This window comes from Micromys minutus, assembly GCF_963924665.1.
Source record: "Micromys minutus genome assembly, chromosome: 1".
Taxonomy (NCBI): Eukaryota; Metazoa; Chordata; class Mammalia; order Rodentia; family Muridae; genus Micromys; species Micromys minutus.
The window spans coordinates 71,064,821-71,564,794 of NC_137969.1; the positions used below are offsets into that span (position 1 = coordinate 71,064,821).

Genomic DNA, 499,974 nt, shown 5'->3' on the forward strand with positions numbered 1-499,974 from the left:
AAAGGAAGCTTGAAAGATAAATGTCAGCAGCACAAAGCTGGCCCCCCTTTGTATACTCTGGGCTGGTGAGATGGCTCAGCTCTTGAGAGCTCTTGCTACATTTCCAGAGGACCCAAGTTCTATTCCCACCCAAAGCACACCTCACAACCAACCGCTAACTCCTGTTACAGGCGATCCCTTGGCATCTGTACACACATGGCATTCACTAACACAGACACACATGAACAATAATAATAATATAAATAATGAAGCAGGCAGGTGGTACTCCAAGTTGCATTATGTGCGTCATTCCTAAATTTTCCCAATAACTGTTTCTTAAAAACAGAGGGAACTGACTTTTCTCTCACATGTTTAAGAGACTATCGTGGTCCAATCATGTTTCTCTGACTCTCCATCCTGGGCAAATATTCCCCAGTAGTAACAGCTGGCCCGTGCTGTTAGTCATGGCTGCTGTGACTAGAACCTCTGACCCAGGAAAACGCTCACAGTTCCACAACTGTAAGACAGTATTTCAGTCTTGCTGTTTTACTATGAAACATGACAGAAATGTACCACAGTAATAAAACTAGAAATCGTGTTTGACTTCTCACATCAAAAGCTTCCAGGAGAGCTGCTTTTATATCATATTAGAAGCAGCTCTTGCACTTGTTTAGTGTTCCTATCCAATGGCTCCCCATCCTGAACTCATGGAAGTTCCCTCACTGCACCCTGGGGATAGCTTGCTTTCCACCTCAGCTCAGGGGTACTTACCGCATCCTTCAGCAGATACATCAACCTGAAATTCCACGTGAGACCTGTGGCTCCACCCTAAGAATCATCCTCCCAAGCGCTCCACATATTCCCAGACTTGAGAGTCGCTTATTGCTACTACAAACCCATATTTCTTACCCACCAGTCCTTTTATCAGTTGTAGGCTATTTAAATCTACATAAGTAATGATTTTTGATGCTAATATGAACACCAGTCATATTTTCAACCAAAAGAAAAAAAGTAAGGCCTAGAAGGAAGGTACTGGATTGAAGACATTGTCATTCCCACCCTGATAACACTTGGAAGGAGACATTTCCTCCCCAGTCCCCACTACAGGAATTGTGAGTGATTTTTAAGTAACTACTGGACTGCCTAGGAAGATATTTCCAGAGTCCAAAAGGAACTATGCACATAGAGAAAATACAGTTTTCTCCTGCCTACGGAAACTATTAGTATTCTATTAGCTTATATTTTTAATAACTAGGCTTAAAAAATAGTCTATTTTGGATATTACTAGAACTTTCAGCAATTCTAATATCTGTCAGGTACTCATAGAATCTATGAAAAAAAGATAAGACTGATTAGGAAACCTACTGAGTCATGGCATGGCCTGTGTTTGGATAGCTTTTGCATTACAGATTTAGTGCATGAAAAGACTTAATTATATTGGGTTCAAGAATTAAGGAGTCAATATGTCATCTGTGAAGGTCAACACATACCACACTGGTGTGCATTTTGTCCTCAGTTAAGGTGGTGGCTATAGTTAATTGAAGCAGGAACTGTGGCATGTTCCTCAGGATGCTAATCCCAGACTGACTCAGCAGATTGAATTCACAGCATGTGTGTGTGTCAGTTGAACTACCCTAGTTTATTATCACCTCTACTTTCTGGGCAGTTGCCAGGATGCAGGAGATGATAATAGCTACAAAGCACTGCTAGTCTTTCAGATTCTACAGGTTTTCTCCTCATCATGGTAATAAGGTTTAGCAAAGCCAGTGGCTTAAATGAGCATAAAGCTCATATGGAAGAATGCTTGCTCAGAATGCCTGAAGGAAGCCATGGCTTCCTTCACCACACAAACCAGGATGGTGGAGTGTGCTTAGAATCTTAGCATTTGGGAGGTGGAGGTGGGAAGATCAGGAGTTTGGGGTAAACCTGGGCTACATGGGACCCTGTATTACCATGTGTGGAAGAAATGCAGGAAAATGTATTGTTCTCTCCCTAAATAATTATGTCTGTTTACTATAAATAATGGCAACAGACTATTTCATATTTTCAAACAAGTCTTTATAATGCAATACCTGTTGTTTCTCTGAAATACAAATAAAGAGTTTTAAAACTTTGTTGTCTGTCTGTACAAAGACAAAGACAAATGACTCTTCAACATTAAGTGATTAGTAATGAGAACAAAGGCCTAAAGAGGTGCGTAGCTGTTGGATCTGTGGTAGAAACCCATGACAGAAGAAGCTGCTTATCAGACACTCTTGGCCCACGAGGGGCTGCCAGGGCTCCTCTTGACTCCCAACAACATGGCATCAATAAATATTGCTTTCTCTTTAAAGAAGAAGAAGGAGGAGGAGGAGGAGGAGGAGAAGAAGAAGAAGAAGAAAAGAAGAAAAGAAGAAAAAGAAGAAAGAAGCTGCTTATCTCATGGCAACCAGGAAGCCATGAGAAACTGAGCAAGGGACTGGGATGCAATAAACCCCCTCAAGGGCATGTGCCCAGTGACCTAACTTCCTCCCACTAAGATCCACTTCCTAAGGAGTCTATCAGCTCCCAAGTACACCACAGGCTCGTGACTACACTTTCAACACATGGCCTATGAAGGACGGCCAAGATTCAAACTATATTAGCAAAAACAAAGTAGCATCCAGTTCAAAATATACTTTAGTAGACTTTAGAAAGGTACACCTCATCCAGAATGACATCCCAGATCCCTTCAGAGAAGTTCAACAAAGAGGAAAGAAGTGAACAGCAGAAAAGAATCAAGACCAGGCAACATGGTCTTCCCCCAGGACCCAGGAAGGAGCTCTGGTGACAGAGTCATGGGACTTTTGATAAGCTGTGATGATGAAACCCGCTCCTTTGCCAAACCCTTCGATCAAAGCAGGTGTGCGGTGTTCTACCACTGTTGTTCGGGAGGGAGGGTGGGTGGCTTCAGTGTGGTACAACTAACAAGAAAGCATGCCAACAGCTCAAGAAGACAAAGCCATATGGGGAAGAGTCAGCAGCCACTCAACAATTCTCTCCACTCAACCCCACTATCACCATCAAATTCATACAGGATTGACCCCTGAGGCGCTATGTAGACATAGGTCAAGCCAGTTTTTTAGTCTCAAAGGACAACCACAAATGACACTTGGTTGTGTAATACATGATGTCTTAAGTAGAATCCTCTTCTGGTACAACCCAGCAATTTCCCCAACTGCTGATTCAGATCCCAGGAAATCTACAGCATATTCCTGTGTGTCACACTCAAGAGCTATGCAAGCTCTGGGGAAGAACCCTTCCTTAGTTCCGTTCATGGTAACAGCTGATGCTTATCGAAGGTGTGACTTTCTGCCAGACATTGTTCTATGGCTTCACAAGCATTAGCCATTTAAGCTTCAAAGCTTAGAAAGGCTGGAGAGAGAGCTCAGTGGTTAAGAACGCTTCCTCTTCTTCCAGAAAACATGGTTCTATTCCCAGCATCCACATGGAGAGTCACAACTGTCTCTAATTCCAATACCAGGGGATCTGAGACACACACATATGCACGCATACATGCAGGCAAAACATAAATACTATAAAGTTTTTTTTAAAAGATATCAGCCTAATCATAGATACCATTACCCTCACACATCACAGGTGAGGAAACAGAAGGGATTAATGTATCCAGTATCTCATGACTAGTACACAGTAATGCCTGTAGTTGACATTAAGTCTGATGATTAGAAAGCCACAGCCTTCTTTCTACATTGGCATTCACCCTTTGAGGCCATCCATAAAGGATGACAACAGGTGACAAAGCAGAGAGAAAGAAACCAATCCACACAACATGTGCAGCCGGGGTGTTCGGGAAAGGGGAACGTCACCAAAAGGCAAGTGCTGAGGAGGCTGCTGTAGTCACTCACCCGCAGAAACCCCTCAGACTGCACCGAAAACAGCTGTTGTACCGTCTCCCCTGGATGGCAGCCTTTGTGGTCTCCATCTGTCTGAGTTGCACAGTGGGACATAATGTGCAACACTAATCCCAGGACACGTCTACTGCCTGCTCTTCCGTGTGTGCATAGCTTTCCCCCGACTCAGAGTTTCCCTCACAGAATGAAGTCCTAGTGACAGCGGTGGACTATGAGATGGTAAGAGATTACTAACCAGGCAATACATTGGTCCAGCAGTGAAGAATGTATTTTATAATAAATGCAACACAGTACATTAATAAATGGATCACTTTATGACATGAGGTGCTTTGCAAGACTTCCTGAATCAGATTCCCAGGAAGAACTCAGAGCCTTGGGAGAATTCTCTGACTTTCATTTTCTAGGTGTCCTGCCTGACTTCTCAAGTCTCTGGGGGTCGTCACCATTGTCTGAGCACCAGTGGGATTCCTGGGCTGTTCCCTCATGGACAGTGGACTAGAAGATCCGGCCGTGGAATGTGAACTCTTAACCACAGTCTAAGTGAGGCACCAGGCCCAAGCATCTAGTGGTAGGTCGTGAGAAACTGCACAGGGGCTTTGTCTTTTGGCGATGGTTGGATAGTGCCTGCTCCTGGTTCCATGTGGTCACCCTCTGTCCCCACTGAAGAACCTCTAGAGGTTGGTGGTCAGTCTAAAAGAATAAAGTTAAGACACAAGTTGGTCCCAGGAGGGAGGTGGGGGTGGAAGGCTCACTGGCCAGGGTCTTACCATAACCACAGAGTTTACCTCCCATTTGACTCCTGGTCCCAGGATATAAATGGTGTGTCTACCACATTGCCTCTGGTTTCAAATTGCTGGAATTCCCCACGACTAAGCAACATTTTTCACATCAGACCAGCACATTGCCCCTTTTGAGTCTGGCAGTCTCTTAGAAGACAAAATCCAACAGCCCTCATACAACCAGCCAGGCCCTTTCCACCAAACCACCAGCTGGGAGGAACTGGAAATCCATCTTACTTTAAACAGCCTAGGCAGGAAGGAGGCTGAGGCACTGGGGCCTTTGTTGTAAATGGCTCTGTGGGTGAGCACCTCTCACCCACACTGCACACTGCAACCGGCAGGCTAATCCCTCTCCCAGGAATTATAATCTGTTCAGGTCAGCAGGACAGAAGCCACCCAGAAAGAGGCTTGAACTCACAGAAATTGGATATTTTTCACTTCTCACCATCTCTGAAGTAGATGTTTGTTAAATATTTGCCATTCCTGAGAGTCAGTGATGTTCAGACAGGCAGGAACCCTCTCAGAGTCTCAGCCATTGTGTTAGGCCCAGAAATGCTATGGGCAATGTGCTCTGGATATATGGTTTGGGGCATATTAAACTAGAACAGTATCTTGAGTTGCTTTGTTGAATCTTTACAAAGCCAGATGTATAGATTGTCTTTCCAGAAGAACAGGCAATAAACTGGCATCCATCACATGTGTTTTACATGTCACCACATGCTAATAATCACATAGCACTAACAGTGCAGAATGCATGTCCAGCCACCACCACCACCCCCACCCCTGGCACAGATGTATGTGTGCCAGAGAAAGAGCCCAGCCTTCCCTCAATAGGTGGGCAGATTCCTGGGCCTAGCTTCTCCTCCTCCTCTCAATTCTTCCTACTGCCTTTTCCCTCTGCTTTCAGTCTGGCTAGTTAGGTCTCCAACTATAGCCTGAGATTGCTGCAGCTCCTGAGAACTTACCAGAAACGCAACTTCCATGATTCCCAAACCAAAGCTACCGAGTCAGACCCTGGGTAGTTTGAATGAAAACGGCCTCCATAAGCCCATGTATTTGAATACTTAGTTCAGGGTTGGCGGAACTATTTGGGAAGGATTATGAGGTGCGGCCTTGGCAAAGGAGGTGTATCAGTGGGGGTGGGCTTTTAGGTTTCAAAAGCCAATGCCATTCCCAGTTATTTCTCTCTGCCTCGTGGTAGTGTCTCACGATGTGGTCTCTTGGCTACGCTCCAGCACAATGCCTGTCTGCCTGCTGTCACACTCCCCTCCATGATGGCCCTTTGAAACTGTAAGCCCCACATTAAACACTACTTTTGCCTTTGTCATAGTATCTTACCAAATTAACAGAAAAGTAACTAAAACAGACCCTGAGGCTGGCTCGGCCCAGTAATCTGTTTAAACACGCATAGAGGGATCCACACAGGTGTCTGAGAGCCCTGTTTGAAGATGCCTGCCCAAGCGGCTGCAGCTAAGGACAATGAGACTCTGCCACAGGTAAATTTTCTGCAGCTTCACTATTTTTTTATTTTTTGTGACTGCCATTTTGAAAGTCCAGAGGGGCCATCATGAGCATTCATAGTCTCCCATCCTTGTTTGGATCACGTGGCATCCTGCTGTTCTAGGTGGCTGCATCCTCAGCCAAAGACACAGGAGTCAGGACTTGGTCCTTTACCAGACACACATGCTCAGCCAAGTCAGCAAGCATCTGGGGATTGGGGATCTGACTCGAGGAAGGAGTCACACTGACTCCTTCAGATCCATGGCTTTTGGATGTTAGGCTTCTGAGATGTCCTATTTGAAATTGTACCCTCTGCTGATGAAGCAGGAAGTCTCCTGGGCTGGTCATCAGCCCTCCCTAAGATACAGGTTGGGAGAGCGCAGGAAGTGATTTTTGGACCCTCCTCTCTATCCTCACAGTTCTCCAAGCTCTGTGGAGTATGTCCACTGGACTATGAACTCTCACTTCCTTCAACACAACTCTCTTCATATTGGTGGCTCCCAATCTTTGAGATCTATTGAAATCATTGGGAGTCATTAAAACCTACTGATTCCCACCCTGAGACATTCTGACTTAATTGCCATAGGGGGTGTTACATTTCCCAAGATGATTCTAATGTGTAGACGAGTTCGGGACCAATAAGTTAGGTCTTTTTGAGACCTATATCTAATGTTTATGAGGCAACACAATTCAAGACACTCAGGGTAGAGCAGGGTTCCAGTGACACACAGAGAAAGTTGTGTTTAAATACTCAGAGTCAAGACCGAGCAAACATCTAGCAAAGAGAAGAAAGGCGAGAGTATCTGGGGCGCGTGGCTATTGGATTCTCTTGTGGAGATGACGTCAGACATTCCTCTGCAATGTTAGAACGGGAAACACATGAAAATAACCATGACTGCAAATGGAACTTTCTGGGAAATGGCATGTTCTTGGAAGGAGAACATGAAAAGAGGGAGGAGAAGGAGAAAAGGGGGGGGGAGCAGGGAGGCCCGGGAGAGAGAGACAGAGGGAAGGTGAGATTTGGCGCTCAGGCCTCTGACCTCAGTGGAGCTGATTAGAAGTGATATAAATGGAGGGGAAGAGAGAAGACTTGGGTCGGTGTGAGGAACTGGTGAAAAACGACAGCGACTGACCCAGAAGAAGCAACACAAAGACGTGAGAAGATGGAAGAATTCAAGCACGGTCAGTGGCCGATCCCTCCAGCCTTAGGCTCCTGGAGTTGGAGGGTTTCCGGGGAAGAGACTTAGCACACAGCTTCAGGTCACATAGGTACTCAAGAGAAAGAAGTGAGACCCCACAGCCTTCAGTTCCTTCCCTCCTCCTCAGGCCCCTTGAGAGAAGACTCCATGCCTGGTGGTGGGAGGCCAAACCCTCCCTCTTGGAAATCTGGGGAGAGAGGGCCTGTGTTGCAAGAGTAGCCTAGGAATGGTGCCCGAGGGGCAGACAGGCCAGCTTCAGTCTCAGCTACCATGTTTGTTTATCGGGGTGCAGGAGAAAGCAGCTCAACCCCAAGCCCCTCCAGAATGGAAATGTCAACCATGTCACATGGAAGAAGGCTCTAACTTCCAGCATGCCTTGGCACAGACAGGGAGGTCTCAATTTCACCAGTGAAACTATCCAGGGAGACGCTGGTATATGACATGAACACACTCCATCCCATTCTGCTCCCTATCATTTGGAGATGCTCTCGGGAGGTCCAGGATTGATGCTCAGGGAAGCACATGGCCTTGTGGGGAGCCCATCATCAAATGTGTCAAGATACTGAAAGTATCTACTAGGCAGCATCACTCCTCTTGGGCACGGTAGACCTTCCGCATTATTACTCAGGCCACACCCTCCCCCTGGCCTGGCCTGAAAGCTATGCTTGAATGCTCTGAGGATTCATTCTATAATTCTTTGAGCCTTGTAGCCAGGAGTTGCCTTGGTGGCCCCAATATTTCTAGTCAGCAGTTTCCTGTGAGAGAGAGGTCCAGTTCCTGCCAGACCTCCCAACTTTCTGTGCACCTCCAATTTATCATTAACACTGGCCTGGGTGTCACGGAGAAACAAAAGGTAGACTGGTTTCCTCAGAGTTCAAAAGGAAGAAAGGCCTGGGGGCCATAAATAGTCACTTGCTCTGAGATTTTAAGAGACAGGAGAGAAACAAAGACCCTGGCCCCTTGGAGTCAAGAGCCACAGAGAGCAGGATGCTTTGTCCTGTAAGAATGCCATAACCAAAAAGGGCATCCCTGTGAAGGCCCTTTCTGTTCTGCAAGTGCATCATGGAAGAAAGCTGACCCTCCATCACAGAAGCAACCATTGTGAGGTGGAGGAGTCAGCATGGCTCTCTGGAGGCAGAAGGGCAGGAAGGGCAGAGTAACCCAGAGGCCATTGGAGTCTGGTGGGTACCAGGGCCATTAAGAGGGTGAGATCACCAGCCTGAAGATCTGGAATCAGTCCCTGGGATCCTTATGGTGGGAGGAGAGAAACAACTCCCACAGAGCTGTCCTCTGAACCTCCATGCCTGTGCATTATAGCACATGTGCCCACAAATAAATGAATAAGTCTATTTTTTTTTTTTTTTTTTTTTACAATGTATAGGTCCTATTGACCTCTGGCAGAACCAGAGCCAGAACATCAGCTCACTACTGCCTTTGCTGAGTTCTGGCAGGAACAAGAAATGTTCTCCAGAGACCACCAAGCCAAGGAGGAAAGCATGCAAGAACAGGAGGTCCTGACGTGGCCTGAGAGAGCATATACTAAGACACACGTGAACAGAATTGGGGGTCTCAGGGGACAATGAGGGTCTTGTGGGAGGGAGGTTTGAATAAAGCCTTGTGGAAAGGGGGGGAATTCAGCCCACAATTCCTAGGAAGGACAGTTGAGCAAAAGCAAATAAGCTCCCACAGGGGCCAGGGCAGCCTCATGGTCACAGGTCTGTCGTGCTCAAAGAAGAGTCAAACTGGCTAATAGGTACTCTTACACCAATGGTGTCATCTCAGCACTAAAACTGATCTTGAGCAATCATGAAGGGTTGAGGTGGCTCCTTGCACTTAGCCTTGTTTCAAGATCATGGTCAGGGGCCCCAGGATGGAGTACCCAGGAGTCAGCTGGCAAAAAAAAAAAAAAAAAAAAAAAAAAAAGAAAAGAGTTCTTTGAAGGGCTCAGGGTGCTGTTGTGATGGCTGTTCTTGGTTGTCTACTTGTCTACATCTGAAATTAGTTGACACCCAAATGGCTGAGCACATCGGTAAGGGATTTTTTTTTTAATTAATTAAATCATTTGAAGAGGAAAGACCCACTTCTAAGATAGATCTCTGAGGTGGCAAGATACATCTTTAATCCGGGTCTTCTGAGGAGGGAAGATCCACCATTGATCTGGGCCATGCCTTCTGCTGGCATCCTCTATAAAGGATGTGGAGGAAGGAAGTTGTCTCTCTTCTGCCAGCTTGCTCTCATTCTGAACAAGAACCTGTTCCCTCGCTGGCATCAGGATTCTGGTGTATACTGAAGACCAGCTGAGACATACCAGCCTCATAGACTGAACCTTCTGTTGATTAACAGCCATGTTGGACTAGCTGGGCTACAGCCTGTAAGCTATTCTAATAAATCCCCATTCTGTAAGTTATGTTTCTCTGGGGAACCCTGACTAATATAACTGCTTTCCACCAATGGTCCAAACACACCTCTTTTTCTCAGAATACTGAGCCTATGGCCCTGGGTTACAGGAATCCCTTCCCATTTGGATCCAAGAAAGCTTTGAGGGCTCTTTCAGTGACCTTTCAACTAAAGGAAAAGGCCAGTGCTGACACCCCAATTGAATGAATATTTATTGAGTCCCTCTATGATCCTAGATGAATACCCAAAGGCTTTCTCCTAGCCATGGCTAATGAGAAGAGGGGTGGGCGTGGTCAGTCCATGTGCTCAGCATGAACAAGAGGCATTTGGCCAATCATGTAGTTTGAGCTAGAGAGGCCGAACTGTGGACACTCAAACTTAGAGAGCTGGAAAAGGTTCCTTGTTCAGCCATGTGGGACCTCATGCAAGAGGAGTGAGCAGAGAGAAGGGGAACCTCTGGGGGACACTATGAGGTGCAGAAGGTCAATACAGATCTCCCATCTCCTGCCCTGGTAACTAAGAACATAGCCACTCCTCCCTGGAAACTGGTTGATCGCCTGTTATATCCTAGCTGCTGCCCTCTGTTTGAGCCAGGCAGAGTGGGTGGGGGGCTGACCCCTGCAACCAGCACCAATGTGAGAAGCGCACCACTCCCAGGTCTCTCCCAACCACAGCATGCAGGCGAAATGCCAGTTTATCAGAGATCAGAGGGTGGAACTGGGGTTCTTTAGAGAGCAGCAGGCACACCTCACATCTTTCTCTTCCAACCTCAGCCTTGCTTCTCCAGTCAAGAGCTGGTTGCTATGGGACTCTGGGAAGTTCACCAGAGTTCTCTGGCCCATTCTTGGCTCTCTGGGCAGTTGGCTGTGTTTTCACTCTCCCAGGCACTGCCAGATTTCCCTTGGTGCTTCCAGGCCAGGCCATCTTCTCCAGAAAGAGAGCTCAGCTGAGGTCACTTGGAAAGTAACCCGGACTGGGGCCCTGCTCCACATTGTCTTTGTCCCTGTGCTCTGTCCCTGCTCACTCTCTCCTTACTCTGGTCTGGCCTGTTACCATAGCGTCATGCTGTGGTCCCCAAACATAGGAGTACTATGCAGCAAACGTTTGATACAACTTGTTTGCATCTAGTGACTGTAGGAAAGCACTAAAAATGGACCACCCCTGGGACTCTGGGCCATGACATCTTCCTGACCATTGGACTTCCAACAGACTTCCAACTGGAAAACCCTCAGTATAGGTGAGCTGATCCTATAACATCACACATTATACACACACACACATACACACACGCACACACACACACACACACACACATACACACATGCACACATACATATGCACACACACACACACACACACACACACACACACACACACACACACACATGCTGCTGCCATGAAAATCCCACACGTTTCCGAAGACCCTTAAGCTTTCCCACAGCTAATGTGAAAAGCAAACTTTGTATGAAATAAACTTTGAAAACTGCTGCTGATTCTGAATGTATTAATGAAGGTTGTTATAAAATGTTTATCGTGGACATCTGGTTTTGTCTTACTTTATTTTGTTTGTTTGTCTTTCTGCTCTGCAGTGCTTTCTAAACCACCCACCCCTTCCTACCTTGGTATGATGAAGGTGGGCTGTCGGTCAAACTCGACCCTGGGTATGAAGTACTGACACCCAAACTCATAGTCAGACACTCTCAGGGAAATCTGAATCTTGGGTAGAGGCATGGGAGCTGTAGGTGTCTAAATCGGAGGCTCCTGTGGAAGCCCCATCTTCAGGGGACAAGTCACAGAGTTCTGCTGTCCAGAGCTGGCCCGCTCTGTCCTTACATGCTCTGACTTTCCACATTTGCCTTGGAGACTGTGAACTGCTCAGCATCTTTCCAATAAATTCCTTTTGGCTTAAGGATAGCACAAACTATTTTCGTGGCTTACAACCAAGGACTTCTAAAAGATATGAGGCTAATAAAACTTTGTGCAGAATATGAGAATGCCCTCAGAAAGCAAACGATTCATTCTGTGTTGGTGTCTTAGACAGTCACAATCCCAGAGTTTTTATTCATGTCCGTTTGTGACTTCACAGGAGTTGGGGGCGGGGCAGTCAGTGAAGCACGTGGACAAGAGGATTTGGGTGTTGGGTTGCTCAGGGGAAGCCAAAGAGAACTCTGTGGTCAGGAGAGCTAAGTTCGTCTTCGAGTAACCAAGGCAGAAGCTTCAGAAGATAATACTGACACTGCTTTCCTGTGCTCAGTGAAAACCCCAAGTGAGCCCATTTCCTGTACGTTATTTCACTAGCTGAACTAAGTAGATTATGCTGTTTCCCTGGATTTCCGGAAGAGGCCACTGGTTCCCCTCACCCAGGGCTTGACAATGTAGGATGAACGTTATTATAGGTCATCTGGAAGCCTTCTCTCAGCATGTCCAGAGCCTGTCCTCCTTGAGCCTCAATTTCCCCAAGTCTTATCATGACCACATTCTACCCTGCCTGGTCTGAGGAACATTTATGAAAGGCCTGTGGGCAGGAAGGCCAAGGGGAGAACAGCGTTAGAGCACTCGCCGCAGGAAGCCTGGTGACTTTAGTCAGGGTGCACTTCGTGAAGTCCCTTATTTGACTTGGCTTATTGTGTGGTCAAGTCAACTTCATATTCATGGAACAGATCCCTAATGCATTAAAAGTTAGACTCAGTGCTGAGAGGAGTCCCAGATGAAATGGGCCTCTTCTCTGTCTAGGGGAGAGAACCCTCCCTGCAGAGACCACCTGTTCACAAACAAGATGGAATGCAAGCTCAGGCATCGCTGGGCTCTACCTTTGCTGTATCAGAAGGGGGGAAATGGGGATGGATAAGGCTTACATCAATTTAACACACAAACCAGAGGTATCTATCTGAAAGGAAGGAACCTCAATTGAGAAAATAACTCCATAAGATTTGACCATAAAGCATTTTTATATTAATTATTCATGGAGGAGGGCCTAGCCCATTGCACGAGTTTCCAACCCTGGGCTGGTGGTTCTGGGTTCTCAATGAAAGCAGCCATGGGAAGCAAGCCAATAAGCAGCATCCTCCATGGCCTCAGCATCAGCTTCAGCCTCCAGGATCCTGATCTGCTTGACTTCCTGTCCTGACTTCCTTTGGTGATAAACAGCAGTGTGGAAATGTACGCTGAATAAACCCTTTTGTCCCAACTTGCTTCTTGATCATGGTATTTCATTGCAGCAATAGAAACCCTAACAAAGGCAGAGGGCATGACATCACTTGGACAAGACCTTGAAGGCAGCCCAAGTGTCAAGGAAAACAGGACACAAGGTCAGGGAAAGTGTCCTGTCTGCAGGGAACTGGGGAAGTATCATAGGATGTGAAGGTAGGAGTTTCAACCAAGCTGTCTCGAATTCCAGGGAATGGATCTCCAAGCTTGAGCAGCTCCACAGCCAGAACTCAGCAGGGAGGGGTCCGGAAACTTTTAAACTCAATGCTAATGTGAAGATTATAAAAGTATTCAGAGTTGGGGAGGAGTTTTTAAGAGGATGTTTGAAGGATTCCTTTGGGAACATTTCTGCTGGGTCCTGCTGTCTCTCTGGGTGGGGTATGCTTCCTCTTCATGCAAGGCTGTGGGAGGATGATTTTAAATACACATCTGGGGATACTTAACCCATGTTCTTGTTGTCTGGGTCTACAGTGGACTGGAGATTGACACCCATTTGGGTAACCCTAGATGGGAAGATGGGCTGACAGACTATGTCTCAGTACATATACATGCATTCATGTACATACCACATATACATCAGATACATATACATATATGTATACATATACATATACAATTATTTAACTGGGATGAGCCTGCACTCACAGACTTTGTCAACATAAATACTATGTGAGAGTTTTCTGTGGGCTGGATGTGACCAAATATGACATCATCATGGGTCCTGCCCAAGTGGACCATCAGAGGGGCAGAGGAAACAGCACTAAAATTTTCCGGGTTCAGGAAAGGAACATGGCCAGCTGGGCTAGAGATTAGTCACATGAAGACAACATGGAAGAAACCACTGGAATGCTCAGGAAAGTTTCTGAACCACCTCAGAGACCTGGACCTCTGGGACCTAAAGGACAGACCATGCTTTCCCACGCTTGCACGTGACCTCCCCGCCTCTCCCTCCTTCCCTTCCTTTTTCTTCCTCATCTCCCCCACCTCCCTTTCTCCATTCTCTCCTGTAACAGTGACCTCCTTAAGATTCCAGCACTGCTGCCTACAGCAGGCCCAAGTAGCTGGGACAGCAAACTGAATTTAAATTCAGTGTTTTGATTTTGTCTTAGTCATTGTCTCTATTCCTGCACAAAACATCATGACCAAGAAGCAAGTTGGGGAGAAAAGGGTTTATTCAGCTTTCACTTCCATATCGATGTTCATCACCAAAGGAAGTCAGGACTGGAACCCAAGTAGGTCAGGAAGCAGGAGCTGATGCAGAGGCCATGGAGGGATGTTACTGGCTTGCTTCCCCTGGCTTGCTCAGCTTGCTTTCTTATAGAACCCAGGTCTACCAGCCCAGGGATGGCACCACCCACAATGGGCTGGGCCCTTCCTCCTTGATCAGTAGTTGAGAAAATGCCTTACAGCTGGATCTCATGGAGGCATTTCCCCAAGGGAGGCTCCTTTCTCTGTGATAACTCCAGCTTGTGTCAAGTTGACACAAAACCAGCCAGTACAGATTTCCAATTCTTTTTCTTTTTAAACACTTTTTCAAATTTTTTTTTTTATTTTACCTTATGTGTATGGGTGCTTTGCTGACATGCACCTCTGTGTAGCCCGAGCATGCCTGTTGCCTGCAGAGTCCAGAAGAGGACAGCAGAGCCTCTGGAACTGGAGTTTCAGATATGGTAAGCCACCACGTGGGAGCTAAGAATTGAACCTGGGTCTAGGAATCACAGTTGCATTTTGGGGAGTGCTGAGCCATCTCTCCAGACATTTGGTGTTTTGATTACAAAGACTGATTGACCAGTCAGGCATGGTGGCGTATATCAAGTAATTCCAGCACTTGGGAGGCTGAGGTAGGAAGGTTGAAAGTTCTAGGCTAGCCTGAACTACACAGTGAGACTGTGTGTGTGTGTGTGTGTGTGTGTGTGTGTACATATATACATATATAGTGTGTATATGTATATACACACACACACACACACACACACACACATACATATATAGTATGTGTGTCCCAAATTAATCACTCAAGTGAATCTGTGTTGTTGCTGCTGTTTTCTGAGTGGCCTTAGGACTTGTTACAATCTAAGAGTTTTCAAAGAGGTCTCTGGGCTCGTCTAAGCTCTCCTACAGGAGAAACAAAAACAAAAAGTGAAGCCACCAAATAAACTGTGGGATATTGCAAGGAAAAATAGAATTGCCTGGTGACCATCCACACACTCAAAGCCAGGTCTATCTCTCAGCAGCAGGTCAGGGAAGGTCCACAGGAGGGTGTGTCTGCATACACCATCCCAGCATGGCAGGGTGACCAAGGGGGCTGGGAATCAATGGCTGAACACAGAGTTTATAGTATCACTGTGAAGTGTTCTTCCCAAAGCAGCTAGCTGGATCTTTAGAGCTTATTTCATCTTTAAAGGGAAGGTAGGGCTGAGAGAACCATTACATGGAGGGAGGGAGGGAGGGAGGGAGGGAGGGAGGGAGGGAGGGAAAGAGGGAGGGAGGGAGGGAAAGGGGCTTTTCCACAGGAAACAGAAGTCTTTTCAGCAAGACCATGGCGTGACAGAAGGTGGGCTGGAGCTGTTCATGTGAAAGAGACTTGATCAAGATGAACCCAAGGGGCTTGCAGTCTGGGGATCCTGTAAGGTGTTAATGTTGTGGAAAATCGGGTAAACAGTGTGCAGGAAATCTCTACTGCTTGTGCAACTTTTCTGGGAATCTAAAATTAGCCCCAAATTTAAAAAATTGCAAGAGAGGAAAGGCTTAAGCTATGAAACCCTAAGTTCAATATGTGGACACAGATTGTCCACACCTCCCAACTGTACAAGATGTCTCAGACCACTGGGAAATTAAATGTGGGTCAGTGGTAATGATCTCTAAATATTGCCTTAAACGTATTAAGTGGAAGTCATGTAAAAAATACCCATCTGGTCAGGGAGGCTTACAGAATGCTGGTATAGAATGTCAAGCTGACTTAGTTCAGAATATACCTTCAGAAAAAGAAAGTCAAGGCAAATAGAACAAAATACTCATGACTGTGTCATATGAATATGGAAATTCTTATACTTTCTACCTTGAGGCAGTTGATGTGTGTGTGGAGGGGTGTGTACATGTGCCTCTGTGTGTGGGTATGTATGTACATGTGCCTGTGTGTGTGTGTGTGTGTGTGTGTGTGTGTGTGTGCGTCTGTCTGTCTACATGTGTGGAGGCCAGAGATTGGGATCAGGTGTCCCCTTCAGTCAGGCTCTCCCTTACTTTCCGAGTCAGGGTCTCTCACTGAGCCTGGAGACAGCCACTTCAGCTAGATCGTCCAGTCATCAGGTCCCTAGGATACCTGGCTCCTCTCCCTACAGGCATGTGCACTGTGTTCCATTTTTTTATTTCAATTTATTAGATTCAGGGAGCCCAAATTCAGGCCCTCTTGCTTGTACAAGTACTTTACCCACCAAGGCATCACAGCGCCCTGGTTAGTGCTTTCTGGTATTATTTTTTTCATAATAAAAATCCAAACTAGTAAATGCTTGCTTTTTCTTATGCCTTAACTGCTTTATCGTGTCTCCAAACAACACTCTAAAACAGATCATTACTGACATTTTGAAAAGGAGAAAAGTAAGGCTTATAGAATCCCAATGACTTGTTTAAGAGCACAGGGCCAGCTCACAGTGGAGCTGGGAGTTGTCTGGGAGCCTACTGTCTTCCAGAGTGCTGTTGTGGAAACTCAAGGAGATAGGAGGAGAAAGGGCCTTTGGCTTGTATCCCAGGGGACCAGGAGACTATCAAGGAAATTCAAAGGAGAAGCTGGCTTGGGAAATCAAGGTAAGGAATGTATCTTTAGACGACAGTGATGGCTAATATTGCAGCTGCTTTTAAGACAGGGTCTCATATCCCAAACAGGCTTTGAACTAGTTTTGGAGTTGAGGACAGATGGCTGACCCTGATCCTTCTGCCTTCCTCTTCCTTAGGCTGGGATTACAAGTGTGCACTGCCTTGTGTAGCTCTCTTTTATGTTATGCTGGGAATGAAACCGAGGACATCATAGCTGCTGGGCAAGTCGCTCCCCACTGAGCCCCACCCTAACGGCTAATGTCCCTCACATACTTGCTTTACCTTCCTTGAACATTTCACAGTCTGCCCTCCTCACAGACAAAGGTAGGTCCATGTTTCAGAGACAACTTGACTCAGAGTAGTTGGGAGACTTACCCAAGATAGCACAAGTGCTAAGCAGGGAGCCAGGACTCAGACCCAGACCAGAAGAAAGTTTCCTGCACCCAACATCCCTCCCTGCAAGTTGGAAGCAGATGGGAAGGAAGCATATGCAGTCACCTGATGATGTTCCCAGTGCACTGGCAGCAGAATGCCACCAGCCTCACCAAGTGACTTCTGTCATCTCTGTGGTCTGGGATGACACGGGCCTCAGGTGGTCTGTGCTTCTGCTCCTTGACGCTCTGCCTGCTTCTGCATCTGCGTGTTCAGACCCTCATTCTTATCCTCTGCTCTTTCCCCAGTGCCTGAATGCAGACTGGCACTGGACTGTGCCAGCAGCCCCTCCCTTCCCTCATATCTATCTCTTCTCTGCTTTACTCTTTTGCCCTTATCTCAGAACATTCCATGAACTGTTCTCTGTTCCCTAAAGAACGGCTTCTTACACTTTCTGTTCAAAACACCTCTCCATCTGAGAAACTTGAATACATCCCTGGGTACATGGGTACATACTATAAGAATACAAATGAGAAAGTATTGATAGTAAGTCATAAGTTTGTCTTAAAATCTTTACAGAACATATAATTTACCATTTGAGATGGTTAGTGTTGATTCTCCACTTGACAAGACCTAAAATCATCTGAGAAGTAGAACTTTAGGCCCAGCAGGGATAATGTGAAAGGATGAGAAGACTTGTCCATTGTGGGCGGCACCATTCCTCATGAAGAGGATCCTGTACTGTTTCAGAGTGAAGGAACTTGACTGAGCATTAGCCTGTGCCCATTGATTCTGTCTCTGCTCCTTGACTAGGGATGCAATGTGACCAGCTGTCTTGGACGCTTCTGCTATGGCTTCCCTGAAATGACGACTGGAACTGGAATTATGAGCTAAACTAAACCCTTCCTCCCCTAAGTTGCTTTTTCCAGGACATTTTATCACAGCAACAGGGAATGAAACATTTATTAAAGATGAAAGCAACTTTCAAACTAATGAGATGGATTGCTAGTTTATTTACATCTTGCCTGAATATTGGATACTCCAGAATGTAGAGCATCTTCAGTGTGGTGGTTTGGCCCATAAAGAGTGGCACTAACAGGAGGTATGGTCTTGTTAAAGTGGGAGTGGCCTTGTTGGAGGGGGTGTGTCACTGTGGGGGTGGGCTTTGAGTTCTCATATACATATGCTCAAGTCTAGCCAGAGTGAGTTTCTTCTGGTCGCCTTTGGATCAGGATGCAGAACTCTCAGCTCCTTCTCTAGCACCATGTCTGTACACTGCCATGCTTCCTGCCAATGAGGACAGTGGACTAAACCTTCGAACCTGTAGGCCAGCCCCAGTGAAATGCTCACCTTTATAAGAGGAGCCTTGGTCATGGTGTCTCTTGACGGCAATGGAAACCCTAACTAAGACATTCAGTGTTTTCAAAGTTGATTCACATTTTAATATTATAGTCATTGATGCTGAGAACACTGCTTAGCAGAAATACATAGTCCGAAATGGCAGAAGAATATTTAGGGCAATTTTAGAAATAGTTGGAAATTCTAACCTCATCTCAAGTCAAAATTCATTTGTTGATTACCAAATTCAAGTCAGTAACTCAAAACTGCAATTTGTGAACTCAAACATTCTAATACAATCTAATCCAAAACTATACTAATTTGACACTTACATACTGGGGAATAGTGGTAGGAAAATAGCAAAAGGTTTTATTATCTATAAATGACCACATTTCTTTCTTTTAATTGGTTATTTTATTTATTTACATTTCAAATGTTATCCCCCTTCCTGGGTTTCCTTCCGAAAACCCCTATCCCCTCTCCCCTCCCCACCATGACCATATTTCAATGAGAGCAGAAAGCTTTATATATGTGAAAGGAATGCGGCCTATAACACACGGGTCTCAAATCTGAGCTGCAGTGCTCACAGTACACAACTATTGTGTGCAAGCTGCTCTCGCCCCACCCCCACCCCACAGTGCTTACTAGATGAATGTGCAAGTGCAGGGAAGACTGGGAGGGGGAGTCGCTAGTTTCCTCTGCTTTTGAAATGATACTGTTAGGAATATTTTAGTAGGGAAACAACAAGCATAGATCTCTCATCAGTTCAGATGCCCTAGGTTTTGTACAGGGTGACAAAGTGAATCAATATTCAGGCAGTAAGTATGGGAAGCTGAAAGTACCCCTTCATCTGACAGGAGCGGTCAGGGAGAACCGGGGAGGCCCAGGAAGAAGGGATGTACCTTATGCCTAGGGCTAGCAGCAACAAGGGAAGGCACTTCTGGTTTTTGAGACACTCAGTCTCTCGGTCTTGATGTTTCCAAAGTTTTATCCCAGCTGAATATAGTCAAGGAGGGCATTTCCCACCGTCCAACCTCAGACTGCTGTTGTTCCCTCTGAGGTCGTCAGCTCCTTCCTCTGCTTCTTTTTCCAGCAGGTGGAAGGCACTAGACCCATGAATAGTCCTTTTGGGAGTAAGGCAATTAGTTCACCCAGATGCAGGGCTGGGTTCCCTAGAGGGCTGTTCCTTGAGGCCTTCCCCTGGTCTGCAAGGAGTGGGAACACCCTGACAAGTTACCAGTCAAGAGGGGGCGGGGAGAGCCCTCTCTCAAGCTCCTCTGCTGCTACCAAGCCAAACAGTTCTTGCATCTGCTGTGAAAGACTTGACTACCTGTTAACTGAAAAGGTGTTGAGTGCAGGAAGCTAGCAGGTCTAGGAGTGGAGGTGTGGGCTAGGGAGCCACACAGGACGCACACACTGAGCAGCCATGGCAGGTGGGCATGGGTAGGAGGCTGAGGCCCACAAGGACATATGAGCTCCAAAGAGAATGGGATGGATATGACGTCATCATCACCCCACCTCATAACCACATTCTGCCTCCTCCCACACCATCGCCCATGTTTCTCTGGGTGTTCTGGCTTCTGCCTGTGCACTGGGCAGAGAACTACACTGTGCACTGCAGGGACCACAGAGGGCTCAGTCTGAACTAGGAGAGGATGGAAGTCTTCTCCACTCCCTACTAGGGAACCTTGTGCATGGTGGCTTGTGCTTGGAGCTCAGAGGATGAGACAAGAGGCTTGTGAGTATAGGGGAAGGAAAAGGAGAGGGCAGGGGAGAAGAGAGGGAAGAGAACACACTATCACTGTCACCCCAAGGAGGAGAAAGGGGATATCTTGTACCTCAGCTTGGATATAGGCAGTTTGGCAACATAATATTCTCCTCTTCTTCCTCCCCCTCCCCCTGTCCCTTCCCCTCCTCCTGTCCCTCCCCCTCCTCACCCTTCTCCTCCTTCAGATAGAGCCTTGCTAAATTGTCTGGGCCAGTCTGGAATCCACACTGTTGTTGGCCTTGAACTTCCAATGTTTCTAAGATCTCAGGTGCACACCACCTCTGAAAGAAAGCTTCTGAAAAACACCCAGTGTCCTTCAGGAGCAGAAAGCTAACACCTAGGTAAATGCGTCCCCAAGAAAACAAAAATAACCCAAGAAAGGATTTTAAAATATCTCCTTTATTTATAAAAAGTTTTTTTTTTTTGAGTTTTAAGAACTTCTCTGATACATAAAAACTTTGCCGCCACTTAGCTCTTCTCTCCTGAGCCCCACACTCTGCTCCTGGCTGCAAGACCTGGGGGAAGCCCTCTGACCCTTGAGCTCAGGAGCTAGAGGTTCAGAGCATGAAAGAAGGTAGTTACTGGTCAGAAAGAGAAGTTCATTTGCACAAAAATATAAATTGTGAAGGATGAGACCAGCACATACACGTATGGATTGATCTACAATCCATATTAAAAAATATAGACCCAAACTGTCACTTTACATTTGTAATATTATACAAAATAATATATTTTAAAACGACACATACCCACCTGCACAATCTCACACACAGACATGCACACAGACACACACAAGGTGCTAGCGGCCCCTCTGCGCTTCTTTTTGCAGGGTCAAGTGTGTCAGTAGGCAAAGATGACATGGTAGGTGACCTGGTGGCCATTGTCCCAGGCATAGAGGAGGCGGTCCTTGGGGTTGTAGTCTATCTGGGTGGTGTAGGAATACTCATTCTCAAACAGCAGCCTAGGGACAATCTGTGTGTTGGTGTGCGTGTCAAAGGCATAGGAGATGTTGGCGTTCCTCTGGTTATAGCTGTCCACAGCATAAAGTACCCCGCAGATGACAAAGCAGTTGCCATAGAGATTCCTCCGGAGCCCAGTGCGCCACGTGGTCTCCTTCTGTGTGCTCAGGTCCACGGCATTGAGCTTGCTCAGGACAATGACCTCCTGGCTGAAGCCTTCATCATCCAGAGCTGGGTAGATAAGCCACAGGCCGTTCTCATCCACAGCAAAGTCCACATCTGAGTGGCCCTGCCACCGCCAGGGTGTGGTCTCCTCATAGGCCACATCGTGGAGCATGGCCCAGGCAGCCACAAAGCGCTGCTTCAGGTCATACTTGATGATGTTTCGGGTGAAGGCCCGGTTATAGTAGAAGGCACCATTGTATACCACGTGACCCGTGCCGATCCAACTGTATGGGAGCTTGTAGGAATTGCTCCAGCGACCTGTGGCGGCAAAAAAAGTGGAAAGCTTCAGGGCAGCGCAGCCTGTGATGGAACCAGCTATTGACTAGGGTCTGCACAACTGGGATTAGTACCTTGGCTCTACCACTTTTTAGTGTCCTACAGCCTGTTTCTTACAGTTCTCACCAAGCGTCCTCGGCTGGTGAAACAGCAAGAGCAATCTCGCTCGCTTCACTTGGGACTTGAGCGCTCCAAGGGCCCCACACTCATCTCTCTGACTGTGATTTGTAAACTGCTGGGGGCCATGGGGAAAAAGGATGCTTAGCTGTCTATCTGGATTGGTTCAAGGTCATCTCATCTATATCATATCCCAGGAGCTGGGACAGAGTCAAGAGAGCACAGTGTGGAGGAGCAAATGGTAGAGGTGACCACCCTTCCGGGAAATGCCCTTCTGCAATCCATGGGGGATGACCTGCTTCTCGCGTAGCACCCCTGTGCCATAGTCGGCAGAGGGCAATGAGCCTGGGAAGGCCCTGCCACATCAGAGCTGACTTACAAACCTTGTTTGAAGTTCTCCAGATTTCGGAACTCTACCAGCGTGTTGCCGTAGTAATAGTTGGTTACGTAAATCCGGTCATCCTTGGCTAAGGGGTCCTTCATCCAGGCCCCTTCATTCCGTCCGTATGTGTTCTGGGTGGTTGGTCCCGTGATTGTAGAGAGGGTGTCCTTGCACCTTCCTAATGGAGAAGAAGCATTGAAGGGTTGGAGTGATCTAATGGTGCCCTCTTTACTCCTTAAGATTCTCCTGGCCCCTCCAGTTGAAGTCTTGGCAGGGTTGAGCAGCCCTGTGTAATCTGACCTCTAGCATCCCAGCACCATCCAATGCTAGGCCCATTGTGTAGTCTGCATTCTACTCCCACAAAACTGCCAGCGTCAACATGGTGGGCCACTGTGATGCCACCCTACCTCCATCTCTTTGATCCTACCCTTTAATAGGCAAAGATCCAAAGTCATTTTTGGGTACCATACCATCTCCATGAATGTCATTCTGTCCTGTTCTGTCTGTTGAGCTCTGCTACCACAGTACCATGAACATACCTCTATTATAGAACATGCTTCCCCCCCCCCCATGTGCATGTGTGCGTCTGTATTAGTTACTAGGAACTGAACTCAAGGCTTCATGCACAATAGGCACACACTCACTGCTAGTCACCAGGCCAGTATGTACCTCTGTCTGTCTGTCTGTCTGTCTGTCTCTCTACTCTGCCTCTGCCTCTCCCTGTTTCTATCTGTCTGTCTGTCTGTCTGTCTGTCTCTCTCTCTCTCTCTCTCTCTCTCTCCTCTCTGTCTCGCTCTGTCTCTGCCTCTCTCCTTCCTACATCTATCCTAATAAGAGCATAAGAACCAAGGAAGCAAGGGCTCTTTGCTGTTCCATAGGGACGTGAATGCCTGCCGTCCAGTCAGAGCTGCCCCAGGCTGCTGGGGTACAACTGTGTTTCTGGCTGTCCCTGTCAGAGTTCTAGCTGCACACACTTCTCTCTGTTCCCGATCCCCACGCCCAAGTATTAGGCCATCTGCTGGTGCCTGAGGTGTGCCAGATACTTTGTGTCCTGTGTTCCCAGAACACAGGAAAAAAAAACTACAGCAAAGAGCTGTATTTAGGAGTATAATCTAGACTAAATTGAAAACACGAACGAAATGCTTGGTATGGGGTATGACTGAACACGGGCTTGAATGACACTGAAGTCACATGAAAGTGCTCAAACACACACTTCTATGCCTGGATTAGCAGGCCCTGGTCAAAGAGAACAACAGGAGAACCAGATGTCCCTTGTCTTCAGAGATTTCTCAGGGCCTTTTGACCACAGGCATGAGCAAATACTGTCCCCCATGCCCAATCCCGCCACCAAGACCTGTGGGTCCTGGAAACAATGGTGTTGAGATGAATTAGTTCTCGACACTCGGGGGAAAAATCACATAGCTCTATAACCCGGAATCAGGGTTTTCTAAACTCCAGGTGACCTCATGTCCAACGGCTTGAAATCCATGTTCCAGCGATCTAAGGCAGGAGGGACCCAAGATCTAGGGCTGGCAGTGTGGGAAAGGGCACTTGTGCCTTGACCCTGGCTCTGGGGTAGACGTGGGGTAGAACTGGGCTGAGCAGTTTTCCAGGCAGGCTTCACTTCAGGTGCAGATGGCTGGCTTTAAGCAGCGCTGTGTGGGGTTGATAGGGTTCTATTCTGACAGAGTGGGGAGAGACTCTGTCTCCATTTGACAAACAACAGAAACTACCCACCAGTGCCTCATTCCCTCATGTCTGAGCTCATTTGTTCGAGACAATAAAACAGAAGTCCCCAGCCGAGCCTGGCAGCGGTGAGACGGAAAATAATCTCATTTCCTGGCGCTCAGCAGGACCTTGACTGCCAGTGGAGAAGCCACACTCCCCCGCACGCTGAGGTGAGCCTTCTCGTGCCATCCTTAGGCAGCCTTCTCTTATGAACTTCTTTCCTTGGCAAAGTCCTACAAGGACACTACCTCTCTACCATCCATGCCTTGAAGCCCAGTTGCTGTAGCCACGCCCATCTCTCACTACACAGTAGGGTCCAATCTCAGCCCTGAGGTACTCAGAGGCAGGACCTTGGTGTAGGACTATCAGTGCACATGGGCTTGGAGCCAATGGCCTGCCTCCATTTTGGTCCTACCATTAACTCCAGTTTGGCCTGTTGTCTCCATAATGGCACTGAGCCACAGTTCTTCACAATGTACCTGGAGAATTCACCTTGACGACTGAGGGTGACTTAAGTGGCTGCTCTGTGATCAACAGTGTTAACTGTCAACTCGGCAGCGAATGGAATTGTATGGGAGAGGGACCTCTGGGCGTTCCTATGGGGGATTATCATGGTTGTTGAAGTGAGATGGCCTGCACACAGTTGGCCATTACCCAAGCTTTCTGATTGTGGATGTGTTATGGTCAGCTGCGCTGAGCTCTTGCTGCCTTGATTTCCCCTCCATAAAAGGTACCTTGCATCATATGCTGAAATAAATCCTCTTTCCATTGAGTTGTTTTTGTTAGAGTAGTTTGTCATAGGGACAGGAAAAATATGCTAACTAAGACAGGCCCGCAGAGATATCCAGGACTCAACCCTCTGGACTCATGAAAGTGACCTTCTATGGCCAAAAGGATGTTGTGTGACAGAGTCAGTAATCTTGAGACTAGCCTGGATTATCTAAGTTCCAAATGCCATCCACATACCAGAGAGGACGGGAAATAGCCTACAAAAAGGAGGAGGCGTTGTAATGATGGAAGCCAAGACTGGCCTGATATGGCCACCAGCCATGGAATGCCAGTGGTGAGTGCACTCTGGAAAAACAAGGCATGGGTTCTCCTCCCCTGGAGCCTCTGGAAGGAACTAGACTTCTGACACCAAAGACTTAGCCCTATAAAACTAGTTTGAGACTTCTGGCCTATAGGAGTGCTAGAGAGTAAGTGTCCACTGTTTTTAGCCAGGAGGCCTATGGCAGCTTGTCCGAGTGGGGGTGAGTATGGATGAGGTCAGTTTCTGCAGCAAGGGGAGGTGTTGCTGCTTCTGCAGCGAGAGGAGAGTGCCAGCTTACAGCTGTGCAGTGCAGACGCCTGAATCCTCGGGACAATTTCCACATGCCACCGAGGTACTGAACAGCTTACAGAATGGACAAGTCCATGCAGGAGGGCAGGACTGATGTGTGTGCCTTCACTACATTTGAAGACATCAGGAAAGTTAGCAGCCTGTGGGACCCCAATGCATCCTCATGCTCAGATGAACCTAGGATGGGTCTCGTAATGGTTAAAATGGTCAATTTGAGGGGATCTAGAATCATGAAGGAGACAAGCTTTAGGTAAGTCTGTGAGGGATTATGGGAAGGGTACCTTAGTTGTAGGCAGCATTATCCCATGGGCGAGAATCCTGGGCCAAATGAAAAGGAGAAGTTAAACATCAGAGTGCCTCACCCTCTGCTTTCTGACTGCAGATCCTGCCATCAGTGCTCCCTGACACCCCATGATAGATTGCACCCTCAAATGTGAGCCAGAATAAACCCTTCTTTCCTCAAGTTTGCTTCTGGTCAGGTATTTTGTAACACAAATGAAGCAACTGATGTAGTTTCAAAGCTGCAGCCCGTGAGCACAGAGCAGCCTTAGAAAGAAGGCAAGAGATAGTGGGAGGGCCACAGAACCCTGGGGAAGAGAGCTCTGTCTGTGAGCCTCTTGTTCTCTGCAGACGAAGCACGGCTACCATAGACGATGCTGACAGACACTAGCATCCACTGAGGACTTTCTGTTCTAAACTTGCTCCTCAACAGTCCTTCAAGGCAGAGAGCCCTTGCTATAAAGGTTACCAAGACCTGCAGAAAAGGATCCTTCCCATCAGTATATACACCTGCATGCATGTCATGTCTTAGACAAACATAGCAGCAAATGCCCCCTGACCCACTGTCAGCTTGCCAACAGGTCCCTGTGTGAGGTACTCCTTCATCCCATGGGGTGTTCCCTTCACTGTGCCTACATGTTCTTAGCCTCTCGCTACCAGCTGCTTTGCATGTTTGCCACTTCCTGTCAGGGACATTGGCATCCTCCTCCTGTTCTATCCAAGCCTCCGTTCAGGTCAGCCACTAAGGACCATCTCGGGAGGTGGACCCCCCTCCCTGGCTTCCACTGGCCGAGTCTCAGAGTTCCCACCCCACTCCCATGTGCACCTTCTTAGTGCTCATTCCCCTCCCACTTGCTTCCTCTGCTCTCAGCTCTTACAAAAGAGTCACTGCCCAGTCTGGTGCATCCAGTGGCCTACTTAACATCTGTCCCTGCGTGTCCTTCTGCTTCCTCAAACCTGGTTACTAACAACCATATTCACTTGTTTCCATTCATGTCCAACTGCATCTCTGTCTCCTGACATAGCAGGAAATCCACTAACCAAGCCAGAGGCTCAGGTTATCCTGAGATCTTCTCCTCCCATCTTTTTCAAGTGGTCTTTGAGTGAGTCCATCCATTCTCCATCCTTCTCACCCCTCAACCCTTCCCCTCCACAGACTTAGTTCAGATCTCGCTGCTGGTCTGGCTCAGGCCAGTGACACTAGCTCTTGTCTTGTGGATTCACCTCTGCCTCCTTCTGGCCTGACTACCAAGGACGGCAAGAGCTGCCTTCCCACAACATACATCTGCTGAAGCTCTTAGGAACGTGTCGTCTCTAAGTACCGCGTGAAGCCCCAAGTCCCCATAATAGCATCTCAGCCCTTCCAGCATTCAGAAGTCTTCACCCAACTGCTCCTGAGAGGTAAGCAGACACTAAAATGAGCCATTGGGCTGAGAATGTGACAACGGGCTGCCACAGAGATGGGGGCACTGAAGAGCAACTGACCCAAAGGCACTCAAATGTAAGAGCACACACACACAACACACCACATAGTGACCTCAGCCCTAAGATTGCCAACTGGAGGCCTCTCACCCATTTCTAGCCACCTGTGCCAAATAGCCTCATGCTCAGGGATGGCTTGATGATCTGTGTAATAATATAAGTTCCTTATTCTATTCAGAGTCTGCTCCACGTTAATGTTCTGAAGCTGCCATTCTGAAATTTTTAAGGTATGGTGGTTTGAGCAGAAAAACCACGTTCTCCTCTGCCACCATGGGCACATGTATCATTTGCAAAGGTTATGGAACCTTTAAGAGGTTCACACTTGCTGGAAGAAGTATGTCACTGGCAGCAGGCTTTGAGAATCCCCCTGCTTCCTGTTAAGTCTCTCTCCTTCCTGTGTATGGAGAGAAAATGGGACCAACCAGCTCCCTGCTCCTGCTGCCTGCTGCTGTGTCTTCCGAGCCATTATGGACTCTAGCCCTCTGGAACTGTGAGCCAAAATAAACTCGTTCTTAAGTGGCTTTTGGCTGTGGTGTCTTATCACAGCAACAGAAAGATAACTAACACGGATGTGCGACAATTTTTCCTGTGCCAGTCTGTGTCAGAACATCCAGGCTGTTTTCCCTCCTCTGCCAAGCCTGGCTCTTACTGGTACTTCTGTGGTGGGTGGGGCCCCTCTCTGTTCTGTGAACCTACAATCCATGGCTGCCTTTGGATACAGAGAGCCCCACAGCAGAAATGGGCACATGCATCTGATGCTTGCTCTAGACAAGTTTGCCACCCCTCCTATGGTCAGCCCCATTTCCGGAATGATCATGCCTTGCTCAGTCTGGAACTTCATGGCCTGGCACCAAGGGGTGTAGCTTCATGAACAAAAGGATCTATCTTCCTTGAGGGCCTCAGAATTTGCTCTGTATACATCTAAGGGAGCAACTCCACTTTATAGACTCATTTCTGGGGCCCACTTCAGGAGATGGCCAGATTCCCTGTGAGCTGAAGGCTGGGTTACAGTAGTTATTAAACTTTGTAGCTGGTGGCAGGGAACTGTCTGTCTTGTAGGGAGAGTCTTAGAGCCACAGAGGCTCTGGAAATCACAGCCCCAGCCCACGTCAGCATCTTTCTCCCTGGGTGTCCCTGGAGCAGCCTCCCTGACCCAAGGCAGGCAGGCCTGGCCCTCACACCACTGCCAGAGTAGTTGGCCAAGCCCTGGGTTTTCTCAGGCTCTGTGCTCTGTGGGGGAGACATTCTTTACAGATCATGATAGATTTGAATTCAGACAAACGCTTGCTGCTACTGCTGTAAGCTGACTGTCCTCTTTGTCCTTCCTCCCCCGACACTGCCCCTAACTGGCCCCTTCTAAAAATCACATTAGGACTTGGCATTGATAAAGTCTAGGAATCTGTCGAGCTGTGGCCACTTAGCACAAGCATCCTAGCTCTCCATAGCAGCTGGCGTGGCTGAGCACTGGGCTCTTGGGTCCTCAGTCTCTTTGGAGCCCAGGGTGCCCTTGACACTGCCCAGATCTCCCCTCTCCCTCTCTTTCAGCTATACTTCAGTGTCCAATAAAAACCAATCCCTGTTTACTTGTGTTAGAAATTTTCTGGAGGATAGTTCTGGGTACGTTAGGCCATTACAAAATCAGGTCTAAAAACCTTCGGTAAGATATTCCTTTTGGAGACTATGGAATGTTGCTCATTATGTGTGAGACCCTGTGTTTATCCTGAGCACTACATAAACCCCAAGTTTATTCACTCCTATAATTCCAAAACTCAAGAGTCAGGAGGACCGGAAGATGAAGGTCGAGGCCAACACTGCCTTTAAAACTACATGGTTCAGTTAGGCATGGTGGTGCATGCCTTTATTCCCAGCCCTTGGGAGGCTGACAGGGGAAGATCTGCATAGAGCAGATTGGGGTACACAGTGAGCTTAAGGATAGCCTGGGCTATGTAGAGAGACCCTGTCTCATAGAGCAGACTGGGGTACACAGTGAGCTTAAGGATAGCCTGGGCTATGTAGAGAGACCCTGTCTCATAGAGCAGACTGCGCTACACAGTAAGCTTAAGGATAGCCTGGGCTATGTAGAGAGACCCTGTCTCAAAAAAAAATAAATCAAAGCAAACCAAAATAGAAAGCATATGGTAGTTAGTTCATCCATGCCTATAAATCTAGCATTCAGGAAACTAAGTTAGAGGGATTGTGAATTGTAGGCCCAACTGATTTTTGTTTTGTATTTTTAGAAAAAGAGAAAAAAATACATCTTAAACTGCACAAAAAACAAAACAAAACAAATAAACAAACAAAAAAAAACCTGCCAACCCTCCTCCTCAAACCCAAACAAACAAAACCAACAAAACAAAACAAAAAGCGAGCAAACTACCTTGGCCAGCTGCAACTCGGTGGCCTGTATCTGCTTCAGCCAAATGACTTACTTAGTTAATGACCTGGAGGTATCAGCACATAACTCTTGCCTAGCCAGGCACAGAAAAGTCACAAGTTTGCAGAGAAGGTTCTAGCAACAAGACCTTATCCATACTAACAGCAATAGTGAGAGGCATTTGATGACAAGAGACAAGTAGAAGTAATTTGCCAAAGAGCTGAAAGAATTTAAGAACCAAGAAGCTAGGAAGGACTGTCACAAAATGCCGCCATCCAAATGTGACTCGACCCCGGGGAGCCATGAGCACACAACTGCTGTTAGCCCTTCGCCATTTCATCATGGATAGAGGAGGCGCCCATGGGACTCTACCTCTCCCGGAAGAGCTTTTGGGGGAGGGGACTAGTCAGGAAGAAGGGTTGAGAGGGGAAGAGGAATTAGGGAAGGTGGTGAATATAACCACAATACATTGTATATATGTGTGAAAATTTTTCCCTAGGTTACAGTCCTGTCCTGTTCTTGGCACATCTATGTCACTGTCTATGTTTTTAATCTGAGTAGATAGAAGAGGCAGGAACCCTCTGCCAGGAGTTATAAGACTCAGTCCAGTCAAACAGAATACTGAGCAACAGGAGAACATGTATCCCCAGTCTCCATCTTCTGTCACCAGGCACACGGTTGTCAGGATACAGGGGTTCTCCACATGCATGGAGCAGCTGAGCTACTGAGAGGGCCAAGACCTGAGAACCCCAGAAAGGTACCTATTGTCAGTTACAGTGGTTTAAAAGTCTACAGGAGACAAAACCTGGGAAGGCAGGTAGGAGAGGCTGGTGTAGGAGTCAGCATAGAGACTGTGGGGAGGGGGCTCCCTTTTTGCTCCTTAGTCTATGGGAGAAGAGGCTCCCAGCCTCAAACCCAATGGCCTTATGACCAAAAGTATATGGACCTCATCTGCAGAGTGTCTTCACTGTGGATTTTCCAGGTACCTGCACAGGGCAGTGGCGACAGACAGTGGAATAGCTAAAGGAATTCCCCTCCTACCCAAGGGTTCCAGGAAGCTGAAGGGTGGAATATAGACCAATGAAGCTGGGCCTGGTGCTGTAGGTTCAGGTCAGCCCTCAGCTAGGGAAAAGAGAGCTCTCTACTTAGAGTCTAGCACATTCTGCAAACATGAAGGAGGACCCAGGTTTTTGAAAAGGTAGTTATCCATGCAGTGAGGAACTGGCTATTGGCTTTTTCACTCCATGGAAGGAAAAAAATAGAGTGGAAAGGCAGCATGGGAGAGAGGAGAGGAAAGAAGGGAAGGCAGGGTGGGGAAAGAAGAAGTAAGGAGGGTAAGAAGGAGGGGACAGGGAAGAAAAGACTAGAGAGATGATGGGGAGGTAAAACACAAGTGAGAGGATTGGGGTTCAGGTCCCCTGAATCTACTTAAAAGTCAGAGTGGCACTAGTAGTCCCAGCATTCAGGAGGCAGAGAAGGGGATTCCAAGAGCAAGCTGCCTAGCTAGACTAGATAGATGTCACAAGCTCCAGGTTCAGGGAGAGACCCTGCCTCAACAAATAAAGTGGAGTGATATCAAGGAAGATTTATTGTGTCAACTTTGAACTCACACACACACACACACACACACACACACACACACACACACACCAGAGATGGAGGAGGCAGACAGACAGAAAGCAAAACAAAACACTTTCTCCTTCTCCAGCCCAGCCTCTGCCATCCAAGAGCTGCCTTCTTGCTGGTTTTCCTGAGAGCAAACCTTGGGAGTCTTACTACCTGTGGTTGTTTGAATGATAATGCCCTCTGTAGGCTTAAATATTTGAATACTTGGTCCCCAGTTGGTGGAACTGCTTGGGAAGAACTAGGAAGTATGGCCTTGTTGGAGGAGGTGTGTCATTGGGGAAGACTTTGAGATTTCAAAAAATGTATGCCATTTCCCATGTTCTTTTTCTCTCTCTGCCTCCTGTTTAAAGAACAGGCTGTGAGTTCTCAACTGTTCCTGCTACCATGCCTTTGCGCCACCATTATGGACTCAAACCCTCTGAAACCACAAGCTCAGTTAAATGCTTGCTCTTATACACTGCCTTGGTCGAAGTGTTTTGTCACAGCAACAGGAAAGTAACAAAACACTACCCGTCTCCTACCTCCACTCTGGCATTGTTCCAAGATTTTCCTCCCGGATTAGCACCCCCTACTTATTGCACATCCTTGCTAATGTCCCCCAGAAAACCACAGAACACAATGGAAGAAAAGATACTTGGCAAATTGCTAACTTCATTGAAGACTCAGAGAAAGGTGGGGCTTTGACAGGAGAGACGGTACAGAGGCCAGATGTGTGGCCTTCAGCAGGTGCTCCCTGTACCGCCTTGCTCCTGGAGCCAGCAAGACATGCTGTAGAGGGCCTGGGAATAAGGTTATCAAAGGGATGGGAGCTGGGAAGAAGAGAGTGATGTTGAAAAGACAGACCTTGCTCTCTGCCAAAGCTGTCGCTTTCCCAGATATTTGACAGAGCTGCCACTCAACAGCACGCTATTGCAGTTACTCTTAATGCATGGCGACCTAAGGAGCAGTTTTCTTAAATTTAAATTCCCTTTAACTCTTCACACAGAGCCTTGCTCTACAGTCCAGCTAGATTCAAACTTGAGCTCCGCATGCCTTGGCCTGGCAAATCCTGGGATTTCAAATTTATACCAGCACACCCGGGTAGTCAGCTGTTTCCTATAACTTATTTCTATTTTCTGTGCCAGTACCACACTCTCCTGTCTCCTTCTCAGACACACCCAGAGGCCATGCAGTTCTCTGGAACAGAAGGCCTGTCTTCTCCATGCTTCTAGAATGTGCCTTGTACCACCGGATCTGTCCGTCAGAAGGTGACTCTTTTTCTGTATAGAACATTCTTATTCTTCCTTTGAAACCAACTCACATGACAACCCCTTTTACCAACACCTGCCATGTTTACAGCAGCTGCTTCTGCTTTCAGCTCTGGTTCCCACCTCTCTGTCAGAGCATTGCTCAGTGATTCCCTAGCAACCCTGTGCTTCCCAGTTCTGGGTTCATTCAATTCTACACAATGGCCTATGCTACTACCCAGTCCCTGATTTCTTAGTTAAGGTTTCTATTGTTGTAATAAAACAGCATGACCAAAAGCAACCCAAGGAGAAAGGGCTCATCTGGTTCCTCATTATGAAAGCCAAGGCAGAAACCTGGAGGCAGAAACTGAAGCAATGGCTATGGATGGGTGCTGCTTACTGACTTGCTCAGCCTGCTGTCTTATACAACCCAGGGCCCTCTGCCCATGGATGGCACCACCCACAGTGAGCTGGACCTTCCTATATCAATCGTGAATCGAGAAAATGCCTGGAAGATGTGGATGTGCCTATAGGTAAATATTGTGGAGACATTGTTCTCAATTGAGAGTCCTTCTTCCCAATGACTCTCGCTTATGCCAAGTTGATGTAAACTAATAAACATACCCGGCCCTACTTTGCTTTGACTCTGGGGCCACCCGTATAAGAATCCTCTGCTGGCTTGTGGCCTGGTAATCGTACTGTGGTAAACTATTCAGTTGCTGATGGGTCCACTATAAACTCACTGGATAAACTCCTACTTGGAAAAGTCACCCATGCCGATACAGTGTTCGTCTTATCCATTCATATGTATGTCAGGAAAGAGACTGATGCTCTCATCACTGACACATTTACATAGGAAGTACTTCAGAAATGTTCAAACAACACCCTATAGATAAATGTGGTTATAACCGCAATCCAATACAAAACTATAAAATCAATTAAAATATAAGATATTTTTAAAAATAGGTTTTTCTTTTCTAACTCTATGGCATAATTCTTCAATATAAACTCTGTAGCAAAAATGTCATGTTACAGCTTCAAAATGGTGGTCATGCTGCTAAATGTGAAAACTAACTTTTGGCCAGAGACAAGCCTCCACTGCCCTTTCCTGTGCTGTGTTGCTTTGGAGGAGCGATGGGTGAGAGTCAGTCTTCCTCAAGCTGGTGCTCTAGCCCAGCTAGAAGCCTGGCTTCCTAGTTCCTGTCCTTTACAAAGCCCTCTACCTTTTACCAAAATGACCAGAAGAGCACCAGTCCAGGAAAGAAGGACTTACCTATGACATTCCGAATGTCATCTTCTTCTTCTGGGCTCAGAATGGGACCAGCAGAGGTGGCTTCCTGCCATGCAGTCCCCTCTTCCTCTGGCATGTCTGTCTCCACTGTGTCAGGTGACCCAGGGACCAAGTGTAGAGCTTCCACATATATGTCCCCAGGAATCATTGCTGGAGGTGGCTGGATGGTTGTGTGGGCCACGGTGGTGGGTGGGACTTGAGTAGGAGGCATCACCCCTGGGGGCTCTGAAAACACTGTGGTAGTCTCCGGGGTTGCCAAGAGCTGTCTATCTGAGGCCTGTGCAGACTCTGAGGACAAGGCTGTGGCCTGAACGCTTGCGTCCGTTGTCACAGCAGCAGCATGACGAGTGGTTGCTGGCCTCCGGGTGGCACTTGACAGTAGATCTTCCTGCCTTAGAAGCTGATCTTCAATCAGCAAGTCCATGCTGCTGTCGCCACTGAATAGCTCATCATCTGTGGAACAAACACAAGGTTCGTTCATGGCACAGTACAAGGAACACTCTGGCCAAGGATGGGTAGCAACTTGCAGGCTCCTTGTTCCAACACGGCAGTGCGTTTGGAGATTGAGTACAGCTGGGATTTTACTTGCTCACTTTTATTTTCTCTTTAGAGGTGTAATCCAGAGCTTTGAGCATTTTATACAAGCCCTTTAGATGAGGTCCATCCCAAACCCTTCTGGCTGGGGACTTAAGACATTGGCCAGGAGCATGGGGCAAACAGTGTCTTCCCCTGAGAGTCTCTGAAGAACTTGCTACTATCCTTGTTGGCACTAGGATGGCTCCTACCCCTAGTGATGGTGCCACCCACAAGTGACAGGGACCTGGTGCATCCATTCCCATGGAAACAGCCAAGCATTCCTGGGATACACCGGTTCAGATGCCCACCCACACCTGGGAGCAAGTGATGTCACTACCCCCATAAAAGACCAGATCCCCTCCCTCCACTTCTCTCTCTTCTTCTCTTTCGACCCCAACCCCTGTCTCTATTAAACCTCTCCACATGTTGGTTTGGTGTGGTTTGTCCACACATGAGCCAAGAAATCTATCCCAACAATCCTTACCCCAGCCTCATGGGGTCCTGAGTAGGAGAAATCATGGGCTATGAACCTGGGCAGCTCACACCCACAGTGTTAGCACTTGGGAAAGTAAGACAGGAGGATTGTGAGTTCAAGGATAGACTGGAAAACAATAGTTAAGAAACATTTAAATGAAAAACAATAAAACCCCTCAGGAATGAATAGAACGGTCAGTCAGATGAGACCCACCGAGCTGGGTGGGCAGAGGAACCTGAGAAGTTAACAGTAGACCAAGCAACATGGAGGTGGGCGATGGGACGATGGTGGTGGGTAACCATAGTGTGAACCCTGGGGACCAAGCCTGTGCGGAGGCCAGTGTGGACACATGGGAGGCCACAGGGCGAGAGTGGGAGGTAAGGTCAGAGAAAGCCAGCAGAGCTTAGATCATGAGCAGCTCGGGGGTCTCTCTGCTCAGAGTTCGGTTTTAATTCTGAGTAAAATGGATAAGGCTGAAGGCTTCTGAGCAGACAAAACGTGAAAGACAAAGATGTATTCAAGGGGTCACTGAATCCTAAGTGCAAAGGAAAGAGCTAGAAAGCTAGTATTCAGAGTTTGCCTAGAACACCAAGAGGGAGGTGAGGCTGCAAGCAGTGGGCAGAAAGAAAACACCCTAAGGGCTGGACTGGACGCGGGACAGAGAGAGCTTCCGTAGTCAGAAACGTAGAACACAGTTAATGTGGGTGCAATGATTCTGCAGCTGCAGGTTGAGCATGAAGCATCCTATCAAAGAACGCGGTGAGGCAGGGAGGCAACTTGGAAGGCTGCTTCCTGAGACCAAAGGGAAGGAAAGGACTAGCGTGGGGAGGGATGGGTAAGGGGTGATCGGGAAACAGTGGCTTCCAGAAACTTTGGGCAAGGAAAATAAAGATGACAGGAGACAGACAAATACACAAGTAAGCTTGTCTACTCTTTGTGGAAAGGCAGGAAAGGCGAAGGCTGGGGAGAGAAGGTGTTGGAAAGTCAGCAAACTTGAGGACCTTAGAGAGAAGCAGATGGCACACACTACCCAGTATCTCCAAGAAAGCCTTGGTTTCCCTATCTGTAAAGCAGGGGGGCGAAACAAAAGGATGCAGATGTCCCCCCAGCTCATCCATCCTTTGCCACAGTGTCTTCGAAACCCAGAGAGGTTAAGTTCCATGACCAAGGCATCTCAGCAAACATTGGAACCCAATGTCTGTAAGATCCAGATGGCCGTTTCCTCCCTGCCCTGCCTCTGGGGCTGTCCCTCTGACCCAGACTCACGCTGCTCTTCTATGTCATTTTCCTCCTCAGAGACCTTGGCCTTATAGTATGTGATTCCCCGGATGACGGTGGGCTTGGAGGCCAGCCGACCTCGCAGGTGCACCTGCCTCTGCAGGGGCTGCGGCTGCATCACTGCCGGCGGGACCTGTGGCTGCGTCCGCAGGAGTTCGATGGAGTTGATCTGCTGTGACACAGTTTCCTCCTGCAGAAACCGCTCTTCGTACTGTTCCTCAGAGGGGACAAAATAGGAGGTCAAGTCACTCCCTGATCAAAGAGATGGGACAGGATGAGCAGTGAGGGAGTAGAGATCACAGCCAGTTCCGAAACACTCCCCAAGAGGGCCACAGCCTTAGCAACACAGGCTGTAGAGATCCAGTCCAGTCATCGTGGTCAAACTGCCTCATACCACGTCGGTGTGCACAGAGCAGGGAAAACAAGGCTTTCCTTCTGACCTGTAGGATCCAGCCTGGAGAAAACCTGGCCTGCTCACTTCCAGTGAAATCTTAGGTGGTCTAGGCTTGTTTTCCCGTGAAGAGAGTTCGACCAGACAGTGCAACAGATAAGGCCATCCTGGAAAATGGCTGTCTCTTTGGCATGAGGTAGTGATGGGCAGCTGGTAACGTGTGTACACATCTTTGCCAGTCTCCCTTCACTGGGGTAAAAGAACTGCCTAGGAGAACACAAAGCATCCTAGTATACCAGCTGTGCCCTCGGTGGTGCCCAGCCTCCATGCCATCCCCGTGCCTCCCTCAAGCCTCTTCTGAGGCCTCTACCAGAAGTATGGGGATGCCTGCTTGTTGGTGCCATTTTAGTGAGCACCTATTATGTCCAGCCCACCATATATTATTTCTAACAATCCCCATAACAATGGAGCAAGGTAATGCTACCAGCATTTCATGGATAAGGAAATAGCCCTTTAGTAACTTAGCTGAAATACTACCCAGTGAACTAGCTGAGAAGGATACAAATACAGTCACTCAATCATCAAGTAGGCCCCACTGTTACTTCCTCAGCCTGTGTTCCTCCTTACACTAAGCCATGTTGGTTGTGACCTGAGGTCTATTTATTTGCCTTCCAAAAAGTGGTCAACATCTCCATGTCCTCGGGGCCGTGGTCTGGCAACTGCCCAGCGGGTGGACGTGGAAGATGTTTCGTTTCCCAGTGGAAAGAGCTGCCTGGGAGGCTGACAATAGGCTCCTGCCGCAGCCCCTGCCTCACATGCCCAGGGGCATCCGATTGCTGGCTCTGTTTTCTCTCTGTGTCAGAGAAGCCAGCTGTCATTTCTTTGTGGCAAACCCCAGGAACCGACTTTTAGTTCCAGGCTCCCCGGACAGGGCAGGGACTGCAGTTCTTTGTCCCGGCCAAGGATATGGAGCAAGAGCAAGACGAGGACAGCCTTTGCCAGACAACATATAATTTCCTTGGATTCGCTGGCGACAAGTTGAACCGGGTGGCAGCTACCCCTACCGCGCTTTGATTGCTTCTCTGTTCTTCCAAGAGTCTGCCAAATGATTTCATCTCCTGGCATCCAGTGTTCCCACACCCACTCTGCCTTTTCCACTACCAACCTAGTCTCTGGGCCTCCCTGCCAACCTTCTAGACAAGGACCTTGTTGGAAGACCACCTTACAAATAATCACTTGCCATTCCAAGAATTGTCTGACATCATCTTCGAGAACCAAAAACAACCAGCTAAAACTGTTTCCCCCTGTTGCAGTGTGGTGCTCACCAAAGACACGGGGGCTGCTGCAGACACACAGAGAGAATGAGCCTGCCTTCGGGCTTCCTGCACCTCCCTCTGCACCTCTAGCCTGGAGGGGTAGATTGTGTTAACTTCAGCACTGCGTGCTGTGGGGACTCAGGGAAACACCAGGAAGGACTTTGCTGAGCAAGGAAAAAAAAAAAGAGTTTGATGTGTCTGATTTGGTTTGCAGTTTGCCCTCGGGAAATCTGAGCTGGGTTCCTGAACATACCACAGAATGTGTCATCTAGACAACAGACCACATTCTCCAGCTTAGCTGGCTGACTGGGAAGCTGGAAGCAGGAGGCAAGGAATTCTGGCTGCACTGGGAAGTGGAGGCTGAAATAAGAGGCATGGGACCCAAGCGTGGGGCAAGTACCTTTAAGTCCCTTTCTGGTTCCCAGGTTTTCTGTCTTTGGGGTGATGATTTCAGGTTCCCTCAGGGGTGACCTACCACACAGGCTAAACACTTTTTAGCCTGTTTTAAGGGCCAACATATAAGGGACACTCAAAAATGAGAGAAATTATTTATGAGGGAATATAATGTTTTAAAAACATCAAAAGCCAGGTAAATACTACTTACTGTTTTTTACTTTATAGAATGGAATTGCTTTTGACTTCTTGGGGACGTCCACACACCATACTTTTCCAGTGTTTGTCTCAGAATCCCCACCTTGCCTTCAGAACACATGTACCCAAATGTTCCCAAGCCCACCAGGTATACCTCCTTGGCCCCACTACAGTAAGTTTCTTTACCCAAGAGTTCTCAGCCTGTAAGCAGGGAATGTAATTCGGTTTGTAGAGTGCTTATCTTGCCTGAAGCCCTGGGCTGAGTCCCTAGCAGCGCATAGACCAGGCATGGTAGTTACACTTGTAATCCCAGCATCTGGGAGTTGGAGGCAGGAGAATCAGGAGTTCAAGGCCATCTTTGGCTACATAACAAGTTCAAAGCTAGTGTAGGAGAGATGACGCCCATCAACCAACCAAACTAAAAGAGTTCTGAGCCTACATACAAAGCCTTTTGTCTTCTCTCCAAATTCACGATGACCCAGGCAACAGAGTCCCACAAAGCAATGCCACCTGCTATAACTGGAGTCGTTAAGTTCTCTAACGGTCTATTTATTGGAGGCTTGGTGTCTAGCTCATGGTGCTATGAGGTGGTGCAGGCTTTAAGACATGGGGCTTAGTGGAAGAAGTTAGGTCACAGGGCCCTAGCCCCTTCTTCTCCTTTGCTTCGCCATGCCCTGGGGTGACTGGCAGAGCTCTACCACGCACTCCCCACCCAAAGCAATGACAATGAGCTGAAACTTCTGAAATCAAGTCTTTTGACCATTCCTCTTTTTCAGTTGACTATCTCAGGTGATTGGTTACAGTAACAGAAAGCCGAGCAACACTTCCCAACCTGTTACATATCACAGCACACAGAAGAACCAGCTCAATATCTAACTAACTTAGGCTCTGCCCAATACATACCCAGAACAATTACCCAAGATACCAGTGTGTCTCATCCCTTCCATCCGCCACAGACCCAGAGAGGCCAGTTAAAGTGAGCCTGATCTCAGACATGTTGCTGTATTGCTATAAACACTATATTGCTGTAAACATATTTAATCACATAGAGTTTTTAGCACCATCTTCACCATCATCATCATCATCACCACATAGCCCTGTCTGTCCTGGAACTATGTAAATCACACTGGCCTCAAACTCACAGATCTAATTGCCTCTGCCTCCCACGTGCCAGGATTAAAGATGTGTACCGCCAAGCCCAGCTGGTAAGTTTTAGGAGGAAGTCACCAAATGAAGAGAAAGTTTAATGTAATCAGGTCTTATGGCATCACCCAAAACTGTATTAGCCATCTTATACAGGGCTAGCTTTGTGGTAGGGACACAAGTGGCTGGAAGGTTGAAATGCCCTGCTGTTACTCTCCAGCAGATGCCGGATCAACATCCATCTATCTGTAAGATGGGGATACTGACCTATATCTGGTCTGCTCTCCAGAACTGCAGTGATAACCAGACAGTGATGAACATGTCTAAACAAGTCCCTTACAAACAGGGGGGTCACATCGCCTATTGTCTGCAAGCTGAGGCACTTCTGGGAGAGAAAAACATGTGGTGTTAATAACGATGCTAGGAGAGATGCAAACATAGATGGTCCCAGGTAGGAGCATGTATATCCTGTAAGGGATGCTCAAGAGAGCTCCATGGGCTGTCATAAAAACAATACCAAGGCTCAGAAGACCCAGGTTTGAGTACCAACTTCTACCCTTACTCACTGAATTTCCCTGGCTGTCCATGTTGAGTGAAGCTAGGCCAAATCCTACCCATCACACCTTGGGGCTGTTACACAGAAGTGAGACCCTGGCTGTGGGAGGTTTCAGCCCTGGAGAACCCTTCCTCGAGTTGATCTACCTCTTCCAGGCCAAGGAGAAGTCATGGGGCGATGTGGCCATACCTCGGGGTGGGCATAGGCTGCGGCTGCATCCCTCTGCAGGGCTGAGCGGATGTCTGGCATATTCTCTAGGATGCTGTCAGAGCAGTTCTCTTTGCCCCGCTTATTCAGCTCCGTCCGGATTTCTTCCACGTCTTCTTTGATTTGCTCGTTCTCCTTGGTGAGGTTTTTAGAAACTTCCTGAGAAGAGAGGTTTTGAAAAGGGGTTACAGTAAAAGGTTTTGAAGACAGACAATAGGTAACTGGCAACCTTGAGATGTTCAGAGGCGGGATGGCTTGGAGTGTGGAGATTCACAGCTATGGAAATAAGACATTCGGATGAGCTCAGAGTGGGTGACACATAGATGTGGGGATGTCTGAGAGGATGGAGCCAATGACAAGATTGGGGACCATACATGTGTCTAGCTAGTTCTGTTCTGGGAACCAGTGATAGGCACCCAGGAGACGTTTCCAGATACCCAAGAGCTAGAAATACCCAGACTACCATAGCTTCCCTCCTAATACCACTGCCAGGGTTGTTTGTATATGGTGTTCTTCCCAAGCAATGAAGAACAACGCCAGCGATTCCATTCACTTGCACAAGTGAGTCAGTCATTCAGTGTATGAAAGAAGGGTATTGGGGTGATTTTAAAGACGTGAGTTTACTTTGCTTTTCTATGGGCCCCAGCCACTCATCCCTGCCCCTTTGGATCACTCACATAGAAAATGGGTAGGCCGACCTCAAACATTCCTCTCTGTGCATGAGGTCAGCTGCCTGAAATCACCCCATATTGGCAACTGCCAGGTACTACCCCTGGTTCACACCTAGAAGAGGCAAAGCCACATGGCACAGAGGGGGACAGGAAAGGCTCCAAATGCCCCCAGAGCCCTCATCTCAGGAGGTGTCTGTTGTCACTGAGGAGAGTCACTGGTGCAGAATCTCCACATGTCTGACATGACAGTCAGGACATCCAAGCAAGGGGAATGCGACAGGCAGGGGTGGGGGAGAGGGGGCAAACCTGCTGAAGGTAGCCATAGGTGGGATCTGAGTCACAGAGAGTCCCTCTGTCCTATAGTTAATTTTGGAGAAAGTGACTTTGTAGAGCCCTGACATTATTTGACTGTGGTCCTACACTAAGAGTTTCACGAGTATCTAAAGTTTTCTACCAGGGCTTTTACAGAGAACTCGAGTTCAATTCCTAGCACCCACGTTGGGCTACTCTGTGTTCTGTATGATTCTGAAGCTCACGACCCCCTGTAACTACAACTCCATGGGGATCTGCTGCCTCCACTTTGGATTCCTGCATTCACACACCCACACACAGACACACTGGCATACACATAATTACGAATAACAGAAGTAAAATCCTTTAAAATGTCATACTGTGGAGCTAACAACATAACTCCAGAAGAAAAGTAGCTTGTTGATGACCTGGGTTCAATTCCTGGGCACTGTGGAGGAAGAAAACCAACCACTCTAAGTGTGTCCTCTGACCTCCGCTTGCATGCTGAGACACGTGCACATGCGTGGGAATGCGTGGGTACCTATGTATGTCCCATAAACAAACACACTAAATAAATGGCTTTTAAAAGTCAATGTTTGAGGACATAGCTCAGTGGTAGCAGAAGCTTTTTCTTTCATAAAGCCCTGGGTTCCATCCTCAGCTCTTTTTGTGTCTTTTATTTTGACAGTAAGTTGCCAATGCTGGCCTTTAGCTTGCTCTGTATCCTAGGCTAGCCTTGAACCTGTTCAGTATCCCAGGCTGGCCTCGAGCCTGTAGTCTTTTTGTTATAGCCTTGTTGTTGTTGTTAAATGTATTTATTTATAACCCAATATTAGCCCTTCCTCTCCACCCGGCACCCCCTCATGCAAGTTCCCCCCTCCATCCTCCCTTCCCTTTCTCTTTTGAGAAGGGAAAGTCCCTCTCTAGGTGTTAAACACCCCCCTCCACTGGCACATCAAGGGACTAGGCACATCCTCTCCCACTGAGGCCCAGACAAGACTGTGTCCATTTAGGGGTACAGGATCAACAGGCAGACAGGCAGGCGACAGACTTAGGGACAACCCCTACTCCAGTTGTTTGGGGGATCCACAAGAAGACCAAGTTACTCAACTGCTACATATGTGCAGAGGAACTAGGTCCAGCCTGTGTTCACTCTTTGGTTGGAGGTTCAGTCTCTGCGAGCCTGTAGTAGAACACTTGCCTAGCATGTGTGAGGTCCTTGGTTCAATACCCAGTACCACAACCACAGGCATGCAAGATCAATGAAAATTAGATGCTGGATGTGTTTACCTTTGGGCCCTGTGTTTGAAGTTGGTAAGGTTAGTAGAGAAAGATGCCAAGTAAAAGAGAAGATGGATTTGCTCTCCACCTTGTACCAGAAATGGGAAATGCAAAAGCTCAGATATTTCCAGGCACAGCCCTGAAGTCTGGTGATGGTGCTACTAATGTCCTAGAAGGAAGCCTGGGTGGCTCAGAGCCAAGGTGATGTTCATATATCCAAGAAGATGGTGACACCCAGACACTGTGGCTCCAGGCTCCTATGAGGGATGCCCAGGAGAGCCCAGTTAAATTTTCCAGACTCCAGAATGGTCAGCACAGCACGCTCGGGCCATTCCATCTTGAGCCCTCAAATGGCTTCACCGTGTTTTCTAGATCTCAGCCCAAGCCAGACTTTAAATTGCACAGAATCCGCTGAGGAAGCTACAGTCTGCGAGAAAGGGTCTTGTTTGGAGAACTCACTCTGAGAGAGTGTGTGTGGTCTTTCCTGACAAGCTTTCAGAGGTGCAATGGTTAAAACCATAGGTTAAGGAGGAGGGTGTCCGGCTCTGGCCCCACTGTTGCTGCTCCCAGCTCTGTGATCTTAGCAAATCATCTAAACTCCCTCCATGGCCAACTCCCATTAATTAAAAGTTGACAGTACTGGCACATTCCCTGTGCATGATTATGAGGGTTGAATACATCTGAACACATCAGGGAAATACTTGGTTGATACTGTTCATGGCATCATCGTTGGAACGGATGCCAGCATTCAGGCCTAACCTTTCATATTACGGAGAGGCTGCTGAGGCTGACAGTAATGGTGAGATTTGGTAACTGTCATTTTAGAAACAACTGGCAGAGAGCTGGTAAGATGGCGTGAGGGTGGATGTTTCAAAAGTAACATAAGTTCAATTCTCGGAACCCACAGAAAGTCAGAAGTAGAGAACCAACACCACACAATTGTCTTCTACATGTGTGCTGTGGTGTGCAGACACTTATGACACTCACAATAATAATAAATAAAACGTGACGGAGCTGACTCATCACCAGCCTGCTGGACTTTGCTCCTGAAGTTCACTTACTGGACCACTACAGGTAACCAGCCAGTCCAGCCAGCCCTCAGCAGTACCAAGCACCTAAGATGCCAGAGCACCCTTACAGTTAGCTTTCAGATGCACAAAACTTCTTACATTCCTGCATCAGCTGAGCAACCCAGTATGCTGGATTCCCACAGATCCTTCCTACTCAAAGTACGGACAAGAGGCCAGCACCATCAGCACCACGAAGGAACTTGTCAAAAATGCAAACCCCAAGGCCTTTCCCGGACCTGCACAACAAGAACCTGTATTCTCCCAAAATCTCTAGGTGTGCTGGGTCTACCTCGGAGTTTGAGGAATGCTGCCCTAAAAAGAGGCTCAAGGTAGCTCTAGAATGAGTGAACGGAAGTGGGAACGAAGCTGTTTGTGTCGGCCAAGGTCATCCTGGGTGAGAGTGGAAAGGTTCCTGGTCGCTGGGACCCATATGAACCAGCAGAGAACAGCTGTCCCTTAGGATAAGAAGCTATGGAAGGGACAGGAGTGCAATTTCTTTGTTGGTGCATGGATGCTGAGGGCCTTGAAGGGGCTTAGTGAGCAAGACCAGTGAGGAACCACCCTGGGAAAGATCACCTTCAGTGAGGGGAAAGTAAACAACAGACCAAACAACGAGGAACCAACACCAAGGAAAAGAATTGGGCAGACCCAATGTAACATAACAGAAGGCCAGGACTGACCCTCACCGAGGGCAGGGACAGCACTCCCATGATGCTGAGCTGTGTTCTCAGCCCCAGAACTCCACCCAAAGTGCTAATATCTTGGAGTACTCAGGATGGTGTGCCATGTGGACCTGAGTGTCTATTATGTGAAAGGCAGCCCCTCTGATTTCTGAACACCCCTAAGCAAGGGCAAGTACTGTGTGGGCGGTCACAGCAGCCCACAGGTGCAACTCCTCCCTTCTGCCTACTGGGGTCCCAGGGCTTTGCTGCCCATTGATTTATAGTCTCCAATCCCCTTTCTGAATTCAGCAAGGCCATTATTTGAGATTTCCACAGAGGAGGGTTTGAGGTAGGCCAGCTCTGAAAACCCAGAGGAGCTGTAGAGTTAATTTCCCTCGTGGGGACAGCAAAGCCTGCTGGCCGCCTGAATAAACATTAGGCTGGAGGTGGCATCACCCTCCATCAGCCCCATTGGGCTGAGCCAGCTGATGTCCTCAGGGCCAGAGCAGCAGCTGCTGGCTACCTCCACTCAGCCACCTCCCAAGCATGGCTGCTGGTCCTTCCTAAGGCTCTGCTTTCCTCACACCAAGGGCCTTTGTGGGGGTACTTCTTGGAGGTGTGGGGCATAGCATTTACCCACTCAGAGTGCTTAGGATCCTACCCAGGCAAATAAGTGAACTGCATGATCTCATGCCTTGAGCTCTTTCCCTCTGGGACAGCTACGACCATGACATTTACGATGTATACAACTCGCCTCATAGAGAGTGCACTGAAGACAGCAAGAAGGGTATCCGTCTGGTCTAAGCCAGCATACTCCATGGTCCCTGCCAAGGATCCTGGCACCGTACAGTGGAGGGTGGGGAGGGAACTGAAAGAGCAGGCATACTAGAGGGCTGGAACAGAAGGCTGATCACAATTAAAGATCTGGATGCTTGACTATGAGTCCCTAGACTAGGCAGAGCTAGGGGACTGAAGACGTGCCACATGCTAGAGAGACATGCAGTTAGTCATGGCAGACTATCAGCTAACAGCAAGCCCATGTGATCGAATGGGTGAAGGTACCAGGGCTAGCTGTGGCTAGAGGTACAAGCAGCAGAGGGAGGGAGCGCGTGAGTTGGGCAGAGTCCCTGGGCAATGCAGGGAAACAATGCATAGGTGGAATTAGGCTCAGCATGGGTGTTCATGGGCACACAGCTCAACAACTGGTCAGCACACTGGCGGGGCATGGGGAAAGAGTGTTCTCAGGTGCAAATTCTCCTCTGAACTTTCATAGTTATTGGTGGGTATGGTGGGTAGAGACAGAAGGTACCATCGAGGCCTTGTTTACGACGTAAGAGTTAGGCGAGAAAGATGGCAGAGCTCTGGCAGCTCTCTATGGTCTCCCTTTTCTAACCAGAACCAAGAAGAGGGTGCATGAGGAAAGGCACAATGAAAGCCGCCAGTGAAACCTCTCCAGGCCATTTGGAGAAGGAATGAAGGCATCCACTGCACCCAAGCTTGTTACAGAGACTAGACAAAGAATCGTGTGTGGCCTAGTGCTTAGGGTGAATCTGGCCTGGAGATGTATAGAGGATGCTGAATGGCCCTTACAGTCAGATGCAGATGTGAAGGAGAGAAGAGCTATGGTTGCTATGGCCCAGGCAGGGACGAAAGAAAGAACCCGGGATACATAAGATGCTTGTAGGAGGCAGCTGGGCCAGACTGCATGGAGCCAAACTCTGCTCCCAAGTCATGCAGCAACTACCTGAAAGATATGGATAGGTGCACTCCAGGCCTAGGTACTGGTGATAGCTAGCTTGACGTGGTCTTGCAGCAGTATCGAACACATGTGCTGGGGTGAAGGGGTCTAATTTCTTCTCCCTCTCTAAGCTTTCCGAGATACAACTTAGAGCAGATGGCCAGGAACAGCCACCCCAGCTGACAGCTGTCTCCCAGCTCTTAGTGAGAGAGTTGGGGCAAGTGGGAAGAGCAGCTGGGAGCAGCTGATGCTCCTGATGGCAGGACCAAGAGGCTATGGCCCAATCCCTCTGACCACAGCTGGTGGAGCAGCAGACGTGGGGTAAGGGAGCCACCGGCTGCTGCTCTAAATCCTTCCCCAACTAAACAGCTGCTGAGCATCTTGTGTGTATCAGGTGCTGCTGAGCCAGGACTGGGAAACAAAGAACATGATTACCTAGCTGCCCTCGGGAGATCCCAAACTTGGAAAGGGAATCAGACCAGATAAGTCCCAGATCCTGGGGTGAGTTTCTATGTTATTCGGAAAACTTAGACACCCCCCAAAACAAACCATATCCTCCCTGATATCCTGGCAAGTATGTCCTCTTCCTAAGTCAACATATGGAAGGCTGACTCCTAAACCTTTAGCCAAGAAGTAAGGCTTGCATTCCACAGTAGCAAATTAGATTTGAAGCATATCTAACCCCAGGAGAGGCGGTACGTTGCCTTGAACTCATATTAAGATGTAAATTGAACTAAGGAAAGCTGAAATGTATATTGGAAACATCACTGACCCTCTCTCTGCCTTTTTAGAGTGTATTCTGCTGGAGATAGAATGGACCTTTCTCTCCAAAGCCACACTTAAGGAAGCCACAAGGGGGAAAGGACTACAGAGAGCCCTTTGAAGAGGCAGTTTTGAGCAGGAGAGTGAGCACTTGGGATGTTTTGGTGGGTGGGAGGCAGGATGAGAGGGTCACTTGGAAAGCACGTTCCCTACTTCACTGCCAGCCTTGCACAGGTGAAAATTACATTTTCCTATTAGTTAGTGTAAATATATATCCCCCGAGTAAGAAACACTCCTCTGATGTTGCCTTCTGAGCCAGAAACACAGAAGCCAATAGATCTTCAGATTTCAGGGAGAACCTCATCAATGTCTGAGCCAGGGTATCCTAGGGAAAGGACTAATTCTGAGCCTGGAAAACCCATCAGAGACTTTACTCTTCCTCACAGGCAATAGTATCTGGAGAAAATGCCCCAGCTGACATACAGTGCCCCCCCCCCATGCTTATCTGTGCACAGGGTCAAAGGAAAAGCCACACACTCAGCCACAAAAATTGTGCTCCTAAAACATGTAGGCATGCATGTATTTGGTTTTGTTTCTTTGCTGTTGTTTGAGATGGCATCTTAGTTCAACTAGGCTGGCCTTGAGCTCCCTATAGCAGGGAATTACACCGAATTCTTGATCCTCCTGCCACCAGCTAGAGGCTGGGATTACAAGTGAATAGGAAAGGTCTTTGGGGCTCAGATGGTTTCACTACAATATATTCCTATTCCCCAAATTAGAAAGCCTGATATTCTCAAGTGCTGGTGAAGGTTCATATCTGTTTGAGGCAGTATAAACATGTAGTCACTTGGGGGGACAGTTTGACAATACTCCCTTAATGTCTGAGACAGCCATATCTGTTTGAGGCAGTATAAACATGTAGTCACTTGGGGGGACAGTTTGACAATACTCCCTTAAAATCTGAGATAGCAAGTGGGCCACAACCCCTGGGGTTGCGTATCAGATATCCTGAATCTCAAATACTTACATTATGATTTATAACAGTAGAAAAATTACAGTTATAAAGTAGCAATGATATATTTTATGGTTGGCAGTCACCACGACGTGAGGAACTGTATTAAAGGGTGGCAGCATTAGGAAGGTTGTGAATTGCTGGTCTAAGATAACTAAGGAGCCATTCACTCCATCACTTGTCCAAAAAACTGCAAGCAAGCATGTGCCAGGTTACATGTGCAAGGCTATTCATACACAGTGGTGTTCCTGGCCTGTTATGAATATGAATCCGGAAATAAGTCACGTTTATCATTCCCAAATGAATAGAAAAATCGCATTATATCCATATAGTAAAACAGGACACGGGGATTAAAATGAGTGAATCATAAGACACAAAACAATAGTTAAATATTAAAAATGAGAAGCTGAGTGACAGCTGGTCAGCATACACACATTCGTGAAGACACACACGTTCTGTAGGATTCTATATCATCAAAGTTCAAACATAGATGAAACACTCATATGTAAGGACTCAACCTTAGAGAATAAACCTATACAGAAAAACAAGGAGGGGGCTGGAGAGATGGATCCGCGGCTAAGAGCCCTGACTATTCTTGCAAGAGGACAGGATTTCAGGTCCCAGCACCCAAACTGTGGCTCACAACCTATATAAATTCATGCAGGCAAACACTCAAACATGTAAAATGGAATAAATACATCTTTAAAAAATATTTTTAGAGGAGAAAGAAAACAAGGAAGATGATCAAGCCTCCCTGGGTGAGCCTGGGAGGGCGAGGGGCAGGGGCAGGTTGTAGGTGTGTGCTGACATCAATGTGTCTTCAGCTGGATGGCGTTTCCTCAGTTCTCATTGTAGTGAGGTGTCAAGCTGGATGTTCACCATGCATTTTCCTAACCGTGTCTCTTTTCCATCACTTAAAATAAAATGTTAAACTCCGCCCTCAGGCAGAGCCGCCAGGAGGGATTTATTGAGAGTGGAGAGGCTCTGAACCAGGGTCCAAGTCTCTCTTCTTCCTTCCTCTTTCATCTGCAAATGAGGTTCCCATGCCTACATTCTCCTCTATGCCCGAGACAGAAGTGCACACAGGTGCCACACCTTACCCTTAGAGGACGGCCCCTCCAAGCTGACCTCCTTTAGTCTCATCTGACCTCCAGAGAGACCCCTTTGGGACTCAAGAATCTGCAAGGAGTGGGATCAGAATTTTACTTCCATTCCTCCCACAGAGCTGGAGAGGGAGTTTGTGTGTGTGTGTGTGTTTTTTCCATTTCCCAACATTCTGCCTTTTCAATTACCACACGGCCCAGACAGATAGCCTGCACAAGCCTGATTCCACTGCAGTCTAAGACACAGTGCTTCACTTCATGGGTCAAAAGACTCCTGTCAGCACAGTGACCTGTCGCCTGAGATTGTCTGGGTTGGGGAAAGCTCCATGGGGTGGGGCCTCCATGCACATAAGATACAGCCACAGTTCTGCCTAGAAACTCCCTTGGAAGAGCTATTGTTTTTAAACTCTGGTTAGGAAAAACTGATGCCTTACAGGGCAGACAACAAGGATTCGAAGCAACTTCTGAGACTGATTAGAAAGAGCCCTGGACCAGAACCACAAGGGCCTGAACCAGAACCCAGCCCTGGGCTTCTTTTTTTTTTTTTTTTTTTTTTTTTGATTTCAGGCAAGCCTTGGAATTTCCTGAGGTCTCACATCCTGCCCAGCTCACAGAAACAAATCACTAAATGTATATGGAATGTTAAAAAAAAAACTGTAAAGTGCTGTGTAAATACAAGGATTATTATTATAAAAGTCCAACGCTGGCTACTGAGCATGCCAGTTTTAAAAAGAGATACTCTTGTCACTATGACAATTGAGACAAAACCCCAGTGTGACTCAGTGCCACCCTGCTGAGGTACTGTACTGCCCCCCAGACTCCTCCCACTTCTAACCTTGGCCAAGGAGGGTCTGAGGCAGGGGGAGTGGGGGAGGGGGGGAATGGGCTTGGCCATTTTTCAGAGTCCATTCCACTGGCCTTCCCTGAGGCTGGGTATCTGACCTTGGCCTCTAGTATCCTCACACAAAGCTATCTTTCCCAGGCTGTGTGTGCCAGAAGGAATGGAAACTATGTGGCTGTCAAGGTCAAATAAAAGTAGAAGAGGTGGCTGTCAATCGTTTCCTTAAAGGGATATTTCACATTTGGGCAGTTCCAGGGGACTCTGGCAACAGGGTGCTTCCAAGTTCTGGACCCTGGTTGGATCTCTTCAGAACCAACCCATCCAAAAGAATAAGGAAGCAGTCATAACAGGGAGGGTGCTGGTCCAGCATGAATTCTATTTGGAACGAGGTGGTAATGAGCACTGTCCCCTCACGCTAGCCCTTCACAAGCCTCCCCAGGCAGTCCCTCTGGTGGGAGAGGGCAGGGGGATGATGTAGTGCCTGTGGCTGCCTCACCCTGTCTGCAGACCCTGGGCCCTTCGTAGCACTCTTGGCATGAGAGAGTCTAAACCTACAGGTGGTGGGAGGAGAACCGGGGTTAACTTTTCGGGAAAGTGATTTGAGACAAGTCTTGCTATGACAAGTCTTGCGATGCAGTTCAAACCGGCTTTGAATGATCCTCCTGTCTCTGCTTCCCAAGTGATAGGATTAGAAGCATGGACTACCTTGACTAGCTTTGGGGGAATTAAAAATATCCCCCACCCCCATGTGTGTGCCCCAGTGTGGAGATCAGAGGCCCCCTTGAGAAAGTCTGTTTCACTGTGTGGGTCCCAGGGATTAAACTCAGATAAAGAGGCAGGCATCAAGCACCTTTACCAATTAAACTATCTCACAGTCTCACAGGTCCCTCTGGGAATATTTTTTCAGAGTGAAGGGAATGTGAGCTAGCTAATCATGAATGCTGCGGTTCATCTTCTCTGGCCCAGCATTCCCAGCAGTGCATTGTGGGAATGTTTATCTTCATCTCTCTTTGGTCATGATCCAGATGCTGCATTTAATTTAATGAGTTTTGAAGTCATTCCACCATGGCCAGTGTGCCTTTTGTCCGCTGGACAATCATACAAAGTGGGCAGGATATCATGAACGGGGTGGGGTATAGCTACTTGGTAGTGGCACGGACCAACTCACTCTGCTAACCCTGAGTCTGCTGTTCTTTCCGCATAAATGAAAGAACCTTCCTTTCCCACATTCTGTCAGTCATTTGCCAGAGAACCTCAGATTCACCATGTTAGAGCCCTCAAAACCTATGTATTCCATGAGGAATGTTGAGATGCTCATGGTCACTGCATTAAATCCATCGCTTAAAGCAGTGGTTCTCAACCTGTGGTCTCAACCCCACTGGGGGTGAGTGACAAACAACCCTTTCATGGGGGTCACATATCAGATACCCTAGATATCAGGCATTTATATTATGATCCATAAAAGTAGTGAAATTACAGTTATGGAGTAACAACAAAAATAATTTTGTGATTGGGAGTCACCACAACTTGAGGAACAGTGTTAAAGTGTCACAGCGTTAGCAAGGTTGAAAGCCACTGACTTAGAGTAACACTCCAAAACTGATGTTATAGGTTTGCGATTGAAGGAGCAACTGTTTGGGCATAAGAGCTAGATGCCAGTCAATAGCACTGCTCCACGGACTTCTTAACAGTAAAGAAGTGTATCCTTTGGGGGCTCGATTGCAAAAATGACAGCAAGACTGGGATCTTCCTTACCTCCTCTAGTTTATCCACGCGACCCACGAGTTTAGTGGTAACTGAGTGCAGCTTTAGGAGATCCAGGCCGTAGAAAGCCCCTTCCAGCATGTCTATAATTGTAGAAAGCTAAGAAGCAAGAACAGAGGGTTAGTTAGTTCAGGGCTGGCCTGACAGAGCCCCGGGGAGGGCTTTTAGATGTCCATGTCAGAGGCTCTACTGGGAATCCACTAGGCAGGAATTGAACGGTGCCCTCAGAAGCACATCTGTGAAGGGAAGAACTTGGACCGGTCCCAGTGGTGACATTCTGCCTTCAAAATGAGACAAATTAGATGACCTTCCATGAACAAGTGAACCTGAGGTCTAGCTACTTTTGTGGGCTATTTGTGTCAGTTACAAAACAGGTCAGCCTTTCTTACTAGACTCTGAGGTCCTCTGGGGCCTTTCCACCTCTGTTCTCTCAAGATCTGTATCAGACATTTTGCTAACAGACCCATAATACTCAGCATAATGGCTACAACTGTTCTAGGGTGTGCTTCTGAAACCCTTAACTTTACCCTGGACTAAGGGCCCTGAACGGCTCCCAGTCTTCTCAATACAAAAAACAAGCAAGCAAACAAACAAATAAAACACCCCCCAAAAGACAAACAAAAAACCCTAAGCTTATCCTGGAATATAACCAGCCCAGTGGCCCATGTTTGAGGTGGTAACCTGCCCTAGGGCATGCAGCCTTCTTGTCTCTTCCAAATTACCACCTTCCCCTGATGATCTAGGTTCTGGCAGCATCCAGGATCGGCAGAGCTCAGACTGAAGTACAGGCGAGACATAAAGAGAGCCTTCCTACCAAAAAACTGTGCCTGGGAGATGCTGGTCCATGCCCCTGTCATTGCTACTTCCCATTCCCATGAAGAACTCCATACTGAAACACTCAACGTTTAGGTCTCCTTTCAACCCAGGGATTCCACAGCTGGCTAATATGGACTACCATGATTTTTTCTGACTCCTAAATCGAAATTTTGCCTGCTGTGGTCCTAAGAATCTCCCAGATTCCAACCCTAGAACTGAATGACTGTGCTTCTGGGTACCACTTTGAGTGACATGGCCAGAAAGCAGTCAGTGGCTGCCAATGTGGATGCCAGCAGAAGCCATATCTATCTCCCCTGATCTACTTAGTAGGCACCACCCACCAGTGTTCTCTGACCCTCCAGGGCTCTTCACATTGTAGTCAAAGAGGCTGAGCTCAGAGACGCGAAGGTGGATCGTGAAGCTGTGACTGGAATACAAGTCAGTCTGTACACACAAGTGAAAGAGGAAGGACAGGAGCAACCGGAGCCCTTTCCTGACCATGGGGCTGCCCACATAGGCCTACATTTCCCTACTCTACAGAATGCAAGCCCAGAAGCAGTGTAGAGACCTGACCAGAGCAGGTCATTCCGGTGATGTATCAGGACCAAAGGGTCCCCTGCTCTTTGCCTCTTACAGCTTCTATGTACACAGTAGAATGACAGTAATTTTCCTGGAGAACACTGAGTTCTTTTAGCCAGATGGTCCTGGCAGCTCCTCCTAGGCCTGGCCTCTCTGGTTCCACTGGCATAGGGCATCACTTGCTTCCCCTCCCCCACCCCCAACACGTTTCCCACTGACTTCAGAGCTTAGATCTACACAAAAGACTCCAGGGGCCAGGCCTGGCCCTCTTCGAAGCCTTTCCATGCCCGTCTATATGGGTCTGTAGTTTCCTAAGGCCCAGAAGTACCCTCTCACCCCATGAACCTCTTCCTACCTTCAAATCCCGGCTGTCAGCCTCCCGAAGCTTCTGGAGCCTGAAGTCTCCCTCACAGGGATTGACAGCAGAGGGAGGAGCAACACAGGCACATTTACAGGACGAGCCCGAGGTGATGGTTTCCACGGTGTAGAAGTCTTCCTTCCTGGAAGCCCCCTCGTTGATCCTCTGGCAGGCATCACGGCCCAGGGGTCTCACCACACACTTGCACTGACAGTCAGAGCCCTCAGACACAGCCTTGACCTTGTCATAGTCTCCCAGCAGCTGGACACACAGAGAGAGACTGAGCTGGAGGTACGCAAACACACGCTCCTCAAAGAAGGGCTTGTTGTTTTTGTCATATGTGCTGCCCTAGTCAGAGACCTGAGCCCTGAGATGTGGAGCGAACAAGTCATAGCTCGTAAGTCGCTGACGCAGACATTTCCTCCAGTGTGCTAGCATGAAAGCCTTTTACAGCAGGGCCTTAACCTTTTAGATTAAAAAGGAGAAAAAGAAAAACAAAACAAACTGACAACAAAAACCCTCAGCTCCAATCCAGGGTTAGATTAGAAACAGATTCATTCATTCATTCATTCATTCATTCATTCATTCAGCACTTACAGAGTACCTCCTCACATCAGTGCAAAGTACACTGAGTGGTAGTGATGGCCAGGCAGAGAGACTGTTCCTAAGGAGACCACTGTAAATAAACCACACAGACTAGACAATGCTACATGAAGAGCTGGGAGCTGAGGCTCTACCTGGGATCTAGGGAAGACTTCTTGGAGGAAGTGTATTTGATGTAAACCTTCAAGGATGGCTTAGATTGACAGAGAGGTGGTAGAGACAGAAAGAAAACAGGTCCAGGAGTCTGTAACGTTTACGTAGTCCAAGAGTTCCTTTGGCTCCTGAACCAAAACCCCAGGCCAAAACCAGGACAAAACTAGCTGTGCTTGCCTGCTTCTACAATGTTAAACATTTCCTTCTGGGTACATGCTCCTCCCAGGCTCCTCATTCGGGCTTTCTGTTGCTCCTACCCCTGGAGGAAAGTCCCCAACCCCTGCCGCCCCGGCCCCTAAGCCCCATCAACGTAGGTCCCCAAAGCCAAGGTTCCTATCCTAACCAGGCAGAGGGGTTCCTTCATTTGACTAATGATGGATGTGGGTGGGTAGGTTTGGAGCCTGCAAATTTTCCTTGGGATGCTGTCTGCAGGAAGAAGGCATGTAATGTTTTCCTCGAAACGGTTGGGTTTCTTCTAAGCTAATGTTTGCTTTAGGATTGTTGTGAAATATAGCCGCTGCCAGTGGAAGCAGGAGGTATAGATGGTTCAGGGTGATGTAAGCAGCCAGTCTCCCCACGCTGATAGTAAGTCGTTCCTATCTCCTTTCTGAAACTGCCTGATTCCCATGCAACCCTTCTCAGAGAACCCCGGATGGGTGTCTTTCCTTCAGGGGGCTCCGGTTTCAGGCTTGCTTTTGTTTACGGCTTTCCAGAGTCCCAGTGGGAGGGATTTTAAGTCTTTTTCAATTTAAGGGTCAGTGTGAGGCTATGAGTGGGCACAGGACGTATGTTAGCATAATTATTAAAAGAAGAAACAAGCGTTTGATCAACCCCAAAGTAGGGCTGACAGCAGCTCTCTCTACGGAGAGAAAAGACCCAGACTGAGGGCCTAGAGGAGGTCCAGGCAATGAGCTCAGCATCCTTTCTCTGACATTACTCGCCCTGAGGACCAAGGAGACGCCCACTGTACATCAACACGCCAGCTTTGGAGAGCAGGAATACCACAGAAGTGTGAGAAAGCATCCCTTACAGTCCTGAGAAGCAGGCTGGAGTGTGAGGGAAGCCAGGCTCTCCCTCTTTCACTTTTAGCTTCCGCTCCTCGTTTCTGAGAGGGCTATCAGGGTGTTCTAAGGAGTGAGTTCATAAATGGACATGCTACAGCATTCATCACTGTCCTGGGTCACTTGGCCCCCACTGAGAATCAGCCACAACTGTGTGGATCTATACTAATACTCTTATTTCTGGTGCACCAGCTCTTAACACAAATGCCTCTGTTCTAGGGTCCCCCTCCTATGTATGCATCACACATGTAGCCCATCACACACTCTGTCTCCACCCCGTGCTTGTGTCCGAGTGTTTCATCCGAGGCCATAAAACATCTCCCATGGCTTTTGCCATCTGCCTCCTGTCCAACGTGCTTACCTGTTTACATAGCCCAATTCTGACAGGCAGTCTCAGAGGCAAGAGGGACTTTTCACAACTGTTACATCAACACACACACACACACACACACACACACACACACACACACACACACCATTCTTCTCAATGAGTGTATGAAGTCTTCCTTTCCTTTCCTTTCTCCTGACTTAGTAAGCCTGAAAAACCCCACAGTTATGGGAGCAGGACCCATGCCCTTACTTTTAACATAATACTGTAACACAACAAAACTAAAGTCAGTGCAGTAGAATTTCCATACTTGAGAAGTGGAGTTAAGAGGGACCAGAAGTCCAAGGCTAGCCTCAGCTACACAGTGACCTTGGAAGACAACCTGGTCTACAAGAAAACCTGCCCAACACCAAATAAGCAATATAGTGTGATAAACTAAAAGCAAACATCCTTTTCACTAAAAATACAGAAAAAAACAGCTGTTCATAAACACTCATCTAGGGCCAGCTTCAAGTCCCTGCCGTCCCCAAAGGCAAAAGGGGTGGGTATGAGATTCCTCATCCTACCTGAGATAAAACGTTCTCCTGGTTGTCCGCCTCGTTTTGCAGAAAATCATCATCCGTGGGCGCCACTGTTTGCACATCAGGGGGCTCGCTTGTCCCCGTGGGAGGTGTACCGGACCCTGAGACCCATGACACTACCAGACCAAAGCAGAGAACCAATGGTAGAGTATAAGCCATTAGAGATGCGACAATAGAGACCTTAGTCTCTACAGAGACCACCTTGGGTCTAGGGTCTCAGCAAAGACAGGCTGGAAAGCGTCTTCGCTGGAGTCCGGAAGAGTAGCTGCTCGGAGAACCGTCTAAAGCTGGGTGTGGCTGAGTGGAGCAGGGCTGTTCTCCCCAGAGACCCTGAACATCCCCTCCCAGACCCCAGCAGCCTAGACTGTGCAGAGAGGTCACAAGAAAGAGGTGACTGAGGGAGCGGAGGAGGGCTCCGGCTTGCTGAAGGCGAGCCGCTGGGTGAGTTCAGGTGGAAGCCCGGGACACACGGGGACTGGGCGCAAGACGGACAGTGGCCACAGTGCAGGAGGCGAGGGAGGGCTGCTGGCCCTGGACGCCGCGGGGCTGGCGCGGAGGGAGGGCGGAGCCTCTATTGTGCCGGGGCAGAAAGATGCAGCCAGTGACGGCGCGGAGGAGGAGGACCGGGAAGCGCACAGACCGGGGCTCTGCGCCCGGGGACCCCGCCTCCTCCCAGCTTCGGCCTCTGCGCTAAGCAGGCGCTGGCCGGCGTGGTAAGGGCTCTGCTAGCCTTGCATCTGACTGTAGATGCTGACCTGAGAGGAACTTCGTGTGCCTTTTCTCGAGTTTTCTTCGCGCCCGAGTCCCGGCAGAGCCCTAACTTGCCACTGAACTGCAACCAGGACAGCGGAGAAATGTGATCTCTCCCCTTGAAGTGTTGTTTGTTTGTTTGTTTGTTGTTTTCCCGGACTTGACTCCATCCGGAGTGAGGGAAGCTTTAAACTTGAACTTGTAGTGCTTATGTCTGCCACAGCCTTAGAACCTGATGATACCTCCACCCAGAGGATGCATCTTGAATCTCTGACAGAATGTGGCAGAGTTGGATACATTTTTAAAATAATGAGACTGACTACAGGTCTCTGCCGCTCTGCTCGTCCTGGTGACTTCCCGGAACTAAACGCCTGCCACAGGGAACACCTCTTACAATCTCTGCAGTTTGGGACAGACTGGACAGGCCTCTACCTGGCCAGGTAATCTCTATAGGGTATATACTTGCAACAGCGTGATCATTACGTGCTCTTTAATTAGTGTCCTTGAATGTGCCTAGGCTTGCCCTTCTCCTAGACCATCTTCCTTGCTAAAAACCGTTAGATTACATTCCTAAAGCTAGCTACCAAGATCTAACCACTTCCTCTCCCTGGGGCTAACTACAAACACACAATTAAAAGCCTCTTCCTTGGCTGCCCTAATTAATCCGTTCAATCAAAATTAAACCCCCCATCCTAACACGGGCTCCTCCTCCTTTACCTTTCTAAACTACCATTTACCTATGCGCCACATCTGTCTCCTCTCTATCCAGAGGTCCTGTGTCCCTCCAGGACAGAGATCTCTTCTGCATCTCCCTTGTTCCTTTTCCCCTTCTCCCTCATCCTCTATCTCCTGTCTTTGACTCTTATTCCCTGTCATTTGTTCCTCTGGGTGGAGAACTGGGTCTTGGAATGTCTTGTTCTATCAGTCCCTTCAAAATCAAAGACCTAAGGGTATCTACCTCCTTGAGATATCCGAATACTTTGTTCCTAACGCTAAGCAAAGAGGTTGGAATAATTCAACAAATAAACCAAGCAGAAGCAGACTCCAGCTTAGATATAACAGTTGACGGAAGTACAGTGTTACCATTTATTATTATTATTATTATTATTATTATTATTATTATTATTATTATTATTATTATTTCAGTGATAGGGCTACAACTCAGAGTCTCCAGGATCACACCATTGACACTGATAATAACAAGTATTACTATCTTCTTAAAACGAAAAAAAATTTGTGGAGAGAAATCCAAGTCTCTCGGTGCCTACTTTTGCAGGAATGTCATGCACATACCTTTCTGCGAACATGATCAAAGCTTCTACAGAACTAGATGGGGTTGGGGTGGTTCACACTATAAATGCAGTTTTCAAGTCCAGTTTAAAAAAACTGTTGAGGGCCGTCTAAGGCCAAAGAGATGGTCAGGAAGCCAGGTGTTTCCGGGGGAAGATAGGAAGGCCTTGCAATGGAAGAACATGAACAGGGGAGCGCTACAAAGAAGCAGGGGAACCCTAGGCAGCAGAGGACCAAATCCTGCATAGCTTAAAGAAGCAAGTCATGGGGCTGGAGAGATGGCTTGGTGGTGAAGAGCACTGGGTGTTCTTCCACAGGTCCTGAGTTCAATTCCCAGCAACCACATGGTGCCTCACAACCATCTGTAATGGGATTCAGTGCCCTCTTCTGGTGTGTCTGAGGACAGCGACAGTGTACAGTGCACACACATACATAAATTAATTAATTTAAAAAAGAGAAGCAAGTCATGTCTAGCAGAAAGCCAGTGAGGGTTTCACGGAGAGAGTAAGACTGAAGATGACCACCACCAGTGAGAAAGCTTTGTCTATGGAGCAAGATGCAGGGAAGAGCTGGATGCATGTCTGGGCAGACAGCAGCCTTAATCTTCACAGTCCCATTTCAGACTGTAGTCGCCTGTCAGGAAAGCCTTCTCTGACTGCAGCTCTCAAATGGTTCCTCTGTGGTGTGCTCCAACAGGGCTGGCTGTTGGGAATTTGTATCTGTCATAACTGCCCTACTGCGGTCACATGGGGTTTGTATCTGTCATAACTGCCCTACTGCGGTCACATGGCAGGGGCTGTGGCTGGCTTTGCCCACTGCCACATCTTCAGAGTTCCATTAGTGCCTAGTGTGCCGCTTTAGTTACTTTTCTATTGCCATGACAAAACTCCACAATCAAGGCAACTTATAAAAGAAAGCCTTTAAGTAGGACTCAAAGTTCCAGGGGGTGGGAGAGTCCATAGACATATGATGTCACAGAGGAGATCATAGCAAGCCTGGTGCTGCAGCAGCAGCTAAAGGCTTGCATCCTGGTTTGCAGGCAGCTGGCAGAGAGAGGAGCTGGACCTGGCATAGGCTTTTGAAACCTCCAAACCCACTCCTAATGATATGCCACCGTCTCCAATAAGGCCACACCTTCTAATTCTTCCCAAACAGTTCCACCAGCTTTGAAGCAAACATTCAAATACTTGAGCTCCTGGGGTGGGAGGAGCATCCTCATTCAAACCACCACAAGCACAGCAGCCCCTCAGTGAATATTGTTTCATTGAATGGGAGCTACAAGCAGCCTAACTGGATGTAGTCCCCATTACCTTCATCAACAGAATCTTTGTATCCACTAGGGTGCATTTGACTGGAGTGCCAGAGGCTCCTACTAGCAACAACCTAATCAAATCTACGTTACAACAATAGAAGTCAGCTTCTGAGCTGCTCAGTCTGTAATGGAGGAGCCAAACTCTTCTCATTATCTACTCTATTATTGCTAAGATTGGCATGCTGGCCTAATCATAATTGATTTAAGTTTGATTTGGCTACTCATAGCCAGATACTCAATTTTCTTGTTTCCTCTTCAGCTACAGGTAGCCAATAGAAAAACAAATCTGCAGTGAGTTTCTGAAAGAGGTATTGGATGCCTAATGAGAGGCCACTGGGGAAGTGAAGCTTTCTGATGTCACCTCTCCCTCTTCTTTTTGAATATGGTCATGGCCCTTGGAGCTGTCCTTGAGACCAGGACTCTTCTGTTTCTCATCTGGAGAGCTCTTTTAAAGCATTCTTTAAATGTTCAGCCCTATGGCCCTAGATAGAATATGGCTGAGAGGGTTCCCACCAGAGGGGAAACCCATTTTTTTCCCTGTAATGATACAAAGTAACATTTTCTAAAGCACCTCATTATCTGACTAGGTACACTGTTCTACTTTCCTCAGACCATGTGGTTTTCCAGATGCTCCATTACTCTGGCTTTTTATTTGTCTGTTTTTTTTTTTGGTTTTGATTTATTTTATTTTTTCTCCCTAGAAAGACCCCAGTATGAAGATGGGTAGAACACAGAGAATCCAGTGGTTTTTTTTTTTCTTTCTAAACTCAGTTCTTTTTAAATGGTTTGATTTTGTTTCATTTTGGTTTCTATTTTGAAACTCTGTAGCCCAGAACCATTCTGACCTGGAACCCATGGCAGTCTCTGCATGCAAGGATTACGGGTGTGGGTCACCACGCATGCTCTCTGGTCCTGCTTTTTCCTTCATGCAGCATGCAGCCACCTCAGCAATTCTGGAAAGCACACTTCACATTGATTTATGTTTAATGTACTTTTATTTTTCATATGTGAGTATTGAGTGGGTTTCCTCTGTTCTCTGAACTTCTTCTTCTTCTTCTTCTTCTTCTTCTTCTTCTTCTTCTTCTTCTTCTCCTCCTCCTCCTCCTCCTCCTCCTCCTCCTCCTCCTCCTCCTCCTCCTCCTCCTTCTTTTTTTGCCCAAGTATGAGCTTTTATATTCTTAACCACTGAAAAATATGATGGGTTCAGTCCATTTTTTATTCTGTTTTTTGTTTGTCTGTTTTGTTTTTTAACCTTTGTTCTAACTTTGAGTAAGTTCCAAATTCAACAAGCACAATATCTGTCTTTATTCAAAACATTTAAAAAAATGTTCATTTAATGGGGGTAATTTTAGAGGCCTACACCCACAGTAAGAAAAAATCCCTCCTCAACTTTTCTTCCCTCCCTTCCTTCCTTTCTCCCTTCCTCCCCATTCTCCCCTTCCTGTCTTTTTCTCTTGTTGGATGCTGGGCCACCCTCTGGCTAGGCTTGTGCTCTCCCACTAAGCTACTTTTACTATACCCTTTACTTACTGGCACTGGATCCAGCAGCCAGAGATGCTGATACCACCTGTTTTTAGTGCATCTACAGGCATTTCCTAGAAATGCTTTGGGATGCATCTTTCAGAAATCTATGTCCCAAGGCATCCTTCTATATGCTAATCTGGCACCCTGACCTGAAGATACTAGGCTAGGTTTCACTGGGCTTTCAAACAGCAGAGTTACTTACTGTAGACGCCCCAAATGCCTTACCAAGAGCCTGTTGTCCCCTACTTTCAGCATGTTAGTGTAAAGTAAATACCCCCCCACACACACCGTGCCTAACCAATGAAGTCACCAAGAGTCCGCATGATGGCAGCTCCGCAAGAGTGCTAAGCTTACGCTAGGTATCGAGTGATGTTCAGTCTCAGAATTGGTGACATCATTTCCTCTTACAAATGCGGAAATGGATTTAGAGTGGGGCACACTGTGAAAATGTTCAACAGGGTCTCTGAAGCCCTGAGTGTGCCACTTGGGCTCCCAGAGACCTGGGACCTTTCCAAGTTTTGCCTGCTAGCATATTGCTAGATGCTGGGGATTACCTAGCTACCTCAACCATCACCCCCTCCTCAGCCAAGTTTGCTTCTGGCAGGAGCATCTGTTTTCCAGTTTACCCAGAAGTCCCCTGGCTTTCCTCTCAAATGTCTGTCTGTTGCCAACCAAGGCTTCATTTGCCAGGTGGGGCTGGTGGCTAGAAGTGACCTACCACCTCTGTGTGTAACTTAGAAAAAACCACCTGTCCCACAGCAGCAGAATCAAAGAGTGGAGCAAAGTTCCATGAGCAACATCATTCTTTCTTCTCCCTTCGCTGGCTAAGAGTGGGAGCCAGGCCAGCAAACTCCAATAAATGCTGGGGAGGCTAGGAGGAACGCTCAGCTGAAGGCGAAGTCTTCCTTCCCTGTTCGATGTGCTTCTGTCTTTGTCCTGCCCTTGATCTTCCATATTCTCTCCCCTTCTAGATGCCTGAACATATATATATATGATGGGCAAGGTGCTCTGACTCACTGAGCATAGCACACAGCAATGGGTATGGCCTCAGACTTCAGGGTTAGGAACATAGAGGCCGGGAAAGTGGATTGGAAGATAAGTACTTCCTGCACGAGCAAGAGGACCGGAGTTTAGATCCTCTCACTCACACAAAAAGCTGGCACAGAGGTGTGTGCCTAAAACCCCATCGCTGGGTGGTAGAAACAAGAGGATCCTGAGGGTTTGCTGGTTAGCCAGGCTAGCCAATGAGTGAGTTCCAGGTCCAGAGAAGGACCCTGACTCAAAGCATGAAGCGGAGACCAAGTGGATAATGGAGGAAGATGCTCAGTGTCGATGCCTGGAATCGAAATATGCATTCATGGGTGCACGCACACAAATTATACATGTCGGGTCCTAGGAACAGGCTCAAAAGAGAATGTTTTCACCAGCATTTTTGGGGTTGTTTTTTGTTTTGTTTTGTTTTTTTAAAGTCAAGTAGAAGTATGTGTTTCTTCTCTGGATTTCCCCGGTTTTAAAAGGACAATTTATATTTCTTTACTATACTAACCCTGGGGATTTCTCTTTTTATTAAACCAAGTTTTATATAGCAAATGTAGATTTTAAGCCAATCAAAGTAAAATCACCATGTGCCTATCAAAGTACGAATTATGTTTTCAATAAAGACTTGCTGTTTAGGTTCTAGATTCTGAGCCAAAATATGTTGCTGGGATTTCTATTTTCTCACATTTTCTATGTATTCCACAAAAGAACATTATCCCTCCCTACCCCATGAGACTTGGTCAACACGTCCAGATGTATATTATCTTTGACAGCCTCGCCCTCCCACCTTGGTGAATCTGTTCCCTGCTCGGTGTCTCTCTGCCATTCTGGGCAGCTCTGATTTCATGGAGACTCTAGAGCCAGCTTCTGCTCCGTTGGTGATCTTGGGGGCACTTAGCTCAGAGATGCAACTCAAATACCTGCCCAGTGAGGTCCGAGGCAAAGCTGTGACAGCAAGTGTGCTGGTCAGGTTGCTCCACAGCCCGGCAGCCTGGGCTGAATAAAAAGGTGAAGTGGAGCTGAGCATTCATTTATCAGTCCCGGGTTCCTGGCGGTGGGTGCCTGGTGACCAGCTGCCTCTAGCTGCTAAGACTTTCCCCCTATAATAGACTATAACCTTCAACTATGAACCAAAGTAAGACTGCTCTCATTAAGTTGCTTTATTGGGCAGTTTTTCAAAGTACAATTAATACACACTCCAAGGCATGTGAGGTAAAGGCTTGGTCCCAGCCTGTGGCTCTATTGGGAATCAGTACAACCTTTAAGAGTCGGACCTCGTGAGAGGTCTTCAGGTCAGTAGAGGAGAGGGGAATCCTTCAGACCCTCTTGCTTTGATCAGCTACATCTCTTGCTAAACTCAGCTGCGGCCCTCAAGTGCATTTCTACCTACTACCCACCAGGTAGCACACGGTGCTTGAATACTGACTTGGCTCCTTGCTGGGCTGCAGAACAAGGAAAGCTCTGGATGGAGGAACCTGCCTCTGTCTGGCATTCCCTCTGGAGAACTGTACTAGAGCAGAGATTCGCCAAAATTTATGAGTTATGAATGGGCTGGGTGTTGCGCGATCACACTTTATCTTACAAGGAGACCATTTTTGTGCCAACAGGACGGACGGAGGCTGGGGTGGGGTGGGGCGGTGAGAGGCAGCAGTCACATGACTGATCCCGGGAACCTGGACTCCAGAGACCAGTATCAGGGTGCAGACTGAGTTTATTACCCAGCAAATCAGCTTAGATGCATGTGTGAGCCAATCCTTGCCCAATTGTATCTAGTCACACGGTCACTGTGCTCCAATGAAAGCCCTGCCTGATGAGGTAACTCAGGAGTGGGTGAGTGTCATCACCTGTGAGGACCTCTGTGAAGACCCGGGAAGTGGAGCCATCTTAGATCTATGTCCTGTAAGGCAGGTTGGAGGAGTCGCAGGAGCCTGTGGAACCTTGCCCTCCATCCCACCTTTTCAACAAGGTTGACCATCACCCCCTCTGCCCCCATTTTCACTATTGAAAGAAGCTGTTGCTACTACTTTCATTATTGAGCGTTTGTCCACTGGAGTATTTTTGTTTGTTTGTTTGTTTGCTCATTTTATCATCCCTAGGTGGTTTTTTTTGTTTGTTTGTTTGTTCATTTTTTTAAAGCAGCTTCGAGCAAGGGATGAATTTCTCCTGCAGTAAGAAGAGCCATTTTACAACCTTCTTTTGTCTAGCTTCGCTACTTTCCCCCCCCTGTTCTTCATCTTCCTTTGTGGTTAAGTGATTTGTTCTAATGGTACATTTTGATTCCTTGCCGATTCATTTTGGTGTACTATTGCACATTTCTGTTCATAGATGTCTGAGGCTTACAGAAAATGCCTTTTGATTCTAACAAGCTCTCAAAAGGAGACATAATATGATATGATCTTAAAGAAAAACAAGAGAGGAAAGAGAGATGAAATACACTAATAAAACACCACACTTGCTTTCCACTCCGCCCCTCCTTTTGACATCCCATTTTACAGCTTTCTGTGTGGCCCATGTCTAAGGCTAACTTTGGCTCCCATACGGCCATATCCTGAATGCTTGGTTGGCTTTTAAAAGCACCTTGCCCACCTGCCGTCTCTCTTTCTACAGTTCCACACTGAAAGGCATTCTAACCACTACATGCAAAATGTACATAAGAACTAAGCAGCATAGCTGACTCTAGTCTGTGGTAATAAGATAGCAGAGCCCCGGACACTTGGCATCTGGTCTCAGCATTGCTACTTCAGTTGTGTGGACCTGGGAAGGCACTGGCATCTCTGGAAAGCCCTGACTTTGGTTTTGTATACTTGCCATGAAATTGGTTTGACCAGATGATTTCCAAGTGGTTCATTTTAAACCTATGATTTCTTCTCTCTCTCTCTCTCTCTCTCTCTCTCTCTCTCTCTCTCTCTCTCTCTCTCTCTCTCTCTCTCTCTTTTGGACAAGATATCTCTGTGTGACCTGGCTGTCCTACAAACTTGCTCTGTAGACCAGACTGTTCTTGAACTCACAGAGATTCTTTCTGTGTGCTGGAACTTAACACATGCATAAACTTGAGCAAAGCCAAGGAGCTGGATCTGTGAAAAGAATGGATATTGTGTATTTTCATGGTATGAGTCTCAACAACTCTGCATCCTGTTTCCTTAAATTCTAGTTTAATGAGTATTCATCAGTTAATAATCCTTAAATTCTAAGTGGATAGCTACTGTATGCCAGGCACATGTGACAGGGCACAGGGTAGCCTGGTTAACCCAAGGCTGGCTGCAATGAGTGAATTTGCTGGTCACTCTTGGTGGCATCTCCTGGTCTCAGTTGAGCCTGGTGGTTGAACTGTAGCCAGCTGTAGGATGAGGACAAACTAAGCAGGGACAGTGCCATGCCTGACTATTTCACTTCTTAGATGTTTTACAACCTCTCCCCATTTCTCTAAGCCATGCTGGGAAACAGACATCTTTTCTGTCACAGGAGAGAAAAACTCACGAGTGTGAGTCATCAGAGCATAGTTTTTAGTTCATCCTAGGTTCACGAATCACCCTTCACATGTTCACACCTGTGAAGTGAGGCCCCTCGGCTCCCCAGCATGTGACATCCATTCTTCCCAGGAGCACTTGATCATATTTTAGATGCTAGATGCTCACTTTTAATTTTAATCGCTCTTGGTCTTGTTTTGTTTTTCATTTTGAAGTGTGTTAGAAAAACAACACATGGGGATGGGGAGGTGGAGAGATGACTCTGTGGTTATGAGTACTGCTCTCGGAGAGTCTGGGTCCCAGTACCCACGTCAGGCATTTGCAACTTTCTGTAACTTCAGATCCAGGCTCTACACTCACATGACCAAATACACACACACACACACACACACACACACACACACACACACACACACACACAAATCCACACAAATGCACAGTTTAAAACAAGCAAACAAAAACGCCCCCCCTGTAATTAAATTAAATTTTAAAAATGTAAAACTCATAACTCCATGGTTATTGTTCAAGTCTAAAAAAAATTTCAAAGAAAACTACTTTAAGATTTAATTAAAGAAAACCCAGTTTAGATGGTATGGGAAAAATGATATAAGCATTTGACAAACCTTATCAAACCCCAACCCCCTGAAGTTTTGGGACAGCTGAACTCAGGTCACATGCTCCAGTGTCTGCTGGCTTCATGAAGACAAAGCTGGATTATGGTCTCCCTAAGCCTCCTGCACTGTGTTCTACCGCTTGGGCAATTGGTACCCTTTGGATGGGGAAGAAGTGAACGATGTCAATAGAAGATGCTGCTTCCAGCATCTCTAGCTCTCTCCATGTTCTGGGCACGCAAGGCTTGCTGTCGGGTATTTGCCTACCCTTTTCCTGAACGAATGGCTCACCGTAGGCTGCAAAGTAATTGCTTGCAGATGTGTTAATTAGGCCAGTACTATAATTTTTTTTTTGGTTTGTTTTAGTTTCTGAGAATGTCTTTAGGTAGGGTATGCCTTAGTTACTGTTCTGTTGCTGTGGAGAGACACCATGGCCAAGGCACTTTATAAAAGAAGAGTTTAACTGGAGGCTTGCTTACAGTTTTGTGTGCTAATCCATGCCCATCATGGTGGTGGTCATGGCAGCAGGCAAGCATGGCACTTCTGCAGTAGCTATGAGCTTATTTCCTGATCTGAAGACAACAGGCTGAGAGAGAAGCTGGGCCTGGCATAGACTACTATTGAAACCTCGAAGCCCACATCTTTCCCAAGAAGGCCACATCTCTTCCAGCAGGGCCACACCCATTAATCCTTCCTAAACCAACCACTGACTGGGAAATAAACATTTAAATATTTGAGCTTATTGAGTGGGCTATTCTCACTCAACCACCACAGGGTGTATACTCTAGTTTGTCTAACCTTTTTCTTTCCTTATAAGATCAAATTTGGTAATTTTCTTAGAGCACGTTTGCAAACCCTGGCTTAAAGGGGTTAGCTTCCCCGGTGGCTCAGAGGGCTGACTTTTCCATCATAGAATTTGATGGCATACAGCGTGGATTCCTAGGGTACCATCCACAAGTGTCCAGCATGCTGTTAAATCTCTAGCGTAGGTAGAATTTCTGTGACAGCCCTGCAGGAGAGAGCATGGCAGGATGGAGCCCAGCCAGCAGATGGCACTCACACAACTTTGGAAGATTCAGTTTTTCAGACTTGGGGTATAGTGACACCTGGTGTCTGGTGTCATTTTCCAAAAGTCAGCAAATTACTATCTGAGTTCATTTTCTCCAACTCCAACCAGATTCCCCTCCTTCCCTCTCCTTCATCTGAGTAAAGTCTGCTACAAGGCAGGAATCCTCCCAGGTATCAGGAAAATTCCAGGTCTACCAGTGTGATTGTGCTATTTAATCAACGTGCCACTTCCTACCACTGCCTTTCAAGGGTTTAGAAACTTATCTCTCATTGTATAATCTTCTGAAGAATGTCCTGCCATTTAAATGTCTCCCCCAAACTCTGGCTGAAATTGAACCCCCATTGTGAGATCTTAAGAGGCAGGGCCTCCTCCTAAAGGTTCCACCGTCTTCCAAAACAGAGCCACTGTCTGGGAAACAAATGTTCAAAGATGTGAGTATGTGAGGAGCCATCTCCCATCTAAACCATAACACTTCCACTGTACCTTTCAAGACGTGAAGGTTGCATGTGGCAGTCTTTCTCTACAGTTACACATGTTCTACAATCACTTTCAGAATGTAGCATTGCTTTTGGATCACCATTTTCCTAGACAGACACATCTCTAATGGAGAACCAATGTGTGGATTCTGTCAGAGTCTAGGTATGTCTCGTCTAACCAAGTACTAACACCCAGAGAAACCACCACAGGAGTCTCAGGATTCACCAGAGCAACTGTGAGTCAGTCCTAAGGTAAAAACTCCCTTGGTCACATGACCTCCAGAAACCTTTTGAAACTGACTAGAAGGCTACAGCAACATTTTGGGTTTTCTAAAATCAATGCCCCTTAAGAGGCAGAGGCCAGGCTTATTTGGGTCCCTTTCTCCAGGGTGCAGTCACCTTTGTAAAAAGGCCCTGTGGGGAGAGGTAGGGAAGAGGGGATCAGACAATCTTGGGGAGTATACAGGATGTCTTCCTCACAGGGGCACTGTAGGCTTAGATTTAAAAATAAACCTACTTTTAATAAGTGTTCTCAAATTCTTTGAACCCTCTTCTCGCTCACCACCCAAAGGTAGGGGAGAAAAGATGGTAAATAGGACAAGGGATGTGCACCTGTTTAGAAGTAGTTCCTTTGATTCGATCTCTGTCAGGGTCTGAGCAGTTCAATTCAGTAGTGTCAGGATAGCAAGCAGGAATCAGTAGTGGTGGTACAATCCAGTAGAAACCACAAGGCCTTCACCACAAGCTAGTGGGTGTAACCAGGTCCAGCCTGGACATCAGGAGAAGTTCTTTACTGTGTCTCTCTCAACAAAGTGAAGATGAAGATGAGAGCTCAACAAGGTGTTGCCAATCTAGCTATGCAAACCCTCCTTCGCTGCCCATTGGATCCTACTTAGACTCTCCAAACATCATACGTCCTCCAACAGGTCTTGCCTCAGCAAAACGCCGTGAAAGTCTGCATCACACGACATATCCAGAAACATCCCCCTCATCCAAAGTACTCTGGAACTGTACACCGAACCAAGTCTGAGAGTTCATTCAACATCTGTGACTTTACTTTTGTGATGAGTTAAACTTTTGGTTTGTTAACCCAAAGATTTCTTCTTATATAAGTCAACTAAAAATGTAATAGACTTTCTATGTCTTTCACTTCTAGAAACTCCTTGATTACCAAGCATAAGTCAGGTCTGTGGCTATTGCTTAGTCTCTGCTGTGTATTATGGTAGCAATGCCTACCTTGTCTCTGGTGGGTTCAGCGCTGACACTGGGGTCCTCTCTGTTGCATTAATTAATAAAAAGAGCACCAACTCTCCCCATCTCCATTATCGTAGAGCCGTAAGGCATCTGCAGGGTATTTCCATCTAGCAGTGGACACCCTCCTTCGACTCTGCCAAGAACTCCGCTCACATCCCCAGCAACTGCCCTCTGTGGTTATTGTCACAATTCCCACTAAGCTGACAAAATCAAAACCCTAAAAACCTATAATTTATCAATCACATTTATATCAATAAGCTCTCACCCCACAGACTTATATGATATTCATAGCTACCTGTGGCCAGTTAAAGCCACATGAAGATTGATACTCCTCATCTCCCTCCATCTTGGCTTCCCCCTCTGGTGGTGTCCTTATCCATTTTAAAGTCTAGTAAGATTAGAAAATAAATTCTAGGAACTACTAAACCAACTCAGGAAACTTATCTGAACAATTGTAGTCTCCAGAACTCTCCTGGTACCAAATCTGAACTAGTTGGGATTCTCCTGAGAAGCAGAGTCGGTAGGCTAGATGGGTGCGAGAGGGTTATTGGGGGAATAAACCCCTGTTATGGAGGCTGGGCTGTCCCATGCTAAGCCACCTGCAATTCGGCTCAGTCTAAATCCAACGTCTTGGGAACCATTGGAGCCAACAATGACTTTCAGTCTGAAGTCAAAGGTCTGAAAGCCTGGGGTTCTGGTGTGCAGAGGTCAGAGAATATGGAGTCCCAGCTCTAGAAGAGATGAGGCTTTTTTCTTTTCTCTGTTTACTCTAGGCTGAGGGGAGATCTTGCTTCCTCTGATTGTTGTTCCAAATGCCAGTGTCTTCCAGAAACATTATCACAAATAACCAAAAATAATGCTTTATGCTCTCTGTATAGCCATGAGTGTGATTCCCCTGACAATCAAAATAAAAAAGAAATTTCAGACAGCTGTTCAGGGTGTAAGAAAGACACCGACAGGCTCCTGACTCCAAGCCTAGCAACCTGAGTGGTCAGGAACCCATGCAGTAAAATGAGAGAACCGGCTTCTTCAAGTTGTCTCCTGACCTCCACATGTGCACACACAGAGGTTCTTATACAGACCTGACTCCATCTTACAAGGGCCTGAGGATCAAGAACAGTACGAGCTATTGAGAAGAACATCAGCTAAGCCAGGTCACTGAGAATGGGGAATCCTCACTGTGTTAGAACAGACATCAGCTCTCAGGAGCGCTCAGCCGGGAAGGTCGCTCAGTAATAGAGTGTTTGCTTGGGATATGCCAGGCCCTGAGAGCGAACCCCAGCACTAAAAATAAATACAAAAATCTAATGTTACGTTTGTTATTTTTTGTGTAAAATATATAACATATAAAATAATAAATCACTTATTTTCATATGTTGGGATTAGTTGATACTTTCATTTAATCCTTACAACTCTGATGCAGTCTTTTCAGATGTTATAAATAATTCTAGGTCCAGTGGATCCCATCTAAACCTATCAGCCAAGGCTGTTTTTGGAGAGGGTAAGCCAGGAATAAAGTGTCTCTTGGACTTGAGTTTTGTGAAGGGTGATAAGTATGCTTCTGTTTTTATTCTCTTTCATGTAGCCATCCAGTTCACTCAGCACCATTTGTTGAATTTTTTTTTTTTTTCTTTTTCTCAACATGTGCTTTTGGCTTCTTTGTCAAAGGTCAGATGTGCATAGATGCGTGGATTTATGCCCGAGTCTTCAGAATTGATTCCATTGAATAACATTGATTCCTGGTCTGTTTTTATGTCAATACTATGATGTTTCCATTACAGTATCTTTATAATATAACTTGAAATCTGGATGGTATTTCCTCCGATAGTCCTTTGATTACTTGAGATTGTCTTAGCTATTCTGGTGTGTGTGTGTGTGTGTGTGTGTGTGTGTGTGTGTGTGTGTTTGTTTGTGTGTTTCCTATGAAGTTGAAATTTTTATGAAGAATTGTGTTTGCATTTCGATGGGGACCACATTGAATCATGATATTGCTTTTGGTAAGAGGATCGTGATTCATGAGCACGGGTGATCGTTCCCTCTCCTGGTGTCTTCTTTAATTTCTTCGGTGTCTTAAACTTTGTGTCTTTAAGTTTGTATTATACATGCAAATCTTTCACTTGCTTGGTTAGAGATATCCCAAGACTTTTGTTTTGTTTTGTTTTGTTATTGAGGCTATTATGAAAGGTTCTTTCCTGATTGTGTTTGGTAATGTGTACATAGGAAGGCTCCTGGGTTTTGTGTGTTAATTTTGAGGTGGTTAATGTTGTCTACATGTAGACAGGAGTAAAATCTAAAGATTCAGATAAGAAGGGAACAGACACAACATGAAGACGGAGACACCAAACTTTTCATCACACTTGGGTGACTAAGCAGATCTCTCAGCTAAAGACTTAATTAATGCATCCGAGTGCGGTCTGCATGTACACCTGCACGCCAGGAGAGGGCACCAGATCCCACTACAGATGGTTGTGAGCCACCACTTGGTTGTTGGGAATTGAACTCAGGACTTCCAGAAGAGCAGCCAGTGCTCTTAATCTCTGAGCCATCTCTCCAGCCCCTCACCTTATCTTTACTGCTGAAGTGAAGAACCGGTTGTTTTAGCCAAAGCGGCCTTTACATTTTCGTCAGAAATGGAGGCAGTTGTTATAAGCCACACAGCCATGGTATAAACACTAGCAAACTGGTGGGAAGTTGATAATGGATTGTTCGGCTCTGCAACCTCCAATATCAAGGATTTGTAAGTAAACTAAGAGCAGATCTTGCTGATCATGGTGGTTCACACCTGTGATTCCCAACACTCTGGGGGCAGAGGCAGAAGGATGGACATGAGTTCTGGGTCAGCTAGGGCTACACAATGAGCCCTTGTCTCAAAAACCAGAACAAAACTTGAGTGAGTGCTGCGATCTTGTTCTGACAGATCATCTGTCATCTGAGATGAGTGTGGCCCTTGCCAAGGACATTTTATGGGATTCAGTTTCTCCTCAGTAATGAGTTGTCTGCTTGTCACTGTGCAGTCATGTTGTCTGCGTGGTGCAATGCAGCATGCCTGACCTGTAAATATTCTGGATTTGTGACCTGTCTTGTGTTTTAAGACGATGCTCACTAAAGGATGCTTTTAATGAGTCAAGGGTCAAGGATTCAGAATTGTTTTGCATTTTTCCCTTTCTGGTGGTTCCTAACCATCTTACTTCCAGGTTGCAGAACGTATTGATAGGCTGAGGAGCACACAGGTGGAGAGGGTATGGAAGCATGGCCCCCCACGTGACTTCCCATAAGGTCTTCCTTTACTCCTGACGTCAGCAAAGCACTTTCTCAGGTCACACTAGCAATCATAAGCAGAAATAGGGTGGCTGGGGATCCCTTACTCTGGTACTTAAGTTGGATGAACCATGACTACCTAGGGACCTGGTGATAAAGACAGGCACAGAAAGTGAGTCCAAGATTGTGGGACTAAAGGCCTGGAATTAGAGTTGGGACACTGGTTGATGTCAGAATTGGCTGGTGGAGAGAGTTTCAGGACAGTGAGGGCTACAAAGTAAGGCCCTGTCATGAAAACAAACCAAAGTTTAGACCATCGCTAAAGGAAGCTATTGATATACCTTCACAGTGTAGTACTCTGAATGTTCAGCATCTAACAGAAATATTACTAAGCGCATGTGTGTGTGCCTGCATGCGCACAAGCACACACACACACACACACACACACACACACACACACACACGGAAAAGGTGGTTTATTATCAAAAAAAGCATCAGTCTGAGATGTAGTAGCCAAAGCTCTAATCCCAGCACTTGGGAGTTTGAAGCCATCCTGAGGTACAGAATGAGACATTGTCTCAAAAGTAAAAAACAAACAAAGAGCAAAACCAGTCAACAGAGATGGACCCAGGTAATTGAAAAAGAAGTAGATAGTATAACGTTCAACAGTAAAGGAAACCTTAAGAATTTGAATGCAGGGGCTGTGATGCGGCTGAATTGGCAGCGCTTGTTATGTGTAAGGCTCTAGGTTCACTGCCCCAGTACTGGGGTGGGGAGTGAGAGGGGCTGGTGCATCAGGAAGGTCATTGCTTCTTCGTGGGGCTCCAAAGACCAGGCTAAAGTGAACAGGCAACAGCTCATGTCCCACTAAGCTGTATATCTGACCAGCACAAGAAGTCAAGGGTAGAGAGATAACAGCTCCATTTCCCAAACAGGGCAGTTGCTGTTGGCATGATAAGAGAGTGTTTCTGACGCAATCCATCCTAACCTGGCCATTTGGTTATTTTTAAATTCTCCTTCTCTTACCCCAGTGTGTGTGTGTGTGTGTGTGTGTGTGTGTGTGTGTGTGTGTGTCTTCCCCTTCCTCTCTGTCCCTGTTAAAAATACTGTTTTATGCTGTTTTAAGAATACTGTTTTATGCTGTTTTAAGAAATGAAAGTTACCTGACTCCAGGGGGGGGAAATAAATGCTTTAAATGCATGTAATTTTGTTCTTTGACAAATAAAAAACATGAATATGAGAAAAAGAAAAAAGCAGAATCACTAGAGCTTAAAGAACAACATTTAAAAATGAAAAAAAAAAAAAAAGACCTACTAAGCAGCATGCTAGGTATGATAGACAAATGATGAATTGAAAATGCAGCAATGAAGACTGTCTTAAGAGCCTGTCAGAGGAAGAAGAACTTGGGGTGCAGGGAGGGTAACAGAGTAACCAGTGGCTTTTCCCAAACACTGGGAGCTGCAGGACAATAGCGAGTGGAGCATGCCCAGAGCTGGAGCCATGTGCTGCGGAAGAACAACATCTCAAACTGCAATGACTAAAAATTCTCCATGTGGATCAAAACCATAAAACCAATGATCTGAGGTGCTAAATGAACTCCCAGTAGCACATACATATGCATACCAAACAAAAGAACGTGATAATTACATCAACGAATAGTAAAGAGAAAATCCTGTAAGCAACAACCAGAAAAGAAGATACTGCAGTGATACAAAGATTTTTTTTTTTTTTTTTTTTTTTTTGGTGATATATTGTCTTCTGTGTCCCAGGCTGGCCTTGAGTTCTCTTTGTAGCTGAAGGTGATCCTGAACTTCTGATCCACTTCCCAACCCCGAAGATTACAGGCATGAAAGCATTCCTGGTTTAAGGTAGTGCTGGGAATCAAACCCAGGTCTTTGTGCATGTTAGACAAGCACTACTCACTGAGCTAGGTAGAGAAATTTTAATCCCCCAATTTGGATCCTCCAGCAGGAATCACGTCCAAAGACCTTCTAGGACTGTATGATCCAGCTGAGGTACAGACACACCTCTTACCTTTAACTCTTCTGGCTGGAATACATTAATATGCACCTTTAATCCTAAACAGTATAGGCAAGGTTAGTTTGTAGAAGGAAGCAGCCATGTTTGAAAGGAACATTTAATTGAGGAGCAAACAAAGTGATGAATCAGAGAAAGATTTGACAGAATGAGTCAGAGATAGGATTCTCCCAACTCTTCTGAGGACAGGAAAGAGAGGCTACTTACAGGCAGCATAGAGTTGGTGAGGGATTGAGTTCAGTTAAGTTCAGTACAGTTTGGTACACTTTGACTGAATGCAGCTGAGTCTGTGCAGATGATGTTCAACAGCAGATGTTCTGTTCAATTCCTGCTGTTGGTGCAGATAAAGCAGTCCAGTTTGTGGAATTCAGAGGCAGTTTTTCCAAGCAGAACAATTCAGAGAAAAGCTGAGAAAAGCCTAGTTTGAGTCAGTCAGCTTGGAGAGAGGAGTTTTGAGCTGGAACAGCTGAATTGAACCAGCCAGCCAGAGTTCAAAAAGAGCTAAAAAGGATGAGTTTATTCAGCACTAAGCCTTCCAGATGACAATAACATCTGGCCAATAAAAATAACTTTTACAGAGCTACATCCCCATCCCCTAAACAAGTTGACTCTAACTTCTGATAATAAACAATACGAGCCAGGAAATGATATAATACATGGCTTAAAGTACAAAAAGCTGTATCCCAATCTAAAATTCTGTATTAGCATGAACAAGAGTGAGAAAGATAGGGTGACACACACACACACACACACACATACACATGGGAGTTGGGAGTGGGAGATGGAGAGCAATGACTAACATGCTTGAGGGTTGTTGTAACAAGCTACCACAGGGTCCTGCCTTACCTCTCTGTCTGACTTGCAAAGGAGGCCAGCAATCTGATATGCCTTGGATTGCATGACTGGTAACTGTGTCACATCAGCCTCTTTATCCATTGCCTGGTATTCTCCTCTTGTCTTCTCTCACAGGAGGGGTTCTTAGTAACATCATTTTAACTATATTGACAATGACTGTATTTCTAAGTAAGTTTACATTCTGAGTTCCTCCTGTTTAACATTGACTTGGAAGTATGGAGAACACCAGCCTCCTATATCTAAGAGAAGAAAAATGGAAATAATGGTGAATTATAAAAATAAAGAACTATAATGGAGTTGCCAATTATTAGGATTCAGACCATCTCATTGGGTGTTAGAGTGGATCTGGCTGGGGTTAGGCATTTTCCAAAGAAGATAACAGTTTGGTTACTGATGCATACCTAATACTCATTTTTCATTTCTTATCCAAGTGGCTTGTCTCATGATAACCCCGTCTGCTGCTCAGAGTTGTTTTGATGGTCTTCAGCCACTGTGGATGGTTCCTTTTCCTTGCCAGTCAGTTATATGAGCAGGTAGTGCACATGTGGCCAATGAAGCATAGGGGAAGAGACCAGGAGCAATAACATACACACTTAAAAAAAAACAGCAACCCCCCAAAGAAAATCATTATGGTTATGTGTGTGTGGTGTGGGTGTTTGAGCAAACCAATGCACATTCACAAATGCCATGGCCTGACGGTGGAGATCAGAAGTCAGCTCATGGAAGCTGTTTCTCTCCTTCCATCACGTGGGTTCAAGAGACTGAACTCAGGTTCTCTGGCTTGCCAGCAAGTACCTTTGTGCACTGAAATATCTTGCCCCCAGATAGCAATAACTGTCTACGTTAACTGTCTCTTGGCCACAAGGTTAGCCTATTCCTTATCTATACTTGTGACTTTATCAGTTACACAGCTATTAATAAATAAATGTCTTACCAAAACATCTTGCCAATGGGTGATCATGTGACCTATGACACATGTATCTACGGAAAGTAAGATGTGTATAAGACTTGTATTATGATAGTACTAATGTCATCTTCGTGAAAGATCCAAACTGCTGCTTATGGTGTCTCACACTTGTAATCCCAGCATTTGGGAAGCCGAGGCAGCAGGATTGGTGTGAGCTTGAGGCTAGCCTGAGCTACATAAGTGAAACCTGCCTCCTACAAAAATAAAATCGCAGGAACCAAAAGAAAAAAATTTGCTGGCATTTGAATCTCATCAGAATTATTTAACCTTAGTATTTTTGTTCTGAAGATATTCCAAAGGTCATGTGTAAGGCACTCTGAAGTATGTAAGGCTTCTGTGATTTTAGGGTTCTCACTCACACTTACGGTTGTGAGGGTCCTAATGATAAGCTAATTGACATTGTTTGACTCTCTGTTGTCTTTTATTTATTTGTACTTTATCTGCTTATTGTTTTATTTATTTGAAACAAAGTCTTGCTACATAGCCCAGGCTTGCCTCAGCTTTACAGCAGCAATCCACCTGCCTCATCCTGGCCCCTGAGATTACAGGTGCTCATTACCATACCTGGTATAGTACTTGATTCTTACTGTGTTGGTGAACAAGTCAGACAATGTCCTAACATCAAAAAGACAATGACCCACAGCTGTGGAGTTCAGACTACATCCTTTGAACAGTTCAAGGTTTCCTTCTGCAACAGTAACAGGCTGTGACCCACTTGTGTTTTCTTTAGCACAACACCTTGTTCATGTGTTTAAAAGAACCTTTTGAAAACAGTATTGCTGCCAAGATGCAGATCATTACACATTCAGTTCACCTGGGGATAACTCAGTTCTCCCCCACTTCCCTCTGTTTGAACTACCAGGGTCCTCTCCTGCATACATTGTTGGATTATGCCTGTGGACAGTATCAAGCACAGGCCAAAGTCCTGAAATCTATGGCAGTGTAGTTTGTTCTTTGTATTAGATATTATTTGGTTATATTATTGATCATATGTTGGTGTCCTGGATTAAGCCAAATATGCTTTTCTCTGTGTGCTTTGTCTTTAAACCTGAGATGGAAGCTTGGGAAGTTCGATACCGACTGGCTAAACTGTGACCAGAAGGGACGCATTTGAGCTCATGACATGCTGACGCTCCAGTGTGGCATCATACCAGCTCCATATCTGCTCGCCTTCCATGACTATCGCGAAGAGATTTACAGTCTATCAGCAGCGGTTGGCCAGTTAACTTGCATCAGAACATACAGCTTTAGAGAGATGGAGCCGCAGCTAAGAGCACAGACTGCTCTTTCAGAACCAGCACTGTAGCTCAGAACTTTGTTAACCCCAGTTCAAGGTGGTCCAATGCCCTCTCTGGCCTCCATGGGTACTACATGCAGGTGGCTCAGACATATGTGAGGCAAAGCACTCATAGATACTAAAAAAGTAAAAAAAAATTAATGAAAATATAAGTTGAGTTTGTTTTTTTATAAAGATGTGTTTATTATATATAAGTACACTGTAGCTGTCTTCAGACACACCAGAAGAGGGCATCAGATCTCATTACAGATGGTTGTGAGCCACCATGTGGTTGCTGGGATTTGAACTCAGGACCTCTGGAAGAGCAGTCAGTGCTCTTATCCACTGAGCCATCTCTCTAACTCTGTTTTTCTTTTTTGTTTTTGTTTTTCAGGACAGGGTTTCTCTATGTCTTTATTTGTTTTAACTTGTTACTGATTATTTGTGAATGTACCCTGACCCCACCCATCTACCCTTCCCTTCGTATCCACCCTTTGCCCTTGCAACACACCCCCAAAGAAAATAAAAAACAAAAACAAACAAAATAAAACATGCAGAACAAAAGTCTCACCATGGGAGCTGTAGTGTGTCACGTGTGGCACACAGGGCACCCTGTCATCCACACGTCTTGACCTGCAAATGTTCATTGCAGTGAGACACCGGTCTGCTTCAAGGCCTCTGGCTTCTGCCACACTATCAATACTGGATCCTCATGGAGATTCCTCTAGGATGTCCTGTCGTTGCTGTCATGGAGATTCCGCAGATTTGGATCTGCAGGACTGGCCCCTTTACATACTCCAGCAGTTCATAGATGGGGGTCAATGTTGGGGTGGGTCCACCCAAAGCCCTGGATCTGGGGTGGTAGCTGAGTTGGTCATCTGCCTTTCTCATGTGCCCACCCCACCAGGGCTCACCACTGCCCCAGCTCCCTCACCCAGTGCCAAAGCTGCAGGGGGCAGGGCCAGTTCTCTGACTCTCATGTCTCTGGGGCCAGCTCACCAGTGCCAGCTCCACTGTGCTGTCCAGATGGGTACAGGGCTCTCCTGAGTGCTGCAGCGGTGAGGGGCAGGGCCAGCTCTGCACAGCTCATGGACATCCGCACGGTCCCGGGCAGCTGACCGTACCAGGGCCATCTGCATGCCCTTTAGTGGTAGTTTGAGCCACAGACATGGACACAGAACCGTGCTTCTGCATGCGTGCCCACGGGTCCACACATAGCCCTCGGTGGCAGCCTGGGCTGGGACTTCGCCATGGCCTCAGGTGGCAGGCAGACACACACACCAGGCTGTTCTCTCCGCCCTCACGCCTCCAGTTCCGCTCACGAAGCTCTGCTTCTCTCTCTCTTCCATCTCCCCACCACATACCTGCACACCGCTGTGCCTCCCACCGTGGTGGGCCTCAGGGAGTTTTCTTTCTTTCTTTTTTTAATTTTCCCATTTTCATATGTGTGTGTGAGGTATGAAAGTGTATGTTTATATGTGTGTGTATGTGTGTATGTGTAAGCACATGTGCATGGGGTGTACATGTAGGACGTTCATGCATGTGGAGACTCCAGGCTGAGGCAAAGTCTCAGTCAAACCAGAGCTCACCTGCTTTCCTGTTCTCCCTAGCCAGCTTGCTCTGAGGATCGATATTTTGCTTTCTGGGGCTAGAATTACAGGCAAGCCACAATGCTTGCCTGGCATTTATGGGCCCTAGGGATCCAGACTGACAGCCTTTATATTTGCTTTATACTTTATACTTGTTATAGTTGCTTTCATTACTTATCCATCTCCTTAGATCCCCTTTCTATTTTTACACACATATCTCGAGTCCATATATGAGAAAAAAATACAAGGCAGAAAATCTAATTAATTATATATTCAAACTTTGGTTTCTCAGATCTTGCACGTCAGGATAAAAGTAGATAGCGCCATAAAAATCCACCCTAGGACACATAAACCAGGATGTGTTCAAGCAAATACATCAGTGCTTCCAATTTTGATCACGGAGCCTTCCGATGTATAAAATCATTGGTGTTAGAAAATGGCACAGAGCAGTTATATGGCTTCTCATGAGCGCATGTGTCCTTTTCAGTAACGCATTGAAGCATTTCTTCTGGAAGTGCTGTGCTGTTTGCAAGGGGAGTGAGAAGACGCATTTCTCATCTAGACTTTACTGCAGTGGTAAGGAAAATTTACTCCCTAATATAAACACAGGAAAATCTTTTCTACTAGAGATCTCTAGCTATTCACCAGATTTGTTTAAATTGTCAACCCTGTTAAAAAGAGGCCAGTAAATTCTTGAGTTTTTTTTTTTTTATTTCTTCCCGATAGTAACCAAAACTCCAAATTTTTCTTTTTTCTATTGAATGGTGATAGAAATCATTTTTATTTTCGGTAAGTCCAACAGACTGGCACTGGGGACATAGCCCAGTAGGTAGAGCACTTGCTTATAATGGATTGAAGCTGTAAATTTCATCACTAGCATCATAAATCCAGGCATGGGGCGTTGTCTGCCATACCAGCACTCGGGGTGCATAAGCAGGAGCATCAGAAGTTCAAAGTCATCCTCTGATGACAGAGTGAGTTGGAGGCCAGACAGGCAATACTCAACTATAAATAAATAAGTAAATAAACAAAACCAAAAGACGTCATTTGAAAACTATCACCTCTAGAGATAGGCAAACTATATCTCACACTAGAAAAGTTTTCAAACTGCCTGTTAGGCTTCATATTTTAGGGACGAGATAGACACCAGAGGCCTCAAATTCAGTTCTTTGGGGCTAGTGAAGGCATCAGAGTGGGTAAGGATTTACTTCCCCCTCCCCCAAGGTGATTCCTCACACGGCACATTCCTTTAGTATCCGAGGTTCGTCCAGTTATCTGTCCTCAGCTCAGAATTCCAGCCTGGGGAGGTGGCCAATTGTGATATGCCACTGTCCTTTGCTGTGTAAATCTATAAAGTAACAGAACTGTCACCAGGAAAATATCAATTTGCTTTCCAGATTGCCACAGAAGTTTTCTCTGTCCCCCCTCTCCATCTTTTCAGTAAGCCTGGAAAGGGAGTTTGGTCTATCTCTTGTCCCAATATTTGTAATTTCAGTGCCTGCTCTATCTTGCCTAGTCCTGGACTGTCTTCTGTGTTGTCTGTCTGTCTGTCTGCTTACCTGCCTACATACCTTCATACTTATCTATCTACATTCAGACAGGATCTTATATATACTAGGCTGGAACCTTGAAGTCATTACTAGCCAAGTATGATGTTCATTTCTGAACCTTCTGCCTCTATTTCCCTAGTGTGGGGATTAACAGGTCAGAGCCACCACACCCCGTTTATACGATGCCGGCAATAGAACCCGGGCCTCCTTATCCAGACCTTCAACTGAACCATACCCCAGACCCAAACTATAGTATATGTATGTCTGTAAAATGGTGTTCTGCCTTAGGCAGTTATAGCAAACATCTACAATCCTTCCAAATATGAAGAGTCCCTGGACAAACAGCCATCCATCCAGAGAGTCCAGCTTCAGTGGCCGGGGCACATAAGAGGGATTGGGAGACTGATCCGCACACAAAACCTCTGCACAAAGGTGAAGTGTGTTGCTGACCTGAGGGGACTAAGTTCTCTCCTCCCTGAAAAACAGTCCCCTGAGAGGATCCAGAGAGTCCTGTGGAGATGATATATAGTAGGAGCAGCTTCCTGAGTCATCATTTATTTCTTTAAAAATGAAACAAACCTTATTATATTAAAAAACTTTCAAATAAAAAGCTATCACACATTGATAATTATTAGCACACCCAAAGCTTGTACATCTCAGTGAACTTCTAAACCAGTGGTTCTCAACCTGTGGGTTGTGACCCTTTGGGGAAGTCAAACCATCCTTTCACCTAAGAACACCGGAAAACACAAATATCTACGTTACGGTTCCTAACAGTAGTAAAATTCCAGTTATGAAGTAGCAATGAAAATAGTTTTATGGTTGGAGGTCACCACAGCTTGAGGAAGTGCTAAAGGGTATTAGGAAGGTTGACAACCATTGTTCACTTCTCAGTTCTGCCCCTTGAGGGCACCAGAGACTGCCCTGCTTTACAGAGCACTTGAAGACCAGCTAACAGTCAATTGTGCATCTTCAAGGAGGTCAGTGTGAGCGCCCAGAGCTAGGCAGAGCAATCCTCACTGCCAGCCATCACCTCAAGGGACAGGGACAGAACCCAAGAAGCAAGAGTTCTAACTTTCTTTTGCTATGGCTTAGCTGTGTGGCTTTGAGTCCTACACCTGGAGCTCTGGGCTTAAGCCCATGTAAGATAGTGCTAAGAATACTCTCCGATGCAATGCTTCAAATTCTCGAACTAATAAGGAAAGCCAATCTGGGTGGCACAGGACTAGATTTCTAGATACTCAATAAGGAAGCTTAAAGCTTGGAAGGCAACTTGGTAAGACCTGAACTCAAAACAAAAAGTACTAAAGGAGTCTAGAGACACAACTCAGCAGTTCGATGATTACTTACTGAAAACAAGGTCTTGGACTCAAGCCCCCAGCGCCAATATAGTTTTAAAGATAATAACAGTTAAGAATAGCTGCAAATGATTACAACACCAGCATAGTCTGATTTCTTGAAGCCTTTGAAAGTGTACTTGTCCTGGGCACAATCTCGATGTCACTAAAAATCAGATATGGCCTGGGCGGCTGGGCTGGAAACAACGAAGAGGGGAGATGAGAGATGAGACTCAGGAGGTAGATTAAGGGGAAAGCTTGGAAGATCTTAACAAAACAAACAGAGCCTAAGCAGACCTTTTGGCCTCATCTCCATCTCATGCTCCCTTGAAACCCGGACATTTGTCTCACATGAGCTTTTGCTTCACACCGGAGTTCCACACAAGGCTCTGCCTCACAGTGACTCACTGGTGTGAGAAGAGAAAACACATGTATGCAGTAGCTCCTGAGCACGTCAACCAAGAGAAAGCAAACTCGGAAGCACGCACTGGAGGACTGGCCTGGGCTGAGGCTGGAAAAGGAACACGCAGGCACAGGCTCAGGCTCAGGAGGGAACTCTTTGGTGCAAAGAGAATGTACCCGCTTGCAGGGGACCTCGGTCACCGTCCCGGAGTGAGCTCGTGCACAACTTGGACTCAGAATCCAAGTCACTGCAAAGGACTCAAGACAGCAAGTGAAGAGTGGGAGAGGGAGTGGCCTTCCGTGCTGTGATCACCACACACCAGATAGGGAGAGGAGGTGTAAAATTCTGAATTTTGTTGTCATTGTGCTGGGGACAACATGAGCATTGGGTTTCTTGTCAGGTGACGCATGGACCAGTGAAGCAAGAACGATGTTAAGAGATGAAAATTGCTCAGAGACCTCAGAGTCAATGGGGCCTCTGGAAGCCTTTCTAGAAGGTTCTACCATCCTAGCTTAGCCAGTACCATTCCACCAGGGGAGCCGCATGGAGGCAACTTATGTTTCCTATGGTCTTGGTTTTATTTCTCCTTCCAGAGAGCTCTTTCCACAAAGGGAAGGGCAGAGTGGTTTACAGAGCAGGTGATGGAACTGGAAGATTAAAGAAGAGGAAGCCCTGGAAAGGCTCCTGTGGCCATGTATGGCTCACCTCCAACCTTGACCTGTTATTAAATCTACCTACCTGCAGAACTGGCCTCCAACCTTGAGCCCACCGTTACATCTACCTGATCTTGGAAAATCGTGTAACCCATCTGAGTCTCAGTTTCATTGTCTACAGGGATGGGGGAGGGGGTGCCACGATCTCCTCTCCTTCAGAAGGTTCTCAGGAGGATCAGCCAAGGTAATAGATTACAAAGGACTTTGTAAGCGGTAAGGAGTGGTTGAACACAAGGCTCTCTAAATGACAAACAGAAGCAGGGGGTATGGATCAGAGAAGCAGAATGATTACTCCTCCCACTCTATGTTTTGGAGATCCCTGAGGTCTTGCCAGAACTATTTCTAATGGGTGACTGCAGGTGCTGACAAACTGGGTTTGTAAGAGGCTCAAGAGTACTTTGTGTGTGGTCTAAACCCTTGGGCTTGTCTTCTGCAGTCTGGATGGTTGGCAGAGATGACTTTGTCATAGGCTCTAGGGAGAGGGAGTGCTGAAGGAAATCTACACATGTTGTGTGTAGTTCTATACTTTGTATAGGAGAACTCCTTCTACTTGGTTTGGTTCCCTACAACTTATGACAGCCAACAGTAGTGACTAGGAAACCAGTGGGCCATAAATATCTCCCTAGAATACCAGGCAATCCCACCTACATATTGTAGTTAAAGAGTCAGGTAAAACAGACAGTCACGGGCAAGTCTAGTCATGGGGCCTAGGAAGATATATCATTGGGGCTATATTACCAAATTGCTACATCTGGATTTTGTTTGTTTGATTGGTTTTGGGGTGTGTGTGTGTGTGTGTGTGTGTGTGTGTGTGTGTGTGCATGTGCATGCATGTGCATGCAATCTGAAAAAAGATTTTGTGGTCAAGTGGTCTTGGACTTATTATGTAGCTGAAGATAACTTTACTTAGGATTATCTGTTTCTACCTCCCAAGACTAGGTCACAGTATTATGTACTTTGTCAGGTTTTAGATTGGATTGGAACCCAGGAACATGCTTGGTAAGCACTCTGACAACTGAGCCACATCCAAAGCCCTAAAATACATCTCTGAAAGATGGGGTGATCCTTGTATGCATGAGGTTAACACTGTGCCACTAGGCTCCGCCTCCAGGCCCTCAGTGGGTCCTCTTATGTAAGTGCACCACTAAAGGCATCATGATGTACCTTTGACACCAAGTATCTGTTAGGAACCCAGAACACGATAGAACGTGTGCTACATACTTACAAGTAAGGCATGATGTCGTTCTAAAACATTCATTTTGGTAAAATTTATTTAGCAAAATTTGTTTTAACCTTTTCCTTTTTTTGGAAGATCAGATTTATGTTTATCAAGAGGAAAAAAGGGGGAAAGAAAATCCAGTTTTCTAGATTGCCCCAGCATAGCACAAAACTCCCAAGTATCTGGCCTTCAGTTGTGTGTTGGGGGCAGGGGCGGTGAATGGAAGGCTTTGGTTCCAATGTTTGGAGAAAGAGGCAGAAGACATAGTCCTCCCCATCACAGGCCCCAGACTCAGCCCACTCTCCAGCCCAGTGTGCTTCCGGCCCAGGTTCCGCCTCTTCACCACAAACACCCTCTGTCCTGACAGGGTTAGCAGAAACATGTGTTCTCCACAGACCACAGACAGGCACTTGAAGCGGTGCTTGTGTTATGCTGAGATGCAGCCAGAAGCCACAGACTAACCAGCTCCAAAATTGTGCTGCCTGCTTGCTCAACATTGTCAAGAACCTAAGTACCTGGGTCGGTTTAATACCTAGCATTCCCAAGGTTTATCCGGGTATCAATTTCTTTCTTCCTTTCTTCCTTCCTTCCTTCCTTCCTTCCTTTCTTCCTTCCTTCCTTCCTTCCTTCCTTCCTTCCTTCCTTCCTTTCTTCCTTCCTTCCTTCCTTCCTTTCTTCCTTCCTTCCTTCCTTCCTTTCTTCCTTCCTTCCTTCCTTCCTTCCTTCCTTCCTTCCTTCCTTCCTTTCTTCCTTCCTTCCTTCCTTCCTTCCTTCCTTCCTTCCTTCCTTCCTTTCTTCCTTCCTTCCTTCCTTCCTTTCTTCCTTCCTTCCTTCCTTCCTTCCTTCCTTCCTTCCTTCCTTCCTTCCTTCCTTCCTTCCTTCCTTCCTTTCTTCCTTCCTTCCTTCCTTCCTTCCTTCCTTCCTTCCTTCCTTCCTTCCTTCCTTTCTTCCTTTCTATGCTTTTTATGTTTTGACACCTAAAAGGGCCTCACAATGTAGCACAAGCTGCCTCGGAAACCTGCTAAAATTGCTATCTAGAGCAGGCTGGTCTCGAACCTGCAACGATCATCTCCTCTCTGCCTCTTGAGAGCTGGAGTGTTGGGTCTGCACCACCACTCTCAGCTAAGAGTTGTCTTCTTTTTCCTATCTTTTCTCATTATTTTATTTTAATGTGTATGGTTGCTTTGCATGCATGTATTTCAGTGGACCCCATTCATGCCTGGCACTCACAGAGGCCAGAAGAGAAATCAGATCCCCTGGAACTGGAATTACAGATGGTTGTGAGGCACCATGTGGGTTCTGGGAACTGAAGCTGGGTCCTCTGGAAGAAAAATGTGCTTTTGAAGCAATCTCTGCAGCCCCAAGAACTATTTTCTTCTTGTGCAAATTATGTTTATACAACATATTATGTTTATCTTCTTATAGATATTTGAATTGTTTTTACTTTTTGGTTATTATGAATAATGTAGTTTGACACATTCTGATATATATACATATTTGGAGGAGTAGGGACAGGGCATATATGGAAGTCATAGGATACCTCATGGGAGTCAGTTTTCTCTTTCTACCATGTGGGTTTCAGGCATCAAACTCAGGGTTTCAGCCTTGGTGACATGTGCTGTTACAGCTTACTATCTTGGCTTAAAATGTTTTCAAAATGGAAAATTCTAAACATGTGAAAACATAGATGGCAATGACAACAAATGTAATGAAAAAGCAAAAACAAAAACATGAAAACAACCCTTAAACTCAAATGACCAAAGGGAGCCCACATGCAGCAGCAGCAGTTCAACAGTCCTAAGGTTCAGTGTTTCTACCGGCTTTGCAGCACCTCATAGCATTATGAACCGGATAATACCCAAACAATAGCTGTTTCATAGTCTTTGGAAATAGTGGGTTGAATTGAGTCAGTTGTAAACCAGTTCGGCCTCCAGAGAATGGAGCCTAAATGAATAAAGGTTTCACTGCTCTTTGGCTCAGCGGAAGCTCACAGAGTCTCCTAACACGTGGCATATCGGTACATGTCTTCTCCCTCCCCTCTTTGTGGGGCAGTCACTTCTTCCCCCCACAGAAGCAAAGATTAATAACACTAATCTAGTAAAGTGTGCCCCTCAGAGCTCAAGGATAGGCTTGTGCTGTGAAATCAAGGATTTGACCCTTTTGTTTTGAGATGCAGTGTGAGTAGAGCATAGGTGTATAATTAGCTTTTGCTGTTGGAATTGTGTGTGTGTGCATATCTGTCTGTCTGTCTGTCTGTCTGTTTTTGCATTGTCTGTGTCTATTCTATATGGGTGTACAGTGTAACTAGTGCTTATTTCTACACAAACAAATGCAGAAACAATCCCATGGACAAGTTAGAGTTTTTTTTTTTTTTGTTTTGTTTTTTTCTGTAAAGAATTATGATCTCAAAATGAGGAACCACATTTTTCTTTCTCTTTCTCTCTAATAGTTAAAATTGGATGGGAAGGCCTTTTTGGAACGCTCTTCCTTTTATGGCTAGAGATATATAGTCATAGGCCAGAGCTCTGAGTTTAGGATAGTCATGAAGCCTGGCTCATGTCCTCCTAAATATCTATGCCCAAGGTACTTGAGTTAATTTGGGAAAAGCCCAAGAGCTCATTGGACAACTGAACATACTCAGCTAGTAAAGCAAAAGTCAACAGGCATTTGTACAAGAGGCTCTGGTCTCAAGGACACAGACCAATAGCAGCAGCCTGACTGGCTCTTCTCTCTGTCCAGAATAATCTTTTCTGTTCTTGCTTATAGAAGTAATGAATTATTCAGTGCTGAGCTCAAATACTGCTTCCTCCACGACATTTTCCCTACCCTCCCACCCCCAGCTGCTACACAAAATACCTCTCCCATTTTTTAGTTTCTGGAATCACTTTGACTCTATGCACATACCTGGATACCAGTCCTCTCTGGTTATTTAGAGGGGGTTTTACTATGTAGCCCTGGCTGGCCTTGAACTCATGGCAATTGTTTTACTTTAGTTTCCTAGGTGTCGAGATTACTGGCATGCACTACTATGCTGGGGCATGATGTCAGTCTTAACTCCTTGTTTAGATCAAGATGAACTTGAGAAGAGAAATTATCTCATGTTTTTATTGTTCAGTACAGAGTTAGCAACTAGCAAATATCTATTTACCATGATGCCAGAAGTCTTACATAACAACGGCATGTGTTAGGCACTCTCTAAATTCATGCAGAATGAAATATCATCGATCTCCAGGCACTTGATAAATACAAAAAAATTTGCCCTTTCTTTGGAAATCAGCTTGAAACCAGCTTTATGTAATCTTTCAAGCAGTAAAACCTGTCGAAACTTCCATGGGAAGAACTATGACTGTGCCTTGGGTAGCTATGGCCCAGACCTCAAAAGGAGTCTTAATATGCCCAAAGGTAGCATTCGTTTGTTATTTCAACTGGTCTCCAAAAAAACTTGAATGTCACTAAATAGTATGTTTGACTTCAAACTGTCTCAGTTAGAAGACAGAATCGCCCAGGAAATTTCCTCTCATCAGCAGGATGAGTATTGATTTGACATCGATTGTGGCCATGTGTACCACAATGCTATGTGGAGGTCAGAGAAGAACTTGTAATGGTTGGTTCTCTCCTTCTCCCACAAAGGTTCCAGGGCTCAAACTCTGGTCACCAGGCTCTACAAGTCCTTTTATCTGCTGAGCCGTATTGCTGGCCTGAGTTTTTATTTTATCTTTGACACAGGGTCTTGTGTAGTCCAGGGTGACCTCAGATCCACAATGAACCTGGAAATGATCTTTATTTAGTCTCTGGTCAGCCTGCTCTACTGCCCATGTGCTGGGATTGCAGGAGTTGTGTAGTACCACAGATCAAACGTAGGGTTTCAGGCATGCTATACAATCAGTCTATGAACTGAGGGACATCCATAACTTGAGGTCAAGGGACAAGGCTGTGAAATCAGTTCTGCCCTTCTACTGTGTGGGTCTTGAGGACTGAATTTAGGTTGACCCTTATTGTAGGCCCATCCCTACCGGTCTCTTGAACATCTCCATCATCCTGAACAAACACTTTGTTGCCATTAAACTGTATCTTATTTAAGGGGGATAATAGAGTATCTGTCTTTTTGCAACTTGCTTATTTCACTTAGTTTAAGTCCTCAAGGTTGATCCCTGTTGAAGCAGCAGCTAAGATCTCCCTCCTTTTATAAGGCTATAACTCTGTTTCCTGTAGACACCATTTTTTTCTAATATATGTACACACACACACACACACACACACGTCAAATAAATACCTACCTGTTCTGAGAAGCGTATGCTTGGATCACCTTACTCACATGCTCCTTGGCAAATCCTACACCCATAGCATTTTCCACTTACTCACATATTTGAGTCATTAGCAGACTCCATCCCAGCATAGGAAGGACTTTTGGGTTGCTGTGTATAGCAGATACACAAAACAGGAAGTGATAGGATTTATGATGTCATCTTGGGAAAGGTGATAGGGGCCGCTGAGACAGGAGTGAACTGTAGTGGCTCAATGTGTTCATGTGGACAAAAATCAAGGTTTTTGTTTGAGATCCCACCGGGTTCCACCCCAACCCTCATCCTGACCCTCTCACTGAATCAAACTTGGCTGCAGTCAGGGTGCTATCATGTGCATGGAGCTCGGATTACAGAGGTTGCCTTCAGCCAGAGAACAGCATGGGGAAGTTTGTACGGTGAAGTTGCTCAGAGAGGTGGAAAATTCTGAGGCCCCTCCTGTCTGATTGCAAGAAAAATGCTCTGAGTGGTGTGGAGAGGGGCCAGCTGGGGATGTCAAGGGATTTATAAAAGAGATTACAGAGCCTTTTAAGGGAATGAGGCAGCTGTTAATGATGGAACACTGCTACGGCTGAATCTAAATGCCTGCTTCATTGGCTGGTTCTCCTGAGGTGCCTGCAACTGTGGAAAAAATGTATCATGGCATCACCTTTGTACCAAGTTCAAAGACACACAGAAGAGTGTGGGGAGCAGAACCTGTTTCTGTGTGATCCCCAGGACCCTCAGAACACATGGAGCCTTAAGTGGGAACACACCTGGTTGTACTCCACACCTGTACCTTACTTTCTTGTTTGCTTTTAAGTTTTTATTATTACTTAGCATGCCACGGAATCTAGGGACTGGCTTACACTAGGCAAGTATTCCATCACTAAACTCTGCTGTTGGTCAGCTTTCTCGTGTGTGTGTGTGTGTGCGCGCGCGCGCGCGCATGCGTGCGTGCATTGGTCCAGGGGAAGTCTGTTTGTTTAGCTAGTTTGTGTTGTGGTGGCCAGAATCAAATCCAGCACCTTGCACATGCTAAGCAAATATTACACCATGCAACCCCTTTATTTATCCATCTATTTAAAACTTTATTATTATTGTGAGTGTGTATGGTAGGTGCAGGAGACATGCGCGTGGAGGTCAAAAGACATCTTTGTGGAGTTGGTTCTCTTCTACCCTTACCTGGACTTTGGGGACCTGTATATGTCGTCAGGCCTGAGTATTGCGTCTTTTTACCTGAGCAGGCTCTCACTGGTCCTATCTGTCTATTAAAACAGCAGCAATGACAAAACAGCTTTAAGCTGTCTAAAAGCTTTATACCACCAGAGGTTTTCAAATAAAATAATATGTTCTTTATTAGTATCATATTCCTAATTGTCCCTATGGTCTTTTTACAACTTGAGTGTCATCTTAAGATTATGGGTTTTATAAAGAGAAACCAAGATCCATTACAGTGCCATAGGATAGATATGGTCCAATAGATAAACCCGACTGTTTAAATTTAGCAGCTGGCTTTCCTTGTGTTTTAAATAGATAGCTAATGAAAATAGTCCTAGATTTAGGAACATGGCTTGAGAAGTTTAGAGGGCCAAAGGAGAGGACTTAACATCAATTTTCAGTAGAGGAACTAAATAAGGAAATACTTTGTTAAGGTGTGTGTGTGTGTGAGTGTGTGTGTGTGTGTGTGTGTGTGTGTGTGTGTGTTAGGAGATAGGGACAGGCAGGATCTGTCAACCTTTAACCTCAAATCAGGAGTTCAAGGCTAATCTGGACAACTTAAAAAAGACACTGAACAAATGACCACACAAATAGAACTCAAATTGTCATAAAAGAAAAGAAAAGAAAAGAAAAAAAAAAAAACCCTAAAAAACCAAAGCTGAAACAGAATAAAAGCAAAACCAAGATCTGGAAGCAAGCAATGGAGAGATACTTTGGAGGCCGAGGTACTGAACTGAATCAATTGGAATGTTCTTTTCATCATCTTCCATCTGTAGACACAAAAGACGGTGCGAAAAGTGTCTGGCCTACTCTGTACCTTTATAGAACTGAAAATCCACTCATTCCTTAACTGTCAGACCTTTTGTCAGTGATGGTGGTAGGTATTGGGAACCCAGAGCCTGGTGCATGTTTGCCAAATGTATCCTTCAGATGCCTTTGTTTTTTTCTTTCCCTTTCTCCTTTTCTCCCTCCTTCCCTTCCTTTCTTATTTCCTTCTGTCTTTCTTCCTTTACTTCCTTCCTTCTCCTTCCATCTCTCCTTTCCTACCTACTTCCCTTCCTCCCTCCTTCCCCTTTTTTCTTCTTCCCGGGAGAATGGTTGTGGGGTGTGTGTGTGTGTGTGTGTGTGTGTGTGTGTGTGTGTGTGTGTGTGGTGTGTTCTGGAGTCCTCCCCCTGGCTGTTTCTAGCCGCTACAGTTTTATCACCAGTGGCTCCCAGGAGACCCCTCCTTCCTGTGAGTTTATCTTCCCACAGCCCCCTAAGGACATTTTGCAGATTAAATGTCTCCAAAGACCGGGTCTCCATGTCTCCACGTCTGCTCTTCTGCTCCGTTACCAAATTCCTTTCCCCCTTTCAAATGCAGCTCAAGCCAGACCTGTTCTTTGAACCTTACTTGATCATGGGGCCCTAATGATTTTCTCCCCTTCATGCAGAGGAGAAATGTTACCGTTCCCTTTTGTGCTTGGACCACACACCACCTTCTGTGCACTCCAGGGTCTTCCATCAAGGGTGCAACATTATCTCATGCCCACTGCTATTGTTGGGAAAAATCTTAGAGCATGAACACTTGATAAGAGGAATATTACTGTTACTGATCCCAGACTAGTGGATCAATAAAAATTTCTTGCCTGAAATACAGAGATTCAAAAATAGTAGAGCCCAGGAACACAATTATTAAGTTAAATGTGAAAATTACACTTGTGAGTTAGGAAGGCATGGGACGGTTATACTATCTACAAGAGAGCATAGAATAAATCCACATAAGGAATGGGATTCTAAACATGCTAAGAACCTAATTTTATTCTTCAACTCCAAACTCTTAAGACCTTGTCCCTTTTCTCACCTCTCCAAATTCCTTACCACTGTTAGGAAGCTGGTCTCAAACTCTGGGACTTAGGTGTCTTCTTTCTGGAGCGTTTTGAGTTGCTGGAGCCATAGTTATGCACCACAGGACCCAGGGCCATAACCTCTGATACACAGAGCTTGTGTCCGGTCTTTCTGGTCCAGGGATGTGTGTGGGAAGGCACTGCAGAAGGAAGATGCTTCAGCCAGGCATCTTCTCCATGTTTCTCATTTAGTTAGCCTTCACCCTTCTTCCTGGACCCACAGGCTGTTGGGGAAAGCTGAGTGTCTCAAAGGCATTTCCATCAGGAAGTGAGGAAGTGGATCTGACAAGTTATTTGGTTTATAAAAATAGAATATGTACAAACTTTTGTAGAAAGAAACTTACTACACAATGTATGTTACCATTCAGGATTCAACTTCCTTTCCTTTTCTTTCTTTTTTTTTTTTTAAAGGAGTCTCAGCCAAGTAGCTCCAGCTGGATTTGAACTTTTTCTAACCTTGCTGACAGGAGCTGAGGTTATAGGCATGAGTTATTATACCTGGCCATTTGTTTCACGCTTTCCTTTCCTTTCTTTCTTTCTTTCTTTTTTTTTTTTTTTTTTTTTTTTTGAAACGAGGCCTTGCTATGTAGCCCAAGTTGGCTCTGCACTCCTAGTAATAATCTTCCTGATAAGTATGTGCTCTACTACACCCACAAAGTAATCTTTCTTATTGGGAAAGCATCTCACATAGCTAAGAGCATCATCGATCAAACTTGGATTAGAAAGGATTAGTAAGACAGGTCTCTTTATGTAGCTCAGGCTGGCCTGGAACTCAATATGGAGACCAGGTTAGCCTTAAACTTACAGAGATCTGCTTGCTTCTGCCTTCCACGTGTTGAGATTAAAGGCATGTACCACCACACCTGAGTATGCTATTCTTTTTCTTCCCCAAAGGGAAACTACTTAATATCCTTTTAAATATTTTTAATACTTATATAACTTTATGCCAGCATACATACTATTGTGACTGTAGTGTCTTCTCACATATATCCCTGGACCAGAATGACCCGACACAGTACTGTGGATCAAAGGTTATGTCCCCTGGGCCCCGTGGTGCATATCGGTGGTCCCAGAGACTCAAATAGTATAAACACATACCCGGTATCCATGAACACCAGAAGAAGGTGTCAGATCCCCAGGAACTGGAACTACAGGGGATTGTGAGCTGCCTTGTGCAGCATGAGATTTTGCTACCCTTCTTTGTGCTCCCCGTAGGTAGCGCTCCTCCAGCCACCTGCCCAGCATCTCCCTGAATGAAAGACACACACACATTAGCTTATTTTTAATATACCTTCTAGATCAATGGCTGGGCAGTTCTAATCCTCTACCTGCTATCCCATGCCCAATCAGGGAAGTAGCCAGTGACCACTCAACTGAATTCTTACATGGCTTGTTGGTTCTTTCTCCTGCAGCTCTAAATATGGTCTCCCACCACAACATGGCAACGCTCTCTACATCCTAGCCCACACAACTCTAAGGGTCCTGACATCTCTCTTTGCCCAGCCATTGGCCACTGGTATCTTTATTGATTGATCAAAAAAACCAATTGAGGACAAGGACCTTTAGCATTTGGACGTGCTATGAAAACTAATTTGAGCATTTAAAGCCTAAGCACTACCCAATGGTAGCAAGACTATATTGACGATGTTTGATATTTTATTTATGTAATTTTTGTTTTATCCATTCATGCGTGTATCTGTTACTTCACTGCTGCTATGATAGAATACCATGACCGACTCGCAGAAGAGTTTATTTGGGTCGATGGTACCAGAGAGATAAGACTCCATTATTGCAGAGGCCTGGCAGCAAGCTGCAGGAGCAAGACACTGAGAGAACACACCCTTAACCACTAACCAGAAACAGAAAGAGTGAGCTCGAAGTGGGTCAAGGCTGTGAACTCTTAAAGTCTGCTTGTTCCAGCAAGCCTCCATCTTCTAAAGATTCTATGACCCCTCCCCTCCCAAACACAACACTGCCGTGGAACCAAGTGCCAAGTGTGTGGCCTTCAAACTACCACACATGGTCTCACTCAATAGGCCAGGATAGACTAGAACTGACAACAATCCTCCTGCCTCAACATTACAAGTGGTGAGATTACAGGCTTATGCCTCCATACCTAGCTGCCGACCATATCCAGCTGCCGACTAGAACATTTTAAGCTTTTGTTATGCTTAATGCATCTACAATTGGGTTTGTTTGTTTGTTTGTCAAAAAAAAAAAAAAAAAAAAAAAAAAACTAGCTAGAATCTGCAGAGTTGTTGCATGGATATTTTCTCTGGGCTTGATTTATGAATGATCATCATGAAGAAAGGCAGCCATGGTGACCCCCAGGGGCTGTGGTAGCCCTCATGGGAACAGAATAGAACTGGGCAGCAGATAAATTAGAGTGTGAATATGTCTTTTTGAAGAAGGGGGAAGAGCCACGAGACCTCCCTAGGATCCTCTCTTTATGGTATAACTACCACTGTTTATGCTCCAGTACATGAAACCTCCCTTGGAACACTGAAGTGTCTAAGGTATAGAAAACAGGCTGAGGTGGATCCCAATAAACTGAACCTCAAGGATCTTCCTTCTATCTGTGAGCTTCTCTAGATAAAATTTTTGATGAATAAACACATATTTTACATCTCCTCAGAATAGCCATGATACCATGGAACTTCACCAATGTGACTAGTGTGTGTTTTAACATGGGATCATTTATTCTGTGGTTTTGAGTTCATATCACCTTTTCCATTGCAGAAAAATGCCGTTTGGGTGACTTCAGTCCACATTCCTTGGCCTTTGTCACTCCTATTTAGCTGAGAGTAAGCTATGTTCTGATTTCAGGATGCTGTCTGAGTATTCCAACAATGGCTGCCTCACACTGGGGAGGATGAGAATTGGTAGTTGTTCAGTCTACAAGACTTGATCCCAGTCTGATGCTGGGGATCTAGAGAGTTGCTGGTCCCGAGCTTGTGATGGAAACCTGAAGTTAGTTGACAGAGTTATTTGAAATATTGATGAAAGATTGCTGCAGCAGCAGGATCGATGGATTTGCCAGCAAGAGTGAAAGCAAAGCCTGGTGGTGGTGGTCCACACCTCTGATTGATCCCAGCACACTGAAGTGCAGAGGTGGGTAGATCTTTGAGCTCGAGGCTAGTCTGGTCTACAGAGTGACTTCCAGGAGAGCTAGGGCTACACAAAGAAATCCTGTCTGAAAAAACAAAACAACACTAAACAAAATGAGCAAGGAGCAAGAAGACAGGGAGGAAAAGATCATTCTTCTATACTCTTCTATCCGGGCTGCCAGGGGACGGTGCAGCCCAGTTTTTAGGTGGCTGTACCTTGCTTCAAGAAATCTGATCAAGAAGATCCCACAGGTTTTATAGTACTGGGATTGAACCTAGGCCAAGTCCTCTGGGAGCTTGGAGTTGGGCTGAGTCCCTGCACAGTCAAGTTGACAGCCAAGATTAGCCATCATGGTGTGTCTGGGCGATACTTAGCAAGCTAACACATTTTCCATTTTTGTTGGCTATGGTCATGTAAGGATTCCAGGGGAAAGCAAAGATTGCTGCGTTTCCACCAATACAAAGGATTTCCTCCTTTTGGCCTCAGTTTTCTCATCTGCCAAAGGAAGACATGAACTGGAGGTAGCTCGTGTGGTCAAGAAAGACTTCATGAGCAGGTCAAAGCTTATCTAATTACTTTTGTAGTCTGGGGACTGAACCTAGGCTATATCCCCACAAAGTAGAAATGTGGAGCAACTTTGCTTTTTGAATTCTGAATGGTTATAAAACAACAACAAAAAGTTTTGCTGTTAAATGTCAACTCATTTATCACGTGTGATGAAAAAAATTTTATGGAGCTGCTATGCAGGTGTTCTATGACTGACTATAATCCCAGCTCCTTTTAATTAAGTATTTTTTGTTTTAATTTATTTTCAGTCAGGGTCTTACTTAATATGCTGCCTTGGTTGGCCTTGCAGATCAGGCTGGCCTTGAACTCACAGAGATTCACCTGCCTCTGCCTCTTGAAGACTGAGGTTGAAGCTGAACATCACGACACCCAACCTGATTTTGGTCTTAAAATTTTTTGTTTTATGTGTGGTGGTACTTTGCCTGCCTGCATGAAGTGGAAACATAAGGGTTCTTTGGAAAGTCAGTTGTGTTGGATGGTGTTTTGCTGGGGCAAATACATGAAGAAGTGTTTCCTTAAAGTGGATACAGGTGAAAGACTAGGACAGACTCATGAAGAAACATTTCACTGAAGCAGGCATAGGAGAGAAGATGTTCTGCTACAGCAAGCACGTGAGAAAACATGAAAGAGCACATGATGAAAGTTTCTTTGCCAATGACACACACATTTATTGGTCTGCCTTACATTGAGTAGTTGAGCTACATTTGTTGGGACTCCAGGAGAGAAATGCACCAAAAATGTTGGGGTGTGATGGAATTTCTTTCGGCTTCCTCAAACATGTTTGAGAGTCACTTTTATGATACCAGATGCCCATCAAGGCCAGAAAAAGGGATCAGACCCCCTGGGACTGGAGTCACAGATGATTGTAAGCCACCATGTGGGTATTGGTAATGGAACCCAGGTCCTTTGGAAGATCAACAAGTGCTCTTGACTACTGAGCTATCTTTACTATTTTGATTATTTTTAAACCCAGGGTTTTGCAACATAGTTCAGGCTGGCCTTGACTTTTTGACCCACGTACCTCAGCTTCCTAGCCTCCTGTGTGCTAAAATTACTGGCATTTGCTACCACACAGACTCTCCAATTAAATTTTAAACAAAGTTAGGGTTCTGGTGCAATGAGTCAAAGGTTCAAATCACTGGCTGTTCTTCCACAGGACCCAGGGTTGGTTCCCAGCATCAAGAAGGCAGCCTACAACTATCTTTGATCTTAGCTCCAAGGCAAATATGCATAAGCATGGTGCATATACATACATGCAGGCAAGACACCCATGTACATAAAATAAAAATGAATAAATCTTAAAAAAACAACTAAAAGTTAACCTAGCAAGAATTTTTATGAATAAACAATTTCCACTTAAGTGAAATGTAGCTTAGATTAAGTTTTATTATGCAATGATTAAGATACAGGTTTGGTTGTGGGTATTGCTCAGAGGTACAACAGTTGCCTAAGGTGTACACGGCCTTAGATTGAGTTTCTTCACACTGAAAATACATTTTTTTCTTCATGCAAATATATAGATAACAGTGACACAAGTTCCATGCAGTCATACACACAACCCCAGCATTTGGTGAGGCTTGAGACAGGGGAAACATGGCTTCCAAGCTAGTCTGGGTTGCACAGAAAGAACTTGCTTCAGAAACTAAAACAACGTGGGCTTGGTGGCGCAGGTTGGAGTTGAAGCAATTTTGCAGACTGGATGAAGCAGGGGGAACCCAATACTCAAGCCCTGTCTGGGCTACAGAATGAGAGAGAGGCTATCTTGAAATAGAAGCATAGAACTAAACCAACTCCGTCCCCCACCCCCACCTCCCACCTCTACCCCCTCTTCCCTAAAAATCCCAGAATGAGAGAACCATGCTTTTTTTTTTTTTTTGTCTTTTTTCTTAAATGGACTTGGAAATTCTGAGATAATATTCAGTTGTATTCAAAGGTGTTTAAAAAAAGAGAGATTGATATCACTTTAAAAATATTAAAAAAGGAAATCACTATGGATGTCCATTGTTTTCCGAGAGTAGGCTGCTTGCATGCTTGTCTGCTGCTGACGTGATAGACGGCAGGGGCCAAATCAGACCAGGCTCCCAGTTTTGGAACGTTGCACCTCACCGAAACAAAATGAATAGAGCAGCAATGCACACTGAAACAAGCCATCAACCCCCAGTTCCACATGTGGCTTCTCTGTAAGCAGAAGCACTGCAGAAGCACTGCCAGGCCAGTCTCTACACTCCGAGACAGGGTCGGGCCGGATGTGAGTCTGGCTCTTCTCCTTTGTGCCTGTGACTTTGGCGACTTGTGCAAACCTCTCGGTGCTTCAGCTTGTTTCTTCATGCAATCTGCTACATTAGGGCTGGTGTATATATCATATGAGGCAATGCTAAAACACACCAGAGAACTAACGAATATTAGCTGCTCTTCTTATCCAGTCCCACAAATACTGGTGTCTCCCATGGAGTCCTCTCTATGTCAGACCCTGACTGATCTTTAAGACCATTTTGTGCCATATCTTGACACAATGTGTTACAATCTTAGTTATGAAATTCTGATGAATTCATCAGTCCAGTGAGGTTATAGGTAATCTAGAAGAAAAAGGCCTCTTAGAGTCTGGGAACACTATTAATTTGGGATAGAATATGAGATGTAAATAAAATAGTTATCTAATACCTTGCCTTTAAGTTGTCGAGTTACTCTGCCAGGTTTTACAAAGCTCATTTCTGATGCATATTAAAACCACGGTGACATTCAAAGAGTCAAATATGCCTGATCAGAGCTTTGGGTCTTGTATTTATAAAAAGGTTACTGGTGCATTTCCTCTGTGCAAATTATTTTTGGCTCTTACTAATATTTCCAAAGATAATAAAGTCTGTGCCGAATAATTATGTGATTAATTTGTCCTAGTCATTGGGTTGCTTTTTTACTTAGGGAGATACCCCAGAAAGATGTTATCTCTTCACAGGAATTCCAGCAGACAGGGAACAGCAAGGAACAGCAAAGGGCGGCTGTACTCTCGGCCTTGGAGACAAGATAAGAAAGATCATCGGGGCAATAATGTGTTCGATTGCATGAATGTATTACTGAGATGACATAGAACCATTTCTTTGGGGGTGTTTCATGGAGACGTCAAAGGTAGCCTATGCAACAAATAATGGTCTAAGAATGGTTTGGGTGGATGTTTTCACAGCATTACTGACCGGGTTATTCTGGGCTTGGCTTGGTTATGCAGGTCTGTAATCCCTGCCACTGAAGAGGATGAGGCAGGAGGACTGTAGGGTCAAGGCAAGCTTGGGCAATTTAGTGAGACTATTTTCAAACAAAAAGTAAATGGTAGATTTAGTCCCCAATGCTGGGAGAATAAACCCAAGACTAAACTAAGACAAAGCGGGACAAAGCAGATGTTCTCAGTACTTCTCTCGTTGCTGTGATCCATCTCTGACAAAGTGAGACCTGAGGGAGGAGGGGTTTATTTTGCGTCACCATCCCAGCATAGTCTGTCATGGTGGGGAACACACAGTGGCAAGAGCATGTGGTGGCTGCTCCTGTGGCATTCACAGTCAGGAAGCAGAGAGAGATGAAGGCTGGTGCTCTGCTCGTTTCTCCTTTCTATCCGGCTCTGGACCCAGCCTGTGGAATGGTGCCATCTTCCCATCTCAGTCACCCAACGTAAAGCCTCCCTCACAGACACTCGCAGACGGTTGCCTCCTAGGACATTCTAGAGCTTGTTCAGTTGGCAATGTAGGGATTTGTATTGGCGCAGGACACCCCAAGACCAAGTTCTTAGCACAGAGGAAATTCATTTGCCCCAGAGAGACAAAGGGCAGGAGATAAGAGACAAAGACAGGGGATAGAGAATGAGGGAGAAGGGGAAGGGGGAAAAGGGAAGAAGGAAGGGAGAAAGGGAAAGAGAGAAGAGGGAAGGGGAACGTAGGAAGGGGTGATTGTTTTTGGGGAAAAGGAACTGCCTCTGGATGGAGAGGAGACAAACGTATCATATAGCCAAGCGTGGTTTATTAAGGTAAAAGGGGAAATGCCATGTAGGATGAGGTGTTTAATTTTGATTGGACATGGTAATTAGGCGAGTCAAAGGGGGCTTTTCATTGTCAGACTTCAATTCTTGGATAGCTGGATCTTGGCAGTCAGCTTCAAGAGGAAGAAGTGGCCAAATAACGGAATATAACTTGGTGGTTAGCTTTAGGAATGCATTCTAAAGGTTTTTTAGCAAGGCATGGGGAATGAAGAAGGACAAAGCTGGCCAGAGCCACGTTTGCTATGCATGGGCTAGTAGAGTCCCTTCTAACAATATCAGCAATCACAACAGATTTGTACAACAAAAGTTGATCATTTTTGTCTCAGGGGATCTCAGCTTTGACACTAGCTGGGCTAGCTACTATTGGGGAGTCTAAGCTTAGTAAAGAGGTAGATTACAGCTATGTATCTGAATGTTGTGTGTCAAACTTTTCCTGGGGAGACACAGCAAACATCTGCTCATCCCAGATAGGAAACTCACTGCAGACCAAAGTATGGATACTACCAAAGTCCTACCTGTTTGAACCAATGGGTTTTACTGGTGTTACTTACAGAAGAATGGGTGAGAGGTTATTTACAGGACCAGAAATGACTCAAAAACAGCTGCATTATCAAGACCTAGCCCAGCCCAGCATTGGTGACAAAAGCTGGGGACCTGGATTATACTGTGAAGCCTGCAGGCAGCTCAACAGGTTGGAGTGTCCTTTCCAAGTGACTTTCATCTAAACCTCTTCCCGACAGCTTGGTTGGTTTCTGCTGCTTCTAGGTCTGGTCTGAATCTTTGTAGTTTATTTTCTCTGAGTGTCTGCTTTTGCAGCTCAGCTTCAAGTTGCCCAAGCAGCTCTGATTTTATTGTTTACTCTGGCAGGGAGGGGCCTCATGGGTCTGGCCAGTTTCAGGAACTTCCTGAAGCTACTTTGAGCTGTTTACCTTCCTGCTTAAAGACCTTTCCTGTTGGATGCTGGACAGAATGTTTCAATCTCAAAGGAAATTGTTACACAATACTGTATCTATGAGCTTTAGAAATACAGGTCTCTTAAGTCCTCTTACGGAGCCTTCCAGGACTCATCAATAAGAAGAGTCACAGAATTTTGGAGTTCTTTCTCCCTCTCCCTCTCCCTCTCCCTCCCTCCCTCCACTTCTTTTTAAAAAAATCACTAGCCAGTTAAAAAAGTTTAATTAAGGACGTAAGAACATTCTGCAATTTCTTGTCCCTTGTGCAGCCTACTCCAGTCCTCCAAGGTTGACGACTTTTAAATATTTAAATTCTTCCCAAAGAAACCCTGCTGAGCCCCCGAATGCAAGCCACACACCCAAAGGGACAAAAAGCACTGGAGACAGTCCTCTTATTTGGCTTTCGCCTTGATTCTAAGGAGAAGCGGAGATCTCTGAATTAATGCGGCCCAGACCCAGGGTATCTGGGACAGATCTCTGGCCTTCTTGGGAAAACAAAACCCAATAAACAGCGCTGCTCTTCTCCGGCTCCCCTAAACAAAACAAAACAAACACATGCTGGGCGATGCCGTTTAGCCGCTACTAGCTGAGCGGACTGCGCCTGGATCGTCACGGCCCAGTGGTCCGGCCAGGGCGAAGTTCTTCGGTCCCGGCTCGACGCTGCGGGGACTTTCACCTGCGGGGCGCGCGCGGGGAGCGGGGCGGACCCGGTGGCGGCGGGCGGGGCTCTGGCGCGCGGGAGGAGTCGGCCCGGGCCCGCCCCGCAGGAGGAGCCGCGGGCTGGCAGCCGATCCAGCGTCTCCGTGACAGGCACCCTGCTCCGCCGCCACCGCCGCCGCCGCCGCTGCCTTTCTTCCTCGTCCCGGGCCATGCGCGCCGAGCTCGGGATCGGGCTCCCGGTCTAGCCCCGCTTCGGGCCGTGCACCCTTCGCTTGGCGTCCCGCCCCGGGGCTCCGCGCCGCCCGCTCCCGCCTGCCCGGCCGCCTGGCCGCCTCCCCGTAGTCAGAGCGCGGCCACCGAGCTGCTCGCGCCAGCCGCATCCGCGCCGCCCCTGCGGATCGGCCCTCCGGAGGCTCCGCTCCGGGTCCCCCCCACCCCCGCCACCTCCTGGCACCCAGGCTGCCCACCTCGCGACCCGGGTCCTCGCTGCCGCCTCGCCCAGCCCCACTGTTCTCTCCACCGGGTCTCGCCAGCTCTTTCTTGTCGCCACCACCGCCGCCCCCTTGGAGCAGCGGGTCCGCCGCGGGTCACCATGCCCAGCAAAACCAAGTACAACCTTGTGGACGATGGACACGACCTACGAATCCCTTTGCACAACGAGGACGCCTTCCAGCACGGCATCTCTTTTGAGGCCAAGGTGAGGGGCCACCGGGAGGGCAGTATCCCAAGGGGGGCAGGTCTGGGTGAATGGGATGCCACCGGTCCTGGACTCAGAGCAGGTGGGTTAGGCCTTTCTCAGCTCTTGCCAAGAACAGCTATAAAAGAGCACCTGCAAAGTTTGAGGTGTACTGTCCCATCCCCTTCTCCTACCTGCAGACACCTCATCCTTGCCCGCCAAGGCTGGATTGAGTTACTTCCCGGAGAAGCCATAGTAACACAGCCTGGAGGTCTGGTTCTTTAGAAAGCTTTAAGGAAGCGCTGGTGTTATTTACCTGCCGGCCTCCCATGAGAGAGGTGCTTTCGGGAGGTCTTTTAAAAGAAGAATGCCCGTCTCCTGACCGGTTTAAAATATTATATATATTCCAAGTAGTTGGGTGTAGGTGTTAAAGTTACTTCGCAAATGTCTGCTTTTGCACGACGCTTTAGCGTGTGCCAGTCATTGGTGTAGTGGTGGGGTGAGACCTGTTTTCTAGTTTTGTGGTGCACTGTTAAATCTCAGCAGTTGCTGATGAAGAATTTAGCCCAGACGACTGGAATTTGCAGGGCCAAGGCCAAAGCCACCCCTGGGGGAGGGGCGGAGTGGAAACCTTCTCCCTGGACCAGTGGCTGTGCATGAGACAGGCAACCCTGTGACCGTGTGCTACCTCTCTGTGTAAGGAATTCCGGCTTCTGAGACTGCAGCGGAGTTTCCCGGAATGGTCGTTTCAGTGGAAAAGGCTTCTACTAGTGATTGGTGCCCTGTCCTATCTATAACTTAAGGAAAGGAAGATGTTCAGTGTGCTTGTTACTAAGATTTAAGGGAGCTCTGTATAGATTGGGTTTGGATGGTTTTGAGAACAAGACTTGTGACAAGAAGGCAAACTTGCTCCATTCTTTTCTTCAGAGACCCGCAGCTTAGCATGTTGTGCAAGGACTGCTGTCAGGTGTCAATTCCCTTCAATTGGCAAAACATCATTGGAGTGTCAGTCAGATGCCCAGAGGTCATTGGTCTTTACACTTCCTCCCCCCTTCTCATGCAGATGTATGAATTGGTGAATCATACCCTCCCCCAAATCCCAAGTTTCTCATTCCTGTATTTTAGAACTAGAGTTGTTACCCCTTCACCCTATTGATGTCAAAGTCTGCCTTGGAATGCAGAGCTGGATTGCTGAGTGTAGTTAGGACTAGCGGGGAGCTGTCAGTCAAGATCCTACCTTATTTCTCTACCTCAGAATAGATCTGGTTGGCCTGAGATATGGAATGTTTGGTCGAGTATATGTTTGGCCCTATGGGTTTGGTAAAGCAGCTTGTTAAAAATGTAACTTTTTATTGTGGTTAAGATTTAATTGTCTTGGATACATATACACTAGGAAATTGACTTTCTCTTGCTTCGGTTCCTCAGTGTTCTATTAAAAAGATTTCTTATTATTTTGAACTGTGTGTCTCTGTGTGTGGTTATGTGCATGTGAACAAAAGTCCCCTGGAGTTGAGAGGCACTGGGTCTCCCTGGAGCCGGAGAAACAGACCCCTCTGAACTGCTTGACGTAGGTTTTGGGAACTGAACTCAGATCATCTGCAAGAGTAATGTGTGTGTTCTTAACCACGCACTGAGTCTGAGCTGTCTCTTCATCCTGATCAGAGCTTTTTTCCCCAAGAACTAGAGGGAAAAGACTAGTAAGATCTACAACTTTTTATTTTTATTATCTTTATTCTTTCCTCATAGGCCTCTGCATTTGGTTGCAGCTAGGTGTCAAAAATCTAATGTTTATACATACAAATTGCAAGAAAAGCCTAATTCTTAGTATAATCTGCAGTTGGAATGCTGAGGCAGGAGCATTGCCATGAGTTGGTAGCTTGCCTTAGACACATAGCCTTATTCAGAGAAAACCAACCACCCAGCCAACCAAATAATAGTTTTAGACAAAATAGTCCAATTCCTCTATGGCTAATTGTAGCTTGATATATTTATGGGAAATGCGTAGCTTTAGTGAGTATTCAGGTGACCTAACAAGGCCGTTTGCAGTCCTTAAGAAATACTGAGCTTGAGGCTTGGTTCCAGTTTGCTAGATCCCACTCTCCCTCCCCCCCAGTACTAAACATGCAGTTTCTTTTCTGAGCAAATGTCTGGGGGCTGCGTGGTGTAGTTTCTATAGTAACTCTCTGGATTCACAGACAGTAGTGGTCAATAAGAGGAGGAGCCATGACTGGTCTGAGTTGTTTTCCCAACACAGATCTGAAACACAGGGGGCAGGCGCTCAGCATTGACAAGTGTGGAGAGGACATACAAGGGTAGGTGAGGCTTCTGTAGGCCTAGGCTGACTTTAAGGACTGGCTTCTGATTTCTAGCTCTGGCATATTCAAATACCGTGTCAGCTAAGACCTGTGCAGAGGTGGAAACAGAAGATCATCTCTATGTCTGCCCCCCCCCCCCACCTCCTGACCTCAGCCATGCCAGTAAGTGCCACCAGTTAGCACCCTCTGTTAGCTAGATTTCACCTTTATTGAGCAGTGTCTATCCCTAGGAATCTGCCATCACGGGGATTTCAGGGTTAAAGCCAAAAGGCACACTTGCTCCTTGTTTTGGAAAAACACAGACTGTAAGATGCAAATGCAGTGTTGCCTTGTTGGGTACCTTGGAAAAGGAGCCCAAGACTCCCTTTTCCAAGGGTTGGCAGCTTATCAGAAGCAACACTGGATGGAGCAATTCTCTGGATGTATGCCTCTCCTTTTTCAGAGTTCCATGGAGACACAAAGATTTAGGGTTACCTGGGAAGGCATGTCCCTGGCTGAACCTCCGTGTACTTAAATACACATACCTTTGGTTCCTCGGTTGGTAGAGTGCTTGCTTGCCTACCATGCAGGAAGCCCTGGGTCACATCCTCAACACCACAGGTCTAGGTGTGGTGGTGTATGCCTGCAATCTCACTACCCAAGAAGTGGAGAGAGGAGGATCTGGGTACCAGAGACTCTGGCTTTGTGCACACACCCCACCCCAAATGCATATCAGGACGAAGCCCGAACTATGTGCTTACCTGCAAGGCCTCACTTAGGTCTCTCCACTTTTTTTCTTAAACCAGGCAAGTCTCCATATATCTGTTTCTGTGAGCTAGAATATAGTCTCAGGGAGGTTGCTGCCTGCCAGGGTCCGAGTTGACAAAGCTAACATTTGGACTCTTACATCCTCCTCCAAATGCTTATATATTTGGTAATTTCTCTTTTTATGTCTTACTTACATGCTGCTGATTATTACATTGTAAAGTACTAATCCCAAAGACTTTTCATACAAATAGCGTTGGGTATTCTCTGTTTCTCAGGTGGAAACTCAGAGATGAGACCCACAGAGGTTGTAAGCATTGGATAATGAAAACTATTTTACATCAGTTGGGCTTTGGTCACTCTGGCGGAATACCCAACTCATGTAACTTAAAGAAGAAAAGGTCTGTTTTAGCTCATGGATTCAGATGGTTCAGTCCATGATGGACTGGACATGGTGGCAGAGGGGGACCTGCAGGATCACTCACATACCTGACAGGCAGCCCTCGGGAGGGCAGCATTCAGGTGTTTACTTGCCCACAGAAGCAAATTCTGCACTTGGATGGTGGGAACCTGGGGCAGAAGTCACCCACCTCATGGCATAACAGACTTTCAAAGGCGGAGCCTCATTATTTCCTTTCTGGAGCTAATACCCACTTTGTGAAGTTTCTACTACCCCCTGAGATAGCGCCACCTACTGGCGATACGTGAGTCTGTGGGGACCACCGCTGCTGTAACTGCAGGCTTTTCCACCTGAGCCAAAGTTCCTGAAATAACGACTCTGAGATTGAATACTTATGACTAATAGCCTAGGCCATGAACTTGAGCTTGTTCCCTGACTAGCTCATGACTTAGCCCATTTATTCTATTCTAATGTCCGCCAAGTGGCTAGTTATCTTGCATTAGTTTCATGTAGCCGTCTTTATCATCATGGTGAATCTCATCTATGCCTGACTCTATCCCAGAATCCTTACTCCTTGAAAGGCCTCCCACCTCCTATTTCCTGCCTAAGCCAACAACTTTTTTATTAACAGGTGAAGCTTCCATAGAGTACACAAGAGATTTTCTCTACATATTGCATTTCCAAACCATAATGTATTGAACACTTATGGGTCCTACATTGTTCAAGCCCCTATTTCCTTTGATCAGTACCCTCCAGGGCATTTGATCCCTAGACTGTGGCTACCTAACCTACCCCTGAAAGAGTTGTTCCTTCTGTATGCCTAACAGACACTGCCTGAACTATGGCTCAGACTGTCAAAACTGAAAGGCACCGTAGCTATCTAGTGTAGACTTACTTTATGGATGGAAATTGAGGTCCAGAGAGGAAGTCTTGACCCAAGGTGCAAAACCACATAATAACAGAACTACCCCTAATCTTTGGATACAATTATCTGTTGCTATCTAATAAACAACCTTAAGACTCAGGCTAGGAACAACAGCTGTGTATTTTGCTAATGATCCATGGCTTGGGATTCAGGTAGGGCTTGGCTCATCTGTGCACACAGTGAATATTTTGTTGGGTTCATTTTATTATTTATCTATCTATCTATCTATCTAATCTATTTATTTATTTAGGATGACCAGGCTGGAAAGTCCTAGACGACTTTACTTATGTGGCTGGTGCTTTAGTGGTTCTCTTTGTGACTGTTGTAGCTAATGTCTGGCTTATAGTTCATTATAGCACGGTGGGTCTTTTGTTCGGTAGCTGGCTTTTGAGACGGGGTGTCGTAAGAGAGAGGGCACAGCTAAGGTTTGGCCCTGTGAGTTTTACAGGATCTCTTCTGCTGTCTTTTGTTGATCATAACTGACTACAGGGGTATAATAACTGACTCCATTTCTTTTGATGTGTTGAGGATGTGAATGTGAGTTCATATACTTGTACATGCATGTGGAGCCCATGGGTCAACCTAGAGTATTGTTTCTCACGTGTTGTTTACATTTTCCCCCCTAAGATTTATTTTTAATGTGCATGCGTGTATGTGTGTGTGTTTGCTTGTATGTGTCTGTGAACCACATATATGCAGTGTCAGCAGAGGCCAGATGAGGGAAATGAATGAATCCTCTGGAGTTACAGACAATCATCATGTGGGTGCTGGGAACTGAATCTGATTACCTGCCAGAGAACTTGTGCTCTTAAAGCTGAGACACCTCTCCAGCCCTCCACCTCATATTTTGGAGTTAGCCAATAGACCAGGTTGACTCATGGCCAAGCCTCAGCAATCCTGCTGTCTCTGCAGCCTCATCATTGGGGTTACAAGCATGTGTCACCATTTCTGTCTTCTTAAAATGGGTCCTGGGGACCACACTGAGGTCTTTATGCTTATGTGGCAAACACTTTGTCAACTGAGCTCTCTCCCAAGTTTCCCAAGCCCCACTTCTTAATGAGGGAGTGTCAACATCAAGTTGCAAAATTGCACGTGGGGGCGAGTGATACTACTGATGCATAAAAGTAGATGGGCCAAAGTCCTAATGGACAAATCAATTTCTTTTCTTCTCTCTCTCTTTTTCCCTCTCTCTTTCTTTTTAAAGATTTATTTATTTTATGTGTATATTGGTACACTGTAGCTGTCTTCAGACACACCAAAAGAGGACATTGGATCCCCATTACGGATGATTGTGAGCCACCATGTGGTTGCTGGGATTTGAACTCAGGACCTCTGGAAGAGCAGTCAGTGCTCTTAACCACTGAGCCATGTCTGTACCCCCCCCCCCAGCCTATTTCTACCTTAGTAGTAAATTTTATGATTTAAGGGCATTTGGTCATGGTTCATTTGCCCTAAATATCTTAGACCTTCTTAGTGGCCGAAATTATGCAGCCATGCATAATGATGGTTGACCACCTATATATGGGACTCAAATTAGACTCAACTTACTGTTTAGTGTTGCTTACTCATAATGGTGCTTCAATGCACAGGAACAGTCAGTGCTGTTGCTGACTATAATTACCCATGTCCTCTTCACACGTGTCACCTGGGTGCTGCCTATAGCTTCTTGGGGACTTGTTAGTTATCCTTATCCTTATGCCCAAGAAGCCTCCTGCTTTTTTTTTTTTTTCTGCCCTACAGTGAAAACTTGATTTCGGATACATTTCTTTTTTGGGGGTTGGGGGGACCTTCACTCTTCATTGGTGCAGTGTATGTATTTGTGTGCATATGGACTCTGGGGTGGATGCCCTGTGTATGTGCAGCAGATGCCGGCTGCAGAGGCTAGAGTTACAGACAGATGTGAGGCATCTGGTGTAGGTGCTGGGAACTGAACCTGGGTCCTCTGCTGTCACCTGGGCAGCTATCTGTCCATCCCTCCTTACTGCTTGAGACAGGGTGCCCCACACTGAATTTCTAGCTCAACGATTTAAAGAGCCGTGCTGGTCAGTGGCTTCCACGGATCTGCCTGTGCCTGTTCCTGAGGACTAGAATCCACATGTGTGCTGCTGTTCCTGACTTTTCATGATGGCCACTGGTTGATCCAGACTCAGTTCCGCAAGCTTGCACAGCCTGAACTTTACTGACCGGGCTATCTTCCAAGCCCCCTTTCTTCTTTCTAGTAGCGTTACTGGATATGATTCATGTACCGTATAATCCACCTATTTAAAATGTACAACTCAGTGATTTTTTTTTTTTTAGTATATTTACAGACATCCATTGCTGCACTCCGTTTTAGAACATTTTCACCATCTCAAAGGGACCCATGTCTCCAGTTCTAAACCATCACTATTCTATATTCTGTTTCTAGATTTTTCTATTCTAGACATTCGACAAGTTTAAACATATAATACATATGATCTTTTGGGTCGGAAACCGTCTTAGTTTCTTTTTCTGTTGCTGTGACAAAGTGCTTGACAAGAGCAACTCAAAGGAGAAAGGGTTTGTTCACAGTTCGGGTGACAACCCATGGTGGTGGGGAGGACAGTCACAGTGGCAGGGGCTTGGGGGAACTGGTCACACTTCCATCCAAAGATGAGAAAGAGGAAGCGGTGGGTGCATATGTGTTGTGCTGCTTTGTGCGTGCTCTCTCTCTTTCTCTCTCTCTCTCTCTCTCTCTCTCTCTCTCTCCCTCTCTCCCTCTCCTGTGAGTTCAGGACCCATGCACACAGTGAGGGCTGTGTGTCCTGGCTCCATTTCAGTCTCCACAGGGTCTTTGGGTCTGCATCCCTCTGTCTCCTGTGTTCTCCACAGATATGAACACAATGTCCTACATGCATAAAATGTGAATGAATGAATGATTAAATGTAATTTCTTAGCTGTTCCGTGAGGACTGCCAAGGTCCTCCCTGGCCAAGCCTCCATGGGAGATGCCACGTTGGTGCTAGGCTCTTCCTGATTGCTCCTCTTGCTTTAGTCCCTCAGTTCTTGGTCCCCAGTAACTTAGGCACTCTGTCATGGTGTCTAGTATTATCCTCCCCACCCCCATTTTTTACTGTGCCAGTTCTCAGTAAGCTTTTGTTTTTTTCCTGAATGAAAGAGAAAAACCCCATGATTGATGTGCAGTGGGGTATTAGAGTTTGAATTAAAACAGATGTTTGATTTCAGAACTAGGTAATTATCATTTACTAATTGTTCTTTATGTTTAATAAATGGATCCCCCACCCCCATTTGCTTTTTTTTTGTTTTGTTTTGTTTTTTTTTTTTTTTTTTTTTTGAGACATTGCTTCTCTGTGTAGCCTTGGCTGTCCTAATACTAAGGGACTCTGTAGACCAGGCTGGCCCTCAAACTCAGTGGTCCACTTGCCTCTGCCTGGAAAGTGCTGGGATTAAAGGCATGTGCCACCACACTTGGCTTACTTTGTTACTTTATGTCATATAAATTTGGTTGGCAAGAGTGCCTAGCTTAGATTCAGGAGCTGGAGCTATGTGGTTTCGAACCCTAGCTTTCTCCCTTACTTGCTATATGACTTTGTATAAATTCCTTAACATATCTCTTCTAAAAGGGAGGTTCCACATACTGTTTGCCCCATAAGGGGCTGGGAGGGGGAAGGGACTGTCCACGTAAAACCCTAGCACAGTGGGTACTGAGTGGGCTGCTGTTATCATCGAATTAAGTTCTACAACTTGCAGTTTGTTTCATTTGATTGATCTGTAGACAGTTTAATCCACACAGTGGCCGTCCAATGTTGTCTTTTCTAACTGTGGGGTTTGGTAATGGATTATCTTTATTATACACGCCCGCTTTAAAAAAGAAACCAATCTAGCTGCGGAATTAGTCTGAGTCTTCAAGTTGCAAATCAGACATCGAGACTGCTGCGTGGGCTTAAAATAGCTGTCAGCTTTCTTGGAAGGGGGCGGGGAAGGGTTAACCGGGTTCTGGTGTAAACCCCCATCACATTTGTTCCAACCTTTTAATCCCTGTTATGATTAGAAATCACTGCTCTTAAGTATGGCAAGCTGTCTGTCGTCACTTGCCTTTGAGTTTCTTGGGTGAATATTTTTTTAAGCAGAGCTAATCTAGGCAGAAGGAATCTTGCAGCCTGGGATTAATTAATACCTTGCGATGCTTACATTTCCCTTTTCGGTTTTCATGCTCAGCCCCATGTTTACTTTTAGTAAACATCAGAGCAGCTGGCTTTCGAGTTAAGAAGGCGCGTCTAGCAAGTTCCGTGCCCACAGAAAGCTAAATCCCTATATCCTCCCTCCTGCGTGTAACCCAGTTGGTTTTCTGTGGTAAGATTTGGGTGTCATCTGAGAGCTGAGGGCAATGGCTCCGCCTACACAGTCTTACTATTAAAACTAATTGTGTGCTGTGCGCGCATGCGTACATTCACTTGCACTTGGCACATACAGGCGTGTGCTGGGTCTGTGCATCAGATAACAACTGTGGGGAGTTGGTTCTTGCCTTCTACCCGGTTGAGGCAAGGTCAGTCTTGTTTCTGCTACTTACTTGAGCATTCTCCTGGTTAGCTGGCCCACGGACTTCCGGCCGATTCTCCTTGTCTCCACCCCTCATCTCTCCGTAGGAGGGCTGGGATTATAAATGTGTGCCACCAAGTCTGGGTTTGTATGTCAGTTCGGGGAGTCAACTTCCTGTCTGCAGGTTAGTGCTGCAGTCACTTTTACCTGCTAGGCCATCTCCCAGGCCCAACCCCCACTTATTCTTGAAGCCACCACCTGGATGACAGACTTGGGTGTTGAAGGAGACAGTCCTCACGTTAGAGGTCCATTGGGTGGAAGGCGGAGGCGGCCAAGAATAGAGCGTGTCCCACCCACGCAGAGTGAATCGAGAACATACTGATTTCTGTTAGCTTATGATCAATAAAGCAGCTGTTCTCAATCGTGGGCCTCTATCAGAACAATCTGATATTAGAAAGTAAAGAAGAAAGCCTCCAAACCCAGGTTCTCGGAGGTAGCACGGGTGACACTGTTTAACGTTTTCTGTGCTGTTCTGATCGAGTGTGTGAGCCATGGCGTTAGACGGTTGCTTCTCAGACGTACTGCTAGTTGCAATATCTGGGCAGTGAGATAAAACAAGAGAAAAAAAAATGACGGTTGCTGCTAGGACCATGTATTAAAGGTACCATGAAGAGGTAGTGGGTCCTCTTGGGGTGGGGTCTCCTGGAAGTAAGATTGCCGGGAAGGTGTCTTTGACGATGATACAGGAACCCGGGCTCCTGAGTCCTGCCCGGATGAGAAGCCCTCCTGAGCCACGTGTTCTCATTGTTCCCATGTGCTGTTCGGTGCCAGTGCGGACCCTGAGCAACAGGTCGGGCCAGTTGACCTTGGCCTGAAGCTGCGACTGGAATGAAGACCTTTGGATGCCTGTCCTGAAAATGCCAGCGAGCAACAGAGGCAGGAACACATCTTAGGTTGTACTGTGAAGGTGGCAGGTTAACACCCTGGAGACAAGGCCTTCACATCCTGTCTCCAGCTGGCTGGCTCTCCAGGGGACCTGGGCAGTCATTCCAAAGCTCCTCCCACTCAAGGGGCCGGCCCAGGTTTTAAGATGTGTGACGTCTTTGTCTCTCTCTCTCTTTTTTCCCCATCTTTGGTACCTTTTTCTCATTTTCTGCGTATTTGGGCTCAGGTGCTTTGGCATCACTAGTTTAGTCACTGCCCATGGGTATCAATCCTGTACTCCTCCAGGTGCCCCTTTAACTGGAGAGTCAGAACAAAGAAGTTACTGGCACTGTGTATGTGTTAAATTAATAACAGCACACGTGTGCAGATTCCTTTCTACAATATGGAGCACAAACGTTTCTCTCTCCATCTCCAGTCAAAACTTCTGAAACTTAGAGTCAAGAAAAAGTGTTTCTTTTTTTAAACAGTTGATTATCTCAGGTATTTTGTAACCTCGACAGAAAGCTGATTAATGTAGCCGAGTAATCCTAGAGATTAGTTCATAGTACGGGCCTAGCCTGGGGCACTGCGATTTTTGTCTTTTATTTACTTATTTATTTTCGCTGCCACTTTGTATTTTTCATTTGTTTTAAAGGATTTTTATAACTGTGACCTTCCTGTGTGCTATGACTTTGAGATTGGCATCTGTTTTATCTTTCCATATTTGTGTTGAGAATTTTTGGTTCCTTGAATGAGGACAGTGTTGTGGAAGTGTTTTTTTTTTTTTTTTTTGTTTTGTTTTGTTTTGTTTTGTTTTGTTTTCTTCCTTTCTCTTTTATATGGGATTTGGGGATTGAACTCAGGCATCAGGCTTCTATGACTTTGCCTGCTGAACTGTCTTGCTGGAACTCAACTTTTTATTACAGCAGTAGTTTTTGCTTTGGTACCGTATCCCTCCCTGGATGGTACATTTCCAATGCACAGAACGGTGCTTGATGTTCTAGAGACATGTGTTGAATGGGCAAAAGACCGAAAAAAGTTGGTATCATTGAGTGCCTGTGAACTCTTCAGCACATTCTCTTGGGTGCCCTTGTCAGGAGTGGGATCCTCAGTGTGTCTCTTGTGATTTTATGTATGTGGGTGTTAAGTATGCATGCCTGGTACTTGTGGGATCCAGTACAGAGAGTTGGTTCCCTAGTTGTGAGCTACCATGTAGGTGCTGGGGCTAGAACCTGGGTCCTCTGGAAGAGTAGTCATTGTTCTTTTATTGTTGTGTTCTGAGTCAGGGTTTTTCTATGTAGCCTTGGCTGTCCTGGAATTCATTCTGTGGACCAGGCTAGCCTTGACCTCAGAGATCTGCCTGCCTCTGCCTCTTGAGTGCTACTATGTTCAGCGGAGTTGCTGTTCTTAACCAGTGAGCCATCTCTACAGTTGCCTAAGATGGCTCTTTTGCAGTGTCATAATTCCATCTTCTGTGCCCAACCTCATTGTCATCCGATGAGGCTTGAGTTCAGTTTACACAAATGGTTTGTGGAGAGGAAGCAGTGTTTGACTTCTGCTCTTTGACTTGCCCTTGGCAGGGTGGTGAGGCTCTTTTTGGCAAGGCTCTCCCTGTTGAAAAGGTGAGTTAGTTTGTGACCTGAGGCCAGCTTTGTTGTTGGAGGCCTAGGATGATGAGTATCCCAGCTCCCTGGGGAGGTTTATGAAGCCGGTCAAATACCGGCATCTCTCCTTCCTCCATCTATTGCTATTGCAGCATTCCATTTACACTCTTAGATTCCCTTATGTCTTTGTGCAGCATAGGCTCATAGAAATGGTTCCACTTTCATGCCTCCTATAGCACCGACATGTAGCAGCTGCCAAGACACATAGCGGTGGCTGAGGTTCAGCGAGGATCTTGCTTTTCTCAGAGTGAAACCGACAGGAAAGCTCTCAGGGTGTCAGGCATCTTGTGACAGTGATGCCTCTCCCTGGTTCCTTATTTCCCTCTCCAGCAGTAGCTTTTCCTTAAAAATAAGCCTGAAGCACACACTTGAGGCTACTGACTCACCTCTTCTAAGGGAGGAGTCTCCTGCCTGGGATGTGGCAGTTGGGAAGGCTGTCCAGCCAGGTTTACATTTTCCTCTCTTTAATAAGAACTCTCAGCAGGGAGCTGGGTCTAGAGCGAGGGCACGGAATCCTTCTGAACTCGCTGCAGAGCCCATCTCTCCTCTTGTTGCCTCAGCAGCCTTGGACAAGTCTCTTCAGTTCTTTGCACCCCAGTCCCCTCATCTGTAAATGATGGAGTAGAGTCAGTACCCTAGTCTCAGAGTGAGGCTCTAAGCCCCTCCCAACTCCACTTCTCTGGGGCTCTCTTATTCTTCTGCGTGCTCTGCAGATCATGCGCCCTGGCCCCGGCCAAGTGACATCCCCATAACTTCAAGCTCACATATTGGTTGACAGATCAATTAGAACAAACAGCCAGAGTCCAGCAAAGCTGCTCAGGGCTCACAGCGTGGGTTCTGGGTCTGTGTACCAGGCCCTCAGGGATCAAGATGTAGTGGAGGGAAGACTGGTGTTTTTTTCCTCTGGCTCTTTGTCAACACGTGGCTCAAGTAGAAGTACGTGCAGGCAGAATGGATTCTCTACGTAGCTTAAGTTCTTTAATATTTATACCTTTTATTGCTTTGTGGTGTATGGTGCTGTGCCTGTGTGTGCCTGTGTGTGCCTGTGTGTGTCTGTGTGTCTGTGTGTCTGTGTGTGTCTTGTAGGCTTCAGTTTTGTCCTTATTAGAGCCAAAGAGAGGATTTGAAAAGCAGCAGAACACTATATGGTCAAATTCCACAGAAAGTAAAAGTAAAAAAAAAAAAGTTGGAGATAGGATCTTGAATTCTAACAAGTTCAAGCAAAAAGAAGCCAATGTGCGTTTGCCACCCCGAGGGGCTGCCCCAGGGGCAAGGGCTTGACCTTAAATTGGGCATTTATGTCCCACAGTTCAAAAGTCTCGCTCTTAACCTTGTTGCTCCTAAACCAAAATTTTGTCTGACAATGTTTGCAGTCTAAAGGAACCTTATGTTCATCCAGAGACCTTACAAAATATGGTCTCCTTACACCCATGGCTTCTTGTTTCCTGCTTAGCTTGGAGGTGGGGCTCACATTATAATTTTTGAAAGGTTCCAGTGTGATTTCAGAATGCATCCAGATAGCTGCAAGTGTGCACGCACACAGAATAGGGGCCTTTATGCTCAGATCTGAGTTATTGAGGTTGTCAAACCTGATTTATTAGTCCAGAGTGCCCTTTTTATGAATTTACAACGGGATGTATAATTGACTGAGATACTGGATACACTCGGTGGATATGAAACCAGCTCTTATCTCCCTGCAAGTATGGGGGTAGGGGTTAGAAGGGGGAATGAGACATTTTGGGGAATGTCTAATGGCAGCTGGCCAGAGAAGCTTGATGTATTCATTGTATAGACACTTTCCTAGTTAGAATCAGTCTTCAAAGTCTCTAGGTCAAAGCTCTCTTCTGCAGTTTTGATTAGGTACTGCCAGATACTAACCTTTTAAAAACATGTTATTGATTGATTGATGTCTCACAATGTATACTACCCAGGCTGGCCTGGAATTTGTGATCCTCCTGCTTTAGCCTCTGGAGAGCCACCTCTCCCTGTTCTGGGTCTGTGCCTTTTGTGCAGGGTTGAGATCTGCTCCCTTTTCCCTTGGGATAATGCCTGCTTTACCCACCCCCGATTTAATGCTGGGGATCCCGTCTAAGCTCTTTCTTATGTCTTTATTGGTGTTTGTAAGTATATAGCTTAGGAACTGGTTTGTCTGCTGGGTGGGGGCATGTCTCCCTCTCTCTCCCTCTTACTCGTTCTCTCTTGTTCTCCTTCCTGTTACTTCCTATAGACGTTGTACATGTTTTTGCTGCAACTCCGGAGCCACCCATTTCTCTAGGAAGACCTGGTATCTTGTTCAACAGTGGTGCGGAAGCACCATCCTTGGCACCAGGGGTGCCCATTTTTACTGCATAGCCATTGTGTGGTGGTGGAGGAAGAGGTCAGTTTTCAGAGATAGGCTGGGAAATTATATAGATGGGTAGTATGCTAAGAAGGGTCTTGGTTAGGGGACCCCGATGTTTTCAGATAGAATTTGAATCTAGACATTTAGTATTCTTTTATACTTAACTGGGTCTTTTTTCCATACCAAGAATTCTAGTGTTTGTGCACATAGAAGGAAGCAATCACTCTTTTGTTTTACCTTGTAACGCATAATTAGAACTCTCAGGCTGATTGGACTGATCTCAGTGTCAGTTATGATTACTGAAAAACAGTCTGAAGACTTTTCTTTTGCAATTGCCATCTGTATTCTACCGTCTAAAGGTGACTGTATGCTGAGCTGCCTGGTGTAGGTCTGTAACTCCAGCAGATCTGAAGGCTGAACTAGGGGCATTGCAAGTTCAAGGGCAGCCTGGGCAATTTAGGGGGACTGAGTCTCAAAAAGAGAAATAAGTAAATTAATAACTGACTTGGCATATGGTGTATCCAGAGTACTTACTTAGCAAGTGTGAAGCCCCGGCTTCAGTCTCTAGTACCATTAAAAGGAAAAGATGAAGAGAGCAGTTGTTGAGACAGAGGATGTCTCAGTGGTTAAGAGTAGATACTGCTCTTGTAGAGGACTTCAGTTTGATCCCTGGTGTCAGCATTGTCTCTAACTCCACACTTTTGGGGACCTGTCACTCTCAGCTCTGTGCATCTAATGTACATCTTGGCACTAATCTGCAGGTGGCCGCACTCTCACACTTATGTCCACATAGTTACAAAGTAACAAAAATAAAAAAGATTATTAATGGGGTCTGCTGTAGTTTAGCTGAGGAACGACCCCCTAAAATTCACTGCTCAAACAGTTTGGTGGGGGAGATGGCTCGATTGGTCAGATGGCTGTGCGAACCTGAGGACCTGAGTTTGATCCATGTAGGAGCCCGGTGCTGGGGAGGCAGAGAATCCTTGACGCTTTCTGGCCAGGTCGTCTGGCTGAAAGAGTGAGCTCCAGGCTCAGAGACAGTCTCTACCAGAAAATAAAGCAATGGGCAACTGAGGAAGACACCCAACGTGAACCTCTGGTCTCCACATGTGGAGTGGCACTGATGGAAGTTGTAAAACCTTTAAGAAATGGGACCTCCTTTGGAGTGGTGTCCCACAACTAATTCTAACCCTTGGGAAGCAAAGACAGGAGGGTTCAAGGTCATTCTAAGTCTACATAATGGGTGTGAAACTAGCTTGGGCTAGTTGATATTATAGAGATGTTTCAGTGATTAAGAGCACACACTGTTTTCAGGGACTCAGAACTCAGTACCCAGCACCCATGTCACATGGCTCACAGCCACCTGTAACACTAGTTCTAGAGATGTGACATCCTTTTCTGGCTTCTGAGGGCATTGCACACATGTGGCACACATTCACACAGACACATACACTTACAGATAAGCATAATAAACCCAAAGACTAAATAAATAAGTAAACAAATTAAATAAGTAAGTGGGGTCTATCGAGAGGCGTTCAGTCATTGCAGAAGTGCCCTTGGAGGGGGTCTCTGGGACTCTTGAGTTCCTGTCTGTTTTTGTACCCTGAAGCTTTATTTGCTTTTGCTGTGGTATTCATCTTTGTTCCAGGGTCCAAAGTGGCAAGGTCAAATTATTTCGAAGGAAACTTCCAAGACTGCGAGCTGAGTACTGTTTAATAAGAGAAAAGTTTGTCTCAGGGATGTTTTACAGAAATAGGATGTTAGCAGGTTTGGCAATTACGAAGGGCAGACTAGAGAGTGGCTTTCTAAAAAGTCCCCACTCTTTACTCCCTAGAATCTGTGACCGTTACTCTGCACAGAAGACTTTGTATGCATGATTATGTTGAGGATCTTGAGAAAGGGAGGCCACTCCTTATTATCTGGGTGGGCCTTAAATAAATCATAGTTGTCCTCACAAGGAAGGCAGAGGGAGATTATACAGAGAGAGAGGTAACCATGGAGACCGAGGTTGGGGTGGTTTTGTCACAAGTCAAGTTGCAGGAGGAGAGGCAAGAAATGGACCTTCCTGAAAACATCTTCTGATAGTGCAGCCTGCCAGAACCTTTCCATCGGTCAGGTAAAATTGGTTTTGGATTTCTGACCTCCAAGTGGAGAAAGGATAAATCTTTAATGTTTGGAGTCACGGATTTTATAATCAATTGTGACGGTACAGTACTTGCCCAGCATTGCCCAAGACTATATTTTAAAAAATCTCCTTTTTAACCTCATTTAATTCTTCAGCAATTACATACTTAATACTACTAAAACTTGGGTCTGTGTGTAATCAGTTTGCTCCTGTAAAGTTCTTCTCTGGTCTCCATAAGAAGGGATCATGGGGATAATAATCCTTTTATTTTCCTGCATCTCATTAAGCTTTTGTCTGTGAAAAGTCGAAACTACTGTGTAGTGAAAAGTTTGGTTTCTTTAAAGACACAGTTATGTAATGTGAATATGTTTTTTGTTTTAATCCAAGGTGTGGGATATGAGAGTGCTTCAGTTTGTCCATGGCAGCTGACTATGATTTGTCTCATGCTCTGGCAGGGGCATGATTCTGCCTGCTGAAGATAGTTTACATATGGAATTCTGGGAGCTCTTGAGAGGGTTAAAAAATTTTCAGAGCTCCAGAGGCTACTGCTGCTGGTGCCTGCTGCTGGTTTGGTTGCTGGCTGCTGGCTGCTGCTTGCTGCTTGCTTTTGATGGTTGATGATATCCCAACAATGAAGATTGAACTTGCCCCCAAGAAACTTGATGCCCCCAGTCAGCAGGAAATTGTCTGAAGAGATCAATGTCCCCTTTTCCCCCATCCTTCTTTCTTGCCTGCCTGGTGTTGGGGATTTGGAAGGGATTGGGGTGGAGAAGGGTGATAGGTCTAAGAACCCAATAAAGTAGCCAAAAGGTATGGTCACACTACTGGAGGCAAAGTCTTTGGTTTACATTTTCTTTAGTAATTCTTTTTCCTCAGTTGATAAAGCTTGCTGTACGTGGACCTAAGTTTTCCTTATAATTCATGAACTTTGAAAATAAACCCCAAAACCAAAAAGGTATCTACAGGGTGGTCCCTAACGTACATTAATTTTACCAGAATTTTTTTTTTCATTCTATTTTGAAACAAAGGCTCACGTAGCTCAGGCTAGTCTCAATTTGCTATGTAGCCAAGGCTAGCCCAGAACACCTGACCTTCTCAAGCATTAGAATTACAGGTGTGCACCATCACACTCAGTGCTAGAAAACACCTGATATAGTTGTTCTAGCTGGTACGCAGGTGTACAGCATGCTTTTCTTTCCCACACTGGAGATTAAACTTAGGCCCTTACCGGTTAGGTAAGTCTGTACCATTGAACTCCACAGCCAGCCACAATATGCTCTTTTTAATATGACATTTCAAATCCTTTTATTTATTTATTTGAAAAACATTCTCAGATCACTGTGAACTTTTGTTCAGTCTTCTGAAGTCTCTTTCCCTCTTCCTGTATTTCTCATTAAATTTTTTTCTAAGATTTCTAAGATATCTGTTAGATTTGATTTTTCTTCACATTTATTCTATCTTAATCTTCACTTCCCTGCACCCTCCCACCCCCGCAGGGAACCAAACTCAGGGGTTCATACCGTAGGTCTTAGTTTTTATTTCTAAACTAACTGTTTCAACTTCCATCTATCTTTTGAAACCTGTCATTTCACTTTGAATTTTCCCGACTCTAATTTATGTTTCTTTTCCTTCCAAGCCTTGCATAATTTAAAATATTTATAGGCTATTTTGAAATATGTTATGTTTCATGTGCTTTTAAAAATGTCTTTTTGGCTTGCTTTCATTGTCACACACTCTAGAGATGTAATTCCGTCCCTTAGCCTCCCCTTTTCCTATAGAAATGCTTGTAGACTTACTGCTTTTCTGCTAGTATTTATATAACTAGTTTTCATGGAGTTTAAAAAGGAGTCTTGAGTTCTGGAGAAATCACTCAGTACTTAAGTTGTTGATCTTGCAGAGGACCTGGGTTTGGGTCCCAGCACCCACCTGGCATCTTGTAACCATCTTCCATCCTAGGTCCAGAGTTTGTGATGCCCTCTTCTGGCTGTCATGGTCATTGCATACACACGATGCACAGGCATACATGCAAGCAAAACACATACAGAGTAGGAGTCTGGTTTGATGACTTTTCTAACTTAACGAAGCTCCTTTTTCTTCATATCAGTTAAAAAAAATGGTGGCTATAGCTCAGTTGTCTCTCATGTATAAAGCCCTGGGCCAGTGGTTCTCAGCTTTCCTAGTGCTGTGGCTCTTTAATACAGCTCCTAGTATTGAGGTGACCTCCTTAACCATAAGTTATTTTCATTGCTGCTTTGCAACTGTAAATTTGCCACTGTTAGGAATTGTAATGCAAATGTCTGATATGCTAATGCTCTCAGGCGACTGCTGTGGAAAAGTTGTTCAGCTTTCCAGAGAGGATGTGACCCAAGGTTGAGAACCACTGCCCTGGCATCACCATGTAGAGCTTGGGAAACAATAGAAAACAGTGGTCCTGCTTTCATAGTCTGTCTCCTGCTTTTATCTGTCTACTTACTCATTCTCTTTTTACTGTTGCCTGGTTTGCTCAGTTCTGATTCTGTCCCTGGCCATTTCTCCTCAGAGTGGTGTTCTGTCCTAGGGCATTGGTTCTGAGGACTCCAGTGAGTCTTCCAGAAGCACTGTTGGTCCCTTGCAGTTCTGTGTGGAGCTGTAGCTCTCCAGTTCCCTATGTTATAAAAATAAAGAGAAACCAGAGATATGTTTGGTGGAGGCACCCTAAGGTGTGGGAGAAGGGGGTGCTGAGGCATCCCTCCCCACTCTGAGGCACCAGCCACACGATGTATAGTATAGAATAGTATTTATTCAGGGCATAGGGAGCTGAGTTAAGAGAAAGGGGGGTGGAGAAGAGAGAGAGAGAGAGACAGAGAGAGACAGAGAGACAGAGAGAGACAGACAGAGAGACAGAGAGAGAGAGAGACAGAGATATACAGAGACAGAGACAGAGAAAGTGTCTAGGGAATTAGAGGCCAGCCATGAGCAGGAAGAAGGGGGGAGGGTAACAGGAAGAAAGGAGGAAGAGGGTGAGGAAACAAGGGCAGGAGACAAGAGAGGAGAGAGGAGAGGGCAAGCAGCCCCTTTTATAGTGAGTCAGGCACACCTTGCTGTTGCCAGGTAACTGTGGGACGCAGACTGGATTAAATGCCAAGTTTCCTTTATCCAGATCTTCATGTGCCCATCATTCTTTCCCCCTTTATCTTTATCTTAGTGTTTGTGGTGCTGGGAAAAAGCCCACTCTAGGCTAACGCTCCTCTACTGCACTGCACCCCAGAGCTCCTGGCCTTGGTTTCATCTGGCACAGACATCAGTATCACACTGGCTGCTGCTGATTTGCTTTGTAGTTTGGGAATTGTGGTGACACCTTGAAATGTTGCTGAATGTTGCCTGAGCTTTTAGTTTTGCTTAGTTGCCTTGTTAACATCTTTTGTAGGGATGCAGAAGCCCCTCCCCCAAAGTACAATGGCACATCATTAAAAAAATTTTTCACTATAGCATGGCAAATCATTGTTTTGAGTTTTTAAATTCTTTCCTTGTTGAAGCAGCAAAAGTTGTCAATATTTATGAAATAGTGTTTGTAAATCCAATCTGCCTAAATGTACTTCCCTTTTCTGTTTGATCCATGGATTGACGAGCTTTTGAAGGGAAGATTACAGGTGCCCTCCTTCCCAGGCTCAGAGGGAGCTTTACACAGCTAAGAACCCATAGAGTTCAGGAGTCCTGCTGAGCTCAGGCTCTTTGCTCTGATTGATTCTAGTTTGGGGCATGTTGATGGGGGTTAACTTCACTAGGGCAAGGGGCCATGGTTTACAGAGAACATGAGAAGAAACTGAGTTCCAGAGAAATAGAACGGTTAGGGAGTACCTCAGAGCCTTATTCTAAGATTCAAGTTCCAAGTCAACCCCATTGTTTATAGATGAGCACACGTGGGTAGAGAGAGGTGAAGGGGTCTTCTTCAGGGTTGTTAGTGTACCAGGCAGTAGGAAGGGCTCTTCAGCCATGCTAGCTTTCCTTACTTGTTCCTGATGTGCAGAACCCTGGCTTCTTGTTGAGGAGTTGCTAAATTGAGCATTGCAAAGAGAAGAGGGCTTGGGCAGAGTGGATTGGAGGGTCCTTACTCTTTTGTTTTAAGAAGTTCAGTGTTTCAAATAGTGGGTTTGCTTAAAACAGAGGCTATGTAATTTGGTGTTTGCATGGAGTAATTATGGAGTAGAATGATGGATATTCAAAGCAGTCTCACTACTTGTTCATCATAGAAGCAAGGGCAGGACTGAAAAGCCTGGGTTGAGGGAGTCCCAGATAACTTTCACTCCACCAGGTGGCAAACATGGGATTGGGTACCTTTCCAAGAAAGAGATGAATGGTTCATGACAATTGACTATTGTCTGCCAACAACCAGTCTATCTCAGTGGTTTTCTTGTTTCCTTGGTCAAGAGGAGAGGGATTAAAAATGACACTTGTGCTATGGTGGAGCATGTCTTTAGTTTCAGCACTCAGGAGGCAGAGGCAGGCAGATCTCTGAGTTCTAGAGCAGCTTTGTCTATAGAGTGAGTTCTGGGATAGCCACGGCTGCATAGAGAAACAGTATCTTGAACCCCTCCATCCCCAAAAGACAACCAAGAAGATAATTTGTGTTTGTGTATCAAAGCCCAGTAATGTTATATATTCAGTATATATTCACTGAGTAAATTTGTTTAGGCAAAAGGAAAAGATGAATGGAGTTACTGGCCATGAGTACATTATTGAGTATTAAGTTATATGATATGAAGGCTGAGAAGAAAGTGTGGGAGGCCTTTCTTTATATAACATGGCAAGGAAGATTTGGTTATTAATCCTCCTATGCTCTCCAGTGCATCATTATAGTAGAGCCATCAACTGAGAGAGAAGGTCATAGAAGTGTATTTACCATTAGAGTAAGATGATTCCACTAAAGGGCATATGTTCTGATGCTTTTCTCTCCTCTTCTGTTTCCCTCCCCCTATAATTATATCTGATCTTTTGCAAGTTTTCAGAAACTTGGACTATTTGATCTCCAGTTCCTAGGGCAGTTTGAATGAGAATGAACCCATAGGTTCATATGTTTGAATACTTGGCGTCTCAAGGTTTCCATTGCTATGAAGAGACACCATGGCCAAGGCAATTATAAATGACAACATTTAATTGGAGCTAGCTTGCACTTTCAGAAGTTCCATTCATCATCATGGCAGGACATATGGCAGCATGAAGACAGACAGCATACTGGAGGACCCAAGAGTTCTATGTTTCTTTTAAAGGTTTACTTACTTTATGTATATGAGTGCACTGTAGCTATTTTCAGATGCACTAGAGGAGGGCATGCGATCCCATTACAGATGGTTGAGAACCACCATGCAGTTGCTGGGAATTGAACTCAGGACCTCTGGAAGAGCTGTAAGTGAGCATAGCTTGAGCACAGGAGACTTCAGAGTCTGCCTTCACAGTGACACACTTTTTCCAACAAGGCTACTCCTGCTTCAGTAAAGTCACATTTCCTAATAGTGCCACTCCATATAGGGCAAGCATTCAAACTCATGGATCTGTGAGGGCCATACCTACTCAAACCACCATATTCAACCATCATGTACTCTAACCTCTGAAACCATAAGCTCAAATTAAACACTCTCTTTTATAAGTTACCTTGGTCATGGTGTTTTATCACAACAATAAAAAAAGAATACAAATTTTTAACACAACAATACAAAATTTTAAAATTTGAAATCATGGTTATCTTTCATCTGTGGATAGAACTAATTTTTTAGTGGCTAAATGTTATAGTGTCCCTTAGCTAACAGAACTTGGACTCTGGAGCTTCTGACAGAGTGAATGGTGCTGTGCAGAGATGGCCTTGATAAAATTATCCTTCATCTCCCAGCAGAGGATAAGTAGAGAGCTGTGAAATTTGGAAGAGAAATTCATTCATGTTCCAAATGCTTTATGTGTACTATGTAAAACCAGGTCTGATGCTAGATGCATGTCTTGCAACCTTGAAGATAAGGTTATCTAGGACCCTGTGATATAGTTCTGGAGTCAGGCAGGGTTGGATGCCCTGTAGACCTTGCTTGCTTCTCCATGCAATAGGTGGGGAAAGAATGCCTTTTCTTATGCTTAGCAAGGCACTATGCATGTGTTTGGCATTTGATAACTCTTTTGGGCTACATACAGAGTAGAGGAGATACCACAGCCATTCTTGAAATGTAGAAGCAGTACAAAAGAATTAATCACTATCAACAGAGAGCAAGGTATAGTTTTTTGTTAAGACTTGCATTCTAATGATGGTGACCAAGAAGATGAATTCTTGATTTTTTTCAGGAACCCCCATTATTCAGTCTGTGAATTAGTAAGAACTTGGAATATATAAAGTACTCACCTGTAACCTCTCTGGCTTTCCTCTCGGCCTGTTCTGTCAGAGGTCATACCACAGGAGACACTCAACTGATGGCAGACAATGACTAGACTCTTGAGCTGATGGGTGGCACTGAGGGAGGAAGGCCTTTACATTCTCTTGCCTCACCCTGGAAGTAGCTATGGCTATCTGATGAAGTGGTCTCATGGCATCGAAAATGCCCCATGCTCCTAAGTCCATCATCATGACAACAGCTCGATTGATACAGAGCATGACATTTGCTTCTTTTGCAGATCTGGGTCTCATTTAAATATTGGTAGTGTGTGCCAGGTTAATTTATTCTTCCCCTGAAGCTCACAAAACCTACAAAACAGAATTAGAGAACCACCCCTTAGTCATGCTTGGTAAGGCTAATCATAAACACATTCTCACTGATGGATGAATGGTTAAGTACATACCTGTTGAGTCTATAGGCATCTGGCCTTGACCTGGCTGGGAGGTGGACATTGGAAGATTTCTGTGCATTTAGACGCTTCTTCCTTTTTTTTTTTTTTTTTTTTTTTTTTAATTCTTTTTCACTTTGTTCACTATTTGAGGCTTTGACTTCAAATAGTAAAAATGAGTTTGGCAGTTTATCCAGGATGATCCAGTTGCTTTAGGGGTGAACAGAGAAGACACCTGTTTTTTGTTTCGTTGAAAGTCCCTTCTAAACTGTGGTTTAGGTGTCAAAACTAGGAGCTGAGTATTCCATCCATTCTAGCTCTAAAGCTAGTACTATGTAGCCACAGGATATGCTTACACCTTGTAGGCAAGTCATGTAGTTCTTATACAAGTCTTTTCTATTCATGTTCCCTGTGGAAATTTTATAGGTGTCTCATGTCATGAGCATGAGTCTGATGTAACCTTCTGATTTCCATATTCCAGTGAAGCACTCACTAGTAACCCCAGGGTTGGGGAGTACAAACTTCTTCAAACAGACCCTTCGATAATGACTTAAAGACAAGGCGCTATGGACTGAATGCTTGTGTACTACCAATCCCATACATTGAAACACTGATCTCTGGTTTGATGGGGTGTCATTAAGGCAGGGCTTTTGATAATTAGGCCCTAAGTGTAGGGTTGTGAGGATACAGTGAGCGAGCGTGTGTCTAGAAGCTAGGAAGAGCCTTTGCTAGAGAGACCGAGTCTGCTGGCATCTTGATCTTTGACTTTCTGGCTTTCAAAATTGTGAGAATCAAATGTCTGCTGTGTAGACCACAAAGTCTGTAGCTAGAACATCTAAAGCTAAGATGGGGTGGCGCAGATATACTCCGGCATTGGAAGAGGAAGTTGGGAGATGAGGCAAGAATGCAGTGATGGATAGTTAATTTAGAATGTTCAGTTGTCATTGTCCTGAGCTTGTCAAATGCTGTGGAGGCTATTTTAGACTGACAACACATCTGTGAATGGGATCTCTGTATCCTGAACTTGTGGTCATGTGTAAGATGGAAGATTTTCAGTGTCTGGACACCTGAGTTAAAAATCCAGGCAAGTCACCATTTCAACTTTAGTTTATTTCTTCTTCCTACTGTTTATTTTAAAAAGCAGGGAATTTAACACAATGCCTCATGCACAGTAGCCAAGTACTCTACTACTGAGCCTCAGCTTCCTCACTGATAGAACAGAGTAATAAACTGTGCCTCACAGAGTTTTATGAGGGCTAAATAATTTGTTAACTAAAATATTCCCTCATCTTCCCCCCTCCCCAACATTCCCCCCCCAAGATAGTGTTTCTTTGTGTAGCCCTGGCTGTTCTGAATCTCTGTAGACCAGACTGGCTTTGAACTCCTAGAGATCCACCTTTATCTACCTCCTGATTGCTGGGCTAAAGGCCTGCACCACTCCCACTCCCCCTTTTTAAGGCTTTCAGGGAGTGCCTGCTGGCTTTGCTTGCTTTGTAACTTGCTATATAACTAAGGGCACTCTCTTTAATCTTTGTTAGTGAATGTCATTTGTTAGTGAATTAATATTCTTAATTGTTAGTAAGTGTTAGGGTTATATTTCATTCTTTTATTTCAGTTTTCTTCTGGCATTTCAAGAGACAATTAGTGGTTTAAAATTTCATTAGTCAGTGGTATAAATCAAGGGCTTCAAGCAGAGACAACACATTAGGGTTGTAATTTATTTCTTGCAGGGAGCTGACTTTTTTGAGACAAAGTCTGTTTTGTAACCCAAGGTGGTCTTGAACTTAGGACCTCCTGCGTTGGCCTTCTGGGTGGCAGGGTTACACATGTGTACCACTGTGCCTAGTTAGAAGATAGAATTGTCAATGGAAACATTAATGAGCCTTCCCCCTTCGGCACCTTATTTCTATCTATGTAAATCCAGGGATGGCAGGGTTCCCATTTTCCACAACAGAGCACTTTACATAGAGACAGCTTTCACTGTTAGAAGATTTCTCCCTTAGTTTGAACTGGTGACTCTGTAGAACCTTGGTAGTTAGAACCACAATTGTGTGTTTTGGCATGAATTTAAATTTTTTTGATATTAGGCATATGTTATAGATAAAGCTATGAACACAAAAGCTTAGTGAAGCACACCTCGAATCCTAGCACTAGGGAGGCAAGTGAATTTTAGGCCAGCCTGGTCTAAATAGCAAATTATAGTCTAGGCAGGGAGGGCTGCCTAGCAAACCTTTAACAAATTAGATGAAACAGAGGAAATCACACACCCAGAAGAGAACATACATAGTTTAAGTCCCTGTATATTCAGTTTGTTTTTATTCTTTTCCTTTTCCTTGGAAGTAACCAGCACCTTCAAGTCATCATTTTATTCTCTCCTTATATTTATCATTTTGAAAAAACATGTATAAATTTGGCATGATGACATGTTCCTATAATCCCAGCACCCTGAAGCAGGGATATGTGAGTTTGTGTTCAGCCTATGCTTTGAGGTGAGACCCTTACTCAAGAAGTTTGCCATATTTAATTATCTAACGCCATTCATAGGGGCTGAAGAGATGGCTCAGAGGTTAAGAGCACTCACTGAATGCTCTTCCAGAGGTCCTGAGTTCAGTTCCCAGCAACCATGGGGGCAGCACATGGTGGCTTACACCCATCTGTAATGGGATCTGATGATCTCTTCTGGTGTGTGTGAGACAGCAACAGTGTACTCATATAAATGAAATAAAAAAATCTTAAACATTCTTAGTCTTTTGTTTGTTTGTGTGTGGGGGGTTTGGGGAGGGTATATGTGTGGTGTATGCATGTGTTTGTGTATGGGTATACACACATGTATATACAGGTGTGCATTCCTCTCTCTCTCTCTCTGTGTGTTTATGTGTATGTATGTATGTATATATGTATATATGTATGTATGTATGTGTGCATGTATGTATGTATGTATGTATGTATGTATGTATGTATATATGTATGTATGTATGTGTGTAGGGCAGAGGTCAACATGACTATCTTCTTCTATTATGTCATGTTCTCTTACCTAACCTGGAGCTCCATGATTCTCTCAGTCTAGCTGGCCTGTGAGCTCTGCCTTTCTCTTTCCTACCCCCTGCGTTGGGGTCAGAGGTACACACCACCACACCTACCACCACACCTAGCTTTTATGAGTAACAGGATTGGAATTCAGTTCCTCATGCTTGCACAGCAGGTGCTGTGCCGACTAACCATCTCCTCAGTTTCCAACAGTGAGCTTCTGAAGTTTAGCTTCATTTGTTTTCATTGCTAAGAAGTATTCCATTGTGTGGGCATACCATCATTTTTGCATTTCTCTATGACAGAGTTAGATTATTTTCAGTTTTGCACTGTATAGAATTCAGCAGTACACATTTAAATCTCAGCATCTCCTTGAGCACCACTGTAAGCTAGTCATAGAATGCGAGGGAGGAATGGGCACATCCTCCACTATATCCACTTGGGTGATTTCTGGAAGAATTCAAGTTGATGGGACACACATTCTCTGCTGCTTTCTGCCAGGCACATGCCAACACTTGGTTTTGTTAGCCTTTTTTTTTTTTTTTTCTTTCTTTTCTTTTTTTTTTTTTTTGGCCAATATGCTTGATGTGAAATACCCAAAAAAGTTCCTAGTTGTCAGTTACTGGAAGCATTCATTCTTATGTTTATTGGTTATTAGAATAATTCTCTCTCTTTCTCACTGTCTTAATTGAGTCTTCTGTCTTTTCTTGACCTGTGTCATTTCTTAATTGCGTTGTTTTGAGGTAGGGTCTCAGTGTCTAGTCCTGACTGGCCTGGATAGATCAGGCTGTTCTCAAGCTCTTAGGGAGCCACCTGCCTCCCCTTTCTCAGTGCTTGGGATTAAAGGCAGGTGCCACCAGGCTTCTTAATTATATCTTTATATGCTTTTAGTTGGATTTGTTTTTATATGCCTTCCAGTTTTGGTTGCTACAGTCTCTGAAGAACTTAGATTTTTCTTACTGTTAAGACAATCTTAAGAGTAAGATTTTTCTTACTCTTCACTGGTGTTTGGCGACTTCACCCTGAAGCCTCTAAAGTACTTCTCATTTTTCATGTTCTACACACATGCTTCTGTTTTTCTGTTTAGACTGTTGAACTACAGACCCTTCAAGTTAAAATTAGAAAAAATGAGGGCCATCTAGGTGGCTCGGTGGGTGAGGGCCCTCCCATCAAAGCTGGACTATCCAAGGTCCCTCCCTGGGACATGGAAGGAGAGATTGGAATCTCACAAGTTGTCCTCTGATCTCCACTGGTGTTCCATGGCATGGTGTGTGCACAGATACACATGCACACAGAATAAAAATACAAAAATCATAGAAACATGGGTTATCATGAATGTCTCATAGCCTTGTGGAAAAAAAAAAAAAGCTCAACTTGACTCGGAGTGATCCAGATCATACAAAAGCAGCATTTCTCAGAAACAATGGAGAGGGGCGACTGGAGTGCTTGCCAAGTATGCCTTGACTTCAAGCTCTAAAGCACTGTGTGTGTGTGTGTGTGTGTGTGTGTGTGTGTGTGTGTCTGTTGTCTGTGTTGGGGGAAGGAGGTACCATATCTGCAGTGGAGTAATCTCTAGACCATGTTAGGTGAAAGCAGGAGATAATATTTACCTTAGAAGAGACTATATGTCTTTGTTTCCTTCTTGTTTGTTTTTAAGAAATGGAAGAGTGAGTCATGTAGTCAGAATAATAACAAAAGGCCGTTTATTTTTAGGAGAGAAGAGCGAATACCCTGGGGGGGAGGGGAAGCCATGATGCAGTCTTTCTTTAACACACCTGGTCTTAGTGACTTACTGTTGGAACACTGTAAAATTATACAGTTTTAAAATAAAAAACCGTCTCTGAGAAAGCCAAACAAGTGTAACTGTTTTGAGGTGTTTGGCATGCCCTACTGCATCAAAGGGACCCGGCCACCTGGCTCCTTCACACCTTTTACAGTGGTCTGTCTCCAAATAGCACGGTCAGGGTGGTTATAAAAACACTGAAAACATTTTTAGACTGTTCTTCAGTTGTCATTTTTGGTGGTAAACATCTAATTACCTTGGCAGGAGGAAGGAAATGCTGACATAAAGACAGTGGGGTGATGGAAATCCCATAGTCCTGAGTTTTCGTGGCTCAATGGTAGGCACTTGGACAGATTTTATTTTTTAAAGATGTTGGAGTTCTGGTTACCAGTGAGGCTCCAAATCACGACTCTGTAGTAGGAAGCCTGCCTTTGGGTCAGGTTGTGATTGACAAGGATCATTTCCCAAGAAAGGCAGCTAGGGGCTCTTTGGAGAAAAGGCAGCTTTCTGTTCTGGGACAGGAAGTAGGATGTCCTGGAGCTTCCTGTCACACTAGCAAGCAGGGAATCCATCCAGGACTTCCAAGGTCGTGTTGAAGAAGGCTTTAAAACCAACCTGGAGAGATTTCTGCTGGCCAAATGGGGACAGTTTGGACATCATTAAAAATTAGCATGGCAATGAATTGAATGATAACCAAGGAAAAAAGTCAGTCATTTTGTTGGATACTTGGACAATAAACCCATTACTTTGACAACAGGCAAATAGAAAGAGGGAGCAATAGAATCTCTGTGGCTTCTGATCTCCGTGATGGATCCATTCTAGGTGGTAGTTTGAGGACACTGGCAACACAGAGGGATGCTAGTGTTAACCAAGCTGTCTGTCTGTGTGTGTGTGTGTGTGTGTGTGTGTGTAGAGGCCAGAGAGAAACTTGTAAAAAGGTCAGTTCTCTTTGTCCATCAAACGAATCGCTGGGAATAAATTCAGCTCATCATGTTTGGCAGCAAGTACCTTTATCCACCGAGTCATTTTCCTATGCCTCTAGATTTATCTTGACCCCAAAATGTTTAATCTAACCAAACTCCAGATTTATGTTTTAATTTAAAAAATGTTTATTTTGAGACAGTCTCATTTAGCCTATGCTGTTTTTGTACTCACTGTGAGCCAAGGCTGGCCTTAGACACCCGGTAATTCTACCTCTGGTCCAAATGCTGGGATTGCAGGTGCATGCCACCACACATACTGTTGAAAAGATATACAAGGGTCAAAGGGCATGGTCAATACCACCAAGGGAACACAGTCAGCAAAACTCAGGCTATAGAAAACCCACAGGAAAATGATCTGGGCTTTCTAGTACCGCTTAAAGTAAATTACAGAGAAGAAAACTCAAGACGAGCCAGAGCATTAAAAACAGATGAATCAAGCAGTTGTAGTTCGGACTTCATTTGAATATTAATTATAATGAACTATATAACAATGTCTTTGATGGGGTGAGGGGAATCTTGGGCACTGACTGATGATAAAAATCAAGGATTATGGTGGTAAGGTTAGGAGATAGCTCTCTTGGTAAAGCATTAGCTGTGTAAGAATGAGGACCTGGGTTTGATATCTAAAATCCACATCAATGGCCGGGTATGTCTGTAATCTCAGCATTGGAGAGGGGGAGATGCGTGGATTCTGGGGCTGGTCAGCCAGCCTGCCTAGCCAAATGGGTGGACAGCACTTGAGAATCATTGCACTTTGGCCTTCACACACGTGCATGTGTCTGCATTCCTAGGTGCGTGTGCACATATACACTTGTGCATTTTGAATTACTTTGGAAAAAAGTTGACATCTGGGGTTTTCTGTAGGTGAAGGGCAGATAAGTTGGGAGCAATGTAGAAAAAGCCATGTGGCACTGACTGAAATTGGGTCACCCCTGGGGACAATTTACTGCATTTTTCTCTACTTTTGGGCATGCGTAGGGTTATCCATGCTGAAATACAAAATGAAAAAGGAACACTTGGCACGGATCTGGCTCAAACGGGGGGTATCTGAAAAGTTCTGTGTGGATGATATAGAACTTCATTTCTGTGTTGTCTCTGCATGTTAGAGACAAGTTCCTGGGGGGCGCAGAGCACACGTGGATGGCTCAGATTTATCCCTGTTTGAATTCACTGGTTTAGTGCTCAGGCTGTCAGCCCATGCTGAGGGAGGCAATCCATGCTTGCATCTGCAGGAGGACTTTCACTAGAGGACCTGTCACTCTGGATTTTGATTCTCCATCACTCTTGTTTAGTCTTCTGTTGTCCCATCTAGCCATCTACAAACTCCCGGGTCCTCTGGGTTGTTTCACCATCCCCACGTTTCCCAGGTCTGTTGAGGGGCTGTGACTTTGGAACATCTGGGATTTAATTCTTCCACCACCCTGCCCTGTTGCTTTGCTTTCAACAGATTAAATTCTGTATGTTGTCCCATATAGGGAGAGGTGCTTGTATTTTTTGTTGAGCCTCTAGGGTGCTGTTAGAGTTTTGTGCTAAGTCACTCATGGCCCACTCTCTGTCTGGGCACAGTCACTAGCTAGCCCAGATCCCATCCCCACGCCCCTTTTCAGTACAGATAATTGAACTCAGGGCCTCCCACATTCTGCTACTGAGTTTCATCTCAGACCCAGTTTCTTTTGATTTTATTTTAAGACAAGTTCTTTCAGAGCTACCTAGACAATCCTGGAATTCACCATGTGTCCTTGAGTGGGCCTTAAAATTGTGATCCTTCTATCTCAGTGTCCCACCAGTCATGGCATCCAGAGCTTTGAACATGTCTAACGTGGTAAGCAGAGCCAGGACAACCCAAAGAATATTAAACTATAGATGAGGGAAGTTTTTGTATTGATAAAACCCTTAAATTCGGTGCTCTGGAGTTCAGGGAGCTTTGTACAGAAGTGGACCATCTCCCGAATTCCTCGTGCATACACCTGTGCTCAGTGAGTAGGTGGTTAGTCATGTCTGAGGTTCCCAGTCATCATTGTCTTGAAGATGACCTTCTTGCTGTCTCTGTTTTTGTCACACTACCTCCTTCCTTTAGCAGAAGTTAAAAATACCCTAGGTGATGCCAGTGGCAGATCATTTTTATGGCACAGGCCACCACAATTACTGTCATGGCCAAAGAGTAACAATTGCTATCAATATCAACTCAGAACATAACTGTGCTCCAGTGATTCTGGGAGCTTGAGTCTTTAACTCCGATCCTAATATTTAGAAATAATAAGGCTTAATTCTCTTTCAAATGCATATACATATTAAAATTAAGGAGCTGGATATGATTCATACATCTGTAATCCCAGCATTCAGGAGGAGTGTTAAGATGGAGGTTAGCCTGGACTATGTAGCCCACTTCAAAAACGAACAAACAAACAAACAAACAAAAACAAAGACAAAACCAAACAAAACACCCCACCACATAGTGTTAGATTTTTGACTTTAGGTAAGATGAAATACTTGCTCGAGTCATGGTACTAAAGAACATCAGAGCCAGGATTTGGTATCTGATGCCAAGGCCTGAGCTACAGCCATGAAATTACTCAATGGACGTTCATTCAGATAACATCTATTGAGCATCTGTCTCCTGAATGCCAGGTACCAGGGATGCAGTTGTGAGTAAGACAGATAGTCTTTTGTCCTAAAATAAATCCAGAGGCTGATAGGAAATGATATATTTTCAGGCAAGAATAAGTAGTTTGAAGGAAATAAAAATGGGGCCAAATAATACAGAGTATTCAAGGTATATGACCGGGCTGCTGTTTCTGGCTCATTGGGGCTTTCTAAGTTAGACAGGACTTAACAGAGGATCAGGTGGGGAAGAAAGTAGATGAAGAAGGTGAAGCTATTGAAGTCAGGGTCTATGGTCCAGTGATGAGGGATTCTCCTGAAGTAGCTGTGGCTGTAGTGAGGATTACCACCTTTGACAACGGAGGAGAGCTCGCTGACCTACAATGAAACTCATTTCTGAGAAAAATACTCCATCCCACAAGGACGACTGATTTTTATTTTATTTACTGTATTTTAAGACTTTTGGAACTCTAGTCTCAAAATGAATAGGATGGTATTATGAACAGTGGAGAACCCTGGCATGCTTGCAAGTGTGAAATCTGTTTTAGGGTCTTAAATGATGTCAAGTGAAAGCAATGTCAACAGAGTGACTTCGTTGCCAGCAAGCTGTTGTAGTCAGAGGCTTCCCTGATGGATGGGGTACAGAGAGGACGATGCCTGCCAAGTAGGAGGATGATGTTCCTGGACGAAAATGGACACGGGGTTTTTTGGATGCTGCCGCAATCCCTCGTGGTTGGCGAGAAGTTGCCCTCTTCCTTGGCAGGATGAGTCAAACCTGACTAGAGTTGGAGGAGAACTTGGACCAGTTGATTTCTGAAGTCTTCCAGTCTGCAGACCCGGGAGCCTTATTGCCCAGGTGTCAATCCATAGGCAGTAGACATGGTAGTAAGGATTCAGGGAAGACCCCAAATGATGTCCCTTTCAGCCTGGCAGTCCATGGCCTTATCTTACCATACTCTTTTCACTGTCTTGCAGCTAGGGAGGCCTGGATTATTTTGGGGTCTCTTATTTATCCTGGCACCTTATTTAAAGTATTTCTAAACTTTTAACCTAACTGGTAGTTAGTAACTGTATTTCTGAGAGATGTCTCCTTAAGGAGCCTGCCTGCCTGCCTCTTTGGCGGTTTGAGAAACGCAGTGGTCTCTGAAGATGTGATGTACTTCAGAACTCTTTCTTGGTGTGGCTAAAAGAGGTAATGTGTAGTGACTGGGTATCAGCAAAAACTTCAGAAGGGAAGGCTTGAGTTACCGTCTCAGGAGCTTCTCATGAAAAGTACATGAGAATTTGACACTGAGTTTGATTCCATAGTCTAGGTTGCTTCTTTCAGTCATCTTGGTCTCCAGTTGATGAATGTATAAACATGTTGGGGAACTTAGAACAGGGACACGGAGGGGCCGTCCCTATCTCAAGTCGTCCTTTGCTTGGGCTTTTAGCATCAGTGATGCGTATGGACTTTTAGATAGGATTTCTTTCTTTAGAGCTTGTGATCTAAGACATTCTGACACAGATGCACATTTGAAAGAGAGGCATCCTGAAGACTGTTGAGTAATTTTGTCAGGTGTGTGTTAAAGCTGTTGTTTATGAAGAAGAAATGTTAAGTTTCACTTAACTTTTGTTCTTTAAATCACTTGTCTAAGAACAGATGTACTTATACCATGGGCTGCATGAATTAGTGTCTAAACAGATCAGGGGTGGACCTCAGTATTAATTACCTTTCCCATGGCTTGACAAGACCCTTGACAAAAATGAACTTAAGAATCTATTTTTGGCTTGTGTTTGAGAGTGTGTCCCTCATGATGATACCATGGGTGTCAGTCATCTGGTCACTTTGTGCCTCTAGTTATAAAGCAGGGACAGATGAATGCTGGTGCTCATCTTAACTCTTTTTCTCCCTGCCCCCTCTACTCAGTCTAGGATGCCAGTCTGTGGGAAAGTGCCACCCACATTCAAGATAACTTTCCCTCAGTTAAATCTTCTTGGAAACAAACCCAAAGATCAGCCTGAAAGTGTGTCTTCCAGGTGACTCTAAATCCATTCAAGTTGACAGTGAAGATTTGCTCTCCTTCCACACCCTGCCTACAATGTTTGCATCCTTAATAAAACTATGGATGATGTGTAGGACTCCAGTGTGTGTGTGTGTGTGTGTGTGTGTGTGTGTGTGAAGTATCCTGAATGTTTTACCGTGCCTGGTGCATTGTTAGCTTTTCTGTGCTCCATTCCTGCAAAGGCATGTTGGGCAAAAAAAGCAAGTTGACAAAATCCTGGTGCCCACATGAGAGCACACATACCAGTCTCTTCTTGAAGGCCTTGGAGGAGGTGACATTTGGGGCTGGCAGCAGGCCTGTGGTGGGTGATTTTGGTTCCTGTAGTGAGCACAGTTACTTCTGAGGAGAAGGACTGGCAGATGGCCAAGCATGACTCAGTTGGCAGGACTTCCACATATCAAGTGCAGAAATGAGTCTGCGTGGCTCAGCGGAGTCCTGTTGGTGGGATATGGTATAGTGTGTGGTTTAGGCTGTCTGGGAGGGTGTCTTCTTCTACCTGTGCACCCTTTTACTCTTCAGAGGCAAAACAACCACAATAGAATGCATGTCTGCCCCTAGTTTTAAGTACTGGAGTGGTAAATATGGTTTTGTTTACTAGTCCATAGTCCTTGTTTAAGGTGTCCTGGTGTGTACACATACACAAACAGTTTAAGTGGGAAAGACTGTGGTGGCTTTCATTATGGGTGCAGGTGGTAGAAGAGGCCATGTTATTGCTATTCTTCAGCAGGATAAGATCATCCTGCTTAGCCAGCATATCAGTCAGGGTTCACCTACAGAGATGCACCAGTGGGTAGTGTCTAAGGAGAGAGATGTACAGGAAGGAGCTGGCTTTTACAGTTGTGGGAGTTCTTAGACAAGGCACAGGACGGTGTGTTGTATGGGAACATTGTGCAGGAAAACAAGCTCTTGTCCATAGGTGGAGTTCCTTCAGGGGCTTCTCATTCTGCTGTGCAGGTCTTTTGACCAAATCAGTCCAATCCAGACCACCTGGGTGAATCTCCTTCTACATCCATGGCATAGGCATCTAACCACATGCATACACATCTTCATACTCCTAACTACATTCATACCCACAGCAGTGCCTAGACTGTTGGTCTTGTTGGATTGACAGAGGGCTGTACTTTCACCAACTGACCCAAGGACATCCTCATACCTTGCAGTAGTAAACTTGAGAGTTGGATGTATTCCTGGAGTCAGTCAATTCCTCCTTCAACAGCTCTCCTGTATGACAGTTCCACCCATCTTACCTGTCTCCATTCACCCAGGGCATTGTGGGTTTTTCCCAACTTTATCAAGTTCATCCTATTTATTTGTAGTTTTATACAAACAAATATGGTGAATGGGTGGAAGGCCCTACCAAGGTGATATATTAGTTAATTTTCTTGAAAAGAAGCAAATGAAGAAAAGAATTTATTCTGGTTAGTTTGATGGGATATAGTCTGTCATGGCGGAGAAGGCATGGCTCCAGGTGGTTCCTCAGTGGCAGGAGAATATGGCTGGGATCCCCCATCTCATGTGTCAGTGGGTCAGGCAGTAGAGGTATCACATGAAAGGGGACAAGACTATAAGCACCAGGGTTCTCCCCTGCATCCATTCACTCCTTCCAGCTATGCCCCATCTCCCAAAAACACCACATTTCCCAAAAGCATCCCCTCACCAGGGACCAGCTATTCAGATTGTGAACCCATGGGTACATTTTGCATCCAAACCATAATAGATAGGTTGGCATCTTCTGCACGTTTGTCCCTTGCTAATTCATGTCTCTTCTGTATCATTCTGAGCAGCTTCTCAGAAACTGGTGGCTGATACTTAGGATTTAGCCTTCCAGAGGGCTTCAGTTCCTCGTCTGTCTCTTTATGGAAGCAACAGCCATACATTTTATTTGTTAGCATTTACTCTTTCATTCAGCAGCTATTATCCCTGCCCCACTGTGAGATGAATATTGTTCTAGCTTACATCTGGGGATATTACAGTGAAGAAGACAGAAGTAACCCTTGTTAGTGCTGAAAATTACAAGCTAGCTTCAGTGTTACTCATATGGGCAGAAGGAGAGAAAGAAGACTGATATATATATATATATATATATATATATATATATATATATATATATATATATATATATAATGGGAATAAAGTGAGTAAGGTAGTTTCAGGCAGAGTTAAGTGCATTGAAGAAATCACAGCAGTTTAATGTCACTCCATATTTGGTAGCTACCTTCTGAATGTAAATCTTTCCTTGGCTGTATGATACGGGGCAAATAACTTCTGCCCTCAGAACCTCAGCTGCAGTATTTATGACAAAAGACAGGAACCCAGTGAGAGGTTGCGGGCAGTTTGGATTCTGGTAGAGTAACTTGGGGCTAAGACATTGGATTTGGGTGGAAAGTGGGTGGGAAGTTCGTGGGGATGGGCAATGTTGGGCTAAAAGAGCCAATGCTAAAGGTATTTTCTTTCTCCCAGAGTGAGGCTAGTCCCTGAAGAATCGACTTAAAAGAAATCATGTTGTGGGGCCGGAGGGATGGCTCAGCTGTTATGAGCACTGTTGCTCTTGCAGAGGATCCAGATTTGGTTCCCAGCACCCACATAGTGGCTCACAACCATCTATAACTCCAGTTCAAAGAATCTGATGCCCTTTTGTCCTCCGCTGGTACAAGGCGTGCATATGGTGCTGTGACATACAGCAAAAAACTCACACAGGTGAAATAAAGAAACCTAACAACAACAAAGTCAGCTTGTTTCCAGGATTGCGGGGCCACTGGATCATAATGGCATGCGTGCAGTTCTTAAATTCTGAAGAGTTTTTCTGTCTTTGCACAGGGTGCTTCTCTCTGAGTCGTCTTCATGACAGACGATGATAGATTGAAAGAAGCAATAAATTGAAATCAATTGACACCAGAAAGCCTTTCTACCTGCTGTTTCTAGATAAGTCACTCCATGTCGGGAAGTGTCTCCTCTAAGGTTTTTGATCGGCCTTCACGAAGCTGAGCCTGTGACCTGGGAACTTGGGTTCTGCTCTCTCATCTGCATTACCCTCTGCAGAAGCTGGGAATTGGCAGGCCTCTGTCTGCCCATCTTCCTTAGTAAATACCACTCCAGCGACTGTTCTTCTCATTTTACCCTTTGATAGCAGATCTGATCATCACCTCTGCCAGTGCTTCAGAACACGGTGCTTCCAGAACATTTATGGGGCAGCCAATCTCATCCGTGGGGTGGAGATTCTTCCGTGCCTCGTTCCGTAGAGGGTGGTCCTGTCCCTTGGGTTCCTCTTTTGTTCTTTTGAGACTTGTTAAAGTCAAGATGTTCACTTCTTTGAACACCATCTTTGTGTTCAGCATTGCTCTGGTCCACCACATTTCCTTCTAACGACAGCTCACGAGGATCTTACATTGAGTTGGTAGCTTAATATCCTATAGTCCTTGTGCAAGACCTAGGGATCAGCCCTAAATATGGACATCTGTAGATATGAGAGTTCTCACTCCTGTAATAGCAAATACAGAAGACAGGTAAAAATCCAATTTTGGTACAGATTTGCAGTGGGTTGTGTCTTAGGAGTCAGGGGAGGCTTCACTTGGCTACCTTCCAAGTGCCCCAGATACTTTTTTGTAATGTGGTCTTCTCAGAAAACTTCCAGTTCAATTTTCTTTGATGTTCCTATATATAAATCTGTGTTCTTCTAGAGGATGGGGGAGCCTATATTTCATCGGCTTTGAAAAAGAGACAGCCTTTGGTCTGTTGTCTGAGTCTGAGTTAAACTCATTTAAAGTAATTTGACCTCTTATGATGCTCTTTGCACATCTGTGTCTCTCTCCAAGCACCAGGGGATGAGGAGCTATGAGTGCCCCATGGATGCATTTAGACACTTCCTTGGGCTTACTCTAATAATCAGAACACGCTGGCTTCAGTTTCCTGAAGCTAGGAGCTCATTTCGCGCACTCTGTTCATAGTGGCTGTCTCTCCAGATAGCATGGGCTTCCCTGCATCTGTCCTGTCATCAGTGGATTAATGCTGACCAGTTACGTTAGCTTTGTGTGTGGATTTACTTGATGCTGCGTAATAGAGTACAGCCTGTGCCTGACACTTTACCACTCCCTCTCTGCCCTCACACTAGAGAGAATTTACCACCATCTTTTCTTTCTCCAGACAGGAAGCACGAACAGAGCCACCCTAGCTGTTCTGCTGTTGAGGGGAAAGCAGAGAGGCATAAAAACCAGGGGTCAAATAATATATGTCCTGACAGAGAGAGCTCAAGGGCTTCCAGGGGTCTCCTACTACCCTGTAGTCTGGATGGCTGGCCTCCTTCCTCTTTGAATTTTAGATATATTGCTGAGCCCAGTGGTGAAGGAATGTGCCCTTGTGCATCCCATAATATAAAGGGCTGGTGCCCTGCCAGGCTGCAGCTAGGATGCCCTCTGGTTCTTCCTGTGAAGAGCCCAGCTAGCCTTCCAGCTTTTCCAGGAAGGCTCTGAGCAGAAAACTGTGTGTGTGTGTGTGTGTGTGTGTGTGTGTGAGAGAGAGAGAGAGAGAGAGAGAGAGAGAGAGAGAGAGAGAAAGAGAGAGAGAGAGAGAGAGAGGGAGAGGACAACAATCTCACTCCACCGTTGGATTATCATGCTCATGCCTTCAGGCCTGGTGGCCAGAGCCCTTAGAGCCCTTACCTACTGAGCCATCTCACCTGGCTCAGGTATTTACCTATTAAAGAAAATGCTAGAAACCAAAGCACTCTATTGCCATAACAACCTAAGAGAGACGGCTCTGGGACTTCTGGCTGGAATTATTCTAGTAGCCTGTGGAGCAGCCCAGCCAGTCTGAAGAGTCTGTGGACGCATTCCAAAAGGGCTTCACTCTCCTGGTTTACAGACACAAGCCAACGTGAAACCTGATTAACTGGGAAGGATTTACGAGACATAGGTATGCCGGCCTGAAGCCCGGTGCCTGTGTTACCCTGAGAACTGCGGGGGGGGGGGGGGATGTCTGTGCTTTCAGCTTCTCTCTTGGTAAGAGTGAAATTTCTGCTCAGTCTACTCTACATCCTACCAAACCCCTGGACAAAGCACAACAAAGCCGACGAGTGGCGAAAATGCAAGCAAAGGACTCGCGTTGTGACTGCTCTTTTTGCTTTGGTACTTTGTTTGGCTTTGTTTTTAAACATTGTTTAGAAGTTGCCAGTACAAAGAGGACTCCGTGTAGGACTCCGTGTACTCCATTAAAATTACATAGAGACCCACTCAAGTGGCTTTTCTCCATGAAAGGGTTCTGATGGTCTCCCCAGTTTTCTATTCCCTTGAATCTTGGAGCATTTGGCCCACTGACTTGGGACCTCGATCTTGTTTCTTAAGGTACTGAAGGGCAACAGCAGGGATGCTTAATGAATGAGAGGACTTCCTGGGATCCTTGAGTTGTCTGGGACTGGCTTCTGGGGACTTGGAGTGTGAGCCGTATTAGGGATCTTTGGCTCCTTGTGACGGAAACGGATGTTGAGGAGGAGGCAGCATGGGTGGCAACAGTCTGTACGCAGCCCAAGTGACAAATGGGATCTGATGGGAGTGGCGAGATGTCTTCATGCTGTCAGGGGCAGCGGAAATTTTCCTTCCACCTCCTACGAAAGCTGCTGGCTTTAGGCACTGGGCACATGCATGTGCAAGGGCTGCGTGTGGGGATGCATGCATGTAGCTGTACAAATGAGCCTCTCACACCCTCTCGGGAAATTGCGCTGTCATCTGAGGACCTACCTTAAAGAAAGCCTAAATATGGCTCACTGCTTTGTGCTGTGTTTGTTTACATCCATATGGTTTTATCAGCGTGGAAGGGGAAAGTGGAAATACAGCTCGAATGTTCACAACCGAGGAGTGATTCCTTAAGTGAAAGTGCTTTTGCTGATGAAAATCTGTGCGGCATTTAGCTGATTGGCAGGTAGGAAACAAGGTCAAAATGGGCGATCTGGCCCGGGAAGTAGGCAGAGGATTGTTTTAGATTTTTCTCCTTCACTTTTCAACCTGTTCTCTGGATGCACCATGTACAATTTCTCCAGTGTCACCTCAGTGTTTTCCCCACTCCTGATGGCCTTTCTCAGCTCTGTTGCTAACCCAGAGTGTCGATACCTCTGCTCCTTCCCCTGGAGTTTGTTTCTCTTGGATATGGATTTTGTGCTGACCGGCTTAATGTCATCTTGACACAAGCTAGATAGAGTCCTTTTAGAGGAGGGAACCTCAATTAAGAAAATGCTGCAATCAGATTGCTCTGTGGGCAGGCCGATTGGATATTTTCTTGATTGATTTCCGTGAGAAGGCCAAGCTCACTTTAGGCTGATGATCTCCGGTTCTATAAGAAAGCATGCCGAGTAGGCCGTGGGGCACATGCCAGGAAGCATCAGCTCTTGCCTCCAGTCTCCTGCCTCAGCTTTCCTCAGTGATGGCCCTAGGAGTTTAAGATGAAACACACTTCTCCCTCCCCAGGTTGCTTTGGACATGGTGTTTATCACAGCAATAGGTATCCTAGCTAAGATTCTGAAAAGAGACCCACACTAAGCTGGAGACATAAGCTTAGTTGGTAAAGTACTTATTGTAGAACCAGGTGGACCTGAGTTTGGCAACTGCAATGCATGTAAGAAAGCTGGGCATGGTGGTGCATGTTTGCAATCCCAACCTTGGGGAGTTGACCAGAGGTGTATCCCTGAGGCTCAACTGGCCAAGCAGCTTGCTGAGAGAGCTTTTACTAAAAAGCAAGGTAGGGGAGGGTGTGGGAGACTGATGATAAGGCTCAGTGGAAAAGAATATTGGCTGTTCTTCCAGAGGTCCTGAGTTCAATTCCCAGCACCCACATGGCAGCTCTATTCCGTCTATAACTGTAGTCTCATGGTACCTTGTCTGGTGCGCAAATGCATATGCAGACTAAACACTCATATACATAAATAAATAAATTATAAACAAATTAGGTGGGTATGCTCTGAGAATGACCATTTCTGGGGCACATAGTCACAGACACACACAGACACACAGACACACACACACACAGACACACAGACACACACACACAGACACACACCCTTGCACTGGGATTCTTTTTTACCCACATCTCTTCAGGAGCAGAGCTGGGAGGTTTAGTCCAGCACCTCCACTTTGCTGATGAGGAAATGGAAGCCTTGTGACTTGCCCCCGATCTCCCAGCTGGTGGTCATAGGATGGTACCCCCACTTTCAGAGTAGTGCAGTGAAAATGTGGCCCTGCCCTTAGTCAGCTCTTTAGCTACACAGGGTCTTAGCAGGTGCACTTGTAGACTGAAGTCATCCTACGGGCACTTGTACTGTGCCTCTTCCTGTGTGCTCATAGATGTTAGTGAGTAGCAGAAGGAACAACGGTGATCGGGAAAGTTATTAAGAATTCCTTCTTCCCTTTCCTACTGCTGAGGAGGAACTCTTCGGTCGTTGTCTGTTCTGGACTGTGTCAGGATAGCACCTCCCTGCCGGTGTGGGATAAGAGCTTAGATACTATGTCCACACAGGGGACATGAAGCAACATGGTGGCTAAGGCAGACTAACTCGATCATGAGAAGTTAAGGACACCCGAAGCAAGCATATTACAACACAGGTGAACGTCTGCTTTAGGACAACTAAGTGTTTAAAAGCTGGAGTTTGTGGACACATAAACTTGGGTGAGTACCATAATTACGAAGTTGTCTCTTTCTTTACAAAACAATTGGATTCTGGGTATATTTAAGTAGAAAACTCCAATGAACTACTATAAGATTATTTGCTGATATTTCCTCATATATAATAATTAGCAAAATAACATACATATATGTGTGTACATATGCATATATGTGTATATATATGTGTGTGTGTGTACATATATATGTGTGTGCATGTGTGTGTGCCTGAGAGCATGTATGTGCCCCCCCATGTGTGTGGTGCCTGTGGAAGTTAGGAGAGGACATGAGATCTGTATCTGGAGCTATGAGTAGTGGTGAGCCCCTTGCCCCCATTGCAGGTTCTGGGAACTGAACTCTGGTCCTCTGTAAGAACAGCAAGTGTTGTTAACTTTTGAGCCCTCTCCCCAGCTCCTTCACGAACCATTCAGAACTGAGGTGCTTACATGAGTTTCTTTATCCCTAAGCATTTTGTGCAGCTTCCCAAGAAACAGAGAGTGTTTTGTTTTGTTTTTGTTTTACACACTTACAGCACTGCTGTCAACTGAGGAGATAAACAGTGACACAGTGACATGTACCCACTGCTCGTGTTTCTGGTGGCTTCAACAAGGGCTAGCAAGATGGCTTAATGGGTAAAGGTGCTTGCTGCCACGCCCGAGGCCCAGAGTGTGATCCCCAGGGCCCCTGTAGTGGGACAAGAGGACTAACTTCAAGTTGTCTTCTGACCTCCACACATATGTAATGGCTCATATGCCCCCTCTCCCAAATACGGAAATTAATTAAAAACAATTAAGCAGTATCTGACAGAGGGAACTTAAGGAAGGAGAACTTTATTCCGGCTTCCAGTTCTAGGGGTCACACCAGCATGGCAGGGGAATTACAGGTGACTGTGAGCTGTCTAATGTGGATGCCGAGGACTGAGCGTAGGTCCCTTGCAATACCTGGGGTTAACCACTGAGCATCTCTCCAAGACACCCCTCACTCCCACACCCCCGCACCCCCACACACTCCAGTCTAAATTATATTTCTCAGAGTTGCAATTCAGCTTTTCTGGTAGTAGTTGCTACATTAATTTTTCCTACTTGTTAGAAACACAAGTTTTATTATATACTGCATTTCCATACAGAGGGTTTTTATAGGATCCAGTTACAGTGTCTGCCCTCGGAGACGTGTTCACTCAATTGAATTGAAAATGCTATCTCTAGTCTCCCATGGTTAGCTCTGATCACAGTCTCCATTCCTGATGCACATTTACAAAATGTCATCTTTCCATACTGAAATATTCGTCCTTATATTAAATATTAATAATCAATCATCTTCATCATTATTCTACACCTTTTTCCCCCAATTTTTTATTGGATATTCTCTGCATTTACATTTCAGATGTTATCCCTTTTCCACAATCCCATTTCTCTCCCCCTTCCATTGCCTCCATGAAGGTGCTCCCTCTTCCAGCAACCCTCTTCTACCTCAGCACCTTGGCATTCTCCCTATACTGGGAAAACGAGCCTTCACTGAACGAAGGGCCTCTCCTCCCATTGATGCCAGAGAATGCCATCCTCTGCTGCATATGCACCTGGGGCCATGGGTCTCTCCGTGCGAGCTCATTTATTCCACACCTCTTAATGAAAGCGCCTCGTATAAACGTCCCTGCTCTCAGCCGGTTTCTCTGTCTTTCTTCAGCGAGAGTTAGCTCTCCTCTTCTTCATTCTCATTTGTGTCGCGCCTCTCTTATCTTTACTCACAGTGCAGACAGTTAAATGACAGCACACAGGTTGTCTAAGTGGAGGAAAGTGCCCCATGGCTGACCCCTGTCTCCTCTTATTGCTCGAAGAGATGCTTCTGAACCTCCAGGGATCTGCTGCAAGCCAGAGCCTGGCCTGGGACTGCTCTACTTGCTGGTCAGTTTGTGGGCTCTGGAGTCACTCCAGGCTGGGTCTTATAAATCCTTTGATTCTTTCTCTGGAGAATGTCAGTTTTTTCTTTGATAACCCCCAGCTTGATTTCTCCTTTTCTCTGCAAACAGAAATTCATGAGGACTTAGATGAATTACATTTTGTAAGCTGAGTTGACCAATTTTTGTGCATTTAAAAATTAACCAATTTTAGACTTATTTGTGTGTATGAGGGTTTTGTCTGTACATATGCACGTGTATCACTTGTATGCCTGATGGCTGTTTGGATCCTCTGTTGGTAGCTGCTATGTATGTACTATGTATGAACTGAATCCCAGCTCTTTGCCAGAACAAGTGTTCTTAACCAATGGGTCATCTCTCCAGCACCTGTATTCCTTCATATCTGCCTGCCTATCGATCTAATTTATCCATCCATCCATCCATCCATCCATCCATCCATCCATCCATCCATCCATCCATCTATCTATCTATCTAGTGTTTGAATTACAGGTATGTACCACCGTGGCCAGCTTTATACAGTACCAGGGATCTCATCCAGACCTTTTTACATGCTTGGCAATCACTCTACTAATTAAGCCACATCTCCAGCCATCTGAATACTTTTGAGACAGTGTCTTACTCCAGGCTAGCCCGGAGCTGGTTATGCAGTCCAGCCCCCTATGAATCGTCTCATGCCAAGTGCTTTGAACTCGCAGCTAAGCTTTTTCTGCTGTGTTTTCTGCACTTCCTATGTACACACTTCCCCTGCCGAAGGCCTTAGCTGACAGTTCTGGCCCTCTGTGGCCTGCCTTCCAGTCTTTTCATTTGTCACACATTGCCTCATGTCAGCATCTGGCTGTTTTCTCCAAGTGACAGCCCCTTTAGTAAGCAGAGCAGGTGTCTGTGCTATCCTACCTCATTTCGTACAGCGTTCTTCCCTTGTTGCTCATTAGCCTGTAGTTAAAACTTTGTATGCTTCTCAGAACAGTCTTGCTGCCTCCAACGGCTCATGTCATGATTTCCTACATTTAGGAATCATGTATTAGGCTGGCATGTTCTCCCAGTCCTCTACCTCAGATCAAATGGCGCATCTCTGACATTGTCTCTGAGATCAGCCTCCTTCCAAGGTTATCCCATCGCTTCCGGGTCCTCAGCGTACTGATGCCAGTCTTTGAGGAGCCTGTAGCTCCTTGAGGTTGGGAATCCTCTTTATTAAGCTTCTGTCCCTCTTGGTGAGCATGGCATTGGTTCCATAGCCACACGTGTGTGCTGAAAAATGAATGGATTCACACATTTTCCAGGCACAAGTGTGACCTTTTTTCATTTGAAAACCCAAACAGTGCTTAGAGAGCTTGTAACACTACAGAACACAGATATCATGCTGATAATATCTATGATTTGATTTATCATATTAATTATTCCTATCTAAATTGCATGTCACTTACGGCCAGTGGCCTCTCTAACTCCCACAGTAATGAATTTGATTAATAAATTGCTTGAGCCTAACATGCACTGCTTAGCTTTGTTGTGTAGTATAAGCTTTCTGGAGTGAGGCTAAATAAAGGGTACTTTATTTAGTCTAGTACTGACATGTATCCTAGGCATGTGGGCTCAGGCCGGCAGAGGAAGATGGATTGAAGCATCTGAGCATCATGGAGGATTATAGGAAGGAAACTTTTGAGAGTGGTTGTTGGAAGGTGAAGGTGATGGAGCACTTGACTCTGCCAAATACAGTGTGCACTGTGCCAAATGCATTACTCCTTCTACCCAATGGCTAGTGATGAGATCCTGGGCTTTTATGGAAGGAGAGAGTATACATCAGTATGCACTGGTTATACCTCCCCAGGCAAGGGACTCTCCTGAGGGCAGAGGTACTTCTGGGGAGGATAGGGCCGGCGGATGCAGAGATAGTTAGTATGTAACTCATTTTCTAGCCACCTTGATCACAGCTTAGGGAAAATCAGCTTGAGAGAGAGAGAGAGAGAGAGAGAGACAGAGACAGAGACAGAGACACACACAGAGAGACAGAGACACAGAGACACAGAGAGAGACAGAGACACAGAGACATAGACAGAGAGAAGAAAATCCAGAGTCCTCTCTGAGTCGCCGACATGATGGAACTAGAAACCTTACCTTTTAATTACCCACTGACATGAGCTCATGGGAATGTGACAATTATTATTCAATAAGATAACTTCATAATTATTCCATTGAGTTTCAGCTCGTTAAAGGAACATGGAAAGTGATGGTAACCTTGTTCTGAAGCTCTGTCATGGGTAGAAAAGACCTTCTGATGTCATAGCAGAAATTCAGATCAGAGTGTCCTAGACCACATCCCCACTGTGAGGCCTGAAGCTCTGTGATGCTGAGGGTAGCCTCTAAACCTCTTTAGTGTTCCTTGGTTACTAGGGCACTGGGACCATGATGCCACAGGATCCATTTCCAGAACTGGTACTCCATTCTTTCTGGGACTCCCTGCCTTCCCTGAATGCTTAGTTCCTTGTTTGCTCTGGTTCTTCTCTTTGAGCTATGTCTCCCCCCCCCCCGACCCCCCGTGCTAGCTTTTGGTTGTCATTGAAACTTTTGTGTCAGTGCAGTCTAATGTGATAATACTTGATGCAATGTAGTATTATTGCCTGTTGTCTTTCTTAGTGAGGGTTTTATTGCAGTGAAGAGACACCATGACCAAGGCAACTCTTCTAAGGACAATATTTAATTGAGACTGGCTTGCAGTTTCAGAGGCTCAGTCCATTGTCATCATGGTGGATAGCAGGGTAACATGCAGGCAGACATGGGGCTGGAGGAGCCAAGACTTTTACATCTTGTTGCAAAAGATGCCAGGAGGAGGCTTTCTTCCATACCAGGTAGAATCCCTCAAAGCCCACCCTACAGTGACACATCTGTTCCAAGAAGATCATACCTACTCCAACAAAGCCACTACCTCCTAATAGTGCCACTCCTCATAGGCCAAGCACTGAAGCACATGAATCTATGGAGGTCAAACCTATTTAAACCACCACTCCTGTTGACTTTGGTATCTGATCTATGGCTTAATGTCCTTTTGAGTTCATTGTGTAGTAGCTCATGGGCCTAATTTTTTTCTAGGTGTGTTTAATTAATGTATTTATTTTTGATCAGAACCAAGTCTGGTACGTTTCATGCCGCCTCCTCCTTTTTTTGGTTACCATTGTGCCTGAATTCAGAGACTATAGTTTTCTCTAGAGATATATAAAGTCATATTACACCAAGTGTTTCCTTGTTCTAAAATAGTTGTTCTCAACCTTCCTAATGCTGTGACCCTTTAACACAGTTCTTCATGTTGTGGTGACCCCCTCCCCCAACCATAAAACTATTTTTTTGTTGCTACATCATAACTGTAATTTTGTTGTTATGGATCATAATGTAAAAAAGTTTTTTTTTTGGAGATAGAATTTTTCCAAAAGGGTCATGACCCAGAGGTTGAAAACCACTGTTTTAAAGTATAATGTAAAATTTGCATTACATTTGGTGCACACACACGTGTGTGTGCATGCCTGACAGGGCACACACACAGAGATCAGAACTCAGTTTACAGAAATACAATTACGTTTCCGGGTTGTAGAGAATAAACTCAGACCATCAAATTTCATGGGGAGTACCTTTATCCTCTGAAGCATGTTGTTGGCCTCAAGTATTAGATTTTATATGAACTACAGTTTGGGGGGGGGGGAATCTCTCTTTTCTTGCATTAGTAAAATTGTTGATGCTTCTTCTCCTCTCTCTTGATGGATTAACCTCTTCAATTTTAGTCTGTGGGTGACTCAACCATTGTTAGTACTCTGATGTGGCATTGGGCAGCCTTTAGTATTTTATGGACTATTTTATAAAATACCACCCGAGAAACTTATCGGAGCTGGTATTTATTGCCTTAGTCTTGTTGTCTACATTGGGAAGTTGCTAACTAAATGTTTTCTGGAGCATTTCCTTAATTGCAGTGTGGTTAATTTCTCCCAACTGCCGGAAGCCAAGGTATTTATAGATTGTTATTATTTTTTTGTGGCTGGTAGAAGTAATCAGCATTCATTGGGTGCCAAGAACACGCTTGGCATGAAGGAGAAATAGAACCGTATCTCTTCTTTGACCTGCGAACTTGATATAGCATGAACTAAGTGGGGTAGAAAGAAGGAGAGCATACATTTTCACGAATTTGTTTTCTAAAAGCGGAAAAATAAGGAACTTCAGTTCAAAAGGACACGGACATTTAACCACAGTCTGAAACTCAGGTGGCAGCAGTTCTCAAACTAGTTTTTGTGGTAAATCTGACAGATCTGATGTGTGAGTCAGAGCAAACCCAGGAACAACCTATAACCGATAACTCACCTCAAAGCAAGACCATAGAAGTGCAGGTGTGGGAAGAAGAGAGCTGAGAAGATGGATGGTAGGCCTTTGCTGTAAGGGTGAAGAAACCCTGAAATGTTCGGTTCTTCTCCCTACCTAGTGGGTACTTTGTTGAACTCTCTGACTTTCTAGACATCCCCTCATCCTGTTCTCGACTGCGTCCTGGTTTAGAGCCTCCTTACTTCCTGAGGGTCTGACTCTCATTTTGCTATCCCTGAGCCACCATTCACCAAGTAGCCAAGATACATCTGGCCCAGATGTATTGCTCAGGGCTGAAGAGATGGCTCAGTGGGTAAAGCATGACGACCTGAGTTAGGCTGTTAATACCTGACTCGCACAAAATTTGTTGCACAAACACTAAACAGCTACACATGATTTCAGTAAGGCTATTAGACTCCCCTCCCTTGCCCTGTCTGCATCCTGCCTCATTTCACTGGTGGGCCAAAGGCTGCTAGCATCTAGACACATAAGGGAATAATGCTGGCCTAACTTTTGTTTCTGTGTGTACTGTAAACCTGCCTAAAATGGGCCCCTCCCTCTGTTTCTACCCAGGAGCTCTTCTACTCATCTTTCAAGTTCAAAGGCCATCTCATGGAGCACTTCTGGCCAGTGCCCAAGTGAATTAGGTGCTTGTCCATCTGAACTTGCGCTGGACTTTGTAGATATCGCTTTATCACAGCTGTGACCCTTGCATGCTGTTACTTTAGAAGCACGTGTCTGTCTCTTGTGTGCTATTAGCATTTAAAAGACTAGTGTCTTCTTTTCCTGCTTTGTAGCAATCCTTGCTAGCTCCAAGGAGGACTGGGTCACACCAGACTGGCAGATCCTCAAGGACACAGTGTGTTTTGAGAATCTGCAAAGATTTTCAACTTTTAGTATATTGCAAGGAGAATAGGGCTCTTGGAATCATGAGAGGATGTATTTATCTCTCATTCTGGATGATTTCCAGGACTGGAGGACAGGAACAGTTGGTACAAACGTCCTGGATTTGTAGATGTCATTCTGATGTGGGGACACCTGCTCTGGGTACAAAACTGGTATTTTCTTTGGACCCTGAGAATCAGAAGCCCTCTCGTCTCCTACGGGTACAGCAGAGTCTGTGTAGGACATGGCTGTTCCAGGTTTTCTTTGTAATGCAATTACTGTGGCCATCTGGGAATCTGCCCGAGAGCATGAGGATGTCTTGGGCACTTCTGACTTTTGGAAACTTGGATGCTGGAACTGATTTCAAGACTAGTGGGAGACAGGCAGACCTACTTTTGAGAGCACTGCAGGCATCATAGTGAATGAAGTTTGTGGGCCACATATTCTTTGATCTGTGTAGCTTTTCTAAATATGTATAGGGAATGATATAAATAGATTGTTTTTTTTTTTTTTTTTTTTTTTTTTTTGGAGAGAGGGTTGTCCTATGTAGTTCAGTCTTACCTCAGACTCAGGATCCTTCTGCCTCAGCCTCCTGAGTGCCAGGATCAGAAACATGAGCCAACACGTCCAACGCAGCATTGTCTCATATGAACCTGGGCTTACGATCTTTCCACCCCTTACTCATGCCTCGTTGTCCTTTGTAAACCCATCATACCTAGGTTGAAACAAGATGCAGGGCATCATCATCTTTCCCTTATAGACCTGAAACCTCACTGATTACTACATTGAACAGAAAAGCCAAGAACTAGTTGTGGGCTTCAGAAATGAGAATAGAAAATTAGAGTTTGAGATTCTGTTCAGTGGTCTGATCCTGGGCTTCCTTACTCATTTTTTCCAGTTTTCTCCTCTCTCTCTCTCTCTCTCTCTCTCTCTCTCTCTCTCTCTCTCTCTCTCTCTCTTTCTCTCTCTCTCTCTCTCTGTGTGTGTGTGTGTGTGTGTGTGTGTGTGTACCTTCTCTCTCAAATGCAGAAGTGTATACAATTTCTCTCTTTTTCTTTGATTACATCTGGTTATTGGGAAGTCAGTTTTAGCTCTTCTGGGATGAAGACTACCTTTGGACCATGCATGTCCTGCTGTGCTAAGAGATGTGGATTCTCAAGCCAACTAGAGCCAGGCTGGAGTCCAGCAGATCTGGGTCTGCTGCTGAGGGATGGGTGACTAGTGTGTGCAGCTGGACTTGCTCCTAGATGCTGAGATTCTGCTCAACCTGGTTTTTGACCTTGAGCCTCCAATGCTAGCTAACTGTAGACACGTCAAAGTTGAGTTTAGTAATGAAGGAGGGCAGTGAGATTTGGAGCCTGTGTTCTTGGGTTTTCTACATTCATGATTGGTACACACCCCTACATGAGTAATTAGCAGGCCAAGTGTGATTCACAGTCCCCACAATCTTCTATTGCAAGGCTAAGTTCCCTGTATTTTCTATCCATCCATTTCCTCTTGGTCACATCATAGCCACAAAGATGAACACATCTGAATTCTGGACCATTCTTGGCCACCCTCCAGAGCTGTTTCTTTATACTTTGTCTTCTATACTTCTCTAACACTATATTTTGCCATTCCCCTTCAGGTTGTTGGGTGAGCCTGTGCCTCTGGAAGCCTTCTGTCTATCAGCTGGTCTGAATTAACACCCATCCCCATGGTTTAGAGGAGTGCTGTGTAAAATCAGCACAATGTGATTTTGCTAGTACGTTCTTTGCTTTAATACCGAGGTCTAGGAACTCCAGGACCCTTAGAAATGAGCCATAGAACTCAGCTTTCTCCCACCTGTCCTCACTTTTCATCCCATGCATCTCTAAGTCGGCTTGCCCCAGCATTCATTTACTTGCTCCACATTCTGCTATCCAGATAATGGCAAACTTATGCCTCCTTCTGCTGTGGTTACTTAAGCCTCTCTAAGCCCACACTTTCGTACAGCTGCAGATGAAGTTGGTTGTTGCTGTGTTGTCATATGTGTAGAATGTTATGAATGCTCAAATATGTCTTTATCTCCCATATTTATGTGTGAATCCACAGACAGAACAGCCTCCTTAACTGAAAGGAAGAAGCAACAGTTCTCCTTAGTTGGGGTATATATGTAAGTACCTGTTGATTGAGACTAAATATGTAAGGGGGGATGCTGGGATGGTCTTTAAAGCCTCTATCCATTCTTTATAGTCAATGTTGCATGTAAACCTGAGGAAAAGACTGCATTAGGTAGCTCCTTTGCTTTTTTCTTAGCTATGCAATATTTTGACTTGCTAAGTAACTGTAGTTGGTATATCAAACATACTACTCACTAGTAACCAGTTGACTCAAAACTAATCAGTCGAGGGCCAGCAAGATGGCTTAACAGGTAGTGTCTGCCAGCAATCCTGATGATCAGAGTTTGATCCCTAGGACCCACCTGATAGGAGAGAACCTAACTTGTTGTCTTCTACACTTGTGTTGTGGGCATGTGCACCTCCCTATCAATAAGTAAATGTAGGGAAAATTAATAAAAAACTTGTCCTTTGAAAGCTGTCCTCATCCATTTAGTATCATGGTTTCCATGGGTTGGGAGGAAAGTCACTGTGTGGTTCTTGCTGTACGTCTTGGGAGATTATATTTAGCTTGTCTCTCTGTTGTGCCATGGGACAGGGTGTTGATGGCATATGTGGTTTTCCTTTGGTTAGGTTTTGTAAATGTGGGCACAGTGACCCAAGAGGATAAGACTGTAGAAATGGAGTGGGTAAAGTTCTCAGAATGTGTATAAAATTATAAGAAATTATATTAATATGGTTATTACTAATAATTATAGTGCTAAGACCTTTATTTTCTTCATATGATACTCATGCCAGATCTAACCCTGGCAGAGGGCGAAGAAACTGGTGTGACTGAATCCTGGTAACCCTGGCCAGGCAAGGCCTGGGGTCGATGTAGTCCACTGTCTGTCATTATAAGAAAATATCCAAGGATGGATAATTAATAGAGGACTCTGGTTTATTTATTTAGCTCATGGTTCTGGAGGCTGGGAAGATCAAGGGCATCTGTCTGTGAGACCTTCCTGCTATGTTACTGGAGGCAGTTGGGCGTCACATGATGAGAAGGAGCAAGCAAATCAGAAGAGCTTTTAAAACAAAGCCTTCTCACAACAACACATTTATTAATCTGAGAATAGGTAAATCCTTCTACAGGGGCCAGCCCCCCTCAGCCAGTCATTTCCCAGAGACCCTACTTCCAACTACTACCAATATGTAATTTGGAAGGTTACGATTCTGACATGTAAATTCTGGGGAGCAAACATTCAAAGTACAGCTGCTTTGGGTTACCCTAAAGGGCAGCTCTTTCTTTCTTGGAACCTCCCTTTATTCCTATGAGGGGCAAGGGGAAGGAGTTTGTATAACAGCACCTATGCTATCTGGTAGGTTAAGGGTGTTTACACCCCTGCTACAGGAACCCTTAGGGTGGAGAGAAGAGGACCCTTTATTCCCATAGTATCTAGGACTGGAGATTCCTGACATGTGGGGATTTCAGGGCTAAAACCAGGACATGGCCTGGAAAACTGGACTGATTGTCCTATCTAACTGTGCCTAAAGTTGCTTCCTGTTAGAGCCCTGCACCTAACCGTTCTTGCCCCAAGGAACTTCCCAGCTCAGGAGAGGCAAGGATGTAGCTAAGGCTTCCCGTGACCCAGAGCCCTGCTTGGAAATGTTGCAACATTTATCCTGACCCAGTAGTAGCTGCCTGTGCCTGGCTTGAGTTTTGGCCTCTCACCTTCCTTGTTATTGCTCTCTGAACTTTCCGTAACTTTAGGGGTGAGGAGGTAAAACACCACAGGTTCTGACCACCCAGGCACCATGTGTTTGGGTGGTATTGGGTGAGACACTAACCTAAGCTTATGGCTTGCTTCTTGCTTGTCTCTGAGGGTGAGTTTTTTCCTGTCACCCATCCAGGGGACAAGTGAGTAACTGACAGGTATTCTATGACTGGAAGTGGTTTCATGGCAGCAGGCTCTCCATTCTGTGTAAGGAGCAGTGGGTGTTTCCTCAGAGGCTCCCTTCTGTAGATCTGCTTGTATGGCTTGTGCAAAGTGACTGTTGAGGAGACTTCTTGTACTTCCGCTGGGCTAGACAAACAAGACTGTCAGATGGAGGCATTGGTATCGTTGTGAGGAACATGAGTCTTTCGAAATTCTACCCCCCTCCAAACATTCATGTTAAGCTGGGCGGCGGAGGCGCATGGCTTTAATCTCAGCACTCGGGAGGCGGAGGCAGGTGGATTTCTGTGAACCAGAGGCCAGCCTGGTCTACACAGTGAGTCCGGAACAGCCTGGACTATACAAAGAAATCCTATCTTGAACTCCAGCCCCACCTCCCCGCAATCTTGTTAAAACCAGGTTCTCCTTGAAGCTGTCTTTTCCTTTCGAACCCACCGAACAAGTCTGGACCCTTGCTGTTGATTCTTGGTGTCTTGGAGTGGGAAACAAGCAGTGCTTTGAGGCTGTCTTCAAGCCAGGCCTGGCACAGTCTTACTTAGGTTTCCAAAAACATTTCTCTGTGTTCCAGACTCTTGTCTGCAGCCTCTTCTGCCTGGGATGGCGCCCTTCTCCTTCCGTCATGCCAGATTCTCCCTCATTTTCAAACCTGACATTTTTGTTTCCTTTTCTTTGACAGACATGAAGTGCTCTGTGACTCTCACAAAGTTCCAGGGTGGCACTGCGTGCTTCTCCAGCATGGTCTCACTCAACTCCTGCATTAGAATTCTTTGGCTTTGACGAATAACCGAGGAAGATAGAGGAGTAAAGACGTATTTTTGGCTTATGGTTTCGATTCAGAATCACTTGGGTTTCTTGCTTTTTTTCTGGGCCCATGGTGTGTCAGTGTGTTCTGATGGCAGGACATGGCACGGGACAGCTCTTTTCTTCCTGGCAGCCAGGAAGCAGAAAGACGGGGACAAGAGATGCCCTTCAAAGATGTACCCCTAGTGACCCATTCTTCCATCTTGGCAGGATCTCATAAGTCTTTGCCATTTCCCAATCATCCCATCAAAATAATTCGTCAGCCAAGCCAGAACCCTCATGGTCCAGCGACTTCCCAAAAGTCTATTGTTTGGCAACTGATCTTCCAACTCTGGAGGCTTCAGGGGACATTTCAGATACAAACACTGCCGGGAACAGTAGAGAACACAGCTTCATGTGGGGGCTGTAGCAGCCTGAGGATTTAATGTCTGAGACCTCTAATCGGGTGAGGCTGGGATTTCGATTAGGACTACAGAAAGAATTTGAGATTGAGTCAGGGAGAATAAATTTGGGGATTATTAGGTAAAGAAAAATACATTGTTAATACAAATAAAGATAACTCACACTATGCATTAATATACATCCACACAAGAAAGAATAGAAGTATATAACAAGGTTGCAGGTGGGTACCTGCTTCTCAAAAGGAGAGAATTGCAGTTCACACACACACAGACACACACACAGACACACACACATACACACACACTTTAGGGCTTTAAAAAGTGTGTATGTGTGTGTGTGTGTGTGTGTGTGTGTGTAGACTAGTGGCTGACCTCAGATGTCTTAATTGTTCACTTCAATTTTGAGGCAGAGCCTCTCATTCTGAATACTAAACTTGGTAATTTGGTTAGGCCAGCTTGCCAGCTAGCCCTAGGGGAATACCAAGTGCTGGGATTGCAGGTAGGCAGTCACGGGTACTGGACATACATGGGTGCTGAATTACCTCTTTGCCCCCATTTTGGATTATGATGGCTTTTAAATTTACAGCATCCAAAGGGTTTAAAAGATTAAGTAGAACTCTTGGGTATTTACTGTCTTAGGATTGCTATTGCTGTAGTAAAATATCATGACCAAAAGCAAGTTGGAGAGGAAGGGTTTCATTTGGCTTACACATCCACATCACTGTTCATCACTATAGGGAGCCACGGAACTCAAAACAGGGCAGGATCCTAGAGGCAGGGGCTAATTTGAAGACTAAGGAGGGGTGCTACTTACTGGCTTTCTCAGTCTGCTTTTTTTTTTTTTCAATAGAGCCCAGGACTACCAGCCTAGGGACGGCTTCGCCCACAATGGGCAAAGCCATCCCCCATTAATCACTAATTACGAAAATGCCTTCCAGGCTTACCTATTGCCCAGTCTTATGGAGCCATTTTCTCAATGGCAGCTCCCTCCTCTCTGATGATTCTAGCTTATATCAGGTTGACATAAAACTCGTCAGGACACTTTTATTAAGCAATTTTTTATAGTGCGTGGGATTACAAAAATGGCTTATAATGTGCTTTGTACATATTTCAGATAAGAAAGATTTACAGGTAAGTTTGCTGATCAAAAAGGAAACCAGGTGAAAACGTGGAAGGAATTCTTACTGCATGTTGGTCACAAAGAAGTCAGAATATATGTTTTGACTGTAAATATGGCTCACAATCTTGTTTGTGATATTTACTTAGAAAAGTAGAGCTTTAAGGGTGAGAAAGAAATGTCAGTGAAGTTAAAATTAAAGGTCATGCACATATTGGCTTAAGTGTGGTTTAACATTTCTGTTTGAAAGATCTTTCAAAAGGAAAGGGGTGGTGATGGTGGGAGACACCATCTAATAAGGCATTTTTGTTAGCTCTCTCTTTCTCTCTCTCTCTCTCTCTCTCTGTGTGTGTGTGTGTGTGTGTGCGCGCGCGTGCGTGTATGTGCACTCGTGCATGCATGTGTGTGTATGTGTATATACATACATATATACATACACACATACATATATATAAATACATACATACATACATACATACATACATACATATGTACATACATATATGAGAGATGGGTTCTAACTGGTATAGCCTGGCTGGCCTGGAACTTACTTTGCAGACCAGACTGGCCTGAAACTCACAGAGAACCACCTACCAACCTCTGCCTCCTGAATGCTGGGATTAAAGGCATGCACCACCATGTCAAAACTCTCAGCCAGATTCTTAGGACAAAAGTGTTACATTCCCTTCCAGTATTCCCTAGATTTTCCTGCCTTTCTCTGTGGCCTCAAAACCATGGCACAGCATTCCATTTCATAGATGAGAAACTGAGGGACCAGCAGTTTCCTGCTCACAGAGCAGCTGAAAGGAGCTGAGTTAGGTAGTCGTGAAAGTGTATAAAACGACCACATGACTGCTGTGTGTTAAGGGGAAGGATTTTATTCTAGATATGAGAGAGGGAACAGCCAGAGGCATCTGGTAGTGTCCAGAGCAGAGAGAGGAAGAAGTAGATTGAATATAGTCAGCAGACTGGACCTGGTGGTGTTTAGGGAAAATGCAGGGTGATGAGGAAAATGAGTACCTGTGGGGAGGGCACCCATGACCTGGAGGCTGGAAGGCAGGGGGAGGAGAAGAGGGATAGGATGGATTCTGAAATGTGTGACTGGTCCTTGAGGAACTGAGGGAGCCTTGAGGCTAGCTTGCGCTCAGGTATGCTATTGGGAACCGTGGATAGTTGTTTGTCCCTTCTCCCTTTTGGAATTTGGGGAAATGGAGTTTTATTTGGACCCGACTGGATGCCCTGGCCCTCCCCTCTGATAATGTCTAATGTGGTATTCAGAGCACTGGCTTTGAGGCTGGAACCCTGGGCCATCTTGACTGGAACACTTGCTCTTTAGACATCAGCACTGGGCCTTACTGGAATAAAACAAGAGGTAGGGCTGAGAGATGTGAGCTAGGACCTACCTTGCCACGTGTTTCCTTTCCTTTCCTGCGGGGGTCGTCTGCCCCCACAGTAGACTGTGCCCTCACCCTTGCTGGTGGTCCATTGTGTTTTGCATTATTCTTTCCTTAACCCTTTCCTTCCCATCTTTTAGAGGGAGGAATAGCCTTCCTCTTTCCTACAGGTAGGTTACTGGGATTGCCTCATTGGAAAAATGCTTGCAATGATGATTATGCTAATAGGAATGATTAAATCCTCTGCTATGAGGACTTCTGGGTGGGTCACTGTAGGAAGTTGGGTAATAGACCGAGTCTCTACAGTGTGGGAGGTGTGGGGCCGCCTGAAGGCAGGTAAAAGAAAGAGATAGCATCTTAAATGTTCTTGCATAAGAACAGGAAATGCCACTGCTTCCTTTCATTTGGAGGTTGGGCCAGGCTTTGGACCAGATAGTATAGTGATGCACAGGACACCCTAGAGTTGCCCTCCAAGTCTGTTTCGGGGGGAGAAATTTAATTGAAGAATCAAGCAGATGTTGACTGTGGAGTCTGCTAAGTGGGACTAAATAGAACAGGAAAAGCTAACCCAGACAGGGAGCCAAGCACTGTCACACACTTGCCATGGCTTGGCTCCACTGTGGCTCTCTGGGCACTACGATGTTCATCCTGTCTTTTAAAAGGCGCTAGGCTCAACCTTCAGTCCAGATACAGTTCCAGAGCCCAGGCCTTTTCTGCCTTTCTCCGCTAATTCCCTGGAAGGCTTTAATCTCAGCCCACGTAGTTCTCCGAGTAGGAGTCATTTAGTGAGAACAGATGATGGCTTCTGGGCTTTGATGACTTGCTGCTCGGTGCCAGAAGTCCTGATGACCAGTGAATAGCTCCTGAGGATACTTAGTTTCTATGGAGTCAACTAGCTGGGTGTGGTGGTTGGTGACTGTCACGCCAGCACTCAGGAGGCTGAGGTGGAAGGGGAAGTTTGGACAGATTGAGGCACTCAAGGTCAGCCTAGGCTCTAAAGTGAGACCTCGTTTCCCAAACAAAACAAAAATGAACAGATACATGTAACAGAAGATACCAGAGTACATCAATTCTTGTTCACTGGGAACTTAGGTGGCATTGGGTGGAGTGGGGTTATTTTGGTATCAAGGGTACCTGCCGCCTTTGGCCCTGTGCTGGTTAGTTTTAAATGTCAACTTAATACAATAAACGTAATATCACCTGAGAAAGTGTCTTAATGAGGAATTGTCTGGATCAGGTTGGCCCGTGGGCATGTCCGTGGGGATTGTCTCACTTGTTAATTGATGCAGGAAGACCCAGGCCATTGTGGGCAGTCCTGTGTAGCTGAGCTCTTGACTGTGGATGTGATGTCACTAACTGCTTGAGCTCCTTCCTTGACTTCCTCAAATGGTGAACTCCAACTTAAAGTTCTGAACCAAGTCAACCCTTTCTCCCCATTCGGAACATGGTCCAAGAATGGAGTTACGTGAGGTGATTTCTCAGTGCTTGGGAGAACATTCCAAAGAAAGCAAGGTGTGAGTCTGGTGACCTCAGTTTTTTCAGAACACAGTCTTCTTGGATTGTGATTTCCTGCTCCTCCCTCGTGCAGCGGACAGGAGTGAGTTTACTTCTGTGGTAGGCACTCCTGTGCCTCCATGGTAAAACATGTTTTTGCCTCATGCAGCTTGTCCTTGTGACTGTATACGTTATTCGGCAGTTTCTTAACCCACAGAGTATTAATTGTCTGGTGCTCTGAATAAAGTTGGCTATTGCATGAGTCTTTAGTAGGCCTCAGTTCATGCCACCAGCTCTAGCAGTAAACACTCCCTTAAGTTTTGTTTTGTTTTGTTTTTTGGTCAGGATGTTTTATCAAAGCCACAAAGGTCAAAGTCTCTTCTCTCTGCCTCCTTCTTCCATTTGCATTGTTCCTTCACTGTGCCTCTTTCAAGCATTGTTGCTCTCCTGTACCTGTGAGCACCACAGGGAAGAGACACGGTGACAAGGTGAAGAGAAAAGATTGAATATACAGAGACTCTGACTAGCTTACATATGAGCAATTTTGTAGATAGGGTCTCACAATGTAGCCCAGGCTGGTCTATGTGGAACTCACTATATATCCCAGGCTAACCCAAGACTTGTAGCAGTTTTCCTGCTTTATCTCAGCCTTTACTTTTTGTTTTTTGAGACAATGTCTTGTTATGTAACCCAGGCTGGCTTTGAACTTGTGACTTTTCTACTTTTACCTCCCAAGTGTTGGGAGTACCACAATGCTTTGTAACATGTTTATTTAAGGTCTCTTCCAGCCTTGAAATTCTACTTGCCCCTTTTAATTTTTTCCACAGTATGAAACAGCCTCCACGTTGGCTCACTGCCTTTGGATATTTAAGATTTATAAGTTGGAAAATGTGCATTATGTTTTTAATTTTCTCTCAGTGTGTCTTTAAAAACACACACTTGCCTTGAATCTTGGTGCCAGTAAGAAGAAGACCTAGAAATGGAGCCACTTAGGGTCACCTAAGAAAGTCCCAACAAAGGCACAGTGGCTGGAGAGTTTGTTCTGGAACCTTCAGTATGGTGTGGAAATAATCTCACTTGTGAGCTTCTGTTCCATTTACTGCCTCAGGGAGCAGGCATATGAAATGGAATTGCTATACTTTTATGGATATATATATATATATATATATATATATATATATATATATATATATATATATGCACACTCATAATCTTTGAGAGAGGAAAAGATATCTCTGGAAGAGCTAAAATTCAGTGTAGTTATAGCTCAGCTTTTATGAATTATTTATGTAGCGAACTCAAACATCCAAATGACAGCCTGCAACACAGGAAGCCACAGAAGGGATAGTTAGTGGCCAGAATGGATGGAGGCTCACAGTCTTAGCTTGAAAAAGTAATCTTCAAAAGGTCATATAAGAACCAGTTTGGTTGTACTTGTGTTTACAAGTTCACAGATAGCCAAGTAGGAAGGATAATGTGTGTGTGTGTGTGTGTGTGTGTGTGTGTGTGTGTGCATGAGTGCATCTGTGGGTGTATGTATATGGATGTATGTGTGTGTTGTATCTCTATGGAGATATAACTTACATTTTACATTTACCTTCTCAAGTATAAAGAGTCCCATGGTTTTAGTGGTACCACACATAATGTAGCCATCATCACAATATAATCCTATGTGGCAGGGTCCCTGCAAATGCTATGGCTGGCAAGGAATGAACCAGAAGAGGCAAGAAAGGAAATCTGACAGCTCAACTCAGTTAGCTGGACTGGCTCAAATTTCTAGACATATTTAACCACAGAACTGTTTTAGAAAAAAGTTTCTGGTAACAATGATCTCAATGCTGTGTGTACAATAAATCTTAAGGCATGGAGATATGGAAGCTCTTTTGCAAAGTGTATGTGACCTCTACCGTGAAGATAGGGCCTGTAACTTAAGGACCTAAGATCTAGGTGTGGTCTGTGGCTGTGAGAGTATAGAGGTCACCAAGGTATAAAGTCTATGGGACGGCTCCCGCAAGGAGTTCTGTTGACTGTGAAGACCCTCAAGATGAGGGTCTAGGGAGGAAGAGTCTCAAATAGACATCATAGATGGGGGATCTGAGTGTGGCCTGCCCTCACAGGTAGCACAGGTCACCAGACTGTAAACTTCACCCACTCCCAACCTTCTGGGTAGTAAACAGTTATACCCGGCCCTTCTGCTGAAGAGAAAAGCCTTCATGCTGACAGTCCTGGTTTCTCCAGTGCTTATTCCTGTGCATGAGACTTGGTCCTTCTACACTCCCCCTCAACAACTTTTTAAAATTTGGTAGCTGTTCAGATTGTCTCAGTGAGATGGTTCTTTTGAATAAAGGCAGTATGATCTTTGCGTACAGATTTTTACCTGACTATATGCCTTTATATATTTATATGATATATTGATTTTTATATGAGTTAAAATGCTGGTCCATACATTAACATCTGAGCATAAGTTTTCCCAAGTACTGTACTGCTGTGGATGAGAATTCCAGTTCCACAGCCTTGTGAATTCTGTTTTTCTCTTGTAAAAACTTGGAGTGTTTTAAGGTTTTAATATAGAGTACAGACATTAAGGAGAAAGAGAGACAGAAATGTTAATGAAGAAATACAGTATATGTCCTATAGTGGAAGTATGGAGCAAGAGAGAAGGAGAGAGGTGGTGGGGAGAGAAAAGTAAGGAGGGAGTAGGAGATGACAGAAGAGAGTAAGGTAGAGATGGGGAAGAGAGAGGAGGAGACAGAAGGTGGAAGAGGGACGGAGAAAGAGGAAGATATGGAGGAGGGAAGACTGAAGAGAGGGAGGGAAAGAGGAGGAGAGGAGAGGGAGGATGGAAGACAGGGAGAGAGGGGATGAGAAGACGGAGAGAGGGGCGGGAAGGAGGAAAAGGGGGGAAGAGGGATGGAGGACTGACCTAGCTCACTGGATCTGTGAAGCATCACAGAGCTCTTGCTACTTTGAGACAGGTCTTGTTATGTGGCTGACACTGGCCTTTCTCTCACTGTGGATCACAGGCTGCCTTTGAGCTTGTGGTCCTGTTCTGGCTTCACGAGTAGCTGGGATTACAGGCCTGCACGTGGAGCCTGGTATCTCCGTTTTGGTTTATGTTTCCCAAATGACCGATCGCCTGACCTCACTTACTGTTTGTTTGTCTCATTGGAGAAGTCTTTGTCCATACCTGTTTCTTTTTTCTTGTTTCTTTTGCTTACTTTTTTGAAGTTACTTATGTTTTTAATTGTTACATTATAAAGATTATATTTTAGATCTGTGTCCTCAAAGAGATATGATTTGTAAAAACTTTGGTCCTGAGGTTAGAGAGATGACTCAGTTAAGAGATGGCACAGGAACTGTATCTGTTCCTCAGCACCTATGTTGGGTTCACAATCATTTGTGACTCTAGTTCCAGGGATTTGACATCCTCTTCTGGCCTTCAAGGATACCCTAATATACATGTATCTCACACACAATAAAAGTATAAACGAATAAAAATAAAAACTTAAAAACCTTTGCCCTGTTTCATTATTTTTCCATTTTATTTTATTTTTTTAAAAAAGATTTATTTATTTTATACATGTGAGCACACTGTAGCTGTCTTCAGACACACCAGGTCATCGGATCCCATCACAGATGGTTGTGAGCCACCATGTGGTTGCTGGGATTTGAACTGAGGACCTCTGGAAGAACACCGAGCCATCTCTCCAGCCCGTTTTCCCATTTTATTTAAAAATATATTTTTTACATTTGTGTGTTTTTAAGAGGTGGGGCAGAGGGAAAGAGAGGAGAGAGGGAAAGGGAGGGGGAGAGAGAAGGGGAGAGAAAAAGGGAGAGAGAGAAGGGGAGAGGGAAAGGGAGAGAGAGGAGGGGAGAGGGAAAGGGAGAGAGAGAGAAGGGGAGAGGGAAAGGGAGAGAGAGAGAAGGGGAGAGGGAAAGAGAGAGAGAGGAGGGGAGAGGGAAAGGGAGAGAGAGGAGGGGAGAGGGAAAGGGAGAGAGAGAAGGGGAGAGGGAAAGGGAGAGAGAGGAGGGGAGAGGGAAAGGGAGAGAGAGAGAGAAGGGCAGAGGGAAAGAGAGGGAGAGAGAAAGGGAGGGGGGAGAGAGAGGGGAGAGGGAAAGGGAGAGAGAGAAGGGGAGAGGGAAAGGGAGAGAGAGGAGGGGAGAGGGAAAGGGAGAGGAGGGGAGAGGGAAAGGGAGAGAGAGGAGGGGAGAGGGAAAGGGAGAGAGAGAGGAGGGGAGAGGGAAAGGGAGAGGGAGGAGGGGAGAGGGAAAGGGAGAGAGAGGAGGGGAGAGGGAAAGGGAGAGGGAGGAGGGGAGAGGGAAAGGGAGAGAGAGAGGAGGGGAGAGGGAAAGGGAGAGGGAACCACAGTGTGAGGGTGGTGATTCTCCCATTTATCTTGGTGATCCAACTCAGGTCATCAGTCTTGGCAACCGATGTCTGTACCTGCTGAGCCATCTTGCTGGCCCACATTTTCCCAATGTCTTGAACTCAGTTAAACGTGTTTTTCATTTCAGCTAAGTCTAATTTGTGTTCTTCTTTTGTCTTTTGTTCGTTGATGTATCTAAGCAACCATTCACTCAGGTTCTGTGTTCTTCTAAGAATTTTATATTAAACACATGGTGCATTTTGAGTTAGTTTTTGTGTATGGTTTGAAGGAGAGATTCCATTTCATTCTCTGGCATGTGGCTATTCGATGTTCCCAGCATCCGTGTAGAAGGCCGTTCTTTCACAAATAACCTGTCTTTGCTCTCCTGTCAAAAGGTGATCTGGATGTGGTGGCATAAGCCGGTAATTGGAGGATCCAAAAGACACAAGTGTTGTAGCTAGGATTACTTTTGCGGCAATGAAACACCATGACCAAAGGCGACTTGGAGAGGAAAACTAGCTTGTACTTCCATGTCACTGTTCCTCACTGTAGGAAGTCAGGCCTGGAACTCAAACAGCTGATGCATTTGGAGGAGCTTACTGGATTGCTCACTATAGCCTGCTCAGCCTGTTCTCTTATAGAACTCACGGCTACTATTGTGGGGTGCCCTACCTACAATTGGCTGGGCCCTCTCACATCAATTACTAACTAAGAAAATGCCTCACAGACCTATGGAGACATTTTCTCAGTTGAGACTCCATTCTCTCCAACGGCATCTGCATGTATCAAGTTGACATAAGACCGTCAGCACAGTGAGGGTCAGGAATTTAAGGCTAGCAGGGGTTGCATGGCAAAAGGACAAACACATTTAAACCTATCTGACCATGAGGACTAATTTCTGGACTCTTATTCTATTGGTCTATGAGTCAGTCTGTGCACAAATGCTGCTGTGTGTTGATTGCCACAGTTCAGTAAGGTTTGGATTCCCCCAAGGTTCTTTCTTAAGGTTGGTTTTCTTATTCTAGGCTCCTTACATTTCCACATAGACTTTAGGATTGGCTAGTTAATTTTGCTGGAAAGAATAGTGAGGTTTTAATAGGGATTACACAACAGGTTCACCTGGGGAGTATCTCATCTCATCCCAGTGGTTTAAGTCTGACACCAGAGCACAGGATATTTTCCTGTTGACCTATGTCTTCTTCAATTATATTCTCTGTTACATTTTGTAATTTTCAGTCCATGAATCTTTGATAGATATAGTCCTGAATATTTTTTTGGCAATGTAGCAGATATAACTGCATCCTTAATTTCATTTTGAATCCTCTTACTGGTTTAATACTTTACTTTTGGTGGATTCTTACGGTTTCCACATATGAAATTGTCATCTATGAGCACAGGGCACTTGATTTTCATTTTCTATCTGGGTGCTTTGGATTTTTCTTTCTATATTTACCTGAGTCATGTCTCCAGTCCTGTGTTGAATAGAAGTGATGAGTACGGACATCTTTGGCTTGTTCCATAATCACCTCGTAGCCCAGGCTGCCCTTCCCCGGCCTGTGCTTTTGAGTGCTTGGGTTACAGGTGTGCACCATCATACCTGGAACTCTTCTGCTTCCCCTTTCTATTTTTTCTTAATGGGAAGATGTTTAATTTTTCACATTAGATATGGTATGGGGTTTTCATGAATGCCCTTTATTAGGTTGAAGAATTTCCTTGAGTTTTTTTTTTTTTTTTTAATCATGAAAGGATATTGGATTTTTATCAAATTCAATTTCTCTGTGTTCTGCGAGTAGTACATGATCTTTTGTCCTTTCTTCCATGAAGATGGGATCTTACATTTATTGATTTTTGTATGTTGAACAAACCTATTCTTCGTGGCATGAATACCTTTTGAAAATTGTATATAATCCTCTTTATATGTTGTTGGATTAGTCTAGGTGGTACTTTCTTGAGGATTTGGGGAGGTATTGCTAAAAAGTAGACAGGTTATTCTGATGAGGGGAAGGGCGGAAAGGAAGTATAAGAAAAGTCTTGAAAGTCAGCTTCAGCAACCAGGGATAACAGCAGTGATGGCCACTTCTCCAAAGGTCACCATTACCACATTTATACACAGAAGGGTGTAACTGTCGCTTCCCGATCCCAGGGAAGCTCATTGAATTCTTAACTTAGGGCAGTGCATAATAAACCTTCGTGAGACTTCTAACCAAGACAGCTTAAAAGAGAGAAAGCTTTGATGTTTGCATGGCGTTGCCTGCTGATCATCTGAGGATGTTGCTCACATGTAGGGGTTCATTTGGCACTGACGAGATGGATCAGTGATGTACTGTGGACCCCACATCCTCAACCTCAGGAAAGATTTTAACAGTTCAGGGAGGAGGCAAGCTGCTTCCCTCCAGCTGAACCCGTCCTGTGAGCAGTGTTGCACTTGGTCATTCTCTGAGGAGGGCTGGTGAGTCAGGGCATCTGTCAGTTGTCTGTGAGGTCTGGCCACTGGCGATACTATCTGCTTGTATCCTTCACCTGGTTTTCTGCTGATGCTCTGTGATTCCATGAAGTCTGGTTTGTTGGCTTCAGCTCACTTCTGGCGTCTTGGATCATGTTGCTCTATGCTCTCCTTAGTCTATGCTAAGTCGAAGGGGGATTGTTCGAAAGCCACAAATTATGTCTCCTCATGGTGGTCTCATTGTGCATAGAGCAAGAACATAATGATGTAAAAACCACCTCTCCAAGCCAGAGCCGATACCAGGAGAGAGAAGAAACTTGGAAATACAATTCCATCGCAAGCCGTGGAGCAAATGGCAGTTGTTAGCCAGCAGGAAGAGAGTGCTCTGTGTGCTCTGAAAGTACATCTCCGGCTGAGTTGGCCATGCTCCAGTGGAAGACCATACATCCAAGAATATTTTGGGCAACACAAATTGGTCTTGAAGGGAATAACCCCCAGACCTACACAATCTCCCCCCACACACATATGACACAAAATTGGGTGGATAGGGAAGGGGAGAGGTAAATATGGAAAGTTATGGAGTAAAAATTAACATTTCCTTATCATTGTATATTTTATAAATGATGCAATTTTGATTCTATTAGTTAATTTTTATTTATTAATTCTCTCTCAGTCTCTGCTGTCACACACACAGAGGGAGGGAGCAAGAGCGAGTGAGAGAGACAGAAAGAGAAAGGGGGGGCGAATAAACCAAGTAAGCATTCTCTCATTAGCTTCTATCTCTAGTAGATGTCTACTTTGTTTCTGGGACAGGTCTGGCATGTAGGTAGTATACCCATGGGTAAAACAGAGGCTTAGAAACTTGAAACCTTAGACTTTAATTGATAACAATGCTGGTATTGCCCAAAGCCAAACATCTTGATTCTTACTTGCAGAAGACAGCTCATTCTCAGTGCCGCTCTGGGGCTGCCTCGTTACTCACTTCCTGCAGGTCCATGTTCCTCTGTAATAGAGGGATCATCTCCCCCCCTTCAGTGACAGGGCTCCATATTTGCTGCTGAGCATCTTGGCTCCACCCCAAGGTGTTTTCATGGAGCCAGCCCTTTGTCCTTGCGCCATCTATCTCAACTCCTGGCAGTCTTTCACTGGGTTTGACCTGGCTAGTATTTGGATGTCTGAGTGCACATGTCCTCATCCAGTCTAACCTGCATATAAGGCAGCAAATCAGGCTTTAATGGGGCACTGGGCTGTGTTCTTCTGGACTGCCTTCACTTCCTGTTGGGATAAGGAGTAGGGATGGCGACTCACACCACACCGCTTTCTGAGATTCTGCCACTCACAAGCTGTGTTTCTCTTCTTCCTTTGAGTCACGATTCCCCCCTTTGTGAAGATGAAGGGTTGGATCAAACGCTGTTTCAGGGTACTTAAGCTGTTGACCGGCTTCCTGGCACTGTCATAGCATGGCTGCTTCAGGTCTGTGATCCTAGCTTAGTTGTTTCAAAGACAGTTTAAGTTTTGTTCAGTGTTTCTCCTCCCCATACCCCGAACTTTCTTCTCTTCCCCGCTGACCAAGTGAGAATCCTAAGTGCGAGAGCAGCTCTCTGGGCAGGCGGAAGTTGCTGTTTGCCCAGGATGCTGCCCGAGCCTTTGCTCTGTACCTGCCTTTGTGACAAGATCCAGGGATGCTAATTGCTGCACTGCAGCTTCCATTCAAGGGATGAAAATCCAGAGTAGTTGTTGTCTTACGGCTTTTACCGGGTAAGCCCACATAAACAAGAGTCAGGCCACCGTACCTAAGCGTTTGCTAATGGTGACTAAGTGACAGTCTCTTGATATCTCTGTCCTGCCTCAGTCTCTTTAGAGAATTGCACAGCATTAGCCTAAAGACAGGTCAGTGCAGTTTTTATTTGTTTGTTTGTTTGTTTGTTTGTTTGGCTCCCAGGCCTTGCATGTTGGAATGAGAAGGAATCTGCTATGATCTCTGGCATACTCATTGGTATCAATGTATGGCTACCGATAAGTAGCGACTGTCACATCAGTCTTTAAATGCTTGTTTTTTGGGGTGGGGGTTGGAGGAAAGTACTTCAATCTTCTTTGAGTAGAAATAAATCAATATGTGGTATATGGATGTATTTGAAGATTTTCCAAGTGCATGTGTGCGTGTGTGCATGCCTGTGTGTGTGTGTGCATATGTGTGAACATATACCTGTGTGCAAGGGAGGGTTGGGAAGAATTGGGCACTGAGGCTTTGCTTTGACTATAGCAGAAAGGAAGAACTATGGTGTACGTCCTATCTCTCCCCAGTTCCTCTGCACCTTGGTACCCGACGAACAACCGGAAGGTTTCAGAAGTGAGACTGGGACACTGGCTGCAGCACTGTTTTTCTCTTTCCTCCCCTCCCCCAGGGCAGTTACTAGAAGGTCATCACTGAGAGTGCTCTGGAATCTGGGCTGCTCTGGCCACTGTGGTTCATGCTGCTTTGTTCCGTGCTAAATGAGGCGAGAACCATAGCCCAGGTCACATTGATAATCCAGCACAGCAGGACACTCAGCTGTGTGCAGAACAGTTCTGCAGGGCAGGAAGGTCTTTCCCTCTGGAGCAGAGTCACCGGCCTGCCGGAGTGTGTCCTTGTCAGGGCTCTAGACTCCTGTGGGCTCCACTTCCCTGAAACTGATCCAGTGGAGGTTTTTCTGTTGTTAGTAGGTTTTATTTTTATTTTATTTATTTATTTTGTCTGTTGGGCAACCAGTAGGGCAAGAGTCTCACTCTAGCTTAGGCTGGCCTGGGAGTCACAATAATATTCCTGTTTTAGCCTCCTAAGTGTTGGGACTAACAAGTGTGTATCAGCATGCCCTTTTCCACATCCCATTCAAAGAGCCGGAGCACAGACTAAGCAAAGGCCCCAAAGGGGCTCCCACTATATAGTGGAGAAAAGTAACCATGTGAGCCAGGATAGAACATTGCTTGCAGATCATGCAAACTGTGGGGAAGGATGTGAATAGGGTAACCAAACGGAGTAGCTTTGGCTGAGGTCAGAGTGCTGAGCATTCATTAGCTCTGCCAGGATGATCCTACTGAGTCTGTGACACTTTCCTTCCTCAGTAACCGTGGTGTAACTCCCACAACGCCCTGCGATTCTCTGTAGGATAGCAGGACCAGGGATAGATCACTTACTGAGATGGATATGTTTCGGCTGGTGATTTCTAGCCACATGCAGGTTGTCACATGGCTTTCTGCTTGTGTGAGTTGGATAGGGGACAGGGTGTGTGTGGCCAGGAGACCAGAGGGATGTGAGGTGGTGGGCAGTACACAGGATAGAAAGCAGACCTGGTTTGGGGTCTTCAGAGAAAGAATCGGGAAGAATACAGTGGGTGGGTCCTACACCAGAAGATGGAGAGATCTGTTACCTTCTCTGTCAATTCCTCCTTTAGAGCTCTGTCCTCTCTAAAGGGAGGGGTTGTTAAGGCATCTCATAGCACATGCCGGGGTAGAGACTCAATTGAGCAGATTCTGAGAAAAGAGAGGGGCAAACACAGCAGCATTGGGAAGCTTTATGTGGCTGTGCTCTCCTGGTGGGGTGGACATACTTGTGCTAGTGGGGTTTTTAACAGATGCATGCTGGAAGATTCTGTCTTTCTGAATGTGGTTTTCTCATTCCTCAAAAGAGTCGACTTGGTTGCCCATTAATCCTAACTCTGCTTCCCCTGAGGGCAACTATCCTGCCAACTCACCATCCTTTCTGAATGATGTCGTCAGACCGGAACCCAAGTGTCCCAGAGCATACTTCCTCTCCAGAGTTGGAGACCTGCCAGTCTCAGCCGGGTTGGAATTATTCTAAACATTCAAATTATTACTATTCTAATTAATTGTCTGTATTTTTAAAATTTCATGTTAGGTTCACACAGTAAAAAGCTTATTGGCAGAAACGTGGGCTAGAGCAAAGAGTTCCCATAACCCCTCTTGTTAACAAAGGTATTGACATGTCGTTGACTCGTGTGGGTGCTGTTAACAACAGCTTTAACTTATGTTATACTTTCCTCTCTATGCTGTGCATTCTATATGGTTAATTATTTGTTCATTTATTTATTTATACTTGTTGAGTGAGAGCTTATGTTGTTGCCTGTGGGAGACTTGGTCTGATGCCTGCTTTTCTAGTCCCATCAGAAGCAGATTCGTTTGCAGTATTCCTCTTTGACTGGATTTCTTCCTTGTCTCTGCAGACACCTGACATGAGCTTCGTAAACAGAGGGAGCCCCCCGAGGAGGGTAGTGGCAGACCTCACAGGGTGTGTGGGTGGCAAGGGTTACATGGGTGGCTATGCCAAGCTGTTCTGTCTCCGTCACATGCTGGGAAACACTGGAGTTCAGACTGTTACGGTCTCCAGGAGTTAATCTCCAGAAAATATGGTGGAAACCACATAATGGTAGCACTTCATGAGACAGTCATGTTGTCTAGAAATTTACAAAAAAAAGGCTTTGAGGTTCTTTGGTAATCTCATATGCAGTTAATTCCTGCTAGTCTGAAACATGAAGCCACATGTTAAATGTCTGTCTGTCTCTGGTATCACAATTACTCATATAGTTTACACCTTCCTTAATATTTTCCTTTTTCTTCTCAATTTTCAATGTCTCTGGGGCAGCATCTCATTCTGTAGACTAGGCTGGCCTTACACTCATGGGAATTCTCCACCCCAGCTTCCTAGGTGCTGAGATGAGAAATGTTAGTTACCGCACCTGACTTCTTTTTTTAAACATTCTTTTATTTTTTCCCCTCCTTTGAGAGTCTATGGATTTTTTTTCTTTCACTTTAGATACTGATGAAAACGTTGTATGCTGTAGTATTTTTAAACGCCTTTCTTTGAGTCCTCCCTCTGTGTCCTGTGTGGTGTCACACTGCAGGGATCCCTGGAAGGAGGACACAGATACACTATAGATCTGTAGAAGGCCAAGTGGTTAAAAACCCACCGGCAGCAGGTTGCCTTTTGTCCTTTGGTAAGCTGGAAATTGCGTGTGGTGCTTAGGCGTATCTGACTTTGGTCTGTCTCAAGTACCTGGGTGACAGTCATGTATATTATAAAGCCAAAATAGGATGGGGGGGGGATAGGTGACCCTGAGAAGCAGAACAGTGAAGTTAGTGTTGACATTTTAGGCAGATCCCAGGGCAAGACCTTTCCTCTTGTTTCTTCACCAAGCAGAGATTTACCCATAAGCACCTGGGGTGAGTATGCATTCATTCTTGTGAGATTTAGTCAACTGAGTTTTGAATATCATCTTAATACCTTGACCTGTGGTAGATATGGTCAACCATGGATACATGTATATTTGGTCATGTGTAGATGCTACATAAGAGAGTTGCAGGGGTAAGGGGGTATTTGGAGTAAGATTTCACCTTCCTTAGAAGGCAGCAGTGGAGAGGCAGAGACCCAGTGGAAATAGGCAGAGAGAGTTAGGAGTGCTTTGTGTGTAAGCAGGAGCAGTACAGGAGGCAGGCTGTATGTGAGGAACTCTGAGTGACGGGAGAGTGTACTGCTGTAAGGTGAAGTCGGACCACACACGACCATGTTGAGGCTGCTGTTTGTCATCTCAGAGCAGATGGACGCAAGCAGGAAGGTTCTTAAAGTTTTTTTTTCTTTAAAAAAGCATTAATTTTGTATATATGAGTATCTTGCTTGAATATGTGTCTGTGTACCATGTACCTACTGAAGCCAGAAGAGGGCATCAGATCCTCTGGAACTAGAATCATATAGATGGTTATGAGCCATCACGTGGGTGCTGGAAATCAAACCTGGTCCTCTGAAAAAGCAGCCATTGCTCTTAACTGCTGCGCCGTCTCTAGCCCCAAAGTCACGAGAACGAACAAGTCTTAGTTCCTCATAAGTCATAATTATTTTGGGAGAAGGTTTTTAAACATGAAGCCTGAGTTTCAGGATTGAGTGATTGGGGGCTGATACCAGGGTGAGGAGGGTGAGGGGGATGAGTAGGATGAGAGGGATGAGGAAGATGAGGGGTATGATGAAAGGGATGATGAGAGGGATGAGGGGGATGATGAGAGGGATAAGGGGGATGAGAGGAATGAGAGGGATGAGGGGATGGGAGAGATGATGAGACTGATGAGGGGGATGAAAGGGATGAGTGGTATGAGGGGGATAATGAAAGGGATGAGGGGGATGAGAGGGATGATGAGAGGAATGAGGGGGATGATGAGGAGGATGAGAGGGATGATGAGAGAAATGAGGATGATGATGAGAGGAATGAGGGGGATGATGAGGAGACTAAAGGGGATGAGGGGGATGATGAGGAGACTAAAGGGGATGAAGAGGATGATGAGAGAGATGAGAGAATGAGGGGGATGGGGGATGATGAGGAGACTAAAGGGGATGAGGGGGATGATGAGAGAAATGAGAGGAATGAGGGGGATGATGAGGAGACTAAAGGGGATGAGGGGGATGATGAGAGAAATGAGAAGAATGAGGGGGATGATGAGGAGACTAAAGGGGATGAGGGGGATGATGAGAGAAATGAGAGGAATGAGGGGGATGATGAAAGGGATGATGAGAGGGATGAGGGGGATGATGAGAGGGATAAGGGGGATAAGAGGAATGAGAGGGATGAGGGGATGGGAGAGATGATGAGACTGATGAGGGGGATGAAAGGGATGAGTGGTATGAGGGGGATAATGAAAGGGATGAGGGGGATGAGAGGGATGATGAGAGGAATGAGGGGGATGATGAGGAGGATGAGAGGGATGATGAGAGAAATGAGGATGATGATGAGAGGAATGAGGGGGATAATGAGGAGACTAAAGGGGATGAGGGGGATGATGAGGAGACTAAAGGGGATGAGGGGGATGATGAGAGGGATGAAGGGGTGAGGTAGACAAGGGGAGGGACGTGAAATGAGGAGTTGAAGCAAACAAAACAAGTTACCGTTTTGGAAATTATTCTTTTAATTCCTAGGTATTGAACAAGCCCTCTTTGTTGTCCTAGGATTGTTCAATCAGAGGATGCAGATAAAAGAAAAGAAATTTCTGGTTGACAATCCCACCTTTCAGCCTTTGACTGGAGAAAGGGACTGGCCTTACCTGATTCCAGGAGAAAGTGAGGGCAGCTACCACCTCTGCAGTTTATTGGCTCAGCTGGGGGATTAAGTTCAGCCTGGGATCCACCTTTCTTGCCTAGAGTGGGAGGCTCTGGCTTAGTTCCGTTTGTTATAAAAATGAAGTGAACGTGACCAAAAATGAGCAATCAGCAGGATGACCTGACTGTCCAGCAAGTGGTAGTGACTGTCGATCTTTTCACGCTTGCTCCAGTTAGAAGCCTTAAGCTGTGGGGGCGGTAGTGATGACTGTTTGCTGGCTTGGCTGTAGTAGAAAGGGAGATGGTTTCAGTGATTGCATCCTCTGCTTTGGCCCAAGGAGCTGGCTTTCTGTCCTCTCTGCTTCCTGGGCATCGCAGCTTTCATCTTGATTCCTGTTGTTAGCATGGGCCTTGAGCTTTTTGTCTGGGAGACCTGAGTCCTCCTCTGCGTATATCCTCCTGCCCTCTGTAGTCGACCCCAAGGTGCAACTGTATGTTACAGGACTAGCTCCTGAAGACTCCTTTTCAGGAAGGCAGAGTTGTGATTTTTCTTAACAGTGGGCGAAGAAGGGAGTGTAGGCGTGTGGTGTGAGTGTGATGAGTCAGTGGGCGTGCACTGTGAGTGGGTATGTGTGCTCCGAGGTATGTGAGCACGCACATGAGTAATGTGTGAGCTGACTGCATATACCAGCTTGGGTGGGGTCTAGTGGATTGAGGCAGGCCCTTGTAGGGTGAAGATAGGCCTGGGAATAGGAACCTTCTTATATGTAGACTTTTGCCCCCTTGTCAGAAGACCTCAGCAGCAGCTGAGAAACTACTTCTCCCCTCTGTCTGTGTTGCCTCTCCTGACACCCCCGCCCCTTTTCCTAATTGTTCCAGTATCATCAGTCTAACTGCATCCTTTCCCAGGATGGAGAGGTGGGCTGTGGCACAGCCAGTGAACGGTCCCCTTTGGGTGCTTGAATTCAGACCCTGTGGTTTAGCAGCTCCCCATTCCGGACTGGCAGCCACTCCCCTTCCACGTACCTCCTCTTCCCACCCTGGCTCCTCTACAATGAGTGACCTTGCTCAGGCCCAAGGCCTTGGCCTTCACATGATTGCAGGAGGAACCAAGGCCTAGAAGGCTTGTGTTGCTGAGCACAGTGGGTTCAGGGAAGAGCAGCGTGGAACACGTAGGAAAGGGACCTGGAAACTCCCGTTGTGCCGGAGGGCCTTTGAAGTTGGGCGGTCATGAATGGCGCCATGCCATCTCTGGCCGTACAGGTCACTGACCTATGGCTGACCTGGCAGCTCCAGCTGGGGTCACTGGAAAACTGCTAACCAGAGAGAAACCGAGGGGCTTTGTTGCCTCAGCAAGGTTCAAGGTCTTTGATTGCAAGCCCATGTACTTGGGTGGGCTCTCCAAAGGGCCAGCCAACAGTGTTCCCATGGTTTACCAGCCATCGTCTCTGCTGCTGGGAACTTCATTTTTCAGTGTGTCAACACAAGCTGTTGGTCAATACTAGGGGAAATCCGTTTGTTCCCGGTGTCATTTGTGAAACTCTTCTGCTGGGAGACAGTCCTTAGCTCCAGATTTGGGGAAAAAAAAAGTTCTTTTCTCGAAACCATAGGGACTATCTTTCAAACATGACTGTTCCTATTTCTATTAATTTAACCTTCGCTTAGGTATGTCTCAAGCTGTCTAGAGCTAACTCCTTGGCTAACTCTTAGACATGTAGATGAGGTGGTTTAGGGAAGCGAAGCATCTGATATGAAGGGTCTGTCAGGAAAGGAGGCCTTGTGTTTAGTTTGCTCACCTGCACTCATGGGCTAAGATACCTAGGTTGTGCTTAAAGTCATGAATAATACAACCTTTCCCCCCCTTAGAACGAATTGTCTGAATGTATGCTCATTGGTAAGGAAAGACAGAGACTGGTACTAACCTGTTGAGAGTGAAGGCTTAATTCTTTTGTTTGCTTACTTTTGCATTATTTGAATAGTTTTTAGCAAGGAAACGTGTGTTAAACATTAACCTTAATGCAAGCTGGTTTAGTGGACAACTTCAAAGTATAATCAGGGCAGGTGTGGTGGTGCATACCTGTAATCCCTGACACTCAGGATGCAGAGATGGAGGACAAGTGATTTTAAAGTTAGCCTCAATTAGATGGTAAACCTATTTCAAAAGCAATAAAACATCCAGTTGATATATATATACACACATATATATATATTTATTTATTTAGTCTATTCTTTCTCCAGTAAGGAATTTAACAAAATGCTGGAGGTTCACACTGTGTCTAGGGATAACTCAATAAAATTCCAGTAATTAAGGAAGAGTAGCCAGATGTGCTTCAGGCTGCAGTCATAGCACCTGGGAGTCTGAAGCAGGAGGTGTGCCAGGAATCCAATTACCAGCCTGAGCTACAGAGTGAGTACCAGGCCAGCCTAGGTTTAAGAGTGGGGCCTTATCCCCCCCCCAAAAAAAGATGAAAAATCATTATGCTTAATCTTTACACACCAAGAAAACTTTGACTATTTCCAGGTTACATCTTGTTTTACATGTACTTTATGCTCATTGTAACTAGTAAAAATTTAAGGCATACTATCAAACCTTTAAAAAAAAAATCAAGTACTGACAAAAATGTATTCATATACTGTTATGCAAAAATGCTTTTAAAAGCTGTAATATTTATCTTTGTTTTTTTAAAATAAAGTTGTTCAATTAAAAAAAAAGAGTGGGACCTTATACAATTATAAACAAATCCAAAGCAAAACAAAACAAATTCCAGCTAATAACTCCAAGTGTGTCTACTTTTCTCTTAGTGCATCTATTTTTGGCAAGTACTTTTATGTGTTTCTCTCTTTCTGTCTCCCTCCCTCCCTCCCTCCCTCTCCCCCCTTCAGTGTGTGTGTGTGTGTGTGTGTGTGTGTGTGTGTGTGTGTGTAATTTATTTGATCTTACAGATGAAGAAATTGAAAGGAAAAAAAGAAAACTGCTCTTACCATCCATATAGACAGGGGCCAGAATCTACACGGAGCCTTTCTGATTCAGATGCCTGCTTATCCAAATACAGGACTTTGCTACATTAGGAGCAGGATGAAAATGGAAGCAGTCATTTATGGTTAAGCTGGTTATTTATTATTAAAAGCTAGAAATGATCTCAAAAGCTGACTATAGCCCTTGGGATTTTAATTTCCTCCTCTGTGAAATGGGGAGAGAAATCGTGTGGCCTCAAAGACTTTGCACCCCTGACATTTTGTGATTAGGGACATTGCCCCTCACCCTCCTCTCATTCTCTCTTTGCTTCTTTTCTACAGTACGTGGGAAGCCTGGATGTGCCCAGACCCAACAGCAGGGTTGAGATCGTGGCTGCCATGCGCAGAATCCGGGTGAGTGGTCAGAAGTGGGGCTGTGTGTGAATTTGGAACTTACATTTCCTAGCTGTGGGTCCTTGGAGCCAGAGCCCAGAGCCAGAAAGGTTGACTCTGCCCTTCCAGGCCCAAGAACCTATATTTCTGTATCGTTGGGCAAACTATTGGGAACTAGGGCCAAAGGTTGGAATGGATGTTTTGGCAGAGCAGCAGCATCCTCCCTCCTGCGTGTCCCGCAAGCTCTTCTAACTGAGACGCATGTGCCCTGGTTGCCTAGCAAAGGAAACTGGTACACGTAGAGCAAAAGTTTAGTAAGAAAAACTAGTAATCGATCAAACATTTTAAAAAGGTAATTGTGGTATAGGATAGAAGAATTCCTTGAAATTTTAAGACTGGATATGAGATGCCAACAAAACTTCCTTGGTCAGCTGCTTGAGGGTTCGGGGTGTATAAGCTTTGTGTGCACATTGCCCTTCCCTTTCTGTGACTCCTGGAAGAGTCTGGTACGTGTGGCAACCCACTGCCTTCTGAATGGTCAGTGGAGCAGGGATCACAAAGGAACCTGTCTGCAGCTCTGCACCAGAACCGGAACTGGAACCGAACTGTGCATTTGGAGGTGTGCTCGGGATTGCTCAGGTATATTGTTTCTTACTGTGCTGTGGAGTGAGCTGGTGTTAGGGTTGCTCATCTCTGGGTGCAGCCTGGCTTGTGTCATTGTTTTTTGGAGTGATCTGTTCACCTAACGGGAAAATATAAAGCAGGTGCTGGAGTTCCATTTTCCCTTTGAGCTGGTTCTTTACCCTATCAACAGGAGCCTCAATTCAATGACATCAGCGTTGGAGAGAGCGAAAACATGCTGGCTGTTGTCTTTCCACGTGGCTCATTGACGCTTTCAACCTTTTCGCCTTTACCAAGTTGACTTTACTGAGACTGTCATTATATATAACAGTACTTGATAATAAGGAAATTTGAAGTACTTTCATGACAGTATTAATTCTGGCCAACAGTCACAGCATCAGGGGATCATGCCATGTCATTTTTCTAGATTAGACCAAAGCTCAGAGAAATACTAAGGAGTGATGTGTGTGTGTGTGGCCTGAATCCATTCTGTCTCTTCCTCTTGGTCTCATGGAAAAGCTGTACATTTTACTCCTCTTTTGGCTGCACGTTGGGGCTTAGTACTTCTGGGCTGCATATTGGGGCTTAGTACTTCCAGGCTGCATGTTTGGACTTAGTACTTCTGGGCCTGTTTACTGCCTCCTTTGCCCTCCTACATGGCTAGAAGAAGCAGAGGCCGTGTGTTGTGCTTGTGTCTGTGATAGAAAGACTGGAGCTACCGACCCTCGGGTGTCCACCCAGTTCTTTGACTTCTGTTTGACTGATAGAGCAGAGAATAGTTGTTGCCGAGATTGCCATGTTGGGAAAGCATTTTCTTTCCCAACAGTTATAGTTACTTCTGTGGTGCACTCTCTTTTAGATGTTTTGATATTGAATATGTTTTATTATTATTTATAGCTACTTTAGATGAAGTGAGGATACTGTTAGTAGATTTCATGGACGAGACCTGGAACCTGAGGTAGGTTAAGTACTTCAGGTCAGGTGACTGTTCACAGGCTGCCTGGGGCTTCACACTCAGTCTGTGTTGTGACCTCTCATGCCCTGCTGAGGGTTCCTTGGAATGCTGATTGTGAGTCATGACCTTAATTGGGTGGAACCAAAGGACTGGGACGTAGTACCTTCCCAGAAAGGGGGCATGTGGTAGCAACACAACTTAAAATGGGCAGAGGCAGGGCAAAAATTACCTGGAAGCTGACGGGCCAGACATGATATGGAACTACTTGGTCTTGGGCTCTGTAGGAATCCGGGCCTGGAATGTGGCAGGCTCCTCTTCCCTCATTACCTGTGAGCTGTGCCAACCTCATGCCTCTTCCTACAGCCCCCTCTGTGGGAGCTGCTTCTAGTGCTTAATGAGCAGCTCATTACATTAGAGAGAGGAATTAATTGGTCAGAAAGCTGTTTGGGCTGGCTGTCCAGTGTCTCGTGTGGAATGGCTGCCATTAGTAGCAGGTGCTAGGATTGTGTGTCCCCCTCCCCACACCCCACCACGCCCTACAATTCACTGCTAGGTCCAGGCTGCTATTTTTTTTTTTTTTCTTTCTCTTTGCCTTTCAAAAGCTGTTTGGGCTGTAATTACAGCTGTCAAGAACTAGGGCATGAAATTTCTGTGTAAAGGACCATAGCTGACACTGTCCTTTTATGTTGAATGGTATCAGGCTAATACCGGATAGGACACAGCAGACTTGCTGGGCTCTCTGCTAGGCTTAGAAGCCCCAGACCCCAGGGCTTGGCCAGAGCAGTAGGTAGTCCTGAGAGCAGGTATTGATAAGGATCACAGAGGCTTACAGGTGAGCTGTGAATGCCTTGCCAAGGCCTGCCTGCCTGCCTCCCTCCCTCCCTCCCTCCCTCCCTCCCTCCCCTCCCCTCCCCCCTCCCTCCCTCCCTCCCTCCCTTCCTTCCTTCCTTCCTTCCTTCCTGAGACAGAGTCTCCCTATGTAGCCTAGTCTGACCTTGAATTTAAGATCTCCTTGCCTTGTGCTGTGGTACAGGTGTGGGACACCACGCCCATCATTGCTAAACTCTATAGCTCTCATCCCCTAGGCCTCTCTGAAGAGCTGTGCTGTGCTGTAGCAGTAAAGATTCTTACGTTTCCCAAAGGATGTATGCAGGGAGTGAAGGGCTCTGTCCGACACCATCCTTAGTCCTCTTAGTACTTGGGGCTCTACTCCGAGGATGCATTCTTGCTCATCTCCAGCTCTGTGCCCCACTGTGGACTCAGTTACATTCACACTCCATCATCGCCTGGCAGGCTTCCCCTGCTGTCCCCTCCTCTTCATTTGGTTTTCCGACTTCTCATATTCTTTTTGAACTTATGATATCTGTCTTAGACACTCTTATTTTTTCCCCTTTTAATTTGCTTCTAAGAAGTGGATGGTAAAAGTGCATAGCATTAGCTCTTCCTTTTTAAAGGCACACAGGTTAAGTAGTTAAATGTATCCTTACTGTTGCATCTAGGATCTCCAGCCATTTTTTTTCTTTTTTCTCTTCTTTTTATAAAACTGAAGCTTTGTATCAAATATAATCTAATTCCCCTTAGGCCCTAGGTGGCTGTCTCCTTACCTCCTGTTTTTGTGATTTTGACTGTGTTAAAATGTCATAAGAATGGAACTGTGCAGTATTGGTCCCCCTGTATTGACAGATGGCTGTATTTACAGCCCATCCCTGCTGTATAGTGGTGGCTTTTCCTTCCTTTCTAAGGTCTCCTCGTATTACTTTGTATGGACAGACTGCATCTTCTTTATGTAGTCATTTACTGATGGGCATCTGTGTCTATCTTTTAGCTGTTGTGAATAGTTCTTGAGTACATGGATGCGCAGACGTGTCTTTCAGAACTCTCTTTGACTTTTTTTCTTGTCTGTATACGCAGAAAGGGGATTTCTGGATCATAATCGTATGTTGAGTCTTTGGGCTGGCATCACACGCTGGTGTCTAGGCTGGTCTTGAACTTGTGGGCATAAATGATCCTCTTGCTTCAGTCTCCCGAGTAGCTGGGACCATTGGCACACCACTGTGTCTGGCTGTGTTCTTCGAGGAACTACAACAACCTTTTCATGGTCTCATTTCACATCCCACCAAAGACGCACACCAATATGTACTCTGTATGTTATTAATAAAGGAAAAAGAAGCTAAGAAATTATGTGTGCAACTGGGAGATTAAACCCAATTTATGGGAGACAGGAAAGGCTTTGTGGAAGTGCAGAGAGATAAGCCAGTGATGACAGGTGCCACAGCTGGATGGCTTCTAAGATGTGTCTGTCACAGCTCTGAGAGGTCTGGTCATGGAGGAAGGGACCACATGCTGTCACGACCATCTTTGAATCTCCAGTGTCTAACACGATGCCCGACTACCCTGTGTCTTTTGTTTCCAAATATCAACACCAGTCCCTGTGGCTTCACTGTAGTCTCCTTGGGAAGGGCATTTGGTATAGTCAAGAGGGCTCTCAACAAGGAATAATGACAGTTGGGCTTGAGACTTCCCCTTGACTCAATGTGTGACCTTGGCAAAGCCACTGACGGCTGTTAATCTCAGCTTCCTCATCTATAAAAGACAGCATGCAGCTTCACATCCTGTCTCTCTGGTGCTATTGTGGGATCTGGGATGGTGTGTGAAAAAATGCTTTATAAACCATAAAGGGCTATTTATATTCATCGCTATCATTTTTTTTATACCTTTCCTCTGGGTTTTGGAGCATTTCGTACATGCAGATAAATATCCCGAGACTTCTAGCTACCTTTAACAGCCAGCTGCCTTATCTCGCTGCTTTTAACAATTGGCCTCTTTATCGAATGCATTCCTTCCTTGGGGAAACCATCTTGAGTGACTCTTCCTGTCCCCTCATGCTCCTGCCACAACATCCCCATCACTGCTAGTGTTAGAATGACTGTATTTCTTGTGTCCAGAACATGACCCCGGCCTCCCACTGACTTCTTTGACTCGGGGTTGGGCACATTCTGGTCCACACTGCAAATGGCTTCCAAAATTATGGAGAATGGCACCAGAACCTCCTACTTAGCATGCCTTGATTTCTGTAGTGTGGCCGCACAGGAGGGGTATGTAGTCGGTGGATTGGTAATCAGGAACTGGCCATGTCCACTTCCTCTTCCGGCAGCTGCCATTTTGGCCAGCTTTCCCCAGAACTCTTCTCAAGGAAAACCAAAGGATAGAAAACCTAGATGGCCCTGGGAAAGTTTGCATCGGATGCACTCTTGGTAGCTCACCATGAGTGGCTTTGTGGAGCTGGTGACTGGATGCATTGGTCCTGTCTGCATGCCCCTTTTCCCCATGGCAGAGGGATTCTACTGTGGCCTCTTTATCACCTTGTGCCTTTCTCCCTGAGTAGCTTCCCTTGGTCAACAGTGAGCTCCTCCTCTCTTTGTCGCAGTTCAGAGTCTGAAGTGCCACATCTGCTCCATTAGCCGGGACATGTCACTTGACAGGATGTGCTAACCAGTCACAATGTAACACTTCAAATAGCTCCAAGTTGTCATCTTATAGTTCTGGGGGGCCAGAAACTTGAGACGGAGAACTGCCAAGGCATTGGTAGGTCTGCTTTCTGCTTTTCTGCTGGAAGCCCTAGAGAACAGTCTGTTTCTTGTTCTTCTAGCATCCTGTGCATAGACGCAGCCCAAGGGCCACTGAGCACATTCTGTGAAGCATACATACATATATGAGCATATCTATGAAGGTAACCTACAACTTGATGAGATATTCTTTCTTTATGGTTGTTGTTCATTTAATTGCATGGTTTCCACATTTGAACTTTTCACGTGGTGACACCATGTCACCTGTCTGTCACAAGGTTGGAGATGCCCAAAGGTTGCCCATGATTTTGGCAAGTGCCTCCTGTGTGTCTTCAGAGCCAGCAGTGCCGCCACTGTGACCTCTGTTTCCCATCACTACATGGCGTCACATTCTGTAGCCTCTGAGGGGAGGACCTCTGTGATCAGCTCTCTCTTCTCCATTTTCTCCCAAGAATCCCAGATGATTTCCCTGTCCAGGTTCATACTCTTGTCACATGTGCAAAGTCATTCCGTCACATGACGTAGCACCTTTAAAGGCTTAAGGGGGAGGGACATTATTGTGCCCCTCCCAGTGGATTAGAGCATCAGGCTCTAGCAGGAATTGGGAAAGCCCCACCCCTTATGGAAATTTTCCAGTACAAGATGATACAGAACAAAATTCAGATTCTGTTTCTTTTGCATGGGATCAGGGTATTTGGACAAGGTTTTTCAACCTGTCAGTCAGTGTTTGATCATGAGTAAAATTGTTATATCTTTTCTATAGATAGATTTGACCGGATAACATGTGAATACATACACAATACAAACAGACAAACAAAACACACACACACACACACACACACACACAAAATCAAAGCAAAACCTAAAAATATCCACACCTGCCCCAACAAAACTTCCCAAAGGTTTCTGTCTAACTTCCCTCCATTGAGAGCAGTGATAAGCAGCCAATAACCATTGGCTTTTATTAAAGACATGAATTCATTTGCTCTGAGACCTGTTGGCTATTATTTTTTTTTAACCAGTTTGTAGATTTACGTTTCTCAGAGTAGTTTCCCTGGAAAGGTAGGGTTATCTTCTTAGGTGTTTGAGGGTTCTCTGTAAGGCTTTTCCAAAATTGTGTTTTCATATGATCCTGATGTGTACACCCTTGAACAGCTCACTAGCTTTTAGTCTTCACTACTGAGTGTTTCTGCTGTGTCTTCTAGAGTGGGCAGTCTATGTCTTGTCACTCTTGGTGCTCTAAAGGAGAGCAGGACAGCTCTTCATGTGAAGGGAATGAATTCTCATAAGGCAAAGCAATCTCTGGGTCCTTTGTACAGGGAAGGGCTAGGAATGAATATTTCTGTGGAGTTGAGACAGGAAAGTAATCCAGGGGTGGAACTAGCACCTGCTTGATACACAGGCTGCGTGGAGGACTAGCAGCAATTATACCCTTGGTATCTCCATTTGGGTTGCTTGCAGAAAGTGTTTGGCTTTGTTGCTTTTAGTATCTTTTCTGACTGGTTGGTATCTGTGCTGTTTACAAAATACGAGGCTGGTGATGGGCCATAGGAATGACAATACCAAGATCCAGCTAGTACTTTGCCATCGGTCACTGACAATATGGAGACACCGCCACACATTTACACTAACACTGACTACATGCTGCGCATCACTGCTGAGTCTGCTTGAGCCGGACACCAGAGAGCTCGGATAACATATCCGCTGTGTAGTCACAGAGATGTGATTTCAGTCTAAAGCCTTCTCTGACTTGTTTGAATTTATTGGTTGTATAATATAATTTGTATTTAAATAATAAATCTATATAAGGCCTGTATGCATTAGTAGTTTATATATAGAAGTATGTTTTACGTATTTAAATGATATTATAATTTGCCAAGACTTTTTTGGGTAATGACTTTATTGAGATATACTTCATATACTATATAATTTATACATCATACGCTATACAATTTTAGCAGTGGGATTTAGTATATATTCATATACATAATTATGCAACTGTCATTATAGAACTTCCTTCCTACCCAAAGGAAACTCTGAACCTCTATTGAATTTTTAAAAAATTTGGAGCATCGGGGATCAAACTCAGGACCTCCAGCATGCTAGTCAAGTACTCACCCACAGGACCACATACTTCTAGCCAACTGTGAGCTTCTATCTTCTTATCTCCCAATTCCCCCGAGGCTCCCAGTCACAGTATCCTTCACCAATTCACTCCCTCCTTGAATGGATTTGTCTGTCTTGGACATTTACTACTGATGGTCTCATAAAATATGTGGACCTGTGTGTCTGACTTCTTTTAGTGTTTGCACAGTTGACCTGTGCTTTTTTATGTACCGACACTTCTTCTCCTTTTATTATTGGCTAATATTCCACACTGTCCTTCTGATATATGAGACATGAGCCAGTCAAACACTGGATGTTTGCCTTTTTGGTTCTCTTTGAAAGGGAACTTGGTTTCTTTTAAACTTAAGAAAATACTTAATGTGTTTTCAGCAGCTGTATGATGGGAATTTACAGTTGTCTTCCTTTTGAGCACAGGATGCAAATGAGAATTCCCAGGTGAGCTGAGGCAAGCATTCTCATCAGCAGGAAGACTGGTGCACGGAGAGCTGGCTTTGATTTTTCTTTCACTCTTTAGGGGAGAAAGTATTGACTTCGGAGCCAACATTATTTTAGGTTCTGGAAACATAGAGTCTGAAAAACAAAGTTCCTGCTCGGATGAAGTTTATGTTCTGATGGTGAGAAAGAATAGGAGAGGCTAGAAATACAGAGTCACGAGTACATTCTCTGCAGAATGCTAAATTAGGACATGAGACAAGGGAGAACCAGAGGTGGCCCGAGTACTACCGATTGCTGGGGAAGACTTCTTGGTTATGTTGGAGAGAGTCTTTAAATATGTGAGTAATCTGAGGGAGTGAGCCATATGGTTCTCTGCAGGAAGAGTGTTTCACACAGAAGGAACAGTAAGTACAGAGCCTGAAGCAGGTATGAGCTTTCTAGGTTCAGGGAGCAGGTTGGAGGGAAGTTTGAATGCTGACTTCAGGAGGAACGATCAGTCATTTGTAGGAATTTTTCCTGCAGGTTGTATCTCAAGAGAATCTGGGTCACTAAGAGGCTTCTGAGTACCTGAACTACGCATGAGCAACACATCTATCTTTCCTTAACTTTGAACCAGAATGAAAAGTTACTTAATGTTCCAAAGACGAGGGATTCAGGAATGATCCCTTCCTCCCTCTTGAGATAGGCTCTCACTACTTAGTCTCGGCTTTCCTGGAACTTACCCTGTAGACTTAGCTGGCCTCAGGTTCCCAGATATCTGCCTGCTGATGCCTCCTGAGTGCTGGGATTAATGATGTGAGCCATTACACTCTGTTCAAGAATGATTAAAAAAACAAACAAACAAACCAACAAACCAACCAGGGCAGAGCTACTTCGTTAGCTTCCAGAGTTGTTGCTAAAGCAAAGCATATGTTTTTAAGTACAGTTGCTCTGTGAGAGTTGTGCATACCTAAGAGTAAGCAATGATGTCTTTGAGTTTCCAAAGGAATGTCAGACGACATCCTGCCCAGTTTCTTACAGCCATCCTCTTGCTTCAGCCTGCTGACTGATGATGTCTCTACACACCACCAAGCCTGGATTTTGGGTATCCTTTAAATAAAGTTTGTTTGCTATAAGGAAAGAAAATGCTGGATGTCAGTGTGCTGCAGCCTTTGGGGACGCCTTTGTTCATCTTTCTAGCATTGGCAACAGGTGACATTGTACATCCTCACTTTAATGACTTCTTTGGTTTTAAAGACATACTCACATGTAAATGGATTTTTTATTTTTACCACTTGTCATGTACGACTCTGTTGGTTTAAATATACCACAACACTTTGTGTCTCTCACCCCTTCAATATTCGAAGCCTTTTGTTGTCTCTCATAAACTGTGTTCATTCGTCAGTGACTTTATCCCAGTCCTGGAACTCTGTCCTGTCTCCTGTTTCTTGATTTTATCTATTCTACAGACTTCACACCAGTCAAATCTTATACCGTATTTGTCACCTGTTCCTATTTCTTTCACTTGCCAGAATGTTTTCAGGGTCATGGGTGTCATGATATGCATTACCAGTTCACCCCTGTGCAGAATTGACAAGTGTTTTCTCTTGTGACTTCTGTGAGCCAGGCTCTGACAGCCCAGGCCGGTCTCCTGTGATTTTCTGTACTCAACATATGACACAGGTTCTGATGTACTGGGAACATATATATCGTATAGGTTAAAGATGCTGTACTACCTAATGAGACAGCTTTGGCACTGCAGTGAAGACAGCTTTCACGATACTTCTCTGACCTGGAGTGGAGCGGTCCCCCTTTGTGGCTTCCATTGTCTTCACAGTTTTGTAGGTGGGTTTTCATGTGTGATTTGATCCCAGTTTCCAACAACCCTGTAAGGAATGGGTATTACTTTTACAGAGAAGGGTCATAGAAGTGACATCACTGCTCCTTGTTCCTGTCCTTGTGCAGCCTAAGCAGACCACAGTCTAGATTGCACCGTGCCATGGTGCTGTGTCTGGCCACAGGCAGAAAGCACTTCAAAAGTATCAACCACCACCACTCTGTGTGGATGTGAGTGTGACCGTCACCCCCCTTTATAGGTGAGATCACCCCACTTTATACGTGAGTAAGCCAAGGCAGAGAAAGGTTAAACAGCTTGCTCTAGCCGAGAGCTGGTGAGTGGGGAGTCTAGGATTCACAGCAAAGTCTGAGCTTGGCGCTGCTGTGATTGAGAACTGAGACTGGAGTCTGGCTCACAGATCCTACAAGAGCAGGCTGATTGTCCTCATTTCCCAAGTGTCTAGCCAGACAGTATCATCTGTGTTCCTGATTGTGTCTGTCTTCCATCTGGGAACACTGCCAGGCAGTGCATAGCGCTAGATGTAAGTAAGGCTATTATTTGATTTTTATAAACTTCTTTTTAAGAGTTTGAAATTCATATGTCCTCTGTGGCATCCCTACCCCACCTTGTGTTCCAAAGCCACCTTGAATTTGGTGTGTCAATAACCTGGATTCGTCATTTCTGCAGATCTCTCTCCTCTTTGCTGTTTGCTTTCCCTTGGATTTTTATGGATGCCAGTTTATGCCAGTGAAAGTCATGTTACCCAGCCAGAGTGTAAGCCTCAACCCTCCAGGTCACCTTAGACTCCTTTCTCTAGGCTTCACATGAGCCACCATGCCTAATTGCCTTCTGAACAAATCTCTCTCAAATGTGCAGATCCCTCTCGATCTCTCCAAGTAGAAGGAGCCCTGCAATCTTACTGCACAGACGCTGCCGAAGTCCAGGTCGGGTGTAGCTCAGTGGTACAATGTTTGCTTTGCAGAGAGCCCTGTGTCCCTGTGCCTTAGGCTAGCATCATCTTACCCTCCCCCGCACACACACTAGTGACTAGCTTGTCCCTCTAAAGGCAGTTCTATTGGTTTTGCCCTGTTTACAGCTCTCTGTAATGCTTTACCTCTAGATTGGACCATCAGCTCCCAACAAGGCTTCTGCAGGTAACAAAGGCATGCCCCAGCAAAGGTTGGGAGCATCTTCATATCGGCTCATCCTCCTTCCTTCTATGTGGCAGGCACGTCCTTTTCTGGGTGACTGAAGCCCATCTCCTTAGGACCCAGTTCATCTTCTGCTGCTTCTCCACAAGCCCAGTTCTGGTGTCCCTTTTTTTTTTTCCCTGTCTGTCTTTTGTGTTAGCACCACACTCTGTAGAGACCTGTGGCTTTCTTTTCCCAGCTATCTCGGAAATAGTTTCTGTTTGTAAGAATCCACCGAGAGAGCTCACAGAGGGCTCTGCTGATAGTCAGGTGTGTGTTGGTAGGTGGTAGCTGGACAGAGAGCTACTACGGTGATTGGTGATTGGCAGCACAGACTCTTTCTTTGCTCAGGCCCCCTGCGAGGAGGTCGTTCCCTGCCTGCCTGTCTGCTGGTTTTTCCCAGCTTGCCTCTGTTGCCCCATCAGGTGTCGATTGAAAGCCTGCAGAACAGAGACCTGCCGGCCTGGTGTACACCATGTAGCACCAAGCCCCTGGGTATTCAACCCGTGTCAACAATGCTGAGTAGCTGCTGTTCCTCATGCTCTCTGGGCTGCATGAGATCTGCCTCCCTGGAGGGGCCTTTGAAACCCCTCTGTGGTTGGCTGTGAGGGTGACAAATGGCTTCTCCACATCCCTCTCCACCCTGTTGTCTCCAGTGGCAGTTGCCCTGCTAATGTAGAGTCAGTGTTCTGTTAGCAGCTTGCCCTGCCTCCTTACCTGCTAACCCTCCCGCTGAGAGGACCTGGCACCTGCTTTGTTATCCTTCCTCTTGTTCCCCCAGGGCTGATTCAGTAGAGAGCTCACACCTGCCTTTGGCCTCTGGAAAACAGTCATTGAGGGAGGCATGGCCTCCTGTCTGCCTGCCTTAAACTGCCTTGCCTAGCCCCAGGGCTTGGATCACAGGGAGGGCTGGCAGTGGGCCACAGAGTCAATGGTTTGGGTCCTGGGTTATTCAAGATGCATAGCTGAGTAGGTCACTGCCAGGTGGCTGTGAGCTGAGGAAGGTCTAGTGTGCCCCATTTTCTATTTCTTGACAGCAGCAGGCTGGCCCTCCCAGTGCCACCACAGCCACTGTCCTCCCCTGCCCACCTTCCATTTCGTATATCCTTCAATGTCCTCTCCCAGACAGGAGGGACTCCCCAGTAGGTCAGATGCAGACTGCTGGCATGTGCCCTTGTCAGTTGTCACCTTGTCCTCTCAGCCTTGTTCTGTCACTTGTAGAGCCAAGTGGGTCTTTGTTTATTCTGGCCCAGGAGGAGCTGGGTGCGAAGGCAGTTGACTGATGCTGGGTGTATATGAGTTGTGAATGCTTTTAAATGTGCTTTTAATATATCCTCAGAATTTTAGAGACAGGAGCTTGAAAGCCATTTCGCACAGCAACCAGGAAACAGCAGGAGTAGGGGGTGGATTTCTTTTAAAGAAGTATCTGTCTGTTTATGTATATGTATGTATTTTGTATGTATGTAGTATATATGTATGTGTGTATCAATCATCTATCAATCTATTATCTGCATGTCTGTATATGTGTCTGTCTATCATTGTCTTAGGCAGGGTTTCTATTCCTGCACAAACATCATGACCAAGAAGCAAGTTGGGGAGGAAAGGGCTTATTCAGCTTACACTTCCACAGTGCTGTTTATCAGAAAATGGAGGCATTTTCTCAACTGAGGCTCATTTCTCTGTGATAACTCCAACCTGTGTCAAGTTGACACAAAACCAGCCAGTACAATCATCTATTATTCATCTGTTTGCCTATGTATGTATGTATATATGCATGCATGCATCTGCCTGTCTGCCTGTCTATCTATCTCAGAATCTTACTTTTGTAGAGTAGGCTAGCCCAGCACTTTCACGGTTCTCTTGTCTCATCGTCTTGCATAGTGGAATTACAGGCACAAGCCATGCGTGACTCTTGGCACGGCTTTCTTTCAGGTGACATGCTGAGCCGTATCAGAGTTCAAGCAAGAGTCTGCTTAAAACCCCCAGTACTATGCATATCTTTCACACCAGGTGTCATAAGCGAGGTGCTACTCTGCCTTTTTTTTTTCCTACAGTAACTCACTGAGCTTAGGAAGTTGCTTTGGAAAAGATGGTTCAGCAACACGCTCATCATTGCTCTGTTGCTGACTGCCCAGGATCTGGGATCTGGAACGTGGCTTCCTGACCATCTCGCTGCCTCTCTAAGGCAGATAGAAATTGCTGTTGCATCTCCCCATGGGGAGCCTCTGCTACTTGGACAGTGCATTTTTTTGCCAAGTGTGACTGTGACCTCTCCTTAGGCCTGGCTCTGCATAGAGTCAACAATCTGGCTGAAATTAGGTCCAACCCTCTACACTTCTCTGGACTGCTGGTTGAGCTGACCTGCTCAGGTGTGAACTTCTAGTCTGTTCCTCTTGGACCACAGCTATGCTTTGTGAAATCAGCTGGTACAGCTGTGGGGACTGCCGATAAACAGTTAGGTTGGGGATCCATGTGCTAGAACTCTTGCTAGGGCTGCCTGAGTGTTCCCACTCTTTCTGTGCTCTCCTTTTCTTCCTACACTGAAAAACTAAACTGAGGGGCTGCAGATATGGCTGAGTGGGTGATTGCTGTGTCAGTATGAGGACCTGGGTTCGGATCTCCAGCATTCATGTGGTTGGCCTGCATCTGTCTCCCCAGTGCTGGGGGTGGGGGTGATGATGGGCAGATGGGTATCGCAAGCTTTCGGGCCAGCCAGTCTAGTGGAATAAACAAGATTCAGATTCAGTGAAGTGACCCCGTCTCAAAAACATGGCGGAAGGCCAGGATCATAGCTCACTTGGTAGAGTGCTTGCTTTCGGGCATGGGGCTCCAAGTTTGATTTTCACTACTGCATGAGCTAGGTCTTATGTCACAAGCCTGTGGTCCTAGCAATTGGGAAGTACAAGCAGGAGGACCAGGTGTTCCAAGATAGCCTTGGCTACATATTGAGTTCACAGAAGGCCCTATCTGAAACAAGACAAAACAACAGCAAAACCAAACAAAACCAAACAAAATGCAAAGGTGGAGGATGAAAAAAAGTAGACGCCCACTTCTCACCTCCAGATAGATGCATACTTGTGAGCAGGGACCCTCCACTATACATACATGGACGTGTACTCATACATGTTCCTCCCTCAACAAAAGATGAATGGGCATGGTGGTTTGTGTCTGTTATTCCAGCACTCAGGAGGTGGAGGCGGATGATCAGGAATTTAAGACATGTCTGTGCTACACTGTAAAAGCCTGACACATACATATATGTAGTGTATATGTATGTATGTATTAATCATTTATCACCTATCAATCTATTATCTGTATGTCTGTCTATGTGTCTATGTGTCAATCATCTATCATTTATCTGTCTACCTGAAAGAAGAGAGAAAGGAAGGCAAGGTCCCAGCAAAGCCGATACACAGAAGAGGCTCAGAGACTCCAAACCCTATCTCTTTTATATGTGGAATAATGTATTACATGCTGCTGGCCAGGAGACTTTAGGGCAGCAGTTCTCAACCTACTTAGTGTGATGATGGTAGCAGTAAATGAATCTTTCACAGGGGTCTCTAAGACTACCAGAAATTTACCATAACATAGATATTTACCTTATGATTCATGACAGTAGTAAAATTACAGTTATGCAGTAGCAATGGAAATAATCTTATGATTGGGGTCACCACAGCATGAAGAACTGTATTAAAGGGTTACAGCATCAGGAGGGTTGAGATCCACTGATTTGGGGCTGAGGCAGAGAGAGATTAAAGAGATCTCTGGCTTGGTTCAGGCCTTCCCTAGATAGGGTTAGCCCTGGCTACTGTGAAGATTTTAGCAAAGAGTTTTTTGTTTTATTGTTTTGTTTTTGTTTTTTTGTTTTGTTTTGTTTTGTTTTGTTTTTGCCTGCTTTGGGAACTTAGCTGGGTCTGTGTTCTCATTGGTCTTAGAAGTGAAGATAAAAGACTGACTAGCTGCACTTACTAAGAGTATTTGGATTCTCACTGCCTAGAGAGAAACCGTGAGCGCCCCCATGTCTGGGTCATAGGACAGCGTCAGCCTTCCCTTGCCAATGAATGACCTCTGGTCTGGAGCCCTGGTATAACTTCCCTTCAGCCACCTGCTCATCTCTGCTGGATCCCCCTCCCTCGGTATTTTTATTTACAGCAATCATTTCTTCAAACTTGATTAGATGCCTTTGTTGGCTTACACATCTGGTCTTCATTTAGCAGGGATGACACTTAATTTAAGTGAGAGTTTGGCTGCTTCTAAACTAAACAACCAAATCCTGCTGAGAGGCTGATGGGGAGTCAGTAGCTGGGTTGTTTATTGAAAGAGATTATACTGATTTATGATTTTCACTTAAATCTACCCTAGAGTCTCTGCCCTTAATTGAATGGCTCCTTAAAGAGTCTACTTGCTCCTTCCAGAAAGATGAACTCTTTATAGTGTACACAGGACTCGTGTGTCTCGGAATGTGTCTGCGTGTCCCCAAAGAGAGCAGTCATACAGTGGAAAGCTGGGAGCTCATCTTGTGCACCTAGAACCCTACTTTTGATCACTCACTAACACCTGAGGCCTATCATGCCTCATCTGAAAGTTCTTCAGGGGCTCCCCATTTCTTATGAGTGAACTGTGAAGTCCTAAGGGTCTCTGCAGTAAGACGCCCCCCCCCCCCCCCCCCCCCCCGGTCTAGTGCTGTTGCACCTGCCCAAAGTCACTTTGCATTGTGGTCATATGGATATCTAGTTCTCTAGCCAGAATGGACTTCTTACTAACTCTCCAGGATGACCTGTTTGCTTTTCACTTTGTGGTTTTACTTTTCTCTGAAATATTTTCTCTCTCTCCCCCTCTCCCCTTCCTCTCCCCCTACCACTACTCTGTTTTCCTTAAAGCCTACCTCACACTAAAAAACCCTTTGCTTTCAAGTCTCTTGATTTCTCTGCTGTAGCTACCCAAAAGTTTGCTTTCTCCATACATCTCTGCATATATGTCAGTCTGCTTTGATTCTGATTTTAACTTTAGAGATAGGGTCTTAGCCTAGGCTGGCCCTGAACTTGCTCTATAGACCAGGATGACCTTGAATTTCTGACTCTTTTGCTCCGATCACTGGGATTATTGGCACATGCCACTGTGCCTAGTTCATAAGGTACTGAGGATTGAACCCATGCATCGTAAATACATACTCTAGCCACAGGGCTACATTCCCAGCCCTGATTGTTGTTTATTCTTCCGTGGAGCTGTCTAACAGTGGTGATCCTGTGTCTGTGTGTGTCCCTTGGTGGCACAGGGCTCAGGAATTGATAATTAAGGTTCCCATGAGTGTTCTATTCTCAGAACTCCATGGGTGCTCACTGAAGTCAGTGGTTCTCAGCCTGTGGGTCAAACGACCCTGTCACAGGAATTACATATCTGATATCTGGCACATCAGATATTTACATTTTGATTCATAACAGTGGCAAAACTACAGTTATGAAATAGCAACAGAAATAATTTTATGGTTGGAGGGTCACCACAGCATGAGAAATTAAAGTATTAAAGTGTCTAGCATTTGGAAGGTTGAGAAGTACTGGTTTAGTCTTTACAAAGAGTGAATAGCTCGCTAGAGGCAGCAGTGTGTGTGTGTGTGTGTGTGTGTGTGTGTGTGTGTGTGTGTGTGTGTGGAGGGTACAGTGGCCTCCTCTAGGACTACGTGGCCTTTGACCCCATCTCTCAATCTCTGTGCTGTGTAATGTCCTTCATCATCGGTACTTGCTCTGTATATGCTCATAAAGAAGAGTTGTGCTGAAGAAGACATGAAGATGAACTGGGGTAGAAGCAAGAAACAGGGAGAGGAGAAGGAAAAGGAGAGTGAGCGGGTGGGGAGCAGATGGTGGGAGACCCGAGAAACCCTGGAACTGAAGAGGCCAGGCTGCTAGGAGGGTAGAGCTAATTCTGGGCATGGGGGGAGCTGGGATTTAGGCAAGCCTTTGGAGGGAGGTACCGGGCTCCTGGAACACTTTGTATGGTCACTCCAGGTATTCTAAATGTGACAGCTTTTATCAAAAGGGCTGGAGTGAGGACATGCAGAGACCAAAACAAAGCAAGTCCCTATCTGGTGAGGAGGAAGTTTGAGAGGCTTTGTCTTGCTTGGGGATCCATTCACCCGGAGCAGTGCTGGATATTTTAAAATTTCCTCTTCTGGGCAGCCTCTGGGCTTCATCTCTTCAGCCCTACAGGTCCCTGGAACGCTGGGCTGCTCGCTCTCAGCACAGTTTTCTCTTTCCGGAATGTCAGGAAACTGGAAGTGTGGGGGAGGGGAGGAAGGGGAGCTTTATCTGAGACACTTCTTTTACTTAGCAGTATGCAGTCAAGATTCATCTCTGTCTTTGTGATGGGATCCCATTGTTTTGATTACCAGGTAATATTCTAGATGTACAGCAGTGTGTGCTGTCACCCACCCAAACGCCTTTTGGTCACTTCCAGAATTTGGTGATTATAAAAGCAGTTGATATGAATGGAAAGGTTTGTACGTGGATGCAGGTTTTCGATTCAATTGGATAAAGGCCTAGAGGAATTTTTCTCATTTGAATATCCCTTTAAGGTCTTTTTCCCCCTAATTCTACTAGGGCAGTATTAGTACACCCTGAAAATTGTAATTCTGTTATTGACCTGCCTGTACACTGATCTATTGACCTGTGCTTTTCTTCTCCATCTCTAGGTGGTTTTTTTTTTTTTTTTTTAAGTTTATTTAATAATTTATTTTTGTGTGGGCATATGTGGGCACATGGAGATCAGCTCAGAAGACAACTTGTAGGCAATAGTTTTTTAATCCATTATGTGCATCCCTGGGATTGAACTCAGGACGGCGGCTTCAGCAGCCAGCACCTGTACCAACAGAGCCATTTTTGCTGGCCTAGAGAACTTTCTCTTTTGAATCTAGGAATTGATATGGTGGAAAAGGCAAATTCTGTGATCTGCGGCTGAGGACCGTTCTGTGGTTGAATAGTTGAGTTCCGAAAGCTGTTTTCCCTATGCACTGATGAGGGTCTTCAGGCCAGTAGGCCTGGGGGAGTTGTGTCAAGAGTGACTCACCTTGTGTGACTCAGGAAAGGAACTGATCCACACATGACCCTTTCAGGTCTCTGGGACAGGCAGTGATGGCAGATCTTCCAGGTAGGTTGGAAGGGTTTCCATTTAGTGGTTGGCATGAAGGCCCTGACCTTGGGACTGAGTCACCACAGTTCATCTCTGCTGCTGGCTTGCTTTCTCCCATTTCCATTCCCGGCAGGTTGCTGCCCTGACATGTCAGATGTTGCCATCCAGAGTTTGCCTACTCTTTTATTTACTTATTTTGGCGTGTTCGTGGACCCTTTTGAAAATTTATTCTCATTTCTAATTATATAAAGATGGAAATGTTTTTCGCATGATAAAAATGAATAAGCCGGTTTTTAAGAACAGTTTTAGCCACGTGACATGGAAGGTGTAGAGGAAATCCCTTTGTCCCTCCCAAGTCCACTCCTCCAAGTCCACGCTGCGCTCAGGCATTCCAGTGACTACAGTCAATGACCCTACGTGACCCACTGTTATCACCCAAAGTCCATATGTCACGTCAGGTTTACACTTGCCTTCCCCGTGGCGTTGGACACATAGATGACAGTGAGTGTTCAGGGTCAGAGTTCTGAGCAGAGAACTTTCACTGTCCCCAAGCCTCTCTGTGTTCTGCCTGCTTTTCCTTCCCTCTCTGCTCTCCTCCCACAGCAACTTCTGATCTTTTCACTGTGTCCGAAATTTGTCTTTCCCAGAAAGTCATGTGGCTGGGATCGTAGAGAAAACAGTCTTGCAGACTGGCTTCTTTCACACTAAAACGTGTTTAAGGGCCCCCCATCTTTTTTCCTAGCAGCCTAACTCACATCTCCTCAGCTGTGATTACTGTTTGATGTACCACAGTTTATTTATCCATTCATCTGCTGAAGAATGTTCTGGCTGCTTCTAAGGTTTGGCAATTATGAATAAAGCTACTGCAAACATCTGTATAAAGGTTATTGTACGGGCACACATTTTAATTTCATTTGGATAAATACTCAAGCTTATGGTCTCAAGGGGTAGAATGTGTATAGTTTTATGCTGTTTTAAAACTATTCCTATTTTACAGGTAGTGAAACCAAGGCACATGGAAAGTGAGTAACTTGATTTGCGTAGCAGAGTGTTAGTCTTTGTTGTTGCTGCTGCTGCTTATACAGAGTCTTATACACAGAATAAATGATGAAGAAAAATTTTGGAGCTCAAAGTGGAAATGGCCACATATGGCTTTCTGGGGCAGAGTCCTGAGGTGGTGCAGGACATCATCATATGGGCAGTAGATAGGTGTGTGTGTGTGTGTGTGTGTGTGTGTGTGTGTGTGTGTGTGAGTGAGTGTGTGTGTGTGTGTGTGTGTGAGTGTGTGTGTGTGCATGTGCGAGTGCATTCACACTCAGTCATGGGTACTCCACCCTGATGACCTCATCCAATCCTAGTTACCTACTACAAACACTGCCTTAACCTTACCTTTCTGTACCATAATCAGACGATGTTTCATGTCTTAATTCTAAACAGTGGGAACTAAATTTCAACATATGGAGCTTTGAGGGGAACCAAAATTTGATCTGAGCCACAGAAAACAGCTATTGGGGATCAAGCTGGTCTCTGAACACAGGCCACACACACACAATCTGTGTCTTAATTGTTATGCTGGGCTAGTAACATGAGAAAGACAAATTCAGTAACCTTTGCTACTATTTATTCCTTAGAACTACTGCTAATGCAGGAAGGAGAAAATGACTAGCTTTTCCCTTTAGGTATTCTCAGTCTGGGAGAAAAGACATGGAAACTAGTAACTTATCAAGAAGGGCAAAGGGGGTAAGGTGCTAGATAGTCACACAGGACGTTCGACGGGGGTATGTCACATAGAGCCTCCAGGGGAGGTCAGTGCAGGTTTCAGAGAGCCCATGACCTCAAGCTAAGAAGAATAGATGACAAAGAAGAGACAGATGGTAAATATTGGGCCTACAGAGCACAGGGAGACTGGGAAAGGGTGCACATGGCATTTGACTTTCCAGACAATAAGGTCACAAATCTTGTCTGGTGAACATTGAGTTTATCCTGCTGATGGTAGCAAGCTACTGAGATATTTCTTCTGCCAGGGAAGGAGTGTGGTGAGAGTTGTATGCTCTTGAACAGTGTTGAGGACAGATGAGGGAAAGGCTCTTAAATTAGAGCCCCAGAGTAGGGGTGGAGAAGATGATGTGAAAGGTGAGGACCAGGTTAGGAAGGTCTTCAGAGTCTGGATTTCTGACTTGTGATGTAGTTTGGAAAGCAGATGTGGCCCCAACAACTGCACAGTCAACTTCTAAGACGGTCACAGTAGCCAGTGGTCCCTGGTGCACCAGGTTCTCAGCTGTGCCAAGTAAAACTCCATCTTAGCAGACAGGAGTGAGAGCTGCTCCCTGCAGGTACTGTAGACCTAAAGAGCCATGTTGTAAGAGAAATCTTCAGGGCCCTCTAGGAGTTGACTTCCGCAAACTTCTAACAAGGATGGGAGGGCTTTAATTACTACACTACTTTTATGTTGCTGTAACAAAATACTGGAATCAGCTTATGGGAGAAAGGGTGCATTTTGACTGATTGTTGGGAGGCTCTAGGTCCATTATAGCATAGAAAGCCAGAAGGTATGGAGGAATTTGTGGAGGGCATATTGGCAGATTAGGAAACGGAGAGATGAAGTCCTTCACTTCTGTTTTCTCAAGGTTTCATAGCCTCTCCAAATTGCCCTAGCTTGGGGAGCAAGTATTGAAAATATGAGTCAGTAAGGAATCAGTTCCACAGTCTTATAGCTCCAGGGAACTAAGTTCTGTCAACAACCTCATGAACTTAGAAGATTCCATGCTCTTCAACGAAGCACAGCCTCGTGGATACCCACAATAGAAGCCTCGTAAGATCCTCCATAAAGGACCTGGAAAAACAGTGTTGGGAGGTGTCTTAGTTTGGGTTTTATTGCTGTGAACAGTCACCATGACCAAGGCAACTCTTATAAGGACAGCATTTATTTGGAGCTTGCTTACAGGTTCAGAGGTTCAGCCCATTATCATCCAGGCAGGAAGCATGGCAGCATCCAGGCATGCATGGTGCAGGAGGAGCTGAGAGTTCTACATCTTCATCGGAAGGCTGCTAGTGGAAGACTGACTTCCAGGCCGTTAGGATGAGGGACTTAAACCTGCGCCCACCGTGATACACCTATTCCAACAAGGCCACACCTCCCAACAGTGCCACTCCCTGGACCAAGCATAAACAAACCAGCCCAGAAGGGCTGACCCAGGGAAACTAAGCGGTAATAAAGTGTTGTTTAAATTCCTGGAGTTTTCGCTCATTTGTTACTGAACAGTGGGATGCTAAAGAGGTCCCTAATCTGTAACCGGCCCCTCCCAGCAGCAGCTTCTGTTCTGAGCATTTATCTGTCAACTGCTTTCTTCAGTAAGGCAGGACTGAGCTTTCATAGTTGGAATACAGTGCGAAGCCCATCAAATATATTTCAAAGCCGAATTGCAAATCTTGGGAAGGCATGGGATTATAAAAGGATTGCTGGAGACTGCTCCAACCTGTCCGCAGATGAATGGGCACAGGGCAGGGGGAGCCCCACACATAATTGGTGAGAAAACATTCAGCATGCTGACAAGAAGCCAGCTAGAAAAGAGGAGGATTTGAATATCTTTGAATATTAAGACACACCTTTGACAAAGCCCTTACTTAATTTTTGTGAGGATTATCCTGTGTGTAGGAGTGTTGTCATAGAGAAGAAATAAAGGAGGCCATGTTATTGTGCTGTGTCAGGAAAAACTACAATACATCAATAGTTAATTAACCCAGCCCAGTCTACAAATTTAGGTGCAGTTCAATGTAATCTATTTGTCCCATATCTTAAATAAAGATTTCCATTTAAAATAGCTCATTTGAATAATTCTCTCACTTGAAGAGATTAAGTGTCTGTCAGCTCTTTTAGATTTTACATTATTTACTGTGGGGTGGTTCCTGTGTTTAGGGGCATCTGCTTCAGTTATCAGTGACCTTTGAGTAGGGAAGCAGTGTTGGCCTTAACTCTTAATAGTGGCTACTCCCCCATTGCACAGAACCAGAGAATTAACTTGGAGGGGGAACCAAGAATTCGTGTTTCCTCCATGGCCCCTGAGTGACAATTCCTACCACTAGACATGCTTCTCAGGCAGTGAGGAGGGTGAACGTCCCACAGTTGGCTGAGATGAGCTATGAGTGCACATCTGTGAAGATTCCTTTCTGTCTCTGACATGAGAAGACCAGCTCTCCCGAGTCCGGGAAATTCATCAATAGAAATGAAAGGTCTCCTTCTTTGTATTTGTATTGGGCTTGTGGTCCTTTTTTTTTTTTTTTTTTTTTTTTTTTTTCCTTTTTTGGTTGTTGTTGTCGTTTTGTTTTAGTTTTTTTCTTTTTTTCACTGATCTTCCTTTGACACTGTCATTTTTAGTCCTCAAAGAAATGAAATGAGGTGGTTAGGGGGCTGTCTACTTTATTTGCCAGAAAAGAAAGCTAAGGTCTAGGGATATGAGAATCAAGGTTCCTTTGTTCCTTACCCTGGCTGGGAGTGCAGATAGATAGAGATAGAGAGGTAGAGAGGGAGGGAGGGAGGGAGGGAAGGGGGTAGGGGGGGAGAGAGAGAGAGAGAGAGTAATTGCCATTATTATGACAGTTACCATTTATAGTGGCTACTCCTGGCAGGACTGTGCAGGCAGGAAACTGTCACATGCACCTTTATGGTTAGTCACAACACTGTCAAGTTGGTGTTTTTACCTTGTTATAGGTGAAAAAGTAGATTTGCTGTTTGGTGAGATGGGGAACAGAGATTTAAGGCCCACTTGAACTGACCCGAACACCTCGCCCTTTCTCCCACATTTCATGGCATTCCAATAGTCATTTGTTTCTGCTCCATCAGTCCCGTGTCAGGCACCACTGGGAAGGTTCCCAGAGGATACCTGTGCAGCCCCGACAGTCCTGCTTTCCAGTAGCTCCCGCAGCTGAATGACCAAGAGTGTTGTATTGAGTTAAGGATTGAGTTAAGAAGTCCTGTTTCTTGTGCTGCAGTGGGGACCAGCTTCTAGCTATGGCATAACCAGATAGTAATTGTTCAGTTTGGTGTGGCAGTCCATACCGGAAATCCCAGGACTCTGGAGGCTACAGGAGGGGGATTCAGACTCAAAGGCTTACTGGGCTACAAAGGAAAACCTGGTTTTAATACAAAAGAAAAGAAACAAAAGGTAGTATCTTCACTGTTTTGCATTGCTGCTGTAACAAATTACAGAAGGGTAGCAATTTAACAAGCTTATTGTAAGGTTAAATGTGTCAGAGGTCTAACAGTCTCCCTAGGGACTAAAATCAAGGTGTCAACAAAGCTGTGCTTCTTTCTACAACTTCTAGAAATTCTTTGGCTTTGGGTTTTTCAGCTTCAAGGGATTAGTGGCATTCCTGGTCTCAGCCTGTTCCTGCACCTTAGGATCTTGGGCTTTTACGTCATCCTACAGACAGATTTTCTCTGCTCTTCTCCTGCCTCCGTTTTCACGCTTAAGACTTTTTTTGCTATTACATTGGTAACTGGATGATCCAAGTAACCTATCTCCAGTGCTTAACTCAGCCTGTAAAGCTCCCTTTACAGCCTTAGATTCCATGTTCAGTGGCCTGGGAATCAACATGGGGACATCTCTGGGAGGGAGAAAGTGCAGTCACAGCCATCCCCATCTCTGATGGCATTAGCTGGCAGCCTATGTTTCTTCTATGCCAAACTAATGCTGCCCTACTTCCCAGAACTCATTCTGATAACAAAGAACTTTAGTCTTTGGTCAGTACTCTAGGGCCTTGAAAACTCTAGGATATTGATCACGGTCCCCTAAATAGCCATTTGGGTAAAGGGCAGGAAAGGAAGGAGGTGGTCGAGTCGGAGCTGTGTCCTTACACTTGGGTTCGCATGTTAACTGTCCTGTGCAGATTGTGTTGGCTCGTACAGGAGTGAGCATTCCCAGCCACTTTTAGAGCTGCTAGAATGTCTAGATTATAACGTGCATTCTAAAGGAGTCTTTTGCACATGCGCACACAGTTTGATGGTGAAAGAGCCTTTTGCACACTCGCACACAGTATGATAGTGAAGGAGCCTTTTGCACATGCGCACACAGTATGATAGTGAAGGAGCCTTTTGCACATGCGCACACAGTATGATAGTGAAGGAGCCTTTTGCACATGCGCACACAGTATAAAAGCAAATATAATGCGTGCCATGAGCTTTCTGATGGAGAGATGGTATGCATACACACTCTAGGAAGAATGTACATGTGCATCTTCCCCCAGATCTAGATTCCAATTCTGAACCGTTGGCTGACACCTCTTGCCCCGCTCTGAGGACATTTTGAACTTCTGTGGTACGTCCAGGTTTCACCAGTGCCAGGTCCTAGCCTTGAGGTCCTAGCCCTGAGTAAATCTGATACGCTTAGCCTGGGAGGCAGGGCAGATCTTCCTCCTTCTTTCCTAAACTTTTTGTTGATTTGATATGTGTGTGTGTGTGTGTGTGTGTGTGTGTGTGTGTGTGTGTGTGTGTGACTGTCAAGAGAACACTGGCAATTACCTCATCAAGAGAGGTCTACACCCAGCAGCATTTGTTTAATGCTCTGTGGAAGCATGCAGCAAAGCCACACTGGTTAGCACTCTGTTCTAATGCCTGTCGCTGGGCAGAAATCTTAATACTGGCGCACTTGCTTCTGAATTGTTGTGACAGTCTCCCACGCATGGATTTTTAAAGCCTATGAGATATTCCATGGTACATTTAATTATTTTTAAGCAGCAATCTCTATTTACTTTGATGCAAAGCCTGAATCACATTTTTAATAAAAGGGTTACTTATTTATTTATTTTTAAATGAAGGGGATGGGGAAAGAAGAAAAGCAGGCCCCCCTCAAACAGTGCATTGTGCATTCTCTTGCTATGGATTGCATATTTGTGTCCCCTTCCCACAAATTCATGTGTTGGAACCTCAGTTTCTCATGAAGTAGTATCAGGAGGCAATGCTCAGGTCTAGGTCGTATCAACAGGGTAGGACTCTTAGGAGGGGCCTGGTAGTCTTATAAGAGTTAGAAGGTATCAGTTAATTCTTTGGCTATTTGAAGATACAGTTTGAAGAAGGCTATCTGGAAACTAAAAATCAGGCTGTGATGGTTTGAATAAAATGGGCCCCATAGGCACTAGGGCGGGCTTTGAAGTCTCAGAACTGATTTAGTGGCTCACAATCTCTTCCTGCTGCCTTCCCATCAAGAGGTAGAACTCTCAGTTCCTTCTCTAGCACCATGTCTGCTTAAACACTACCATGCTTCCTGCCATGGTGATAATGGACTGAACCTCTGAACTGTAAGCCAGCCCCAATTAAGTGTTGTCCTTTGTAAGAGTTGCAGTGGTCATGGTTCACAGCAGTAAAACCCTACCTAATATACAGGCCCCCAACAGATGTTGGACCTGCAAGCATCTTGATGTTGGCTTTTCTAGCTGTCAGAATTTCAGATGTGTTTGTAGTTTAAACCACAAGTCTATGGTGTTTCTGTTATATCAAGAGATAGATACTTTCAACTTAAAATTTTTGCAAACAAAGCTGGTGGTACATTCCTATATAATCTCAGCATCCTAGCACGTGTGAGGGTTGCGGGGTTCACGGTTAACTAAAGTACATAGCAGAGTTGGAGGCCAGCCTGTACTACATAAGACTCTGTCTCAAATTCCTAAAATAAAATAGATTTTGTGAACATGGAGCATCTTTTAGTAAAAATGAGATGTTTCCATGCAGACTGTTTTATAATCAATATTCAATTAATATTTATAAAGTAATTTATGTCTTTAAATAGCTATTTCTAGTATTATTTAACAACATTCTAAATAGCTGCATATAGTTTATTTTATTAAAATATTTTAAATATCTATTAATATGTCTGTATATTTGTACATGTGTGTGCTCATGCATGTGCATGCACACATATATGTCATGATGTGTGTGTGTGTGTGTGTAGGTCAGAAAACAATTTTGCAAAGTTGGTTCTTTCTTTTCAACCTTTACGTGGATTCTGAGGATTAAACTCAAATTTCCAGACTTATACTGCAATCTCTGTTCCCGCTGAGCCATCTTACCAGCCCCTTTCCGTTTTATTAAATTGATATAATTTACTTAACCAGGCCCCAATGGTTTATCATAGGCCATATTTATTCTGGTTTATTGATGACAACATGAAGAATTATTTCTTTAAGATAAATTTCTAAATGGAATTGTATTCAAGGGGTTGCAAAATTCTAGGCCTTTTGCCACGTGCATTACTAATACCCCCGTCATGTCTTCTTGAGTGTGAGAATGCTGTCTTCTCTGTCCAACATGCAGGGATATAAACAGACACGTGATTCCAGTTGGGAATGGTGGTGATCACTGATTGGAGGAATTGAGTCAGACACTTACTGAGCTGCAGTCTGAGTCAGAGTGACATGTGGTCATAGTCACATTCAGCGCCATGCCATGCTCTGGACTGAAGTCAGATAGGCCTTTGCCTGATACAGCAATTCATTCCCAATCATATAAGATCCTTGGGGAGTTCTGAGAGCCACATTAGTGCAGTAGGAGATGTCTCTTGTCATCATCCTGGCTTGCTATTCTTCTCTCTTGTGAGGTGGCCTTTTCCCCACAAAGGGAATCAGTCAGCAGTGGTCAAAGTCACAACCAATTTAATCACCCACTGATGTCCTATCTACTGGGTATGGAAAGAGACTGGCCTCTTAAAACTTGGCATCAGTTTTCACTCACATTTAGGACATCTGTAGACACAGCTTCGGCTCAGGTGGCACACTGCAGTTGTCATATAGAAGGTTCTGTTTTGCATCAGCAAATAACCCTTTTGTAATCACTTTGTAAATTACCTGTGGCCTGCTGGGAGACTGCTCAGTGGGTTCATTCAGGAACTCTACTTAATGAGCTAATTCTTCCCTGGATTCCCATAGCTGTAGACGGGCTCAGCTCACGTGCTGTCTGTTTATAGGCTATTTTTATAATGCTTGACTAATGCCCTGTTGCTAATGTCCCATATAGGACCCAGACCACTGGCGTTACTGATTTTTTATTTAAGAGTACAGGGCCGACAATCACGTTTATGGACTCGTGACCACGCCATACAGCCTAAGAGCACTCTGACTTTGGGAGAAGTGAACAGAGGAAATTTGTACATAGGCTCCATGGGTGGTGTTTTTAGAACTAACTTGGAAGTAAATTTTGCTGAATAATCCCAGTATGACCAGCATCTTTATTTCCCTTTTCTTTTTAGGTATTTTATTTTTGTTTTTCTTTCTTTCTTCCTTCCTTCCTCTCTCTCTCTCTTTCTCTCTCTCTCTCTCTCTCTCTCTCTCTCTCTCTCTCTCTCTCTCTCTCTCTTTCTTTCTCTCTTTCTGAGACAAGTTCTACTCAGTAGCTCAGGCTATCCTAAAAGTCACTATGTAGCCCAGGTTAGCCTTAGTTTCCCATATGCTGAGATTATAAGTTTAAAACCTTCATGTTTGACTTTAGTTTTTATTTTCAAGTTATTTTTGGGTTTGTATTAAGATTAGCATTTTCTGAAAACATACATTTACATTTGGATTGTATAGGCGCCAGGATACTTCCATCCTTCTGTTTGAAGATCTGAGTACGGTGTTCTGGGGTTGGGATAGAGCTGAGCAGTAGGGTAAACACTGGCATGCCCAGGAGTTGGCTGATGACTAGTGCTGCGGAAAAACAAAAGCTCCAACAAACCTAACAGCTAAAGGATGGTCTTTTTCTTGCCGAGCATTTTAGCTATTAATAACTACCCGGTAATTATCACTTGAAACCAGTGTTATAAAAAACCAAAATGACATGCTTATCTAAGCTGGCTTCATCAGAAACACAGAAAGCATTTAAAATTTTTTTTTTTACAAATGATTTTAGAGGAAATGGTATTTTTGTTAGTTATCTAATTCTTTCTTTTTCTTCTTTTTCTTTCTTTCTTTCTTTTTTCCTTTTTTCCTGACACAGGGTTTCACATAGCCTAGGCTAGCCTCAAACACTACATAGTCAAACTGTCCTGAATTTTTAATCCCTTTGCTTCTGCCTCCCGGATACTAGGGTTATAGGCATGCACTGCTATGCCTTGTTTTGGTGTCCTTATTCATTAAAACATGTATTTATTTGAATATGTGTGTATACACATACATGTGCCACAGCAAGCAGGGAGGTCAGGGGATGTCTCATGAGAGTGGTTCTCTCTTCCTCCTGCCCTCTGGGTCCCAGGGATTGAATTCAGGTCAATATGCTTGGCTTGGTGGAACTTGGTTATGATTCCAAATCTGGGGAGTAAAAATATGTTCCTTGGGGCTCCCTTGCTAGGCAGTCTAGCCTAATGAGCAAGCCCCCAGATCCTGGATAGCTGGTAAGGAACAACATTTGGGCAATGACAGCTAAGGATGACTTCTTTCCACACACATGTGTACCCCCCTGTATACAACATGTATACATGCAGATGATGATGATGAGGAGGAGGAGGAAGAGGAGGAGGAAGAGGAGGAGGAAGAGGAGGAGGCAACAAAGACAATCCTGCTCTGAGGCTCTTCCTAGCCTCTCGATCTCTGCTTCATCAGATCTCCTCCCAGGTTCTTCGTCTTCTTGGCTCTTCTCTCAGCATTCTTTTCAGAATGAGATGCTTGAAAGCATCTTCGAATCGCAGAAATTTGTGAAGGGGAACTGCTTTGCTCCTTTCTTTCCTGTTTCTTCTCTATCATGTAGAGCCGAGAGGAAAGGCAGCAGGCTAGGAGGTGTAGTGGGAGAACCCTGTATCCTCTGGGGAATGCTGCTTTGTATTCTTTGATTTACTGAGGTGCCTGAGAAATCTGTGTTTGGTCTGGCAGAGAAGATAAGGGATTCCAGAAATTCTTGCTGTCTTCTTTCAGATAGCTGGCTGCACCCTCTGCTCTGTTTGTCCTGTAAAAAAGGCTTCAGGGCAGGAGAGAGCTGGGCACAGATTGATCCCGGAATTGACCTCTTTGGGTTTGGCATCTGCTCTTGATCCTTCCAATCAAGATTTATTGGCCAATTAATTTTAATAATGGTGATAATAATTATTATCACTGCAGTGACACCGTTCACTTAGCCTTGGCATTCTTCTGTTTGTCTAGAATTAGATAATGCAAGCTCCGGCATCTTCATAGATTCTGGCTTGTGGTTTTGACTGAGCTAATAGATTTTGTGTTATCACTTCTCACAGATAGTAAGGGGGTGGCCGATCCCTTGAAGGGAATTGTTAGGGGTGTCTGAACAGTGGCTTTGTCTTTGAACTGAGAATATAGCTTAATGGTAGACAGACTGTGTGCTCTCCATGTGCGAGGTGCGCATGCACCCCCCCTTCAGCCCAGACCAACAGACAGACAGACAGATGTGTCACACACATACATGGAGATGCACACACGACGATTGTTAGTTTACTATTATTGCCAGGCTCACCTTGGGGTTTGCTAGATATATAGACTAGATATACACCAGTGTGTCTTGGTCCTACACTGGACCCTGGAGCTTGGGCTTAACAAGATGTCCTGTGACAAGTCCTTCAAGGGCTTCTGATGTTTTCTTGTTACGTCATCTAAGCCATCAACTTGGATTTTTTCTAAATTTTTGTTCGTTCTTGTTTTTGAGGCAAAAAAATGTAATGTTCAGGCTATGTAGCTCAGGCTAGCCCCACACTTGTGATCCTCCTGCTTTATCCTTCCAAGTACACAGGGGCGTTAGGATTTGTGAAATGCTATTATTAAAGTTAAAACTCTCTTAAAAACTATTGTGTGTGTAATACACACTATGGTGCATGTGTGTTTGCTTGTTGCTGAGGTCAGAGGACAACTTATTGGAGTCTTCTTTCCTTTCACCACGTAGAACCCAAGGATTGAACTTAGACTGTCAGACTTTAGGGCAAATCTATTTACACCCTGAGCTGGCTCACCCAATCCAGGTAGTTAAGATGATTCTGTTGGATGGGGAAGGTATTAGAGTTAAGCACAGAACAGCTGAGCCATTCCCAGAGGCACAGACCAAAAGGCAGCTGTGGTCCAGAGACCCACTGCCAAAGGCAGTGGTAGGGTCTAGCCTTGCTGGGGAGGGAAAGACTAGACTTCAAAGCACTTTCAAGGCTCTTTCTTTCCCTAGAAGCTTTTGCATTTGCTGTGCTTGAATTTTGAGCTTAATGCCCAGCGGAAGTTCTGGTGTACTTATTCTGGAGCCCAGCAAGCAGAGACTTTATATAGTTTACAGAGGGGCTTCTGAAGTTAGCTGGTCTGGTTTCTCTACCTTCTAACCTACCACTTATGAATATCAAGGAAGTGTCAAGGCATGAGGAATCAGCAAGTCACAGCTGATGACAGTGCTGTGTTGAGAGAGTGACCTTAGGGGAACACTCAGTATTTTAATCATTGCACAGTTTTAATCAAAAATGAAAAGATGACTCCAGGACTACAAAGATATTAAGGAACAATACCGAAGTGGCCAGAAGAGAGCTACAGCCAGGATCCTACGGCTTACTCTGTCATAACAGGAGAGCTAGTCTCCCCATTTTATATTCATTTCCTTATAAACAGATAGCAGAGGTTGGCCTTGAAGTCGGATGGTTCTGTCTCCACTCCTAGGTGCTGGAACATCCGCCTTAGATCTTCCGCTTTAGATTAACTTTAATAGCAAGTTGTCTATTGGCTGGAAAGGAGAACTAGATGTGCAAACAAGTTGGAGTGGCGGGAAGAGGAGAGAGTGTTGGAGAAGATCTGTGTTGTCGGATATTTCCTTTTTTTAATCTCATAAATGTTTGTCTGTCTTCCTGTATACCAGCCAACACTGTGGATTCTCGTGGCTTTCATCTGTATCTGTTTGGGTTGTCTGTTCTTTCCTCTGATAATTCTCCCAAGGAATCTCACCTGCTTTATGAAGAGGAAATGGAGGAAAAGGGTGTGTCTTAGAATGAGATCTTCGTCCCATAGCTTGGGGTTGTCTTTCCTTCACCCTCTGGTGCCTGTTGTTTTGTTCTCTGGATACAAACAGATGGACAGATTTTTTTTACTTCCTTCCTCCCTTCCTCCCTCTTTCTTTCTTTCTTTCTTTCTTTCTTTCTTTCTTTCTTTCTTTCTTCCTTCCTTCCTTCCTTCCTTCCTTCCTCCCTCCCTCCCTCTCTCTCTCCTTCCCTCCCTTCCCTTTTTCCATCCTTCCTCTTTATGATTAAGTGGTTCCTTTTCTATCTGAGCTATTGGCAACAGTTTGCTGGGAGAGCCAAGGCAAAGCTGCCAGCTTACTGGGGTGTGACAGAGCTGCTAAGGTTGCCTGTCTCACAGGCTCTGCGGAGATCCAGGACTGACACTTCAACTAGAGTCACACAATGTGATGGCTGTAGAGTTTCCTGTCGGCAGCCTTGAATGAGAATCCCAGACATACTGTTCTGTTTCCCTTTTCCCATCCTTATCTTCCTTCCTTCCTTGTGAGTGTGTGTGTGTGTGATATGTGCACATGCATGTGCATGGAAGATATCCTGTGTCCGGTTCCATCACGCTGCCCTATTCCCTTGCTCTCAGTGAACCCGAAGAGCTAAGCTGGCAGCCAGCAAGCCTCGGTGCTTGATCTTCCTGTGTCCCTCCCATGACACTCGGATTACAGACATGTGCCTGCTGCTGTGCCTGGCATTTTACATGGGTGCTGAGGTTTGGAAACTATCTACTGAACCATCTTCCCAACTTCCGCTCAACCATTCTCTCCCTTTTGTGCCCCCATCCAGACAGCTTCTCACTCTGTAGCCTAAACTAGTATGCAACTCACTGCATAGCTCAAGCTAGCTTTGAGCTTGTGGTCATCCTCCTGCCTCAGCCTCTCAAGTGCTGGTTTTAAAAGTGTGATTTACCATGGCTCTGTTTTCCAAACATTTTCCAATGTCCCAATGACCACTGCTGTGGATCTTCTCCTGGTCCTGTCCCTTCTCATCTGATAAAATAAGGAACTCAAAGAGCCATTGCTATTTTTCAAGAGAGGAGAGTCTACTGTGTTGGCTGCTCTGTCTGTCATGGGTTGCTGAGAGCCTGGTTGAGCCTTCCCCTAGGTGAGTCCTTCTCCTCCTGATGAGTCTTCTCTTTGTTAAACTAATAACTTCAGTTCCTTCAGTGTCTCCTTTTGAGTCCCTTTCTCAAAGGGCTCTGTGGCTTTCTTCCCTACTGATTCGGTAGAAGTTTCCTTGCAACCTTTTAGGGTTTGGACTGTGTGCCGAAGGAATGTTTGCATATGAAAAACGGTCCTTTTTTTTTTCTTAGATGAACACTCACAAATCATCAAAAGAATCACATAAAAACTGCCCCTGGGTCTTGGCAAGGTTGCCTCATTCTCTTTACTTCTAGTCTGGGATTGAGCGAACTCAGTCGGTGTCTTGCCAACAGCCCTGGGCTGTCCTTGGGGACAAGGATGGAAAGAAAAGGGGTGGGAGGTGAGGTGACTGGAATACTTTGAGGAAGTAGAGCTGTGTATTTATCCTTGAGGAATTTGAAACTGGGTTGGCATACTGTGTCCTGAAGAAAAGCAAGCTTTCTGAAGCAGCAGTTGGGTGTTGAGCCATGTCTTGGAGGATTGCTTGGATACACATTGTCAGGCCTAACCCATTTTTAAGAGCCTGTCTGGGTTAGGATTTCTGTGTCACTGGCAAAGGAAATGCCAGATGTGTTGTTTCCTGAGTTCAGAGGCTGCCACTGAATGTGTTCTTTGATTTTTCTTTTTCCTTTAAATAAGCATCGCTCCTTGCCTAGTGCACTGGGGTAGGATGGCTAACTGGAGTCCTCCTTCAAGTCACTGAGGTAATACCTCAGGAGTCTGGGGTGGTGCCGCTAGATGTTGTGGTAGGTGCCTGTACACCCAATACTGAGAAAGCAGAGGTGAGAGGACCCCTGGGGGTTGCTGGCCAGACAGTCTAGTAGAACTAGAGAATGTCAGGGTTAGTGCAAGACTGTCTTGACACTAAAGTGAACAGCAGTAACTGAGGATAACATCTTCACACATGTTCTGGGATTATAGATTTGTCCCAGAATGCCCAGTTCTGTTCCCCAGACTATGCGAGAGTGGTGTGGGGTTCAGTGTCTCATAAGCTCCTTGATTGATGCTTCAGTTCCAAGTGTGCCCGCCTCCTCCCGGGTCTCGGACCAGTGAAAGTCCTGATGACTCCATGTTAACCATCACACTCCACCATCTATAACATCTGGCACAATATCTGGCTGTTGCCATTGTCAAACGAATTGGCAATCAGACAGGTGGTGGGGACGAGGGAAATGTCTGCAGTGGAAGAGTCCTTAGCTTCGGATGACGATGGCGCTTCGAAGACAGGCAACACCTAAGTGTTTGGTTTGGTTAAGGTTCTTTCTCTGCTGCCATATTTAGACATCAGTTATTGACTGAGCAGGGAGGAGGGGTCTCTTTCAAGACTTCTCTTGTGCCTGGGAAAGGAGCCTGGTTCCAGGAACCACAGGACTGAAGGATGGAAGGGAATCTCCTTCCTTCATGCTGGAGTCTTCTCTTTCCTTTCCTCGTGATGATTTCCCCACTGTTTGAAGAGTTCATACCTGTGGAAAGGTTGGAAGGGAAGTGTGGAAAAATGAAGCCCTCTCATCTGGCTCTGGGGATCAGGGCCATGCCTGGCACTCACTAAGAAGATGGGGACGAATAGTGGCACCATTTGAAACTTACCCCTGCTTACAGCTTACACCCGAAGACCTGCGAAGCCTTCCTTTTTATTAGAGTTGTTGGCATCAAGTTGTTTCTCAACTAAACTGTAACTTAGTGATCCATTCAGTTGACCTTTATTGAGACCAGATGTGTAGCAGAGAACTGTGTCTATTGAGCAGATTTAAGGTGTGATCATCTCCGTGAGGTGACTTATGCACTTGGGAAATGAGGCAGGAGCATTCATGTGAGTTCAAACCCAGCCTAAGCTACAGAGTGAGACCTTATCTTTAAAAAAAAAAAAAAAAGGAAGCTATGGTATGCAATACATAGTAACTGCTTTGTTAGTGTCTGGGACTGATGTCCACCCTCAGGAATGTGTGGCCTGCAGTGGCAGTATGAGGGGGTCAGAGGGGTCCAGGAGTCAGCGGTGCATTTCCTGACAGGAGAGGATGCCAGCTTTCAAGGGGGAGCTAGCAGGAAATGGGCAGGAGAGATGCTGGGTGAACTTCCCATGACTGTGTCAGCTGTGGAAGGCCAATACAGATAAACAACTTGGAGAAAAGATGCAATATGATATTCTAATATAATAAATATTTAAATAATCATAAACTCTATAGACTACCAATGGTTTGAGGGAATAGACACCCTCACCCCTAGCAGATGGCAAGAGACATCTACTGTGTGAACAAATCTAGGGCAAAGGGTGTTGGGGTGGGGGAGGCTCACCATGCTTTTGATTTTCTTTTTCCTTTTTTGTACCTACTCCAGCTCCTGGTTCAAGTGGTCACTTTTCATGTTCTAACTTTGAACAGAAAACACTCCAGAGTCGTTAGGATAGAGTTTCTGGGCTCTTCTCTTTTCTTATTCCCTGTGAGGAAGAGCCTGCAGCCTACTTGTATATAGATATTTACTGACGTGTGACTAGAAATGAACGTTTGGGGGCAGAGTCCATACATTTAAGTAATAATTAACTGCTTGCAGCTGCCCTGGGTGGTTTGGATTTTTTGTTTTGTTTTATTTTATTTATTTATTTTTATTTTATTTTATTTTTTAAATAAAGGCTCAAGAAATAGGCCTCCCTCCGTGAGAGGTTTTAGACCAAGGCAAAGGCCTCACACAGACAGACTTGAAAGACGATGTTTGAACCAAATTGGTTTGAACAATGAGAAAGTCTCATGGTTTTCTGTAGCCATGTTTAGCTGTTACCCTTGCTGTTTTCTTGTACTGTGGACAGTACACAAACAGGGCTGTCCTGCCCAGTGAGAAAGACAGAAACGAGGTTCCTGACAGTGGCCACGCAGGCTATAGTTTCCTGCTGTGGCTGGATCTCATTGGGGATTTTCAGAACTGAGTCTAGGTAATGTACAAGTAAACTGAGCCTGCTCTGGTCTAAGAAATCATTTAAGACCCAACTACAGTGCTTTCTGCTTATAAGTGTGTGGACAAAGAATCTGGAACATGTCTGGGCTGCAAGGCTATCCAGGTTTCCTCTTTCCCAGCCATTTGAAGGCCCCGAAGAGAGGAAATGCTTGTTTCTGCTCACTAAGGATCAACCACATAGGTTGGGGTGGCTGAAATTCTGTCAGGAGCTCTTTTCTAATCACCTAACTCTTTTGGCCATGTCTAACAGAGCAACAGAGATGTGCAGGCCTCTGGTGTACCCCAGAGCCCAGGACTGAAGCACTCACCTTCCTGGCACCTGCTTTGCATGCTGGTGTCTGTGGGTTAGCTTGTGTTCCTGAGTGGCCACTCTTTGGGGCTGTGCCCTGTGCTGTCGCTATGAAGAAGGACAAAATCTCCACCAGGTTGCCTGGAGTTCTGCTGCTGCTACTGCTTTGTGGCTGGAGGAAGGTATCTTGGGCCTAGTGACTGGCTTTTGGAGTCACCTTCTCCAGGTTTGACCTAGAAAGCATTTTAAGAAGCTCTGGTGGGAAGGCAGGATGAGCCAAGGAGGTAGGAGAGAGTGATGCTCCTGTAAGGGCTTTGGGCGGGAACTAGCAGCGCCAGTGTGAGAATGACATTTTAATTACACTGTGGACTGTCAGGCCTATAATTTCCCTGATGGCCCTTCTTATTTTCCAGTCACCAGAGACATCTGCAGATGAATCAGAGGTGAGGTGCTAAAAATCCTGGTGAAGCTGCCCCAAGTCTAGCCTTTGTGATACTGACTTGGGTAAAAGAGGCAAGGGTATAGTAGGGACTGGCCCCCAGGGAAGTTAACTCAGGCAGTTCTGGGCTGCTTTTAAGAGACTTGAGGCCAAAGGCAACCCCCAAGAGATACCTGATTCTTGCTGTCCTGATTTCTGAGGGATGTATCTCAGGGGCCGGGCACTTTACTTCTTCTTGTGGCCGTTGGAAATGCGCATGCCAGATTGTGTTCCTCCTACTCAGGTTGGAATTATTCATATTCTCATTGATTCATTTATTAACCTGATGTTTACTGAATCCCTTCCCTATGTTGCCCTAGGACCCTGAGAGGGTTATAGCAAACATGGCTTACCTCTTACCTACCTTCCAAGCTCACATGGGGGCCTGCAGGGCACTGTCTGGCCAGGGTTACTCTGCTTACTGGGCCTCTCAGGCCAGAAAGAAAGATGCCTTCCCTAAAGAGCCCCTGTTTCTGGGCCATGTCTTCCCAGCTAGCAGGGAAGCAGTTGGACTGCAGAGTCAGGGTTTGCCTTTCCGTTTCATGATTCATAGAGAACAGCCATAAAACCAATGTGGACTCGTTAAGTAAATACGGCAGAAATGTTCCCCACTGCCCTTCAGGAGATGCTTCTAACTTCCTGCCTCAGAGCCGCTAAGACTTAGAAATGTCCCGTTTCGCCAATAGCAGGTTCGGTCATCGCTTGACCATCAAAGTTCCTTCTGCTTCTAGAATTGTGTGGGTCTCAAAGCAGAATTGTGTGGGTCTCAAAGCAGGTCTCAAAGTTTTTCACCAGAAACCTGCAAAGCTGATGTTAAAGACAGAACAGGAGTAGGGTCAGTGCTGATTGTAGCTCCTGCTAAGCTCAGCTGTTCTGCACCAGTTCCTGCTCATGCAGCCTTGATTTAATATTTCAGACTGTTGTACAGCCCTGTAGATGCTGTCGGCTCTGCCTCTGCTGAGCAACTTGAGCAACAGGCAAGAGGCAGGGTTGGGCGGAGCTTGCTGGGCGGAGCTTCTGTGCTGGGCGGAGCTTGCTGGGTGGAGCTTCTGTGCTGGGCGGAGCTTCTGTGCTGGGCGGAGCTTGCTGGGTGGAGCTTCTGTGCTGGGCGGAGCTTCTTCTGTGCTCGGTTTTCCCACACGCATTAGCAGCTGAAGAAGTGGACACGGAGGTGAGAGTTTGAACCTCCTGGGATTTCTATAAGGACTGCTCCAAAGAACGGAACTCCTGGTGATTCTACCGTCGGTCCTGGACACGTGTGCGGGGCGTGCGTGTGTATGCATGTTTGTGTGTGTATGAGTGCATCCTTGCAAATTTTCCAGCAACTTCACTCCAAAGCGATTATGGAGAAACTGCCAGTTTTAACAGCCAATCGATCCTCCAGGGATTATTTATTCCCCGGGCTATAGTTAAGTATCCTCGGTTTAACATTTCTTTTTTCTTTGTTTGGCTAAGACACATAATTCTGGATTTGAGAATAACTGCAGCAGACTTGGCCTAATTGCTTAATTTACCACTTGAAATTGGGGACTATTAATTCTGTATGCAAATACAAAGTAAGTGAAATGCAAATTAATGCTTTGGTCTTAATATCCAGAGAGCAGTTGATGCCCAAAGGCAACAGGCACTGGTGGAACCAGAGTGTGTGCCCAGAGATGGACACGTATGGTTACTGGGACAGCTTTCAGTGTGAGGTCTTGGGAACGAAATGCACTTGTAAATTTTTCCCATAATCCACTGGGAGAAGAAATGCTGCATCTGCTACCACCCCAGCCCCAGGGCTGCTTGAGTAAGCTAAGATGTTCAAGGAAGGAAACTATTAGATTATCTAGGAAGAATAATGTGTTCTCTTTCCCCTCCCCCACCCTCTCTCTTCCTCTGCCCCTCCCTCTCCCTCTCTCCACCACCCCCCGAGTGTGTGTGTGTGTGTGCTCGATTGTGCATGAGCGAAGGTGTGTGTGTGTGTGTGTGTGTGTGTGTGTGTGTGTGTGTGTGTACATGGCTGCACATTTGCCTGTGGATATATGCTGTGGCATTCACCCTAATGGCCTTTCTATTACTCATTTCACGAGGCCCAGCATGTGGCATACTGTCCCTGAGCCTCATTCAGGATCTGCTGAGGACACATCATTGTCCTGCCAGGTCTCAGAACCTCATTTCCTACAAGACTCTTCAGAGAGCAGAGGCACAGTTAAAGAAGTCCACCCCAGGGGCTTCTGTGTGCGGTGAATGTCTGGACCCTTGACATTGGGAACAGAGAGGATTATCACCATAGAGCCTTGAAACTTGGGGCTTCTGCTGCCCTGAGATTTCAAATGGTAAATGGCAATACTGCCTCCAAAGGGGAAGGAGGACTTGTGGAGAGTCAGAGGTCTCTGAAAAGAAGGGAACTATCTTTGGCTGTGACTCAGGTCCTGAGTAGTTCTCTGCTCCTGAGAAGAAGAAATGGAAATTGGAGCCATATTAGTCAAGATGCATATCTAGACCAAGAGAGGTGAAATTTCCACTTTCTGGATCCACTTTATTTTATATACTTGGAGTATTGTGAAGAGGTCTCACTATGTAGCTTAGGCTAGCAGGAGGTAGCTGAGTAGATTAGAACATTTTAGAGGGTAACAGCGTATTAGAACCTGCTCAGAGATGAACTGAAGAGCCCACTCTGGTCTGTGGGTATGGGAAAGGTAGGGTAGTAGTTTTAATGTCAGGTTAAGGTCATTGGTACATCCATGTCTGAAATGTATCAGTGATGCTTACAGTGGAGTTACACCTTTGAGTAGGAGGCTTAGGGAGGACGCAGTGTGTTTAACATAGAGAGCTGCGCCTTTCATCGAGGAGTACATTGATATTTTCTTGATAATTAAGGTATTATATGCTCATGGCAAAGTATTTGATGAGTAAAAAACAATAATGAAAAAACTGAACAGCCATAATATCCCATGTAGAAGCAGTTAATACATTGGATACAATGTTTTCTGTATCTTGTGTGTTTTGGTTTTCTTTGCAAAGTTAAAGTCAGAATATAGATACTTTGAATTCTGTTACTCAGGAGCCCAAGCAAAATATTTAACATTAAATTTACTAATTTGTGTAAAACATACATTTTAATGGTTTCATTAAAAACTTCATTAGTATTTTATCCTAGAGTTGTGGAGTGATTTTATTTAATCATTTCTTCCAATGAGGGTCATTAACTTTATGCCCTTGGCTTGTGCTTTTACAGTAAACATTGTCATACATAAATCTTCGCATGTATTTCAGATTATTTCCTGAAGCTAAATTCCTTAGAATCTAATGTCCAGAAATGTCAACAACGAATTGAGTTTGATGATAGGTCAAAATATAGAACAATTTAAAAAATCTTGATGTACATTTCTATGTGGTTTCACAAAAGATACCAGTTTTTTATGTTTTATTTACTGGAAGCAGGAGAAATGGCTCAGGTGTTAGGAGCCCTTCCAGAGGATCTGGGTTCGATTCCTAGCACCTAGGGATCTAATACCCTCTTTTGGCCTCTTAAGTCACCAGTCACACATATGGTACATGCAACGTACACGCAGCCAAAACATACATGTAAAGTAAAATTAAACAAATACTCAGACAAATTCTTTTCTCCAAATAATTAGAAGATTTTACCTTAGCTGATTTGAATAAAAAGGGAAATCCACTCACCTGTAATCTGAGCACTTTGCAATTACAGTGTTGTTTGGGAATCTGAGGCAGGGGGATCACAGGTTTCATGCTAGCCTGAGCTACATAGTTAGTTCGTATCTCCAGTAGTAAACAAAGAAAACCAGAATCAAAACAAAATTTAAGGAGTATATTGCCTCTGTCAGCAGTCACCTTTCTGTTTGCATTTTTTTTTTTTTGCCAAATAATAATGCTGTGTTTCCAAGAAATCTTCTGTCTCATCCCTGTTGGATCTCTGTTAAGGGGGGCGGGGACGTTTATTGATGGGTGACTGACACAGAGATCAGTTTGGGAACTGTTGGTGTGTGTGCTAGGTCAGTCCTGTTTTAACTGCTTGCATCTGTGTGAGCTGACTTGCAAAGCAGACCTTGCTCTGGGGCCAGCTGGGGCCTTGCAGCTCTTTCGTCACTCTTTGCTTGTGTCAGGAGCAATAAAGGTTTTCATTCAGCTGCGTTGTATGTATAGGTAGAGTCACCGCTCCTGGCCATGACTTTGTACAGTGTAGACCCCTCTGGGAAGGACTTGGGAACCATCTGGTCCCACTTAAAAAGGCCAAGCAGAACTAGAAGCCTCCTAGGGAATGTTATACCAGAAATAGAAAAATTGGAAAGGAGAAAGGAATGTATATGTGTCAGATCTAGCAAGAAGGTGGGAGGAAGGGAGGAAGGGCAAGGAAGGAAGGATAGAGAGAAAGAGAGAAAGACCCCCACACACACACAGAAAGGGGGGGCAGGGAGAGGGAGGCACACAGAGGGAAATTTGGTCAGTGGCTGGAGTGGGTAAAGAAATGTTTATTTCAGGAATTCTGGAGAGGAGCATGGCCGTATCTTGAACCTGTTTCTATATGGCATCTTCCACACACTCAGCTAAGGCCTCAGCCTCAATCTTTTATTAAAATCATGGGGGAGGTGCTGGGGGAAAGGGGGCAGTAGTTTTAGTTCTCCAGATTCCTATTTTGTGAATTTGACTCTGGGAAGTCAGGTCAATGTGCAAGATGTTGGGCTAACCCCTCTGGGTTAGCTCAGGAGGTGGGGAGCTAACCCCTCTGGTTTAGCTCAGGAGGTGGGGAGCTAGCTCTGCACATAGATCTGTGCTCTCAATCTGCTTTGTGACTCTGTATTTGGAAAAAATCACCTGTATGTGACTGTTTTTGCACAAGGGCAGAAGTGAGTGACTGCAATGTCTTCCAGTCTGTCTTACAAAGCCCACATTGCTCTGTGTTTTACCTGTTTGAGAAATTGGGCAAGCCATGTAATGATAGGAAGAGGGGATGGTCAGTGTGCCATGATGATCTTTCTTCACTTCTTGACTTACAAGTAAACATTATTTGGTACCAGTTGCAAAACACACACACACATACACATACATACACACACACACACACACACACACACACACACACACACACACAAAGAAGGGGGAGAAAAACACTACCTACAGGGCTGTGTAGAGTGGGTAGTTCATGACATCACTAACAGGGCAAGGCCACTGAGCTCAGAGGACTTTGTTGTGTGCGCATAAGCAAAACACCTTGCCTGTTTGAGCCTCAGTTTGTTTCTTCCCTCCTTCCTACCTACATCCCTTCTTTTCTCCCTCTCTCCCTCCCTCCCTCCGTTCCTTCCTTCCTTCCTTCCTGCCTACCTTTTTTTTTTTTTTTTTGGAGACAGGGTCTGTCTACATAGCCCTGGCTGTCTGGAACTTTCTATGTTGACCAGGCCAGCCTTGAACTTATCAGAGTATGCCTGCCTTTGATTCCTGAGTGCTAGGATCAATGGCATGTGCTACTACTCCTGGCTTTAATTTTATTAATTTAATTAGGTCTATTGACATAGCTATCAACAAGTGTATATTGAATTGAAAAAGGCAGGTTTTTATCTATTAAAACCAATGACTGATTTTCATATGCAAAGCAAGAAAATTTTAGAAAAGCTATCATGTTGGGAATACATCTTTATTTTAATTTTCCCTCATGCCCTATATGAATACGTTTTAAGCCCATTATTGATTACTGAGTATTGTCAGTGAGTATCATGTACCCTTATTGATGATTGTGATATAGAAATGGGAATGATGTATCATATCACATAGCATCAGGACCACTAGGAACAGACAGACTTCCCCTATTATTTCTGATGTTTGCTGCTAAGTATCTCAAGCACTATATGTGAATTAGACTAAGAGTGTTCAGAAAGGCAGATGGAAGAGCTGAGCTTGGCAAAGGGTTTTGAAGCATTAGAAGAGCATGCTGATAGAACATTGCTATTCCTCCTCTTCTATATCCAATGCTGAGAACCAAAGAAGGGAGCATCAGAGAAATAACGCAAGTCACAGATTCAAACTAAAACAACTAAAGCATAACAGGCAAACAGAAAGTTTTAGGTGCTGGCGACATGGTGCGACAGTTGCAAGTCTTCATGCTCTTGCCGAAGACCCAGGTTCCATTCCCAGCATGTGTAGAGATCCCCAACCACCTGTAACTCCAGTTCCTGGGGACCAACAGCCTCTTTTGGCCTGCACCAGGAACATACATAGTACACACGCATAAATTCTGACAGGCCCATAAATGTATGTATACACTTTAAAACTCTTTTTAAAAGATTCTAATTTTATTTTTTTAATTATGTGTATATGTGTGTGCATGTTTGTGTGTGTTTAGGCGCATGCGTGTATGTGTATATGTGTTTGTGTATATGTGTATGTGTTTAGGTGCATGTGTATATGTGTATGTGTGTGTGTTTAGGTGCATGTGTATGTGTGTGTGTTTTTAGGTGCATGTATATATGTGTGTGTTTAGGTGCATGTGAATATGTGTATGTGTGTGTGTGTGTTTAGGTGCATGTGGATATGTGTATATGTATATGTGTGCATGTGTTTATGTGCATGTGAGTACAAGTGCCCTCACAGTGTGGCATCCCCTGAATTTGGAGTCATAGGTTGTCATAACCACCTGATGTTGGTGCCTGACAACTAAATCTAGGTCCATTGCAAGAGTAGGATATGCTCTTAATTTCTGTGCCATCTCGTCAGGCCCAAGCGTCAGTTTCTTTGGCTATAGAATGGAGATGATGGGTCTTATAGCATCATTGCTTGGATCTAGTGAAGTTAGACCATCAGTTCTTCCTATAAATGGCAGGAGAGCTGTATTAATAGAAGGAATTAACCAGAACCCATTTGTGCTGTTGTAGCTGCTGCCAATGCATGCCTTGGAAAACTACCCTATTATTTAGAGACTAAGAAATATTTGGATGGTGGTAATGTGCTGCTTTGGGAAAAGCAGTTGCCAGTGGGATTTTTATCACATAATTAGAGAGTGTGTTAAATGTGCAAGTGAAAAGTTGCATGCTCCTGGGCTTAACACATGCCACAGTTTGGACTGCATCCCCAAGGATGCCTTAGGATGCTGTCCTTGCCCCGGTTTCTTTTGCGTACCATCTTCTAGCTAATGGAAACCCTGAGAACTTCTGGGTAAGGTGTAGTACTAGTGTCTCAGTGGTCTTTGAAATATGTTCACATCTAAGCTGGACGCATCTGCTGTGGACGGCTGGGCACCGGACAGCCACTGCATGTGTGGCTATACAGAAGAGCGCAGCAGGGCATCCAGAGAACAGCAGGAACTGGCAGGACCCCAGTTCATCTGTTTAGGCTGGTTCTCTGTTGGCTGATTGGCTAATTAATTCATTTATATTCCAGGCACTGTACAGTGTTGTGGTCAAGGATTGGATGAGAACTACAGAAAAACTGCTAAGCAACAATCTGGCCTGGAACAAATCCTCAGTAGATGGGCGTCTTTATTTTATATCATTTCCCATTCATTAGTTCCCCTCCTGTTCCAGGCATAGGCAGAGGTGGGAGAAAACCGTGTAATGACTCTGGTCAGCCTTGGCTTCTGCCAGCTGGCCATGGTGTGGGAGGACCAGAGGAGAGTGTGTGCCATGGGTTGTCCGAGGAGGGCCAGGGATGCTATGAATGCCACATAGCTCAACCTGTTCACCAACCAGACTTCCTATTCAAGTGTTTCCTATACTCCAAGAGCAAGCATGGCCCTTCTTCCTGATTAAAGCTGTCAATGAATGCTAGTTGTAAGTTGTCACACATTCCTCAAATCCTAAAGTCCAGTTTAACTCTGGGTCCTATCACATCTTATTTGGGGTGGGCAGGGGGAGAGGCTGGCCTTGAGCTCACTTGTGTATGCAAGGGGTGAGGATGATCTTAGACTTCTGGGCTTCCTGATCCCACTTCCTGAATGCTGACTTGCAGAGGAATCACCCCTACCCACCGATCTACATTCCCAGCCCCACATCCAGTATTTTACAAAGGTCTTAGTGCAACCTTGGGAGAAGAGACTCATTTAATCTTTCATTCTCAAGTCCACAGGTGCATTCTTAACAAACACTGAAATGGGTCAATTCTGATTCAGCTTAGCTACTGCTCCTTAAATGCTCTTATTAGGCTTTCTCACCTTCATTTCTACATTTTGGACCAAATAATTTTTTCATGTGATGGGCAAACCATCTTGTATACTGTGATGGTTTGCATATGCTTGATTCAGGGGGTAGCACTATTAGAAACTCTGGTTCTATTGGAGTAGGTTTGTCACTATGAGTGTGTGCCTTAAGACCCTCATGCTAGCTACCTTGAAGCCAGTTTTCTGGTAGCAGCCTTCAGATGAGAATGTAGAACTCTCAGCTCCTCCTGCACCATGCCTGGATGCTGCCATGTTCCCTGCCTTGATGATATTGGAGAACCTCTGAACTTGTAAGCCAGCCCCAATTAAATGTTGTCATTTTAAAGACTTGCCTTGTTTATGGTGTCTGTTCACAGCAGTAAAACTCTAACTAAGACATACACTATAGGGCATGCAGGTGTATCCTTGACCCTTGACCTCTGCCCTCTGCCCTCTGCCTGCTAGTGACTATATTAGAGCCTTAGGAAGGTTGAGTCTTGCATCCCTTGTTCAGATTTACTTTGCGAAGGATGGCTATCAAGGACAGGTTCCTGGGAAAGTCTACGAGGACTTGGGCTAAGCTGAGCTTTCTCTGTGAGACTCTGTTTCACCTATGGAGTAAGACATGTAAACTCAGTGACCTCTGTGGAGTTCAGTGAACCGAAAATTCATTCTGAAGACCATTTCTTGTATGTGCCTGCAAGAGAACACTGAGCACAGCGTAGGACCAAGGTTCCCCACACAGTGTAAGGTCTAGTCAACTTCCAGTGCTAGTCAGTGTCCTAGAATAAAGAGCCTGCGGTGTTTCTGTGCTCTGAGAGTAGAACCCAGAGAAAAGAAGCTAGCTTCTAGCCAGGCATGACGAAAAATGTCTAGCCATCAGAATTGTCAAGCACTTTCCATCCCTTAGGATGATGTCGTAGAGGTCCAGGAAGACTCGTGTGTAATAAAGCCATGAGACTAGCTGACTTTAAGCCCTTTCTGGTCCTTGGGATTTTTAAATGTTAAATGAGGGAAAAGGTATGGTGACCCACCCTCAGTTTATTACTCTAGAAATGTGCACCAATGGGGGCCTAAGAGTCAAGGGACTTTGTTTTACCTGTAAGATTATTTTTAAAAAGGGAATTAGAGTGGGGAGTCACCTGAAGGGTACATTGAGTTAAATAACTCTGGCCTGATAACTTCATTTGCCCAGTGACTGCCCCTCCCCTAACCCACAGCCCCGCCCACCTTATTCACTGTGAGCTTGACTTGGCTCCCTGAGCAGCAAACTAAAGCTTTTCCCTGCTATCTACTGTGTCTCCTCTCCTATCTCTAAGTCAGCTGTCCATAGAGGTGGCTGGGACTGAGACTCGAAATTCATCTATTTTCTGTGAACATTCCTTCTTTGGGGCCCATGATTGTCTCGGCTCTCAGCTTCGAGAGGCCAGTCCTTTTCTGTGATGTCCTTGGTTTTCCTGTCTGTGTTTCTAGAGGGCATAGATTACCTGTTCCACTCTGTAATTGACTGGACATGGTTTTGCTACTTCTAATTACCTCTAGGTAATTGCCATCTGCCAGGCTACAACAATGGCTCCTCGGGATTTTGGTGCCCATGCACTCGAGATAATGCCTCCCTGAATGTGGAGTAGGTATAATTCAGAGCTAGGGTGAAGGTGACATGTCCAGATGGCTGTGTGACACTGGCAATCCTCTCTCTACCCTCTGCTTTTATTTCACATCCGTTGTTGCAGACAACTACCATGACATAGCAGCTTAACTGTCACCTACTCAGCTAGGTCCCAACCTGTCAAGATGCCACATGCTGTCCTTGAGCCTGGAAAGTTTGAAGGAACTTTTTAAACTTCTCCATGGCTGTCTCCTGTTCACTCCCATGGTGTCTCGCTGTTCCCGTGATTCATATCCACTAAGCACGTGTTTTCATGAGGAAGAGCCAGAGGATTTTGCTGTGAGATTGTGTCTCCTAGAAATATCACAAGCTACATACCCATAAACTTATGGGTAAAATCATACATATATTCATGCAATAGCCATTAATGAAAACATAAGCCATGAATTTGAAGGAGGTTGGTCAGGGGTGGGGTGGGTGGTTATATGGAAGAGTTTGGAGGGAGGGAAGGAAGAAATGTCATAATTATATAGTAATCCCCAATATAAGAAATAGAAAGGAAAGAAGAGTACAGTTCACTTTGTACATCGGCACTATATGCTCCTCCCTCACATCCTCATTGACATGTAAAGATGAGGAACCTCTGAGCAGCTGAGGTTTGGGATGGGTGATATGTAGGCTCTGATTCTGTCTTCTTCCCACAAGCATTTAGAAGTGGCAGCAACACAGAAGCCCACAAGGTGACAGCAGATGGAAACTGAGAAGCTTGGGTTTCTGTAAGACAGAGCAGTTTAGTAGACCTAACCATGGATGGAGATCTGGGAAAGGAGCAGTGGGGTGAGGGCTGGGGTGGCTTGTGGCGTGACTATGAAGATTGTCCCCCGTCTTCCTTCTGATTCTGCTCAGATTGTTCGTATACCCTGGTCCCTCCCTAGACTTTGGCTGTTGCTATGTAACTAGTGTGCCTTAATCATACATATACATGGTATACAGTTCACAGACAGTACCAGTTACTGGGAGTCTGGAGAGTCCTTTGAAAGCTTGTTTATGGCTACTTTGAGCTCATAGCCACAAAATACAGACTCTTTCCCAGTGTGACCATTTCTGACAGTTCTGTAAGGGCACAGTGTAGGGCACTGTGTCTGGGCAAAGTGGGTGGTTGGTATTCCTGGGCATTGTGGCAGGAATCTCTACAGTTAGGGAGTCCTGGAGAGCCTGGAACCTTGGCCTGTGCCCTTAGAGCAGAAGTGAACTTCTGATCGTGACCCCTTCATTAGTTCCATCCACATTTAAATAGTGTTTAAGTAGATTGGCAACTCTCACCCACAGCACAGGCCGTAATAACCATCTTCATTTCCTGAGCAGGACCTTCCCTTCTGTAATAATTAGCTCCTTTGTTTTACCCCTGGTGTTCACTGGTGGAGATACTGGGTATTGCCAGCTCAGGGGAATTTTGCCTCACTGGAGTTTCCCAGTGACCCTGTGCAAGCGTATTTGCTGACAGATCACTCACCTGGAGTTGCCAGAGACAGGAAGTGGAGCCTTTCAGCTTCACCCGGAATGTCTGCTTTAGAGAAAGAGGCGGTGCCACCCCCTGATTGACATCTGATTGTCCAGCCTGCCATCCTATGCAGCGAATTGGATAGTTTTTAAGTTCTCCACTGGATGAATTGTGAGCTTTCTTGACTTTGGTCAGGATGCCTGGAGTCTATCCCAGCTAGGGCAGGTGCTGTGCCAACCTCCCTGGCATGTGCCCGTGCCAGTGGATTTTACTATTGACCCCCAGCTTTCCCTTGGAAATACCAAGCATGGATCTCTGGAGAAGGTTCTCAAAAGCTGCCTTTGTCTAGAGGAATGCCTGTCTCAATGGAGCCTGATAAATAGCCAGCTCATTTCTCCTGTAAATTGAAATGAAAGAGCCTTGCCTGCTAGAAGTAACTTTACTTGTCTCCTCTCATACTCTTTGTTGAAGTTTATTTAATGAATATCGGTTTAAGTCCATAGCTCTAGTGCTGTGCCAGACACTATAATGGGACACAGAGAAGTAGAAGTTTGTAGTCCCTGCCCTCCAGGACCTTAAGATGTCTGGATGGGCATGAAACCATTGAAGAACATATAAAATCAAAATCAATTAAACATGCTATTCTTTGGGGTTTTGGAGGGGGTGCTCTTGCTGTGGGTTTTTTTATTTTTTTTATTTTTTTATTTTTTGGTGTGCACCATGGTCTTAGTTTCTGTTGCCCATAGTGATCAGAGAAAGCCTTTTAGTTCAGTCCTTTTAATTTACTCATTTTTTAATTAATTAATTAATTAATTAATTAATTGATTGATTCATTCATTCATTGTCAATGTAACATGCATACTTTGCCAAGCTCTGTGCTAGACACTGGAGAGATGTGTGTACAGCACGGTCCTCTCAGGTAAAGAAGAAAGGTAAGGACACAGAATAGCAGTCACTGTACCAGAGGCAGGAATAAAACATCATGTAAACAACAGGATAAAAGAGCTACTTTGCTTCTGGGTTTTTGTTTGACTTGATAATTTGTCTCCTGTTCAAAATAGTTCTCAGTGTTCCCCTTATCTCCCCACCATTCACATGGCTGAACAATCTCTGTCTTCTGCCAACCCGCTAATCTTGCTCATGTTGTGAGATCCTTGGATAGCCTTGCCTCATATCAGATGCTTACTGTTCTCCATTGTGCCTATGAAACATCTTATAGGGCTATCATTTTGCTTAATTTTCATATCTAAATTGTTTATTTTCCTCCATGAGAAATGGCTGACAGCTCATGGGGTTTCTGTCTCTGTGTTTAGATTTGCGTATTTTTTCTGCACATCACAGTTGCTTGCCTTGAGTTACCAATACGCCGTTGTTATTAATGAATTCTTAACATTATTGTCATTTTCCCTCTCTTTCTAGGGTGCAGATGGAATACCAACAATAAAAAAATATCATTCTGGTTCTGCCTATGTCTACTGTAGTATATTATGTTTTCCTTAAGACTTTCCCCAAGAACGAGTGAGTGTCCCTGGTAGACACCTTGTATGTGACGTCCCAAGTGATGTTTAGGATACCTTCAGTCATGATGCCTGCACGAACTCTCAGCCCAAAGAGTCAACAAGTCCCAGAATGCACCTCCCTGAGGTCCTGAGGCTTGCTGTGTCTGACATTTTCCAGAGTTGGGGTTAGTGCCCTGCTGTGGTATTGGTACTACACTGTTTGAAACTGCCTTGCTGGCATGTTGGTGACCTCTATGGAAATGATGTCACTTTAAATCGCTGCACTGGGCTGGATTCATTGCTTGAGCCCAGGGCCTTTGTTGTCTGTGGTTCTCAGACTTCTCTTTGGGCTTTCCCTGAGATATAAATGTAAGAATCAGGATGCCAACCAGATGGTAGTCTGAGTGGCAAGTGATACGTTATGCTTGCCACTGCCCTGTGCTTGGCCCAAGCTTGAGCGTCCCAGAATTCTGCCTCAGAAAAATAGATTCTTCCAACAGGTCCTTCTGCCCACCCTCTGGATGTCTCCTGACAGAGTGGCCCCCTGGATCCTTCCCTTACCCTCAATCAGCCCAATTCTTTCAGCAAATGCATTCTAGGCTCAAACAAGGTACTGTCATCTTCTTTAAGAACATTTGGAGAACAGAGGAGAGAGAAAAAGGACAACTCACTATCTTTATTTCGGTTGCATTTCTGCCAGCCTTTTTAATGTAAGTATTCATTCTGGAACTATACCATGTAGCTTTTAGACCATCCCCGCCGTGTGTGAGGGGGTGTTTTCGTCCAGCTTCTGGTGCGTTTGTTGGTGCGTAGTACGGTAAGGAGAGCTGACACAGAGCCTCGTGTGTACCTCTGTTTCTTTCTCCGAATTCCTGCCTCCCATCATCACTCTTGGACCGGTGACATTTGTTTACATTCCTTTGCCTCTGCCCTGTGCTCATTCCTCAGATGCCTTCTGAGGTTGTTCATTAGTGGCTCACTATCCTGAGCTAGCAGACTTCCATTTCTACCCTATGCTTTTTTAAAAAGCCTCCTGCTGGATACTTCCGCTAGCCTACCTACCAAGAGAAAAACCTAAAATAGCAAGCAAGAAAGAAGCCTAGGATGGGGCTAGAGCTGGTCTCAGTGTCTATGCAAGGCAAACTCTTCAAATCCAAGCTGTAGAAGAATAGGTGCTGATAGGAAAGCATTGATAAAATTGATTTCTTGATATATTCTCTCTCCCTCTCTTTGAAAGAGACAGTGACTTGACGTTGCCCAGGCTAGCCTTGAATTCATGATCATCCTGCCTCAGCCTCCTGAGTAGCTAGAGATTATAGGTATGTGCTGTCCAGTTTGGCTCTAGTTGTTTTTAGCTCTGCCTTGATGATTGTTGAACTCTTTCCCTGTTAAGTGGATCTGATAAGATGTCCATTTCGGTGCAGTCTCGGTGACTTGCACTGTAATTGTAGCTAATCTCTACCACTTAGGTCCTGGAGGTGTGTTGCTTACCCACTGTGCTTTCGATTATTCGTTTGTTGAATGGGAATAGAAAACACATACACATGTTTTCAGACAACACCCAAAGCCTGTTATTATTCTAGCACGTGAGAGGAAAATGATTCTCTTACAATTAAGGGTGTGTTAGGGTGAGACTATCAGAATGTGGACTGAGGAGCCCAGCAGCCTTAGTTCACATCTTGGCTCTTCCTTCATTACTTCCTCCTGGGTGAGTTCCCTGATTGTTCTTCCTGGGGATTCTCCTTCCTTCAAAGGGTCAAGGTGGGGTAATAGTGTTTAGCATATCTATAAGCATTATTGCTGTTATCATCTCTAAAGGCCCTTTGTCAATAACCTTTGTCAGCTGTTTATGGAAAAGTCCCAAGTGACTCACTCAGAAAGGAAGGGAGTTGGTGCCTATTTGGTGCTCTCTGTCTGCGTTTTTTTCTCCCTTGGCCAAAGAAGCTGAAAGTCTGAGGTAAACTTAGCAAGACTTCCCCAGACTTCCCCAACTCCAGTTGGTGCCGTTATGTCATTGTGCTGCTTTCTATGTGAGTCCCCAATCCTGGGTTGTCACCTTCTGAGTCAATCACTGCCATGATCTCATGGGCATGGGTACCCTGGTGACCCTCTGCGCTGATGAGGCAACATGAGCCTTTGGTTCTGGCTCGGTGGTGCCAGGGTGAAGGTCACAGCTCCCCGATTTTACTCCGTGGTTATAACTGATCACCAGTCTGCTTTCCCTTGCCTCCTTTCCTCCTTTCCACCTGTTTCTCTGTGGATTGGTCTGTGTTGCTTGCCGTAAGGAGCCTTTGGCTACTCTGATGCCCAGTTTGTTGAATGCCATCAGTTTCCTTCCAGCCTGTTCACGGGGAGGCAGAAGTACTGATAGTTATTGCTGTGTTTCAAGCTCCCGAGGATTCACCGTGCGCGCGTTTATTGTTTATAGCCAGCCACGAGAAGAGCAGCATTATCCTTACTAGAGACTGTATTTTTACATTTCTCATCGCTGTATCTCGATAACGGACAAAAGCAACCCAAGGGATGAGTGGGGTTTACTTTTTGCTCATAACTTAAGAAGACTTACAGTCTGTCATGGTGGAGAAGCATGGCACAGTTGCTCACATTGGCTTGGCAGTGAGGAAGCAGAGAACCAATAGGAAGTAGGGCACGTGAAATCGCAGCGACCCATTTTTCTCCAATGAGACTGTGCCTCTGGATGCTGTACCTTTGAAACAGCATCACCATGGTGTTTCCAGACCCATGGCGGGTGGAAGCATTCCTATTCCAACCAGTGCAGAGTTGAAGAAACTGAATCTCTATGGGGCAGACTAACTTCAGGCTATCAAAGCCAGTAAGTGGCTGAGTGGGGTTGGCCTGCTCTGTGCTTGGCACTTGTAGCAGCTCTGAGACCATCTTTGGGCTGAGATAAAAGATGGTCTTCTAGAGAAGATTGTGTTTGAGCTGCTGTCAGGACTTCACCAATTGGGATGACCTGTAACATAAGATCTTGCTCTGGAGTGATATAAAGTCTCTTGACCTCACAAACACCCCATTACTCTGTTCTACTTTAGGTCTCAGGGTAGGCTTTGATCACACCCCTTTGGTTATGCCTTTAGCAACCACAGTGAGGATGGTGAATGTTGAAAGCTACAACTGGAATTCTATGGTTTCTCTGGCTACTACCATTCTCCAGGGCCAGGCCTGGCATCAATCTTTCATAGATCTTGTGACCGTATCTTTAGGACTTATTTTAAGCTTCTTGGTCTTGGAGAGCTGATCACAGGCCTTCTGCTGGCCAGCAATAGACCAGCCTCAGGTCAGTTTCACTGGCTAACTGGCCTGTTGTTCTTCTGGGAAACCATCCTTGAAGGGGGTGGAAGAGGTAGGCAGGACCATCTAGAGAAGACTGTCTCCTCCAGCCCCATCCATTGGCACCTGGGGCTGATGCCAGAAGACAGGCGTGACTTGAGGGTGCTATGCCTTCCGCCTTGCTTCTTCAGCTACTTTGGACTGTCTCCTTTCCATCCATGCCTGGCTTGAATATTTATTGATGTCTGGGATCAGGACAGCATTAAGGTTTTGAGCTGTCATAGGACATTCACCATCATACCCAGGGGAAGCCTCAGGTGTGGCTGGCAGGAGTGAGGAATCATCAGGGAGTGGGTGGCGGTTCGGGTACTAGGTAACAGCCGGATTTCTAAATCTGTCATTTATTAGCTGCGCCTTTTTAGCCCCTCAGCTCTCAGCCTCTCTTCATGTAAAGCGGGGATGAGAATACCTTTTTAACTTCACTGGGTCACTGTGTTTGGTGTCATGAAGAGGGTCAGGAGTTCTGGACAGTGGCTGGCACTCTTGTTTACTCAGTAAGTACTTGGTAAAATTGGATGTTACTAGTGATTTGCCTCCAAGGAAATGAGGCATCAGTCTGAAGCCCCTAATGGCGTTTTAGGTCTTGGATGGACTGTTGATCTGATCTGTCTGCCTTTCATCTTATTGGTCCTAGAGGGTATGTCCTTCGGTTTAGAAAGTGGCCATCCTTTTTTATTTGTTACTCTGCCACCAAGGAGCCATAGATCCAGGGCACTTGCTTCTTATCCACCCATTATTCTCTCTGTCCCCATTCCTTCCCTGACACTTTTCCTATTTTAGGGGTTCACTGTTGTAAAGAGACACCATGACTGAGGCAACACTTCTAAAGAAAAACTTTTCCTTGGGGCTGGCTTACAGTTTAGAGGTTCAGTCCATTATCATCATTGTAGGAAGCATGTCTGTCTGCAGGCAGGTGTGGTGCTGCAGACAGAGCTGAGAGTTCTACATCTTGATCTGTAGGCAGCCAGGAGGAGCCTATCTCCTGCAGGCAGCCAAGCGGAAGCTTCTCTTTCACACTGGGCAGAGCCTGAGCACAAGACTTCAAAGCACTTGAAGGAAGTGATGCCCTTCTTTCAACGCCACACCTCTTCCAGTAAGGCCACACCTCCCCCAGTAAGGCCATACCTCCTAATAGTGCCACTTGCTATGGCCAACCCTTCAAAGTAATGAATCTTAGGGGCCCACACATATTCAAACCATCCCACCTCCCTATTTGTGTCTGTCTGTCTTTCTGTCTTTATGTCTGTCTGTCTCTCTTCTACCTATCTCTGTGTATGAGAGAATCCATGTACAATGGCCCATTTATGGAGGGAGGTCAGAGGACAGACAGCTTGCAGGAAGTGGTTCTCTTTATATCATATAGGTAAGGTCCTGGAGATTACCTCAGGTCATCAGCCTTGTCAGCAAACACCCTTGCCTCTGAGCCATCTCTCAGGCACCCTTTTCTCTTTAAGGGGCTACTACTGTAGGAATTATCAGCAGCTGTTAATTATTCATTCAGACAAGTGCTAGGCAGTGTTAATTTGTAGAGCACCATGCCACCCCGTGGGAAGCTGTGCATGCTGAGAGAAAGCCCTCCATCCTCAGCTTGCCATCAAGGACCCAGGACCCCTTAGGACTCACCTTGTGTTAAGCTTCAGTCTGTGATCTTCCTGACTTGGACTGATCACTCTATTGCCTGGAGGGGCAAGATGGAGAGCTTGGGAAGATGTTGCCTGTAACTTCACATTCAGGAAGCAGCTTCAATCTGCCTGTGCCCCTGGGGAAGAGTAAATATTGACACATGAAGTGTGAAGAGTTTGTTTTCATCCTGTGGATCTGAGTGAGGGGTGTTATGGGCCTTTCCCTTCAGCAGTCTCTTCCATTCCACAGGCAAAAATGGAGGCCTCTGCTAGGTGCCATCACAGGTAAAGGGCCTGTCTCCAAAATCAGCATTGTGGTACTGAGTAGAGGTAACCATGTAGCCTTGGTATCCAGATTGGGGGCAGAGCCCATGTCCTTCAGATGGCCCTTCCAAGGGCCTCTGGTTTTTCCCTGAATGTGACTTGCCATCTGTGAATTTCCACACTTGGCATTCTTTAAGCAAATTTACTCCTTCCCTGCAGACCCCATCCAAAGAATGTTGTGTTATTTTGCACATGTGTATTGGTTTTGTTTAAAATTTGTTTTTAGACTGTTTGGGTTAATGGGAGGACATGCTGGTGCAATCCTTTATTTGAAGGTACATATCAGTAATAGGCCTTATTATCCAGAAGAGGTTAAACTAATGATCAAGGCTCTGTTCTGAACAAAACATAAGAAAACCCCTTTAAACACTATTCTGGAGGTGGTGGTTAAGTTAATTGCATGGTGTTAACCTATTCAGGAATTTACAATGAAAACTTGCAGATTTGCCCTCTCCCCTTTCTCCCTCACTCCCTCCTACCTTTCTCTCTCTCTCCCTCCTACCTTTCTCCCTCTCTCTCTGTCTCTCACTCCTTCCCTTTCTGTCTGTCTGTCTGTCTGTCTGTCTGTCTGTCTGCCTGCCTGCCTGCCTGCCTTTGGCTCTCCCCCCCCCCCCCCCAACCCTTCCAAGCCTAGGTTCACAGCTTACTGGTTTCTCAACGCAGTGACAAATTGCTAAGCCTCTCCAATCCTTATTTTCCCAAATTTTCAAATGGAGAACATGAAATAACTTACATCATTAGAAATGATTACACTTCAAATTCATGTTGATATTTTAGCACAGCATTTGAAACTTGAAGATTTAATGAGTGTTAGCTAATTTTATTTAAACATAGTAGGATCACAGTATACACATGGGATCACAGTGGATACATATTTATAGCTTTATTTCTCTTTGCTTAGATATAAACCACAGATACCCTCCTGTGCTGATAAATACAGTCACTCCATCTTTTTCTAATGGTCTCATAGTGTTCTGTGGTATACATAAAACGATAATACATCTAACCATTCTCCCACTAACTAAATGTTTGTATTTAAAATCCTTTGTCACTATAAAAATGTCATAATGAATATTCTTGTCAGTCATTGTAGTCTGTATTTTTATACAGACTGAGATGTGAAATAGTGGAGTTAGAGACTATGCCAGTGTGTGTGTGTGTGTGTGTGTGTGTGTGTGTGTGTGTGTGTGTGTGTGTGTGTTAGGCAGAGGACAGTCTTGGGTGATGTTCATTGGGAATGAGCACCTCATTTTTTGAGACAGGGTCTTTCATCAGCCTGGAGCTTGCCTATTGGGTTAGACTGGCTTGCTGGTGACCCCCTAGGGACCCAACATGTGTCTCCACCTTCCTAAGCTAGGATTACATGCCACTATGTCAGGCTTCTTTTAAATGTGGGCTCTGGGGATCCAACTCAGATCCCCATGATTGGACCACAAGAACATTATTCACTGAGCTGGCTTCCGAATCTGGCTATGCCAATTTAGTTAGGTATCATCAAATTAATTTTTTTTAATATTTACTTACTTATTATATATGAGTGCACTGTCGCTGTCTTCAGACACACCAGAAGAGGGCATCAGATATCATTACAGATGGTTGTGAGCCACCATGCAGTTGCTGGGAATTGAACTCCAGACCTTTGGAAGAGCAGTCAGTGCTCTTAACTGCTGAGCCATCTCTCTAGCCCCATCAAATTATTTTTTAAGTGTTGCATGGAGTTTTGAGCTTCTCCTGTAGTCTTAGACTGTTGACGAGACATTGATGCTTCTCTTGGGCATCACTGTTAAACATGGTAGTATATAATACTCCTGATGGGCACTATACACGTCAGATGTATTTAACGATTTATTCAGAAAATTGAATGTGTGACGTGCAAATTTTTTTTAAAGAAAATGGTTCTTTTTAAAAGCAAGCCTGGTGATGCCATCTGAACCCCTGGTACCTAGAAGTGGAGCCAAGGGGATCGGGGATTTAAGACTTGGTTTCACAGTGAGTTGAAGGCAAGCTTGAGATAGCTAAGAACTCAAACACAACAGAAGAAAAAAGAAGAGAGAAAGAAGATTCTTAAACTACATCCAATACAGTTGTGCCATTCTTCATACAGATGTGATATGAAACAAACCGACAAACACCTAGTTTAGAATAGGTACAGTGTGAAGATCTTTCTCCTATCCCCATGTCATACCTCCCTTCCCCCAACATTTGGGGGTTGGTGTCCCATATTAAAAAGAACCAGGGAAACTCAGTTGAGAGTAGAAAAGCAATGAAGACTTAACTTCCATAGTATAGACTTTTTACTGAACAATGGAGGTAGGGATGGGGCTCGAGGCTACAGTAATTAGGGAAAGGCATCCAGGAGGGCCTCTGGGGCCAGGCAAGCTGAATGCTTGTAAGGTCTTGGGAATTTGGTGCCAGGCATAAGGTATAGAGAAAATGACAAGCAGTTGAAGGTTCAACTCTGGGCCCTGTTAAACAGTGACCTGGGAGGAGAAATTCCCAACTTTATTTGTAACTGTGTACATAAAAGATTTTGGTTTAGTTACCTATTGTTAAAAATCAATATTATTTATCGTTAAGTTGAAGAATATGATTTTGTAGATGGAGTATAGAGAGTTAATAAAATGTCAATCCACGTGTCCTGTGGTTCTACACAACTACCCCACTGCTCACAGCATAGGTGGTTTGGGAGACAAAGGCTGAAGACGATTAGGATGATAAATCAGCACCAATATTTCACTACCGTACATGGTGAGATTGTAGAGTGTGAGATTTGTTTCGAATCCAGAGAGCTCCCTTCCCTTGTGCCTGGGCGCCTGGGGTGATGTGTTTCTTGTCAGACTCATTCACTAAGGGCCCCTTCTAGTTGACTTTTAGGAAGTGTGTATAAATAATGCGTTTAATCTGAGGTGGATGGCAGTTTTCCTTCACAAGTTTAAAGACTGTAGAGTCATTAACTTGTAATTAAGTCTGCCATCCTCACACTTTATTCAGAAGCACAAGAGTGTTTGGGGGAAAGAAAAAAAAGAGTCAAACTTCTATTCACAAGACACAGCTGGTGACACCTGGCCTGCTTGTAGGTAGGAATCTTGAAAAGACAGAGTCATTCATCCCTCCCACCTTCCTCCTCTCTTTGTCTCTCCCTTTCCGTCTCTACATCTCTCTCTTTGACTCTCTCCTCTCCTCCTTTATCTCAGGTTCCTAAGTAGCCCAAGCCATGTTTCCGTGTGTACCCCGACACCCAGCAGAATTGATTTTAACAGTCTATTGCTGCTTCTGGCTGTCATACACCCTTCCTTCCTTTAGTAATGACTTTATTACTTTTTTGAGAATGAGAAACTTTTTGGTGGGGGGGGGGTCAAAAGTTGCTAGTGAAAAATTAGGATATTATTTAGTTTTTAAGGCCATAGAGCTTAATGAGAATCAATCTTGTGGATTGAGTGAGGATTATAAAGCCTGGATGAATCTAGAGTGACTTTAGTAGGGAGGAAGAGAAGACCTGGGAAGATGTTGTTAGGAAGTTGGCTGCCTTGTTGCCGCTGTGACTGAGTAGATTTTTCCACTTCCATTTTGGTGATGGCTCGGGTTTCTTTAGTCTAAAGTGTCTGCTTTTATGGAGGTGATTCTAGTGATAAAATAAGGCCCTGGGGAGTCGGGGTCTCACTGTGGAGCCCAGGTCACTTGAAATCATTCCCACTCATTTCTTATCTATGGATCTTGGTCCCTCAAGGCTCAGAGTACTGTCATTAGCTTCCTGTACCACAGCAGAAGAGCCGTACCTCTAAGGACTTCATTTACTCTTCACATTCTCAGTATCCTGCCTGTGAACTAGGCAGACCAGTCCCTGTGGTGCCTCTCCCTAGGATGGTTTGCAGTCTCTGTCCCAGAGTGCTTTCCACTTGCCATGAGTTAAAGAGGCAACCTTCCTTTCCCAGAGGCCACCAAGTGCAACCAGGTGTTTCTAAGCAGCCAGTGCTGTCCCCTATTCTGTTTTCTCTGCTCTAGAGCCAATGAATCTAAATTACAGATAGGAATTTGCTAACCTCTGAGGTTTTATATACTTAAGAGGGTTGGGGCTTAGAAACCAGATCTCACAGAGGTATGCAGAGCCTCCCCTTTCCCCCACCAATGTCCTTCTCCATCTTTGCCACCATTGGGTACTTTCCTGAATAAGAGACCCGGGGAGGAGGACCCTTTTCCAGCCATCAAACATTAATAGTTCAGACTATGTTTTTGTAAAATGATTTAAACTAATTGATTAAGTGTACTTTCTGTTTGGAAATAAGGCATATTATAGAAATGGGAGAAATTGAAACCAAGTAAAAATGTGTTTGCTTCTATGAGCCATTCAGTTAAGAAGTGTTTCTTGATACCTGTTTTAGTGACAGGCCCCGGGGGTCTAAGTTCTGAGGTAAGCATCCCTTCAGGAAGTGTGACAGTGGTTAGAATTACAGTGGAGGTGTAGAAAAGTGGGTAATGGAAGACTGTCTGGTTAGTCAGGACATACCAGAAAGACCTAGCAAGGCCATAATTAACTTTATAAATACCAGGTGTTCAAAATACAGATTATTCATCCCTAAATTCAAAATGATCTGGAATGCTCCTAAATCTGAAATACAAAACCCAGAAAGTTTCAGAACTCAGAGTACTTTACATCGAAGTCATGTAGATTTGGGATATTAAACTGGATAAAGTCGACACAAACCACCACAAATCTGAAAAATGTGCTAATCTGAAACACTTCTGGTTCTAGGTGAGCATTCAGATCTATTTGGCTTGTATTTACTTTCCCCTGTAGACTGCTTCAGTCACTTTCCTGGCTTTGGGCTGTATTTCTTTCTAAGCTCTGTAGCTAGTTAGGGAAGGAGTGATAAATACCCCCATTAACCCTGTGTCTTTCTAAGCTAGTGCTGCCCAGGGAGCTCTTTATGTCTTGCCTCTTTAAAGCCCTTTGATGACGGCCCCTGCATACTCTTCAGGCTTCTCTGTCCAGTGTACTTGATATGCCTCAGCTTCTCCCCCCCACCCACCCCCTCAACCAGGGGTTTCCTGACAGGAAAGGCAAGAGAGAATATCTAGACCCTCCTGCTGTCTGAAGTCATGTTGTCTGTTTACTTTTTGGTTGTGTAAAGTCAATAATAATAATGAATACATGTTTAGGATATTTAAGAACCCATATATATATATCTCACATATAGTCTATGATGTACCCAGAGCTTCAACATTCAGAATCATCACGTAACATCACAGAGTATATATATATATATATATATATATATATTTAACATCATAAAGAAATATTTTAATCTCCCTGCTGATGCCTATTACCGTATATGTATATGTATATATCACACTATAAAATGTGTTCATAGATTTAAGAATGCACCTTTTTGTATTTAAAATGGCCATATTTACCTTTCTTGGAAGAATTCTTTTTTTTTTTTTTTTTTTTTTTTTTTTTTTGGCATTATTGTTTGTTTGAGACAGGGATTTTTTTTTTTTTTTTGTATACCTGGCTATACCTTGCTGACCTGCCTGTGTCTGCTGGGATTAAAAGCTTGTGCCGCCACCACTCGGCTTCTTGACAGGTCTCTCGAAGGTGTACTAGAATCAGCATACTCAAGTCATCTTTCTTTGTGTCTGAACACACAAGGACATTTTTTTAAAAAGCACTCAGAAATGATTCAAACATCAAGTGTCTTTATGGACAGGGATGGTGAGGGAGAGTTGTGACCAGCTCTAGAAAATGGTTCCGGTGTACCTTGCAGGTAACAAGGGACACAGGACAGCTCCAGGCATGGAGCTGGGGTTGGAATTGTGTAGAACAGAACCTGGTCATTCATGGTCAGATTTGATGACAGAGAGGTGATCCTGTGACTCAGGGATGAAACAGAGGCACCTGTAAAAAGTGAGACCCAGAACTGTGTAGCACACAGTTAAGTGTCTAACGATTTCCCGTCTATATTCCAGCTGCTCCTAAATGTTGACTTTAGGACCTTCTTCAGCGCTATGTATTCAGAGCCGCAAGGCCTGACATAGCATTAGCTGCTAGGTAGGGACAGACGAGGAAAACAAAAAAGCTTGGCAAGATGAGTTTTTAAACAAAAATTCTGAAACACTGATGGAAGACACTGATGGAAGCTGGCTACTATATGGAAGCCCCCTCAAAGAAAAGCAAAAGCCGAGAAAGCAAAATGATGGCTCTGTCTGGAAAATGCACGCATTTGGAATATCAGAGAGACAGGAGGGGCGTTTATTAAATGAAAAGAGGAGGCTACTGAGCAAGGGAGGTCATTATGAAGGAGTTGGGAGTGGAACCACTGGGGAGATGGCAGATCAGAAAACAGCCAGGGGGCAGCACAGAGAAAGAACTGGGAAGTTAAAAACCAAACAACAACAACAACAACAAAAACCTATGCTGTGTCTGGAGTTACAGCTCAGCAGGTAAGAGTGCTCACTACTCTTGTGGTGGACCCAGGTTCTGTTTCCAGCATCTGCATGGTGCCTCACAACCACAAGTTCCAGAGGATCTGATGCAGTCCTCCGGCCTCCGTGGGTGTCTGTGCATGCATGGTGCACACAAATACGTTTAGGCATTTGCACAGATATATCAAATAAAGTAAATCTTTTAAGAGAGAAAAGACAGATGTAGATGAGTCTCTGACATTTCATTATGAAGGGTTTCTTAGATTTCCCCTGACTCAGTTAGCCTCATGGTATCAATAATGTCCCTTCCACACAGAGCACTAGGAAGGTACCTCTTTCTGCCTATCCTGTGTGTGTTCTCTCTGTCTAGTGTAGGCCGTAGCCGTGTTCCTGAGGAAGGGCAAGATCCTCCACTGGAGGGCAGAGCCATCAAGTGACCCTTTTCCCTCCAGGTAATTTCCACTGTGATGTGACTGTGCAAAGGCTTGAAATAAGTGGTGGAAGCTCCTGCTTGTGTCAGAACCGAGGCAGCACAAGTTGTATTTCATAGGCCAGGGCTTGGCTCACGTGGAGAGACTCTGGGAAACTCTGAGCTTTCGGTTAGGATGCACACAAATTCTGTCTTGGGAATAAGGAAATAAGTTTTCCTCACCAGGATCAAGTCAGCTTCTCATCAGCCAAAGGAGATGGAGGTTGTTTCTGTGATCCCACTTGCCTGCCTAAAGCAAACGGAAGTCTTCCCTGGAGGCAGGTGGTACCACTTAAAACCTCACGGTGATGCTGCTTACTGGTCAGTGCTTGTTAGATAGCAAACACTATTGGATGCTTGAGAAGATAAAAGACCAGACACAAAACTGAGAGGGAAAGGAAACAAATGAGACAGACCTGCAGTTTATGAGGTTCACCCTCATGGATTGTAACATAGTTGTATAAGAAGTTCACAGAGGCAGGAACCAGATAGGGGTGTCTCCTCAGGGGCTCTGCCAGAGTCATGCAGCTGAGCAGGCTTCAGCTAACCATCAGACTGAACACAACGGACCCCAGTGAGGGTGGGGGGCGGTGAATGAAGGAGCTGAAGGGGGTTGCAGCCTCCTGGGAAGAACAACATTGTTGACCAACCAAATTCTTCACAGCTCCCATGGACTAGAACACCAACCATCGAGCAGGCATTGAGAGGCCCATGGCTCCAGTTGCATATGCAGCGGAGAATAGCAGTGTCTGGCATCAATGTGAGAAGAGGCCTTTGGTTCAGGGAGGGCACGTTTTCCCAATGTAGGGGAATGCCAAGGCACTGAGGTGGAGTGATTGGGAGCTAGTGCACCTTCGTGAAGACAAGTAAAGGGAGAGGGGAGTTGGGAGTGGGGTGGGCAAAGGGGATAACATTTCAAATGTAAATACAGAGAATATCTAATAAAAAAAGTTTATAATGGACAGGATTTGGGGCAGGGACCTGGAATCTACTAAAAGAAATAGCTTGGAAGTTCTAAAACAAACAAACAAAAATGTCCCAGGAGAGGCAACATTTTAATCCTTTCTTTTCTAAAGGGGGTGTGGGAGTGTGGGCTGGGATCTTGGCTGATGAAATAGTACCACTTGTTTGTTGGAGATTGTCTTCAGGGGTGTGCAGCTGGCCTTGACTCAGGAAGGAAGCCGAGGTGAGCGTGGGAACAGGGCTCAGGCTGTGCCCATATACAGGTTGTGTGCACATACCGAATCTGAATTGCTGAGTGACAGCCCAGGGAAGCCCTGGTTAGTAAGGCTTTAGAAAGGTGCCTGGAGCAGAGAGAGGTAACCCTGGAATGACAAAAAGAATGTCCCATTTAAAAAATGTTTTCTTCATAAAATTTCCTGTGGTTAATTAGGGTATCCAGAGTAGCAGTATATTTTCTGCTTTAAGATAATTTATTTTAAAAAGTGTTGATTTTCATAAGTGTATATATATTGTATAGCCACCCCTAATACTCTTTCCTGTTCAGTTTAGTACCCCCTGCTTCCCCTGCCCTCCCTGCAGCTAGCCCCCTTCTGCTTCCATGTCTGTATAGGGGAGGAAAACACTATTTTTTCCTTTGGTCACTTTCTCTTGTTCCCCTTCTACAGACTGCTTCTTTTCTCTAAAAATCAAATACTAAATTTTAGATTCTTCATTTGGGAGAAACCATGGTGTTTGACTATTTGAGTCTTACTTCACATAATCCATTGATCTCCAGCTCCATTCACTTTCTGGGAAGTAGAGTAACTTCATTCTTCTTTGTGCCCCAAACCCTCACTCCTGCTTTATCTATGTATTTGTTGGTGGACATCTAGGCTGGTTCTGTCTCTTGGCAGTTGCCAGTAGTGCTGCGGACTTTTCTGTCCTATTGGTGCACTGACTTAGAGTCCTCAGGAGTAGACCCACGAGCCTTGTACCTGGGTCATACAGTGGTTCTGTTTTAGATTTTTGAGGAATCACCATACTGGCTTTCAATAATGACTGTATCGGGGGTGTTTACACCTCATAATCCTTTCCCCCGGATCCTCACCATCATTTACCCTTTCTTTGCTTGATGATGGTCATTCTGCATAGGGTGAGACGGAATTTCTGGGTAGCTTTAACTATGTTGGCCTTTTGATTTTAAACTTTGAGACAAGACCTTACTAGTAAACCAGACTGGCCTAGAATCGCTTGCCTCTGTTTGCCAAGGGCTAAAAGTAAAGGGTTACATCATCACACCATTTTCTACCCTGCATTTATTAGTCATTTAAAGACCTACCTTTGAGAACTATCCACTCAGTTGATTTGCTTGTTTGCTTGTTGGGTTATTTCCTTTTTTTGGATTTATCATTTGTAACTAAACATTTCAGGTATTAATCTAATTTCTAGTTGGCCAAGATTTTCTCTCATCCTGTGCAGTTGACCTTGCTTTGCAGAAGCTTTTCCCGTCCATGCGATTCCACTGGTCAGTTCTTACCATTATTTCTTTTTCAGAATGTCCTTTTCCTGTGTCCTTGCCTGCTGCCTGTGGCTCAAAGGATTTCCCTTATATTTTCCTTTAGCTGTTCCAAGGTTTGAGGCCTTTGATCCAGTTTTTAATTGATGTCTTTGCAGAGCTGGAGATGTGGCTGAATTCCCTCTTCTGGGTATCAGTCTCCAGCTTTCTCACAATGTTTGTTGAAAGCTTGGCACCCTGGTTAATTAACACCAGGAGATGGTTGCAGCATGGGCTAGCTCCTAGGCTCCTTACTGCACTGGTGTGCCTGTCTGCTTGGGGGCTGTGCTCTTTCCCTGTTACTGTGTCTTCTGCAGTGGAAGCAGATTATGTGGTCCTTTCAGCATGGCTCTCCCCACATGCAGGCAATTGCTTTGATTTCTTGGAGTCTTTTATATTTTCATATGAATATCAGGATTATTATTTTTCATTTCTGTGAAGAACGGCATTGTAACTTTGATAGGAATTGCATCGAATCTATCCATTGCATTCCTAACCCCACAGTTTCATAAGCATTATTTTTTCCATCTCAGTGATGGAGATCTTTCTATATTCTAGACCTGTGGTCTCAATCTTCCTGATATGTGGCCCTTCAATATAGTGCCACATGTTGTGGTGACCCCCCCCCAACCAACAAATAATTTTGTTGCAACTTCATAGTTCTAATTTTGCTCCTATTATGAATTATAATATAAACGTCTGACATGCAGAACATGTGATATTTGACCCCAAAGGAGTCAAGACCCTCAGGTTGAGAACTGCTGTTCTACAGACTTCTTCAAGGACTTTAGTGGTTTAAAGTTCTCACTACAGAAGTCCTTTCTCTTCTTAAAAACATGAAGTAGAATTTGTTTCCCTTGGTCAGAAAGTTTGTCATTGGTGTATAATAAAACTATTGATTTCTGTATGTTTATTTTGTCCCCTACTGCTTTGCTGAAAGTATTTATTAAATATGTGGGATTTCTGATGACGTCTTTAAAAATCTTTTATAGGATTATACTATTTGGATAGAAGTAACTTGACTTTGTTTTTCTGTTTCCATTACTTTTATGTTTTTCTCTTGCCTTACTGCTCTAGACAGGACTTCAAATACTATACTGAATAAGAAAAATAACATTCCTGATTTGGAAGGAATGCTCAGGTTTTCTTGCACTTGGTTTAATGTCAGGTACAGGTTCATCATGTTGAGATACGTTCGTCTGCTCCAAGTTCCTTTGGGGCTCTTACTGTGAAGGGGTGGTGTAAAGACTGTATAATAATTCCTGTTTCTGAGTCTGGTACTTACATTCACTATTACATTTAATACTTTGCTTATATTGAACTATCCTTGCATCAAGAATGAAACTAACTTGATCGGGACATACGGTCTTTTTTATGTATTGAGTTGTTTGTATTTAATTGGGAATTTTTATGCTTATGTTACTTAGGGGATTTCATCTGTTGTGTGTCTGGTGCTGTTAACTGGTTGTGGTGTGGGGTTTTTTTTTTTTTGCCAATTGTTTATCATTTTGTATCTTGTTTTCTATTGACTATGACTTGCAGCATTGTTTGTTTGTCATGTTGTTGTGTGCTCTGTTTTTTCCCTGTTTTCTGCAGTCACCGTTCTTCCCCTTCCCTTATCTGCCATCTTCCCACACACAGAGCATTTCCCTCCCATCAGAAGAGTGAAGGTAAATGCTGTGGAAGGAATAGCAGGAACCACAGCTCTCCTTTGACTCCATAAAGCATGTCTGAATGTAAACTAATCCCAGGGTGAGGGTTGCCGGTATGCCCTGGGAAACACATAGTTACTGTGGGGATATTAACATTAGGGAGGACAAAGTGAGAGTCATTGAGAGGAGAGAAAAGCTACATTGCAACCACGTATCTCACACCCCTAATTCTGCTCATTGCTATGTCTATGGAGTTCAGACTAGAACTGTACTTTCCTTTCTTGATAGGGTCTTGTTGCATAGCTCAGACAGCTTGGGACAGATTAGTCCAGGCTATTCTAGATCTTGGTCATGCTCCTGTCTCAGCCTGCCGAGTGTTGTATTACACGTTTACATGTATTGTTTGATCCTTCAAATATATATATATATATATATATATATATATATATATATATATATATATATATATATATATATATATATATACACAATAATATTTTAGTATAAATATTAGCTAGTAAATGATAATTCCTGCGAGGGTTGAAAAGAGCTATAAAGTGACTCTCTCTTTCTCTCCTCCCCTCTGTGTGTGTGTGTGTGTGTGTGTGTGTGTGTGTGTGTATTAGGGTTGTTCCCAAAAGGCTCGTGTATCACAATCTTGGTCACCATTCTATGGTATTTTGGGGACGTGGTAGAACCTTTAGAAGTTGAACCCAGCAGGTCGGAGGCAGCTAGTGTACATACACCGTGATCCAGGCACTGGGGAGGCAGAGCTAGGTGGATCCCTGGGCTCACTGGCCAGCCAAGGTAGTCAAGTCTAGATCATTGAAAGATAGTGACTCAAAACCAAAGCAAACAAAAGTGGGTGGTGCTTGAAGTTGTGCTTGCACAGATGTGACACTCATGTACACAAAGGCTTGTGTTAAATGGAAGAGTACAGAATTGCAAAGAGTAAAACATCAATATTTTTAATAACATAAAATTTCAAGCAGACAGTTCCGCGTGGTGAAGAATAAAATGGGAATATGGCAATATATCAACTGGGAGCCCTTGGCTGGGCTCACATAGTCTCAAATTTTTCTCTAATGAGACGGCAGTGAAATCCACATGAATTCCTTGCTCACAGTTCAGAGCTGTTATTAGTGACTCTAAGCAGAAGAGTTTCTTTGGGGGTCTGAGTTCTTGGGCCTCCACTGTTTGGGGGGGGAAAGGATTTTAAGGGGCAATGCTGTAGCTATTCTGAGCATAAAGCCATAATGAGCAGGACCCTTGAGGTAGCAGGAAGCCTCACCTCCGGGTTTGTGGGTAAAAGATGGCGTCCCATTCAGCTCCAGCTGAAAGTTGCTTAGTGATGGCCTGCTTGGAACGCTTGGCATTGTTCGTTTCTTTTCTTCCTTGGGGACCAGGGGATTAAAGCGCTGTCATTGGAACCGATTTATTTTACCTCTTTTATATAGAACATTTTATCTCCTCTTTCATAAAAAGCAAAGATGCCTTTGTGTCCTCCTTGGGGAAGCTGAAGATAAGAGTGTTGTGATCTTTAATGGGGTGTGTGATGGTGCGAGGCTCTGCACAGAGCTGCAAGAGAGCTTACTCATTCTGGCGATGTTTCTCTTATGCTTTGATTCTGCACCTCAAACTGGCCTTGCTGGTTTGTTCCAGAAATGCCAAAAGAACGTGAAGCCAATACTGAATCCGTGTGTATTTTTTTCAAAAGGCATTGTATAGTAGTTGTTGTTTTAAGTGTTCGTCGTGAAAGGAATTCTACGATCATTGTCCTAACTAACCATTTATAGTTACTTCCCCCAATTATGTATGTGCTGAATTAATGCACAGAAGTTTGGTAACTTACTGAAGATCACACACAGCCTGTAGGATGGCGACACATGATTCCAATGTTCAATCTGTCTACAAAGTCTGTGCCCTTAAGAACTAAGCTGTTTTTCATGTGTTACCAGCCTCTGTCAAGGTGGCTTCTTGTCTGTTGTGAAGCTGAACAACATGTGGTCTCTTCAGTGTATGGGAAGTCTTTGGGGAAAGACCACGTGCAATGGGTCAGAACCCAGAGTGTGACAGAGCTACATTGTGTCTGGCAAGCACGCTTTGTGCACACAGTATGAGTAGATGAAGATGAGGAAACACTGTAGGCGGGGAAACAACATCCAGAACTGGGGAAACGCTAGGTCCAGAGACCTAGCCATGAGTTGGCCCTGAAAACAAGATGAAGTAAATGGAGCTCAAAATGAAGCCATATGTATTTACATTGCAGGAAGCAAAAATTGAGTGTCTGTGCTGAGACAGTAGGAAAAGTCACTTTGTTTTTGATGTGTAGCTCAGGCTGGCCTCAAACTTGTAATCTTGCCTCCGATAATCAAGTCTTTGGATTACATGCCATTGGCTCCATATAGGGCTCAAGTCTAGCTTTTTGTTTGTTTGCTTTGTTTTGGATCTGAGTGTGGCCCTGTGAAAGCTGCATTTAAAGAGGTCTTTTTAATAGAACTTTTGTCCCGTGAAGATAGCAAGATCATTCCGCCGTCTTCTCTAAGTGGCCCAAGGCCTCTATTTTCTAAATCCCTCCCAAATGAGGCCCGTCTGTCCCTCTCTCTGACTCTTGTATAGTTTCATGTCCCAGCCTTTCTAACTCTGCCTCCTTTAAGGGAGCTGCCTTGCTCTTTACTGCTCTTCTAGCCCAGTCCCAAAGGTTCTCTCCCATCGTGGCAAGAATGGACACTGCTCCCCCATGGCTCCGGTCCAGACACCTCAGAGCATGTCAGAGTTCTGCAGAAGGACCATCTGTCTATAGTCTCAGCCCTCGCTCCTGTGCTTAACCAGAGCACATGTTGAATTTGTGGTCATGCTACTTCTGGGGTCCCACAAGCTGCATTTCTCCAGTAGCACCGAGGCAGAACTCCACTCTGGTGGCAGCTCATCTTTGCCCTGCTTGTGTGCAGTCCACACTGGCCCCAGTGTGTCTTTTATAACATTCTCAACCCATTCATTTAGATTCTGGTGACACTTCCCAAGGGCTCCTTCTGGGAGCCCTTACTGTGTATAGGAAGAGATGTAACGCATAGAAGAGCTTTATTTATTTATTCATCCATCATTAAGCTTCGGCTTAAAACTTATTTTTTGTCAGCTGTCACAATGTTTAGTTCTTGGTTCCCTGCTTTTGAGACTTCTCATTATAGAAAGGTTGACTCAGTGATCCTGAATTTGAACTTAGTCACTGCCTCACAACAGCCTGTCAAGATGTTAGTATACCATGTAACAGTTGACTTGCTGGGATGGTGCTTAAGGCTTCCCCACATTCTCCCTGGGCTCCAGGCTGGGAGCTCTGCAGCAGAAGCCCTCACGGCCCTTCTACCACATTCTCCCTGGCTTCTGTATCTTCATAGTTCCCCACGGTTGCATGTACTCGTATAGGGGCCGCTAGGATTTTCGTCAAGGCTGAACTGTCAAAGGCTCTCTGGTTTGTGTTTCAGGCTCTTTGGAGTGTGGGCAACAGTGCAGAAACATGCCCCATAGGGAGATCAAAGCTTTGATGGCAGACGGATGCAGTCATTGCTTTGCTTAATTAAAACCAGGCTTATGTGCCTGCCAGTGTGATTAGAGACGAGGGGTAGTTATCCACACACAGAGGGCAACGGTGAGCAATTCCTGGCATTCCATCTTTTGGTCCACAGGGGGCTGGTATGGAGGAAGCGCTTGGCTTCCTCACCCACAAATGATGTGAGCATGTTCATGTGCATACCCCCTGCAAACACTTATAAATTTATGTTTATGGTCAGATGCGATGGCACACCTGTCACAGAAATGCAGAACGTGAGAGCTGAAAGGGACTTCGAGTCATCATGCCCCATCCGTTTGAGATGAGAAACTAAGGCCACAGATGCTCTGTAAGAGTCGGTGAGAAGCAGAGGCAGTTTTCATATCGTTTCTCCTGTTGCAGAGCAGAGCCATGTTTCGAAGATCCTCAGCCATCGTCACAGAACACCTTTGCTTCCATGCCGATTTCCCCTTTATTGGGTTCTTTTGTATGTTGAAACCTTATATCAGGCCAATCCAATTTTATTCTGTGTGTGTGTGTGTAATCCCCAGGTTTTTAATGTCAACCAATAGTTCTGAATACCTGCTATGTTCCGGGCCCTGTGTGGACATTTTCCTTGGTTGCCAGTTGCAAAGGGTATAATGTTGACTCTGTGTAAATGCTTGCCTCAAAAAGGCGCCTTATAGAAACCTTATCATTTATTTAATGCGAAGGGAAACATTAGCTGGCATCTCTCTCCCAACTCACCACTTTGGTTTTTACAGTCAAAGGGCACAGCTGAAGGTGCCCACGGATATCCATAGAGTTTTCCATTCCTATGCGCCAGATACGATGACAAATACCTGCATGTTCTCTTGGTAGTGTGTGTGTGGGGGGCAGAGCTAGTTACCTGGTAGTTCTGTCTCATATTTTCATTGACTTCTAATCTTGCTTTCCTTTATAGAATTACCCCCTCTTTTTTTAAAGTGTCTGTCTGTCTGTCTGCCTGCATGCCTGTCTGCCTGTCTTGTCTGTCTGTTTCTCTGTCTGTCTGTATATGTGTGTATGTGTAGTGTAGTGTCTTGGGGAGAACATAGGAAGTTGGAGGACACCTTCCATCTTTACATGGTCTCAGGGATGGAGCTCAGGTTACCTGGCTGCTGAGCCATTTCTCCAGCCCATTTCAAGGCAGGGGTCTTTCACTTTCTGGCCCAGGCTGGCCTTGGATTGTAATTGTTTTACTTCAGCTTTCCAATTACTGGGATTGTAGGCTGCTATATTTACTTCATTGCTTTTAAGAAAGTAAAAAGAGTCCCCAGCCAGGGGGGTGGAGGGATGTTATGTCTCTCTTCTGCTTTCCCTTTGCTCAGAAGTGCCACCTATATAAAACGGGACTCATAATTCAAGACCAGCATGAAACTGAGCTTTCCTACACATGTCCCAAGTCCTAAATAATGACTTAGAGGCTTATTATTTATTAAAAATGTCTAGGCCGTATGCTTTGGTTTGTTCCCCAACTAGTTTGTAACTTATATTAACCAGTTTATCCTATTCTATGTCTGTCATGTGGCTAGTTACCTCTCCTCAGTTTTCTACATCTGACTTCCTCTGACTCTGGGTGGGGAATCTTTTCCCTTGCCTGACTATATCCCAGAGTTTCTCCCTCCCTGCCAGACGTCCCACCTTTTAGCCGGGCTCAGCTTATTGGCCATACCTTTTCTAGTGACAGGTAATGCTTCCACACAATACATAATAGATTATCCCTACACCAGTCTACTCCACAGAAAAGCCTCATATCTGCTGAACCCAAGTTGAGCCCTCGCTGACTTGTGTGTGGCCTTCATGGTCAGAATAACTTCATCTAGGCGAATTGCTACTTTCTAAAGAGTCAAGATGATTTCATCTTGATGGTAGCTTGTCCATCAGGTCTGGACAATTCCAGCCCTTACAGAAGTTCATCTTGGAGTCTAGTAAGAGTGGTGGTTTGAATGTGTTTGCTCCCCACTCACTGCTGAAGCCAGCTCAGCTTTCCCTTCGAGGACTCTCAAACCTCTCCTTGCGGCAGGAGAGGCGAGTGTTTTCAAGAGCTTCAGGCTGAAAGCCAACATCCCTCAGGTTAGATTGATGTTGGGATTTTAATTGGGTAAATTCTCATTAGAGTTTAAGGCTGGGGATTGTGCTGGGGGCGTGCTTCATCTTGTAGCATTGCCTTTTAGTAGCAGCACTCCTGTTAAACTGTTTGGCTGTTAACGTTGGAGTTTGGAAAGGTAGTGAAGCTTCTGGGGTTAGAGGTCAGAGGGTTCAATTTGGTCTCCAGTCCTCTGCTAGTCAGTTACTCCTTCTCAGGCTATTGGGCAACCACTTTCTGCCACTGCTTTCCTGTTTTGCATCGAGGCATGTTGGGTCCCCTTTTAAGCTCAGGGACTGGTTTGTTGGGGGTGCTGGTCATGCTAGTATTAGTCACTCTTGCCAGGTTAACTATCTATAGTAAGACTTGTTTAGCTCCTAACTCTGGAGGTTCCACGGTGCCTGCACTGGTTCAGTTCTGGAGGAGCCCCTCTCTGCTGCACCACATCAGGGCAGACAACAGTGGTAAGAGCCTGCACAGTATGTAGCAAGCAACCACACTGCCAGTCAGAAATCCAACGGGATGGAGACTGGTCCAGTCTTTGTGATAACCTTTAGCTACCAAAGGGGTCACTCTATAGCCTTGCTGGGGCTCCAGTGGCTCAATGATCTCCCCTCTTAAAGGTTCCATTGCATCCTACCAACGCCACCCTGGGGACTTAGCCTCTAACACATGTGTTTTGGAGGCTCAGAAAGAATTAGCACCATGGTTCTGTTCCATCTAGATCTTAACACTCTGGTGATTCTGGATTAGCTTTATTACCAGTGCCTGAAGTGAGCATGGAAGATTGTCAGCTGGCTGATACGCCTGAAAATGAGGTCTAAAGAATGAAAGTATCTGCCAGGCTTTTATAACCAAAAAAAATCTTGAGTGGACACAGACCATCTATTTCCTGCCCGGAAGGGAGACTCTGAAACAAAGATTGCTGCTTGGCTGTTTTGAAAAATCTTCATTTAAGTACACTCCACAAACAAAGACTATTTTTGGTGCTGTCATTTTTGATCTTTATTAGAAATAGAAGTCCTTCACAGAGAACATAACAGGGATGTGAGTCGTTTGCAGTCTCCTTGTCTACCTGTCTCTAGGGGTGAACTAAGAAGATTGGGGTGCACAGCTGTGGTACGTAATCAGGCTCATAGCTAGGCTCGGGTAGGGTAGCTTAGTGGAAGAACCACAGGTATTATGGGCCAGGCATGAAAGAAGATCACATTTCCCATGCAAGCTCTTGTTTTTAATGACTGTTATTTTTAATGAGGGTTTTGCCTACAGTGTATCAGTCTAATAGCTTTGCATAGCTATGTTATGTTTAGAGCACTGGTTCTTAATGTTCCTAAATGCTACAACCCTTTAGTACAGTTTGTCAAGTTGTAGTGACCCCCAACCACAAAATTTTGTTGTTGCTATTTCAAAAGTGTAATTTGGTTATTGTTATTTTAAAAAATAATGTAAATATCTGTGTTTTCTGATGTACTTAGGCAACCCCTATGAAGGGGTCATTTAACCACCCCAAGGGGTCGCCATTCATGGGCTCAGAACCACCCTCACTGGTCTAGAGTGTGGGCTTGTGTGACACACAGAGAGAAGAAGAAGGAGGAGCTTTGGGATCTAGGAATGGTTGTCTCCTTCTTTGGGGGAGGTAGGCTTATGTGCAATAAGAAAAGGAATGTAGGATAAATTTTACTCCTGACTCACTGAATTAAGTTTTCCCCGGTGCCTTTGGACAGGCCACAGTCTATGGTGCCTTATTCACCAGCCCTGGAAGAAACAAAGCCTACAGTGGAATGGGGGTGGGGGTGGGGGGCAAAAGGTCTGAAGGTCTAAGAGAGGTAGAGAGGACCTTCTTTTCTTTTCTTTTTTTTTAAACTTTATTTTAAAAAACAAAGATAAAAGAAAAATATTTTTTAAACATTTTTGCATAAATGTATACAAATACATTTTTGTCAGTGCTTGGCTTTTTTTTTCTTTTTTCTTTTTTAAGGTTTGAAACTCTGCATTAAGGTCTTACTAGTTACAATGAGCAAAAAGTACATGTAAAACAGGATGTAACCCGGAATTAGTCTACATTTTCTTGGTGTGTAAGAATTGAGCATAATATTTTTTTTTGTTTTGTTTTGTTTTCTTTTTTTCTTGAGCTTCACACAGTCTGTGAGTTGTTTCTGGGGCAGTTCGAGCCTCTGGGGTTAGAATCCCACTATCAGTGACTGCATATTATGTCTGTCCTTTTGTGACTGGGTGAGGACCTTCTTCTATAGTGACCTCTATTTAACTTTGTCTCCATCCTTTGTGTTGACTGGCATAATGCTAAATAATGTCTTATGCTGGCGCTGGTGTTCATTATATCCCAAGGAAGACTTTCTGTCTCCCTTTTGGGCTCAGTGCATACTAAGAGCCAAGAGGGAGTTCCTAACCCTGTTTGTATCATTAAGTTCGCTATTGTAATTGAACAGTTATTTTACGTGAAGGGCATGTAGCTAACCTTCACAGGTCTCTCTCTGTGCGCTACGCTCTCTTCTTGAAGCTTCCTGTGTCCTCTCTTATATCTGCTGCTGAATTTATAAAACCAAGTTGAGTGTTTGGAACACAATTGGTAAGAGTGAGTTCCTGCGAAAGAAATTGCCAGTCAGCTCATGAATTAGGAATGAAGAAAATAACCGTAAAAGCTGGAAGGAAACGGAAAACCACGGAGGAGCTCTGGACTTGGATTACTTATTAGCAAATGCCCTTTAGCTCTTAATTCACTTGAAAGGAGGCAAGACTCAGAGGCAGAGCCAACATGCTACTTGTGCAAGGAATATGGTGGAAAGCTACTCCATGGTCTCTGCCTACAGGAAGACCTCTGTGCTAAATCAACATGCAGTGAATGAATGTACCTTCATGCTTTCTAGAAATGTTTAAGTGGCTTTGTTTTCAGTGGCTCCTTGCCTTCACATCTGTTTTAATTAATGTATCAGCTTTATTGTATTGGCATGATTGTATTGATAGAAAGTCTTTTTCTAGAAGATAATCACTGAAGCCTAATCGGGCATGAGTGGCCCCTTCATGTGGGCTGGTGCCTCATAGTGTGACCTGTGGAGACTCATCTCAGGAAGTGTATGTGAGGTAACTGGGTGATTGACAGATCGCACTATCTTAGTACAAGTCTCCTTTTCCCACCCCCAGCACAGCCACTGTGTTGGGTTCACTTTTAGCATGTCAAATATTCTTAGAATTCAGTGGACTGTGCCAGCCAATGCCTTAAAGCCCTATTTTGAGCATATTGAAAATTTACATATAATAACCCCATCCTTTGGCCACTGTTCACTAAAGGCATTTGTTTTTCTGATGATCTGATCCTCTGAAAACAGTGAAGGTAAACATGTATATGTGTTCACATACATTTACACAGGTTATATTCAAGGAAGCAAGTCTTCTGTCCATGTGCAATGTGCCAATGTGTTGTTGACTCATAAGGACCAAGAAAAATCATCATGTGCTTATTAACTTCAGATGACCTGGAAATGTCCCTGATGGAGTCACACATCTCTAGCTAAGAGAAATGGAGTAGTGGAGACCATTGTGAGCGGTTAGAGCAACAGGTGAAGATCCCAGTAGGAAAAGCAGACCTGGAGGAGGGGGCGACATCTGGAGAAATTCTGCAACTCAGTGACAATAATAATAACTTGGAGAGTTATTTGCTTTCACATGATATTCATTTGTATCTATCTGGCTTTCTTCTCAAAATAAATCCAGGAATTAAGAAAGTCATCTGTGGTAACTGACACTTCAGGACATGTATGTAGAGCCAAGCCCACATGCTAGTGCATCTCCAGACAGTGTTGCACCTTAATACCATGTCCACTCTATGTACACATACACACACACACACACACACACACACACACACACACACACACACACACTAATTGAAACCCATGCTATTAACAATACAGGTGAGTCTTCTGACTACTTGAGTATCATTACTTAGTAAGCTACATCTTCTTCCCAGTTCCCAAATGCAGGGCCACACTGATTCAAGTGTATGGTCAGGTCTCCTTCCTGAATCAACATGTAGTCAGTAGATGTGCACATATATGCTGAGACACAGCACGCTTACTTTGAGCAGCCTGGGATTCCCGTCTATCAAGCCCGTAAGCAGTGCCTAGGAGCACTAAGGAGGTAGGAAAAGTCTCAGGAGTTCAAAGTCACTTTTGACTACACAGTGATCTCTAGACTAGCCTGGACAACTGTGGGTCTCCTCACCCTTGTGGATTACCAGCTGATTTGGTCCACAAGGGCAAAGTGAGCAGAGGCATAAAACAGGGTTCAGAAGCCCTGTATGTACAATGAATGACCACATCGGGACTTAGGCAAATCAACTTTACTTAGGGCGATTGAAGACTTATGAAGTTTTGGAGAACTGAGGGTATGGACATCCAGGATAGGCCAAGGTTATAGGCTGGGGCCTTAGGGTACCTGGAATGCCTCATTAGCATGGGGAGACATTTCAGAAATCTCAGATGCTGGCTGAACTGGTTTTGTCAGGAAAAAGGAAATTGATCCTATAAACTAATTGAGGTTATATGACATTCCTCACTAGAAGCAAGTGTGTGGACCTAGAATACCTCAAACAAGGTCAGAGAAGGTGAAGCTGATAATGAAGGGAGTTGTCCATTATGCTCTGAACCCCAGAAGGTAGTCTAGTCAATTAACATTTCCCACAAACTACATGAGAGCCTGTCTTAAAAAACAAGCAAGCAAGCAAGCAAACAAACAAACAAACAGAAAAAAAAACAAATCAAGCAAAATCAGAAAATCTATATTTGATGTCTAGTCTATACGAAGCTCTGCTAGACCTCAGAGATATGTGTGGTAATGAACAAATTTCCTAACCTCAAGTAGATGAGGACTTTCAAATCATTGAAAACAAGCCAGTGGAAAATTTTTTAGATGTGTAAGTCCTTTGACATTCATCTATCTCATCCCAGGTGAAGTCTCAGACTGCTCCTGTAAATCTGGACTGACCTTAGTGACTTGCTTACAGCCAACAAAACACATCTGAATAGATGGTTTCTGAGGCACTCGCTCCTGGCCAGGCTGCTACTGCTCACCCTGAGGGATACTAACTGCTAAGAAGCTTATTGACCAGATCCAGACATGCTGGGGGGTCATGCGCTGCCATGCTTGCGGCAGCTCCAGCTGGATTTTTAGTTGACAGCCAGTATCTTCTGCTAGCTCACTAGCTCCTGAGTGTGCCCTCTTGGACATCCAGCTGAGTGTAGTCTTCAAAAAGAGTACTGGCTGGCCCCAGCCAGCATCAGACTGTGACTGTGGGACAACCCCAAATGCTGCCCCGGTTAAGCCTTTCTGCACTCCCAGGCCACAAGTGTGAGCAAACTAAGATGGAACTTAGATTTGAGATGCCATGAGTTGTGTGGAAATTATAGTTGGAAAGTGAGTGTTTCAAAAGAAGTAAAAAGAACAGCTCAGAGAAACAGCATAGTACAGTACTTGCTTAGTCTGGTTTGCATAGCCTAGTATGCATGAGACCTTAGGAGCTACTGTCAATAACATATACAGGAACACACACACACACACACACACACACACACATACACACACACACACAGAGAGAGAGAGAGAGAGAGAGAGAGAGAGAGAGAGAGAGAACACACACACACCATCTCAGCTCTGATTCAAAGAGAGTAACAAGTTAATGAGACTCAGTAGAGAAATGACTTAAATTTTGAGAGAATTGCTTGAATCTCTGGTGTAGCTGTGAGCTCTGAGCAAACTCTCCACTTGTCTTTCGATTGGTCTTTGGGAAGGAGGAGGCAGGAAAAAGCAGAAAAGAATTCTCTAAAGGAGAGGAATCGGTTTTTCGAGCTGTTCTAGGCTCAACCCCCTCAACCCTCCTGTGTGCTACTGTGCACACATCAGACAAAGCAGAAACGGGATTAATCAGTAAGTTTCCGGCCCTCTCATGGAGCCCACTGTACTCAACAAGAAAGCTGGTAGTGAATTTTGATTTGGGCTTGATGGCTCAATGGTTAAACTTTTGCAAAAGTCTGCCTTGGTTTTGTTTCTGGAGGGGTCCTGTGCAGGTGACTGTGCCAAACAAAAGGCCAAGGTAAAAGGAGTGACTGGTCCACTGTTGGAGGAGAGAAGCAAGTGGGGTGAGAGTACGTGTGGTGATGGATGGAATAGACTCCCATAGCAGGAGCGCATCTGCCCAGAGACAGGACGACAGTACTGAGCCCTTATCTCAATGTTCCCTTCGATTTCCCTGAAACATGCAGCTGGGAGCCTTCCTTTTCCTGCACAGGAGAGAACCGGGGAAGAGAGAAGCCAGTGGCCGGCAAGTGCAGTATCCTCTTCTTGTTGGGAGGAAGCAGGAAAACAATGAAGACTCCTTTCAGACCCATCTGTCCCAAAGAGCAAAATCTCTTCATTCCCAACAAGCACTGGCCTCTCCTCCTCTTGCTCTGCCAACTCAGGCAGAAGTCAGGACGTTTCTACAGGAGTAGCCATCCTGGGGCAGCTAGGAAGATCCCTTCTGAGAGGCAAGGCATTCCTGGTGCCTAATTTTAATGGGTGTTTCTAATTTTCAGTTTTCTTTTTTAAAATGAATAATCTTACTCGTCCATGTTAGCTGGCTGCTCCTCCTTACAGGGACCCACAGGGGCCATTTCCCACCTCATTAAACCCGTGAAATAGCTGTTCCAGGCATTGTTGAAGGATCGCTCTCCTCTCAAAGAGTCCGTGAATTGAAGAAATTTGATTAAGATTCAGGGCTTACATTGACTGGTTTATAGTGAAGCCTATCCTTTGAGGACTGTCCCAGCATCCCACCATGAGGCAGCATGACTCCACCTGGCTTTTCAAAGACACCTCGTCACTGGCATGCTTACACTTTCCCGTTGGAAACAGCTCTGAGGCCTGCAAGGGTTTGCACCTGCTCGGCTGTGACAGTCAAGTGTGCCCCTGAGTTTGTGTTTTACATAAAGAGTGGAGGACAGTGGTTGGTGGGAGCCTCAGGCAGCTGCACAGGCACTTGGAGTCATCTAGTTTGCAGACATTCTCAGAACTATTCTTTTGAACTTTTTTTATGAAACCCCTTAAGCGTGCAACTTAAGGACACCCTCGTGACTGCTCTAAGAACTTCATGTATTTCTGAATAAACAGTCATGGGATTGAGCATCTTTGCTACTGGAAGAGATGATTTAAGCCAGCTCCCTGGAATCTACAGGGGAAGAATTGGGTTCTGTTCATTACAAGGTCACATGGCATATGAGAAAACTATACCTGCCTGTTGCTTTAATTAATATGGCACTTAGATTGTGGTTCTGTTCTGTTTGGATGGGGCAGAAGATAAAGGTGAAATGAGGGTAGAGAGGATACCCAATAGGATGCTTGGATTTTAATATAAGATAGGCAATTGTTGTAGACATTTGTCTTAAGGACTTGACTCTAAAATACATAAGATTATTTAGATATCTTAGAATGCAATAAAAAATGATTAAGTGCCTACTGTGCAAGCGGGAAGACATGAGCTTGATCCCCAACACCAGTATGAAAAGTTGGTTATGGTGACATGTTCTTGTAGTCCCAGTGAGGGGGAGATGAAGACAAGAGACTCTCTGGGGATTACAGACCATCCAGTGTAGCCTAATTGGTGAGCACGAGGCCCCAGAGACAGATGGTGTTTCAGAAAAATAAAGTGAACAGTCCTTGAGGGCCAACACTCAAGGTTGACATCTGGCCTCCGTACAGTACACACACATGTATGCATTTTTCATATACATGAACATAAACATGCACACACATTGCACATACACACCTGCACAAAGGAAATAATCTTGTAAGGCAGATGGAAAAGGCACTTCACCAGAGAAGATACACAGAGGACCAATAAACACTAGCACCAGTGCCCAGCATTATTAATAACGAAAAAATAAAAATCAATGAGGTAATTAACATGTAACTATAAGATATTTAATGATTAAAAACCTGGCTATATCAGGGGAGGTGGAGTTTTCATGTCCTGCTGGTGGAAATGCACGGTGGAATGGCTACTTTGACAGACAATTTAATGGTTTCTTAAATGTTAAACATTCACTTACCGTAAGATCCAGCCATTACCTGGGAGACATGAAAGCATGTTTCTATGCAGAGATTCATATGTGGATGTTCATAGCCCCATCAACAATATTGGACAAGGATGGGGGCAAGCAGCTGCCTTTTGACAGTACCTTGAAATCCCACCAACTAGTCAGATTCAGCAGAGAAATGGGTCAGACTGGAAACATCTGTTTAGGCCAGAATACCAGCTTGATTTGGGGGTGTGTCAGAATGTCATTAAAATAAATATTTTCTTTGGTAGTAGAGTTGGCGGTTCTTTTCTCTCAGTCATCCTTGTTGGGTTATTTACTGATGACAGATAATGCCGGACCAAGGTTTGTGTTCTTTCTAAAAACAAAAGTTTTAAAAGAAGACATGAAATTCTAACCACTTGCTCCTTTTATTTATACCAGTATTAAAATAAACATTAGGGAAGTAAAGGTGGTATTGGTCATTCTTGATCTCTCCTGAAGGCATCATCAGGCCAGATGATCTTGTGGCTAGAATTCCTTCTTAAAAAGGCAAAGCAGCATTGTAGGAGAGAATGGATTGACTGTGTCCCACCTGTGATATGACAAGGTATTTTGCCATATGTGCAGATCAGAGTCCTTTTGTCATACACTTTTTAGCTCCTAGTATATGGAGATATAGGAAATAAGACAGGATGCTGTCTTGTCTTTGGAAATCTTTACAGTGCAGCAGAGGAAAGGAGACACCACTGCACAGCACAGTCTGGGATGAAGGCCACGGTGAGGCTGGCAAATAGATACCAGTAGGAGAGGGCAGTAGCAGAATCCTTAAGAATGGGTGAGATTTGGTCTGGAAACACTTGAACATTTATTCTTCCTCTGGGTGTCTTAGCATGGCTTTTGTCTTGAACTGCTAGGAAAAATTTCACTCTTCCTGCCCCAGCGTTTGTGGTATATTTAAGGAGAGATGAGACTCGTATGAAGTTGTATGTTGATTACAGTGGCATGTGTTGTAAGTATAATTATTGTGCAGTGAAGGTCACACAGTCTCTCTCTCTCTCTCTCTCTCTCTCTCTCTCTCTCTCTCTCTCTCTCTCTCTCTCTCTCTAGGAAATGCAAAACCCACACAGACACTTGGAAATCCCTTAAAATATTAAACGTGCACCTTCCATATGATCCCACCTGTCCACTTCTAGGTATTTGCTCAGGAAAAATTAAATCCTGTATTTCCGCCAAGACCCACACGTGAATATCCATGGCAGTTATATCTGGCCCAGATTCTCAAGCCTCTGTGACTGGGCAAACAACTTACTAGATCCCTTGAACCCCCGAGAAGTCTAGTCTGTGTGTCAGTTCCATCCTAGCTTTCCCTTTCTGCACTGTTAGGGGACATCTGGGCAGGAAGGGTCATGGCCAGTTTCTCTTTACTGGAGAGGGAGATTTACCATCATGGAACGCAGAAACAGTTCATCATAAGGCTAGGCAAAACTGTGGGACTGAGAGCTTTTCAGTGTCTAGAAGCCCTCTTCTGGGAATTCTACTTAAAGCTGAATTAGAAAATGAATATCAGCTCCCTGAGAGCAAGGACTTTAGCCCCTTCTACATTAGCTCCTTAGGTTACTGTCCCTCTGCAACTCCCTTTAATTGTATGGGTGGGGTCCTGCTGTCTACCTGATGCTTATCAAAAGGAAATGCAACCTATGGCTAGAACTCCCAGTGTTTTGAATTGTCCTGGTTCTTGTCTTCCTGGCATCTAGAATTAGTCAATGTTACCAACCCCATGTTTGGAAAGGTACTGGCTCTGCCTACCTCTTTCTTTCACTATCCCTTTAATCTGATCCCTTGAGACAGACCCTTGTGATCTGAGAGGATCCCAACAATACCCAGCAGTGTTACATGAAAGAATAACATAAATAAGGAATCATAGGGAATGTATTGTGTTTTCTTTTCTCTACTCCATCCAGTGGCACCTGAATGCTTGCTTTGTCTGGCTCCTGGAGTGCACGGCGTTGACAACCAATACTGGAGCAGACCTGAAATGCCACAGCTCCCTCCAGACAGCTCTGTGAATGCAGGTGCCATAAGATGAATTTCAGGGCTGAAGTTATCATAATCAAAGAGGAGAAAAATCTGAAAGAAGTTTTTTTGTGGGGGCGTGTGTTTATGTGTGTGTGTTTTTAATAGAGAAGAGATCATATAAGACCGCTTGCCTCAGTTTCCTTATAACTCTGACTCGATGGGGGTTATGGTGTTGGCTGTACTTATGAGTCTCATGCTCTGGTACTTTTGCTAGAGGGTCTTGTTGACAGGGCCAACAGATGGGTGGAGGTCATTCTCATGTGCCACTTTTATTCACCCAAACTCCACCAACACAAATAACAACAAACCATCAACACTCATGTCTAATTCATTTGCTTTGGGCATTAGACATTTTGTTACTGATGCCATTGGAGTCTTTGGGGGACCTATCTCAATATGTTCCTTTCATCCTGACTTAAATCCAACTATTCTTGTTTCCTTCTCCATCAAAACACAGTGCCCTCCTTTCCCTTACTGTCAGGGGGTGATGGACAATAAATGGTAGCAATAGTTTCTATGGTAACAACATCTGACTCATCTCCTTGGAAACCTGCATAAAGGCCTTCCATCTCCAGACCAGCTCAGTGCAACTTGGAAGGGCTTTGTTTCCTTGAATGGATCAGCATGGGGGAGCAAGCTTTCTCGGGCTTTGGCCACTACCATTTCCTCCTGATGTGCATGGCATTTTAGATATAAAGTAGGATTCAACCAGCATCCTGGTTGTGGTGGGGGATGGGGCAACCTGGAGTGCTTTTCTTGAATTTGCTTATGGTCAGAATGCACTTTCTCTAGTCCAGGACCAGAGTCCCTGCCAATGTAGCTGACAGACATCTCACTCTTTGGATGCTCATGTGACTCAGCTCAGCCTCCAACAGTGACCATCTATGGATAAGAATAAATAATATTCCATCTGAACACAGATAAGTCGGACATTTTGGCATGGTCATGAAGAGAATCCTGAATTCACACTGTGGGGCAGCTTGTCAGAGTCCTTTTCCTTATAGAGCCCTTCCAATTGAACAGTTTGTTACTTGGATAGGAGCAGAATGGGTTCCAGCAGCTAAGAGGATTACTCTTCACCTTCCGCACCAAACAAGAACCATCAACATTTCCACTGTGTCTTATACCGTGCAGATAATTTCCTCATGCATGAGTTCATTGGCTCAACTGTTCAACACATTTTAATTTGAAACCAGTGTCCCTTGGAATTTGGGATTCAGTAGTGAGATCAAAACTGGGCCTGGGTTCTATGCTAACTGAAGGTAGGGATAGGAAAGTGAATGATAATAAGGTACTGCAGATGCATATGAACATTTGACCTAGATTTGCTCTCTAGGAAAAGGAATTGTGGTATTCATATGTATGATGTCCCCACGGAGTCACGGAGTAAGCACCTTCCTTAAAGTAAAGGATGAGGAATACGCAGCAAGACCTTTTATATATGAAGCAAAGACTTAGAACTTGAAGATTTCTGCCTGGTTTACACAAACCATTGACAGCCGTAGGATGTGACCCCTGGGACTTTTGGAATCAAAAAACTATCTGTGACCTCATGCTGGTGCTCACAGAATGGATGGCCTTGAGTCTGTCTTAAAAATAATTAGTCCTATCCTGTGTCAAAGACACTTTGATTACCATCTTGGAGAGAGACAATGTCCCTGCTCTGGAGGCTGTAAAATAGGTGGAGAATAAAAGAGATTCTGTGCCTGGGCACCTAAGATAGTTTGTTCTTCTCATATGGACAGTGAACAATAATTACCTTCTTAATGCTCTGCTAAGTCCTTTGTATAGATTGAGTCCCCATTAAATGTACTGTTGGTACTTGGAAGCTAGTTTGTTCTGTAACAGCAGGCCTGAGCACTGGAATTTCCTACAAGTAGCTTGGTATAATATTGCTGGTTGTATATACAGGGGGAGAGTTGTGAATATTACCACTTACCCTGTCTATTCTCCTGGGAGGCTCCTGGGTCTGACTTCAGCATCTAGAAGGCAATTAGAGAGGAGCAGGCATGAGACTGTGTCAAGCAGTGCTGCTGTCAAAGGGAGATACAGAGATTGGAAAACTTGGGTTCCCGAGGAAGAGCCAGCCAGTGGACTGCACTGCCACCCTGCTGGCCCATGATGGGAGATATGAGGCCTAATGAGCAGGTGGGAGTCTTTAGTGTTACATGAAGATTGGATTTAGTGAGCGCATATGAAAAAAAGATTCAAGGATTGAGTCTCTTGGTTAAAAACTGGACTATTTTATAACATTCTATAGTTCTTTGAACATTACCAGTTTGGCTATAAGTATAGGTCACTATAAACTGGAATTTACCAGTACACTTTGTGGTGTAGATGGGCTTTTGCAGATAAAGAGGCTGAGGCTTAGTGGGCCATACTTGCTTCCCAGGGCTCTTACAGGTGGTAGAGGGCTGATCTAGCCTTTTGGTGGTCCATTTCAGGATGGACATTCTATAATCCTGTCACATGGTGTTCCTCAAAGGGCCCTTTAGAAAGCTGTGGAGCTGAAGGAACAGTGCAGACCACACACAGCTCCTTCGGGGGCTGTGAGGTCAGGATGGTTAATTGGCATTTGTCGGGCAGATCATAAGTCCAAGGCCTCAGAGATAACCTTGAGGAACATCTTATTTTGGGATGGATTCTGGACATCCTGGCTAGATTTTAAGTGCCAATTTGACACATCCTGGAGCCATCTGAGAGGAAAGCCTTAATTGAGGAACTGCCAAGATCAGATCAGCCTGTGGGCATGTCTGTGGGGAATTGTCTTGGTTATGAATCAATGCAGGAGGGACCAACCCATTGTGAGCAGCACCAAGCATAGGCAGGTGGTTTTGAACACTATAAGAACCAGTCAGCAAGCAATATCCTGCATGGCTCCTGCTGTACTTGGCTGTGAAGTGAGTTCCATGGTCTGAGGTAATGCTGTGTGGAATAGATCAGTTCAGGCTACTGCCTTGACTTTTCTCAGTATCAGACTGTGACCTGGAGTTGTAAGCCAAAACGTAAATTTTCTCACCCAAGTTGCTTTGTGACCAGAGTATTTTATTATTATACCAACGGACATGAAATTGGGACACCAGGCTTATAGGCTTTAAAAAGTCACCCTCTGCATTTCGTTCATTTCATTCATTTGCCCTGTCATTTGAGACAGGCTCTTTCTGTGTTGTCGGGCTGGCGATCCTCTGGCCTCCATAGTGCCGAGGTCACAAGCATGTCCCATCACACTGGATCTAAGAGTTTTCTGTTTCTTCTCTCCTACTCTCCTCTTTTCTTTCCCTCTCCCCACTTCTTCTTCCCTTTCTTTTGGTTGTATGTAGTATGTGTGTATGTATGTGCAGGTCAGAGTCAGCTTCCAGTGTTGCTCCTGAGGAGAGCTGCCTTTAAAAAAATGTTGCCCCCCTTCCATAACCCCCTCCCAGAGTTCTTCACCCCATTCCCAATCTCCTTTCTCCCTGAGAGGGGCTCATCCCCATCCCCTTTTCCTGGACATCAATCTCTACAGGATCAGGCATCCTCTTGCACTGAGGCCAGACAAGGCATTCCTCTGCTCCATGTGAACCAGGGACCATGGACCAGCTCTTTGACTGGTGGCTTAGTCTCTGGAAGTTCTGGGTTAGTTGAGACTGTCGGTCTTCCTATGGGGTTGTCATCCCCTTCAGCTCCTCCAATTCCTCCCCTAATTCTTCCTTGGCTTTATTTTCTAAGGCAAGATTCCTCACCTGGACCTGAGGTTTATTGATTCAGTGAAGTTGGCTTGTCCAGCAACTCCAGGAATCCTCCTGTCTCTGCCTCCCCAATGGGAGGATCACAGATGCATATAACACTATACCCAATTTTTTACATGGGTGTTTGGGATTGAACCCAGTTCCTCATACATTCATAGCCAGGTACTTTATTGACTAGATTATCTTTCCGATCCCTCTGAGAACTTTGGTGACAATGGGTTTTATACAGCAAGCCATCAAATATAGATTTCTCCACTCTCCTATTTCAGATGGTCCTGCCCAAACAGGTAGCTTCCCAGACCATTCCCCAGGGAGCTTTTTTTCCTCTAATGCAGTTCTCAACCTGCTTGATGATGAAGCCCTTTAATGCACACAGTTCCTCATGCTGTAGTGCGCCCCCCAGCCATAAAATTACTTTTGTTGCTACTTTATGACTGCGATTCCCTACTATTGTGAATTGTAATGTAAATATCTGAGGTGTAGTATTTCTGATATGCAACCCCATGAAAGGGTCATTCAGCCTCCAAAGAGGTCTTGACCTATAGGTTGGAAACCACTATACTAATGGCTTCTTCCAACTATTTTATGCCCAGAGACTTGTAGGGCTGAGGAGGAGGGTGAGAAACATGGTTCAGATGTGGGTTATTTTCGGTTGGAGAGCTCTCCTGTGGAGACAGGTCAGAAGCTGCTGTGTGTCTAATAGCCATGTTCTTTGATTTCCTTACTCCCAAATTCCCATTGCTGTGTGTAAGGTGCTCATGGGGGGCCAGCGTCACAGCCAGCCAAGGTGAGCACTGCTTTCATGGCCTGGAACAAGCAGGGCCAAGTGAATTCTTTGGAAAATGATTTCTGTAGCATTGTAAACCCACTGCATGCATGAGACAAGCTGCATGGGGTGGTGTTGAGGAACCAAACAACTCTGCCTGTGATTATTCTCCCTTCGAGCAAGCAGATCCAGATGTTATAGAAGGAATAAGATAAGAAGCAGCTGGGTCAGACCAAACATCATCTACCTGGTCCAGCCCACGAAGACATGGTGGCATATGGCAGTGTGTCTGAGTGAGAATTCCACTCTTCTGCCATCTGGTTTACCTACTAAGTTTGATAGCTCATTTTCTGAACTTTGGCTCTGAGTTGAATTTAATCTTCTAATGGATTTAACTCTCCTACTAAGGTCTTTGTAAGCATCTTAGCTGCTCATGAGTCCTTGAGACTTCCAGGTGTTGGCCAAAACCACACTGGTTGTGAATCTTATTTAATGAATTATTTCCCCTATAAACAACCTGTCCTTGAGCCCTAGCATGACTCACCTTTCATGGACACATCTGTTCTTTCTTCTGATTTACTTGCCTTCTTCCTCTTTGTGATACACATTGTTACTCTCCTTCTTATAAACACACCCACAAATATACACATGCACACTCAAATGTATGACTCGATGTAAGCCAGGTCTCCTGCCCCTTAAAAATGGAGCGGTTGGGATAAGAAAGAATGGTTTGATTCCCTGCACCCCTTATGACTAACAGTAGTCTGTAATTCCAATTCCAGGAGATTTGATCTGATGCCTCTTCTGATTTCTGTAGTCTCCTGCACACATATGGGGTACATCTCTACACTGAGGCACACACATAAAATAAAAAATAAAATAAAAGTCTATTTTTTTAAGAAAAAGAATGGAGTGGTTGATAATACCAAAGTCATGAATTGTTAGGGTTTTTTATAAATTTAGTCTGAAACTTGAAATGCTAAGGACATAGGGTTTCCGGTTTTATTTTGTTTTGTTTCACCTTATTCTCTTAAAAAAAATGTGTGTGTGTGTGTGTGTGTGTGTGTGTGTGTGTGTGTGAAACACACCATAGTACACATGTGGAAATTATAAGACCACTTATAGAAGCCAAGCCCCTCCTACCTGTGAGTCCCAGAGACTGAACTCAGGCTATCAAGCTTAGCCGTAAGTTCTTTTATTTGTTGAGCCATCTCATTGGCCCCTGACTCTGTGACCTTGAACCAGACATCCAGAGTTGCTTGAGACTATATGCTGCCTTAAGAAATCACTTCTTCTAGACCACCTGAAATCTTTCAGTCACTATATACTTCTAAACCTTCTACCACATTAGGGACAATCTCTACTCTTTGCTCCACCATCTTGGAGCCAGCCTAGGCTGGTCTGGTAATTGTGATTTTTATAGCTTTGTATCCTGGATCCTAACAAACTTTTTTTTCTTCCTACAAATTATTTCTAGATGGATTTTGTTCAGCCTTTTCCTAGGAATAAATAAGTTACTTACTCTTTCCTAAGAATAAATCAATTATAAGTGAGAGGGCTAACAGGGGGGAAATAAAAGTATAGAAATATGGATGAGCCTAAAGACAATTAAAAATTTAACCTGATACACAGCCAGTCTTTAAATTTGTGATAAGTAGAACATAACTTTGTAGTTGGATAATTGATTATTAATTGATTAAGGATTAAGTTTTTCATGTGTTAGTTAGACACAGTGTCTCTTTGTGACCCAGGCTAGCCTGGGACTTGCTGTGTAACCCAGGCTGGCCTTTATTTAGGATCCTCCTGCCTCAGCCTCTCAAATGTGAAGAACATTACAGGTGTTTGCTTCTTTCACACCTGGCTAGAAGGCTGTCTTAGAGAGGGGGCTTCCCTGAGGCTAAGGAATTGGCATGTTGGGGGACACTGGAAGACTGAGTTTCTCTGATGCTGACTGTGTGTCTTTGCTATGTGCTGAGGAAGGAAATAACAAGCTCAAGTCTGCCACACACTTAATGATGGCAGCTCCTGCAGGGTGGTGGCCATCTGCAGTGCAGGGAGCATCCTGAAACCTGGATGGCTGTCCTCTTGCCGTGGATCACGGGGAGTGTAGCCTGAGGTTGCTAGACTCAAGCCTAATCTCCATCTTTTCAAATTTTCTTTGTCACCTCAGCCATTTCTCCTTTTAATTCAAGTTTCTAAGGGTGTTTCCTGCTGTTATGAGGAAATACAAGCTTGTTTAATGGAGCATGTCAGAGTTATTATTGTTTTGTGTTTTCAGTTTGTCTGTGGACTAAATTTTAAGCAAGGCACCCCCTGTGGTGTCCTCTGGAAGGATGCTACTTGCATTTCTTATTATTGGGTGACTATTCAGAGCTTTGAACACACATCCTCCTTTCCCAGTCTTCTCCAGCCTTCAAATGCTTCTTCTGTTTCTGGTAGCTTGTCACCCTGTGAAGTCACAGACAGCTCCTCATCCTGCGTCACCACACAGTGTTTATCACAGTGGGATCTCTGAGCTTTGTGTGAACTGGACCCATGTCTTTCTGATTTTATGGTTTTTTTTTGTTTTGTTTTATAGCATGGGTCCCCTGCTACAAACATGGCTGGGGTCTACGCGCTAATCATTATTCTTACCTATCATCTTTGTCTTCTATGGAATCCATCACTGCTCTCTGTTCTCTTCCTGTATCCTTTCTGTTTACCATGATGGCACCGTACTGTCTGCTAAGTCTGTGTGTATTAATCTCCCCTAACACAGCTTCAAGCTTCAGGTATTTGTGTCTCCTCATGGTCAAGCCCCTGACGTGTACATCATTTGTGGTACCATTCCTGTCTGACCTCTTGTGAGACTGAATGATGTTCTGAACATCATGTTCATTCCATGCTGTCTAAATGGACATTTTAAAATAAATAATAATAATACAGCTATAATAAAAATATTTTATACTATATACTATATAGTATATAATATGTAGAATAATGTACAATATACATATCTAATATATAACATGTATAATATATATTAAATATACTATATATGCTTAATATATAATATGTATTTTATATATACTATTTTACATATTATATTATATACAAATATATTAATATAATAGAAATAATTTATGTAATATAAATATAATAATAGCTAAATTAAAATGTGCATATTTGGGAGAGGTAAGTGTGCTCACATAGCAAGTCTATTACTGAAATAAATAGGCCTTTTGTATGACAAAACCTTTCCTGGGTAGACAAGACACATACATCTATTTGTCACAGATAGGGATCCTATGATTGATGCACAGATATTACCAATTTGGTAAAACAAGCAGTTTTATTCGGCTTACTTACAGAAACATTGGTAAGGGCACTTATACAATGAGAAATGACTTAGCTGCATCACCAAAGTCCCTTACCCAGTATAGGTGACAGCTTACAAAACTGGGAATGTGGAACACATTGCACAGCCAGCAGGCAGCTCAACAAGTTGGAGAAGACCCTTTCCAGGGGCCTCAGTTGGTCTAAACCTCTTTCAGGCAGCTTGGCTGGTTCCTGCTTTTTCCCAGCAGCTGGTCTGGTCTCGGTCTTCTTTCTAGCTCTTTTTCCTCTGAGAATCTTTGCGGTTCAGCTTTACATCTTCTGAGGGGGATGCTCAGCTTTTATTGTTTACTCTAGCAGGGCAGGGCCTGGTGAATCTGGTCAAGTTTCAGGAACTTCCTGAAACTCTTTTGAGTTCTTTACCTTTTCTGCTTAGGGAGCTTTCTGTAGAATGTTTCAATCTTGGAGGAAACTGTAAGCCAACAGGGTCTTTCCGGTTTTCATTAGTATCATTAAATACTGGATTAAGTATGGCTCTGTAATATTCATGGAGTATAGGATGCTATCTTCCTGTTTCTGATAGATCCAAGCTGGTTAGTTTTATATATTTACTTGACAGTTCTGCATACTACAGAACCCTTTCCCTGTGACCTCTGTGGGAAGGTTCAGCCTCACCATTGATGATGTAGACAAGGAAAGGAGATCTCTGATAGGTCGATAGGTGTCTGGTTGTGATTTTCATCATCTGGATTGGCATTTTCCCTGTGGCCACAACCCAGTTGCACTCTTGTCTTTTCTGAGTTCAATTGCTTTTGGGTGACTGGTTTGAGCAATATTTCCACCCCGCTGCAAGACAATCCCACGTTTAGAAAGGCATTCCTAAGATGCTTGTGGAGTTGTAAATCCGACTATTAATTATAAGCACTTGAAAGGATGAGCTGGATTCCTTCACTAAGCTCAGCAGTCTATTTCTAACAATACGGATAGACACTTGTGTGTCTGAATAGACAATCTTAGGATGTGGCTGCTCTCTGATTTGCTTCTTCGTGGATCTTTCTGTCATTGTAATTATTTTAGAGAATGTTTGTTCAACATTTACATAATAGTCTAACTCTCCAACCTATGTATGAAACTTCACATGGTTCTACCATTCAATAGTTGTGATTGAGATTTTGTCTTTACCTGTTGTTATCAGATTTAACTGTATAAGAGATTAGTTTTTAATTGAACTGCCAAAAATTCATTAAAATATACTTTCAATTATACTAAATTCACAGGATATGTAAAGTCAAAAAGGATATCAAAACATTTAATGTTTTAAAAACCAGTGAGGCATTTATAATTATTAGAGAATTATAAGTCTTATTTTAAGAATAAATTTTAATATAAATATGGCTTATTCAAGGTATAGTATATTTTATTCCAGAAAGAAATGTGGTAGTTAAATTTCTAGTTATTTGTATTGTTTTAAAAGTCTATCACTTTTCTCCCAAGAAACCAAGAGACCCTCAAAAGAGCATGTTAGCTAATAGCTTACTTATTCCAGTTCAATTGTTTAGGTTTTGTCTTCTCTGAGAATCTCTTTTAGTTTCTCCTCCTTTGAAAATGTGGTGATGTTGTTTCTATGGAAACAATGATGTCATGGCTATGAATGGGACTTTAGTGACCACCAAGAGTGCTATATATCAAGGCCAGGGATAGAACCCAGCTTTACTTATGAAGTTGCAAATAGAGGTCTGCTGTCAGAAACTTGAGATATGTCCAAGTAAGAGATTGGATAATGATTCTGGGCAGTTTGCATTTAGTGTGTATTTGTGAAGCCATGTGTGTGTGATTGAGAAATGCATCCCACATCCAAGTAGGTCATCTGGGTTCCCAGACCGATAGGGTGGGAACCTGAAACCCTTGAAGTCATGTCCCTGACATCCATGGGAGGAATTGTGGAGGGGGGCTCTTTTATGTTTGTTTGGCATGGTATTGGAAATACCTGGTAAATGACATCAGCAGCACAGATGGAAGCTTCATAAAATAGGTATTCTCTAAGTAATACTACAAGTACAAACCACCTAGTTAACTCGCCTGAATTTGTTATTTCTTTCTATATAAATGAAATTTGATGAATGATAGATAGATGGAGACCATTTGATCAGAGGCAGAGTCATAGTAAACGGCACCCAGTGCTTCTTTCTGAGGACTGTGCAGTGGAAAGTGCAGTGATTGTGGCCTCTCTTTTGACACGTCTCTTTTAGAACTATTTCCTCCTGTCCTTACATGTTCTTGGGTATGGGTACAAAGCAATGAGACTGATATCAATTGTGTGTGTGTGTGTGTGTGTGTGTGTGTGTGTGTATAAGTTTTAAATACCTTCTTAAGGGTTTCCTCCCAGTTTTAATCAACAATTATTTTATTAGAATGTATGGCATTTCTAAGGTGACTACTTTGAGGATTAACATCTATTTGATTACACGAGATCAAGAATATTTGGTGGAAATAAATCCTTGATCAACAGAGTGAATATCATATTTAATTGGTTTCAGAGAAAAAAGGTTTTCTATATAGGCACAATTTTCAGGTAATAAAATGTCTTTCTTTAAGCAACAGTACTATCTTTCAAAATCGGTACTCATGTGCTTGAAATATTTTGTTGTCTGCCATCCTTTCCTTAAACCAAATATGCCATGATATTTGTTGCATGTGTACAAGGCAAAAGGACCTCGAAAGGTGGTATTAAGAATTTTGTGATGAGATTAGCTTTGATTATCCAGGTGGGCCCAAGGTGTTCAGAAAGATCGTTATAATGATGGGGTCAGAGAGATAGAAGACACTGTCACAACTAATGTAGATCTCAAAACTGTGCTTCTGTCTTTCATGGTGAAGGAAGAAATTGGGGGCCAAAGAATACATCTCCTAGGAGCCAAATGGAGTCAAGAAAATGAGTGTATTCACCCTAGGAGTTCCTCCCCATACAGACCATTTTTACACTCCAGCTTTCAGGACTAAAAGAGAATACATTTGCATTGTTTCAAACCAGTAATTTTGTGGTGCTGTTTTACACCAGCAATAGGACAACACATTGCCCTTCTTTTGACTTTCTGTGGTAGGTCATATGGTTAAATATGTTAGAAATATTGTTCAACAAAAGCTGATCAGTTATATGGCATGTGTCTTGAATGGAAATAAAGTAAATATTATGTCCCCAGATCTTGTTTTATGATGGAAATAGTCCAGTTGCAAGACTGGGGTGGGGAGAGTGGAGAGAGACAGTAAAGCTGACCATTGCAATACAGGATATTGGGGACTTAAGCTGAATTGTGAACGGAAGCAAGAGAGGTTACCTTGTCTGATAAAGTCCTACATGGGAAAAGGCATCTCTCTCCTTTGGGGAGTGAGGCATTTACATTGGCTCCTAAGGTCTTTGCTTTTTGTCCTTCAGATTGAAATGTTGATCATGGGTAAGAGAAGCATGAGAAAATAGAAATGGGATTAAACCTTTGTCCAGTGTCTTTTCCATTTTATCCAGAAGGAGCAGTCCTGAAGCCAGCCCCATTATCAGATGCTGAGGCTCCCATGGCTCTCCTCATAGTTCTCCTAGTAAATCATTCATTCCATGATGGGTTGTGGCACAGAACAGCATCTGTTTTTATGGTCAGTTTCTTTTTTCTTTCTTTTTTTTTGAGGAGAAAAACTTTATCATGGGAATAGTGCAATAACATTCTGATGAGTTTTGCTAATTTGCAGAATGAGTGAATGAGGAACAGAGAATCATATTTACATTAACTAACATTTTTATGGAGGGGAAAATAGGCCATCTGATTCTCTAGGAATATATAGCTCATCTTAATTACAAATTATGTAAAATGGTTTGGAATGCTTTTGTTCCTACTTAACAGCTATTATCACATCAACATGTTTACTGGGTACTAGTTAAGTACACAGTACAAAGGTGCCAGTAACCTTAAAGGCAACATAAAATTATATTTAACCATTTAGACCATTAAATAAATCCACCACCACTAAGCCTGTGGTTTGCTTTTCAAGCTTTGCCTATGTGTTCGGATTCCATCCCTTGCCTCTTTCTTCTTAAATGGACTTTTCGTTACACCCGCTTTGCTGCAGTAACTCTTACTGAAGTAGATGGCCCTGCTCTATTCTTTTGAGATTCACTGTTGTCTCTCTTGGATTCTCGGATCAGACTGCTAACATGGAGTTGGACTGTCTCTTTAGTTCTTTGTTAACTTTCCGTGCCCATCACACCGACCTGAGTTTTACCTCCCTTGGCCATCTCTCCCATTTGTTTGAACTGTATACAATTTCTGGTTGCCTTGGAATGTAGTGTGCTGTTGAGACAGTGCTATAGACTAGGTAACTGATGATGAGGAGAAATTTATCTCTCACATCCATGGAGTCCGGGAAGTCCACGGTCAAGGTTCTGGCATCTGATGAAGGTCTTGTTGCTGTTTTTTTTACATAGCAGAGGAACGAGAAGCTGCAGCCCCTTTAGAATGGCGTTAATCCACTGACTGCAAGTGTAACATAAACACATCCTATTAGGCTCCACCTCCATGGTTATACTGGGGATTAAGTTACTGACACATGAACTTTTAGGAGATACATTGAAGCCATAGCGTGGGTAATCAACCCTGCAGGTTTACAAAACACTGTTCTCCTGTTGTTTCATAGAGATTCATATCAGCCTGTTGGTAACTATACATTACTTGTATCGTTGTTCTCCCTTTTCAAAATCACTCTGCCCACTTTCAGATAACTTGCAACTTTCTACAGACTTCCAGAAACTGTATTTTTGGCTTAGCTCTCTTCTCTGACTCCACACTCTAATTATATACCAACTTCCTGTGTAATGTCTCTTAGGCTTCTCAAAGGTGTCTCAAAATTGTTGTGCCAAAATCAAACTGTTTTGCCTTTTGAGATGGTTTCTCACTATGCATCCCTGACTGGCCTCGGACCTGAGAGCAGTCTCTCTAGTGTCACCACCACAAATAAGCAACACCATGCCTCATCCAAACTCCAGTTCTTTTCTTCATCTCTCCACTAAGCCTTTCCCGGCAAACCCCAAAACCTACCTCCCAGCTCTTCCTGTTCCCGTGCGTATCTAATCCAGCTTGCGCGATTCTGGACCAGTTTTCAATTCCAGCTATTTCTGCCCCTCCCCACTCACCTACCTACGCATTTTGGTTTATGAGACCAGTTGTAGCATCAGACTGGTCTCTGTCCCCTTAAAGACTGAGATGAGAAGAGGGTGCCTTTGTCAGAATTTTAGCATAGGAAATTTTACAAGTGTTTTCCCCAGAGGGCCTCACCAGTGTTAGGGAATGTGGGGTAACCTGGTGGGCAGGCTGTGTGTATTATCGTCTCTGTTTCTGAAACACCACTGAAATACGTAGTAGGATAAAGTAGATAAGAGGAGAAATGGTCCATTAAGAGACTTCCATGAGTGTTGGAGAGACAGAGAGCAGGGGCAGACGACACTGATGGCCTCACTGGGACAGAGGCAACCTCATCATGGCCTCCGGGAGAGGCGAAGCCTGGGTAGGCTCAGGGCAGAGGCACTCACTGATGTAGGAGGCAGAGCTGAGGTACCTAGGAAGGCTCACGGCATAGAGATACCTGTTAACGCCTAGGTGCCCAAGAAAAGTGTTCAAATGGACCTGGTAAATCCTCAACCTCTCTTGTGTTTCTAATCTATGGACAGTAAAAGTCCCCATACCACACGAGAGAAGGAAGACATCCAGATCTTTGTCTATGAAGGTTTCTACAAACAAAATCCTAGTTTGTCTTATGGTTACTTTACAGCAAAGCTCAGTAGGGGTGAAATATAGACAGTAAGTATTTCCCCCAGTGTCCCACTCGCCTTTTACTGCCCTTTGTAAATTTGGATCTGCAGTCTGACTCCATGAAGTGACTTATGTAAGGAAATACAAAGACACAGACACACACACACACACACACAAACTTGGGTGGATGAAGAAGAGAAAGTTAGTGTTAAGAAGACACTGCCTCCTAAAACAAGAAAAGGACCGGAAAAAGAAATGAATCAGACAATGCTCAGAAGTGCTGGAAGCCAAACTAAAAACTAAGACAGTAGAATGGCCACTTAAAAAAAGAAGGAGGAGGAGGAGAAGAAGGAATAAGAAGAAGAAGAAGAAGAAGAAGAAGAAGAAGAAGAAGAAGAAGAAGAAGAAGAAGAAGAAAGAAAGAAACAAAGAAAGAAGAACAAGAACAAGAAGAAATCAGCCTAAAGAATAGACTAGAAATACAAACCAGGAGTCTATCTGAGAAGCCTAGGACCTGACTGAATTCCAAAGCAGAACAAGGGAAAAGGTGTATGTGTAAAGGGTGGGGCTGAGGGTAGGTATGTATAGGGGGTGGGGCTGAGGGTAGGTGTGTGTAGGGGGTGGGGCTGAGGGTAGGTGTGTGTAGGGGGTGGGGCTGAGGGTAGGTGTGTGTAGGGAGTGGAGCTGAAGGTAGGTGTGTATGTAGGATGTGGTGCTGAGGGTTATCCAAAGAAGGAACATAGGAAAAAATTTCCTGTTATCAGATTTCTATTTCCAAACAGAAAGGACCCATTGAGTACGCACTGAGATGCATTCAGGCAAAAGGTACATGGAGGTGGGCTTCCCTTCCCTTCCCTTCCCTTCCCTTCCCTTCCCTTCCCTTCCCTTCCCTTCCCTTCCCTTCCCTTCCCTTCCCTTCCCTTCCCTTCCCTTCCCTTCCCTTCCCTTCCCTTCCCTTCCCTTCCCTTCCCTTCCCTTCCCTTCCCTTCCCTTCCCTTCCCTTCCCTTCCCTTCCCTTCCCTTCCCTTCCCTTCCCTTCCCTTCCCTTCCCTTCCCTTCCCTTCCCTTCCCTTCCCTTCCCTTCCCTTCCCTTCCCTTCCCTTCCCTTCCCTTCCCTTCCCTTCCCTTCCCTTCCCTTCCCTTCCCTTCCCTTCCCTTCCCTTCCCTTCCCTTCCCTTCCCTTCCCTTCCCTTCCCTTCCCTTCCCTTCCCTTCCCTTCCCTTCCCTTCCCTTCCCTTCCCTTCCCTTCCCTTCCCTTCCCTTCCCTTCCCTTCCCTTCCCTTCCCTTCCCTTCCCTTCCCTTCCCTTCCCTTCCCTTCCCTTCCCTTCCCTTCCCTTCCCTTCCCTTCCCTTCCCTTCCCTTCCCTTCCCTTCCCTTCCCTTCCCTTCCCTTCCCTTCCCTTCCCTTCCCTTCCCTTCCCTTCCCTTCCCTTCCCTTCCCTTCCCTTCCCTTCCCTTCCCTTCCCTTCCCTTCCCTTCCCTTCCCTTCCCTTCCCTTCCCTTCCCTTCCCTTCCCTTCCCTTCCCTTCCCTTCCCTTCCCTTCCCTTCCCTTCCCTTCCCTTCCCTTCCCTTCCCTTCCCTTCCCTTCCCTTCCCTTCCCTTCCCTTCCCTTCCCTTCCCTTCCCTTCCCTTCCCTTCCCTTCCCTTCCCTTCCCTTCCCTTCCCTTCCCTTCCCTTCCCTTCCCTTCCCTTCCCTTCCCTTCCCTTCCCTTCCCTTCCCTTCCCTTCCCTTCCCTTCCCTTCCCTTCCCTTCCCTTCCCTTCCCTTCCCTTCCCTTCCCTTCCCTTCCCTTCCCTTCCCTTCCCTTCCCTTCCCTTCCCTTCCCTTCCCTTCCCTTCCCTTCCCTTCCCTTCCCTTCCCTTCCCTTCCCTTCCCTTCCCTTCCCTTCCCTTCCCTTCCCTTCCCTTCCCTTCCCTTCCCTTCCCTTCCCTTCCCTTCCCTTCCCTTCCCTTCCCTTCCCTTCCCTTCCCTTCCCTTCCCTTCCCTTCCCTTCCCTTCCCTTCCCTTCCCTTCCCTTCCCTTCCCTTCCCTTCCCTTCCCTTCCCTTCCCTTCCCTTCCCTTCCCTTCCCTTCCCTTCCCTTCCCTTCCCTTCCCTTCCCTTCCCTTCCCTTCCCTTCCCTTCCCTTCCCTTCCCTTCCCTTCCCTTCCCTTCCCTTCCCTTCCCTTCCCTTCCCTTCCCTTCCCTTCCCTTCCCTTCCCTTCCCTTCCCTTCCCTTCCCTTCCCTTCCCTTCCCTTCCCTTCCCTTCCCTTCCCTTCCCTTCCCTTCCCTTCCCACTGGTATGCTAGAGCATTCCTTGTTAGCTGGCCACCCCACCCTCTTTCTGGCTTCAAAGAGGCCTCAGTATATCCAGAGAAACGGGGTGGGTTTGGAGTTTGGAAAGTGTGAGCCACCTTGTAAGCAGTTTCTCAAGGTCAGTGTCCCTTTCAGGTCGAGACTGCACTGTTGATTATCAGACAGAAGATCCCAGTGTTTAAATTGGATTTGCTTTTATTCTCTGTAGCGACTGGGGAGGCAGTTACAAGATAAGGAGATGTCAAACGAGGGACCTTCTGAGAAGTGACTTTCAACATTTTAACAAATGGACAAACACATTGAAGTTAAAAAATTTTTTTACTGCTTATTTTTAAGTTGTGATCTAAATGTAATTGGTTGCAACTGAGTATCTCTTCCTAATTATATTTTTTAAAAAGCTTGGGGGAAAAAGTAGTTGAGAAACGGAGCTCCTTTTTGCTTGAAGGAAAATTGTTTTCTTTTGGGCATAATTATTCCGCACCGATAAATTGTTAAATGGCATATTATTATGGAAGTTAGTCATAGATGATCTTTGATTTGGGCTCATGGTAGACTGATTGCTACAGAACAAAGTTTCCCAGTAGAAGTAATTTTCAAAGAGCTGTCATATTACTCTTTTTCCTTTTGCAATTTTCTTCTGAAAAAGTAGGAAGGAGAGCCATTTCCCTGTACTCCACTCGGTAGCCCCATTACCTAAAAGCCATTAAGAACTTAGGGAAAGAGAAGCAGGCTGCAGAGGCTCAGTCTGTAGATAGAAAAAGATGGCAGTTGGTTCTGGAGTCTGGGGGCCACTAAGCAACCACCAGTTAACAAATAAAATACAAAGATGCATCAGTGCTAAGATTTCATGCTACGTTCTCTAGACTAGTCAGATAGGTTGGAAATAAACAGAAGGGAACACCAGGGTTGCTTTGGGAAGACTATCCTTCTTCAAATTAGATGGCAGCCAGCCAAGGGGCCACCCACAGACTTTCCTGCCCGGGGGTCTTCCTTTCTTTAGGTATGGATAGTGCTAACAAGCCTAGGTTTATCTTTCTTGTATGCCTTCCCTGCCCTGCTGGGAGCAGCTGGTCTCTGTAAGGCTTCTTTGCTTTGTCCCTTTGCTTCTTCACATTCTTAACACAGCAGCCCCAGCCAGCCACCTACATCGGCACAGGCAGTCCTTGTACTTGGTTGAAAATTCTATGAATAGGCACAGAAGAGGACAAGAGGCTGACCTTACATAACATCTACCTTCAAAGAATTTATATGTCTACTTTCGAAGAGTTTATATGCTGGTTACAAGGAGGAAAAAGAACCTTATTATGAGCAGGAAGTTTTATATATATAGTATTATTGTACAGCTAGCCTATTTCAGGCTACGATGGTTACAGGAGGTCTTATTTGAATTTTAGATGGACTAGGGACTGAGTAGGAATTTGGAGGTAGTAATTGCTAAGTCCAAGTATAGACATGGGGAAAAATAAGTATGCACAAGACAGACAGAATACAATAAAACATTGCAGCAAGTCGGTGACTCTTTTATCCTTTTATTTTTAAAGTGAAAGGGTTTGTTCGACAAAATATTACACAGATGCCCACATATAAATGCAAGGATGGCAGCTTTGTTTGATGGGAGCTAGTACAGGTGCCAAGGTCTCCACCACTTGGTGTCTTTGAGATCCCTTATCACACACAGGACAGAGCATGGAAAAGACACATGTTGTAGGGAGCTGCTTGGTGAGAGAGAACTGATTTGGATGCCGTGGTAGTGTTTCGTATCAGTTTTGATTTCTTGTCTCGGCAGTGGGTGATGTGTAATATCTTCAGTCTGGTCCTAAGAGGTAGTGTTTTAGAACGATTAAAATGGGGAGGGGGTGCCCTTTCTTCTGACACCAGCATGATTTGTGGAATATCCCCAAAGACGCAGTCCAAGGAGGGTGGCTACTTTTTTCACACAGAGATCCAATTATGTGTGGTTAGAATAACTTGGGTGGAGAAGCTAAGAGCCAAGCTGCTGAGCACTGGAAGTTAAATAGGATAATAGAATGATAGTACCCTGGAAGCTATTAAAGATCATTGGGTTCAATGGCTAAATTATGTGAGGATTATTATGGTGCTGATGTGGCAGAATGGGGGAGAATGACGGCTTTTGAGTGAGAGAGACCAGTTCAGCCCCGTTTGCGCTGGTTCCCAGGGCTTGAGCTCAGCTCTGCATCAGTTATCATGGGCAACCATCTCTCTTGCCTTTCATACTGATAATTTTCATGAGTTCTTCTGCCAATTCTGTCTTAATCGGCTTGGGCTCGATAACTGAACAGCATAGGTACAGTTACTCAAATAGCAAGCATTTATCTCTTCTCATAGAGATAAATTCCTGGGGCAGGAATTCTGAAAGCCGGCATAGTTGATTCCAGTGTGGGCCCTCTTACTGGTGGCCATCATCTTGTAGAGTTTCCTCACAGGATTTTTCTCGGCCTAGCGCTCCTCCTTTCTTTCCTTCCCTTTACTCACCCCTTCAATGACACCAAAGGGGCTGTTGGCCTCAGACTTTCAGTCCTCCTGCCTCTGCCTCGAAACTGATGGGATAGGATCACAAACATGCCACCAAGCCCAGCTTCTCAATCAAGTGCTTATGAGGACACTGGTCCAGTCCTTAGGAACCCCCTCTTCCTATGCTTCATCGAAATCCAGTTATAGTCCAAATTTCCCACCTCCTTGAAACTGGGCCACAAGCACAGGAATTGGAAGGAACACAAAGCCCTGTGCCCTAAAAAGGCGCTTTCCCCTTGTCTCATGTGTGGAGAACAGGAAGGCCATCCTTCGTTGTGTGGCCTAGAATGCTGGCTGAAGTAGGAAGCACTCTTAAGCTCAAGATCCCATGTCTTCTGAGAAACATGGAATAAAGCATAAATACCTGGTGTTCTAGGTGGGAGAGCTGGTGTGACAAAGGACTGGACACATCAGACTGTGCCCTTCCTATCCTATGTTCGCCCAATGACTTCATCAGCTTCGACCCTGAGGACTTTCCTTCCACAGTATGCCAAGACACACATCTACGATTTAGCACGCCCTTTTGTCTGAGCCGCACCTCTGTGAGCATTTGTTTGATGCATGCTAGGTGAGGAGGCAGAGGTGTTCAGAAGCCAACTGGTCTGTCCAGTGTTGCTAAGAGACTGAGCCAAGGGGAGTGAAAAGCAGGCAGGACGATTACTTATAAACATGGAGATGATAGGGTTTTTAGACAGAACCTCACGGCTTACAGACATGTCCAGACCTGACTGCACCTCCACAGAATAATAGTGTATCTCCGTAATGGCTCGGTGGCTTCCCACAAAAGATGGATGATTATAGCTGGGTGGCAGAGTATCTTGATGACCCTCCCCAGGGATCTTGTCACTACCTGGATTGACTGCAGATGTGCTAGACAGAGTCCAGTGTCCAGGGGTTTGCCCCTTTCTTCTTCTGGCACTGTGATGTTCTCTGTAAGGAGGTTCTATAGACCCTTACCTTGACCTTGGAGACAGCAAGTCCAGAATTGTCACTGTAGTTTCTGCTATAGAGGGTAAGGTGCTCTGCAGTTTATGCTAAGATTGGCAGTCTGGGACCTTTATGAAGAATAGGCAGAGGTTGGGAGGAACTCCTTATCCTAATGTGGCTCAACCCAATTTTCATTTTGTTTTTGAAATTGACCGAGTAAAATTTATTTTATGACTGTAGTTTTGGAAAGTTTTATCTTTGAGTCATATAACCACCCCCACTGTCAGACAACAGAACATTCCACCATCCTTAAAATGTCCCTGGTACTGTCACTACGTAATCATATTTTTCTCCTTCCCCTAATCCTTAGCAACTGCAGACATTTGGGTTTTTTTTTCTTTTTGTTTGTTTGTTTGTTTCTGGAAGTCTTTATCTCAGATTTAAAGGCTTATATATTTGTTTCTATGTCTCAAGAGTATTTTTCCTGCAAGCATTCATATGCAGCACGTTTGTGCCTGATGCCCATAGAGGTCAGAAGAAGCTATTGGATCCCCCAGAACTACACTTTGGATGACTGTAAGCTGCCATGTGGGTGCTAGGAGCCAAGCCCTGGTCCTCGGAGAGGGCAGTATATGATGCTCAGGTCTCACTCTAGCCCCATGCTGACCTGTTTTCATTGTAGTTTTGTCCTTGGGAGAATGTCAGAAAGGCAGAACCATGCAAAATGTTGAGACTGGCTTCTACCAAGCAGCATAATGTCTTCGAGATATATTATGCTTTCTAATATTTATATCAATAGTTCTGACCTTTTTGTTAAAATATTTAGTGTGAACCAATTCACTTGTAATGTAATATGCTGTAGTCATTCTATGTCCTCCATGAACTACATAATTTCCATTTTATTATATAACAAATATTTTAAAAATCTGAGACAGTCTTCCCAGTCTAACTTCAAACTTGTGATTCTCCTGCCTCAAACTTACTGAATACTGGGGTCACAAATATGCAAACAATGACTCATGGGTAAAATCTGACCAACTGCCCTTTTTTTTATAAATAAAGTTTTATTGGTACATGGCCACATTCATTTATCTGTGATTGCCTGTTGTTACATGTTTCTATGGCAGACTTACATAGTCACAACAGAGAAAACATTGTAACAATTTTACTAGAAAAAAAATTGCTGAATCTTACAGCTGTGACTGGTACCAGTCATGAGTTGTAACAGACACTTTGCTGTGGTTAAAACCGAGTCTTAGAGCTAAGGAGATAATAGTTCACTTGTATCTGCTATATAAGAATGAAACTGTCAGTTTAAAGCCCTGACACCCAGCACCTGCATGAAGGGAACAGAGTATGCAAATTAGGCGGATCCTGGCAGCTCATTGGTCAGCCAGGCTAGTTGTCATGATCAGTGCACTTATGTGCATGCATACACACACACACATAAAACTTTTGTGCACACACGTATAGGAACATGTACACTGAGCTTTCTACATAGAAAACAAAGGATGCTGATGTTTTTCCTACTCAAACATCCAGACATGTTTTCACCCAGGACCATGGGTTATCTTAGGAATGTGGAGCATGTAACATCTGATTTAAGCTTGGAGCATTGTAGGTGAGGTGCTGAAGGGAAAGATGGAGTGGAGGTTATATGTGGTGCATTGCATTAGCTGTGAGAATGAGGAGAGAGCAAGGACTAAGGAGTGATTAGACCTTCTTAGTTTTTGAGGTCCTCTGTAACTTTCATTGGGCATGGTCCTCAGACTTAGCTACATATTAAGCTTACCCTGGACATTACGTATCTTCCTCAGCACCTCAGCTATGTTGTGTAAACCATTTCAATCCAAATATTGGGAAGTGAATGTGGATGAGGGCATTTTATGTTTCCCATGTGGTTCCTTAAGAATGTTTGTTCCTTTGACCCCAAGGAAGTACTGCTGGCTGTAGATCAGACTTGGGCTTTGGATGAAGCCTCTACTCTGAAAACTTGTGATGTGAATTCTCATATCTTTACTGTGTGTTTATCAGTGCTGTACGAGTTTTATCATGTGTGTGCTAGAGTTTAACTTTTGGTTGTTTCTGGGAAATAGCTTGTGCTGAATGTTTATATCACTTGAAATATCGATGTATTCTATTACCTGGAATCATAAAATGTCAGTGGCCAACAGCTCTAGAGCCTTGCTACTCAAAGCTGGGTCTTAGCATGTCAGTGTCTTTGAGACCTTGTTAAAAATTAAGGGTCCTTGGATGCCCTCAATCCTGCAGAGCTTACTCACGAGGACCTTAAGAGTTGTGAAACACGACTTTAAAGAATGGTGTAAGTAGATACTTGGTGGTGAGGCACATATCAGTTGTAATGGACTAAACTGCTTTCCAGAGAGTCCATTGTTCCCTTGGAGGCAGAATGGCTGACAGCTCTCTTGACTTCTAACATCCTCCAGTTCTGATTTTATTACTGTCCTCCTTGTAATTCCCTCATCGTCTCCTTAGAATCCTCCCTGCATCCTCTCTGTCTTTCCACCCTGAGTGTTCACAGAGGACTTCATTCTTTCTCCTGTGGTTTTGGTATCAGCCTCATGCCTGGAACTCTTATGATCCTGAGAGGTGAACACAATCTATTCTCTTACCTCTTTCAGTTGTAGGAGGAGCCAATGTTTCAAGGACTTGGGGCTTTAAAAGGAGTCCAGTGACTGACTGCCCTCGGTGAATTCCCCTTGACTCTTCTTTTCTGGTTCTCTGGTACAAGATGCATAGTATGTCCCTTGTGCTCCCGTGTGCTCTCCTCATTGAAGGCATTGCTACTTTTTCCAGCCATGAGACTTAAGAGTCCATTTTCCTCTTCCGGTTTCTCAGACTATAACTTAATATTTGATACATGTTCCTGCTCTTTCCTTGATTTCTTGTTTCTAGTGTCATTCCTTCTACGTCCTCCGTGCTGGTACCAAGATCATGTTCAACACCTGCCTCTATTTTTCCCTCTCTAAACACCCTTACACATGATACTCTCTCCTACTTTGAAGATAGAGACACAGTTTATATTTTCTCTCCATCCACATCCTTTTCTTCCTGCATCTTTGTTTCTTGCTCTGAGGTCTACCTGATGTCACCAAACATCTTCATGTCTTTGTCTCTGCACCTTTACCTTCACTTCTCCATGTGCCCGTCCTACCTACCAGAGTTCTGAAGTTTGTATTTTTTCCAGGGCGTTTCTCAGATGCAGTCTAAACCAATTCACATGCCTTATAAAAGAAAATGATACACAGAAGGGTCCGAGGATTTGTCAAGGTTGCATAAAACAATACAAATGTTTGTTATGAAATTCACATTAGGGTTCAGTGTGGCTTTGTCTTAGAACTTTATAGAAAAAAAATTTTTTATTTAACTTCTTAAGGTAAATATGGGATGTGTAGGGTGGATGTTGAGAGTTTCCAGAGATGATAAAACATGCCTTTTATAGAAAGAGGGAGGAAAATCAAACCTGAGAGACAGATGATCTATCATTTGTCTTGTAACCACCCCCCCCCCCCCCCGCTGGGAAGCAAACCTTAAATCGTGACTCTATTAACTCCTGGGGAATGTCTATTCTTCCTGCTGTGTGACCTGTAGCTGTGAGTCATCCTTGTGAGTGGTGTTGTTCTCCCACCACAACCCGTCTGAATGACAAGTTTGATGTCTTGATTTCCTATTGTGTGGTACATCATATTAACCAGTTAAAGAAAACCCTGGCCTGAATATCAAAGGAGAACGATAGAATTGGTTAGAGTTGTTAACTGTGTTATGTCTTTAGGTTGCCCTTCATCTCCACCTTCGATTTTAACTACAAAAAAAAAAAAAAAAAAAAAAAGTTCTCATGCAGTGGCCTCTCTTTACTGCTGAAACATACAACCATGGGAGAAAACCTGAACATCTGTCCCGAATGCATGCACACTTTTTTCCTCTCACTAGTCACTAAACTAAAGAGTATGGCAATTGTTCCGTAACACTTGCATTTGCATAATGAATTATAATCACCCAAAGATGATTTGAAGCACATAAGAGGATGTGCAAAGGTTATGTGCATGCGTTATACTGTTTGATATAAGAAACTTCAGCCTTTGTGGTTTTAGGGTATCTGAAGAGGATCATGGGGCCAACCCCTACAGAGTGAGGGATGCCCGTCCTAGTTTCTGATGGGCTGTAGGAGTTGCTAGAAGGAAAGGCAGCCCAGAAGCAATGGATTATTTTTGGACTGGTACTTATCTTGCTTCATAGATCAGTCCGTCAGGCCCTCAATCATTTGGGATAGCTGTTCAGTTCCCCATGACCTGTTAACATGCTCCTAGCCAGGAAGAAAAAAAGCAATGGCTGTACTCTAGGGCATGTCTTGTCCCTTCTCCACAAGGAGCAGCTGCCACTCTGGAACTCCCTTGAGTACACAGCCCAAAATTGCCTATGCTCCAGGCTGCCGCCGCCTTTCCTCTGAAGGCTTGTTTAATTTGCTCTCTTCCATCATTCTGGTCTCTTGATGCTGTGAAAATGCCTCCTCTCCAGAAAACATTTGTGTTTGTGCGAACGTCTCCCGCACCTTCTTAGTCTTTCAGACAGCTACCTACGAACTTGACTGTTTCCTGCCTGGAAGCCATCTATGTTCAGAAGGTCCCTGTACTGTGTTTTTCTGACCTTGTTAGTATTCTGTACTTTCACCAGGTTATTGGCTGTTCCTGTATTGAAGACAGTAGAAAAGCAGCAAAAGAAATGAGGTCAGGCTGTGTTATTAGGGTAAGAAGAACTAATAGGGGGGACGGTACAGCTTCCTACCTAGGAGCCCCATAATTTCCAATGAGGTCCTCTTTCTCTTTTTGCTTCCTGTTTTAAGATAGGGCTTCATATACATCAAAGAGCTAGTTAAACATACACCCAACGAATGGAGAAGTTAATGAATAATTTTATTTTCTTGAGGAATGATATGGAGCCAGTGAAAAAGACAGATGTCAGGCAACATAAAAATCACAAAGCTAAGAATCAAGATATGTGAGTTCCAGGCTTGGGTTTTCTGCAGAGGGACCTGGAGGGAAGTCTTTTTATTGGCCTTGGATACCAGCTTTCTTCATCTATGTGAGGAAAACCATGGTCAACATTTGTGAATCAAAATGTTTCAAACGTAGGTTTCCCCTAAGAACTTTTAAAATGAGGTCTTAAAGACATTGAAAAGGTATGGGACCGTGTGTGTGCATGCACACACGCACTCATGCGTGGTACCAGATACCTGCCATCTAGCAGAATTTACTTTCAGCATATTAGTCATGATTTTAGCAGCCTTCAGCTTAGAGACTGGATGATGGCAAGCCACTGCGGTCCTCCCTTAAGAATTTGTGTTTTAGCAGTTGCAATAATAGATATAATGAAAAGTATATAGATATGATATCACACACACACACACACACACACACACACACACACATCACATCACATCACATCACATCACATCACACACTGATTTCTGCCAAGGCAGCTCTCTCTCTCTCTCTCTCTCTCTCTCTCTCTCTCTCTCTCTATATATATATATATATATATATATATATATATATATGAAAGCCAAGATGAAAGAGGAAGAAGGTAACCAACTCCTGTGTGGCTTTAAATAGCCACAGGTAGCTATGAATATCTTATAAGGGATGGATTATTATAGGGCAATTTGCCTTATCTAGGTGGTCAGTTTATACCAATAGCAACTGGATGAGTTTATTGTGTGGATGTTTTGTGGAGTGGGAATTTATTGATAAAAATCTGATTGATAAATTACAAGTTTCTAGAGTTTTGATTTTATCTGGCTAGTGGGAATTGTGACAATAACCACAGGGGGTGGTTGCTGGGAATGTGAGTAGGGTCCACAGTGGAGAGACTGCTGGGGGCAGAGAGCCAGGAGGGTAGCCACTTCGGGGAAAGAGACTAGCAGGAGGTAGTTTGGTACGGTGCACTGGAGTGGTTCACATTTTTAATATTTACCACACTTAAGTACATGAGTTTCTCGTCACTATGCTGAAAGCCTCTGTCAGAAACATCTTAAAGGAGGAAAGGCTTGTTTTGGCTCAGGGTCTTAGTAATTTCAGTCTGTGGCCAGCTGGGTCTCTACTATGGGACTGAGGCAAAGCTGACCATCACAGATGGTAACATGCTGCTCACCTTGTAGTGGTAAAGTGATAGGTGTGCTCACTGATATAGTCAGACATGCACACTTGATGTCACAAGCAAAGGGGAAGGGTGTGACCCTTCTGGATCAATTGAAGACGGCTGTGGGCAAGTTGTAAGTGATTATCTGAAATAGCTTTGAGAAGGATCATCTAAATGTTCCCTGGACCTATCATGGCTGGAATGAAGTCTTCAGATGTCATTGAAGAGTGTCTGGGTACCAATGATGGAAAAGTGGTGCAGTGAATCCTATGACATGAATATACAAGTCCCTTGGGACACCAGTGGCTTTTTAAATCTCTTGCCTGACGTTAGTGGGCTAGACTGAAATCCCCATAGGAACAGGTTTTATATTTTTCTGTTTCATTCTCTTTTTTTCTCCTTTCTTTACTTTTCATCCCCCTCTGCTGAGGATTGAACCCAACGACTTATACATAGCATTCTGCTGCTGATCTACACTGCCTCTAGCCTTCAGATTTCCAACTTGGAGCAATCCTCCTGTATGTGCTTCCCAACTGCTTGATTACAGTTGTATACCACCAGAACCTGCTTCTGGTCTTTGTGTTTTTTGAAACTAGGTCTTACTACTAAACTTAAGCCTGCATAAACTTATATGTTACTCAAGACAGCCTTGAACTTGTGATTCTTCTCCCTCAGCCCATTAAATACTGGGATTGTAGTTGTAAGCCACTACCCCTGGCAATAAGAAAGTTTTGTATTCGGCCAAGATCATGTGGGGCTGAATTTGTGGTTGGTGCTGCCCCAAAAGCTTTAGAAATGGCGAAAGACTTTGAAACCAAGAACATAACAGCAGATCAGTTCACTACTTTCACCGTGTCAACTGACCAGACACAGAGGACCAGTACAACAGTGCTCAATCAAACCAGAGAACTGTCTGCCCTGACAGCTTTCATCACTTGAAGCTTTAACATGAAATTAACTTTATTAATGTTCACCCAGTCAGATATACTTACAGAGGGGAAACGTGTCTTTTAGACATGACTGAGTCCTTCTGTCTTACCACTGCTCGCATTAGAAACATAAGAAAAGCAACATTGGTCTCTATGCCAGATCTTCCGAATGAGCATCCCTGAGATTAGGTCTGATATCTTTCCTGCTGTTTGTCGTTGTTGGGTGTCTTGCTTATTTACAATGTATAGTTTAGAACTTGACTCTAGATCTCCTTGGTTTACAGAGCTGATCTGTAATTCTATATGCCATGAAAATGAAGAATATCCTTTTATAGCCTCTCTGTTAAACTCTTTTAAGGATTTTGAATATTATAGAAATTATTTATCTCTAGTTTTTAAAATAATGAAAAGTTGTAACTTTTATTTAGACTGCTGAAAACTTCTGTTACATAAAACTGCTCAATCTCTCAAATGTAAAATGGAAGCCTTGTAGGGACTGAGCCCAAAGTTCAAGCCTAAGGAATAGCTAGTTTTTCTTATCTGCCTGTGGATGAAGTAAGTTGTGCCAATTTTGAAGCTGATAGAGAAAAAAAAATCAATTCTTCTTCCTGTCTTCTCCCAAGAATCCTCATAGACTGTCCATAGAGCAGATCTGGTGTCTACTTCAGCCCCCATCTTACGGGTGGTTCTAAGATTTGTTATAACCGAACCCTACAGGCCACCAAGCTGCATAACATTGTGAATACCATGACTGTCTGGCCTTTCTCTCAGGTTCTCATTTCATATGTACAGGAGCTGGACCCGTGAGAAGCTGGATACTCTAGACAACAGGCTGTCAGCTGCAGCCTATCAGCGTCCTCACTGGCTCTAGCTGAGCCATGTTAAGCTCAAGGTTCTTACACCTGGTATGTTCCCCATGGTGGTCTTGAACTTGTGATCCTACTTGTCCAATCACTGCAGACCTGAAGGTTTTCATTTGCAAAAGAATACAATGGGCATAGATGGCCACTCAGCCACACACTGAGTAACAGAGACTGGGTAAAGGTGATCGGGTCCCATTTGTTCCCTTTGTTAGTTGGTTACTTTTTCAGTGTCGCACTGTGCATTCCTGGCTGGGCTAGAACTCTCTCTGTAACCCAGGCTGATCTTTAACTCACCATCTTCCTACCACGACCTCCAGATGTTGCCATTTCAGCCTAGCTAGGTTGACACTTACAAAATTCCTCGTTGCATGGTTTAGTGACCATGCCATGTTAACTTCCAGAGAGCTTATTTTGCTCTTGTATAAAATGCCCTCTTCTCTTATATGAATAGCCGCTGCGTTGTGTTCGCTCACTTGTTTGACCTTTGTGTATCACCCTGCTGGGGCCTGATGCTATACTCTTGCATAAAAATATATGTAAATCATGTTTCTTGCTCTCAAGAAAGGTATGACCTTTGCTAGAAATCAGTAAGCAAACAACTTACATTGGGTGGTGAATGGAGACATGCATTAGCTGTAATAACTGAGTTGGTGGAGGAGCTCTGTAGGGGTTGTGATAAAGGCCACCAGACTGAAAAAGTCTGTCCCATATTGGAGCCTGAGCAGGTCCTTCTGGAATTAGGGGGGCTTGGCCATGAGATGGTGCAGGTAGTGCATTCTAGGCATGGGGTTTGTCTTAGTTAGGGTTTTATTGCTATGAACAGATACCATGACCAAGGCAACTCTTATAAGGACAACATTTCATTGGGGCTGACTTGCAGGTTCAGAGATTAAGTCTATTATCATCAAGGCAGGAACATGGCAGCATCCAGTCAAGAATGGTGCAGGCACAGCTCACAGTTCTATATCTCCATCTGAAAGCTGCTGCTATGAGGAGACTCACTTCCAGGAAGCTAGGATTAGGGTCTTACAGCCCACACCCACATACTCAGAAAAAGGAAACATTCACAAATAGTGCCACTCCCTGGGCTAAGCATACTCAAACGACCACTGGGATTGATGGGTATAATCATGTGGGAGGGTGGAAGTGAGTGACATGTTTGCCTTATATGGTGTGTGCAGAAGTCTTCTTCAGTGAGTGGGGTTAAGGTGGACTCTCTCAGATAGAATTCTGTTCGCTATAGGAGGGTTTCAGTCTTGGGTCTTTGAGAGCATATTTGGAGGTCTAGCAGAAGAATTCCCTGGACTCCTAGCCAGCCAGATGACCCAGATCAACCCTGACAGTTCATGGGGTAACATTTCTCAGCTAGATCACACTCATACCCAGGTTTGTGTGTTTCAATTGTGGTAAAGAATGTGTACCAAAAATTATCATCATAACCATTTTTTAAGTTTAAAATTGTGCACTGGTGAGTATTGTTGTACAACAGTCACTGTCTCCATCCAATTCCAAGTGTTTTGTAATATAGTTCTAATGTTTATAAAGCTGGAGCATGTAGATTTTGAAGCTGAGTTGAGCTTGGAATGTGTGTGTGTGTGTGTGTGTGTGTGTGTGTGTGTGTGTGTACACGAACAAGAGTTTGTTTCTGAAGAAATCTTCCAAATTAACAAAACCTTCTGAAGCTGAACCCATAATATACTAGATCCCCATTTCTCCACCTTAGTCCCTGGAATCAACCCCACTACCATTTGCATTTAAAAATTGGACAATCCTGGACACCTCACATGAGTGGACTCCTAAAATGCTTATGCTTTTGTAACTGGCTTATTTCACTTAGCACAACTGCTTTCCATTGAAGACCGAATAGTATTCTGCTGTACCATGGATAACATTGTGGGGAGATGAATGGTGTGTCCATTCATCTCCCCACAAACACAGGTTGCTTCCAACTCCTGACTCTCGTGAATGATGGTGTCATGAACATGGCAGCACTTGGCTTTGTAAAAACATCACGATGCCATGTTATTAAATTCTCAATGAGTACAGATGTCTTTCATGAAAATTCTTTTGTTACATAGTCATCTCTTCAGGGCTATTCACAGTTTTTGGAAGAGATGTGTTCATGTTCATGAAACCCGAAACTCTAGGCAGAGGAAATGGGTGGTAGTGTTGCTGGAATTCACCAGCATAATTTCCATGCTTGGATCTGGGGAGATGCTCAGTAGGTAAGATACTAGCTGCACAAGCTAATCGGGCTTAAATCTCCAGAGCTCAGATAAAAAAGAAAAGAAACAGAAAATGTCTCAGTTCATGTCTGTAATTCCAATACTGGCTGGGGAGGTAGAGCCAGGAAGGTCCCTGGGACTGACTGGCTAGTTAGTTTCCCTGAAACAGTGAGTTCCAGGTTCTTTCTCAAAAAAAATAAGATGGAAGCCTGGCATGGTGGCACACACCTTTAATCCTAACAGTGAGAAGGTAGAGACAGGAGGATCTCTGTGAGTTCGAGGCCAGCCTGGTCTACAAAGTGAGTTCCAGGACAGCCAGAGCTACACAGAGAAACCCTAATTGGTACTAACCCTCCACCCCCAAATAAAAATTAAAGTGGAGAACACACACACACACACACACACACACACACACACACACACACACACAGAGACAGAAGTTGGAGGGAGAGAGGCATCCTTTGGTCATTTACAGAAAGCAAAGCTACAGTCTGCTCTAGAAAGAAAGCAAGCCAGTTACCATTTGCCTTTGCAAGCTGATTTCCTTCCTCCTGGTGAAGTTACCCATGATCGCTTGACTCCTCAGCAGCCCATGGCTTACATCCGTAGGAAGGAGAAGGGCCAAGATATTTGTTATCAATGTGACCTAAGAAGTGAAAAAAATGGCATGTGTTAAAAAAAATTAATCTTGTCATCCACAGATTCGTCGAGGAGCAGCGCATTGCTGTGAATGTCGTCTGATGACTGTGTGTGGAGTGTCTAGTGTCCCTAACTAACTCCCTGGTTCTCAAGTCATTCTGTGACCTCTTTTTCTAGTGTCGGGTTGTTCTTTCAGTGGCTGTCAATCTCAGCTGCTTCACTTGCCCTGCCGGTGGCCTTCTTCTTGGTCTATCTGTCCTTCCTCAGCTATCTGGACCGAGACCAAGACATGTGGTTTTAGGAGGCAGGTCTAGGAATCAGTAGGTGCTCAGGAATTAGGCTTCTGGTCTAGAGGCGGCTGTGGTTTGTAGCCAGTGTTCTTGTTCCTGTCACTTCTTGGCGGCTTCTTCTCGACTCCTCTAGACGTCCTCAAGCCCAACTCTCCCTCCTGGGCCTCCCTGCCTGACACAGCACACTACGCTTTATTCCAATACAAGATCCCTATGTTTATGAACCTCAGACACTTTCCTTTGGACATTTCCTGTTTTGTGGCTAGTGGTCCAGAACTTTGTATTGTTTGGTTCCCTCAAGTGTTAGATCCTAGGGATTTAATGTGGCCAGCAAAGTGAATGTATCCAAACAGTCTGGCCACAGTGGGTGGAGGGCCCGGTCTGTTGGCATGTACACTGATGCTGGCTGGAACCACAGCTGGTGGCACCAGCGCTGTGTTTGTTCTTCAGCCCCTGGCAGATCCTGAGCACATTGGATTCCAGTCCCAAGGAACATAGATGCTTCCTCAAGCCAGCTTGCCCAGGCAGCACTTACGTGAGAGCAGCAGTGTCTGGGGAAAAGTTTCTGAGAGTCCCTTTCCTCTCTCTTCCCCTGGTTACTCTATTACCCTCTCCCTTCCAAATCCATTCGTTTCCATGCTAATGGGCATGAAAGCAAGCCTGTCTATGTGATGCATGATTGCCCTGTGAAGAAATGGCTTCATGATAAATAGTTAAGCATTTGGCTTTCCTGTCCTGAGTTCCCAGCAGAGGTGCGGCTTCATTCTAAGTGTGCAGCTGGAAAGTGGTTGGGACATCAGGAGGCAGGTGGGATAATGCAGAGTGTGACAAAGCTCTGAGTGTGACAAAGCTCAGAGCCCTTGCCAGCAGCTAGCAGCTGTGATGGGACCTGGAGGCCTGCTCCCTGCCTCTCTCGTCCTTTTTCGTTTTGGAGCATGTCAGAGCATCCTGCCAGCTGCTAGAAGAAGCGCCTGTGTTCAGTGTCACACTTCTGGGAGAAAATCTGGACTCACATCTTTGTGAAGTCGTTGTGCCCACAGACGTGTAAGAGCCCCGTGTATGGGGTAAGTGTGTGCACGCACGGTATGAAGGCAGAGAGTGCTTTCCAACTGTAACAAACTTTAATTCCATTTTGTGGCTTCATTGTTGTCGTTTTTTTACATGTATTTGTGTGTGTGCACTCGAGTGCACAGATGCCACAGAGCAGATAGGGAGGTCAGAGGATAACTTGCAGTAGAGTTTCTTCCCTTTGAAAATGTGGGGACTGGGAGTTGAACCCAGGTTACTAGGTATTGATGGCAAGCGTACATATTTTGTGCTTTGTCTTGTTTTGTTTATTGGCTTTTGTTGTTGTTCTCTTTTGGCTTGGTTTTGTTCGTTTGCCTTTGAGATATGGTTTCATTATGTAACCAGGGCTGGCCTGGAACTCTTTATGTAGACCAGGGTGACTTAGAACTCCTAGAGATCTCCCAAGTGCTGAGTTTAAAGGCATGGGCCACCAGAGTCAGCATATTTTGAAGATGGAGGAATTAAAAGACATACACAAACATCAAAACACAAACTGTAAAAATACAGTAAGATTCAGAAGCACAGCAAGGAGCTAGCCAGGCACCTCTCTCTAGGCTTTCGTGATGGATTGTGTTTGGTCCCAGAGAGAGTTAATACATCAGAGAAGAGGATCAAATAGTAAAGAGATGCAGCCAACTGCATCTCTTCTTGAAATAGGAGACACCTGTGTTTGGCTTAGCAGGCAATTAATTATCTAAACGAGGGGCTGTAGGTGGGGAGATGTTCAATGTGCTTGACCGACCTTGAAGACACAAGAACCTGAGTTTGATCCTCAAAACCCGAGTAAAAGACTCAGCCTCGGTGGCATGTGCTTGTATCCCAGCGCTTAGGGGATAAAGCCATCCCTGGGTTTCGCTGGCCAGCCAGCCAGATCAGCAAGATCCAGGCCAACTGGGAAGCCTTCGCTCAAAAAACCCAAGACAGCTCTCTCCCGGGGACTGAAATCTGAGGTTGACTGCTGATCTTCACACCCAAGCATACATACGGGCACCCACACCCATGCGTGCATACACACCCAAACGCAATAAAATTGAGAGGAAATTACATAGTACTTGGTACTTGGTATTTCTGCTTTAGTTTTGCTGCTGTAAAAGAGTAAAAAAGCAAGTGTGTAAGAGAATGTGAGAGTGACATCTGTGAGGAAACCAAAGACGGAACGCAGTTGAGACTGACCTCCGTCAGCCATGTTTTACCCTTCCCTGGGTCTTTCTAGCTCTTGTGCTCCTAGCTTCTGCCAGAGCTTATTGGCATGCCTCTTTAGCATGAGAATGGCTTCAGGAACAGCCTTAACTTTCAGAACTTGTTCAGAAAGGGGTGCAGCTGGGAGGTGTGTTTATTCAAGTTCAAGTAAGCAGAGGTAAATGCAGGTGTGGTCGGGAACTGTGGCTGGTCACCTCTCCCGGTCGGCATAAGGCCAAAGTCAGCTGTATTATGACTTGCCATGGCTGTTTTCTTACTCAAGGTCATTTTAGTTCATCCAGTCTGCAGCGGAGCAGAATGCTGCAGTCGAGAGAGAAACGGAATTGGCGTCCTTCCCCAGGTGCCTGCTAAGCAGGTCCCGTTCTACACACAGCCGGGACTCACACTGCAGAGCCAGACGGCACTGTGTTATGAAGCTGAGATCTAGTCCCAAGCTGGACTCCATCCTGTTCTTCCATACACATACAACCTCTTCTTTCCTGTCCTTCCCCGGTAGCTTAGATTCCAGCTGAAGTAGACTTTCCCTGTCTCCAGTGGAATTGCTATCTAGGTTTTCCCTTCTGCCATGCCCTCATGATAAGAAGCAGTTGGACAGGGTGGAACGGGCTTGGGGGACGGGGGTCATCAGACTGCGTGATATATGGTGTTGACACCTAGAAATTATTGAGCTGTGATCCATAAGGTGTGCTAATAATAGAAGAATGATATGTGACTTCAGTTATAAGAAGCAGGTAGCTAAGAGGTATCAGCATATATGCAGAACAACAGAGCAATTCCCAAAAATTTGGTGGAAGGGACAGATTATAGGCAATAGGAACGTGCTTGTTTGCTTACATGTATTATTTGTGTGTTTGCATGCATATGGAGGTCAGAGGACAACTTCACTGGAGTTGGTTCTCTCCTTCATTTTTATGTGGGTCCCAGGGATGGAACTCAGGTCACTAGGTTTGCTCGGCCAGTGGCTTTAGGTACCCAGTCTGGCTTCAACTTGTTCTCCTTTGGCTTCTGTTTACCCTACTTCCAGCTCCCAAGTGCTGAAATTGGAGGTGTGTACCACCACACCTCCTGCATGGTAGACAAGCACTATTCCAACTGAGCCACATCCCCACCTGCAAATCCCTTGACATCTGACTGCGAGAGGGCATGGCCAGGGAAGGAAGGCTCTGTCTGATTCTAATGAGGTTTACAATGTGGGTTATGTCATTCTTCCAGCATGATTCCTATCAACATACTCACTGTTGAAATAATTGACTTTCAGGAGCTCATCGAGGAACTAGGTGCCTTTAGCCAGGATGGTGGCATAGTAGGAGGTCTTGGCTCTGGGTCTGAGGTTGCTGACTACTAACTTTAGTCTGTATTATACATGTTTGATTGAGAACGTCCCATGGAAATTGTTTTTATGTGGTGACACTAAGATGGAGACCAAATGGAAATGCTTGTATATGTTTTTGTTGGTTTGGTGTTTTGAGACAAGCTTTCATTCTGTAGCGCAGGTGAGCCTGGAGCTCACTGTGTAAACCCGGCTGGCCTCAAACTCAGGCCAGCCCTTCCTCATTGGCCTCTTGAGTGCTGGAATTACAGGCTTTGAGCATCTCAAATGGTTTTTACTAAACTGGAGGAGGACTCAGAATGACGTTCATTAAGGAAGATGATGAATTAGACCAACTAGAAAGAAACATCTGTACAAGCATAAAAGATGGTTATGATTGGAGAAATGGAGTGGAAAGATTTGAGGTGTAGGCTGAGTGAGTTCTCTGTAGCAGTGCAGACTGGTGGTTGGAACAGCCTGTCCAGGACTTCAAACTCGAGGGGAAACAGAGATATGAGGCAACGTGAGCTACATGCATATAATTGGTCTGCCCCCCCCCACCTCCCAGTACCTTCCAGCTTGGCAGTTTTCACCCTGATGAGACTGTGGGGAGGTTTAGAGACTGACCCACAGATGAAGGATGTGGGGATGAAACTCACGGAGAATAATTTAGAATTTTCAGGGTTGTTTGTTTGTTTGTTCTTTATGTAAAATGCTCTGGTGTGAAGGCCCTATCCTTCACTTGGGATGGAATGGCATGGGTCAGAAGCATCTGGTTAGACAGGAGAGGTACTTGCCTGACAGTCATTAAATGGCAGGATGGCTTATTGAGGGAAGGCTTTGGTGTATACAGGAGGCTTTCAAAACAGGCTGTTATTTGTATCTCGTTGGAATGGTTTAGGTTCTTAGGATGTTTTGGGTCTCTCGCTTTGGGCCCAGGTGATGACTGGAAACTGATGACTACTCAGGCCCCTATTCTAACTTCAGGGTTCCCCGGAACTTTCCTCCAGTTGTCCGTGTGCTCCTACCTCCCCAGAGGAGGTATGCCACAGACTGCACAGTTCCCCAGTCCGTATTGCCAGGCCGGAGGCAGACCCCGAAGATGGGCTGGTCTAACATAATCCACTCTTCTGTTCTCTCTCTGCAGTATGAGTTTAAAGCCAAGAACATCAAGAAGAAGAAAGTAAGCATCATGGTCTCCGTGGATGGTGTCAAAGTGATTCTGAAGAAGAAGAAAAAGGTGAGTGGCTGAACCAGAAGCTGGCAAATAAGGCACAGGATAGCTTTTCTTTCTAGAACATTATTTAGTGCTCTCTTCTTAGGCTAGCAGTCATGTTGCTAAGCCCCAGCTGGAGCAGGGAGTGAGGCAGAGACTAATGGCCTAGTGAGACTTGGGTCTCAGTAACTCAGCCTGTGGGTCATTTCACAGCATCCTCATCTTTAAACCTCTTCTCCATTTATTTAAGTTTGTGTGTGTGTGCTTGCTCGCGCGCACGCACGCGCACGCGCGCGCGCGTGTGTGTGTGTGTGTGTGTGTGTGTGTGTGTGTGTGTGTGTGTTGAGATAGGATCTCACTTTGCAGTCTAGATTCGATTTGAATTTGTAGGTCTCCTGCTTCAGCCTCCTGAGCTGGTCTGAGTCCTGATACTGGGAAGAACGTCAACATTAAGAGATACACGTTGAACATTTCTCAGCTGAAATCCCACGTGCTTCAGAATTTGGCATTACTGGGGTGTCATTTTGGTACTCAATAAGTTTTTGATGTGGAAACATTTCAGAGTTCACATTTTCAGACTGGTCAAATCTATAAAAAGTCTCAGCATAGCCTCCCCTACCCAAACCCTCTGAACTGTGAGACTTACTAGTGTTAAATGCTTTGGATAGAGATCAACCTGCAATTAGTAACAAGTTTCAAGCACAGGAGAGAAGACAGCCACCTGAAACAACACTCAGCCCCACTGCACTGCAGCCCCAGCTTATGAGAACTGTGGCTTTCTTTGACAGCCGATGCCACAGGGGCATCCTTAGTGCCTCCTCTCTGCCACCTTATATCTGCACGTTGTGCAGAGCCATGGAGAGGGCTAGAGCATCTACCTCTGGGGAGCTCTTGAGTCAGAAAGTTGATGAAGCAAGTAGATGCCAGTGAAGTCTCCGGGCTTAAAATGATAAGTGAGATGATGCTTTCTTGAGTAAGAAATATTTTTGGAGTTGGAGAAACCAGCATAGCCCATGTGCCTGATTCAGGGAGACTGGTTTCTTTCTGCCTTTGTGTGTTAAATTGCTTCTCTCAGCTTTTTACATGAGCAGAATTGGTGGCTCAGCCACCTCCACTGATAAAACCATTTCTGAATATTTCCCTGGTGACAGGATGTGTTCACACTCTTTGTCACAAACAGCCTTCCCTCAGCCACCATGGCCATTTCTTTGGGATACTATATATCTTAGTTAGGGTTTTACTGCTGTGAACAGGCACCATGACTAAAGCAAGTCTTATAGAGACATTTCATTGGGGCTGGCTTACAGGTTCAGAAGTTCAGTCCATTATCATCAAGGTGGGAACATGGCAGCATCCAGGCAGGCATGGTGCAGGCAGAGCTGAGAGATCTGCATCTTCATCTAAAGGCTGCTGCTAGTGGAAGACTATCTTCCAGGCAGCTAAGATAAAGGTCTTAAAGCCCATACCCAAAATGACATACTCCAACAAGGCCACACCTACTCCAACAGGACCACTCCTTTTATTAGTGCCACTCCCCTGGCTGAGCATATACAAACCATCACACGATCCTTCAAGATTACTTGACAGTTCTGACCAGGACTTCTTTCCGTTCATCTAACACTCCCAAAATCTCCCCACCACCCTACTGTGCATATTACTTCCAGTTAGGCCTCTGGCAACTGTTACGTTCCCATTGGATAACTTAGTACACTGCTGCTATCGTCCATGATGAAGTGACTTCAGGTTTTGTCCTTCAAGGATCATCTTATTTCTCATCTCACCCCCACCCCTTGTATCAGGTACCGAGTGTGGTGCCAGCTCCATCCGGTATTGGAACACAGGTCAGATCCCACTCTGACAAGGGTGGCAGGATGCTGGGAGAAAAGCCATCCCCTCTTTCCCTAAGTACATGAAAGCTAAGCTAGAGCATGTCCTGAGGGAGTTCTGGGGACCCATGACTCGCTCGCTCGGAAGCTGCATGCTTGGTAATCTCTATCATTTGCCCTTCTGCCCCAGGAAGGAGGCTGTGTAGCAGGTCAGTCCTAGATCTGACTCTTCCCATGCTCGCTTGGGAAAGAGGAGCCTCCTATCTCGTTTCCTCCGCCCACGCCTGGTGTCCATTTCAGGCCCGGGCTGTGATGTGGATAATGCCTTTAATCACCGTGTGCAGATCCTGCCGCCTCGGGCAGATGAATGCGCATTAGCATTCGCAGTAATCAGCCTTTTTGTCATCTGCTTCCCACATGACAGCCCCAGTAGCCGAGAGCGCTGCCACCGTGCTCGGGCATACGTGCTTTCTCTCTTAGAGCTGAGGAGGGCGTGCTGTGCTATCATGTAAATGTTCGGTGGTTGCCAGACTGGTCACCATGGTTGAGGCCTGACCCTCCTGCCAGCTAACCATAGGCAGAGCAGCAGTACAGCTTATGTGCAGCCTGGCATTCCTGAACAGTACTCAGCAACTAGCTTGTAAGGTGCTGAATTGTTGCCTCTCCTGCAAGGTGCATCTTGGGTTTCACTGGGTCGGTATGACATGCTGGAAGGAACCATTGGCAGAGGCGAGAAGACCTGGGTTCTAATCTTGGCACCACCCTTCCTGGCATATGTTTTGAGCAGTTCATTTTGAGCCTTTAACTATGAAGTAATGAGCTGGCGTGCGCGGGGGGGGGGGGGTCTTGTAAATTTTTCAGTTCAGATCTCAGCACAAGCTGTGGAGCTATGCTTTTTAAGGCTTGGATATAAATCCAGGTCACCTGAACGTACATAAGCCTCTGACAACTGAAAGGGCCCCTGAGAAAGCAGACAGACCCCAGAGGCTAATGGATGGCCATACCATGACACTCTGAGGTCATACAACTCCCAGAATTCTTCTTAGTCTTCAGACTATCTATAACTAATCACAGAACAGCCAATCCAGCTTCCTCTTTGTCTTCAAACTATCTGTAACTGATCAATGGCGAAGTTCTTCCCACCAAAGGAGACATCGCTTAAAGGGGCTTCCTGCCTCTTAGTGAGCTTTAGGAGGGCAGGGATGTTTTCGTGAGCTCAGCACTTTCCTGGATGGCCGGATATTTCTAGAATGCTTTCATTACTCATGGCTCTTGACTAGCTAGATTAATGCATGCTATTGGTGTGTACTGGGAGGTCTTGAAATCCAGAAGAAATTGGCAGTGAGATGTAATGACATCTTCAGGAATTTCTTTAGGTTGTCACGCCATTGACCTTTTCTATCAATATGTCAGTTTAAGGCTGAGTAGGGACCGGATAGATTACTGGGTTCAGTCCCCAAAACCAATATAAAGAAACTGAGCATGGTGGTTGAGAGGGCTCAGTGGACAAAGAGCTTTTTGTCTAGGTGTAAAGACTGGGGGGCAAGATCCCAAACACATGGGTAAAATCCAGACAAGGATGATGGCTGTCTGTAACCCTAACACTTGGGAAATAGAGACAGGGGTCCTGGCTAGCTAGACAAGCTGGAATCAGTGAGCTATAGCTTCAGAGAAAGACTGCCTCAACAATAGAGTACGACAGCAGATATTATATACACATATTCATCTAGACATATGCAAAACATATATGTACATGTGCCATGTAGACACACCCCACCATGAATATAGCTGAGCATGGGACAATCCCAGCAATGGATACAGGTGCATTCCTGGACCTTGCCAGCAGCCAGCCTAACTTCTTTGTAGAGCTCCAGGCCTGGGATAGACCCTGTCTCAAAGTCTAAGATTGACAACTCCTGAGGAATAACATACCTGGACTGACATGTGCAAGCATTTTACACACACACACACACACACACACACACACACACACACGAAATCAGAAAAGCATCACTTTTTAGTTGGATTTGTCGAGGAGACTCAGATCTTCTTACACATTCCACTAGCTTGGGCAGTAGCTGGATCTGCTGCAGCCATCTCATTGCTGGGTAAAACCCATCTTTTTGGTTTTGTTAACAAGCATCTAGGAATGCTCTCTTCCTGAACTGATGCCAGCAGATAATGAATCTTAAGTCGAATTAGTATCATAAGCTCAGTTGCTAAGATAATTGGCTTTGCTTTGATGTCTTCCAATCAGAACATCATTTTCAATGTTCAAGAAGGCCCAAGTAGTTATCTTTTCTGTGTATCTAATCATGGTTGTTTATTATAATCCCAGAATCACACTATACTACCATTTGCTGAGGAGTAGAATCCTATGATTAATTATCAGCCAAGGGATTTTTCTGTTAAACAGCTCAGTTCCATGTGATTTCTTTAGGAAACCACTAACTTTGCTGGGATCCACTAAGGTGACAGATTAGCATTGAAGACAGGTGGCTTTAACATTCTAATAAACAAATACTGTGGATCCACCATGTTCTGGGAACTACAGGACAGATGAAGAGAGGAATTATGGGTATGCACATGTGGCTTGTGGCTTTGTTTTGGTTTTGCTTTTTCTCTTTCCACCTTCCAAAGTAGATGAGACAGCATCTTAGAGAAGACATGGTCTATTCTCACTAGAGACACACACACACAGGTAGGGAAAGAGGGGCAAGAGAGAAATTGGGGGGGGGGAGGAGGGAGGTATAGAGATAGCGTATGTTAGAATGTGTGTAGTATCGTGTGTGTTGTATGTATATGCTTTGTAAGTATGTACACATGTGCATAGAGGGCAGAGGTCAATGTTGAGTATCTTCTATCATTCTTGACCTTATTTTTGAGATACAGTTTCTCACTGATATTAGGACTCATAGATTTCACCTGGTTGATCTCCTGCCTCTGCCTTCCCCACACTAATGTTATAGGCATGTGCTTTTGGTTCCTTTTTTATGGGTGCTGGGAATTCAGATTCAGGTCCTTAATGCTTACGCACCAGACACTTTCCTGAATGAGCCATCTCTACAGCCTTAAAGTAGCTATTTCTTTAAAAAAATATTATACTTGTGTATGTATGTGTATATTGTCTTTCTATCTATCTATATCTATCTATCTATCTATCTATCTATCTATCTATCTATCTATCTATCCATCCATCCATCCATCCATCCATCCATCTATCTATCTATCTATCATCTGTCTGTCTGTCTGTCTGTCTGTCATCCATCTAGTAATCCAAACTCAGGTTCTTACGCTTCCATAACATATTTGACATTAGCCATTTTCTCATCTCCAAATTAGATGTTTCTTAAAAACATTTTCATCACATATGCATGTTTATGTGTGCACGTACACACATGAAAAATAGAGAGAGCAGGTTGGTAACAAATGCCTTTACCATTGAATTGTCTTGCCAACCCCAAATTAATTACTTCTAATGGTTCTGCATTTACATATAAGGTCCATTTACAGCTCTTAGAAAATTGCATTAGTGTTGTTTTGTTGTATTTTGGGTGCCAGCACCTCACTTATTATTAGGCATATATTGTACCACTGAGCTATATTTCCTCCCATCCCCACATCAGAATAAGTTATCTCTTTCTCCAGCTGTGTGTAAGCCTCTCGTGGGAAGGAACCATGTCTTCTCTAACATGTGATTTTATCTGCTTTGGAAGGTAGAAAGAAAGAGAACAAAGTGACAGCAGTAATTATCCAAGATGATAATGGGACCTGCAGCTAATCATAGCATGCACTGGCATTGAGCACCTACGCTGTTCTAGTGGTGTTTGGTGGACTCATACTTCCTAAATCCTCACACACCCTATGATGTGAAGACCATTCTGATGCTCTCTTATCCCACCCTATTTATTGGTGTTCCGGACACAAGGATTGAACTCAGGAGTTTACACATGTCGGGCAAGCATTCTACCAGTAACCTACATCCTCTGCCAAATCCACTCTTTAACTTGTATCACAAGGCCAGCACACCTCCCAAGGCAATTATCTTTCTGTCCAAGTGGTAGTGTTACTATGGAAACAAAGAGTGCTTTCTGATCTAACTGGGTAAGAAAAGGAGGCTCTCACAGTCATAGAAACACAGTTTAGAAGGACTTCAGAAATAATCTGCTTTATGATCTCCCCCAAGTTGATGAGATGTGGCAAGAGAGGATGAGAGCTAGGTCACCAGGTCATTCGTGCCAGGACAAGAATATGAATCCACAGACCAAAGCTGGGATGGGTATCTTCCCATTGGATTGTGTAGATTGGTGTCTTCCCAGTTCATTGTGTAGAAGACAAGTGTCTTCCCATTGAATTGTATAAGACTTTATTTTCTGCTAGTTTTAAAATAACCACATAAGCAGTCCCATGCACCGTGGGAGTTCATTAGCACTTCAGGTTTGAAATGTGCTATCTGATAGCCATAGACGACTCTTAGTATGGGAGACAGCTTTATTCTCAGGCTAATAACTGTTTGCCTAAAAGGATGGAGAATATGTCAAGCAGAGTTTATATAGCCTGTGTTTATATCACCTTGCTGGGCCTTTTATTATTATTTTAAAATAAGTCATCATTGATGTTCAGTGATCGAATAATACCAAACTTCAGGCTTTAGCATGTGCTTACCTATGATCTCTAGTAGGGATAACAAATACGTTGCAATAAATACTCCTTCTCTACTTTTGGGTTGAGGAGAGGGTTTCCAAGATTCCATCTACATTTCTGACATTCAGAAGGAGGGAGGGACACGCTGCTAGTTACTCTTGACTGTTTCCCCTCATTCCACTTTTCTAAGCAGCCCCTGAAACCAGATCTCACAAAATAGTTCCTGATACGAGCTTTTGTAAAGACAAAAAAAGCTGGAGCTTTCCACAGAGGATTTGACATGAATTCAGTACATAAAGGAATGAAGGCTCTGTATCACAAATGTACCCTAGTCAGCCATCAAACAGAAATACTATGTGCCTTTCATCCCCACTCTCTGTTGGAAGTGAGGCCTTCCTGGCAATGGAGAGGAAAACATTTTTATTTCCTCACCAGAAGTAACAAAGAGAATAGGGTTTAAAAGCAGAAGGTGGACAATTTACAACAGGTTAAAGGGCCTTAGAGAGAAATCATTTGCCCACAGAGCCTCCAGGTTCATCTTGAAAGTGAAGGCTAATTTTAATATGTAGATGGAAGTGTTATGCAGAGGTCAACTATTTAAATAGATCAGTGGGGGACAGAGATGTAGCTTAGTGAGTAGAGTATTTGCCTCTCATGCACAAAGCCTTAGATTTGATCTCTAGCACCACACAAACCACCTGACCCATAATCTCAGTATTTTAGAAACAGAGGAGGAAGGATTAGGAGTTTAAGGTTGTCCTTAGCTCTTTAAAAGTCGGAGGCTACCCTAGGTTACAAGAAATAACTGTCTCAAAACAAAACAATAAAAGCCAGTAGGAGGTCTTGATTGGAGAGATGGCTCAGCAGGTAAGAACACTGTTGCTCTTGCAGTGGACCCAGGATTTTAGTACCTATATGGTGGCTCAGAACCATTTATAACTCTAGTTCCAGGGCATCTGATTGTCCTCCTCTGGCTTTCATGATCACTAGACATGTACATGGCATACATACATATATACATACATGTAGGCAAAACATTCACAGATATAAAATAAAGAAGTCTTTTTTTTTTTAATTTAACAAAACAAAAAAGGCTCAATGGGGTTTCCTCCCATAGCAACTAGGAAACATCTGAGAGTAAAAACTGAAATGGGTAAAGATTAGTTCTTTCTGTGTCCTTTCTGATCTGCCCTGTTAGTCTGAAAAGAAGCAAGTGCCAGGCAGAGGCCTAGAGGGTCAAATGGGGTGGCACCTGGGAAAAGGCAGATAGATGACTGCCAGATTGTGAAATTAGATATTTAGAGAGGTGGTTAGGCTAATAACCCTGGGCTTGACTCAGCAGTGCTCTAGGAGGCAAGCAGGGGACAAGGAATCTAAGGCAGGAGTCATACACTGGGGACTGCAGAATGGGGCATGGCTGAGGCTAGCTGTTTGCATGGAGTCAGGTACCTAAGCCTGGCCTCCACTCCATTCCATTTGCAGAGCAAGTGAGAGGAGAATGTTACCTTTTGGGGACTTGGCTAATCCCTGCCCTTCTGCTCTGAATGCTTACAGTCCTGATGGTGCCATGTGACACATGTCTTCCATGGAAATGAAAGACCCCCGCAGAGGGGAGACCCTCACTCAAGTTTCGGGATGACACGACCCCCAAAAAACTCATGAGAGACCGTCCTTGCTGCAATTACATGAGGTTTATTGATGAACCAGTGCACTGGGGTCGAGACTCATATCCCATACAGGGGTAGAGGAGTCTGACCCTAAGTGGCTTGGAGAAGGGGTTTTTAAAGGCAAAAAACCACAACCAAAAAGGGAGGGAGTACATCATTGGAAAATGTCAAAAATACCAATGAAGAATCGCAAGGGAAACACCAGGTTTCTCAAGATTGTTTATAAGGTGTTATTTGAACTTTTATGGTTTTATGGTCTGTCAGTTCCTGAAACAGAGTCACTGAACCAGTTCTCCTACATTTTTGGCTCTACTCTACCTGCTAGGGGTCTTCTACTTTACCTGTTAGGAGGTCAGGATTTATCCTGGTCTTTCAGAAGGAGGCCAGAGGCAGCCCTGTCCATTGCTCCTCCTCTGCTATGAAGAACACCCAGTCCCCAGAAGGCACCTGGAAGGGTGCTGCTTCAGGGTTAGAGTCCTGTGCCCCTTACTTCATGTCTTCATCTCCTGTCTCTCTCAGAGACCACAGCTGGGCCAGTATGGAGAGAGCAAAATGAAGAATATTCTTACAGCAACCCAGAACAGAAGCCCTGTTTTCAAGCATTTATGTAAGCAGGAAGGGAGGGAGGAGGAGCCTGGCTTTGGCTACAGCTTGGAAGTTATGTGGGCTTGCTGAAGATGGTGGAACCAGTTTGGCTACAGTTATACTTCTCTAGCCTATGCCTGAAACTAACCTTAATTTGTAGTCTCATAAAGCCCTCTTTTCTTCTCTCTTCCTGTTTCATCATCATCATGATCATCATGATATCATCATCTTCATCATCATCATCATGATGTTATTATTTCCATGAAGACAGTATTTCCATTTGGAAAAATGAGAAGAAAGTGACTAGTTCATGTTGTTGTCTATTTCTCTTTAAAACACTTGCAAAGTAGAGTTGATAAGAGTCCATTTCAGACTAAGGAGACGTAATACTTCTTCAGTTTAGCTGGGTGGTGACATGTTGCAAGAGTCTTTATGCTTAATCCCCTGTGATCCAGAAACAAAACCCCACCATGTTCTTCTGTTAAAAGGCTGCTGTGCTTGTGGCTCCCTCTGGGGTAAGCCATTCCCAGCACTGCATTGGTTCTGGATTGTCTCAGGCAGTGGGGCCAACATGGTTCTAAGAACCTGGAAGACTCAGTTCTGTCTTGACCAGGCTGCTAACCAGGAGCCACATCTCTCTTTGGAAGAGCTGAGTGGGAAACGCATCAGGTGGAGGAGTTAGATGAGGGGTACAGACACCCCTGTTCTGATGTCCTGGGAATGTTACTGGCACATGGAAAATACTGGGTTTAAGGCAAAACAACAACAACCAAAAACAAAATCAAAACAAACTCCTGCTCATTGAACGCGGAGCCAGCTCTCAGGCATTTGTGAGGTCTCGTCGTCAGCGCAGTCGGGCCTACACGCAAGCAACCATGTCTAAGGGACCTGCAGTTGGCATTGATCTTGGCACCAAGTACTCCTGTGTGGGTGTCTTCCAGCATGGGAAGGTGGAAGTCATTGCCAATGACCAGGGTAACCGCACCACACTGAGCTATGTTGCTTTCACTGACACAGAAAGATTAATTGGGGATGCGGCCAAGAACCAGGTTGCAATGAACCCCACCAACACAGTTTTTGATGCCAAACGTCTGATCGGACGTAGGTTTGATGATGCTGTTGTTCAGTCTGATATGAAGCACTGGCCCTTCATGGTGGTGAATGATGCAGGCCCAAGGTCCAAGTCGAATACAAGGGGGAGACAAAAAGTTTCTACCCAGAGGAAGTTTCCTCAATTTTTCTGACAAAGATGAAGGAAATTGCAGAAGCTTACCTTGGAAAGACTGTTACCAATGCTGTGGTCACAGTGCCAGCTTACTTCAATGACTCTCAGCGGCAGGCGACAAAAGATGCTGGAACTATTGCTGGCCTCAATGTACTTCGAATTATCAATGAACCAACCGCTGCTGCTATTGCTTATGGTTTAGATAAGAAGGTTGGAGCTGAAAGGAATGTGTTGATTTTTGACTTGGGAGGTGGCACTTTTGATGTGTCAATCCTCACTATTGAGGATGGAATTTTTGAAGTCAAATCAACAGCTGGAGACACCCACTTGGGTGGAGAAGACTTTGACAACCGCATGGTCAACCATTTCATTGCTGAGTTTAAGCAGAAGCACAAGAAGGACATCAGCGAGAACAAGAGAGCTGTCCGGCATCTGCGCACTGCCTGTGAGCGGGCCAAGCGCACACTGTCCTCCAGTACCCAGGCCAGTATTGAGATTGATTCTCTCTATGAGGGAATTGACTTCTATACCTCCATTACCCGTGCTCGATTTGAGGAGTTGAATGCTGACCTGTTCCGTGGCACACTGGACCCTGTGGAGAAGGCCCTTCGAGATGCCAAACTAGACAAGTCTCAGATCCACGATATTGTCTTGGTGGGTGGTTCTACCAGAATCCCTAAGATTCAGAAACTTCTGCAAGACTTCTTCAATGGAAAAGAACTAAATAAGAGCATTAACCCAGATGAAGCTGTTGCCTATGGTGCAGCTGTCCAGGCAGCCATTCTATCTGGAGACAAGTCTGAGAATGTTCAGGATCTGCTGCTCTTGGATGTCACTCCTCTTTCCCTTGGTATTGAGACTGCTGGCGGAGTCATGACTGTCCTCATCAAGCGCAATACCACCATTCCCACCAAGCAGACACAGACTTTCACCACCTACTCTGACAACCAGCCCGGTGTACTCATCCAGGTGTATGAAGGTGAAAGGGCCATGACCAAGGACAACAACCTGCTTGGAAAGTTTGAGCTCACAGGCATACCTCCTGCACCCCGTGGGGTGCCTCAGATTGAGGTTACTTTTGACATTGATGCCAATGGCATCCTCAATGTTTCTGCTGTAGACAAGAGCACAGGAAAGGAGAACAAGATCACCATCACCAATGACAAGGGCCGCTTGAGTAAGGAGGATATTGAGCGCATGGTCCAAGAAGCTGAGAAGTACAAGGCTGAGGATGAGAAGCAGAGAGATAAGGTTTCCTCTAAGAATTCACTGGAGTCTTATGCCTTCAACATGAAAGCAACTGTTGAAGATGAGAAACTTCAAGGCAAGATCAATGATGAGGACAAACAGAAGATTCTTGACAAGTGCAATGAAATCATCAGCTGGCTGGATAAGAACCAGACTGCAGAGAAGGAAGAATTTGAGCATCAGCAGAAAGAACTGGAGAAAGTCTGCAATCCTATCATTACCAAGCTGTACCAGAGTGCTGGTGGCATGCCTGGAGGAATGCCTGGTGGCTTCCCTGGTGGTGGAGCTCCTCCATCTGGTGGTGCTACTTCAGGCCCCACCATTGAAGAAGTGGATTAAGTCAGTCCAAGTAGAGAGTATAGCATTGTTCCACAGGGACCCAAAACAAGTAATATGGAATAATAAAACTATTTAAATTGGCAAAAAAAAAAAAAAAACAAAAAAACAAAAAAACAAACTCCTGTGTTTGCCTAAAGGTTCTTGGATATGCAAAACCCTGGTGAGGCTCTCCCAAACCCAGTGAGTTACCTTAATCCATTCTTGCCCTCTTCCTGGATTTATTGGATTTGCCCAAGGCTCACTGCAAAGATTTTTTTTTTAATGAAGAGGAGAGGATTTTAATGGAAATTTTCAGAAAAAGGAAACTAATTAGGTGGAGGTATTGTTAAAGGTTGCCTTCCTTCTATGGATATGCTTTGCAGAGGTGGGGATAGCTTCTAAATTTCATTTCTGGTTTCTGTGGTCTCTGCCAGTGTTGGTTGATCCCTGTAAAATTCATACAAGATGCCTGGAGCCCAGCCTTGCCACCATCCTGTCCCAGAATGCCAAAAAAGGGAACTTGTTGCTCTATGCTGTTTTTTCTCTTTCTTTTAATGACAGATTAGTTGCATTCTTTAGAGTTGCAAAGAAGAATCCTCCCAGGGTTATCTTTGACTTTGGAAGAACATTGTTGGACAGGAAAGAAACGTGGCCCTGTGGTGCCTGATTTCTCTCTCAGCACCACAGCCACTCTGAGTAGAGATGTATGCTGCAGGTCACAGAAACTATCTGCCATTACTGGAGCTCAGAGCCCAGAAACCACAAATTAGATGGTGTGGGCAGAGGTTTCTTTATGCTTCGTCTGTCCCAGACTTGAAGCTTGAGAAGCCGGCAACCCAGGTGTGCCACAGGAGCACAAGCAAGGCTGTTTGCTACCCGAAGGAGGCAGCAAAGGTCAGCTTGGCAAGGCAGAACACTGTTAGGTATAACTGTTCTTCCAGGCAAATGCTTAGAAAATAAACCTGTTCTTCATGGCCCCACCCAACAAAGCCAACCTGGTTAACTAAGTAGAGCCCTGACTTCTCCACTGATGTGCTAGAGTAATCACATAAGAATATGATCAGAGAAGGCTGAGAGCCAGGACTTTCATCTTAGCCAGTGGCAATGAGAGTCTCATCCCCCACTCCTTAGTCCCTGTGGATGTCAACGGGGACCTGGACTCCCATCATTACCCAGGAGTAATGAGACTGAGTAGACATGCAATAGTTGAAGAAGGAAGTAGGCACAGCACTCTTGAGACCCCCTACCCCCATCCTCACCCCCCCTCCCGTGAGCTCAATGGCCCGCCAGAACTGCACAGACAGCAGTAACCACAGGAAGTGCTCTTGGGTGTCTGCAGAGGCCAGTGGGTAAACACCCCCCCCCCCCAGCAACATGGTATCTTTCTCTTTCCCCTTTTGGGGCATTATTATGGGACAATATTAAAACAAAATTTTCAATTAATCTCAAGTCTTATAATAGTTTAAAGATTCTGGGTTTCAACTGAAAGTCATTTGCCATAGAAGGAATAAGAAAAATCTCAGTTAAAAAAATAATCTTTTATTATAAAAAGCTTCCCAATTATAAAAACCATCCTACACTGAAATTAACCAGACCCAAGGGCTATACATCTCAGCGAGCTTTTATGTAGTTAGGATAGTCATTCTGAAGATATAGAAATGACAGAAAAACCTCACTTTGAGCGGAAGAGCAAAAGGTAATCAGTGGATGTTAACAAGGGATGCCAGATATGTTAAAGTTACCTCACAAAGACTTTATAAGAAGACGGTCATAAACATGCTTTTATGAACCATCACAGAATCTCTTGTTTTTAATTTCATTTTGTGTTTGTGCCTTACTATATTGCCTAGGCTGATCTATAACTCCTGGATTCAGTAAATTCTCTTGCCTCTGTTTCTTACATGCTTGGGATTTTAGGCATATGCCATCATGTCTGGCTTCTGTCTTTGAACAGATAGAAAAGAAAGTACAAAGTAGAAACATAAGAACTTGGTATACAAATAGAAATGTTAGAACCAAAAACTTTGACAGTCAACTAAAGCCTGACAGAGGGGCTCAGAAGCAAATTGACTGAGTTGAAAGTGCAGGCAGAATTTATTGTAACTATAGATGTGGTATAATGTTCGTGACATAAAAATGTCACCACCTCTAAATCAAATCACATGTATTGAGCATATTATATGTTGCTCTTTAAGTAGTGCTCACAGTAAACTTTCGTGTGTTGAAAACAGGTGTCCATGTGTTTGGACTTTGAACCTTGAAAATGCCTGTGAGTTTCAGCTGGGAACCAGATCCAGTGTATCTGTAGGGTTAGAGGCAACTAAGGAATGGGGTGAACTTGATGGGCTCATGACTTCATGACTAAAAACAGAGAAAGGAAATTTTTTTCTACCATGCTGATCAGACCCCAGATTACTTCAAAGAAGCAGGAACAAATGTTGTACACACACACACACACACACACACACACAATACCAACTATGGTAGCAAAAAGTTTGGAAAATGTGTCCAGTAAGGGCTATTTGCAAACATGGGACTTGGTGTAAAGCTGTGGTTTGAAAGGATTCTTAAAAAAATTAATCTCCCCTTTGTGTGCTGTTGTAGACAGGCCATTTAGAATGTTGGAGGGTAATGAGTAGCTGTTATAAAAGTTGTTTAAACTGATTAATACTGAGTGCTTGTAATGCAGTCTAAATCTCCCTCCAGTATTGGATTGATGTTACATCTTCCAGGGTTAAGAGAGTGTATGTCAACAACTGTGACTTTTGATAGAAGATCAACCCAGCCATTCCCAGTATGGATGGGGTAGAGACTCATGAAGTTCCATGCTTAGCTGAGAAGCTTGATTGCTTCCAGAAAAGGAAGAGTCAGTTTCCTGCTCCCATAAATGATCCAATACCTACCCCATACAGGCAACACTATGTGGTCTCAGTTGATTTAAATAAAAGAACATATGATGCTGGAAGCAAAACGCAGAAGATAGAAGAGAAAGTAAAAGGGAGAAAAATGGGTAGATTTGATCAAAACACATTACACACATGTATGAGATTCTCAAACAAAAGAATTTAAAGGGGAAAAATATGTGTGGAGTGAGTGAGAGAGAGGGAGAGAGGGAGAGAGAGGGGGGGAGAGAGAGAGAGACAGAGAGAGAGAGAGAGAGAGAGAGAGAGAGAGAGAGAGAGAGAGAGAGAGAGAGAGAGAGCGTATTATAGCTGCTTGCTTCTGATGTTGCTTTCTGGGCCTTCTGTAGTTTCCCAGAGAGCTTCCAAATCCCATGTCTTGAAAGTGGCAAGCCTATTTAAAGTGGACCTCCTTTTTAAAACTCCACCTTGCTAAAAGACCTCATTCATTAATGCAGTCTTTCCCTGCTCTTCCAAGTCATTTTGTTCACAGATGAGTCCAGTCTTCCCTGGTGTCATGGACAACTTTATGTTTCTGTAAAAAAAGACCAGAAGGATGAAGCAGGGCTTTCCCTTCAGTGGCGGAGTCGGGCCAGAGGGAAGGGGCTGGTTGCTGACCTGCTTCTCTCCTCGTCCTGGGGTACTGCTGTCTTCCTCAGGCTCTCCAGTCTGAGGTTACTCATTCCTATGCTTCTCTTGTCACTGACGGTTGATCACAGCCAGAGGAATATCCTTTTATGAGTACCCACAAAGGCCCTCGTTAAACTTACTGACACATAGGATAAGTCCCCATCCCCTCCCAGAGGAGGCTGGGACTACATTCCACTCGCCTTTAACAGCATCCTCTACACATCATGAACTTTTATCCTCAACTTCATCTCTCTTTTTAATTCTCTTTCACACCTCTGGATAGATATATGGCCTCTTTTTTTTCCCCTCGTCTTTTTAATTTCTCTAAGGAAAGTTAGAGTCTACCTGTGTTCCCATGAGGCCTTCTGTGCTCCTGCCCATCCTCTTGTGTCTGAAGAAACACTTTCTTAAAGTGCTTGGAGGAAACTGATCAGACCAGACACATGACATTTTCCACTTGTTGTCTTGAAGCAGTCAGCTCTGAGCCTCTTAGAGGGGAAAAGCCAGGAGCGAAATGCATCTGTTTGCATATGCATTAGTAGCATACTGCTTGCCCTGGTTCTGTCCTGAGGACAAGCCTAACTTATTCATTTACAGCTTCTTTTATTGCAGAAAAAGGAGTGGACGTGGGATGAGAGCAAGATGCTGGTGATGCAGGACCCTATCTACAGGTAAGAGCCCTGCCCGGCGCTCAAGAGGATGCTGAGCTCCAGGGACCCTTACCATCTCCTGGAGCCATCTCTTATGAACCGGTGGGTGCAGACCAAGTTAAATAAAGGATTTATGCCTTTCTCTTCTGAGACCCGATACTTCTTCTGTAGATGTAAATATCTTTCAGATTAAAAGGTTTTCTGGCCATGAATTGCCCTGGGGGTTGGTTTTCTCTGTGGTATTTAATTCAAATGGCCACATTGTAATTGGAGGCCTTTTCAATTTGTGCTGATTTTTGTGCTACTTGAAATTCCACAATTGCATAGATATTGATCGTGAGAAGCGAGATAACTGAGTTATCTCTTCCCCATACTTCCAATTTCCCAGGCGCTGTCTCTTCCACTTTTCATCCTCTTTAGGATTTGAACATAGTGAAGAGGTTTGGATCACGTGACAAAAAAATGTCCCAAATGAAACCACCAGTACCCTGTGTATCCCCAATGCTTATGGTCCTCCAAAATTCATCTGTGAAGATAGTAACCCCCAAGCTGAGAGCCCTTGGGGGTGGTGGTGGAGTATCTGAGAAAATTAGGTCATGAAGGTAGTTGTTGGGATTAATGCTCTAATAAGGGAGGCTCCAGAAAGCTCTTAGCTTGCCCCGTCATCATACAAGAACAGGGTTCTTGGGTGCCATGTCTAAACCAGAAAATAGACACTTATGAGACACTGAGACTGCCAGTCTCTTGATCTTAAACTACCCAACCTCTGGAACTATGTGAAATAAATTATTAATGTTGCAAGCCATCCAGTATACAAGTGTGCCATTATAGCAAACTGAGCTGACACACACTCAGAAGTTGCTTGCACAATTAGATTGGTATCACCCCCACAGAAGTTGAATAACTGTCGCCCAAATGTTCTTTGCTAGAGAGGAGAAAACCTTAACAGTAGTACACAAAATTAGAGCTTTTCCAGGAACTATGGCATGCCCCTGACATATGGCCTTCTTCTGTCCTGGATTCTACAGGTCCACCTCCTTGTTTCTCCACTGGGAAATTAGTCAGCAGGAGGAGACTTTGGAGACCCAGAGCTAGATTTTTGCCTTTGCCCATCCTCAAATTATTGCCATTCATCTGATGATGAAGTGGGTGTGGCTTCTTGAAATAGTTGTGTCAATGTGCTATCAGAACTTGGTTTTTGCTCATTACATAATTAATTCATTACCCTTGCTTTTGGACTGTAAGGTTCTTTAAGGGAGGAACTATTGCTTGTTCATCTTTGCATATGTAGTGTCAAGCCTGCGCCTGGCCCATATGAGGCACTTGATAAATGTGCAATAGGTGGGTGGATGAATGCATTAAATTACTCTATGAAAATTAACATAAGTTATGGTAATTCACTACAGGGAACAATTACTTTCTACTTGATTGATGAGAAAAAGCTTTAAGATTGCATCAGAGCTGGGATTAGAAGATATAAATAGACAAACTACTACAGTGTGTGCTTTATAAAAGAAAACCAGTGTTTTAAATGAATGTGTAGCATCTGTGTTTGCGTCCCATATGGGTATGGGTTCCCATAGAGGCCAGAAGAGGTCATAGATCACCTGAACCTCAACACTGATATGGATGCTGCAAATTTGGGTTCTCTGGAAGAACACCAAGTACTTCTTACAGCGAGTCATCTTTTCACCCCCGCCCCTGGGAAAGAGAGTTTTGTTTGTTTCTTTCTTTATTTGGCGAGGTTTTTTTGTTTGGCTTTTGGGGTTTTGTTTCATATTGTTTTGGTTTTGCACCAGAGACATACAGCAAAATGACCTTTTTTGCACATGCTGTTCATGATTTTTTTTACAAAATAAGACAGGATCTCACTATTTGGTCCTGAACATCCAAAAACCCGGTATATAGACCAGGCTAGCCCTAAACTCAGAGAGCTCCACCTGCCTCTGCCTTCCAGGTCCTTAGATGAAAGGTGTACATAACCATACCTGGCTTGTTCATGGATTTAAATTTTGTCTGTTCTTGATTGGAAGAACTTTTCCATTTCATATACTCCAGTCAAGCTGCTATTTTTAAACAACTTTATTGAGGTAGATGGGCATTAAAAAAATAAGAACATCTCTTATGTGAGTAACTTGGTAAATTTTGATGCATATGAACATTCATGAAGCCATCACTTTAGGCAACACAGTAGACATAGTTGTCATCCCAGAGTGACCGTGACCCTTTCTCTGTTCCTCTCTCACCCCACTCCATCTTCCTCTAACTGTCATACTCCACTACTGAATTTAGTTCATTTCACATTTATGATAGATGTATCTCTGAGACCACCCTGGTCTACAGAACAGACTCCAGGATAGCCAGGGCTGCACAGACAAACCCTGTTTCAAAAAGAAAATGTTTTTAATCGTGGTTGTAAATTTTAACTTTATTTAATTTGTTTATTGTAGGTAAGGCTGTCCTCAAACTTGCAATCCTTCTGCCGTGGACTACCAAGTACTGTAGTTATAGGTGGGCACTACTGTGTCTTACTCATTTTACTTCAATTTCTCATGGAAGTCAAATTTACCAAAAGACTCTTTGCCCGACTCAAAGACTATCTGTTTTCCTTTGGAAATATTTTATGTGTTTTATGATCATGTAGATGATTAGTGTGGTTTCATGTGAAAGATGAACCAAAGTCTACCCCTTCTACCTTCCTCTGCCCTGTGCTGTTTATTCATTACCACTTATGCATAGCCAGCTATCCTGGCCCCATTTGTAGGATTATAGGAAATTATTTTTTTCCCACTGAACTATAATGTGTATGTGTGTGTGTGTGTGTGTGTGTGTGTGTGTGTGTGTGTGTACACTCTTACACACATTATTTTTAAAAGTGTTAGAATTTGGTAGGCTATTCTTGATGCTGTATTTACTCCCATAATGTGGTATTTTATGGTTCTTAAAAATTACATCATGATATCATTTGTTTAAAAAATAGCTAACTGTGTCATGTTTTAGCTTATGGTATTTCCTAGACTTTTAAGAATATTTACAGTAATTTCTCCGAATTCTATTTTACATGTTCTGGAGTGTTATTTTTCCTAGCCTAAGTACAGAAATGAAGAAACCATGTCCCTGTATCAATGGTAACTGTAATTCATTTGAGTCTGATTGGTTTTTGAATTTTTGAGACTTGAGGTTCAGGGAGAGCCTCAGGATAAGTATGGGAGGAAGTGGTATGTGGTATGGTCATTGCTATAGAATTTAAACTTGCAGAGTTGGGTGGGATTTGCAAATAGAAGGTTCAGAAGGGGTGAGAGCAAAATCTTTCATCAACCTTGCCTGCTGTGGGTTCTGAGTCAGCATATCTAGGAACAGCTAAGATTCTGAGCTAGTGTCCGCTCGATTTCAACTGCAGAGGCACCGAGTGCAGGGGCTGCTGGCTCTTTATAGCAATGACTTTAAGTTTGCAGTAAAGCTTCTGATATAGGACCTGGGCCTGCTGCTGTTCAGCAGATTGGCAGTTGTGAAGGAAAACTGGATGCAGAGTATATGAAAGTGAGGACAGATTCCAAAAGCCAACTCAAGAAAACCGTGATGCTGTCCTCCTGTGTCTCTAACCATTGATCTCCAGAGGATGATGACTACTGTTTCACTTGCTTTTGCAAAGTTTCCTACCAGTTTCTCTTATGGACAATTCCAAGGGGGGCTTTTGAGGGAAGAAGATCATGGGACACAAACGGCTGGCTAGGCTGAGCTCAGTCACTAAAAATATATACAGCAGACCCTAGTAGACTCCTTTCTGGCTTTCTGCAAGTGCTGCTCAACTTAAATATTTTCTTCCAAGTCACACACAAGGCTGTGGAATGAGGCAGAGATAGACCTGAAAAGTGAGGTGTGCCAGAGTTTTGGTTGTGTTGTTTTGTTTTTAACTCCTACCTAACTTTGGATTTCACTTCCATCATGAAGATGCTTATTTTCCCTGTCTTTATATGACTTAGTTTCTAAGATAGAAATAAGGTCAATAGTGTGCTTACTTGTCTCACTGGAAGCCATTGCCTTTGAATTTTAGTGTGACTGCCTAGGAATCACCTCCTGTTCTCATTGACGGAATTAACATGTTTGATTACATCAGTCCCTGTGGAATTTGTATTCCTGGCTGCAAGACTGAACAACAAACACTTCCCTCCTTTCTTTTTATTAATGCTAGACAGAATGAATTATGACTGAAAATGAACCTTTGGGAAACAAACTGCAGTAATTCTCCAGTTCTTTAAGTGACTAAACCAGTAGATTTGTTCCCAATTGGCTTCCAGACACTTCTCAGCAATGGTATTAATATCCCAACAGTTGCTGTAGTAAGATGGAGTCAGGGCAAGCACATTCCGGAGTTGATCACAGTTTAAGGATGCAGTCTATCACGGCAAAGAAATCACAACAGCAGGAGCTGTAGGTAGCAATATCACAGGCACAGTCAAAAGCCAGAGAGTGTTGAATACCTTGGCTGACCTGAATTTCCTTTTATGCAGTATTTAGGGTTTTCTGACCTGTGGAGTTGTGTTACCTACAGTAGCCAAGTCTTCCCACCTCAGGTAGTAACCTAGTCAAAACAATCCTCCACCGGCATGCTTAGGGGTTCATCTCAGATGGTTGTAGAGCTGATCAGATTGGCAGTTGAAAGCTGGGTGGTGGTGAATGTCTTTAATCCTAGCACTGGGGAGGCAGAGGCAGGCAGATCTCTGAGTTTGAAGCTAGCATAGTCTACAGAATGAGTTCTAGGATAGTTAAGGACACACAGAGAAACCATGTCTCAAAACAAACAAACAAAAACCATTGAACTTAACCATCCCAGCCCCCCAGCCCTTTCTGAAGATTTATATGTAGATGACGGTTGGTTAGAAAGAGAGACATTTTCTTCAGTGTGTTGTAGCCACTGGTAATGTGCACATGCTCCTGAAAACAAACTCTCACTTGTGAACCTGTAACAGCCCTAGAAAGAGTCTCCGGGTCACAAAAGCAAACAAATAAATGGCATGTAAAGAGAAGAATGGGGTTAGTAAAGAAGGAGAAAGAAGAGGAGCAGGAGATTGGGGAAGAGGAAGGATGAGCAGGAGGAAAAGGGGATTTGGGGGAGCGGGAGAGGAACAAGAAAGAATGATGGGAATGTGTGTGAATCCAATCAGAATGCATCACATCTGTGTTATAATCTAATAAAACTCACTATTATGTATAACTAATATATATTATATGTTAAGTGTGTTAGTCAAGATTCTAGAAACAGAACTGAAGTCCCCAGAACAAAACAGGCAGTTTCCAGTTTTAAGCTACCCACCAGAACTGTTTGATAAGATCCTATTACTGAACAAACTGGCTTATTCTCCATGTCTTGTTCAGCCTACCTTCCTATAGCATCGAGAACCACCAGCCCGAGGATTGTGCTGCCCATCCTAAGCTAGGTCCTCCTATAGCACCGAGAACCACCAGCCCGAGGATTGTGCTTCCCATCCTAAGCTAGGTCCTCCCACATCAATCATCAGTAAAAAATAATACAACAGAGTGTTGCCCACAGGCCAGTCTTTTGGGAATATTTTCTCAAGTGAAGATCCCTCTTCCACAATTACTATAGCTTGTATTGACTTGACAATCAATCTGGCAAACCTAGATTCACAAGAGAAACAGGTCTTGATTCAGGATTTGTGTGTGTGTGTGTGTGTGTGTGTGTGTGTGTGTGTGTTTGCATATACATGCGTCCCCATGGGGAATGGTTTTGATTGTTAATTCATGTGTGAAGAACCAGCCCACTGTGGGCAGCATCATGCTCTAGGCATGGGATGCTGATTTCTATAAGAGTAGAAATAATCTGCTCTTGACTGTGGTTGTGATGTACCAATTGAGTCAAACTCCTGCCACTGTGGCTTCTTAAAGTAGTGGGAGTCACTGGCGTTACAAGTCAGATATAATCCTTCTCCCCTCAGTTGCTCTTGGTCATGGTATTTTACTGCAGGAACATAAAAGAAAGTAGAGCACCTATAAGAAATATACTGTTCAGTACAGTGGAAGTCAGAAAACACTGAATTAAGAATATGTTAAGTGCCTGTCAATGATAAAGCGTAGAAAGAACTTTTTAAAACATCTTGATTATGAAAAATCAAGGAGGAAAAAGTCCTAGGTAACTTTGTAGAGGAGCTGAGATATAGGTGAGGAGAGCATGTGTCCTGGATCAAGGATGGGAAGTCTGGATCAAGGAGAGTGGAGACAGAAGAAAAGAAGATGTGAGGGCATTTGGGTGGGTGGTGGAGAAGAGCTGCTTCAGTGAAGGGTGCGGATGGAAACTTTCAGTCACTTGGCAAAGGCAAAAAGAATTGTGATGTGATGGATTGGAATTTAATGATAAGGTGAAGCAGAAATCTATTTTAAGAAGAAGAAACGGTAATATCCTCACAAAGGGAGGAGGACTGCTCCTCGGGGAGGGATGGAGATTGGCAGTCTGTAAAATATGTAAAACTTCGGAGTGTTACTATTTTTAGGCATGTGATTACACACAACTCTGAACTGGGATATATAGGTAGGATCGTGTCATTATGAGAGCCGGTAGAAGCACTAATCACTAGTCACTCTCTTGCTTTATAAAGCCAAAGGAAAACACCTTCAGTACCCTTCAGACTCAGAAATGTATGTCTCCCTGTGGAATCCGGAATGAGTGAGCTCCATAGCATCCTGTCTTAATTAGGAGTTTATTACTAAGAAAAAAGCATGACCAGAGCAACTCTTACAAAAGAAAACAATTAACTGGCTCTGGCTTACAGTTTCAGAGATTTAGTCCATCATCATCATGGTGGGAAACATGGCAGTGTACAGGCAGACATGGTGCTGGAGAAGGAGCTGAGAGTCCTTCCTCTTGATCTACTGGTAGCCAGGAGAGACTGTGCACCACACTGGGCATAGCTGAAGCATGAGAGACCTCAGAGCTTACCCCCGCTGACATACTTTCTCCAGCAAGGCTTTGCCTACTCTAACAAGGTCACACCTTCTAATAGTGCCACTCCCTATGGACCAAGCATCCAAATACATGAGTCTGTGGGGGCTAATACCTATTTAAACCACCACCCATCCTTTCTGCATTAGCCAAATTTCAGTCACAATAGCAAATACTCAACCCATGTTACTTAAACAGTAAGATGAGGTTTATTTCAGCTCACAGTTCAGAAGGCTTCATTTGTTTGAACCTCTAGTGGAGGTTGCTTATGACTGAGGCACACACTGGAGTCACTGGTCACATCTTGAGCCAGGGAGCAGAAAGAGAATATGGGTGTGGATTCTGTAGTCCTTTTTGGGGATCATTGCCAATGAATGACCTAAGGAGCCTCTTTTAGGACCCCATTTCTCCAAGGTTTCATCACCAACCAGTAGCATCATACTAAGGACCATGCCTTTATATATGAACTATTAAGGACACTGTCAAACCATAGCACCTTTTCCCAAACCACAGTTTCCCAACTGAAACCCTGACATTCAATCTCTTCTCTCAATTCCTGATGTGCTCTAGATAGAACCCAAGTTACAAAGGTTCATAAAAGGTCATGGAAGGAGGTGTAGACCTGTAGCTTGAGCCAGCCTTTGCTTATGACATCTGCTAAGTGACAGTGTGGTTATCTGCAGCTTCCTGAACTGCTTCTAGAAGGATGAACACTTTCTCATCCTTCATCTTTTACCTTTGATCATCTGGCTTCTTATGGGGCTCCTGCTATAAACTGGAAAAAGCCCTATCTGGAGCACGAAGGCAGCCCAGTCTAGGGTTTTCTCCCTAACTCGCCTATGGCGTTTCTGGACAGCTCATTTGACAAAGATAATTGTCCTGTCACTCCAACCATGAGTAATGCTTCATGAAGAGTTGATGTTTTTATTTCTTCCAGCTTTGAGACCTTTCCTTTACAGTGTCTCATACATATGCATGAGCACGAATAACTCACCCAATTTTCTGCATGGAGAACATTATGAAAAGAACTGACAAGAAGTGGGGGCGGGCATTCATCCTGTCTGGCGTCTGTTACCTCCCAGGGCTGTGCTGTGATCTCCGTTCACTCTGGGAGAAATCCCTTTCACTAATGCCCTAACCTCTTTCACCTTCTTCTGCTTGTCACTGCTCCACCCTCATTTCCTGTGGGAGACCCCTTCCCTGAGATTCTGCAGCCTTCGTCTTCTGCCTTAGAGCTTCCGCATACCACTGCCTGTCTGTCCTGGACGCTCCTTACTTTTGTGTTCAGCTTCAGCTGCTGTTTGTTCTTCTTTGCTCAGTCTCTATGGGCTCTCTGCCTCTCTTCACATATGTTCAGCTGTCCTCTGCCCTGAAATAACCGCCCTTTAGTCCCAATGATCTCATGCAAGAGTATGTCCTCCGCCAACCTCTCTCCTTCCTTCCTTCCCAAAGTCATAGTCCCATCTTCATCAGAACCTTGCTGTCTTACAGTTAGTTCTTCAAGTTCTGGCTTTGACATACTTCATAAAAACAGCTCCTTTTGTGCTCATTGTATATTTTCTTCATGTGTCAAAATACACAGGCATTTCTCCCAGGTTTTTCTGCATCGTTTCAGCTACATCCCTACCACACACTTCCTTTGTTTATCTTTTCATTCTATTTATTTTATCTCTCCTCCCTTTGTTCTCATCACTATAGAGTTATGGGCAGTCTTTAGCTTCAGGGGCAAGTTCTGTATTAAGTCTTTATTCCTCTTCGTAGGGCAGAAAAGGTCCCCAGTATTTCATTGGTCCATAGTGAATCTCAGTAAACACCTAGAATGGACACAGAGTTTCCAGCAAGTATTGATGACTTATAAATCATTTATGGCAGCCTCATGCTCTTAGAAATGTGTCTGACTTTTCTTTTCCTTCTTAATCCTTTGCCTTCATTCCCTCCTTTCCAATGTCAGTATATGCTACTCTATAGAAATCAATAGGAATATTAATACTAAAAAACCTTCCCTATCCAAGGCTTTCACTCTGGCTTCTACTCCTATGATGGAACAGATGTTTAGGGAAATACGATGCAAACCCTAAGTTCTTTTTGTATTAATTTATCAGGGTGTATGTGCACATGATGTGTATGTATGAGGATGGGACACATGTGGAAATCGGGGCACAATTTTGTAGAGTTGGTTCTCTTTGCTTTGATGTGGGTTCCTGGGATCAAACTCAGGTCACTGGGCCTTTTACCGTAAGTGCTGTGCTGGTTGGATTTTGTCAACTTGACACAAACCTAGGCATATTTTTGGAGAAGGAATCACAGTTGTGAAATTGCCTTTATCAGATTGGCCTCTAGAAAAGTTTATGGGGTATTTTCTTGATTAATGGTTGATGTGCCAAAGCCAAGCTCCTAGTGGGCAGTACCAGCCTTGGGCAGGTTGTTCTAGATTGTATAAAAAAGAAGGCTGAGCAAACCAATGAGGCAAGCCGTCAGCAGCATTTCTCCACAGCCCATTTCAGTTCTTTCCTCAAGCTCTTGCCTTGACTTCCCTCCATGGTGGACCCGAACATAGCTTGTGAGCTAGAGTAAACCCTGTCTTCCTCAAGTTACTTTTGGTCATGATGCTTTGTCACAGTAGTAGGACGTGAACTAAAACTCTTGCTGAGCCATTTGGCCAGTCTTCAAACAACTTTTTTTTAATTGACCAGGCAATCTATGCTCAAATAAAGTAATAGTTTTCTAAGGGAGAAACTACCAGTATTTGCTCTGTCATCAATAACTTATGGTCTATCCATCTTATTTCCCTGTATTTGCAAGTATATAAATACTCTGTATTTTTTAAAGTTCAGTATAATTTTGCACTGCAGTTTATCCCATGGTGGGTTTGGCTCTGAATGTGCCAAAGTGATAGTAGCATTGTAGGGAATTGAACCTGTCTTGGTGCGCACTGTAAGTGAATAGACTCTCAGGTCAACTAGATGGACACAGGAACGACTGCCTAGTAATCTGAATATAGTAGGAAATATCGGTGTCTGGCCAGTACAGGTGAGAGCAGCAGAAACACATAAACCTGTGAGCTGTTCTAGTCATGGACAGACCAGTGACATCTAAGTATAGAGGGTAAATAAAGGAGGGTGAGGGGTTCCAGTGTCCTCCACTTGGAATTTAACAGCTGTCCTTTCTGTCTCTTGTGGCATTTCACTTGGTTGAAAATTCAGTCCTGGTCAAAGGATAGAACTTTGTGTCATGACCTTAGCGTAAGTGCTATAAAGGCAGGGACAATACCTGTTTTGTCAACTGCTGTATCTCTAGTACCTGGGAAGATCCTGAATTTATAATAGGTATTCAGTATTACCAAATGACAAAGGTAGGGTGGGCTAGATCTTTTCCTTTGCTGTGCTAAAACATTATGTCAGGGCTGAGGACCTGGCTCAGATGTGGCTAACATGCAACTTTCTGTGTTTTTCAGGGGGTAAGAGCACTTACTGTACTTGTAGAGAATCTGAGTTCATTTCTCAGTATCCCCATGGTGGGTCACAGCCATCTGGGAGATCCAGTGCCTCCTTCTGACCTCTGCAAGTACCAGGCATACATCACACACACACACACACACACACAAACACACACACACACACACACACACACACACACACACAGTTGGATCCGTAGCACCATTGAAATAAGTGAATTCATAAATAAAAACCTTAAATTGCTCGGATCAAAAAGGCCATTAAGCTCTTGGTGGATGTCTTAGTCAGTGTTGTTACTGTGAAGAGACACCATAACCAAGACACCTTATAAAAGGAAGCATGCCCTCAGGGGGCTGACTTACAGTTTCAGAGGTTTAGTCCATCGTTATCATGGCAGAAAGCATGGTGACAGGCATGGCACTGGGGCAGTAGCCGAGAGCTTACATCCTGATCCACAGGTGGCAGACAGAGGGAGTGTGAGACTGGGACTAGGGTGGGATTTTGAAACCTCAAAGTCCATTCCTAGAGACACACCTCCTAATTCTTCCTTAACAGTTCTACCAACTAGGGGCTAAATACTCAAATATATGAGCCATGAGAACCAGTCTCATTCAAATCACCACAGTGGCTTTGTTCTTTAATTCAATTTGATTGCCGGAAGCGTAGCCCAAGAGTGGTACAAAACCCTCTGCCGAGTGAGTAGACAGGCAGATTGAGATTCTCTGGGCCTGGACTTAGAGGATATCTAATGATGAAAAATCCAATTAGGCCAGCTTAGGTAACATCCATAATTAACATTATCTTCCAGGGAGAGGATTACCCTGTGGAGGAAGAAGCAGGGACCTGGGGAGCCAGGCTGGACACAGTTCTACCACGATGTGCCTTTCATTACTCAATGCTTCATTCTTCTCCTTCTTAAATATGCGAAGAGAATTGACTTAGCATTTGTGAGGAGCCCTGAAGAATCTCAGATGGGAAAGTGTGTACAAAGGAAAACCCCGTAACCCCCCCCCCCTGCCAGGCAGACATTGGCCTAGGAGGCATTGAGTAGTCTTGACACTTCTCAGATATCAAGTATTTTTGCAAATCTGATTAAAGATGGGGGAAAGACTACCCTTGTATACTCTGGCCTCAGCCTTCCAAGAGCTGGGATGACAGATATGAGATACTAGTGTAAGAAAATTTGTGAACTTCTGAAGCCATTTAAGACACTTGGCATTAAAAACCAGTCCAGATGCTACTGCACTGCCCTGTTTTCTTGCCTGGTGGTAAGCTCTCTGTGGACGCTTTCTTGTGTCCTGTCACAGCTGAGAGCAAAGCCAGATTTTCACTCTGGGTTTTCTTTCTGGCCCCTCAAACTGGAAGAGTTATATATAGAATTCAAGGATGGAGGTGGAGGTGGGATGATGGGATGGGAGGAAGGAATGATGAGGTGGGATGGGAAGGATGGATGGAATGATGGGATGGGAGGATGGAATGATGAGGTGGGATGGGAAGGATGGATGGGATGGGGTGGGATGGGATGATGGGATGATGAGGTGGAATGGGAAGGATGGATAGGATGGGGTGGGATGGGAGGATGGGATGATGAGATGGCATAATTGGATGGGATGAATAAGAGTTGGCCTGTCTGCAAGGCGTATGTCCTTTATCAAGTTACTTTGAGATTTTTCCAAGTTGCTGGCAGCAGTCAAGATCAAACTATGATTAATTAAGTATTCTCGGTGTTTGGTTTAACATTTCTGCCTGTCAGATTCTTACTCATCTTTCAAGATTTATTTTAAATATCAACACCCAATGGGAATTCCCGATTTTATCCCTATCTTCAGAATAAAAATTTGTTACCCTTTCCTTTGCTTTGTGGGTTTTTGTTTTTTGTTTTTGACAGGGTCTTGCTATATAGTATTAGCTGGCTTATTACTTGCTATATATCTCAGGATGGCTTGAAACTCTGCAGCAATCCTCCTGCCTTAGGCTCCAGAGTGCTGACATTATTAAGCTTGCACCCCCATCCTTTGATTTTTTTTCCTTTGGCCCATATTTCTGTATATCCCTTAAGATAATCAGTAATAGTTGTTTATCTGTCCAATACATTTTAGTAGGGACTATATTTGAGGACCAGCAGGATAGCTCAGTGAGTAAGAACACTTGCTGTATAAACCTGAGTTCAATCCCCAGAACCCAGGTAAGAGTGACAAGAGAGAGATAACTTAGAAAATTGTCATTTGACGTCTACACATGCACTATGACCGGCACATACCCTTCCTCTATTTCTTCCTCCCTCTTTCTCCCCCCCCCCACTCACAGCCCCAGTGATAAATAAAAATGTAGGGAAATAGAACCTCAATTACTAATCACCAGGACTCTCTGACCTCCATTTTACACATAGTTGCACTCAATACATATTTTTTCAATTTAATTGATTTCTTCTTGAATCTTTACAAAATTCCCTGGGAGCAGAAACGATCTTTCTACGAACAGAGGGCTCAGATTGAATAAACAAATGAACTGGCCAGTCAACCTATACAACCATTCCCTGAATGTCAGATGTCTCCCCTGTGTGAAAGTATTTGGGAAGAGAAACAAGCATTAATGTCCGACCATGAGAATGTCTGTTAGTGTGTCCCAACATAAAGCAAGCTGCTGGCTCACTATATTTCAAAGAGTATGAAGAAACATGAGTCCGATGGTTGTGTTCACTGTCTCTCAGAGAACCCAGCACCTCTAACCACCGTGGGATTAACCACCAGGCTGGCTGCCTTTGAAAATGTCCACCCTTCTTCCTGCAGCTGGCAGAGGAGGCCTAGCTAAGGCCTGTGAGTTCACACTTACCATTTTGCTTAATTAGGTATTATCTTGACCTCTGATTTCACTTCCTGTTCCATTTGTTATCGTTTTAGTGATCATTTCATAACATTCAAGGAGTAGGTGAGATGATGACATCATGAAAACCAGTAGGCACTCATAAAATATTTTCTTTTGGAGGGGATAAGTAGAAACCACCCCAGAAATGACAGCTCCCAATAGTTAATGATGTGTACACAGGTTCATTGTCTATGGTTAGCACATCATTAACCTCTGAAGATGGGAGAAGAGACAGGTAGGTTTCCTCCTATACTTGTTGCCTCCATCCAGGTAGTGAGACAATGGTTTGATCAGCCTGCTGTCATACCCAAACCTTGGTGTGTGCGCATGTGTGAGTGTGTACATGTGTAAGAAGTTTATTAGGAAAAGAGCTAAGCCTAAAATTTCCCAATTGCTTTTGTTCACTGAAGGGAAAACAAAGCCCTAAGGAAATAATTAAGCCTGTCAGATGCCTCGGTCGATGAAGAAGGATTTGACAACCTAAATGTAAAAGAGAAACTCCAAATGCTAAGAAGCCAGGTCCCATGAGAGTCTTTGGTGCCTGGCCTCCTGGTGTATCCTGCCCCCCGTGTTTACATAAGCCCCATTCCTCAAGATTCCAGTGGCAGGAGAAACCAACCTGCATCTCTTCTCTAAGACAGCAGCAAACTGTTTCTTATTCTGGGTGCTTTCCTTCAGACCCAGGTCATATTTCTGCTAGTTGTCCTTACCTTCAGAAAAGTCATCTCAGTATGGAACAGGTAAAATGCAGACCGGGCAATTAAGTCATCTGTGGCTTTGATGAGTACAAGATCCTTAAACCCATGCTGACCTCCAGCTTCAGCCAACCCCACACAGATTTCTATGTCAAACAGCTCCACCTCCCTGGCAGGGAAAGTTTGGCTGCTTCAAAGGCTGCCAAAGGAAGCCTGAGGAAGGGAGAAGGAGTCAAGGCAAGGGTGGGACCAGCACCCACCCTGGTAGCAGATGGTCCTCTGGAATTTGAGGTGAATCCCCCTTGGGATTCTGTCTTCTGTTGCATCTCTGAAACTTGAACCATCATCTGATCTGTAAATCCCCTGAATCCTGAGACTGTTTTCTATTGTTTCTCTCTGTCTCTGTAGCCATGTCTCTCTCCATCCCTTCTCTCTCCTTCCCTCCCTCTCTCCCTCTATCCCTTCTCCCTCCCCTGTCTTCCTCTACCCCCACCTTGCCATCTCTCTTTCTTCCTGTGTCAGTGTGTCTGTATTTGCACTAAGCATCTTTTATTTGCATTTTTGGGACTGAACTTAGGTTCAAGCACTTTACCTACTAAGCTATTGTCCAAACTGACTCACTCACTTCTCTCTCCTTCCCTCCTCTCTCTCTCTCTTTCCTTCTCTTCCTTCCTTCCTTCCTTTCTTCCTTCCTTCCTTCCTTCCTTCCTTCCTTCCTTCCTTTCTGTTAACACTTATAAAAGAAAGATGTTCCTCAACCTGTCTTTCCCTGTTGCTGCTAAGCATCTTAACTAATTGCATTTGCTGTCTTTCTAAACCTCTGTTGAGCCCCCCCCCCCTTCTAACTGGCCCTCCTAAGTTTCTGCACTGAGACCATACTTGGCTAATGTCTTCCGGTGATGTTGACACTAAGTCTCTTTCCATCCACACCCACTGTGATCTCTGAACAACATTTGATGTGGCCCTTCAGTCCTCCTGTACATTGCCTGAATCTGTTGCTCTTGTGATGCTCCTTGTCTGGTTCCTTCCCTGCTCTCCTAGTCTTTCCTCTGCTGACTCCTCTTCTACTCTCTCTACATATAAATAGAGATTGTTAGCAGGGTTCTCTTAGCAATCTCTGTTAGGATTTTAATGGGAGAAGAGGATCAATGTAGCCTTTCCATCTGGCAAGCCCCAGGTCCTGACTCCCACTGGGTGCCTACACATTCCATGTTGCAGCAGTCTCTTTATTAGCAAGCCTTTTGTTACTATTCTCCTCCAAGCCATTTATCATACTGACTTAAGCTACCACATTAACCTGCTCAGAACCCCACCAGCACCCTCCTCCGTTCCTGAGGTAAGCTCTGGGTTATCAACTGGCTTCACCACTGTCATTCTTAACAGTTTTCTTGTCCAGATCCTACCAGTCCTTGGTAGGTCCTGGTGCTTTGTGCCCACGAGTGGAGTGCATCTCATGACTGTGCCTGTCCACATTCAGTGTCGACCATAAGGATAGTTCCCTTCTGTTTCTGAGATTGACAGCTTTTCATGGTCACCACCACACCCATTCTCCGGCTCTTCCCACCATGTTCCCTGCGTAGAGAGATTACCTTTTATGAATCTATCATGGACTTTCCACTGTGGGGTACATGGTTCTCTCTGGATTCTGAAAATTCCCATTATCCCTAGATCTTAAGGTGCTGAGGATGCCCAGGAAACCTGCTCTGTCCTCGGGGATTCCCCTAAACTCTGCCCTGTTCTTTATCAGTAGTTTCTCGGGCTTTTCAAGTAATGCTTTTGCTTTCAGGACCCTGACTGAGGTGCCCACAATGTAGTGTGACTTATTTTGTGATCCTGGCCCTTGAAGGATTCCCCAGTTGCTAGTTAACTGGCCCTTTGGGAATGCTTGACCTCATGACCTCCAGTGTAGGTTGCGTCTTGGATTTTTAGGAACAGGAGAGGATATAAAAAGCCAGCAGAGGATGGTGGAAGAGTAGGGTCAGAGAGCCAGGCTGGGGATGCTTGGTGCAGAAGAAAGACCCAGTGGGGACAGTTGGGGGAACCCATGAAGAACCCACAAAGTACAGAATAAGAAGGAGGAGAAAGAGGGGTAGGATGAGGAGAAGAAGAAGGAGAAGAAGAAAGCTACACACACCCATAGTCTTCATCCTATAATCTTATTCTTTGAATAAGATAATGGGTCTCTTCTCCCATTTTGCAATTGAAACAACCAAGTCTCGGAGTGTTCCTTAGCTTTAAGTGGAAGATCTGCTGTGTTGTATGTGGCAGTTGTTTGATCTTCTATTTCTCTACAACATGGTAGTTTCAGTGTACATATGGAGAGCCAAGCAGAGAAGGTAGACACCTTTGTGTATGATTTTCACCGGGAACACCTATCACATGCCTCTCTCTGTGGGGTACTTGAAGGACCGTGCCCACTGTCTTACAAACAAGAGGGAAAACTGTCCATGGAGAATAAAGAGGAGTCTGCAACTTAATAGGCAAGGGTCCTCAACACAAGCCAGTCAGAGTAGGGCTACTGGTTTCTCTCTGCTTTCTGGTTCTGGCTGTAAATCCTGTTTCTGAAAAAGAGTCTTCAGGAAGTGTGAGCACCCTGAGATATATAGAAAAAGCAAAGATTACCCTGGGAAAATATGAGCAAGCTCAGTGTATAAACAGTTTTGACTTTTGTCTCTGACAAAATAGTTGAGAAAAATAACTATGGTCAAGCTTTCTGTTCAGGGTCTGATGGCTCCATTGTTTTTAGGACTGTGGCAAGCAGGAAGATACAGAAGGGAATAGTGAGAGGCTTCTCCTTTTGTGGCAGCCAGGATGCAAGAAAAGGAGGCACAGGGACAGAGGGGGGATGGAGGAAAGAAGGAAGAGGAAGGGACTGGGGACAAGGTTACCTTCCAGGGCATGTCCCCAGTGATTTGCTTCTTCCAAGTCCAACCTCTACATTTCTGTCATCTCCCTGCAAGTTCATTGATTTATGGATTATATAACATTACATAAATATAATAATACTTAGCGATGATGAATGGGTGATTCCTGACAAGGTTCAGGATCTCATGATCAAGTCACCTCTGGATTCTGCTTCATGACCAGGCCTCCAACACCAGCCTTTGGGAGTTGCTGCATATGCACACACTAACACTGCCTTAGAGGAAAGAGAATTGGTTGGTTGTATAAGTGGATTTGGGTCCTGACAGCCAACAGCAGGTGAAGTTATATTTAAGACACTCTAAGTGTTGGAAAAGAGCAGAGGCTTTGAAGTAGATGAAAAGGATTTTTGTATGGTGTTTTTTTAAGTAAAGGATCCTGGCTTTTTCTTCTTCTTTTTTCTTTTTGCGGGCTTGTCAAGTGCAGAACAAGAAGAAATTAACTTGTTACACACTTGGCATTTAGGAAGGGCTGTGGGATACTTTGTGGTTGACTCAAAAAAAGCAGGGGAGATTTTAGTGGGACATAAGAAAGAACTTGCTAACAACTGTGAAATTAAAACATAAATTAGCTGCAGAGATAGGCCACGGGGGCGCCTTAACTAGACATTCAAAAGGTAAGTGTGCATTTGTCTGTTCTCGGTACACCTTAAAAACTCAGTAGAGGGTTTTATTTCTTTCTCCCAGTGCACAGTAGATATTTTGCAACAGGAACAGAGGTATTTATATATTTGTTCCTTGAGGGGACCCTATAAGCTATGCCTGTGTTTGTATTTCTTTCTCTGCCTTCAGTTAAGGCAGTTAAAGAAAATGACTCTGACAGTCCAAGTTTCTTCTAGCTCTGGGATCCCAGCCTTCCTTCGACAGGGCACCGTGGCATTTATTCCATTCACAGTGATAAGCAGATAGTGAACAATGTCACAGTACCTACATATCATATGAAAGCTCTATGAGGAACTTGTAGGCATCGTTGCTGGGGTTTATACCCTTCTCTCGCCCCAACCACCATGCATACTTCATGCCAAATAGCAGCCCTGAGAAATCAAAATCTGAGGAAATCCTGCTTCTGTTTTGAGCGCAGGGGATGAAAAAGATGGAAATTAAAGTAATTGCTAATAAAAGAAAAGCAGCCAAAATGATAATGAGCACCGAGAGTCCAGGAGAAGGAAAAAGATAAGCAGACCAAACCAGTGATAAGAGAGAAAATGATCAGTGTAGAGGAAGGCCATTGTTATCCTAAGATTAGACTAGCAATTAATAAATGGCATGGGAGAAAGTGTGAGACAAGCCGGGGCAGGCATCTGATAGTGTACTGACGCTGTAATGCTGTGTGGGAAGAGAAAAAGACACCTCGTATCCAAGCAGCAGTGTCTGAGGGTGGGAGTGAGGGCTGTGTTCCTTCCTGAAGATTCTCTGTGCATTCTGTTGGCAAAGCATAGAGGACACTGGCCTCCCTCCGACCCAGCACCTGTTCTGACTCTTCCCAGGGTCCTCCAAGGATAGCACATCCACTTGTTGCCTGGGTCACCAAACAGCTTTGAGGTGTCTGGGGAGTCCTTGTTCCTGAGTGCAGAGTCACGCTGTAAGGATTCCCCTCTTCACAGTTGAGCATCACCCTCATGGTCTGGAGCTGTTTTCTGGTTTGCAGTTTTTCACTTCCTAGTTAGTGTCCTAGAGATTTCCCTTAAGAAGATGACTTGATTATGTCTCTACCAACTGTAGGTCATGTCACCTCTTATCTGTTTTCCTGGGCTTTCATTTTCCTCTGTCCTGTGGGACACCTTTCTGAGTTAGGAGTGCCAATGTCTACAAAACCTTAAGACATAAGTGTAGATTGTCTGTAAGCAGGTGAGGGTAGGTGAAAGATAAGGCTAAACAAAATAGAACAGGATTTCATCCTGACCAGTCACCACACCATTCACAGACTGATACAATCTATATAGATATCTTGATTATACTGAAATTTTGTTCTGAGATTTACATATCACAGAATGTACAGATTTGGTGAGTTTCTTTGGCAGACATGCTAAACTGACATGCTTGAACTCCTGATCTCCGGGACTTTCAGCCAGATCCAGTCAGGACAGACATCAGAGACTACAACAATCATTGGTGTGACCTTAAGGCCAAATGACTCCTCCATACCCCCCTCAAAGATATCTTAACACCAATATACAGCTAGAAGTCACATTGAAAAGTCATCACCCAGTTTCCTGGGCTTTGGGGAGCTGGAGGTGGTTATTCTAAGGTTGTCTTTCTGGGGAATTTAGAAATGGTCACAATTTAACAGAGACGAATTAGCTAGAATTGATTGTACAGCCATAATCTCATTCCTAACAGTTCCCCTTTCATGGATTCAAAGAAGAAACGAAGCATCTACCTCCAGGTGAGGTTATACATTGTGACAATGTAGCCACAGGTCAGACATTGCCCATTTCTTCTACAGACCTGTAGTGTTCATAACAGGACACAAGTTACAGGATAGGACAGCTTAGTTCTGCTGAGACAGAATAAGCCAGTCTGTAATAATTCCTGTTTCACGAGGTCTGTCAGATGCTCCTGGGCCAAAAGGCTAAAGACTGATGCTCTGTGTTGCTAATGGGACTGTATAGGTAAGCAGCTGTCTCTACAACCTGTTTCAGTTCTACAAGCTGTGTTAGGCTTCCTTTATTTTCAGATAATATTAGTCACTCTTGGATTTCTGACAGAGTTGAAGAGTAATTGTAGTCTCATAGCCTATCCAGGCTGTTTAACATTGAAAAAGTTGTTTAATTGGATAGCTTTTAGATAGTATACAAGCTAACCAGGATATAACATGTAGATTTTAAGTTAGGATAGATAACAGAGTGCTCTATTTAATTGACAAAAATGATAGACTAGATGTTAGGTGTATTGTATACTTTATAATTAAAAATGGCAATAGTTATGCTCAATTGCCTTTTTATTGGAAAATAAAAATGGGGAAATATAGACTTCTTTCTATAAGCCGGTGAAAGACAAGTCTAGAGCCTGAGATTGGACAGCAGGAAGGGAGGGTGGACTAAGAGTTCTTGAGAGGTGGGAGAGACAGGAGAGAGAGGAGACGGAATGAAGAAGGGGGAAGAGATGGACGACCCAGATCCGTGTGGCTTTAAGTAGCCAAAGGTAGCTATGAATATCTTATAAGGAATGAATTATTACAGGACAATTTGTCTTACCCAGGTGGGCAGTTTATATTAATATCAATTGACTCTGAGTTTATTGTGTGGACATAATGTGGAGTGAGAATTTACTGATATAAATCTGATTGATAAATTATAAGTCTTGGGAGTTTTGATTTTTACCTGGTAACTGGAATTGTGACTGTTACCACAGGGGGTAGATGGCTGGGAATGTGAGCAGAGTCTAAAATAAGGGAGCCATGAGATAGGTGGTGGTTACATGATGCTAGCTGTGGAGGCAGGGGGACCGCTGAAGCCAGAGTAGCCTGGGCTGGCATAACACGGTTCCATTTTCCCATTATTTAAGTCAACAGAAAAGTCTCTGTCCTACTGTGATCTCAATGTGATTTGTTATTGACTCATCCCACCCAAACTCTAGCAGAAGTTTGGTCCCTAAAATACTGTATTAATGGTATTGAGTGAAAACTGACAATAATATTTAGGAGTGGGACTTTAGAAAGTGATCAGATCTGATCAGATCAGATGATGAGAGTAGAAATTCTTAGCATAATGTTTATAAGCTGCTTCATAATGAGAGGGAGAGAGACCAGATGATATACAGAGGTAGACATCCTTTTGATTATGGTCATACAGCCAGAGAGGAGCCTTACCAGATCATATGCTACGCTGTTTAGATTTCCAACCTCTAGATTATGAGCTATATAAAGAAATCTGTTTTTCTTATAGACTGTGTTGCCATAGGGATCTCATTATATTAATAAAAAACAGACTAATACAATTCCATATTCAAGCTACCTTGTCCTATCTCTAAATATAGTGATATTGGAAAAGCAAATAATATGTTTCTTTATACTTCATTTGATATTTCTAGGCTTACTTCCACAGTTTTAAAATATATATGCAACACAGCCTACGGACACTTGTCATTGTCTAATATGGGCATTATTGCCACACTAAACAATGTTTTTACTATTATTATCTCAGAGATTAAGAACAAAGACCGAGAGAAGGAACTGAGTTTACTTAATGGCCCTTGACAGATCCAGACTGGCCTCAGGGTCTGTGTTTATCCAGGGTTGGGATAACTAGATGCGACCTGGGTGAGGGTAAGGGTTAGACTAGGAAGAGGGTAGAGGCTTCTCTGTGAGTCTGGGATGGAGGAGCCTAAACACAGACCTGGAAGGCAGCTCAAGATTTCCTACATTCTGTGTAGCCATGGAGTTCTAAACTCAGCAGAATCAATGGAGATGAGAGGCATTGGAGGAAGGAGGCTAACCCGCTGAGGAATTCACTCTTGTGATTCATCAGACTGAGAATTCCCAAGATCTGCACTTGGGAAGCTAGAGACCCAGGAAAGTTGGTGTCTAGTTCCAGCCTGAGTCTGAAGGCCTGAGAAATGCTGAAACTATAACTTTCAGCCCAAAAGCTGATGTGTTAGTCCAAATCCAGCTACCAGAAAAGACTGGCGTTGAACTAATGTTCAGGCAGGAGGAAGACCCTTGACATCAGCCTCTGCATTCTTCTACTTGGGCCTTCGCTTGAGGTCCACACTCAGTGTGGAGGGCAGTCTGCTTTGCCAAGTCCACTGTTTAAAGCATTATTATCACAGAGATACCTAGAACAGTGCCACTCTCATGACTCACACATAAAGCTAGGTGTGAGTGCCCATGCCACTATAGAGTTCAGAGAGAAGAATGGCTCAGTAGGAAATGGGATCATGGCTAGAGAGATGAGATCTTGAAGATTAAGGTTCAGCATAGTTGATTCAAGGCTCCTGAATATACGACTTATCAAGAAAAACCACATTGCTATGTCGATTGTCACAGAGTGTTCCCTGGAAAGTCCATATGGTGGAAGCAGGGCTTCAGAATGAGTGCAGGAAAAAAACCTTCGGTGAGGGCGAGGAGCCTGGATACTGGATTCACCAAAAAGGCTGGAGATGAAGGAATGAGCGTAAGCAAAGAAAATGGTAGTATGTAGGGAGAAACTCTCAGATCTTCCCCCCAGTCATCTCTCTTCTGCTTTGCTGTCAAGTAGAAAACTTGATGTTTACATTAGAAACACTAAAACATACATGATTTAGAAAAACGGATTATATATTATATATATAATTAAATGTATTGTTTATAAATATATATAAAGTATATGTAAATTACATAGATATTATAATAAAAGCAAGTACATAAGGCATCTCCTTTCAGTGTGCCTTCAGTCCCTTGAATCCTGAAGAGCATGATTCTAAACTAGTCATGTTGCTGTCTTTGTAACATTGGGCAGAATGTATATAAGGTTATAAGAAGACATCTGCCTTTTAAAGAAAGAACATCCAGGTCTAAGAGTGGATTTGTCATTACCTGCAGACAGAATCTGGAAGACATAGTTGAGCAGATGGCCCACGAGAGGTTGGAAGAGGAAACTGTTACGAGCTAGTCCTAGAAGACAGGATACCAGATGAGCTCGGGAAGCCTGCCTCAGAGCAAATGTACAGGAAAAGCTTTGAAGTCTTGTATTGACCACAGTGTGAGCTATAACTAAAGAAAAAACAGAGATACTCTGATGAAAATGCAGCTCATAGGCTCAGAGAATATTCATCATAAGATATTCTCTGTGATGTTAAATGGCTTTAAGAAAGTACATTTGGTTCTGTGAACTACATTTCAAGGGGTCAATGACACATGGTTATATGTTCAGAAAGGGTTAACAAGGAAGGTGATACTCCTGTTTACTGAGCAAGCAGCTCATTGTGTGTTAGCCATCGGGTTAAATGCAGTATACATATGTTGATACTTAAGATAGTGCCAGATAGAAGTTGTTACTGTGCTGTTTTGGATGCAGGAGCAAACAGTTGTATCATTTAAATGTCTTGCTTAAACCCAATAGCTAGGAAGTAGCAGACCTATGACTTGATCCTGAATCTTTCTCATCTCGGGGTTCATAATCTTTCCCCAGTTTCAGCCAACCGGAGCAATAAGAGATCTGGAGATGGGGTAGTTGAATTACTGAAGGAAGAGGAAATGTTTATCTTTACAAAGGAATTAACAAAATAAACATAAATAAACAGGTAGTTGGATCTAAGTATTGAAGTCATTGCTAACGGGGGAGAAGATTGAGGTAAGGTCCCAGAGGAGAGAACCATGATGGCCAATGTGGACATAGTCTCAGCAGCTGCTACTTGCCAGCCACTTGGTGAGTTAGTCCCCTGCATCCTTCCTCTCATCTCCTTGAATGGGGGTCAGCAGGATGACCACTTCCATTTCACAGCTACAGAGCAAGGAGCCAGAGCTGGGAGGAGATGTGGCTGAGCATGGAATCCTTGCAAAAATCCAGCCACAGTGTCTCTGCTGAAATCTAGGTCTGTCCTACCCTGGGGCCAAGGTTCATACCCATTTTCCTTCACTGAATTCTTGTGGGTAGATGTCCAGTCAACACAAGGCAACAATTCCAAATCATTGGAACCTTCCCAAAAGGGAGTAGATGCTTTCTCAGGAGCTGAATTATCTATCGCTGACAAATCTTGACTGGCAGAGATGTTGGGTTCTATGCCTGCTGACTTTATGGTTGTTGTGTTTTGTTGATGTTGATGATGTTGTTTTAATCTGAAATTCTATCTTATTCTATGACCATCATCCTCAATAGAAGCACAAGTGTGCCTGTAAATTATTAGTCCAGGAAGTGGAAGGAGGTATTTATTGGTGTTGGGTCTTGTGGGTTGTGGCTAGTTTTGTCAACTGAAGTCCATCATGAAGATAAATACCAAATGTAGTTTATCTAAGATACTATGTAGATCTCACTCATTGTAGAGCGTGTATGGATGTAAGATTCTATACAGGTTCACTGTTGTAGATAAGTGACAAATATAATTCTATGCACATAGTAAAGGGAAAGCAAGAGATCTTTGCATTCCAACAGGAAACAAAGTCTTAAAAACCTTAGAATTATTACTACTTTAGCATCCAAACCTTATTATGGTGAAGAGTAAGAAGACTGACCAAGACACTTTTTGGAAGCAGGTTCAGAACAATCTTAGTCTTAGGAATACAGATAAAGACAGAGGGAGAAAGGAGGAGGAGGCAAATTCCTGAAATACATGTCTCTTCCTTCCCCTGTTTTGACTACCCCCCTTATCCACAGTTCTTAAGTAAAAAAAAAAAAAAAAAAAAGAGGTCTTGGTATGCATTTCTGCATCTCGAAGTCTACAGCTAAACCTTTAAAGACTAGACTTAGTCATTTGCTGAGGAATGAGCTATGGTGGGAAAGCTTCCTTCTTTCTTAGTTTTGCTGGTAGAAAGTTTCCTATGCTAACCAAATAATTATTTTTGGCTACATGGAGATTGCTTACCTTTTATAGCAACACATGACACTTCTAAACTCAGATACAATTAGCAGAGTGCTTGTCAGAAAGCTAGAGTCTAAAAGGGAGCAATGGCTTCCATGCAGAGGTTGTCACCAGATGGTCTGGAAAGGATCTTTGTCTCTTAAGGTTACATTAACCTTAGCTTGCCATTGCTCCTGCATACTTTTCACATCTCTGTATCTTATTGGCATTCTGGTTCACATTCATCTTTGCTGTATTGGTTTTAAATCCAGTTCTTGGTCCTTAGGGATATTACATAATAAATTAAAAAGTTGATCAAAGGAGTTTTATGTGCAATGCATCTGAACTAACTGGTCCTGACTTCCTGCAGAGAAAATGAATAACTGGGCAGACTACATTATAGGTTCTCATTAACGACAGTGGAAATGCCTGTCTTTCTCTCACATGCCAGTCACTGTGCTGGCCCTGGGAATGCCAAGATGGGTCCTTAGTTCTTCAAAGAGCTTCTGTACAAATGTCATAGTGTGGTACATGTTATGACACAAATGAGCCACAGGGTTTGAGTAGCTCAGACTGCTGAGGGGAAGAGAAGGTTTCTCTGATGAAAGTCTTAAAGGATCCCCAGTGTGTCCCCAGGGATTAGAAAGTCTAGAAGATGTGTGAACCTGGGTGGCTCAGGACTCTGGAATAATATGCAAACAGGACAGATCCTCCAGGTGAAGGGGTTTGGGCTTTATCCTACAGACAGCAGGAAGCCTTTAAACGGTTTTAGGATAAAAATAGTGGAGTGTAACATGTTTTTAAAAAGATCACTGCTGGTGCTGTAAGGAACAGGTTGGCGGTAAGGTATGAACTAAAGAGACACATCATGGGGGAGATATTACAGCAATCCAGATGAAAACTGAGAACAAAAGCAGACTATGGAAATGAGAAAAACAAACTTAGAGACACACTGGGAAAGTGTCCTGGGGAACTTGGTCATGAGGAGTGGGTACTGGCTTCAGTGGAGAAAGGACTGAAGTCTGTTCCCTAGATTTCTACCTGGAGTGGATACTGTGCCGTCAAGGTTTTGTGGAAGAGAATGACAGGAGGAACTGATGATGAGCTCAGGTGTAAGGCTGTGAGTGTGAGAAACCTGGGAGTCTTCAGGAGGACGGATGTCTGGGGGAATAGCAGCATGAGCCTGGAGTTCAGTTAGAAGAAATTGAGGCTCAGCTGTTGGCATACTCACTGCACTGATAGGAGTACAGTCCGGTGTATGTAGAAGGCTAAGGGGATCCTATGGGCCCAGCAACCTCAGATTAGCTTGAACCACAACTTGTCAGTTTTTTTTTTCAACATAAGAATTTATTGTATAATAGTTTTAATTTTTCCATTTGCTATTTTTACATTTTATACACAAATATTTATCTGAGTAAAAAATAGAAAATAACTGTTTTATGTAAAATTACAAAAACCAAAGAAATACATAATTGTTATTATGATAGTATAAGTGTCTTTATTTAAAGAGTAAAAATATATGCAAAATTTCTTCTACAAGAGACTGAGAGTATTTTTTCCTGGGAATAAGTGAAATATTGAAATATCAACATTTTATAGCCTTTATCTGATGACATTAAGTCAGTCACAGGTTTGTTTTGCAATTATAAAGCCTTTTGGTGCTATTTCAAGGACATACTAGTTCTTTCATTTTTCAAGCCCTTCTGGCACCTGCTGTGCTCTGTAGGGCTTGTATTTTGTTCTGTGTTCTGTTTCTGTACTGCTTTTGTCCAGCAGTCTGTGACTGCATGGAACATGTCGTCTAGGTCTTTGCATCCCTGTGACGCGGCTTGCCCATCTTTCCTAAGACAGCAGCGTCCACCATACTCCATCCCTTATTCTTCTGGATTTCCTATCACAGCGTGTTTTCCTTGTGCACCAACATCTGCACGTAAGCCCTGTGAGCTCAGTTCCCAGTGTCCTTTGGCTGCAATGGCACCTGGCTACTGATGCTTTCAAAGACATGTAGAAACCTGGTTCATGGAGAGGGGGTGGGAAACAGAGTCACGATCACCAGGAGACCTGTAATAATGCAAGTGTCTTTTGATTTCTCAGCATGATCGTGAGTTTTAATTTTCCAATTAATTTCTTTGAGAATAAATGTGAGAAGGTCTCAGAAAACTTGTATACATTTCTCTGGGTTTAGTATAGATTTGCTCAGGCAAAGATGGGAACTTTTTTCTTCCTTCCAACAGACAAGTTACCAAAATAGGCTTCCCACCTCGGAGGAAGTCAATAATATGTGGTGTCCACACCCTAGCAAACTTGCTTTTCTAAACCTGGAAGCCACTCACAAGGGCAGCCATGTTTGTAGAGTCTGTGGAAAGTGCCTCCTATGTGGTGGCTTTTTGATCCCACAGGAAAAGCACTTCCTTTGACAGCTTGGCATCTGTGAGCTCTGTCTTTTGCCTCTCCGTGACCAGAGGTTTCCTGTTGACATGGAAATGCTACATTCAGTGTGTTTTTCTCTTGCTCTTTCTCCAGGATCTTCTATGTCTCTCATGACTCCCAAGACTTGAAAATCTTCAGCTATATCGCTCGCGATGGTGCCAGCAATATCTTCAGATGCAACGTCTTTAAATCCAAGAAGAAGGTAAAGGGGCTGTTGTCCATCCTCTGCTGTTTTTCTCTTATAAACCCAGCATGTATCTGTCATTGACGTGTCTCCTTGTTGAAGGTTTGGAGGTTGATGTTTTAATAGCATACTTGGGGGGATACTATGTTATCCATCTGTCATTACTCCTATAAGATGAAACCCTCTTTGATTTTAGAGTCGTCTGAACTTTGTACTTAGTCCATTGATTGATTGATTGTCTTTTGAAAGAAGACCAAATAGGTAGGACCAGCAATGATTCTGACCTTAGCTTGCAGTAGGAAAGAAGCATTAACTAAAGTGACCCTTCATCCCAATCTTGCATGCAAATCAGTGAGCCATATGTATTAATAAGTCATGACATGGGGACATCAGCTTAGCTTAGGGTGTGATGTTAGTTGTCATGGGAAATTATTTTAATATGGCAGCCTTGGTGCTGAATAAATGCAATTTTTACATTTCTGTAGAGGTATCCCTTTTTTTCTGCCATTTCTCTATGAACCTGACACACAAAACTAAGGTTTTTGGGTGCCTCCCTGGGGAATAGAAAATTGAGAATCTAACGTACCCTCTTAAGGTAGTCCAGAATGATGGTAAGCCAATGGCCACCCCACTAAGTCTCAGCTTCTTTGAAGATATATTGAGGATAGACAAAATCAGCATTTTCTTAAAAAATATCTTGTTAGCTATAATGATTATACAATTATGCATAATAATGAGATTTATCATGACATTTCCATACATGGACATATTGTATTTCTGTCATTTTCATTCTGGGCATCCTGTCTTGTTCCCCCTTCCTGCTTTCTCTGATTCTCGAAAACCAACATTTTCTAAAAATAAATGCATTTTTTAACATTTATCTTCTAAATTTTTTGTGCTAAAATTAATGTATTTAAGTTTCTGAGAGGCCCTGAAGTTAAAGAAACCCCGTAAGTTTTTATCCTAGCATTTCATAAACTGATTTGGCTACAGAACCTTTTTTTAAAAAATACAGTATATGGTATTATCCTGGGAACTATTTTCCTTCAGCAAAGGCTTTGGAAAGCACTGCTATTTCTAAGACCCGTCTACTCTTCTAGGGAGAAACCATGAAGTCTGGCTTATTGTGAGACTTCCAGTGCCCTTCCTGAACGTCCCATCTTGTGTCTTAACCTCCTTTCATAAATGTGTAGGTTCTTTGTCATTAACAAGTGGGAATAATAAGAATAATTCCTGACAAGGTCAAAATTTACATATACAAATGTCTCCTGACATATGATGGTTGCTATATCATTAAATGCTCATCTTAGATAGAAAATATTATAAGATGAAAATGTATTTAATATATCCAATATAGCATACTTTATTGCTCAGCAGCACAGTACCCCGTGGATGATGGGTCATTTCCAGGAGCTGTTGCTGGCTGCCACTACCCAGGGTCACAAGCATTTCCTATTGCACACTGTTAGTCCAGGAAAAAGAAATCTAATACATATATATACATATACATATGTTTAGATTTTGCACTAATATAGTCAAAAATTACCAAATGAAACCATCGAACCATCACAATTCATACTGTATAGGTATCTCTTCATGCAGATAATTACATTGAAATTAGCCATAGCCTCTAAAGAAATCTGTGCCCTAACCCACTCTGTTTTCAGGCCTTTTGTTTATGCATTTATTTATTGTTTGTTTGTTTGCTTGATTGCTTGCTTGATATACTGAGGATGGAGCTTAGGACTTTGGCAAAGGGACTGTCACTGAGCTACATTTCCAGCCCACAGGCCCCTTTAAAATATGCCCTCGAATGGGCTAGAAAGTGCTAGAACTGAGAGGTACAGCAGTAGGAAACCTCTTTGATGAAAAGGGGGACCCGTTGCCAGACTTAACTTTTATATAACCATACAGATGAAAGGGGGATGTAAGGGAGGCCACCGTCAGCTGTATGAGGAGACTGATGGGTCTGAAGCAGGAAGAAGGAGAGACAGTCAGCCCTTGTCTCTGGAGACGCGCGCATGTAGGGCCTAGGAAGGTGAAAGGCTCTGAAAAGAGAGGAAGGGAATTCAAAGTGTCCCTGAGGAGGTAACTTGGGCAGTCTGTAGTGTTGTCTGGCCCACCACCCAAGAGTGAAAATTTCCCTCTTTCTCACTGAGTTCTTACCTGTACAGTAATGACAAATTTGAGTTACAAATAAGCACATAGTCATTTACCAAGTGCATCCATTATTTATCTCATTAATCTCTATAATGTGTACGTAAGGTAGGTTGAAACAGAGCAAAACTTTGTACCCTCATTTCATGTTAGTAAACAGAAACTCGCCCTGCGTGACTTGCAGAGTTCTCCTAGAAGGGAGGCAGCTAGAACCAAGAAAACATGCAGAACAGAAGAATTTTGAACAAGAAACATAGGTAAAGGAAACCTGGGGCTCTGTTTGCCTTGCTGTGGGATCTAGTCTGGTGGCATCGGCAGGCTGGGGTGACCTTCTGCCAAGCCAGAATGAGAAAGGCCTCTACCTGAAATATGGCTCTTGGATTTAGGCACCGAATCAAGCTCCTGCTGCCCAAAGACAAGTCCTCTGTCTCCCTTCATTGCTGGTTTTGCTCACACCTCATAGCTCTCAAAGCTATGCTGCACTCTCTGGTTCTGTTTTCTGAATTCTTTTTGCCCTTACCTGCTGAGTCTGTAGCTCTTTGTGGGGTTGGTTCTCAGGCCCTATGCTGGCCTGCAGCCATGCAGCTAAAAGAATTTTGTTGCTTCTGAACTCTAGACGGGAGGACCAGCTTCCAAGCCAGGAAAGCGCAAAGAATTGTTCAACAAAGGAAACCCAATTTGGGAGGGGTGGGGAGTGTGTCTGGGAGGCTTTGCACACCATCCTGGTTGGCCTCCAAGTAAGTGTTTAACTCTTTTACAAAACATTTCTGGTTTCAGGAGATAATAAATGGAAAAGAGTTTTAATTGGCAAATCATAGAGAGATGGGGGGAGAAAGGACTATAGACCATGAGGAAATGTGTCGTGCAAGAATATTTGTAGACCAATAGAGTCAGTCACATTAGAGACCCCGTTGATAGGAAGCCAGTAGACACAGGGAAGACAGAGAAGGGAGCGGGAATGAATTATATAAGTTGTAGCTTTGGTCCCTCCCTAAGGCTAGTCTCCACTATTGTACAGAGTGCCCCAAATCAGTGTGACATAGATCCCCTGACCTAGACCTCTAATATTATCTTTATGTAGTTAACAATTCTTTGCCCCACATAACAATTGGCGGAAGTAAGGATCCAAGAGATAGTGAATTACCCCTGGTCACATGTATAATGCCAATGCCACTGAGATTAAAAGCCACTGGGTAGGCTTTCTGCTTCCCAGTTCAGGACTGTGACCACTCATCCTATGTAGCATTGAACTCCTTGGGCTTGAGTTTCCCCAACCATCAAATAAGATGCAAGGTGTGCTAGAAATGTCCGTAGTTGTGTTTGCTGGGAATTGGTGGTGATGATCTTTAAGGAGCAAATTCTGCATGCAGATTGAGGTGAAGAGGCGCTAGCACGCTTCCCACTGGTGCTAGGACAGAGTGAGAACTTCTGGTGAAGGCTTTCCTAATAACCTGGTGTTTCCTGTGCCTCCCTCTTATGGGATATGATGATAGTGTCATGTGCAGGCTTTTCCCCCCATGAGCAGTCTCTTACAGGCTCTCTCTACTTGTCTAGCAGCATGGATGTCACCCTCCTGTCATTTCTTCACAGTCTCAGGAGGATGCATTTGGTGCACAAGGCTGTCCTTATTAGCACATCACCACAGCGCCCTTAGTGGCTAACAGGAGCTGCAGGGAGCTCCACCAATGGCAAAGGCAGCTCCTTGAAGTCATTTTTTTTTTTTTTTCTGCAGTCACAGTTCAGTTGGCTTGGGTAAGAAGTCACTGCATTTTGTTATGCTCTTATCAACAAACCGGGGTCCACGGCTATAAAGCTGAACTGTTGTTTGGAGATAACAGTAGATTTGGAAGGATGATGACAGTCATGGGCTAAGGTGTGACACATGTCTGACACTTGGAAAGATGAGTTAAGTTGTCCATTGCTCCCCGGATGCTTACCGACAGTACTGAGATTGCAGCTTGGTCTTGGAAACTCTGATCCGTTATCCCGTCAGTGTTGAAAGTCAGATCCACTTTAAAAGTAAACTTTCTATACTAGGCAATAATTTATTGTCTGAGACAGCCCCTCTAATTAGATTATATAATAAAGCCATCAATAATGTGGTAGACAAAAAAACATGACCCAATTATCATTTGAAACCCTTAACACCTTACGTACAGAGGTCCACATATAAATATGTTCACGTTCCAGTTTACAACCATTTGATAACTCTAATCTAAAGGTAATTCCATTTTATTTTGCCTGCATGGGGTGGTGTTTATTATGTTCATGCAGAGCCCAGTAGTCAACTTTGGTGTCATCAGATGCCATCCAGTTTCTTTTTTTGAGACAGAGTCTATTCATTAGCCTGGCACATACTAGGATGGCTGGCCACCAAGCCCCTAGGGACATGCTTGTCTCCATGTCCCCAGTGTTGAAATTAAATATGAATGTGGGCCACCATGCTTCATATTCATGTTCTCTCTCTCTCCCTCTCCTTCATTCTCATGCACCATGTGTGTGTGTGTGTGTGTGTGTGTGTGTGTGTGTGTGTGTGTGTGTGTGTGTTTGTATATTCTGGGAATCAAATTCAGGCCTCAAGCCTATGTGGCAAACTCTTTATCAGCTGAGCTGTCTCCTTGACTCCTTCCTGAGATACCTTTAAGCAACACATTAAAGAAACATGGTATTCGGTTCTATTTTTGTTAAGATTCTGAAGTACTTGCAGTCCACATCAGGGCACTACATTTTATTGCTTTCGCAGATGAGAAATATAAAATTTATTCCATGACTGATCTCATGGAAGTCAGTTCTCTAAAGCTTGGCAGTACGTAGACCAATCCTTAGTGCCCAGAAGATGAAGAAGTGGGCATACCCAAAGCAGAGAAGAAGGATGGTGGGCCGTAGCCAAGCTTCTTGCTAGAGTGAGCCTTCTTCCTTTTTCTCCTTGTGGGCAGCTTCATCTTCTCTCCATCTTGTGTGCACTGTGCACTTTGTGCTTTTGTTCTATACTTTCCTTACTCATCTGGTGGCTCTTTGACCATATCTGCAAACTGTAAACAAGAGAGCTTTCTCCAGGCCGTGAAATTCACAAGAATGCCAACAGTTATCCCCTCGACTTTAGGATCTGACTAATGAAACCATGCTTTACACAGCACAGCACTGCAGAGATTCCCAAGTGTACACAGCCAACCAGAGGCAGGCTCGCTTAGACTGAGAGGACGAAATGGTCTTACCAGCATTTTTTCTGTGGACCAATCAAGTATGGGAATCAACATCTGACTTCTGTCTCCCGAAAGACTATACCAGCCTTCGTGTACTTTTTAACAGATGATATCAAGCGTCCCGGAGAATAGTTTTGTCTGGAGACATTGCAGTACACTTTCTCAGATCCTGATACCTGCCGTGTTGAAAGCCCACATTAGGCACAGTGAGGAGCATTGCTATGTGCTGCATCTTGACTTGGTTTGTGTTCTGGGATGAGAGCTATGCTGGGCTGGGGAAGGGCTTCTATCAAGAAGACAGAGAGCTGATTTAAAGGAACACGATGCGGTGGGAGCAGAAGCATTTCTTTCTGAGGTAGCTTCCTTTGCAGGCCTGTTTTCACCCAACTGCCTGTAATTGACCCTTCTAAGGAATGTCAGTGTTGTCCCTGTGCCGCTAAGAGCCACTCTGAGGCTAGGTATTCCTTTCCAGCTCAGAAAACATCAAAGCAACTGTATCCAAGCTAATCCTGATAACCAAGAGGCCACATGTGCTTTGAGCTGCTAAGAGAAATTGGCTGCTGGGCAGGAAGATCTGGTCTGTGTGCCACCCAGCACTTTCGGGGGATTATGTAAAACTAAGCTGGATTTGCACAAAAATCATGCAGCATAGCGATGCTTTTTCCCCTCCTCGTCTAGTAAATCCCAGAGACTCTGAAAGCTGGAAAAGGCTGTCTTCCTGATACTCCACTTGCTAACTCTGCTGTGTGCATGAATGCTTGTAATCTTTAAACTTCCACTTGGATTTCCAAATGTCATGAGATCTGGGCAGCTGACTCCATGTGACCCAGGAGACCTACAGTATTCATGGCAGCCTCTGAAAGAGTTTAGCTTCTCTTTAGCCAACTTCTCCCTCTTAGGTTCAGACATGGCCTACTATTAAGTCCCAGCATGTATAGCTTCTGCATTTCAGGGCAGCAAACAGAACCAGTTTTCTTGCCCGAGATCATCAAGTGGGCTTAGCCTACAGAAGGCAACCCACAGGGCTGTGTGTAGACAGAGGTTTTGAGAGTCATTGCCCCTGCTGGCTGACTGTCTGGCTTCCAGTACTTGCTCTACCACCAAGGCCCTCTTATAGAGTCCTCTAAAAAGACCTTTTGGTAGTGACAGAGGAATGTCTTAAAGGTCAGTGGGCATCTAGGCTCAACATAGCCATTGATGAGTAATGTTGGGAGCTACCTAGCTGCTTCTGAGCCTCAGAGTGGTGAATGAGAAAGACTGCATGCCCATAGAGATATGTAGTTATTCTGCAGAGCAGACAGGCTGGTTTGCTATATACTAGGTCACCACCTCAAGAATACTGGGCTTCTCATGGAATATGCTACCACGTCCTTTTACAATGAATGGAAACATAGCCTTTACTTAAAGACGAGTAGGAGAAACTGAAATGAAGTCATTTTGAGACCAACTGTGTACATCTCCAAGCTATAGTCACCCACTTCTTCCTGCATAAAAGCCATTTGGCTAGCTCACAACTGTGGTACATTTGCCTTTATGGGTTTTCCTCTTATGCTGTGGGAAGAGACAGTAGGTTCTGCCCTTTTGGCCCTAGGAGATATATATATTTCTGTTATTGATTTTTAAAAAATCCTAGCCTATTAAGATCTACCTTTTTTTTCCTGGCTTAATTATCCTTTGATGCAATGAATTTTATAATCAGAATGAAAGTTTTTATTTCTCTTGCATTATTTATTTGTGTGTGTGTATGTGTGTGTGTCTGTGTGTCTGTGTGTGCCCACACGCACACATACTCAGCATATGCATGCGGAAGTCAGCAGACAGCTTGCAGGAATTGATTCTCTCTTTCAACAGTGAGTCCTTGAGATCAAACTCAGGTTATCTCCACTGCGCTGAGACAAGGTCTGGATATGCAACTGAGGGTGTCTTTGAACTCCTAATCCTCCTGCCTCTGCCTCTCAGCCACTGGGATTACAGGAATATGACACCACAGCTGTCCAAAATAAGGCATTCCTTGAGCAGCGCTATATGTGTGAGTCCTGTGGGAGGTACTAGCTTATATCTTCCTTGCATAGGAATTCTCCATGCAGTACATGGGATGCAGTGAGAGACACATAGAGTGAACTCGAATCCTCAGTAGACCAGAGAAACTTAAGTTGAAAAACGGGTTAGGGAAGGACAGAAGAACATTAGAGGCTGATGGGACAACTTGCCCCTTCCAACATGAGGGAAGGCACACCCAGTATGTTCTTCATTTTCCAGGGAATCAAATAGAGCTCAGTCAGTTGCTGATTCTAGAAAATGCACTCCAGTATAAAAGTAGTGTATGCATCGAGCATGAAAACCAGTGTGCATCCTTACAGCCATTTTGAACTTCTAAACAGCTGGACTGGTAGATGTGCCCACACCTCTGTTCTTGCTGAAGGTGGTAGAATGTAGTGAGCCAGAATTCGGAGGCTTCTGTGCTTGGTTCTGAGCACCATCTATTACTATCAGCCGGAGATACATGAGAAATAAAAGTCCTCTATAAAGGCCTTCCCCACCCACCCCAGCCTCTGATATAAATCCAAAACTTAGTCTATAAATCGTACCCCTGCTCCTGTCCAATCCCGTAGTCCAAGGACATGTTTATGGACCTTTAAAAATTTAATACCTTAAAAGCTAGTTAATGGAAATGCCCGTGATTTATATAGGTGATGGAAGTTGTACCATGACTTTCTTGGGAAATTTAAGCATCTATAGCAACACACCCAGGAGTGAACTTTGTTTCCTGTGTGCCTGTATCGTAAAGAGAGAAACTGAGTTCATACTGTGGGAACTATGGGGAAAACTGACCCAGTCCTTGAAAATATTTATGTAAGATTTCTGGGTTAATTTATATAAGAAAGCCACAAGATTAAACCTTTAGTCTTTACATATTACTTAATAATTTATTTCAAAAACCCAAAGTGTTTGGCTTGTCTGCCTCATGTAAAGATGTCTAGGTGAGGAGAGTTTGCAAACATTAGTTGGGGAAGGGGAGTGAAATCTTCCATGCAAGGGACATTGGCAGGCAGAAGAAAAGCCCACGTGCAGTGACTTGGTAACTGAGCTTTGCTGTGAAGATTGAGAAGCCATAGGCAGCCTGCTATTTTTTGCAGAAAGGAGATTGTGAGGGAAAACTAGAAAATGGGCACAGGTTCATCACTAAGGCTGGAGTGCATCTTCTTTTCACCTGAGGGTTGAACTTCCTGGTGCATCCTTTTGACCAGGCAGCATCTTTACAGTTAAAAGTGATGTAGATGCACTCATGAATGCCCAGCAGCTGTAGTTACCTACCTGCACACAGTCTGCACAAAATTAAGTCAGTTGGTGTTCTAGTAGAGAGGGGGAGGGGTCTGTGAGCCCGCCCCTAATTGAGGAACTATGGACAATTTATGGTTTCTAGCACAGAGATGGTTAGCTTTCCTTAAAGGTGTAGCTCCTGGCGAAGTAGCCCACATTCCACTGGATGGCCCCACAGAGGTATATGGACATCACAAATAATAGTTAATGAGTTATTAAAAAAGAGGAGGGGGCATGACGTTCAGAGGAGTAGGCACATGGGGTAGAGTGGAGAAGAGTTAGAGGAGTTTAGGTGAATGTGATCAAAATATATTGTATGAAATTCCCAAATTGTTTATTATTATTATTATTATTATCATCATCATTATTATTATAGAAAAGAGAGATGTAGAAAGTTGGCATGTTTGTCATTGATTCAGGTACCATGCTTTCCAAAGTACAGGTTTTCATGATTTAGGAAGAGGAAGGAGTTTATGAATATAGTATGGGCGATACAAATATCAACTTCCTGAGATGCGTAAGTGAATCAAAGTGTATCCCCAGCCGGACCCCCTAGGCCTACCAGAGCACTGGAAATTAGCAATGCAGTATCATCTGCCTTGTTCTGATAAACCCTACCTGACTGGTAATGTCACATGGGTGGGGGTAGACCTTGAAAATGATCAGCTGACTGGCATTAATACATTGTAGTCACGCCCTAACTCTGATCATTCAAAACCTGGCTAGTGCTCTATTTAAGCAGAAGGTAGTCTAGTGATGTAGTCCACAGTTGATGATGGAGAGATTTTGACTTTCTTCGCTCTGGGCTCTGAGATACTTTTGCATATTTTTTCATTTTCAATACTTGAAATCAGGTGAGAGGTAATTAATTATCAAATTATACAAGCCAGTTAAACCAGTGGAAAACTTTTGAGACCACACTCAGGGATTCCTCTTCTCCTTCACCCAACCTGTGTCTGCTGGGTCTGGGAAGGTTTTTCTGCCCTCCCTACCTCTCCTTATTAAGTTGCAGAATCCTGGGAGACTAGAAGTCCTCCTAAAGGAAGAAGTTAAGTAGCAAGGAAGGAGCTGTACCATGTCCCAAAATGTCATTGTCACAGCAAGGCCCTGGAGCTTCATTCCTAATTTCTTTGAGAAGCTTTATGGTTTCAACTCCTTACTCTTTCATCCACTTGAGTTCATTTCTACAAAATGTTGTAAGGTTTTAATTCCGTATGTTGTAATTTTGTTAATTTCTACATGTGTCGTAAGGTGGGAGTCTAATTCATGCTTCTGTGTGTGAATATCCTAATATTGAAGAGATTGAAGAGATGCTCCCCATTGTGGATGGTCAGTGGACAGACCTGGGTATACAGTGTCTTAGAGAAAGGCTGGGAGATACATGCCTCTATTCTCTGCTGGCCACCGTGGGTGTGAGTGGCTACCAGTCTTCAGGTGGTTCTGCAGTAGCCTTTGACTTTCCAGCCCCAGAAATTGGCATCAATGGAAGCTCCTAGGAAGCCTTACATTTGAAGTAAAAAAAATGGCTGAGTCCTCCCTGCCCCCTGCCCAGTTTGATGGACATTTGAGAGCCCCTGGTGACACATTCTGAAGGATCAGGACTACTTTTACACTGGAAGAGACAAATGAGGCAAGGTCAGATTCTAAGTTCAAAATTGGAACACTTGCCTCTGGCACCTGTCCTCGGGTGACAATTGCTTCAGACAGGAGTGACGTAGGTGCTATTTCTAGACTACCTGTGCATCTGATACAGCTTAGATATTTCAGCCTCTTTGCTTCCCTGGCTGCCTAGGTTTCTGACCACTCACACATCCTCAGCCACACTGACTTTTCGGAATCTCTGCACCCTTCACTCTTTTCTTCTTCCTTCCCAGAGTCAAGCTATGAGAATCGTGCGGACGGTGGGACAGGCCTTCGAGGTCTGCCACAAGCTGAGCCTCCAGCACACACAGCAGAATGCCGATGGCCAGGAAGATGGAGAGAGCGAGAGGACCAGCGATGGCTCAGGAGACCCAGGTAGGTACCATGGTGCAGAAGGAGATGATCCAAGTTACCCCAGAACTGATTCTAATCATTTTACCATTACATCATTTGTTTCTTTCTTTTGGTCTCTAGCTTTGTAGCAAGTTCTTACCATGTAGCACAGACTGACCTTAAATGTGAATTCCTCCTGCCTCAGCTTCCTGCACGAGAGATGGTATTAATGTATTCCAAATACCAAAGTCAGAAATAATAGCCACTATGACTTCTTCTACAGAACAAGAAGTCCATTGACAGTTTAACACAGATAAAGTATTCAAGAATAGATTGCATATTCTGCTTGAAAAATAAAAGGCCATAACATAGTATTGAATGAAGAACCTGAAGATCATAGACACGAGTTCTGTGTTTTATATGGCAAAGATTTCTAAAAGCAAAGGGGACATCATGGTAACCTTGGCTACTCACATACTACACTATTCAAAAAGCCTATGCAGTGTAGTTAAAATGGTACCCAAGGGAAACAACAAAGGTCAAGTTAATTGTTTTAGCAGATGAGACATCCTGAACTTCATACCAAAAAGTTAGAAAATGGAAGGGCCAGAGGCAGGAGAATCGTGAGTTCAAGGCCAACTTTTTCATATAGACTTCATCTCAAAATCAAAATAAGTTAGAAAACTCACAAAAATAAATCTTATACTTAAATATCAATATTGCCATGTGGTTGGACAGACAGACTCTTGGTTTGCACTGTAGCTACTGAGCTACTTGTGGTAGCATTTAGTCATGGGTAAGTTCTACTCAGCCTTAACCCAAGTGTCTGCTTCTGAAAAAATAGCTCATGGTGTGTGCCTCAGAGGCACACTGTAATTGCATGAGTTGATATATTTTTAAAGGTCAAGTTTGATGCTTGGTACACAGAAAGCACTAGACACGTGCATATTGGATCTTACTGTTTGAGCACAACTGTGTGAAAAATTTAAAACCAAGGATAGAAGTTTTCTAGGAAAAGCAAATAATAGAGGACCAGCTTTCTATATTTAAATAAATACTCATGTATATGTGACTAGGTAAAGCTGTATTGATGTAAAGTAACTGAACACCTCAAAACAGGAGGTCAGAGCCAGAACCAGGCACATGTGCTGATTTATTGCAGAATCCCTGGGGAGAATAATGTGGAAATACCTATCAAGCTTTCACATTTACTTGCCTTCTGACTCTTAAATTATCCTCATAGCGTCTTAAGAATATATTCTAAAGATAGACCTATAGTGTGAAGTGATGAGTATCCTGTATTGTTATATAAGTGAAATATATAATCAAGGGTTATAAAAAGCATTTTGAAGCAGTCTCACTATGTAGCCCTGGCTATCCTGGAACTTGCTTTACAGACCAGGCTGGCCTCAGACTTACAAAGATCCTCTGCTTCTTTCTGCCTCCCTGCCTCCCTGCCTCCCTGCCTCTTTGCCCCACTGCCTCTGCCTCTCTCTGGCTTCCTGTCTCCCTATTCCTGCCATCATGATTAAAGATATGCATCACCATGCCTGACTCTGAAATCACTCTTAAATACAAAAAGAAGACTGTTGCACAGTGGTTAGAAAGAATGAACCCGTTAATGTGATCTTAATGCAATCTTAAGATATTTTGTTCACTTTTAAAAATCAAGTTCTAGAACTGTGGCTATACTTGCTACCAATTACATTTTATTATCAGTACACAGGAATAATCATCTGTATATTTGTGAGTATACATGCATGTTTCATCTGTGTGCACAAATAAGTATACTATGCATAGAATCTTTATAGCATGCTACACAAGAAAGTGGGATCATTCTGTAAAGGGGAGCTGGGTGACTGAAGTGGCCAGAAAACTTGCTCCCTACTGCCCTTAGAACTTTTCTACCCTGGATATATGTTAGTCATAAACTAGGAAAAACTGACATTTCATCTAGTGTTCTGCTTCTATGTGACCCCAGAGAGTCACCTTGCTTATTCCTTAGCTCACTCATTTGTACCAACTAAGGGTGCCCTCTGGCTAACACAGTGATCTTGGCTAATAAAAAGGATCACTAGACAAAGTCTTGTGTGTTCCTGTGTGTGCTTTTGAAGGGTTAGGGTTAGGGTTAGGGTTAGGGTTAGGTGAGCATTTGAAGACCATCGTCATCACAGAAGTTCTCTCTGAAGTGATTGCTGTAATTTCCAAGTGGCTGATCAACTCTGTCCCTCAGCTGGGGAGGTCAGGCTGGGCTGGGCTGGTGATTTGGTGAGAAATGCTCTTGGGTCTTATTTTGTACAGGAAGAACAGTGTTTTCTTCCACCAGCAGCTCCTGCAGCCATCTGCTGGACGAGCTGATATGATTTCCAGGCATGCTGAGATGACTCTGTGCAATCCCTGGCATTTTCAGTAGGGATCACTTTCAGTCTTGTTTGCACCCTCTCCTCCACGTACCCGAAACTTTTTCCTTTCTGCTCTGGGTTTTTCATAGACCTTCCAGCCACTGTTAATGTTGTGCCCTCTGCTGAGTGGCCAAGTGTCCCTTTCATGCAGACTCCTTGCTCATGCTGTGCACTCTTTCTTTCTCCACCGGGGGACATGCTGTCTAGCTCCCTTTCTCCCACCCTCTCCCCTTCCCCTTGCAGAAACTCAGACACATTGTTTTCTGCTATGCTCCTGGGTCCTCATCACTCCTAGATGATGCCACTGACATTAATGTTCAGCCTTTCGTGTGCCAGGTGGACAAAGCCCTCCTATCTAGAAAGGCTGAGACCCTCAAGAGCACAAGGACCTTCTAGCACAGCGATTACAAGTTGAGTAAACTGACAGTCAGTGTGGCCAGTGCCAACATTCCTTTTAGTCACTGTCACCAGTCATTATAAAATGCTTACTCTGTGCTAAGATGAAACTGGAGATGAAGAGATTTCCACAGGAGTGACTTCTAAGCCACCTCCTTGACTGGGAATGATGACTCTTGGGCTAGGGGAATTAATAGAGTGGCAGTGATAAGCACAGAGGAGGAGTGCAGAAGGAAGAATGGGTGTTGTTGGGAAGACAGTGATGGTGGGAGTGGCTACAGAGGAGTCCAGCATGGTTGCTCTCTTCTGGCTATAATAGAAGAGTCAGAAGCCTTCCACCTACCCTGCAGCCATGGTGGGCACCATTCCCCCTCTGTTCTGTTACCTTTTTACTTTTATTTTTAAGACAGGATCTCTTTATATCGCCTTGTCTGTCCTAGAACTTACTATATGCACCATGCTGTTTTCAAACTCACGGAGATCCTCCTGCCTCTGCCTTCCGAGTACTAGGATTAAAGGCATGTTGCCACCACACTTGACCTGGCATATTGACTATTTTCTTAGCTGACATTAATATGCACGAGATGTCAGCTGCTTGACGTTTTTCATAGACCTTGAAGTGGGTGTGATTATGTAGTTGGTGCTCCACAGGGAGTATCAGGCCCACAATACTGGTTTGTTTTTGTCATCTTGACTAGAGTGACCTAGGAAGACACAACTTCAACTGAGGAATTACCTATATCCGATTGTGCGATGGAGCGTTTTCCTGATTTTCTTGATTAATGATTGATGTGGGAAGGCTCAGTCCACTGTGCGTGTACCACCCCTAGGCAGGTGGTATTTGGCTTTATAAGAAAGTACACTGCCAGGCGGTGATGGTTCCCTGAATTTAAGGCCAGCCTGGTCGTCAAATCGAATTCCAGGAAAGCCAGGGCTACACATACAAACCTTGTCTTGAAAAACCAAAAGAAAAAGAAAAAAGAAAGCAGGCTGATCAAACCAGTAAGCATCTCTCCTCCATGGCTCTGCCTCTGCTTGAGGTCCTGCCTTGGCTTCCCTCAGTGATGGAGTATGTCAGAGATGTATTAGGGAAATAAGCTGAGTCTACCTCAGATTGCCTTTGTCCCAGCAGTAGAAAGCAAACTCATATGCCAGCATGCTTTCTTCAAGACAAGGTTTAAGACAGCAAAGGTTTGTCAACTCTGTCTTTTCAGGGTCAGACAAGGGTGAATTGGCATTCTCTTAAGTCACGATGGCTTCCCTGTATGAGGAAGGGAGGCACCTGCTGGTGCACACAAGGATGTGGCCTTAGAGTAACGTGAGAGGGAAAATATGTCTGACGTGTCATTAGTGTGTTTCTATTACTGTGTGTGTAAGTGTGTGTTGTGTGACTTCACCTGTACATATGAGAACAAATGTTTATTCAGCCCAGATAGGGCCCTGACAGCAAAGGATCACACCCAAGTCTGGCTTTATAAGCCAGTGAGTTTATTGGGGCTCCTCGCAGGAGCGTCGATAGCTTAGAAAGCTGTATCACCAAGAAGACCACCCCAGTTCCACTGAGGACTGACTCTTCTTGCCCCAGCTACTAAATATAGCTTAAAATAGCTCCATTGAAATCTCTTCCCTCCTTCCCATCTCTGTCTGTATTAAGTGGGAGGTTCATTTTAAGTAATTGTTTCTCGTGACTAGAAGCTTAGTAATTAACACTTGGCATGCTGGGAACCCAAGGAAGGATGAATTTGTCACTGGTGAATCCCTTCTTCATGGAGATTAATTAGTCTTCGTTCTGTTGACCCTCCATCTGATAGGATGAGTCTACCCACATATAGGCATCTACTTGATGTAGGGTCTACTGAGTTCAATATTAATTGCAACTAAAAAAGGAACTTAGAGCAACCTCTAGAGTAATGTTTGGTGGATGCCTGGATTCTGTGGTGGCTTGACACTTTAGTACCAGCTGTTACAGAAGAGAGAAGACAATGAGGTGCTAAGAGGGCATTGGAACACATGGCAGTTGAACTTTGACCTTGCCCACTTAGGAGCTCAAGGAAACTGCAAACCAACAGTTGTCAGTTCTCCTGGCAGGCACTTGAAAGGGTGCAGGCAAAGTAAATGTAGGGCCGGGAACTCAGCAGGCTCACAGCGCCAGCAGTGTGGCTGGCAGTGTGAACTGAGGGACTGAGTAGGTGACCACGAGGCTGGGATTACTTCAAGTGTCAGCAACCAGTAGGTACCATTTAGATCTGGGGTTGGAACCCTCTCTTCCTCAGGAAGGCTGCTCACTGCCTTCTCCCGGTCACTTCCTTTATACCTCCAACACACCGTCTGGTTGGGTATAAACTACCAGCAGCATGTTTTCCCCATCTGTTTTCCTCAGAAGGGTTTTCCTATGAAGGTCCAGAGGAAAGCAAATAGTTTCCTGTGGAGAATCTGACTTCTGTGTTTTGGAGCTTTTCAGTGAATGAGTGTTTATCTTTCCTGTGGAGCCCTGCCTGTGGTGGGATGGCAGGCCTGTTATTGTACAGAGGAAACTTATTTACACTTGGAGACTAGAAAGGTCAAGGGCTAGAGGTTCCCCTGGCTTCTTTGATGTCAGTGCTTTCTCTTCCAGGATTCATCAGAGATTTTAGTGCTGATGTTCAGTAGCACTCCTGTCTCTTCTCCCTTTCCCTGCTCTGTGCCTGCCTTTCTTCTTTCCCTCATTCTTCCCCTGCTTCCTATGCAATGAGGGAGGTATATCTTTTGAATCTTTTGGCAACAGCCACCCTTGGCTATCCCTGAGAATCAGCACAATAAGGGCCCACTGTTTTCAAGTCTTTATTGCCTGTCAAGAGTCCTCCTGGAGAGGGTTTCCTGGGAGAGATCCCGTTTCCTTGGAGGTATGCCTTCTCCCATGTAGTGACTGTCCAGCATGTGTATGTAGATTGGGAAGGGCTTATTGAAAATAAAACCTGCTCAGGTCCAGCACAAGAGCTCAGCAGGTAAAGATGCTGCCAAGGCTGGTGACCTCAGTTTGATCCCTGGGACCCACATCGCTGGGGAGAAATGATTCATGCAAGTTATTGTCCGACCTACACCCATGCCCATTGGGACATCCTCACCCGAACAATCCACACAAGGGAATAAACAAATGCAGTAGAAATAAGTAACTAAAAAGCTGGGGTGTGGTGATATGTGTTGGGATTCTGTAAACCCCACCCCTCAGTTACCTAGCAACAGCCAGGTATACCCCACCCCTCAATTACCTGGCAGTAGCCAGGTATGCTCTGCCCCAGTGACCTGACACTATAAAAGGGGCTGCTTGCCCCCTCCTCTCTCTCTTGGCCTCTCTTGCTCTTGTGCTGTTGCAGCCTTGCTCTCCCACTCCTACCCCTCCACTTCCCTTTCCCTTCCCCCTCTCTCCCACGTGCTCATGGCCGGCCTCTACTCCTCTACCCCCCCATCTCTACCACCCTCTTAACTCTCCTCATCCTTCCATGACCTGAATAAACTCTATTCTGTACTATACCATTGTGTGGCTGGTCCCTCAGGGAAGGGATTCCCAACATGGACCCCCCAGAGGCATCTCCCTTGCCCCTAGGCCTCGCCACATCTCCATGGGCCATATGTCCCCCACTCTCTTCATCCTTCCCCTAACAATATGCACTTGTAATCCTAGCAGACAAGGATGCGACACAGGAAGACTGCCACAAGCTTAAGGCCAACTTTGAATAGCTCGAAATATATACATGTATGTATACATATATACAAACTCCTACCTGTGTTTGACAAGAATGCCTATTCTATTCTGAGCAAATGAGTATGTATGTTAGTAGTCAACTCCAGAATCCTAAGTCAGAGCTCCAGGATACTCACCCTGTGTCCCTTCACCTTCTACCTATCGACTCCTGCCTTCACCCGTGGGAACTGCCTTGGTATTCTCTATTTCTGTCTGTCCAATTTCTCTTTTAGGTTAGTATTTCCTTTCTTTCCCTCTTGTCTCTACAGTGCTTCAGCATCCCCGGCAGACCCTTCTACCTTTCCTGTAAGTGTTGACATTTCTCCAGAATATGGTCTCTGGGTTCTTTTCAGACCTGTGCTCATAGCAGATTTCTGTCTACAGGTTGAACCTTTCTCCATCTCTCCATCCATATGCTTATTCTGGTGAGTCCTGGGCTCCATGTCTGCTAGTTTACCAAGGATCAATTGGTGCCCTAGCATGATCAACTTTATGCCCTTTGGTGGGGGCCACCTCCTTGGCTCCCCAAGCATACTATTGACTTGTAAATACCAGGCTTATTTCCCCCAGATGATTGGATACTTTTGCATTGGAAGGATTTACAGCCACTTTTTTGCTCAAAAGAACACTTTCACATCCTAGTGGGGGGGGGGGGTAATGACATAACCAATCCCTAAGTACAAAAACCCATCTGTCCTATGAACATGAAATCCCACCAATCTCTGGGCTTAGATTTAAACCTCACCAATGCCCACCCTGGAAAACTCCACCCTCAAGAAACCCTATATAAAGCCTACCTCCTGCTCAGCTCCCTGCGGCTTCTTACTTTGGCAGAGGCAGCCACCATCTTGTGTCTCCCCCAATAAACCTCTTGTGTGAGGTTTGTTGTCCATTGTGATTTTTGTGGTATTCCTTGGTCCCTGACTGCAGGATACCTCTCCCTTTGACCTGTGACACTCTCATCAGGGAAGCTTTTCCTATCAGAACTGTAACACACAATTGTTTTTCATGGCAGATGCATGCCTCATACCTGGTTCTTTGGGCTAGCTCCAACATTAGGGCTTTCATATACTCTGCACCCTGCTGTTACCACCCTAATTCTATGTTCCAGCTGCTGCTTGGTCTCTGAAAAATATTAGGGAATTATATTTGATGGCAACAGTGATGAACCTTGAGGATCATGGTGGCCCATGCCTGTAATCCCAGCACTCAGGAGGCAGAGATAGGAAGACAGGCATAGGTTGAAGGCTAGCCATGTCTAGCGAGTGAGTTCTGGGCTAGCCTGGGCTACAGAGTGAAGCCCCATCTCAAAACAGCAAAACATGGTGACAAACCTAATCCCAAATATAGAATAAGGAGATATTGTCTATGGACCTGACAGAGTCCTGAGCTGGGATTCAGTAGAGATAGCAGCCTCTTTCTTTTAGAATCTCTAAACCTTGCTGATAAAAATGTACCAGGCATCCAACTTGAGGAATGTTCATTTGTTTCTGGACTTTAGGATGGTACTGATTAGACATATCATACTGGGTTGAAAAAATTGTATCCTTGCAACTCAAATGAAAGGGTGTCTGTCCTGTCAGCCCGTGGCTTGCCCGAGCTTGATTAACTTAGAACTAACACAGTAAAGAGGTATGACTGTTCATTGTGTCATGGTTCCCTTCCCTGTTGTCCCCGCAGGGCGCCAGCTCACTGGAGCTGAGAGGGTCTCCACAGCCACTGCAGAGGAGACTGACATTGATGCTGTGGAGGTCCCACTCCCCGGGAATGACATTCTAGAATTCAGCCGAGGCGTGACTGATCTGGATGCTATTGCTAAGGATGGAGGCTCCCACATGGACTCGACGGTAGGTGATCATGTGTGGTCCTGGTGGCTCTGAGAGCAAGCTGGGTCACAGCTGTAGCTTTGGGCCCTGAGTCGTCTCACAGCCCCCACTGTGACAGCTTCAGAGTGAGGTGCTCTGTCACACCTTGGCAGGGCTGAAGCACATTTCATTGCCTCCTTGAGGGGTCTGACCTCCATGGACTCGACATCCACGTGCCAGCCCTGATACAAGAGACTGTGCTGTGGGGTTCGTTTCTGAGGTGTGTTGCCCACCTGGGGAAATCTCATCAATGTTCTACCCAATTTTCCCTACACAACAGCCTCTTGTATTTGTGTAGGGCTCATCCAGAAGATCAAAGTGATAAAATCCCGTGACTTAGTGAAAACAAACAAGAAAGAAAATCCAGTCTGTTTGAGCCCTCTCACCTAGTCTGATGGTTGTATGCCTTCGAAACCCTCAGATAACTGTTCCATTAAGTCTGGAAACTGGCTCGCTGCACTTTAGAAACTGAGATCACATTAAGGCGGGCCTCCTCACCTCCAGCCTAGCATTCTGAGGTGGGATGACTAAATCCTAGAGGGGCTTTTAATAAAACCCAGAAACAAACTCCAAGGGCCTCAAGACTAAATTCAAACTTGAAGACAATTAGACTAATAAAAAGAAAAGCCAAAAGAAAAGTTTCTTACCAGTGGTGTGACCCTGGCTGGGGTCCCCAGGCCACTCACTGGCACCATTTCTCATCCTCCATCTCAGTCTAGGTCAGTTCTTGGGGAAACACCTGTGTAGTTTGTCATGCAGTACCTCCTGTTTCTCTGATGCCCCATTATTTAGCTACAAGGGGCAGTGGACCCCACACAGTCCCCGTGTGCCTTCTTCCTATGTGTCTAAAGAAGCACCAGACACAGAACATACCTCCCTCACACTGAACTCTGACTTACAGGAACCATCTGTGTCAAAGTGACAACCAGGAGAGAGAGGCAGTAGTTGTGGTCACCTAACTCACAGAGGTCCTGCTGGGTCCTTTGTTGTGGTACCTAAATACTCTTACCTCACTGTGAGAAGAGATGGGAGAGGAAGGAACATCTGACCTCAGAAGAGGAAGTGAAGGAAAGAGCAGGGAAGAACTGGGACTATCTCCCTTTTGTTTTCATAGCGACGTGATAAGTAGCTGTGTCTGTAGGCATGGATTCTAAAGCTAGAACCCAATTTAGGGTATATAATTGGGAACAAGGGATACAAGGTATTTTACCAGCTGCCTGTCTCCCACCCTAGCAACAAACATTACCAAAAGTATGAAGATGGAATTTTCTGACCATGAGGTTCAAGTCTAGGTGTGCCAGCATTTCCTGGAGCTATTCCTATGTCATTAAAGATAGACCATCTCCAGTGTATGACTTTTTCTCTGTCCATGTACCCACTGTGAATGTTACAGTAAGAGTGGAACCTCAACAGTGGCATCTGCCTATGAGCCATGTTCTGTCTTCTCTTCTCAGGTCTCACCCCATCCACAGGAGCCCATACTGACAGCCTCCCCTCGCATGCTGCTCCCTTCTTCCTCGAAGCCACCAGGCTTGGGCACAGGGACGCCCCTGTCCACTCACCACCAGATGCAGCTCCTCCAGCAGCTCCTCCAGCAGCAGCAGCAGCAGACACAAGTGGCTGTGGCCCAGGTTCTCCTCAGCCTCCTCCCTTCTTCACAGGCTCCACTCTCATGGGCTTGACGCACCTTCCCTAGCAAGGGGCTCAGGGCAGGTTTAAAACCTAGGGAGCTCTAAGGAACTGCTCATGCTATTGGTTCATTGCTTGTTGGGGTTCCGGGAAGTGAAACGGGAGGGGGACAGATGGGGACTGTGGTTAAAATGGAAAAAAAAAGCACATTGGTTCCCCATGTATCCCTCGCTCTGAGTTAGGCTTGGCTGGCTTGGCTGATGTTGTTGGATAATGACTTGATATCCCCAAGGAAAAAATATGTACACAGCCCCTCCCCCTTTCCTGCTTTGTTTCCTTGTGTCTGGGGTGGGAAGGGGGAAATGCCCTTGGAGTTAGGACAGGTGTGACTATGATACACCTCTTAAAACAGCTCGAAGTATGAAGCTGTGCCCAGCATCCTTGCACAGACTGCAGCTCTGGCATCCAAAACATTCTTGACCATAATGGGCACTCAAGCCTCCATTAGTGGTCTACTTATTCCAGACAGTACTTGATTAGGAATTCATTACAAAAGCAATGAACTTTTAGGAATTTAGGTTGGATTAGGAATTCATTACAAAAGCAATGAACTTTTAGGAATTTAGGTTGACGGTCTGAGCCATTTGAGAAGAACTGGCTACCTCTTACCATCCAAATGGAGTCTGTGCCCTGAAGTGGGTTGGACTATAGCTGATTTGTGGGAGCTTGGGCTGATCGCCCTTGCTGCTTTCAGCAGGAATCATTCTGTTTGATTTTTCCGGTGGACACTGTAATTCACACTCTCTTGGAGTTCAGTAATCTGAGCCTTCTCTCTTATGGGCAAGTCAGGGATGGTGAAGAGACATGCTCACGTTTCATATAAAGGCTAGAGTCTGAAGCCAGAGTCAGGCAGGATCGGGACTTATGTGGGTAGAGGAAGGTGGTCAGGCAAATGGGATGGTTGGAGAGTTATCTTGGAAGGCCACTGTATGCACCAGCCTTCTAAATCTGCTAGACTTGACTGCGTACTTAGATCGCCTAAGGTCTACGGTACCAGGAGCAGGCTTCTCCGGGAAGAACTTACTGATCCTTCTTGTATGTTCTGCCTACTCTCCTGGCTCCTGAGTGAAGTGAAGCCCCCTGGCAGAATAATTCTTCTGTACACGTTCAGGAAGCATCTGGTAGCCGATCTTTAATACAATCTTCTATGGTGAGGCCTTAAGGAGCTCTCTTGTCGTCTTGCCTTTGCTGACTGTACCCAAGGCACAGGCCTTGAGGGTCACTTCGCTCCATTCAAGGAGACTTCGAACCAGAGAGATGCTGATTTAAGGATAGAGCCTCAGAGGTGGGGGTGGGAAATCTGACTCTGAAACCCAAGGATATGCCCAGCTGGTGGTAGGGTTTACAGGTGTATCCAGAACAGTAACAGAGAAAGGGGACATCACTGATGGCTTCTTATGTTTAGAGGGAAAAAAAATATCTGTCACACGAAAGACTCCGTCTCTGGCTAATGACAACAGCCTGGAAGTCTGAGTCTCTGCCCCTCGGGGTGGGGGAATAGCAGGAACAAGGCCTGAGGATTTCAGCTCTGGCCCATCCCAAGGCTCCGCAGTTCCCAAAGTTCCCCCTATTGAATACAGATCCGTTCTTCAAGCAATTCTCTTTCAGCATATCAGTTCCTCAGTAATTATTATTCATCCAAGATCTGAGGCATAGTCATGCTGTCTTATTATCAGAGGGCATCTGAAGCAGAAGCTTCAGCTAAGTGCTAAAGGGAACCAAGTTGCAAGTGTCTACTGTGCCCACAGTGTTGTGGTAGGGGAGGAAAGCACTCAGCCTACAGTCAGTCAGACCCACAACTCACTACAGGTCTGCTGCAGTTGGGACAAAACCCAAGAGTGGTTTTCTGGCATAGCAGCAAGTATCTGTCTTAACATTCATGCCCCTGCCCTTTTCTAATTGCCTCTCTCCTAGAAGGCAGTGGGTCTAAGAGTAACAGTGTAGTGTTCTAGATTTGTTTCACAAGCAGCTAAGTTCCAGGTATTTTATCGGGTTGGTCAGCCCAAGCCTTTCGTGTACTCAGAGTCTATTGGAAATAGCCAGCAGTGAGCTTCTGGACTCTCAGCTCAATCAGGATGTGATGAAAGGCCACCAGTGGGCATCAATGCCCTGTACTGACACAATGACTTTGAGGAGAATGGCAGGCTTCCAGAATCTTTCAGTCCAATTAGACTTAAGGTCACTTGGTGGCTTCTCAAACATAGTCTTCTTTCTGTCCTTGCCATCCTCCTTAGTTGGTCTCTGACCACCTTCCTTCTCTCTCTGCATCTTATATTTGCTGCCAGGGACACAGTAGGGTACAATTGGACCTTTCATCTGACCCTTTGCTCCCTGGTCCTGTAGTGGGTTCAGTCTTAACCCAGCCTCTTCAAGTGTTCTTATTTCATAGGATCTGATCCAAGGCCTTTCTGTTATTATCTTCATCCATGGGTAAAATCGGTTACATAAGCTATGCAGGTCACCTGCAACAGACCAACTGTAGCTCGCTTGGTCCTTCTGCAGGACTGATTAGTTTCTGCTGGAAAGTCAGCTTTTACATGTTCTGTCAGACTACTGCTTAGCAAACTGCAGGGTCTCTGTCTCTGATGGGACTCTCAGCAGTCCCTAGAACTCAGTAAGTATGTCATTTCAGTGTTTCTGGTGAGAACATACTTTCCGTTTCTCTGAGCTCCCAAGCCTCTGCGTAAAGCCTCCTCGGTTTAAAATCTAAGGGTAAAGCCCAATCCCATGCTCGGAAAGTCATTCATTGCATTCTTTATGTCCCTGCTGCATTTGCTCTCACGCACCAATCCGATTTGGTTGCTGCCTTTAGGCCCATATTTAGCTCTTTTTGATGTCGTGACTTTTTCTAAGACCTCAAAAGACCTCTTCCAGCCTCACCTCAATTCTTTCAGAACTGATCTTGAACATGCCTTCCTTGGTCTTAAACACATGGGGTCAAAGAGGTCATTCTTCAGTGTGTAAATAGTGAATTACCCTCTTCCCTCTGCAGCTCTCTCAGCCCAGCATGAGGCTTGCCTGTCTGCATCAGCTTCCCAGCTTTTACAATGGACCAGTTCAAGGGTGTGGGGGAACATAGAGCCACACCTTGAATCATACCTGAGATGTAGCTGGTGCCTGCTTTGCTGCATGCTGGGCCTGCCTGGCTCCAGGGCTGTGGCTGATTGACAGCAGTTAAGTGGGCCAGATCTGTTCACCATTTGCTAAGCCCTAGTCCAGCTCTTAGGAAAAAAACAGGAGTTGAAGCTCGTTGTTATTTAGAGAGCTCCTCTACCTGTTGCCATTTGTGCTTATTTAGAACAAGTAATTTGTTATTTATGCTTTGTGCTTTGTGGTTGTGAGTGTGTGCCATAGTTAGAGAAACAGTGCTGAGCCGCTCCGCACCCTCACCCGGGCCCTCCACATAGCCTCTGTCCTTGTGGCTACTCCCAGTCCCCAGCCCCACCCAAGTCCCTGGCGTATGCATGCTGAGACAGCGCTACCTCTGCTTCTGTCTGTTATGAGGAAGGGGGTGGGGGGTGCTCTGGTTATCTCCACTGCCATTTCCATGTGCCTGCCACTCCCTAACTTCAGCCTGGCCCTGCCCCCACTTCTGATGGAGGAGCTGGAGTCCAGGCAAGTAGGCTGGAGAGCGAGCGAGCAAGCGAGTGGGAGGGACAGTGGTGGCCGGGTGGGTTGAGGGTGAGTGTCAGAGTTTGCGGGGGGGGGGGGGGGGGGTTGGTGTTATACATGTTGTTCTGGGATTGGGGTGCAGAACTGGACAGCAACACTACATGTGACTTAGTGCCCCATTGCTGTGTCTGTGGCACCAGCGTAGCCTTAGTGGGATAGTCAATGCTCAGGATAACAGAAAGTACTGTGGGCAGTTTTGTGAAAAGATGTTAAATTGTCTATGGCTGCTGGTGGGGAGGGGAGAAAAACGAATCCAAACCAAGGGTGAAGCTAACACTGTCTGGTTTTAATAATCCAAGTCCCTATATACTCGGCTTCCGTGATGTCCTTGCCTGGCCAGGGGTTAGTTCTGCAGCTCAGACTTATGATCCTTATGCCTGATGCCACTTCTAATGGCTGCAGAAGCAGGTGGCTCATTAGTGCTGGCTTGGGCATGAGAGCAATATGTTGTTTCCGTGTTTACGGAGCTTAACATCTGTAATGATACAGCTCTGCATGCGCAGAGGAGAATTCCTTATGTAATCTGGGACAAGGGGCACTTACATTCTGGGATGTTTGTTCGTGGCACTTAATGTCAATGGGTTTTACCAGAAGCGTAGTATTCGAGGGTGGTCTCTCAGGTATTGATGGTACTCTCTGCCTTTGGAACTTGGACACCTGCCAAAGAAGCATCTCGCCTAACTTCTGCAAGAAGGAACGACTTTTTTCTTGTTGTTCTTCCTAATTCTTAGATGTCACTATGGGGATCGGAGGACTTTCCTCAGTGGCCCTTTAGCAAGTGGTCACTAGTGTTTAAGACTGTCTATCTGAATTCAGGATTGAACGTCCCAACCCCTAGCCAACTCCCTTCATTGACAGATGGGGCAGTTTAGGCCCAAATAAAAATGCCTATTGTTGTTTCAGAAGTTAAGACCCCAAACACTCCAGCTGCTAGTACCATATTTGCTTCCTAATGGTCTACTCTGTTGGGATGCTGGCACCCAGGGTTGTGACAGGTATGTAGGGAGCTCACAACAGATGCTAATTAGTGGTGTGCAGCCATGGTTCATATTTCTATTTGATTTCATCAGGAGTAGAGTAGAAAGTGAGAGATCTAATCAGTAGATGGTAGATTTCTTTCAAAGGTACTCTTATTTCATGTAACAGTACTGACCAACAGAGTTTTAAGCTAGCCTGTCTTGTGTGGAATACAGGTAGAAGTTTTTCCACAGCCATTTCCTCATTTCTTAGATTCACTAGGATTTAAGGGACTCCTGGGCAAAATTTCTTAATGCCTCAGCTTCCAAGGAAACTACAGATTTCACAGCCACCCAAGATCAGAAACTCAGGCTTCATGTTGCTGACACAGTTTTTCCTGGTCTCACCCCTCTTCAGATCCCCCCTGTGAATATGAAAGAGCAAAGGGAAGAGGGCAGCATCCTGATCAAGATAAGAGCTCCGTCCTCAGCAGTCCTTTATGGAGGACACATTTTCTTTAGATTCATTAGGCATCTTCTCCCTGGGGAAGGATGAGCCCAACCTTGAGGATCCACTAATGGAGAGTGACAGTAAATCTCATTAGTGGCTCTGCTCAGTTCAAAGCAGAGCCAACTGCAAGGTCAGGACTTAAGAACTGGACAGAGAAGGAAGCACCCACTGGACCAGAATGTGATTTTCTTAGCACTATGGCCTGAGAAGGCAGATGCGGAGGCCTATAGATGCCTCAGCAAATCGTGAATTTCTACAGCACCCTGCTTTTCAGACATCAAGAGCAATTTGCCTGGAAAGGAGCCAGCGAATGCTTCCTTCCCCTCATCCAGCTTTCTCCTCCACCCCACATCCTACACACTCTGGTTCTTTGTCAACACCAAACTTTGGGTCCAGAAAGCCATCTTCCCTATAGTCTGATTTGGTTCAGGGGACCAAACTCATTCATTCCCTTTCTCCAGAGGCTTCTAAAATTCTCCTGACCCACTTCCAAGCACAAGAATCGTGTTTGTGTGAAAATAGACCTTGTGCCTATTTTCTTGAAGCCAGAGTCTAGAGTATACCTTCTCCCTCTCCTCCCACTGGTTTCACCCTACAAGGTGAAATTCACCAGGAATGGCCACGTAAGCACCATTCACTAGCATAGAGCCTGTTGAGTGTGCTGTGGCTCCCTGTAGCACGAGGATATGAATAAATGAGGTGTTCACTATAACAAGAACCTCAGCCTTCATAATGCTGTCAGAAGAGCACGTCTGTAAGTCATTCAATAAGCATTTAACCCCTTCCAAGAAGGAATCAAGGTTCTTTGGGTGGCCATTGGGAACAAGAGGAGAATAGGAAGACAAAGCTGGTACCCAGACATAAGAAAACATGTTTTAAGATAACCAGTTCACTAATAACAGTATAGCTCTACTTCCTGTGTCTTTTTGCACTGATGATGTTCAGGTAATTGGAAGGAAAGATAAGATTATGGGCAGCAGGGCTGGGGCAGGGGGAATGTCGTGATGGTCTAGTCAGTGTATTAGCTTTTGCATTGTATTTTTTTAATTGATTTGAGACAAGGTCTTGTTAGGTATTTCTGACTGGCCTACGTAGACTAGACTGGCCTCTGAATTGTTCTTCTGTTTTCCATGTATTGGGATTACGGCATGTATCCACCATACCCAGTTACTTTTGTTGTTGTTTTTTATTTGTTTGTTTGTTGTTTTTTAAATTATGGGTAAAGCTGGGTGTGATGCCACATGCCTGGAATCCTAGCACTGGGGAGGTAGAAACAAGGTGACTGCAAGTTCAAAGCCAGCCTGGTCTGTGTAGGCTGTAGCAGGCAGGCTAGAGCTATGTACCAAGAGCACATCTTAAACAAAATGAAGTTAGAAAAGGACGCTGTGTTGGACCCAAATGGGTTCTTAAAATGGAGGAGGAGGGTAGTTTCTCCACAGGGACACTACAGGGAGTAGAATTTCTTCACTTCAGCTTGCACTTGGCATGGGACCCAGAATGGTGCCTGGGCGACACATCATGGCCCTTGATGCATATAGAGACGTCTGCAGGGCCGTTGACCTGTCTTCTCTTGGCTATTTTTCCAAAAGTACAAATCCAGGTGCCCATTTTCCATGCAGGGTTTCTTCATCTCGAATTGAATGTGGGCAGGGGTATCTCTGGTCCTGGCCATGCAATGGCAACTGATGTGTGTATTAATGTCCCTCTCTTTTCTTTGTCCCTTCTCTTCTCTGTCTCCCTGCCTCCGCTTCTCTCCAGGTTCACTTGCTGAAGGATCAGTTGGCTGCTGAGGCTGCGGCACGGCTGGAGGCCCAGGCACGAGTGCACCAGCTCCTGCTGCAGAACAAAGACATGCTCCAGCACATCTCTCTGCTGGTCAAGCAGGTGCAGGAGCTGGAGCTGAAGCTGTCAGGACAGAACACCAGTAAGCCAGGGTCCCGTCTAGCCTTGGTACCTGTGTCCAAGCTTGATAAAACAAGTTATTTCCATGAACTCTTGGAGGCTGTGCTTGCAGCCTTGATGGTGCCTTTGTATTTCAACAGAACATAGTCAACATTGTTATTAGCCTTCACATCTGATAAATTACAAAACTGCAGAACCAGAGGATGTCTTGGCTGCCTTCTATCCACTACTCAAACTTGACCTTGAAGGTTCTTGGGAGACTCAGCCATATTCATCTTCTCTGTCCTTAGCTACTCTATATTTCAGAAAAGTCCATTTCTTCCTCAGAGGGATTGCTCAATAAAAAATATCCTGAGTCCACATGGGGCATCATGCTACGAGCTCTGTGGGACCTATAAACCCCTCCATGGTTGATTCTCTGCACTGCAAAGTCACTCACTGTTCTATTGCACAGAGAAATGTCTATCCATTTCATTGGTAAGGTGGTTGAGCAATTATAAACAGAGTGACAGGAACTAGACTGTATAGTCCCTGTTCTGAGATTCTTTACTACCTGTATACCAGGTACCTCCAAGCTGAACTGGGAAGCAATAGGCTGTCTAGCTCCAGGCCTTCATCATAAACTTGCCTGTGGGAAGTTCTGGATATGCTTCAAGTCTATCTTGACTGTGGTCTGGCAAATCCCTGTCAATCAGCTATTACAAAAAAATTGTGATCATATTTTTTTTAACGTGTAAGCTTGTTTATTTTCTGTAGTGGTAGATTGTTGTTACGCCCCTTGCACCACTGAGGAATCACACGCAGGGAGGTTTAATATGTAGCTCAGAATTACACAGTTAGCAAACAGTGAGTGAAGTTTAGACTCACACTTAGTCATTGCAGATGTGTTTTTCTAACTATATTAGTAGTTCTTTCAAGCTACCCCCTTAGTTATTATCCAGTCCAGCCCGTTGAGGTCCCTCAGCAGTAGTCAGAGACAGGGCTGAGCATCTGAAAGGTATAGCTGGGAGCTACTGTGTGTAAGCCAGTGTCCACGTTCCTGTCTTAGAAGGTTCCATTGTTACCTCTTATTTGGAGGATGGCTGAGTTGGTGCCTTTCCCCAGCCCCCATCAGAAATCCACTACAGAGCATTCGGTAGCTTTTCCAAACTCTCTGCGAGCTGTTCTTCTGCAACCGGGTGCATCTGATGCTGCAGGGATGAAAGGAAAAGAGTGCTGGGTGACTGTGTAGACTCTCAGTGATGCTACAGAGTCAGTCAGGAAAGGAGCCTTTCAGGAACCGGAGTTGTCAGAACCAGGCCTTTCAGGGGTTACTAGAGGAGCTCACATTTGAAGCCTTGCCTAACCTTGCCTCTCTTGCCTTTTGTTTTCCTGCAGTGGGCTCCCAGGACAGCTTGCTAGAGATCACCTTCCGTTCAGGTGCCCTGCCTGTGCTCTGTGAATCCACCACCCCTAAGCCAGAGGACCTACACTCACCCCTGCTGGGCGCTGGCTTGGCTGACTTTGCCCACCCAACGGGCAGCCCCTTAGGTAGGCGTGACTGCTTGGTGAAGCTGGAGTGCTTTCGTTTCCTCCCACCCGAGGATACCCAGCCGATGGCACAGGGTGAGCCGCTCTTAGGTGGCCTGGAGCTCATCAAGTTCCGAGAATCAGGCATCGCCTCAGAGTATGAGTCCAACACAGATGAAAGCGAGGAGCGTGACTCGTGGTCGCAGGAAGAGCTGCCACGCCTGCTCAATGTCCTGCAGCGCCAGGAGTTGGGTGACAGCTTGGATGATGAGATCGCTGTGTAGGTGCAGGGCAAGGAGCTGGTGAAGGTGGCAGCATGATGCCAAGGGGTCAAGTCTGCCTGTCCCTGGCTGGGGATGCCCAGGGGAAAGCACTGCTGAGAAAAACACCCAGGGCTGAGAGTGTAGGGTTTCCGAAGAGGGTTGGGATTTTGCTTTGGAAGGTAAAGGGAGGATGAAATTGGATTCCTAGAGATAGGAATCAGCACTTGCATTCTGCTAATGATGGAATGGAATGGAAGCAGGGCTTTCCAGAACCCAGGACCTTGGGATGGGTCCATCTTCAGAACCACAGTTCTGGAAGACCTGTTGCTCCTACCATTGTAGTCAGGTTCTACTCAATCTGTCTGTGATGTTTCAGTGACCTACACTCTCCAGTCTCTGTGGTGCAGACCATAAATGGAAGCCATTGGTACCTTCTCGGGTACTTAGTTTTTGGATATCAGGATGCTACAAGTTGCCTAACCCTCCCTTAAGCAGTAGGAGAATTCCTTCCCCTGGCCCTGGCTGAGACTGTAGAGGTTGGAGGATTTCCCTCTCTGCTGGCAAAGTGATGCTCTGCCATTCAGTGAGCATGGAGGTGACAGGAGTCACAAGTCCCAGTGAATAAACTAGGAATTTACTCTGGCTGCTTCTGAAGAAGCTAGGAGTGTTAATAGGATTGAGGACCCTGCTGGGAGACCCAGGGGAGGGTTAGCCTAGGGGAGGGTTAGCCTAAGGGAGGATTAGCCTAGGGGAGGGTTAGCCTAGCTGTGCTGATGGCTGTTGCAGCTCATGTAGGTCTGATTCTTCAGTTTGGAAACCCTGCCCCGACCCATCTCCTGCCTGCAACCCACCTTATATAAGTGAGGCTAAGAACTATCCTAATACCCCTTTTCTTGCCTCAGGGGCTGTGCCTGCCTAAGCTTTGGCAGTACTATGCCTTTGTGTAAATCTCAGAGACCCAGAACCCCTGCCTTACATCTTTACCTGTCCCCTCCACTGGGCAGTAGTGGTCAGTTTTTACTAAAATAAATAAATAAAATAAAGAGAGAAAGAAGAAGAAGAAAGAAAGAGAGAAAGAAACAAATGTAAGCTGAGAGCTGAGACTGTCTACCCTTTCAGAATCACTGCCACTTAGATCAGGGACCACAGCTGTGCCACCCCAGCTTCTCTCTCTGCAGGTGCGTGTCTTGAGCACAGGAGTCCAAAGTGCAACTTTAATCTCTTACCATCTAGGCCTTGCCTAAGGGTCTACATTCAATAATAGGCTGGCCAGGCCCATCAGAAAGGTTCCTTTTTCCCTATCAGACCTTAACTGGTTACTAGATTTTCAACTCCTAAAGAGAAAGCTGACACATGTTCAAAGTCATGTGATGTGGGGAGGAGGTCGTGTTTATCCTAGACAAGCTGTAGGCCAGACTGCAGTGTTATCATAGGGACAGTGAGTAAGGATGGAGTTGCCGGGAATGGAGTTCTTCATCCCCAGCTTTGCTTTGAAATGTAACTAAATGCAAGAATGGCCCTTTTTATAGCCACAGTGGGGCTTCTCTTAAATGAAACAGTTAAGTAGTCCAGTTAAAGGAAATTAACACAGCTTTTCATTATCACTCCCTAGTGCATGGGGGTGTCCACAGTAATAGAATGGGATGGTGTGTGTGTGTGTGTGTGTGTGTGTGTGTGTGTGTGTGTGTGTAGACATGCTTTTGGACTTCTGAGAAATGACTAGAAAGATTCTCCAGGATGTTCAGATAAATAGTAGAGTTGTATCCTTTTCCCAACCTGATTTCGTCGACAAGGTAGAATGTTAATATTCTAAATAGCCATTGGAAAGATGTCCAGCAACAGAAGGAAGGGAGAACTCCAGGTGTGAGGTCCACAAAACTGAAGGGGCAGACGGCAGGATTCAAGATAAACTGGGCTGAATTTACTCAATCCCAGTCCAGGGTTCCTGGAGTCTAGGACCTTCAGATAGATGTACGCTTTTGTGTATCTGAGAGAGTGGGCGGTCTGTTTCCTCGAGGTCTACTTCCTGTGAGCGGGGGCTGAGAGTAAAACCAGAAACAAGTAGGAGTATGTGGACTGTGGGTGGGAAGGGCTTTGTAGGATAGAGTGAAGAAGTATGTGGGTAAGATGATAGTTTTTAAAACCCTGTAAGGGAAAAGGAAGGATGGAAGAGTTGGAGAAATGGCTAATGGATGGATAGATGACTTGAGACTCGTGTAAGACTTTGCCCTTGGTTTCTGGCTTCTTTGAACCTCCCCTTTCCCTGATTAAAGACTTTCCTGGAGAATTCATTCGTGTGCCATATCCTCCCTAGTTAGACCCAAATCTGGACATACTTGGTATGTGGAGTTGGGAAACAAAGAACAGACCTAGGGGCCTTGTGGGGTCACCAGCCACCGACCCTCCATTTAGCCCAATGGACGGGACAGACAATGATGCAGACCTAATTCTTCAGCAGTGGCAGACTTTCTTGCTTCTTGCTCTGCTAACTCAACTCTGCCTTCCTCCTTTTCACCCTTCTACTCTGCCCTATGTGGAGGACACATGGACACCAGGGCTTCCTTAGTGGTGCCCACCCCAGGTGCAAGAAAACTCTCGGGCATGCAAGGCTTCGCAGTTGCAGAGGCAGGACAGATCTTCTCTGCACAGGATGGACTGCACATGAGAACTGGAAACTGTATTCCTTACATTCCTGCTTCTACTGACGCTATCTGTGAAAACCTTTCTGAGCCTCGCTCTCAGCTGACCTTGTTTACGGATTGTGTTCCTTTATTTGCTCTTTGCTTGACTGCTTTTCCCTCTCCTTCCTCCCACCTATCCTAGCCTTCTGCTTCCTAAAACTGTTCTGCCATTAACTGTTGGGTCAGCTCTCTGGGAAAGGGTTCTGTTGATGTAAGTGCACTTACCCTTGGATGTGGTCACTAGTTAGTGGCTTTTGCTAAATAAACCTTTCTTATTTCTAAAAACTTTCCCATTGTCTCTACTTACTTCTTCTATTTAACCTGCTTCTTCTGTCCCCCTCCCTTGTACCCACTTCCTAAGCCAGGTATCATCAGCTCTGGAACACAATAGAGAAAAAAAACTGGAACTGTGCAGTGGTGGCCCACGCCTTGAATTGGTAGGCAGGGCAGATGGATCTCTGTGAGTTCAAGGCCAGCCTGGTCTACAGATTCAGCCAGAGATACATAGAAAAATCCTGTCTGGGAAAAAAAAGGGGGGGTAGGGAGAAAAATGGGGGGGCGGACAATTCACATTTCTCAGAGGAGAGGAGCAAAGTGGATCCTCTGTGGAAGGGTATATATACCAGCCCTGCAGGGTTAGGCTGTCCACTGGTATTAACCAGAAGTAAATTTGTTTCCCTGGAGGGCATTTGACAGTGTCTAGGTTCTTCTTCATCTCTCATAGTTAGGAAGGAGATGGATGCTTTAGGAATATAGAGGACAGAGATCAGGGATCCTACTGCATATAGGAGAGCCCTGACACGGAGTTATCCAGCCCAAGGCCATTAAAACCTATTGCAACGCCCTAGCCGACCTCCATTTGTTTTTGACTCTTCTGACCCCCAGTATTTTCAGATTTCAGATGCCATTCGAACGTGACGGTAGCAGAAGTGAATTCCAGCACAAAACCACTATGCATTTGTTTCTTCCAAAACTATGATCAAGACTCTTTAATTTCACTGACCCCTGGACTCAGTGTCTGAGATTTCTATTTGGTGGTTGCCCAAATGGGCCCATTCCAACCAAGTTTTTACAGGGAACAAAGTAGCCCTCCTCCCCATATCTTCCTAGAAGGATCACAGCCAAAGATTCACAGAGGAATCCTGGTACATGGGAATATGGGCTTCCCAGCATAGAGCAGTAATGAGAGCAAAAAGAACATTCCAGAAATGGTCTTCAGAGTTTCATGGTGCAGCCCATTTAGGAGGCTTTTCTGACTTCCCAGAATTAGAACTTTAGGCTGTTTGGAAGGCAAAGGGAAGACAGGGAAGGCTGAAGAGGCTTATACATGGTTTATTCTTCTCTGACAGTGATGCTAACTAAGCAATTTCTCTTACTTGTGCACTAGAATGGTATATGACACTTGCGGCTTTCATGAGAGTATATGAGAGAGCCTTGTAGAGGCCCCAGCAGAGAGTACCTATCAGTGCCCCAGGATACAGTAAAGTTTTATTTAGTGTGCTTCCTTCTCTACACTCCTGCATTGGTAAGTCCAGGTGTCTGATGGGCAATCTTTTCTATGATGTGCTGAAACTGCATGGAGCTCTGTCCCAGAAACTTTCCTGGGGTTATGATGACATTCAGTACATTAAATGCAAAATGTGGGAAGCACCTTCCTGTCCCTAGCGAGAGGATATTGGACACTGGGATGGATATTGATGAACATATGGTGTGGTCTCCCACCCCCACCCCAGCAACTGATTTTCCTCTTGACTGTTTGGGGAATGTGGTGCAGAGGCCATGGAGCAAGGAACATAGGAAAACATTAGGAGCCAGTTCCCAGGCGGTGATGACACCGAAAGAGGCCTATGCTGTGTATGCTTCTCACTGTACTTGTAAGGAACCGTATCAAAGGATCAGGACACTTGTGCACGGTCACACATGTAAGAAACCACCTTCCAGAGTCCAGTGGCTTTTCCAGTGAAGAAACAGTGTAGGGACTAGTAACACTCACCAGTCATTTCTCTCTCCCTTGGGGAATGGTATCCATGGGGTGATTTCAAGGTTGCCTAGACATCACCTTGCTTCTGAGTGCCAGGTTTTGACTGGCAAATTCCACCCCTTGAACCTGACAGACTCTGGACTCTTGCTAAGCAGAGAGGACAGGAAAGGCGGTGGGAAACGGACTGATGATGAGCTGGGGTTGTTCTTATAGCATGTTAAGTGACGGGTGTGAGCACAGCATTTCTCATGCTGGGGAAACATAAGAACCAGACATAATATTTTAATAACACAATGATAAACAGAAGCAGCTCTGCTAAGATCATACAGCCAGGCTCCAGGAAGAGGCGCTGTGCATCATGGGACAGATGAAGGAGGAACCTACACACACTAACCCACTCTTGGGGGACTAAAAGACGATTGATCCGTAGTCCCTGAGAGGAAATACCAAGTCATCTTTCTGCTTCAGATTGGCAGAGAGGGTTGCCTTAAAATAAAGTCAGGACTGTCCAACTGGTACATTATGTGGTGACAGCATGTTGCATTGTCACATATAGCCTGCCCATTTTGACATGACTCAAAATAGCCATGGGTAGATATCCCTTGGGTTAAACATGACTATGTCTGCTTCAGCAAGAGATACCCACTCTCAGCAGTAGTCATGGGGTACACAGTGAAGACAGCCTACTCTCCTGTTTCTTTACTAGCTTATGATCTGAGCCATCTTGTCTTTTCCACAGGTTTACTACCCTCAAAAGGTTAATTATCTAAGATGCGATTCAAACAACGGGGATTCTTTCTCTGACCTTTATCCTCAGTGTGGGTGAGGACTAAACCTGTAGGCCAGCATCCTGGAGCAGTGTTGTTTACATATGAGCTGCTTCAGAGTCTCCTCAGAGGCTGGACAAAAGCTGGACAGGCTCTTAAGCCAGAGTTTCTGACAGAGTAGAAACTTGTTCTTTTATGAGTTCTCATCACTGCTAGTCTGACCACCTCGATTTAATAGCCACTTAGAAGATATTCTCAAACTTCAAAAATTATTTTTATCATGAGAGAGAGACAGAGAGAGAGAGAGAGAGAGAGAGAGAGAGAGAGAGAGAGAGAAAGTGAAGGCAAAGAGCTGGGTCTTGTGTTGCTAAGCAACCACTGATTGAATGTGATGAAGATTCACTGGGTACCAAGAGGAGCAGCAGTTGATGGAGGCTGACCAGACTTGACAAAAGAAGGCTATGAATAATTTCAATTTATTGTTACCCTTCTAGAGGCATAAATAGGCTTCATCCCTATTTACCTGAGATGTCAGCAGGACTACTTGAAGGCCTGGCAGCTGCCCAAAGAGATCCTATCTCCTGTCCGGGCCTTTTGGTCCTTGCCCCAGAGGGTTTTGAGCTTGCGGTAGTACACCTTGCAGCTGAAACCTTCCTTGAAACCCCCCTTGATGTGGCTCTTGAGAGAGTGCAGAGTGGGGTACATGCGGCAACAGGCTGCACACTTGTAGCCATTCTGCTGGGCTGGGTGCCACTTGGAAGCCATTAAGATGTCCTGGGATGTGATAGAATCCAAACCATGCTTGGATTTCTTGTTGGCCTCCCTGGGGTATGTGTTCTCTTGGGAGGAAGAAGATGAGCAGACACTTTCAGCCACATCCTCAAGAAAGCAGTTATCCCCTCTGCCCTCTTCCCGGTCCACCTCTGGGAACCCATAGGCCTCCAGATGGCTCTCTTTGTCTGTGCAGACGAAGTAGCTGTAAGGGGAAAACCAGGGCCGGTAGATGGTGCAGTTCCGCCTCAGTTGCTCCCCATTCTGGGTGTCCCCCAAGTCTGCAAAGGAAAGAGCAGGGTCTGAGTCTGGGGCTAAAAGCAGCAAAAAAAAAAAAAAAAAAAAAACCAAAAGTGGCTGGAGGCAGTCAGGAGAACAAGACAGGCAGGCAGTTGACTAGGCAAGACCTCAAGAGATCTATGGTGGCTTGATGGTGGCTGAGAGAACGCAAGTGTTGGTTGAATAGGAGAAACAGCCTAAGGCATCCATTCCCGCTGCATTCTTTTTCTGCTGGCAAAAATGGATATCAGATATATGGGCAGGAGGCTGATCTTTCTCTGTGCAAAGACACCTGGTTTTCTGACTCCTCTAAGAATAGGCAAAAATAGGTAGACATCTGACATCTAATAGTCGTTTGCCAGCACTGAGCCACCTTTTCAGCCTCAGTACCCATCCTAATCCCTCCATAGACCACTCAGACAGAGACTAATTATCACGTGAGCTTGAGAGATGGGACTGAGGAGGCAAGATGCCATCATGGCCCTGTGGACCTCTACTGCAGCGTGTGGGCATCCTTCCCGTAGGGGTACAGCCTCTGTCCTTCAGCTTTTCACATGTCCCTGCCCAGAATAGGAAAAGACTTCACATGCTGCAAGCACTTGGCTGTACACCCAATACTGGAGAATATTTGCTTGGGTCCTGGGGAGGCAGGACCCGACCTGGTCTGACAGTGAGTACCACTGTCTTTACAATGCCTGGGTTACAGAAAAAAAAAAAAAAATAGTGAGCTGAGCACGATTAGGATTTCTCTTAGGAAGACTCCCAAAGTCATACATTTTGAGATTCACCTTCTGTGTGTTAGGGGGTCTCAAAACTAATGCAAGACAGTGACCTTTGAACTCCAGCAGACCTGTTCTAGGTGCTGTTCCCAGAAAGTCACAGATAGGGTGGTTTCTTCAGACCTACAAAAAAGGTCCTCTGGAAACCAGGTTGTAAGACTTATCCAGGCCGGGTGCATGTTGTAACAGTAAAGGTCATATCTAGTATGATTATAGCCTTGGTTTAAAACCTTATTACTGGAGACTTGCCTTGGATGACACCTTTCTCCTTGTCCCAGCCCTCACCTGATACTCCTGCATATCACGAGTAACATCAGTTTCACAGAACTCTGGACACAAGTCCCAGGATAGAAGCCCTGGTCACAGCCCACCTAGGCATTGTTGTGTGGCCCTTTTGAGAATGAGAAGCTAGATTCTCCAATTGAAGGATCTCAAGCCTTCAGTCAGAGGGGGCATGTAGGCCCTTGTTGGAAAGTTTACATGAGAAAACTTTATGGGCATCTAGGGTTGAGGATTAGCTTGGTGGTAGAGCATTTGCCAAGCATTCATGAGGCTCTGGGTTTGATCCAAGCCACTAGTTGGGTCTAAGAAAAAGTGATCTGCCTTAAGTCCCTGGGCAACAGCTAGGCTTCTAAGAGATAGGTTTTTAATGTTCTCTGTAGGGGTGAATGGATCTTTAGGAGAACTCCCACAGCAGTGCAGTTCAAGTCTGGTGTGTGTGGGAATCCCTAGAGCTGAATCTCATCTAAGGGTCGAGATCCCTTTGATGACCTACCAACCCTTTCACAGGAGTTACCTAAGACCATTGGAGAACACAGAAGGAAGCCTTAGGAAGGTTGATAACCACTGCTCTAAAGGATCTTGTTCCAAACCATAGGAACTTTCAAAACCTGCCTTTCTCAGCTTCCAGCTGATGTTAACACTAATGAGCCAGGGTCACTAGTGACAATTTTGGAATTTTGGTTTCTTTTTAAACACAGAAATATTGCATGAATATGTTTTCATTTTAATCCCAGGTGTGGGATATGGGGCTGCTTCAGACTGCACAACAGCTGACTGTGATTTATCTCATGCTCTGGCAGGGTGTGATTTTGTCACCTGCAGATAGGTCGTGTCTATGATTGTGTGACATTTAAATTCTAGGGACTTTTCAGAGGATGTGTAAATGCTAGGGCCCTAATCTACCTCCTGCTGATTAGTGGGGTTGAGTTCCTTGGGGGGCAAGTTCAATCTTCACTGTCAGGATATCTCATTTCTTGTTGTTCCTTTCCTCTCCATTTTTCTCTCCTATCTAGTGTTAGGGGGTGAAAGAGTGGAAAGGGGGTGGAGAAGGTGGAAGAAAGAAGAACCCACAAAGTATTCAAAGACAGCTACAGATCACTCTTCTGTTTAAAAGCCCTCACATGTGAACCTTTGTTCCTTCCTATGATTCTCAGCCTACTACTTGCCAGTTTAAGACCAAGTTAATGCAAGCACATGCTCTCTATGTAGACAGACTGCCACCTCGGGATTTCATGTAGAAGCAGGCTCTAGGGGGGAACATGTGACAACAAATGTACCCCCAACTGTCCCTTGCCAGAGATTATGAAAGAGCATGCAAGACTTACCAGGAGTGCAGTCTTTTGAAATCTTATATTTTCGCCCTATATTATTTGACTTTCTCAACCAGTCATGATCCTATAGTGTGATCTGACAAGATTGTGTATTTAAAACAAAACTCTGATAAGTTTGATGCACCAGATCCCCACATCTTTGTAATCCTCGTGACTTCAACTTTTACCTGGCAAGCTGGTTGCAAGTGAGGACATAATGTCAGGAAAAGCACTCAGGGCAGAGGAAGAGATTCGAGGTCTGGAGGTGCTGAGGAGTGAGAAGTTCTCCATGTTCTGACCACACAGGATAACGGAGGTCGCACACCCACTTGTGAGAGGTTGGCCAGGTTGTCTAGGCGATAAACATTCTGAATGCAGCTGACATCACAACCTATAATTCTATTAACCACTTAGGTTATGAGTTTGAAAGATGGATGTAGTTTTCTTGTATGCAAGACTCTTTTCCTTTTTAAAACTTAACTAGTTGTTTGTTTTCTCTTTAATTTGACTTTTTAATTGGTATACAAAGAATTATCGGTCATTATAGAATTTTTGAATGAAGTGTGTTTTAGCAGATTCCCCTGCCATTTCCTCTACACTCCAGCCTCCCAACCCCCACATCCTTTCCCAGCATCTTTTTGCTTCTGTGTCATGTGTGTCCTTTTGTCCTTCTCTTTCCTTAGCATATTTATTATTTCTGGATCTCTTTCTAGTTTTCTTTTTCTTTTTTCCTGGCTTTATCAACCTCTACACTCATATGTATATGTAAATGTGTATATGTGTGTATGTATATGTATATATATATATACATATACACACACAAACATATATCACCAACTAGAATCTACACTTAAAAGATATCCAGTTTCTTAAATTTTCCAAGGTAGGTAGCTTTGTTTAAAATTATAACTTCCACAGACAGATTAATGAAACAGGGGCCCTGGAAATAAACAGGCAAAGGTGTAGCCATCTAATTTTTGGCCACATGCAAAGGTCACTTCAGAGTAGATCACGGACAAATACTAGATGGAAATACTGGAATTGATAGAGGAAACATGAGAAATATACTTTATAATATAAGTAAAGATAAGAAAATTCTAATGACTATCACCTTTTCTGTGTGAACATCCCTGGAAATCCTTCTTCCTCTGGGAGTAACCATCTTGTTCTTCTCCCTTATTTTTCTGACTTCTACCACACAATATTTTCCTTGCTTTGTTTTACTGGTTATGTTGTTTAGGACATGTTTTTTGATAATACTTTTAGAAAATACTATCAATATCTAAAATTTGTAGAAGTTAAAATTTGTACCATATACTATGAAGTCATATTTTCCTGTTATAACATTTTATCCCATTTTGTCTTGTCAGTTTCTCTCTCTCTCTCTCTCTCTCTCTCTCTCTCTCTCTCTCTCTCTCTCTCTCTCTCTGTGTGTGTGTGTGTATCTGTGTGTCTGTGTGAATGTGTACTAGTCAGTCCTTGGGGATGAAACCGAGGACTTTGTGCATGCTGGGTAAGCACTCTACCACTGAGCAACATTCCCAGTCTTTAAATATGTATTGTTTGCTTAATTGTGTTCTGAACTATTTAGAGGTAAGTTATCCTATATCCTCTTATACTAAATACTTCAATGTATATTTCCTAAGACTGGAGACCAGATACTGTTTCTAATAGTTGCTGCTATTTTAAGCAAATGTCTTCCTCCATCCCATTTGCTCATTGTAAGGCAGTATGCTGATGAGACCGTGGACTCCAGAGTTGTCTCCTCTCTCTGCCTTCTTTCCCTATATAACAACCTAGCACCCTAGAAAGATGCATAACAAGAATGAAAAGTGATTGAAAGAGAGATGCAGGCACCCCATTCTGGCCATCACAGCCATTAACTTAGATATATGAAAGTAAGTGACATATGTGTTTATAAATGATATATGGATGTAAATGAAAATGTGTTTACACTGGCTACAAAAGACACATCACTCCTAAACTCCAACTATGCCATCTTGTAGAACAGGTCTGAGCACTTATTCCCAGGTACTTAAACATTTGAAGGAATGAGAGATTTCCCTCTTCTTTCTCCCTATGGTTGGTTTAGAATACTAGAATGTTTATAGTGTAAATTGAACTTTGCTATTTTGGTGCCTCTGAGGTTGTTGATTATTTCATTTGGGTCACCATGGTGTAAAGGAAGCTCCTGGGGTCTGGGTGTCAGGATACATGATTTTGAATCCCCTTCTCCATCAGCTGCCTGTGTGATGGGCAGCCTCTGCCACTTGGCTTTTCCATACTGTTTCTTTAGACTGAGGTAGACATGAATGTCTTTCTGACCACAGTCTAGCAATTTACATATGAAAAGAATGTAAATGTGAGCAATGTGCACAGGACCCAAGAGACACAGAAGTGTTGCTGTTGCCAACTAGGAAGATGGAGTTTCTGTAAAGGGGGTCCAGAATGTTGGGAGGGAAATTGGCAAGGCTGTGTACTGTTTTGTTGTTTTGAAATCATGAGTCTGTTTTGACCCAGGTGTTGGAGAGTTCATGGAAACTTGACTATCCAGAGTTTTGCCATACCCCTGTGTAGCACTGTCTTTTCCATGCTTTGTTGCTGGTGACGCAAACAAGAAATACCTCTCTAAAAGTGGTTGCTCACTACATAAATGTGTCTTTCTCTGATTTGTTTCCCACCTGCTTTTCGAGCCCTTTTCTTGGACAGGTAAGCTTCCCCTCTTTTTTGTGGATGATTTATCTTCCCAGATGCCCCCCTCTGCTTGAGTATGTGCATGTTCTGGGGATGCTGTTGGGGGGGTCCTCCCATCTGGGATTCAACCACAATTCATATCCTCACTGTTGTTCTCTCAGTCACCAAGACTGTCCTGGGGCTGAAGAGACAGAGTGTGAGAGACTCATCAGCAGGGACGAGGCTCATTGTGGGGACAACAGAGGCCCAAGATAGAGACCAGCATTTCAGAGAGAAGACAGGTTTTTTGTAGCCTGACCTCATAGCCCTTGCAAGCACTGCCACAGAGAGGGTTTGTGTGCCTTCTGAGGCTGGTTTTACAAGTCTGGAGGCAGTCTAAGTAATGTCCTTATACTATTGGTCCTCATTGAGTTGTGGTTAAGAATTCCTATAAGGGCCAGAGAGATGGCTCAGCAGCCAGAGCACGACTACTCTTCCAGAGGTCCTGAGTTCAATTCCCAGCAACCACATAGTGGCTCACAACCGTCTGTAATGGTATTCGATGCTCTCTTCTGGTGTGTCTGAAGACCGACAGTGTACACATATATAAAATAAATAATTCTCCTTAAAAAATAATTTCCATAAAAGTCAAATTCAGCTAAACTGATTTATTAAATGATTATTCTTATGCAAGACCCTAAGCCAGGCCTTGTAGTTGATAAAAGTACTCAAAGGGTCTATAGCCCTTTTTAAGGGGGCTTCCCATTCAATTAGGTAGACGAGGTATATTTCTCAGAAATTCTGAGGTAATGATAAGGAAAGCATGTAATAGACTCACTCACCTTAAAGTCACTGAGCAATTTAGAATCTTCCATAGACCGTATGATAAGAAGTAGAAAGTAATACAGGACACCCAAACTAGGTATCATCCAAGTTGTTTGTTACGGGTGTGCTTTGAAAGTAAAGATGCTCCTTATTTACAAGCCACTTCGACGGGCGGTTTGGGTGTCTCCGCTTTTAATAACGGGTGGAACAAACAGTAGAGAACCTCCTGCTCCTCACACACACTCATAGGGGCATCGCATCCACTTCCTTTGTGATCCGTGCACTTTGTGGATGTAGAGGGATAGTGAAAACCATTTCCGAATCACCTCTGCTAGCAGGTGGAATGCACGTCTAAAGACAATGAGAAGGACTTTGGGTCACACTAGGAAATGATGTCAGAGTGGGTGACATGGTGAGACACACTCTTAAGGGGGTGGTCAGGAGCAGCTGTGGGGTAGGTCCAGAGCTCTGCCAGTCATCAAAGCTGCATATCTGGAGTCCTAGCAGCTTGGGACTTGTCCCCAATTCCCTGGCATATCCCTCTCACCACACCCCAGGAGACCTGAGGAGATACCAGCCCATATTTCATGGAGGAAATGTGCCTATGGAACAGAATGAAGACCAGAGAGATTATCCCTACTCTTTTTCATATGGCTTTCTCCCTGCTACACAGGGACACTTTACATACACGTTGTCTAGGTGGTTGATCCAGTTGGGATTGCTCAACTCAGGTCATGGAAAGTGACACATTCCCCCTGGCCTAGAACTCAGCAATGTAATTCAAGTGAGACTGAACATAAAGACTTAGCCTCAGACAATCTTAGGAAAGGCTTTCTGTGATAGACCCTTAGCAGACATATTAACAGTGAGAGCCCTGTGATAGAAAGACAACAAAGCTAGGACAATGGCCACGGAAAAGTCAGGTTCCAAGTCTGGCTACTTGGATAAGCTAGATGAGTTTTCAGAGAGAATGTCCAGGAGTCAGTTATGATGAAGTCCTATGACCAAAAGCAAGTTGAGGAGGAAAAAGTTTATTTGGCTTATGCCTTTACATCCATAGGTATCAGTGAAGGAAATTAGGACAATAACTCAAACAGTATGGGAACCTGGAGGCAGGAGCTGATACAGAAGCCATGGAGGGATGCTCCTTACTAATGTTCCCCCATGTCTTACTCAGCCTGCTTCCTTATAGAACCCAGGACCACCAGCCCAGAGATGCTGCCATCCATTCATCACTAATTACGAAAATGCTCCACAGACTTGCTTACAGTCTTACCCTATAGAAACATTTCCTTAATGGAGGCTCCTTCTCTGATAGCTTTAGCTGTGTCAAGTTGACATAAAATTATCTAGCACAGTGTGTGAGCAGCACAGCACAGAGCCTGAAGCTCTAGACATTTCAGCAGACCTCAGGACTGCCATCTTGTCCTTGATGATTCAAAGTTAATTTGGGCAGTTCATTTGAGGTACTCACTGAGTGCCTGCCATGTACAGGCCCAAGCATGGTGTTGAACATACAAATACAAAGATGCATGAAGTGTGGCCTCAGCCTTGGGAATGATTTCCTCTCAGAAAGCTAACACTCAGACTAATTGTTCAAGCCACACATGGGTCCCAAGAGGACAATCTTCCATCACTATCCCATGATCCAAGTAGAAGAAAGAACCCTAAGCACTGGGTCAGAAGACCTGAATTCTAATTCCAATCAACCAGTAACTCATACTCTGACATAAGGCCCACAGTTACTACTCTGAGCCTCTCTCTAGCCGAATGAGCTTCTTCACTAGGCTCTCATGGGGAGCAAATGAGCATGGGTTTGTTAGGACCTTTGTGCTTCACCACACACTGGGTCTGACTGACTGTCTGGCCTCTGTGTCCATGAGCTTACCTGCTCTCCCAACTTCCACTTAGGAGCTGTTGGCCCATATTCCATGAGAGAATGCATAACACATGAGGCTTCCAGTAGGCAGCGCCCAATCCAGAATCCTTGTCTGCCATTCATTCCTACAGCAGTCCCTTGTCCTGGTGCCTGAGACAGAGAGCACAGCATGTGCTCACAACAGTGTCAGCATGTCACATTTCATTGCTCCATCCCCTTTCTCTTTCTGCTTCAAAGGGCCTGGTGACACCAAGGCCAAAGAGGTCAAGCCATACGTTGAAGAAGCTAGCTAAAAGGAAAACGCTCGACTTTTCATGACTGGAATCTTTCACTGATTAGCCTGGGTGGGGAACTGGAATGTTTGGTCTTGTGTTCTATTACAAAAAAAAAAAAAAAAAAAAAAAAAAAAAAAAAAAAAGCATCTTTACTGAAAGCTTCCAGAAAGTTCTGGAGGTGATAAGTTTTGGGTATGTTGCAAAACCAGGAAAGCTAAGTGAAAGGTTCAGGGTCCTACTTTGCTCCACTTACATGTCTTTCTCTCTCTCTTTTCCTTTCTTTGTTCGTAGTTGACCACAGCATGTTTGAGAATTTGAACACAACCCTCACTCCAAAGCTCCAACCCAGCCATTCCTTCCCCCACCTGTCCAGACCTGGGGCCCCAGGCTCCATCACCCCCAGCTCTGGAGAGCCAGGAGGACCAGGACTGAGGGTAGGCAGCAGCCAGCACCTTAGGAATCTGGGCAAAGCTGTGGGGGCCAAGGTCAATGACCTTCTGCGAAGAAAGGAGTCTTCAAGCCTGGGCAGTGTAGGAGTGATGGAGATTAACAAGACTGCTGAGGCCCAGCTGCCTGGTGGAGAAGATGCAGCACATGGACCCTGGCTGGAGGATGAAAGGTGAGTCCTCTCAACCACCCATTATCGCAGTTGTAGAGATAGGAGCATAGACAAAACCACAGTGCATATAGGAGAGATCAGAACCAAGGAAGGGGTGAGCATTTGTCAAGAAAACCAGGGAGAGGGGCCTGTGTTCATGAGAGCCCACTTCAGCCTTTGTGACCAGAGAAGCACTTTCTGCTTTAGCTCCATTTTACACAGTAGCCCAGGCTAGCCTGGAACTCACAGTCCAGACTAACTTCAAAGTCATGGCAATCCTCCTGTCTCTGCTTCCCTGGGATAGTAGATATGATCCACCGTGCCCTTTACGTGTTAGGTGTATTTTCATTTGCAGGTGACCCAAGTTCCAAAAGTTAGTATTTGGAACTGAATTTGAACCCTGGTATTACCCAGAAACTCTCCACATGGGTTCTGTTGCCAGCCATTCCTTCCTGCTGTAGAGTTAGTGCCCGATAGGGAAGGAGAAGCCCGATGTAGCTCCTTCTCTTTCCTTCCCATTGTTTCTTAATTCCAACATCTATGCCTGTGGACTTGTGTGTCCTTATTGAGACCCAGCACTTGGGCTCTGAGATGACTCAGCTCCCTGGAGTCTTTACCCAGCCTCAAAGAGGCAGCACTTGGTGCCACTGTGAGCACCAGATGAGGAAAGAACAGCATCATGGCTAATTGTTGGGCTGAAGTTGCTTAAATCTATACCCTAAACCCAGAAGAAGCCCTCAACAGAGAAAGCACTTGCTGGGGGGTGGGGGTTTTGTGGTTGAAGGGGCAGTTGGAGCAGAGAATTGAGAATGTTTGCAGACTGGTGTGCAGAATCCATAAAGCCTGAGTGTTCATTGTCATGGACTTCCAGGTCAGTCCAAGAAGCCTTCCCTCTGCTGGATCCTCCACCTCCCATAACCCGGAAGCGAACCCCTCGGGCCCTGAAGACCACCCAAGACATGCTAATTTCATCACAGCCTGTCCTCAGCAATCTAGAATGTGGGACAGAATTGTCACCTGGACAGGCCCAGGACTCTCCACCCACTGCTCAGCCTGTCTCTGCAGACACTTCACGGCCAGAGTCTACCACTGAAATGGGGGAGATGGGACAGGCTCTACCCAATGGTGAGGTGTCTCTGTTGGTACCTGACCTAATACACAAGAACACCCAGGAGGAATCCAAGCTAAAGGCAACTGAGGGCAGGAAATCCTCCTCCCCGGGCCCCATTGAGAGAAATGGCCTCAAACTCAGCTTGAGCCCCATCAGCCTGGCAGAGTCCTGGGAGAACAGCAGCCCACCTCTGCAGGCACGGACTTCCACCCTTGACAATGAGGGCCCTCATCCAGACCTGCTGTCCTTTGAGTAGAATCTCTTGTCTTCCCTGCTGAACATCTTCCCTCTGTCCTCCACTACACATAAGTCCATTGCCCAACTCTGCCATGCCCTCATCTTCCTCATTGGAAGGCACGGCAGAGCCTTCTCTCTACCCGAGGTGTTATGGGACCAGATGGCCACATGTAGTCCCAGTTAAGGAGTCTGCAGAACAGCAGAGAGACTCAGTGGCATCTCATCCTGCTCCTCCGCAAGCCACTCTGACTGCCGGCTGCTGGCTGTTAGAACCCATCCTCCTCCCAGCTTCCTACTGACTCACAGGGCCGCCAGCCCAGGAGGATGGATCTAGCAGGAATTCTCTTTGCCTGTCTACTCAGACTCATATGCTGTCTGTCCTTTGACCTCCCCCCGGCCACCAATTCTTGATCCTGTCCCTCTTTTTTCATAGTGGTCCAGGGACTCCCTGCCTTGAAGGGAACACAGCTAGGGAAGAATGGTAGGTTTCACCTTGAGGATGGGATCTGGCCTGGAAAGCTACACCTTGACTATAATCTCACCATAGTCCCTTGAGCCTCAGGGCAGTGTGGACCCCTAGCCTTCATCTTTCCTCTGCTTCTGGCCCAGCGTCAGAGGAGATACTTCCGAGGTTTAAGGCCTTGAGAACTTTCTCAAAGGTTGAGCCTTGTCACCCAGGGTTCCCAGGGTTTTCTCATCTAGTTAGATGTGCCCCCACCTATCTGGATAGGCACTCAGGAATGATGGTATGGGCACCCTTGCTGGGATTCCTTGTTATATGCATGTGAAGACGGGTAGGCAGGCCCCTGCAGAAGCAGCAGAGAGTGTTCAGATGTTCAGAGAGGAAAGTGTGGGAACATGGAATGGTCCTACAAGAGCAGAGATCACAGGAAAGAGAACAGTGAGGACTGAGAAGGGCATTGCCAAGAATCAGAGCAGTGTTCTGGGTGACTCCACACCAAGAAATGAATGGCAGTGCCTGGATCTGGGAACAGTATGTTTGAGAGCCAGGGTGGAGCATGTGAGAGACTGGAATGGGGATGCGGACTTTGGAGGCAAAGCAGTTGTCTTTAGTGAAAGCGCTTCTTTGTGCTTGTGCTGAAGTTGCCTGGATTCCTGCAGCACCAGGCCTTCCCAGAGATACCTTGAGCCTCTTGTCTATTATTCAGGTAATGGCAATCATCCACTGCTTCTGCTGGGATCTGTGTAAGGACCCAACAAGGCTTATCAACCCTTCACTGGTTCCTGCCTTTCTGGTTAACTTGCTTTATATCCCACTCTTCTTTTAGGGGCCCTATCGTGCTGTCTTCATGTGGCCAGGAGACTTTGTAGTGATCCCGGCCACAAGGGCCTTTGTAGCCAGAAGAGGAATCCCCATTCTTAAACAAGGAGGCCAGAGACCCACAAGGAGGCGGGGATGCTGCATCTAGCCAAGGGCAGGCCATGCATCAGTCCTCTTGCCCTACTTCCTGTGCTCTTCCCTCTTCTGCTTGCTTAGCTTCCCATCCGTGACATTGAGGCACACAGGTCTCACTTCCCAATTCAACATCACCGACCGGTGTGCTGCCCTCCTTCCAACCAGCAGACATCGGAGCTACCTTCTACAGCTGGATCCTTAGGATGGAGGTTTCCTTCTCATACACCTACTTAAGCATTTTCATGGCTTCAGCCATCTCTGCCCTCCGACCTTTTTCTCTCATTCCATCTTCCATGACCACAGGAAGTAAGACTTAATCCCATGTTCCCTGCAAACTCCTGTCTCAGATGAGAATGCATGCAGCCAGGCATCTGAAGGCTCTGTTGGAGTATACAGGACTGTGAGTTCATATGTAGTACGTGTGCCTCTCACTCCAAGAACATCGCAGGTATGACATTTTATCTCAAAGTCAGAGAAGTCCTTACGACTAGCATTTGAGGACCCATGGATTTTCCCACAGTGATGTTGGATATTACCCGAAACAGAGAGTTCAGGCTGTTGGGTAGAAAGTCTAAGCATTTATCAGAGAGCAAGTCCATTGTAATCCGAGCTCTTCATAACAAAATCTCGGTTTGCTTCTCTGATAGGAAGCTCAGCAGGTAACTGTTCTCTGGGCCCTCCTCAGAGACTAGGTAACATGGTTGCCTAAGACCAATAGCATGAGGCTAGTAGAGCCCTGACCCGAGGACCAGGGATAGCCAAGGGATCTCACCATATTGTCCAGAGTGCCCTAAAGAGGGATCGTCTGAGTACTTCAGACGTAGTGCTTGATGTTGGATTAGGCGCCATGGGTACCTGCATGAACTGCTAGGATCTTGGCCATCTCCCTGCTACCTCAGAAGGCCCTCTGAGACTGAGCCTTGTTTCCGATGCTGCAGATATTGCCTGGTGCTAAGGGTCTAAGTGTTTCCCAGCAGGAACCAGCAGGAAGAAATCCTCCTAAGGGCTTCCACTCACATCAGCTCTTCCAGCTAGTGACCCCAGCAGGCTCAGTGACCATCTCAGCAGTGTGGGCTGTAGCACGTTGACCTTCACAATGAATCCAGATTGTCGGGGGTTTGGCCTTTGTGTAGTTTAATCTACATGGCACAGGGGCAGGCTAACGGGGAGGAATGAAGGGTCTAACTTCAATGTCTATTTAAAGAAGCTGGAGTCCTGGGGCCTTTTTCTCTCCACGTCTTTCCAGCCTCATTGTATAACCCTACTCAGCCCATAGCTTTACCTTGATAGTTGACAAAGTGAGCTTCCAGAAACATGGAAAGAATCTATCCCCTTCCTAATCCCAGCCCACACTTCTCTCTAGAAATGTATCTGTGAATGTTCTGGGAGATATGAAGACGTGTTTTAATCCATCATCTTTTAAAGAACAAGTTTGGCCCCTGTTGGAAAGAACAAGATTATAGTTCTATTCTGAGTATTTTTAAGAGAGTTCATATTTATATTTTTAGAGATTTTTTTTCTTGTAGAAGGAAATTGCATAATAAAATGATAAATGTGTCTTGCTGGCTTGTCCTTTTTTTTTTCCCTCCTGACTGGTGGAGAGCTCTAGAGTCCTGTGTTACCAAAGGATACCTGGGAGGGTGTAGAGCCAAGACATCTTGCTTTGCAATCTGACAAGATTGAGAAATGAGAGAGATGGAAGAAATAAAGAAGAAGGGGCTCTCACAAACAAACCTTCAACTTTGAGACATGTAAAGTAATGATGACAAGTTAAGATGGACTATCTTTTATGTAACTGTCTGACTGCTGTAAGGGTCCCCATATATGACTGTTTCTGTATCATCAGTACAGTGTGGGCATGTCCAGCCCTTCTTGAGAGAGTCTCTAAGGAAACACAAAGCCCATTGGCTCCTCCTTGAAGAACTTGCCTTAGGGTCCATAGCCTGCTTTCACCACAGACGGATAGAACACCATGCTTATGTATATGTTCTGACCCACAGGGACCAGAGAAGCTCCCTTGCAGGACTTAGCATCAGCAGCTATCAGCAAAATACTCAAAGCTGTCAACTATGGGGAAGTTGCTCCCATGGCTGCTTTGAACTGGGACAGCCCTTGATGTCATTTACTGAGAGAATGTGGCTTAAACAAAAGCTGGTGAGGGAGTCCTTTGCCATTAATGTTGTCAGACCTCAGGATCCAGAGGAGTTGTGCTCTAGAAGAGCTGTCTCAACCTATGAGGTGCAACCCCTTTGGGGGTCAAATGTTTGTTTCATAGGATCACTTAAGACCATCAGAAAGTACAGATATTTATATTATGATTCATAAATACAGTTATGAAGTAGCAAAGAAAATAATGTTATAGTTGAGGGTCACCACAAACAGGAATTATATTAAAGGTTGCAGAGTTAGGAAAGTCAAGAACCAGTGATCCAGAGAATCAGTCTATTGACTTTCTTAATAGGAAGAAGGTAGAGAGGAAACAAGAATTTCTACAAAAGAAGGGACATCTCTTGTGTTCACACAGTCACACAGCCATTCTCATTACCAAGGGAGGAAAGATGGGGTCCTTTCTATCTAGACCTTTGCTGCCATGATTAAGCCAAGGGTTTGGAGTCTATAGTCCAGCACGCATAGGCTCCCTGGTTCTGTGTCATGAGCATGAGGGGAAGTTTCTGACCTTTTCTGCATCTCATTGTCATGTCTCAGAGGTGACGGGGGCGGGGGGAGGAGACAGAGAAATGGGGCTTTCTAAGCTTTCCCTACTGTGGGGCACAGAAATCAGGAGTAACACAAAAAACCAACCCAGCAGTATTCCATGCATGGGAAAGGCACTGAAAATACTTACAATAGCAACATTTTTCTTTAAGTCTGTGCTGCGGTGACTGTTCTTTAGGCGACCTCGCCTATTGCATGGCTTTGGGTTCTACTGTCCTCAGTTGGGCGTTAAAATGTGCCTGTTACATCACGCTCTCCTTTCCCACAATTGTGCAACATTTCTATATTTTATTTTATTGCCTGCAGTCAAGTATGCAGAAATGATTATAAAAAATGTAGAGAAATTTTTAGGTGTAGAAATGGGTGTGCATATGACACATCTTCCATGCTGTCCTGTAAGCTGGCCTAGAAACTAGAGAGAGAAGATGCATTTTTATTCAGACACTGGTGACAAGTGGTGCAGGACCCTCTCTTAACAATGGATGAGGATGCCATGCCTCTCCTGTAGGAACTACACTAACAAGACGTGCTCTAGCACAGACAGAATCACTCAAAGCAGGCCAATTAATTTCGACTGCAAGAGTGTCCACTTCCTCTGGGCTTAAAGCAATTGCTAAAGGACACTGACAGCCTAGTGGAGGCTGTTGAGAACTCGGGTTGATTTGTGGGGTCAGTGGAATGCTGTTAGGGAGCCCCGGTTGATGTTCAAAGGTAATGGAGTTAGTGCTTCCAGACCTGCGCCCCAGATGCTGTCCCAGACTCAGAGAATTTCCTCTTGGTCAGTTTGCTCACCAGTTTTGGAATCCCTCTCAGGTATGTGACTGCTAAGAATGTTCCGGAACTTTGTAGGCTTCTATTGTCTCTTCAGTCCCTGCCATCCCAAACCTCTGAGTTTCCAAGCCCAGCCTGGCCATGAGTATTTCTGAGATTTTGGCCCTCTGGGTCACCTAGGCTTCACTCAGCAGTACTCCCCACAAGGTCCTCCCAGATTTATAACACCTCACATGAAGCATACCACCACTAACTACTGTGGGTCTCCTGGGAGTGGGGACAAGCACAGATTGATCATGTGGGCAGACCCACTACCTCCCTAAGTATAAGTGGAGTGTCTGCTTTTCATCTCTCAGGAAAGCTCGCTCCAGAAACTTCCAGTTGTCCAGTGAAACCCTGTGGAGGTCTTTCCCCCTCCGGCGAGCCTTCCTCCCTGCTGTCATTTGCACCAGGGACACATGATGAAAGCCCAGTCTTCCCACCACCGACTTCCTACTAATGAGAAAATTCTTCCACTTTCCGTATCTAGGGACCGACCCTCTTGAGACATGGGTCTTTGTGTCTAGCTTATCTCCAGCTGCTGCCATGATGAATAGCCCAGCCCAAGGGAGCCTGGGGAAACTCTACCCCCAGGAAACTTGGTTATTACTACAGACAGGGAAGCTGGCTTGAAGAAATATTTAAGGACCAACTCGAATACACCAGACTGCATTCTCTCCCGTGGGAGCTGTCTAAGATTATGTTGGTAACGTGGAACAGGAAACGTGGCCTGTGTTTTCTTTTGCTATAGGAAAAGAAAAAGGCCCACAAATAAAACCTCCCAGCAAACTGCAGCTTTTTTGGTTCTCCTTTTACCATTTCAACAGTCAGCTGATCCCAGTGCCATCTGCTTAGCTACCTTCTTCCTTAAAACATCCCTCCGTTTGCCACCTTATCTGTCCTAAGTTTGTGCTTCTTACATAATCCTAGCTGGCTCCATCTTATGTTTAAGCACATCCAAATGTTCAGCCCACACCATGAGCCAATGCACAGCTTCCCAGGAAGTTTGCTATTGTCCCAGCCACCGAAGGGTAGTCAAGGGAGCAGGCTGGACTTCCGAGGCAGAGGGGAGTAAATCCCACCAGCATGAGACATCAGAACCAAAGATGAGTTCCCCACGCCTGCAGTAGACAGACCCAGTCTTCCCAGGTACCTCCTGATTCTGGGTATACTGTTTGGATCTACCTTCCTGGCTTAGCTTAGTCCTGGGTGCTCCGTCTGGAACAGACAGCAGAGGTAGGGGATGCTCTGTATTCAGTAAGGTTTTGGAGGGGAAGCTTCATCTTTTGGAGATGCTGACTTGGCCTGTGTAGGCAGCAACTGTGGGCATTACAGTTTACATGAAAGAGAAGGGTTAAGGTTCTTGGCCAGGCCTCTCCCTTATCAGTCAGTGACTATGGGTAGTATATGTTGTGAGCAGGCCTGAAGCCTTGCTGTGAAGTGAGATGTCAAATCATCCTCTGCCCAGCCTCAACCTACGGACTACCCCAAGTTTGTATGCTGCCATTCCATCTCTGCCCCAGGACCCCAAATCACTCAGAATCTCTTCCCTGCCTTTGTTTTGGTTTTGGTTTTCGGAGTTGGGGATTGACTACATAGCCTAGGCTAGTCTTGAACTTGCAACCCTCCTGTCTCAGCCTCCCAAGTGCTGAGATTACAGGTGTTGGCCACCACCGCTGCTTCAGCTACACTTGTGCCTCCATTTCCTGTGATTTTTGTCCTGTTGTAACACTTCATCCTTCACATTCCCACTCTTGTTTTCCTCTTCCTCGGTTTCCTTCCGCTGTTTCTACCCTTTTGTGCTTAGAACGGGAAATCACAAGTTCTGGGCCAGGCTGAGCTATACATTCCCAAACAGGGCCATCAGCTGGGGTGACCAAGCACACATACATGAATATCACTCTCAACCCCCACTGCACCCCATTCCATGTGGTCATGTATTCCCACATGGTTTTCAGAGTAGTACAGCCCTTTGTGTCTCTCCTCAAGCCTCTGAGCACATTTGGACAGGGCTTATACCATTTTCAGATCTTAATAATCCCACTTGCCATTCTAGACCTTCATTAATGCTTAATTGTATTTCCAAAGCTCGTGTGCAGTGAGTCTGGGTCAGTTTGCATAACTCCTCTAACATGCATTTCTCCGTAACGCTCTAATCTTATTAAGCCCATTTTCCAGACACAGATCATTTTTTTCTGTGATCAGAAAAACTGACCATGTGATCCCATTAATTCTCACGTGTCTAGAGGAGCTATTTTGGCAGCACTGGGGGCAGCTGTGAACCTTACAACTGATGAAAAGCCAAGTGAGCCCCAGAAGGCCAAGGTTATCAGATGTGCGTGTGCAGGGGTGGTGGGGGGTGGCGTGGGGTGTCACTCATCTTCTCTGCCACCATCCCTAACTCTGTGCACCTCATCATACCCGTCTAATGAACAATTTCAGGAACTAGTCATGGCCTAGAAATAACTTTTGGAGTTTGACCTTCTCCAAGGATAAATGGATTTTCCCTGAACACTGAATATTCATTCAAAATGGGAATGTAGAGACCCTTTTTCTCTGTCTCCTTGTTTTTTTCCAGAAGAAGGAAGAGCAGACTATGTTTTGTAAATGATGCTAGGAATCTCGTGGGACCTCCCCCCCCCCCCCCCAGTAATGCCTGGAAGTAAGAGACCTTCTTTTCTTGTAGGTCCCAGACCAAAACTTTAGGGATTTTAAAGGACTTTGCCCACAGTACACGTCAGTCAATAACAAAGCTGCTGTTAGTGTCTCCACAAAACATCTGTTTGTCGATGTCAGTGAGAATCTGCTCTGAAATGTCAGCCTTTCCACTGGGAGAAGACGGTGGAATTGAGAGGCAGGAGCGCTTACAGACTTATGGAAGGCTGGCTTATGTACACACCCGGGCATCAGCCCTGAAGTTCAAGCATTCAGCTGGGCACTGAGTCCTGTTTGACAAATACCTGCCAAGGAAATAATTCAGGTTTTGTCGCTATAATGGTTACTCAAACAGGGCTTGAAACAAAACAAAACAAAACAAAAAAATCCTTGTGGTACTAGCTTTTCTGATGTCTGGCTGACCCCGTGTGGATCGATTTAGGATCGCAGTTTCTAATTCCTTCCACAAAAGGAAGATTTTTTTTTTCATGACAAAACAAAACAGAAAACAAAACAAAAAAAAAAAAAAAAAACCAAAAACCGAAACCAAACCAAAACAAAACAAAAAAAAAAAAAAAACGGCATTAATAAATGCTGCCCTCTGCCTAACGTAGCTAGTATTTACGCTAACATTGTTCCTCTGGTAGTTTGTGGAGGAAAAAAATGAATAAATAAAAGAGATGATACTTCTTAACTAGACATTCCGGATAAAGAGAGAAAATGGTAGGAAGGAGGTCACGCTGTCCTGTAATGCCCGCATGAGGGAATCTGGAATTTGAGACCAGCTTGGGCTGCCTAGCAAGTTCCAGGGCAGCCTCAGCTACATAGTGTTTGGGGTGTCCACGTGTTTGAGATCCTGAGACTCAAACAATGTACGGCATCAGGGAGTAGGGGGAGTAGGGGTGCAGAGTCACACAATAATTTTTTGATACAATTCATAGAAATTTAGTATTACAAAGCCAAACTAGCTTTTAAATTTTCAGGAAAAATAATCAGCTATGAAAGTTAATACAGTTAATATGCTTTCTCAGAAAGATGTCCATGCACAACGTTAAAGGGACTAAAGGTAGTGCCAACATTTTTACATTGTGAGCTTTTAATCTACTATTTACTATTTGGTCGGCAATCATAGTGCCTAAAAAGTATAAAATCTAAAAGACATAAGTTATTTAATACTAAAGAAGGTTTACCACTCAAAGAAAGAGCTTTAATGGGGATACTAAAAATTTGTTAGGATACGAAAATCTCCTTGCAGTAAACATGTAAGTAAGACTAGTAACAAGTCAGGAGGATGCTGTGTACTTTGAGGTGCATAAGAATGAATAGGTAATTGGCTTAGGGAGTGGGTTTATTGTCATTTAAGTGATAAAGAATACAAAATGAATAGACTGAATTTCAGATAATACCAGAAAACCAGGTGGGGTTAGTGATGGTCACAAAAATGGGGATTTGCTAAATTATAGCAATTGACATATTTATATTATTGTAGAAAAAAACAGAAACATAGGTCATAATGAGCATTGGGTAAACCAAAACACTTCAAAGAGCTTTCATATTCAAAGCCATAAACTCAGTCTTCTGAACTGATAGCAGAAAAGGAGGGGAAAGGACAACAAAGTAGAAAGAATGGAGCCAGTCTGAAACCAGCCTGAGCTCCACAGCAAGACCCTGACTCAAAGTGAATAGAAGTGACTGGCTTTGAAATGCCCAAGATAGGATTGATGGGTATCAAAAAGAAAGGCAGAAGACGGAGTAAAGAGGGAGGTATGCTCACACTTGCAAAAAGAGCATTAAAAATAAAAACAATATCCTGTCAATGAAGATGGAAAAATTATGAAAAAATAATGGAAGAAAAATGACTGCAAAACAAAAGAGACAACACTGGCAAAATATAATATAGTAAACCAGTTTTTATGATTTAATTAGTGATAAAAACTTTTCTTCATGCTCAAACTTAAATTTGTAAGTAAATACTAACATTTTAAAAAGAACAGCTATGAGATGGTAAAAAGCTTTGATTCATTTACTTGCTGTATTATGGTTTGGAGCTAAAATATTCCATGGGCTCGTGTGTCTTGTTAATTTGCCTTTTTTTTTTTTTAGATAATTTTTCATGTGTATAGGTGTCCGTGTGTCACATGCATATATGGTGTTCCTAAAGGTCAGAAGAGGGTATTGGATCCCTGGAACTAGAGTTATATACAGTTCTGAACTGTTGTGTGAGTGCTGGGAATTGAACCCTGGTCCTCTGAATGAGTAGCCAGTGACTTTAAGTACCGAGCCATCTCTTGAGTCCCAGGCTCATGTGTTTGAACACCTGGTCCCCAGTTGGTAGTACTATTCTGGAGAATTGTAGGGCATGGCTGGTGAAGTCTTTGAGGGTTATGGCTCAGTGTTTCTTCTGTTCCCATTTTCTCTGCTTTCTGATCTGTCATGTGAAAAGTCACCATAACATTGTCTTATTGCCATGTCTTCCGTGTGATGAAGTAAACTTCTGGAGTCATGAGCCAATATAGTCCCTTTTCCCTTTATTTCTTCTGTCAAAAAGTTTATTCTTCCAATAACAGGAAAAGCAACAAATACAGTTTTGTGAATTTTAATGTAGAAACCTCAGGTATTAACTCATTAAATTTAATAGTTTATTAAAAACATAATACATCAAGTTAAGCAATGCAAGGATAGTTTGATGCCTATTTCATTCTAGTCACTAAACTTATAAGACAGTGAAGATATAAGGAATGTGCTAATCTCAATAAATGAAGAAAATAACACAGTAAACTAAAAAAATATGTAAAAATCCTAAAATGGCCTTGATGCGAAGTATTTACAAAAAACCTACAACAATATACTTAAATTGAAAAAACAGTTTAAGCGTACCTGCCTAAGTTATTGTTCTAATGCTGTGACAAACACCATGACCAAGACAACTTATAAAAGAAAGTGTTTAATTGAGCTTACAGTTTCAGAGAGTTATAGTCCATGATGGCAGAGCAAAAATATGGTGGCAGGAACAACTAAACGCTCACATCCTGATCCACAAACAAGAAGAGAGCAAGCACATTGGAAATGGCACAAGCCGTTTAAAACTTTAAAGTCCACTCCTAATGATACACCTCTTACAACAAATCCACACCTTAAAATCCCTAAAATCCACCAATGAGAAGCAAGAATTAGAACATATGAGCCGATGGGAGCTTCAAGCCACCACAATTCCCCCAAAATATTGACATAAAGCAAGAGCATCTGTTATTCTGACCAATGCTTAATGTATAGTAGGAGCCATAGCCAATGAAATAAACCTAAAAAGAGGACAGATGAGTATTGAAAAGAAAGAGAACCAAGTGTTATTAAGTATGCCCTACAAGAAATTTACACAGAGCCTACAGATAAAGTAGTAGGTCTAATGAGAAAAACTCTACAACTACCATAGACTAGTAGAAAAGTAACAAAATATAAGGTATAATATATGGCAACTGAAGAGTGACAGGGTAAATGCAGGAAGTATATTTACATATAGGGAAATATCCCAACGATGTCCACTTTTTTGAATGGAAGTTTCATTCAAAATTCTACCACAATATCTTGAGCAAGTTAACATGTAACATAAAATTTATTGGAAGATTGATGAATAGCTAAGATAGTTTTGAAAAATATAGAAGAGGTCAACTTGTCCTACAAAACAGGCAATGAGCTACAATTTATTAAGGCAAAGATGTAAGACATAACAAAGCCAGAGTACTAAGACTATTGTGATATCGTATAATGAAAGAGACATAAATCTGAGTAGGAGGAGAGATGGATTACCAAGAAGATTTATTACTAAGATAAATTATTAACTAATAGGGCTCCTACTAGTGAAATGTGAAATTGGCTTAATTGATTTGAAGAAAGATATAGTCAGGTTGCTACCACCAATGATATACTTAAGCTTAAATTCATCATTTATTTAACAGATACTTGTAGAAGATTTTTTGGACACTGGATATATGTCAGTGAAAACGTGGAAAGCCTCTCTGTACTGTTAACCTCCAAAGGTAAAAAGATAAAAGTTAAAGATCAGTAGAATAAAATGCAGCCTCATTTTGTCATGACCTTGGAGTGGGGAAGGACTCCTTCCTAGACAAGATCCAGAAAAGCAAAGAGCATGAGGGGGAAAAAGCTTCATGATGTAGTAAATATGAGCACATGGATCCACCCATCTGGTCTAGAGAACTCACTGTTCCATAGGACCCTCGTGAAAGATTACCATCACTGTACTGTTTGTGGAAGCAGAAGCTGGAACCAACTTTAATGCCTAATTCTAGAGGAACAGGTGAGCAAAATGTGGCAGACACACACTGTGGAACATGACATGTCAGATAGAGGCACTGAACAAGATGTACACTCAGAGCTGCAGAATCAACCATACAGTATTTCCGGAAACAAAGTAATAAAACCATTGGAGGAATACTATCATACTGTGTACAGAAATGCCAGAGACATTTGCATGACACAGTCAGCATCATGTATTTTATATCCATATTTAATGCCTTCAATCAAAAATATAGAAGTGGTTCCCGTGGAGGGAGGTGAACACTACAAGAGAAATTAAGAATAGAAAGAAGAAAAATTATGAAATAAAATGAATTAAAATATTTTATAGACTAATGCAGATAGTGAATTAAAAATTAAGGAATGGATAAACTCAACTTTTCATACTTAATTACAAAAATGGGAGGGGCCAGAAGAGAGAAAAGAAAAGAGGGAGGGGAGAGAGAGGCAGCTTCCCAGTGTGATCACTAAAGATTGGAATGATGAGTTGGAAAATATATCACCTCCCACTTGGACAGTTCTGCAGGATAGAGTGTTGGGCTGTGGGACAGCTCTAGAAATCCAGCCATCTCTCTTATCGTTGGATAAAACTGCTCTGTTCAAACTCCTAGCCTTTGGTCTGAATTCTGCAACTTGGCATTGTACACAGAAATGCATCCTTCACAGAACAGCACTTCAAACACATGCAATGGCTTCTAATAATCATAATAATTGTATAATAATATAGTAATATAATTATATCATACTTATATAATTTAAATATAATTATATTATTAATATGGTCTTTACTCTTCCAGCAACATATGCTCAAAGTTTACAGTTGCTTAAAGTATGATCTATTCAATATCTTTCAAAAATATCAGGGATTCCAGCAGGATGTTGACATCAGGTATTGGTTCTGGCAAGTACAGCAAAAGTCACTGGGATCACACAACCCTTAACATGAGAAAAGAAGAGAAAATTGCTTCTAGCAGGTAGCATGTACCTATAATCTCAGCACTTGGGAGGCAGAGGCAGGAGGGCTTTGGTGAGTTCAAATTCAGATGAAACTGTGGAGTAAGATGGAATGTAGAAAGTGCTGTCAAATCTTGGCTATCCAGGATGAGTGATCACATCTTTATAGACCTATCCATTCATTCATTTAATCAAGAAATAGTCAGAGTATATTTCCTAGCGAAGAATTACTGCGGGCTCCAGAAACATGTTGGTACCACAGAATGGAAGACCTAAGGAACTGAATCTCAAGAGAGACTTGCTTCCTGCCTCCTGTGCCTCTTTTACTGAAGTAGGTTTTCCTCTCAGCTCCCTGATCATGACTGCCTTCATTTTGCTGCCTCTCTGCTTGGTGCTAGTGAAGGGATTTTTGGGACTCAATTCACAACTGTTCCCATCTTTGGGCAATGAGTTACCTGGAAGCCTGGAGGTCCTCTCTTCAAAATGGACAAGGACAGTTTGACAATAAAATGCACAGACCATATAAACTCTGTGCTCTGTTGCTTAATTACTTATTATTCTTAAGAAGGGATATTGCTGTGTCTCAATGAAATTCGGAAGAGACTCACATAGTACCCGCGGTTCCTCTGAGCATTTCTCATCCTGTGCCCTTCTCAGTCAAGGGAATGGCTTTCTTCTCTCAGTTTCTCCTTTCAATATAGACTCAGCCATTTGGCTGCAGGCTCTCAAGGTTTCTGCTTCCTCTTTTGACCTTTGGTTCTCCTTGCTCTTTCTCTCTTCTCTTCGCCACTTTATTCTTTCTACCACCATGGCCTGATTCAGTCTGTTGGCCTGGTTGAGCTTGGACCCTTCCAGATAACGTTGGCTTTTTTCTCCCTGTGTCTACAATAAAACTTTTACCTTACCAATTACCTTGAAACATTCATGTCTTCATTTTCATTCACCAATGGATAGGTCTATGAAGATATGATTACTCATTTTGGATAGCCAAGATTTGACAGAGCAGCCCAGGCTGACCTTAAACACTTAATCCTCCTGTGTAGCTAGGATTTCAGAAGAATAGCAACACACTTGGGTTCTAACCAGGCCTTAATTAACTTTGCACATGCTAAGAAAGTTCTCTAAAATTGAGTTTCACGTCCATCCAGCTAGTTTAACATTTTGAACTAGCCATAAATTCAACAGGCCTTAAAGTTAACTCAACCAATCCTTCAGAAAAAAGTACTTTCAGTCCTTAATCCCTATGTTCAGAGAGGGTACATTTCTGTGCATCATCTGCTTTCATAAGCTGGGCACAGCCATACTTGGGTGGCTCTATGAACCTAGGCAGGAATAGAACCAACCATAAGAGAACATCTTTAAAATAGTGACACATTGGTACACATATGTAATGAACTTAATGGCATTCACACAGAAAGATGGACAGGCATGGAGATTATCATGTTAAGTGAAATTTGTCGGATTCGGAAGGACAAGCCACATTTTTCTTATATGCAAAATCTAGATTTACATCAATATTTGCAAATACATACATATGGAGGACATCAGAGTTTAGAAAGTAGACTGTGAGTCAGGAGGAGGAGCTCAAATGGGGAAGGGAGCACAGAGAAGGCAGGGGATATAGGCAGAAGAAGGTCTCTCTGGGGACAGGAGGGTTCCAGCAAGGTGAGAAAGATGAAGCAAGGAGGTCAAGAAAGAAAAAAGGATTGAGCACATGTGGTACTTGTGCCTGTAAGCCTAGCACACAGGGGGCCGAGGCAGAAAGATTGCCTCCAGTTTGAAGCTAGCTTGGGCTAGACTGAGATTCTGTCTCAAATAACAAAAAGAGAAACAATAAGAAACAAAAACCCCAGAGCGTAACGATTTATAGGTATAAAAAGTTTGGCGTGACACCCATTTCTTTGTAAGTTAACCAAAAAAGTAATAAAAATCAATATTTTAAATCACATTTTACCAGAAGGTAGAGCTATCAAAGTGATGGCTGCATATGTCAAATTTGGAAAATAAATAGGGAAAAATGTGGCCAGAAGGATGTTGGACAGAAGGTCAACCTTAGAAAAAAGAGACAGAAAACCAGCCCAAGCAGAAAGGAAAGAGAACAGGTGTAGCATGGGGGTAATCTCTTGTGTAGTGTGTGGAAGCATCATCTATCAATGAAAAACTGATGGCTAATAAGCTAAGGCAGGATTTGAAGGAGGGAAAACCATGGGGGGGGGAGGAGGAGGAGGAGGAGGAGGAGGAGGAGGAGGAGGAGGAGGAGGAGGAGAACAACAACAACAACAGAGCTCTGGGAAATAATCAGGTAAGGGAAGATTCACTATTACCAAGTCTGGGAAGAAGTCAAAGGTATAGCAGTGAGGAGAGGCATGTGGCAGACACAGAAGAGCACAAGTGGGTTAAAATCTGTATAAAAATTTTAGATCAAGGCTTAAGAATTGATTCATAAATAACAAGCCAATGAGTTCAGGAACTGGGTTGTGGGTGGAAAAGCCTGCAGTGACAGGGTGGGTCACAACCTCCATCAGGATCACGACTTCACAGGTGGGGAGGCTGTGTTTACTTCTTCAATATTCTTAGATCCTGATCCTGCTGTTCAGACCCCAGCTCCACCTGATACAACCAAGCTCAATGGAGAGTCCAGGTAATGTGTACCAACCATTACAGGACTTGTTTAATAGATGAAGAGGCTGAGAACAAAATGAAGTGATTTGTCTAAAGTCACTGAGCCACAGGACAGGAACTCTAAGGTCACTGTTGAGTACTCTTTCTGCTGGATGAAGCTCCACTTCCCATTGTCTTCTTGGAAGTTGTCAACCATGAAGCAGGGGAGCCTTTGAGCAGAAAGGAGACTGGGTTTTATGGCCGTCCAATTTCAAGATAGGGGAATAAGACATAAGTAGTGGCTTTTGACCTCTTGAGTGTTCCAGGTGGCAGGCATCTGGGAAATGACTCCTCCAAGGCTGCAGAACAGATGAATATGAGGGTCTATATGAATCAGAGGGTCTCATGGCCCATGAGAAATCTGTGTTTTAGATTCACACTTGCAGATGTGGCAGCTGAGAGCAGAGCCATCTCTTCTGTAGCCCACCTTGTCCAATGTCCTTGTCTTCAAGGCAAGACATCCACATACTCCTCATTAGTGTTCTCTGGGAAAAAGCAAAGGGCAGCCATGACATTTCAAACCTCCAAGTCCTATCAGCCAGCCCCATTGGCTGTGTACATGTGTATAGGTGCATGCGCTCCTGGATGCTTATGTGTGTGGAGGCCCGAGGTTAACCTCATATGTTGTTTCACCTACCCTTTTTTTTTTTTTTTTTTTTTTTTTTTTTTTTTTTGAAATAGGATCTTCCTCTCTCCTGGAGCTCATCAAGTTTCATGATCAAGGAACCCCTGACATCTACCTGTTGTTGCCTCTGCAACATTGGGATTATAACCATGTGCCAACATGTCCAGATTCTGAAAACCATCACTTCTGAGGATCAAATTCAGGTCTTTGAACTTGCAAGACAAGCACTTTACAAACTGGTCTATTATTTCTAGAGACCTTTTAGTGTTTCCTAATTTTATACATTTTGTTGACAAAAGGCAGGGGGACTATTTCTGAGGCTGGGTCTACAGAAGATAATCAAATCATAATGACCACACAATACCCTGAATGGTGGTGAATCAACTAAAAAGAGTAGGGGTCAGGTTTCATTTTAATCACTATAATTCCACAAAAATCATTTTAGAGGAATGATACACTTACCTCAGCAGCCTAAAGAGTGACTTTGCTCAGACAGAATACAGTGGCTATGGATGCTTGCAGGCTCCCTGAGAACTCAGGGTCCTCACCTTTCTCCCTAGTTAGCAGATGTGCTGTCAGCACAGATGCTGCCCACAGGCAACTGGAATCCCTCTCATGCAGGATGAAGCAGAGAAATGTCTCTTGTTGTCTTTGTTTAATTCAAAATTTAACTCAATGGGCAGATGCTAGATTCTTTCAAAAGGCAGCGCAATGGGTAGACGATGAAGGTAAGGGTAAGCTTGTCATATGATCTGAGAGTTCTATGAATAGACTTCCTTCATGAATATGACCATCCCCCATAGTTCTCAAGGCCTTCATAATTTAGAAATATATGTGAAATAATTTGTCCCTGATCATTTTAGAAATGAGTTCTTAGGGAAAAATAGAGGGAAAAATAAAAGGATAAGCCTTGGTAGGGGATTTGACATGATTTTTTCAGTGAAAATATTTCTACATGTGAAATTTCCAAACTTGAATGAACTGCACATGGTCACAGAATGAGTTCAAAGTCAGAATTTTGCCCGGGATCTTCCTCCTCTCATTCTTGGATATAGGATTAGAGGCACTTCTAACCCTGCTTCAGGGCTCTTACCATAAACATTTAGCTCTAACTTCAATCTTCTCCCTCTTTGGCATAGGTTGCTTCTCATTATTGGGTTTGAAAGATGGACCACCAGTCCTTGACCTGGTGTTTTGTATTTGGAGACTAATTCCTCTAGGTTTGGAAAGATCTTTTTTGGAGTATCAGCCTCAGTCTGCAAAGACATAAGAAGATCACTCTTACTGAACCACCAACCCAAGAGTGAGCAGGGCTTGACCTAGGCCCCCTGCAAATATGTCGCAGAAATGCAGTTTGATCTTCATGCAGGTTCCCCAACAACTGAAGCAGAGGCTATCCCCGAATCTGTTGCTTGCCTGTGGATCTAGTTTCTCTATCTGACCCTTTTGCTGGCCTCATTGGGAGAGGCTGCACCTAGTCTGGCCATGGGTTAGGGTGGGGCAGGATCCCTCAGTGGAGAAGGGAGGGGAGAAGGGAGAAATTTCTGTGTGAGGGGGTACTCGTAGGAATGGGGTGGGGACTGATATTGGAATGCAAACTGAATAAATTAATTTTTTTAAAGTCACTTTTCTTTTTGCATCCCTGGGTACAATGTAATTCTTCTTGCAACACTGGGTTTTAGAGCTTGCTTCTGAGAATCCACAAGCAGAAAGTAAGAGGTCAGCAATCAGACAGAATGCTCTCACTAGCTGCAGTTCATAGAGATTCCTCATTTTGAAGAGGAACCTTTATCCCAGATACTCTGTACAGAGAGGACTTTTATTTAAGAGGTCCTCTGTATTGAGCAAGCCCCATTTTTGGGCAAATTGTCTGGAGTGGTTCTTATCCATGTAAAGGGTCTTGAAGTCTTACATCAGACGCCATGTTGCTAGCCTTTGCTGAGTTAGGGGACTCAATGATAGAAAATGCAAAATAGGCAACTGACCTATAAGATAAGATGCATATGGATTCTCCATAGGATGCAGTTAAGAGAAAAAAGTCCTAGTTTACACTGAGAATAGGATGTTAGCTGCAATTGGGTGAAACCGCAGACACAGACTGGCTTTCTGGTTAGCAGGGGGAAGTAACATAGAAGTGAAGTCCTTGTTTCTGTTAGAATCCTACAGAAGGAATTTAAGAACAAAAAGAATTTCTTTCCCTGCTCTTTTGTATGTGTTTTGTTGTCATTGCTATGGTGGCTCTGTGGTCCTGGCATCGGCCAATAGAGATGTTCGGGTGGCTGGAAGGTGCTTTTGGGAAGTGCACGCTTAACCTCCATGGCAGAGATGTGAGCATTTCAGTGAACTTTCCTGTAATGGAGCCACCTTGGCTCTCACCACCACCTGCTGCAGTCCTGTGACTGCAAAGCCCACCCCTAGTCACATACCCTTCTGTAGCTGAGTTATGTGCTATGTGGGGAGCTCTCCATTTTGTTCCTAATAGGGACAGAACAGATTCGGAGGGAATATCCAGAATTCCCTGGTGTATACAAGGAAAAGGAAAACTATGTTTCAAAATATTCTGCTTTATAGAAGAAATTTTATTTTGAGGTAATTCTAGAGACAAATAAATTGGAAAAATTGTAAAACTAAAATTTTCATATATACTCTATTCCTGTTCTATATATTTTATTTGTTTACCCTTTTATTCTCTCTAAAATATATAAATACACACACACACACACACACACACACACACACACACACACACACGTATATTTTGTTCTATTTTTAAAACACAAGTTTTCATGGAGCCCGAGCAGGCTTCCAATGCCCTACACAGATGAGGTTGACTTTGAAATTCTCATCTTCCTGCTTTTACCTACTAAGTGCCAGCATCACAAGCATAAACCACCACAGCCACTACAAATGTATATTCTTTTAAAAAATTGTTTCAGGCTTGACCCTTTGGCATTCAATAACTAGCTTGGTGTGTTTTTTCCTAGGTAAGACCATTCTTCCCACTCTCAGTGTCCTTTATTGCCTGTGATTCTTTATGTATGGCTGAGCCCTCTTGAGCTTCCTCTCACCCATGTTGGCATGCCTATTGGTATCATCTCTCTCTCTCTCTCTCTCTGTGTGTGTGTGTGTGTGTGTGTGTGTGTGTGTGTGTGTGTGAGCGAGAGTGTGTGCCTGTGTGACATGCTTGTGAGTGAGCATGTGTGTATGTGTGTGTGAGTATATAGGTATGTGTAATAACAATGTAAAAAGAAGCCATGAGGCTGGGCAGCAGGGGTGCATGCCTTTAATCCTTGGAAGGCAGAGGCAGGCAGATCTCTGTTGGGTCTGAGGCCAGGCTGGTCTACAGAGTGAGTTCCATTACAGCAGAGGCTACACAGAGAAACCCTGTCTCAAAAACAAAAGCAAAACAAAACAAACTAAGAACAAAAAAGAAGTCTGACTCTTTCTACATCAAATTAAGCAAAAAAGGCCATGAATTAATGGAGAAAAAGGGGAAGGGTTATAAGAGTGTCTGAAGGGAAGAAGGGACAGAGGCAAGTGACAATCTCATTATATCATACTACACAATTCAAAGTCCTCCTTTCAAAAATATTTGAGAAGTCAAATTGAAGACATGGTATTTCTTTAATAATTCTAAGTACTTCAGAAGTCCAAAAGGCAAAGACATGTACTACCATATCTTACTGTTTCAAATGAGACAATTAAGACTTAAAGTACTAATTACTAATCTTGTCTGAATTTTAAAATTAATTTAAGTTTCAGCAATTGCCCCAAGGATGTCCTGTTCAGCAAAAGAAACAATAGATGTTTAAGTATTTTAGGGATAGTTGTATGTTCTAATCTTGTTCTGATATTTACAGTGAACAAAAGCATGTTGAAGACTTTTTCAGGGTGTATTTTCAGATCTTATGTTGGTAACTAAGAATCCCATTACATTTGTTATACTTACTTCTTAAAGCAGATAACTAAATTAAAAAGAAGCAAAGACATTTCTCTGTTGCTTTCACAGTAAATCAGAGAAACTAAAGGAGTCCCTACAAGATACAGCTGCTCTATTTTCAGAGAGCTGTGGATATGCTTGACTTTTGAACATTGGAGCCTCTTCACACTTTTCCTTTCCTCTGCCATCCTGGGACATGGTTTAATTTTGTAATTCAACCACAGGTTTTTTTGGGGGGCGGGGAGCTGGTTTCCCCAACCCCAGACAGGGTTTCTCTGTGTAGCCTCGGTTGTCCTGGAACTCAGTTTAGACCAGACTAGCCTCCAACCCAGAGAACCGCTTGCCTCTGCTACCCGATGGCTGTGATTAAAGTTCTGTGCCACACTGGCTGGGTGTAAGATAATTTTAAATGAAGTCCAGGCCCATGTGTTTCACCTTTACATGTGTGGGCATGTGTCTGTCTCTTCACTTTGGAGGAACAGCCAGAGTTATTAAAATGTGACAGAAAGACAGCGGAAGGGAAGGAGAGGAGGAGACAAAATGGAACCCACAGGAGGGGACTAAGACCCAGAACCACATAGTCTTGGGACCCATAAGTGTTGGGGATTTTTCAGATGATTAAATAGTAAGTAGGGTGCATTTGCCCCATTAGGTGTGTAGCTTGTGTTTATATCAATTGAGTTTTGAGTTCACATTTTGGGTTGAGAATTTACTAATATAAATCTGACTAACAAATTACAAGCCAGGGGATTTTTGACAGCTAGCCACAGGTGGCTGACAGCTGGGAATGTGAGCAGAATCCCTCAGCAAGAGAACCACAAGATCTGTGGGGCTACTTGGGGTTAGCCATGGAGGCAGCAAGACCACCCACCACTGGGGCCAGAGACTAGCCTGCAATAGCATAGGATGGTGCCTTTTTTATTATTCCTGCAACAACCACTTATCTAAGTTGGTATAGCACTCCTGCTTTGGCAGTCTATAGGTAGTCTTACCTGTATTCGGTAATATCCATGTTTCTCCCTGAAGATTCGGTAGCTGTAGACAAACTTTTTAAACCTGTGGGAAGATGGCTCTGTGAATCATAAGGTTCTTATATTCAAATCTCCATGATGGCTGTCTTTATTTTTTAAACACAATGTGTTTTCAGTCTTAAATCCCAAGAAGACAGTGGACCTTCCTAGACCTTCTCCTTTAAATAGAAAGACAGAAACATTTGGTGTTGAAACACAGAGTCTCTTAGAGATGATGGAGTGTGAACTCTAGCAAAGAGGAAGAGGGGAAAGAATTGAGATCCTTGTTACAACCTGACCTTTGTCAGAAAGTACAACCTTTTAGGAGTCTTCCCGTCACCCACTTCTCAAGGCAATCTCAAGTTTGGCTCAGAGATTGTTGTCCTGCAGACAGTTTATTCCATTTGACTAATTATAATCTGGATTGAGTCTGTGGTCTTTCCCAGGTGTCTCAAACTCTATAACTCTTATTTCTCTGGCTTAGGCTAATGTATATTTTATATGAATGTATTAAATTTCTAAGGGCATATTCCTTAATTGTAACAGAAATGATTTTGCCTCAGTGCTTTCAATAGCATTACAAAATAACGTCTTAGAGTGTTCACCACTGTAGGAGGTCATTTCTCTGTGACTTCCTAGAGGAAAAAGTGAGCTATTTCAGAGTCATGTGTGCGTCGTTATCAAGACTATATGAAATATTTTGAATGTTGATAATCAGAAGTAAAATCCTTCTAGTCACAAATGACCCCTTCCTGCTTATTTCTAATAATATTGTTGGGATTCAGATCCAGGAAAATCCAGATGAGGTGTGTATTTAATGTATAAAAGCAGGCCTGGCCTCCAGGTTCTCCCAGCATCTCCCAGTTCCTTCTTAGGAACTTTCCAGCCAAGGGGCTGGGCTTCTTCCCCCAAAAGAAGCTCCTCCCTGTGTGAAGAAGACATTTTGTTCTCCCTCTCCCCCTCCTTCTCCCCTTTTTCTTCCCTGCTCTCTCTCCCCCTTTCTTTCCATCTCTCCCTCCCTTCCTCCCTTTCTCCCTCTCTCTGTCTCTCTCTCTCCGTCCTTCTCTCCTTTTTCTTGCCTCCTCTCTCTCCCCCTCTCTTTTTCTCCCTCTCTCCCTCCCTTCCTCCCTCTCTCTGTCTCTCTCTGTATCTCTCTGTCTCTCCCTCTCTGTCTCTTTCTCTTTCTCCCACTCTGAGAATGCCTTTTGCCTCCTGCCTCCCAATAAACCTCTTACATTAGATCAATGGCATGGTGCAATCTCTTGCTGGCACACTTTGGCCCAGACCCACCAAGGTACCTTTACCACATAATCCTAACAGTCATAGTCTTTATCAAAGCACTAGAAAGCAAGCTAATATATTTATCTTGTTTAGATTACTTACCCATCATCACATTATTACCACTCCATTTCCTTTAATACTCAAGTTTTATATATATATATATATATATATATATGTGTGTGTGTGTGTGTGTGTGTGTGTGTGTGTGTGTGTGTGCGTGCATGCATATGTGTGTATTATATATGTATATATATATGTATATAATATGGTTTATATAAGTGTATAAGGAAGTATAAGCTAATATAATGATTGACTTATAAACTTAAATTTTATAATTTTTTATATTTATGAAAATAACATCTGTTCAGTAAAACTTACACTTCAAATCTCGAGATTTTAATCAATAGGCTATATATACTATCTCTGAGCCACACTGATCCATGAGCCATGTCACCCCAAAGAAAACTATGATGGTTTAAATATGCTTAGCCCAGAGAGTGGTACTATTAAAAGATGTTACTTGGTGCAGTAGGTATGACCTTATTGGAGGAAGTATGTCACTGTGAGAGTAAACTTTGAGACCACCCTCCTAGCTTCCTGGAAAAACAGTAGTCTTCTATTGGTTCTGTTTGGAGCAAGATATAGAACTCTCAGCTCTGTCTCCAGCCCATTGTCTGTCTAGACACTGCCATTCTTCCAGCCTTGATGAAAATGAACTGAACCTGTAAGCCAGCCCCAATTAAATGTTTTCCTTTTACAAAGGTTGCCTTAATCATGGTGTGTCTTCTCAGCAGCAATGGAAACCTTAAGACAAGAACTAACCAGTTTTCTGAGATGTACTGTGTGAAACGATGTTGTTTGGTATGTATGGCATATTGTGTGTAGTTTGAACAGCATTTTCAATTTACTTGGGGTTATTGTGACATGATTTTATTGTAAATTAAAGAACATATACACTTACGTTTTCTAACCATCTTTTGCTTTATTTACTCGATCAATAAACTAGAACCTCAGTTAAGCTCAACTCTCTTTACCTGTGTGTACTTGGCAGGGAAATACAGATGTGTAAATTGGCTTAATGTGAAGACTGTCACCCTCTGCTCTCCATCTCCCTTGTGCCCCACCCCTCCAAGATGGTCTCAACAGGTAACCCTATTAACCTGGAATCCACTGAATAGAACAGGGTGGCCTGGAATTCACAGAGATCTACATGTCTCTGTTACTAAATTCTGATCTTAAAGACCTGTATTACCATGACCAGTTTGACTTAAACTTTTTTTTTTTCAAGATAGGGTTTCTCTGTGGGGTCCTGGCTATCCCAGAACTTGTTTTGTACGACAGGCTAGCCTTGAACTCAGAGATCTTTCAAGAGAACTCCATTTCCCAAGTACTGGGATTAAAGGCATACACCAAGACATATCACTCAGACTCTTTCCAGAGGATCAGTTATTTTCCTGTGCTCTTCAGAAACAATTTTATACATTGTTTTTCCTCCTTAAACCAATCATGCTTTTTAAAGGGAATGTATGTGGGCATTTGCAGGTATGCTTGTGTACCACATACTTGTGTGGTGCCAACGTTGGCCAGTGCTCTTAGCTGTTGAGTAGAGGGAGAGAGAGTCTCAATCTGCTCTGATTGCTTGCATCTTCTCAGTGAGTCATCAGAGAATCCGGGAGTGAGAAGGTGATAATAATCAAAAGAGAATCCCAGCCGTCCACCCCTAGCTGTCATCAGGGACCCTTCTGAGATACACGGCCACACCTGTCACTGCCATTCCTGCACCCATCAAAGCCTGCACTCGGGTTCTCTGCCATTGTCACTGTGCACAGACTGCGAATGTGGCTCTCCAAAGAAGACTCCCCTATTTCCCCTTTCATCTCTTCAAGGACACAGCTCAAGCCATTCCGTGCTCCCTCTCTCTGACTTCACCAGTCTCTACTCAACAGCCTGCAGAGTCCTGCCATACACTGTGAGTCAGAACATGTCACTCCTCTGCACATACAGAATCAAAGCTAAGAATTGTTAGGCCAATTTCAGAGAAGGAAAAAATCTGGAGGGGGTTGGAGGAAGAGAGAGCGAGAAAAAGAGGGGCAGAGAGGGGGAGAGAGTGGGGAAGGTAGAGAAAGAGAGAGAGAGAGAGAGAGAGAGAGAGAGAGAGAGAGAGAGAATGTGTGTATGTGTGTGTGCTTATATGGGGGATGGTTCCCACCCAATAGATCATAAAGTTTCTTACAAAGCTAGTGAGAAGTTCGTTCTGAGGAGAAAGATATTACCAGCTCTATGTATGTGTGTGGTGGGGGCTTGATAAAAGACACTCTGTGCCAACACAGGTTGGTGCAGGGGAACAGTCCACAAGTGGCATCATTTTCATGTGGAAACACATGAATTGGGATCTCTGCTCTGTACTCTAAAGTCTACATTATGGGGGTGGGGAGACATATTCAACTGTGGAGAGATAAGTACCAAGAACACTTAAGGACCTTCAGGCAAGAAAGAACTTTATTTCTAATTGTAAAAAGTAAAAGCAGAGCACTGTGCTTGTGTGTTTGTTTAATTAATTAAAACTTCAATTTATCAGAATAGGCTCTTAAAAAGTAAAACTTCCCGACGATTAGGAGAAGTCAATTACAGCCCTAATGTGTGGGAAAATACTAAGACAAACTGTCAGTAGACACAGGAAAGATGTTTCATGTTACTACCATCCAGAGAAATGCATGTTAAACAGCACTGAGGTCTCATCTCATACCAGACTGGCAGAGATGAAAAAATTTATTTAATACAAAATAATAGCTGTGAGGAAACCTTAGGAAAAAATTCAATGTATTATGTAGCGTAATATCTGTGAGAACTGTTTGATAAAATTTAATAAAATTAGAAAATATATCTTATGAGACAGCAATATTTAAACAAAGCAGATAATGCCAACATTTGATCATGTATTAAAAGTAAAGATTGGTGAACCTAAACATTTAATTTATTTAAGATATTTCAAAGTGGTCTGGAGAAATGGCTCAACACTTAAGAGCAGTTGCAGAAGACCCAGGTTCAGTTCCCAGCCCCTGCATGGCAGTTCATAACCATCTTTACTTCAGGTCCAGGGGTCTAACTCGCTCTCTCTGTCCTCTGTGGGCACCAGGCACACTTGTGGTGCACACATGCAGGCATAAACTCAAACACTAAAAGTAAATACATCTTTAAGATAAAATATTAACACTCCATGAATATATAAACCCAGTAAAAGCATAAAGTAATAAAATACCTAATTATTTCTTTTTTAAGATGTATTTATTTATTATATATAAGTACACTGTAGCTCTCCTCAGACACACCCAAAGAGGGCATCAGATATCATTACAGATGGTTGTGAGCCATGTGGTTGCTGGGATTACTTAATTATTTCTAATATGATTAAATAATATCATTACAAATAATTACAAGATGGGGTCTAGGAAGATGGGTCACTGGTTAAAGCATTTGTGTTGCAAATATGAGGGCTAGAGTTTGGATTCCCCAGAATTACACAGACTTCCAGGTGGGTGTGGCTTACATCCTGTAACCCCAGCCTCAGAAGGAATAGGCAGAGACAGGGCATCCCCCAGACCATGATTTCTGGTAAGTAAAGAGCTCTAACAAGACCAAACAAAATGCTGGCAGGATGCCCTTTCCCGTGTTACTGTAAGAAGCTACCAGACTTCTATATTTAGTCACTTCTTCATTCTTGAGGCTGACTACCAAGGTCTAGCTATTCCTTGTTTGAGTACACTGATTAACATATCCAACCAGGGCTTACCAGTTTAACCTAGTACAGACACCTCCATTTTCTGCTTAAAAACTACTGCAGAGACACTTGCTGCTGTTCCTGCCCCCATTTAGATTCAGCCATGCTGTCTTTTTTCTTTCTTGCTTAATAAAGGATCTCTTTGGTTGGACATTGGTGTCTGAGTATAATATGTGCTTAATTCATATCCTGAAGAGACCCTGCGGTCTCTTCAGGAAGACTACTTTCATATATCAACCGTGGGTTTGACTGAGGGGGGTCTGCCTCCGTGAATAAGGTAAAATTATTCCAGAGGATTCTCTACATTAACCTCAGCCCTACCCCCATGTGCATATGATACACCCTCACATGTACACACAACCAAATAGAAAATTATTTAAAAATGATTTAAAACCTCATAAACCTAATATGCTCCTATCAATTTATAAGGGGAAAAAACACAAAGAATATGGCTTTATTTCAATGCAAATTTAAAGTTACACAAAAGATAGAAGAAGGGATGAAGGGAGGGAAAGTCAAGGAAGGAAGGAATGCTGAGAGGAAGAGGGAGGAAGGAGAGGCTCATGAGTGGGTTCAGTGTGCACTGAGTATTTGCCGTGGTGTAGATTTTCAGCTATTGAGTAGAGGACTGTTAGCTATTGAAAAGGTTTACTTCCCTTTCCTGTGGAACAGTAACACAGGAGCCCCACACCCCCAAAAACTTTCTTGCTTATTTATCCTTAATAATCTGCTAATATTTATGCAACTTTGAAAAGACCATTTATGAAATTTTGAATTTTAAAAGTGTCAATATTTTTGTATTAAAAGCAAGTTACAGAAGCCAGAAATGATAGTGCCTGCCTTTAACCCAGCACTCAGGAGGCAGAGGCAGGCGGATCTCTCTTGAATTTGACACTACCTGGTTTATGTAGTGAATTTCAACACAGCCAGGACTATGGAGGTGGAGGAGGAAAAAGAGGAGGAGGAAGAGATGAAAGAGGAGAAAGAAAATGAGGAAGAGGAGGAGGAAGAAGATGAGATTAAAGAGGAAGAGGAGAAAGAGAAAGAACAGGAAAGGAAGGAAAGAAAGAACAAATGAACTAGTTACAGGTTTTGTTACATAAGCCTCTAGTGATCTTAATGGAGTCTTCCAGATTTCTATTGTTTACTGACTGTTCCACTCTTTATAGAAACGTGAACTAAGACAATTAGGCATAGGAAAAAAACTAAGTCCTAAGGACTTACTACTTTTTTTTAGCAACCTCTTGACATATAATATTTGGACAGCAAAGGTATACTTTCTTTAGCAATTCTTTCAGGGGATTATCTTATTCAACATACAAAGAAAATATTTATATCCTTTAAGAAACTGACCTCAAATGTAAATCTAAAAACAATTTATTTCCTGATTTCTTTTCCCCTGTGTGTTTGAGATGGAGGGACAGGGAAAAGATTGTCCTGTAGGAAAAGGAGCTGATGGACACTTGGTACTTTCCTGTCTTAACAAATCTTGGGTCTTCATATAAAGCTATATGTCTTACCATCATTTCTGTTGCTCAGATAAAGTGCAATGACAAAAGCAACTGGGGGAGAAAAAGGTTGTTTTAGCTCATGGTTCCAGTTTATAGTTCATCATTGTAGGGAAGTCACACTGACAGGAGCATGAGACAATTGACACTACATCCATAGTCAAGAAGGAAAAAGTAGAAAGTAATACAACCACATTTATACTTAGTTTAGTTCCTTTACTCTTACACAGTTCAAAACTCTGTCTAGAGAATGGTGCCACCCACAGTGGATGAGTATTTCCACTCTAATTAATATAACCAAAATAATTTCCCACAGACATGCTGACAGATCAACCTGATCTAGACCATTTTTCCTTAAGACACTCTTCCAAAGTGATTATAGATTGTGTTATATTGATATTTAAAACCAACTATCACACTATAATTAAGCCAGTAAAGATATCTCAATACACTAACAATTACCATTCTATATTAACTGGACCTCATGCCATATTTGCCTCCCAGGGCTCTGTACAGTTGGTGATACAAAATAGCTGAAATCAGGGCACTGAGAGTCTCAAATGCAATGTCTTGAGATAGAGCAAAAGAGGTAAACTTCTGGGAAAAAAAAAAAAAAAAAAAAAAAAAAAAAAAAAAAAAAAAAACAACCCACCTACTACTATCCAAATCCAGCACTTAAGATACTGAACTTTAATCATCCATTTTTAGGTTACACTAGAGTGTAAGTTACTCAAGGCCAGAATTACACTGTCTGATTTATCCATTCTAACAATGTCTCTTAATACAGACCCCTACATAGTTTTTGACTTACATTGAATGTGCTGAGCCTATATGAAGAAGTCTTACCAGGAAACTTTGAAAGAACAGATCATCAAATTTAAAAAAGCTGCAATGAGTTTAAACATAAATACTACTGGTAAAATAATTTTATTGACCTATATTTTAATTTGTATTCCTAGCTCCAACTTGACCCTGAATCCCTGATTTATTTATCCACTTTTCTACTTCCCATCTCCTTTTATATACCCACAAGTTATTTTGGACTTGATGTGATGAATACCCTAACATCACCCCTGTGTTGGATACTTTGTGTCCCACATCCTCTTTGAAACCTTCTCTAGGCTGTTTCATCTTCCAAGACCACACCACAAACCTGGTATCTCTGCCTTAATGCTGTGGGAAAGAACTCCAAAAACCTGAGTTCAAAATATATAAGGTCTCAACTATGCAAAATATAAGAATGCAATATGAATTATATAAAGGGCTTCATAGCATAAAAGAACAGACAGCTGCACTATGAGCCAGGTTATCAGAAAGATACAAATCAAGAGATACAAAAGTAGGAAGATTCCTGAGTTCAAGGTCAGCCGGGGACAGAACAAATTTAGGTCCAAGCATGATAATGTCAGGATGGGGGTCCCACCTAGCTAAGTTTATTGTTTGTGCTTACAAGCAAAGCAAATATCAAATTCATTTACAGTGTTTTAAAAGATGTGCTTCTTGTCTTTTTCTAAAAGGGAATTGAGCCATGGAATGCTGATTTGTGGGATAATCAAAAAAGAACCTAGAGTAAATGGCTGAATTAATATATAAATAAGGCTGGGCCTTGGTCTGCAAAAGCTAAGTTATCTGAAGATCTGTAGAAAAAGCTTTCTCAAACAGAACACAGGCTGACAGCTTGTACCTCATGATTGACTTTGAGTTATTTTTTTCACACTTCTCAAATACCCTTTCTCTCAGGAACTTCTCTCTAAGCTGAGTCTGGCCCTTGACAGAAATCTAGTTCAATGGGTATAGTACTTTCATGAGGCCCTGAATTTTATTTATAATACAACGTAAACCTGGTATAATGGTACACCTCTAATCCTGGTTCTTGGAAGATCAAGGCAGAAGGATTACCATGAGTTTCAAGTTAGCCTGAGTTAGAGTGTGAGATTCTCTGAATAAATGATAGATAGATGGATAGATAGATAGATAGATAGATAGATAGATAGATAGATAGATAATAGATAGATGGATAGATGGATAGATAATGTTAAATAAACTACAGACATAAGCAATACACAGACACGCACACACACAAACATACAGAGTCTGATATTTGAGGCACAGTGAGCATACACCCAGAGTGTAAGTAGATACAAAAGCACATAAGCACGCATAGAAAGATATATAAATAGATAGATGATAGACAGACAGACAGATAGATATCAAACAATGCCATTTAAAACCATTTGTGATTCTTACTAGTTTTATTAAAACCAACCAACCAAACAAACAAACAAACAACCTAGAAACCTTTATAGTATCCAAGGACCTATATGAGCAGTGACACCAACTTTAGTTTTTGCTCCAGCTTTCTATGCTGCAGACACACTGGCCTTCTTACTGTGCTTTAAACATATCCAGAGGATCCCAGATCAAGGCTTGTGAGCTTCTCTTACCTTTACCCTCAGACTGGGGTGACTTGCCTCCTCAGTCCAGCTGAGTGTCAGATTCCAGCTTTGCCCTCCAAACCACAAGCAGCTCTCAGAGCTCTCTATTCTCTTCCTTCTTTGCTTTTACTTCATATACACTGTTATCAATTTTATACACTAGTACAGTCATTATTTGAGACGGTATCTTATTATATAGTTCTGGATGTCTTGTAACTTGCAAAGCAGATTAGGCTGGCCTCAAACTCAAAAGACCCACCTGCCTCTGCCTCCCAAATTCTGGGATTAAAGGCATGCATCACCATACTCAACATCTTTAACACTTATTTCTCTCTCCACTCCCATACTAGAAAGTTGGGGGAAAGTATACCCATTCTAGATCTTTCTGGCAACCAATTACCAGCTGAAGGCTACCTAGGAACCATTTTGTTAACATATAAAACCTACATCATCACCATAGAGACTCAACAAGACTATATTCTAGGAAATAGGATGGATGACAATTATGTACATATTAACATATATAGGTATATAAATTGTTATAAATATGCTTAATTTTTATTAGGAAAAATCAAAATAGCATATCCCTTGCCTCCAACTCTCCATTTTCTCTAAGTTACATTAATAAGCTTGTGATTAAAATAGTTGTGCTAAATGATGAACCACTGCCCAGTAACTAGTGAATGCTCAATACATGATGGTTATTTTTTTGTGACTTGAAGCAATATTTTTAAAGTAAATATGGGTATTTATAATAAATACTGAAAGTGGACCAACTACAACCTCTGCTTCCAGACAACATGGAATAATAGGAATTATTATCTTTTCTCTTCAAAAAGCCCTGAGAAACTTGAAAGGATACATGAAGTTGAAGTGTTTGAACATCAGATATTTCAGGTCACTGATATCTGAGATAGAAGAAGAAATCATATAAAACGGGCTACATTCGTTTTGGCTGGTAGAGATTTTATTTTTTGTGGCCTGGCAAGGACAATGGTGACTCAGTGCAGGGGTGTTTAACAGTTCTCTTAATAGGAAGAAGAATGAGAACTAGAGGAAAGCCAAGGCGACAGAGTTTATACTCTGAAAACTAGCTCTTCTAATCAAACATCTTGTTTATCCATTAGTGAGCTATGCAGAAAGATAGCCTGTCACTACCCAGGAAGGGAACAGAAGTCACTCTGGAACCAATGCTATTGGTTCTAGTAAACCCTCAAAATATGAGACTATCTCCATGTAACTTAAAGCTTCATAGTACAAGGTTCAAGAATATTCATGAACACATTAAAATTTCTACACCCAGGAAGGTAAATTTCACTGTGTCTGGCATCTAGTCAAAATTTGGCAGGCACAAACAAAGACAGAAAATAAAATTAGTAAGAAGAAGTTAACCAATAATAAGTTAATCAATAGAAATGGACTCAGGAATAACAGAGATAATAGAAAAGGCAGACAAGGGCAATAATACAATGTTAGTCTAGAGTCTAGATGATTAAGAATCTGGAAGAATTATGTAAATATAAAGTATAGATAATGGTGATTGAAAAAACAAAAACCAAAAGATGAAACTTAGAGAAGAGGCCACCGAGTCTGAAAGGAAGAATAGCCTAGATGGGTTTGGCAGCAAAGTAAATATCACAGAAGAAATTTTAGTACAAAAAATGTGTGTAGAATTTAATGAAAATAAAGGCACAACATACTCAAACTTATGGGACACAATGGAAGCCATGCTAAGAAGAAAACTCAAAGCTCTGAGTGCCCCCAAATAGAAACTGAAGAGAGCTTACACTAGCAGCTTGACAGCAACAAAAGAAGCTGTTGAACAAAAAGAAGGAAATGCACCCATAGGATTAGATGGCAAGAAATAATCAAACTCAGGGCTGAAATCAACCAAGTAGAAACAAAAAGAACTATACAAAGAATCAACAAAACCAGGAGCTGGTTCTTTAAGAAAATCAATGAGATAGGTAAACCCTTATTGAGACTAACCAGAGGGCAGAGAGACAGTATTCAAATTAACAAAATCAGATGAAAGGGGAGACATGACAACAGAAACTGAGGAAATTCAAGAAATCATCATATCCTACTACAAAAGCCTATATTAAACAAAACTGGAAAATCTTGATGAAATGGACAATTTTCTAGACAGATACCAGGTACCAAAGTTAAACTGGGATCAGATAAACCATCTAAACAGTCACATAATCGCTAAAGACACAGAGGCAGTCATCAAAACTCTGCCAACCAAAAAAAGCCCAGCACTAGATGGGTTTAGTGCAGAATTCTATCAGACCTTCATAAAAGACCTAATACCAATAGTCTCCAAACTATTCCACAAAATAGAAATAGAAGGAACACTACCCAATTACATCTATGAGCCACATTACACTTATTCCTAAACCACACACACAAAACAACAAAGAAAGAAAATTTCAGACCAATTTCCTTTATGAATATTGATGCAAAAATACTCAATGAAATTCTTGCAAACTAAATCCAAGAACACATCAAAACAATTGTCCATCACAATAAAGTAGGCTTCATCCCAGGGATACAGGGATGATTCAATATACAGAATTCATTAACATAAACCACTATATAGACAAACAAAAAAACAAACAAAAACAAAACAAAACAAAAAAATACCATAATCATCTTATGAAAAAGCTTTGACAAAATTTAATACCCCTTCATGTTAAAAGTCTTAGAAAGATCAGGAATTCAAGGCCCATACCTAAACATAGTAAAAGCAATATACAGCAAACCAGTAGCCAACATTTAACTACATGGATATAAACTTGAAGCAATTCCACTAAAATCAGGGACTAGACAATGATGCCCATTCTCTCCCTACCTATTCAATATAGTACTCAAAGTCCTAGCAAAAAAATTAGACAACAAAAGGAGGTCGAATGGATACATATTGGAAAGGAAGAAGTCAAAATATCACTATTTGCAGGTGATAGGATAGTATACTTAAGTGACCCAAAAAATTCCACCAGAGAACTCCTAGAGCTGATAAACAACTTCAACAAAGTGCCTGGATATAAAATTAACTCAAACAAATCAGTACCTTTCTCTACTCTAAGGATAAACAAGCTAAGAAAGAAATTAGGCAAATAACACTTCATAATAGTCACAAAAAAATAAAATACCTTGGTGTGACTCTAACCAAGCAAGTGAAAGATCTGTATGACAAGAACTTCAAGTCTCTGAAGAAAGAAATTGAAGACCTTAGTAGATGGAAAGATCTCCCATGCTCATGAATTGACAGGATTAATATACTAAAAATGGCCATCTTGCCAAAAGCAATCTACAGGTTCAATGCAATCCCCGTCAACATTTCAACTCATAGAACTAGAAACAGCAATTTGCAAATTCATTTGGAATAACAAAAAACCCAGGATAGTGAAAACTATTCTCAACCATGAAAGAACTTCTGGGGAAAAACACCATCCCTGACCTCAAGTTGTATTACAGAGCAATAGTCCTAAAAACTATATGGTATTGGTACAGAGACAGGAATGTAGATCAATGGAACAGAATTAAATACCCAGAAATGAACCCACACACCTATGATCACTTGATCTTTGACAAAGGAGCTAAAACCATACAATGGAAAAAAGATAGCATTTTCATCAAATGGTGCTGGTCCAACTGGCATTCAGCATGTAGGAGAATGCAAATTGATCTATACTTATCTCCTTGTACAAAGCTCAAATCCAAGTGGATTAAGAACCTCCACATAACACCACACAAAACTCTTCATAAAAACACTCAAACTACTAGAGAATATCATCCTGAGTGAGGTAGCCCAATCACAAAAGAACAGACATGATATGCAGTCACTGATAATTGGATACTTGCCCCAGGAAGCTCTGAATACCCAAGAAACAATTCTCAGACCATGTGAAGCTCAAAAAAAAGGGGGGGGGGGAGGCCAAAATGTGGAAGCCTCAGTCCTTCTTAGAAAAAAAATAAGTGTATAGCACCCTCTCAGAGTGGGGTACACCAAGACTTTAAGTCATTAGTAATTAAAGATCTAAGAATGTAGCCTTGTGGCAATCCTTGATATTTAAAAATCATTATGTTTAATCTTTACACACCAAGAAAACTTTGACTATTTCCATGTTATGTTTTGTTTTACATGTACTTTATGCTCATTGTAACAAGCAAGTTTTCAATGCATACTATAAACCTTTAAAAAAATCAAGTACTGACAAAAAACATATTCATATAGTTTTATGCAAAATGCTTTTAAAATCTATACATTTATCTCTGTTTTTAAAATCAAGTTGTTAAATTAAAAAAAAAAAAAAAAACCACTCAAACTAATAGAAGAAGAAGTGGGGAAGATCCCTAAACACATGTGCACTGGGGAAAATTTCCTGAACAGAACACTAATGCCTTATGCTCTAAGATCCAGAATAGAGAAATGGGATCTCGTAAAATTGCAAAACTTCTATAAGGCAAAGGACACCATCATTAGAACAAAACGGCAACCAACAGAATGGAAAAAGATCTTTGCCAATCCTACATCCCATAGAGGGCTAATATCAAATATATACAAAGATCTTAAGAAGTTAGACTCCAGAGAATCAATAACCCTATTAAAAATGCGGGACAGAAATAAACAAAGAATTCTCAACTGAGGAATATAAAATGGCCGAGAAGCACCTAAAAAAATGTTCATCATCCTTAGGAAAATGCAAATCAAAACAACCCTGAGATTCTACCTTACACCAGTAAGAAGGGATAAGATCAAAAACTCAGGTGACAGCAGATGCTGATGAGTATGTGGAGAAAGAGGAACACTCCTCCATTGTTGGTGGTAAATGAGGCTGGTACAACAACTCTGGAAGTCAGTCTGGCGGTTCCTCAGAAAATTGGACATAGTACTATCTTAGGACCCAGCTGTACCACTCCTGGACATATACCCAACAGATGCTCCAACATACAAGGACACATGCTCCACTATGTTCATATTAGCTTTATTTACAGTAGCCAGAAACTGGAAAGGACCCCAGATGTCCTTCAACAGAGGAATGGATATAGAAATGCATTTACACAGTGGAGTACTACTCAGCTATTAAAAAAAACAATGACTTTATGGAATTTTTAGGCAAATGAATGGAACTAGAAAATATCCCGAGTTAGGTAACACAATCACAAAAATACATCCATGGTATACACTCACTGATAAGTGGATATTAGCCAAAAAGCTTAGATTACCCAAGATACAATTCACAGACCACATGAAACTCAAAAAAGAAAAAAATTACCAAAGTGCAGATGCTTCAGTCCTTCTTAGAAGGGTGAACAAAAATATTCTCAGGAAGAAATTTGGAGACAAAGCTTAGAACAAAGACAGAAGGAAAGGCCATCCAGAGACTGCCCCACCTGGGGATCCAGTTCATATACAGCCACCAAATCCAAACAATATTGCTGATGCCAAGAAGTGCGTGCTGACAGGAACCTGATATAGCTGTCTCCTTAGAGGCTCTGCCAGAGTATGACAAATACAGAGAGGGATGCTCACAGCCAACCATAGAACTGAGAACAGGGTCCTCAATAGAGGAGTTAGAGAAAGAATTGAAGGAGCTGAAGGGGTTTGCAACCACATAAGAACAATACCAACCAAACAGTGCTCCCAGGGATTAAACCACTATCAGAAGAGTACACATGGATAGACCCATGGCTCCAGCTGCACATGCACGTTGTTGGGCATCAATAGGCAGAAAAGCCCTTGGTCCTGCCAAGGCTTGATGTTGCAGTGTAGGGGAATGTCAGGGTGGGGAGGTGGGAGGAGATGGGTTGGTGGGGAAGCACCCTCATAGAAGCAGGGGGAGGGGTGATGGGATGGGGATATGAAGGGAATCTGGAAAGGGTGATAACATTTGAAATGTAAATAAAATATATCCAATAAACTCAGTAAAACAAACAAACAGCATGTGGAAAGGTTAGACTCTCTTAGTTTCATTTATTTTGAGCTTCAGCATAGGTTAGCCTTGGGAATCCTCATTTTGTACTGGAGCATGAAGATCTACACTACATCTATGTGTAGATCTTGGTTGATGCATGAACAGTTCATTCATGAGTATTTTGTTTCAAGCTATGGGTTGCATGGTGGTAAATCATGATTGTATTCAGGTGTTTAGTTTTATTTTAACCAAACTTTGAGATATGAGTTGAAGTAAATGGAATCTTTGGGCCCCATGATGTCTAACAATTGTGGACTACATTTTTTTCAAGCCCTGCCAAGAAATCTTGAAGAACTCAAGGAAACTCATGCATATTGTATCGAGTGGCTATGAAAATGTGTTCCAGTGTATTCAACTGTTAATTGCTGTACCTGTGGCACCAGAGTGGAAGAATATAGAAAATTTAGTCATTTCCTCACATGTTCACAAAGAAAGAAAAGCTACCGTAGGGGAGGATGTTGTAGTCCCTGATGCCAAATAGCATTACAGAGATGCACAAGGCTCTGTCCTGCTTCTCATTGGTTCATAGCTGGAGCTAGGGCAGAACTACCATGCAGGATACAGAGTTGGAGGCATGGAAACAGAACAGTAGCTGGTTATGGAGGTAGAGCCCAGTGAGAGCCACATGGAGAAAGGCAATGGCTGAGAAGTTGGGTTAGGAGAGATGGGCTAGCTGAGAGACTGCCCCAGCAAACAGGCCAACAGCTTTATACTAAACAGGTGTCTCCATGTCCTTATTATTAAACAACAAGGGGACGGACCCCTGAAACCTCATAGTATTTGAGTCTGTTGACATCCCATCTTTTTTCCTGCCCTTGTTCAGAAGGTATGTCATTGAAAGTTGGTATTGTATTTGTCAATGTGCATGACAAAATTCCTATCTCTAGATTTTTAAAGAGGCAAAATTTAAAAGATGTAAGTACAAAAATGTTAATTGTTCCAACTTATATTTGACCCATCACATAAAATGCAAACTAGAAATCGGAAACCACTCAGGTGTTTGACTATATATGAATTATAAGGATTACAATCCGCCGCTCAGTCATGAAGGGATGGCAGTGGCAGCTTTGTAGGGCTGGGGAGATGGCTCATTAGTAAAGGGCTCCAGTGCAAGCATGAAGGACTGAGTTCAGATCCCCAGCACCTGCATGAATGCTGAGCCTGGCATTGTGTGCTTGTACTAGCACGGAGGAAGAGGGAAGGGGAGGACCACCGAGGACGGCTGGCAAGCTAGTCTGGCCAAATCAGTCAGCTCCAGGGTTGACGAGACACCCTGTCTCAAAAACAGTGGAGAGAAATCGAGGATGATGCTTGGCATTAACTTCTGGCTTCCACATATACATATTCATGTGTATGTGTGTGTGTGTGTGTGTGTATACTATCCCCATACTAACATGTATACACAGATACACACACACACACACAGTGTACAGAGAAAAGCAGGTAACAAAAACGACTGCTTTTGTTTTTATGTGTCTTTAATTCTTCTTGTTCTTCATCTTCTTGTTCTGCTCCTCCTCCTCTACCTTTTCCTCCTTTTCCTTCTTATTCCTCCTCCTTCTCCTTCCTCTCTCCTTCTACCACTTCCTCCCTCTCTTTCTTATTTTCTTGCTCTTATGTTAGTATCTCATAACATATTCCAGGCTTCTCTAAAACTTACTGTGTCACCCAGGCTCGCTTCAAATTCATGACAATCTTCCTACCCCATATGCTTACATACTGAGAACACAGGCGTAACTCACCTTGACCAGCTTTAAATTCTATTTTGAGAATTAGTAGTAGTAATTGTACTTTTTGTTGTGGTTGGCCTTGTGCATGCTAGACAAGTTCTGACCCACTGAACTATACCCAGCCCTTTGCAAATGTCTTCAGCATTCTGAAAAGGAGTTTGCATGTCTTAAACAACATATATTGTTTTTCTTTCTGAACTCTTAGCCACACTTTCTCAGAATTTTGGGAGTTGCAAATAAGTCTCTGATGACAGAAGGGCATTGCTTCACTTCCTCCCATTGCACACAGCACCGGCAGCCTCTCCTTGGCTACAGAAAGTCTACCCTTCCCTTGATGGACTCTTTCCAGGGATGAATCCTTTTCACTGGCTAACATCTGACCTACTCTACAGGTTGCAAAGGCAGACCCAGTTTTGCTTTCTTCATTTTCAGTCATGCCACATACACACACTTCACACATTGAGGTTTTCTAGTTCCACTTGTTGAAAAATCAGAAGCTGTTTCTGGTCTGTGTGAGCTGTAGCTTTCTCTTCAAGCTGCAAGGTAGATGTTCTCTAAGGATTCTCCACCCCTTTTTTATCAGTTCCTTTTTCTGTTCTCCTCTGCTTCCTACTCTGTCTGTCTGTCTATATATTTGTCTGTCTGTCTGCCTGCCTGCCTGCCTGCCTGCCTATCTATCTATCTATCTATCTATCTATCTATCTATCTATCTATCTATCTATCTATCTATCTACTTATTTTGACAGTGTGCCAGAGAGCTCAGGTTAGCCCCAAACTTACTATGTAGCCAAATCTGGCCTTGAACTTCTGGTCTTCTTGACTCTGCCTCTCAAGGGCTGAAATTGATTACAAATATACATTACCATGTGTAGGTAAATGGTCTTCCCTCCTTCCCTCCATCCCTCCCTCCCTCCCTCTCTCTCTGCATCCCTCCTTTCCTCCCTCCCTTTCTCCATCCATCCATCCCTCTCTGCCTTTTCTATTCTTCCTTCTTTTCTTTTTACTCTTTGGAATTTTGACACAGGGCCTCCATCTACAGCCCAGGTTATCAATCTAAATGGGGAGATTCACACCCATGAGCCACAGCTCCTAGATTCCCTCCTTTATATGTAACTTCTACATTGACTCTGGGACAACTCATAAGTCCACATAGATCAACAAAGAAAAGGCTTGTCTCCCACAAGCAGGAGAGCAAGATTCTGGGTTTGAGGGCAGAGCCAAGCTCGGGTTCCCTGCTTGGGCACTTTATGACATACTTCTAAGGTGATGACCCAGAACATATTTCAGTAGCCCTGGGGACATTAGTGAAGTCAAAGCATATGATAATACATGAATGGTTTTGTCTTGGACAAGTCATTAGATCAGCTTGTTAGGGCTGGGGATAGTACACTCTTATAATTACAAGATTTAGAAGGTAGAGACAGAAGGATTTTTGTGATTTGGAGACTGTAAGATACAAAGTGAATTCAAGGCTTACATGGACTTTGTGAGACCCTGACTAAAAAGAAAATTAATAACAGAATGATGAGTTATTGTTGTTTTCCCCTCATAAAGTAAGGGTAATATTAGTTATTGGAACAATCTTTGCTATTGATATTTCCTGCAATATTTGCTGCTATGTGCCAAAGCTTAGGACCATATCTGAAACCTCAAGAAATGCAACATATGCTTAATGAATGATATAAAAGAAGGTTCTACTGATCCTCTGAGTCTCAGCACCAATATGATGCTTTCTGTTTCTCAATGAATCTGTCACTTAATGCTGTCAGCTCCCACTATGACCCACGATGCTCATATCACCACAGCAATTGTGTGCACCACAGGGTCTGCTGACTTCATTTCCCCTCCTGTGCTCTGGCTTCTGTTCTCCATGTTAGATCCATCCGCTGAGGAGCTAGTGCAGTGCTTGGTTTATGAAATATTATAATTGGTGGTAAAAATAAGTGATCACCAAATCAAAAATGAGGTCACAGGAGTCATTTGATCTACACCTTCTGTCTGAGCATGAATGCTGCTTCATATGCTCTTCCATGACACGGGAAGAGAGAAAAGTGAAGCTTTGTCCTGTGAAGGTGCTCAGCAAATATTTACACCTTTCTCATTTGACTTGTTTTTCTTTTCCTTTTTTAAAACAACCCAAGTGATTACTGCTTTACATGACTATATGTCCTGGGCTGACACAACTCATGGAAGCTGAAATAAGTATCAAGATCAAAGAGCATCTCAAAGTAGACCTCTACATGGGATGCTGGCCAGGATTTGTCATATTCTGGGATTCCCCTTGCATTTTTTCTACTGTCCTGCACTCCACCATAAGTAGTTCTTTCTCATCTCCCATCCAGAACTGCAATGGTTTAGCTCTCTAACCTCCCAGTTTCAGTACTTTCTCCTCATTAGCTTTAGGTTCTGAATCCCAGCACTTGCCATCTGCTCAGTGTGGCCCCAGGTGAAGTGAGGCTCCACTTGGCTATGTCATGTGTCGACAGACGTCATCATGCAGAGAAAAACACCACTTGGAAAGATACTAAACCAAAGTTGGGAGTGGGGCGGGGGCAGTCTTATTCATTTGATAATTGCGGAGAGCTTTTGGAGTCCCTTGGCAAGAATTTGACTTTGGGTCAGAACAAAAAAGCAAGGCTACTCCAGGCAGGAATTTGACATTAGGCTAGGACAGGGAAATAAGCTCAGAGAGGAATCTGGTTTTAGGCTAGAACAAAGAAGTAGGCTTCAGGCAAGAGTGACTTTGCCTAGGACAGGAAAGTAGCTCAGATAACCCTGTCTTCTTTACAAGCCCTTAGAAAGATTGATTGTGGGATTTTGTTTATGGCCTTGATTGTTCCCTGTTTGTGTTCATTGTCTTGCTTGTTACCTTAACTTAGAACTAACCTTATTAGTACTTGCATGTAATTAAAATGGCATAAAAAGAGACTGGAAGAATTAAACCCATCTTTCAACCTCAGAACTGGCTGGGGGTCGTGCAGCAGTTTTGTCTAATCGATTCTTTCTTTTTTTAATTCTTGCTCTGCCGATGGAGAACCCTGTCGACTGACTAAGCTGGCTTGGTCAGATAATGACCAAGAAAGAGCTAAATGAGTATCCCCTAAGACCCTTCCATGGGTAATAATTTCAATGTCCTGTGGTGTCCCCTTAGGCTCCATCTCTTGAAGATCCTACCGCCTCCTAATATTTCTACATGGAGACTGTAATTGTGACACACAGATTACTTACGGATAAATCAAACCAAAAAAAAAAAAAAAATCAACCAACACCTGAATATCACATGTAGTTTGAAGCCCAAGATAGACCTAATGTCTCTCTCACAGCTGTTTCTTTGGCACCATGTAAGGAAACAAAGATCCCTCTCTATGTAACAACTAGTAATGAAAATCACTTTTGCCTTCTGACCTTTCTCCAGGCTCTAAGAAGCACAAGAGTTCTCTCCTCCAGTGAGACTGATTCTTAGTTCACTCAGACTTCAGTCAAGCTAGCAGACTTCTTAGGCCCATCTGGGCATATCCTTACAAAGTTAAGCTTTCCCAAAGAATCTTACTTCAATAATCTTAGCAGCCTTCCTCAGCTTCTTCATCTGCCACCATCCCCAGATGAGATATGATCACAGTGGCCTTTCCTCAGCTTTCCAAAGATTTCAAAGAATTTCACAGTCCCTTTGGCTACAATTTCCCTTGTCTCTAAAGATTCCCCTTGGTTCTCTTCCATGCACAGACTCCCATTCTTCTCCTTGCTATGAATTTACACTTGTTCATACTTCATTCAGAGGTATATCTGATCTTTCTCTCTCACAGAAGTCCCCATTGCATCAATATCTACACCTGTCAGGAGGGCCCAGAATAAAATCTTCCTCGGTGTCTGTAATAGGCATGATAAAGGATTCGGTGTCACTTTATTTTTTCATCTATAAATGACAATGGATTGAGCCAAGAGATCATGAAAGGATGAAAAGAAATGAAGAAATTCTGCTTGGTAAAGACCTTTACTAAACTGAAAAAGTATGAATTATTAGCACTTTAAATACTACAAGTGAATGCAGTCAACCAACCCTTCATGCTATAAAAAAGGACTCATGGCCTTCCTCACATCACATAAAGAGACATGTAGAGAAGATGCTCTTCTGTCAGTTCTTTCTCCCCATCATCCTCTCTCTTTATTACTTGTCTACCCTCTTCTGTTGTCTCAGACACTGCCCTTGTCCCATGCACAACTGAGAGAGGAAGGCAGACAGAAAAGCTGAGTAGAGACATCCTCTGTCTCTCCTTCCAGTACATGACTCATTACCATTCCAAAGTAGAATGAGATACAACTCCCTGAGTGTAGGCTGCCATCAGGATTCTTCTGCATGAGATAAGGGTACTTACGAGACACAGAGGCACAGGGCTCCTGGCACAGACTCGCTGTCTCTTATCAGAAAGTTGCCATCCACTCCTCCCTTGAGGAGCAGATCTTCACACTCTTGTTTGGTCAGGCATCCATGATAGTAAGGAAGATCCATGGAGGGTTGTTATGCTTAAAGTGTCCTGTCAACCTGAAATCCAATTCCAGGCCAAGGAGGAGCTGTGGAGAGGGAAGTAGAGAGAGGAATGGAAGAGAAATAGCCCTTCCTCCAGTGTGGTCTAAACAAATGAGGTTGCTCTGTGGGGTTTAGTCAGTTTTACAAGACACAGGAAATGAGAAGGGAGGGAGATGGAGTGACCATGACACTCCAGCCTAGGGGTGGGTGGCTCAAGTGTGACTCACAGAAGTGGGTGAGTGCACCTTTCAGCTCAGTCAGTGCTGTGTGGCCGCAGCAGCAACACTAAAGTCGAGCTCCTTAGGTCCAGTTTACAGCATGTCTCACAGAAGTTTTCTCTCTTTCTAGCTACTGCTGTCTTTTCTAGGGACCATACCACTAACCTTGTGGTACTGGGTATCCATTTTCTTCTTGGGCTTTCTCCAGTTGTGCTCTGCATTAATGTCATCTGTTCAAAGTTAAGCTTCCCTAATGAAGATTGAGAAATACACTGCTCTGTAGATTCAATAATAATAAGTTGTTAGGAGTTGGTTTAATACCATGTCCATTCAACAAAGTAATAGTAGTGGGTTCTCCTTCAAGTACAAGGACCTCTCTAGCCATTAGTTTTTGGCCCCAATAACACTGTCAAGCATGAATTTCTGTTTTGGGGTAAGCATCATAAAAGACTAGTTGGATATGTTTATGCCAATAGAAATTCTTTATTAGCTAGCCCAAAAATACATTGGGTGTTTGGGATCTCAGTGTTTCCCTGAGCATTTTTGGGGGGTGACCTTTTAAGCACAAAGCCACATCCTTGGTTAACACACTTCAGAAAGTACAGTTAGCTTGAAGCAGAAATATAGAAGGCAGAACATAAGTTTAATATCTTTAGAGACTTTACCAGGTCTGTGGACTTTGAAGAATTAGATCTTAGTTTTGCCCAAGTGGTTCTCAATGTGTGTGATAGGTTCATATATCAGATATTCACACTATAACTCACAATAGTAGCAAAATTATAGTTATGAAATATCAATGGCATAATTTTATGGTTGGGGGTTACCACAATGTGACTAACTGTATTAGAGGGTCACAGAATCAGAAAGGTTGTAAAAACCACTATTTTGTTACATAGCAGTGCCTACATTATGAGTTTTATTTCCTATGGTATTTTCATCATGATGTCTGTTGTTCTAAGGCCTGGTGGCCTACTGAGGTCTAGGGACATGTTACAATTTTAACTCTTATAGTGAGCCTTAATTCCAATCAGAAGTTGGATTGGTTACTTCTGTGACATTTGTACCACTGTTGCACCAGTGTGCATATCTTTCTGGGTTGGTCATCATTTTATCTCATAGGTTTACAGCTAGCTAAAAGTCATAATTTATTTTCTTCTCTAGTAGCATGTATAGAACTTTTCAGTACTATGCTGACTAGTTTTGTGTCAACTTGACATAAGCTGGAGTTATCACAGAAAGGAGCCTCAGTCGAGGGAATGCCTCCATGAGATTCAGCTGTAAGGCATTGTTTAAACTAGTGATCAAAGTGGGAGGGTCCAGTACACTGTGGGTAGTGCCATCCTTTGACTGGTAGACCTGGGTTCTATAAGAAAGCAAGCTGAGCAAGCCAGGGGAAGCAAGCCAGTAAGTGACATCCCTTCATGGCCCCTGCATCAGCTCCTGCTTCCTGACCTGTTTGAATTCCACTTCTGACTTCCTTTGGCAATAAACAGCCATGTGGAAGTGTAAGCTAAATAAACCCTTTCCTTCCCAACTTGCTTCTTGGTCATGATATTTTGTGCAGGAATAGAAACCCTGACTAAGACACTAGCTAAAAAGAATAAAGCTTCCATGTGAGAATCAAGCTTCATTTCTCTTTTGTGACTCAAGTATATGATGTCTTCAGAAACAGGGTCTTACCATACAATTCTTAAGAATAACTAAGAATAATGCAATACCCTAAATTGTTTGAGGTCTATAGGACCTCACTGGACAACTGCAAAAGAGGAAAGTCATTCCTGGCACTAGGATTTTTAGTTGTTAGCTTGAGTCTCTAATAGGAGCATTGTTGCACCACCCCAGGTAACTCTACTTCAGGTTTTATGTATATAATATGCATGTATAAATAAACACACACACACACACACACACACACACAGAGAGAGAGAGAGAGAGAGAGAGAGAGAGAGAGAGAGCATCTACAGTAGAAGGCTTTTTAAAAATGTCTTTTGTGTTAGTTATTCTTCCCAGTATTTCCTCCTCTAGCCTCCCCTACCATCCAACTCCTCATTTAACTCTTCATGTACCATCGCTTTCCTTTAACCCTTTACATCATTGGATTGTGTCTTCTTTCTCTTGAAAACACGCAGGTGTTTACTAAATTCTGGACTTCTATGGATATTTTAAATAGAACATACATATTTAAAGTTTCAAATCTAACATATAAATCTAACTAATAAGAGAAAATATCTGACTTCTTTATTTCTGGGTCTATTTACCTTGTTTAGAATAATTATTTTTGGCAGATCATGGTGGGACATGCCTTTAATTTTATGACTCAAAAGACAGAGGTAGGTGGATCTCTATGAGTTTAAGGTCAGCCTGGCCTACAAACTGAGTTCCAGGTCAACCATGGCTACACATAGAAATTCCATCTTGATAAACAAAAACAAAAACAGAAACAGAATGATTATATGCAGGTCCATCCATTTACCTGGGAATTTCATAGTTTTGCTCCATAGTTTTGTTAACAGCTGAGTAATATTCCATTTAACAAACGTACCACATTTTCATTATCCATTTATCAGTTTATGGACGTCTAGAGTGTTTTGATTTTCTAGAGTAGCAATAAACAAGAATGAACAAGTATCTCCATAGAAATATACAGAAACCTTTGGCTACATGCCCAAGAGTAATATAGCTCGATCATGTGGTAGATCTATTTTTAGCTTTCTATAAACGTTCACACTGACTTCTATAGTGGTGACCCCAGTCTATGCTCCTATCAGCAAGTGTTTCTTTTACCCTGTGTTCATTACAGCATCTTTCATCATTTGCAACTCTGATCAAAGGAGGCTGAAATCAGAAAGTTCTTTTAGTTTCCATTTCCTGGATGGCTAGAGATGCTGAACATTTGAAAGTGTTTCTCTACCACTTGTATTTCAACCTTGCAAAATTTATGTTTAGTTCTAGGTTCCACTTTTTAATTGGGTTGTTCATTTTCTTGACATTTGTTTTTCTTGGTTCTTTGTGTATCCTTGATACCAATCCTTGGTCAGGGGAATAGCTGGTAAAGGGGCTTTTTTTCCCTACCCTGTAGACTGTGTCTTCACTTCAGTGATAGTGTCCTCTATCCTATAGAAGCTTCTTAACTTCATTAGGTCCCATTTATTAGCTATGTTTCTTACTTGCTGCTTAGAGTCCTGTTCAAAAAGTTCTTTTCTATGCCAAAAATTTCAAGCATATTTCCAGTTTTCTTCTCTGTCAGATTCAGGGTAACGGGTCTTATATTGAGATCCTTGATTTATTTGGAGTTGAGTTTTCTGCCGGGTGAGAGATGAGAGGTAAGTAGAAAATTTCTTTCTTCTATGTATATCTACACATGATCAACAGCATTTCTTGAAGATGTCATATTTTCTCCAATGTGTACTGTTGACCTCTGTTAAAAATCAGGTGGCTTGTAGGAGTGAAAGCTTCTATGGGGGTTCTCAATTCTGTTTGATTGATCAATGTGGCTGTTTTTAGTATTATAGCTCTAATGTATAATTTGAAACATGGCTCACAAATGCTATAACTTTAGTTCCAGGGCATCCAATACCTTTGACTTTTTCATGTGCATCTATTCCCTACATGCATATACACAATTAAAAATAATATAATTATTTAAAATATTATTATATTCATGAAAATATGTTCCTTTTTGAGGCTCTACATTTTTAAAAAAATATTCTGGGCAGTGATGACATGTACCTTTAATCCCAGCGATCTAGAGGTGAATCTCTGTGAGTTTGACGCCAGCCTGGTCTACAAAATGAGTTCCAGGACAGCCAGGGTTACAAAGAGAAACCCTATCTCAAACATACACACACACACACACACACACACACACACACACACACACACACACATTCACATACACATACACAAGCATACATGTACAACAAAAATCCATTTTCTGTGTACTAGGGTCATAAGTGGAGTCTAGTTTCATTGCAATTGCAATTAAGAGGATCTAATGTCTTGATTTTTTATTGGTACCTGTTGGTTGAGACCATTCTCAATTTCCAGACTCTTCTGAAATTTCGTGGCTCTTCACCTTTGTCTTCTATTCTTAGAGCAGGTCATGGCTCCTCTGTCAATCAAGTGCTTGCTTTGCCTTACTTTTGACTGCATATCCATGATTACCATGCTGTCTTATTCTACTTTTAAGAACATCCCCGTTCTCACACTGGATATACTGCAACAAATAAGAATATCTTTTTTGAAAGGCTGATTGGAAACCTCAGTTTCAACCGAAAACCATCTTTTCTTCTATTTTTATTTTTAGCTTTCAAAACTAATTTTATGCAAAGTATTGGGTTTACTTATGGAACTGTTGAACAAAAAATTTTTTTTATTCTTCCCCATTTTTCTGCTCTCCATTGCACCCTACTCCAGTAGCCTTCTTTTTGCTTCTGTTTCATGTGTGTTCTAACTTACCTTCTTCCTCCACACCTCTGTTTTGTTTTGTGGTTCCCTTCTTAGTGCAAAATATTTTCCGTTTTGGTTAAGTAACTGAATGCATCAACAGGACTAAGAGCATAAAGAGCCATTATTTATTCTTTCATCCTTGGGGCATTTTAGAGGGAAGACACAGAACCTAAAGAGGATGCAGAAACAAGCATCAAGGTTAAGCAGAAAGAGAAATCAAGAAAGATGTAAGGTCATAACACCCTTATGTGTCAGTCTCATTTCAGAACTAAGCATGGCTGAGCCTGGGAAATACTCAGACAGAAAACAGAGAGGGTGGGCCAGCTGGTCAGCATGAGGAAACCACAGAGCTCTCCACTTCCTAGTCTGTGCTTTATATGTTATCTTCTCTGACATGTTCTTTACTGTTGTTTTGAGACAGGATCTCCTGTCATCCCTGCTTGCTTTGAACTCACTATATTGCTAAAGATGACTTGGAACTTCTAATCCTCCTGCCTCTTCTTTCCACATGCTGAGATCACAGGCACATACCACTTCTGGCTGTGCCACTTTTAAATATGTTTTCTGGGCTTTAATGTGAACGGAGACCTTCACAGAGGTATATAGGGACTGGATTCTCTAAATTTCAGTTTCAGCATAAGGCTACACACTTGTTTATATCCAGTGTTTCTGTTGGCTCCAGCATGATGATCGTAAGTCAGGATAGAAGGGCAGAGAATATGCAAAGAAAGGAGAAGGAAAAAGATTCCTTCAGTTGGGAAACTGGTTGATGCTATTCTCCCAGCCATAACCCTATTTTCCAGGAATCTCAGCAGTGTTGTAGTAAATATTAAAAAAAATAAAAAAAGTTTATCTCTTTATTGGCCCTGAGGTCTCACTCCTCAGGCCTGACCCTGATACAGAATCGAAAGCAGCGTGCACCCATCCAAGCCACCACCCGGATCTCACTCCGTTCTCGAAAACTCCCTTCCTTTGGGAGTTTACTACTGCCTAGTCTCTGCCGCTGTCCCAGGGTGTTTCTCTACCCCCAAAATCCCACATAAATACAACTCTACAGCCTGATGGTTTTTCACTCAGGTTTATATATTCAACTCTCAATCGACAAACCCTCTACACAACAAGATTACATCAAATAGACAAAGATACAAACTGCCTTTCTATTAGAGATATTAGACCTATAAAATCCTTAATGTTCATAGCTTTTTAACACCAATCAATCCCACCTGGGTCTAGCTGGTCCTTGAGAAACTCTATGTTGCCACGATCTCCAATCTCGGTCCTCTAACCTCTGAGACCTCTCCTCTCTTCGCCTCCCTTGCCCTGCCCAGTCACTGGCTTTCCTTTATTTTACTAATTAAAATGGGAAGGTTCAGGTTAGTTAGTGGCATCATTATCATCTCTTCTATTTGGTGTGTGTGTGCACATATGGATGTGTGGTGTGTGTTCATGCTATGTGTGGATGCTCATGCCTGGTGTTTGTGGTACATAAAAACTGTCAGGTGTTCCTCTCTGTCATTTTTCTTCTAATTTCTTTGAAGCCAGGTCTCTCTCCAAAACTTGAGCTCAAATTTATTTTGGCTAGGCTAGCAGCTAGCATAGTTGTTCACTATGTTCCAATAAATACGTATTTATTTATATAATAACAATATAATTCATTTGTTCATCTCTCTTTTTGAATGTTATCTTACTTAGGGTTTCTATTACTGTGATAAAACACTAAGAGCATAAACAACTTGGGAAGGAAAGGATTTATTTCAGCTTACAGCTTTAAGGTTACTTCATTACTAAGGGAAGTCAGATCAGGACTTCAAGACCTGGAACTTGGAACTGAAGCAGAGGCCATGGAGGAAGACTGCTTACTGACTTATTCAGCTTGTTTTCTTCTACAGCCTAGGACTGCCTGCCCAGGTATGTCACCACCCACAGAAGTCTGGGGTTCCCACACCAATGAGTTATGAAGTTGTCCTACAGACTTGGTTGCAGATCAATATAGTCAGAGTATTTGCTCAGTTGAAGTTTCCTATTGTCAAATGACTCTCTGTGTGTCAGAATGACAAATATCTAACCATAAAAAATGTTTTAATTTTTTTCTTTGTGTGTGTGAATGTGTGTGGGGAGCAGAATGCAGAGAGGTACTGGTGGATGTTTTTACCGGAGAGACACACACATGCTGAGGTCAGAGATCATCTGTCAACTTCATGTGTCTTCCTCTTCTTGGTCTCTCCAATTTACTTCCAGAGGCAGGTTCTCTCAATGAACCCAGAGCCAGATAATTCAGCTATTCTAGTTAGCCAGCTTGCCCTGAGTCTGTGTCTTCTCCTCCTGGGTATTGGGACTTACAGGAAGGCTGCCAGACCCACCTATTTCCAGGACATAGTCCTTTGTGGCAGGTAAGACACAGTAGTAGAAGCATAAGGTCACACTGCATCTGCAGTCTGGAAGCAGAGAGATGAATATGCAGTGCTCAGATCAACATACTTATTGGTGTTTGTTTGTTTGTTGCAGTGCAGGATCCCAGACCATGGAATGATACTACCCTCCTCTAGTGTGTGTTCTTAGGGTAGGCCTTCCCACCTCAGTTAACATAATCTACACACTCCCTCACAGGCATGCCCAGAGTCTTGTCCTGTAGGTACTGTCAAATTGACAGTCAACAACAACCATCACATGAAGCTTAAATGAATGATGAGAATAATTAACAAACCCATGGTCTTCCAGGTATCCCAGGGGTAACACTCTTCCAATTTATTTCATTTTTTTATATTTTTTATTTTTTGGTTGTTTGGTTTTTAAGATAGGGTTTCTCTGTGTAGCCCTGAGTATCCTAGAACTCACTCTGTAGATCAGGTTGTTCTCAAACTTAGAGATTTTCCTGCCTCTGCCGAAAGGCATGTGCCAGTACTGCCCTGAGATTTCTCCAGTATACCTGTTGCCCTCTTGGTGCAGGGACTATAGGCGTGTATCACCATCCCAGTCATGTGGCTTCTGGAAGAGCCTCAAGGTATAACTTTTAAAAGGGGCATTCAATACTCACTATAGTCCCCTTGTAGCACATCTACAAGAGATTTGAATCACAGATTTAAAGGCAGACATTTTTCCTTATAAAATGACTTTCTAGTAATGGAACAAAGAGCTAAGGGGCAGTGGCATCCACAGATCTTCAGATGTATGTCCAGATGCATTTCCTGGTACTGATGAGAAGTAGAAACAACCCTCCCCCCAACTCCCAGATAAGTGGAGCCGGAGGCAGCAGCTGGTCAGCTTCTACTGATGGTTGGCACTTCAGAATGGATCAGTGCTTCTGGATGTCAGCAGGGGCTGGAAAACTAAAACCTATGGGAATCAGTATCAGCATCAGCCTTGGGAAACAAGATTCCCCAACCCTTCCACCTTTCTCTTTCTATGCATTTTTTTTTTCTGCTTCCAATGCAACATCTAGGGAAGAGGGAAATGTAAAGAGAATCTCTTATAAACATAACCTGTCAATAACAAAAGCCAATGGCCAATGAGCTGAGCCATGAAATAGGAGGTGGGACAATGGCAGGAAAAGAGAGGATTCTGGGAAACAGTAAGAAATAAAAGAGAAATGCTAAGAGAGCCACAGAAGACTGGAGAGGAGATGAGACTGGAGTTAAGACTGTGGGAGATGAGAGATAAAAAGGGTCAGGACTGAAGGAGAAGTAATTAACCAAGTATTATACATACAGTAGTTTAAATGGTTAAATACATTAAGAGCTAGTCAGGGAATGAGCCAAAGCTTATGGTTTAGGCATTTAATAATAACTAATTAGTCTCAGAGTTATCATTCCAGGAGTCAGCACTGGGAAAGGAAAGTCTGAAATTTAATATTTATTAACAGGTGGAATTGATAGAATAGCCATAACTGAGAATCCTCCTCAGTTTGGGCAGGTTGTGCATTTCCAAGACTAATAGAATCTTCTGATTGGTTCTCATTCTGTGTCTCATTTATAACATACCCAGCCAATCAGAGCCTGCCTAACCCTACATAAAGGACTTGGTACAACATTTTTAAGTGTCCCGTTCTCTTACATCTCCCAGGTCTAGCCAGGTCACCAGCCCACAGATATTCTCCAGAGGAAGACAAAAGTCTTCAGAGTCAACAATCACTTAAAAGAAAAGGAAGATAGCTCTTGAAGACTCGGTGGACACAGATCCTTTCAAGACTCCATCCACTTCCACTTCAGGCAGAGAAATTCATTCCTGCCCCTTGAGACTTTGCACTTCTGCCATTCTTGTCTGAGACCTGCCCCCTGCAGGCCTACAGAGAGCTATTTATTCTCAGTTACTCTCAGGAGGTCCACTGAGAGCTCAGAGCAGAAATATATGCTTTCAGCCTCTTGCTTTGCATCATGATGTGACCCAGAGTTCAAAATTTTCAGGAAGCCATTAGAGTTGTCAGTTCTTGCTGGTGACATTCTATTTACTCATTTGAACTATTTACTCATTCTTCACCAAAATATCATAAGAACAATTTCTCAGCCACATATTAACATTCATCTCCTCTGAAAGCTCTTGAGCCAGGCCCCCACAGTTCAAATCACCCTCAGCACCATTGGTTTCCATGGTCAGACTAGGATGGCTCATTAAACCTCACTTAAAACATTAACTGCTTTTCTAATCCAAAGTGCCAAAGATCACATTCCTCCAAACAAAAACATGGTCATGTCTATCACAGCAATCCCCCAGTCCCTGGTACCAATTTTCTGTCTTAGTTAGGGTCTTATTGCTGTGAAGAGACACCATGATGACAACAACTTTTAAAAAAATATTTTTATTTATAAAGAAAAATACTTCGTTGGGGCTTGCTTAGAGTTCAGAGGTTTGGTCCATTTTTGTCATGTTATGAAACACTGCACTATGCAGACAGACATGATGCTAATGAAGGAGCTAAACGTCCTACAACTGGATTGACAGGTAGCAGTAAGTGACTGAGACATACTTCTTCCAACAATGCCACACTTACACCAATAAGACCACAACTCCTAATAGTGCCACTCCCTATGAACCTATGGGTACCATTCTCTCTCTCTCTCTCTCTCTCTCTCTCTTCCAAACCACTACACCAATCCAATAAAATGGAAATTCTTTTTTTAATTGAACGACTTTATTTTAAAAAATCAGATTTTTTTGTGCATAAAAGTATGCGAATACATTTTGTCAGGACTTGATTTTTTAAGGTTTGATAGTATGAATTAAAATCTTACTAGTTATAATGAGCATAAAGTACATGTAAAACAAGATATAACCTGAAAATAGTCAAAGTTTTCTTGGTGTGTAAAGATTAAGCATAATGTTTTTTCATTTTCTTTTCTTTTCTTTGGCTTTTGTTTTTTCTTGAACATCATATAGTCTGTGAGTTGTTTCTGGGGTGTTCAGAGCTTTCTGGAAATTCTTTTTTTTTAAGGGCTGACTATGTGTACTTGACAGAAAGGAAGTCATGAAGGAGGGAGTCCCAATTGAGAAAATGTTTACAAAAGATTGGGCAGTAGACAAGCCTGTGAGCATTTTCTTAATCAGTGATTGATGTAAGAGGGCCAAGCCTGTGAGCATTTTCCTAATTAGTGATTGATGTAAGAGGGCCTGAGCCATTGTTGGTCTACCCAACCTATAGGCATAATGTTACTGTGCACTGTGGAAAGTTTAACCTTGTATTATTCAATTGCTGACTTCTCTGCCCTCATCTCTTGTTGCAATCTGGATATAGAATCATAATGCTTATGTCAAGGATAACCTATCTTATGTTTGAGTAAACAATGCTTAAATTTATCTCCACCTTGCCAATAAAAGCTGATCAACCAATAGCTAGACAATAGAGAAAATAAGGCAGGACTTCTGCCATCCAGGAGTGGGGGGAAAGAAAGAGAAGAAGGGAGGAATCACCATGAGGAAAGGGTCTGGAGATATCAAGGTAGAACACACCTGAATCCCAGAGGACCAAACCAATATAAAACATGCATGATTTTTTTTTCTGGGAAGTAGCTTGATTAGATTAGAGAATTAGGACAGAATTACAGTGTCTAGTTGTGTACTTCAAGTTGAAAGTTAATCCTCGTCTCTTTGTGTCATCATTGGTGAAATAACTAGGATAAAGCAGAAGAGCCATTGTATTACTTTACTGTCTATGGCTGGTACATGACCCCAGACCAATAGTTCTGGCTTCTACAAGGAAGAAAGCTGAGGACGTCATGATGACCAAGCCAGTGAACAATTAGTCAATTATTTATGGTTACTATATCAGCTCTTACCTCTAGGTTTCTGTAGAGTGATCTGTTGTGCACTGTATAAAACCATCACCTGTCAATAAAAATGGCCAATAAGCTGAGACAGGATTAGAAGATGAGATAACTGGGCAAAGGGGGAGTGCTTGGCAGAAGTCAGAAGTATGATATTAAGGAGAGTTAGCCAGCCACATGGCAGACACCTAATAGTATAAATGGGTTAATTATGTTATAAGACAAGTCGGGAACAAGCCTAACTTAAGGTCAATGCATTTAACTCATGGATAAATAAGCTTCTGTGTCATTATTTGGGCCCTTGGGAACATTTTATTTTTAAAAAGTTACAAATGACACCCAATGTGGGGCTCCTAGAATCTTAGAGTCTGAGAAGTCCTGGGTGGAAGGTTGTTTTCTAGCCAAAGAGTGGGAAGGAGTAGGAAACCACAGAGAGGCAGTGTGGAAGGTGGCACATTTGTAAAGCCCACACTAAGTAGAAAAGCAGAATCATGTACTGGAGCTTCAGGGCACAGTGGCTGATTCTTCTCCTGAGCACAGCATAGTTCCAGAGAAGGGGAAGGAGAATGTGCTAGAGAGACCTAGGTGGCTCATGGGAAAACCACAGCCCAATTAGGGTCCACATAGGAGAAGTCTGCCACTGTTCAGAGTTGAGTAGAGAGAGGGAACAACCCCAGTGGAGGGGGTGGGGTGTGACAGAGCGAAGAGTCAATAGTCTGCCTGATGCACTGGTTAGCTGAGCAGCAAAAGCCAGTGAGGGCAGAGTGACTTGGCAGAGGCCAGCGCCAGCTATAGACACATGGAAATGGGGGGGGGGTGTTGAAAAGTCAACAGACACTGTAAGATATTTGGGAAGTCCCTAAGGAGAAAGTTAGAGATTAAAATGAAAGTATTTTCTGTGGTTTAAAAAAATGGAGAAAAATGGAATAACAGAAGGTATTTGGATCCTGTATAATTTTGTTCCAAATATCAGCATGCAGATAATTATATGTTTAGTAATAATTATAGTTCTCTATGTCCTCTTTAAGAAAAATCAGAATAAAGCAAATTGAGAGAATGAGAAGAGTAAAAAATAAATGCTAGATTGGATGCCACAGAACAGAGGTTAGAATATTATTTCAAGCAGAACAAAAAAATCTTCAGCAAAGTCCAGTCTGTAATCAACAACAACAGCAAAAATGTTAGTTCTGTATGAGAAAAATCCACAAAGGCTTGAGAAATTAGAATGGCAACCTATAGAAATACAATATACTGAGTTAAGAATACAAATTATTTTTAATGATGCTACCTTGGAGCAATGGCATACTATAGATTATGTGTTTCACTTTGTATAGTTTAGAGAATTAAAATATGCACCTATGGTAGTATATCATATAACTGATATATATATATATATATTCACTATTTCAATATGCTTTTGCCTTGTGTTTTAAAAGGGCTAATTCTGAGATTGTACATTTATTAGATATGATGGCTATCTTGGAAAGCCTTATAGAGTGAAGCTGATGAAGCCTCAATAAATGAATCCTTAGAATACAGCAATACTTTAGACATTGTGACATGAAACGTGTTAATGAAATATCTCACATCCCTAGAGGACAAGCAGTTAGAAAGATTTAGCAGGACTTCAAATGAAGTGCTCATAAAGTAAAAGGAGTATAAAGGATCACCCAGAAATATATTCAATATTGCCATATTGACATGAAAATGTATAAATGCTGAGATTCTGCTGGGAGAAAGCCGGTCTCACAGGAGTGCTGACACATCTGAGACCACCACCTCTGCTCAAACACCTGCCCCAAGAGGAACCTGCCTGGAGACCCCAGGACACAGGAACCAAGAAGCATTCTGGGACAGGATCCTTCCAGTTTCTGCCTGCACCTGGAGGTGACCGTGTGCCAGAGTTCTCTGGACACAGATTCCGTTGGGAGAGAGCCAGTCTCATGGAAAGACAAACACATCTAAGAGCACAGGTAAGACCACCATTTCTGCTCAAATTCCTGTCCTACACAAAGACCCAACAAAGAAAGAAAACTTCAGACAAATTTTCCTTATGAATATTGATGCAAAAATACTCAATAAAATTCTCAAAAACCGAATCCAAGAACACATCAAAACAATCATCCATCGTGATCAAGTAGGCTTCATCCCAGGAATGAGGGATAGTTTAATATACAGAAATCCATCAACATAAACCACTATATAGACAAACTCAAAGAAAAAAAATACACAATCATCTTATTAGATGCTGAGAAAGCATTTGATAAAATACAACACCCTTTCATGTTAAAAAGTCTTAGAAAAATCAGGAATTCAAGGCCCATACCTAAACATAGTAAAAGCAAAATACAGCAAACCAGTAGCCAACATTAAACTACATGGATATAAACTTGAAGCAATTCCACTAAAATCAGGGACTAGACAATGATGCCCACTCTCTCCCTACCTATTCAATATAGTACTCAAAGTCCTAGCGAAAACAAGTAGACAACAAAAGGAGGTGAAATGGATACATATTGGAAAGGAAGAAGTCAAAATATCACTATTTACAGATGATATGATAGTATACTTGAGTGACCCAAAAAATTCCACCAGAGAACTCCTAGAGCTGATAAACAACTTCAGAAAAGTGCCTGGATATAAAATTAACTCAAACAAATCAGTACCTTCCTCTATTCAAAGGATAAACAGGCTGAGAAAGAAATTAGGAAAATGACACACTTCACAATAGTCACAAATAAAATAAAATACCTTAGTGTGATTCTGACCAAGCAAGTGAAAGAAAGATCTGTATGACAAGAACTTCAAGTTTCTGAAGAAAGAAATTGAAGATCTTAGTAGATGAAAAGATCTCCCATGCTCATGGATTGACAGGATTAATATACTAAAAATGGCTATCTTGCCAAAAGCAATCTACAGGTTCAATGCAATCCCCATTAAAATTCCAACTCAATTTTTCATAAAACTAGAAAGATCAATTTTCAAATTCATTTGGAATAAAAATAAACCAGAATAGTGAAAACTATTCTCAGCAATGAAAGAACTTCTGAGGGAATCACCATCCCTGACTCAAGCTGTATTACAGAGAAATAGTCATAAATACTGTATCCTATTGGCAAAGAGACAGGAAGGTAGATCAATGGAATAGAATTAAAGACCCAGGAATGAACCCACACACCTATGGTCACTTGATCTTTCACAAGGAGCTAAAACCATCCAGTGGAAAAACAATAGCATTTTCAACAAATGGTGCTTGTCTAAGTGTCAGCCAGTATGTAGTAGAATGCAAATTGATCCATACTTATGTTCTTGTACAAAGCTCAAGTCCAAGTGGATCAAGAACCTCTACATAAAACCAGATACACTCAAACTAATAGAAGAGGAAGTGGGGAAGATCCTTGAACACATGATCACTGGGGGAAATTTTCTGAACAGAACACCAATATCTTATGCTCCAAGATCCAGAATAGACAAATGGGACCACAGAAACTTGCAGAGCTTCTATAAGGCAAAGAACACTGTCATTAGGACAAAATGGCAACCAACAGAATGGAAAAAGATCTTTGCCAATCCTACATCCCATAGAGGGCTAATATCAAATATATTCAAAGAACTCAAGAAGTTAGACCCCAGAAAATCAAATAGCCCTATTTAAAACTGGGGGACAGAGCTAAACAAAGAATTCACAACAGAGGAAACTCAATTGGCTGAGAAGCACCTAAAGAAATATTCAACATCCTTAGTCCTCAGGGAAATGCAAATCAAAACAACCCTGAGAATTCACCTCATACCAGTAAGAATGGCTAAGATCAAAAACTCAGGTGACAGCAGATGCTGGTGAGGATGTGGAGAAAGAGGAACACTCCTCCATTGTTGGTGGGATTGCAAACTGGTACAACTACTCTGGAAATCAGTCTGGGGTTCCTTAGAAAATTGGACATAATACTACCTGAGCACCTAGCTATATCACTCCAGGGCATATACCCAAAATATGTTCTAACATATAACAAACACATGCTCCACTATGTTCATAGCAGCCTTATTTAATAACTAGAAGCTAGAAAGAACCCAGATGTCCTTCAACAGAGGAATGAATACAGAAAATGTGGCACATTTACACAATGCAGTACTACTCAGCTGTTAAAAACAATGACTTCATGAAATTCTTAGGCAAATAAATGAAACTAGAAAATATCATCCTGAGTGAGGTAACCCAATCAAAAAACACCCATGGTATGTACTCAATGATAAGTGGATATTAGCCCAAAAGCTCTGATTACCCAAGATACAATTCATAGACCACATGAAGGTCAAGAAAAAGGAAGACCAAAGTGCAGATGCTTCAGTCCTTCTCAAATGGGGTAACAAAATATACACAGGAAGAAATATGAAGATAAAGTTTGAAGCAGAGACTTCAGCAAAGGTCATCTAGAGACTGCCCCACCTAAATATCCAGCCCACACACAGCTACCAAACATAGATAATATTGCTGATGCCAAGAAATACATGCTTACAGGAGCCTGATACAGCTTTTCCCTTAGAAGTACAACTCATCTGATGCAGACCAGTCTTCTAGGCAGGCAGACCAGGCACAAGCCTGCAGCTACAGTGCAGTCCTTTCAGCAAGCAGACACCAGGCAAGCTGTAGCTCAATCCTGCAGAAACTGCCAGACTCAACAACTGGCCTGAGGTGAGGTCATGAAAGCAGCAAGAAGCCACAGGAACTTCACAATCAGCTCTTGGGTGTGTTTCTGTCAATGTCGGAGTTATCACAAGTTGAGCTCAACAACACTAGGTAAGATGAAACAATACATGTGTCTTTAGCAAAGAATAGCAAGGTGGGGCAAATCAAACCAAAGCTCAGTGCTCCTCTGCCACTGTTTATGGGGTCCTATTTATATTCCTTCATCAAGCGTACTTTCACTTGTCTGCTATATCAATACATCCTTTTACTTGTGTCTACTTTAGGAAACGTTTTTCACATGTTTTCTTTAGCAAAACATCCCTTCACCCTTGTGTCCCAGCAAAACACCATTTGACATAACTAACTTTCCAAAGAAACTAGAAGTTTCTACTCCAACCCTCCTTCACTCTCTACACAAGAAAATGCTATAGAGGCTTCCTATAGCCCAGTCTTTTATTAGGTGTCTTCTCAATTAAAGTCCCTCCTCTCACATAACTTTGGTTTGCATCAAAGGGATACAGAACTACCCAGAACACTGTACAAGTTGCTCTGGTCATATTTCATCACAGCAATAATGACCCTAAATAGGATACTACCAGATGCAAGATGGAAAGGATTTGGAAAAATCAAGTTGAGGAGAGGAAGAAACAGTGGAACCAGGGCAAGGAAAACACAGCTGGCCATTCATTTCATAGTTTTCTTTCCTTCCAGTCTTTTCCTCAGACTTAGGACAGCTGCTTCCCACAGGGTACTTTTTGAGCAACTTAGACTTCTTAATCTCCCTGCTCTTGTCTCCACCTTCTGGTAGGAATGTTAATAAGCAGGAGAAAGATGGTCAGCTAAACCAAGGAAAGCCTAGTGCTGGGTAAATTAGTCATGCACCACCGTGGCCTGTTTGGTACTGAGCATACTTAAATATCATATCTTTTCTGGTGTGTTTATTTAATGCAGAAGGAGGGTTTACAGAGAGAGGGTTGTCAGTCTTTTCTATTTGGCTGTTCCAAAGCAATATCATATTACATAAAATCATGCTTGATTTTCTTATGGACAATGATTTGGTATGCACTGAAAAAAATAAAGATTTATATTCCACTTACCCCACATAGTAATACCAATAAAGAAGAGCAGAGCTGTATTTTTCACTACTTTAAAATGTGGCAAAGCCGAATGAGGAAAGCGTATTTCTCTTTTATAAAACTTTTGACCATTTGTCTATGTGGTCGTAAGGAAAATGACTGCTCAGTCTTGCTCTCTTCTCTACCTTCTCCTAGGAGCATCAGTGAACAGCAGATGTCTTTACTTTTTAGCACCTGCCCCATAAAGCCAGAATGCCTTACTTAGATGCACCACTAGCCTTCCTAGTTGTATGTGAAATATTAGTAAATGTGGGCCTACTAGACTTTTAAAAAGAAAAAATCATATAATATAGTAAATATAGTATCTAAAGAAAATAAGTATCTGTAATATATATACGTGTGTGTGTGTGTGTGTGTGTGTATACATGTCATTCTTTTTTCTAAAGTATTCATCTAAGATCTGTAAGACTTCAGCAGACCGCATCAGAATTGACAGGTAATAACACTTCCTGGCAAATGATTAATTACTTTCTGGTCTATAGACAAGAGAATATGATTTGTATTCAAAAGCATAGGCGAGAACATAGGCTTCAGAGATGGACTGCTCAGCCTTTAACTCTAAGATTATGATTTTTCATTATGCATAAAACATTAGACAAATGACTTCCAACTCAGCATCCTTTTCCCCTACTATAAAACACTACTGTGTTATTATGGAGACTGAAAGAAATACCATGTTCCTGTCACACAATAAGCATATCTAGAGACTGATTATTTGTAATGGTGACAGTGCACCCTCAGGTGCCTAGAGAGTTCAGATTGAGGAGGTTTGAACCTGTCTTTCTTGTTGGGAGTTGTGGTGGTGTGCCATTTCTTCTTTTTCATCTTGTTAGAAGATGCTGAGCGTGTGCCAAGCATCACCTATCTGGGCTCAGTTGGTATGCACCAGAGCCAGAGAGGTAGGTTATGTAGTAGCAAGAAACTAATCTAGAGAACAAAAATTTTCCTCTTCTATTTCTGAGCCTTTTCTTGCATTAGTTTTGGAAACTCATCTGCAGGATTTTTTTTTCAGAATAAAAACATGTTTTTAGAAGCCCTGACTGCTAAAAGCTTCAACAAAATTGTTCATTTGGTTTGTGGTGTACATACCAGAAGCCAAAGGAGGGTCTCTACAGGTCCTACAACAGTATTGAGGTTACAGGCCTGCTTCCCATGCCTGTTCTTTTTACATAGGTATTCTAGATTTGAACTTTAGAGGGAAAGAGGGTCTCTCAGTTTAACTGTCTAGTGAAGAATAAAAATCTGTAATTAAGGAAAATAGTTCAATTGTCTCCCTCCATCTTGAGGTTTCTACGTGCTAAGAATTTAACACGTAGTATGTGTAGGGTTGGTGGAGGGGAGGTACTAGATAGGATATAATGTGTAGCTGATCCCTCTCCCAGCAGCTTTTGTGAGCTAAGATTCCTTACCTTTTGCTAATATAGAAGAAAGACTTCCTAAAAGAGATTAGGATGAGAAGGGGCCCTATGGATTTATGGTTGGAAAGGTCAGTTCCAGCTATATCATGCTGAACTTGGAGCACTGTGGTGGCTAAGATTAGGCACCACTCCCTCCTTACCTCCTGTCATTTGACTGGTTAGTGATCCCTGAATTATTAGCTTATGCTTATATTCAGTCATCAAGATATCATCCATCTGAGTCTGAGTGATATATGAATTGCTATTTGTATTAAGACTTATGCTAACACAAGTTAACACATAGAATTAAAAGAGGCCTATGGATATAGAAATCAAAATGAAATGGTAGATTGTTAGGGGCTTGTAGGATGATGTCATTATGCAGCAAAGTGGGTCCAGCCTATCACTGAATGAGAAGAAGGGGTAGGCAGAAAAAAGTCTAGGAAGGAGAGAGGAGGAGGAGAATCTGGAGATTCAAGATGGAGCCAGCAAAAGAGAATTTAGCTCTAGGTGATCTTAATTGGCGATAGATAGATATGAGTTTTTTCAAGGGTTTCTCTTGGTCAATTTGTCTTATCTAGGTGGGAGATTTATATCTTTGTCAACTGATTGCAAGCTTATTGTGTGGATGGATTGTGGGTTGAAATTTTAACATATAAATCTGTGTGATAAATTATTGATTGTTGAGTCATGATTTTACGAGGCTGTGAGGAATGTGAGCAAAGTTCCTGGCTGGCAGGGAGACATCTGGGAGAGGGCAGCTTGTGAACCACCTGGGTCTGAGAATACTAGGAAGCATCATGGAGCCTCTGAGATAAAGATACCTTCACAGTGCCATGTGGCCCTAATGGTGCTGGCACTAGTGCAGGATAAAATGTTACCACATTTTTGTTTACTGCATCAGAGGCTGAATTTGGGAGGGACTAGAGGCATGTTTAATGGAAAGAGAGTTTAGTATTTGCAAGATGAATAAAACCAGTTCTGTGGCTATTTGTTGATAATGGTTGTGTGATGTGAATGTACTTCATATTACTTACCTACAAACTTAGGGATGATTAATGTGGCAAGTGCTATGCTATGGATATTTATTTAGTCAAACAACCTCTGTCATATTGTTAAAACATTAAAAGGTTTTAATCAAATAGGCATCACACACACAGAGAGAGAGAGAGAGAGAGAGAGAGAGAGAGAGAGAGAGAGAGGAGAAAGAGAGAGAGAGAGAGAGAGAGAGAGAGAGAGAGAGAGAGAGAGAAAGAGAGAGCAAGACGAGGATGGTTTCAGGAAGCACAAGGACCCAGGAGCCTTCTCCATTTCTGCTGGGTCACCAGTGAGATAGACTTGCTTTTGTCCCTAAACATCCATTCTCCTCTTCTTCCATGAGTAATAGAATTTTATGTGGATTTTCCAGCTTCTCTGAGGCTAGCTGGGGTCAAATGGCTAGCTAAGCACTAGCTAATAGGGATAAGACTAGAAAACTGAGTACCATTCTAGATCTAACCCTCAGCAGAGTCAGGTGTGTGATTCTCTGGCTTTGTTTCCCATCTCAAAACCATGAAATGCTGAAAAGCAAGACAAACAAATAGGAAACAAAGATAGAAGCCCATTGAGAATGGCAGAATCCTACACTGTTGATTGGAGAAAGGGATGTTTCCATATTTAAGAGACTGTACTTGGGGGATTTTTGTCACAATAGGTCGATATCCAAATAACATGCTAGTATCTGGCTTCCATTCTCTCAGTTGCTACACAGACACAAGCTGACTAATCTGTCTTTAGCTGTATGTTTTTGATTTTTTTGTTTTGTTTTTTTTTAAGGAGGAGAAATGATGTGGCAAGGAAAAAGCACTACACTCACACTAGTCAAGCAAAACTTTCCAACAAATCCTTGTTAGTTATGTAGGAAGGTCTCATCGACTAGACCTGTGGACATAGTCACAGCCAGCTCTGAGGGAAGACAGGTGCTTTTTCTGCATACATCACTGTCACAAAGAAAATCAGGGTTATATTGGAAAGGGTGGTAGTGAAGTTGGATAGCAGGTAGATATGAAAGCATGTAGCTCTGACCGTGTCATAGCAGGTAATAACAAAATAAGACAGTATCTGCCGAGAGCTTCAGCAGTTAAGCGCACATACTGATTTTCCCTAGTACAGGACTTAGGTTCTCATTACTCAAACCAAGCAACTTACAACCACTGTAGCTTCAGCACCAGAGGATATGACACCTTCTTCTGCGTTTTAACACATATGTGGCATAAATACAGTGTTGTGTCCATATTGCAAAAATCCCAAAGAGACCACCAGAAACCACAACTTTGATGCACACACATGAGTCTTTATTCAAGCTTGAGCTTGGGCCACAAACCTTCCTGATGCAATAGGGTCGGAGAGTGAACCCCCACCCTCACCCCCCAGGTCTAAGTGAAGGGAGTTTATAAAGGAAAAAGCTGCAGGTGGGGATTTTCCAGTCTTGGCATTATCCAGGAGGGTAGAGAAGTGTTGGTTTTTAAGCTAATTGGTTTACAGCACTTGGTTAAACCACAGGAGGGAGCCTACATCTTGACCTCAGAAAGACTTATGTTTTCTTAGCCGACTCTGTTGTTATCAGCCAGCTCTATTTTGCTATTCCATGGATATTTTGTAATTTTTCTCATATCTCAACAATGGGGGTTATGTCTTTCTAAGGGCAACTTAACTTAGAATGGAGTCTTAAAAGCAGAATGGAGTTTATTCTGCTACCTCAGTCCCTCTTAACAAAACACACAAATACAAATATAATAAATCTTTTAAAATAAGATCAATAAAACAAAAAAAACATCAACAATCACCTTACATGTTGCTGGATCCAGGACCTTCCATGCCCATGTACACACAACTTGCTACTGTGCTACAGCCCCATATTTAATAATTAAATTTAATATCTCACAGTCCATTTTTAATAGACAAAATTTCCCCCTGGAGGCCCCGCCCCAATTTGCCCCTCCTCCTTTAGCCTCTTGGATTGGCTTTTCCCCACTTCCGGCTGCTAGGTCTGAGTACACTCCCGCTTCCGGTGTCATGGCGGCTTGAGGTCCCGGTAGTCGGTGCGGACACTGCAGGCCCCTTCCTGTGGCGCGGCGGGTCCAGGTGGGGATGTGATGGCGGGCCACGCTTCCTGGAGGCCTTCGGGCGGCTGTGGCAGATAGAGCCGCCTGGGCTCCTTGGCCTCGGTGTACCGGGTGCGGCACCCCAGGCTCGCTCCCTGGCGCCCTCTGGGAGGCACTCCGACTGTGGCCTCAGCCACAGAATATGGTTTCCAAATAGTGAGAGCAGCGCTGGAGCAGTTGCAGGGTCACAGGAACATCAGTAATTGTGGCTGTCCTCCATCTCCTGCCCAAGTCCCTGTCCAAGCATAAGCGTCCACTGCCTGCCTTTGATCGTGGGAGGAGGTGGGAGAAGATCGGGAGGCATATCGCTTCTCAATCTGCCTTTACTTTGCAGCTCTGTGAGGTGTACAGTGGAGGTGATTATCACAAAGCAAATGCTTAGAAGTCCTGTTGGCTTCCAGAAATATTTGCAAATACAACTGTAAAATAGCCTTAAATTGAGAAAATAAAAATGTAAGCATTCCTGTCTTACTGTTCTAATGCTGTGACAAAACACCATGACCAAGACAACTTATTAAAGAAAATGTTTAATTAAGCTTAAGCTTTCAGAGGGTTTGAGTCCATGGTGGCAGAGCAAAAATATGGTAGCAGGAACAGCTGAGAGCACACATGGCAGTTTAATTCAAACTTCTACCACACTATTTCAAGCAAGTTAACATACAATTTAAAGTGTATTGGAAGATATATGAATAGCTAAACTAAGATAGTTTTGAAAAAAATTGGAAAGTGGAATTTGCCCTACAAAGCAAGCAACAAGCCAGAATTTATAGAGGAAAATATGTAAGATATAACAAAGCTTTGTTATTAAAACTATAGAGATACAAATTATATATTTTAGGTATTTTATAATGAAAGAGCTATGAATCTGAGAAATTGGAGAAGTGGACTACTAAGTCAGTCCATCACTAAGATACATTGCTAACTAATAGGACTTTTACTAGTGAAATACGAAACTGACTTAATACAGTTGAAGAAAAATATAGGTTTGTATTTCATATGATATACATGGTTAAGCCTAAATTCTTCATTTAGTCTGGTACAGTAAATATTTAAAAATGCCTTAACCTACATCCTGACTTCCACGGACACTATAGCACATCGGAGATCGCTAACTCCGCAGCTCCAGGCTGCCTGTAAGAACTCAGGCCTGGTTCACTCCACCATCCTGCTGTTTCTGTCCCGGGTGATACAACTGCCCTGGCATGTTGTTTGTGAGGCCTTATACACACACACCCCAACTCTGTGGCAGGCTTTATGTGTTCCACCAGTAAACCCTTTGAACTCAAGTCACCAATCAAAGAACACACCAGAACACTCTGATCTAATTAGTAAATATAACTTGCCCACCTAGATAAGTCAAAGAATCATGTACAATTCCATCCCTTATAAAATATTTGAAACAACCTTATTTATGAAGAGATGCACTAAGAGAAACATACATGTCTGCCTCTACCTTGTTTTCCTCCAGCAGTCTCTCCTCCTCTCCTCCTCTTCTGTTTTCTTAGCTTTCCCCCCACCTACCTCTCTACTGTCTAATCATGTATCACCTTAACATCAACCCACATACTCAACAGATATTGATTATCTACTATGTGTGGAAGGTTTTCTGGACACTGAATATATATATCAATGAAAAAGGAAAGCCTCTCTGTACTGTTAACCCCCAAATGTAAAAGATAAAAGTTAAAATAGAAGAAAATGTAACTTCATTTTTTTTCATGACCTTGGAGTGGGGGAAGGACTCCTTCCTAGACAAGAACCAGAAAGGCACAGAGCATATGGCAAACAAACAACAAACAAAGCTTTGTGATGTAGTAAATATGAGCACATTGATACACTGACTACCCAAATGGTCTTTTCACTATTCCCTAGGACCCTTGTGAAAGACTACCATCACCATGCTGCTTGAGGAAGCAGAAGTTGGAACACAGGCCAAGACCTTAAGTTCCTAATTTTCTTGGGTAGCTAGGCTTTCATATGTATAGCAGCACATTTGGGTCCTAACCAGGCCTCAATTAACTTTGTTTATATATGCTCATGATTGGACACTGGGGCCTTTGCACATTCTAAGCAAGTTCTTATTCTTAGGCCGCTAATAATCTGTCATGTCAGGAAATCAGCTCAAAATCCTGTGGAGCCCACATTAAGAGAATGAGAGCTTCTTGTAATTTATAAAAACAAACTAATACCTTCTATCAATTTTAGTATTAATAAGAAGTAAGAAACTTGCCAAACCAGGACTTTAGCCCAAAATAGATCTATCAAGTTCTCAATCTGGATCTTCAGACGTTCATTTATTAATAACTTATCTGAAGCAGGGTTAGAAAGTGGAAAATCTGGTAGAGAAAAACTGAAATAATCAGGGAAAGGAAGATTTGCTACCATCCAGTCTGGGAGAAAGTCAGATATATGAAACTGACGAGAGGTAACCAGGCATATGAAAGACATAGAATAGTATACATGGGTTAAATGAGTTACAATATATGTAAGAATTCTATTTCAAGGCTTAGGAATTAATTCATAAATAACAAGTCAATGAGTTATTATTGGGTAACTGGAGCTCACGTGAAAAAACCTGCAGTGACAGGTGGGTCATAACATCCTTCAGGACCATAACCTCACAGGTGGGGAGGACCTGTTTGCTTCCTCTCAGTATCCTTAGACCTGGATCCTGCTGTTTATAACCCTGATCCATCTGACATAACCAGGCTCAATGGAGGGTCTAAGTAATGTGTATCAACCAAGTGTTTAATAAATGAAGATGCTGAGAATGAGGTGGTAATTTCTCCAAAGTCACAGGGTCATAGGATGGGAACTCTGAGGTCACTGTTGAATACTCTTTCTGCTGTATAAACCTTTACTTCCCATTGTTGGAAGTTGTCAGCCATGAAGCAGGGGAGACTAAACAGACAGGAGACTGGGTTATGGCTGTCCAATTACAAGATAGGGTAGTAAGAGGTAAGTGGTGACTTTGGAGCCTCTTGAGGAGTGTTCCAGAAAGCAAGCATGTGGGAAATTACTCCTCCAAGGCTGCAGAACAGATGAATATGAGGGTCTATATGAATCAGTCTCAGTGGCCCAATAGAAATTGGCATTTAGATTCATACTTGCAGATGTGGCAGCAGAGAGCAGAGAGCAGAGCTCTAGCCTGCCTTGTCCAATGTCCTTGTCTTCAAGGCAAGACATCCACATACTCCTCATCAGTGTTCTCTGGGAAAAAGCAAAGGGCAGCCATGACATTTCAAACCTCCAAGTCCCATCAGCCAGCCCCACTGGAGGGAAAGACCAGGCAGAAAGCAGTGTTGATGCCACATCAGAGAGGCATCTCCATGGCTGCAGTACCACTAGGAGCTTTCATGACCAAAGAGGGATTCTGTGCCAAGTGGAACCTCAGTTTATATGACTCAGTATCTGCCTTCACCAATGGGAATCCCATGCCTTCCTTGGAGTGCCACTGCTTGAATCTTGTTCCAACGAGGAAAAAGGAAGGGAAGGAAGAATTCAGCCTTAGGAAGACATTTTCCATTAGTAACTGGGTACCTGGGGCATAATCTATCATGTCTGACCAAGCTTGCAAAATTGATATGCTAAGGCTCATGTCCAGTTCTTGGGAAAAATCTCTCTAGATTTGGATTTGCCTTCCAGGGATTTGATAACATTTTATTAAAGCATAGACAACACTATCACCATAACAATCACTACCACCAAATCATCTTGATTTGCATAAGCATCTGACTTTGATACATTTACGCTTTATCTCCCTTAATGCTTTTTTGAGTAAGTCTGTAGGCATGCTTGTACAGGTGCATGTGCACATGAGTACCTTTGTGTGCGGAGACCAGAGGTTAACCTCATATATTATTCTTCAGGTTTCATATACCATGTTTTTTGAAATAGGGTCTTCCTCTCTCCTGGATCTCATCATGATCAAAGAACCCCTGACATCTACCTGTTGTTGCCTCTGCAACATTGGGATTATAGCCATGTGCCAACATGTCCAGATTCTGAAAACCATCACTTCTGAGGATCAAATTCAGGTTCTTGCACTTGCAAGACAAGCACTTTACAAACTGGGCTATTATTTCTAGAGACCTTTTAGTGTTTCCTAATTTTATACATTTTGTTGGCAAAAGGCAGGGGGACTATTTCTGAGGCTGGGTCTACAGACGATAATCAGATCATAATGACCACACAATACCCTGAATGGTGGTGAATCAACTAAAAAGAGTAGGGGGTCAGGTTTCATTTTAATCATTATAATTCCACAAAAATCTTTTTAGAGGAATGAGACACCTCAGCAGCCTAAAGAGTAACTTTGCTCAGACAGAATACAGTGGCTATGGATGCTTGCAGGCTCCCTGAGAACTCAGGATCCTCACCTTTCTCCCTAGTTAGCAGATGTGCTGTCAGCACAGATGCTGCCCACAGGCAACTGGAATCCCTCTCATGCAGGATGAAACAGAGAAATGTCTCTTGTTGTATTTGTTTAATTCAAAATTTAACTCAATGGGCAGATGCTAGATTCTTTCAAAAGGCAGCACAATGGGTAGACGATGAAGGTAAGGGTAAGCTTGTCATATGATCTGAGAGTTCTATGAACAGACTTCCGTCATGAATATGATTATCCCCCATAATTCTCAAGGCCTTCATAATTTAGAAATATATGTGAAATAATTTGTCCCTGATCATTTTATAAATGAGTGCTTAGGAAAAAATGGAGGGAAAAATAACAGGATAAGCCTTGGTAGGGGATTTGACATGATTTTCTCAGAGAAACCTGTCCACATGTGAATTTATTTCTAAACTTTAGTGGACTACATATTGTTACAGAATGAATTCATAGTTATCCTTTTTTTCCCCTGGACCTTCCCCATCTCCTTCCTGGCCGTCTTAGTGTAGACACTTGGTTGTCTTGTTCATGTTCAGTACATGTTCAGATACAGAAGCTGCTGTATCTTGGCATAGTAGAAATTGTACTAGGTAGGATGAAGGTCTTTAGAATAATGTCAGAGAACAAGTTGTCAATTTCCATTGACTCTGCAGCATAGGCCGTGCATGAATATGGAATTAGGGATCCCTCTGACCCCTTGTCAGGGCTCTTACCATAAATACTCAGCTTTAACTTCAATCTTCTCCCTCTTGGGCAGAAGCTCCGTCTCATTATTGGGTTTGAAAGATGAACCACCATTCCTTGACCTGGTGTTTTAAATTTGGAGATTAATTCCTCTAGGTTTGCAAAGACCTCTTTTGGAGTACTGGACTCTTTCTGCAAAGATATAAGAAGATCACTGTTCCTTGTGAAACTATGGGTAAAATGTAACATTCCTTGCAACTTCATGGATGCTTTAAGAGTTGACAAGCAGAGAGTAAGAGGCCAGTAGACCCCTGTCTCAAAAACAGAACGAAACAAAACAGAAAGTGTGAAGAGGAAAAGAGATCATGAATTGGAAGAGTATATACATGTCTGAAGGGAAGAAAGGGCAGAGGCAACACTGCCTATCATATTACATAATTACATATTATATTCTCAAAATATATTAAAAATATTTGAGGAGTCAAGTTGAAAGCATGCCATTTGTCTAATTCTATGTACTTTAGTAGTCCAAAAGGCAAAGACATTGTACTATCATATTTTTATGTTTCAAATGAGACAATTATGTTTTGTGAAGTACTAATTACTGATCTTATTTGAATTTTAAAATTAAGTTTTACCAATTGCCTTAAGAGTGTCCTGTATAAAAAATGAAACAATAGATGCTTAAGTATTTTAGGGATAGTTGTATGTTCTAATGTTGTTCTGATATTCACAGTGAACGAAATCATATTGAAGACCTTTATCAGGGTGTATTTTCAGATCTTATGTTGGTAATTAAGAATTATATTACATTTGTTATACTTACTTCCTAAAACAGATAACTAAATTCAAAAGAAGCAAAGACATTTCCCTATTGAGTTCACAGTAAATCAGAAAAACTAAAGGAGTCCCTACAAGATACAGCTGCTTAATGTCTCCTTTTCTGTTTTCAGACAGCTGTGGATATGCTTAACTTTTGAACATTTGAGCTTCTTCACGTTTGCCCTTTCCTCTTCCATCCTGGAACATGGTTTAATTTTCTAATCTAAAAAGAGTTATGTTTTGGTGGGGTTTTGTTTTGTTTTTGTTCTTTTTCTTCAAGACAGGGTTTTTCTGTCCAGGAACTAACTTTGTAGACTAGGCTAACCTAGAACTCAGAGAACTGCTTGCCTCTGCTCCGTCCTGATTCCTGGGATTAAATACATATGCCATACCATGCTCAGTTCTGCATTGTTATGGAAGGACTATGGGACATTTTTCCCACCCCTGGAGCAGAGCCAGCAGCTGAATGTGACCCTCTATGGTTGTTGACAGAAGCTGGGTGACAGGCTTGTTTGTATTAAAATACATGTATGTGTACACACAGGTGTGAACACATACACATCACAGCTTATTATAAAAATATATTTATCTTACAGCTTGTTAGATACAAAGGCAGATAGATTACTGACTTCAAGGTCAGTTTGGGATGAATGAATTTAAGTCCAGGCCTGGTTTTAAGGGTAATCTCTGGATGGGATCCCACTCAGCTAAGCTTATTGTTTGTGCTTACAAAGGCAGGCAGGCAGATATCTGAATTCGTTTGCAATTTTTTTTAAAGGGCTTGCTGTCTTTTCCTAGGAGTCAAGTGGCTAAAGTTGAAAAAAAAAATGCTGTTTGGTAGGATAATCAAAGGGGAAACTGGAGTAGAAGATTGAACTGATATGTAAACAAAAGACTGGGCGTTGTTCTGGGACATCTGAGCTGTCTGGAGATCTCCAGAGAAAGCTGTCTCAAGCAAAATATAGGCTGTCAGCTTGTACCCACACTTTTACTTCAAGTTACTCATTTTGCTGCACCTGAACAACCCTTCTTCAGAAACCCTCTGCAAGCCGAGGCTGGTCCTTGGCAACACCGTATAGTTGTAGAAAGTGTTTTAAATGCAGCCCAGGTCCATTTGTTTTGCCTGTACAGGAGTAGGTGTAGCTACCTCTATGGTCTGGAGGAACAGCCAGCTTTATTAAAACAGGGAACACAAATCCACACTGGCCTGTTTTTCTCAGAGACAAAGCTCACTGATTATCAACCTTGGGATGGCACTCATGTTCTTGAAAGCCTCTATGTGGTCACACCAAAGATATAAGTGATTACCTCAGGTTTTCCTAATCACCACACCATTGCTATCGCAGTCCTTATATAGTCTTACCTCCATAATGTAATATCCATGTTTCTCTCTGAAGATTCTGTAGTTATAGACAAACTTTTGAAACCTGTGGGAAAATGGCTCTGTGAATCATAAGGTTCTTTTTTTTTAAGATTTATTCATTTTATGTATATGAGTACACTGTAGCTGTCTTCAGACACAACAGAAGAAGGGATCAGATCACATTACAGATGGTTGTGAGCTACAATGGGAATTGAACTCAGGACCTCTGGAACAGCAATCAGTACTCTTAACTGCTGAGTCATCTCTCCAGTGTGGAATCATAAGGTTCTTATATACAAATCTCCATGATGGCTGTCTCTATTCTTTAAACACAATGTGTTTTTCAGTCTTAAATCCCAAGAAGACAGTGGACTTTCCTAGACCTTCTCCTCTGAATTTGAAAGACAGAAACGTTTGGTTTCGAAACACAGAGCCTCCTAAAGATGATGAAGTGTGAACTCTCTCTAGCAAAGAAGAGGGGAAAAAATTAAGATCCTTGTTACTACCTGACCTTTGTCAGGACCTTGTTACTACCTTCCCCTCACCCACTTCTCAAGGCAATCTCAAGTTTGACTCAGAGATTGTTGTCCTGCAAACAGTTTTTTTTTTTCCCATTTGACTGATTATAATCTGGATTGAGTCTGTGGTCTTTCCCAGGTGTCTCAAACTCTATAATTCTTATTTCTCTGGTTTAGGCTGATGTATATTTTATATGAATGTATTAAATTTCTAAGGGCATATTCTTTAATTGTAACAGAAATGATTTTGTCTCAGTGTTTACAATAGCAAATACAAAATAACATCTTTTAGTGTTCACCACTGAAGGAGGTCATTTCTCTGTGACTACCTAGAGGAAAAGGTGAGCTATTTCAGAGTCATGTGTGCATCATTATCAAGACTGTATGAAATATTTTGAATGTTGATAATCAGAAACAAAATTCTACTAGTCACAAATTACATTTTCTGCTCATTTTTAATAGTAACTATTGTTTTTGATATCCTATGTAAATGCATACAGGGATAAATATACCAGATGTGATGGTTTAAAAGTAGCAATCGGGGAAGGGTAGCTGAACACGAGCCTAAGGAGCAAGCCAGTAAACAGCATTTCTCCATGATTCCTGCCTGTTCTCTCTCTTAAGTTTCTTCCCTGACTTTCCTAAGTGAAAGACTGAGATCTGGACATGTAATCCATGTTTTTGGTCATCGTTATAAATCCAGGATTCTCACGTCCTGCCTTCAGTGGCTCAGCACCAGCAGCTTATATTATCACTCCCCTCTACCTCTCTGCCAGGCTCAGTGCATATCCACTGTAGCTGTATGTAAATGTATAAGGAGGTATCGGCTAACATAACGGATGACCTATAAACTTCAATTTTATGATTTCTTTATGTTTATGAAAATAACGTATGTTCAGTAGAAATTATGCTTCAGATCTTGAGATTTTAATCAATAAGCTATATCTATCTCTCAAGAAACTGAGCCATAATGACCTGCAATCATGATGGGAAATAACCAGTTTTCTGTGTTATGAAGATACGTTGTTTGGTATATATGGCACAGTGTGTGTGGTTTAAATAGTATACTCAACATACATGGGGTTACTGAGACATAATTTTGTTGTAAATCAAGGATCATTTACATTTGGAATGTTTTTGCTATCTTTTAAACCTTGGTTTAAACTCTCTGTTCTGTATAGCTAAATGAAAAACACAGTTCTGTCTTTTTCTAGCTTTTAGACTGTCTTCACTCTCTCTCTCCCCCTACTCTCCCCCAACCTCTCTAACACAGAGTCTATCAACATGTAACCATATTAAACTAGAATTCACTGGATAGCCCAGGCTAGCCTAGATTAGACAGATTGACTGCATCTGCTTCCGAAATTCTGAGGCACCATGGCCATTTTCAATCACACGTTTTTACTTTTTGTTTTATTGTTTTTGTTGTTCTTGATGTTTTCTTGTTGCTGATGTTATTTCTGTTTTTCAAAAGAGTGTATCTCTGTGCAGTCCTGGTTGTGCTGGATCTAGCCTTATAGACTAGGATGGTCTCGAACTCATGATCTGCCTACCTATTCCTCCCAAATGCTACGATTCCTGGTATGCTCTACCACCTGGTATCACTCAAACTCTTAGTATTTCCATAGAATCAATTATTTTCTTATGCTCTACAGAAACAATTTTCTACCTTGTTTTTCCTCCTTAAACCAATCTTATGCTTTTTAAAGGGAATGTATGTGGGCATTTGCAGGTGTGCTTGTGTACCACATACTTGTGTGGTGCCAACGTTGGCCAGTGCTCTTAGCTGTTGAGTAGAGGGAGAGAGAGTCTCAATCTGCTCTGATTGCTTGCATCTTCTCAGTGAGTCATCAGAGAACCCGGGAGTGAGAAGGTGATAACAATCAAGAGAGAATCCCAGCCGTCCACTCCCAGCTGTCATCAGGGACCCTTCTGAGATACACGGCCACACCTGTCACTGCCATTCCTGCACCCATCAAAGCCTGCACTCGGGTTCTCTGCCATTGTCACTGTGCACAGACTGTGAATGTGGCTCTCCAAAGAAGGCTCCCCTATTTCCCCTTTCATCTCTTCAAGGACACAGCTCAAGCCATTCCATGCTCCCTCTCTCTGACTTCACCAGTCTCTACTCAACAGCCTGCAGAGTCCTGCCATACACTGTGAGTCAGAACATGTCACTCCTCTGCACATACAGAATCAAAGCTAAGAATTGTTAGGCCAATTTCAGAGAAGGAAAAAATCTGGAGGGGGTTGGAGGAAGAGAGAGCGAGAAAAAGAGGGGCGGGGGGGGGGGGGAAGGAGAGAGAGAGAATGTGTGTGTGTGTGTGTGTGTGTGCTTATATGGGGGGTGGTTCCCACCCAATAGATCATAAAGCTTCTTACAGAGCTAGTGAGAAGCCCGTTCTGAGGAGAAAGATATTACCAGCATAGACTAGCTCAGGTATATGTCTGTGTGTGTGATGGTGGCTTGATAAATGACACTGCCAACACAGGTTGGTGCAGGGGAACAGTCCACAAGTGGCATCATTTTCATGTGGAAACACATGAACTGGGATCTCTGCTCTATACTCTAAAGACTCTATTATGAGGGGAAACACATTCAACTATGGAGAGATAAGTATCATGAACACTTAAGGACCTTCAGGCAAGAAAGAACTTTATTTCTAATTGTAAAAAGTAAAAGCAGAGTACTGTGCTTGTGTGTTTGTTTAATTAATTAAAGCTTCAATTTGTCAGAATAGGCTCTTAGGAAGTAAAACTTCCTGACAATTAGGAGAAGTCAATTACAGCCCTAATGTGTGGGAAAATACTAAGACAAGCTGTCAGTAGACACAGGAAAGATGTTTCATGTTACTACCATCCAGAGAAATGCATGTTAAATAGCACTGAGGTCTCATCTCATACCAGACTGGCAGAGATGAAAGAATTTATTAATGCAAAATAATGGCTGTGAGGAAGCCTTAGAAAAAGTTCAATATATTATGTAGTATAATATCTGTGAAAACAGTTTGATAAAATTTAATAAAATTAGAAAATGTATCTTACGAGACAGCATTATTTAAACAAAGCAGATAATGCCAACATTTGATCATGTGTTAAAAGTAAAGATTGGTGAACCTGAACATTTAATTTATTTAAGATATTTCAAAGTGGTCTGAAGAAATGGCTCAACACTTAAGAGCAGTTGCAGAGTACCCAGGTTCAGTTCCCAGCTCCTGCATGGCAGTTCATAACCATCTTTACTTCAGGTCCAGGGGTCTAACTCGCTCTCTCTGTGTCCTCTGTGGGCACCAGCCACATTCGTGGTACACATATACACATGCAGGCATAAACTCAAACACTAAAAGTAAATACATCTTTAAAATAAAATATTAAAAAGTCATGAATATATAAACCCAGTAAAAGCATAAAGTAATAAAATATCTAATTATTTCTAGTATGGTTAAATAAAATCATTACAAATAATTACAAAAATGGGGTCTAGGAAGCTGGGTTAAAGCACTTGCAATGCAAATATGAGGACTAGAGTTTGGATTCCCTGGGTGTGGCTTACATCGTGTAACTCTAGCCTCAGAAGGAATAGGCAGAGACAGGGTATTACAAGACCAAACTTTCTGGTTAGTGAAGGGCTCTAACATGACCAAACAAGGTGCTGGCAGGATGCCCTTTCCTGCTTTCCTTTAAGCCACTAGACTTCCATATTTGGTCATTTCCTCATTTCTGAGGCTGACTACCAAGGTCTAGCTATCCACATTCCTATTTGACTACATTGACTAACACAGACAACCAGGACTTACCAGTTTACCCTAGTGCAGACATCTTCATTTTTGCTTAAAAACTACTGCAGAGACTCTTGCTGTTGTTTTTGCCCTATTCAGATTCAACCACCCTGTCTCTATTCTCTCTTTCTTTATAAAGGATCTCTTTGTGTTGGAAATTGGTGTCTGAGTGTGGTAGGTGCATGCTCAATTCTTTGTCCCTTGTGGACTCTTTTGTAAGACTAGTTTCATCTGTCAGCTCTGGGTTTGACTGAGAGGGTCTGCCTCAATGAATAAGGTGAAAGCCATTCCAGGGGATTTTCTACATCAACCTCACGCCTCCATGTGCATGTGACACCACTGGGAGTGGACGCACACACACACACACACACACACATACACACACAAATATATTATCATTTAAAATTATTTAAAAGTTAGTAAACCAACTATTCTATCAATTATGGGGAAAAAAAGATAGAAAATGGCTTTATTCGAATGGAAATGTAAGGTTACACACTAAGGAAGGAGAGAAGAAGGGATGAAGGGAGGGAAAGTCAAGGAAGGAAGGAATGCTGAGAGGAAGAGGGAGGAAGGAGAGGCTTATGAGTGGGTTCAGTGTGCACTGAGTATTTGCCATGGTGTAGATTTTCATCTATTGAATAGAGGATTGTCAGCTATTGAAAGATTTATTTACTTCCCTTTCCTGTGGAACAGTAAAACAAAAGCTCCACACCCCAAAACACTTTTTTGCTTATTCATCTCTAATAATCTGGTCATATTTATGCAACTTTGAGAAGACCATTCATGAACATTTTGAATTTTAAAATAATATTTTAGTATCAAAAGCAAGTTACAGAAATTAGGAATGATAGTGCCTGCCTTTATCCCAGCACTCAGGAGGCAGAGGCAGGCAGATCTCTCTTGTTTGAGGCTTACCTGGTTTACATAGGAATTTCAACACAACAAGGACTATGTAGAAAGACCCTGTAGGAGAAGGAGAAAGAGAACAACAGAAAGAGAAGGAGGAAAGTAAGGAAAGAACAAATAAATGAATTAGGTACAGGTTTTGTTACATAAGCCTGTAATGATCCTGATAGGAGCCTTCAAGATTCCAAGTGTTTACTAGCTTCTAATCCTTATAGAAACAAGACAAATATGTGAAACAAAAGGTTACACCCTAACTACTTACTATTAGTTTTTCATCAACCTCTTGTCATTCAGTATTCAGACAGCAAGAGTATACTTTAGTAATTCTTTCAAGGGTGGGGAGGTTCTTATTAAACATTAAAAAACAAAAACAAAAAACAACAAAAAATAAAGAAAAACAAAACAAAAACAAAAATCAGAAAACACCTTTTAGAAAACTGACCTCAGATGTCAATCTAAAAGATTTTGCTTTCTAATTTCCCCATTGTTTGAAAGAGAGAAACAGGGACATTATTGTCAGTGGTTTTTGTGGGGAAATATGCTGATGAGTGTCTTAACTGTCTTAACAATCCCGGGTCTTATAAAGCTGTGTGATTCACTTTCGTTTCTATTGCTTGGATAAAGTATTACAAAAGCAACTGAAGGAGAAAGGATTTATTATATATATCACATGGTTCCAGTTCATAGTCCTTCATTGTAGGGAAGTCACAATGACAGGGGCATGAGACAGTTGGTACTACACCCATAGTCAGGAAAAGACCCCTGTATTGGGGAAACCGCTCACTCTAGTTCTCACCAGGAGAACACGAACCCAAGAACTCACAGAGATCCAGTCTTGCTGCAATCTGGTAAGAGGTTTATTCAGGGTGAGGGGAGGAAGACCAGAGCTCTGGGGATGACACATATCTCACGCAGGAGATAGAGGAGTCGACCCCGAACTCAATTAGAGGGACAAATTTATAGGGAAAATTACATGGGTAGTTAGCAACAAGCACATAGCAATTTCATTCATTCTCTGTCTGCTTTTGGATATGATTCAACTCTAGATCACCCTGTTTTGGGGCACACTGACCTTCATACTGCCACTACAGTGGATGAGCCTTCCCACTCCAATTAACATAATTAACTGCCCACAGATCAACCTAATCTAGTTCATTCTTAACACTCTTCCAAAGTGATTCTAGGTTGTGTCATATTGGCAATTAAAACCAACCATCACAATATGATGATAAGATAGTAATGAAGTCACAGTATGGTAACAATCAACATACCAAAACAGTTGGTATATATTGCCATCTTCGTCTCCCAGGACTCAGCACAAACAGCTGGTGATATAAAGCAGGTGAGTTTATAACTCTTTGGCACTGAGATAGAGCAAAGGACGCAGACTTCTGGAAAAAATATCACCACCACCAACTACTACTACTACTATTACTACTACTACTACTATTACTACTACTACTACTATTACTACTACTACTACTGCTGCTGCTGCTGCTGCTGCTACTACTACTACTACTACAACTACTATCCAAATCTAGCACTTAACATACTGAACTACAATTATCCACTTACTCATTTGTCGTTTATGCTAGAGTATGAGTTCCTCAAGGCCATCACACTGTCTGATTTATCCATCTAGTGCAATACCTGACTCTTAATACAGACACAGTATGCAGTTCTTGACTTACATTGAATGTGCTGAGCCTATATGAAGAACTCTTACAAGGAGGCTTGGAAAGTTCATCAAATAAAGAAAGCTGCACTGTTTTTGAACAGAAAGACTACTGTTGCAGTAAATATTGAAAATGGATCGCTTATCTCTTTATTGGACCCTCGAGGTCTCACTCCACAGGTGCTGCTTTTAGTATGGAGCCATGCACATGGACTCTATCACTCGGTCCACAAGCCTTATTCTCTCATGGTTCCCTTCCCAGGCGGTTTACTCTGCCCACCCTGGTTGATGCTTCTGCCCCACCGCCCAACACAAACATGACTCTAAGGCCTGATAGCTTTTCATACAGGTTTATATATTCAATTCTCCATCCACAAACCCTCTATTCAGTGAGATTTCATACAATGGACAAAGATACAAATTGCCCTTCCATATAAAAGGCCTATAAAATTCTTAAAATATTCATAGCTACCTACTGCTAATTAAGTCCACCTGGATACAGCGCATCCTTCTCAAGCTTCATCTTGATCTTCTTTCTTCTCTCTCCTTCTCCCCTTCTCCTCTGACCCTCTGACCCTCTCTCTCCACCTTCCCTTCCCCTGCCCAATCACCAGCTCTCGCCTTTATTTTACAAATTATAATGGGAAGAAGGTTCTAATGAAGTCACCTGAGAATGTGACTAGGCAGCCCTTCGTGGGGAAGTGAAATTAACATCAAAATACAAACAGCTGCAGGAAATCTACAACAGAGTACTGTTAAGATATTTTTATCAAATTATGTTTTAGTTGTGTTCCTAGCTCCAACATGCCCCTGAATCCCAGATTCGTTTATCCACCTGTCTATTCCCCATCTCCTTTTGTATACCTATAAGTTATCTTGGACTTGATGTGATGAATACCCTAACATCACCCCTGTGTTGGGTACTCTGTGTCCCAGATCCTCTTTCAAACCTTCTCCAGGCTGTACTGTGTTCTAACATCTATGAACTCTAATTATTCATTTAGTTCATCCTTCTTCATTGAACACCTTTATTTCTATATGCTGCTTGTATGCATGTCTCCCTTGGGCTGACCAATCCCATCTTCCAAGACCATAACTCAAACCCAATATTCCATCTCTGAAAGAAATGGCTGTCTATACTAAACCCCAGGAAGAAATGGTCTATGTGTAGTGTTAATTCCCACATCCTCGTTTTACTTGGGTCTTTGACCAGCACAAAACCTAAATTTATTTTGGAGTGTGGGTAAATTATTGCTTATTAACAATTATTGTATTTATAGTTACAGTTTTATAACTGAATATTCTTTCCTAGATTAAATAATAATAGATGACTAAGCAAAAATGTTTTACTTAAACATGTATGTGTGCATACATGTATCCTTTTAATTCATTACACTAACATAGTCAAAAACAGTTTGCTTTTATCTGATATAAACAGTGGGAAATAGTCATGATTTTGTCTCAAGTATTATTTCCGTTTTCTTGATCATGATAACATGCTGAACCATAGTCATCTCTATGTCCAATAGTATATGGTGTTGGATGAGTACCATAATGTCATCTGTTGATTGAACCACATCACATCACTTCCTTAAGTTCTGATGTCTTAGATGCTTTCAGTGGTGTCTCCTGACTTTGCTATGGTAATACATAACTCTTTTCAGACTATTTCATACATAGCATCCTGAATAACATTTTAAACATACAAACCAGATATAGACATGAAAACTCTGAGCTGGGAGAAGGAATAAGGTCAAAGAAGAGGAGAGACAGGAAGGGCCAGGATGAGTATGGTTGACAAACTCCAAGTATGGATAAGTAAAGTCCAGGGCAAGTGAGTGAAAGTATTAGTAAGAATGACAGAAAAAACCTAGCTCAGTGGTAGAGTGCTTTTGTGAGACCCTGTATTCTGTGGATGATACAACATAAACCTGGTATGATGCTACACCTATATATAATCCTGGTTCTTGGAAAACCAAGGAAGGTTACTGTGAGCTTGGGGTTAACCAGAGCTAGAATCTGAGGCTCTCCGAATAAAAGCAAATAAATAAATAAATAAATAAATAAATAAATAAATAAATAAATAAATAAGAAAATAAACCATAGACACATGAGTACATGTACACACATGTGCTGGCACACACACCTGTGTCCAATATTCTGAGACACAGCATATACCCAGAGTGTAGATTGGTAACTAGGTATATAGATAGGCATAGAGAAATGGGTAGATGGCAGATAGATAGATAGATAGATAGATAGATAGATAGATAGATAGATAGGTAGGTAGATAGATAGATAGGAAGGTAGATGGCAAACCATCTTGTCAAAAACAAGAACAAAAGCATGTATTCAGCCTTCATTTGAAACAAGCAGCAGGTTCATCACTTTGTACTACTATTTTAATAACAACCTTAATAATATAATTTATCAGACAAAATGGAGAATTAGAGACAGGGGCTATATTTTGATTTTTAATAATCATTTATAGACAGACATGAAAATAAATAATATATGTGTATACACACACACATATATATATATATAGATACATATATGGGTCTCTGGGGTAATGAGTAGCTTTTATATATTAACAAAATGACTCCTAGATAGCATCAGAATAAAGATTGGATGGCAGAAGGATCTTAAATGGATATTTTTTATCCCAACTTCCTAGGATAAGAGTGGACCGAGAAATAAAGGTTGAAGTTGCTGGATGTGGTGATTCATGCCTTTAATCCCAGAACTCAGGAGGAGGGCAGGTGGATCTTTGAGTTTGAGGAAACTTCCTAGTCTATTTAGGAAGTCGGAGTCACATAATGAGATACTGTATGAAAGGAAAGAAGGAAGGAAGAAGATTGTTAAAAGTGTATATGAAATAAAAGCGAAGAAGAAGATTATAGAGAACAGAGAACTGAGTTTGTAGGGCATCTCTGAGCAGCTGGAATCTGACACATTGGACTGGAAGGTAAGTCAGCACAATATTTGATATAGGTATTTATGGTAAATACTAAAAGTGCACCAATTACAACATCTGCTTCCAACAAAGCTGGAATAGTAGGACCACATTTATTATCCCTTCTCACAAAGCCCTCAGAAAGTTGAAAAGACACATGAAACTGCAGCCATTGAACAGATGTTTCAGGAGAGATGGGGCAGAGGGGAAGAAATTATATGAATTTTCTACATTTGTTTCTCCTGGCAGACATTTTTCTTCGGATGCTGGGATAACCCACATATATTCTCAACTGGCTACGAACATGTAAGCCTGTGTCCCCAGTTGTTATTGCTGTGCCTGCAGTGGCAGGTTAGCAGGCTATATACACGTTTGTCACTTCCTCATCTGCTCACAAAACAAGGCAAAGTGCCTTGGGTGGGTTCACTTAGCAAGGAAGAAAGGAGAGGTAACAGAAAGTTTGGCCAGTGGATTTTTTTGCTGTTGGTTGGTTCAGACTAGATGAGTAAAGAGTGTGGCATAATAAAACTATATATAAATTATAAGGATTACAATCCGCCGCTCAGTCATGAAGGGATGGCAGTGGCAGCTTTGTAGGGCTGGGGAGATGGCTCATTAGTAAAGGGCTCCAGTGCAAGCATGAAGGACTGAGTTCAGATCCCCAGCACCTGCATGAATGCTGAGCCTGGCATTGTGTGCCTGTACTAGCACGGAGGAAGAGGGAAGGGGAGGACCACCGAGGACAGCTGGCAAGCTAGTCTGGCCAAATCAGTCAGCTCCCGGGTCGACGAGACACCCTGTCTCAAAAATTAAGGTGGGGAACAATTGGGGAAGATGCCTGGCATTAACTTCTGGCATCCACACACACACATTTTCATGTGTATACGGGCCCCATAGTAACATGTACAGACAGACATACACACACACAAACACACACAGCATGTACAGAGAAAAACAGACAAAAAACTCATATGCAGAGAGTCATTTTCTATACATAAAACTGCAATGTGTGCATGGCAAAGCACTTGCTGATGTATGTATTTAAATATACTTTAAGAAAAAATGAGTTCTGCTTTTGTTTTGATGTGCCTTTGATCATTTTCTTTCTTTTTCTTTCCCCCTCCCTCTGCCCTACCTTCCTTACTTATTTTTTTCTTGCCATCATAACAGGCTCTCACACCATATTCCAGGATGATCTGAAACTCACTTTGTAATTCACACTGGCCTCAAGTTCGTGGCCATCCTCCTATCCAAGCTTCGTACATGCTGAGAACACAAGCAAGAATCACCATGCCCACCTTTACATCTTTATTTTGGAACTGTATTAGCAGTAGTAGTTGAACATGGGTGCCGTGATGGACCTCAGGGCTTTGTCCATGCTTGACATGTTCTAAGCCACTGAACTACACTCAACCCTGTGCTTTTTCTAAAAGGAGTTTGCATATTTCTTAAGCACACTTAAGAACAGTTTGCATATGCCCTAATTAACATAGATTGTTCAGGTTATTGTTTTTCTTTCTGAACTCTTTGCCACTCTTTCTCAGAATTTTGGGAGTTGCAAATGAGTCTCTGATGACAGAAGGGCATTGCCTCACTTCCTCCCACTGCACACAGCACCTGCAGCCTCTCCTTGGCTACAGAAAGTCTACCCTTCCCTTGATGGACTCTTTCCAGGGATGAATCACCCGCTAACATCTAACCTACTCTACAGGTTGCAAAGGCAGACCCAGTTACAATTTCTTCATTTTCACAGTCACACCACATACACATACTTCACACATTGAGGTTTTCTAGCTCTACCTGCTGAGAGATTAGATGCCCTGTCCTGTCTGTGTGAACTGTACCTGTCAAGCTGCAAGGTAAACATTCTCTGAAGCTTCCATCCCTTTTCATCAGTTTCTTTTCCTGTCCTCATATTCATATATTCATTCATTCATTCATTCATTCATTTATTCATACATAACATAATATACCTTAGGTTAGACTCAAACTTACTATGGAGCCAAATTTGGCCTTAAATTCCTGGTCTTCTTGACTTTGCCTCCCAAGGGCTGGAATTAATTACAGGAATATATTATCATGCCTGACTAAATGGTCCTTCCTTTCTTTCCTCCCCTTTCTACCTTTTTGCCTTCCTTCCTTCTTTCCTACCTGTCTTCCTTTCTTCCTGTCTTCCTTCCTTCCTTCCCTCTTTCCTTCCACTTTTATAATTTTGAGACAGAATTTTATTCTATAACCTAGGTTAGAAATCCAAACTATGAGATTTATAAATATAAACTCCTGGCTTTCCTCATTTATCTCTAAATTTTCATTCTTTATTCATTGGCCCTGGGACAGCTCAGAAATCTAAATACTGCAATAAAGAAAGGACCTGTCTGTGCCAAGAGGATGGCAAGATTCTGGAAGAGAAAATCACAACTCAGGTTCCCTGATGGGTACTTTATAATGTATTTCTGAGGTGTCTACCAAGAACATGTTTCAGTAGCTCTTAGTTCATAATTAAAGTCAAAGTAGATGATAATATATGAAGAGTTTGTTCATGTATATGACATTAGATCAGTTTGCCAGGTCTAGGAATGGTACACACTTATAATCACAACATTTAAGAGGTAGAGACAGGAAAAATTTTAGATTTGAGACCAGTCTGAGTTACATAGTGAATTCAAAACCTACCTGGATTTTGTGAGACTGTGATTCAAAATCAAACAATCAATCAATAACAGAAATGAACAGTTGTTTATTACCCTCATAAATTATACATAACATTAGTTACTAGGAGGATCTGTGCAAAGTGATAATTCCTCCAGTACTTGCCACTGTATTCCAAGGCTTGCAACCATGCCTGAAACCTAAAGAAACAGAGTATATGCTTATTGAATGAAATAAAAGAGGATTCCACTCATTCTCCAAGTCTCAGCACCAATATGATGCTTTCTGTTTCTCAATGGATCTGTCACTCAATGCTGTCAGCTCCAATCATACCCCATGATGTCCTAATCATCACAGCAATCACTTGTGCCACAGGTCCAGTTCTTAATTTTCCCTACTATGCTCTGGCTTCTGTTCTCTTTGTTAAATCCAGAAGCTGAGGCTCTAACACAGTGCTTGGCCTATAAAAATTATAATTAATGCTAAAAACAAGTGATCACCAAATCAGGAATAAGGTCACTGGGGTCATTTGACCTAAACCTTATGACTGAGCATGCACGCTATTTCATCTGTCCCTCCATGACATGGGCAGAGACGAGGGTAAAGATTTGTCCTGTGAAGGTGCTCAACAAATACCTTTCTCGTTTGACTTACTTTTATTTTTTTAAACAATCCAAATGATGTTTTGTTTCAGAATTTTAAAATAGTTCTATATTTATCATCACAGTGGTCCCATTCAGAGGACACCACTCTAGTGTGGAGCCAAGCACACCTGGATGCTATCACATGATCTGCAAGCCACCCTCTCTACTCAGCTCCTTTCCCACCCAGGCAGTTCATTTCGCCCTCTTTAGCTGCTTCTGTCCTGGGTGACCTACCACCGCCCCAGCATGTTGTTTTCACACACTGTCCTCCACCACTCAGTAAAAACATGACTCCACAATCACTAACTTATCAAACAGGTTTATATGTTAAATTCTCAATCCACAATCCCTCTACACAATAAGCTTACAACTAGTTGACAAAAATATAAGCTGCCCACCTAGATAAGATAAATTGACCCATAGAAACCTATAGAAATAATCATAACAACCGTATCTATTGAGAGATGTGCCGAGAGAAATATCAATGTCTGCTTCCAAGTACCGGGCTCTTGGAATGAGATATGTGGGTACCAGGCTTAGGAACTAACCATTTAGGGGATTGTACTCCGGCTCCATACTGAAGTGGCTACTTGTGTGGCTCCCATGGAATGAGACTTTTGACAGCCGGTAACAATAGAACCATTTTAGTATTTACCATTAAAATGTTTGATTCAGATGAATATATGTGCTGGGATGACATAACTCAGAGAAGCTGAAAATAAATACCAAGATTAAAGAGCATCTCAAAGTGGCATTCCCTTTACATGGGCCAAGATTTGTCATATTCTGGGATCCCCTTGCATTTTTTTCTACTGTCCTGCACTCCACCATAAGTAGTTCTTTCCCATCTCCCATCCAGAACTGCAATGGTTTAGCTCTCTAATCTCCCACAGCTTCGGTATTTTCTCCTCATCAGCTTTAGATTCTGAATCCCAGCCCTCAGCACTCATCTGCTCAGTATGGCCCCAGGCTATGTGAGGCTCCTCTTGGCTGTATCATATGGTGACAGATGTCATCAAGCAGAGAGAAACACCACATGGAGAGATAGGAGGGTCATTCTTATTCATTTGATAATGACATTTGTAGAAAGAACTACATTAATGTCCCCTAAGGTCCTTCCAAGTATAATAGTTCCAGTGACCTATGGTCTTCCCTTAGGTCTATCTCTTGAAGATCCTACCATCTCTTAACATCACTACATGGAGACCATGACTGTGACATAGACTGCCAATGGATACACACCAAAACCACAAACAAACAAACAATCACCTGAATATCACTTGCAGCTTGAAAGCTAAAATACACCTAATGTTGTCTCCTTCCAGGGAGTTTCTTGGCACCCTGTAAGGAAAAAAAGATCCCTCCCTGTGTAACACCTTGTAATGACAATCACTTTTGCCTTCTGATGTTTCTTCAGGCTCTAAGAAGCAAAAGAGCTCTTTCCTCCAGTGACGATGATTCTTAGTTCACCCAGACTTCAGTCAAGCACCCAGACTTCCTATGCCTGCCTGTAAATTTCCTTACAAAATTTGGTTTTATCAAAGCTCCAAAGCTTTGTATCTTCTTAGTCTCATCATCTGCCCCCAGATGAGATCTGATCGGGTCTTTCCTTGTGTTAAATACAGCTTTCCTTGTTTCCAAAGATTCCCCTTAGTTCTTCTCCATGCACAGACTCACATTCTTCTCCTTGCTATTTATACTTGTTCATACTGCATTTAGAGTTACAGATGATTTTTTTCCCTTGGAGAAGTTCCCATTGCATCAATCTCTACACCTGTCAGGAGGGCCCAGAATAAAATCTTCCTCGGTGTCTGTAATAGGCATGATAAAGGATTCAGTGTTACTCTATTTGTTCATCTACATACGACAATGGATTGAGCCAAGAGACCATGAAAGGATAAAAAGAAACGAAGAAATGCTGCTTGGTAAAGCCCTTTACCAACCTGAAAAAGTATGAATTATTAGCACTTTAAATGACAAGTGAATGCAGTCAACCAACCTTTCATGCTATAAAAAAGGACTCATGGCCTTCCTCACATCACATAAAGAGACATGTAGAGAAGATGCTCTTCTGTCAGTTCTTTCTTCCCATCATCCTCTCTCTTTATTACTTGTCTACCCTCTCTGTTGTCTCAGACACTGCCCTTGTCCCATGCACAACTGAGAGAGGAAGGCAGACAGAAAAGCTGAGTAGAGACATCCTTCTGTCTCTCCTTCCAGTACATGACTCATTACCATTCCAAAGTAGAACGAGATACAACTCCCTGAGTGTAGGCTGCCATCAGGATTCTTCTGCATGAGATAAGGGTACTCACGAGACACAGAGGCACAGGGCTCCTGGCACAGACTCGCTGTCTCTTATCAGAAAGTTGCCATCCACTCCTCCCTTGAGGAGCAGATCTTCACACTCTTGCTTGGTCAGGCATCCATGATAGTAAGGAAGATCCATGGAGGGTTGTTATGCTTAAAGTGTCCTGTCAACCTGAAATCCAATTCCAGGCCAAGGAGGAGCTATGGAGAGGGAAGTAGAGAGAGGAACGGAAAAGAAATGTCTCTTTCTCCAGTGTGGCTGAAACAAATGAGGTTGCTCTGTGGGGTTCAGTCAATTTTACATGACTCAGGAAATGAAAAGGGAGGGAGATGGAGTGACCATGAAACTCCAGCCTAGGGGTGGGTGGCTCAAGTGTGACTCACAGAAGTGGGTGAGTGCACCTTTCAGCTCAGTCAGTGCTGTGTGGCCGCAGCAGCAACACTAAAGTCGAACTCCTTAGGTTTACAGCATGTCTCACAGAAGTTTTCTCTCTTTCTAGCTACTGTTGTCTTTTCTAGGGACCATATCACTAATCCTGTGGTACCAGGTATCCATTTTTTTTTCTTGGGCTTTTTCCAATTGTTCTCTTCATTGATGGCCATCTATTCAAAATTAAGCTTCCCTAATGAAGGTTGAGAAATATACTGCTCTGTGGATACAATAATAATAAGTCATTGGGTTTTATACTATGTCCATTTAACACAGTAATGATCATAGGTTCTTCCATAAGTATAAGGACCCATCTAGCGATGTGTTCTTAGCCCTAATAGCACTGTCAAGAATGAATCTCTGTTTTGGGGCATCCATCAGAGAAAACTACTTGAATATCGTTTTAAACTGATATAAAGTATTTATTAGTTTTCCAGCAATTACACTGTCTATTTGAGATCCCAATGTATCTCTGAGTGTTTTGGGGGTGGCCTTTTAAGAAAAAACCACATCCTAGGCTAACACCCTTCAGAAAGAACAGTTAGCTTGAAACAGAACCACAGAGGTAGTAGGCAAAATTAGTTCCTTTAGAGACTTCACCAGATCTGTGGACTTTGATGGATTCGGTCTTTATATATTTTGGAGCAGTGCTTCTCAACCTGTGTGTTGTGGATCACACATGAGATATTTATGTTATGATTCATAAAAGTGGCAAAATCATGGTCACATAGTAGCAATGGAAAAATTTTATCGTTGATGATTATCACAGTGTGAGTAACTGTATTAGAGGGTCATAGAATTAGAAAGGTTGTGAACCACTATTTTGTCACGTAGCAGTGCCTACATTATGAGTTGTATTTCCTGGATGGTATATTCATCATGGTGTCTTTTGTGCTAAGGCCTGGTGACCTACTACATTCTAGGGACATGTTACAACTTCAACTAGTGTAGTGGGCCTTAATTCCAATCAGAAGTTGGGTTGGTTACTTCTGTGACATCTGTACCTCTGTTGCACCAGTATGCATATCTTGCTGGGTTGGTCATCATTTTACCTCATAGGTTCACAGCTAGGTAAGAGTCATGATTCCTTTTTTTTCTTTTGTAGAATGAATAGGACCCCACACATGCACATAATTGAAAATAATATAATTCTTTAAAATATTTTTTCCATTTCTTTTTGAGATTCTATGAAAAAAAAAAGCTACTGGGCACATGCCTTTAATTGAGAGGCAGAGGCAGATGGATGACTGTGATTTCAAGATCAGCCTAGTCTTTTATTATTATTATTATTATTATTATTATTATTATTATTATTATTATTATTATTATTATTATTATTATTTACTCCCTGTATTTACATTTGAAATGGTATGCCCTTTGCCCACACCTTGTCTTGATTTTTGTTTCTAATAGCTGAGTAATACTCAATTGCATAAATGTACCACACTTTCTGTATCCATTTCTCTGTTGAAGGACATCTGGCTTCTTTCCAGCTTCTGGCTATTATTAATAAGGCTGCTATGAACATGGTAGAGCATGTGTCCTTATTGTATGTTGCAGCATCTTTGGGGTATATACCTAGGAGTGGAATAGCTTGGTCTTTAGGTAGTACTATATCCAGTTTTCTGAGGAACCACCAGGCTGATTTTCAGAGTGGTTGTACCAGCTGAAAGCCCCGCAACAGTGGGGGAGTATTCCTCTTTCTCCACATCTTCACCAGCATCTGCTGTCACCTGAGTTTTTAATCTTAGCCATTCTGACTGGTATGAGGTGGAATCTCTGGGTTGTTTTGATTTGCATTTTCCTGACGACATGGGATGTTGAGCATTTCTTTAGGTGCTTCTGGGTCATTCAGTATTCCTCAGTTGAGAATTCTTTATTTAGCTCTGTACCCCATTTTTAAATAGGATTGTTTGATTCTCTGGAGTCTAACTTCTTGAGTTCTTTGTATATATATATATTGGATATTAGCACTCTATCAGATATGGGATTGGTAAATATCCTTTCCCAGTCTGTTGGCTGCTGTTTTGTTTTCTTGACAGTGTCCTTAGCCTTACAGAAACTTTACAATTTCAAGAGGTCCCATTTATCGATTCTTGGTCTTAGAGCACAGGCCATTGGTGTTCTGTTCAGGAAAATTTCCCCTGTGCCTAAGTGTTCTAAGTTCTTCCCACTTTCTCTTCTAATAGTTTCAGTGTACCTGGTTCTATATGGAGGTCTCTGATCCATTTGGACTTGAGATTTGTAATAAGAAAGGGTCAGTTTGCATTCTTCTGCATGCTGACTACCAGTTAAACCAACACAATTTGTTGAAGAGTCTGTCCTTTTTCCATTGAATGTTTTCAGCTCCTTTGTCAAAGATCAAGTGACCATGGGTGTGAGCATTCATTTCTGGATCTTCGATTCTGTTCCATTGATCTACCTGTCTATCTCCATTCCAATACTATGCAGTATTTATCACAATTGCCTTGTAATATAGCTTGAGGTCAGGGATGGTGATTCCCGCAGAAGTTTTTTGTTGTTGTTGTTGTTGACAATAGATTTTGCTATTCTAGGTTTTTTGTTATTCCAGATGAATTTTCAAATTGCTCTTTCCAACTCTATGAAGAATTGATCTGGAATTTTTATGGGCATTGCATTGAATCTGTAGATTGCTTATGGTAAGATAGCCATTTTTACCATGTTGATCCTTCCAACTGTTTAGATGGTTTCTCTGATCCTGATTTAACTTTGATACCACGTACTATCTAGAAATTTGTCCATGTCCTCTAGATTTTCTAGATTTTTGTTGAGTATAAGCTTTTGTAGTAAGATCTGATGATTTCTTGAATTTCCTCAGTTTCTGTTGTTATGTCTTCCCTTTCATTTCTGATTTTGTTAATTTGGATACTCTCTCTGTGCCCTCTCGTTAGTCTGGCTAAGGGTTTATCAATCTTGCCGATTTTCTCAAAGAACCAGCTCATGGTTTTGATGATTCTTTGTATAGTTCTTTTTGTTTCTATTTGGTTGATTTCTGCTCTGAGTTTGATTATTTCCTGCTGTCTACTCCAGTTGGGTGCATCTGCTTCCTTTTGTTCTAGAGCTTTCAGCTGTGCTGTCAAGTTGCTAATGTGTGCTCTTTCCAGTTTCTTTTTGGAGGCACTCAGAGCTATGAGTCTCTCTCTTAGTACTGCTTTCGTTGCATCCTATAAGTTTGGGTATGTTGTGCTTTCACATTAAATTCTAAAAAGATCCTCAATTTCTTTCTGTACTTATTCCTTGAACATGTTACCATTAAGTAGCACATTGTTCAGCTTCCATGTGTATGGGCTTTTTGTTGTCTTTGTTGTTATTAAAGACCAGCCTTAGTCCATGGTGATCTGATAGGATGCATGGGATTATTTCGATCTTCTTATATCTGTTGAGGCTTGTTTTGTGACTGACTATATGGTCAATTTTGGAGAGGATACCCTGAGGTGCTAAGAAGGTATATTCTTTTGTTTTAGGGTGAAATGTTCCGTATATGTTTGTTAATCCCGATTGGTTCATAACCTCTGCTAGTTTTGCTGTGTCTCTGTTCAGTTTCTGCTTCCATGACCTGTCTATTGATAAGAGTGTGATGTTGAAGTCTCCCACTGTTATTGTATGTGGTGCATTATATGCTTTGAGCTTTATTAGGGTTTCTTTTATGAATATGGGTGCCCTCATATTTGGAGCATAGATGTTCTGAATTGAGAGTTTATCTTGATATCTTTTTCCTATCCTGAGTATAAAGTGTCCTTCCTTATCTTTTTTGATAACTTTTGGTTGAAAATCTATTTTATTCTATATTAGAATGGCTACTCCAGCTTGTTTCTTGGGACCATTTGCTTGGATGTTTTTTTCCCAGCCTTTTACTCTGAGGTAGTGTCTGTCTTTGTCTCTGAGATGAGTTTCCTGTATGCAGCAAAATGCTGGATCCTGCTTATGTATCCAGTCTGATATTCTATATTTTTAATTGGGGAACTGAGTTCATTGATGTTAAGAAATATTAAGGAATAATGACTGTTGTTTCCTGTTACTTTTGTTGTTAGAGGTAGAATTGTGTTTGCGTGCTTTTCTTCTTTTGGTTTTCTTGCATGATTATTTTCTTGCTTTTCTTGGGGTGTAGTTTTCTTCCTTATGTTGGATTTTCCATCTATTGTCCTTTGTAGGGCTGGATTTGGGGTCAGATATTGTGTAAATATGGTTTTGTCCTGGAATATCTTGGTCTTTCCAACTATGGTAATTGAGTTTTGCTGGATATAGTAGCCTGGGCTGGCATTTGTGATCTCTTACACTCTGTATGATGTCTGTCTAGCTTTCATCATCTCTTTTGAAAAGTTAGGTGTTATTTTGATTAGTATGCCTTTATATGTTACCTGTCCTTTATCGCTTACTGCTTTTAGTATTTTTCTTTGTTTTGAACATTTGGTGTTTTGACTATTATGTGTCAGGAAGAATTTCTTTTCTGGTCTAATATATTTGGAGTTCTGTAGGCTTCTTGTATGTTCATGGTCTTCTTGTTCTTAAGAGTAGGGAAGTTTTCTTCTATGATTTTGTTGAAGATATTTACTGTGCCTTTCAGTTGATATTCTTTGTCTTCTTCTACACCTATTATTCTTAGGTTTGGTCTTCTCATTGTGTCCTGGATCTCCTGGACATTTTGGGTTAGAAGCTTTTTGATTTTTGCATCTTTTCTGACTGTTGTGTCTATGTTTTCTATGTTATCTTCTGACCCTGCGATCCTCTCTTCCATCTCTTGTAGTCTGTTGGTGATGCCCGCATCTATGACTCCTGATTTCTTTCTTAGGTTTTCTATTTTCAGGGTTGTCTCTTTTTGTGATTTCTTTATTGATTCTATTTCCATTTTCAATTTCTTCACCTGTTTGGTTGTGTTTTCCCGTAGTTGAGTGATTTTTCCTGGTTCTCCTGTAATTGTTTAAGGGAGATATTTGTGTGTTTCTCGAGGATCTCCATCATCATTGTGCAGGATGATTTTACGTCTAAATCCTGTTTTTCTGGTGTGTTGAGAAATCAACTACATACTGTGGTGGGAGAACCATGTTCTGATGTTACCAGGTTGTCTTGGTTTTTATTGCTTAGGTTCTTGAGCTTTCCTCTTGCTATTTTGTTATCTGTGATTATAGGTGATCTTGCTGTCTCTGGCTGGAGCTTGTCGCTTCTGTGATTCTGAGGGCCCATGGGCTCAGGAAGGAGATTGCTCCTGGGTGTTTGGCTCTTTGCAGGCAGGCAGTGAGTTCTGATGGTCACTGTGGGCTCAGGTCTTAGAGGGATTGCCAGGCTGTTCTGGGAGCTCAGCTGTCTGGGCACAAGTCCTGGGTCCTGCTGGCACAGCCCTCTCTGTGGGCCGAAAAGGCAGCCTAGTCTTTAGAGCAAGTTCTAGGATAGCCAATACTGAACAGAGAAACTCTGTTTCAAACACACACATACACACACACACACACACACACACACACACACACACACACCCCTTCTATCAACCAGAGTCATAAGTGGGACTAGTTTCTTTGTAGTTACACTTAAAAAGATCTAATGACTGGACTGTTAGTTGTTGGTTGAGACCATTATCAATTTCTTGGCTTTTTCAAAATTCCTTGGCTCATCAGCTTTGTTGCATATCCTCAAAATAAGGAATAGTAATTGGCTTTTTTTTACTGTCACTCAAATGTTTGCTCTTTCTTTCTCTAGACTACATTATCTATGAAAACTGGGCTCTCTTCTACTTTTAAGAACATACTTATTTTTCACTGGCTATATCTGTGATGAATCTGAATGGAAACTACAATTCTATCTGAAAACCATGTTTTCTTATTTTATCTTATTTTTAGATTTCAAAACTAGTTTTAAAATCACTACAAAAAGTATTAATTTTATGTATGGAACTCTCAAACAAATCTGTTTTTTGACTCTTTCCAAACATTGTGCTCTCTTTGTGCCCTACCCCAGTAGCTTCCTTTTTGCTTCCATTTCACATGTATCCCAACCCCACCTTCTTCCTCTATACTTCTTGGCACTTTTTCCTTTGGTTAAGTAACTGAACATATGCACAGGACCCAGAGCATAAAGGGACATTTTTCTCTTTCGTCACACGGACCACTGACTACATCCAACCACTTGATATATCATTTGACTCACAAGGGACAAAGCAGACCCGATTTCAGTTTCCTCATTCTCACAAAGCCACACTACACAGATGTCATTTCACACAGTGATCTGTTCTAGATCATGTGTGTTAACAGAACCGATACTGTTTCCTGTCCACAGTTGCCACAGCTCTCTGGTCAGACTGTCTTCTGCTAGGCTAATGGTCTCTGTAGCTTCTCATTCTTCTTTCAGACTCTTCACAGTCTTCTCATTTGCTCTGAAAAGGCTCAGAAGGTGAAATCATACTATTCTGTTGCAACAAAGAAGGGCTTGTCTCTGGCAAGCATGATAGCAAGGTTCCTCATATGGGGCTACAAGCAAGCTTCATGGTCCCTGCTTAGGTGCTTTATAACATGTTTCCTAAGTGACCATCAAACATATTTTAGCAGCCCTGAGACACTAGTAAAGTCAGAGCCTATGGTAAAATGTGAACAGTTCAGCCCTGGACAAACCATTGGATTAGGAGCTACAGTTCCTTTCCTCACAAAATAATAGAAATGTCACCAATTGTGGAGGACTTTGCAAAGAATAAAGGAAACACTGATGCAACCTGAAGTGTTGTTCAGCTCACACACTCACACACACAAACACATACATACACATACACACACATACACACACACACACACACACACATACACACTTGCATGTGCTGAACATATTAGCTGAGTGCCCAGCCAGTTTTTTAAGAAATATAGTTTCAGTAAAATTTTACCATATTCTTTTTCTTTTTTCTTTTTCTTTCTTTCTTTCTTTTTTTTTTTTTTTTTTTTTTGCTGTCTAGTGTTTTGCAGGATTGATAATTCAATCTATTTAACTGAATATCTTTTTAGCAAAGAAATTCAGAATTTCAAGTGTCTGGGGGTTTTCTTTGGTATTAGGCTTTAAGTTGTTTTATATTGTGAGTTAGGTAGCTTGACATTGAAGTTTCCTTGCTGGGAAATGTTGAGTTTTTTTCAATTCGTTTTTAAAATGTGGTTCAATAAATAGCTAAGTTTTGATTTAAGGCCATATATGAAAATTAAAATTTACTCTTATCAGTATGATTTTTGCAGAGTTTTTGTTTGTTTGTTTGGGGTTTTTTTGGATATTTTGTTTTGTGTTTTTGAGATAGGGTTTCTCTGTGTAGCCCTGGATATCCCGGAGCTTACTTTGTAGACCAGGTTGATCTCAAACTTAAGGGATCTTCCTATCTCTGCCCAAAGTCATGTACCAGTATTGCCTTGGTGCTGGGTATGTAGGCTTGTATCAGCAACTCAGTCATGTGGTTGCTAAAAGGGCCTCAAGGTACAACTTTTAAAAGGGTCATTTTCTGCCTACTATAATCCCCTTATAGCACATCTACAAGAGATTTGAAGCACAGATTTTAAAGGGGGCATTCCTCTTCATAAAATGACTTCTTGGCAATGGAATCAAGAGCTAAGGGACAGTGTCATCCACAGAACTCCAGATGCATGTCCAGATGCATTTCCTGGTACTGATGAGAAGTAGAAACAACCCTCCCCCCACCCCAGATAAGTGGAGCCGGAGGCAGCAGCTGGTCAGCTTCCACTGATGGTTGGCACTTCAGAATGGATCAGTGCTTCTGGGTGTCAGCAGGGGCTGGAAAACACAAACCTGTGGGAATCAATATCAGCATCAGCCTTGGGAAACAAGATTCCCCAACCCTTCCACCTTTCTCTTTCCATACGTTTCCCCTGCTTCCAATGCAACAACGAGGGAAGAGGGTAAATTGACAGAACAGTTGCAACAATTGAGAAACATCTCCAGTTCACGCAAGTTTTCCTTTCCCCAGACTGATAGACTGTCCTCACTGGTTCTCTTTTTATGCTTCATTTATAATAACATACCCAGCCAAACAGAGCCTGCCTGACCCTACATCCAATCAGAACCTGCTTGACCCTACACAAAGGATTTGATACAGCATTTTTAAGTGTCCCATTCTCTTACGTCTCCCAGATCTAGCCAGCTCACCAGCCCACAGATATTCTCCAGAGGAAGACAAAAGTCTTCAAAGTCAACAATCACTTAAAAGAAAAGAAAGATGGCTCTTCCCTTGAAGACTCGGTGGACACAGATCCTTCCAAGATTCCACTTCCACTGCATGCAGAGGAAGTCATTCCTGTCGCTTGAGACTTTGCACTTCTGCCATTCTTGTCTGCAGGCCTACAGAGGGCTGTTCTCAGTTGCTTGCAGGAGGTCCACTGAGAGCTCAGAGCAGGAATATATGCTTTCAGCCTCTTGCATCATGATGTGACCCAAAGTTCAAATTTTTCAGGATACCATTAGAGTTGTCAGTTATTGCTAGTGATAGTCTACCTACTCATTTGAATTGTTGTTCTATCTATCTGAATACACTCTTTATTTGTTCACCTTTTGCTGTCTATGTAGTTCATCCTTGGATATGGCAAGACAAGAACATGAATGAAGAGTTGGCTCTCTCAGGATCAACAACTAAGAGTACTAAAAAGGGCAAAAATTACCAGTCTGACATCATATATGGAAATGCTCACATGATTGTGTGAACAGTCTGTCTCAGCTGATCCAGTCAGAAAAGATGGGAAAGACAAAATGTAAGGTTTTTTTATATCTCTATAGGACAATCCACCATAAAAGGCACTGTAGAAATTGTCCTCAAGAGCAAAGGTCTTGGGGAATTTACTGGTGTTTTGTCCCAGAGAGAAGCAGCAACCCTCAAGCCTTGGCAGAGTTCTACAGTTCAAGGAGGGTAGCAGAGGTAAATAGCCCCTTTCCTTCCCATGTCCCTATAAACTGTTCTCTTTTTATATTTCCTCATCCCCAAGGAAATAAAAAAAAAAAAAAAAACAATAATTAAGATATAAAAGGAGCGAGGAAGAGCAGACACTCAGACAGACAGGACTGGTGAGAACCAGTTGAGAACTGATTTCGACTAGCCAGGGGGCAGAGAGATCTCCGAGGAGCACTCGGAAAGTGTGCCCCCGCCCGGCTTGATCCAGGGATCCAGAAACCTGGCGACAGCATTGGGCCCTCTGTTCCCAGCCCGTGGTTTCTCGGGTGCACAACAGCCACTGGGAACATCCACCACCAGAGAGCAGAGATCCAGGGCCACAGGCCAGGTACAAGGGAAAGGCAAGAACCAATCACTGACAAGATGGCAAGAGGAAAGTAAAAGAACGTACCCCAGGGAAACCAAGACAACCTGGCAACACTAGAACCCAGCTCTCCCATCACAACAAACAGCAGAATGCCAAACACTCCAGAAAAAGAACATTCAGACACGAAATCCTACCTCAAGATGATGATAGAGATCCTTAAACAAGAATGGGAGGGAAAGCATAAAGAATTAGAAGCTTTTAAAGAAAAAACAAGAAAAACACTCAAAGAACTCAAAGAACTAGAAGAAAACAGAACCAAAGAGATAAAGGAATGGAAGAAGGAATTTAAAACAGAAATGGACACAATAAAGAAAACACTAAAAGAGACAACCATAGAGGTAGAAATCCTACAAAAGAAATCAGGAGTCACAGATGCAAGCATTTCCAACAGACTACAAGAGATGGAAGAGAGAATCTCGGGGGCCAAAGACAACATTGAAAACATAGACAAAACAGTCAGAGAAGATGCAAAAACCAAAAAGCTCCTAACCCAAAATGTACAGGAGATCCAGGACACAATGAGAAGACCAAACCTAAGGATAATAGAAATAGAAGAGGGAGAAGAGTATCAACTAAGAGGCACAGTAAATATCTTCAACAAAATCCTGGAAGAAAACTTCCCTACCCTTAAAAATGAGATGACCACGAGCAAAAAAGAAGCCTACAGAACTCCAAATAGGTTGGACCAGAAAAGAAATTCCTCCCAACACATAATAGTCAAAACACCAAGTGCCCAAAGCAAAGAAAGAGTACTAAAAGCAGTAAGGGAAAAAGGTCATGTAACATATAAAGGCAGACCAATCAGAATCACACCCAATTTCTCAACAGAGACTATGAAAGCTAGAAGAGCCTGGACAGACATCATGCAGATCCTAAGAGAGTACAAGTGCCAGCCCAAGCTGCTATACCAGCAAAACTGTCAATCACCATAGATGGCGAGACGAAAATATTCCAAAACAAAACTAAATTCACACAATATATGACCACAAACCCCGCACTACAGTGAATTATAGGTGGAAAACCCAATACAATGAGGGGAACCACCTCATAGTAAAAGCAAGAAAACTTCTAAGCAAGAAAACCAAAAGGAGAAAGACACACAGGCACAATTCAACCTACCAAACAACAATAGCAGGAAACAGCAACCACTATTTCTTGATATCTTTTAACATAAATGGACTCAACTCCCCAATAAAAAGATATAGGCTATCAGACTGGATATAAACAAAACCCAGCATTTTGCTCCATACAGGAAACTCATCTCAGAGACAAAGACAGACACTATCTCAGAATAAAAGGTTGGGAAAAAAAAAACCTTCCAAGCAAATGGCCCCAAGAAGCAAGCTGGAGTGGCCATTCTAATATCGAATAAAGTAGATTTTTAACCAAAAGTTATCAAAAAAGATAAGGAAGGACACTTCTTACTCATTACAGGGGAAATCTGTCAGGAGGAACTCTCAATCCTTAACATATATGCTCCAAATACAAAAGCACCCACATTCATAAAAGAAACCCCACTAAAGCTCAAAAAATACATTGCGCCCCACACAATAATAGTGGGAAACTTTCATACCCCACTCTTACCAAAGGACAGATCATGGAAACAGAAACTGAACAAGTACACTGTAAAACTAGCAGACACTATGAACCAACTTGAAGATATCTTTAATATCCATAGTCATTAGGGAAATGCAAATCAAAACGACCCTGCAATTCCACCTTACACCAATTAGAATAGCTAAGATAAAAAACTCAAGTGACAGCACATTTTGGTGAGGGTGTAGAGAAAAAGGAACACTCCTCTAATGCTGGTGGGATTGCAAACTTGTACAACTACTCTAGAAATCAATGTGTCAGTTTCTCAGAAAATTGGAAATAGTTCTACCTGAAGACCCACCTACACCGCACTCTTGTGCATATACTCAAAAGCTGCTCCACCATACTACAAGGACATGTGCTTTACTATGTTCATAGCAGCTTTATTTTTAAAAGCTAGTAACTAGAAACAACCCAAATGTTTCTCAACCAAAGAATGGATACAGAAAATGTGGCTCATTTAAACAATGGATGTCATAAATTTTTCAAGCAAATAGATGGAACTGGGGGGGGGGGATGCCAAGTGAGGTAACCCAGACCCAAAAGGACAGGCATGGTACATACTCACTGATGAGTGGATATTAGTCATAAAGTACAGAATACCTATGATTCATCCCACAGACCCAAAGAAGATAGACAAGAAGAAAGGCCCAAGAGAAGATGCTTGAATTTTACTTAGAAAGGGAAACAAAATAGTGATAGGAGGCAGAGAGAGGGAGGAAACTGTCTGGGAGCAGGGAGAGAGACAGGGATGGAGGGCAGGATCAGGTGTGGGGAGAAACAGGAGAATGAATGGAAATCTGCAGTTGCCATGGTGGGAGGGGGGAATGTCTAGAAATTCCCAGAGACCTGGAATGGGGGAGACTCCCAGAAACTTTAGCAGAGGTGCCTAACAGTGGGGAAATGGAACCTGAAGAGGCCACCTCTTGGAGCCAGGCAGGACCTCCAGTGGAGAGTTAAGAACACCAGTCTACCCATAAAATTTTCTACCCCAAATCTATCCTATCTAAAAGAAATGTAGGGACAAAGATGGAGCAGAGATGCTGCTGGTTGCTGGTTCCTGGTGGCTGACTGGAGATGTCCTGACAGCAAAATTTGAACTTGTCCCAAGAAACTCTATGCCTCTTAATCAACAGGAAGGAGTCTAAAAATAGAAACACCCCTTCCCCCTCTTACCTTCTTTCTCTCCTATTTAGTGTTGGGGGGTTGGAAAAGGCAGAAAAGAGTGATAACAATAAGAGTCCAATAAAGTAGCTAAATATCTGGCTATGCAGAGATACAGAAAGTGCATGTACAAATACACGCTAAATTCACCCACACACGTACATTTACACAAAAATGCACATGTGTATACACCTTTATATACACATGCAAGTGTATACACACATCTTCCTAAATACATATGTGAACACACATGTACCAATGCACATACACAGTCATGAAAAAACAGTTACATACAGAAATACACACATTAAATCAAGCAAACACATGCACACACACACACATCCATACATATCTTAACACACATTAATGTATATACTTACATAGGCATATGCATACATACATTCAAATGGACATGACCTGCAGACCACAAAGTACCTCACATGCATACATGCATGCATGCATATACATGCACACACACACACACACACACACACACACACACACACACACACACACACACATATAAACAAACACCCTGTGGTGGTTTGAATAGGTTTGTCCCTTACAGACTCATGTGTTCGCTTGAACCATGGCTGTGGCACCATGTGCGGCCTAGTTGGAGTGGGTGTGGCCTTTTGGGAGGATATATGTCACTGTGAAGATGGCCTTTGAGGTCTCCTCTTATGTTTAGTTCTGTCCCATTTGGATGGGACCTTCCTCTTGCTCCCTCTGGATGAGACCTTCTTCCTGATTGCCTGTGGAAGACAGGGTTTCTTTCTGGCTGCCCTGAGATCAAGATGTAGAACTTTCAGCTCCTTCTAGAGCACCATGTCTACCTGGACACAACCATGCTTTCCATGTTGATAATGGACTGAACCTCTGAAACTGCAAGCCAGCCCCAATTAAATGTTGTCCTTTATAAGAGTTGCCTTGGTCATGGTCTCTCTTTACAGCAATAAACTCTAATAAAGATACACCCATATGCCCACATGCACAGAAACACATTTATACACATTTACAAAGGCACACAAGAGACATACATAGAACACACCAATACATAACAATTTCATAAATCACACATGCAAATACAAGTGTGTACATGCACAAACTCACAAGCTCACACAGGTAGAAACATGTACACACAGGCATATATGTTTCACATGCATATGAAAACGGTATGACAACCATGAGGAGGAAGTTGAAAATCTGAAGATGGGCTTTAACAAAGACATATGTGTGTTTTTGAAAAAAATGATAGTTATACGTTTATTTCTTTTGGTGTCATTAAACCCAAGGAAACACACATGCTGATCACAAATGTTACCACTCATCTATATCCCTGATCCAAAGGAATACTGTAACTGTGGACTTTTCCATCCAGGAACAAGTTCCTGAAAAAAATAACTCTGAGCCATACTACTTCATGAGTAAATGCCTATGCCAAAACCTTTGGCTTTTTCCCCAACCAGGCCAAACTTATTTACCTATCTTAAGTCCTGCCACCTGGTTGGTTACCTCAGTTTTATACAGCCATTTCTTGCATTTGGGGCAAATCTCCCTCACCTGACTAGTTTCCAGAATCCTGTCTCTCTCTGCCTGTTTTCACCTGCTAATCCTGCATCAGCTCATTGGCCATAAGCTTTTTACTCACAGGTATGTATGTATTTATTCACTCAGTTCCCACTGAGTATGTCAAGAGTCTCTATATCCCCCTTTTATTCCAATAAAAGGCTCTTTTTCTTACCATAATAATCTATATACAATGGTAACAATGAAAACTATCAGGTAATATTTATGTTCCTAAAGCCCAGTCCACATGTATTTGACAAACTTGGAGAAGATATTCCTCTAGCTATCCTGTCTTGGTGAGTTCAGAGTTCTGTAGCTAAATCAATTTCTATCATAACATGCATTACCAAGCTGAAACATCTTCTTAGAGTTAAGATCATTTTCCTAATTCCTAAACAACTTCAGGTTATTGTGAGACTATAACTCTCTAGTTTTTAACTCCATCTAAGACTTGAGAAGGAATAAATATGCAGAAAGAGCAGGCAAGCAGTTTCCAAAACTATAAAAATGACAGAGATAGTTGGCTCTATGGGTTTCCCCACTCTTTTGGACTGTTGGCCAATACAGTTCACAAGGGCAGTGTGAACTTAGATGGCGAATGGAGACAGGGATACTGACAGGACCACTTGTCAACAGACAGAGCAACTTTATTTAGGGTGACTGAAGGCTTAAAATTTTGGAGTATTGAGGGCAGCAACATTGGGGATGGGTGTAGGTCATTGGCTTGGGGCTTAGGGTACCTGACATACCTCATTAGCATGGAGAAGTTCAGGAATCTCAGTTGCTAGCTGAATGAGTTTTATCAGGAGGAAGGGAATTGATCCTGTAAACTATCTAAGGCTATGTGGCATTCCTCTGGTAGAGGCCAGTGGCTGGGGTGGGGCTGGGGCTTTAGAATCCCCTGGACAATGTTAGAGAAGGAGAAAACCTGCTAAAGAAGAGAATCTTCCACTTTGTGCTGAGCTCATAGGCTATCCAGTCATGGTGGAGTTTGGCCTTAATTTGCAGTTTTCACACAGGCTGTCTGGACAATCCCCTAAACTTTCTCTATAATGTTGGAGCATTCATCTGCAGTCTTCTGGCCAAGAATATCTGATAGACTTTTCTGTGAAGCAGGAATTATGAATATCTGCTTACTTTGTCTTGGCAAAGCTCAGCAGTCAACTTACCTTCATGCCTTTTGTCATTTTGGACAGCATTCTGCATGCAGTTGAAGCAAGGCAGGTCCCCCCACCTCCCCTGCTTCGTCCCCCGCTGGCTAGCTTGCTACATTTGAAGCAAACTCCATATGGAGGTTCTTTTATGGTCATCATTTTCTTTGAAGTAGAATAGGAGTGCTGCCAGGAGCTGACTTGTCTAACTACCAAAAATTATCTTGGATGCAGATACTTGAGGAAACAGAATCAAGGCAGCCCTGGGTAGAATCAAGCCGGGTGCTGCATAAATATGTCTTAGCATCTTAGCATCCCCAAGAGTGACTCTTACAAGGGCTGGACTTCACTGGTGTCTGTAAACATATAACTCTCACAGGAATGTGAAGTGTGCACAATTCAGTTAAAGACAATTGTCTGCTCCTTGTTCAAGCAGGTAAGGCAAACTGTCTTTTTTATAAGTTAGATTGTATAACCAAACTCCAATATAAATTTCTATCTGTGCCATTTGAAAGGATGGTATGGAGATTCTACATTCAACAAGACTTATTATTAGCTATGCATGGCTGAAATTCTGGCTGGAGATATTTTAATGCCTCAGACAGTCTCAGAGCTGTTCTCATGTAGAGGGATCAGCAGTTCATGAGCCTTGTGATCGTACCTTCCACATCTTCTTCGTTTCATAGCAAACTTTCTCCCTGAATTATTATTATTCTAGAAAAATTTATCCTTCAGAACTGTTCACCTACAGCTCTTTAGGGAATGACAGGATGAATGTCTCACAACTACAGCAATGGGCATTCATAGTTCTTGTAATTGTTTGTCTAACCACAACTGGGTTGTGAGTATTAGATTCTATATCCACAGTAGTTTTAATCCATTCATAACAAGGTGTAGATCTGATCCTTAAAGATCTAGTGGACCTTTTGCATTAATCGTTAGCATTTTTAAAATGCTAAAGATTATATTAAAATTTCTCTACCAGTTGGATCTGATATTGCTCTATTTAAAATTGTAGTTAATTTTTGTAAAAAGTTGGTGAAAGGTTCTTTTGACCCTGGGGCTATCTTTGTAAATAAATCAGTTTGCCTCTGTCATTCCTTGTCCAACGTTTTTAAGGCTACTTAAGTATGACATTGTTCTAGGATGGTATGATTCAGGGCAAGCTGTAGTCTCAATTCAGAAGAGGGACCTTTACCAAGAAAGTGATCCTTGATAATCCCAATTCCTCTAGTCCTATTTTGTTGCGATTGAAGCTTCATCTTTCTATCATGTTAGCCACTGTAATTAAGGACTTCTATGATGGCTCTGTTATCTCCAATCTCTTGGGATTATACTATTTATTTTGCCCAGTTATTAAGTATCTGCTTGATATAAGGTGAATATAATAGTAGGTCCTACTACTCCCTTAAATTCTTTGAAATCCTGTGTCTCTCGAGGTAGCCATTTGAATTCTTTATGACCCCATGGATCTCTTTTGTGTCCTTCTAATCCCCTTATCAAGGCTGGAAATAATATTTTTAAACAGATAGTAGACTGCCTTTTTGAAATCTTGTTACAAGGTAGCTCTATAGGCTCTGGGTTTCTTTCCTCTGTTTCTGAGTATCTTCCACAATTTTATTTATAAGTTTTTCTAATTTCTCTTAAGATTGTCTCCAATTTTCATCTTCTTCCTTTTTTTGTATCTCTATTATATTAGTATCTTTTTCATTCTTATTTATAAACTTTTCAAGTTGCTCTTCTATAGTTTGCTTCTATTTTTTGATTTTCTCTTTTTCTTTCAAAAGCCCTTTTCCTTAAGGCATAAGAAGCCATCTTGGTTATCTGGATTAACGATTACCAGTGTGATAGTAACCATAATTCATGTGTCAGTTCCAAGTAGGCCATTTTCCCCCTAAACCAAGCAGAGTGACCTGTAACATCTACTAGGATGACCCAGGCCCAGTACAGGGACCTGAGACTGTAGCCTTAACTAAAGCAGAAAAGTCTTTGGCTATTTCTTTGTTTTTTTGTTTTTCTTTCTTTGCTTCTTTATTTCACAGCTATTAGTGAAAAAGGGAAGTAAGGCCAGAGTTGCAGTCTGGCTTTTTCTTACAACATCCTCCCAAACATTCTGTTTATTTCCACAGGTCATATCTGAACCTTTTATTTCACAAATGTTCTCATTATCCATGAACAGTAAGACACTACAATTTGATATTAAATAACTAGCACAAATAAGCATCAAATTGAAATTGCTCACTCATGAAGTGCCCCACTCAGGAGCCTTCATAAACTCCTCCTCACTGAAAGACGGCATCTTGGCAGCTTCAATATGTGTCTTCTGCCCTTTTAAAATGTCAGTTAATTTCAATTGCTTCTTAAAACCTAACATTAATTCTCCTTTTTGTCTTTCTAGTTTCTTGTTTTCTGATTTCAATACTTCAATTTTTTGATGGTCTTCATTTGTAACATCCTTGCTAGTTTGCCTGAGTTTACTCAGCTCTACTTTATATTTTTCTGCTTCTTCTAGAGCTCGATTCAGGTGGACCTCCGTGGTACTCTGACTTGTGGCAGCCTGTTTTTGCAGTCTTCTTTTATTTTCTAATTCCCATTCTACTGATGACAGCTGCTGCTGTAATTCATCACATTTTTTATTTGCTTCTTCAAAAAGATTCTTATAGTTTTCTATTTGGGATTGCTGGGATGTGACTGTTCGCTGCTGCCACACACAGTCTTCTTCCAAAGTTTTCACCTTAGACTTTAAGTCCTGAATTTCATCCTCCTTCTTGTTGCATTCACACACAACGTTGTCCAGCTTCTCCTGCATCACATGGAGCTTGGCCTTTAGAAATCGAATCTGAGCCTCAGTCCCAATGTCCTTACTAACACCACAGACGCTGTCATCCTCTGCACACTCTGGCAAGATGGCCTCTTCCAGCTGCCCTTCAATCCTGCTAATTGTCTTGGCAAGAGAGAAGTCTAAGAAATCGTCTGGAATGGCCACATCCTCAGCAGTCTGCTTGTCAGGATATTTCGGTTTAACACTTGAATTTGTTTTCCTTTCTTTGTCTGCAGGGTGAAGTCTATTTTGAATCTTGTTTACAGGACCAGTGTTTTTAGTCTTTGGCTTGATTTCTGACCATGGATGAGCCATCCCTTCAGATGACAACAGATCTCTCGGACTGTAGCCATCTTCCTCTTTGCATGATGTAACTAGTGCTGAAAAGGGCCTTGCACGCACTTCTTGCTGCTCTCTTATTCCTCAGCTTGTCAAACCAGATTAGCAGTTTTTGCCTCCAATTCTGCATTTAAACGCCGGCACTCCAACACTTCGCCCTGCCATCTTTTCCTCTGTTTTTACTTCTTTCTTTCGTTCTTTTTTCGCCCCCTGATCCTGAATCTTGGACCCTGATTGTTTCTTGTATGATTTAAAAGACTTTTTAAAATAAAAACCAACCATTCAAAAGACAACTTTCATTCACCTCAGTTGTAGACACACAATCTGTTACAGGAAAAGGGAAATTCTTACATATTTATTGTACTTAAAGATAGTAATTGTCTTAAAGTTTTATTGCTGTAAAGAGATACCATGAACACAGCAACTCTCCTAAAGGAAAGCATTTAACTGGGGCTGGGATACTGCTTGGAGCTTTAATCATTATTCTCATGGTAGGAAACATGGTGGCAGGCAGACAAACATGGTGCTGGAAAAGGAGCTGAGTTCTACAACTGGATAGACAGGCAGCAGGAAGTTACTGGAGACACACTCCAACAAGGCCATACCTCCCAATAGTGCCCCTCCCTATGAGCCTATGGGGGTCATTTCTTTCAAATCACCACATCCCTGTCCCCAGTAGGTTTGTTGCCATAAATGCAAAATATATTTAGTCCAATTTTAAAGTCCCCATAGTCTATGTTAGTCTCAACCCTATAGAAAATTCAAAATCTCTTTGACTTTCATGAACAGAGTTCATGCAGTCTCTTAACTGTAATCCCTTATACAATCAAAATCAAAAAGCAGACCTTATACTTCCTACATATAATGACACCGGATGTGCATTACTGTTACAAAAGGACGAAAATGAACTATAGTGAGGAAACACTTGACCAAAAAAAGATAAAAAACCAGACAGGTAAACTCTAACCTCTGCATTTTTGCATCTGAAGCCAAAGCCCTCTTCAGATCTCCAACTCCTCTCAGAGTGCTTGAATGCCACACACTTCTTTCCTCATGACTCTGGATCTTTAACATGTTGTGGTCTCCAAGGCAATCCAGGTTTTTCTCTAATTGCTTCACCCAATCGCCTCTCCAGGCCTCCATGCAGGCTTGGCCTCTGTGCCTTTCCTTTGCCTCAGAGGAATAACTCTCTTTTCTATCATTGCCTCTAAAGCCAGAATGGCATGGCTTAATCTGACAAGTTCCTCTGCTTGCTGGGCTGGAACGCTGCATCCAATTCCATCTTCCTTAGTTTTCACCACAGCCCAAGCTTGTCTATCCGGGAACTCACTTTGGATACCAGGCTAGCCTTGAACACAGAGATCCACCTGTGTCTCTCTATGGAGTCCTGGGATTAAAAGTGTACATCTGACCACCTGAGTTTTTCTTTAATCCATATTCACAAGTTATAAATTTAGCTGGGTAGGATCTTACCTTGAGATTGCCATTTAACACCAGACTTTTCTTTAATCTATTTATCTTCTGGAACACAGGACATAGCTCCATTCCATTTCCCCCATGGTTCAAATCACCTCAGCACCAGTGTCTTCCATGTTCCCAATAGGATGACCCATTAATCCACATTTAATTGCTTTTCTAATCCAAAGTCTCAAAGTTCACATTCCTCCAAACAAAAACATGGTCATCTCTATATCGGTAATCCCCTAGCCCCCAGTTTCAACTTCTATCTTAGGGTGTCCATTGCTGTGAGGAGACACCATGACCTCAGCAACTCTTATAAAGGAAAACATTTCATTGGGGCTGGCTTACAGTTAGAGCTTTAGTCCATCATTGTCATGGTAGGAAGCATGGGTAGTGTGTAGACAGATATGATGCTAAAGAAGCAGCAGTAAGTGACTCAGTCACATTTTCTCAGCAAGGCTACACTTCCTCCAACAAGGCTACAGCTCCTAATAGTTATGCCTATCAGCCTTGGGGGCCTTTTCATTTCAAACCAACACACTAATCCAAAAAGTTGAAATTCCTTTTGTAAAGCCAACATTAGCCAACTTGACAGAGCTGGAGTAATCAGAGGAGTAAACCACAATTGAGAAAATGTTGACCTAAGATTGAGCTATAGGCAAGACTGTGGTCATTTTCTTAAGTAGTGATTGATGTGGTAGGGCTCAATCCACCGTTGGTAGAGTCAGCCCTGTGCCAGTAGTTCTGGCTTCTATTAGAAAGTAGGCTGAGCAAGCTATGAAGTACAAGCCAGTTAATAGCACTCCTCTGTAGCTACTTTATCAGTTCCTGCCTGCAGATTCCTTCCCTGCTTGAGTTCCTGTCCTTATTGTTCTTGATGAACAGTGGTATAGAAGTGTAATCCAAAGAAATGCTTTCCTCCTTAAATGTCTTTTCTTAAAGGTTACTATTGCTATGATGAAACACCGTGAATAAAAGCAAGCTGGGGAGGAAAGGTGTCTTAGGGTTTTATTGCTGTAAACAGACACCATGACCAAACCAAGTCTTAAAAGAACAACACTTAATTGGGGCTGGCTTACAGGTTCAGAGATTTGATCCAGTATCATCAAGGCAAGAACATGGCAGCACCTAGGCAGGCATGGTGCAAAAGGAGCTGAGAGTTCTACATTTTCATCTGAAGGCTGCTAGCAGAATACTGACTTCCAGGCAGGCAGGGTGAGGGTCTTAAGCCCACACCCACCCACAGTGACACATCTACTCCAACAAGGCCACACCTTCTAATAGGGCCACTGGGTGGGCCAAGCAAATACAAACCATCACCAAAGGGTTTATTCGGCTTACACTTGTACATCACAATTCATCAGCAGAGGAAGGCAGGACTGGATGTTAAGTAGAGCAGATAGCCAGAGGCATGTGCTGATAAGCCATGAAGTAATGCTGCTTACTGGCTTGGTCCCCGTGACTTGCTCACTCTGCCTTCTAATACAACTCAGGGTTACTAGTCCAGGGATGGCACCACATCCATTAATCACTAATTAAGAAAATGTCCTAAAGGCTTGCCTATATAGCTCAGTCTTATGGAGACATTTTCTTAGTTGAAGTTTGTGTGAAGTTGACAAACTATCCAGCACATTCCCCAAGTTTCTGCATTCATAGTGTTTCATCACCATAAAAACCCTAACTAGGATACTACCAGATGCAAGATGGGAAGGATTTGGAGAAGGCAAGTGAAGGAGAGGAAGAGGCAGCGGTACCAGGGCAAGAAAAAAAAAAAAGAAACAAAACAAACAACTACAACAGCAACAAAAAACCAAAACAAACCAACCAATCAAACACATAAACAAAAACCACAGTCAACCATTCATGTCAGTAGTTTTCTTTCTTTCCAGTCTTTCCCTCAGAAGAAGGACAGACACTTCCCACAGGGTACTACTTTTTTTGCAATGTAGACTTCTTAACCTCCCTGTTCTTGTCTCCACCTTCTGGTAGGAATGTTAATAAGCAGGAGAAAGATGGTCAGCTAAACCAAGGAAAGCCTAGTGCTGGGTAAATTAGTCATGCACCACCATGGACTGTTTGGTACTGATATCACTTTTTTTTTTTCCTGATGTTTTTTTTTCATGGGGAAGAAGTAAGTGCAGAGAGATGTTTGGCAGTCTTTTCTTTTGGCTGGGCTAGAGCAGATCATAATGCAGAAAGTAATGATTGATTGTCTTAGGGACAATACTTTGATATGCACTAATAAAAGCTTTGTATTCTGTTCACCCCATGTAGCAATACTAACAAGGAAAAGCAGAATGTGGCAAAACAGAATGAGGAAAGCTTATGGGGAATCCTATTCCTATTTTTTAAAACGTTCGACCAGCTGTCTACGTGGTGGCAAGGAAAACGACTTCTCAATCTCAGTGCTCTCTTCTCCAACTTCCGGTAGAAGCTTTAGTGCATAGCAAAATTTTCAGTTTTTAGCACCTGCTCCAAGAAACCAAAAAGCCTTAAATACAATATTATTTATATTCTAAGGATAGATGAGAACTTAGGCTCCAGAGTTGGATTGCTCAGCTTTTAAACCCAAGTCTTTGACTTTTTCATCATGCACATGACTTTAGACAAATGACTTCCAACTCAGTATCCATTTCTCTTACTATAAAACACTAATGGATCGTTATGGAGACTGAAAAAAATACTATATCCCTGTCACAGAATACACATATGTGGAGTTTAGATTATTTGTAATGCTGACAGCCTACCCCCAGATGCTGGGGGAGATCAGATTGTGAGGGCTCAAGCCTATTTTTCTTTTTGGGACCCATGATGGTGCACCATCTCTTCTATTTCATCTTGTTAGAAGATGCTAAGCATGTGTCAGGCATCCCAGAGCTGGGCTCAGTCGGTATGGACCAGAGACAGAGGGGGTAGGTTATGTAGTAGCAAGAAATTAAGCTGGAGAACAGAGAAAAAGCACTTTCTCTTCTATTTCTGAGTTTTTTTTTTTTTTTTTTTTTTTTTTTTTTTGCACTATTTTTGGAAGCTCATCTGCAGGATTTATTAGGACAGACTTGATTTTTTTTTCCTATTCAAGTGATAATAAAACTAAAGTGTTACTCTCAAGTTCATCTTGATTTGAATGCCACACCATGTTTTTAACCTGTGAGATCAAATTGGTCTCATCAGGAAGACTCAAGCATCCCAGTGTTTCTTTCTAGATTATGAAATAGTCACGTAGTCACTAATTATCTCTAACCAACACTGCCATCTCTTGTTCCATATTTCTCTTTCTGATTAAAACATGTTTTTTAGAAGCTCTGACTGCTAAAAGTTTCAGCAAAATTGTTCATTCTGTCTGTGGTGTGTGATGTATGTGTAAAAGCCAAAGAGGGGTGTCAGGTTGGCATCTAGCAAGTCCTAGCTGTCTTCCTGTCCCTACAGGTCCTACCACTAACCCTGAGGTTACAGGCATGCCTCCCATGCCTGGTTTTTTACACAGGTACTCTAGATTTGAATTTAGGTTTATAGAGGAGGGAATCTCTGAGTTTAACAGATTAGTGAAGAATATAAATCCATAGTTAAGAAAGTTCAATTGTCTCATTTCATCTTTAGCTTTCTACATGCTAAGAATTTTGCATCTTGGTGTGTGTGTGTGCGCGCGTGTGCGTGCATGCGCTCATGTTTATGCACGTGCACGCACACACTCAGGGTAGGATCCAAGGCATGGCTGATCCTTCTACCAAATCAGCTTCCGTGATCTAACATTCCATACCATTTGCTTAAATGAAAGACTTTTTAGAAGAGCTAATGGCAGAAGATGGGGCCCTAATGATTCACAGTTGCCAAGTTCAGCTCTGGCTACGTCCTTCTGAAATTGGTGCATGGTGGAGGCTAAAGTCAAGGCCCACTCCCTCTTTATCTCACATCATTTGGTCAGTTAGTGATCCTTGGGTTATGGGTTGCTATTTGTATTCATTCATCAAGAGGTTTTCCGTGTGAATCTGCGTGGTATGTGGATGGTGATTTGTGTGACCACTTGTGTTAACACAAGTTAACAAGTAGACTAAAAAGAGGCCTATGGATATAAGAACCAAAATGAAATGGTAGATTTCCAGGGGCTGAAGGCAAAGGGGGTTGGTGGCTCGTTTAATGGGCAGAGAGATTAGTTTCTGCAAGATGGAAGGAACATGTCCTATAGATATTTGTTGATAATGTTTGCACAAGGTCAATGTACTTTGTATTACTCACCTACACACTTAAAATGATTAATGTGGTAAATTAATGCTGTACTATGCATATTTACCTGCATAAATACTCCATTGTGTTTTAAAAACATTAGGATGCTTTAATCAAATAGGTACCCTACCCCCACCTCAAGTAAGACATCTGGAGGATGGCTTCAGGAAGCACAATGGATTTCAACAAAGTTGTCAAGGACCCAGGAGCCTTCTCCATTTCTGCTGGGTCACCAGTGATGTGGACTTGATTTTGTTCCTAAACACCCATTCTCCTCTTCTTCCATGAGTAATAGAATTTTACCTGGATTTTCCAGTTTCTCTGAGGCTAGCTGGGGTCAAATGGCTAGCTAAGCACTAGCTAATAGGGCTAAGACTAGAAAACTGAGTACCATTCTGGATCTAACCCTCAGCAGAGTCAGGTGTGTGATTCTCTGGAATTGTTCCCCATCTCAAAACCATGAAATGCTGAAAAGCAAGACAAACAAATAGGAAACAAAGATAGAAGCCCATTGAGAATGGCAGAATCCTACATTGTTGATTGGAGAAAGGGATGTTTCCATATCTAAGACAATGCACTTAGGGCTTTTTGACACAATAGGTCTATATCCAAATAATATATTAGTGTCTGGGTTTTATTCTCTCAGTTGCTTCATGGACATAAGATGACTAACTCTGCCATTATTTAATTTTTTTGTTTTGTTTTTTTAAAGATTTCCTTATTTCTATGTACATTGATATTCTGCATGCAGGTTTGTGTAAGAGTGCCAGAGCCTATGGAACTTGAGTTTCAGACACATATAAGCTACCATGTGGATGCTGGGAATTGAAACCAGACCTGGAAGAGCAGCCAGTGTTCTTTAACTACTGAGCCATCTCTCCAGCCCCTGACTAATCTGTCATTAGCTTTATGCTTATTTTTTTAAGCAGGAGATAGAAAGTAACAGGGAAGAAAACACAACATCTATGTTAGTCAAGCAAGATTTTCCAACAAACCCTTGTCAGTTATGCAGGAAGGTCTCGTTGACTAGACCTGTGGGCGTGGTTGCAACCACCTCTGAGAGAAGCCAGGTATTTTTTCTATGTATTTTCTGTCCCAAAGAAAATCAGGGTTGTATTAGAAAGGGAGGTAGTAATGATGGATATCAGGAAGATGTGTAAACACTTAGCATTATAACAATAGGTAATGAAAAATAAGATAGCTACTGAAGAGACAATTTAGTGGCTAAGAGGAGTATCAATCTTCCCCTGGACATCACCCATCACCCAAACCCAGCAGCTCACAGTCTCCTGTAACTTCAGCACCAGAGGATATTACACCTTCTTCTGACTTCTTACACACATGTGCCATAAATACACAAACATATAAGTACAAATATAATAAATCTTTCAAAAATAAGATTAAATAAAACAAAAAACCCCAATAATCATTGTACGTGTTGCTAGATCCAGGCCCTTTCTTGCGCATGTAAGCCAAGCACTTCATTACTGTGCTACACCCTCGTCTTTAATAATTAAGTTTAATTAGTTCCTCCCCCTACCCCCCCCCCTTTTTTTTTTTTTTTTTTTGCTATAGAAAAATTTTCCCTGGAGGCCCCGCCCCAATTTGCCCCTCCTCCTTCAGCCTCTAGGATTGGCTTTCCCCACTTCCGGCTGCTGGGTCTGAGTACACTCCCTCTTCCGGTGTCATGGCGGCTTGAGGTCCCGGGAGTCGGTACGGGCGCTGCAGGCCCCCTCCCTGCAGAGCGGCGGTTCCGGGCGGGGATGTGACGGCGGGTGCCGCGGGCCTGCCTGGCGTGTCGTGTTGGCTCGCGTGTCCTCGCACCATGGCGGGGTCCGGCTGCGCGTGGGGCGCCGAGCCGCCGCGCTTCCTGGAGGCCTTCGGGCGGCTGTGGCAGGTACAGAGCCGCCTGGGCAGCGGCTCCTCAGCCTCGGTGTACCGGGTGCGCTGCTGCGGCACCCCGGGCTCGCCCCCTGGCGCCCTCAAGCAGTTCTTGCCTCCGGGAACCACCGGGGCTGCGGCCTCGGCCGCGGAGTATGGTTTCCGCAAAGAGAGGGCGGCGCTGGAGCAGTTGCAGGGTCACAGGAACATCGGTAATTGTGGCTGTCCCCCATCTCCTGCCTAAGTCCCTGTCCAAGCGTAAGCGTCCTCTGCTTGGTCCCAGGCCTTTGGTCCTTTAGGTGGGAGGAGAGGATCGGGCCTTACTACTTGTCACGTTTTGCAGGTTCCTTTTCAATCTGCCTTTACTTTGCAGCTGTCTGAGGTAGACGGTGGAGGTGATTATTACATAGCAAATGCTTAGTAAAGTCCAGTTTGCTTATTTTTCATCCGATAGTTAGAAATGCCTTCTGCAGTGAAATGAGGTTGTCATGCCTTGAGTGGAAAATTCTGCATCTTTTTCAAAGGGAAAATATTTTAGGGCTATGGCATCCAGTGGCATCATTGACATCTAATGACATACAACTAACAACTCGAACGACACATATTTTGTGTGATTTTGGGGAGAGGGAGCCCAGTATTACCTCCAGAAGTCGATGGAAGTGTGACATTTAGCGCCACATTTGCTTCAGCAAGACTTCAGTGACTCAGAGATTTAGAATGTAAGCCTGTTTGGGCCATTGATCTATGGAACCAGTCTTCGTTGTTATTCCACTTACAAGCAGAGAGCATGGAAGCGGTTATAACTTTGGTCAGTAAAGAAATGCCATAGATCTTGGCAAATAGAACCCACGTGTAGCTTGAAGAAGGTCCTTTTATTTATCTATTTATTTATAATACTGATTGGCAGAAGACTGTTCTAATGCTAGTTCTGTTTTTCTTTTGTCTTTTCCCCCTTAATCTTACTAAGTGGTATATCACTATAACTTTGATGTTTGACAAGGACATTTTTTGCAAGCCTCAGCACTTGTTGAATCTCTGCATGATTGCATTACAATGTTCTCTGTAATCTGTGTGTATGCATATATTTATATGTATATATACATATATTATGTATATGTTTGTATGTATATGTTATACACACACACAAGCACAGAATGCTGTTTTGAGTCAGGCAACCTTCAGTTTGCTTTTAAGGGTCACTTAATATGATAGGTTTTTAAAGTAATTTATCTTGACACCTTAAGGGCATATTCACCCACCATTGAGTGTTGAGTTCTTGGTGAAGCACAGGTCAAATCAATATGCCATATATCATCATACCTTACTTTATTTAAATAACCCACCTGACATACGGAACCAAAGATAGTGCTCTATGGAAAAATAGTGGAAATTTCTTGCTTATCCTCATCATTTTTATCTATGGTGTGTGTGTGTGTGTGTGTGTGTGTGTGTGTGTGTGTGTGTATGTGTGTGTGTTTAAAGAGCCTTTGCTCTTCTTGAAGAGGACCTGAGTTTAGTTCCCAGTATTTCTGTCTGGTGTACTGCCTCAGTGACCAAATGATACCTGGGAAAAGGTTGAGGAAATGTTCATTAGACTTTAAAAGAGAAACCCCAGGGCAGGCAAGCTATAAACCAGCAGCTGCTCTGAAGATAAAAAAATACAATAAAGAAAAAGCTATGTTGCTAGTGGTAAGCAACATGGAGGGCAGCTGTGTATAGAGGGGAGTGAGGAGTGGTCAGGCAACCAAAGGCCTGAAGAGGAGCTTAACAGAAAGTGTCTGCGAAAAGCATAGACTAATAAGACTCTTACCTCTTTAGCATGTTAGGCCCTTACAGGTCGTTGACCCACCCAACTGGATTAGCTCTTAAGGGATGAGACAATGCTAAGTTTATTTAGAGCAGTGGTTTTCAACCTGTGGGTCAGTACCCCTTGTCCGGGGTTGAGTGACTCTTTCATAGTGGTTGAAAGCATATCAGATATATATATTATGATTCATAACTAGCATTATAGACATGAAGTAACAACAAAAGTAATTTTATGGTTGGGATCACAGGAACTATATTAAAGGGCTGCAGCATTCCAAAAGTTGAAAATCATTGAAGTACAGGGAATTTTAGTTTTTTACTGTAACACTAGCTCTCACAGAAGTCTTGTATGTGCATGTATGTGTGCACACATGAAGATAAAATTTTCTTTAGACTATCTCAAAGTTATATAGCAGAGCTAACTACTTGGGTAGTAAGTTACTGTGAATTTGTTTTTTTTAAGTATTGTACTTTTTTTCTTCTTCTAGTGACTTTATATGGAGTCTTTACCATACACTTCTCTCCAAATGTGCCATCACGCTGTCTGTTGCTTGAACTCCTGGATGTCAGTGTTTCGGAATTGCTTTTATATTCCAGTCACCAGGGTTGCTCCATGTGGATGATACAGCATTGTGCCAGAGATGTTCTGGAGGCCCTTGCTTTTCTTCACCATGAGGGCTACGTCCATGCTGACCTCAAACCACGAAACATCCTGTGGAGTGCGGAGAACGAGTGCTTTAAGCTTATTGACTTTGGACTCAGCTTCAAAGAAGGCAATCAGGTAAGAAATACCTTTATTCTCCATTGTTTTAAAATCTAATGGTCCAAGCCAAGTATTTTTAATGACAATGGTAATTTAGGGACTGACAGTGTACTTTTAAAATACCAAAGCGTTCCTAATGTAGCAAATTAAAAGATTTCAGAGATGCTTTGTGAAAGAAGAACAGAAATTTAGGTCAAGTAAGAGTTAGAGAGACTCAGAAATTAATAAGCATACTTAGCCCACATAAAGCTCTTTAGACTCTGTCAGCCTTTGGTGAGTTGCTGGGTTGCTGTTCCTGTTTCTTTGGTGACAGAACTCTTATTCATGACTGATGATGGATGTGACCATCCAGCCAAGTCCTCCTTTCTCTATGATTTATTAGGTTTTTTTTGTAGAGTGTCTTTCTCATCAGTGTATAATAGGTAAGAAATTATCTTAAAAAAAGACTTCTTTTTTTTGATCAACTTTTGGAACATGTACAGCTTTCTTGTGCTAACTGTCCAGTTAGGGAACTGAAGAATTATGGTAGTTAAGGACTCAAATTTATGGCATTTTGTCAGTGACCTTCTGTCACATTGAAAAATTCATGGTAGAGATGGATGGAAAGAGAGACACTTCTTATTGGCTATAATGTGTCTTTATCTTCTGTAGGACGTCAAGTATATTCAGACAGACGGGTATCGAGCTCCTGAAGCCGAACTGCAGAATTGCTTGGCCCAGGCTGGCTTACAGAGTGATACAGAGTGTACCTCAGCTGTTGATTTGTGGAGCCTTGGAATCATTTTACTGGAAATGTTCTCAGGAATGAAACTGAAACATACAGTCAGATCTCAGGAATGGAAGGTAAACTGCATGACAGCTTTGCTTTGAGACTTTTAATCAGTTTAGGAATATTTACTTTATAATGATAATTTTTATGGGTGAGGGGAGTCAGAGAGTCTGATGGCATCCTTCATGTTCCTGTATATATTTATAGTACCTTCACTATCTCTACTCGTCCCTACAGTTTCAAATACATTGATGACATTGTATTTTCCCAACTGTTAATCTAGGTCTTGGGGTATAGTAAGCATTTGCTGAAATGTTTGCATGCATTTTCCAAACATTTCCAAAAAAAGTCAAAAGAAATTGCCTTTGTTGACTAAATTAGTTGTATTTACTTGGAAGTATTACTAGTGGAATTATAGATGGTAGGTTAAATAATAATCTTTTAATAATACCTTACAAAAAGTAATGCATAATCTTGTTAAAGTTTCTGAATAATTCCTATGAGGGTAGAGTGGATATTGGCTGCTTTTGTTTTGCAAGTGAAAGCTAGAGGCACAGTTGTATAACATAGCTTGTTCCAGGTCACATGCTGGGTGATCAGTTTTCCTCCAAGCTTAGAAGCTCTCCAAAATTCCATTGTACTTCACATTTATTAATATTCTATAGGCTGTTAAACATCCTGCACTGGCTAGTTGGCTCATCTTCTGTTGTCTCTGGGGGAGCATGGCTCCTAAGTTCCAACTCTGATACTGGGATGAACTCTTTGTATGTCTCTATGTGAGAAGCTAACCGTATTCGTTTTTTAGTGTATTGTGAGGGTTTATTATTGTGATGGTGTCAGTATTCTTTTGGCTTGAGGCTTGGCGTATATGATACTTTGACATTATCACTGCATCTGGTTTTAAAGAATAAGTATTTGAAATGAAATATTTTAATAATAAACATCTAACAAATAGGTGAGCGTTATAGTTTGATTGTTTAAATTCCAATCACTGATTTATACATTTCAGCAGTCCTTGGGAGGAATATATCTCCTCTTTGGTGGGGTTGCCTTATGTTTAGTTTTGACCAAAAAAGTACTGCTATGGTCATAAAACCAGTGTCATTTTTTTCTGTTAGTGATAATTTCAAAAAGCTCACAAGTGTTAAGTATGTTTTCTTCTTTAGTGTTAATATGAATATGGATCAATCATTAAATTAGCTTCGAGTGTATGTAGGCTCTTTGGACTGTATCTGCTTGGCCCAGAGCACATCAGAAGTAGGTCACACTCAAATATGTGTGAAATTTGGAGGCGAGATGTATACTAATGGCATCTCAAATACATGTCTCTCTAGGTAAATTGTGATAATCTGTTTTTTCACCTTATGCAGATTGCCAAGTGGGCATGAGCATAGATTCTGAAGTCCAACTGGGCCTTACTGTCACCTCCTTCTAAGTTATTTGGGTTCGTAAAACCTTCATTTAAAGCACTGGTGATGTTCTATTTTATAAGTTTACTGAGACTAGGAAGAAATGTCAGACAGTTTTTAAAAGTAGTTTGTGGTCCATGGTAACCAGTAGATTGCAGTGATGGTGGCCATCTGATCTCTGTAGTTATTTATACAGTTCCGCACTGAGTGAGATAGTATCTGGTTGCATAGTATTAGTTACATTTCTGATTCTGATGGAAATATTTATTTTGGATCACAGTTTTAAATGTATTGGCCCATGCTAGCAGGGGGGGCATTACCAGGAAGCAGAGCGAGGTCATTCTAGTGCTTGGTTGGCTGTCACCTGTTTCTCTTTATTCTGTCCCCAAGCCCATGACATGGTATGTAGGCTTTCTCCTGTTAATATTCTCTGGGAATGTCCTAGCAGGCAAACCAAAGCAGTGCACCTTACCAGTGTCCTCAGTGATTCTGAGTTGACAGTGAAGATTAATCACCACAGTACTTCAGGACAGAGTGCTAGTGCTTATAAATTGTTGTGACTAATGTAACAACGGCAGCATTCTCATTCTGACTCCTTTTTCTCTGTGATAGTTTATTTTACCTAAAAACCAAAAAGACTTATCAGGCTCTATGACCCACCACTCCATTCGTTCATAAAACCATATCTCCGTGTGACTTTAGAGTTCTACCCATTCACTTAGGAGATGTTCTTAGCGCCAGGCACACAGTATATTGGTGCCTCTAGAAATTTATGATATGCAGTCTCCTCCAATTAAGATACAAGTTCTTGAAAGAGAGCTGTTACTCATGTTACATATGGCTATTGCTTAGTAAATGCAAACTGAGTCGAGTAACCTAAGGAAAACTTTTCTCCTTTTAGGCAAACAGTTCTGCTATTATTGATCATATATTTGCCAGTAAAGCAGTGGTGAATGCCGCAATTCCAGCCTATCACCTCAGAGACCTTATCAAAAGGTACGTTACATATAGTATAACGTGCTTTACAGACCTTTACCAGCTAAAGACTTTTTCTTTCATTTATTTTATTACTGTTACTGATTTGCCTAGTTATTTAGCTGTCATTCCCGCACAGAGACAGGAATTTTAGCCAGGTGAGGTGGCACACACCTTTAATCTCAGCCCTCTAGTGCAGTGGCAGGAGGTTGTCTGAGTTCAAGGCCAATCTGGTCTACAAGAAGAGATGTGTCAAACAGAACAGCATAATTGAGGTGACCTTTCTAATTGGTTTTTATTTTTGTTTCTATCTTTAAATTGTGCTACCATAATCTGGGTGGTGGCACATACCTTTAATTCCAGCACCCAGAAGGCAGAGGCCAGTGGATCTCTATGAGTTTGAGGCCAACATGGTCTACAGAGTGAGTTCCAGAACATCCAGGGTTGCACACAGAAACCCTGTCTTGAGAAATCAACAGAACTGTACTACCATAAACATTGCTACAGTGTGTACATCACTGGTTATGTCTCATTATTAGTTAGAGACATCAGATCATAGCATGATGCTGTGTCAGAAAGGTCTCCTGGTTTATTGCACTGTTTCTCAGGTGGTCTTTGTTTGCTCCCCAGGGGATGTTTGGGCAATCCATGCTAATAGAGGTAGTGCCAACATGAACACTGAGTCTTTTTTTCTGATAGTTCCATTCTCAGCAGATCTGGCAGAAGTCATTAATGTGCTGTTATGTTTTAGCATGCTTCATGATGACCCAGGCAGAAGGATCCCTGCTGAGATGGCACTGTGCAGCCCGTTCTTTAGCATTCCTTTTGGTAAGTTGTATCTGTCATTATTTTCCCATGGTCATTTGGCAGTCATCTGTGTATATTCTCAGGCTCCTGATTTGATCAGTAATCAGTTTGAATTACTGACGCATATTATCATGAACTTTCACAGCCCCTCATATTGAAGACCTGGTGATGCTTCCTACTCCAGTGCTCAGACTCCTCAATGTGCTGGATGATGATTACCTTGAAAATGAAGATGAATATGAAGGTTAGTGCTTCCCAAATCATACTGTAGTGTTTCTGTTTTACACACAGACTGACTGATGTTTGTGCAGTATGCACTTTATTCCTAGGATTTTTACATATTTTTCTAAACTTAAAAAATTTAAAAAGACCATTTCTTTTAGTTAGGGTTTTACTGCTGTGAAGAGATACTATGACCAAGGCAACTCTTATAAAGGACAACATTTAATTGGGGCCGGCTACAGGTTCAGTCCATTATCATCAAGTAAGGAACATGGCAGCATCTAGGCAGGCATGGTGCAGGAGGAGCTGAGAGTTCTACATCTTGTTCTGAAGGCAAATGAGACGGCTGGCTTTCAGGCAACTAGCATGAGGGTCTTAAAGCCAACACCCACAGTGGCACACCTCCAACAAGGCCACACCACCAAATAGTGCCACTCCCTGGGCCAAGCATATTAAAACCACCACACCACTGAACTCTGGGATGTGTATTGACCCTTTTTGATTTACCAGTCATTTGGACTCTTTGTCGTGACGAATCCACAGAGACTGTCTCTGACGTGTCGTTTCTGCTCTTCTCTGACCTGTCGTTTCTGCTCTTCTCTGTGCTGCCATTTCTGCTCTTTACCTCTCCTTTTTGCTTTTAACAACTTTTTCATTCAGGACACATTCGCTGTTTTGTGTGGGATTATTTCTTGTTTTTAATGCAAGAGAGACAGACACATATGATGACAGAGAAAGGGCACTCAGCCTAACCTAGTGATGAGTTCGGGTTCTCACAACAGAGGTTACATCTGAGTTCAATAATTAGTGATTAGAAATTACTAATTAGTAATTAAGAATTACTAATTAGTGATTAGAAATTAAGTGTATAGCAAGAAGTACCATCAAGTAGAAAGTATGACATGTTCAGAATGTTCAGTAGTTTGGAATGATTATATCATTTTTGTTGGAAAACAGTTGGCTAAAGTTATCACAGTGACCAGTGTGCACATAGCTAATGTGCTTGATCTCTCTGATTAGGGATTGGATCTTGTTCA

At 43.7% G+C, this 499,974-nt stretch overlaps 9 protein-coding genes across 11 annotated transcripts in view; 4 read left to right on the plus strand and 5 right to left on the minus strand.

The window, feature by feature from the left end:
• Window positions 1-20,733: 20,733 nt before the first annotated feature.
• OLFML2B (olfactomedin like 2B) lies at window positions 20,734-55,909 on the minus strand (the record flags this gene model as incomplete). 2 transcript variants are annotated; one of them, XM_080908396.1, is made up of 8 exons in its annotated part: window positions 20,734-21,681; window positions 22,200-22,376; window positions 33,526-33,996; window positions 35,861-36,089; window positions 40,059-40,235; window positions 51,263-51,370; window positions 53,022-53,285; window positions 55,736-55,909. In XM_080908396.1, 8 exons carry the CDS (start codon window positions 55,907-55,909, stop codon window positions 21,080-21,082), a joined length of 2,202 nt encoding a protein of 733 aa, XP_080764522.1. In that variant the 3' UTR covers window positions 20,734-21,079. The 2 variants fall into 2 exon arrangements, with proteins under 2 accessions (XP_080764522.1, XP_080764523.1); XM_080908397.1 differs by having other exon boundaries at window positions 21,464-21,681; window positions 22,196-22,376.
• A 45,124-nt stretch (window positions 55,910-101,033) lies between these two features.
• On the plus strand, window positions 101,034-363,508 carry NOS1AP (nitric oxide synthase 1 adaptor protein; the record flags this gene model as incomplete). Of its 2 annotated transcripts, none has more annotated exons than XM_080920099.1 (10): window positions 101,034-101,138; window positions 175,469-175,540; window positions 291,201-291,293; window positions 306,910-306,983; window positions 333,856-333,964; window positions 344,502-344,643; window positions 352,801-352,967; window positions 354,440-354,616; window positions 361,572-361,737; window positions 363,093-363,508. In XM_080920099.1, the coding sequence occupies 10 exons, from the start codon at window positions 101,034-101,036 to the stop codon at window positions 363,506-363,508; spliced, it is 1,521 nt and encodes a 506-aa protein (XP_080776225.1). The 2 variants fall into 2 exon arrangements, with proteins under 2 accessions (XP_080776225.1, XP_080776224.1); XM_080920098.1 differs by having other exon boundaries at window positions 306,925-306,983.
• Window positions 300,831-302,880, plus strand: HSPA6 (heat shock protein family A (Hsp70) member 6). The gene is given in 2 exon segments (XM_080940419.1): window positions 300,831-301,155; window positions 301,158-302,880. Coding segments are annotated over 2 exon segments (1,935 nt in total). The 5' UTR covers window positions 300,831-300,866; the 3' UTR covers window positions 302,804-302,880.
• Window positions 363,509-369,456: 5,948 nt separating the features above from the next.
• SPATA46 (spermatogenesis associated 46) lies at window positions 369,457-372,628 on the minus strand (the record flags this gene model as incomplete). Its single annotated transcript, XM_080937856.1, has 2 exons — window positions 369,457-369,968; window positions 372,526-372,628. The coding sequence occupies 2 exons, from the start codon at window positions 372,626-372,628 to the stop codon at window positions 369,457-369,459; spliced, it is 615 nt and encodes a 204-aa protein (XP_080793982.1).
• A 5,663-nt stretch (window positions 372,629-378,291) lies between these two features.
• Window positions 378,292-380,027, plus strand: LOC308421942 (uncharacterized protein C1orf226; the record flags this gene model as incomplete). Its single annotated transcript, XM_080918424.1, has 2 exons — window positions 378,292-378,608; window positions 379,459-380,027. 2 exons carry the CDS (start codon window positions 378,292-378,294, stop codon window positions 379,952-379,954), a joined length of 813 nt encoding a protein of 270 aa, XP_080774550.1. The 3' UTR covers window positions 379,955-380,027.
• A 15,878-nt stretch (window positions 380,028-395,905) lies between these two features.
• On the minus strand, window positions 395,906-422,253 carry LOC308420217 (SH2 domain-containing protein 1B; the record flags this gene model as incomplete). The annotated part of the gene is made up of 4 exons (XM_080916128.1): window positions 395,906-395,943; window positions 397,177-397,339; window positions 401,016-401,079; window positions 422,120-422,253. 4 exons carry the CDS (start codon window positions 422,251-422,253, stop codon window positions 395,906-395,908), a joined length of 399 nt encoding a protein of 132 aa, XP_080772254.1.
• Window positions 422,254-446,724: 24,471 nt separating this feature from the next.
• LOC308426297 (SH2 domain-containing protein 1B2-like) lies at window positions 446,725-466,390 on the minus strand (the record flags this gene model as incomplete). The annotated part of the gene is made up of 4 exons (XM_080924034.1): window positions 446,725-446,762; window positions 448,656-448,818; window positions 450,812-450,875; window positions 466,257-466,390. The coding sequence occupies 4 exons, from the start codon at window positions 466,388-466,390 to the stop codon at window positions 446,725-446,727; spliced, it is 399 nt and encodes a 132-aa protein (XP_080780160.1).
• Window positions 466,391-483,705: 17,315 nt separating this feature from the next.
• Window positions 483,706-484,272, minus strand: LOC308438485 (testis-expressed protein 9-like; the record flags this gene model as incomplete). Its single annotated transcript, XM_080939915.1, has 1 exon — window positions 483,706-484,272. One exon carries the CDS (start codon window positions 484,270-484,272, stop codon window positions 483,706-483,708), a length of 567 nt encoding a protein of 188 aa, XP_080796041.1.
• A 7,736-nt stretch (window positions 484,273-492,008) lies between these two features.
• UHMK1 (U2AF homology motif kinase 1) overlaps window positions 492,009-499,974 on the plus strand; it is a 12,903-nt gene continuing 4,937 nt past the window's right edge. The window contains exons 1-6 of the mRNA XM_080919075.1: window positions 492,009-492,398; window positions 494,481-494,773; window positions 495,407-495,598; window positions 497,835-497,929; window positions 498,660-498,736; window positions 498,861-498,959. Of these exons, the coding sequence (XP_080775201.1) occupies window positions 492,131-492,398; window positions 494,481-494,773; window positions 495,407-495,598; window positions 497,835-497,929; window positions 498,660-498,736; window positions 498,861-498,959 (1,024 nt within the window). The 5' untranslated portion in view covers window positions 492,009-492,130. The remainder of the gene's footprint in view (window positions 492,399-494,480; window positions 494,774-495,406; window positions 495,599-497,834; window positions 497,930-498,659; window positions 498,737-498,860; window positions 498,960-499,974) is intronic.